Here is a 543,151-nt window from a genome sequence, read left to right on the forward strand (position 1 = left end):
AACTGCCATTCTTGCAAATCAAAACAGTTGTAAAACAACTTGGTTGCACTGTGACCAGAACCACATAAATAAAACACATTTTTCTATTTAACTAAAAGAAAGACGGCCTTGAAGTTAAAATGATCTTTTCCAAAACAAAACAGAAAAAATAGACAGGAAAAACTAGTCTATCTCCTACAATAGATCACATTCTTAGGAAACTTAAGACAGCTTCTTTTTCTAAAGATAAAACTATTTGAAGGGGGGGACCCAAATTTTGCCTGGAGGCCATGTGGACTTTGGATGGGGGAAGAATCAATTTTGGGTCAACTCTGACAAGACAAATTGGCTGTGGGTTTTGGATTCCCCCATAACTGCGTCACCAACTTTAATTCTGTTTTTAGTGGTGACATTCCTCTCCCAGTCAATAATGATGTGAAGTCTTAAGAGTTTTCCTACAGTCATGGCTTCTACTCAAAAGAAGAGCTATGACCAGGAGGGTCTTTGCACTTCTTGCACACCAGTGGTGGGATTCTTTTCATTACCGGTTCTGTGGGCGTGGCTTGGTGGGCATGGCAGGGGAAGGATACTGTAAAATCTCCAGTCAGAGGTAGTATTTGGCAGTTCCCTGAACTACTCAAAATTTCCGCTACCGGTTCTCCAGAACTGGTCAGAACCTGCTGAATACCACCTCTGTTGCACACCAGTTTCAGCCTTTCCTAGATCTGGTACTACTGCTAGTAGTCACTCAGGCCTCAGTCACCTTCCAGTTGGGTTGTTGCAACATGCTATATGTGGATGTGCCTATGAAGAGCTGCAGAAGCTGCAGCCGGATCATGCCGCCACAGGGACAATAGCAGATACACTCATGTAATACCACTGCAGTGTGAGCTGCACTGGCTCTTAGTTGGAGATATGGCCCCAGCATTACAAGTTCTTCAATCCTAGGTAGTGGAAGATGCTGCAAACTCCATGTGGTGTCAGGAAAGGCATATAGCCAATAAATACTCAGCTCCATTCAGTCTCCCTGACTCTACCCTGAATTAAGGGTTGTAAAAAGGGGATATGATAGATAGATTAGATTATAGATAGATGATAGATAGAGATAGATAGATAGATAGATAGATAGATAGATAGATAGATAGATAGATAGATAGATAGATAGATAGATAGATAGATGATAGATAAAGAGAGAGAGATAAGCAAGCAAGCAAACAAGCAAGCAAGCAATTTTCTCTTCCCTTTTATACAGTGTAACAGTCATTGCTTATTTTTCTAGGGATTTGTGACATAAAGGTGGACTTGTAAATATTATTTCATATACCTATGAGTAATTCTATAACATTGATATGGACATGTATTTAAAAACTACACAAAGCTTATCTGTGACAAGCATGTCCCAACATGAACAGCAATCCATCCATCGGGAACTTTCTTGTGGTTAACCAGCCTGATGACACTCAATGTTTACAACTTTACATGCTGATTTAAAATTCAAAGCAAAAGTTACATGGGGACTAATATGCTGAACAGGAAAGCACCACCATTCATAATGAATCATCATAATATCCAAGAATATTCCTGAATTCTAGATAGGTCACACACATGTTCCTCGGAGCTATGAGATACAGGGTGTCAAAAATCAAGATGTCTTAGATGGAAGCAAGGAACTATAGAAAATTCTGCCTGGATTTTTGTAATTAAGATGTGATAGACCAGATGTTTGGGGGGGAGTGACTGGGACACCAATTACAGACCACAGATGTAAGTAAACTGGGGACTGATCATAAGTAACTTAGGACCTAGAAAGTATAATGGGGAATAACTTGCAAATTAGTGTCTTGTGACATAGCCACTGGAACAACAAATAGTAGGCTGTTTCAGAATGCAGCTATTTTCTTTGACCAACCACAATAAATGGCTTTTAAAATGTAAGAGACACCTACATATTCAGAAAAGAAAGGGGTCTTTTTGCTGTATGGCTACAAATACCTATTTAATGCTACTTTTCAGCAATGAGGAGCCTGAGGAGGTATTTTACTTGCAAGGGAGCAACTCCATCCGTAATACCAAACCTATGACTTTTCTAGAGAAATGTTGCACATGCACTGTGGGAATTGTAGGTTTTGAAAAATGAAGAAGGATGGCATTTTGTAAATCACGGTGGAAATATTCTGAATATGAAACAGGCCTCTTCAAAGCCTGGGGTAAAAGCTTTATTTGTGTTTTCATTTTGAAATGCTGGAGCAATTAGCATAGAGGGAGTAATTCACATATAATTACCACTCCCACATTAAATAGCCTTAAATTTAAAACAAGAAACAGTCATTAGCAAGAAGATAGTGTGTTGCTAATGTTACTAAAAGCAGCTTTATTTCAGTGGGAATAAACCACCTTACACCAGGCTCTCTGTGCTTAACTACTTTAAGGAATCATCTGCAAAGGAATATTTTTTGAGGGGAACCAATTGTTTAGAACTGGAGTTTTGAAGTAGGGCTGTTTCTCTCTCCTCCCCCCCCCCCCCGCAAATGTGTGTGTGTGTTTGAGAAGGATAGCAGGAAAGGTAGTACCAAAAAAGAAAAAATATTTGTAGCTCAAGACTGAAATTAAGGGTCCTTGGTGCTCTCGAATTACATTCCAGTGGCTTGAGAGCAAACCCAATTCCCTACTAGCACCAATGATGTTACCTAGTTTGGATAATAAAATGCCCGCCAAAAAAGCAATGAAGCTCAGAGAGCACCAAGGAGCCCTCAGGAAAGGTAGTCTTCGAACGAAGGTGGGATCCGGAGACCGAAGAGCTGACTAACCTACAGAGCAACTAACAGAGCACGTGGTCGAACACGCACCATCAATGGCAACATGGCCAGCGGTGCCGTACCACCCGCTCCATTCAACCCAGAAACTGAAGACTGGGAGGCCTACATGGATCGGTTCCAGATGTTTCTGGAAACCAACAATTTGAAAGATGCGACAACCGGCAAAAAAAGAGCTATCTTTCTAACTCATTGTGGACCAACCGTGTTTAAAATGGCAAAGTCGCTTGCCAAGCCAGCAGAGGTAAAAGAAATGGACTGGGACGTCCTCGAGCCGTTACTACGGGCTCACTACGCGCCCACCGTACCAACCCTAGTAAGAAGACACGAATATTACCAGAGGGACCAACGGAAGGGCGAAAGCCTTGCCAATTACATCGCAGACCTCCGGAACCTAGGAGGCCTCTGCGGGTTCGCAGACTTGGAAGAAGCCCTCCGGGACCGCCTGGTTCTGGGCCTAGAAGACAGTGCTATCCAGAGCAAAATTATGGCTAAGGGGGACATCAGCCTCACCGATGCCCTTAAAGAAGCCTCGGCAGCGGAGGCGACAAAGAAGTCGGCAGCCCAAATGCGCCGCACCAACGCACCGCTACGTAAACTCGCCACTGATACCTCGCCTCGCTCAGAGAGACACCCGGTATCAACTCACCACGAAGACCTAGAGTCCCCGTCCGACAGCGATGAGGAAGAGGTCAACCGACTTCGAACGGAGAGAGACCAGTCCACACAACACTCATTTCGACCGTGTGCCGGCTGTGGAGCAAATCACCCACGATCTGGCTGCAAATTCCTCGATGCACTTTGCCGCCATTGCGGGAGACGCGGTCACATCGCAAAGGTTTGCAGAAGCAAACAGAACTCCAAACCCCGACAGGCCGAATTCCAGTCTTCCGGATTCTTCGGCACACACCGAGAAAAAGTGAACCACTCCTACAGAAACAAGCCGTCCACCACTTCCACCAGGCGTGAGGAAACCAGGCGGGAAGAGACCCACCAAACAATCACCATAGGCCACGCTACATCCCTTGATGCCGGGAAAATCCGAGTAAAAGTCGCCATCGAAAACAAACCTTGCGTGATGGAGGTAGACTCGGGATCTTCCCTCTCGATGGTGTCGTGGAAAACGCTCCAACAGCTTATTCCAACGATTCGCCACCAAGACCTTAACCCTCAAAGGGTTATACTCAAAGACTATCAGGGCAACCGAATTCCCGTTGTTGGGTCCCGCAGGTTCCAGGTCTCATTCAAAGACCGCACCGTCGCACTACCACTGACTGTCGTGGATCGAGACAGGCCTAGTCTTCTAGGCCTTCAATGGTTCAGGCCGCTCGGAATCACTGTAGCCGGAGTCCACAAGGCCGAAAGCGTCGATTGGGAGGAAGCACTCGTGCAAGAATTCCAAGACGTTTTCGCGAACGGACTAGGCAAGTATAAGGGGACCCCAATCTCGTTTAACTTGAACCCTGAAATAGCACCCATCCGCCTTAAGCCGCGTCGGGTGCCGTTCGCCTTAAAGCCTAAAATCGACGAACAACTCGATAAGCTGATAGCGCAGGGCGTACTGGAACCCACCGACCACGCCCGTTGGGAAACCCCGATAGTGACGCCTATCAAGCCTGATGGGTCCCTAAGAATTTGTGGAGACTACCGGGCCACATTAAACCACGCACTGCAGCAAAGTACCGGTAGTGCAACATTTACTCCATTCCCTGGGCGGCGGGAAAGTTTTCGCCAAACTAGATCTAGCCCAGGCGTATCAACAATTACCTGTAGACCCAACCACAGCCGAGGCGCAAACGATCGTAACACATAGGGGCGCATTTAAATGCAACCGGCTCCAATTCGGGGTAAGCGTCGCCCCTGGAATCTTCCAGAGTTTAATGGAAAGATTACTACAAGGGATAAAAGGTGTTGTCCCATATTTCAACGATGTACTCATCACCGCACCTAACAAAGACATCCTAGAAAAACGACTCAGAGAGGTTTTGCGAAGATTCCAAAATGCAGGCCTCAGAGTAAAAAAAGATAAATGCCAATTATGTACCGAAAAAGTAGAATTTTTGGGATACCTCCTGGACAGCCAAGGAATTCATCCCACCGAAGACAAATTACGAGCAATTAAAAAGGCACCCACTCCAAGGAACAAGGCAGACCTACAGGCGTTCCTTGGACTTATCAATTTCTATAATGTGTTTTTACCCCACAAAGCAACAGTAGCTGAACCATTGCATAGACTATTAGACAAAAAAGCAACGTGGGTTTGGGGACAACGGGAACAACATGCCTTCCAACAAGTAAAGAAATTGCTAACTTCTGATTCAGTACTCATGCAGTACAACGAGACTCTGCCGCTTACTATCACGTGTGATGCATCGCCTTTTGGGGTTGGGGCAATTCTGGCCCACGTGTTACCAAACGGAGCGGAGGCCCCCATCGCGTTTTTTTCGCGAACCTTAGCTAAAGCTGAACGAAATTATAGTCAGCTGGACAAAGAAGCTTTAGCTATTGTTGCTGCAGTTAAAAGATTTCACGAATATGTTTACGGCCATGCGTTTACAATAATCACTGATCATAAACCGCTACTGGGGATCATTGTGGGTAATAAACCAACCCCGTATATATTGTCCCCCAGAATGACCCGTTGGTCTGAATTCCTGGCGGCCTACAACTACACCTTGCAACACCGCCCGGGGAAATCGATTCTCCACACCGATGCATTGAGCAGAACACCGCTCCCAGACGCTGTTGTGGATCCAGCCCCAACCCTCTCAACACTACAGATTGAAGCTCTACAGGCACCACCCTTGACGGCTAGAGACATTGCTTTTGAAACGAAACGTGACCCAGTTCTGCAACACATACTATGCTGGGTTGAACGGGGATGGCCAACGGACCAAATTGCACCTGAATGGGCGCCCTTCAAAGCCCGCCAAACCGAGCTGTTTTCCCAAAAAGGCTGTATCTTGTGGGGCGATCGAGTCGTAATCCCTGGCAAATTGCAACAGACTGTGTTGGCGGTATTGCATGAGGGACATCCGGGCATTGTGCGGATGAAATCATTCGCACGCAGCTATGCTTGGTGGCCGGGAATCGACAAAAGAATCGAGGCCTGGGTCGCTACGTGCCAACGTTGCCAGGACGTCAGCAACGCCCCACCTAAAGCAAGCCCAACCGAATGGGAAACGCCGAGGGGACCGTGGTCCCGTATTCATATTGACTTTGCGGGGCCTACCAAAGGTCACACTTTCCTGATTACTGTCGACGCCTATTCTAACTGGCTCGAGATTCATCGAATGCACACAACTACAACTGACTCAGTTATTAATAAATTAAACAGACTATTTGCCACACACGGGTTTCCGGACGTGTTGGTCTCGGACAACGGCCCACAGTTCACTGCATTGCCCTTTGAACAATATCTTGCTGATCGGGGCATCCGCCATGCGCTAACCTCGCCCGCGCACCCTGCGGCGAATGGATGTGCAGAACGCATGGTACAATTTGTGAAAAGACCCTGCACAAAATGGAATTTGGCAACATCGACGAGAAAATCAATCGAATTCTCTTATTGCAGCACATCACGCCCACAGCGTGACCAACAAAACACCCGCTGAACTTCTTATGGGGCGGAAAATACGATCGCACCTTGACCGGCTCCACCCCGCTTTCGCACCGGAAAAACCTTTCGGCTCCAGCAGCAAATGCCGGGAATTTAAGGTAGGCGATTTAATCTTTGCCAAAAACTTTTCCGGCGACCCGTTATGGATACCCGCAACCGTTACCCACCTCACCAGGCCTAGATCTTACCGCCTGCTAACAGACGATGGGAGGGTGTGGAAACGCCACATAGACCAGCTCCGATCGAGATTACCACCCAGCAGCAATGACTTCCCCGGTTCACCAACTCAAGGGGGAGGGAGTATCGAGGGAATTGACTTTGATACAACTAATAGCAGGTCAGCGGGAGCCCTACAGCCCAGCGAAGCACCGGAACGTGAAGCGGGGAGGGAGTTGACGTCTTCAGGGAACTTTAATACGGGGGAAAACGAACTGCAAAACCCCGAAGAAACACGCAGTAGCAGAGACAACCACAGTGAATGCAGCATGGAATCGCCGTGCAGCGAAATAGAATTTAACAAAGGTCATCCAAACGCTCCACCGGAACCGGACATTAGACAAAACCCGGTGGAGCCTTGGAAATCATCCAGGCAGACCAAACGGCCTGCCTATCTTGAGGATTTTATTACAGCTCCCCTCAAACGGAACCCAAGGGGGAGGGGTGTTGTGAATCAATAAAAGTGAATAACCTAAATGCAAATTAGGGGTTGAAAACCTGCACACTTGATTGGTCCTTATACAACAACTTGGGATTGGGCCAGAACCAGTCCCTGATTGGCCACTTTTGGGACTGGTCTTATTGGTCAGTAGTTTGAACTTGTTGCACATTTTAATTGGTTAATAAGGCAGCAGCTAACCCTATAAAAGGGTTTCTGCTGCCCATAGCATTGCTCTGTTATGTTCTATCACTTTATTAAAGAGTTGAAGTCACTGGTCAGATGTCTGGTCTCCGTTATTCTCCATACTTAACACTTCTATCTGTGAGAAATGGCAGACATTTTTTCACTTTAAGCGCATGAACTCACCTTGAGCTGAAGATATCTCAGCCTAGAGACCTAATACAGCTTGATGCCTTCTAGGAAAATGCTGATATTGTACCTGCATATTTGTAAGAATACTCAAACTATGTAGTAACCACATCAGAAAAAAAGACAAACCTGTAATGTTTTCTCGATGACTCAGCACAGTTCTGGAACTGAGGACCATGCAATGCTATGTGGCCTCTCTTTCACTGTAGGTATTTCATACAGTATTCCACCAATAGGTATGTATCATCCATAATCCTGAATAAACTACAATACTTCGTACAGCATTTGGGTCACAGTAGTCACACAGCAGGGAAAGAAGCCCCTCCCCAAAACGTGGAAGCTTCAGCTTTCCTTACAACCAAGAGTCCTGCAATAAAATGTTGCTGCTCTGGGGTGGGTGGCAACACGCTGCTTGTTCAAACAAGCCAAGCCTGGATTCCTGTTGACTGATAAAAAGAGCAGAATGTGGCTTCATGGCTGAGATGCAATTTGTTCCATCACAAGCATTTGGTTTTTGTTACTACTCGTTTGTGGGAAGGGGGAATGATGCTACGGAATTATATTTTCCTCATCTCCTCCTTTGAATGCTTCAATTATATAAGAGAGAGAGAGAGAGAGAGATGGAGATGATAGATTAAATAGAGATAGATAGCAATAACACTTAGACTTATATACTGCTTTACAGTGTTTTACAGCCCTTTCTAAGCAGTTTTACAGAATCAGCATATTGCCCCCCAACAATTTGGGTCCTCATTTTACCCACCTCAGAAGGATGGAAGGTTGAGTCAACTTTCAGCCTGGTGGGATTTGAACTGCCAAATTGCAGGCAGCTGGTAGTCAGCAGAAGTGGCCTGCAGTACTGCACTCTAACCACTGCGCCACCTAGGCTCTTTAGATGATAGATTAGATAGATAGATAGATAGATGATAGATAGATAGATAGATAGATAGATAGATAGATAGATAGATGACAGAGCAATAGCACTTCAATTTATAAATCGCTTCACAGTGCTTTATAGATAGAAAGATATAGATAAATGGATGGATGGATAGATAGATGATAGAGATAGAGATAGGTGACAGAGAGTGTGTGAGAGAGATGATAAATAAAATAAACACAAGGAGCTAAAAATACAGTAGCTATTCAGAAAATTGTCTTTATTGAAGTTTTATAATGTTGTTTTGACACAGGTACCAAAATTGGGTTTTAAAAAGCACCATGGTGTTTCTGCTTGACTCACGCTAGCATCAGAATGATACAAATACAGGAGTGCTGAGTGTGGGTATACAGTATATGAGCTGCACCTGTAACATCCAATCCCCTGAAAAATGCCCAAGAAGTTTCACAACCTCTTCCAATAAAAAGCCAATCTGGTCTTTAAGTGGAACTGCCCTCAAAATATGGATGTGATGATCTAGTGTTGGGCACCACTTCATATTTGATTCTAAAAAGATGTTTCAGAGCGTGCAGTAAGAGAGCATGATTCCTCCCTGAAACTCTTTAAATCGGCCTAGTCTTTTTCAAGATAACATGGCAGCTAGAAATGGCTGCTTGTCCAACCTGGGAAAAGATGGTCTGCCAAGCTTCGGCTTGGGGTTGCAAGTTCTTAGGATGACACCAGGGGTGGGATTCTACCAGTTTGCAGCTATTCGCTAGAACCGGTTGTTAACATTCTAAACAGTTCGGAGAACCAGTTGTTAGAAGAAATTACTGGCCTAATCCTGTAAGGAAGGCAGGAAGGAAACATTCTGGTGTTGCTTACAGAAACTGCCTCTCCGTTAACCCTTATTACATTCATGGCAGGACTAGACTTCCTGTCTCAGGAACTTCTCTGGAGTTTTTTTCCCCTCCTTTGCTAGTACTTTGCTTGTGTGGAGTGACCATTCAAAGTTACAATGGCACTGAAAAAAGTGACTTATGACCATTTTTCATACTTACAACTGTTGCAGCATCCTCACAGTCATGAGAGGCCAGGCAAAGAGATGCGTGCCTCGATGTGATATTGAGTTGGCCACACCCAGCCAATAGCATGACCACCAAGCCATGTCCACCCAGTCACATGACCACCAAGCCATGACCACCACCTAAGCCACGCCCACAGAATCGGTTGTTAAAATGTTTGAATCCCACCCCTGGATGACACCATCAATTGGCATGCTTGGAGAACGTTTGGCAGGGTTTCACCAACTAGGAAATCTCCAAGTAGATCAGCTGGGGGAGGGCTGAGACTTTGATAGTGAGAGGAAGAAAAGTAGATTGGAAAGCCAATCCAGAAAATGCCATGGAAACGTACACAATTGCAGAATCCACTGTTGCAGTGAACATCATTGCCAAGGGAGGGGGAGGATACTTGTTTTATTTAAGTAAGAGGTGTATTTTTGAACCATATCATATCTTTAAGGAGAAAATAACATTCCTATGTTATTTGCATAGGAAGGAGTGAGTTAACACACTGCTGGCTTTGAGCAAACATCGCAGGACACAAGGAGATTCATCCTCTAATGTTATTCACCTTTATTCCTGGACCTGTATAATACTGCCTGTATAGTTTCAAAGTTATTGTTTTTCTAATGCAAGTCGTAAAGTTTTTGTTGGATCATAGTTAGAGACTGATACATTTCCCATTAAGTTGGATTAGTGGAAGAAAGGAGGAAATTAGCCCCTGAGAACCCCTCTCCCAAAACCTTGTGGCCACTGGCTTTAAATGTAGTGGATAGAAACTGGATCCTGTCTGTACAATGCTATGGGAAAGTAGCATTCTTAAAACAGGAGTTACTCATCTACTAAAGATTTTCCTACTCATTTACTAAATGATAATAAGGCAGCAGTTTTAGTAAGGCCTCTAAGAATCTTGCAAACAGCTTTGCTGGGATAGCTGGATGAATATTTCTGGAGCCTTGTCAAAAAGATGCCCTTTTCTACTAAATCAGATCAATATTTTGTCTAGCATTAATCAACCTCTTTTTCCCTCCCAAAAAGCACACAATCCTACTGCAATCCCCTTGACCAGGTACTGTACAGCCATAGGTATTTTCCAAAGGTTTTCATCTCTAACCATTGGCCGTACAGTCTTAGGTCTATGACAACTGTAATTCAAGTCATTTGTTGTGCTTTAGCCTCTCTACACTTGTGAGTAGCCATGCACACGACACAGCACATTGTGGGTGTAATTGCATACTGTAATGGAGTATAATATTGTGAAACTGGTATGATGGATGTAAATTATCTAATTCAAATTCTGCTGAAAATTGGACGTAATAAATTTGTTTTATATTACCATTACTTCATCAATTTGTTATTAAATGTATTCTCACATTTATTTCTGAAAAAAGTGGGCCGAGCCACCTTATTACCCACCCCAAGCGAAGGTCAATTGATGTTTATTGTTGACAAAATTTCACGCACTATTTTCTTGTCACACAAGAGCCCTCACAGGGGGTAAACACTCATTAGTAAAATGCTTGGTGGATGAGAATTATTTCTATGAACTTGAGTCTCTGCCAGCGTGAACTCATTAATCAAGTATAAAGTCTTTCTTTCCTGTGCCAACTTACAGTAGCTCTATAAAGTACTTACAAAATTAATTATCACGAAACTAGGAATAACCTTTTGTTCAACATTGTTGGTAGAAATATTTAGGTATTGTAAGTTTGCAATTACGGATTGACATGCTGGGAGAAAGCATGAAAGGTTTGTGCCAAAGCTAAACCAGGACCCATAACAGTTTAGCATAATTTGTGAACTCGTTCACTTCCTTTCACCACTGACTTGCCATCAAGGAGCAAGTTAGACAAGAAGGTACTTGAAAGCAATGCAGAAACAATGATTTCAAATCAATTTTCTGCTAAGCTGCATTTTGCAATGTTGGTTAATTTCTGTATAAATTGCGCCACCCTGCCTAGGACTCTGTATTGATAGCACTAGTATTTACTCAAAATTCAGCTTCTAAAGGTTTTTTTTTATTGATCTCTATAAAACATTAACAATAAGGTATAAATTCAGAGTTTTATCCTTCTGAGCCATGATGTAAATGATTTGTGGGCCATCATGCTTGCCTTGTCCAAAAGTGGCTTCTGATAAACCTCCTTTAGAAATATGTCAAATGAAGGTCTGAATTTGAAAAGGTCAGCATTTATTTTTCTCTCTCTTCATATTCTATGCATGCATACAGCACTGCGGATCTGAACCGTATAACCTGTATGTGCCACAGAGACGTACATAAAATACTATGAACGTAATTATTTTACTATACTAGTATTGTATTGTACTGTACTATAGTATTGTACTATACTACATAGTTGATATTACAATGATCAAATACTTTTAAGATTTAAACCATTAATTGAAGATTTTAGTAGAAGAAGGAGAATTCCATCCTTAGGGGCAGTGGTGGGATTCAAAAATTGTTACTACCGGTTCTGTGGACGTGGCTTCGTAGGCGTGGCAGGGGAAGGTTGCTGCAAAATCCCCATTCCTTCTCCACCCCACTAACCTGCTTTCCAGCTCCGTTCTCCTGTGCAGGGCAACAAAAGAAGACTCAGCCGATCAGCTGGGACTTGGGAGGCAGAGAATAGATGGGGGCAGGGCCAGTCAGAGATCGTATTTGCTGGTTCTCCAAACTACTCAAAATTTCTGCTACCGGTTCTCATGAACTGGTCAGAACCTGCTGAATACCACCTCTGCTTGTGGGGGGGAAACTTTTCATATATTGACCATTCTTCTTAGATAAGTTTTTGCCATTTGTGAACAGTACCAAAGTTAGGATCTAAGATTAGTCAACTTGAAAACATGAAGTTTTTTTTAAAATAATCCACACTATGCAGTATTTTTTTTCCCCATTCATCAATCATCCATTCACAAAAAAGGTTGTTTTCACAGGAGATCTGAAACAGTTTCCTTGGGTATTTTCATATATACCAAGGCTGCAAGTAGCTGTTTCTTTCAGGTGTTCATCCAAGCCCGGGGAGGGAGGGGGGATGAAATTAAAACAAATCTACCTCTCCGCTGCATCTTTTGCCTGGCTTATAAGAAGCCTGAAGAAAGGCAGGTTGTTTTACAAAGTAGTGAAGAAGGAATGTGCTCCTACTTCTCTCAGATCCAAAGGACTTCTTCCAAATCATCTTCCAATATATCTAAAATTCTATCACGCTGGGAAGTAGAAGCATTTTTAAATGCCTGATTTGCAGAAGAGGAAAAACAGATTTTCCTCTTCTCTACCGTGTTTCTCATATAATAAGGCCAGGTCTTATTTTTTTTTTGAGCCCCGAAAAAAATGGCTAGGCTGTCTTTTCGGGGGTGACTTAATTCCCCCCCTGCATCTTCGGGTAGGCGGGCGGCGACGGCTTGGATGTTGACCTCGGCGTTGGTGGGGCACTTCGTATCGGGGTCAACGCAGGCAGCACCATATCCAGGTGTGCAACAAAAGTACTTCCTAACGGCAAGCCCCCCCACCATTCCCCCCATTTCGCATGTTTTAATATAGGCCTTAATTTGGGGGGGAGGGTCTTAATTTCATTTCATGCCTATAAAACATGCTGGGACTTCCTATTGGGGGAGGCCGTATTGTTGGAGAAACAGGGTAGAATCAGTGATGGGACATGCATTCCAACACTACTGCAAATAAAGTCCATTTTAAAAAAAAATAGATTACATCCATAGACCAGGGCCATTTCTTGCATGGAAATTATTTATTAGGTTTCATCTCATCTAGAGAATATATTAATAAGGAACAGACATCATAAGCCATTGATGGTGCAGTGGTTAGAGTGCAGTACTGCAGGCTACTTCTGCTGACTGCTGCCTGCCTGCAGTTTGGCAGTTCAGGTCTCACCAGGCTCATGGTTGACTCAGCCTTCCATCCTTCCAAGGTGGGTAAAATGAGGAGCCAGATTGTTGGGGGCAATAGGCTGACTCTGTAAACTGCTTAGAGAGAGCTGTAAAAGCACCGTGAAGCGGTATTTAAGTCTAAGTGCTATTATACTGTCATATGTCAAATGGACTGTACAGGTAGTCCTTGATTTACCACCAGAATTGTAACCAGAATTTCCATTGCTAAGCAAGACACTTGTTAAGTGAGTCACGCCCAATTTTATGGATTTTTTTTTCTTTTGGTCAGGTTGTTAAGTGGATCACTGCAGCTGACTGAAAAATTGCTAGGTGAATCTGGCTTCCGCTGTTGACTTTGCTTGTTGGAAACTGGCTAGGAAAGTTGCAAATGGTGATCACAAGACTCCAGGATGCCACAACCATCGTAAATATAGGCCAGTTGCCAAGCATCCAAATTTTGATCATGTGACCATGAGGATGCTGCGATGGTTGGAAGTGCGAGGACCAGACCTTAGTCCCTTTTTTCAGTGCCATCATAAATTTGAACAGTCATTAAATGAATGCTTGTGAGTTAAGGACTACCTCTAACATTTTCTTCTGTAGCTTTTACTTTAGTTTACTTTAATTTAGTTCACTTTATTGTCATGGCACCTCGTACAACGAAAGCAAACACCATCTTCAGTACACATCACGACCATGAAAATAAACACAAAACACACATCCTTCACACTCCACACATTGAATTGAAAACCCCCAACACCACACCAACACTGCACTATACAGTAGAATTCCACAGAGCTACTGCCTTGGGATAGAAGCTGTTTTTCAGCCTATTTGTCCTTGTTTTTATTATTCTGTACCGTCTGCCAGATGGTAATAGTTCAAAAAAAGGCTTCCCAGGATGAGATGGATCTTTGAGAATGTTTTGAACTTTCTTAAGGCAGCGGGAGCTATAAAGCTCTTCCAAAGAGGGGAGAGGGCAACCAATGATCTTCTGGGCAATGACATTAACCCTCTGGAGTGCTTTCCTATCTGCTACTGTGCAATTGGCAAACCATACAGAGGTACAGTAAGTTAAGATACTCTCTATGATGCAGCGGTAGAAGGTCACCAGCAGTTTTTCATTCAGATGTTGTTTTCTGAGAAGTCTCGGGTAGTATAATCTCTGCTGGGCCCTTTTGACCAGTGCTGCAATGTGAGCACCCCAGCTCAGGTCCTCTTTTATGGTAGCACCCAGAAACTTAAAACTGGCCACTTGCTCCACTCGGTCTCCATTGATAAGCAAGGGTTGGATGTCTGATCTGTTCTTTCTATAGTCCACTATAAGCTCCTACTGTTGAGGACCAAGTTGTTGTCTCCACACCACGAAAGCAACCGGTCCACCTCATCTCAGTAGGCAGACTCATCCCACCCCCGCCCGGAGATGAGTCCCACCATATTTTTGGCACCACCTCATCCACAAGATTATCTGTAGCTTTACTACTGTACTGTTTCTGTCTTCAAGTGCCCTAGAACAGGGGTCTCCAACCTTGGCACCTTAAGACTTGTGGACTTCAACTCCCAGAGTTCCTCAGCCAGCTGCTGCCCTAGCTAGAATGTACACAGGTACACAGAGAATCACGTCCCAAGATCTAATTTCAGAAGAAAAAGGCACACAGGATGAGATTACATGAAAACAACCAGTTCAAGATTATTAATTTAATTCATAAATATATTCTTGAGAGCTGCTTTGGTGTTGTGGTTAAAACCCCAGGCTAGAAACTGGTAGGTTGTGAATTCTAGTTCCACCTTAAGCACAAAGCCAGCTGGTTGATTTTGGGTGATCTTGGGCCAGTCTCTTTCTCTCTCTCTCAGCCTTAGGAAGAAGACAAAGACAAAGCACTTCCCCCAAAATTGCAGGCACTAGTCTAAAATCAAGCCTGATTTGAAGTCATGTATAACACCCAAAACAACTCTCAGTGAACTCTCTTAATGAAAAAGACCAACGTGATAATCACATTGAAATCACAGTAACCTACAGCATTGCTTAATTAGCTGCCATGAAACCTTATGCATAATCCTTTTTGGAAATTTTATAGCAGGGAAATTACATCTCACCTACCAGCGTGGGCATAATTTCCATTGAGGCAAATAAGAATAAAACATACAGCTACCTGGAAGCAAGAAACAGGCTGCTAAAGAATTATTACACCCTGCCTGGATGCAAAGCAGCATCCGTTCAGTCCTTCCTTTCACATGCAAAAAAACCCCAACAAAACCCAATGATATTCATTCCAGTGACATCATTTGGGTGGAAGAAATGAAACATTCCAAATAGTTGCAATAAGTTCTGGTGAAGTAAGGAAGGGTATACATTGCAAATGAGATACTAGGAAGGGAGAAAAAAACCTGCAAAAATGAGAATGTACAAATTATGCCTGCTCGACAGCTCTAGGTATTAGAAAATCCTTGCATGATAATAGACTCTCTAGAAGTTAAAAAAGGGGGGGGGAGGTTTTCCCATTGCTGGAAAAGCAAATGACATTGTAGGGTGCTTATAACTTAGGAGGATTTCAGAGCATTCTGTTCTTGGCAATCACATCTCAATTAACTTCCTCTACATTTCACCTCTCATAATATATCAGTACTACAAATTTGGGATGTAGTGAAACTTTGTCTTTTATTTTTTAACTTCTATAAAAAGAATAGACTTAGTTCTACTCTATAGCTTTTGATTCAATGAGCCTTAGTACTCTCCTTCCTCCCTCCCTCTCTTCTGACCATCCTTTCCTTCCCTCCCTCCTTCCTTCCTTCCTTCCTTCCCTCCCTCCCTTGAAAACACCCTCTGCCTCATGTATATGCTTGTGTAAGTGAAGGAGCGCTTCTGTCACACTGAGGTTCTGCCCTGCCCATTTGCTATTAAATAAGCTTTTCACCAGAATCACTACTTTTATTAAGACAACAGAAGCTTTAATGCCTTCCAATTTTCACGTTTCTTGGAATATTTTCCATGGATGTATTTTTAAAGGTTAGAAAAGGATGAGGTGAAGATACGGTGGCAGGCTCTCACTGAGGCAAAGAAATGATCTAGGCAGGAAGAGGGAGATCCCCGTAAGAGATTTACTCTGAGAAAAAGCTTAGCAAACAGGAATTTTCAGGTCAGGAGGAAAGAGATAGTGAAAGCACAGGTCCAGAAGGAAAAGGAAAAGGAAAAGGAAAAGAAAGAAGCTAGTAAAACCATGCCAAAGGTGGTATTCATCAGGTTCTGACCAGTTCTGGAGAACCAGTAGCGGAAATTCTGAGTAGTTCGGAGAACCAGCAAATACCACCTCTGACTGACCCCGCCCCCATCTATTCTCTGCCTCCCGAGTCCCAGCTGATTGGCTGGGTCTTCTTTTGATGCCCTGCACAGGAGAACGGAGCTGGAAAGCAGGTTAGTGGGGTGGGGAGGGAATGGGGATTTTGCAGTATCCTTCCCCTGCCATGCCCACCAAACCACGCCTACAGAACTGGTAGTAAAAAAATTTGAATCCCACCACTGGAACCATGCCAAAGGTGAAGGGGGTGAAGGGCCATGCCATGGTATTTTAGTCCCTCTCCTTGTTTCTGCAGCCTTTCTGCAGAATGGTATACTAGAATGGTATACATGGTATACTAGAGCCAGGCAGCCAGGCAGGCAGGCAGGCAGAATGCCTTTCATACTACACTTATAGAAAGCAATGGCAAAAGTTTCCATGGTAAAATGGCTTCTTACAGACTCCCATCGCAGAGAAGAGAGTTTTTATGCTCGTCTTCTGGACTGAAAAATACAGGTGTGCAAATACAGGTTCAGCCCTGAAATTACTGTAAAACTCACACAAAAGGGTTACAGTATTTACGATAGGTTCCTTCCTGCAAGACACCTTATGTCAAAGAACAGGTAGGTTTCCATTAGTGAGGATAATGAATTCCACAAAATGGGTCACAATATTTGATTTCACATCTTCAAAGCGATATTTCTTTGGAAAACAGGGTAATTGATTCTAGCCTGATAGAAATAGACAATGATCATTTTTAAACATAATTTTTGGTGTTTATTAAAGAAACATAACAATAAAGGGTTAAAAGAATAACCTTATAACTTCAATCAATTTTTAACAAAGTCACAGAATAGTTAAATGTCTATGGATGTTCTCAGTCATCCAGGTCATGGTTTTGTCCCAAAGGTGCTTTTTCAAAAAGCAAATGGACTTTCTGGTTTTTCTTTGAAGATGTTTCATTTCTCATCCAAGAAGCTTCTTCAGCTCTGACTGGATGGTGGGGAATGGAAGGATTTATACTCCTTGAAGACAGCTGGTCATTTGCATTCTTTTAACAAGTGGTTAAGACCACCTGGAGGTTTATCTGTGTTTTCAGGGTGACCTGAGTGGTGCAAGTGGGTGTGGAGCCTTCTTGGAATTGTTGAAAGGACTGTGTTGGAGACGGGAGATAGATGATGTCTTTGCACCACTCAGGTGACCTTGATGACACAGGTGGCCTTAACAGGTGGCCTTAATAACTCTCTAAAAAGAATGCAAATGACCAGCTGTCTGCAAGGAGTATAGATCCTTCCATTCCCCACCATCCAGTCAGAGCTGAAGAAGCTTCCTGGATGAGAAGCTAAATGCCTTCAAAGGAAAGCCAGGCATTTCAGTTGCCTCTCGAAAAAGCACCTTTGGGTCACAGAGTAGTCCTAGAAAATAAGATAAAAACAAAATAAAAACAAGTATCATTCCTACAAGGGAGGTTTACACTGACAAAAACCTCCTACACAGGCCTGTCCTATGACCCAGAAGCTCTACTATGTAGTGCAGGAAGTGATAGCAAGATACTTATCTAAACTACCATCCAGATTTTTTTTTAGTGTTTTTATTGCTTTCTAATGGATCATAACCTACCACAATATCTTCTAGCACTCATAAATGTTTAAAATAAATCAAGTGAACAAAGCACAAGCTGGAAGATAAACCCATATCTAAAGAACAGAAAGAATAACAGAATGGAAAGGACTTTGGGTGTCTTCTAGTCCAACCCCTGTAGAAGCAGGAGACCCTATACCATTTCCAGACAAGTGACTGTTCAGTCTCTTCTTAAAAGCCTCCAGCGATGGAGCGCCCGCAACTTCTGAAAGGCAAACCGTTCCACTGATAAATTGTTCTCATTGTTAGGAAATTTCTCCTTATTTCTAGGTTGATTCTATCCTTAATTAGTTTCCATCCATTGTTTCATGTCCTGCCTTCAGGTGCTTTGGAAAATAGGTTGACCCCCTCTTCTTTGGAGTAGCCCCTCAAATACTTGCACACTGCTGTCATGTCTCCCTAGTCCTTCTTTACACTAGAGTAGACATACCCCATTCCAGCATCTTTCTTCATATGTTTTAGCCTCCAGCCCCCAATACTCTTTGTTGCTCTTTTCTGCGCTCTTTCCAGAGTGCGTAAAGTGTACCTGTCTTCATTTTTGAGCTCTCCTTGAACAAACTTTCCCTTTCTCAATCTTCATTTTGCACACATGAAGATTAGCAGTATCTAAAACCTTGACTTGCCACTGTGCACGCCTGAACCTCAACCAAGCATGTGTTAGCCTCGCATTAAGTGAATTTTGGCTTGCACTAAGTGTGGCCTCCATCAATTTATAATTCACACTAAATCAAGCATTGCACTATTCAAACTCATATTAATCATGACACATCTGTACCAAATTTTAGCTAAAACCAATCCATCCATCTGATACCAAGAAATCTGAAAATAGGCATGACAAAGTAGGAGTAGTGGGATGCAATAGTGTACAGGATTGAAGAATTTCTCTTCCCGTCCTTGAATATTGTTTAAATAAAAAAATAGAAAGAGTCAAAACTATAGATTACCCAGCAGCTGCTTTGGATATATTTGAATGGAAACTTCAAATCTTGAATACAGTGTCAAGGAGAAGATGGAATGCTTTGACAGGAAAAGAGAGCAGGTCTATTTGATAGAAATCATATAATTCCATTTATTTTTAAATAAGCAAAAGGTACAATTACTTGTGTAATCCTGGGGCTTTTAAGGCTGCAAAAATTAGAAAGTAGATATGCAGTCCGCATGCCCTTTGTTTTTAAGATCTCCAAACTGCTTTTAAACTCCTTTACAAAACTTTTCCACTTTCATATTCAAAGATTGAAAAGAGTGGGGATTGTGCTTTTCTTTCCATAAATCACATATTTAGCCTCAGCCATGCATTAGCACTTCATGCCACAGAACATAACTTTCCACCTGATGTCATCTGCAGTGACCTTTGAAGCAACTTTTTTGCTTATAGCAAAGCTGAAGATCTAACCAGATAGAAAACATTTGTAAAGTCCAAACCCTTTTAAAACCAAACCCCTGTTCACAATTCTTCGTTGTGGTGATATTGAATTTGCAGTCATACTATTGACAGTAACTGTAGTGCTGAAACTCAAACAACTAATCATCTCAAAACCAGGACAGGGTCTTTCAGCTGCCCAGATTTGTTTACAATGCACGCTCTTAACCTCCTGGCCATTTGGGATAATATCTTCCAGCTTTTGAAGATACTTCATGAACAACAGACATGGTCAAATTGAAATCAAATCCCGGGAAAAGACTGAATCTTAAAAGAATCTGCTTCAAGACAAATCTGTAGATCAAATGATAGTCTTTTTAAAATTCCAGCTCTGTTTAAACCATATTCTCTAATGCAGTTATTCTTAACCAGTGATCCCTGGGTGATACACCTCTCCTATCTATGCCTGGGGAAAGTTGTGTGTGTGTGTGAGAGAGAGAGAGAGAGAGGGAGGGAGGGAGGGAGGAGAGAGAGAGAAAGAGAAACAACCATTCTCTAGTTAAGGCCACTGATATTGTTTGGCTTATTAATCAAGCCTTAGAAGAGAAAGAAGTGCTATATACTTTACTTTGAAATAATAAATATATAAAAATTCCCCTCAATGGCTGCTGAGATTTATGTATCCCCTGTGCTGCCATTCTCTAGCACAACTGGGTAGAGGCACTTAGAGTAGGAATTGGGATTGACATGTGAGCATGTGTGTTGTGATAAATCTATGCTTGACTTTGTCCGATTGTGTCTTCTTTAATTAAGATAAACCTGTAAACAGCTTGCATACTGTCAACATAAGAAGATATTTTCTTTTATTTTGACCAAAAGGCTACTCAATGAAATGCAACCACAGATTTGTTTACTAATGAATTTGAGTTATTATTATCATCTCTGTCCTGGTTTTGAGATGATTAGTTGTTTGAGTTTCAGCACTACAGTTACTGTCAATAGTATGACTGCAAATTGTTATAAACTTTTTAAAAAATCCTTACTGTAACTTCTGAGTATAACTAGCAGGAATGTGCTGAAGTTTGGATACCCAAATGCTTGACAGCAGGCATGGATGCACATGCAGGATCAGGGCCTCTTTAAAGAAGCCAGTGATCAAACCTGAGATATTTTCATTTAGATTATTTCAGTCCCAAGATATAACCAGGGGTGGGATGCTACCGATTCTGCCCGGCTCTATAGAACCGGTAGCTCTGAAGAGCAGCAGACACAGAACCGGTTCTGTGTCTGCTGCTGTTTGGCCCGCCCGCCCGCCTGGGCTCTTACCTGTCCTTTATTTCCTGCTTTTTCAACCTCAGCTGCTTTGCGCGGCACAGCTGAGGTTGAAAAAGCAGGAAAGAAGTGCCTTTTCAAATGCTGCGCAGCCGTGCGCAGCACTTTCCAGCTGACCGGGCAGCACAGCTTAAGGTTTTTAGCACGTGCGTGCACCGAACCGGTAGTAACACCGTTTGAATCCCATTCCTGGATATAACCCAATATGAAGGCAAATTAAATAATACATTCAAGCAACGGTAATGGAATAAGTAATCATATATTGAAAAATGTAAGGAAAAGGAAAAGATGTCTTGATATTGATAACAATGCATATAGTTTTATTTTATGTTTTTAAACTTTGGAATATCAATAAAATATTTTTTTTTAAATTACATTCAAGCAAGGATCACCTGACTGAACATAGGGGTTTTAGTAGAAGCTAAAGCATGCCATAATTGACACCATCCAATAACAGGGGGAAGAATATAGGTAGTCCTTGACTTACAACAGTTCATTTAGTGACCATTCAAAAGTGACTTATGACCGTTTTTCACATGACCCTTACAGCATCCCCATAGTCACGTGATCAAAATTCAAGTGCTTGGCAATTGACTCATATTTATGACGGTTGCAGGGTCCAGTGTTCATGTGATCCCTTTTTGTGACCTTCTGACAAGCAAAGTCAATGGGGACTCCAGATTCACTTAACAACCATTACTAAATTACCAACTGCAGTGATTCACTTAATAATGGTGGCAAGCAAAGTCATAAAATGGGGAAAATTCACTTAACAAATGTTTCACTTACCAACAGAAGTGTTGGGCTCAGTTATGATCATAAATTAAGGACTACCTGTACTGCAGACTGAATGCCATTAGACAAAGATTATTCTGATGATAATCTGCAGATCACAACTCAGCCTAAAATCTCTGTTGATGATCTAGCTGCATATTAGGAAAATGGATCTCTTTCTATAATAACATTATTATAATAAACTTACAAATAGGTAGGTAAATATATAAATATATAAAATATAGAGCCTCGGTGGCACAGTGGTTAGAGTGCAGTACTGCAAGCTACTCCTATTGCAATTTGGCAGATCAAATCTCACCAGGCTCAAGGTTGACTCAACCTTCCATCCTTCTGAGGTGGGTAAAATGAGGAGCCAGATTGTTGGGGGCAAGAGGCTGACTCTGTAAATCGCTTTGAGAGCGCTATAAAGCGATATAAACATCTAAGTGCTATTGCTATTGCTAAATAGTACTTGCGAAGTATGCTGACTCTGTGAAATCACTGCACATATTAACCCAATGAATGGTAATCATGAAGGATCAGAAGAAAGTTCAGATTGAATTTTGTAAAGGTCACAGATTTAAATTTGTGAATTCTTTGAAAAAGAACAAGGTAGTTCTTGACTTACAACCACAGTTGAGCCCAAAATGCCCATTGCTAAGCAAGATGGTTGTTAAGCGAACTTTGCCCCATTTTATGACCTTTCTTGTCACAGTTTTTTTTTTTTAAACAAGTTTTATTAATTTTTAAAACACACAAATTATCATTATTCATTACATGTTTAAACCTTTTTTCATTGTAAATTTAACAAGTCAGATAAATTATGATTCTGTTTTAAACCATTTCAATATAGCATACAAAAACCTCTTATTCAATTTCTCTTTACTTCTCTTTACTCTTATTCAGTATCATTATTATTATTTCATCTATTTCTTTCTGACTTAGTTACCATTATTCTCATTCTATATTTCTGCAAGCTTTTACTAATTCTCCCCCCCAAAAAAACATATACACACAACACACAAAACATAAAAAAAAAATCTTTTGGAAAGTAACTTGGACCCAGGTATCTCTCTCTTCATGGACTTCAATTATCTTCATGCTCATCTTACATATCATTACTTATTTTATTTACCATTCTAAGTCTTCTATATTAACTTCTCCACATATTTCACTCTTCTTAATTCTATCTTAATTAATCATCTTAGTTTGAATCATTATATTTGTATCTTTTGTCCATTTTTATCATCCCTTTGTCTCATTCCTTATGAAAAAGAAGAAAATAAGTTTCTCCTGAAATCATTAATCAGAGTATGATGCCTTTCTATCTCCCCTAAATTAATCAAATTAACCTTTAAAATAACATCCAATACCCAATCCGATTTTGCTTGGTACATTCTATCTAACTAGTACATCCAAAATAATTAAATACATAATTAGACAATAAATCCAAATATTAAAAACAAATACTATAATAAAAATTTATAACAACATCAATACCATAATCTTATTAAACTCTTTAATTAAAAACAGTATTCTAAACCTCCCCTATTATTAAATTTTAAAGCCAATCATTATTAAACATTTTAACATTTTAATCTCTTATCAACTCTTAAACCATTACAATACTACCATCTCATCTTATGTACCTTGCAAAATCTTTTTGAAAAATTATACTTTATCCATTATCCATAAAAATTCCTTTTTTCATTTAATTTCAAAACATTGTAGCTTTTCTCCACCTTTTCCCTTTCTTTCTTCTCCCAACAAACCTTTCTACCCCCTTCTTCTAACCTCTGCCTTACTGGCTTCCCTTCTCTGTCGTGTTCCTTTTCCCTTTTGTTTACCATCATCATATTGATTTTGCACCTTATTTTTCCCTTTCTTAAATGTTTTTTTAGATCTTAAGTCCTTTAGTTCTCTTCTTTCTCTCTTCCTTCTTTCTTGATCAAATTCTGAGATTCATTAAAAATGGCTCCTTCCTTTCTTTCTTGTTCTTCTGCTGTCTTCATCTGTTGTAATGTTTGTTGATAGTTAGTAGCGCCATTTCTAAAAAAAAGGAAAGCTTCTTCCACACCATCTTTACCATTTTTTTTGCTTGTTCATATTTTTTTCTTAGTTCCTCAACAGAGAAAGCCATTATAAATCTTTTCTTTTCTTTTCCCTTCTTTCTTCTTACAACAACCAGAATATTCCAAAGAAAATAAAAAAAAAATAAAGCAGTCCCAAAGTTATCAGTCAGTCCAAACTAAGGCAGAGTTCTCACTTTCTCCTTCTGGGGTAATATCAATCAAAAAGAAAGAAAGTCCAAATCTGTTTAAAATCTTATTGCAATATATTCTAGTCTTCAAATCCTTAAGGCATCTCCTCCAACAAAGTCTTAGCATACAAATATTTTCTTTTTAATCCTCTCTCTTCCCACTCATCGCTTAAAACCAATTTTCACCTAAAAAAATAGGTTTCTTAATATCCAGTTATTTATTCCGTAGGAAAAGAGGGTAAGCTATCCTTTCAGCACCATCAAACTGCCGCTTTTTCCTCTTCTGGCAGGTATTATTCAGAAAGTCATACTTTTCAGGAATTTTATTAAATATGTCTTAGAGTCCTAAGAGCCAAGAAAAACTTTCTCCTTTCAAGCACTTTCTCCACTTCCTCCTGCGCATTCTTACCCGGCTGCCAGCTTCTTTGTGGCGGCCATTACGGACCGCCGCTGCACCGTCCTGGGAAAAGGGGTTCTACCGCCAGGGAGGGGTCTGCAACACCCCAAACCCCTCTCCGGATCCCCCTACCTTCAGCTGCCCCTGCAGGGCAGCCTAGCTCCGCACCCGCCTGGGTCGGAGCCCCAAAACGCACTAGCGCGGCAGGGGATCGCGCAGCTTCGCAAATCCCTGCCGCTCGCGAAGCCGACAAACCGGAAGTTCCTCTTGTCACAGTTGTTAAGTGAATCACGGCAGTTGGTAAGTTATTAACATAGTTGTGAAGTGAATCTGGCTTCCCCATTGGCTTTGCTGGTCAGAAGGTTGCAAAAGGGGATCACATGACCCCAGAACACTGCAACTGTTATAAGTACATGTCAGCTGCCAAGCACCTGAATTTTGATCACATGACCAGGTGGATGCTGCAATGGTAGAAAAGTCTGGAAAACGGTCATTAGTCACTTTTTTTCAATGCCATTGGAATTTTGAATGGTCACTAAATGAATGGTTGTAAGTCAAGGATTACCTGTAATAGTTCTTACCAAATTTTGTGGTGGTCCAATCCTAGATGACATTGAGTGGAGGAGAATGTGAGACAACTGAATGCTGTGTTTCCTCTTTACAGTACAGTGTCTCAAACTCAGGAAACTGCTTTCCGTAGTTTTAATACATACTCCAAGGGTATCAGTGGTGGGATTAAAAAAGTTTTACTACCAGTTCTGTGGGCATGGCTTGGTGGACGTGGCAGGGGAAGGATACTGCAAAACCCCCATTCCCTCCCACCCCACTAACCTGCTTTCCAGCTCCGTTCTCCTGTGCAGGGCAACAAAAGAAGACCCAGCCAATCAGCTGGGACTCAGGAGACAGAGAATAGATGGGGGCAGGGCCAGTCAGAGGTGGTATTTGCCAGTTCTCTGAACTACTCAAAATTTCCACTACCGGTTCTCCAGAACTGCTCAGAACCTGCTGAATACCACCTCTGAAGGGTATATATTAAATCTAAAAGGGACATGTTTCCAAGTCAATAAATTTCCATATATTTAACTTCGCTGGAAAGCTTTATGGTAGTATACATGGGTCTCTTCTCTCACAGCAGGGATAGTGATAATACGTGATCCAAAATCACCTACAAAATTTACAGCAGAATGGGAATCTGAGTCCAGATCTTGGTTCGAATTACTCCATGGGATTTCGCTCTATAGTAAACATATTACATATGGTGATACTCTGTCCTGCTATTGAACGCCAAATAAGGGGCACTAAAGGAAAATGATGTTGTGACTGTTTTACATATGAATTCCCTGTCCTGCTCAGAGTGGAACAAAAAATAAAAGGCAGTGTACTGAAATGCCCGTGATAAGCCCAGTAACAGCAACGCAGAGGGAAACAAAAGAATGCTGTGAGGTGACCTTTTAAACTGTATCCTGTAATAACAGAGATTATGTCCTCTGTGCAAATATATCACAACACTGAGAAGCTCCAGAAAGGTTTTTGCCTAATTGTTACAGGGGAGTGTGTGTGTGTTTTTTTAAATGGTTCCTGCTGACACTTAAAAGTTGGAAGCATCCCCATCTATTCATGTAAAAATTTGGAATATCACGCCCTAATCCACCAAGGTTCCTGCTAGACTACCACCATAGTTTTGCTCTGCTGGAAGCTGGGGAAAAAAAAAACGGGGTGCAATCGTAAAGGGACACAAACCTTCTCTGTAGCTTTCAAACGAACCGGTGAGAATTCTTCAGTAGTCAGAAGGATGGTTTGATCTAACAAGGTAGTTCATGGCTGTTTAAGGAACAGCAACAGAATCCTTATCTGTCTAGCACAGGGGTCCCCAAACTTGGCAACTTTAAAACCTGTGCTCTTCAACTCCCAGAATTCTAGGAGTTGAAGTCCCCAAGTATTAAAGTTGCCAAGTTTGGAGACCTCTGTTCTAGCACATGTTTTCCTGATTAAAGCCTCAGGATTGTAAGTAGGAGACCACCAAGAAAAGGCTTTGTGCTAATCAATCCCTGATAGGACGAAGAGTTGACTTCAAAACAAATTGAATATTTACGGCTGTTAGGTGAGGGCCATTCAACTGGTGAGGACACCCAGGGGGCAATGAACAGCTTAGAGAGAGAGAGAGAGAGAGAGATGAATGTTTTAAGAAGAAAAAAATACCTGACTGGGGGAAGCAGCAGCACCATCCAAATGTTAGGATATTGAAAGGGAACAGCAGACATCACAAACATTAAACGACCCATCGTACTTATGATAGATAAAACTGTCGATAAAAATGGTGCATTTATTTGTTGCCCAGGTCTAACACCAATATGCACCTCGGCTTTATTTGCTGAAGAGGAGAGTGTGATAACAAAAGTTCATTTCGCATTTCAGTGGGATGAGCCTCTACAGAATTTGACAACTAACCCTAACACAAACCCTAACACAAACACAAAACCTAACCGTAAACATAACCCTAACCCTAACCATAACCATAACCGTAACCATAACCCTAACCATAACCCTAACAATAACCATAACCTAACCCTAACTCTAACCCTAACAAAAACCCTAACCCTAAAAATAACCCCAACCCTAACACAAACCCTAACCCTAAAAATAACCCTAAAAATAACCCTAAAAATAACCCTAAAAATAACCCTAACCCTAAATAACCCTAATCCTAACCCTAACCCTAACCCTAACCATAGCTCACCCTAACCCTAAATAACCCTAACCCTAACCCTATCCTAACCCTAACCCTAACCCTAACCCTAACCTTAACCCTAACCCTAACCATAGCTCACCCTAACCCTAAATAACCCTAATGCTAACCCTAACACTAAAAAGCCTAACACAAACCAAAACTGAAACCCTAACGCTAACCTAATCCTAATCCTAACCCTAACCCTAACCCTAATCCCTAACCATAACCCTAACCCTAACCCTAGCTCACCCTAACCCTAAATAACCCTAACCCTAACCCTACACCTAACCCTAACCCTAACCCTAGACCTAACCCTAACCTTAACCTTAACCCTAACCCTAGCTCACGCTAACCCTAGCTCACCCTAACCCTAAATAACCCTAACCCTAACCCTAACCTAATCCTAAGATAACCCTAACCCTAACCCTAAGATAACCCTAACCCTAACCCTAGCTCACGCTAACCCTAGCTCACCCTAACCCTAAATAACCCTAACCCTAACCCTAACCCTAACCTAATCCTAAGATAACCCTAACCCTAACCCTAGCTCACCCTAACCCTAAATAACGCTAACCCTAACCCTATCCTAACCCTAACCCTAACCTTAAATAACCCTAACCCTAACCCTAACCGTAACCGTAACCCTAAGCATAAACCTAACCCTAACCCTAACCCTAACCTAACCTAACCCTAACCCTAACTCTAAACCTAACACAAACCCTAACCCTAAAAATAACCCTAACCCTAAAAATAACCCTAACCCTAAAAATAACCCTAACCCTAACCCTAACACAAACCAAAACCAAAACCAAAACCCTAAGCCTAACCCTAACCCTAGCTCACCCTAACCCTAAATAACCCTAACCCTAACCCTAACACAAACCAAAACCCAAACCCAAACCCTAACCCTAACCCTAGCTCACCCTAATCCTAAATAACCCTAATGCTAACCCTAACCCTAAAAAGCCTAACACAAACCAAAACCGAAACCCTAACACTAACCAAATCCTAACCCTAACCCTAACCCTAACCCTAACCCTAACCCTAACCCTAACCCTAACCCTAACAAGCCTAACACAAACCTACATAAACGACCTTTGTGATCATATCAAGAGCAATTGCGTTCTCTTCGCTGATGATGTAAAGCTGTTCAATACCACAGACAATACTACTACCCTTCAAAAAGATCTAGACTATGTATCTGAATGGTCTAACATATGGCAACTCCAAATCTCAACAAATAAATGCTCTGTCTTACATATTGGTAAAAAAATCAGAAAATAAAATACAAGCTGAATAGTCAAGATCTTGTTGATGACCCAAGCTCTGTAAAGGACCTGGGAATACTCACCTCTAATGATCTAAGTGCTAGAGCTCACTGCAACTACATAGCCAAAAAGGCATTAAGAGTTGTTAACCTAATCCTACGTTGCTTTTTCTCTGGTAATATCTCACTACTAACCAGAGCATACAAAACATTTGCTAGACCAATACTCGAATACAGTTCATCAGTCTGGAATCCTTATCACGTATGTGATATCTCACTACTAACCAGAGCATACAAAACATTTGCTAGACCAATACTCGAATACAGTTCATCAGTCTGGAATCCTTATCACGTATGTGATATTAACACAATTGAGAAAGTCCAGAAGTATTTCACAAGAAGAGTTCTCCACTCTTCTACCCGTTATAGAATACCTTACGCCACCAGACTCGAAATTCTAAAACTAGAAAACCTCGAATTACGCCGCCTTCGGTCCGACTTAAGCATGGTATATAAAATCATACATTGCAATGTCCTACCTGTCAATGAATACTTCAGCTTTAACCATAACAACACAAGAGCACACAACAGATACAAACTCAAAGTAAACCGCACCAAACTTGATTGCAGGAAATACGACTTCAGCAATAGAGTGGTCAATGTCTGGAATACTCTACCCGACTCTGTAGTCTCTTCCCCAAACCCCAAAAACTTTAACCTTAGACTGTCTACTATTGACCTCACCCCTTTCCTAAGAGGTCTGTAGGGGCGCGTGCATAAGCGCACCAACGTGCCTACCGTCCCTGTCCTATTGTTTCTCTTATTCTTTATTTTTCTTATATGTACCCATTTCATATATTCACAACTATGTATACACTTGTACTTATTATCTTGTAAACAATTGACAAATCAAATAAATAAATAAATAAATAAATAAAATAAATAAACCAAAACCGAAACCCTAACCCTAACCCTAACCCTAACCCTAAACCTAACCCTAACTCTAACCCACCACCTAGCCCAAACCCTAACCCTAACCCTAACCCTAACCCTAAATCACCCTAACCCTAAATCACCCTAACCCTAACCCTAACTCTAACCCTAAACCTAACCCAAACCCAAACCCTAACCCAAACCCCTAACACTAACCTTAACTAACCCTAACCCTAAATAACCCAAACCCTAACCCTAAATAACCCTAACCCTAACCCTAACCCTAGCTCACCGTAACCCTAAATAACCCTAACCCTAACTGTAACCTAACCCTAACCCTAACCCTAACCCTAACACAAACCAAAACCCAAACCCTAACCCTAGCTCACCCTAAGCCTAAATAACCCTAACCCTAAAACGAATCCTAACACTAACCCCAACCCTAACCCCAACCCTAACCCTAACCCTAACCCTAGCCTAACCCTAACCCTAAATAACTCTAACCCTAACCTAACCGTAACCTTAACCGTAACCCTAACCTAACCCTAACCTAACCCTAACCCTAACCCTAACCTAACCCTAACCTAACCCTAACCCTAGCTCACCCTAACCCTTACTAACCCTAACCCTAACCCGAACCCCAACCCCAACCCTAACCCCAACCCCAATCCCAACCCTCAACCCCTAAATAACCCTAACCCTACCCTAACCCTAACCTTAACTAACCCTAACCCTAAATAACCCTAACCCTAACCCTAACCCTATTTCACTAGATATTCTAAGCACTGAACCAAGGGGGCAATTACTAAATTTTAGGAGAGAGACTTTATAATATTCATTGCTATATGAAGAGGCATACTTAACTCACATGGAATTACATACTCTTTTGTGGATGGTTCATTAACTTAAAATAGTATTGTATAGTCTATATTTATCTTCTATATATATAAAAGGGAAATGCCGCTCACACATCATCACAATGTCTCCAGAATCGTAAAGCCTACAAACTTGAAATTTGGCATGTATGTTCCTCTTGGCTTCTACGTGCTCACTAAGAAAGGATTTTTCGATATGATCATCAGAGCATTAGAATTTCGTATATTATTATTAACACTCTCTGATGCTAAGGAGTTCTAATCTCCCTCCCCAGCTGAAAAGAAATCTGTTCCAAATGCAAAACATAAACAGAGGAGAGGAGTTTAAGTTTAAGTTTCAGAGCACCAAGCAGCTTCAGTACAGAACAGTTGTGCTAAGCCACACCCAGGCTCCTTGCTGTCTCCTTCTTGCTCACATGCAAATACTGTTTCAGTTTCCAAATAGAACGCTAGCCAGATGAATTCCGATGAATGCTGGTAGGCAGAAGCAGAATTTTTCCCCCCTTATTTCCTTCCCCAAAAACTAAGCCCAACCACATAGTTTCATAGCAAAGCACGGGTATCGAGCTAGTTTAATATATTTATTATACTATTTCTCTCCTTTTCACCAACAGTTCAAGGTGGTTTAAATGAGAGCCTCCTTCCATTTTATCCTCACAAGAACAAATTGGTTTAAGGGAGAGTAATCCAAAATCACCTTGGGTGTTTTCATGGTAGAATTTTCTGGCTCTGATCCTCCCCTGCACCCAGACCTAGTCAAGATATGTTTAGTGTGCCTATGCGATGCAGTTATGAGTAGGTATGGCAAAAAAAATCATTCTGCATTCTCATTTAACTTGAGGCAAAGATTGATGACCGTGTTCTGAGTTTTATAGCACCATTATCCCTGCCTAAAAAGGCACAGTGGTTTAGTGACTTAATGATGCTGGAGATGGTTTTTGCTCCAGCAGTTCAAGTCCTAGTGCTGTGCGGTGGGGTGAGCTCCCATTACTTGCCTCAGCTTCTACTCACCTAGCAATTTGAAAGCATGTTATATGCGAGTAAATGGGTACTGCTTTGGTGAGGAGTTGAGCTGGCTCTTCATGCAGATGGTTAGACGCCTGACAGTGCTGAAACTTCCCAGTTGTAATGCCTGTTTGTGAGGTGGCTTTGGTGGAAACAGAGGGCCTCGGATGACACTGCAGGAAAAACTGTCTTTCTTTCTGCTGTGGCCCACCTTGGGAAGCATGTGAGTGTGAACCAAACAGAGCTAGCAAACAGCCAGCCAAGCTATTACTCTGCATTAGCATTGTAGTTTCCTGGCTAATGCAACATCATCATACACTAAATAAATTAATAAATATCCCTGCCTTTACAGCTTCCATTTCCAGGAAACCTCAAGAGATTTTCAGACTGAGAAGCAGGAGCCTTCAAGGATACCAAAAGTGATAGAAGGGACAGCAGAAGGCAATCCTTCCCCAACCAAAGTGCACTAATCAGGAACTTTGGAAACAGGCAGGAAAATTTTGTCAGTGAGGAAAATTATATATTTTTTCCTATCCGTTTTTGTTTGATTTGGTAAACAAGAAATTGCTTTCAGAATTTCTTTCAAAGAAAAGAAAAAGCAGAATTATAAGCAGGGGTGGGGGTGTGGGGGTGGAAATAAGGTGTCAAAAAATTGTAGTGGTGATTGTAGCCAGGAGATGAAGTCTCATTTCCTTGTGCAGGTAGTCTTCGACGTACAGCTTTCAAGAGAAGAGGCAATAAAGAACTCTTGACACTTCTCAAATGGGCTGTTTTGCCTGAATTTACATTTAATTTTGTGAGACCTTTTTCTGTCTTGTCCCCCCATTGCTAGTTCATAGTTTTGCATTTCAGGAAAAAGGGAAGAAAGGTTAAAGACCATTTTTTTCCCCTAAAAAATGTTTTCAGATATTCGTGTTCTGTCTTCAATTCCAAGAGATATTTTCGGCAAGTTCCATTCTATTCCAACTCATTCCTATGTGTAATTAACATCTCCAAATCCTTCAGTATTGTCGAGTTCTCTTTTCACTTTTAAGTATTACACTGAGCAAGAACTGAGTGATGTCTCATGCAGTGGTTTTCCAGTAATCTGTTATATCAATCATAGCTATATCTTATCTACCTTCAGGATATTAAAGGAATAGCATCTTTTGTCTTTTTAATCTTCTTCAAGAAAGGCATGCTTCTCCCGCCACAGAGGGCTAGAAGAAACCGCCTGCACATCTTTGAAACAAGTAGATACAAAAAGAAGTAATTACCTCTGAGGGGGAAATGGCCCACCAGGAATAACAGATACTGTGAAGACTAAAAATACACGATGACATATGGAAAGCAGACTGCAGCGTATGAAACTGACTGTTTAGCTATCTTAAGCCTTGTTTTTGCTGCAGTAAACTTACCATCTCCCCAGTAGAAATTGTACGCCAGTGTGGTTCTCTAGACCAAAACTGGAAAAAAAACAAGGCTCCATATCAGCATTCCTTTGGTAGCTCTTTTTTTACATATAGGAAGGTCTAAGCACCATTTTTACCCCTTAGCAGTGGATAAACCCAGGCATTCTCTTCCCAAATGGGTACTGAATTTATGTAATCGCTTGAAGTTAGACCACACTAGGAAACCAGTGCCATACAGTACAAATCAGTACTATTTTTATTGTAAAGCTATACAGTGGTACCTTGGTACGTAACTGCTTTGAAACTCTTCAAGTTTGGTACTCCATATCCCAAAGGTGCTTTTTCAAGAGGTTACTCAATGCATTTTAATGGGAAAAAATTATTCCTGTACTCATCATTTGTTTGGTACTCAACACACAAACTAGAACTGGTTGGTGTCATCTGCCTTTTTTCCTAATGGGAAAAAAATGATACTCATCATTTTTGGTAGTGGTCACATCTCCCAGAGCCAATTAATGATGAATGTGAAGGTACCACTGTACAGTATTAACAGAATCTTGCAAGGTTGAATGTGCTCCCCACCCTTTATCTTTCTATGAATTAGGGAAGTACTTGTCTGATATGTTTACAGGTGTTACTTTATTGGTCCAGAATCTGGCCCCTTTTATCTGACTCTTGCCTGGGTAGCAGCTCTTTCTCCTGTCCTTTATGGCCCTTCCTTCTGCCCTCTACAACCTACCTACCTTTGTGACATAACCTCCGATTTCCCTCCCCAAACCTGGTGCAGCCCTGCAGAACCCAAAGGTGTTGCACCTGCCTAGTAGAGATGGTGTTGATGAGTTGTTCAAGTTCACTTACCCCCACCCCAAAATAGTTCTCCCATCAGTGGAAACAATTTCCCATTCAGAAATTTATCATGATGTTGAAAGTATGACCTTAATACTTATTTTATTTTTAATTAATTAATTTAAATTATTTACTCCAATAATTAAAATACCTCATTTTACATGAAATGCTCCTAAAACTTTCAGACAAGAGCATCTTATGCATAAGCATGTTTTCCAAGCAACTCTTTTTTACGATAGTACTTTTGCTTAAATCTAGAATCCTGGACTGAGCAGGATGTTGGAATTAATGGCCAGATTAGCTGTGTTCTCCTCTAGAATTCCAAAAATTACTAATAATCCCACTTTCCATGGTTACCCATCCTCAAAAGTATTTTTCCCCACCATGGATATGTAGGTTTGCAGCTTTAAAAGATGTAACTACTGTATGACTGTCTTGGATTACACCAGGATTTGAGTGTTCCACTCAATTGGTTTATTCAGCAGACAGCTAACAATTTAGATATTTTGCTCTTTGAAAATTTATCCACTAAAAGAGATATAATTGCAATAATCCATATAGCGATCCTGCCTGAATATAATTACTACACTAATAGACTTAATTTCTACTGAACTGGAACACTAATTGAAAAATAATTTATCATAGGGTCTTTGAGTTTCATTTCATCTTGATGAATCCATTGATATAAATGGATAAAATTGCTTATCAGCAATTATTGTACTCATATTTAGTGAACTTGTTCAGAAAGAACTGTTGAAAATATTTGTTCTAAAAGTATAGTACTAGGTAAAGCTCTCAACCATAATTTTTATCAATTATGCTAGGAATATTCTTTTTTTAAAAAAATATAAACTTTCATCTTTTGGCAACAGTCATGGTGGGGAACATCAATGAGTATTGCCTACTGCAAAGAACAGAGATATTATTTCAAAGTTTACTTCATATTGCAGCATTATTTACCTGGGAAAAATGTATGGTGTCAAGTTTAAACTTATCATAAATGCATTCACAAACACACACATGGACATTTTCACATAACAAAGACTATCCAGACGAATCTTTGCATATAGACGATTTATAGCATGTCAATGCAGTGCTAATGCCCAAATAGAGCCATTTTAATTTGCTCTTTGAAAATAGGACAAGGAAAATAAATAATTTGGCTATCTGATAAAGATGTAGGATTCAAGAGGTTCTATGTTGAATACTTCCTGCTGGTTAGGAGGCTTAGTTTTCATTTGGGTTTGATACAAAGCTAAACAATTTGCCCATTAAACTGTTCATAAAAATTGTACCCAGAAGAAATAGGCTGAGTCACTATATCAAGCTAAGTCATAACATGGTTTGATGTTGGTTTCATATATAATCACTATTTTTGATCAGTCATAATTTATGCTAAGTGCTGTGGCCTAGAGGTGGAGCTTTTGCCTCACAATCAGGAGGCTGTGAGTTCGATCCCAGGTAGAGGCTAATATTTGCTCCTGCTTGAGCAGGGGGTTGGACTAGATGGCCTCCAAGGTCTTCTATGTTCTATGATTTAGCACAGGGGTGGGCAAACTCCACGCCCGCGGGCCACATCCGGCCCGTTGGTCTTTTTAATACGGCCCGCCTCTGGAAAAAAAAAATTCCCTCTGAAAAAAAAATTGGGGCTGGCCAAAGAGACCCTGCGCCGCGCGCCAAAAATCGAGCTGGTGCGGTTCTTTACTTGGGCAGCCAGACGCCCGCAGCAGCGCCCGCAGCGGCAACAGGCAGTTTCGCCCAGGCTCTGCTCAGGTGTCCAGCTGGGGCTGTCAGGAGTTGCTAGCCGCCGGCGCAGCTCGCGTGGCTCCAGTCCTGTGTTGCCTTGGGAAGGGAAAGGCAAAACCAGGAGCCGCTGAGCCTGAGCCTCCGGTGCTACTGCTGCCATTGCAAAGCGCCGCCGCGGCTCTTCCTTTTGCCTTCCCTTCCCGAGGCAATGCGGACTGGAGCCGCGCTGAGCCGCGCCGGCGGTAGCAACTCCTGACTCAGGGGCCTCTGAGGGGAGGGGAAGGAGGAGAAGAAGGGTGGGGGAAAGGGGGTGATTCCCAAAAATAACCCGGCCCGTCTGTCAAATTTTAAAAGTCAATGAGGCCCCCGAGCCAAAAAGTTTGCCCACCCCTGATTTAGCATGTTTAATTAATTGAGACAACTTAGTTTTGTATGTCACTATGATGAAGACAATATATCTCTAAAATGACTTATTTTTAAGACTCAAATTAAATTCACAACACTTTCTAGAATCTAGTGAATTGTAACAGTTGCTTTTGTTAAAGAGACCCTTTGCAACACCCAACCTCTTCTGCACCATATAAAGTTCTCCCTTTTCAGCTTGTTAGGCTGAATAAATTAAGATCTAGGATTCAGATATTGGGCTGAGCAAAAATTCTGAAGTTTCAGAAATCAGTTTGCACTCGATTTAATTTAGATATGATTCTAAACTGTGGATCAAGAAATATTCAAATAAAGATTGCATAATAGGCAATTTGCTAGTAATGATAATTTGAAATCAATTTAACTAACTGATAGTGAGTTGGAATGAATGATATTGACCTTACAAATCAAAATTCTAGGAAGGGACATGGAATATTGCCTTGCAATAACTTGAAACCTCAAGTCCATCTAACTTGCCATTATTTAAATGGCTGGTGGTAACTCCACAAATTTCATGTAAGAGTCTATGACCTTAATCCTGCATGGAGCTGCTACCAACAAACCAGGTTTGTTTTCAACCCAAAGCTGAAGTTTTACCTCTAAATGAATTATTTCTTTATACTTTCATTTGACTTAAAACTATTGTAAAACTTCAAGGCTACTGGATCCAGTTGAGACAGCCAAGGAAGAGAAAACAAAGGCACCTTGCCTACTCTAAGCAACACTTAGCCTGCATGCTTGCTCCACATGATGCAAGAAATCTACTGAGATATCTTGGGAAGATATCTTGAGATGGTGGAAGGAAAACAATAACCCTTAGCTTGGGAACTGCTTAACAATTTGAGGAAATTGGTATAAGTTTAGAAAAAGGTAAAATTAAACTTTTTTCAGATGTTATGATTAAAGGAACATGGAACACTGATTTCCAATGAAAAGTTAATGGTTTAGTGTGGTACTTACTATGCATAAACACATTTGTAAACTTGAATTCCCGAAGACAGAGAAAAAATAAGAATATTTATAAACACATGGGCACATGGCTTATCTAAAAGGCTTACAGTAAACAGTTATTCCAGCCTTCTTTATTTGTATTATTTATACCAATTATTTATATTTGTCCATATTCTGTTTCCATGAATTCATGAAATTTCATGAACCTCAGTTTGTTATTTAAAATGGATTCAGCACTCTGCAGTAAAAATCTCCCTTGTTTTTTGTACAGTTTCAAGATTTAACAGAACAGAGTGTTAAATTCCATGACCTTTGAAATCTGTTTCACACATGTTGTTTCCCCCACAGACTGAACTACAACTCAAGGGTGATTCACATTAACTTATCTTGGATCACTTAGAAAACAAGTTTTTGAATGTTGTGAACTTCAAGCAGAGTTGGAAGCCCAATACTCTATGTTTACCTATCATAACTCTTTTCTGTTCATATTTCTCAGTGTGGAGCAAACCGATTAGTTGTTCTGAGCTCTCTACTTCCATAGATAGTTTTGATAATTCCCCAGTCCTCCAGCATAAGTGCAACTCATCACAAAGAGGTAATCCCACCACAGTGATAGTGTTTGGAAATCCTGGCCAGCAAGGGCAATGTAGAGAAAAGGCAGTCTTGTTATGGGTATTTGAGGTGTGGAGCTAACTGTTCTATCTGTCTGAAGAACTCCTAGTAATTATTTACTCATTGCGTCAATCCAAACTTGCATAGTCAGATACATGCTGATGTCTCCATACCCAAAATGGACTATTACCAAATCATACAATTTCCATCTCTTTCTCCCTCAATTCGACGATGCTGCTACAGTGGCTACTGTAGTATTCAGAATAAAGGACTCCACAGTAGGGACAGCAAAAAGTTGGAACAGCATCAGATATGAGTCAGGATTGCAGGTAGGTAGGGACCTCTCAAAACTAGGAACAATTTTGATATAAAATAAGAATATGGTATCACCACTTCCAAAAACATTTCAGGTGAGGAACAATTTTAATACTTCAAAATTGTACAGTAATAACTTGCTACAATAACATGCCAAGGCACAAATTGTTCTATGTTCCACATAAAGAATTCTGACATTTCTGGTAACTAGTCAAGTTGACATAATATTTGGCTATTGTGCTTGGTTTTCTTGGCACCAATATCTGAAAGTGTCTTTATTACCATGTTATGATCAGCAGTTTTCAAATACCCAGAAGTGCTTTTATCCATACAACAGACTTCTTAGAACTCCTTCTTCATCACAGATCGTCTTCATGTAACTCCAAACAACAAATTCCTTCTGCCTGAGGAGAGTCATGTCATAACCTGAAAACTATGATGAGTATGACCAGCAAGGAGATGCTAATGGTTTGTCTGCTACCTCCTGATGTCTTCCGGGCATGCAGTACCACAAAAACAGCATTTGTGTGATTTGTGGGTACATCTACATTGCAGATCATCCCTTCACAGCAGGAAACACATTCCTGTAAATTGTAATAGATAATGTTATTACATGGAAGCCATAGTGCTTCTTGATTAAAGGAATCAATCAATAAATCTGCATCAATTTGCACATGAAAATTATAACCCTCTTTGAAGAAAAGAGATGCTTTCTTTTTAGAGACAGCACATGCTCCATTTTAAAATACAATCTTCAACTAACAGAAAACATCACCGTATGAAATACAATATATCTACCATCCAGGTCTGCATAAATTATTAATAATATATTAAATAGCTGCTGCTAGATTCCTTGGGAGTCTTTTCAAAGAGTAATACAACTTTTAAAATCTACATAGCAATTTTGCCATCCAATTGGAATTAAAACACAGGTTATATGCAGCATATATTGTAATAAAACTTTTAAAATCTACATAACAATTTTGCTAATCAACTGGAATTAAAACAAAGGTTATGTGCAGCATAACACATTGCTGTATTATCTAATAATGTATTTAATTGCTAGAAAGAAAGAACATTCTCGCTAGCCTTCACAATTCAAAGAAATAAAGGAGACAGAAGCTATGAGGACACTTACAACTAAAATATATCAATACACTGTACAATCCTTCATATACTGACACTTCAATTTTATTGTGATCCTGGTTCTCAGGCCAAGAAAAAAAAATACAGTACCTAGAGAAGTACTGTAGTACAGAAGTACAGTGTTCCAATACAGAAAGTATTGGAACACTGACAATTTGACAAATTGCTGAATGTTTGTTATTGTTGCAGGAAAAATGAATAAGCAAGTTGTCTGTTCCCAAGAAAAGATGTGGAAACAAATGTCAATGCTGCAGTTTAACCAACGTGATGCTACATAATACAATACTATGAACATGGTGCATGCTTCCCAATCATAATACAGAAGTCTGCCTTCCTTTGTGCACAGAAAAAAGAATCTATACTTTTGAGCAGCAATGAGGAATGTTCTAGTCTAGTGCACACATTAGTTTTATTAGTTTTACATCAAGATGATCATGAAAGTAACCATAATTATCATCTTATGAGAGACAACTTAATTAAGAACGACATTCCAAAAGTGGGCAGTGAGGTTCCCAAACACAGCATCTTCCCAATTATATACTGCATTGATACATATTTGGCTCATGCCCTCGCTCAGGAAGAGTCCATTGATTGTACAGATCAAAACATATTTAGGCATATGTAAATAGTCTCTTAGCAAACTAATCATACAGCTGCCAAAAACAGCGCAAGAGAACCCGCATTATCAGAGCTGTACTTAAAAAAAATAAAATCTAAATTCTACATAGATGAAAATCTGAATCTTGAATTATTTATAATTCAGCAAAGCATATATTCAGCGTAATAAATCCTGCTTTTACTGATTATGAAGAACTCATGATAGCTATGTTGAACATTGAAGCCTCATTTTGTGCTATGAATCTTAATAACTGTTATTCGTCCCTGCTTTGCTTCTGAGGCTGTATTAAGCAAAGCCCATATTTCACTATGTGTACCACTGCAAGCTTCAGGGCTAGAAATGTGAAAGAAAAGGGGAAAAAGGAGAAAAAAAGTAAAGAGCTTCAGGGTATTAAAGGGTATGTTTTTATGTTTGCTTTGCACTTGTATGGAATCATAAACTACAGTCTGCCATTCTTCTGCAGGTCGAAGCATAATGAAATTGAGGGAAATCTCTCATTCCTTCCATCTAAAGTTGTAGTTTTGTGTGACATAAAGTAATTCTACATGACAGCCTAAGCTGTTTGCCTACCAGAATGTTCCCAGAGGTTTCTTAAGTCCTTCAACAATGTTAGCCTGAATTGCGGTGCCTTGGCCCTGGGTTGGGCAGATATTCAGTCAAGCAAGGCCCCCGAGTGCTCATTTTTCTGTTCCTTGTCCTTGTTGGTTGGCTTCCATGTGGACCATCCCATCTGTTGCCTCCTTTAAGGCAGCGGTCCCCAACCTATCCGGCTTGTGGACTGGACTGGTTCCAATCAGGCCAGGGCCCGGTAGCAGGCCTCAGCCTGAGGGTTGAGGACCCCTGTTTTAAGGGATTATTCCCTTCTCACTGGTCTCCATGCCTGTCTTTGACTTTTCCAGAGATCTGTCTGTGTCAATAGCTGCATTCATGTCTCCTTCCCAAATTATTTCCTTTGACACTGAATCAGACCTTTTGTCATGCCCTTGGTAGAATCGGACTCTGAGGGAGAGGAGGAACAGCTGATAGGGAGTGGAGGTGTGGCTCTGGAGGTTGTGGAGGAGGCTGGGGAAGGGCTGAAGTCAGAGGAAGAACCAGGCCCAACCCCTCTGCAGGACACGCAGGGAGGAAAGGAGAAGGCAACAACTTGGCTTGTGAGAGGAAGCGGCAATGATCCTCCTCATTGGTTGCAGCTGGGGGGAGAAGTATATAAGAGAGACAGTTAAAACACAGGTTGCCAGAAGCAAAGCGTGTTTTATTTTGGTCTGAAGTTATCTTGGTTGGCGTCCTTCCAACAGATTGTGCCTTGTTATCTCCTTGAATTTGGTAAATACTTCTCCTATTCAGTTGTGGACATTTCATCCTTGTAGTTTGTTTGGTTTTTATTTTCACCTCTGTCTGCTCATTCAATTCAGACTGTATTGCTTTCTTTTGAAGACTATTTTTGAGTATGTTTTATCTCCAACTGAGAATTATTGAACAGCGGGGCCAAGTTGGAGGCAATAAAGGACATTTATTTACATTTTGGATTTTATTATGTTTGTGTTACACTCTGGGTCATCACACCTTCCTCCCCTCCATCTTATGACTCCCATGCTACAATGGTTAAGGCAATAAAGAATAGGTGGTTCTTTCAATCCTATGTTCTTCTATAGGTCCATAGAAATGTAACATCAAGATAGTTCAGCCTTACAGAAATACAATACTTACAATAGTTCACTTAGTGACCATTCAAAGTTACAACAGCACTGGAAAAAATGACTTAAGACCAATTTTCATACTGATGCCTCTTGTGGCATCCCCAAGGCCACATGATCAAAATTCAGACATGTGGCAACAGATTCATATTTATGACGGTTGCAGTGTCCCGGGGTCATGTGTTCCCTTTTTGCAACCTTCTGACCAGCAAAGTCAATGGGGAAGCCAGATTCACTTAAGAACCATGTTACTAATTTAACAACTGCAGTGATTCACTTAACAAGTGTGGCAAGAAAAGTCATCAAATGGGGGGAGGGAAACCTACTTAACCAATGTCTCACTTAGCAACAGAAACTTTGGGCTCAATTATCATCGTAAGTCGAGGACTACCTGTCGACGTATTTCTTCAATGTATTTTAAAAGGCCAGGAAGGGAAGCTTTGCAGTACAATGTGCAGAGGGGAAAATCAAAGATAACATGCTTCCTCTAATCTAGATAGAAACTGCAGTTGAAAAGGGTGAATGCAACATGAACTCACGAATGAAGGCATACACAAACTTTTTAGTGGAGAGGTGAGTTCACGGACTTAACTTTCCATCATTGGATCGCTGCTAGATTATTTAAAAAAAATGCAGACACCAGAAGTCCAGGAAAGAACTTCATAAGGCAATGATCAGCCACTGGAGAAACAGGGTGTGTTAGGCACTTAAACCAATCAGCGTTGGTGCTGGAAGACTAGACTGGAACAAGTTACTAGACTGGAACAAGGCAATAGAGGCCATTCCATCTGAAGGGCCTAAGATGGTTGCAGTTGGAAAACAGCAGCTCTGAATCAATGTGGGAAAACACAGGTGTGGGAAGCATTTGCACTGGGTTATGAGTGGGAGAAGATTGATATTGTCCATTCCTGCTCTTAAAGAGTAGTAGGTGGCCTATACTGGGCCAGGAGAGCTGTTTTGGTATGCTGGTTAAGGAGTTGATCTAAAAACCAGGAGACTGTGAGTTCTAGTCTCACTTTAGGCATGAAAAGGCAGCTGTGTGACTCTGAGCCAGTCATTTTGGCTCAGCCCAACTTACCTCACAGGGATTGTGGTTGCATAGAAAATAGAGTAGGGAAGAGGATTAGGCATATTTATCATCTTGAGTTATATGTGGAAAAATGATGAGATACAAGTATTTTTTTAAAAAAAGTATGGACTGTCCTGAGTTGTTAAAATCATACTACTATGAAGCAAGTTGCCTTAGGTGACAACAATTGAAATATTTCTTTTAATGGCTTTTCAACAGAGCTCTGTGGAATGGTAATTTAAACAGATAGAAAATGATAGATTCCCCCCATATTAACAGGGGTTCGATTTCATGACTGTGATTGGTATGAGATAGTGCTAAATCATATGGCCTCCTTTGAGGTCATATTATTGCATATGCTTCTGATAAAGATAAACATTTCTGCTTCTCATCCATCTCCTAAAACAATATAGGACTCTGGTTTCTGCAAAATATAAATTCAACAAGATTTAAGCTTCCAAATTGGAAATTATATTATTTTGTACAAGGCAATGATAAAGGGAAAGAGGAGAGTAAGCTATTGATTTTTTTCTTAAAACAAATTAAGCAAATCTTTAATTTATGATATTTCTTGGAAAATGGTTGTACATTTTAGACATATTCATAAACCATTTCAAATTAGGTAAGTTCCAATTTCTTACCAGCATATGAGATAGACTACTTTTTACAAAATGTAAAATTATCACAGCTCACAGAATAACATTACTAATCTTACCTCACCTTTTTCTCTTCAAGAAATTGTGACTAAAATTATTCTATGGTGTTAGAGAAGGTTGATGACCCTGATGGGTTCCAGAAAACCTATTTACCAAAAATATTTACCATATTGTACAATATTGAGTTCTTATTTTCTATTCTATTGGTGGTTTATAGATTCTTATCCACTAGTTTAAATAAAACTTATTCTACAATAATTCCAAGCAGGACACTAGGCAACAAAATACACCAATAGGTCATTGAATAAATAAATCCAGTTCTCATTTGAAGAATAAATAAACCAGCTTCAAATTACTCTACTTTGGAATATTATGGGAAGACTTATCTTTCTGGAAAAGGATCTAATGGTGGAAAAGATGGAAGGAAAGAGAAGAGGATGATTAGAGGCAATATGGTTGGACTCAATTACAGTGGTGATGACTGTAACATTGGAAGACTTGTACGGCCAGGTTAGGGATAAGTTGTCGTGGAGATTTTCTCCACAACTTGATGGCATATTCCCTCTCCCTCTCCCTCCCTATCCTTACCCCCCTTTCTCTTTCCCTATGCCTCCCTCCCCCCATCTATCATCTTTCCTTCCTTCCTTCCTTCCTTCCTTCCTTCCTTCCTTCCTTCCTTCCTTCCTTCCTTCCTTCCTCCCTTCCTTCCTTCCTTCAGATCATATTTTTCTTCTTCTTGAATTCAGGGCCACTAAGGCAATAATATTAGATTTTAACAAATTGTTTTTGTTCAGAATAAAGAAAATGAAGCAGCATTTTTATTTAAATACAGATTTAAACATTAGTATAATTACTTGGAGATTTCTGAAGAGATTTTTTTAAACAAATTTGGTTGTTTCTCCCTATTGTTGTTGTTTCTCCCTATTTTAAATTTACAACACAAGTTGAGAATGCCCTAAGTCCATTTTTTTCCTTGTTGTCTTTGGTTTTAGAACACTTGCTTAATGCTTATGCCATTAGAACTGTGAAATCACTAACAAGATTGCAGCAGATAAGAGAATTTAGTGGCATTGTGGATGGTGAAGATAACAGGGAATTTTCTTAGCATCAGTACTGGCAAATATCCCAAATTTTAATCCCTAAGATATAAAAAGCAGGCATTGTGAGAGGAAAGTCATGTGTTAGTTACAGCAACCAACGTTGAGGAGGAGTCAGGGAGCACCCTTTCAGACTACCAAATTTATTAAAAGGCATAAGCTTTCATAACCTGCAGTTCATTTAGCAGATGCAATGGAGTAGCTAGACATCAATGGGGTTTAAAGTGGAATGGGGAAAAAGAGAAAGAAAGATGGATGCAGGCTATGTATAAGATACATTACATGTCACCTTATCAAATTTAACAATCTCTAATATGTTAAATAACCATCATGTTTGCTGACATCTTGAGTCATCCTGAATACTTTTGATGTTTATGAGTTCAGCTGTGACTTGCTCAGCTACCGTGTTTCTCAGAAAATAAGTCCGGGCCTTATTTTCTTTTGACCCCTGAAAAAACGGCAGCACACGGGCAGAAGGGAAAGCAACAGCGGCGGAGGAAGCAACAGCGGCAGGCGCCATGCAAAGTGCCCCACCGCCACTGAGGCCAACATCCACGCTGCTGCCACCTGCCCGCTGACCCGGCCTGCACCTAGCACCATACCCGGGTCTGCAGCAAAGGCGCTTGGTGGGGTTAGGGAGCTCTCCGTGCTCCGCCATGATCGACCATTAGGAGCGGCTGGTGGCTAGGAGTGGCTGCCCGTGGGGTACTCCTAACAGCAAGTTCACCCCCCACAATTTTGCATGTTTTAAACTAGGCCTAAATTTGGGGGAGGGGCTTAATTTCACCTTATGCCTAGAAAACATGCTGGGTCTTCCTATGGGGGGGGCGTATTGTTGGAGAAACTTGGTAGTATAGTTTGGGGTCCCCCCCCAAATTGGTTACTTTGTGATCTATAATAGAGGATCACAGGAGGTTGAAATGCTCTGGCACTACTAGTTTTGAGTTATCATATCTGTGTCCATTAATTTTTCTGTGCAAAAGCTTGTCTTAATTGTCTTACACTGAATCCTGAGGGACATTGCTGGCAGATCAAGGCATATGTCCCATTAGAAGAGCAATTCTAATCTTGTGTGTGAAGTTGTTGGGGCCTGAGGTGGTGCTATTGATGTAAATGTGGTAGCAAAATAGGCATCCACATTCACATCTCTGTTCTGTCATTTCTTATTCCTCATGAGAATCTGCTTCAGTTTGGATGAATATGCAAGTAGGGGCCTGCCTGCCACCCAGCGCTGGAAAAGTGCTGTTGTCATCAAGTATCAACTAAGGGAGGGTAGGCTTTGTGCCTTCAAGTTAGTCTTGACTCCTGGCAACTCCTTGGACAAGTTCTTGTCACTTTTTTGGTAACATTTTTTGGTGGAAATAATTTGCTGTTGCTTCCTGTCTAGGGTTGAGAAGTAGTTACTGACCCAAAAGACACCCAACTGGCTCTGTGCCTTAGCTGGAATTAGAACACACATCTCTCACTGAGGATGTTATCTAGTTGGGTAATGAAACGTCTGCAAGAAAACAACCAAGCTCAGAGAACACCAAGAACATCACATCTCCACGTCTCTAACTTGGTACCTTAACCAAACTAGCTCTCAATATTGTACCTCATTAATAGTGCATTAGAGTAGTTTTTATTGAGTAGTTTTAAGTTATAATGTGTTATTTCTGAGCTTTTCCTTTTCCCTCTTAAGACTTTTGATACCTCATTACATTATTATCACAGTTCTAGGTATACATATGTTTTGTTGGTCTATTTGAGATGTTATGTATCTATATGTATTGAAATGTTATTTATTTATTTTGTCATGCAATTATTAGATAACAGGTATGAGTATAAACATGGTTATGAATACATGAAATGGATACGTATAAGAAAAATAAAAAGAAACCATCGGACAGGGAGGGTAGGCACGTTGGTGTGCTTATGCATGTCCCCTACAGACCTCTTAGGAAAGGGGTGAGGTCAATAGTAGACAGCCTAAGGTTAAAGTTTTTGGGGTTTGGGAAAGAAACTTCAGAGTCAGGTACAGTATTCCAGACATTGACCACTCTGTTGCTGAAGTCGTATTTCCTGCAATCAAGTTTGGTGCGGTTTACTTAAAGGAAGTCACAGTGTTTATCCTGATGGTTAATATTTCACCCTAATAATTTACTCAATGAGTAAAATGCCTTTAGTTTAAAGAATCATGTTTGAATTACATGAGAACCAGTATTTTAAATGAGTCAAGAAACTACATAATGAAACAGCTTTAATTCCATATCTGGAAAGTGATCCATTCCTCCTAGCCCCTCTTACACTGAGAGTATTTTATGATAGATAAAAACTCCACAGAGAAAGGGGGGGAGGGAGGGAGGGAGGGAGGGGGAGAGAGAGAGAGGAGAGGAGAGAGAGAGAGAGGGAGAGGGAGAGAGAGAGGGAGGGAGGGAGAGAGAGAGAGAGAGAGATGGATGGATGCAGGAAGAAACCCCAGACTCATCTGGATCCATCATGAGTCTCAGGCAGAAACACAACCTGCCATCTGTCAATATTGCCAAGTATCCCATGGGGAAATTCCATCTACAGCACAGAGAGGGCTCCCTTTGTTCTAAGGGTTAGCTTTATATCAAAATGTAATGCTTACTGTATGACTAGTTTCTCTGTGGTGATGGCAGCCAACAAAATAGCATTCTTCCCTGGTAGCACATTGCTTGGTAACAGAGAGGCTCCTTCCATGACTAGTAAAGTGGTGGATTGTTAAACAGTACTGAGTGTCTAAACAATAAAAAGAGAGAGAGAAAGAGAGAAAAAGAAAACATCAGGATTCTTTTACAATTATATTTTATAAGCTCAGACATGCTGACTTAGTCTTTTCACTAAAAATCAAAATCCTGTTAACATCTGAATACTTGCCCTAAAATTACTGACACACAAACCAAGTTTTTTTTCTTGACTGGAACCATTGCATATAATATTTTCCTGAATTTTCTAACCTTAGGGTGTACATTTCCTGGTCCTTTTCCTTTTTGAAAATGATGACAGTCCACGCATCAACATATACCCTGGCTTTCCACTGGCTGCAGATTTTTCCAAATTGTGGAAATTATGTACAACCACCCACCATATTGTTGATGGGGATTCTACTTCATGAAGGCCATAAGTGATTATTTTTCCTAATGGTTGGAAAATATGTATAATCCACCCTTCCTATATTCTGTTGGCAAAAAAAAAAATCCACCCAGAAGGAAAAGCAGCTGTGTTGCAGCTCCATACAGTGGGCAGATGGTAGAGGAGAAACCAATAATTCTAATAGCTGGGAATTCTGGGATTGAACTTCTCAAGTCTGTTGGGCTTCAGGTTGGGAAGTTTATATTATATCAGTGTCAGAATGCATGTATTAAATTTGTATCCTGCCAACAAGATGGTCAGCACATCAATCAATCAATTTCTGCGTGGTTCTTGGTGCTCTCTGAGCTTGGTTGTTTTCTTTCAGACATTTCATTACCCAAACAGGTAATATCATCGCTACAAATAAGGAGTAGGGTTTGCTCTCAGTTTATATTCTAGTGGCCTGCCCTGTCAGTGCTGGTGGGAGTGGTTTTGGAGGTTCTTTGATTGGACTGTTTCCTGTTAGCTAATTTGGCAGTTCCTTGGTTGGGATATGATTTGATTACTGGTATGATGTTAATCTTGGAGTTAATCTATGCTCATTTCAGTGCTGATTGCTGGTGGGGAAGTGTTTTGGTCTGCCCCCCACCAACACTGACAGGACAAGCATTTAGAACATGGGTGTCAAACTCGCTGCATCATGTTGCTGTCACATGACATATCATGATGTTTTTTCCCTTTGTGGAGCTGGGGTGGGCATGGCCTGTATGTGACACATCCGGCCCACTGGCCACCAGTTTGACACTAGAATATAAACTGAGAATATAAACTGAGAGCAAATCCCACCCCTTACTAGCACTGATGATATTACCTAGTTTGGCTAATGAAACATCTGCAAGAAAACAACCAAGCAAGAAAACAAACAAGAGCACCAGGGACCTCTCATTTCATTCCTGAGCTACAAATATTTTTTATTGGTTAAATACATTTCTGTTTAATGTTGACTTGCTCTGGATCATATGAAAAAGGATTCTCATTTTGTTTTGTTCAGTTCCTGTGCAACTGAACAAAACAAGAAGAGAAAGGGAACAGCCGTAGGAGATAGATACTAGCTGTTAAACTTTATATTGACACCTCAAAAGGATACTATAGATAAGCATACAGTCAGCTATAAATCTCATTATTGTTAATCTCATGTAACACTGAAGTGAATCCAGGAAAACAGCTATAGATTCCAGAAGCCATTAGTTCTTTGGACTGTTAAGTCATGCTAACCACCTGATGCCCTTAATATGACTGAGTTAATTGGAAAAGTTAAAATAAATGCTTTTCATATACTTACTCCGAGGACACCACTTATCTTCAGCCCATCTGTTACAGTTGAAATTGTCAATAACATTGTCACAAGTAAAGCATTTGAAGCTGCTTGGAAATGGAGTAGCTTTAAAATTAAATGAAAGGAGGGAAATGTTAAATACTTTACTCTGATGACTCTAAAATTCTCCTATTCCCCTCAATTAGTCCCCAAACAGGAGAGAATTATTTTACAATATACTATCTTCAATTAACATTTTTTCCTAAGACAAGCATAAGCATATTAGAGCTAAGCCCCATTAAGTTCACTTGGATTTACTCCCCAAGTGATTAAGCAAAAAATAGTCTTTTAAAAGGTGCAAAATCTGCTTAGCTTGATTTTAACTTTACATCGTGTTAGAAGACTGGTTCAAGTGAACCTAGAACAGATCCACAACATCAACATTATCCAGATGTGTAGACTTCAATTCCCAGAATTCCTGACAGGAAAACCACAACTGAACGTTCTGGGATGTGAAGACTACACCTGTGGAGAGTATCCAAACTGGGGAAGGTCGACCTCAGAATGTCTATGGAGATTCTCAATCATCCAGGTGATGTTATCCCAAAGATGCTTTTCCAAAAGGCAACTGGACTTTTTTTCCCTTGGGAAAAGGGAAAAGAAACTAAGAAAATCCAGTTGTCTTTTAGAAAAGCATCTTTTAGAATGACCTAAAAGTAAATATATGCCATGCCCAAATGCTCTATTGATATGCAGCATTAATAATCTCCAAGCATCAGATGCAAGGGGAGAGCTAAATCCAATATTTGCTTAGTCCAAGGGCCGCTTTAAGGGAAACTTTAAGATGTGTGGACCTCAATTCCTAGAATTCCCCAGCCATCATGGTGTCTTAAAGTTGCCAAATTGCCAAGGCTTGCTCCATTATTGTGGGACATCTTTTCCTTTGCAATAAATTATATGAGACATGTTGCTCTTTGCAACTTCCTATATACCATTGGTTAAAGTGTTGGATTAGAGCAGAGGTCTCCAAACTTGGCAACTTTAAGACTTGTGGACTTCAACTCCCAGAATTCCTGAGCTAACATGACTGGAGGAGGATTTCTGGGAGGTGAAGTCCACAAGTCTTAAAGCTGTCCAATTTGAAGACCACTGGATTAGAGGAAGGGTCTATAGGCCATGGAAACTCACCCTGTAACTTCAATCCAATTGCTTTCTCTCTGCTCAACCTGCTATGGGGGGGATAGATCTGTCTCTGCACTTAAACATTGATGCATACTGAATAATAATACTAATATTGCCACCAATAAACATATCAGATGCCTGAACACTTCACTGAAGTAGCATGCACTGGGCTTTTTCTGATGCAAACATCAAAAACTGCAGTGCTCAAGAATTGCTGCAGAATCTTTGCAAACTGTACACAGCAAAAGTATTAGAAGCACAAAGGGAAGGCAATAAAAAGGTATTACAACTTAATCAGATGAATACCCAGGTGCACATTTTAGGCCATTAATCAGGCATTCCACCTAATAATTAACTATCACCGAAGACATTCAAATTAATGTTTTGCTTTTAGGCCCGAGCATAATTGTAATATAAAATAACCTTTTAAAAAAGATTTGAAGGGCTTAGCATAAAATGGCTGGAAATGTTTGGAAAGGAGTTATTTACCAATGCCAAAGAACTGGAACAGGCTACTTACGGTCTACTTCTACATTATAGAAGTTGATGTTCTTGGCTAAAATCCAGTTGCCTGAAACTAGGAGGATCTGAACAAAAGCTACGGCCAGCATGCGATGGAGTAATGGCATGCCGTCAATGTACCTCGGAGCTTAATGCTCTCATACCTGTAAGGAAAGGGAGAGGGGGAGTGAGAAAAGGAGAGAAATGCTGCTTGGTTATAAAAAGAGCAAGAGGACGGAGTATATTTAGCATAATCTCTACAATATTAGACTCATAACACTATTGATGGAATGAAGATAATTAAGGGGGGGAAATCAGCACTGCAAAGCTAAGCTGTTCCTGCCTCCTACTGGAGAGGTTTGGGCTATACAGGAGAGCAAAATACCTTGGCAGGAGGGGCAGTGGAGGAAATGTTTTTTTAAAAAAAAAACACCATCTGGGTTCTAAGGTTGAATGGATCAAATTAAGAGATTTAGAAAGTACAAGACAGAGTTCACAGGCAATTTATTCTTCATTAGGTAACGTCTCTAAATTAAGTAACAGTCTTGACATGTTTATGAACAGGTAATTGTCCCAAAATGAATACTTGGATCATCATTATGAATAGTAGATATTATCACCTTTCCCCTCCCCCCCCAGACGTTGCTCCTGGGCTCGGGATGAAATTGAAAGCTTAGAGCACATCTCACTGGGATGTAGATTTTACAAGGAGCTACACCCCACCAACTAATTCAACCTTTGAACTGGATGGCTACTCAGACCAATGGTATTTAGAATTTTTCCTTAAAAAGAAACATCCTGAAACCATCTATATCACGGGTGTCAAACTTGCCACATCACATTGCTGTCATGTGAACATTTCACAAAGATTTTCCCATTTATGGAGCTGGCCAGTGCATGACGTATCCGGCCCACGGGCCGCCAGTTTGACACACTGATATTTGATAACTAAACCCCATGTCTAAACCTTAAGGCTTCGCTACATTCAGAGATGACAGCAGAACTAGTGGAATACTTAATGAGTTTGCATTGTATTCTCAAAGTGTATTTAGTTGTTCTAAAGTGTATGTTCTGATCTTGGACCCTAGGAAGATGTTCATTCCTGCTCAAGTCATCTCCTTTTACTCTTCATTAATTCATCTAAAATAATAGAATAGAGTAGAGTAGAATTCTTTATTGGTCAAGTGTGATTGGACACACAAGGAATTTGTCTTTGGTACATATGCTCTCAGTGTACATAAAAGAAAAGATACATTCGAATCAAGAATCAAGTACAACATTTAATAATAGTCATAGGGTACAATAAGCAATCGAATCATACTAGGAAACAGTCAATATAAATTGTAAGGATACAAGCGACAAAGTTACAATCATACAGTCACAAGTGGGAGGGGATGGGTGATAAGGAGTGATGAGAAGATTAATAGTAATAGTAGTGCAGACTTTGTAAATAGTTGGACAGTGTTGAGGGAATTATTTTTTTAGCAGAGTGATGGCTTTTGGGAAAAAACTGTCCTTGTGTCTAGTTGTTCTGGTGTGCAGTGCTCTATAGCGTCGTTTTGAGGAAACGAGTTGAAATAGTTTATGTCCGGGATGTGAGGGGTCTGTAAATATTTTCACAAATAATAGGAGACTGTTGTGTTTAACTTCCACTAAGCAGAATAATAGAATTGTAAGAGACTCTGGAGGTCTTCTATCCCAACCCCTTGCTCAAACAGGAAACCCTATACCATTTCAGACAAAAGGTGTCCAATCTCTTCCCAAAATCCTCCAGTGTTGGAGCACCCACAACTTCTGAAGGCAAACTGTTCACTGATTAATTGTTCTCACTGACAGGAAATCACATGTCACGTAGAGACCTTTTGACAAGCAAAGTCAATGGGGAAGCCAGATTCTCTTAACAACCTTAACAACTGCAGTGATTCACTGAACAACTGTGGCAAGAAAGATTGTAAGATGGGGCTAAACTAACTTAACAACTGTTTTGCTTGACAATGGCAATTTTGACCTCAATTGTACTCGTAAGTCGAAGACTACCTGTACTATTGTGATTTCTTTGCAATAATTTCTACTACCAGTATCCCATATGTAAAGGAGGATCTTTTCCTAATACTAGTCAATCACAGACTTGGAAATGTCCATTAAAATTTGGACTCCTGCACTGAAGTCCTTAGTCAGTGCGGGAATCCAAATTAAAACATTTCCAGGAAACGTTAAACCAGCTTCTCCTTATCACATCCAGGGAACATGAGCATTCTTCTTAGGGAAAACTATCCTCCAGTTTTTGCTGCTACAAAGCAACCTTCTACATCTCCCGTGTCCACCCAAAGACTCTTGCTGCTAAAAGGAAACCCAATCCTTTTTCAGAAACTGTATTATTCTGCCACCAGAATTCAGAAGACATGGCTGAGAATTTCTATCAGGCACCACTTCTGGCACAGCTGCATCATTAAGGATCCTTGCATATAAATAGTAGCTTAATAGGTGGTATTCAGCAGGCTCTGACCAGTTCTGGAGAGCCAGTAGCAGTTTTTTTTTAAATTTTCCTTTATTAAACAAACACACAAACATAAACACAAACAAAAATTACAACAAAAATGTTGAACCTGGTACAGTCTTCCTAACATCAATCTTTGTCATTACTTTGCTAAATCAATAATAATATTGCATAATTTCATTCCATATACATTAATTATACATATAATCATTCGTTATTTACATGAATCTTCCTCATCTCTAGCCAACCATAAAATTTGTCCATGTTTTATAATAATCTGAATCTTCCTTATTTTTTAGTTCCTTTGTTAGTTTATCCATTTCTGCGCATCTCATGATTTTCCTCAATATATCAAGTTCATTTACTTTTCCAATTCTGTGCATACGCCAATCTTGCTGCAGTTATTACATGGATTATTAGAAATATATTTTCTTTTATCATATTTCATCGTATTGATCCCTAGTACAAAGAACTCTGGTCTATGTTCTATTTTCATTCCATATATTTCTTCTATCCAGATGTGTAAATTTTGCTAATATTTTTGGGCCTCTTTACAACTCCACCATAAGTACGTTCCTTTTTCTTTATTACATTTCCAACACCTGGGAGAAAAGTTTGAATTTATTGTTGCCAATCTTGATGGTGGTATGTGCCATCTATAAAATAATTTGTAGAGATTTTCCTGAAATGGTATAACTAAAGTCATTTTTTAATTTCTTTTCCAAAGTTTTTGCCAAGCATCTAAATGAATGCCATGGCTGAAATTTTTCATCCATACCACCATTGTTTCCTTTACTTTTTCTGTGGAAATTTTGAGTAGTTTGGAGAACTGGCATATACCACGTCTGACTAGAGAGTTTACAGCAGGGGTCCCCAACCACCGGGCCCCAGACTGGTACCGGTTCGTGGATCATTTTCTACCGGGCCGCCGGTTTGCTGGGCGCCGCCATCTTGTTTCGACCAGAAAGTGATTCCGGGTGAGCTTTTCCGGTTGGAAAGCGGCGTTTGGGTCCTGAAGGAATCCTCGCGCCTTAGTTTCATCGAAGGGGGGGGGCGGCTTCGAACGAAGAGCTGTCCCGATGGCGGAGGAGATTAAGAAAGCACAAAAAAGCACAAAAAAGGTACAAAGGAGGAGTTGAAGGTGGCGGGGAGAAGCGGGGGACGGCTGGCTGGCCAGTCGCTCGGCTCGCCTTGCCTTGTCATGCATGCTGATGCCGGTACCGGGCCGTGGATCATTTTGTGATGCCGATACCAGGCCGTGGCACAAAAAAGGTTGGGGGCCACTGGTTTACAGTATCCTTTCCCTCCTACGCCTACCAAGCCACGCCCACAAAACCGGTAGTAAAAAATTTGAATCCCACCACTGATGGTAGCTTCATAAAACAAGTACTGCTTCCAGAATACAGTACTGCCACCTTAAAGAGCTTTGTATCTGTTTGCCACCAAGCAGATAGGGATTGGCTGGGTTGTTTGTTTGTTTTTTCCTGTTTTGCTCTGCTGACATTATTTGCTTCCAAGTTAGCACCAGGCTGTTCAAAAGAGACACAAGGCAATTAAATACTTCACAGAGATTTTTGCCTGCAGAACACTGTGGATTATTTCATTTTATTAATATTTGGGTGACTAACCAATGAAGTCAGAGAGGAAGAGTAGGTTGTTTTTAAAAGAGTCTAAAAATACCATAAACATTGGCTGCTAAAAAAAAACACCCTGCATATCCCCCCAGTTTGGTTTTAAATTGCATCACACTGTACAGCAGGGGTCCCCAACCACCGGGCCGCGGACCGGTACTGGGCCGCGGAACAACTCCTACCGGGCCGCTGGCTTGCTGGGCGCCGCCATCTTTTTTTCATGAAAAAGTGCTTCCGGTGAGCTTTTCCGGTAGAAAGCTCACCGGAAGCATGTTTTCATCAAAAAGATGGTGGCGCAGCGCTTCGTGAGCTTTTCCGGTAGAAAGCCATTTCTACCCGGAAAAGCTCACCGAAGCGCTGGCGCCCCATCTTTTTGATGAAAACGCGCTTCCGTGAGATCACCGGAAGCACTTTTTCATCAAAAAGATGGCAGTGCCCAGCTGATGCCGGTACCGGGTCACGGCACCCAGCTGATGCCGGTACCGGGCCGCGGCATCAAAAAGGTTGGGGATCACTGCTGTACAGTATTCTTCAAGCATCCCATTTGCTAAAAGAGTTCACAATCTAGTGTAACTCATATGTGTCTCAACTTCTGCCTACTTTGGGAGCATTCAGTTTGTCCACCATAGGAATACAACATAAATGGGGGCCTCTAATAGCCCATTATACACAGCAAAAACACAAAACTGCACCTGTACCGCATACGTTTCTTTTTAAATGTTGATGCTGAGATATGAATTGCTTGAGGCAAAGCAAGTATGCAAGGTAAATGCATTTCACACATTACACTAGTAATATAATCTAGCATGTCAACCAGTCAAAATATGAATTCAGAACTTCTGCAGTCCTCCCTGTCATTTCCTGCTGATCTGATCTGTGATGCCAGAATAATTCAAAACCAAAATTAAACTCCAGACTCTAAACTGCAAGACTCACACATGGTGCTTTCTGAGTTAGTTTCAGGCTTCTTGGCCAGAGGTGGTATTCAGCAGGTTCTGACCAGTTCTGGAGAACCGGTAGCGGAAATTTTGAGTAGTTAGGAGAACCGGCAAATACCACCTCTGACTGGAGATTTTACAGTATCCTTCCCCTGCCACACCCACCAAGCCATGCCCACAGAACCGGTAGTAAAAAAAATTGAATCCCACTACTGTTCTTGGCCCATATTAGAACAATAGATCAGTTTGGATCTCTGGATGGTAAGAGATCTGTACTTTTTCTGCAACTTGAAGTCAGAAAAGGAAAAAAAAAAAGTAGATGGCCCTGGGCTATGCAAATCTGTGAATTTCCTTTCCTCGTTTTTTTTTTTTTTTACAAGAATGTCAAATTTGGTTCTTTGAATTTGTTTTCTTTTTCAAGTTTCCATTGGCATTTGTATGTATTCATAATTATCTTGATGCATAGTTCTCCAAATATTTTCCATTACTGTTTTCTTAAGGTACACAGCGTTTTTTGCAATATAATACAATGATTGGTATATGTGCATTACTTTTAAGAAATATGCACTACTGTACAAACTTCCATCAACACACACACCAACACACACAAACATCTATATATTTAAGCTGCATTGCAGAATCTGGAGGACTCTGTATAATATATTGTTTTGGAAATGAAGCAATCAGATCAATCCACACTCAAATAGAAACTAAAGTATTTGTCCCCCCCACATAGTTTAATTCTGACCACATAATGCCCCAGAAAGAATGTGACCTGTGAATTTAGGCTTAACAAATCAGATTAGATATCTATCATAAACCGGTTTTCTTAAGGAGAACTGTGATAATTGTTTAATCTCATCCTGACTGTGATCAGTCAAAGTCAGAGAGAGTCCCTCAAGGCACCAATTCCTTTTCTCTCATGGAACGGAAATGCTAACTTTAGGGATGCAAATATGAAGCTGATAGGCTACCTGCTTGTTGGCTAGCTAGCAGAAAAGTTATCCTGGGGACAATGAGATGGGTTTCTTTTCTTCCTCTTCAGAAGGGCATAATGCAGGAAGGAAAGTGTTAACTCTATAGTATGCATCTCTGCAAGGGCAGCCCCCCTCCAGGATACTTATTAAGGGCAATTAGAGACCTGAGTAGGCCATTTCCTCTTTGCTGCCCTTCCTCACATCTGAGTGACATCCCTCCTACTGATACCCAAACACATGGCATGTCCTAAACTCTCAAAAGGACTTACTACATCAATTGTAGGCTATTTGAAAAGGACCCTTATAGACTTCAGCTCATATTTAATATGTCCACAGGGACAGTCATCCCATGAGCACATGTCCAATCACTGTCATAATGGCCTATAGCTGTACTCACTACAGCTGTCTGAGAACATCCAGAGTCAACCAATTAGGAAGCACAGAAACTGGCCTCCAGCAAAAGTCCCCGCCCCATCTTGCTAGGCTAAATTGCATGAAGGAGGAAAAAAAAATAGAAAACCAGTCTGACTGGCTGGGGCGGGGGGGGGGGAGACGGGGACCTCAGAACAAGCAAGCAGGGAAGTATATTTTACAACTGGGAGTGAGACTAGCCAAGAAGCCAGTGGCAGTTTGGGTGGGACTCCTTACCCATGGGAAAGCTGTCAATCCCTAGTCCTTGCAAGTTAAGTATTTCAGATTGCAGGTGAAAAGAAAATTGTGGAACTCTTGGTGCTCTCTTGAGTTTGATTGTTTTCTTGCAAACATTTCACTATTTGTACAGTGGATTGTAACAGTCACTGTGTAGGTCAGACTGATAGAGGACAAGCAGAGGGCATCCATAAACTCCAACTAGCAGTCAGAAGATATGATGAAAAATCCTTTATTGCAAAACGGATTAATTTAATCAAAATTTTAACTGGGAAATTAAGCATGCTTGACATCCAAGTTAAATCCAAAAGTGTTAAGAGAATTATTGTAAACAACATTTGCACACCATTCAAAAGAGACAATCAAAAAAATAAAAAACAAAAAGACCAAAAAGGGTGCTGGTACTTACCTGACACGCCCGTTCTCTTTGAGTTCTGAAGAGCATCCAGTAGTGGGAGGTGCTTCAGTCTCTGCATGTCTAGGCTGGGCTTAATTTGTGGAACGCTCCTCCTCCTCCACGGGACTCCTCCCCAGCGTTCCCCAGTTTTGGCGAAGACGAGAAAAATAAACACCCTCATCCTCAATGCCCTAACAATTCGTTGGCCGAAACAGGACCCCACCAGATGGGAAAAAAAGGGGTGGGGCTGGATGCTCTTCACAGCTCAAAGAGAATGGGCGTGTCAGGTAAGTACCAATGCCCTTTCTCCCATGAGCTGTTCAGAGCATCCAGTAGTGGGACATACCAAAGCTTGGCCTGTCCTACGGGAGGGACTCCGTCTGGCTTGGAATTCCCTCCTGGTCCCCGTGGACCCGTTGCAGAACTCTTCTGCCAAAGGAGGCCTCAGTGGATGCAAACACATCTATTTTATAATGCCTAATGAATGGCGATGGAGAGGCCCAAGTTGTGGCTCGACAAATTTCAGTTATTGGTGCCTGTGTGGCCCACGCTGCCGATGTTGCGGCGCTCCTTGTTGAATGAGCTGTTATGCCCCGGGCACCTGTAGTGATTGAGTCTGATACGTTTTTGCTATCGCGGCCCATAGCCAACGGCCTATTGTAGAAGATGAGACTTTGCATCCCTGAGTGTTGGGCTGAAACAACACAAATAAGGCTTCCATTTTTCTGAAAGTCGCTGTGCAGTAAATATATATTCGCAATGCTCGCCTCACATCAAGCCAATGCCATTGTAGTTCCAACCCTTGGGATGGTCTGGGACAAAAATTAGGAAGTATTAGCTCTTGTGCCCTGTGAAAAGCCGAGTTAATTTTGGGTATGAACGTAGGATCAGGACGAAGGACCACCCAGTTAGAATGGAAGACACAAAGATCTTGTCTGATAGACAAAGCTGCAAGTTCCGAAATATGATGAGCAGAAGTGATCTCTACAAGGAAAACTACTTTATATGTCAGAAATTGGAGACTTTCGACAGTGGAGCACTTTGAAGTTCTCCGCTCCTTGCAAGGGGTACCTGGAAAAAAATCTCAGGAGCTGAGCGTTGAGGGGGGAAGCGAACAGGTCCATCACCGGCTGTCCAAATGTTCTGACCGCCTCTTGAAACAGGGTCAGATGGAAGCGCCACTCCAATTGATCGATCGTGGCCCTGCTTAGTCAGTCTGCCTGTGTATTCGACAGGCCTGAAATGTGCTTTGCTCTGATGGAAAGTAGGTTGCTCTCTGCCCAACAACACAAGCGCTCCGCTTCCCGCATTAGGTGTTTTGACTGTGTGCCCCCCTGTTTGTTTATGTGAGCTTTTGCTGTTACATTGTGGGTCAATATTAGTATCTGTTGATTGCGTACCTGTGGAAGGAAGCTGCGGAGAGCCAGGTGTACTGCTCGAAGCTCCAGCCAGTTTATGCTGCACAACTGTTCTGTGGAGGACCAATGGCCTTGGGCTGTGAGCGATTGAAAGTGAGCTCCCCATCCAAACAGGCTGGCATCAGTGGTGATGGTAAGTCTGTGGGGCTCTTTGAAGAGACAACCTCTGTTTATGACTGGTCTGGTCCACCAGTGGAGAGATATGAAGATCTTTGATGGAACCTTGACCTTGTATTTGGAGTTGCTTCAGCCAGATCGCTGATACAGGAGCAGAAACCACTGGAGGGATCTAGTGTGGAGGCGGGCCCAAGGAATAATAGATATGCATGAGATCATTTTGCCTAACAATTTTGATAGGTCAGCTAGGGTACCCTTTTTTGAACTCTGATCTCCTTAACTAATTGATGGATGCTGTTTTGTCAATCTGGTGACAGGAAAACTTTGCCTTCCACTGTATCTATGATTGCCCCCAGATGGATTAATCGAGTCAATGGTGTTAAATGACTCTTTTTCCAATTGATTGAGAACCCGTGTAGTTGTAGGGATTGTAATGTGGTCTGAGTATCTCTGAGTGCTTGATGAACGGAAGATGACAAAATTAATATATCATCAAGGTAACACTGGAGTCGTACAGGTACACCTTGGAGATGAGCAGCAGGAGCTGCAAGAACCTTTGTGAAGGTCCTGGGGGCAGATGCTAGTCCAAAAGGGTGAGCCACATATTCAAAATGATGGTTATCATAACAGAATCTCAAAAATTTATAGTGGGAAGGCCGAATAGAGATATGTAGGTACGCCTCCATCAGATCTATAGACATAAGGACCTCACCTTTTCTGATGCCGAGTAAGATAGATTGCAGGGTGTGCATTTTAAATTTGGGATATACTAAGAAACAGTTAAGATGCTTCAGATCTAATATTGCTTTCCACCCCCTGGAACTTTTGGGAACAACAAAAATATGTGAATAGAAACCTTGCCCTCGTTGATTGGTAGCTACTGGTTGGATGGTTCGTATGTCCAGTAGATGTTGGATAGCTGTTTCCATAAGATTACATTTAACCGGATCTTTGGAAACAGGGCATGGCATGAACAAGTCTGGGGGAGTGGATTGAAACTCCAGCACAAGGCCAAATCTGATCGTGTCTCTGACCCAGGAATCAGACATTGAGGAGTCCCATTGGTTCACGAATAATTTATGGCGTCTGCCAATGGGAGCCGGATCCGGGGAGTTATCTTGGACGCTGGAAAGATCTATTTCCTGCTCCTCGAAAGGATCTCTTGGATTGGCCACCCCTTCTGTTCCTATCCCCAAAGTCGGACCTCTCTGGCTGCTGCCCTGGTCTGAATGATGGGGGTCTCTGGTATCTGGGTGAGAAGGGTCCTGATAAAAGGGCCAAAAGGATCCCCTCCAAAAGGACTGAGGGTTTCTAGAATCTGACTTCCAAAAAAGGGAAGGTAGAATTTTCTTTTTGTTTCGGGTTTCGATTAGCAGCAGGTCGAGGGCAGGGTCAAACAGTCTGTCTCCCGCAATAGATGAAGCCAGCTTGCATTTGTGCTTAATGTCCGCTTGCCAATGTTTTAACCATAGTAAGCATCGCACTGTGACATGTGAAGTAATGGCCCTGGCTGAAAACTTGACCGCATGATAAGTTGCGTCAGCTGAGAATTCAGCAGCTGCTATAAGTTTTGCAATACCTTGGTGCGCTCTAATGTTGGAATTAGGGACATGCTCCCGCAAGAGACGGAGCCACCTGAGAGAAGCACAAGTAAAGAAGGAAGTGTCCATGGCCGCTCTGGTGGCCCACGCATCAGACTGATGGGCCCTGCGTAGGGCAAGCTCAGCCCATTTTTCCTCCGGCTTTAATGCCTCCAGCGCTTCACTGGGAATGGAGGACGAGGACGCTAATCCCACTATAGGTTCATCTACCTCGGGAGTATTCAACAATTTTGAGAAATCAGGGGCCAAATTAAAATATTTCCTGTCATATCCCGTGGGGGCAGGGTACACCGTTGCAGATGCCCACTGTTTCTGTACCAGGTCTGAAAACATGTGAGGAACTGGAATCACATCTGCCTCGACTACCGGTTGGTTGAAAATTAGATCTTCTGGTCCCTCTTCTGAAAAAGTTGGAGAGGTAGAAGGGGCCGACTTGTTCAGATGTGCAATGTTTTTTGCTTTAAACAAAAGTGATCTGAATAGTTGCGGGTGGAATAAGCCTGTAATTACAGGTTGATCAGGAACAAGGCCCTCATCCTCAGACATCCCCCTTTCTAGGGGGTCCACTTCAATCTGTTCCATTTGATCAATTTGATCCGCTTCTTCCACCTCCTCCTCCTCCTCCTCCTGCGGCCCCTGGAGGGGCATGTCCCCTTGAAACTGTACCTGGATATAGCGTTGCTCCGATCTGGTCAACGACCTTAGCGATTGAGAATCATAGTCAGTGGTTACAGGGTGTTCCCTGGTCAGAACGGTGTGTTGAAGACCTGCTGCAATTCCCTGGTGGATTGCCAGCTCCATCCATGCTTTCATCCTCTCTGGAACTTCCTCTGGAAGAATGTTGTCCAGTCAAAGACTGGCAGCTGTTGGAGTGAATGTAGCTTCAGGAGCCCTTCGTGTAGTCTGTGTTCCAGGTAACTGGGCCTGTTGACTCTGGAAAACCAAGCTGCGTCTGGATGAGAGGGAGAGATCTAGGGGAGGAGGAGGGTGGGAAGAGGTAGACGGCACTGGACTGGGGAGCAGATGGTCCTGTGAGGCCCTGTGTGCCTCCCTTGCACACCTATCTATTTGCTTTTCTAATGCTTTATGGCACCTGTTGGCATCCTTTTCTGAAGCTTTAGAATGACCTTTTGTCTGCTTAGATTTGTGCTGAGATTTAGCTTTGACCCTTGATGTTGAGGTCTGAGAACTACTACTGCCTGCCATTTTGGTTGAAAGAGATGCAGTATGCTCATTATTCAAAGTGACACTGTTGAGGCAGTTGGCACGCCCAGGGGCTTGATCCAAGAAGGGACCGGTTGCCCTGATAATATCTTACCCCCTTCTTTTTTTTTTAAAGATATATGTATATATAATATGAGTCGTATCACAGTAATAATATATTTTGTTATTAAGATATTAATACTGAATATTTTATATTATTATTATTATTATTATTATTATTATTATTATTATTATTATAGTGAATGATAATCATATATATATATAAATTAATAGAAAAACAGCTTGATATAGTGAATATCAAAACAGCTAAATTAAGAACACCTGAAAAGGCCAGATAATAAATAAGATAATAAAGAGAGGCCTTCAACAACTTCCCTGCACAGGTGGATACGGGCCTGGGTGCTCGCTGTTGTGCCGCTAGGTGGGTGAGGCTGTGAGGGTTAAGCCAACAATAATGCACGGATGGCCTCGAATCTAATAAGAAAATGAGGTGTAATAATTCCTTAGGTTACCTGAAGAAAAACTTCTGATCAGGAAGGAAAACTACCTCATACAGCTCGAGTTACAAATAGCGCGGCCATGCTGTTTTTAAAACAAAGGCAAAACAATGGCCATTACTTTTGGTGCGTGCACGCTTCCCAGCAACAAACTCCCGCCACGTGGGGAAATGCCTCCGACGGCTTCTCCTTGTGGCTAAAAAAAAAAAAAAAAACGGCTGGGAAAGGGGTGGAAAGAATTAAGCTTTTTGCTTTCCACACCAAGACAGCGTTCTGAGGGGAAAAATCAAACAATACGACTCGGATGAGAGCGAAAACACCCACGCCACTATTGCCGATGTAGAGAAAGGCAATGCGGAATCACAATGGCAGGGGATAAAACAAGCAGATGGGGGGTGCTCGGAGCAATGCTGAAGCCGCCCGCCGCTTCGGGGCACGAAACAGCACTGCCCGAAAATGCAAATGATCTCCAACGACTAGATGGAGAGAGCTAACATCGGAAGATCGTAAAGTGATTTGGAGGCCAAAAGCCTGAAAAAACAAACTGGACTATATCCAAACCTGCTGAGTAATACTCCTGTTCCGGCCAAGGAAGAACAAAAAGCACTGCCTATCCACAACGAGGCTGAGCCAAAACTGGGGAACGCTGGGGAGGAATCCTGTGGAGGAGGAGAACCGTTCCACAAATTAAGCTCAGCCTAGACATGCAGAGACTGAAGCACCTCCCACTACTGGATGCTCTGAACAGCTCATGGGAGAACATATCCTTACCAGTAATTAACTCCCAGATAAGCAGGGATTAATACCAGGATCAATACCAGACCAAAAATCAAGCAACAACAATACCCCAATAAAGGAATTACCTGTTCAGACAATCAAATAGTATACAATCTATTCAAGGAACTGTCAAGTGGAAAGCAAAAATTCCGCCCCCACAACACTGACAGGGCAAGCCACAGAAAAGCCTACTCCTTCTAGCACTGAAGCTGTTACCTAGATGGGTAATGAAACATATGCAAGAAAAGACCCAAGCTCAAACAGCAGCAAGGACTCCACAGTTCAACCCTAAACTACAAATATAATCTTCTATTGAAAATAAAATTTGCTTAGCTGCCCAAGGAAGAAGATGTTATGTGATTGTTGGGGCATGAGATTGATTTGGAAATGGTACCTAAGCCCTTTATAGAAAGCCCTTAATAAATCTTTGGAATATGTAAAAATGGTAGAGGTTTTTTTTTTTTTTTTTAGTAAACCAATTTAAACACTTGACCACCTGAGTTTGTGATGATAATGATCATGATGATGATGAAAACTCCATGAATATATGCAGAGTTTCAATTTCTTGATCTTCAAGTTTTAAAAATGGCATGGTTGCCTGCTTATGTACGTATACACACACTCAGAAAAATTTTCTAGGGACTTCTTTCAAAATTGTATGCTTTTGCTCGTTATAAAGTTTTTGTTCTTCAGCCTAAATACCACAATGTGAACAGCTATTTATCCTTGTCACATATACTTCTCCATTTAACATCTTCCAGCCCCGGGTTATATATTAAAAGAGAGATAGGTTAATAAATTCTATGGGCAAATAAAACCTCTGCATTTCAAATATTTACCTTGCAGATATTGAAAAGTGCACCAGTCTGGAAGTTTCTAAAGATTTTTACCCAACATTCTTAGCTTTATTAATTACTTTTTGTATGATGAATTGTGTCCAAGAATCTGTGAAATAATTCTACAAGAAAATCACTTAAATTAATGTACTGTTAGTTTTTAAAATTAGTTCTGAAATCTAACATTTATTTGAAACCAAAAAATGGAAACATTTCAATTAGTTTCATCTGCTAAATGAAATTTTAAAAAGAAAACTCAGTAGAGCGACTGACTGTGAAATATACCATCTTTTTTTTTCTTCATGCAGAGAATATACAGCAAAGAAACTAATTGAATGTGTTTTTAGTTATTGCTCGTGACATTTTATTACAATAATCCAAATTATATCCTGGTGGGGGAAAAAATCAATAACACTATATTAGCCCAGTGATTAATTTATTCCAGAATGACACTTTATGAGCAAAAGTAGTATCAAATATATGAAAAGAGAACTGAACTGGAACCAGCATTCATGTACAAAAAACCATTCAGTCTGCAACGCTTGTTATTCTATGTACTGCTTTGGTTTCAATGCTTTATAGGTTACCTTCAGAGTTTTGGGAATGCAGAAAGCAGGTTACATCAGCTAAATGTATTAATAATAATAATGATAATAATAATAATACCACCACCAAAGAGTTAATACTAATTCCATAGGATCTCTGTCACATCCGATAAAGTGAGCTGTAGCTCACGAAAACATATGCCTTTAACCGAATGTTTATTAGTCAGAACCAATCTTCATCTGTGGGCATTTCATTTTTTAAATGAATACAGATAACCATCAACTTACAACCAGTACTGAATTCAAAATTTCCTTTCCTGAGAAAGATAAGTGAGTTTTGCACCATTTTATAACTTTTCCTGCCACAGTTCAATGAATCACTGCAGTTGTTAAGTTAGTAACATAGTTAAGTGAACCTGGCTTCCCAATTGGCTTTGCTTGTCAGAAGGTTGCAACAGTCATCAATACAGGCCAGTTGCCAAGAGGCCAAATTTTAATCACGTGACCATGGGGATGCTGTAATGGTGGTAAGTATGAAAAATGGTCATAAATCACTTTTTTCAGTGCCATTCTAATTTCAAACGGTCACTAAGGGAATGATTATAAGTTGAGGACTATATGTACTAAAACTCTTGGCAGGGAGAAAGGTAAACACTATATACTATAGCAGCAGCAAAAGGTAAACCATATTAAGTCTAACACTCAAAGAAATTCCTCTGAGCACAACATTGCTCTTTCAGAGAATTAAAATACAGTTTATCATCATTTGGAGTTGATCAATAATTAGGATCAACTAATGCCCTCACTGTTATCAGTTTTACAAAGAAGGCTCATGTTCTGTAGAAAGCAGACTCCATCCAATAAGTCCTAATATCCTAGGGTGGGTCCAAACCACAGATAAGAATTGTTATTCTTGATAATCTCCTTCTTTTACAAAATCTGCAAAGTTAGTAATGGAAGTTGAAGGTTCTAATTGATCTGCAAGAAAGCTTTTGAACAAGGCGTCATTCAAATGCACTATTATTCTCCTCCTTCTCCTCTGATCTGAAAGGGAATGCTCCATCTTGGGGGGTGAATGCAAATCCAAAAAACTAATTCTCTCACAACTCTCGCAACATTGCACATTACACAATTACTATAAATATCTTAAATATTTCAAGTCTTCATAAAACTGAAGCTACCTGCAAACATGGTAATGTTTTTCTTGTGAAGTAATGTAAATTAAAGTGTAGAGAAATATTTCCATAAGCAATCAGTGATGCAAAACCTATGGTTCAGGTCCAGATATATCCTGCAATTATCCTTTTCTTGCCCCCAGACTCTTTCAGAGGGGCTGAAGCCATAAATGTTGACCTTTTGTGCATTTGGGGCCAGGTAAGCACCATAACATACCATATCATACCTTTACTTCAATCTTGCAACAGATAGATAGACAGACAATGATAGATGATAGATAAGTCTGATTTTACAGGTAGGCCTTCCTTAATGTTGTCCTGTTCAAAGCTGTGAGGACACTGAAAAAATAACTTTACAACTGTTCCTCATGCTTACAACCATCACAGCAACCTGTGGGCATGTGACTAGCATTTGTGTACTTCTCAGCCATCTTCTGACAAGCAGAGAATCCCCGAAAAAGCCACCAGTAAAATTGCAAGCCATGTTCACATGACATCTTTCTTTAACAACCACATTGTTTAGTAACAGAATTGTTGGTCCCAATTGTGGTCCTTTAAGTGAGGACTCCTTCTGACTATCCAGTCTCAAACTGCTGAATATTTACACCCATCCTATATAATATTAACATATGCTATCGTTTGTTCTATGGAAGGAATGCCCAACATATGAATAAAGCACAGAATACAGGGACGTTTTGGCCAACCCACAAGTTTTTCCAATCTACCCTGCGTACACTGTACTACTATTATGCCACTGATTAACAGAAGGTCGTAAGATCAACAGGTAAAATTGTCTCCCTGCATGGTAACACATAAAGAAAACAAATTTCTTTTCCCCCTATTTGTTATCCCATTGGAGGTGACTGGAAAAGCAAGCACCTGCTCTTCAGAATGCCTTCTTTGTTCTAGTTTCTTTGCAGCCTCCTCTCCTTTCTTTCTTCAAGGTAGATTTATTTTGCATGGTTTTCCCCAGTCCCAGCTTTTCATTCCTCCTCCCTTACTTATTTACTTATTATTCTCCTTCACGGTGGTGGAAAACTGCATTATGCTTTGACAGGTGTGGTCATAACACTATGGTATAAATAATACCAATATCCCCCTTTCTAACGTATCACCCATTTCTGAATGGAACTCATCCTTGACGTTTCATTAATAGCTTCTTTTGCAGTGATGGGGAAAGTCTTCTCTCATTGGTGATGTGCATCGTCTCTCAGGAAGGAGGGAAAGCCACAGGTAAAGTTTTCATGCTCTCTTTCAAATGACCCCTCCTACTAAAGAGGCTTCCCATCAGGAAACCAGGACAACTGGAAAGCATCTGTGGGTGCTTATATAAATGAGTGGGTTGCCTTCCAAAGTGGAATTTTATCCTTTTTCTGAGCTATCGATAATTCCTTTTACTGAGCTATAAATCAGGAAAAAGGAAGGAAGGAAGGAAGGAAGGAAGGAAGGAAGGAAGGAAGGAAGGAAGGAAGGAAGGAAGGAAGGAAGGAAGGAAGGAAGGAAAGAGAGAGAAAGCCGGGAGAATTCTACTTTGTCTGAGAACAATTAATTTTCATATTGTTCTGTTCACAGTATAATTAATTTCCCAATTGGAGTGACTATTACCTGCAGCAATCATTCAACCTTGGATTTAAAAGGAGTTGGCAAATTAATGTTTAAAGATATACTGGCAGAAAAGATACTATAATCAGGAGCAATCTTGATTGACCTTACTGAGTTTATTCATTGCAGGAATCTGTGCTTCTGTACCTTTGTTTTAGCCTTTGGCTAATATGGAAATAAGCTAGATAACATCATCCCAATATATCATGATGCTGGGTCACGACCTTTGGTATTTTTCTGCCTTCCAGTCAGTCTCGATTTTGGATGGCTGCAGGGGCAAGTCCATGCAGTTTGCTTGGCAACATTTTTGGAATCACTCTTCAAGTCTGGATGCCAAGAGTTTCTGCTGAGTTGTTTTCCTTGGTATTCTGCACTATTACAAAAATACAGGTGGTCCTCAGCTTACAACTTCAGCTGAGCCCAAAATTTCTGTTGCTAAGCAAGACAGCTGTTAAGTGAGTTCTGTCCCATTTTACAACCTTTCTCGGCACAGTTGTTAAATGAATCATTGCAGTTGTTGCTTTAATAACATGATGAATCAGTGAATCTGGCTTCCCAAATTGACTATGCTATTCGCAAAAGGGGAGCAAGTAACTCTGGAACATTGCAACCATCATATAAATACACGCCACTTGCCAAGTGCCTGAATTTTGACCACCTGACCATGGGGGATGCTGCAACGGACTTAAGTGTGAAAAACAGTTATAACTCATTTTTTTCAGTGTCATTGTAACTTTGAACAGCCACTGAAAGAATAGTTGTAAATCAAGCACTACCTTTAAATGCTGTGGAATATGCTTCACAGGAAGATTTTTGCTTTCATGCTCCTAGCCTTTGGATAGCTTTTCCCCTATATTCTTCTTCCATCAGTGTTTTCAAAGCAATAACAAACAAGTCCTATAATTCTTGCCATGCCATCTTTTGACTCCTCCATGGCTTTTGAAGAGAATTTCAGTGCCCCCTGGAACCAACGAATGAAACAATATTTGTAAGAATCCCTGGTTCTGAAAAGATCACTATTATTTGTAATAATCTTACATGCATGTCGACCAAAAGGTTTACATTGCCTCCAAACAAATTTAACTAATTTCCTTGATTTGATTTACATGCTGCCTCCCTTTCAGGAGCTCTGGGCATTTTCCATTTTCTTCTTCCAATTTTTCCCATAACAAACACGATGTTAGGTAGTTTGGGCTCCATAAGAGTAACTAGGACTAAGTCACTCACCCTATAAGCTTCCATGGCTGAAGGCGATTTTAACCCAGTTCTCCCTGATAACCATCCAATCTTTTAACTGCTGTACACATTAATCAAAATGCTTTTCACACATGTGACGTACCAGATATTTTCTGGCATCTACAATTGGCTTTTTGAGGTATAGGTGCAGCAGTAGAGCCATAAAATCGTAACACTAAAATTGGAACATACTTTGCTGATTACCATCTGCTTCTGAACACATTTAAGGGAAACTGATTATTCAGATAAAATTTTATTTGCCCTGTTATACACCAAGTGTTAAAAATTGAGGTCTTCCCTCTTCTAAGTTGCTTCCTATTATTCTGGAAGAAAAATACTATGATATATTATAACAACTCCCTATCTTCCTCTCTTTCTGTAACAGTCACCTTTTATCCATAAATAAATCCCAGAAATATTGATGTATTCGTTTATTTTATTTTTTGTAATGATTTTTGTCCCATGGGAACCAATGTAAAAAAGAAAAGAGCAGAAAGAATTCTAAAAACACCACCAATAAAAACTGGATAAAGCAATCAGTAATAAGTCTAGCATAAAACAAGGCAATATAAATGCAATAACTGAAAAATAAATTTATTTTTAAAGGTTTAATCAGTGGTTATTCTGGTTAAAGAAGCATTTCTTCAATCTATTTATTAGTAAAAAGAGAGGCAGTTTTGTCTCGTGGTTAAGGCACCAGGCTGGAAAGTGGGAGACTATGAATTCTAGTTCTGCCTTAGCCATGAAAGCCGACTGGGTGATTTTAGGAGAGCCAGTATTTCTCAAATTCTACAAACTCACCTCACGGGGTTGTTGTTGTGGGGAAAATAGGAGGAGGAAGTTACGTTAGATATGTTCACCGCCTTGAGTTATTTGTGAAAGTAATAAAGGCAGGATGCAAATAAATAAAATTAAAATTCTCATCTCTGTAATTTTTTAGCTGTGTGAACAGTGCATAGGGCAACAATTTTTGAATCAGGCTTCCCCAAATGGGCTTACAAAATACATCCAAAATGTAGGAGCCCTGACTCTCATGGGATTGAAATGTGGGAAATTTATGGTTGCTTCAATACTGTTGTGTCGCCACCCAGAGGTTCAGTAGATGGGTCCCACTCTAGCCCTCCAGAGACACACCCCTCTCTTTCCCTCTCTCCCCCACCTATTTTTTTTCCACTTTGTGATTCTGTCTTTCTGCTTATGTAAGGAGATATCTCTGAAACAATGACCCACCAGGTCACAGATTATCTAGTTGTCATTTAAAACTAAATACTAGGGAGGCCAATAGAGATGATTTGGTGTAGTGATTAAAACATTAAGTTAGAAACCAGGAGAATATGAGTTCTAGTTCTGCATTAAGCACAAAGCCAGCTGGGTGACCTTGGGCCTGTCACTCTCTCTCAGCCCTAGGAAGCAGGCAAGGACAAATCATTTCTGAAATTTTGCAAACTGAAACGACTAATCCAGACAGTTACCAGTGATCAATGTCAACAATGATCTGAAGATGTGCACAAACATACACATACACACCAACCAAATTTCACTCAGAATATTAAATAAGATAATCTTGCAGTTCCTTAATATGTTATTATTTGCAGAAAATCTTTGGCTTTTATTAATATGCATTTTGTACTTTTTGTAGTGTTTGACTCACAAGACACCCAAAACAGTAAAATATAATTTCCTCAAAGATCTAAGGTTTAATCTTTCAATTGTTTAAAACTTTGTTAATATTTCAATATTGCACAATTCTCTGATTGCTGCTTAGAGAAATTGGGATGATTTAGGGTTGTATAAGAGATGACATAACATGACTGCTATGTACCAATATCATCATACACAAGATTCTCCCTTGCTCATAAAATCTTTCATGCCAAGAGTTAGCCTGGAGCAAATTTTGATGGGTGAGTTATAGCATTCACTCTTCATAACAAGGAGGGGTATATAATGGATCTCCCTACTGACAAAGTATCTTAATTGCTACTGTATTTTTTTTAAAAACTTAGTCAGAAAGCTATAAAAGCTCCACATTCAACCTCTAAAAGATTAAAATCAGCAAGAATTCCTTAGGTATGAAACTATAGCACAAATATTCAAACAGAAGTCTCCACTGTGGCTGTAAATCAGATCCCTTTGATCCTTGCCTAACCATAATTATTCAGTGGCTCTGGTTCCTACATCATTGTAAAGTAGAATATTGCAGTAAAGGAAGGCTGTTGACTTGTGACAAACAAGGGCCTAGTATTTTTTCTAAGTATAAAACATTTTCCCCAATACTCAATGATATTCAAATTTAATCAAGAAAAAATAACCATATTTAAATAGCATTTTTCAGCAAACAGAATAATCAGGGTTTATGGGAAGATGTTCTCTGCCCACTGTGATCACAGCCAAATAATTTCTATTATATTTTTCTAAGAACTGAAGAGCTACTTAACAGAAAAAATATGTTTGTGAAGTAGCATATAACAAATGTCAAATGTTGGATGGATACACTTTTTTCAAGAACAAGCTAATAGTCCTTTCCTTTTCTCCTTTCTTTTCCTTTTCCTTATTTTCCTTTCCTAGACTACTACCATACTAAACCCTTGATGGCTTACACAAAAGAGTGAGCAAAGTGACTAGCACTTAAAGAGGCTGAGCCTTTAATTCTCGGTTATTAGGCGTGTATAATTTCCTGCAATTTAGACACTGCTGCTAGTTGCTGCTTTGATGTTGCATAGTTTTGAAGCTGAGAAAGGACCACCACTAGCAGTGGTATCTCAAAAAATATCAGAGGGTTTTTTTTGTTTTTTGTTTGTATTTCTACTTGTTTGCTCACTTCCCTGAAGTGTATGTGTGTGTGTGTGACATTTATTTCCTTCCATTTAAAAATTGCTCACAAGTATACCTTTAACCAATTTGTTCAACAAATCAGTGGCCATTCACATTATGCCACCCTTTGGCTCCCAGGATAGCATATCTAGTGCCACAAATGTCTCTGAACTTGTGCTGCAAAAGAATATTTAGTTGTAGTTGTTATGGTTATGTTGTTATGGCTTATGTATATTTAAAGATGGCTTTGGACATGCAGTGACTTCAAACTAATCAAAAGTAATGCCACTTGAGGCACAACTTGTTATATCTCAATCTACCTAAAGGCTTGTTGCATTCAACCATGTATTTACTTAAGAATTACTCACTTTGGGAGTGGCACCAATCAGGGCTGACTTTGATTAAATCGTATTTCTGATTACTAAAAATAAAGAAATGAAAACATTGCTCTGAAATCTCTTAAACTGCCACCCCTTTGTGCCAATTATTTGAAACTGGCATTCTCTGTTCACATCTGATGAAATTTCATTAAATAGGCAACAATTTTCTAGTTTTCTTTACATGTTGCATAAACAGTAATAAAGGCATAAGAAATCACAAAAACTTACATTTTTTCTAGATTTAACAGAAAATAATAATAATAGTAACAATTTGGAGACAGCAAAACAAAAGTGAAAGAACTGGAGAAAATCATAAGATATAGAGACTCGCAGATAGAAGTAGAATGACTATGGCAAAAAAAAGTATTACCAATAGTAATAGGTGCCTTGGGTGGCAATTCCAAAACATTTGGAGCACTACTTGAATACCACTGGAATTGACAAATATACTATCAGTCAATTGCAAAACGCTGGTTTACTTGAAACAGCTTACATTGTGCGATATTACTAAACAACAACATCTGCCTATCTCAGGTTCTTGGGAAGGTAGCAGTCGGTGGACAAAAATGACAAATCCTATCTAAACATCTGGCTAACTGTGCCACCAATTACAATAATCTATATCATGTAGTTTGGGTAAAGGCCTAGCCGCTTTTTCTTTATGGTGTTAAATAACTTGTCATTTTATTTGTTCAGATCCAAATATATTATCTTGTCTTTAAACAGGTCAATAGATTAATAGTAACATGAGACATGGGCAGACTTACAATAACAGTAAACTGCATAACAAAAGAAACTTAATAACCAATGACAGGAAAATTAATGTAATTAAGACTATACAAATGCACGATGACACATAATTTTACTTTGCATGGTTTCATTGTTTTCAAGAAATCCACTGCAAATTGGCAGGAAAATCAGATGATGACTAGATGGGCCACCCAGGTTTCAGTTTGGCAGCTTTATGCCAAATTCTCAGGTACATAAATTGGGGGGGAAAAACTCGGATTGCTCTTATGTTTAAATACATAAAAATGTATTTTAAATTTAAATTAATATACTAATTAATATGCATTAATTGCTCCAATCACATCTGATACCTGTACAATTAGCACAGGGACCCCCCAAAGCTGTGTGCTTTCTCCATTTCTCTTCTCCCTATATACCAATGACTGCACCTCTGTTAAAATACTGAAGTTTGCAGATGACACAACAGTGATTGGTTTCATTCGAGACAACGACGAATCCGCATACAGACAGGAGGTTGTACAACTTGCCTCGTAGTGTAACTGGAACAGTCTGGAACTGAACATATGCAAAACCGTAGAAATGGTGGTAGACTTTAGAAGAAACCCTCCCATACTACCTCCTCTTACAATACTAGACAACACAGTATCAACAGTAAAGACCTTCAAATTTCTAGGTTCTACTATATCACATGACCTAAAATGGACACCTCACATCAAAAACGTCATCAAACAAGCACAACAAAGAATGTTATTTCTGCGCCAACTCAGAAAGCTCAAATTGCCCAAGGAGCTGCTAATACAGTTCTACAGAGGAATTATTGAGTCTGTCATCTGCACCTCTATAACTATCTGGTTTGGTTCTGCAACTCAACAGGACAGACACAGACTTCAAAGGATAATTAGGACTGCAGAAAAAATAATTGCTACCAAGTTACCTTCCTTCAATTGAGGACCTGTATACTGCACAAGTCAAAAAGAGGACTGTGAAAATATTTAGACTCCTCACATCCCGGACATAAACTGTTTCAATTCCTTCCCTCAAAATGACACTATAGAGCACTTGCACACCAGAACAAATAGACACAAGAACAGTTTTTCCCCGAATGCCATCACTGTGCTAAACAAATAATTCCCTCACTGTCCAACTATTTACAAAGTCTGCACTACTGTTACTATTAATCTTCTCATCACTCCTTATCACCCATCCCCTCCCACTTGTGACTGTATGACTGTAACTTTGTCACTTGTATCCTTACAATTTATATTGACTGTTTTCTAGTATGATTTGATTATTGTACCCTATGACTATTATTAAGTGTTGTATACCTTATGATTCTTGACGAATGTATCTTTTCTTTTATGTATACTGAGAGCATTTGCACCAAGACAAATTCCTTGTGTGTCCAGTCACACTTAGCCAATAAAAAGAATTATAATTATAATTCTTTTCATCCCAATTCTGAAAAACTAGAAGAATTACTTTATTTAAATGCAAAATTTATAATGTATTGTTCCAATATAGTATAATTTCTTTAAAATTTTATTGTCACTATCATAGAAGTTTAAATGAGTCAACTAGTTACAGAAAAAAAAAGGAGTAAGAAAATTCTTATTAAAACAGTCTATCTTCTCGATTGCCATATATTTTGATTCTGTAATATTCAGAACCACTCTAATTGGGCTGTGCTCCCAATGTGATTGCAGGAGATAAGCAAGCTGAACCAGAGGGTGGGGTCAAATGAGTCATCAGCTTGGAGTCACTGGATTCCCACAAGAGACCTAAGTCCAACCCCTCCCCTGTGAATTCTGTTGACTCTTATCCAGCACCAGCTTGGCTTGACCATTAGTAGCTCAGATACTTATGTATGGATAGCATATAATAAACTTTTAGTGCTTTGAACTCAACTCTCGTTCCAAGTTACTGGTGCTGGACAATGAAGGTGGGAAGGAATATTCCTGGGAGAGATGAGTGAAGAACCTTGGGAGTGTATATAATCCTACCTGGGTCACCCAAGGCATGAAGGTTATCCTAGTTGCCCATTTAAAGCTAACAGGCCCTTATATCTGATTGTAAGCCGCTAAGACACAACGAGATGTGCAATGAACAAATTTAATAAATAGAATAAATATCAGGCAACAACAATATCATTATTATTATTTATTGGATTTATATTGCTGCCTATTCACCCGTGGCGACTCAAGGCAGCTTACAAGGTATAAAACCACATTTAAAACAGTAAAACTAGTAAAAAGAATCAAATAAATTAATATAATAAAATCACCCCCCACCTCCCACCCCAGCAACAGCAGATCACACAAGCCATTTAATTTGATATAGAAAAATGGAGGAGTTAGGTGATCACTTTAGTGACTTCAAGTTCAAATTGCATAGGAGAAACAATGTTAAACTAATCCTGCATGTTATCAAGGAAATCACATGGGCATAAAATATAAAGTAAATGATGATATGGTGACAGGTGATGGGGCACTCAGCTAGGACGGTGCTTAATATTCTACAGAAGAAAATCTGATAATCTTTCAGCATACTAACGAAGTTTATGACATGGTTTGATTAGCACTTTTGGGACATCTATCTGCTGATGTTGCCCTGCAGGAAAAGAAAACCCCAAAGCTACAAAAAGCAGAATTACAATGGGAACAGGGAACCTAAGAAGCACAAACAACAAAAAATGAAATGAATTGATGCTACAATAACATCCTAGACAACAATCAACTAAAATGAACTAGAACTGGATGCTTCATACTTTTTACTATTCAGGACATGAAAAACAAAATGTTTAAAAAACTGCTTTTATAACCAGGAAGGCAGGGGTGGGATGCTACAGGTTCGGCCCGCTTCTATAGAACCGGTAGCTCTCAAGAGCAGCAGACACTGAACCGGTTTGGTGTCTGCTACTCTGTTTGGCCCACCTGCCCGCCCGGGCTCTTGGCTGTCCTTTATTTCCTGCTTTTTCATTCTCAGCTGCTTTGCGCAGCACAGCTGAGGTTGAAAAAGCAGGAAAGAAGAGGAGTTTGAAACGCTGCGCACCAGCAGCACTTGTCAGCTGCCCGGGTGGCACAGCTGAGGTTTTTTGGAAATGGTTTACACACACGCGCAAAACGCATTCTCACCAGGGAGAATGGTGAGTAGAAGCTAAACAGTAGAAGCTGCAAACAAGAGAAGTCAAGGACAAAGTTCTTGGGAAAGCACTTAAAAGAATTTCAGAGAGCTGTTAGGAGAAACAAGAAGAAATATAACAACTTCTGAAATGACATCAAAGGTGGAAACATACACAGAAAAATAAGGACAAACTTCTAAAAGATTTCTAAACCAAGAAGGAAATTCCAATCTCAAATTGGTATGCTAAAAGACGCCAATGGATAGACAGTAACTGATTCAAAGAAGATCAAATCAAGTTGATCTTTGAAGAAGTATATTGAAGCATTGAACAGTAGAGTGGTCAACATCCAAGATATTGTGAAGGCTATACAAGAACACTAGTGCTGGAAGTTAGATCAGTACTCTTTGTCATTTGGAGTTGGAACGCTTCAGGAAGTGATGGAGTATCCCCAGAAATATGGCAAGCAACAGAAGGAGAATCAGTAACGATTCTAACCAAGGTATGCTACCAAATCTGGAGAACAACACGGTGGTCAACAGATCAGAAGAATAAATAGAATAACAGAGCTGGAAAGGAGCTTGGAGTGCTCCAGCAAGTCAGTTCACATCAGAGAAGAGAGTCTTAACAGAAGGAGCAAACTCAGTATCCTTAATTTTATATATTAGCAAAATAATACTTACAAATATCCAACATATATTACAGCCCTACTTTAAAAAGGTGAGACAAGATGTTCAAGTTGATTTTAGAATAGCCCAAAAACAAAAAAGAACCCTAGGACATCATGTTTTTAATCTATGTCTTTACGTATGCTGGTCAGTTTGCTTCAATTATATTATTTTAATTGATATTGCTTTTGTTTGTTCATTAATTGCCTTCAGTGCTGTTGTTAATACAAAGGCTAGACATGAATCTTATTAAGAAATTATGAAAATACTCTTGATATTATTATGTCATTTATGAGAGTTCAGTCCAAAAGTAATTTTTAAAAGAGAGACTGCAGATTTATCCTTAACTTTAATACTTTTTTGTCTGTTACAATCAGAATCTAAATAGGAAAAGTTAAAAATAACAGCCAACTAAAATGACAGTGTCACTATGGAATTGCTAGGCGTGACCAGATTTGGGGGCAGGATAGGGAAGAGGCAGTGCTATAAGACTAGCTTAATCTTGTTTATTGGCAACTATTCCCGTTGCTGGTTTGCTACTTAGACAGTTCCAAGACAACAAAAATGCCACAAACAAGATATTTCAAAAGACTGCAACTGAACGATACAGCAATGTAAAAGGAGTGGGAGATTAAACTACTTCCAGTATTTTTTAATTCCCCATTTATAATAATTGCTACACCGGATATGAAATGATGAAAGTGATCTGGCTATGACATTTGTCACCCTATTGATCTCCAGGGTTGACAAAATTGTATAAGGTAGTGCTATTTATGCCAACGTCCTGTTGATAAAGAATAAAAATCTAATCAATAAAAAATGAATCCCCCTAGGTAGCATTCTCCATCTTCTTTCTTCAGAACATTGTAGTTCCATTATCATGTATCCCTTTTGCATATTTATAAGCTCAACACTTCTTTCTTAGAGCATCTTTCCTTTGTACTACCAGAGGTGTGCTTTGCACCAGATTAGATTGTAGTGCAGTTTTTAATTGAGATGGCTTTTCTGATATGTTTTAGGTTTTGTTTGAATTGTGTTTTATCCATAGTGCATGATTCAGCTGCACTGAGTGCTATTAATGGACAAAAAGTAAGATGTAATTATAATACATAAAAAGTACATTTGTCAGTGATGAAACATCGATGGTAGTTTCCCAGGCACTAAGTATACACTTCATGACAAATCTGGAATTATTGCTCTGCAATGTATATACAAAAATCTAAATCAAATAAGAAGCTTTATTATTTGCTGGTACAATTCTGTTTTATCTTTGTCAGAATGGTGGTGGAAATGTGAAACTTGTGCTGGTTCTGTGATCTATAGTTTCCAGGTACTTCTCACTCAAAATGATAACTTTGAATTTGTGAGCTTTAAACACAGAAATTGATCATAACAAAATGACAATCAGATAAACAGTCAATACACATTGGAATCATGGGTTCCTGAATTCTCATCATCACACCACAGGTAATCCTCAACTTACATACCACAAACAGGGCCAGAATTTCCATTGCTAAGTAAGGTGGTTGTTAAGTAAGTTGCACCTGATTTTACAATGTATTTTTTGCCATGGTTATTAAACGAATCACTGCAACTGTTAAGAGAAACCATTGACTTTGCTTGTTAGAAGCTGGCTGGGAAGATTGCAAATGGTGATCACGTGACCCCAGAATGCTGAAAATATCATGAACATACATGCCAGTTGGCCCTGTGACAACTCACCATGGCCAACTGGCCATGCCAACATGCCATGGCCAACATACCATGGCCAATTCACTGTGGGACAACTCGCTGCGGGATAAGAGTTACACTAATGTCAAATAAATAGTGGAATAGAATCATTAACGATTCATTAAAATATTTATTTTTTAAATAATTAAACAGAATTGTTAAATCATTCCACAGCCAAGTTGTCCCATGGCGAGTTGGCCGTGGCGAATTGTCCTGCAGTGAGTTGACTGTGGGAAGTTGGCCGTGGTGACTTCGCCATAGCGAGTTGGCTGTGGTAAGTTGTCCCATTCTGATGCCAGTTCCCATGCACCCAAATTTTGATCATGTGGCTGTAGGGATGCAGCAATAGTTGTAAGTGCAAGAACTAGTCATAAGTCACCTTTTTTTTCAGTGCCACTGTAAATTCAGACAGTGGCTAAATAAATCTTCGTAAGTTGAGGACTACCTGTAAGTCAAAAACTAATATACTACTTAGTGACATAGTAGTACATGAAAACCTGTAATTTCACACTGAATTTTGGTTAAAAAGTTAACATTCTTATTCTAATATTTTTCTCCACTAAAACACAAATCACTGATTGTTGCGTGCAATGCTGTGTAATTTTCAGACAGCCTTTCTGGAGAGAATGTGGTTTCAGACGAGTGAAAAAGCTGCAGTCACATTTTTCTTGCTTAACTTTGCAGCTGTTTAAAAGCGACTGACCTCCTGCCATCTACATACGAAAACCAACATGGCAAAGGTAAATGTGTCAAATTCAGGCACTGTTTGAATTTCCATTTATTTCTCCTTTAGCCTGCAGCAAGAATTAGTTCAAACATCCCCATGTGATTACTGAAACTATACCGCTGGGGAGGGGGGGAGAGGAACCAGCCATAAACTAAATGAACTTTCACCAGCTCATTGTTCAAACTCTTGAAGACACTCGAAATCAGTTGTAAAAGAGAAGATGTATCTTATAGATTGGGCATAAAATACAGGATTTGATTGATCATGGTTAGAGAAGAAAAACAAGAGCTTTTAAAATTCCACAGTCAGAAAGAGAAACGGGTGCATTTAGGTCCAAATCCTATTGCCTTTAACTGACCCTTGCTCATTTTTATCTTATATATCTTTCTCCAAGTGCACATGTGTTGTGTAAGCATCCCAGTGGTGATGATTCAATTTTCTGAGTGGGCGTGGCTTGGTGGGCGTGGCATGGCTTGGTGGGCGTGGCTTGGTGGGCATGGCAGGGGAAGGATAGTGCAAAATCTCCATTCCCACCCCACTCCAGGGGGAAGGTTACCACCGGTTCTCCGAACTGGTCAGAACCCGCTGAATACCACCTCCGAAGCATCCCCAACATATTCTACGTGGTATCTAGCACTGTGGTGCAGCTAACATTTGAGACAAGTAATTTAGACTTGACACAAAAATCTCTGGAAACCTGTTCCCCCTCCCCCACAAGCTCTGAGATGAGTCAGGATGTGCTCCCCCTAGAGGCTATAGGGTGCGTTTCATTTAGAATATGTTCCCCCTTTATTTATTTATTTATTTATTTATTTTGCTTTTGCTTTAAAAACTGTATCTGTTTTTAATCTGTAAAGAGCTCAGAGTCAGTGTTGAGTAGAGCAAGCATATACATTAAGGAAAGAGGTAGATACAGATTGTGATGTTTCACTTAGCAATCCCTTTGCTTGATAATCAAGTTTCTGGTCCCAAATGTGGTCGTAACAAGGGTTACCTGTATTTTTTCTTTCTTTTTTATAATATAGATTCAGATTAACAGAGTTGGAAGGGACCTTATAGGTCATCAAGCCCAACCCCATGTCCAAGCAGACCCTACACCATTTTTGAGATAGAGGAGGGGGGGGTTTCTGGCCTGCTTGGATCATACTTATTTTCTCAATTAAAAAAAGAAACAAAGATATGACTCCAGAAGTCAAGTTGGCTTAAAGATAGTTGGCATATCTGGCTTGAGCAGCAGAAAAGTCAGAGGATGCTGTTAAAGGGTTTAACTCTACATCACAGAAGGGATCTTGGAGATCTTGTCCAACCTGTTGTCCATGAAGAACCCACTACCACAATATTCCTGACAGATCATCATTCAGCATGTTCTAAACATCCCAGGATGGAAAAAGCTACTATCTCCAAAGGCTACTAAAAAGCTACTATCTTCCTTTCTCGAACAGCTACTAGTATTAGCAGTTTTCTTCTTCAGTTCTCAGAATATCATTGAATCAGAACCCACATACAAATACACACATTCCTTCTATTCTTCCCCAAAAGTAGCCAGAGAAGACATAATTAAATAGAAGTTTGCTTTAATTTTTCAAATGTTCTCTCCATGTATCTAATTGACATCTAATTTCAATCCCTTTACTTTTCCGAAGAGCTCGAGAATCTACGCTTCTCCTGAAGTTGGTCTAAAGGTTTGCTTAACAAGGAGTATTAAAAAGTTCACAAGGCATTTCAGAGATAACAGAAAACTCAACAGACAGTATGTGTACTTTAGTCATATCTTTATTGACAAAAGCATAGCCTATTGGCAGCTAGTCCACTTTAAGCAAGGTACTTTGTTTAAAAAAATGCTGAACACAGGTTTTGAGAGCTTTGCTATCTTAACAAAATTCCTCAGCAGCTAGGAAACAGCTATGCAGCAATGGTCCTTTTATATAACCAGGAATCAATTCCTCATTATGCTGTCAACAGACCCACTTCTTCCTTTCTCCAAGTGATACCACTCCAGCACAATTATTCTTTCCATATCTCCTAGGAAGTTTTCCAAGTTGGCACTGGTGATTCATTCAGTGTTTGCAAATGGTACCTTTAATGCACTAATGCATTAAAGGCACCTAAGGAAAGTAGCCTATGTTTGTGTTTGTGTACACACACACACACATACACACACACACACTTCTTTGCTTTATTTCTAAAAAGATACACTGACGCAAATGGCTACATCTGTTACTTAGATGTCCTTCCCCAAATCCCGGAGTTATACAGGCTTTTTCTGTGGAGAGCAGTAGAATGTGATTAGAACAGGCATTGAGGATGCTGATGAAAGAATGAGTTATCACAAGCACAAAGCTAAGCATAAACCAAAACACTGCTCTGGAATTAGGCTCCAAGAGAGATTACAGGTTGTCCTTGAGTTACTACAACCGCTATTGAGTGCAAAATGTCTGTTGCTAAGCGAGGCAGTTGTTAAATGAATTTTGCCCCATTTTACCACCTTTCTTGCCACAGTTGTTAAGTGAATCACTGCAGTGGTTAAGTTAGTACCATTCCTGTTGAGTGAACCTGCTTCCAACTGCTTGTCAGAAGGTTGCAAAAGGTCCCCAGTACACTGCAACCATCATAAATATGAGTCAGTTGCCAAGTGTCTGAATTTTAATCATGTAACATACAGTACTACAATGGTCACAAGTGTGAAAAATGATCATACCAGTGACATTGTAACTTCAAATGGCCACTAAATGAACTATTGTAAGTCAAGGACCACCTGTACAAGCCATGCAGAATCCAGCAACTGCATTTTTACCAATATCCTGACTCTGCTTGGCACAGAGGTAGATCCACTTCAAAGATTGAACATCTGTTCACCTACATCAGAATTTCTCCTGATCTCAGGCTGCCTATTCAACCTTTCAGCAGGAGTCAGTGGTTAGTTATTCTCACCCTCTGGCAACACGAATCTCCTCTGCATGATAACTCACTTCTTTCTTACACACGCAGACATTCAATACTTTTATCCTACCTACTTGTCAGCTCTTGGTGGGGTCTTGCCTGGTTGTTTACCTGCGGTATGAAAGCAGCTGTGAAAGAGAGAAAAGTTTCCTCAAGCTAGTGAACAAGGGCTCTTGGCCCTGTGCCATGCCTACTATGGGAGAAATAATGGGCTGCAAATGCGACGTTCATTGGTTCATGCTGAAGGCTGATGTTGGGGAGAGCGGGGGACAAACCGCCAATGGGTACATGCTGTTACACCTAACTTGGCACTTTCGTGACAAGACCTGGAGAATGTGTTTGCATAGCATCTCTAAACATTCCTCTAACATGATTACCAATAGGGGTAAAAATCAGGTCAGCCTTAATGAGATGATACTTTGTTCCGGAGCCTCTGAAAACCAGGCCGGATTGCTGGCTTAAAATTCCAACTGAAGCTTTGTGTGCACTTGACAGAAAAACGAGACACCTGCCTTCTAGTTTTAGTAGGCCCCAATAGAAAATGATAAAGGATCAGTGCTTCTCTTTCTTTAGGAAATCTTGTCTTTGCCAATTCACAGTCATCCAAAGCCACTGTGGCGACTTTCCCTTTTCAAAATCTCGTCATTTTTAAGTCATTTCCAACCTTAGGGAAGGAGAAGGGGGAGCTTAGAACTTGCTAAACTGAGTGGAAAACAGTGCCTCATATAGAGTTAAGCAAGATGGGATTGGCTTCATTGTATCAAATTATAAGCACTTCACAGGGTTGCAGCTACACTAGTCTCCCAAAAGGACACATGACACACTGTTATTTGTTGACATGGTGGTTACTACAAACAGTAAGGTTGAATAAACATGCATTTACATTTAAATTATATCCAGTTTTCTAATAAGTATGTGGCATTCAAATCAGTCCTCTTTTATCTCAAATGTAGCATGAGGTTGCCCCACTTACACAGGCTGTGCCATCACCACTACCATCTCTCATTTTTCTACCCTCCTGGCCTTCTTTTTATAGAAAACAAAGGAATGAAAAGGAAAGGCAAAATCCGCAGCCCTATAAAACCTCAAGCTGAGGAAGTTGCAGACGCTAATCCCACATTTTTTTGTTTTGAGGTATCCTGGATGACCTCTGAGCTAATGCTGAGCACTGATGATGTTGCCTAGTTTGGGTAATGAAACGTCTGCAAGAAAACAACCAAGTTCAGAGAACACCAAGGATTCTTCACTTCAACCCTGAGCTACAAATATTCTCCTTTATTTTTTTGTTTCATCTGCCTCATTGCTGATCCTGTCATTGATTCCTAATCTAGAAGTATAAACTACCCTAAATGTGAACTCTTGGTAGAATCTTAGGGTTAGGGATACACCTACCCTATCAAACAATTGATGCTGACAGGGTAAATTCACCACTGAAAAAAATCAACTAGAATAGAACCATTGGACAGCCACAGACCTTGCAGATATATACCTTAATGGTTTGGTTTAAATGTTTATAAACTGCCTTTTCACACCTTACCCCAAGAAATGCATCAGGTATCCATAATATGTCAACACATATGATGTCCTCAAAAAAGTTTGCAAGCAAAGACAAAAAAGCCCTATTCACCAGAATAGCAGAAATCCAAATATCAAAAGCCACTTAATGAGGCTGAGCATGCTCTGTCAACCAGGAGGGCATTAAATTAAACTTGATGCACAAAAGCTAAACAAAAATATTCCTTTTGTAGCATTCTGTTGGAAATTCCACTTATTTAGGTTGATTTTTTAGCCGCAGAGGGAAAATACTGAAGGATCTATATACTATAATATGCATATTGAAAAGGGCTTTTATATTTTATCTGTTCATGTAGGAGATGACCAGATTGAGCCAGAGGGCAGGGTCAAATGTGTGATTAATGTCAGGTGCAAGAAATCAGGAGCCAGGATAGAGTTCAAAAGTTCTACAAGTTTATTACATGCTACGTATACACAAGAATTCTATTTACTAATGTTCAAGTCACCTTGGTGCTAGATAAGAGTCAATAGAATTCACAGGGGGCAGGACTGAGATCTCCTTTGGGAGCATAGTGATTCCAAACTGATGATGCATTTGACCCCATCCTCAGGCTCAGCCTGCTCATCTCCTATACTTCATTGAAATTGGATTAGCTTTTATGGTACACATTTGCTTTTAATTTAAATTTATACCATTTTTTATAATCCTATTGAAATGTGAGGCCCTGTTTTAATTTGTGTGTGCATATGTTGTTATTGTTTTTGGCTGATCAGTGGCATCAAGCCAAAAATCAGCAACAGAAATAAATCTGAAAATAATTGACATGTTAATTGATCTTTTTCTGGGAAACAACAAGCATAGTTTTGCCACTTTATATTAATATTATCCACTTGGAAAAAGAGCTCAGCATATGTTTATGTATGCATATGCAAATAAGCTATATATTATACTTACATTTGTGTTCCAATTATTTATAAATACTTCACGGCATTCTAGTCATGTATTCTACGATCTCCTATTACATGTCATAAAATGAGTAAGGAAGCATTACATCCATTTGAACAACAAGACTTATTTATAAATCATTATACAAATATCTGAATTACAACAGCAGGAATCCTAGGTACACTTATCTGCAAAGACTTCTCCTTTAACAAAAACCATTTTATTCTGAGCAGAAGCTTTCAGATAACAACAACTTTTTTACTGTTAATAGAATTCAGCAAGCATAAAAACTGACTTCATGCTGTGCGCTTCTTCTCCAAACAAAAGGAGAGAAAAAAGTGATAACTGAAATCAAACATAGGTAGTCCTTGACTAGCAACTAAAATTGAGCCCAAAATTTCTGTTGCTAAGCCAGACAAATTTCTGTTATTAAGCAACTGAATTTTGACCCATTTTATGACCTTTCTTACCACAGTTGTTAAGTGAATTGCTGCAGTTGTTAAGTTAGTAACATGGTTGTTAAGTGAATCTGGCTTCCCCATTGCCTTTGCTGTAAGAAGATCCCAAAAGATTATCATATGACTCTGGGACACTGCAACCCTTATAAATATGAGTCAATTGTCAAGCACCTGAATTTTAATCACTCAACGATGGGGAATCTGCAACAGTTATAAGTATGAAAAATGGTAATAAGTCACTTTTTTCAGTGCTGCTACAACTTTGAACAATCACTAAAGGACCTGTTATAAGTCAAGGACTGTCTATTTAATATCTTATCCAATTTTTAAAAAATCTGTGCATAAAAGGTGAAAGATATTCATTTGACTCAATTTGGCATCTTAAAAAACTTGTTGTGATTTGTTATTAGAAGGAATGAAATGCAGAATGTTAATTAAGCTTCTAGATGAATGCTTTAAAAATTCTAATGGTCCCACAGTTTTGTTTTCAGAATATTTGCTGAAGCTTTAGATGTTCCATTTCAATTATGATTAATTACTCCTTCAAAAGTGAACGCAGTTCCAAAAGGTGTGAGAAAGAATTTAGAAACACAAGTCAGGGCAAGTGGCTGGCAAGAAGGCCATTATTTTTTTTACAGAAAGCACATTGGTGGTAATATAATGATGGAGGCGTCGCATGTAGGAATGTTTCCTGAGGAAGTGCGGAAACAAACCTTTTAAGGAATGGAAAGCTTGAGGGGTGGTAAGTTAAAAGAATTCTATATTCTGTAAGCGACATTTTTGGTGGAAATGCCATGTGCTTTTCACTATTTGCTATCAACTGAGAAAGGGTGCAAGACTTCAGTGCTCTAATTAGTACTGTATACATTCAAACACCATTATTGTAGTAATATGTAGTAATATTAAAAGTGAGCCACTAAAAGGGATTTCTCCTTCAGTGTCAACACATACAAATGCCATATTTCCTTTAGAGAAGATGGTTTAAGTCCTACTTATATCTGGGAAATTCACACCCAATATTGAATGACATGTGAAGACAAAAAAAAAATATATTGATCTAAAGAACTAAATTGTAGGTAGTCCTCGACTTACAACAATTCATTTAATGACCATTCAAAGTTACGATGGCACTGAAAAAAGTGACTTATGACCATTTTTCACACTTATGACCTTTTTAGCATCCCCATGATTATGTGATCAAAATTCAGAAGCTTGGCCACTGGTTCATGCTTATGACCATTGCTGTCATGTGGTCACCTTCTGCATGCTTTTGACAAGCAAAATTAATGGGGAAGCCAGATTCACTTAACAACTCTGTTACTAACGTATCAACTGTAATGATTCACTTAATAACTGTGGCAAGAAAGGTCGTAAAATGTGGCAAAACTCACTTAATAAATGTCTCACTTAATGACAGAAATGTTGGGCTCAGTTGTGATCATAAGTCAAGGACTACCTGTAATATAAAATCTAAGAAAGGGAATAATTTTTAAGGTAATGAGAAAGGTGGTACCATGTTAAAAAAAAGTTAAAGATAATTTCTCACTTGAAAAAAATGGTATCATAAGATTATAAATTTAGGAAATAGAAAATTATTTCATAGGCATCAACACATATTAGGGTATTATATTTACAATAACAATGAATTTTCAATAGCACAATTTAAATGCTAGGACTAAATGTCTCTTTGGAGAATCTTTTTCAAACATTTTTTGATTTCTGGAGACCTAATATTAGTATCCGTTCCAGTAGAAGAGATACCTAATACAATTAAACTCTTAATAAAGTCTTTATCATGACTTTATTAATACAAAGATCACATAGACTCCAAAAAGTGAAATTACACTGCTCTCAAAAGTAGACCTTAACCCAAATAGCGGTCAAGCAGAAATAATACATTTAAGTAATTGAATGTTTTTGGGGAAATTGGATGGTTTTACCAATTATTGGACTACTTTTGTGTGTGTTTAAGGCTTAATGAATCTATTTTTACTTTTATTTTTCTATAAGTATGCTTGAAAAATAGCATATTCCAGCCTATTTCAAGCATTTCTAAATAGAATCATAAGATAGGAGGGTGTCATTATATCGCAAAACTGCCAAGTGACTGCCTCAGATGTGGCTTTTTAGCACTAACAAATACTAGTATATTCATTTAGTTCTGTATCAGATACATCAATGATTCATTATAACCTTGTGCACCTATAACTTATTCTCACATTAGTCCTAGTTGACTCCTGAGTTTGCAGTGTGACTCAGTCAGGGGTGGGATTCAAAATTTTTAACAACCGGTTCTGTGGGCATGGCTTAGGTGGTGGGTGTGGCTTGGTGGTCATGTGACTAGGTGGACATGGCTTGGTGGTCATGTTATTGGCTGGGTGTGGCCAACTCAATATCACTCACATCGAGGCATGCATCTCCTCGCCTGGCCTCTCATGACTGTGGGGATGCTACAACAGTCGTAAGTGTGAAAAAATGGTCATAAGTCACTTTTTTCAGTGCCATTGTAACTTTGAATGGTTACTCCACACAAGCAAAGTACCAGCAAAGGAGGGGAAAAAACCTCCAGAGAAGTTCCTGAGGCAGGAAGTCTAGTCCTGCCAAGAATGTAATAAGGGTTAATGGAGAGGCAGTTTCTGAGAGCAACACCAGAATGTTTCCTTCCTGCCTTCCTTACAGGATTAGGCCAGTCATTTCTTCTAACAACCGGTTCTCCGAACTGCTTAGAATGTTGGTTCTAGCGAATAGGTGCGAACTGGTAGAATCCCATCCCTGGACTCAGTCTGTTGCTACTTACTCATCCATCTTCTCTTCTTCTGGCTTCAGGTAATTTTCTGCTGCTTCCTCATTTACTGTACGGCCAATGTCCTCTGCTCTCCTGCTACCCATTAACATAAAGGATCTTGGGTAACTTTCATTGGGAGGTACAGAAATCTGTAGACATGAAGCTCACGGGGGAATTTGGTAACTAGAAGCCTCTCTCAACAAAGCAGCACTTTAGCTGGAGGCAAAATATACAGACTAGGATTCAGTTACAGAAATCAAGCTATAAAAGGTAGCAACAAAAACAGTATTCATGTTTCTTTGAAAAAAGCATGCTTTCACAGCTGGAAGAGAAAAACAGCGTAAGGATTTGCATTTGTCCCATGGAGGACAAATTCTAGATCCAAACTAAAATATGAAGCATTTGTCCTCCATGATAAAATATCTGCAAGGCAAGGGGGTGGGCTGGGGATATGCAGAATTTAAATAAAACAGAAAACTAACCTTTCTGAATCTGGACAGAGTGACAAATGTTGGACTCATAGGGACGTCATAAGATGCAGTATTTTTTGAGGGTGGGAGAATCTTGCTGTGCACACAATAATGTTGGAAATGAATTTTTGCAAATAGTGAGTTTTCTGTAAATGCTAAGAAATTATATCAGAATTTGGAAATACGCATGAGATTGCTTCTTGTTTTAAATACAAAGGGGACAAATAAAAACTGACATAAAAATGAAAACACTGTATCTCTTCTAATTCAGTTAGGGAAATTAATTTCAACATTAAGTATCTTGTGAATCTTGTAAATGGCTTTTTGTTTTATTAAAATAATCTTCATTATGGATTTTAAAAAAATGTGCCCTGCATGCACAGAATAATTATAGCTCTTGTTTCTCCCTGACTGTTCTCATTGCTCTTTTTCTTTTAGGGTTTATTAGGTTTTTTTTTTAGGGTTGTTGTCCAAGCATGCCATTCCACATAGACTCCTATGCCCTTTTCTCACTAGATATGGTCACCCTGTTCCTGCCCTACTGCGTTTCTCCAACAATACGACCTCCCCCAATAGGAAGACCCAGCATGTTTTCTAGGCATAAAATGAAATTAAGCCCCTCCCCCCAAATTTAGGCCTATTTTAAAACATGCAAAATGGGGGGAAGGGTGGGGGGACTTGCCGTTAGGAGCGCCCCACAGGCAGCAATTCCTCACCACCAGCTGCTCCTAATGGGCGATCATGGCAGAGCGCAGAGAGCTCCCTACTCCTGCCAAGCACCTTTGCGGCAGACCCAAGACCTTCAGCGTCCGCCGCTGTTGATTTCCCTTCTGCCCATGCCGCCGCCGCGTTTGGAGCTGCCACTTCCACGTTTGGAGCACCACTGCTGTTTGGAGCACTGCTGCTGTTTGGAGCTGCCGCTTCTGCATTTGGAGCTGCCGCCGCGTTTGGAGCTGCCACTTCTGCGTTTGGAACCCCACCACTGTTTGGAGCACTGCCGCTGTTTGGAGTTGCCATGTCCGCATTTGGAGCTGCCACCGCGTTTGGAGCTTCCGCTTCCGCATTTGGAGCACTGCCGCTGTTTTGGAGCACCAAACGCGGAAGTGGCAGCTCCAAACATGATGGTGGTGCTCCAAATGGCGGCGGCACTCCAAATGGCAGCGGCACTCCAAACACAGAAGCGGCAGCTCCAAACGTGGCAGCAGAATGGGCAGAAGGGAAAGCAACAGCGGCGAGTGCCAAAGGTCTTGAGTCTGCAGCAAAGGTGTTTGGTGGGAGTAGGGAGCTCTCTGCGCTTCGCCATGATCACCCGTTAGGAGCGGCTGGTGGCAAGGCTGCCCGCGGGGCGCTCTAGATGAGGATGCAAGGAGGGGAATTAAGTCACCCCCGAAAAGACGGCCTAGCCATTTTTGGGGGGCTCAAAAAAATATAAGACCCGGCCTTATTTTATGAGAAACACGGTAGTTGAATTACTGGTGGGTAGTGCAAATAGGAGAGCTATTTTGGTGCAGTGGTTAGAAGCACCATGGTACAAACGAGTTCTAGTCAAAAGAGTTCTAGCCCTATCTTAGGCATGATATCAGTAGGGTGGTTTTGGGCCAGTCACTCTCTTCCAGCCCTAGCAAGGAGCCAATGGCAAACCACTTCCAAAAAACCTTTCCAAGAAAACTTCAGACTTAATAACCAGGAATCAAAAAGTGACTTGAAGGTACAAAAAAAAGGGGAGGGAGTAGACTTCATTTTATTTATTTCTTCCTTTTAATTACAAAGGCTGGGAAATAAGTTGCTGGTTACCAGATATGTTTCCTGCTACATAATTAGTAACCATCACTTTGTTTTCAAATGTTCATGGGTATCCAAAAAGTATTTTAGAATTCTATGAGCCATGGTGGCACAGTGGTTAAGAATGCAGTACTGCAGACTACTTCTCCTAACTGCCAGCTGCCTGCAATTTGGCAGATCAAATCCCACCAGGCTCAAGGTTGACTCAGCCTTCCATTCTTCCGAGGTGGGTACAATGAGACCCAGATTGTTGGGGGAAATATGCTGACTCTTGTAAATCACTTAAAGAGGGCTGTAAAAGCACTGCAAAGCGGTATATAAGTCTAAATGCTATTGCTATGTAATTCAGTCACATAGTTCTCCTGCTGGACTAGGATTAAAAAACATTGATCAAATTTGCCATCAACTACACTCCTGACAAAGTAGGATTGCTCAATCCAATTTTCCTCACTAAGGAGGGAGTAAAATTGGAGAGGTATGTATCTAACTCCAATTTTAAAACAAAGGCAATAGATCAGGATTACGAAGAAATGCACATAAAAGCAACAGAAGTCACAAGTAGCAGCACATACTTCATGCATGCAGGTTGAAGTATCTAGAGGCATCAAGCTTATCTATTCACATGTGAAAAAGTGTTGCGATGTTTCTGCTGATGCACTAAGATGCATTCTCTTTTATTGCCAGTAAAACAAAAAAAGTATTTTCACAGCTATGAGCCCACAGAGTTTTAAGGCATTTCAATATTTCAGAATTTCAATATTTTAGATTTTATGAAAAAGAATATGAATTGTGTACTGACTCTGCTTAAAGGAACATGTCTGGAGAATAGGAATCAGGGCTATTGTATGATCTTCTTATTACCATGATGGACAAAGCCAGAAGCCATAACCCAAAAGATACAGGTAATTATCGACTTACAGTCATAATGGAGGCTGCTCATTATGATCATAAATCATGATAATCATAAAGTGGGGAGGTGTCACTCACATGACTGACCTGATTTTACAACCTCATTAGGCAAGGCCACTGTTGGCTATGTGGGGGCGTTTTTGCAGAAAACCAGAAGTAAACAGTGATTTTCAGTGAAAACTCATAAAGTCAGGTGACCATGGATGTTACAAATGCAGGCTGTTGCTGAGCATCTGGAATGTAGCCATATGGTCACTGGGGGGAGGGGGAACTCCAGAAAGGGATTGTAAGTACCTTGGAAGGTACCTTGGAGGTACCGACAGTAGGTATGTCATAAGTGAAGACTACCTGTCTACTTGCTGCCATTCTTCTTTCTAATAGCACCGAATGTCAATTCCTGCCACTATTTCTTTCTCCCTAGATTTACCTCCATTTTCTCCACATCATCTCAGTCTGCATCCTCAATTTTTTATTTATCATGCTTTTTAATGCTGATTGATACAAATATATATTCACCAACATTAGAAGAATCATTGTATTCTCACAATACAATTTTTTTCCCCAAGAGTATAAGTGTCATATTTTCGCCTTCCTAGCTACTCAACTGTTAGTTCCCATAAACTGTATTGGATGATAGCTTAAATATTTTTCACTATGATTACAAAAATGGCTGTCAATATACATGAAATTTGTAATATATCATATTACAAATTTCATGTATAATGGCAGCCATATACATATCAGAATAAAATATGAAAATGTTCCAATCATTTAATTTGGATGACTTTCAAATTACCATGAGTATTGCAAGTTTATATTGTTAGTTTATATTGTTATATTATTTCAGTAATTAAACATTGCAAAGACAACAAGCACCCTATTCAGTTCTGTTTAACTGAAGTCAAGTTATTGCTCCTAGACTTGTTTGATGGCATACAGCCCAAACCCTAAGGATAATGCTATGGATTAGCTTTCATTCTTAGGTTTTGTCATTGTTTTGTCAATGTATTAAGTGCACAAAAAGCTGGGTGAGGTTGGAAAAGGCACAGTAACCATTGATAAAGCTGAAAGATCTGCATGTATCCATGACAAATAGGCAGCCTCTTTAAATCCAAGAATGCCCTGGAATTCTCCTCCACATATTCTTCATTCCTTCTCATTCCTTCTCTTTTAGGATGCAGGTGTTCACTTGAGGTTTTTTTGTTTTTTTCATTTTCAATATTTAATTAGGCACCTAAATAACAGATTGCATATTGCCATTATTTTTTGGGTGGATAAGAATTCCCAGAAATTATTTTCTTATTTTGGTAATTTGATCCCCTCAAATGTACTGTGGATTAATTTATGTGCATTTTCTTTTTTTTTTGTTATGACAAATGCCATAACTGCCATGACTCATCCATATCATGAATCCATATTTTGACTTGTATTAATGGAAATATTACTCTTTCTAATATTCGCATCACTATTTCTATTAATCTTGAAATGAGGTTCCCACATAGTGACATAGTGAACTGACAATACTGGTACTCATCCACTAGGCATGTGACTTATGTTTTTACAAATTGCACTTTTATTTAATACATTTATATCTCATCTTTTTCCATTAGTGAAATCAAGACAGCGTGTAAATAATTTCCAGCAGACTCTCTTCTAAGCAGACCTGTTTGTCACCATCATGGTATTTACATTCATGAATGTTAATAGCTAAAGGGTTCCATAAGTACATGAGAAACCCAGATTCAATTCCGCATTCAAGGCTCATTGAGCAGCTTTGGGACAATAGCATCTTTCAACCCATAGGGTTGCAATAGGAATATACATTTAGAGGAAAGAATTCTATACACTCTGCCTCAAACTTTTGAAGGAAAGCTCCAAGCCATGACTCTTTATAACCAAATAACACACACACACACAGTGTTTGGTACAATATAATATGAATCTTCATAGTTTCCTAAGATTTTCCCACCAATCTCTGTCATATTATCTTGTGTTCACTGTTTAGTCTACTATCCCATTTCCATATTACCTGACTTATGTTTTACAAATACGAGTCACATTCCAATATAATTTAAATATCTACTTATGAGTGTGTTTTATTTCAATTAAGTCATCCATTTCCAAGTGTATCTCAACATTATTTATTTATTAAATTTACATGCCACCCATCTCACTGTTAAGTGAGACTGGGCCAAGAAAGACAAGCATCAAAAATTCACCCCAGTGTTAAATCCACAAAATTCAAACAATATTGTATCTGAAAGTTCATTAGCGTATGTGTACACCAGACTGCAAATAATCTTAACCTGCAGAGGTGGAAATTTTTTATTCAGAGAAGTAATGCTGATTAAATTGTTGTCATTTCTCTCCCAAGGACCTGCAGCAGTATATATTTGATAAGAAAGAAGGAAGGTATGCATGCAGCAGAATGTGGTCCATGTTTATAGAGCACATAGTTACCATTCTTACTCAGATGTAGTAAATTCTGTTTGTGGAGATAAATGCACTGGTTGTTATGGGTGGGTAGGCTGGAAGAAAGAAAAGAGAAAGCATGGAAATGAGTGTGAAATAGCGTGAAACATAATCAGATGATTTACTTTTGTCTGAAATATTCCATGCTGAGATCAAAATGCAGGAAAACCGCATTAGTAAACGGTGTGGCACACACATCTTGGGGCCAAGGGAAGATTTATTTGCTCTGTGCAAGTGTTTAAAATGCCATTATAACTACTGCCTCAAGGAACTGCCCTTGCATGTCAGATACATAGTTAGTCTTTGTGTTACATGAAATGAATACCCTGCAGGAAATGAATCCTGCCAGAGCCACTTCTATTAAACCCTCTCTTGGAAATCCAGGGGATTCTCTAAGCTAGTGATCATGGTGCCATGATAGGACAAGCTTGCCTGGAAGATTTACCATAAGGAAATGATGCTGAGTCATCACAAATGTGGGGCGCATAGGGAAAATTAAGTAGGCTTTAGTGGAGGACTGACATATGTTAATTAAATTCTTAACTTTTATTGAGTATACATAAACTTTCCCAGGAGCCATAACTTCTTCCCACCCCATTGTAACAAGTTAAATACCAGCTTGGACACATAATTTTAAAATGGAGCTCACAGAATAGTTATGATAGCAAAATGAGGGAGCTTGACATATAGAACAGGGATTGCATCATCTCTTTGGGCCTCATTCATTTCAATTGACTTCTCAATTGTCCATCCAACTTTTCCCCTCAGCCCCTGCTTCCTTCCACCCATTTTTATTCATGTAACAACTCCATCGGGCAGCTTCTAGAACAGGAGCGTGAAACAATGGCCCTTGTAGACTTCAACTCTCAGAATTCCTCAGCCAGCCATATTACTGGCTCAGGAATTCTGGGAGTTGAAGTCCACAAGTCATAAAGAGGCTATGATTCCCCACCTCTGTTCTAGATGAAAACTATCTGCCCACCCTGGACAATAGGGTAGGATGAAAAGAAAACCCTGCTGAAGGAAAAAAAGGATAGACTGGAAGAAAGGAGTAAGGGCAACGGAAGTTATGTGTCTCTGGATAAACATTATCAAAGAGGTTTTTTTCTCTAGCTGGGAAAAAAATCCCTATATAAGGAGGTTCATAGATAGCCTAAGTTCTATTGTTCCCAGGCTATAGAGACTCCTCGTCCCAAAGGTCAAATATCTAGAGCTATCAGTACTCCATTTTATTAAAAGTCTTTCCTCGTTTAAGCCTCTGTTACAATCTGTTCACAAGCAGGTTTCCCATGGCTAAGTTTACTAATCAAATTATTGTCTTTTATTAACCTACTTTTACGCAATATTTGGACCTCCCTAACTAACCATAATGTTGTCCTCATCTCACTTCCTGCTTCTCCCAGCCATTGCAGGCTATACTTCTACAATCTATCTATCTATCTATCTATCTATCTATCTATCTATCTATCTATCTATCTATCTATCATATTATAACCTAAATGTTCCTGAAAACCTCCTCCTTAACCCATCTCTAAAAAGAATGAAAAAACAGTAAGAATATAAATCAATTGCTCTTCTGCTGGCTCCCAGCTGGTAACTTTTGGAACAGCGGGGATTGAAGGAAACAACTAAGATTTTAGCGAATTCTAATCCAATCCATCGCATTACATTCAATGCAGTTACAAGAGGATATAGGAATCCCTTCTGGGACCATTTCTTCAAGGAACATATGATAAAATCAACAGTATGAATAGAGGAATCCAGTCACTAGGAATCGAACAATATCTGTGACTTTAAGAGTTTGATAGTAATAAGAGAGAGGGAGGGCGGGAGGGATTATGAGTAAATCTTGCAGCTGTTGAGATATCCTTTTAGAGATTACAGAATCATACTCCTGGTACGAAGGGGAAAAAATGAGAATTTAATAGCATGGTATTTGAACTATATTCTTTATTATCTGTTTTTATCATAGACTTTTCATACATTTGTGAAACAATTTTTTCTCAAAATTATATTTATATGAAAAACAGATGCATATTACACTGAAGATGTATGAAATGTCATTTCAAAAAAAAAATATTCCAAATTTAGCCTGGTAGTTTAAAACAGTGGTCCCAACCTTTTTGTACCAGGGACCGGTTTCAAGCAGAAACATTTTTTCAAGGACCGGGGGGGGAGAATCGAGTTTGGTAGTTTGCTTGCAGACGTTTCATTACCTGACTAGGTAACATCTGATGTTGTTACCTAGTTGGGTAATAAAACGCCTGCCAGCAAACCACCAAGTTCAGGGAGCGCCTCGGCCCTGCCTCCCTCAGCCCCATCCCTCAGGTGTCTCCCTCCCTCCCTCCCTCAGGTGTCTGCCTGTTCCTCTCTCTCAGTCACTCTATCGCTCCTACAGCAGCCCAGGAAGAAACTGCTTCAAAGAAGCCGGGGGTGGGGGGTGGGGTGGCTTTCCTGCTCGCCACAGCTTCCCCGAAGCGCCCGTTTCACCACACCGCCCGCCCGCCCGCTGCGGTTCAATCCACAGTGCTCCGTTCTACCTGCCTGCCTGCCTGCCTTCTTCGTTTCGGAGCAGCTTCGGCTGATAAAAAGAGGCGAATAGTTATTATTCTCAGCCGAAGCTGCTCCCAAACAACCAGACAGGCAGGCAGGCAGAACGGAGCACTGTGGATTGAACCGCTGAGCGAGCGGGCGGGCGGGGTGGGGTGAAACGGGCGCTTCGGGAAGCTGCGGCGACAGGAAAAGCCCCCGGCTTCTTTGAAGCAGTTTCTTCCTGGGCTGGTGGAGGAGCGAGAAAGCGACTGAGAGAGCTGAGCCAGAGAGCAGGACAGGCTTCGTTGCTTCCTCCTCCCCTTCTTTCATTTGTGTCCTTGATCCCGATCCCAGCAGCATTCACCGAAGGCGAAGAAAGCCGCCATTTTTTTTAATTTTTTTCTTTGCGGCCCGGTAAAGAGTGCTCCACGGCCCGGTGCCGGTCCGCGGCCCGGTGGTTGGGGACCCCTGGTTTAAAAAACATCTTATTACTGTATTTATAGGATGTTTCTTCATTCCTGATTTTTTAACCAATTTCTTCACTTTATTGCCTATGTTGTTACTGTCTGCCATATCTGTTTTTCTCCTGTCTCCTAAAATTTTGCCTTAAGAGATTTGGACAAAAACGTTGTTTAAGAATGTTCAAACTCCTCTAAGGGAAATTCATAATTTCCCAAATAATACCAAAGTTGTCTTCAGGCCCATAGCATATGAAATAAGATTAATTGCCATGGAATTCAGATAGCCATCTTCCAAGATAGCCAAGGAATTTCCTCAAGCAACATTTGCTAGTGGGGAGAACAAGTTATAAATCTCATAAATGTGTATTTAAATGAACAGAGAGATAAATAGATGACAGCTTCATGTGGAAAAGGCTAGGTATCTGCCTGAAACCAAGCACTGTATTGCCTGCATTTTAGATGAACTGAACTCTAGTTTGTGGATGGCTCAAAATGAATAAAAATATATAAAACATAAATTCAGAAAGTAATAAATAGATAAATAAAGAACTGGAACACCATGGCATCTGATACTGCACAATGTCATCATAAAAACAGATAGCAGTCCATGAAAACATTGGCCATAGTAAATATGTTAGTTTCTAAACTATCTCAAGATTTATTACAACTTAGCTCCAACAAAGTAACACAGCTATGATTTGGTTGGAAATGAAATTATTACAAGGCTGTCAGAAGTATCAGAATGTCATAGGTCTTAAAACCTTTAAAATTATACAAAAGAACCACACAAAAGCACTTAGAAAAAGATCAGAGTGTTAGTCATTAAGGAATTACAGGGTTTTGTGTTGTTTTTTTGCTGCAGGATATACAGTATATACTCCTCTCTGAAACTTGACTATAAGGGAAACTGTAGTACAATGTAAACCGCAACTTAGTACCTGATCTGTGGCAAAATACAAAACCCCAAAGTGTACAGTTCGACTATGGAATGAAAATAATCTCAGTATTATAGACACATATAGAAGGATGCTTAAAATAATTACTGTAAGTTTAATTTATAATTGCTAAAAGTTATGTAAAAAGAGAACACAATAGTTTTTAAAAAACAGATTTGCAAAGCACAATCAAGAAATAGTGAAGATCAAGAAATGATGAAGCTACAGTAAAATTATGTTCTAAACTATCAATAACAAGATACTGTTTGCGTGGTTCCAGGCAATACAATTTATTATGAATCATGCCCTGTCCACATTAACTGGAATAATGTTTAAATAGATGGATCATAGTTAGCTAGGGACACATTGAAAATTGAAAGACATCCTATTGGTGTAGGATAGAATTTATTTCTCAAGATGTCTTTCAATTTTTATTCACTATAAACCATGCATGAAAATTTTAAAAAAATCATTAAAGACATAAACAACAAAAATGAATAGTAAGAAATAAAACTGCCATTTATTCAAAACAAAGCACAGAAGCACCTACCAAGAAGAATAAAGTGGAGATAGTATTGGAAAGGCAGCTAACCACCCTGAATGGCCATGCCTGGGATTTAAAATAAATAAGGTCTCTGCTGATTCTGTCAATTCCCAAGATCTGGAAGAATATTGTACAGATGCAAGTGAAATAATGCTTTAAAAAATGGTAGAAGGATTATGTAAAATAATAGAAAACCGCCTAATATTTTGTCACTTTGTCAGAGGCTGTTTTTTCCAATCCAGTATTGTCAGCATTTGTGGTAAGTAGATCTTCAAAGGTGTCCTACCACTGAGCTGCAACCTTTCCTTTTTTACCAAACCGTAAGAATTATGACCGCTTTCACTGCCTCTTTGACTTTGCAGATAGACCTTGACTTACAACTACAACTGGCACTGGAATTTCCATCAATACTTCAAATTTAAACCCTTATTGTCAGTGTCTAACATGTGTACAATGAGATTGGCTGAGCCTCCCTTAGTTGTAAAGTGTGACATCACATGACCTCATTGTTTAGCTACAGCAAATACTGCTTGCCATTATAACTCCAAACGCACGGGTCATCAAGTGGAAGGCGAAGGGAGTCCTAGGTAAGGAGAGCAGGGCTACCACAAGGGGATTGGGGAAGACCCTGAGAGACTCACTGAAGACTGTGTGTAAGGGAACAGAGGTGCTGCACTACAGTGGGAGCACAGCAAGTGGCTCAAGCACCATCTTGGTATGCTGCAGCTATGGAGCTGCAAGAAGCCCCTAAGCTATGGCGAAGCTGAAGCAAAGTTGCAGCTACTTCGAACGCAACCCAGCAGCACGCTGCAAAAGGTTTCTTTGTGCATTGCAGCTGTGGGATAACAAGAAGCCCCTGAGCCACAAGGTAGTGCAGTGTGAAGCCTAATCCCTGCCCAGCAAGGTGGAGCAGAGGGAGCTTCTTAGTGCCCTGAAAAGCCACAGTTGGCCCAGTCCAGTCCCAGCCACAACTGCCCGAGGGCCCTGCTGACCTGCACTCCATTGCCCCAGCTGACCTTGACTGTCTTCTTGTTCCCATTGTTGATAAGGCATGCCTGGCCTGGCCCTTCATGAAGCAGCTGCTGGCTGTGTGAAGCCATTTTCCCCATGTCTCACAAGGAAACTGCTGTATATGTGACCCTGGGGGAAAAAGATTTGTGGGGCCAGCAGCTTCTTCACGAAGGGCCAGTCCAGGCATGCTTAGTCAACTGCAAGGGAAAGAAAACACAGAGGTCAGTTAGGACGGCAGGGGCCATGGAGTGCAGGAGGCCAAAAGGGCATCAATGGAAGGGGGGATAAGCAGGTGGGGGAGTCCTAAGTATGGGAAGGTAGCTAAGCACCCAAATTTTGATCACATGACTATGGGCGCTGCAATCACTATAACTTTGGGGACTGGCTCCAGTCCCTTTCTTCAGTGTTGCCATAACTTCAAACAATTACTGAACAAACTGTCATAAGTTGGGAACTACTGTACTTCAATTTTATATATATATATTAGGATTCTTGGAGACAAATCATTTGTCTCTTGGTACTTTCTCTAATTTTATCTTCAGTCAGTTGCTGTTTGCATTTGGTTTGAAGGCCTGCTGTCTTCAGCGGGGTTTTGTGTTTTGGAGTTGGTAACGACATTCACAATAGGCTTTGCTTAGAATTACTGACCAGAAAGTAAAAGCTTCTTTTTATTTCAGAAGAATTAATAATCAAACACAAAATTAGCAATTGCATGAGCTGACAGGGCATTGCAAGCTTCTGTTGTATAGCTAGATCAAATTCCTGTCCAAACATACACCTAATTTTGCCAAGCAGTCAGGTATCAATTCCACACACCAACTCTTTCCTTTTGTCAAACTGATGAAGTAGAAAACCTGGCTTTTTTGACATTTCCCCCTGATTATCTGGCAGTGTAGTAATTATCAGCCACCCAAACTGGCACCTTCATAAAAAAAAGGGAAGATACCCTCGCCTTCACCTCCACTGTCAGAATTTCTATATTGTGTCATTCTAAATTCCCAATGTTTCAATGAACTGAAAATTGCATTGTACTTCACTTTCATCTTTGAAAATGGAAAAGGGCATTTAGACTTAATAACTTCAATCTTCTCCTTTTAAAATATTTCTATAAATTTAAATATTGAGGTGCTCCTGATAAAACTCTCTCAACACAGATTCTGGTAAAATCTTATTGGTCCATATGAATAAAAGTACATCAGAAAATACATACGTAAACCAGTAAAAATTAAAACAACACATAATGGCATTAATTAAACAAATATGGCTTAAAATGAGAATAATCTCCACATTTTTAGGAAGCCAATAATATAAAGGGCAAAACTGAAGTCTTTGAGTCAATCACTACCTCTCACCATAGAGCACAGGTATCAAAATTGCGGTGTCACGTTGCCATCATGTGATGTATCACGACATTTTTCCCCTTCACGGAGCTGAGGTGGGCGTGGTCTGTGTGTGACGCATCCAGCCTGCGGGCCGCCATTTTAACACCCCTGCCCTAGTTATAGACAGACATCAACTTATGACTGGTTGCTTAGCAACTGGTTTGAAGTACAATGGACCTTCCAAACATACCTATAACCAGGTTCCAAAACTCCAGTAGTGATCCCCCCATTGGTCACATGATCCCATTTCAAGCACTTGATAACCAGCTCCCATTTACAATTGTTTGCAGCTCTCCATGGTCACATGATCATAATTTACAATGATTTGCTGAAAATCAGTGTTTACCTTCAGTTTTCAGCAAAATTGCTCATAACCAACAATGGGCTCACTTCCCATGCAGATTCAGTTAATGATTATGGTGATTCACTTCACCACTGCAAAAAAAGGCTGTAATGACCCCCTTTGCAATCATCACAACTTAAAACTGTAATAGACAGATTTCACTATGTCATATATTGAGTATTGCCTCTAAGTTTGCCAGAAACATAAATCTAAGAAGAGGAAAACACTGGCACCAAAAAGTTCTCTATTTTAAAAGCAAACAGGGAAAGATGTTAAGAGTGCTACCAAGCATTCAAGTTTTCACCCTGTACTAAATTAATAGTAAGGCAGTTTTACAGCACAAGGGAACAAGGGAAGATTACTATTTTATGCTGTAGTCCAGTTTAAATCAGAATAGTAATTCAGAATATTTAACAGTGTTTTCACTGTTAAAAACCACTCCCCATATTACCAAAATAATAATTTCCCTAAACACATAGAGAGCATAGCTAAATTTGCTTTAATCTAGTGGGTGGAGATGGAAAAAAAGACTCATCTGTGCCAATTCACAACTCCCTATAAGCCTTTTGGGTGTTGTTCCCCCTCCGTGATCCCCCTTTTTCACTCATGAAAATTATTACAAAATAGTAATAGAATTTTCCTTTAAGTTGAATGTACCCCTAATCGAAAATCTTAGGGAGATTTCTTAAATACAGAAAAGAGGTGGGAAAATACTTGAATCCTCAAGATAAAAGAGAGTGCATTTATTCTCTCCTTTAAAAATGCAGGACACTAATCTGTAAATTAAAATCACACTGGGCCTAGAAATACTGTGCAAGAATCTCAGCATGGATAACTCTATATTCTAGGCACATGCAATCAATATAAAAAGGTTCTGAAATATTGCAACTGTGATTACACTCCTACTCAATTTTCCTCTCATCTGCCAAAATCAGGAAGAAAAAGTAATCAACCGCAATCTGGCACCCTCCAGGCTGGTTGCATCACAACTCCCTTCACTGCAGCCAGGTTGGGTGACATGATGGCAAAGAATGCTGGACCAGTGTTACAACCTATTGCGTTTGGAGATGACCTGTTTGGGAAGCTGGTGCAGGAAAATTAAATTAAATGAAGAAAAGGGGGTAGACAATCTAAAAAGCATCTACCATTCCAATAAAAGCAGAACTGAGCATAAAAATAAGAGAAATGTTCTCATGGATTGGTAAGACAATATTTGCCACACAAAAACCTGGTTCTCAAATTGAAAATATGAGAAACAGCCTGTGCTAGAACACTAAGCATGCAATTCATTTAGGCCAGGGATGTCAAACTCATGGGCTGCGGGCTGGATGCATCACGCACTGGCCATGCCCAGCGGTTTTAACAAAGGGGGGAAAAGTTGTGATACATCATGTGACAACAAGACAATGCGAGTTTGCAAGTTAAATCACTCCCGATTTAGGCTCCAGTGCTATAAGGGCATTATTTCTCAACCATTATTTGGCAGCTTGAAAATGTGTGGACTTCAACTCCCAGAATTCCCCAGCCAGCCATGTTGAGAATCACTGCTGTAGAGCATGAGTGAGGGTTGTGAAGAATCTTTCCTATTCAAGAATCGGACACACCACAGTGTAGAAGATCTGAACACAATGCTTTATGGTGGTCTTCCTAAACACCAAGGCTATTGCTCTAGGTTAACTCCACCTTTCTAGGCTTTGCAAGTTGATGTTGCCACATAAATACATCTTTAATACTCAGTCCAAGCAAAAGTCTCAAAATTTAGTGAGACACAAACTTTGCCTCCTTCCAAAACTTCTTGCCCTAGTTGGAATGAGATGCTGCCTCAGTGTGGTTGCTCCTTTTTCTGGTTGCCACCGAGCTCCAGGCTCTGCCGTGCTCTTAGATAAGTGTTGCTTTTGAGCACTCAAGCCAAGTTTCAATCAGGAATCCCACTAGCATATGCTGCTTACTATAGGTTGGGACCCTGAGTGTTCTGATAGTTGTCTTGCATGCCTGTAATAGCTGTCAGTCGCCAGACATTGTCTCCTGCTTGCCTTTTCCCATTTCCTTTTTTCCCTACACATCCCAATCCATCTTGATATTTGCTTTTGTAAGCTAAGAGCTTGGGTGGGGTGAGGCTACTTCTGGACATCAGAACATGCTTAAAAACAGTGTGGAAGTTTGTGAGTAAATTTGTGGGTGAGCAAATGCATGAGCCCATTTCTTAGGTTTCCCTTTTGGGGAAAAAAAAAAAAAGCTTGAATTGTGCTGAGCCTTGGGAAGCATTTCTGCTTGGATGCAGATTTCTTTTACCATGTGCAGACAGCAACCCCAACTTTACTTCCTCACAGGAGTGAGTTGCCCTTCCATTTACAGTCAGAACACCACTACATGCTTTCTCAGTAACACAATCCAATAGTTCACTGTACACCAATGAAACAGAGATAGTTGGCAAAACAGATCTTGCCTCCACACAACCACACCCAAGTCTCCTCCAGAAAACTGGAATTCATTTTTAAACAATGATGTATATATTGGAGAAAAGGAAGGGGGCATTATTTTTTTATATGTGTGTGAGAGAGAGGGGTGGGGGAAGAGAGAAAGAGAGAGATTGAGAGGAAATAAGTGCTGGCGTAAGGTAGTAATCTGCCTTTTTTGGTTATAACAGACGATTTCTGAGATTTCTTTAGGGCAGTATTTCTTAGCCTCATGGCAACTTGAAGATATGTGGATTTCAACTCCAGCTTGCTAGCTGAGGGATTCTGGGAGTTGAAGTCCACACATCTCCAAGCTGCCAAGGTTCAGAAACATAGCTTTAGGCATTCAAAGGGATGAAAGCAAATGGTTGTAATGGTTAGAGGCAACAATGAGAATTTTCATGCTTAAAGATGAGAAAGCTATTATTGCAAACTCTGCTGAAACCCATGGTTTATTGAAACTCACATCTAGAATATTATTGAAACTCATATTTGCATAAAGATTTGAAGCTCATATAGAAGGTCTCAGCCAGGTTCAATGCCTTAGCTTCCTCAGCTGTAAAAAAAAAAAAATCCCCAGCTGAAACAATAGACTACTATCAATCACTGTCAGCATAGAAATACAGAGGCAGACAAACTCCTAAAGTTCATGTCAAAAAATATGTCTGGAATCCAGGTGACAACAATGAACTTCATAAGGCAAAACAAAAGCTCTACCTATTTTTAAATAATCCTTTCATTCTTCCCAGTGAAGTTCCATGGCTCATGCTTTATTGATTTCTCCTGGGGAAATTTTCACAACATTTTTCTTCCTGAGCACAGACCTTTCTACCTGTCACTAAGGGTAGAATTCAGGTGTCCTTCAGAAAGATTAAACTCAGCACATTCAGTTGGCAGATGAATTTAGATAACACTATTTTCCTAAAAGGTTTTTTTTTTCTACCAAGGTGTCAGATTCCTCTGCTCTTGTCACTCATCCTTTCACAATAAGCATTCAATTCTCAGCTCTCTACTTGATCTTCATTTGAAGGAAAGTCTTCCTAAAGCATCATTAGCATATGTGTATTTATTGTTCTTTTATTAGTAAGTGTTATGTGCACTTAACAGGGCTTGGGGGACAAATGTATCTTGGATAAAAGTACAGATCTTTGAGTAACTCCCACTGTGAATATATTCCAGTGGTGGGATTCAATTTTTTTTACTACCGGTTCTATGGACGTGGCTTGGTGGGCGTGGCAGGGGAAGGATACTGTAAAATCTCCAGTCAGAGGTGGTATTTGCTGGTTCTCTGAACTACTCAAAATTTCCACTACCGGTTCTCCAAAACTGGTCAGAACCTGCTGACTACCACCTCTGATATATTCCTAATATAAAGGATAAATGACAAAATACAAAACATATACAATGGTCAAATATATGTATACCATTAAACTTTTTAAGTTTATGTATTTTTTAAAACAAAAATTCACTGCACACTTAAATATATTTATGACTATGCACTTAACATCAATATGGTAATGTCCATATACAAGAATATTATGGGACAACAGTTGAAAGAAAAAAACTATAGCTATGCACACACATAAAAGGAACCAGCTGATTGTCTTTCTATGTTAAAATTTCCATCAGAATAATGACATAAAAGCTTCTGCAGCACTGTGCAGACTACATTAAGGCAGCAAAATGGAGCAGTTTGTCATGTGGCTGCCATTTTATCCTACTCCTAAGTGGTCAAGTTAAAGAAAAAAAATCAAGGAAGTTAGTAAGAGTACGACCTTCTTGCTGGTAAAGTTAAAAGATGAGCAGTGAACCTAAGACTAGTCCATAATAGCAATGAGGGTATGTAGCTCACTGGAGTAAGAATGGGACGTCCTCACTAAAGTAGAAGTTTGTATTATAGCTACTGTAGGTTATGATTAATGCAAGCCCAAAGAATGTGGTATTTGACATACTGCCAATTGTATAATGATATCAGGAGTCACTTAATGCAAATTAAGTGTATATGAGGCTAGCACATGTGCAATTGGGGTTATGGGGTTACTGTTCGGGTTTTAGACATTGATACTTTGATATGCATTTGTTTTCTTCACCTATGAAAGATGGATGGAAGGAAGATCCCTTATGAACACAAAAAGAAAGGGCTCATGATTATATTACAGCAAATATGTGATGTAATTGAACAACATGAACATGGTCATAGCAACTCTAAAATAGGAGAAAATGTGGGAAGCCTAAGCCTACTATATGAAATACAGATAGACCTGAACATATGATGATAATGGAATCTGAAATTTCCATCATAAATCATGACAGTAAATTGAGACACCCTCATGATCAACTCAATTTTATTACTTTTTTCCCCCAGAGGTTGTAAAGTGAACACTAGTTATGAAGCAAATGCTATAGTCGTAAAGCGAACACCAGTCAAAAAAGTGAGTCCATTCATTCTTATGAATATTTTTTTGCTGTAAACCAGCAAAACACACCATCAATCACAGATATATGACCACAGAATACAGCAGCTGCCCATCAAAGTAACCTGGTTGCCTAGCAACCAAAATGTGGCCACGTGACCATGGGGGGGGGATGCTGCAAAAGTTGTATCTGTGAAAAATGGTTATAAGTCATTTTTTTCAGTGCTATTGTAAGTTTGAACAGTCACTAAATGAACTATTATAAGTTGAGGTCATGCCTCAACTCTGCTTGCCTTTATTTATTTATTTATTTATTTTATTTATTTGATTTGCCAATTGTTTACAAGATAAGTATAAGTGTATACATAGTTGTGAATACATGAAATGGGTACATATAAGAAAAATAAAAGAAGAATAAGAGAAACAATAGGACAGGGATGGTAGGCACGTTGGTGCGCTTATGCACGCCTCCTATAGACCTCTTAGGAAAGGGGTGAGGTCAATAGTAGACAGTCTAAGGTTAAAGTTTTTGGGGTTTGGGGAAGAAACTACAGAGTCGGGTAGAGTATTCCAGACATTGACCACTCTATTGCTGAAGTCATATTTCCTGCAATCAAGTTTGGTGCAGTTAACATTGAGTTTGTATCTATTGTGTGCTCTTGTGTTGTTATGGTTGAAGCTGAAGTATTCATTGACAGGTAGGACATTGCAATGTATGATTTTATATACCATGCTTAAATCAGACCGAAGACGGCGTAGTTCAAGGTTTTCTAGTTCTAGAATTTCAAGTCTGGTGGCATAAGGTATTCTACAACGAGTAGAGAAGTGGAGAACTCTTCTTGTGAAATATTTCTGGACTTTCTCAATTGTGCTAATATCAGACACGTAATGTGGGTTCCAGACTGATGAACTGTATTCGAGTATTGGTCTAGCAAATGTTTTGTATGCTCTGGTTAGTAGTGTGATATTACCAGAGAAAAAGCTACGTAGAATTAGGTTAACAACTCTTAATGCCTTTTTGGCTATGTAGTTGCAGTGGGCTCTAGCACTTAGATCATTAGAGGTGAGTATTCCAAGGTCCTTTACAGAGCTTGGGTCATCAACAAGATCTTGACTATTCAGCTTGTATTTTATTTTCTGATTTTTTTGCCAATATGTAAGACAGAGCATTTATTTGTTGAGATTTGAAGTTGCCATTTGTTTGACCATTCTGATACATAGTCAAGATCTTTTTGTAGGGTAGCAGTATTGTCTGTGGTATTGAACAGCTTTACATCATCAGCAAAGAGAACGCAATTGCTCTTAATATGATCACAGAGGTCATTTATGTAGAGTATGAAGAGAGTTGGTCCTAGAACACTGCCTTGGGGACACCACTATTGACAGGTACTGAATTTGATAGGACGCTCCCAATTTTGACCATTTGTTGTCTGTTTGACAGGAATGCTTCTATCCAGTTATTCAGTTGTCCAGAGATACCATAGGATTTTATTTTTAGGAGTAGTTTGTCGTGTACCACTGAATCAAAGGCTTTACAGAAGTCTATGTAGATTAGTCTATTGCTTTGCCCTGGTCGAGTTGTGTCGTCCATATTATATTATGAAAGTAAATCCTGGCTTTTCTCCTAGGCCAGGAATGTCCAACCTTGGCAACCTTAAGAGTTGAGGACTTCAACTCCAAGAAATCCCCAGCCAACCTGTCTACTTGAGGAATTCTAGGAATTGAAATCTACAAGTCTTAAAGTTGCCAAAGTTGGAAATCCCTGCCTAGACATTAGGGGCTAGTTAGGAGTAGATTTCCCTTTTGGTTTTGTTATGGTGCTTGTTTACCGTTTATATTTTGTATTTTATATTTATATATAGTACACGTTCTAATGTACATGGGGTTTTATTTGCAGATTTATTATTTGTTTTCATGCTATACACTGCTCTGAGTCACATTGTTTGAGGTGGGCAGCCTTATAAAATGAATGAATGAATGATGTTTGGATTAGTTTAGATCCCAGTGATGAGGCCACCAGAGTGGAAGCCATTCCTTTAACAATCAGGGTAGATTGCTGAATTTTTGCATGTAGATTTGAAGTAATGATATCAATGGTCTGGTCAGTCTGGCCCCAATAAAGAAAAAGAAAAAAAAGTAGTTTCTCATTTTGCAAAGTCCTTGTACAATTGGAACAGAGAATACAAGAAGACTGACAAAAGGAAAATTTGAAATCAAAGAAGAAATGCAGAGCATGGAAATGAAATGTGCTAAATGTCCTGTTTCAGAAACAGATGAACTTCAGTGAATCAAAATAGTCCACTTTAATTCAGATAATTACTGTATGCAATATAGTACTCCAAGTGCAAGAGGCTATGAAATGTAATATTCAAAAGGAACCAAGCTAAGTAAGTTCTCATCTATGAACCAATGAACATAATAACTCTATTAGAATTAATGTTTAGAATGAGTGAAGATAAGTATACACCCTTATTGCAGAAACAAAGATGAATGACACCAAGGATTCTATAGCAAATTGTAAAGGATGCTAATTACAATATTTGAAATATGGTACTAACCAAACCTGCAAGAGACAGATTAATACTTTTCCTAAGAGTATTCTTTGTTCTTTGTACATTATCCACATCAGGTTTGTTTTAAGCAACATCGACTCAGACCTGAATGTCCCTAGATGAAGAACATCAGAATAAAATCAATTACATTATAGGAAATACAAGAGAAAGTAGTACAAACTAATCAGTCAAAACATTTCCAGGCTGAAGCAAATATATGAGTTAGTTAGAATGGAACTACCAGATATGGATTGTTGGTGTGATGATCACTAGATGAAAGCAAAGAGTTCTGCATCTTTTTCTATTTAGTGATAATTCAGTTGTTTGTAACCCAGATTTGGAAACTCTTAGAAAATAAAACAAGTAGTGTAAGCCCTAAGATTTCAACTGAAGAACATCCACTCAGAATACAGTAATAAAATCAATGGACCTTCAATATAGTACACCTCATTCAGGTAAAAACAATGTGAGACTAAGGTTGAACTTTTTGGCCATAATTCCGAAACATATGTTTGGCGCAAAACACTACTTCACATCACCAAAAGTATACCATATCCACAGTGAAGCATGGTGGTGACAGCATTATGCTTTGGGGCTCTTCAGCTGGAACTGAGGCTTTAGTAAAAGTGGGGAGAATGATGAACAGTTCCAAATATCAGTCAATTTTGCCAGAAAACCTTCAGGCCTCTGCTAAAATGCTGAAGATGAAGATGGATTTCACCTTTCAACACAACAACTCAAAGCATACTTCCAAATCAACAAGAGAAATTGCTTCACTAGAAGATCAAAGTTTTTCACTAGAAGATCAAAATGGCCCAGCGACAGTCCAGATCTGAATCCAACTGAAAATCTGTGGGCTGACTTGAAGAGGTCTGTGCACAGGAAATGCCCGGATTCGGAGTGCTTTTGCAAAGAAGAGTGGGCAAAGATTTCCAAGGGAAGATGTGCCAGGCTGATAGGCACCTACCCCAAAAGATTGAATATTGTCATAACATAAAAAGGTGCCTCAATAAAGTATTAGTTTAAGGATGTGTATCTTTATGTAATCACATTATTTCAGTTTTTTTATTGTTATTTTCCTCCCTAAAAGATTTCAGTTTGTTCTTCAACTGAATGGTACAGCTTATATGCTATATTAAAGATGGAGAAAATTCCGAAGTGATTTATTTCGGTCTGATTTTTTTTACATCTCAAAAATCTGGCATTTTAACAGGGGTGTGCAGACTTTCTACATCCGTTGTATATGCACTTTCCTTGCTTTCTGAAAATGAGTTAAAATATAGTTCAGCTGCCTCACTTTAGAATAGAATGGGAATGAGAACGAGAATGAGAACAGAACAGAACAGAACAGAATAATAGAATAAGATTAGAATACTTTATTGGCCAAGTGTGATTGGACCCAAAGGAGCACACAGCCATGAGGCTGCTTTGAGCACTGAAGCCCACCCTTCACCTTTTAAACTAATTTTTAATAGGATTTAATCAATCTTATCTCCTTCTAAATTTTTAATTTTTATAAGCTGTTCTTATATTTTACCATTTCACTGTAGAGTGCCCAGAGTCTCTCTCCGAGGGAGATGGGCAGATGCGAAAAGGAAACAAATGTTTTCTTTTAACATTTCTTTTAAAACTTTAACTGGGAGTTGCTGAGAATTGTTATGGAGTCAGATGACTCCAAACTGAATTAATGATACAATAAATACATTCCATGGAAGAAATTATCTAGGTGGTGTTCAGTGCAAGCTGCCATGATAATTAGGAAAAGATGGGAGAAGAAAGCCTTGAGCAACTAGAATGAATGACAGCTGAATGGTGACTTCACTATCAAGCAAAAAAGGACAAGAAGGTTATCTGAAGATGAAATTGAAGGATTTTTTTTAAGAGCACAGAAATCAAAGGAAAATTTACATCTAAAATAGGATTTGTCAACTCTTCTGAAAGAGTTCTGATAGAGGAAAATAAGATTAAGGGGAAAAGGAAAAACAACACTGAATTTAGTAAAAATGACATCCCGAAATGAAAGAAATATTTATATAGACAAAGCCATTCAGGAATAGGCTCTACTAAGACAATAAGCCAGTTGTCAACTATAAAAGTACCAAGCATCTATGAACATTGGAATCCAGAAGAGAGATAAAATGCTAATAATTCTTTGCCAATATATACAGTTGCAAGACTTTTTAACCAAGAGATTGGAAACAATTGGTATATAGGTAACCCTTGACTTATACAACCATAATTGAGTCCAACTTTTCTGTTGAAAAGCAAGACAGTTGTTAAGTGAGTTTTGCCCCATTTTATGACCTTTCACACACAGATGTTAAGTCAATCATTTAAGTTAGTAACACTGGTGTTAAATGAAGTTCACTTCCCCATTGACTTTGTTTGTCAAAAGGTAGCAAAAGTTGAACAACCACGCTCAGCGAACACCATGGACTCCACAGTTTAATCCTGAGCGACATAGTGTCTCTTTTCTTGAATACCTATACTGAAATGGCAAAAATATGCAAATTATTGAAGCACTATACCACTGCTCATAAAAGTAAAGAATTGTTTGTGTTCATATAAAGACTAACACCACATATAGAAAGGGAAATGCTACAGAAAAGGCAGAGGGAGACCAAATCAGATCAATAATGTAAAATAGAACAGGAGGACTTAATAAAAGGTTTTATTTTACTTTATGGACTACAGCAAGATCTTTAATTGCATAGATCATGCCAGAATGTAGAACATATTAATGTTAGTTAGGATTAGGATTAGCTCTGGCCTGCAAACCTCCAGACAAATGCTAGATAGAAGCTAGATAGATTGCTGCTATCTAATGATCACTTGAATTTTTCCGATCCAGATCTGATGCTCTTATTCTAAGTTAGTAAGAACTGTGAGAACTGACTTTCAAGAAATACAATGGAAATATATTAGAAAGAAAATGAGACAAGGATGGCATTTATTTAGCTAGTTAGCTAACTAGAAAATTTATATAGCCATCCATCTCACAAAACATGGATCTGGATGGCAAATAATGTATCAAAACAATACAAACCATGTAACACTCATACATTAAAAAAAACCAGAAAAACTCAAAATAGCAACATCACTTGACATCACACACCCATTTTGCCCGTTTCTCGTGGGACTAACAGAGTTGATGAGAAAACGCTTCAAGAGCTTTACTCCCTATCAGTGTAACTTATAGCAAATAAGAATGGCATTATTGGAAGAGATAACAGCATGCATTAGACCAGAATACTTCCTCCTATGTATATCAAAATAAATCTGAGAATTTATTTTTTATTTTGATTTAATGAAAAATTCTTCACTTTTAGACTAGCAATCAACTTTTGTTTTGCTCAAGTTCTGGGCTTTTGATTCCTAGACACTTCCACACTATCAATATTTTTACCCACACTGTACGCTGTGCACTGTCCTTTGTACGCATGCATTTCCACTATCCCATCTCAGTCTTTCTATTGAGTGAATTCCCTGAACAAGCCATTGCTTTCTGCAGCTGACCATTGTTCTGAATTCTTGATTTTCTCTTGCTGTCTTTCTAAACTAGGGATGATGGGATTGGTCGATAAATAAACTGTTGCCTCTACTAAACCATCCTTCCAACTGGATTGTTTCAAGTATGGCACTGTCTCTAATGATTCATGACTTCATGACTGCTAGGGAATGGAAGGATGTACAGAAAGAGTGAATTTTCCTCTTTGTCTATTACTTTGCTTGGTCATTGTCTTAAGTAATTACTAATCACAAATCAAGAAAGCTAATGTGGCATAGTGATAGCAGCCTAGAAACCAATAGATTGTAAATTCTAGTCTCTCCTTAGCCACAAAGATAGCTGGATTAGTCATCATCTTCAGAGGCAAACTACCTCCGAAATGTTGCCAAGAAAACTGCAGGGATTTGTTCTAGGAGTTGCGAGGAGTCAGTCCTAATTCAAAGACACCCACACACACACACACACACACTAACTTCTTTCTGTCTTCTTCCAGGCATACAAGCACCTAGTACAAGGGTCTTCAAACTTGGCAACTTTAAGACTTGTGGACTTCAACTCCCAGAATTCCTGAGCTAACATAACTGGAGGAGGAATTCTGGGAGTTGAAATCCACAAGTTTGAAGGCCTGGATCTATGGTAGTACATGATCTGATTCTGTTCTTCTACTAGACCAGGGGTCCCCAAACTTGGCAACTTTTAAGACTTGTGGACTTCAACTCCCAGAATTCCTGAGCTAACATAACTGGAGGAGGAATTCTGGGAGTTGAAGTCCACAAGTCTTAACAGTTGCCAAGTTTGGAGACCTTTGTACTAGACTATATTTTAATAGGTGTTGGCTTTGCCCATCCCAATAATGCCCATTTGGACAATAAATCTCCTTTTTGCTATAAAATCTGTTCCACATATCATTCTTCAGGTCAGATGCAGGAGCACTCATGTGCAGCACACAGAGAACACTTCGATCTCCAACTCAGGTAATTTTTTAAAAAAAATAGCGAGAATTGTGATAAAATTGTATGTTAGTTTTGGGGGAGAGGAGAGAACCCTGATTAAAGTAGCCATGAAACCAAATAAGGTGGGAGTTTTTCACCAATGGGAAATCTACTTGCCCCAAGTGTTTAGAGAAAACACTTGCAAAATTATCTTTGCAGCATTTCTTCTGGACTGGAGCCCCCAAAAATTTTGCCTTGCAAAGACTTCTGCAAGCTCCATGAAATGATGTGGATACTGAGGGGCTGTGTCAGTTTCAGCTGGTTCAGGCTTTGTGGGTAGAAGGCTCTGTTTCCCCAATGAAAGTTAGATGAGCAAAGACCACAGCATAGAGGGGCTACTTCTTCCATGCTGTAACTATGTTATATCTGGAGTCATGAGTATTAATTGGCTACAATCACATAAAGTAGAACTTTTAAAATAAAGTTTCCTAAATAAAGCTGTAAGTTGGCCACTCAGAAAAGTGTTGCAGCCACACTAACACCTGGAAACTTTCCCTTTTGCGGTATAGCAACCCGCTTCTTATGCAAATCTAAGAATTACCTAGGAGGTATGAGAGCAAACTAAACTGAGAAAATCTCTTTGTTATTCATCAGGTGATTAAATATTTGTTTCTGTCCATCCTGGAAGAGCTTAGAAAAGGTTTTACCAAAGAGTGTCAAATACATTCTAATCAAGTCTAACATCTAACTTAACAAAAAAAACAGCCGTTTCTATGATAAATAGTCTTGTACAGTGTACACACAGGCAAGATTTTGCAAGCCTGAACAGCAGGATGTGATGTGATGTCATGTGAACTAATTCTAGAAGTTGAATATAGATTTCAGGAATGGCATTTCTAAGAAAACACACAGATCCCACACAGAAGGTTGTGTCAGTGTGTTAAAACTCACAGGCAGCCCTCGCTTACTGACTCATTTAGTGACAGTTCAAAATTACAATACAAAAAAACAACAACCCTGTGACCAATCCTCACATTTACGATTGTGGCAGCTTCCTGCAAACATACGATCAACGCTGTGGTGGGATTCAAAAATATTTGCCACCGGTTCACTGGGTGTGGCTTGGTGGGTGCACGCACATCCCAAATGTGCACTTTGCACAGGCGCAGAGGCATTTGCGCAGGTGCAGAGGCGTTCTAATTCGCCTCCTGCAAGCCTGCACGATCCCGGTCGCTTCAGCAGCTGCCTATTCTGTGGCACGCAAAGCAGCTGCGCTTCAAATTCAGTGGATAAAGGAGAGTATGGGATCCCGGGCGGGTGGGCAGGCCCAACAGCAGAGTGGCAGAGAGAACCGGTTTGGTCTCCGCTGCTCATCGCTGTTACTGGCTCGCCAGAACCAGGCCAAACCGGTAGAATACCACCACTGGATCAACGTTTAGGCACTTTGCAACTGGCTTGCAACAAGCAAGAGTTTGTGGAGAATATAAAAGGACAATCACATGAATCACTTAACAGCCATGGTGACTCACTTAATAACCAAATGGGCAATGATGTCATAACCCCACCGGAGTCACATAATTTTTTACTTGGCAACCACAGTACCTGCTAACAAAGTTGCTGATCCCAATTACAGTTGCTAAGCAAGCACTACCTCTATTTATTTATATATATATATATATATATATATATATATATATATATATATATATATATATATATATATATATATATATATATATCTTAAGTTTTCAGGTACTTACATGTATGGCCTTCAGCTTTGTTCGGTATTTTCCCACGTCATAGTAGTGGTGCTTTTAAAGTTGTAGCAACTTTTCAGCAGATTCTCATCTGCCATCATCAGGCTTCTGTATTGTGTCCGTCTGTGAGTCAGACTTTTACAGTGGTTTCAGATTTAAATTTGGGACAGCCTATTGCTGTGCCAGAATGGTTTTTTCTTCATCCTGATTGGTTGGGAGTCTTGGTCTGTGTTTATTGGTCTCGGAGTTTGCTGTGTTCTGCTTGATTGGTGTCTCTAATATCTTCTGTCTGTTTTTGGCTCTTTTTGTATCTTGATTGGCTGGCAGCATTGTGTTACTTTATTGGAGGCCTTTAGTGCAGCTTGGCTTGGGTAAATGGACGGCTATCATTAGTTAGGAAGCTGGGTTTCATCTGGGTGCCTGGTTGGGATGTGTTTGAGCTGGAAGTATCAGGGGGATCTGTTTGTGCCCAGGTGTTTGCCTGGCTTGTGGTGTGGAGATTTTTTTGTTTGTGAGTGCAGGTTTCCAAATGATTGACAGCCTGGTGGAATCATCTCTTCTATTCATGCTTTCTGGTCTTTTTCAATCTCTATGGCTTCTCTGATGATTCTGTGGTTAGGGTTTTCTATAGTGGCTAGGGTTTTGGTGCCATTGAAGTTGATGTTATGACCTGTGGCTTCCATGTGTTGGACTAGTGAGGAAGTGTGTTCCAGCTTTTTGACTGCATTTTTGTGTTCATCCATGCGGGTGCTTATTCTTCTATTGGTCTGTCCAATGTATGTGGCCGGGCATGATGCACAGGGGACTTCGTATATGCCTTGGTTTTCCAGGTCAATTTTGTCTTTGGGGTTTCTGAGGATGGCTGCTATTTTTCTGTCTGTTTTGAAGGCAGTCTTGATGTGGTGTCTGTATAGTATCTTACTAATTTTGTCTGTAGTGCCTCTTATGTAGGGCAGGACAGCTGTTCCATGGGTCTGTTCATCTTCTGGGTCTCTATTATGTCTCAGTGTGTTTTTGTGGATCAAGTTGGTGATTTTGCTTTTGTGGAAGCCGTTGACTGTCAATATTTTAGTCAGGGTGCATAGTTCAGTCTTAATGTGTGTCTTGTCTGCCAGGCGTTTGGTTCTGGTAATTAGTGTTTTAGCCACGGAGTTTATCTGTGCTGGGTGGTGGTGGGATTGGGCATTGAGGTAGCGGTTGGTGTGTGTTCTCTTCTGGTATATGGTGTGTCCTAGTGTGCCATCTGTTTTTTTGTAGATTAGTACATCTAGGAATGGTAGTTGTTTGTTTGTTTCTGTTTCCATGGTGAACTTGATTTTGGGGTGTGCGCTGTTTAGGTGTGTTAGGAAATTGTTTAGGTTTTCTTGTCCATGGGGCCAAATCACGAATGTGTCATCGATGTATCTTAACCATAGTTTGGGTTTGAGGATGGCATTGGCCAGGGCTCTGGATTCGAATTCTTCCATGAACAGGTTTGCAATGACAGGTGAGAGTGGTGATCCCATGGGAGCTCCTTCTATTTGTTTGTATCTTTGTCCTTTGTATATGAAATATGTGTTGGTTAAGCAGTGTTCTGTTAGTTCCATTAGGTGTTTAGCTGGTTGGTATTTATTTTTGATGATTTCAAGGGTCTCTTTTATCGGGACTTGAGTGAATAGTGAAACCATGTCAAAACTTACAAGCAGATCTTCTTGCTCCACGTGTAGATCTTTGATCATTTCCAAGAAGTGGTATGAGTTTTTACTTGAGAAGCTGCTGTTTCAGCATGGGGCTGTAGCTCTTTTGCTAGGTGTTTAGCTAGGTTTTGTAGTGGTGCTCCTCTGGAGCTGACTATGGGTCTGAGAGGTATGCCTTCTTTGTGTATTTTTGGGAGGCCGTATAGTTTGGGGCATCTGGAAGATTTCTCTCTGGGTATGATCGTGTGTTGGATCTCTTTGCTTATGTGGCTGGTTATAATTTTCTTCTTGGTTAATTTTTCCAGATATGTGGTTGGGTCTGTGTTTATGGGTTTGTATGTGGAGTCTTGGAGTAGGTCTGTCAATTTTGTTTTTTTGGCCCCATGGACAAGAAAACCTAAACAATTTCCTAACACACCTAAACAGCGCACACCCCAAAATCAAGTTCACCATGGAAACAGAAACAAACAAACAACTACCATTCCTAGATGTACTAATCTACAAAAAAACAGATGGCACACTAGGACACACCATATACCAGAAGAAAACACACACCAACCGCTACCTCAACGCCCAATCCCACCACCACCCAGCACAGATAAACTCCGTGGCTAAAACACTAATTACCAGAACCAAACGCCTGGCAGACAAGACACATTAAGACTGAACTATGCACCCTGACTAAAATATTGACAGCCAACGGCTTCCACAAAAGCAAAATCACCAACTTGATCCACAAAAACACACTGAGACATAATAGAGACCCAGAAGATGAACAGACCCATGGAACAGCTGTCCTGCCCTACATAAGAGGCACTACAGACAAAATTAGTAAGATACTATACAGACACCACATCAAGACTGCCTTCAAAACAGACAGAAAAATAGCAGCCATCCTCAGAAACCCCAAAGACAAAATTGACCTGGAAAACCAAGGCATATACGAAGTCCCCTGTGCATCATGCCCGGCCACATACATTGGACAGACCAATAGAAGAATAAGCACCCGCCTGGATGAACACAAAAATGCAGTCAAAAAGCTGGAACACACTTCCTCACTAGTCCAACACATGGAAGCCACAGGTCATAGCATCAACTTCAATGGCACCAAAACCCTAGCCACTATAGAAAACCCTAACCACAGAATCATCAGAGAAGCCATAGAGATTGAAAAAGACCAGAAAGCATGAACAGAAGAGATGATTCCACCAGGCTGTCAATCATTTGGAAGCCTGCACTCACAAACAAAAAATCTCCACACCACAAGCCAGGCAAACACCTGGGCACAAACAGATCCCCCTGATACTTCCAGCTCAAACACATCCCAACCAGGCACCCAGATGAAACCCAGCTTCCTAACTAATGATAGCCATCCATTTACCCGAAGCCAAGCTGCACTAAAGGCCTCCAATAAAGCAACACAATGCTGCCAGCCAATCAAGATACAAAAATATAAGAATATATATATATATTAATATATATTAAGAATATATATATATTCTTAAGTTTTCGTGGGTACTTAAATGTATGGTATTCAGCTTTGTTCGGGTATTTTCCCACGTCATTGTAGTTGTGCTTTTAAAGTTGTAGCAACGTTTCGGCAGAATCTCATCTGCCATCATCAGGCTTCTGTATTGTGTTCGTCTATATATATCCAGGTCTTGGCGTGTTCAGGTCTTTTCCTGTGTAACATTGAGAGTATCTTGGTACTTGATACTCTCATTCTTACATGGGAAAAGACCTGAACACGCCAAGACCTGCATACCTGTACCCGTGAAAATCTGAATATATATATTCATAAATAAGTAGCTTTGCATTACAGGTACTCCTTGACTTTTAATGGCAATTGTGCCATTGTTAACTGAATCCCATGGTCGTTAGGTGATTGCTTGTAGCTTCCTACAATTGAAATCAAGGAACAAACTGGCAGGACATTGCAAGTGGCAAACTGCAGGCTCCCTGAATGGGAGTGGGAGGGAAGAAGTGTGTAGAGGAAGTTCAGGGAAGGTGTGCAAGAAGTCCAGCATGGGGATGTATGCAAGGGCTGAGAGAGGGTTGGGGAGATATGCAAGAGTGCAATGGGGTATATGAGAGACATTGGGCAGCTCAGGGAGGATGCACAAGAATCTGGGTTGGGGAGGTTGTGAAAGGGTGTTCGAGGATACAAGAAGTGCGTGAAAGGTACCGCACAGGATGGGTATATGTGCCATGCAGGTCCAAAAGGGTGTAAAATGTGCGCAAGAGGTGCTGGGCAGGCTGGGGAAGGTGCACCAGGGTGTGCAGAGATGTGAAGGAGGGTGTGATGAGAAGAGAATTGGGGAAAGTGTGCAAAAGGCGCTGCATAAGTAGGAGAGGGTATGAAGGGGAGGGTTTTCATTCTTTTTTTAACTAGTACAAAAAGATCAAAAAGCAAAGCCCAAAAATAATGATGATGGTGATACATTGTCAAAGAGAAGGAAAAAACACATTAAAAGATGGTTTAACAAAATAATAAAATATGGCAAAGAGGTTCCTGAGGTGCCCCCATGGACCAGGGACAATTAGGCAGGATATGCAAGGGCACGTGTGGGAGTTGCTGTGCAGGTCAGTGATGGTTCAAGAGGTACGGTATAAGTCAGGGAAGGTGCAAGGAGGCACAGAAGAGTGTGAAAGTCCAAGGAGGTGCACAAATGGCCCCCACATGGCAGGAGTGCAGGATAGGGTGCATGGGAGGGGGAGACTTGCTTCAGAAACTTGCAACCCTTCCTGTCAACTCCTCCACTGACTTAGTGGAGAACAGGCAGGGAAGACTGCTAATGGTCATCACATGACTGTGTGGTGTGTTGGGACAGCTAGAACTCTGACAACCAGTTGCCACCACCATTGGTTCAGTGCCATCATAACTTAGAATGATCACCAACTGAATAGTTGTAGGTCAGGGATTACCTGTAGATAGAAATGATAATGAAAGCAACTCCAGATTTTCCATGACTGTTTAATATGTTTTTCTAACCAGACTAGGATTAATGCTAAATACACTTATTTATTTATTTATTTATTTATTTATTTATTTATTTATTTATTTAGCGGTTATAAGGTAACAGGTATAAGTATATACATAGTTATGAATACATGAAATGGGTACATATAAGAAAAATAAAAGAAACAATAGGACAGGGACGGCAGGCACGTTGGTGCGCTTATGCACGCTACCTACAGACCTCTTAGGAAAGGGGTGAGGTCAATAGTAGACAGTTTAAGTTTTTGGAGTTTGGGGAAGAAACCACAGAGTCAGGTATATGTACACACACACATATACATACACATACGCATACACATATACATATACAGAACAGAGTCTTAAAATGCATATTTATTGCAATTATTAGGAGAAAAAAGGAAGATTCTCTAAGCAGAGGGATGTACTAGAAGAGAACTGGATATTTGTGTTCTACTGTAGGATTAATTAATTCATTATGTACCATACTACTACTGTATATGATGTACTTACATGCATAGATAATAAAAAGCACACAAAACACAAATGATGTAGTTGCCCATGAAAATTCAAATTACAGGTGCAACATAATTAGCTTTGATCTAAATATTTACTATAGTGGAAATTGAGTTGGAAAGCTTTGTTAAATAATTATTGATTTATTACCCTGTTATTTTGTCCAAAAATAATTTTTGTGAGTGGATTACAAAAGTATCTAAAGAGTTTTTTAAAAATATAAAGAGTACAATAATGAATACCACAAACTATACAAAAATGCTTGGAGAAAAGCATTATTTTATTTATCATCAGAAATGTAGCTCTGTGAGCATCAGGAATGTTTGCCTGAGAATATCAATCTATAAATGGTGCCTCACCATTGAGAAAGACCTCTCCCCCTTGAAGGCATCTGTTTAAGTCTGTTTTGTTGCCATGCCTCATAGAGAACCTTCAAAGAGATTGAAGAGTTCTGGGAAAACACACAGTAGAACTATGACCTCAACTGAGACAAGCAGACCAAAAGGGTATCATTATATTAAAAGTTACTAAAAGTCTAAAAGATTTTTTTTAAATTGCACTCTTTTTTTCTCTTTTAGCAAAGAGAAAGGAAGAGAGTGCAATTTTAAAAAAATCTTTTAGACTTTAATAACTTTTGATATAATTTTAACAAAAGGTTATCAAGGCAGTCCTGCTCCAAAAACAGATACAAAGCTCTCAAAAATGAATAGTTTCCAAAAAATGAAGGGGGTCCTTGGTACTCTCTGAGCTTAGTTGTTTTCTTGCAGATATTTCATTACTGAAACTAGGTAACATCATCAGTGCTAGTAAAATGATGAAATGAATGAAACCATCAGCAAGAAAACAACCAAATTCAGATACCAACCACCAAAGACTCCTAATTTCAACCCTAATCTCCTTTATTAGTATCCAAAAGTGCCTAAGTGGGTTAGCAACCATTCTTATTCAAGAACATGGTTATTAACAGCGATCCTCTGGTTTCTATTACTTTTGAGTCTAAGTGAAGTTTCTTTAGGATTGGCTTGATTATTCCCTTTTCTAAACAGGTTCTCTTTTGGCAAAAAGGAGAGAATAATCCTCATAATATTTTGAGATGCCTGATACAGTATACACTCCATGTAATTTACCAGGAAGACTCTATAATTGTATGCAGAATCCCTTGATGGCATTTTTTAAAAAATCCTTTGTTTCTCTCTCTGCTCCCTCTCTTGCAGATCTACAACCCTGGACTCTAGCGTTATGCCTGGCTGTTTCAGGAAACAGCAGGTGTGCCACTTGCATCTTTTCATGATTGAATGTACAGCTGGTCCTCAACTTATGCCATTTGTTTAGTGACAAAATTGCAATGGCACTGAAAAAAGGGACTCCCAAGTCCATGCCTGTATGACCATCATAGCACTCTCAGGATCACATAATCAAAATTCAGGCATTTGGCATCAGCATATATTTGCAACAGCTGCTTCCTCTGGGGTCATGTGATCATCGTTTGCAACCTTCCCAGCCGGCTTCCCATAAGCAAGGTCAATGGGAGGGGGAACTTGGATTCGCTTAACAAGTACATGATTCATGTAATAATGCAGTGATTTAATTAACAGCCATGGCCAAAAAAAAGTTGTAAAATCAGGAACAACTTACTAAACAACAATCCTTGCTAGGCAATATAAATTTTGGTTCTAATCCTTGTCATAAATCGAGGACTACCTGTATTAAGAGATATTTTATGGAAGAAGGAGGAAGAGCAGAAATTTGGAATTTCTGATGGCATGTTGAGATTATTTGGATGTTGCCCTTGCGATGGGTCAATCCCAAAATCTTTGTGACTACTCTCACAATCTGTACACATTTTCATTTGTGCTCTTTGCTTTTGAGGTGTTATCCCAGTTTGTTTACAATAATAAATGTATTTCAAGAAACTGATAGGGCAAATGTGTGTAAGTTATGTTGGCATGAAGGATACAGCAGAGGTTCTATGGCATGTCGAGAGCCACATTCTGTAAGTGGGCGGAGCTGTGACTGAATTTTGTGGGGCTCTAAAGGGCTTTACGGGAAAGAAGAGCACCTAGACTATTTGCAATGTTTAAGGAATTCATTTTGCTCCTTAAATAACAACAAAATCTTCCCAAAAGAGAGGCTGAACTATTTAATACTACCTATTCCGGAGGCTGCTGAAGGAATACTTGTGGGCTATATGCAATCCTGTAGGTGACATTTTTACACCTCTTTTGTATAAAGTTTCATTCCTGAATTTATGGTCAAAGAGCAAAGTAACATGCAGGTGTTAAACTCTTCTCAGACAGATGTGAATCTAGAAAGATCAATGAGAAAGGAGAAACAGGAATTAACAGAATTTTGTATTCCTTGTGTAGCAATAGGAGACAGTTTGCTTCATTAGCAGTGTCCCTGAAACTGAGAACAATGCAACTAAAGTGATTGTGGGACATTTCAATCCATGTGATGTTCAAAAGCGACCCAGATGAATTTATAGTGTTAACTATATTTGGATTATTCTGTGTTATTACTATTTATTACTATTACTATACTAAGTCTCCTTATCAAATCTCTTTATTCCCCCCTTTGCCATCAGATTATTAGATTCTCATTATTTATGAGTTTCAAATTATGCTTAGTATTATCTGAACAAAAAGACTAAGCCAACTTTAAACAACATATTTGTGTTTTGCCTTGTTTAAAAGCAATTATCCCTATTTACAATAATATATCTGATGGGAACCAGTCATTAAATGAAATGTCCTGATTTCCTGTAGAAAAACATAACAGTTGCATTAAAATCGCAGTGCTTCCTGAAATCTGAGATTACTCAACTAATGTATCTGTCAACATGTTATCACTGAGGTTTTGCACAAAGTATGATACATTTCAGTTTGTATACAATCAGATGAACAGTAACATATATCAGGGAAGCCAGACACAAACCAATTCTTTGAGCGGAATTGCAAACTGCCAAATAAGTAGCCAGACCAATCTTTTTAAAATTTAATATTGACAAGAACTAGATATTTATAGTTATAAATAACTTTAACATGAAAAGCTGCACCAGAATCACACACACACACACACACACACACAGAGAGAGTGCAGACAGTTCAGATAGGCCTCAGACTGTTCAACACAGAATGTTCAACACATAGTGGCAGGATGTACAATGCAAGCAGGAGCAGCATACATTGAATGGCACGACCAAGTGAATGGCATTGTGTGCACAAACATCTGCGGAGCATGGGCTAAACTTTCCCATGTCACAGAAGGTCATACAGAAAAAGAGGGCTAAAGTTCTTTGGGACTTCCATATCCAGAGGGAAAGGCACCACCAGACCTTATGGTAGTAGACAAGGATCAGAAAATAGCAGTGGTGATAGATGTAGTGGTGCCGACTGACAGCAACATCAGGAAGGAATATAGAAAACTGGAAACACACCAGGACCTGAAGGAGGAACTAGAGGTGATATGGAAAGTCATGGCCAAAGTGGTGATCCCACTTGAGGCTGTGACTCCCAATCTGGGAGAGTGGCTCCAACAGATCAACATTAGGCTTCTCTGTCCAGAAGAGTGCACTGCTGGGAAAACCTCAAGAAAAAATATTATTCTGATAATGTATGGAAACAAATACCTGCCAAAATGTAGACTAGACTTAAACATGGCTCAATAATATGATGAAATCTTATTGACTAAGTTTATTTGACCTCCATTCTCTCAAAATTTGTAAAACCCGTAGAAGCATATCTTTCATTATTTTTGTAGCTATATTATACTTTTTTTCCAAAAAATTATCCCATCTTTATTATTTTTATGTGTGTGCAGACATATCCAACACTCTTTCCTCGTCCTATTTTTCCCACAAGGTGACTTGGCCTGAAAAAAAGTGACTGGCCCAAAGTCCCCCAAAGGGATTTCATGACTAAAGAAGGACTAGAATTTGTTTGGTTTCTAGCTTGATATCTTAACCACTAGACCTAGAACTCGTTTTAAACTGTGTTTTTGTTTTTTGTCATTTATCTTGAAGAGAAAAAGCAGCCTATAAATCAATCTTAAAATATATCAGGCCAGACCCTATTAAATATATGCTAATTCCTTTGATAACCCTAACCCTCATGATAGTATTGCTAATAACTACATAATTACAATTAAAAGTAATGATGGTTGTGCAAAGATGTGATCGCTGTAAAGGTTTAATTTCACCTGCTAGTAAAATAATGCTCAGGATCATCCACACAGATTGAAGGCTCCATGTTCAAGCTGGTTTTAGAAAAGACAAAGGAAGAAAAGAAAATACAGTTGATGCTTGCTGGGTAATCAAAAAAGCCAAAGAATACTAAAAAGAAATGTGTTTCATTGTACGTGTTTCATTGACTACAGAAAGGCCAATACAGATTCGATTGACCATGGCAAGCTGTGGATATCCTTAGATAAATGGGAATCTTGGATCACCTCATTGTCCTCATACAACAACTACACAAAGGACAGAAAGCAAAGGACAAACTGCCTAGCAAAGGGGTGAGAGAAGGCTCCATATGCTGTCATTCGTTCAATTTATATACAGTACTGGCTATTTATTGAGGAAAACTGTTTTGGAAAAAATCTAGAATGGTTTTAAAATTGGAAGAAGAAATAGTCTAGAGAATATGGATGACAATAATTTGATGCCCCAAAATGCAAGTGATATGGAAGTTCTGCTAATGTAAATCAAGGAGCACAGACTAGGATTAAATATAAATAAAACCAAACAACAGTTTGATAAGTAGTTCAGCAACCAGACCCAGATTGACAATGCAGTTACTAAAGTAATAAATAGCTTCTGCCCTTTTAAAATGAGTCATCAACGGTAAAGGAACTAGTCACCAAGAAATATCCTAGAGACTAGCACTTGGTAGAATAGCCATGAAGACCTTGGAAAAGATATTCAGATGCCAAGATGTACCTATAATCCAGAATGATGCAGGCAGTTGTTTTCCTCTACTGAAATGAAAGCTGAACTTTGAGGAAGCAGGATAGAAAGACTATAGATGTTTTTGAACTTGTGATGAAGAAAATGAATGAGAATACAATGGATAGCTAAGAAAGCAAACGAATGAACAGAATAAATCTGTTCAGACTTCTCACTTGAGGTACAGATGACCAGGCTGAAATTATATTTGACTATGATGACTCAACTCCCTTGAGAAGTCCATAATGCTGAAAAAGGCAAAAGGAAAAATAAGATATGATGAACAGCAAGGTGGAAGGATTTGATTACAGCAGCAATGGGTGCCCTGTTGAAAGATTTGAAGTGAAGGAGAGTTCATTCCAGAGAAGGAGTATATTGGTGCTTGCTAGGAGTGAACATGATGTGATGGCACATAATCAAATCAAATATTTGATAGGGCACTACAATCTGATTTAAGCAAATAGGCACTTAGATTTATTCAAGATTCAGTCCAGCCAAGATTCAATAAAACCATTTCTGGGGCACTTACTACATGCCGGCACTTTAGTTGGCATTTCTCCCTTGGTTTGTTTATTTGGTTCTGTGTTTTTTGCTTAGTCAATGCTGCATTGAATTGTTCCTTTGATCTGACATGATGTGGTTCCAAAAAATGGTGCTGTTTCACAAAGACCGAATACTAATTACATACCCAGGTACAAGGGTTACACCCAGGAGATAAACTACAGATGCACTTCTAATGAAGGCTGGGATTCAAATCACTACTTTTGGCACAAAGCAAAGTTTTTCATGTGCCTTGGGTAAATTTTTAATATTCTTCTTTGCAATCACTTTGTCTTTTTTTCAGACACATACCATATATTCTCCCTGTCATAATTTCTAAAACTCCAGTTTCAATGGCAGATTTTCCAGGTGGCATAAGGGAAGGACTTACATAAAAATGCATAACATTGGGATCCTGGCCAAAGCATATTATCCGGTGAACCAAAACAAAGGCATGAGATTGTGTAATCATATTTCCTTCTGGGAATCAACAAGGAACCCATTTTCAGAAGGACTGATTTCAAGATAAGTATTTCTCCAGCACTGTGTAAAATACTTGCAATGTACCTTCCCACATCCAGATGTTACTTTGCTCATCTATCATATTTGATTTATAGTTTGCCTTCAGGATTTTTGTTTCAAAATATAAAGATCCTCTTAATAAGTGTACGAGAGTCACTTTCAAATGCAGAGGCAACCCACTCCTTCCTACAAGGCTAAATTCATGAATTGCATGTGTTCAATCCTAAACATCTGATAAAGCTGGTCCCTTCCAGGTTTTCATGCTCCCAGAAGGAATGTTAACATTTCCTTTTCATTAACTAAGAAGATTTACTTCTAATCTGTCACTTTGAAGTAACTCCTGTTTTGATTTATGGAGAGCAGATGTTACTGTAGAGTCTTTAAAAAAAATCATTGAGCTTGAAAGACTAATGGTAGGCATCTCTAAGGGATCTTATTCAAGCAACATACTGTATGTGTCTTAAAAGATGAAGAAAATAATCAACTTAAAGACAATAGGTTTCAGGAATCATAGTATAGTCCAGAAGTATCATAAACTGGTATGATTTTCTGTTTTCTTTTTCATTATAATGGGCAATTTCTTGGGTTTTAATGGAAACCATGGCTAGCATGATGCATAAATCATCCAATTCCAGAAACTGTGCTCCAGAGGTTTTCTTCTTTCTTGAGCCATCCTTTGGCTCTATTTGTTTCTGCTGCTTTTGTCCACTGAAGTTAAAAAAAAAAAAAAAAACTTCACTAACTGGAAGTGTGAGAGGATCATCATGATGAATATATCCAAATTTTAACTTCTGCCATTATATTTAACTGCATTTTTAAATGGCCCAATGGTTATTTCAAATACCAAATTATTATCCAATGGCACCTTTCTTCAAACATGGGATCTGGGGCAACTGCTTCATTTAAAACAACAACAACAACAACAATCTAATAGTTAAGACTGTGAGTTCCATCTTAGCCATGAAAGCCAGATGGCTGATTTGGGGACCAATCACTCTCACTTGGCCCAACCCACTTCACAGGGTTGTTGTGAGGAAAATAGGTGTGCTGGATATGTTGTCCGCCTTGAGTTACTTGTAAAAATAATAAAGGTGGTATACAAATTAAATAAATATGAAAAAGCCCTACTTGGAAAGAATAGGTGAGTCTTTTCAGTAGCAGATAAAATTGATAAGAGGAGGCAAAAACAATAACAGGTCTTTGAAGGGATCTGGTTAATCTTGCTGTCAATTTCCTCAGAAATTCACTGGAATATCTAGTGTGGTTCATTAAACACATCAAAAAGTCTCTTTTTTTAGTGATCGGCACACACACATACACACACACAAAATAACCAAGGACAGGTTTTGTGGAGGAACAGGGAAACCATCTTTTTGGGGTACATCCTTCAGCACTGAGTTAAGCAGAACTATATTTTACATTGTTTTTTACTTTATGCTTCAAGTAAGCAAATGAAATAGGGTTCTCTTTTTTTGGAGGGGGGTCTGTTCCCCTAAATAAAATATTAGTACTAAAATGATAGCTTTAAGTGTAAATTTACTATAATATGCCAGTTCAGTATTTGGCCAAGAGACTTAAATAAGATTTTTTACTTAACCTGGGAAATTTCAGAGTCCATTTATGGAAACCTTTTCAGGAAAGTTCTGGAGTTACAGCATACTCTGCCCCAGGCCCATAGTAGAATCATTTATTTAATCAGGGAGAACCCAGAATATAATCTTACTTTCAATTCTATAAGACCACCACTTGTATACAGGACATGAACCTCCTAAAAAGACTAGGGCATTTTATTATTTAGTTAACTAACTTTTTGAGAATCAGTATTATTCCCTCACACCAGAAAATGTATGCTAAACAATTTTTAAAAGTAGTTCCAAACCAAATCTATAGCCATGACAGAGCTTTTAGGATATGAAGTCCAACCCACATCTCAGTGCTGGAATCCATTCAAGCAGCATTAGTACCATTGAACCCTGGGTGCATAATCTGGGTGCAAAGCTTCTGACAACATAGCTCAATGTTGTCTTGATTTTTTTTTTTAGCTGCTGCATTATACTGCTTTGTACACATTCTGTTGTGATCCATTAATATTCCTAGAATTGGGTTACCCAGTATGACTCGCAAAGGAGCAAAATGCCTTAGCAACAACCGTTTATAACTCTATCACATTGTGCTTGGACTAAGGTAGCATGTTCTACTGGGAGCTGCTTTCAAAGAAATTTCAACTGGAATAGACATGTAAAAGTAATTTCTTTTTGAGAACTGGTTACTCTACAGCAGTGGTTCCCAAAGTGGGCGGTACTGCCCCCTGGGGGCGGTGGGATGACATAGGGGGGCGGTAAGAGGCAAGGGGGCTGGCAGGGGGGCGCTAAGAGGTGGCAGGGGGCCGTTCGAGTGCCACGGCCGCATTTGATACGCTGCCCCCTGCCGCCTCTTAGCACCCCTCTGCTGGCCCCCTTGGGGATGCTAAGAGGCGGCAGGGGGGCATTTGAGGCGCCGGCCCTGCAGGTTCACCCATTGACTGCAGCACTGCTCCAGAGCCGGTGCCTCCAATGCAGAAGCGGTGGCACGTTATGTGCCGCCGCGGCAGCGTTCAATGCACCGTCCCCTTGCCACCTCTTAGTGTCCCCAAGGGGGCCGGCAGAGGGGCGCTAAGAGGTGGCAGGGGGCCGTTCGAGGCGCCAGCCGGCCCTGCAGATTCACCCATTGAGGCGCCAGCTCCGGAGCGGTGCTACAGTCAATGGGTGAACCTGCAGGGCCGGCGCCTTGAACGCTCCCCTGCCACCTCTTAGCATCCCCAAGGGGGCCAGCAGAAGGGCGCTAAGAGGCGGCAGGGGGTGGTGCATTGAAAGTGGCCGCGGCGATGGCATGTAACGTGCCACCACTTCTGCATTGGAGGTGCCGGCTCCAGAGCAGTGCTAGTCAATGGGTGAACCTGCAGGGCCAGCACCTCGAATGCCCCCTTGCCACAGCCCCCCTCTGCCAGCCCCCTTGGGGACGCTAAGAGGCAGCAGGGGGGCGTTCAAGGCGCCGGCCCTGCAGGTTCACCCATTGACTGTAGTAATGCTCCAGAACTGGTGCCTCGAATGCGGCAGCACGTTGGGAAAAGCCAGTGCCACCGCTGTTGCATTCTGTCTGTCTGTCCGTCCGTCCGTCCAGCCATCCAAAAGGTCTGTCTGTTTGCCTGCCTGCCTTCCTGCCTACCTACCTCTCTCTCTCTCTCTCTCCATCCATCCATCCATCCATCCATGTTCGAAGCGCCAGCCCCGCAGGCACATCAGGAAAGTAGAGCAAAGCCAGTCTGAGAGGGAGGGAAGGAAGGAGGGAGGGAGGGAGGGAGGGAAGAAAGAGAGAGAGAGAGAGAAAGAGAGAGAGAGAGACCTGATGCATCAGATTGAATGAGGCCTAGTTTAGACTGAGGCCCTTTTCCACATTGAAACATCTTTGCCAGCACATTGAAACCTCTTTGGCTTCTATTAAAGGTTTTGTGGACGAAACATAGTCAAGACTATCAGGAAGCTCTCACATTTTGTTGAGGCTTTAAACAGGATCCATTGGACCAGATCTCCACCCTAAAAATTACTTTCCCCAATGTATTACAATGCCAATTCTGAAGAAGGCAAAACCAAAATGTACTGAGAACACACACACACACACACACACACACACACACACACTCCCTTCTTACCCTGCTGGAGCAGGTGATTGGACTAGAATAGATATGTCATTATCTTTCTCCCCCCTCCCTCCCTCCTTCTTTATTCCTTTTTCTTTCTGTCCCTTCCTTCCACCCCCCCTCTTTCTTTGTCCCTTTTTCTTTCTTTCCCTTTTCTCTTTATTTTCTTCCTCTCTTTCTCTCTTTCTTTTCTCTCTCTCTTTCCCTCTCTCAGGCTCATCCTTTTGGATCAGGGGTCACCAAACTTTTGGACCTCAGGGACCACCAAACTCATAATTTTAAATCCTGGAGACCACTAATATGAATTTTGACTGATGGTGGCTTTCTGGCGTTGGTGGGAGAGAGAGAGAGAGAGATCTGATACAACCTCTCTCTCTCCCTCTTTCACACACACACAGGCAGGGATCCCCACAGAAATTTGAATCCCACTCCTGGGTGGGGGGCACCGAGGATGAGTTTGTAGCACCAAGAGGGCAGTGGACCGAAAAAATTTGGGAACCACTGCTCTATAGGTCAGGGCAGGGGTTGCCAACCTTTTGGACCTCAGGGACCACCAAACTCATAATTTTAGATCCCAGGGACCACTAACTGGTTCTGTGGGTGTGGCCTAATTTGTGGGTGTGGTCATGTGACTGGCTGGGCATGGCTTGTATGTAAATATTATAAATATTTATATAAATATTGAATTATTTTATAAAAAAAGAGAAACTTTTACCCAAAATCAGGCAAAGCAGGCAGGCAGATTGAGTTGCTCACAGAATCACAGATTCATTCAGAGATCTATCTATCTGCCATTGGCTAGCTCAGTCTGTCACAAGCAAACTCACAAAATTAACTCACAACACACCATGCATGTAAATATTGAATTTTTTATTTTAAAAAAAGAGCAACTTTTCCCAAAATCAGGTAAAGCAGGCAGATTGAGTTGCTCACAGAATCATTCAGTGATCTATATCTATCTATCTATCTATCTATCTATCTATCTATCTATCTATCTATCTATCTGCCATTGGCTAGCTCAGTGTCTCAAATTTGCTTGCCGTGAATCTGCACTGAATTTGCTTGCAAACAAAACTTCAGTCCTAAGGGAGGTTCGGCTGTACTTAAAAGCAGAGCCAAAGATCTAAAGACTAGCTGGAAAGCAAGAAATCCAACCATTTTCTGCTTCCTAGCTAATCTAAATCTCCTGGCACAGAGAACAGATGATGGTCGGAAAGAGGAAAAATATAAATTTAGGACGACTTCCGGTTTGCAAGGTTTCAGCGGCGGCAGGGATTCGCGATACTGCGTGATCCCTGCTGCGTTCGCCGCCAAGGTTCCCCCGATCCGTTTGGATCTGGGGGATATAGCTGCCCCGTAGAGGCAGCTGAAGACAGGGGGGATCCGGACAGGGGCTTGGGGGTGTCGCAGACCCCCTCCCCAGCCGGCAAAACCTCCTTTTCTCAAGGCGGAGGAACGGCGGTCAGCAATGGCCGCCACAAAGAAATCTGCAGCCGGACAAGCAGGCGCAGGAGGGAGAAAGTTGGAAGAATTGTGAAAGCTGCTTTCAACCGGGACAAGGCAAGAGAAAGTGACCTGGAATCTTGAAGGCTGCTAAGTATACATTGTTTCTAATGAGAGTTACAAGCTGCGAATATCCTAAAAGGGAAAGTTTTGTTTTTTTTCACTCTCCTTCCTAACGTGACAGCGGATGGAAAAAATCTTTTTGGCTGTGAGTGGGAAGGGAGAGGGAAAAAAATTGGAGCAAAATTTGAAAATAAGAAGATTGCCTAGAACTTTAAAGAGTTACTAAACATCAATAAGGCTTCTAAAAGATATATTTTAAAGGGAACTTTGTGATTAAACTTTAACCCCAGAAAGAGAAAGTGAAGAAGGAGAAGGTATTTAAAAGAAACAGCTTGTTTGGATTGTTTGGTGATTTTGGAACTTCTGAGAATTATTTCTGATTAAAAGCACTTGGGTGGCTGTTTGGAAAAACTTTTTCGCTACACAATGGCATCACTTGTGGGTGGACTGAAACTTGTATACCAAAAATATGAAAAAGAAAAGCAAGAAGGGAAAGATGTCCTTGGCACTCTTTTTCAATTTTTAGAAATGGCGGTTTATACTTATGTAAAGCTGAATGAGCAACAGGATGATGGGGACAAAGAAGAAGCCATCTTTGATGAACAAATAACTTTGGTCGGAGAAGGAAAAAAGAAAGAGAAAAAGGAAAAGAAGACTTTAAGATCTGGAAAAACAACCCAAAAAGAGAAGAATAAGGTGAAAAGGGGACATTATGTTAGGAAACAACAGAAAGGGGGAAAACAGAATAAAAGGGAGGTGGAGAGACAAGGGGATAAAGAGGACAAGGAGAAGAAGAAGCAAGGGAGAAAGGAAGGGATGAGAAGCCTTAATGGTGGGGAGCAAGATTTGAAGAAGCAAAAGTTTTTTAGAGATAATGGATAAAATTTATTGAAAAGGGGATTCTAGAAAGGTACATAAGATTGCATTTCTATATTTGTATTTAGAAATAACCATAGAAAATTGGAAATAATATGTAATTTAAAATGTGATAAAATACTTAGTATAACCTAGTGAAATTTTTGTTAAGAAAAAGGGAGTACTGTAATGAAATATGATTTAAGATATGTGATGTGGGGGGGAAATAATTTTGGAAAGCATAAGTGTTCCCACAAAGGCATGATATTTAATTGAAATGAGTAAAATGTTTAAGATATAAATGATTGTTAATATTAATGATTAGACTATGTTATCCTAGTGAAACTTTTTGTGAAATGAGAGATTTGAAGTAGAAGAAGGAGGAACATCGTAATGAAATAATGAGCTATAATATGTGATGTGGTGGGGGGGGGAATAACTATGGAAAATAGGTGCTCCCATAAAAGTATGTGATTTAACTGAAAAGTAATGTGTTAAATGTTTAAGATATAAATGAATATCAATATTAATGAATAGATTTGTATTGGTTTTGATAATATAGTATAATTTTAGAATGTACCAGACAGAATCCCAATGTAAGTTATGTGTTTTATATTAAGTATTATAAATATAGGGGAAAGAGATAAAGGCATCATACTCCATTTAGTGTATAGAAGTTTTTTTTTTTTTCAAAGAAGAAAGATAAATGGATAGCTGGAAATAGAACAGACAAAGAATAATAAATATTATGATTCGAATTGAGAGGAGATAAATAAAATAAAATTGAGAAAATTTAAAAGAGAGAAGTTATATAGAAAATTGAAAATGTTAATAAGATATGAAATGGTATGTAAAATGAATATGAATTTGAATTTGTGTCTGTACCAAGAGTTTTAACCCGGGACCAAGCAACTTTCAGAAAAAAGATTTTTTATGTTTTTGTGTTTTGTGTTTTTGTGTATCTATGTTTTGTATGTCTTTAAAAATTAATAAAATTTGTTCAAAAAAAAAAAAAAAAGAAATTTAGAAGGCAACTTTACCGGGTAAGGAGTGAGTGGGCGGGGAGGGTTCCCGCGGGCCATGTGGGCAGCACAGCACTTGTGTTTCTGTGCAGCCTGGATTAATTGCTTTGGGGGGGTGCTCTTGGGGTGAGATTTCTCTGCGGCCCACCAAAATTTTCTCACGGCCCACCGGTTGGCGACCGCTGGGTCAGAGGACAATGCAAAATATTGGTTATCACCTATGAAATATTTTAAAGCTTTAGGTCTTACTTTTTGCATCATCTTCTCCAAGTGGAAATTCTCTGCTGTAATATGGTCAACTCACAAAACCCCTAAATTTCCACTGTCCATGGGATAAAAGCACAGGAACAAAGAAACTTCTCTTCTCTATGGCTACCACAATATGCCCCTTCCTTTTATTCAGGAGAGTTTCATTTGCCCAAGTAAATAAATAGGGAAATTTCCATTTTATCCTGTAGATAGCCATGCTGGTTAGGAATTCTGAGAGCTGAAGCCCACATATCTATACTATTTATAAAGATGATAGATAAATACCACTGAACACTGGCTCTATCTATCTATCTATCTATCTATCTATCTATCTATCTATCTATCTATCTATCTATCTAAGACATTCCAAAATCAAAAGCACTGGAGAATCCTCTGAGTAATAATTCTGGTCCAGAATTTTTAACTGTAGAAAAGAAAAGAAAAAAAAGCTCCAGAATATTATTTTTCAGTGGGTTTTTCTAAAACTAAAATAAATAAAATGTTTGACATTATGAATCTAATTTCCTATTTTTCTTTTCTTTTTTTCTTTATATTTCTACAATTCCACTGTTTGGTAAAATCTCATTAATTTTCAATGGTAGCCCTCAAAGCTAATTCCAGTAAAATCTCAGGTAATAACTGCAACTCCCAAACACATTCCATTTTGCCTCCACTGGAAGTTTTTTAATATTACACATTATTGTGGTCTTTTAATTGTCCTAACAGTATTTAGATATTATTTTAGAAATTATTTAGAAATTATTTTGAACTTGAATCCACCCTATTCATTTAAGATAGTTTGAAATATTGTTTCCCTATTAATTAATTGGCCAGCCTCCTATACCTTTTTTAGACCTATACACACAAGCATAATTCAATTTGTAGATCTTTTCTGGAATGAAGCTGCAGCCATGGAATTAACTTCACCTGTTGAATTCCAATCTATTGTGCAAGTGTTAAAGGTACTAAGATGCTAAGCTAAGTATTCCCTGCATTGAACAGTTGTAACCAACATCTGTTCAGTTGCATCTCTTCTTAACAAACCATGAGACAAAAAAAAGGCAGCTATCACTTTCACACCATTGACTAACACTATAATTCTGGTTGTGTTCACACTGAGTTATTGTTTGCTTAACCGTAGTACACCAAATAACTGGCTACATTCATACGACATGTTAAGTCAAGTATCACATTAAACTTAGTATTGTTTGAACTTATTCTGTGAATATATGATACTAAATTAGATATCCTCAACCTGATGTTTTCCAGATGGGCTGGACTAATTTTACAGTTGAGGGGAAAATGGAACATATCTAAGAGGGCGCAGATTGAAGAACCATCTAGGTTGAACTAGAGATGAACTTTGCTCAAAATCAACATGAAGACAAGTCTCATGTTATAGAAAAGTAAGCCTTTCCTGCCCCAATAGTCCAGGATGAAGCTACCTGGTATAGATGCCAGATGAAGAATTAGGAGGAACAAAGGAGGTGAGGATAGACACACAGTCTCGCTAGTCAAAATAATATTGACGCACCTTCTCCACCCTCAAGATGGAATGCAGTTCAATGGATGTGCCTTAAAACTTATTTCCAGCCCACTTTTCAAGTCCACACTCTTCTCACACACCCTTAGAATGAAGCCATTCCCTCACCACACCTAGCCTTTCTCCAATGACCTACGTTCTGCAGGTACCATGTTGGCTTGGGCCAGCCTTTCCCAAACTAGTTGCAAAGGGAGAGTTGGTGGGTGAGAATGAGGTCTTAGGCATATGGAGAGCACCAAGTTAAGAGCAGCAGAAGAATATCAACTCTACTGAAGGTCAAATACTTTGGCCACCTGATGAGAAGGAAGGACTCCTCAGGAAAGACACACACACACACACACACACACACACACCCATGTTGGGAAAAATGGAAGGCAAAAGGAGAAGGGGATGGTAGAGGTTGAGATGATTAGATAGTGTTCATCCACAGAGTGGGCATGAAGTTTGGGTAGACTCAGGGAGACAGTGTGGAAAGACTGTCCAGAAGTTTCATTTTATTTTAACGTATGTCGATTAGTGTATATGTAAAGCAACAATAAAGCGTAAGAAGTGATTGGACAACCTCTTGTCTGAAAGGGTGTATAGGTTTTGCTGCCTGAGCAGAGGGTTGGACTAGAAGACCTCCAAGATCCCTTCCAACTCCGTTATTCTCATACAGTGGAGGGAAGGGGACCTCGCTGAGAGTCGGACCCCACTTAGCTATTTCCTGCCCATGGAGACAAAATGCTGGGAGAAAGGCTGACCCAGGCATAGGTTCCCTCCCGGCTGATCCTCTTCAACTGGAGATGCCAGACGACTCAACGTGGCACGTGCCTCCTGCCAAGCAGCTTCCGATCCTTTAAAGCGGGTTCGGCCTTCGTTTTGCGCATCGGCTCCCGAGAGGGATCGTCGTGTAAGTTGGGATTCCCGCCCGTTTCAACAAGTTTGAAAGATTTCTGCTCCCACCCTCCCCACACACACACACTCCACACACACACACACACACACCCGCCACCCTGTCGAAGCCCAACGGGGCTGGGGAAAACGGGACCCCTTCGCGCTCGAGCTCGGGACGCCTGAGGGTTCCTTTATCCAGCCGCGGAGCCCCAAGAGATCCCAGCCGCAAACAAGTCGGGCAAGGCAGCTTCCCTCGCGAGTTCGCGCCCCCCCCCCACCCCCCACCAACTCACCAGCGCTGGTGACGCTCGCTTTCGACGCTTCTTCTCAGCCGAGAGCAGCGCCTGAGCGCGGGACCGCAAGCCCTCCGCCGACAGGGTAGGGCCGAGGCGGAGGGCCGTCGAAGGTGCTCGCTTCGCGCGCTGCTGGGGCGGGGTTTTACCTGCCCGGGAGGGAAACTTGCAAGGCGGGTGTCCTCCCTGGCGAAGAAATCCGCGCGCTGGAGGAACGATAGGGGGCACTCACCACCACCACCCCACGCCCCGTTGAGCTCGTCCCGGCTCCAAATTTGAACCGCCTCTTATGAGGTGTCTTGGGCTGGCAACGGCAACTTTGGGTCTCCGAAGAGCTCTTTGGGGAAGCACGAAATAGCGCGGCAGGGGCGGTCCGTGTCCCCTGAAAAACAAGTGGGGCGGAGGGGACAACCAGCAGCCGCGACCGCGTTTGGCGCGGTTGAGCGAGAGAGGTCAGAGGCTCCGGATCTCCACTTAGCCTGAGGCGTCTAGGATACATGAATCGGGTTAGGGCTCCTTACTTGGGTACCTTAGCTGTTCAGGAGGAGGCTCGAAAAGCCGAACCCAAAACGGCTTTAAACTCAGCAGCAGAAGCTATGAGAAAGAGGAAGAGGAAGGAAGTAGAAAGAGGGAGGGACAGAGAGAGAGAGAGAGAGAGAAAAGGGTAAGTATTGGTAGTCCTGGACTTACATTTCTCTTAGTGACCGTTCAAAGTTACGTCTGTTGTAGCATTCCCAGGGTCATGTGATTTATATTTAGATGCTTGATAACTGGTTCATATTTATGACAGGTTGCAATGTCCCGGGATTATGGGATCACCTTTTGCAACCTTCTGACAAAGCAAATTCAATGGGGAAGCCAGATTCCTTTTAACAGCTGTGTTACTAATTTAATAACTTCAGAGATTCACTTAACAAACGTGGCAAGGAAAGTCGTAAAATGGGGCAAAACTCATTTAACAAATTTCTGACTTAACATAATTTTGGGCTCAATTGTGGCAGGAAGTTGAAGACTACCTGTAAGTAAGTAGGGTAGGATAGAGTAAGGTAGGAAGGAAAGAAGGAAGGGTAGGAGGAAGGTTGCCATTGCAAGATAACAGAAGAGATAATAACAAGATTCAGACTTACTCAGAAGATGGTAATTCCTTCAATTCTGTGAAGCTTTCCCTCCAATAGCTTCTGCCAAAGCTTAAAACGATTTGGCAGAAATGGATCTAGTTATAAGTTGTATCCCATCCTTTGCCAGAGAAATGTACTAGATCACTTAATGGCTTAGATCACTTAATCTGATCCATTCTTAATTTATGTCTGCTCCCATTTAACATGTTTTTCTGGAGTTTTTTCCCTCATTTTCTAATTTGCCATTACCTGCAACTGAAGAATGTTGATAATAAGGTAGCAGTATCAGTATTTTGTAAGACGTGAAATAGAGGGAAGTCTTTTAATGCAGCTCTTCAGTGAGAATGCAGGCAATATATATTTTATGCATTTGTTTACATAATAGAAAAAAAATCAGCTTGGGAAAAACTGGCACATTCATTTTAAACGTGCAGTATGTGTACTGGTACACAGAAGTCATGTAGGAAAGAAAAGTTAAAAATTGTTGTTTTAGCTATCAAAAATAAAGCCATATTTTAGCAGAAGTATATAGTTATAATTGTTCATAAATTTAGTTATAGGATTTTCCCCTAACCAAAGGATGAATCCCAGAACACTTGGATTAAATTGTCAACAGCCTGCCACCTAGTGGAAATGAAACTGTCTGTACGGAGCAGTAGAAATTATAGGACACAAGCAGACTAATAAATGTTGAACAGGAGCTAGGAATGATGCTCTAAAGCTCCTGCTCTTTTTTTTTTTAAGTAAAATTCATATAGAAAGTGCCTCTGCTTGAATTTTGGAGAGTGGTATATTTCATGTGAAAGACTTGGGTAGGCTTCAATATAAAAGTTGATCTAGTGGCTAAAAAACCAGGGCAGAAAATGGGAGAGTTCTAGTCTCACTTTAGGCATGAAAGCTGGCTGGGTGACTTTGGGCCAATCACCTTCATCCCAATCTACTTCACAGGGTGGCTTCTGTTGTGGGAAAACAGGAGGATATATTATGTGCATTCACCACCTTGAGTTATTTATAAACATAGTAAAGGTCAGATATTTTTTTTTTAAAAAAATCTATTTAAAAATGGTCTCATACTTAACAGAAAGCGAATTGGAGAAGTTCTAGGCAAGCCAGTATTCAGAGTCGTTTGCCTCTAAACTTCACTCTAACATCCAAATCCCCAAACTTTATTCATATTCAGTTAACAAGATTTTTGCTCAGCTAATGTGAAAAAAAAAACTTACATAAAAACTGGCTTGTCAAGGTTATGGCACTTGAGATAACAGTGTGTATAGTCAAGAATAAGCAGTGTAAAAATATTTAATGCATCTGCTTAGCTGTTCTATTATTTTGTCAAACTAAAAGATTTCCACAGAAGACACCAAGAATACAGGCAAGGCAAAAAATACCAAAATCATCACTGCTGTTAAACACAGGCCACAAAAGAGTTTACTTCAATTTTATTTCTACTTAAACAGGTTTTGGATGATACATCATGCAGTTTGCCAGTGTATCCATACAGTTTGATAGATATATTTTAGAACCAAGATCCAAAGACTTAACTATAGAGAAGGAAGGTGAGATTTAGGTTTGCTGTTATAGAGCGTAATTCATTACAGCATCTTTTATGTAATAGTGGAAATTTCTCCAGAGATTGTAACCATCAGAAAAAGGACCCACATTTCATTTTTCCCTAAAACAAGCTATTGTACAGATATATAGGTCCCAGAGAATACACATCTGGAATACACACTACACAAGTTACAAACTAGACATGTATACTTCTACAGAATGCCTCAATCCCTATTCCTTCACATCGTCCACTGTTAAAAAGTTTTAAAAATGACAGACACAATTATTTAGGTGTAAAACACAATCTTAGAAATAGTTTTGTATGGGTGCCTAAAAAGACAATTATCTTTTGTGTTCTTGGTTCAAAAAGGCATTATAGGAAACCGTAACAGATTGCTTTCCATTAAGGCATCATCCCACAATTCTGCCATGAACAGATTCATTATTTTGAAAGCATGTTCATATGCTTGCCTCAGACTATGAAAGCTTAGGGGCCAATTTATCACCAGTAAGCTACAACTTATACTGCACAACCTGTTTTTCAACACAGCCTTTGATGAGGGTAGAGAGAACCAGAGAACCCTCAAAAATTGCAGTAATACTTTGTGGAATAAACCTAATAAACAAGATATATATTTGCTATATGAAAGATAAGCTTTGGGACTGTGTTGTTTTTTTAAAGAAAGGAAGTACTTTCATTTATAAATGAAGTAACAAAACGTGTGCTCTTTTTCATTCCTTGACTACGGGAACAGATTTTTAAAAGGCAGCTTTTAGATCTTAGTTCAGTTTACATTACTTCAGGCTAATTAATTCAGAATAATCCATTCTTAACTTAATTCAGCAGAATGTAATTTTAGCAAGCGTGATCAGAATCTTTCCATTGTCTCAGTGGCAAAAGGCTAAATTAAAAAGTTATCCCAAGGATATACATAAATAAAAATGATGACAATAAAGAATGATTGAAATTAGAAGCAAGCTTCATGTTCAGTCAGAAAATTCTGTAAGTATGCAACATTGTTTTTGAGTTTTCAAGAATTAAACTCAAAATCTTCCTATCATTTAAAGTCAAACTGTAACAATAGAAGAAGCAAAGGGAAAAAGGACTTTTTAAAAAGTAAATCAAATCTCTGACATTTTGGAAGCAATACAAACATACTGTAAAATTAGTATCAAAAACTTAAAAGAATGGCTTAGAAATATCACAGAAAACAATTCTAGCAGCAGTGAGTCAGTAACATAATAAAAGTGGCTCATTTTCAAAATAAATCCCTAAGCATTGCAATATACTGTGTCTTTGTGTCCCATTTCAAAAGACAATCTGCCATCTTTGATCCAAGGTAGAGAAATTAGTTCTGAGGCCTCAGTCAAGGAGAGACTGAAGTTAGAAGAACTGACTGGCTGATCAGTTACTAACAATTCTGGGGCATCAAAGCTAACTTTTCCTTACATCCTAATATAAGTATCCTACTGTATTAACCTCAAAGCTTTTAATTTCAAAAGTGCTTAATGTCACACCACAGTATCTAGTTCTCATTCCTATCAGTGGGGATTGATTAGATATACGGCTTGCGTTCACAGTATCAAAACATCTTAAACAATATTATTTCAATGCGGTAATTTAAGGGATAATTTAAAATTATATTTTAAAACAAAACCTCATTAACTGCATTCTAAGAGCTCATTTGCCTATGAAAATAGCTATAGTGAGATTGCTTGAAACATCCTCCATGATGCACATTCTAGTTGGAATAATTAGAATATATCCTATTAGAACGTCCTAGCTGAATTTTCCCCAAATATTGTTTGGTGTGTTTTTTTTTACTAACTGGGAGCTTTATGTATATATGCATGTAAACTTCGTATGTATAACTTGGTGTTCCAACAATTTACAACCAAAAAGATGGCCTCATTAAGCCCAGAAAGAGGATTGAATATGGCAAATTCACACTTCAAGTGGTGGACAGTGTATATATATGTGTAACAATATTTAAAAACACATTTACAAAAAAAATAACAAAATAAATGCAAAATAAGATCTTTCATTAAACACATCAACAAAAGTTTCTCCCTTCCCTCACAATTAGTGCAATCCTTAATAAATTAAGATCCAACAATCTGCTACAGTCGAGAGTGCCTAACCTACGTTGTGATAAAATATCTGATAACCATCTTTGTAAAGGCTTTATAGCAGAATAGCTTTTTACGTAAAAGTATTCCCTCCCCCCAAAAAAATTAGCAGCCCCCAATTTACTATTAATTTCGTGAAAGCTACAGCGACAGAATGGAATGAATGTAAATTGAAATCCAGTCGTTTTGAACCTTACAGTCTTTTGAGTTAACGTATGTTTTCAACGTATACATGAAACATATGCAAAACAAATATAACTGACACATTAAACTGCAGGTGTAACACTTGTTTATCTACCTGTTCTCTGGTTATCCATGTCTTCCACTTAAAATACAATTTAATACTTCATGTCTGTCATTAAGTAAGAATACCATGAGGGTATTCTACACCATTTTCTTGGGCAGACTGCCCTAAGGTTCAGTACTAGCATCTAATGTTATAAAAGCTCAGGATTTTGATAAGATTATTTCAATCATTCTTCCTTTTTGTTTTTGCTCTGCACTCTAAAACATGCATTACCTATTCCTAGTCAACCCTTTGGAAAAGGGTTTTTAATCTTATTAGAGCAGAATTTCCCCCACATTTCTGACTTCTACTATGATCTCTGAAAATCAAGGAGAAATTAGAGTTTCACCTGCTATTCTAAATTTAATATTGATATTCATCGAAACCATTGCTTCTGCATAATCACCTGAAGATCCATAAAGGACATTATAGATCAAATCCTAAACTTTGGGATTCTAATGTACCCACATGATCATTGGAATTTAAGACTAAAACTATGCTAACCATGTTCTTTTGCATCCTTCTATATCTCTATTGTTATCTTACCTCTACCAAGCAAATGTACTCGTAATTTAGCTTTTCCTCTCTACCCTTTTAAAACAAATTCAACATTTCACCAGGGTAATAAAAATGTACTATTTGAGGTACTTTATTATTTTTTTGAAAGCAGATGGGGGGGGAGGCTATTTTTAAACTATATCGCTGCACCCTGTCAATTTCTAAAAATATAAAATGATGCATATATTAAACAGAAAATAAAAAAAAGATCAGTGATGGAATCCAATCATCTGGTTTGTTCCTATGGTGGTTTGATGGCTAATTCTTTAATGTCACATTTTTGCTGATGCACCAAAGTACTTAAAACAGAACAAAACAGCATCAGTGCAAGCACAGAATCTTCCACAAGAGTGGCACAGAGGGGTAAAATGCAGTCAGTCAATGACAGGGATTGAGCAGCAGACTCAGGGTATTATTACCCTAGGATAACATGTTAGATACACTGTACAAGGTTTGGAAAGGAAAAGTGTATTGGACACACTTCTGTACATATGGAGATTGGAAAAAGCCGAAACATTTGAAACCGGTGCATTGCCAATGGCTATAGAACATGTACAACAAACAGAAATATAGTTCCAGTTCTCCGTAAAAAATGTAATAGTGAATTGATGACAACCTTCTACATGCCAAGTACCATCTGGTCAGTCTGAAAAAAATAATATGTAGACATAAAATGTGTTAGTACGCATCACATTTTCAGGAGTAGAATAGTGAAATATCAGATATAGCTTTTGGAGCATTAATTTATTTGCAGAAAACATACCATCATCAAATGGAGAGAACCAGTTTTGTATCCTGGTGAAGGCACCAGGTTAGAAACTAGGAGATCGTGAGTTCTAGTTACAAAATCTGACAATGAACTAAGGCTTAAAATACGATACGAGGATATATTGTACAATAACAAGTTCAATCAAATGTATGGCAGAAGTCAAGTTTTTGGGAATTAGGTGGAGAGGAGAATACTAGAAATTACCAAGCAGTGGGTTAGAAACTACGTTGTTAAAATGGCCGGTCATGGTCATTATCCTATTGGTAATGTAGTTGTCACAAAACAGAGGCACATTCTTGATTCATGGAAGATACATTTTGGTTTAACTTCCTGCATATACTCCAAAAAGTTGCTTTCCATTAGGAACAAAATACATATTTCTGAAATATTGTCTATAGGGATTGTTTTAGCCTCAGAACATAAATTTGTCAATGATTCAGATGAATATAGAGAGACATGGGTACAACAATTGTAGCATTGCCCATTAATGTAATTAAAACAACAAACTTGATATAATGATTTAGGTCAGGGTTGCGTAACAATGGCTCCTTTATGACTTATACCATGCTGGCTCAGGAATTCTGGGAGTTGAAGTCCATAAGTCATAAAGGGGCTATTGTTACCCGCCTCTGGTTTAGAGATAGGGATGTCTCCTTGGGCAGTGGCCCCCAACCTTTTTTGAACCAGGGACCGGTTTCACGATTATTTATTCTTCCACGGACTGGTACCTGAGTAACGCGAGACTCCACCGCCATCGGGACGGGCTCTTCGTTCAAAGCCACCCCCCCTTCAACGAAACTAAGACGCGAGCACTCAAATGCCGCTTTCCAACTGAAAACCCGGAAGCACTTTCCAACCGAAAACCCGGAAGCAACCGAAAACCCAGAAGCGCCATCGAAACAAGATGGCGGCGCCCAAGCTTTGCGGCCCGGTAAAAAATGATCCATGGACTGGTACCGGTCCGGGGACCGGTGGTTGGGGACCCCTGTCCTTGGGTATACAGTATACTAACAAACATTCCCAGATCAAGCTGAGTTATTTGCAAGGCTGGTCTTCAATCTGGCTATTCTTATCTTAGAAAGTCCCTCTTCAAGACCTTCAGGGTTGGTGAAGAACAGTTTCCTATTGTGATTGAACTACAAAATCTTTCTGAACCTATATCGGTGGACTATACGTATGTATAGTAACTTACAAACGGCTATGAGCTTACCTGTTATTTATTTCATGTTGTGGTAATATGCACCACCTCCACGAATGGCATGAATGGCTGTGGGAGAAGATGCTGGATAATGACCAGGGCGAATAGGCTTAGCTGCAAAGAGATAAAGCGAAGTCAAGGAAATTTTTTGTTTTAAGACAAGGAGTGGACTACAATCATAACCCCAGTTTTTTCCTCTGTGGAAATTAGCCTAAAGTGCTAATGCCCAAACAATGATATACAATTCATAAATTTCTTCCCATTGAAAAATACCATAGACTCCTTTTTGTTCTCAAATTGAATTTGTCTTTTTATCTGTCTTCAAAAATTTCATATTCCCCTCTCTTGGCTTCTGGTGTTGGAGGAATTAGAAATTAGTTTAAAATCAATTATTTCTCCCACAAGTATTTAAACATGGAAAGGAACAATCAGTTATATGAATCCCTCTCTACCACCAAGTCTATAGCAAAACTACAAGTGGAATAACCAATGGTGTAAATTAAGCTTTTGACAGAGCTATTAATATCATCAAGATGACAGAACACAGTAAATTAATAAATGATAGGAATAATCAATTTGAAGTATCCCACAGAAACTACTTTGTTAGATATATATGGACAAATTACTGTATATAAACTTTTGTAAAAACTGCATTTTGGGCTCAGGGTAAGTGCAGAGGTATTAAAGGTGTGTTTGGTGGATAATGCTGCAATAACAGTATGAAAAGATATTAGGTATGTTTGTCTATCAATAATTTTTTTAAAAAACCTAGTGAAATGAGATCTGCTGCTGCTCTTTTTTATGTATAAAGTGAAGACATGACAACTAGTTGAGGGGCATGAAAAGCATTTGAATATAATTCTTCCAAATATGTGGGACTGAGAACCAAACATCTCTCTACGAATCACTTAACACAGCCACATCTTTCTACAAGTCTCATTGAGCAGCTTTAAAAATTGTTGCATTTTTGTACAGTGGTAGCTCAGTACTCATCATTAATTGGTTCCTGGATGTACAATGAGTACCAGAAATGATGAGTACCAAACAATTTTTCCCCAAGTTCTAGCTTGTGTGTTGAGTAGCAAACAAGCAATGAGTGCCGGGACAAACTTTTTGCATCAAAATGCATTGAGTACTAAGCAATACACTGAGCACATAGTACTTTGCACCGTGAGAGTGAATGTCCTGTGCTACTTTGGTACTCAGCTGCTTTGAAACTCATCACATTTGGTTCAAGTTAATACATGCAAAGTAATAAAACTCCTGAACTCACAGTTCAGGAATGCTCTTCTAAAATCCATAGCCATTTATACCTTAATACAGAAGTACTTTCCGCAGGAAAAAAAAAAATTATGAACCCATGTTATTTGCTGAATTTATTGTGAGCTTAGAGTATTTTGTAAGTAGTCCTTGTCTTACAGCTCTTTGTTTAGTGATTGTTCAAAGTTACAGCGGCATTCAAAGATGTGACTTATAACCACTTACAATTGTTGTAGCATCCCCACAGTCACATGAACAAACTTTGGGCACTTGGCAACTGGCATATGTTTATAGTGATTGCAGCAGCATCCTATAGTCACTTGATCATCATTTGTGCCCTTTTCAGCCATCTTCTGACAAGCAAAGTCAATGGGAGGAAGTGGAGTTTACTTAACTACCATGTGATTTGCTTAACAACTATAGTGATTCACTTAACAACCATGGCAAAAATGGTTGTACAATCAGACACGAATCATTTAACAATTGCCCTGCTTATCAACCAAAATTCTGGTCGTAATTGTGGTTGTTAAGTGAAGGGCTCTCTGTATTAGGAAGCAGAATCCATACCAATTTGAGCAGAATGTGCCCGTCTTGCCATATTCTTGGCTCTGACAGCCTCTTTAATGCGGTCCACTTCTTGCTGGTACCGTTTCCGATCCCGCATGGCATTCTCCTTGGCCTCCTTCAGAGCACTTTCCAAGGCCTTGACTCTCTCCGCTGTAGCTCGAAGTCGTTTTTCCAGCTTTGGAAGTTCACAGCGAAGATCCGCGTTGTCACGTACCAACTACAAAAGATGGACAAACTTTTGTTTACAATATTACACGTGTAAGATTTTTACAATATCATACACATAAGAATCTAAAAAATTAAAATACTTATTATTTTCAAAAAGTAAATAATAGTTTAAAAGATACAGAACCTATTTAAATGGTATTTCTTGGGTGGAATGTTCCAAATTTAATGTACATTTTGCAATTTTCCTCAGTTTAAAGTGTGTTGGAAAACACAGCCTTGTTATACTGATAAATGATACAAAAAAAAAAACCTAATAAAGAAATTAATGTCATTTCCCCTTTTTTGCTATTTTTAGCACTGTGTGTCTTGATTTTGCTTGTGAACAATTTTATTCAGTCCTGTAATTTCAACAGGAAATGAAGAAGAAAAGAAAAGAAAAGAAATGAAAAAAAAGTAGCATGGAGGGAGGAAAAACACTAATTTAATTTGCAATCTATATATAGGGCTTCTATAAGACAAAAAAGAGTAGTGATATTTGGTGCAATAAATTGCTACATAATAAAGGACAGGTAAAACTTCTAGGTTTAAGTCTAGACTAGAGTTCCCAGAGTTCTTTACCACTCGCTGTGTTTCCAGGCTAATGGGAGACCATCTCTGGAACTTCAGGAAAGCTCAAAGTTGATAGCATATGCATTATCATGCCTATGGTAAACACATTCCTGCTTACCACTGAAACCTCCACCACACAGAACATCTTTGGCAAAGGATAGCACATTGACACTGTAAGTCAGTGAGACAAGCTAGCCAGCTTTTCACACTGACCATTGTTCATTAGTGCACGCCCCATCAAAATCACCCAAATTCTTAAAGGCTGAAATGGAGTAAGGAACTTGGGGCTCTTCAGATGTTGCTAACATTCAGTTCCCAAAAGCTTCAGTAACATGATTGACAGGGATGCTGAGAGCTGCAGTTCAACAACATCGGAAGTACAACACTCTAGTCAATTTTGATATTAAATGTTAGGTACATTGTGCTATTTCTCTGTGTTCTTGCTCTGCTAAACCCTGCTAAAAATCCAATTTGAATTAAAAGAAAGTTAAAGATCTCTGTTGTAAAAAACCTGAGGATTCAATATAATATGCAACCAGGTGTTTTTCTTTTAAAATCTTCTTAGCACGTTCCCAGTAGCTTCTTTCTGGCTGATCTGACAAGACTCCTATAAACTGAAAATCCGTTTTTATTTTAAACAAGTGAGCTCAAATGTCTCCTTGAAAGAGCTGTAATGCAACTGCTGTGAGACTATATTACACAATTATTTAAAGTTTTGTTTTTTCCCATCTCCTTATTCTACAGCTCTTAAATTTAGACAAATTAGGAAAACCACAAGGAAGCAATTACGGACATAATGATAATCCTACTTGTTTGTGAACTTTTGTAAGTTGTTCCAAGTTGTTTTCCAAGAAGGAGATTTTCTGCTTCTGGGCAGCACTTCCACCTCCATCATCACTGTCCAGTTCAACACTCTATGCCAAGCAAACAAATTACAATACATAAATTTAATGATAGTAGAGAAAGCAACAAAAACCTACCTTGCATAAAAATACATTACAGCCTATGAAATTAAACTTGGAATAATGCTAAGCATGAAACATTCAACGAGATGTAATTCTTAAATTTCTGAACATAATTTACATTGACGCTGTTGTAATGCACATGGTTCAAAGCAACGGGGAAATCTTTAAGAAAAGTTATACAGTCCAAAATTAATCCTTTAAAATGATTCAATATATCTACATACTACTAAGACTCTTGTTCCTTAACCTTTAACTGGCTGAAACAATACAACATTTTTTAAACCAAGGTACCTCAAATGGGCTAACTTACAGAAAGGTCCAAAATCCTGGACCCATGATTCCCCTAATATTGAAATTCACCTAGTTTTATCAAACGTTTTATGACATAAAATTATCATAAAACAGTTTATGATGTAATACAAAATATCATAAGACATTTCTTGAGCTGATGTTATGCAGTGCAACATGGGCCATTTTCAAGGCAGATACATCTCTGGATGCTTCCCAGTTTTTCCAGTGAAGGCAGTAAATCAGTAGATCTGTCACTGTAAAAGACACTGAGGAATCTGGTAAGGAAATATCTCTGAAATGGTAGTCATGGGTGGTCTAGTAATTTTTAAACTTTTCACACTCATCAGTACTCCTCTGCTTTCTATTCCAACAGAACTCTTGATTGAATAAGTGTACTTGCTTGAGACATGAGAAGATATTTGGGAAATTACTGTTAGGGTCAAATAAGTAGAGATTATGAAATGTTTCCAGACTAATGTTATAATTATACACCAGACTGGCAAATCAATAGCTACTTTTTAAAATATTTATTGAAATAATGCTTTTAACTCATTTCAAAATGTTTCTCAAGCAAAAGTTTTCACATTCTGAAATTGGTAGCTATTTCTCGGCCATAAAAGTTTATCCTTTTTTAAAGGGAAGTTTAAAAGATAGTGAAAAGCATTGCAAATACATTTGGAACAAAGTGGAAACATTCATGCAGAGATTACTTTACAATGAAAATTGTAAGATTTTTTTAAAAAATTAAGTTGGTTTCACCTCATGACCTTATGCATGAAATATTGTATCAGAGATTTTAATACTGTGTTTCAATATGAACCACCTTTTCCTTAATCCTTCTTGCTCTACTCTTTCATAACCATAAAACTAAAGTCCAAAATACAACTACAAAGTTATACTGATTGAAACAACAGTACAAAGTCAAAAATATTCTAAGGAGGTGGTGTTAGACTTTCTTCATTCTCTGAATTAATTTTACTTTCTTCAGTGGAGGCAAAAACATACAATTTTTATCCTGAAATGCACCTTTAACAGTTTTATTATTTTCATTTAAGTATCAAAGTATAAAAATACACTGTAGACTGCCCTTATTGAATAATTTCTCCCTCCCTCTCTCCCTCTCTCTCTCTCTTTTGGAATTACTTGATAATGATATTTAGTCTATCTCTGCATGCAATTATTCTCAGATATTCAAATGCAAGCAATATATATTAACAAGCAATTATATTTCAACAGAATGCCAGATAGCTTGATAAACATTTTCACCAAAGCAAAATGTATTTTTGAGCATAATTCAAATCTTTCAGCCAAAGGTTTTATCTTACTTTTTTTACTCTGGTGGTGAGGTCTTGAACAAAGAGTTTGCGTAAATTGTGAAGAGTTTGAAGTTCTCGAGCCTGTAAATAGACATATACATAAATTTGAAAAAAAAAACAGAACTCTCCACAGAATCTTAGCGTTTCTTCAAAATGATGTAATGATTGTGACAATTTCTGCCCTTTATATGCATCTGTGTAATGTCATAATATATGTTCAAGAGTAGTGGAGCTTGCATCACAATGCATGATGTTATTTATTTTTTTTCATTTGTCCCTCCTTGACTCCTACTCTGGACACCTCTGCTTAATAAAGACTATTTTAAACAGAAATGCATAGGCAAAGTTATCCAACCACACCAATAACATTACTTTAACTATAGGTAAATCATAGTGTACAACAAAAGTACTGCAGAACCAGTTTGGTCTAGTGGTTAAGGCACCAGGCTAGAAAGTGGGAGACTGTGAGTTCAATTCCTGCCTTAGCCATGAAAGCCAGCTGGGTGATGTTGGGCCTGTTACCCTGTCTCAGTCCAACTCACTTCACGGGCCTGTTGTAAGGAAAATTGGAGGAGCAAGGTGTGTTGGATATGTTATCCATCTTGAATTATTTGTAAAAATAATAAAGGTTGTGATATAAATAAATGAAATAAACTGTGGTATTACAGCAGCTAAAATGAAGCAAAAAAAGTGGTTATCCCTCAAACTGGTTAACAGTTATCTGTGAACAACTGACAAATTCATAGTTTTTTATAGATAATTGTTCACAGATAACTGTTAGCCAATAGAGGGATAACCATTTAATGGTTATTGAGGGATAACCATTTTTAATTTTTTAAAAATATATTAATTCACTTTTCTGCATACTGTATCCCATACATATATGCTTTAACTACTTTCTAGGAGATGACAAAGACAGGAACCATCTTGATTTTGGTGGGTACAGCTTGTTTCACTGAGTTTGAGCAACAATGGAGAACGGTTTCCTTGGCTCCCACCTCTTCTCTTCCAGAATCCCTAACACCCATAGGCAACTGAGGAAGATATCACACACTGTGGTATCAGAATCAGCTGAGAGCTCTAACAGAAAAGTCTGCCTTCCACCCTCAATTTCTCTTCACCAGCAGCTTCTCCTTCAAGGGCTTCACCTCACATGGGTTCTCCAAGGGGTTCAATAGGCAGTCCTGCAGGTACCTCAGTAAAAAGCCATATAGGGTGTTCTAAGTCAAACCTAGCATTTGAAGTAAATTTAGAAATGTATCATTAATCACTGCAGGGCCCACAGGATATGTATAATGTGATTTTAGTGACTAGTGCATGTCAATCAATGAGTTGTTGAATTTTGGACCATCTGTAGCAACCTGAATCAGTCCTTACGAGACACAAACAAAGTATAGGAAACATGTATAAAGTGAATGTCCCCACCATACCAGGATTGTCCATCAGGATGATTGGCAATGGGAATTTCCTAGGACATTTCCCTCCTCCTTCAAATTATAATCTCTTTTCTGGACAGTTATTTCAAAAATAAAACTATGATTTGGTTAATACATACCACAGTTTCTTCCAGTCCCTTAAGATCCTCCCTTGCTTGTTCCCTCTTATCATTAAGCAATCTAGATTTTAAAAAAAAAACAATGGCACAACTCAGAAAATATACATGCCAGTTGTCAAGTCCCTGAATTTTGATCACGTGACCATGGGATGCTGCAATGGTCATAAGTGTGAAAGTCGTAAGTCACTTTTCTTAGTGCCATTGTAACTTTGAACTGTTACTAAACAAATGATTGCAAATTGAGGACTGTCTGTACTATCAAGAGCAACATTTTGGGGTCTTAAAGGGGATTTGTAAGAGTTCTGAATTTAATTCGAATCTCCAAGGTTGTAAATCTACACATTGATGAGGATAGTTAAAATCCTGCTCTATTGAACTTTTGGACTTGACACTTGGGTACTAATAAAATGCTGACAATGACATCCTTTGCCATATTGGCTTAAGACCTGCTGAGATTCTTTTAGGCAGTTTAAAATATTAAGACTTGAGTTGATTACAGTTATCCAGCTGCAGATGTCATCTTTGGAAGGATTGTTAAGTGGATATACGCTTGCTATTTACACTTACTTTGGGCCACTCACTTAAGACCAGATGTTTTAACAACACTCGTGTCCTTGCAAGTATTAAGAACTATCCATAAAACTGGAATGAAGTGGGATAAAGTATAATCAAGACCATGGTCTTATAGGTCTATGAATTCTTTTCTGTTCTAGATTGTGAGTCTCTGGGATGAGAAATTAAACCTCTATGAAGTTTGTAGCTAATAAAATGCCTATTTTCCCCCAGTATTTGCTGTTGGGTTTCAATCCAAATATATTTTACCATCTTTAAATTCACAATCGAGCAAGTGCTCCTTCTTGGGAAGGGTGACTGGTGAAAATGATCACAGGACTTTTTGATAACATAAAAAAAGAACGGGGAATGTTCAGCTCATAAAATATTAATAATATGCAAATATAGAGAAACGCTAATTCTTGTAAGTTATAACACTATACATGCTAATAGAATCTGACAGAGATTACATTCTAATAACATCTGGATAACCAGATGTTTTTGTTCTTGGTCAGGGTAGCATCCTGCATACATTATTTTAGAAACCTTCATTCATAATAGGAAAGGCAATCCAGTTAACTTACATAAGTTTTTCCAACTTATTTTCACGTTCTTGATCTTCTGTTTTTAATTTGTCATAGTCTGAACTCAGTTTTTCTTTTTCCAGCTGCAACTTCTGATTCATACTGAAGAAAATAAAATAACTTAAATTAAAAGTGATACTGCAGGGAGACAAATGCATTTGTCTTAAGATCACAATTACCCAATATACTTTCATTTCAAACCTTTAGAGAATTTTCTCATAATCATCTTAAATCTCAAATCAGTGATGTTTCTGACATGGTAGTTACTCCATTCTATGTAATATTGGGATATTATCCCACTATTATCCAAGCACTGGATTCTACTTCTTCAAGAGAACTTTAAAATTGTTTCTAATAAGCAGTACTAATCTCTCAATATCATTCTACATTTTAACTGTAGAACTACTGGAACAGTTTGTCACAAACAGTGCTCTAAATGCATCCCAAGGTATTGATTATTAATTACTTTGTTTAATACCTTATTATATTTCTGATATCATAACAGGTTTTAAAATCCAGAGTTATATGTATGCCTTGGACATAAACATGGTACTTTGTCTGCTGTAATTATTATTATTATTATTATTATTATTATTATTATTATTATTATTATTATTATTATTCACTTTATGGATTGTTCTTTGTTCAAATCACCACAAGAAGATTCTAGAAAAACACATCCACAGCACTACTCATCTGGTTTTCTTGAGGGTTTTGCCAATAAATATAAGCTATACATACTCAAATATAGATCAAATGGGTCATCAGCAATAGTCTGTGTATGGATGTATATACACCTGCAAAATCATTCAAAAGCTGTACTGGGGAATGTAAAATGAACATACTCTCTGATATCATCGATAATTTTTTGTTTCTCCTCAATCTCATCTCGTAATCGAGAGAGCTGCTTCTGATGAGCTTCCCTATGACTCTCCATCTGTTGCTCCAGGGTCTTCTGTTCACAGAAAAGATAAATACATTACAATACTTTAATATTTTACTTATTATCAACATCTAGTTATAAAACAAAATAATTCTTAATACAGGAATTCCCTTATGCTGCAAATCTATTTCATTTGTTTTGCAAGCATGGGTAGTATGGATGGTTTAAGTTAACATCAAATATTCTAGAAATATATTTTTACAAATACATGTAATAACTAACACAACAAGCAACCCTGAATTTAGTTTATAATTATAGAATAATGTTAGATTTGACTTGGAAGACATAACTTGACCTTGATCATCCCTTTGGAAAACATTTGTAGTGAGAAATTGACATCATAAGTGCCAAGGTTAAATGTGTGGAATAAAAAAAATCTGAAAATTATCTTTGCGGTCATCTAAATTTACCTTCATTTCCTCTGCATCTTGTAGCAAAGTCAGATGTTCCTTCTCTTTATCTTTGAAACTGACTTCATGCATTTTTTCTGTTCAAGTAAAGAGGACAGTTGAGCAACCTTTCAATGGGGTATAATTTGACAAGTATTAATCAAGCTCTGAAAAAGTCTTCCTTTTGCAAAAGATGACTTTCTACTTTTATTACCTTTTAGGGACAAAGAAACGTTAACAGGTGGTTCAACAGAACAATTTGTGTCAAGTTACTTTTAGCCCATGGTTTTTAAGAAATACTTTCTTCCAACAAAAGCCAATTCCATTTGTGCTCCTAAAAACATCACATTCCATGCGCTGCACATTTTCCCATCTGTTGTCCTGCCAGCTGTAATCTTTAAAGCCCATCCCCATGACCAATTCAGAAGATCAGAAGCCTCGGTTAAGTGGATTTGTAGCACTCTGGTATATGAATAACAATTGCCCTTGTACAGCAAAATAAGCCAATCAGCATGAGTTGAGTTTTGATCCATGCCATATTGCAGATAGCGAAGTATGCCTGTACAGGTAGTCCTCAACTTACAGCAGTTCATTTAGTGACCATTCAAAGTTACAGCAGCACTGAAAAGTGACATAACTGTTTTTCACACTTATGACCATTGCTGCATCCCCATGGCCACGTGATCTGAATTCAGATATTTGGCAACTGACTCATGTTCATGATGGCTGCAGTATCCAGGGATCATGTGATCCCCTTTTGCAAACTTCTAACAAGCAAAGTCAATGGGGAAGCCAGATTCACTTAACAACTGGGTAACTAAATTAACAACTGCAGTGATTCACTTAACAACTGTAGCAAGAAGGGTTGTAAAATGGCGAAAAACTCACTTAACAAATGTAACAGAAATTTTGAGCTCAATTGTGGCCCTAAGTTGAGGACTACCTGTAAATCAGTTTATTTTCCTGTGCAAAAGTAATAGATTCCACTGACATAATAAATGTCACCAAAGCAGTTTTAGTTCTTCCAATTTAGACACCATTAACCAGTTTGAAAGAACTTGGTGAATCCTAATGTCATACCCTTGGTAGACTCAGACACTGAGGGAGAGGAGGAACAGCTGACAGGGAGTGGAGGTGTGGCTCCGGAGGTTGTGGAGGAGGCTGGGGAGGGGCAGAGGCCGGCTGGGCAGTCAGAGGAAGAACCAGGCCCATCCCCTCTTCATCCTAGGACACGCACGGAGGAACGGAGAAGGAAATAACTTGGCTTACGAGAGAAGAAGTGGCCATGACCCCCTCACTGGTTGTAGCTGGGGAGAATAGTATATAAGAGAGACGGTTAAAACACAGCGTTGCCAGAAGCAAAGCGTGTGTTATTTTGGGCTGAAGTTATCTTGGTTGGCATCCTTCCAACAGACTGTGCCTTGTTATCTCCTTGAAGTTGGTAATTACTTATCCTGGTCAGTTGTGGAAATTCCTTCATTGTAGTTTGTTTTAGTTTTTTATTTTACCTCTATCTGCTCATTAAGTTCGGACTGTATTGCTTTCTTTTGAAGACTATTTTTGAATATGTTTTATCTCCAACTGAGAATTATTGAACAGTGGGGCCAAGTTGGAGGCATTAAAGGCCATTTATTTATGTTTTGGATTTTGTTACGTTTGTGTTACACTCTGGGTGAACACACTTTTCCTTGGAAAGGAAGGTGACAATGGAAAGGAACTACCAGGCAAAAAAAATCAATATACTTTAGAAAAAATAAAATTCAAGGCAGCTATTGAGGATCTGGAACAGGAGATATGTAAAGTCCCTTACTCATGAAATTATACTACCTTGTGCCCGCAATTTGGCCAGCTCTTCATTAAGAGAGTCCTGCAATTCTTCCAACTGCCTTCGCTTCTGCTCCACATTCTGCATATAATCTGTAAGAGACTTGATCTTTGCTTCATGCTTTGGAAGTTGAAAAGAAGGCAAACAGAAAATTGCATGTTTAATGTACATGAAAAATCTATGAGAAACCGATTAAAAAAAAAAAGTAACAAAGAAACAGCTTATTATCACCTGAGAGATGAGGAGCTGACAGGCAGCAAGTTCCCTCTCATTGGCATTCATTTTTCTATTAGAATCCACCTGGGCACTCTCCAGCTGTTTGCTGCGGTTCACCAAAGATTTCACTTCAGACTTCATCTTACTGATGTACAGCCGTGCCATGGTAAACTCTTCTTCAATCACACCATTCACGTCAGCTAACTGAACACAAAAAAAAAATCCTGCATAATTCATATTTTTGGGAAAATTTCCTCTTTTTTTTTTTTACTATCTGAACAGAGGTGTAGATGTCTGTACTTATTACTGAAATCGGCATGATATATACTGTTCTTCCATAACATCTAACATTTATGGGTCCCCATCCTCCCCCTCCCCATTTACCTGTGGGTAGAAATAGGTACTGAATTGCTAGTACAGGTTTTTGAATCTGAATAAAGCTTTTTAGCGTTCCTTATAGCTTTACATTCCTTGCTGTCTACACTGCGATGCCATAATTCTACACCTTTATTACATCATGAGTTCTGGGGACCGGTGGCTCAGTCAGTGGCTTAATGATGCTGGAAATGGTTGCAGCTCCAGCAGTCTTGAGGCCTAGCATTGCAAAGGAGTGTGAGCTCCTGTCACTCGCCTCAGCTTCTGTCCACCCATAACAGTTCGAAAGCATGTTCTATGCAAGTAGATAGATAGGTACAACTTCAGTGGTGAGACGAGCTGGTGCTCTGGGTCAGATTCCTGACAGCTTTGTACTTTCTTGTTTATGGTGCCCATTTCCAAGGCAGCTCTGGGAAGGGAGGAAGCGTTGAGTAATAGTGCAGGAAGAGCCAGGTGTCTTTCTGTCTGGTGGGAAGCAGTTCACCCTCCTGTGGCGCACCTTGGGAAGCGCGCAAGTGTTTCCTATGATAGGACTGGTACCTTGGCAAACCAAACTATAACTCTGCAATAGCACTGTGGTCTCCTGGCTACTGTAACAATGCCATATGATGATTAATAAATAAATAAATAAACAAACGATCGTACATTTTAAGAAGATACTTGGTTGATACCTAAAATGTTGGCAGCAACCCGTATTAGCACCAGTCAATGATATTTGTGATATATTTTTAAATGTTCAGTTGACCAAGTTTCACATTTAATGAATAAAAGAGATAATAACATAATCATCATCATGAGTTCTCAACACCTGCTCATCAGATAGTGAAAATATTTTTATTTTTATTCACTACATAAAAATATGGAAGTTCTTTATACGGCCATGACTACATACGATTCTGTTATTTTTTTCTCTCCCTACAACTCTCTGGTTCTAGTCTCATAAAAGCCTACCCTGAAATAAACCTACCAGCCTTCGGTGCCAAAAGTGCCTATTTCCAATAAAGAGGGTTTATTTAGGAAGAGAATGCAATAATAAAAAAATAAAAAGTATCACACTGACTAAATATTGGCTGCATCAATCAAATGCACTCCATATAACCTGCTTATCCCTCACAGATCAAATCTGATAGCTTTATACTTAGATCTGATTTAGTTTTAAGGACTGAGTTCTGCGTCCTCTGTATACAGTCTTCTCTAGTCTTTGCATCTTTCTGATATGTGAACTTCTCAGAATTTTCAAGCAGCATAGCCACTGCTGAATATTTGAGAAACTGAGATATACACATCTGGGAGATGCTCAGCTAATGAGTAACAGCTATATAATATCAAATACACAACATCAATGCAACTATTTTTAAAAAGTGGGACTTAGAACACAATGCCACAGACACCATCTTGCTCATTTTTGTCCCTTTCCCTGCCCCTGAAGTTCACTACCTGGTTTACAATCCTCAGGGATTAATTTAATTTAGTCATTATTTTTGAAGTTGAAATATTTCTCTCTTTCTGTATTGTTTCCTGCAATACCGGCAACTTACTGTTTTCACATCATTAGTACCAATGATTCCGCCGATCTCTCCCAGGTCCTTAAGCAATAAATTCAATATTTCAGTAGCTCTCTTTTTCTGATGATTACTAAGTTCTTGCAACTGTCCCAGCTCTCTTTGCGTAGTTGATAGAGCAGACTGCAAAATAATAAGAATAACAACAGTTTACATCATCAACTATGATGAAAAGCAATTGCATGTCACACTTTAAAAAAATGTTTTCAAAGATTATGCTATGTTTTCTACATTGGATGTACTTGGATAGATACTATTTCCTAAAAGCTATGAGTCAAACACCCACAATCTACTTTATAAAGAAGCCTCAAACTGAACATTACTTTTCACTTGGGATATAAACAGTAATGAAGCTCTCTACTATTAGACAAAAAAGAAACATTCAACTTTTGGTACCTTCATTCATTTTGTTACATTCATTCGTATTTGCTCTCATTAAATTAAGAGTAACCCCAGAATTCTAGATCAGATCAGTTGTTTTATATTTAAGCTCAACTATTTATTTATATTTATTTCATGTCTTATAGAAGTTTGGCAGAGATGAAGTATTCAGAACTATGCTCTTACTCTATATGTTCCAATTTAAGGTAGGCATTAAAAAGAATTAGGCATTAAATGAAAAAGACCATTACCTAGCTATTACGTGGCAAAGAAATAATTCCCAGCAAACTTTCTGGAAACTAAAGGTAGAATCAATGGAAGGTAGAAATAGCTTCCATTTCACATAAAGAAATTGCTAGTCTGCTAGTAGCTAAAGCAGATCAAGCCACTAGAAGAAAACAGAATGCCATTTCTTACAACCAAATTCTTTTGCTATTAAATGTCCAGCATGAAATGGGAAACAAGGTAATAATAGCGATCTTCTCATATATTTTCCAGAAGAAAATTATTATACTGCACATACTGTACTTTAAAACATACACGTTTTAAAGATTTCAGCATTCACCATTTTAGCATTCACTGCAACAACAATATAGCAAACAACAAATAGCATGCTAACAATTTCCACAAAACTGGTTCTTTAGCAGTTTGCTAAAGAAAATTCTCTTTTTACTTTAATGAACGCTTCAAACAGCTGAATTTATCTGGGGTGTTTAATGAGGTCTTAGTTGGGATTCATGGAAGGCATGTACAAATTCATATAATGTATTTAGGAATGAAGATTAATAAGGATTGTTCCTACTGTTTTCAGTGCAAGTTCATCTGTCAGCTGTTCATTAGCTCTCATCTTGTCCTCCACTTCTTGTGATTTCTGGTCATAATTAACAGCTAGTTCCTCCAAAGCCTGGAGAACTTCTTTAACTTCTTCTTTTGCAGCTTCATTTTCAATTTGAAGACGAGTGAGTTCCTCTTGTATTTTCTCATAATCTCTCCTGGTGGAAGCCAAGAGCTGAAACAGAGCAAATGGGATTAAGCAGCAAAAATGATGGACAAAAATGAAATAATTCAAAAGTGTTATATTCAATTTTATTCCAAATCAGGAAGGATAAAAATACTAAATGACCTTTAGAGAACAAAAATTCCAGTAATCTGGCAGATAATGTAGTAACATACACCTGGAAAAGAATTGTGTTAGAAGCTAAAAACCAGTCCCCAATAAGTTGTTGAAGTTAACCAAATAAACTCAATAAATATACTCAATAAAATATACTCAAAATTTCACCTTCATAATATAGCAAATAATTTAGCAACTGAATTCATAATTTAGTAATTAAATGCTGAAGGAATTCAGACTTGGCATACCATATACACAATACTAAACTAAACTACACCCACAAGAAAATTCATCCATGATGAAGACTTAAGAATACTAGGAAATCTGTTTTCTTTCTGTAAAACTTATGTTGTCAACAACATTGGCTGATTTCATTGGCCAGAAATAAATATCAGGCCTACTTAAGAAAAACATAGCTATAAGACCGACTCTGGAAATCCACCCATTAGTGAACCGACCAAATAATTGTATAGACAGACATTAGATTATAAAGAACAGCCAGTCTTTATATAAAACATACTGAAACGTTGCCCATTGTATACCATCCCTGGTACCTGGCACTTATAAATCTGATTGTTAGAAATGTTATTTGTCTTTAGGATCAAGAAGCTAGTCTTCTTTCTCAAGGAGAGAAGCAACCTAGAACTAAGGAGAAATTTCCTGACAGAACAATTAATCAGTGGAACAACTTGCCTTCAAAAATCGTGGGTGCTCCACCACTGGAAGTTTTTAAGATGAGATTGGACAACAATTTGTCTGAAATGATATAGGGTTTCCTGCCTAAGCAAGAGGTTGGTCTATAAACCTCCAAAATCCGTTCCAACTCTGTTATTCTTTTTCTCTGTTATTCTGTTAAGCCTACTGTGATCAAGCACTATAAAAGTTGCCAAGTTTCTAGCAATAGTTGTGGCTTATTAAAGTCATCGATTCTTTATTCTTATTAATAATCTTTTCTGGTGTTTTTTGCTTTGTTTTGCTTTTAAATTTTGTATTTGTGTTGTATTAGTCTAGGGGATTACATAAATAAATAAATGAATAAAATACTTACTTCATCTTGATCCAACATCTGTTGTTTTAGTTTCTCAGCCAATTGACTCTGCTGGTTAATTTCATCATCCTGCAGTGGACAAAAAAGGGTTACTTTTTCTATTTCTACCATTTTTATGCCTTGAAATCAGCTAGCTTCCACACTAGGCATGGCAATAAATCTTGACTTTCCAGATACTTCACTCCATATTCAGGAATTTGCTTCTAGCAGAAGCTCACAGACCTAATTCCGGCTAATTTAATTGCTTTATTGCAGTAAACAGAAAAGCCATAAATATGCAGAACACAGAAGCCAAGCTATTTCTTTTCATCTCCTCCCCCTCCTCCCTTTCCTCCAGGGGACTAAATTCTAGGCCTTTTTTTCAAGTCAATGGAAATTTGGCCATTGCTTTCCTAACATTAAGACTGAGTCAAATATCTTCAATATTTACATAATAGTTATGTCCATCCTGAGAATTTCTAGTTCCTGTCTCACTCGCTCATATATCAATATAAAAGTAGATGCAGTATTTCCTCCCAACATAAAATACTATGGAAACCGAATGTACCATTATTGCATAGCGGGGGGAGGGGGACGGGACGGACCCATCAAACATAATTTGCAGACTATAGAACTTTGTTCCAACCTTTATCACTAAAACATATCATTCTAACAGATGCAAGCAAGTAGAACCATAAATTAATCTTATGTAGTCCCCAAGTGTAAGACTAAGTCTATAGGACAGAGAAATATCTTCCAGAGTTTGACATAACAATGGATTCATCTGGTTTTTATTCTATCATCTGCATCATTCTGCTAGTTAATAGTATTTTAAATCAGCATCTGGTTCTAAAGACACCTCTATTCTATTTTTTATCTTACAAGATCATACATTTCACATATAAATACACTATGTTTTATTATTACGAATTCCTTATTTTGTTTGTGAAACTTCATAGAATGAAACCTTTAGTGGTGTAAAACTGTACCATTCTTCAACATGAAGGTATAAATGTGTCATGTTTCTTCATTGTACTATTTGCTGCAAGATCAAAATGTTCCTAACCTTAAAAAATTATAGTCACTGCCTACAAAGACCACTGCAACACAACAGAATATTCCGGAATCCATCAGCCTGAATAACAATTTGGTTTGGCCATATAACACTGCTACTTTGAGTCGCTGGTTTGTTTATGAGTGTTGAATGAGCAGCTGAGGATCTGGATATTTATGAGACTAGTGATTTCCAATAGTTTCTGTCCATCCAATCAGGAAGAGAGGATCCTTCATTTATAACCTGTCACATATAACAGTGGTCCCCAGTCTTTTCGGCACCAGGGATCGGTTTCGTGGAAGACAATTTTTCCATGGACCCAGTGGGAAAGGGCATGCAACCTAGAAACCCATATACGCACAGTTTCGCTCACCTGCTGCTCACCTCCAGCTGTGAGGCCTGGTTTCTAACAGGCCATGGACCAGTAATGGTCCATGGCATGGGAGTTGAGGACCCCTGATGTATAAGGCTCTTGGAGACAGGCCTCCTCTCTAGCTTTTTCCCTTTCCTAGAGCACCTAGACTTTGACTTCTTTTGATCTTATTAAGATAAAGCAAGGAAATAAAAACCTGATTATTTTTGGAAAGCTTTTGATGGGAGATGAATTGAGAGGTTAGTCTTGTGTGAGAATAGAATTACATAAGTTATAATGCCTCTGCATAATAATATCTATTAAGCATGGTAGCATCATTTATTTATGCCCGTGCTTTAATCTTAATTATGGTAGGATTGTAATATGCTCAGTGTTGGTTGGCTATTACAGCCACATTGATTGATTATATGCCATCAAGTCATTTTCAACTCTTAACTTTCACCTAAGATAGATTTTCTGCATGTGGAACAGCCTCATAAAATAAATATTGTTGGTGAAAGCAAAATGCCCAGATGTCCCTACAATACCTGCACATAAATATGAAAGCAAATTTTATAGGCATAGACCATTTCATTTAATAAATATCATCCCCTGGCATATCTTAATAAAGCCACTGTGTATATTTCTGAATACATGTATGATTTCATTAACATTTCAGATCCAAAATGTAGGCATATATTGGACAAGAGTCTCCATGTAGAAGTTATTATTTTTGATCACAAGTTATTTGTTTTATTTACTTGTCTTCAAATAACTGTGACTGACTTTGAAAGGTCTGATGGTACCCAATTTGAAGTCCTCAAATATTTTGGTTGTGGTACCCAAAAATCTTGCAAACTTTGTGATTTTTAATGTTGTAGAATAGGAAAATTATTCTACATATAGATTAATCCATATTTAATTAAAGCCAACTGCATTTACATAGCCAATAGCAGCTAGCAGCATCCTTTGCTGGATCTCTAAAATGTAAGTAAGTTTGGGTGAATAAACATTAGGAGATTTCAAGATTTCAAGACATATGGTCCTACATTTGTATATTAAACAGTCCCATTCAAGTCAAAAATCGATTTCCCCCACAACTGAAAAACCAGTAGGCCAGGGATGGGGAACCTATTATGGCTTACTCAGGAATTCTGGGAGTTGAAGTCCATAAGTGATAGAAGAGCCAAGTTTCCCTACCCCTGGACTAGGTGACAAGCTGATAAAGTTCCCAAAGAAAGCAAAGACAAATCATATCCCCATTATTGTTAAGATATGGACAAGTACATGAAGTCAGCAGGGATTTAGCTTGATTTGAAGGAGACATAACTTTACATTGCTATCTAAATTAAATTATATGTAGCTTTTGTCCTTGCTCTTCTACTACTTTCACCTGACCCTGTCTAATCTTTGTTATACATCCACTCTTGCAAGCCTTACCCCAAAAAAGGCTGTGCATCGTTTTTAAAAAATCCACATGAAATCAAAGCAGTTATTTCAGCTTGTGTCACAGCCGATATTAAAATTAATTATTTTTATTAAGTGAAATTAAAGAACTGCCATACAATATTTTTAAATGTCTGCTATCAAGACTACTAGGAGGATTCAGAATGAGTTATTTCCTTATCTATTTCTCATATTTAACTTAATGTAACATTTTCTGATTTCTTGTTGTGGTTCGCCGGCAGCAGGTGCAGATGCTAGACTCTCTGACAGCGAGGACGAAAGGGAACCAGTCAGGGAGTCTGGCAAGGACTTGGATGAGGGTCCTGTATCTGATGCAGAAATGGGGCCAGGACTATTGGAGGGTGGGGTGATGCCTTCGGAGCTTTTGGAGTCTGGCAGCAGTGAAGCAGAGGACTCCAGGGAGCCTGTGCCCAGTGCGTGTGTGCGCAGGGCTGCTCAAAGGAGAGAGCAGCTGAAGCAGCAAGGGCGACTTGGGAGTAAAGCTGGAAGGTGATTGCCCCTCCCAAAAGGGATAAAAACCAGCCTTCGTGGATGCGCTCTTTGCAGGAAGCAAAGAAGTTCTTTAGACTGAGTCCTCGTTGAAGCCCTGCGAACTCCAGTTTGCTTTTGAAACTTCTGTCGGTTGACTTAGACTTCTGTTCTTGGCAGCCTTTTACAACCTTGAAAGGGCTTGCTTTTATCTCAGACAATTAGGTTTAAATGACTCTTGGCTGGGAATGCAAAGAATTCCCAGCACTGCATTAAAAAAGGTTTGCTTTTATACAATTTGTGCCTATTTAATTTGAACTAGGCTTGGGTCAGAACATTTCTTTACATCTTAATATTACACTGGAAGGCAAGAAAGAGATGGAATATTCATGTTATTATGAACCAAGTAATGCTCATGTTAATCCCTGCATTTTGCTATCACAAATGTCACTCTCAAAGTATTTGAATTGTTACCAGGTAAGAAATGTCTCTTCATTTTTAAATCTTATTTTTAAAAAAAGGATATTATCTCAACATGTAGACATTTATCATGAAAGTCAGTCACCTAAATATAATTGTGCTGCTTCAGTGTATATGCAGGGACTTCCATGATGAAATATTCTCACAAGGAAATAGGAAAGAGAAACATCTGTAAATAGAGGAAACTGGAAAGCTGAACTTGAACTCTTTGATAGGAAACTAATATTCTACATACTTCTGATACGAGATATGATTTAGTTACACATTCTAGATGTAGTTTTATTACATTAGGAAAAAAAAAACCTAAAACCTCTGATCTATAAACTACTAAAGTTGCTAGATTTCTGCATATATTACTACAATCTGTGCAAGTTGTGTAGCTTTTAGGGTTACCTATCACTTTCTTTGTCTTTCAGTAAGAAGTTATTTGATCATTTGACTGATTACTTGGAATTAAAAAGAAACAATTTTAATTCATCAGTTTCAGCAGAACTAAATAGAAAGCTAGCGAGAATGAAAATACTGTTAGTGTTTTATATATAATAATATAGTATATACTATGTTTTGTAGAGTTTGAAGTACACATTGATTTTAGTTATCAAGAAATAAACATTAATAATCTATGACAACAAACAATTGGAAGGAAATTAAGAATGGACCTTATCATCCAACTGTCTGTAGAGACTAGTAACCTCTTCTTCATATTTCCGCTTCTCCTCAGATGAGATACTGGCAACAACAGGAACGATGTTATCAATGATAGGTGTATTGTCACATGGCTCCAAGTTCTTCTGGTCTTTTGCACTTATCTGTTCTTCCTCTGGTACTGCCTCTCCTGAAGACACATCAGATCCCAAGAGGGTAAGCCTCAATATTTACCTTTACTTCACCACTCCTGTTGGTACTTATAATTTTTAAGGAATTTAATTCTGCCATCAGCACAGTCAGACAGCTGGAACTATAAATAAATACATCTGGACATCATTTGTTCCTCTACAGCAGGCTTCACAGTGGCATCATGTGATGTATCAGCACTTCCCCCCCCCTTTGCTAAACCAGGCGGGGGCGGGGCCAGCATGTGATGCATCCGGCCCGTGGGCTGCGAGTTTGACACTCCTGCTCTACAGCATGTTTCTAAACAGAAGACTCTTTTTTTTCTAGATCTGGTCATTATTAATTTGACTCTTTGGATTGGAACAAGAAATATGATGCAGCCTCTTGCCTGAGTTAGGGATGATTTTTGTAAACTGTCATTTCTCTAAAAATCCATGGTAAATTTGTAAGCATTTCTTACTAGGACTTCATATAGTATGTAATCCACTGATTTATCCGAGACATTTATAGTGAAATATCCAACTATTCAGAACTATTAGAATTCTGCAGATACAATATTGATAAGATAGAACTGAGAACTCACAACATACAAAATATTCTAATTATGGTTTCCTTTACATGATTGGCTAGAAGCAGGCCGAGGGGGGGGGGGGGGGAGTAAGAGGGGGGGGGGGGGGGGGGGGGGGGGGGGGGGGGGGGGGGGGGGGGGGGGGGGGCCTCCAATGGACAATAGATTTAGAGATAGTGATTGGGAGTCAGCTGCACCCAACTTAAGAGGAAAAATACTTAGAAAAGGAAAGGCAATATCAGTAGTTTCGCGGGTCTTCCTCCTGTCAGGTTTCCAAGTGATGATTCCTTTATTAAAGATAAAAATGACTTTTGGAAGATAATCTATTTAGAATTCCAAATTACTTGTGTACTATATTCAAGTTCATATGTAAAATATTTTTTTAATTTTTGATATTATTGAATATTAAACACACAAACAACTTCAGAAGCAAGACTACAAATAAAAAAACCAGTATGGGATAATCAGTATGAAAAGAAAGAATTTGGCAGCAATCCATGTTTTTATTTCTAAAAGCCAACTTCAAAGACTTGTGATAAATCACAGACATGCTATAACTAAGCTTGAAGAATCTGCTACAATAATGACTAAAATGGACTTAACTAGGCTACATATGAAGTACATGTTTATATATTTTCATTTGGCATTAAGCCCTACTCAATATAGAGTCCATATGGGGAAGATTGCACTATAAACACCATTAACTCCCTGAATAGCTCTAGAAACATACTGTAGGTGATCTTTAAGAGATGCATAAGAATGTATATATAGAAAATGTCAATTAATAGTTTAATATGAGCTCATCATTATTATTCAGCATTTTTAAAACCCTGGCACGTTTTTGCTTCTAAATGTAAGAAAAATCTAATGGTGGTTCCAGCACTTAATAAAGCCTGACATACTTGAGTTCTTACTGCGGAAAATTAAATTTTAGATCTCATGAGAAATTGAAACTTTGGAATTATTCTTATTTAAAAATAGCAGGAAAGGGGGAAGTAGAAATTCAGGGCTGAAAAGAAAATGATTACTCTAAACCAGAGAATATTAAAGATGCCCCCTTTATTATTCTTTTGTAAAAAACCGAAGGCAGTAAACATACCTAATTCTTTGAGTGATGACTCAAACTCACCTAGCAAGCTATCATGACTAAGGTGGGACCAAAACACCCTGCTTTCTAGCTTGGTGCCTTAACTGTAGTCATGTACCTGTATGTGTATACTTTAAAATAACAACATTCACCATGTTCCTTGTTCGATTCTGGTATTTTAAAAAAGGCATTCAAATTCCAGAAACTTAAACTACAAGGGTAACATTTTTACTAAGGGTGAACTATCCAATAATATCAAAAATTAGAAAAAAATATGCATAGGAACTTGAATAGTACGTAATTACATGTAAATTATATGTAAAACATGTAATTCAGAATACTAAATCAGAGTATCCTCCAAATATTATCTTTATCTTTAACAAAGGAAAAGGAGGAGGACCCAGGGAACTACAGACATGGCAGCTTTACATCAATCCTGAGCAAAGTCCTTGAAACAGATCATTAAACAGCATGCTTGTGAATACTCAGATAACCATGCTACAATTAACAGAAGACAACAATACTTTATCCCAAACCAACCATGCTAAACTGACTTTATCTCCTTCTTTTACAGAGTGAATACGTTAGCAGATCAGGCCGTATTTTCTCTCTGGATTTTGCATTCTACATCTCTGCAGTAACACAAATCAAGGATTTCTAGCAATATAGCTAAATTGTATGCTACCATCCACTCCACACCTAATATGTTATCAAGGGCAAAGCAATAGTCAATGAAGGATGATGGAGTCGCAAGTACTTAAGACTGTGGGCATGCTTTAGGGAAGGAAAAGCTCTACAGCATTTAGCTTATGAGCTACAGCTTTTTTAATCATGAAATTGTGTTTCCTGAACATGTACTTATAACTTGTATTCTTCTTACCTGTCATAATAAAATAAAGGATGTTACCTTCTTGGTTATACTATGGTTTAGAAATCCAGAAACAGCAATCAGGCTTTACTATCATGTAATGCTTTTAATATGGAGAATGCCTTCATCTAAATCTTGAGTCCTCAATTATTTCTACTTTTAAGTTCATGACATATTAAAATATAACTCCCGCCTTACTGTTCTAATTTATTAACAACGTCTTTTCTATGTCTAAAGGTTTTGTTTAATCCAAGCCTGTACTGCACTGAAATCGTCACGCAAGAAGGGGATTGTGCACTCCAATGGTGGGATTCTACCAGTTCGCACCTATTATGTAGAATCAGTTGTTAACATTCTAAGCAGTTCGGAGTACTGGTTGTTAGAAGAAATGACTGGCCTAATCCTGTAAGGAAGGCAGGAAGGAAACATTCTGGTGTTGCTTACAGAAATTGCCTCTCCGTTAACCCTTATTACATTCTTGGCAGGACTAGACTTCCTGTCTCAGGAACCTCTCTGGAGTTTTTTTTCCTCCTTTGCTGGTACTTTGTTTGTGTGGAGTGACCATTCAAAGTTACAATGGCACTGAAAAAAGTGACTTGTGACCATTTTCCACACTTACAAGTGTTGCAGCATCCCCACAGTCATGAGAGGCCAGGCGAGGAGATGCGTGCCTCGATGTGAGTAATATTGAGTTGGCCACGCTCAGCCAATAACATGACCACCAAGCCATGCCCACCCAATCACATGACCAAGCCACGCCCACCAACTAAGCCACGCCCACAGAACCAGTTGTTAAAAAATTTGAATTCCACCCCGGTGTAGTCCCAATGTTTGTTCTACCTTTTATAGTTAATGAAGAAAACAGCACCACAACAGTACTGGGTCTCTGCCTAGGAATGAGTTGTATTGATATATTTCTAGAGATACAAAGAGAAGAGTTTATCATTGCAAATATTTGGCTTACTTTTTAACACAGATTCTCAACAGTGAACTCACCATTCCGCCATCTATTCAGTTCCATCTCCAGATGTTGGATAGAATTTTTTAATGTCTTGTTTTTCTCCTTCTCTTTTTCATATTTCTTTTTCCATTCCTCAGCAGTCAACTCAAGATTCACAGAAACTGTATTCTTAATTGTTTTCGCTCTGTCCAAAAAACCAACCGAACACAAACTTAGCTAATGCACTCTGTTTAATGAGTGAATATTCAGATATAAACCATTGTTGCAACTACAGTACAAGCTTGCATAGAATGATTTCACATTTTGTCATTTGTTTTATATAGTTTCTCAATTTATCTCCCACCTAGTGCTTAATGCTCTGATCACCCTATGGGGCTACTACAGGTGTTGAAATAAAGCAACTGCATATCAGCCTATTTGGCCTTCATCTCTCCTTCCTCCAGTGAACAAGGCTCACAGAAAACATTGCACAGGTCACTTCCATTGGCTGAAATATTCAAGTTGCTGTAAGGGAGCCCTATATGTGCTTGCCTGACAGTGATGTGAGATCTAATTTGACAGGTTTCCAGACTGTCAGTACTTCTTCCCCCAAAGTGCTGCCAACAAGGAAGCTTAGCTTAGCCCTGAACAGGTAAGGCATAATAAAAGGAACGACAGGTAGGAAGAGATGGCTAGGTGACAATAAGAGGGAATTAGGAGAGGAAATGTGAAATGGATCAAGGCACATGCCTGTCCCTCATCACCAGAACTTCTATACAGTATATGAGGATTAGAGTCTTTTATGAACTACAGAATAGGGTCAAAAGTATGTATACTATTGTTCTGACCCATGCCCTTTTCCAATAAATCAAACACAATTCAAAAAGAACAGAAATCTTCTAATGCTTTTACAAAATAATTAGCTGCGATAAGCACAAGCCTTGCCAAACTGTGCCAAAAGATAACAGACAAGAAATAATTTGCAAAATAAGAATCTTCAAATACAAACTCAGGATACTGGAATGTCCACGGGGCTGGAGTTTCAAAACGTCTTTGCCTTCTGCAAAGAAGGTTAGTTTCACAGCTGGCTTGTATCTTCTTGAATGAGGGGCCATTACCTTGCAGCCTTACTCCTGAGTTGCCCATGCTGTTGTAACTGCTCTTTCCTACTATCAACCCTGTGCGCATACGCACTTGGCACAGGCTCCTCGGGAACCTCCTCAACACTGCTGCCAGGCCCCACAATCTCTGAAAGCAGAAGTCCACTCCCTAATGATCCTGGCCCTTCATCTGAGTCCTCGCTCTCCTCAGCCATATGCACCTGCTGCCGGTTAACCACAACAACTATCAATTCTATTCCTGCATGACAAATCTCTCCCTCTTTCTTTCTTTCTTTCTTTCTTTCTTTCTTTCTTTCTTTCTTTCTCTTTCTTCTTTCTTTCTTTTTCTTTTTTTTTCTTTCTTTCTCTCTCTCTCTCTCTCTCTCTCCTCTCCCTCCTTCCCTTCCCTCTCACATACACACATATGAAAGCTCAAGGTTTGGCAATAAAATAAAATTTAAAAGGAAAATATAGAGATAGTTCTTGACTTATGACTGGGTTGCTTCACAACTGTTTGAAGTTACAACAGACCAAAAGCTACTTATGACCCAGATTTTAAGTTCCTATGTTGTAGGGGTGGGGGGCAGAGTCTTGTGACTGCACTTTGGGTGTTTGGTAACATTGGACTACATTTATAGCCATTTTCAGTTCCTGTAGTCATGTGACTTAGTATGATTTTTGTTGTGGCTCCGATTCCCAAGCCTGTGCTGTTAGAGGAAGAGGACTCGGAAGATGAGGAGGAACAAGGAATGCCTTCCTCCCCAGGACCTTCCTCTCTGGCAATGCCTTCCTCCCTGATAATGCCTCAAGTTTCATCAGACAACCAAGAGGAACAGCCTGAGATTAATCAGGAGGAAGGCATATTGGAGCAGCCCCTGACAGGGAGTCAAGAGGAAGAATGTTGGCTTGATCCTAGGCAGCATCGTAGGGAGAAACGTGAGCAGCAACGTAGGAGGTGTGGGAGGGTCAGAGAGCGAGCTGAGTCATTGAGCCACACCCCACAGGGGATAAAAGTGGATGTGTTGTCGACTGGAACTCTGTACGGGACAAAGTTTGATCTTACTTCAGGTTTTCTTTGTGAATGATTTTTGTGGTCTGCCTTGTAATTTTCTGTGAGTATCTTTTTACTTGTTATCAGTTCGGACTTGGCAGGCAGAGCGTGTTGGAATGCCAAGGACGTTATCAGTTCCAAAGAATTAACTCTGTGAAGTTCGAGCCAGCCTGCCTGCCTGTGTTTGTGTGAGTTTGTACTCTTTCATCTTTTGGAAAGAAGAAAGGTGAGACAGAACAGGTTTTGCTGGAAAAATCTACATTTATGCCTGATTTCCAACAAAAAAAAAGGCTCATAGCAAACAGTGGGTTTGCTTAACAACTGTGGTGTTCGCTTAATAACTAATGCATTCACCTAACCACCACAAAAATGGTGATAAACTTAAGTCTGGTTACATAGTGACCCATCTTACAACCATCATGACTTATGACTGCAATTACCAGGCTCGTAAGTTGAGGACTATCTGTATGCATCCATACATTTAAAAAAGAGCCAGGATAATCATCTATTGGGGATGGTATAATGAATCCTGCAATGTGTAGGGAGTTGGACCTGATGACCTCTTAGGTATCTTCCATTTTATGAGTCTATGACAAACAAACAAAAATTGCAAAACAAAGGAATTAGAGAATGTGCAAGAGCAAAAGGCTGTTAGTCTCTCTGGTTCTCAAATGAAGCTTATATTAAAACATTCGAATTCCAAAGATACCCTGAAATAAAAACTAAATATATCTCTTCTTCACGGATCAAGCAAAAAGTTTTTAGAGTTGAAACGCAGAACTGAATAGCTGCTAAGATGCTAAAAACAGAAAGCAAATTTAATTCGTTTGAAAATCGGCAGTATCTATGAATGGGAAATTTGCTTATTTTCTTTTTGCTGATTTTTGGCTCATTCTTCTCAAAGTCCCCCACAGGTAAAAAGATCCTCTTCTTACATCAGTATCTTCTTTATTTCTTTATGTGAATAAACAAATCGGTCTCCTGCACCAAGGAATGAAAGGAGACGCATTTTCAAAAAGTGGCTCAAGAGGCCTGACAATTAGCAATAGAACATACTGCTTTACACTCCTTTACAGCCTCTCTAAGTGGTTTACAGACTTTGAAGGATGGAAGGCAAAGTCAACCTTGAGCCTGGTGAGATTCAAACTGTCAAATTGCAGGCAGCCGGCAGTCTCAGAAGTAGCCTCCAATACTGAACTCTAACCACTTCGCCACTGTGGCTCATTAGCTTATAGATTATATGTTATCTCTCCACTACCATAGCAATGGACTAAAATAGTTTAACCAGAGTTTGAAATGTCATTGGTTGCCCATTTTATTACATCTGCAGACATATTAACTTTATAACCGTGTGTGTGTGTGTGTGTGTGTGTGTGTGTGTGTGTGTGTGTCCGAGGAGTAAGGCCAAACAAATCTATTTTGTTTCTTCTATTTCTTATTTTTCCAGGTTTGAACAGTTCTAACAGTGGTTTGATGCTCGCTGGAAGATTAGAAGTCTGTATATTCTTACAGGTTTTAGGAAATGTTAGTGACACTCACCTACCTAATTTATGGCAGAAATAGCTATTCACATCAACATAATTGCTAGAAAATCAATACAGTTCCATCAGCCCCTGAACCAGCAAAGTGTTGATGCATAAAATTAAATCACAATGAAAATTATTTTGCTGCATGCGCAATTTTATTCTTGACCACTTTCTCAAAGCTATTAGAATATCATTGCTGCTTGTTAGTGGAAATTTTCAGGCCCATCAATATTTTCATATTCAGCTTTAATTGGTGAATGTAATTTCTGCTGTGAAATCTTTTGCAACCCTCTTTCATATTTCTTAACACATTTTACTTTATAATACAGCACATTAAACGGCAATTAGCTTTTAAATTATCATCTTTGTGTCAAAAGAAATAGTGTCTGTCTCTCTGTCTGTCTGTCTGTCTGTGTGCGTGCGTGCGTGTGTAGATACTAATTTGACTTTTTTTTCTTAAGGCCTAAAACACAATTCTTTTGTATTTGTATTCATACAACACATGGCACTACTCTACTGAAGTTTATATTTAAAATAATCTGTTTCAGTAACTTTGCTTCTTAACCTGTTTCAATAAAAGTAAAGGTGAGTAAAAACATTTATTCTTGCTCACCTTTGTCCAAACATTAGAGTAGACTTGGTTTCTGCTTCATTGAAAATGGATGGAGAACAACAGATGACAATGGTGGTTCTACAATTACCACCTAAGGAGTCTTGGAGAATTCGGGTCATTTTGCTATCTCGATATGGGACGTGTGTTTTCTAATTAAGAAAGATAAGAGGTTGAAATACATGCACTCTCACACAAGCATTCAAAGGCTGTTGCTGAGGTTTGTTGGCAATGCTATAATTTGGATTTCTTAAAAAAAAACTTTATTAGTTCATCACAATGTAAAGTACCAATAAAATGAAAATAATGGGAAACTAAGGGAAGAAAGGAGGGAAAAAAAGAAAGTAAAGGGTAGAAGTGGGGAAAGGAAAAAAGTCATTGAGTTCTGACTCTTTTTAACACAGTAGAAGATAACATTTCAGCCTCAACTTTTTACATTTATACAACATATACTAGCCATAGTATAATTTGGATTTCTGTACATAAATGCTTTTCAAAATATAAATTATGTATCTTGGTATACATGTGGGAGAAGGGTGCAATATATTTTCAGGGTATTTTTAATTGCTACAATAATAATTTAAACAACACATAACATTTAATAGCTCAATATTATTTTCATTCAATATTTTGTTTGAGAAAAAAAGGACCTGTTTTCTTTTTTTTCTCCCCGTGCTTTAATTTCTCTTCAGCTGCATCTTCTACTTGTTCAAAGTTTTATTTGTACAAGCTGATGGGTATCTACATACACCACAACCCATGCATAAATAATTCCACAGAAGCCATTTGCTTAGGATAGCTATCCTAGTAGCATCAACTATAACAATGATGCAAAATATCTGCATGTGATAAGTTAATATTTATTCATGAATGTTTTTATCAATGGGATCTAACATATTTTCATCTCAGACAATACTGGGCTTTTGGATACAATGCTGGTTATTTTTTCTATTTATTTTAAATTTAAGTTTCAAGAATGAGGGGGGGAGGGAGAGAGGAAGGAAGGAAGGAAGGAAGGAAGGAAGGAAGGAAGAAAGGAAAGAAAGAAGGAAGGGACTTACAGTTCCTTCTGCCAATGCTGAAATCACATTACCCAGTGCAGACAAAGACTTGTTAATATTTTTAGCTTCATCAAGAACAGATCCCTCAGCTCCAGTTTTGCTGACCTATTAGGCAAAAAAAAACCCATGTTATTGAAAATGAACTGAGTTCACACTCTCTAAAGTTGGGTAAAACCAATGATGAGGTTACATTAGAAGAAACACATAATACTTGTCTGTTACATCAGAAAAATCTACAATACTTTCAGTTCATTAAAAACTGCATTAAGTAAATGACATTTCACTCACATTTCATGAATTTCACTTACATTTCCAATATCCATCAAAGCAGTTCAGAAGGCCAAATCTATTTGACTGTAGCTAAACACTGGCATGCATTCTCAGATTATTCTCATATTTTTACAGATTCTTATACAATAAAACCTCAATTTTCCAGACTTCCATTCAGCAAATTTTGCTTCAGGCTTTATTCTCAATTGTGTCCATTGTTTCTGAAGTAGTTTGGACAATTAATGTAATGTATGTTATTTGCATCAGTTTACATCATTACTTTAAATATGTAATTGTTTTCATCTCATGTAAATCTGTTGCACATATTTACATTATTTGCAAATAATGTGAATACAGCAAATGAAATAAAATGTAAATTACATGAACTCAGTTAAATTGAAGTTTCATTGTGTACAATAGTACACAATAATAATTTTATTATCTGAAGATAAAATTGAAAATCTTGTCTGAAATATGTTGATCTCTTTTCAGGAGAATTTGGAGTTAGATAAATACTAGGACATGCACACAAATACTCTGATGAGTCAACAAAAAAAATCTACTAGACAAGTGAATCTGGAGAAAAAAAGTAAAAAAAGCAAGGAATAATGATCAGAGGAAAAAAAGGCCTTTATAATTTAAAGATCATCCAACACATTTGAAGGCTGTCTTGTTCAAAAATATTCAGAAACCGAAGTGATTTTAAAAAATAAATTTAAACCATAATTTAAAGATAAGTTTCATGTATCCTGACAGAAAAGATTTTACAAAACAAATAATTTTGCAGCAATAGCAGAAGTGTGGGGGCGTCACCTTTTTGTAGACATTACTTCATTTATTTGAGACAATACCCTGTTTCTCCAACAATACGGCCTCCCCCAATATAAGTCCCAGCATGTTTTATAGGCATGAAATGAAATTAAGCCCCTCCCCCCAAATTAAGGCCTATATTAAAACATGTGAAATGGTGGGAATGGTGGGGGGGGCTTGCCATTAGGAAGTACTTTTGTTGCACTGCCTGCGTTGACCCCAATACGAAGTGCCCCACCAACGCCGAGGTCAACATCCAAGCCGTTGCCACCTGCCCGAAGATGCGGGGGGGGGGTAATTAAGTCACCCCCAAAAAGACGGCCTAGCTATTTTTTCGGGGCTCAAAAAAAAATAAGACCCGGCCTTATTATATGAGAAACATGGTAGATATTTAGGAATGGCTTATCTCCTAACTCAACACACAATGAAACATTTTTGAATTAGCAATTATTATATTCAATGCTATTTATTTGCTTGTAAGACAATCATCTCGCCTAGGGCTGTCAAACTCCCTGTCCATGGGCTGAATGCACCATGCGCCCGCCACACCCGTGCACAGTTTAGCAAAGGGGGGAGGCCTGATGTGTTACGTGACACCGCCATGCTGACATGAGTTTGATCTGATCTAACCCCTCCTTGAGGGAGATGGGAGGTTTGGAAATAGGAAATATAAGGAAATAAGTAAAATCTAAAGCCCTTTATTCAAGTGTGATTTATTATAGTAAGTCATGAATTCCAAAAGGTCCAACCTTGTAATCAAGAATTTTATATGCACCAGTAACAGGATCATTACCTTTTCACTCCCAGCAAGATCTACCAGATAAAGCTTCCCACTGAGTTTTTTTTCAGTTTCCACATTCTCTTGTTTGATATTAATTAGGAAGATACTGTGACTTCTAGAACTGTGTTCATTCATGTCTAGGAAGATAAAATGCAATAAGCTAATCGTGCTCTTTCAGGGTGGGTTTTTTTAATCTTCTAAATTCCATTAAACCATCATTCTCATTTGATTTCCTTGTTTTTAATCAGTGAAGGCTAAAGTTGGTCCTTACCTGTGATTGCAGTTCCTCAGAATTCATTTCCGAATTCACACAGGTGCCAAACCTATATGTATCCTTCTGAGAATTTATTGAATTGTCTGACAGGGGCCCTATTCCCCACACATTCTGCCCAATCAAACCCACATTCATCCAGCAAAATTATTCCCACCTATGTTGATATGACCAACACAGAATGTAGTATCCAGCTGATGCACAGTAACATCCATAGTAAGATTGGTAGATGGCCACATTAGTGAAACTGAGAAGACGACCTTGAATAAAACCTACACAGCCCTGTGGATGGAACCCTGACCCCTTGAACTCTGAACAGGAGGAGGATACTGCAGTGGGCTTCTGGGAGATGTAGTCTCCAGGAGAGACAATGGAATCAAAGTGTAGGGGAGCAGAACTACACAGCCCAACAGCTGTGGAAAAAGCAGGTGCATGCACACATGCACATCTCCATTTGTGAGAGTGGTGCTTGCGCTCCCTACTCATGAAAACAGAGCTTCACACACACGAGCGGAGGGCACTTGCACTTGCACACAAAGCTCCATTCACACAAATGGAGCTTTGCTCGTGTGAATGGAGCTTCACATACCTGCACTTGCCCATTTCTTCTGCAGTCCAGTTTTGAACAGCCTGCAGCCCAGTAGCAGACCACAGCCTGGAGGTTGGGGACCCCTGCATTAGATCACCTATCCTTTTAATCAGGGACAGCTCTGCTTGCTTATTATATTAAGAGGCGTTGTGAAAAGCATTTTAAAAATTCAAGTGCAGGCGGTTCTTGACTTATAGCCATTTGTTTAGTGACTTTTTGAAGTTACAATGGCACTGAAAAAGGTGATTTACAACTGGCCCTCGTCGTCACAGTATCCCCACAGTCAGAGGATCCAAAGTTAGGCACATGGCAACTGGCATGCATTTATGATGGTTGCAGCTTCACAGGGCCATGTGATCACCATTTGCAACCTTCCCAACTGGCTTCCAACAAACAAAGTCAATCTGGATTCACTTAACGAGCACATGATTCACTTCTGTTGTTGCTGAACAACTGTGGCAAAGAAAGGTCATAAAATCAGGGACAACTCTCTTAATAACTAGCTTGCTTAGCAACGGATATTCTGGTCCCAACTGTCAAGGGCAACCTGTAAAGAGGGGGAATTGAAGTAACCTGTTGGGTTTAGGACAAGAAGAGGGCATGCTTTTTTTGGGGGGGGGGGTTATGAGGTGGATGGACTCCTGGATGAGGAGAATAACTCTGGCACAGTCAAAAATAAGTTTTTATTGCTTTCAAATTCAGACAGGCACTCGAATATAGGATTAAAGCATAGAATCCAGTTCCAGATCTAGATCACAGATGTCAAACTCCATCACGTCACATGATGTATCGTGATGTATTTTTGCCTTTGCGGAGCCATGGTGGGCGTGGCCTCAATGTGACGCATCCGTCCCATGGGCCGCCAGTTTGACAGGCCTGTTCTAGAGTATAAGGCTAGAACTGTATTAGGAAGATTTCTCTCTTTTTGTATTGAATGTATGCAATCCAATCTTCCTTTGTTACCTTTCATGATGTTGACTTATTTTGAATGAATCCTGGAGTAGACTGGTTGTCTTCTAACACCTGATTCTAGCATGGCTAAGCTATCAACTCCCTAAGTTTTGTTTTTCCCCTTTCTTTAATTAGCCAGAGCCAGGGAAGGATCCCCTTCAATCCTGTTCTGGTTCGTCCAGAGATCTGGCATGGAAATGAAAAACTGGTTTATAATGGAGGCCTGGTAGCAATAAGGGAATCTGATTTTCCACTTCCCCTCCACACATGGGTTATATCTGAATCAAAGTATTCAAAGGGAGACCTGATTCAACTTGTCAGTCATTCAGTCATGTACCACCTATGGATCAGCACTCTATGGATCAGCACTCTCCATGCCCCTTTGGACACTCTATGGATCAGCACTCTCCATGCCCCTTTGTCATGCACTGCCTCCTTTAGATCCACCATGGTCAACCCAGTGTCATCATTTATAGCTAGACAACAAGTACTAGCCTGGCATACCTTATTTATACCTTTGGAGTTTACATGCTTGTAGAATAGAATAGAATAGAATAGAATAGAATAGAATAGAATAGAATAGAATAGAATAGAATAAATAGAATAGAATAGAATAGAATAGAATAGAATAGAATAGAATAGAATAGAATAGAATAGAATAGAATAGAATAGAATAGAATATTAGAGTTGGAAGGAACCTTGGAGGTCTTCTAGTCTAACCCACTGCTTAAGCAGGAAACCCATTATACCATTTCAGACAACTGGTTATCCAGTCTCTTCTTTAAAACTTCCAGTGTTGGAGATTTACAACTTCTAGAAGCAAGTTGTTCCACTGATTAATTGTTCTGTCAGGATTTTTTTTCTTAGTTCTAGGTTGCTTCTCTCCTTGATTAGTTTCCACCCATTGATTCTTGCCCTGTCCTCAAGTGCTTTGGAGAAAACTTCAAAAAAAAATCTAGAATATTTTATCATCGTTCTAAATTATAAAACATTGTGATGATTTATAATCATGTGCAGTTATACAGTTACACCCACTAATCATCACATGAAATACTTTTGCTAATACAACTGTGGAATATTGCTTACTTAACTGTTCAGAAAATAATGGCCATACATTTTTAAATATTTGACCTTGAAAACATTTACTCAGGTTTAATGCTCCTGGTTGCTCAGCAATAAAGGCTACATCCCATGAAATGTTTATTTTAAAAGAAATTGCTGGTCTCCATTTAAAGCAAGGATCTGCAGAGCATTTGTTCAGTATGTATTTTAAAATCCAAAGATAAAAAATCTTAAGCCTCAAAATGTCAGTCATCATTTAAAAAAATTCAAGTCACATATCTAGGAATCTATTTAATTGCTATGTAACAGAGATAACTTGAAGATACTAATGACACTAATGAGAAAAATGTTTATTTTCTTGACTATTGTAAAATTATTATAATTTCAGCATGATAGTAATTGGAATTAGGTTTTTAGAATGTAATTGCAGACTTAAAAATGTATGAATGCTTACTGGTAACAGCTACATGACGGTTTGTTTTCCCTTCATCAATGACATCCATAACTTCTTCAGGACTAGACACAAATCTCTCTGTGCAGCCCTAGAAATGTGAAATTCAACATTTTTTTAGGCAAAACGTTGACAGGAAACAAACCTAAACCAGTAACTGTAGCTTAGCAAAAACCAGAGACAAAAATCAATTTATAAGCCTATATTAAAAGAACTGAAAAATTTCAGATAAAAACCAAGACATAGCTACAGAAGTACATAAGATGACCATGCATGGTGTATGGCCAATACCTTCATTGGTCATAATTAACCTACAACCAATCTAAAAAATCTACATGATTGCTCACAGAGATTTGTGCAGGCAGGGACCCTGATAAACAATTCCTAGAGGTGTGGATAACTGATTCTGCATTCAAGGATTCTTCTGCAGACCTATCTTACAGCATACTTTAGCCCTGTAATGGTGAACCTATTGCACACAATCCGTTGCCCCAGCTCAGTCCTGCTGTGCATGCGCACATGTGCTTCCCACTGGCCAGCTGGTCTTTGGGTCTCTGCCACGCATGCACAGGGGGCAGGATGCACATGTGGGGGTCGAGCATGCATGCGTGGGGGGTGAGGTGCACATGCAGGAGTCGCACACGCATGCATGAGGGGTGCAGGGGGGGTCCCGTGCACATGCTCAGGGCTCATGCGCACATTGCAATTTGAGGATGCACGCACATGCTTTGGGCACTTGGTGCCAAAAATGTTAGCCATCACTGCTTTAGGCTCTCACTATTCAAGAGAATGAATACCATTTTATCATGCGATTGGGAAAATGTACTTTATATCCCATTTATACATAGGCTGTGTATGTCTAGTTTGCTTTGGATATTTATGCATGGTTCTGACATATGCTGAAGCTTATACTAATAATAAACAGGGGAAAAAATCCTATAATTTGCATCATAATCATCATGCATTAATGGAACTGATAAATTTCAAAGGAATGATTAACAAAATGAACTTATCAAAAAATGAAGTTTTGGATAAAGGAAGTATTATCTACATAATTTTGATGAGAATATTATGGAAGAAAAATGAAGAAAGTCTCTCACACATTTAGTCAAAAGTAAATACAGGTATTCCCTCCATAAATGCATCCAGATTGGATTGGGGGGATTTTCAATACCATTCACAGTAGATTTTTTTTCCACAACTGTAATTCTAAGAAAGGAATTCATTTATCCAAAATGTGACTGGGTTCAGTCTCATGGGCTTGCAATCTAACTTCATAAAAATTGGGGAAAAGGGGGTGACTTGGAAAAACTGGATGAAAGCAGGAATGCTGAATTTGGACCCCTGGATAGATGATTGGGATGAATTTGTAGCATATGATGCATTAAGAGGCAAATATCTATCAGATGCAACATAGTGGAAATATTTACATTTGTTAACATCATTTGGACCAGCAGCATTCTCAGCACCCCAGACAGAACAACTGGCTAGTGTTTTTTTAAACTAAAAACCTACTATTAGTTTCTAGAAGTTATTTGTTATCTGTAAATCAATTTGATATACACATGTGAAGAAATGAGTGGCATAAGGAATTAGAGGTTTCTATATTGCTAACACAATGGAAGAGTGTCTTCACCTCTATAGCAAGAGTGCCAATGGATCTTAAGCTACAACTTATACAACAAAATATTTATAATTTAGTAAACTCCGTAATATCCATATAAAAAAAGGATTGACCATTACAGCATTTTCTTGAAAATGTAGGACAATGCTTTTTTTTTTAAACACATGTTTTTACAATGTCCTATACTTACTATGTTTTGGGGGGGAAATAGTGAGCTAATAGATGTGACTTTGCAATAAATGCTAAAATTTTCAGAAGACAATATTGTTTTGAATAACATACATTGGTACATGGAACTGGACAACAAAAAATTAATTCTCCAGGCCCTTACTATAGGGGAAAGACTGATATTACAACATACAAAAGATAAATGTATGACCCCATTTACTCAATTGATTGAAGATTGATTACATTTTTTACCTATGAAGACTGCCAAATAATAAGCATAATAAAAAGGAAGGATAAAAACATATGGAACATATTTATACAAAATGTGACAGGTTAAAAAAGCATGATAGTATGACAGACTGACAGACCAACAGATTGACAGACAGATAGAAGATAGATTTGCCAAATGTTTGCATTAGATAATTTTATATATATATATAGTTCACTTTTTAAGTAACTGTTATGTATATTTTTTATAACATGTGTATCTTTGTGTTTTGTTCCTCTTTTTTTACTTTTTCTATTACTTTAAAAGCAATAAAATTTATTTTAAATAATATAGGCAATCCTTGACTTCCACTGATAATTTGGATGGGTTGGAGATAGTGCAAAAGGGTGCTTGAGGGGAATGATGCAAATTGGGGAGGGTGCACAAGGATGCCAAGGAGGTGCGGCAAGGATTAGGAAAGGAGTGTGTGGGTGTAGGTGTGGGTATGGGTGTGTGGCTTGTGTAGTGCAAGTCTTCTACACATTAGATAGGCAAACTTCTCAAGAGTAATAAAAATGTTGTTAAATAAGACAACTAATTGTTTTGGAGTATGATTTTACCTATCAAATTCTGTTTCAGGAGGATAGATGGAGATGTTTTGATATTAAAATACTTTATGACGTGGGAGACAAGTTGTTATTTCAGGTTATCTGCTCCTAATTATCTGTCAAATACGAGATATGAGCAAACAAGTAAACATGAATTAGGTAAAGAATGAAAGGATCTATTGCAGGCTTCCAAAGCAGGCAATTCAGATTCTTCTTATTTATTGGCAACTCAAATAGTCCTGCTAAGCACTTTACTTTGCAAATCTCATTGTACAACAAATGAATTGTTCTTGAATGCTATGCCAGGTTAAACTAACTTAATAATCTTTTGATACAATTTTATCATTTTAACTTCTAATAGAATTGTTTTAATTAAAAATACTTTTTGTTTTGGAAAATGCACTAACATAAAACACAGGGCACGAAGGATCTTGAAAAATCAATCTCAAAGGACTTTTGAAAACATGCTGGGAAAAAAGAAAGATAGATGGAAGGAAGGAAGGAAGGACAGACTGACTCCTTAATTATATTCAGTAACTCTTAAATAATAATTTTGATGAAACAATTAAAGCAGCCTGATTTGCTTCAGTGAAGAAGTCAACAAGCTGAGCTCAGCTGAAAGCTTAGGGCTGGGTGGCTTTAGAATCAGAAGGTGACTGGCATGAAAGCAGCTTTTCCACACTGGTGGCTTTTCACAACCACTGACCTATTAGTGACTTATTGCGAAAGCCCAGCAATGTGAGAGGAGTTTTTCTGCACTGCTGGTCTCTTTTATCAAATGGTCAACAAAGGAGAGAATGCCAGAAGCACAAAAGGGGAAGTCATATCACATCACTGTCTTCTTTCAACTGCTTCCTAACACTTGGAGATAGTTCAACGTGGAGACACTCTGGGGTTTGGGATTGGCCACCTCCAGTACGTGCAGTAGGATAATCCCCACCAGAGGTGACTAACCTAGGAATCCTCTTGGTAGAAGGATGAAAAACACTTTCCTCAGCCTTTCTCCAAGCATGAGTTCTGCAAAAGAATGCTGAGAAGTCTACAAAGCAGACTCACGAAGAAATATGACAAAGGCTTTTATAGAAATTCAATAAAGAGGGTAAAAAAAAATATTCTGTAGAAATTCAATAAAGCATGCACTGAAGAAATATTGGAAAGGAACCATGTTGCTTCAGGAAGCAGTTTCAAGGATGTACTTCACTGGAAGATTTCATCAAAATGAAGACCCTTCGAAGCTACAATACAGAGTACTTGTTCATAGTCCATTAACGCCTCAGACAAACAACTGTTTAAACGAAAGGAATAATGGAATCTAGGAAGGAGGATTGTGGTTTGCAAAATATTACAGGGCTGTAATATCTGTCCTTTCCTCCCTTCCCAGGATAGAAAGCAACAATATTCATGCTGCTTTCAAAAATGGTCAGCAAGAAGATCAAAGAATCCTTGCACTATCAAACTTATGGATAAATGGGATGCTAAAATAAACTAAGTAATTCCAAGGATTCTATCACCTAACACCCTTTCCCCTTTACATAAATCCAGCTAATAAGAGCTTGAAAATCTAACACGCTTTTGTGAGCTGTGAGGGGATTAACAGAATTATAGTAGAACCTATGGACACGAACACTTCTGATCACGACCAAATCGGGTTCTAACCAAAAAATTCACTATTTTTTTCCCCGCGGCTGATTTCCCCTTCTGTGCCATTTTTTTTGTAAGCACCAAATTTCCAAAATTAGGTTCAGGTCACGACCCAATCGGGTTGTGGAATGAATTATGGTCGAGACCAGGGATTACTGTATTATTAAAGTACAGATTTTCCAGTTGATTAAAAACAAACTACTTCTTCCCTTCATCTGGAATCAGTATGACATATTGATGCATTGTTAGAGACATTCAGAGAAATTCACAGAAATAGTCTAATAGTAAACAATTATACTTAATCTTTAAGAGATAGACATCCCTAAACTTAATTAGTATGCTTTTTTATTTACACTATTTTGTATAATACTGTGACTTCTGCTTTGGCAATTTTATCATGGAATTATTCATTTTATGGCTTTGGCTTCTATTATTCGGGATCTCTTAATCTATTTGACCTTGAGCATATTTTTACAATTTGTTTTCAGTGACTACCTTGAGTTCTTAGTGTTAAGTGACCTTGGTTGTATTTGCAGAAGGGTGACATACATATTTTAAACAGAAAGTAAATGTGATCACAAACGAATTCAAAGAGCATTTGAATTAAATAATTAAAATGTTTTTTCTTTACCATTATAGGTACAAGTGCTTTTACCTTGACATATGGGACTCTGTTCTTGTCTTCATGCACTGCAAGATTCGTTTTTGAAACTGTAAGAAACATAAAGGACCATCAATTAATGATGTATATAGATTGAAAGACTGGGAATAAAGTCTGAATTAATTATAATTCAAACAGCTGTTTGAATTATAAGATGTTTTTTATGTTCCACATAAAAAAAATCTGTGATAGAGTTTTCATCTAGGATTTACATATTTCAAACCAAATGGGCTTTACCCTATTAGTTAAGTCAAGCTTTTCCAAATGGATGTCCTGGAAAACAATCTTTTTTTTTAAATCTATAAAATGAAATGCAAAACTGGAAATTGAAAGTAACAGAGAAACACAGCATTTTGCTATTCATATGTTGAACAAAGAACTGGGATTTAAAGATTTCTTCAACTATGCCATTTCATTCCTTTTAAATGGCTGCTACAACTCCTGGATGATAATTATATAAAGCTATAAAATGCTTCTTAAAGTAATCTATTTAAAGCAAAACAATTATGGAGATCACTCTCAATAATAAAGTAGAAATATATAGAAAAGAAAAGTTTAAAGATCCAAGTTTCCACTGGAAAAAACTGCAAAACTGGAATCTAGCTGAACCTTTCTGACATAGTAGCCCAAAATGGACTATTTGTTAAATAGGAATATTTATTGTTAAATAGGAATATGATACATAATAAGGATTTCATTAAGGTTGGTAACTTTGTCCACATATTCTCTATCTTACAAAAACCTGTTATGTGAAAATCTCAATTGACAAAAGTCAAACAAGGTGGAAGAGGTCAATATCTATTGAACTATTGGGGGACAAATAGCACATATGGAAGATTGCAATTTGGAGGGGCTCTTCTAATAAGGGACTTTATAGTCAAGCTTGATCATTGATCATCTCCCTCCATTGGAACAGATAATTCCCCTGATATTTGGACTATCTGGTGCATTGTAAACTACTCAATCTGCAAAAATGTATGGAAGAAAGAAAGTAAATATATGCACGAATGCTTGTTAAAAGGAGCCTCTAATAAAAATGTATTCAAGGAAATGAATCACAGATATAAATTTGTAGAATTAAGAGAAAGTGGGAGGACATAATAGCTTTGTATAAAGCTAATCTGATCTTGTGATATGGATTTGATAAAACACAGAAGCGAAGATGTAAGTTTAATTATGAATGAAAAGGCTAAAAGGCTCAAATATGTGATAGAACATAAGAATCGTTGACATCCACTGTGGATGCCAGTAGAAATCTATGGACTGAGATATTTTCCCATCGCCAAGGGGTTTATCCAGATGGGTCTCCCAATCATGTGTGGCTTTTACTTTTTTAGTTATTTGTTGTGTTTTTTATTTGTTCTCATGGATCCAAAATGGTTTTTAAATGGCACTTGGGGAATTTCACAAATTTCTGGCAGGCAACAGGGTGCTAAGCACTATTTTTCTGTGTTTAAGGTGTCTCCTGTCAAACCATAGATTTTTTTTTTTTTTGGCTTTATTATATTCTATGGAAGCTGCCAAGATTCATAAATTACAGCAAGATATAAATAAAAAAGTAAGTAAATAAATGCATGTAATACTTCAGGAAATTATAATGGAAGAACCAAATATGAATGCGTAGGAAAACACTACTACACTCTGAATAAAAATGATCAATAGGAAAAAGTTATTCTGCTAGATGACATGAATGGATCGGTGAGAATGAGATAAGACAGCACATTATTGGACCATTTGGAGATTGTGATTACTGGTAACTAAAAACGGCTTATCTCTTTCAAATACATGATTTAAACATAAATCTATTTATATATATATGAAGAATAAAAACATGTTAGATTAGATAGGTAGGTAGATGATAGATAGATAGATAGATAGATAGATAGATAGATAGATAGATAGATAGATAGATAGATAGATAGATAGATAGATAGATAAAAACAGCCATATTTTAGATACAGATATCATTTTTGTTGATTATGATGAACGACTGAAATAATTAGAGAAACTACAAGTTAATCACAAATTCTGAATTTGAGACAGACTATTTTTCTTAGCACTGTGAATGATCTTAGGGAAAGTCGACAGAAAAGGAAACAAAAGTAGAGTGACAGCAGGAACAGAAAGGGTTCAGAAAAAGAGGGGATATGGAAACTGCTTCAAGTAGAATAGAATTAATTACATTACAGAGTATTGCAAAAGTCTGTGGAAATACACTAAAGGGAAGCATGAAAAGGATGACTGGGAGAATGCCAGAATGACAAACACTATGGATGAGAAAAATATCCTTGAGAATGACTCCTGGAAAAGAACCAGAAAGACATGGAAGGGAACAACTGCATTTGACAATAGAAAGAATGTTATTTCTCCTTAACATTAAAGGGGGAAGATAGAATCTTTGGAGAATTAGATTCCATGCACCTAGCACAGAATTCCTAATGAGAGGTTCAAGAGGTATCAATGAGCAAAACTTGGGATATCTACAGATCTCTAACACAGATTGTTAGCCAAGTCAATGAGATATGTATGTATGGGGGGGGGAGTCATCGTACAATTATTGATTTGAAACAGTATGATAAAATGCTTATAGAAGAATTATGGAGAAGGATGAGGACTTGTTATCTGCCTTTTGTTTAAGGAATCAATGTACAAGGAAGCTCATGGGATGTTGGTTGGTTGAGGATATGGATATATCCTACATGTAATTTTGTATTAATTATAACATTAAGGATTGGATATTAATTCTTGATACAAATGTTATCCACCTCTAGTTCTTTCTTTATAAGAATTCTTTCTTTTTCAGTAATAGATTCTGATGGCCCCAATGAAGGGTACAACCATCCAAGCAACCCGTTTTCTGGACCATTTCTGACAGACCATTTTAAGGGAGGTCTCCGGACTTCAGTGATTAAAATAATCCATAAAATGTTCAGTATGGGAGAAATGGCAATTTTGGGGTGAATATACAAGGGTTAAGATTTAATACAGGGGTAAGTACTGATTTTAGAAAACAAAACAAAATAAACTATCACAGACAACTTAATGGATGCATTAAAAATAATAAAATCCTGCTTTACTTACCATCCAGTAAGTCCCTTATTTTGTCCAAGTAAATCTCAAAGTAGGAAACCTAATTATGAAAGCACACCAATATTACACATACATTTGAAAAAGAAAGAGAAAAACTATCAAATAGATTCTTAAAAGTTCTTTGAAAACATAGGGGACATGTTTACTCAGCAGTTTCACTCAAACTAAGAGAAAACACTGAGGAAATATTTGTACTTATTGCTTCTGGGCATTAGTGTCTATGGAGATTCTAAGTCATCCAGGTCATGCCTGTCCCAAAGGTGCTTTTTCAAGAGGCAACTGGATTTTCTGTTTTTTCTTTGAAGATGTTTTGCTTCTCATCCAAGAAGCTTTTTCAGCTTCCTTTGGGACATTTGGGCATTAGGATTTGACCTCTCCATAGACCAAAATGTTTCTTTAATGGGCCAGAATAAAAGAGGCATCACCTTATGTTCTACTTTCCATCTCTTTTCTTCTGCTATTATGGACATTAAAAGATTAAGGCTGTAACAACTAAAAGCCACTATCCATGCTGATTAATCACAGAACTGTTTCTAGTAGCTCTGGAAAGTTTGGTAGCCTTTGGACATAGCTACAGTAGGCTATAATTATAGTTAGTATAAAGTATCTGCTTTTGCCTGCCTATTTATCTACTTTTACCAGTTAGCTGTTTTGGGGTTTGCTGATGTATAACCATCAAACTAAAATGAATGGTGAATATGTTTATTGTGACCAGGCTATAAGGATTGAGTGGGAGCATGCTGGGGACAAGCTAATTTGGACATTACCCATCATAAGTTTCCAAATCCATAAAAAGCTAAAAGAATGGAATTATTCCTCCACCCCAAGAGCCAATATAATCAGTGGAACTTTGTCTGGGTGTCACCCAGAGCTAGTTAAAAGACTGGTGGCTATATAATTTTTTAAAATAAATAAAATAAAATGGGACTGTAAAGGCAAGAGAAGGATTGAATTTAACATATGACCACTATCAATACCCCTTCACTGATTCCTTTGTGAAAGATCTATTCACAAACAGCAGATTTATATCATAATATATTTTTTGCATATGTTCCAACTAAGATTGGATATACTCATTAGTTTTTGATCTGAATTTGATTAAGGGTAGAATTGAAATGTTTTTTTAAAAAACAAACGAACACATTATCTTAGTTGGCTACATAAAGAATTTAATAAATTATTTGTAGTTTTGCCAAAGCTTTGCTCTCCTGTTAAAATAATAGCTTCAACAGTGTGTAGGTAGCGGAAAAGAATTATGAGATAAAATTAAAGCTTCAGAAAGGAGTAGCTGATGAAATTATTGGTCTTAATGGAATTGACTTGGTAAGAGTTCAAACCATACATTTTATTTATTTATCTATGCAATTTTTATAACTGTCCATCTCACCAAAAGCAGCTCTGGGCAGCACCCAACAATATGCACCATTAAGTATATATTCCTTTTATAAAATTCAGTGTCTCACTACAAGGGAGAGGGGGAAAAGGCATAATAAGACCTCAGACTTTTCCCTGTCAATGAGCAAGCAAGGACATGTCTAGTCTATGGAGATAATTTGGAGCTATATTGCATATATAATAGGTGGCAATTATAGCAAAGGCTGACTGCACAAGTACTTTTTTTTAATGCGCTTGGGAAAAGATCACATCCCTATATTCCTTTACATTATGCATGTGTCAAAAGGTACAGGATGTTCCACCAGAAGAAAATGTTCACCGTCCTAAGACCGATCAATATCCATCTGGACTTTACCGTATTAAATAGTTCTTTCTGCTCTAGGGCTACAGCATAAAAAGACACAGCAATACAAAGGGTGTTTTTAAACATGTACAATATGTTTCACATCATTCAACAAGTTCCCCAATGTAAATGGAATTAGGAACAATCAAAATGGAAGACTTGAGTTACAGCACCTGTTAATTTTGAGCTGTAAGAACATTTGGGATCAAGAGAGAATTATTGTAGACTGCTTTGCTTATCAGATGAAAGGATTTTAAGAAGGTGCAGTTAAAGGCTAAGAGGGGCTCTAGGACAACTCACCACAGCCAACTTGCTATGGCCAACTCACCATGGCCAACCCACTATGGGACAATTCACCACAGCCGATTTGCTGCGAGACAAAAGTTACATAATATTGAAGAAATTGTGAAATAGAATCATTAAAGGAAGGATGCAAAAGGAAGGGCAAAATGAAATGTGAATGACAAATATTAAAATATTTTTAAAATTATTTTAAAAAATTAAATAAAACTGTTGAATTGTATTGCGGTGAGTTGTTCCATGGCAAATTGTCCAATGGCGAGTTGGCCATGGCAAGCTGGCCACAGTGAGTTGACCATGGCAAATTGGCAGCAGTGAGTTGCCATGGCAAGTTGTGCCGTTCTGGTAAGAGGAGGATCAACCATGAGAAAAAGCACAGTGTCCCACAACAATAACATTTAGAATACTACCAAATGAGATAAGTATAATTCAATACTTCAATATATAAAGATCTGCAAAAATGAAAGTGCAAAAAAAGAGGGGGAAACACACCCCAAAATTGGAAACAAAGCATTATTTTTATATTTCAAAGAAGGTCTACGTCCATAATAAATACTTTGGAAGAAATCTTTAAGAGATCTTCCAAACTCAATAAAACAACCCAACATACTAAAAATTAATCCCCCAGCAAATAAAAATAGTCAATCTTCCAAAAGCAATCCAAACAAAAATGGTGAGACTGCATTGAGAATGCCAGCTAAAGATTACAACTGTAATTTAAAATCTTCTTTCCAACTTAGAAAATATAATTTGCAACCAGTACAAAGCAAACAGAAAGATTTTGCAGAGTGAAGGAGGAATTATATAAGAATATCACTCATTACTCCATGGTTTATTCAAAATAAATTTATTGTGTTTAGTGAAGCTTACTCATAAGTAAACATGCACATAATTGTACTTTGAGTGTCTGGCTTAGTTGCTTTTATTTATAAAACAAAATGGAATGAGTCAAATGCTCATAAATTTTATCAGATCAAGAAAAAAAACCTGTTGGCATAAGACTGGAAAGCAATCTCATTGCATTCTTTAAAAACATTTTCTGTATAAATTATTAACAAGCATGAATTGATTCCTAGTCTAACGTGGAATTTCTCCCAAGTGCTTGCATTTTTAAGTTTGCTTATAAGTCTACTATCATCACTTTTACTTCACTTTAGGTTTTTGCCAGTGATGTATTGCCATCAAGAAATTCATAACTAGCAAGCTAATGTAATCATTTTGTCTAAAAACTCCATCCCTTTCTTCCAGCATGAAACTATGTGAATAGCATAAGATTTTCTACATATGTAATACTCCAATTTTTGACAAATATATGGATAAAACACTGATTTAGTATTCAAGTATTGATATCAATATGGCAACCCCATAGCTTTTCTAAGAGCATTCACACCATAGAATCATTTTTAAAAGTATGATTTATGGGTATTTTAAGAAATACATTAACAGAAGATTAACAGATTAACAGAGTTGGAAGGGACCTTGTAGGTCATCTAGTCCAACCCTCCATCCAAGCAGGAAACATTACACCATTTCTGAGAGATGGTAGTCCAGTCTCTTCTTGAAAGCTTCCAATGATGAAGTCCCCACAACTTCTGAAGGCAAGATGCTTGGGCAATAGAAATCAAACCACAAAAAACAGACTGGAAGGAATGTTTAATTTTTGACATAATAGTGTGTGTGGGGGTGTGTGAATGGGTGTCACAAACAACTTATTTGAAATTAGATTTTTGCCTTTCTCATTTTTTTTAATTATGTAAAGATATCTATGTGTCTGAACAAGGTCTTATTCATTTATTTTCATTTAAAGAGCAATGTTTCAACAGTGACATTTGATCCAGAAAAGCATACATTGCATAAACATTTGTTTCACAGCCAAAACATCTTAGTTTTCAATGACGCTTCTCTTGTATATTCAGATTGCCCAGTTACTGACTACTGTTCATTTATGTAAGCTGTCCCAGCAATATGAAGCTAAGTGAACTTTATTATATGACCTCAGGATAAATTCAGAAAGATTTCTGATTAGAAAACCTAATTGGAGAGCCTAATTAGAAATACATTTCTATTCTATTTTTGTATTTAAGAGATTATAGAAAACATAGTGCAGTGTTCTGTTTAACATCCAGAGAGTTTTTAAAAGGCTATTGTATACAAAACATTATTAGAGTCAATGACTAGCTTAAAAGTCACCAATCCATCAAGGACTATTTATATAACTAAATCTCTGTTATACTAGTGAAAATCATAAATAGGTTCAACTGTGAGGTGGCTTTTTATATGCTTGTTAAGAAGAATTTATACAGCACTGGAGAGCCAATGATGTAATGATTGCAGTTACATCTGAGGAAATTAATCCCTCAATACCCATTTTTGGTATCAACATGTTGTCAAGCCCGGTAGTGTGACACATGTGTAGCCATTTTAGTTAGGCTTAGTATATATTCTTTTTCTTATTTTCTCTTTGGCAGTCATGGAGGAAGGGTTTCAGGCTTGCCACATTCCTAAGGAGGGAGGAGTGGAGATAGAGAAGAGTTGTTTAGGCTAGGTGATCATTCTTCCAGTGGAACCCGAGCTGTCCGGGCCTAGGCACTGGAGGTGGAGATTTATGACATCAAGAAACATTGAATTACTTCTATTGCAGAATGTGACTTTTGGGGGATTGTTTCTAACTTTTAATATTGGGGTAATTCCGGGTTGTGTCAGATCCTGAATTACCATGGACTTTGCCAATTTGATGCTTTCCTAAATAAAAGAAATTATCTTGGAAGATGGACTTCTGCTTTTCTTTTTAAAGAAAACCTGACACATGCAGATACAAAAAAGTCATTGTCCCAAAAATGGATGGATGGGAAGGCAGAATCTTTTCTTAGTGAGTGTGATGACAAATCATAAATCCAAATATGTTCTCCAAGGAACAAAAATGTATACCTATGGAGGATAGTAAATGTCAAGGAAAGAAGATATCATATTCACAGTGGGTTTTCCCCACCCCCAGTTTGATCACTATTTGATGTTACCTTTATATGGAATTCTAGATTTTCATCCATGGAATAAATGTGATCAAAGATGTCATGCGCGATTCTTGGAATTATTCCCATCAGCTGTGGGTCATGCAATTTCCCCTAAAAGTGCAAAAAGAAAAAGAAATGAATCATATCATATTCTGGAAATTAAAGAACATGTAGTCATCGACTTACAACAGTTCATTTAGGGTCTATTTGCAGTTACAACATCCCTGAAAAAAGTGACTTAGGAGCATTTGTCAAATTTATGACCATTACAGCATCCCCATTGGTCATGTGATCAAAATTCAGCCACTTGGCAACTGACTCATATTTATGACAGTTGCAGTGTCCTGGGGTCATGGGATCCCCTTTTGCGACCTTCTGATGAGCAAAGTCAATGAGGAAACTAGATTCATTTAGCAAGCTGCAGTGATTCACTTAACAACTGTGGCAAGAAAGATCATAAAATGGGGCAAAACTCACTTAACAAATTTCTCACTTAGCAACAGAACGGGTGTTGGTAAATTTACCTGTGAACGCCCTTTCTATCTATGCTGTGAGAGAGCCCAGGATGGGTAGACTCCTTCTTATGATGTCATTAAGCTGAGTCTGTACTTGTATATAAAAAGTCAGCCCCCGGGAGAATCCCCAGCTTTGGTGAAGATACTTGACAGACTGAAGAAGTGTCTCTGAAAGCAAACAATCCAATACATTAACATGCCTTACCATCTCCTGACGAGCCAAGGGAGAGGCTGGGCTCTCTCGCAGGATAGATAGAAAGAGCGTTCACAGGTAAATTTTCCAACGCCCATTCTCCATGATGCAGCGAGAGCCCAGGATGGGACATACCAAAGCTTGCATGTCCACAGGTGGGTCGTTGTCCGACCAATCACTCCGATAGTGGAACCACTTGCTGAAGAACCCATCTGCCAAAGGCCGCTGTTGCCATGGCAAAGGAATCCAAATGGTAGTGTCTGATGAAGGGAGACGGGGATGTCCACCTGGCCACTCTGCAAATCTCTTCCAAGGATGCCTGGGTGGCCCAGGTGGTTGAAGTGGCCGCACTTCTGGTAGAGTGTGCCGCTAGACCACAGGGTACCGGAAGAGCCACCGCTTTGTAGGCTTGTGTGATGCACGTCCTGACCCACCTGCTAATAGTAGGGGAAGAGGCTTTGCTCCCCAAGTGAGAAGGTGAAAAGGAGACAAACATGGCTTCTGTCTTTCTAAAAGGGGAAGTGAGCTTGATGTAAATTCTAAGAGCCCTTCTGACATCTAGAGTATGCCACTTGCGCTCTAAGTCATGGTGTGGAAGGGGACAGAAGTCAGGTAACACAATGTCTTGGGACCGGTGGAACCAAGTGTTAACCTTTGGGATAAAGGAGGGGTCCAGACGGAGAACAACCCTATCACTGTGAAAGATGCAAAGATCCTGCCTGATAGAAAGGGCGGCCAGTTTTGACACCCTTCTGGCTGAAGTGATAGAAATGAGGAAAACTCCCTTTAGAGTTAGGAATTGGAGAGACACTGTTCTAAGGGGTTCAAAGGGGGGGCTTCGTAAGGGCATTAAGAACCAGGGGCATTAAGAATTAGCTTCCATGAAGGATGCCTGTGCACCACAGGAGGGTGTAGGTTGAAAGCCCCTTTCAAAAATCTCCTGACCAAGGGGTGATGGGACAAGGAAGGAAGCGAACCCCATGAAAGAACTGAGGAGAGAGCCGCTACCTGGCGATGTAAGGTACTGGAGGCTAAACATTTCTCCAAGCCATCCTGAAGGAATATAAGAACCTCTGCCAACTGGGCTGAGGAAGGAGAGACCCTCCTTGAGGCACCATTGGGAGAAAACCCTCCAGGTGGCATCATAAAGGCGCCTCGTAGGTTTGCGAGACGCCTGGATGGTGAGGATAATCCCCTCTGGGAGATTAGCCTCCCTTAGCTGCTGCCGCTCAAGCACCACATGGTCAGCTTGAGCCATAGGGGCTCCAGATGGATCAGGGCCCCTTGGTGCAGGGAGATGAGATTGGGCGTTGGTTCTTACCTGACACGCCATTTCTCTGGGAGCCGTGAGGATCATCCAGTGTGTGGGAGGTGCTTCAGTCTGCGTCGTTGTAGGCTGAGTTTAATTACTGAGGATTGCTCCTCCCTTCATCACGTGGCTGCCTTGCAATCCCCAGTTTACGCGAAGTCGAGAGTGAATAGAAATTCCTGCTCTCCTCTTACTATGCTAAGGGGTTCATTGGCCGAAACAAGACCCCACCAGACGGAAAACTAATAAGGGTGGGGCTGGATGATCCTCACGGCTCCCAGAGAAATGGCGTGTCAGGTAAGAACCAACGCCCATTCTCCTGGAAGCCGTTCGGATCATCCAGTGTGTGGGACATACCAAAGCTTGGCTGTCCTACGGGGGGGACTCCGTCTGGTTCTGTGATCCCTGTGGTTCCTCGAGGACTCGCTGGAGGACTCGTCTACCAAACGAAGCTTCTGCCGAGGCAAATATGTCGATCTTATAATGTCTAATGAAGGGAGATGGGAAGGCCCAAGTGGCCGTCCGACCAATATCAGCAGTTGGAGCCTGGGTGGCCCCAGCTGCAGAGGTAGCAGCACTTCTGGTGGAGTGTGCCGTTATTCTGCTGGGAACCGGCAGGGCCTGGGACAAGTATGCCTTGGAAATAGTAGCTCTAATCCAGCGGCCGATGGTTGACGGGGACACTTTGTGGCCTAATGATTTGGGCTGAAAGGAGAGGAATAGGGATTCGGATCTCCTGAAGGATTGGGTACGTTTAATGTAAATGCAGAGGGCCCGTCTTACGTCCAGGGTGTGCCAGAGCTTCTCCCTTTCCCGCGAGGGATTGGGGCAGAAGTTCGGAAGTGTAAGTTCCTGTGCCCTGTGGAAGGTTGATGTGATCGCCCCATCCGGACAGGCTGGCGTCTGTGGTGAGGGTGAGGCGTTGGGGCTCCTTGAAGCCATGTCCCTTGTTGATGGCGGGACTGGTTCACCAGAGGAGAGACGTGAGGACCCTTGAAGGCACCTTGACCGTGGCCTTTGAATTGCTTCTGCCGGACCGTTGGAACGGGAGCAGGAACCACTGTAGGGACCTGGTGTGTAACCGGGCCCAGGGAACAATGGAAATACATGAGACCATTTTACCTAGTATCTTAGACAATTCCAAAGGTGTTACCCTTCTTGAACGTCTGATTTGTTTGACGGTTTCCTGAATGTTAATGAATCTTTCCGAGGAAAGGGAAACCTTTCCTCAAACTGAGTCAATGACGGACCCCAAGGGGTGATCCGTGTAGGTGGTAACAGTCGGCTCTTTTGCCAGGAACCCATGGTCTTGGAGGGCAGAGAGGGTAGCTCTGACATCCTTCCCTGCTTGGAGTCTGGGGTGGGACAGGACAAGGATGTCATCCAGGTAACAATGGAGACGAACCGGGAGGTTCCTGAGGTGGGCCGCCAGAGACGCGAGGACCTTAGTGAAGATCCTCGGGGCAGGGGCAAACCCAAAGGGAAGAGCCACATATTGGAAGTGGCGGTGGTTGTAGCAGAATCTGAAGAATTTGGAATGGAAGGGCCGGATTGGGAGTGAAGAGACACCTCTGAAAGGTCTATAGAGGCTAGCCAGTCCCCCTGCCTGATGCCCAGTAGAATGGACTGTAGGGTGTGCATCTTGAACCTGCTTGAATCGGCCAAAGAGTGGGTGATACACAGCCTAACCTCACGAAGGCTGAGCGTAAACTGGGGATTGCAAGGCAGCCACGTGATGAAGGGCGGAGCAATCCTCAGTAATTAAGCTCAGCCTACAACGACGCAGACTGAAGCACCTCCCACACACTGGATGATCCGAACGGCTTCCAGGAGAAGGGCCGGGATCCTCCAAGGGGAAGCCACAGACAGGTTGACCAGGTCTGCAAACCAGGGCCTCCTTGGCCAATAGGGTGCCAGGAGAATTAGCTCCGCTCGTTCCGCCAACAGCTTCAGTATGACCGCCGGAATGATGGGAAGAGGGGGAAAGGCGTAGAGGAGACCCACGGGCCATTTGCAACGAAGAGCATTGGTCCCCTCTGCTCCCTGGCAAGGAAACCTGGTGAAGAATCTGTTGACTTGGGCATTTTGAGGAGTGGAGAAGAGATCCACCTCCAGAGTTCCGAATCTGAGAGAAAGATCCCTGAATAGGGATGGAGGAATGGACCATTCTGCCTGGTCGACTAAACTCCTGCTCAGTCAGTCGGCTTGGGAATTATCGACTCCGGAAATGTGATCTGCTGAGATCGACGGCAGGTGTTTCTCTGCCCATAACCCCAAACATTCTGCCTCCCTCATAAGTGCCTTGGATCTCGTTCCCCCATCTGTTGACATGTGCCTTTGCAACCATATTGTCCATCAACACGAGAACATGGGAGCCAGTCACCGAGGCTCTGAAATGGTTGAGAATCAGAGAGATAGCTCTGAGCTCTAACAAATTTATGGGGTGGGTGCTGTCTGATCTGGACCAAACCCCTTGAGCTATCTGACCCTCCCATATGGGAGCCCCAATTCAGAATGCTGGCATCTGTGGTGATTACTAGCTTGTCTGGTTCCTTGAATTGGAGCCCCTTCCAGAGGGACGGGGAGAGCCACCAATTGAGGGACTGTTGAGAGAGCACAACCTTGATTGACGAGTGGCTGGTTCCTGCTCATTGAAAGGGGAGCAGGAACCATTGGAGCGACCAGGAGTGAAGCTGTGCCCACAGGACAATGCCAATACAGGAGCCCATCTTCCCCAGTAGTTTGGACAGCAGCAACAGTGGAACAGTCTGTTGTTGTTGAATCTGGCTGATGATCTCTGCAAGGCTTTTTCCACAATCTGGAGACAGGAAAACCTGGCACAAAGTCATGTAGATGACTGCTCCCAAGTGTAGCAATTTGGTCGTGGGTGAGGAGGAAAGACAGGGTAATTTGTAAGCCCCGATGGGCCGAGTGGATGGAGGACAGTATCAACATCTCCAAGTAGCATTGGATCCTCACTGGAACAGAACAGAGTGAAGCCACCAATGCTGCTAGAAGACCCTTGGAGCCGATGAGGGAAGGGCTCGATACTGGAAGTGGGCATTCTGGTAACAGAAACAGAGAAACTGGCGATGATGAGGCCAGATGGGGATGTGGAGGTAAGCCTCCGTGAGATCAATGGAAGAGAGGAGGTTGCCCTCCCGAACGCTCTCTAAGATAGAAAGCAGTGTCTGCATTTTAAATCACCTGTATTTAACAAATTAATTTTAGGTCAAGGATGGATCGCCACCCCCCTCGCGAGGCTTTGGGAACAACAAAAAGAAGAGAGTAAAATCCACGCCCCCGTTGTAAGGTGGGAACTGGTTGAATAACCCTTATGTCGAGTAGGTGTTGAATGGCCGAATTCATAAGGGTTCTCCTTGAAGTGTCCTGTGAAACGGGATAAATCAAAAAAATGTCTGGGGGTAACGTTAGAAATTCCAATTGTAGCCCTGACCTAACAGTGTTGAGCACCCAGGCATCTGTCGTTGACTCCTCTCATTTGGAGGCAAAGAAGGCTAAGTGACCTCCGATGGGTGGGGAGAACAAGGTATTATTTAGAGCGACGGAAGGCACGACCCCCTCCCCCCTGAAAGGGCTGTTTACCAGCAGAAGGTTGCTGTCTGCCAGGTGGTTGATGTTGGTCTTGGCGTTGAGAATACGCCCTCTGTGGCCGAGGAAAGCGGGAGGTGGACTCCGCCTGAAAGGCAGGTGGGCGATAAGGAGGTGGGCGATAGTCAGCTTTTTTCCCCGAGGAAGAAAGAATTTTACGTTTATCTCTGGTCTCAATGAGATACGGCTCTAGAGCCTAGCCGAAAAGCTTGTCTCCTGCACAGGGGGCAGAGGCCAGATTCCATTTGCGGCATGACTCCGCCTGCCAATTTCAGAGACACAGAAGCCTTCTTGCCGCCACTGAAGATGCCATGGCCCTTGATGCAAATTTGGCAGAATTGAGGGTGTCACCCGCAGTGAATTCAGACGCTGCTATAATTTTGTTAAGGTCCTGATGAGACCTGAGGTCAGAGGCAGGCAATCGGTCCTGCAGTTGGTGCAGCCATCGTAGAGATGCCCTCGTGAAAAATGATGCAGCAGTCGAAGCCCGAACAGCCCACACAGCTGCTTGGTGGTTGCGCTTGAGGGTCTGTTCGGAATGCTTGTCCTCTGGTTTAAGGACATCCTTTGGCTCAGTGGGAGTGCCAGAAGAGGAGAATGATGCCACAACCGGAGTGTATACTGAGGGCACTGCATTGGCATTGGCTAGGGATGTGCTAACATTGTAGAGCTGCTTGTCCAAAGATGATGGATGAGGACTTGCCGAAGGGGAAGCACACTTTTCCTTGACCAGTCGAGAAACAAAAGGGGAGAAGGCAAAACCTCCGTGTGTGCTACTGGCTTGGAGAAGAGCGAGTCTCCTTGCCCGGAGGGTTCCCCTTGTGGTTCAGGTGCTGCTTCCTCAGGTGACAGCTTGGCAGTGACCATGGCCTTGCTAAATAGGGGTTTAAAGAGGGCTGGTTTAAAGACTAATGCAGAGGAGGGCTGATCTGGATGAGAGTCTTCTTCCTCTGAAAGATTGAGATCACAGATTTCGCCCTCTTCGCGCTCTGAACGAGAGGAGCAACTGTGTTCAGATGGGGAGGCACTCTCTTCCCCTTCATTCTCCTCCCATTCTGCCTGTGAAGAATGGTCCCTGAGGTCTTGGGGTCTGTGAAAATCTCATTGCGGAGGTAAGGAAGCCATAGACTGAGAAGGGAGAAGGGCCTGAACCCTTTCCAGAGGCTGAAGAATCTGTTGAAAACCTTCAGCCAATCCCTGTCTAATGGCTAAAGAAACAACATCTTGGATCTCCCTGGACCTGTTATCAAAGGTAGTGGAGAGCCGAAGGCCAGCTGCAGTGGGCATGAAAGTAGCTTCCGGCCTGATCTGGGAGGCCTGAACTCTGGAGGGAAGAGAGGGGGCATAAGGCCCAGAAGTTTGCTGGAAATATGGCCCAGACTGCTGAAATCCTGTGGTTGTTCCTCAAATGCATCAGGGGACCAGACAGGGGTGGTCCAAAGGCTCCATGAACAACTTGCTCCCCTGGGGGGCCTTCTCTGGAAACCCTGATGTTTGACTGGCTGGGAAACCTGTTGCAGTTTCCCTCTCATTTGTTGAATAGTCTTATTAAATTGTCTCTCTAGAGCCGCATGTCTGCGTTTCTCTGCCTTCAATTCAGCCTGAGTTGCCTTCTTAGGGGCTAGAGCCTTAGCTCTGATTTTTGCAGCTATTTCCCTCTGAGCAGTACATTGTCTGCATCTTTTCCTTTTAGTGGGTTGGAGGGCCTGTTCCACTGGGGGGGGGAGCTCTGCATGAGCACTGTCCTGATCCATTTTAAAATAAGCAAGACTCAAGCGTTGAGAGAATGGCTCTCAAAAGTGCTTAAGGATGGCAGAGGGTGGAATTGGGTCTTTGGAGCCCTGAAAATGGCTGCCAGGCTACTTAAAATGGCTACTCACCTTGTGTCTGAAGAGACTACACTCAAAGATGGCCGCTGCTCGTCGATGGCTCTCAGGGGCTGGCTTTTTATATACAAGTACAGACTCAGCTTAATGATGTCATAAGAAGGAGTCTACCCATCCTGGGCTCTCGCTGCAGCATGGAGGAGAATGTTTGGGCTCATTTGTGGCCATTAAGTTGAGGACTACCTGTACTCATCTGCTACTTAGTCAAGGAAAACCATAAATAAGATGGCTAATTTATATTAATGTTAATATACTGGTATTAAACAATACCACAGAATTTCTACAAAGGAGCCCGATATCAATCTACAATTCACCTCCAACTCTAGCAAAGCCGAAACCAAATCATTCTTTTTAACATAGAGTAATAATGTCAACCATGCTATTAAAAACAAATAAAAGGGAGACTTTCATCTTAAATACTAAAACTGAATTACCAACTAGTAAGAAATTAATGAGAAATGGAAGAAGGGAATATAGAAGTGTAATAAATCTGCTGATTGTTTGGTCAGGCCTAATGCCAGCAGCGTCTGCCTCACTAGCAATAAATCCTGCACAATCAGCTTCCTTTGCTTTTCTCAGATCTTTAAAGGAAAAAAGATAAAACATATTTTTCCTGACTGCATGCCCTTTTTCACTTTTCCCCAGAAGTAGAAATTAGCCAAGGGTAGGATAATAATGAAACTATGTTTGGCATCAATAATACAAGCATAACAAAAGCATGTAATATGCAAATAAGAAATGGAAAATGTGGGTTTTTCTTCTTACACCTCATGATTTTAAGATCATGGTCATTCTGGCTGAAATACTGGGCTCTTAATCTGAATATATCATCAAGGGATACAGGTACATAAAGAGAATGATTTCAAGAACAAAGGACATCATACAAATCCTTCCCACAAAATGAAAAATGCTGCAAACATCAGAACTTAATATTTTTCATTAGGCACATGGAATTTAAAATGGGAAAGATATCAAAATCCATTGATTATTATTCTGCAGGTCTACAAAATGATATTCACACATATTTGGGTAGCACAGAGACCCAAATACTTTGTACAAGTGTGCTTAGTAATAAAGAATATAAGAGAAATTGAATGGAGACAAATTGAGGGATATAATCATTTCAGAGTATAAAGTACTAAGACTGAGAGGATTAATGTCAGATTTCAAAAGAAGCGGAATGATGCAAACCAATTTTCAAAAATTTCTCTCTCAATTGCTCACATTATAGTCCAATGTGAGGAATTCAATATACATTTATTTGGTTTCAGAATTAAGAATATGAAGCATAAAATTGATTGAACTATTTTCTAACAGGAAGGTCAGGGGAGCTGGAAAAGAAAATCAAGATAAGAAACGAAATATCTGGGTTATCTGGATAACCTGCAATTTCATGAAATTCTAAGGCAGCACAAGTTTTCCACTGTAAAAAAGTAAACTTTTTTAGTATAACCTGTGAACAATAGGACCTATTGTTTTTAATGTGCACAGAAATTTCCAAAAATTTTGCCTAAGATTCAAAATTACATTCAAACTGAATTACCTTTTGTTAAACCTAATTATTCACTTGCATGTGTTAAAATAAAAATGGAAGACTAGCGGGGCAATTTCATATCATATGTCAAAATGCCTCCTTTCTTACTTTATAGTTCCAGAAAAATGAAGTTGATAACTCTATTAAAATATTATCTAAGATAGTGCAAAAACATGAAAAAATGTTATTAGTCACATCTTGAGTGTTTAAGATACATATTTAATCTTCTTTAAGAGCTTAACCATTGATTTGCTAATATGGGATAACCCTTTTTTATTCAAAAGTTATTGCAAATAATTGATATCCACCCTGACAATATAATGTATAATTGGATATTTAAAAAGTTGTAGATTTAGAATTATTCAGAACACAATTTAACACTGACTATAATCTAGGAGTTTTAGATGCTACTAATGTATCTGGATCAAATTGTAAATCAAAATACGTTTTAATTGAAAATTCTTTCTGCAGTTTTAGAGAATCCAGATTCCTTTTGTCATGGCTTAAACAATGTAAAAACTTCATTGACAGTGACTTGTTCTAAAACATTGATATTCTTAACAGTTATTCATGTTTACAGCATTTATACCACAGTCTTACTTTTTATAAGGTTCAAACCTCATGTCACTAGTAAGACTTACTGTAAATCAAAGGCTAGTTCAAAGAGGACAGAGCATTAAATCAGCTTGGGCCAATTGAAGGGGTGACAATTTATGAATATGTCCTTTTGCTTTCTTTGTATTTTCTTGTACATTTTTATCTGTTTTATAATTTTGATATGGTCATGTGCCTAAATCAGTAACATTTCCATTCTACTCACTTATAACATGCATATATTTCAATTTTTAACCATCTATTTATATCTTTATTAGAAAACATTTCTAAAATGGTTATTCTATAAAGAAGGTTTTAGATGGAATATGAATTCCAAAGTATTTAAAATTATTCAAATACCAAAGAAGCTACCAAATAGGTATCTGTAGGACTCCATGCTATAGCTATATTTGGAATACTGGAAAATATGCAGAGCTGGTAAAGATGAAAAAGACCCCTCAGTTTAGATAATCAAAGGGCAGAAATTATACCATCCAGAACATGTTAACCTCTGAACTGAAAATCAAGCAAGCCAGTCAAGCAGTATTGATATTTATAAATGTATTTGGGAACATAAAATTAAGAATGGAATTAGGTGGACTCCAATTTTCTTATTCTCTAGATTAACTCTAAAATGGTTGCTGCCACCAAAAATGCATCTAGTTATTATTTTGAACTGCTTTTGTGACTTCTTTGATCCAATTCATTGCTTTACATGGAGAAGCATGGCAATACCCGAGCAGTATGATATTCCTTACACCATTTAACAAAAAAATCTAGCACATCAATCCCTTTCATAGTTCCCCTCTGCAGCTCTTTTTTGCACTGACGGTCAAGGAATTTGAACCTAAACAATTAAGAAAAAGAAATAGGGAATAGCTGTCTGACTCTGTCATTGTCCTCTAAATTATCAGAACTCCATCAGCAAGTAACACGTGGGAAGCAAACATTTTTAAATAAAAGGATATTCCAGTAATAGATAGCATTCCTCTAATGAGATATAGGACTATGATGACACCATATATTAAACTGCAATACTTTGTTAAGAAGAAATGATTTAACTATTTTCCAAGCTTGTTAAGACTAAATGACTCATTGTTGACTAATTCCATTTGAGAATTTCTAAAAAGGGTCCAATTTAGAATCTGAGTGCATAATTTAAAACGAAGGTCATTTTATAATACTTCAACCTTCAGAGACAGGAAAAATGCAGATTGTCAGATTTACTTTTATATTGTTAATAGTCTTTTTGGAGGACATGTCAAACAAAATCCCCATATGCTATTTATTGCTCGAAACTCTTGAAGGATTAACATTTGAAATATGAAGTCTTTCATAATAAAGGTTTTAACTTGAGGAATTAATAATTCCCCCCTTACAGAGACTTTCCCCCTCTCCCAAAAAGGATGCTTTACATTACATAAGAAGGATTGAATTAAAAAGAGGATTTAAAAGCATCTACCATACGATAGGTTTAAATCCTTGTAATGAGACACATATAAAAAGAGGCTGCTAAGGCCTTTCTCCTTTTTTTTTTATTGCAATCCGAGGCTGTAACTGCCAAGGAGAATTTGGCAGATCTATGTGTCATTTCCCTATAGAGAACTTGAAGACAATCCCTTTGTCTGACTCGTACTTTCAAATCTGTTCTGTGAACAGTAACAAGGAAAAGTGTTAAATGTGAAATGTAGATATTCTATTGAAGAAATAAACTGCTTTATAAAAAGCAACTCCAAAGGATTGGTTTCCCTTTTATGGCAGGCAGAGGTTTATTTACTCAGATAATTAGAAGGAATGTTTCTTTCTTAATAATGATATAAAATATAAACAAATCACCAAAACATAGTTTAAAAACGGGCAGGTAAATTGCAGCCCCAGGAGCACAGGAAACTCACTTACATCCTAAGAGAGTGCAATTTGGTGGCAAAATGGCCCTTTTGGGCAGCCCAGAAGCAGAGGTAACATTTCCTGGAAATCCACCAAAAAAAACAAAACACCAACCCACAACCCACAATCAGACCGCTATAATCCAATTATTTTGATACTGAAAGACAGATGCCTAATTTCAGTTGTTCTGGTGGGGATAAAGGTAGGTATGGAAATTTTTTTTGGCTCCCATGACCTCCCACCTTTACTTTTCCCCTTTACACCATCCAAAAGTATGTTTGTTTAAGAGGCACCCCAAATTCTCCTCATCTTTCTGGTAACATTATCATGGCCTCCTGCAGCTATCCAGATCGTTAGGAGATAGGTATGCAGCCCGGCAACTTTGGAAAATTGGAAAATTCTTATCTCTACCCAAGTCTCAATTTGGAAAAGATTTGGAAAATATCTAGGATATTCCATTTTTACATAGGTCATAGAAAACCAAACCAGTGTATCTACTGCATCTCTTTAAATAACTGCATCTTTTCCCGAGAATAGCACAATGGCAATGAAAAGCCATGAAATTTTACCTCCATAGTATGTGTTTTTCCTGAAGACGTTTGACCATATGCAAAAATAGTTCCATTGTAGCCTTCAAGAACATCTGTTTAAAAAAACACACAATAAAATATCTTATTGTTATGAAGTACTACAAATCACTAAAGAAAAACAGTCATTATATGTATTAGTTATTATTTAATAAGAGGAGAGGAAAGAATTAAGAAAACAGTTACAGACATCTAATGGAAAGTGTATCCTGTTGTCAAGGAAGATAAACACAAATAAATATTTCTCTGCATCCAGATCTAATATAGTCAGTAACATCCTTTATGCTTTTCTAAATAACGATCCTTTCAATAATGTCCAGATTTTACCTTTGCTTACAGAACTTTTCTGTTTTTCTCTTCCTGTACATATTTTAACTTCTTTGTTTATTGGAAACAAGCAGGAATGTAAGCCCAAGAGATGGACCTACTGTAAATTGTTCCCAAGCTTAAACACAGCAAGTTGAGAATTTCAGTGTGTATATCTAAAAGCACAGAGGAAGCAACATCTAATCTAAATAAAGAAGGTTAAGCAATGGCCCCAGTTAGAACTTGGGCGAGAAACTATCAGGGCTGCAAGTTAAGATTGGAAAAGTGAAAAAAGTTCCCTATGAAAGAAAGCAATGACACACTACTTCATGGTGGTCTTCATAGTTCAATAACATTATAGATCAGAAGTCTCCAAACTTGGCAACTTTAGCTATGCTGGCTGGAGAATTCCGGGAGTTGAAGTCCACAAGTCTTAAAGATGCCAAGTTTGGGGACCCCTGTAACAGATAGAGGATTAAAAAAACAGTTACATAATTCAGATAAAATATCATAATCTGAATGTCCTGTAACATTTTGTTGTAAGTTATCATCTACAATTAAGAATAACACAAATGTCACTATTTTGGCCGCACACTATTTTGTGCAAGTCAATTTAATTTTTAAAAACATGCAGGCTTATGGGAAGGGATTTTATCAGCCAAGTAACTGGAGAGGAAAGCAATTTCACACTGTTCTCTGCAATGCACAGGGAACAAGAACTGACATAACTTTCTAAACAAATTAAAATAGCACTGAAGGGCAACTACATTCTAGATATTTGTGCTTTAAATAAGCCTGCCCATTTTAAATACTGATCTAAAATTCATAAGTTTATGCTGAGTTTTAACTTTCTGCTGCACATGTTTGATTATAAATAATAGAATAACATCCCAAATTATTCTTATATATTTTTGAATGGGCAATAAGTCTAATAGTAAGATAAACTGTGGTGAATTTAAATTTCTGAGAAATGCAATCCAGTATCATGTTCATTAGATCCAAACACCTTAGATTTTAAAATCAAAATATAAATAAACAAAAATGTGCTGTAGGCATATTAAACAGTTTTGCTAACCTGCTAGATAGTTTGATTTCACAAGCTGTTGATGTATTTACTGAAAAGAAATATGTTCACTATTCCAATTTCCACATAAATTGACAAACAGGCATGTTTTAGTAAACCAGTGATAGTTTGGAGATAGATATAGCACTAAATAATAATGATATAAAGCTCTTAAAGGCAGGATTTTTTTTTCTATTCATGGAGCTGTCCAAAGAAATGGTGCTGACTCTCCCAAGCTAAAAAGTATTGAGGAGACATATTTTTAGGATTATTTCAAAATTTTCACCAGGGTTTCTTCACTCATTCATAGGGATAATACGCACACATGCATATCCTTACTCTGTGTAAGTGTAATTGTTCTAAGCATTATTACATGATGAGACAACAAAAAGGATAATGTGCAAGAGGGAACAGGATGAAACAGAATCTATAGTATTACCTGGGCTGAGCTGTGCAAACTCTGGATTAGCAAGAATATTTTCTATTCATCCTAGGACCACGGATTTTCTCACAAACAGAATAGCAACAGTTTGTGCAAAGATGTTGAACTAACAACTTTTCACATTCTAGAGTATGATGTTGAAAACTCTTTACAACTGAAATGTTGAATGTAACAAAGAAATAAAATTACCAAATATTTGAAAATTAATCCCATTCATTTAAATAAAATAGCATTTTAATTTAATTAATTAGTCTGTGTTCTGGTTTCATCTATTGTTCCTAATCCTATCCCCCTAATGGATTACAGCTCTTCCATTCTTTTCAGCCATATACAGCCCTTAAACCCCAAAAGATTAGGTATTCAGAATAAGAGAAATATAGATAGTAATGTTGAAAAGAAACTGGTCACCTTCCAAAAGTTTTCTAATCAATTGCTCTCTTTTTTTTCAATAGCCATTACTATCTCCTAGTCAGGACCAGGCCAACTTTTACAAACCAGAGTATGTTGTTTCATCTATCTGTAGAGCAGTGCAGGTTTAGTTTAAGCAATTTGGAAACTCAATGAAGCAACAGATTTAAATCTCCCACTCCCCAAAAAACCACAGCCCTGGATTAACAGGGCTCAGAGTTACCTAAAATTGTGAGATGGGCAGCAAATAAATTTAATAATGAAAAATTGCAGCTACATAATTGGGGGGGGGGGGGGGGGGGGGGGGGGGGGGGGGGGGGGGGGGGGGGGGGGGGGGGGGGGGGGGGGGGGGGGGGGGGTGGGGGGGGGGGGGGGGGGGGTGGGGGGGGGGGGGGGGGGGGGGGGGGGGGGGGTTGTTAAATATTTAAAGCTATGAATTCAAAATTCATACCTTTTAACCTGAGTGAAATATTAAAGATGTGTTTGGAAAAATGGATAGACATTGTGGATAGAAACATGAGTGGTGCGGTGGCCTAGAGGTGGAGCTCTTGCCTCACAATCAGGAGGCTGTGAGTTCGATCCTAGGTAGAGGCAGATATTTCTCTCTCTGGGCACAATGAGAATATATCTGCTGAAAAAAAACTCTGCATTGGTGACAGGAAGGGCATCCAGCCAGTAAACACTCAGTTCCATTCAGTTGCCCAGACTCCACCCCACAAGGGATTATGGGGTCATTAAAAAAGGATGATGATCGTGGATTGAAAAATCACCAAGTACTAAAAACCTGCTAAGAAATCATCCTCTAAATATGTTATTATATTATTTTATTGTACTCCTAAATATAATCTTGTTGATTCCATCTACTCACTGATTAATATAGAGTTGCAACAGCCTCCTTTGAAGCAATTAATTATAATTTATTTATTTATTTGTTTTTAAGTTTTTTACAAAATTATATTCTAACATGGGGAGATATAGCTAGTGAGCAAACCTTTTTTTATCAAAGTAAGTCTAGACATTTTTGATGTTCAGTCAGCAGAATTGGCTACACTCCCAACATTTCAGAAAAATATGTTATACTACTGATACGATGAAATCTGTGTACCAGATGAAATAACCATGGTATTAAAAAATGGTGAACCATGGTGAACTATTTCCTATACTTTCAAAGATATTTCAGGTTTCTTATGAAAATGCCACCTTCATACTACAAAACTTACATTATCATAATGTTGAAGCCTGGTAATGATCTTATGAGTTTATCTGCTATCGATCGGTATCTCTTTTAATTATTGATGCTAAGATTTTAACAGCTACATTGAGGAAAAGTTTACATAAGATATATTGTTTTTAAAGTACATAGAATATTGACATATTGGATTTCAATCTATTAAGAACTCAAAATGGGATTGTTGGAAAAAAGATGATTACATCTTCCTGGAAGAACACCTGTATTCATAAGTTATTTTATATTACACCCATTTAAAGAACAGGAAAAAATAGTTCAAGCTATGAAAATTATGTTAACTTTCTTCAATTGAAAATTATAGTGTAAATCAAATTGTTATTGTAGCTACATGAAGAAACAGATGGGATCTATTTCAGAGGGACAAAATTAGGAAACATAGCTGTACATTGTAGAGGAGCTGAGCTAAAATAATTTAAAATTAAATTAAAATGACTTTGAATAATCTGAATGTTGCTGAGATGTATTTACCATCTCTTGTCCTTAAGAAATTGAGAATAGCACTGGAGCTTCTCTGCATAATATTCTATTAAATAAGCTTAACAAAATTCATCAATTACTGGCTTCTGAATTTGCTTTGTATCAAAGAGGAGGGGAGACTGGCCAATATGATTCTGTACTAATTTATTATTTCAATATTGCTTAATAATGTTGAAGAAAATTAAATAATTTTAATAACCTGATATTTATCTATTGATGGGTTTTTACATGGCTATATATAGTAATTAATATCTGTCAGGTATAAATAACCAGACCCACATGTGAAGTGTTCAATTAGATGTTTTATTATTCAACCCTATAAACAGGAATCTTCTGATGGTTTGCATGTGGGAGAGACTAGATAAGGTTCAATGATGTAGGAATTCCCAACTAATTCCCTGTTTGACTCCTCTCCCTAACTCAGTGAGTCTTCCTCCTACATATCTATGACAAAATAAAATAAATGTTGACTTTTAAGTCTAATTTCTCTCACAATACAACAGAGTTAGCTATGCAAATAAATTATTTGGGCTGTTAATATTTGAGACACTGATATTGAGAAGAATCTGGTAGACAATTACTCCTGTAAATTTGTTTAAAGGTCTTTTTTTAAAAAAAAAAAATCAAGATTGCAGCAAGTTCAATTTCCAGATTTACTTCAGATCCATGTTTATATGTGAAAGTGGGAATTGAACATATTTACATGATCTGTAAAGAGCTATAACAAAAAGAGAAAATGCCATTAGCCTATGTATATTGGCGACTTCTTATTTCTATGAATTCCAAACATAATGTTAATTCTTTTCCATAACTAGGATTCAGCAGATAGGACAGCCATTTTCCTGCATTGAAAATGTACTATTCTAGCTTCCGGTTTTGCGCGGCTTCGGTGGCAGCAGGAATTCGCGACTGTCCGCGATTCCTGCTGCGCTTGCCGCCAAGGTGCCCCCGATCCAAACGGGTCAGGGGGATATGGCTGCCCTGTAGAGGCAGCCGAAGAGAGAGGGGAGCCGGACAGGGGGTTGGGGGTGTCGCAGACCCCCTCCTCGTCCAGAAAAAAACCCTTTTTCCCGAGGTGGTGGAGCGGCGGTCAGTAATGGCCACCATGAAGAAGCCGGCAGCCGGGTAAGATTGTGCTGGAGGAAGCAGGAAAAGTGAAAGTGCTGTCTGAGCCGGGTCAATCAACAACTTTTAAACATCCTGGAAACTGAATCGTTTGAATTGCTAGAAGATACATTGTATCCCTAAGAAGATCGGAAAGCGGCGGAGAAAGCTGTCAAGGGGAAAAAAACCTTTTTTTCTCTTCACTCTCCCACCCCATAGAAACAGCAGATGAAGATTTGGAAAATTTATCTGGGCACTCAAGGTAAATTATTTTGAAAGTTAAAGCCAAGGGATAAAGGATTCCTGGACATTGGATTTAATAACTTAAGAAATCAGAAAACCCTTATTGGAGGTATGGATTTCTGAATACTTAAAAGAAAATTGTTGTTGTAAGTGGGAAGGGAGAGGAAAAAAAATTGGAGCAGAAGTTGAAAAAGGAGGAGATTGCCTAGAACCTTAAAGAAAGATATATTGTAATTGGATCTCTTTGATTAAACAGTAACCCCAGAAAGAGAAATAGAAGAAAGAACTTTGGTAACTTTGGAATTCTTTGCAATTATTTTTGATTAAAAATACTTGGGTGGTTGTTTTGGAAAAAGTTTTTTCTCTTCACGATGGCATCGCTTGTGGATGAACTAAAAATTGAATATCAAAAATATAAAAAAGAAAAAAAAAGAAAATGGACTATTCTCTAAACCAGGGGTCTCCAACCTTGGCAACTTTAACCCTGGAGGACTTCAACTCCCAGAATTCCCCAGCCAGAATTCCCCAGCAAAACTGGCTGGGGAATTCTGGAAGTTGAAGTCCTCCAGACTTAAAGTTGCCAAGTTTGGAGACCCCTGCTTTAAACAGCCTGAGAAAGAGAAGAAAATAGAAGGTGAGGACATTTCTACGAGATGAATCTTTGAAGTCTCACTAGCAAAGACGGAAGATAGAGGTGTTAAGCTTCCACACAGTTCTAAGGTTTTTAGTGTTCTGTCACCCAGATCTTTCCTCCTACAAATGTACTTTTCTGAATGAAGACAAATATTCCAAACTGCATGTCAATAAGATTGTACCACAAGTATCCTTTGACTTACATTCGTTTATTTAGTGAATGTTCAAGATTGCAACGGCACTGAAAAAAGTGACTTATGACCATTTTTCACACTTACGACCATTGCATCTCTGTGGTCTTGCAATCAGAATTTGGATGCTTGGCAACTGGCTCATATTTACGATGATTGCGATTAAATGATTCACTTAACAACTGTGGCAAGAATGGTCATAAAATGGGGCAAAACCATAACAACTTTCTCACTTAGCAAGAGAAATTTTTGCCTCAATCGTGCTCGTAAATCGAGGACTGCCTGTACTGGTATAGCTTTAAATAAACAGTACCATTACTGAACAAAATGACACCCTCTATAATGAGTATAACTTTTAAGTGTTACCAGGTTCACACCAATTACAAGAATGGACCCAAGTCTAGATTCCCTGAGAATATGAGAAAATTTTAAATTATTCATGAGGAGAAAAGGAAAAGCTATTAACCTAATTGTCTCATGTTTTCAAGCAGTTCTGAAAAATTGCAGATGTAAATCTTCTGTGTGAATAAACCAAATCTTGCAATGATACTAAATGCTCGCAGCATTTAATAATGATTAATAATGATTAATGTCTCATCTTACCAAAACTTTAAAAAGTCGCTCTTTGACAGATATCAGAATCAAAGTCATTACACAAATAATGCTTATTTAAAATCATGTAGTGAGAGAAATTATCCTGTAAAGAACCGTACTTTGTACCTTGAGGGAGAATGAATATTTTCTGCTCCGTGAACTGCCTTGATAGAGCTCACTAATGTGGTGCTAATTACTTGATGAAATGACAATTAGTATCAAATGGGTATTTTTAATCATTCAATTTAATAAACCATTCACATCAATAGCATGGATGGCTATCTAATAAAGGGTGGTCTAAATTATAGGCTATACATTCATAATTCCTTGTTTCCTAACTTTATATTACCCTCACTGAATTGAATTCCAATTCACAAAGGGAGAATAAGCTGCTGTATGTAAACAGCGAGCAACCCCAAACTCACTCACACTGATGATGTTATGTAGGTGGGTAATGAAAAGTCTACAAACAAACAACCAAATTTAAAGAGCACCAAGGATTCCATAGTTCAGCTCTGAGCTACACATATCCTCTTCTTTTGGAATTATGAAAAATGTTTCACATCTGCAGTATAAGTAGCTAAGGGATAAACTTTAATCATGTCAACCGCATAATGGAGAAGTTACAGTGAATCACTTTAAATGAAGAGCTCTAACTAATTGCCTCAATATTGGTTTATCTACAAGTTCATGCACAATATACTGCTTCAGTTACTTTCTGTTCACTATCATACAACATATTCTTATTATACTATATACATTAAGAAATATTACAAAAAAGGTAATATTTGTAATTAACAGAAGGCTCGTGGATTCCCTGTAACATTAAGATCATAATAATACATTTAAGATATTTAGCTATGAGGCTCCATGGTCATAAGCACTATAATTTCACAGGAGGATCAACACCAGAGAATCCTGGTTTATGTAAATTAATCAGCCTCCTCCAGAACATGGCCCTTACTTGAGATTTTATCCCAGAGTAGATAATAGCAAAGAAAACAAATGATAGTTTGTTGACTTAGATTTTTTTAAAGAAAACATATCAGTGCAACAGATGAAATCCTGACGAAAACCAGCATGCTCATCTGTTTATTCTGTGCAAATAGTTACATTGCCAGCTCCCGGATTTTCCCTGGACATGCTCAGGGACTGGACATGACATCAAAGAGTGTCATTCTAATTATATGCATGACTTTTAATGTCTTCTACCAAATAGAAAGAGGAGGTTCATCAACGCTTGTTAACATCCATGAACTTCCAGATGAATCTATATTTTATTTATACACTCACACATCAGGAGAATTAACCAGGGGTGGGATTCTACCGGTTCTGTCCACCTCTGTAGAACCGGTAGTTCTGAAGAGCAGCAGACAGAAAGCATACATAGAACTAGTTCTATGTCTGCTGCTGTTCCCACCCACCCACCCACCTGCCCAGGCTGTTTCCTCACCTTTATTTCCTGCTTTTTCAACCGCAGCTGCTTTGCGTGACACAACTACGGTTGAAAAAGCAGGAAAAAAGGGCTTTTCCAAACGCTGCACACTTGCATGCAGTGCCGCTCAGCTGTCCGGGCAGCTCAGCAGGTCATAAATTGCACTCGTGTGACTCACACGCGCACGCACAAAGCACGCATGACACAGAGCAACAGAACCGGTAGTTATTCTGGTTGGATCCCATCCCTGGAATTAACCCACCTACCCACCCCTAAAAACCAGCAGGCCATTTACACAATCTGCCCATCCCTTTTACATGAAATGTCTACACATTCCCTACTTCAGCTTAGCAACTACTACTCTAGCACAAAAGCAGTTGTTTAAAAAAAAAAAACCTCTTACCTTTAACAATTTGTTTGGCACAGGCATTATAAACTTGTTCCTGGGATGTATTGGGAGGCAATACTCTATCAAAAACATAGGGTTTTCCTTGCTGAAATGAAAAAAAAAAATAGACATTTTCAGAAAAAAAAGCCAAAAATATAATTAAAAACACAGCATACATTCATATGAAACAAACACATGCTCACGTGTGGATTACAAATTACTAAAAAATATGCTAAATGTGGTTAACAGTACACATTATTTTTATGAAACACCTTATATTTAGCAGCTGTTCTAGAGACTTATCAGACTCAAATCCGTATACAAGAAACAGCAGACAGCAGAAAGCAGAAAGCTTGATACTATTTTTCATATCACCTTGTTCCTCCTTTTAAAACCTAAATTTGGAGAATTTGAATGATTTGATTAAAGTATTAAAAATCTCTTTTGTAAAGTTCTAAACAGTAGTGGGATTCAGCCAGATCGCACCGCTTCAGTTGAACTGGTTAATTTTTTGCCTAGTTCGGTTAACCAGTTCATCCCACTACTGCTGGCCACTCCTCACCCTCTCCTGGGGTTGTCATTCAAGGTGAGGAGGCTGCAGGGGTATGACTGGGAGCCATGCTAATCAGCTGGGAGTCCTCACTTCCACCCAGAGCAATGATAATCCTCACTTTCATCCCATTCCAGAGCCATCACAATGCAACATCCTCTCTTCCATTCCATCCCAGAGCAACCCCCATTTCCTCACTAACCTGCTTTCCAGCTTAGTTCTCCTGTGTGCGGAGCAACAAAAGAAGACCATGTGACTACCATTTAAAAAAAAGTTTGGTCAGGTCTTCCAACTTCATGAGATCTTTTTTTCCCTGAGAAGTTGGAAGGTCTGACTGAACTTTTTTTAAACTGGTAGTCACATGGTCTTCTTTTGTTATTAGTGGGAATAAGCTAAAGTCCTTATTAGCCACTACTTTTAAAGTAAATGTCCTTGTTAATGAAGCTAGTCATGACTTCATGGATGAACTCTGTTGTAATTCTTAAGCTATAGTTTATGGCTTTTAGTTATATGTAAACCAAGCTACTAACAAACTTGGAATTTGCTTGATACAGGAACACAGTTCTTAGCCTAAACTCTTTCACCAGGCTGCTTTTGAGAATACTAAAATATGGAGAAACATCTACTGTGTTCCTTATGAGCAGCAGGAGAAAGATGAAATATAATATGCTAATTAAGAAACTAACTAAAACTCTAAACCAGATTAAGGATTGCTTCCTGAATTAAATAGGTCAGTTGCTCCGAGGAAAGACATCATGTTAACCTTTCATGCTATTCAAAATGATTGATACAGTAAAGATAAAACATAACTCCTCAAGCAGTTTTCACCAGGTTAATGGCATCAATAAGCCACACTCAAATCTCCTTCTGGGTTTTCACATGTTACAATGTCATTAAAACTGTGTCACCTCTTAGACACAACTCTTTCCCTAGAGGCTGTGATGAGCTGAAAAAAATCCATTTAATGGATGCTCACTCACACACTTCCTTGCAGATGCAAATTATAAGAATTTCATAATCATAAATTGTTATCTACCGCTCCCTATTTCTTTTCCTCAAGGCTAAGATAAAGGATAAAAACCAAACACATTAAACAAAGAACCTTATTGTAACCAGCTTTAGTTATAACATCTACCTTTTACTGTTATTCATCATTAGTGTATAGAATAACATCTCAAGAAACAAGTTTTTGACAAAGATGTATGAAAATGTATCTGTCAGATTTTATCTGTTACAATAAAGAAACATTTAAAAGGCTTGTCTTAAAAAAAATATTACTGAAATAAAAATTTCTTGTTCCACCTCCTGTACAGCAGCCCTTACTGTGTTGTTTCTATTATTAATTCTCTACCAGCAGTGAAGGATAAGAACTTTTGTTATCTACTGTATATGTCAAAACATCCTTGCCAGGTATCAAATGTAGAAATTCTAAATCCTGTGAAAAAGCCAACTACAATAAATGTATCTAATTTCTTTATCTTTTAATTTTCAGTGGCAGGGTAGGAAATCTTTTTTTTTTAAATAGCATTCAGTAGGGGGAACAAATTCTTTAATTTATAGGATGTCCAACTGCAAAATGATTCTACAGAAAAGACTTTTCACCAACATCACAAGCATTTAAACCAGCGGTCTTCAAATGTGACAGCTTTAAGACTTGTGGACTTCAACTCCCAGAATTCCTCCTCCAGTCATGTTAGCTGGGGAATTCTGGGAGTTGAAGTCCACAAGTCTTAAACCTGCCAAGTTTGAAGACCCTTGGTATATATGGAATTTGGGGTAGTGTACAGAAAAAAAAACATTTCAGGTAAGCCTGAATTACTGAATCACAACACACCTTAAGCTGCTTAAAACACAATCTATACCTATCTAAAATAATATTTTGTTGTTGCTGATTATTTAGATGTATTTCTAGTGTTGACACTGTTCTGCCGGAATGTGTCAGGGGAAGCACAACCAAAACTATGTTGTGTGTAGCATCACCACATCCATGTTCCTATTGATGATTTCAGGCATGTTATTAGGTAAGCTATGCAAAAATATTAGAATTCTCTGTATCAAGCAATCAAGTAGCAGAATTAAAGCAAGGGATTTAAAATTTCCTAAAGTATATTGGAATCTACCGATTGACCAATCCTGACCATAGTTACTTTAGGTCAAAATAACTATGACATAGGATGATAGCTTAGACAAAATGCACCATGTGCATTAAATATAGATACCACCGTTTCTTCATTTAATAGGGAAAGTTGTGTAGTTCTCAAAACATTTATCAGAGGCTGCTGGGAACAAGACAGCTTCTCAGCAGCCTCTGACAGGGTATTATTTCTGTTTTTTTCTCTCACAATGATAAGAAATAATTATTTCATTTCACAGTTCTGTGGAAGTTTCTCTTGCTGTTTTCTATCATACCCAAGCCTAAGTACAAATCTCCACTGTGAGAGGAGGAATTTTCTCAAATGTTCAGGTTTGGACTCATTACAAAGCTGCAAATCTTAGATTCCTTGCATTTCAGAACAAAAGAAAACTCCCAACACCTCCCTGAAATCCTCTGCCTATTCTAGAAGACTGGGTGAAAGAAACAAGATCTGGAATTGAAATAAATAGTGAAGACAAATGAAAAGTGCATTAAAAAGCCAAAATTTGTAGATGCTTCTTTTTCCTGGAGACAATGGTCAGATTAATACTGTGATGTATGGATGGAATCAGTGCATTTTTTAACCTAAATAGCAGAATTTAGTAAATAGTAGAAGATACAAACGCACATATGCACCCAGTTACCCTTGCTCTGGACTTGTCTGTCCCAAAACATGTATATGAATTATTTTTTATTTATGTATTTTATATTTATTTATTTCAGGAAATTTATATTGTCGTCTATTCGCACATGGTTACTCAAGGCAGCTTACAGGAATATAAAAACCTCATGTATAAAACAATACAGCTAATAAAAGAGAATAAATTAATAAAATAATAAAATAACCCCCCACCCCCCCCCACCCCGATCCTGGTGACAACACATCACAGGGAGCCATTTAATGGGCTCCATCCTGCTCTGCCTTCTCCAGGCCTGCTGGCAGAATAGTTGGGGGGTGCTTTTCAATACACCTAGCTTTCATGTATTGAACTCTTGTTTATGATTTTAGATCAAAAACATTTTACATTTTGATCTTGAACCAAATAAACTCAATCCTTTTAGTGAGTAGGACCCAGAATAGCAGAACTGCAGCCTTCAGCATTTTGCAACCAGCATAAATTAGGGGAGAAAGGCATTGCCAGGACAGAGAGCTCTTTCTATACCAATAACAGGAAGATCAGAATTGACTTCACATCCTCTATTCTTCAATAATCAATCACAGAAAGCTTAAGTTTAGGAGCATGACTGATTCTTTCATGAATAATGTAGATATCTTCTTTCTATAATCTATGGTTATGCAATTTCATTTATGTACGGCCTTTTCCCTCCCCTCACTGTAGCAAGCCCCGTCTATTACATGTTTTTTTTTTCCTCACAAGAATTATTTTTCTTCTGCTTCCCTCCTATTGTGCTTGGACGTGATGTTCTTTTTTTTTTTCAGGACCCCATCGACTATGGTTTCTAATCATTGATTTCTTTTGCTATTTCTTTCCGTTTTATTCTAAGCCCAACCTCTGGGATTCATTCTTCTTTCCTGCTATGTTATTTTCAGCCTTCAGTCAGTTCTCTCATGGGGGGTGGGGGAGGGAATCAATTTTGTAAATAGGGAGGAAGCAGCAGCAACCCAGCTGAATGTCATAAAGCACTGTGGACAACAGCTAAATACTGAAGCAGGTCACTGAAGCAAAAAAAAAACAACAACCCCAAAACAATTGGCTACTTGCTTTGAAAGAAAAAGCAATCATCATCCATTTATTAACCAGAACTAGAAAACCTCCAAATTCAAAATAAATAAATTTGGAACAAATCAAAGCTTTAATCTGCTGTATATTCATATCACATCACATCACTTTATGTTATGAAAATGCACTGCGTGAAGACCAGCAATATTCATTTTAAAAATGATTTAAAAACTCCTCTCCATTTCCCATGAGGTGTTTTCTATTACCAATTTTGACAAAAGCCGGTAGCCAAGTGAATTTTGTCATCTGTAATTTAAAATAGTTGCATCTTATACAAACAATTCATGAACAGATCTGCTTTTTCTTCTCAGCTTATTATAATGGATTCTACCCATATACTAAAAACATTTTCTGTAACTAAATAAGTAGAAGTTGATTTTTGTTTTATTAAGGATGAAAGACAATGCTTGCTGATTAATGGTTATTTACACTGCTTTCTTTACTACTTCTCAAACTAGTCATTTGTACAGTCAACTGGCTCATAGCAATTACACCGTGTGGCAGACAAGAACTAAAGCAAGCAATAATGAGAACAATCCAAAGTTAATTCTACAATCCTACATTGTCAAACTGCCTTTTTAATTGTTTAAGTTTAGGAAGATGTGTTAAGAGTTTAAAGTTGCCAAGACTGGAGACCCCCTAATGGTGTTTAATTCTAAAACTGCACTTCTATAATTTTTCAGAGAAGATGCTTTTTAAAAGCCTTCAAAAAGTCTTAGAATTCAGCTGCTAGAGTTAGTAGTCTCAGCATAACTTGTATAACTAGCCATAGATTCTCTCATGCTTGCTTTTTATACAGCAAGTAAGAATGACCTCTTTACCCATCAGTTACTATCAGCAATTATTACCAAATGACTCAAGTTGACTAATGTATCATGAAGAGGAAATGCTACTTACATTTAAGATGGGGCTGCACAATCTTTTCGGCATGATGACAACAGAGAGTGTCAGACTGTTGACCAAAAGGTACATGTGCAGTAAAGAAGAAGATGCACAAAGCAATGCATCTTTATGGACTTTCTTAATTAAGCCAGACACTTTGTCACTGAAACTATTCTGTTGCCAATACAAGTACACATAGGTTAATTTTAGAAGTTAATGGTTACAGCAACAAGTTACAAACCAGAAGACTATATGTTCTAGTCTTGCATTAGCACAAAGCCAGTCACTCTTTCTCAGCCCTAGGAAGAAGGAAATGGCACACCACTGTAGAATAGAATGACAGAGTTGGAAGGGGTTTCCAAAAACATTGCCAAAAAAACTATAAGAATTAGTCCAGGCAGTCTTGAGGAGTCAAAAACTAACCAGAAGGCTCACATGCACCCTTTTTAAAAAAAAAAGGAAAACAAAATGATAATTATTCCTAAGGAGCTATGTTATTCCATCTTTCTTTGTAACCATGGTGGTTTATGCTATATCTACTGCACAGAAGCAGCTTCAAAGTATAGAATGCTGACTGTGAAAGAAGAAATTTTTAAAACATGTTTCACCAATGAAATTAACATATACGGCCAGCTAATGATAGGCCCTGTAAGGTAAATCCAGATCTAAAATTACTTAGCTATACTGTATCATTGCTTATTGCCAGTAAGTGTTCTGCTTTGGCTTCTATTTTTTCATGCATACAAAAGACTTGCCACAATGCCACAGTGATACAAGACCCTGGGACTGCACTTGCTCTACTAACAGCAGCTGTAGGGCTGAAGAGAACTGAAAAGTGTGTATTATAGTTCTATAACCTACCAGAGTGGTATATTTTATATCTTGGTTGTGTACCTATCTCAGCACTCTGCAGGGGTATAATATACTAAGGGAATCTACTGTAAAGACTTTTCTTAAAAACACTGCCCAAATTTTCTACTTTCCTTTTGGTCTGAAGGGGATTATGCAATCAAGAAAAACTGCTGCTTCAGTTCTAAGACCAGCACACTGTGGCACAGCATTGGACAAAAGCAGACTTATAATTGTACAACTGTAACCTCCCTGTACATACATCGGGGGTGGGGAGGACAGAAATTATTGTCTGTTGTACTAACAAGGGAATTGTTAGGTAGATATTAAGTAATATAATTACAATATTATTATAGGTAAAGTATATACTATTACAAGTATGACAAGGCCATTTCATATAAACTTTGCATAAGAAAATGCTTAACTTGCCTATAAAAATAAAATGCTGAAGGAAGAAAAAATATGTAATGCAGTATCCATACATACAGTACATAACATTAAGGGAAAATTTAAACTAAACTCCAACCTATCTGGAGGGTACTAGATTGGGAAAGACCGTATAAATAGTCAGCATCAATTAGATACATCACAGAGGTCCAAAATACAGATGATCCTCATTTAAAGGCCACTTGTTCAGGGATGAAACTTATGATGGCATTAAACAAGGGGTACCTATGACCGGTCCTCTATGTTCTGGCCATTGTAGTGTCCCCGCAGTCATGTGATTGTAATCTGGGCACTTGGTGACTAACTCAGAAATTACATTACAGTATCCTGTGATCACCATTTCTGACTTTTATTGCTGGCTTCTGACAAATAAAGGCAATGGGGAAGATGGCAGGAGGTTATGAATGACAACCATATGATGTTATACTTAACAATAGGATGGAATTGCTTAAAAATGGCAACTAGACATGCCAGAACTGTCAATGCTAAGCAACCCAATCATGTGACGTTAAGATTTATGACCGCATCATTTAGCAAAGGAAACGGCAGTCCCAAATGTGTTGTTAATCAAAGACTATCTGTATATATATCTTAGTTTTCCAGTCTTCTTGTTGAAGATGTATTAGCTAAAGGCATTCTACAGACTCCTGTTAAATTCTGAAAATCTCACACATGTACTAAGAACCAATTCTGGCCTTCATTAAATGTGCTATGTTTTTGGTTAAATGAATTTTTAATAATTGCAAAACAAATCTAAAAGCTCATAATTTTCTATTACTTAAGAATCACAGAATGTAGCAAGGGAAGATCTAGGAAAACACTTAGGAAAATCATTTGCTCAGTGCAGGAATCCACTACTGCATAAATAATACTACCTCTTACTGAGTTATTAGAGATCATTGCCTCTTGGTTGGGTAAATTAATATTAAGTCATTGCTGATGCTTGGACAAATAGAGATCAATCTGATATGAGAACAGGAAAAGAGGTCACTTTCAATGCAAGGAAATGCAATCACTTTTCTGATCTTTACTTTACATACGCAATTATTTAAATGCAGAGTTTCCAAATGAGTAGCTGGTGCAGCAAAAACATCAAAGTCTTGTAGCATCTTAGCAATGAATAAATATTACATCAATTCATTGACATCTATACAACATGTTTTGTGACTATCTCCTATTTACAAGTAGCTCTGAGCAAGAGTCAGTTCTTACATAGTCAGGGGAAAACAGTCATTGCCCATTGCCAAAAAAGAAAGGAATGAAAACAACACCATCCATTCACATAACATCCACTCTACTGAATGGATCAAGTGGGAAAAAGAGATGCAGAAATATTAACTTTGATTTCACTATAAATGGAACTTGCTTCTGATACAGGAAAAAAATTCCAGAGATTGCTGTGAATGGCCTCTTTGCTTTTCTACCATAAATTATTTAACAGAAGTTCCTGGATTATTATGTACTTGCTTACTTGATTAGCCCAAATGTGCCAAGGAAGACTGAAGCCATAACTATCTCCAAGAGTTATATTGCATTTCCTCAAACCACTACTTTTTTATTCTCCTCCATCCAAAAAACCTGCACTTATTTATTTATATCATGCCTTTATTATTTTCACAAATAACTCATTTGTCCAAATTTACAATGTACCAGTGTATAAATCAACTTTTAACAAGATAGTGTACACACTCTAACATGCTTGTTATTTATTAATGTGTTTGCATTAATAGATGCATTTTTAAAGCTGGATTGGATATTATAAAATGTATTTCTTACCAATTCAAAAGATTTTCTCTCTCTCCAAAATTGCTTCCAAAGATGGAAAATCACTTTCTTTTTTAAAAATCAATGATGTAAAATATTTCAAGAAAGTTTTACATTTCCGTTTTGCAAGGCTATCCTTCCAAAGCTCACATTATAAAATTCACAACTGTAGTAAAAATATGGTAAAACTGCCAAAATTCCAAACCATGCCATCAGTAACACTAAATCAGACCAAGCATCCAGGTAAGTGTAATCATATATTCCAAACTATATACTGCTATCACTCATCCATATAAACCAATCCTATGTGTGTTTATTTGAATTACCATGAGATACTCCACTATAACACAGTTCTAAATATGTTTATTCAGAAGATTCACTAGATTCAGCAAGAGTTCCCCTTGTGTCACAATGGTTAGTCTGCAATATTGGCTGTTGCAATATAATGAGTGGATACAATGAAAACAGTATTATTGGGAATTCCTTTTTTGCATTCTCTGTAAAACAAAAGTTACAAAAAGAGAGAGGAATTTGAAAGTACAGATTGCATCTCATGTATTAACCTTTAGTTTTTTAGGTTCATAATAATGACTACTCTCAAAAGAGGTATCTTTGTGTATTTTCCTTTATCATGTTAAAACTTAATATGTTAATACAGCTATTCAGTTGGATGTTTAATGAGAAAATACAACTGCTCCTGTGATTAGTTTCTCCAGTGACAACAGCTGTTAAGAATCACAATGCATTTCTAAAATGATAATAGTACTAAAATAACTGTATTCCAAGGCAAAATCAAATAAATTAAAAAAAGGAAAGTCTTCCTCAAGTTGAGTTGAGTTCAGGGTGCTTCTTTCAAACATCCATTGGGGAGGGGGGGTTGAGGCAGTTCTTGGCAACAATATTAAAGTGCTTTTACTTTCTTCTAGAATACTTTTAAGATTTTCCAGTCTAGCTCACAAACAACCAAGTGTCATCCTGCTTACTTTTTTACTGTTGACTAATGTTGGCTAGATAATGCAGAGTAACATGGTGTCAGAGTAATTTCATAACTGGTGGACATACAACACTATGTACAATGTAAGCTGTTTCTAATAAGGCAGTTGATCCGTTACTCACAAACTTGAGTAAAAAAGAAAACGAGCAATCTTTGCAAGCTTATTTCATTCATGGCTTATTAGCATAGAATCTTAGAATCTAACAATCATTAATAGAAGGTAAATATTATAAGGATCTATCTCTGTGTTATTGCTGCTGCTAAGCATGGAATAATTTGACATATTTACTGTTTAGGTCAGTATTGAAGAAACTTTCTAGATCTTGTTTTTGTCCTAGACAGTTTATAGACTATTTCAGCAAGTATTCCAGTGAGTATTTATTAACAGAACATAAATAAAATAAAGCCTCAACCCAAGATGGTTCAAATAACCACAGGCAATTTACTTTCCCTTAACAATTGAAACAATCTTTTTTTTTTAAATAGACAATTTACTGGAACTGACCAGAAAATTTTAACCTGTACCTAATTCATCCCAACACACATATCCCCACAAAATGATAGTATGAAAAAGAACCATCTCTGATGTAACCAGAATTCAAACTAATTGTACAACTTTAATAGGAAAAAATATACGGTAATTACACATAAACAGGAAATAGATTAAGAGGCAAGAGGATAATTACATCTTAAATTGAAGAAGCTGCAAGTGAAAGTTAATGCCAAAGAAAGAAGAGACAGCAATGAATGTTAGATAAAGAAGCAGGGATGATAACTGGGTCAGAAAAAGGAACCAAATATAAGTGGCATGTTCCTAAATACAGCATGACAAGCTTGCTTGTAAAGCTAGAAGTGGGAAGGTGGCTAAAACAAACAATGCAAAGGAAAATCCAAACCTTATTATCTACTCCATGAAGAGGAATAAAAACATTCTTTTATCCCCCAGAGGTTGGACCTAACAGAAGTAAAATGAGGACTGAAATCAGCTCCGTGAAAAGCAGAGATGACAATAGTTCTTTTGAACCACTTTGGATAAGGAGAGGATGGGAGATCACCCACATGCACTCCAAACAGATGCTCTTTACAAGGAAACTGCAAGACAGCAATCCCGAGCAGGTTTCAAGCACTGGGAGATGGGGATAGCCATCTTTCTGTGGTTGGCACTTTCTAATGGACACTGTTCAGAAACTACGAATTACATTTGTAAAATGCTTGTTAACTACTTTTAAGCTATTACAGGGCTTTGGCCAAACATTCAGAGTCTAAAAATGGATGAATTTTACTTCAATCCTTAAAATGAAAGAAAATTGTAATGATGAAGAAAAAATTAACTAAAGAGCAAAAAGCTAAATAACATTTTGAACCTAGGAAGTTTACAAATGGACCAAGCATCCAGGTAAATTAAGAATAAAATTTTGGAATTAATCATAAAGAATCCTTCCCATGGGAAAAATATTTATTTGGACATTAGTCAGTAGAAGGAACTAAAGAGTTTAGTTAAAGGAGAAATAGATATAAAAGTTAATTAGCTGTTGTATATTTTTTCTCCTTTAACTAAACTCTTTAGTGTGTATATGTGTGTATGAATGATGCTTTTGAAAAATGAAATTAGAACTTAGTATCAACAATATGAATAGTGATGTTTTATTCTATGAATAGTACATAAGAGATTGGCCTAATTTTTTTAATATATTGAATTGACAAAAGAGGCTCTTTGTAGAATCTTGTGAGAAAGGACAAAAGAAATGAAATCAAATTCTGTGATGCTATTTGAACAGATTGAAGATTAAAACTGTTAAGAAGTAAAAAGGATTATAAAGTTGATTTATTTGATCAAGGTTAAAATATGGTTTTATTTCTGGTAACCCTTAATGGACTTTCTGCTGACAGTAGGACTGAAAAGATTGTGTGTTATGTATTTGTCTGTAGATAACAGATGGGATGAAAGTATCATTAGTTGTAAACTAAAAGGGGGTGAACGGTTACTAAAAATGTTTATACTGGTTGAGATGAATGAATGCTTGTAGACTAAGAATAGAAATCAACCTTTTTATTAGCTATCCAGAATATAAAATAACAAACTCCAGCTTGAGAGTAACACAAACCACACCTGAATTGGATACATGGTTTAAAAGAAGCCCCTCAATGGGATAGGAATTACAGTAGGTTTCCACATCATAAGGTTAAGGAAAAATGCTTTGAGGGGGTCTTTGGTGCTCTCTGAGCTTGGTTGTTTTCTTGCAGACATTTTATTATCCAAACTAGGTATCATCACCCATTCAACAAGACAACCAACTTCAACAAAACAACCAAGTTCACAGAGCACCAAGGACCCCTCATTTCAAGTCTGAGCTACAAATATTATCTTCTATTGGCAAAAAAAAAAACTTTATTGCACACATTATTCATGACTGATGGCACCTATGCCTCAGTAGGACTATCCAACAGACCATTTATATGTACCAACCTTGGGTTGTCTAGTGCTAGGCAGTGAGAGATTAAGAGTGCATGAAGTGAGAGATGGGTTGGGTCAAGACCCAACCTGAGAAGCAAGCTAGCTCAGTCTCAGGGGCTCATGAATGGATGAAAAAGTCATAAATCCTCCTTTACAGATGTTCTAGCAACTGTAATTTAAGGCATGTAAGCTATCAAAATTACCAGTGACAGGTAAATTTATCTTCCATTCATTTCTTTAGTTCCTTGTTAAAACAGTCTAAACTGGCAGCTGTGATGACATGTGAAGTCAGTTTAATTATATTTTGTATTAAAAAATGCTACAGTTAGTCTGAAGTCACCTCAAATTTATAGCTGTAGTGAATATCTCCAGATCCTACTTTGGGAGATAAGAACATTTTTTTTCCTTTCCTTTCAATCGGCCCTGGTTTTTTGAATAAGTGTTTGCACCAAGCATTACAAAACTCTGTGATAGGCACAGCACTTACTTTTCACACCTAATACTTTTGATGCCTCTGAATGCACATTTTAAAACCATTCCTCATAATTTTGACCAAAGTAGCCCCACTGTGAGGTGGATGGCAAATAAATTTAATAATAAACAAAAGTAAATAAGCACCACTGTGGTTTATTGTAAGTCTACAGAGTTCCTTTGCAATGAGAGGTTAAATATTGGCTTCAAATTTTAAATTACTAGCAACTCAAAAAAAGAAGCAATCTGCATCCAGGTTAAAATGAAGTTGTGAAACCAATACAAGGATTCCCTAGCATAAATTGCAATACAATAAGAGAGCAATCATTTTCTTATGCACATATCATTTATGCATTACCAAGAAAACAAACAAGTTTCCAAAAAGTAGTCTTTCCATTACTAAGCCATTTCCATTACATGAGGGGGAACTTATAGTTATTAATTTTATTTATTATTATTAATTAATAATAATAATTAATTTGCAGTAGCAGATTAAGCAAAGAACCCATTTATTGGGAGCCAATTCTAACAAATCAAAATTACGTTCCTCCAGCATATTTCAGACAAATGAACACTTTTAGCCAAGGCTGGTGTTAATTCAAATTATGTGAGCTGATAAAAGAAACTTTTCTTAAGAGAAGGCGATTCTCCACCAATTGCACTGCAAGATAAAGAAATGAACACAGCAGACAGCTAAAGACTGTCACTAAAGACTGTCCTGCTTTTATCTGCAGAGACTGCAGCTTGGCAGGCTTTTAACCGAAGTTAGTGCTGATCCAACACAAGCCACCAGATCAAGCTGAAATGGCAGAAGGGTGGATATGAAGGTGAGAAGGAGGGAATTATTCTACCCTCTTCTAATTTGCTTAGCAATTTCTCGCCACCTGCCAATCCATCAAATACGTCAGGGTGCAAGTAAATGAGCATGCCCAGTGATCCAGATGACATCAGCTTGATCAATGCTCAGGATTGGAAGACTGCAGTAGCAATGAGGGAAGGCAGATGAAAGAGTCAAACCAGGCTGACTCCATTCAGTTCCCCACCATTGCTTTTGCTGCAGTTATGGAAAGCAGGAAATTCAACTCTGGAGCACCTTTCAAGGAAGATTCCCCTCTGCAGAAGCCATCCAAATCAGGCCGGTATAGAATACACTTTTGCCCATACATTAGCCTTCACCCTGCTGTCTTACCAATGCAATCTAAGCTGTGTTATATGTATAAATATGCCTGGTAGACTTCAGTGGAGCTCATTCTGGCCTTTACTGAAATATCAAACAATTCAATAAAATACGCCAAGGAAATTAACATTAAAAACATGCATTTCATGCGACACATTCCCTCCCTCCCCCGCTGATATCCATCTCTGTCAACTGAGAACACTTTGTGAGTCTCCCACTATGGTTGCTAGACTACAATACTTGAGCCACAATAAAAGATGGTTCTTCCCACCACACGACTCTGTGTCTCTAGATCCATGCTCGCACCAAAACAAGGAAACTTTGCACCCCTCCGAAACACCTAAGTGATTTCCCATTGAAACTCCTACGTGGTTTCACACTACACTGACAAACTGATTTGTTTGGTTTGAGACCACCTGCCATATATATATACCTCTTCTTATCCAAAGCTTTTCGTTCCTGCTCTGGAAAAAGAGGAGTTGTTGTCCTTTCTGAGTTTAACCCAATTTCCAAGTTTTGGAAGGGTTGGGGGAAGAGAAGCAGGCAGTGCAGAGAATTTCCCTTTCCCCCCCCCTGCCCAAATCTCCATTTCCCAATCCTTCTCTTAGCCAAATTTGGCGCTCAAGGTGAAAGGAGCCTTGGAGAACTTCTAACCGACATATACACATACACACGCGCGCGCGCGCGCACACACACACACACTAGAGCAAGCTAATGTTGGGAACAATGGACGGAGGAAGGAGTACAATGCGGTGCAGCGGCTCGCCATTCAGAGGGGCCTGGAGTAAGACTAAAGGGATTGAGGCGGGGGACAGAAATTGGTCAGGTCCAAACCGCCCCCGCTGCGTTCCCGAAAGAAAAAAGAGTTCGGGGCCGAGCGAAGGGTAAAAAAAACTAAAAGCCAAGGCGCAACTCTCCTCGGCTGCCTAAAAAACACCCAACCCGGGGGGCGGGGGAGAAGACTTACCCCGACGACGATCGTGTCCTCGCCTTTAAATTTCGGGATGAATTTGTCCCCGCGCAGGATCTCCGCCTCGTTGAGCGGTCGGAACCGGCACATCACTTTGATGCTGCATTCGGCGGGGTCCGCCATCTCGACGGGCAAGCGGGGCGGATTCGGCGGTGCGCGGCTGGGTTTGAGGCGAGGGAGCGACGGCGGATACCCTCCTTCCCACCTCGGGAGGGTTTTAAAAAATGAAATAAAAATAAAAATGTAATATATATATATATATATATATATACACCTTTGGGAGGAGGAGGAGGAGTGGGGGCGGGCGGTTATTTTAGCAGTGGGGAGGCATGGGCCGAAAGAAGGGAGCCGAAGCCCGGTCAGAGGAGAAAGCGGCGGCGCGGCCGAGGCATCCCCGGCTCTTCAAGACCTCCAGGCTCCAGACCGGGGCGAAAAGAATGAGGAGAGGCCGCAGCCCCGGCGCTTCGGCTGCCTCGCCCAGAGACCTGCCGCTGCTTCGAAGCTTTGCGAGGGGGGCGGAGGGAAGGAGGTTGCTAAACGAAGCCGGGTTTTATTTATCTACACCCCCTCTCACGCCTCTCCCCAGCGCCGCGGTAGCGTGGCCGGCGCTCCTGCTCTCGCCGCCACCATCCTGCATCTCTCTCCCTCCCTCTCCCCCCTTCGCTCTCCCCTTTCCCCCATCCCCGAGGGCTTTGTGACTTCACCGCATTACATCAACTCTTCCCCCAGCTTACTGGCTTGGGGGGGAGGGAGAGAGAGAGAGAGAGAGAGAGAGAGAGAGAGAGAAAATCACCGGCGCATCCTGGGAACTGTAGTTCGGCAAGCAAGCAGGTAGATAGGGGCATGGAGGGGAGGGGGGAAAGAGGGCGGGGCGACGAGGCCAGGGAGTCTGGCCGTTGTGACGGCGCCGCATCTCGCCGGGACCCTGGAGGTGCTTTTCTTGACGGGATGCTCAGCTTTGAAAAAAGGGGTTTAAAAATAAGCAGTGGAAAGGCGGGCTGAGGCTTGAGTAGCTGACAGGGTTTGTTCTTAGGTCTAGGACAGGGATCTCCAAACTTGGCAACTTGAAGACTTTTTTTAAATTTTAAATTTTATTTTTACAAACAGTCCATCTTTCATTTAAACAGTGTGTCATCTGGGTACAAATATCTTGTGCAATAACATTTCTAATTGCTACAAATTCCTTACCCTAACAATAACTACATTATTATTTCAAACTACTATACATGTCTTATCAATATAACCATCTTCTTAACGCCTTCCACTCTATATTCATATATTTAATTTCTAACTTCCGTTTTTATTTTCCATTGATAAAATAATTCCTATATCATAGAATATTCAGTTCTTTTTCTTTAATTGCCAGTGTTAATCTGTTCATTTCTGCACAATCTAATATTTTCCTGATCACATTCTCTTCTATCAGATTTTTTTTCACTTTTCCAGTTTTGAGCAAATACTATTCTAGCTGCAGTTAATACGTGAATAATTAAATATGTCTTTTGGCAACTTTAAGGCTTGTGGACTTCAACTCCCAGAATTCCCCAGGTGGGTGGGTGGGGAATTCTGGGAGTTGAAGCCCACAAGTCTTAAAGTTGCCAAGTTTGAAGACTCCTGGTCTAGGGCAATGTGGCACCTTGGGGACAGGGTTTCCAGGTAACTTCTTGGGAGCTAGTGCTGTCTTTGTTTTTGTTTTTTAATATTTTGTATTTTTTAAAATAGTAATGAATCAAAAGTAGGTGTGCTGCACTGAAAAAGCACTAGCCTCTAACTTTTTTTTATTTATCAAAATGCCGGAGCATTTCAGGAATATTCGGGGGGGGGGTGGGGGGTGGAAGTAGTATGTGACCATGCTCCAATGTTTGGCTTGGAAATGGGCTCCCCACTACAGGTAACATTAAATAGGCTTAGTGGTGTGAGAAACAGACTCACCAATCAGAAATGTGAGAGTCATGAAGTGAAGCAGCAAGCAGTTTATTGCATGTAAAATACATTCTTGCAAGAACGGGTGGCTACAGTGGTGGGATTCAAAAAATTTTTTACTACCAGTTCTGGGGGAAAGTTACTGCAAAATCCCTATTCCCATCCCCCTAACCTGCTTTCCAGCTCCGTTCTCCAGTGCAGGGCAACAAAAGAAGATCCACCTGATCAGCTGCGACTCGGGAGGCAGAGGATAGATGAGGGCAGGGCCAGTCAGAGATGGTAATTGCTGGTTCTCCGAACTACTCAAAATTTCTGCTACTGGTTCTCCAGAACTGGTCAGAACCTGCTGAAGACCACCTCTGGGTGGCTAGCAAGTAGGCACACTGAAGAATACATTTCTTCAACTTTTTATTCCCTCCATCCAAACCACAAATCCCTCCCTGCAGCCTCCTTTGACAAAGATCACAGGGTTGTTTCCTTAAAGCATAATAAATTGAAGCAAGTGATTAATTAATTTCTCCACGATATTACTAGACTGTGTGGTTAAAACTGTTAACTAATTTGCTTGGCCAAGCTGACTCACTTATCGGAATAGCACTCTCTTCTGTTTCCCGGTCTTCAACTTTTTACCTTTAATGTCCCAATGCCCTACTGAACTTTTATACCAACATCTCTTTAATTGCTTTCTTTGCAAAAGCAATATTATCTCCATCAGTTTCTTACAATGGGGACAGTACTTTGTAGTAATAAATTATTTTATGACTTGTTACATTTATTACAACAGCCTTTTTTTAATGGTGCCTTCAAGTTAGGGTTGACTTTGGACATGGGTTTGTCACTTTTCTGCTATAATGTGGGTTGTGGGATAGATAGATAGATAGATAGATAGATAGATAGATAGATAGATAGATAGATAGATAGATAGATAGATAGATAGATGATAGATAGATAGATAGATAGATTAGTATTCTGGGTAAACTTAACAACTTGTGATGTATTCTGTTAACTATGATCAAACAACCAGGATTTGGAAGGTCAGGTAGCTCACAACCTACTAAGACAGTCATTGAAATTTTTGTGGATAAAACAAGGTGAAATGTTTTAATGACACACCTTGGCTTGTTTCCAAATTTGCCACTGGACTACTTAACCTTCCCTGGAAGATCTGTTTAATCTGAATCCAGAAGAGGATTACTTTGAGATTAATCTCCCTTGTAGCCTCTGGAATATCAAAATGAGAGAATGGATCAGATATGAAATAAAATTCTGCAGTATACCACATTTTGTTTCTTCCCTTTATAACAGGGCTGTCAACCTCCAGGCCAACGGCCCAGATGTGTCACGTGCTGGCCAATTCCATGTCCGGTTTAGCAAAGGGAGGGAAATACATCATGTGACACCACCATGTCGATGTGAGTTTGACACCCCTACTTTATAACATTCCATTACATGGGAAGAAAATAAGGAGAGCAAAGGTTTACTCTAGCCTCCCACTATATTGGGACCAGTTCCTGAAAAGACTTATGTCTGTATGTATGTATGCATGCATGTATATATGCTTTAACCACTAGACCAAACTGGCTCTACTTGCTCCTTCTTGCTTATTCCTTCTTGCTCTTCCAACTCCCTTAACTTAAAAATCCCGCCCCCCAAATAAAAACAGAGGAAAAAAGATTATTAAGTTGGCCTAAAGCAAGTGATATTGCTACAATCAATGTGTTTCTGGTATCCTTTTCCTTGAAAAATATTCCATTCATTGGCTTCCTGTAAGAGCAAAGGTCCAATATATGTAAATGCTTGGTTTTATTTCTAAGGATCTTATGACCCAATTGTGCATCATCTGTTTCTTATTTTTGGTGTAATATTTTCAGGTGGTGCAGGGAGGTTGAAAATTTTTTGGGGGGGACTTACTTCCCCTGAGACCTTATGTCTTGGGGCTTTCCAGAACCTGCTTCTAGACTATGGAATGAGCATCCTAAGGCTCTTTGGACAACAATCAATTATCACATCTTAAATAAGAGTTGAAAATGTATTTCAGGCAGAATACAGCAGAATGTGACCAAAGATAGGATGATATTGTAAAATCTGGCCCTAAACAAGTGAAATCTAAACTTTAACAATTTTATTGTTCATGGATTTTTCATTATTCAGATTGTGCAGCTATTTGCTAGAGTATTGAGATTCCATGTATTGTTAATTTAAATACTACATAGTTTTAATTGGTTATTGAAGATTTGTAGTTTATTATGTGATTATTTGCAATGATTGTTTGTCTTTCATATTTTAATCTTTTAATTATCTCTTGAATGTACCATGCTGAAATATGTACTTTTTACCGAGGCTGGATTCATACAGCATGATGAGTCATAAGATGGTTTCTTTGTGTCTCAGCATGTCATAAGAACAAAGTCATTAATGGCTTGTAAACTATGTTTTATGATTTAGTATGCTATATGAACTGCCAATTATTTTATAAATCATGGTTAAATAAACAGTGGTTTATTACAATGTATGAATATAGCATTTAAATAGGTAAGCAAGCTAAAGATTTGGAGGTCTACTAATTACTAGAAACAGTATTTATATCTTTTTGCAGTCTGAGAGATGTTCAGTCAAGTATACTGAATTGGAACAACAATTTAGGCTGGCTAATTTATGGTTTCTTAAGTTGTGGGAACCCAAGCAATTAGGTTAATCCAGCTAACTAAGAATTAATTGTTTTTTTTAATATAGTTCACTAATAGTGTATCTAGGAGTAAGTTTCATTTGAACACAGGAAGATTTGCCTTTAAGGAAGTTTATACATATTGGATTGTAATGAGATTGAAAAGAGATTCTTAATTTCAAAGCTGTCCATCTTCATCCAAACCAAATCAAATTTAAAAGGAGGAAATTTAATATGTTTTTAAAGTATCTGCAGTTAATAGCTGATCAAAACATCCAACCAGAAAAATGAAAATGCAAAAATGTTCAGTCCAATTTAAAAATAAACTCTATGGGGTTCAACAGAGCTAGCTCATAGGTAAATAAGCTTAGGACTGCATACCTGAAGGAAGAAATAGCATGAGAGATGCAGGATGAGATTTTCCTTTTACTATCTGTATGATCATAGTATCTTCTATGATACTTAAAACACCAGAAGGCAATGATATTGAAAGATAGGGCATTGAAAAAAGTGTGGTCACTTGATCAAAACTCAGGCACATGGTAACTGGTTTGTACTTATGATGGTTGCGGTGCCCTGGGGTTGTGTGAACACCTTTTGCAAACTTCTGACAAGCAAAGTCAATGGGGCAGGCCAGATTCGCTTAACAACTGCAGTGATTCATTTAACAACTGTGTCAACAAAGGTCATTAAATGGGGCAAAACTCAATTCAGTTTGCAATAGAAATTTTGGGCTCAGTTGTGGTCGTAAGTTGAGGACTACTTGTATGATCATATAACCTCTGCCTTGAAAGGGAAAAAACCTATTGAGAATTATTTAATAAGCAAAACCATGGTTTGTATGACTTCATACAATAAAGTCAAGATAAACCATAATGATTTCCTACATAAAATGGTCCATTAGTATTATACATAAGTTTCTGTATCAGTTTGCATTTATGAGATTATTTTAAGGGTGCAAGTAAGATTGTGTTTAAGAATTTGGTTTGTTTTGGGCCAAATCTAAAAGGCAAATAGCCAAGCTTTTATGTTTTGCATTGCCAACTTTCCCCGTGATCATTTATAACTGCTAAAGAGCAAGACACTTTGTTCTGATCACATTATAAAGGTTGTTTTAAAGTACCGTATTTTGGAATTTGGTGACATTTGTAGATTTCTTAATTAATTCTCAGAATATTACACTGCTTCACGGTTGGCTATTGCTGTATTCATTCCTCAATTATTTGCTAAGGGATGACCTTCAACACTATTCAAAATTGCCACCTACTTACTGCATTAAATTTCAGATGGAAATAACTGTTGCAAGTTTCACATTCACAGTATTTTCTATTGTAATCACTTGAGGCCAAATGCAAAATAAGGTTTTCCAAAAATAATGGTTTTTACTCAGAGATTTCCTAGGTTTTTAACTTATAGAATGTTTCAAAATTGCAATCCATGTCGAAGTATTTTTTAAAAAACAATATTTGGAGCTACATGGAATGTTGAAGACAAGGCAATATATATTTTAGATTAAGTAAAGGTGTTTATTGATTTATTACTAATAATTATTGAAACTACATTAATTTCTATTAATCAAGTAAAATTTTGGAAGCACAACTTCCAGGTTCATAAAATGGAATTTTTATTGCAATGATCCTTTATAGAGTTGTGATGCTGCTGTAAACTGTATAAAAGCAGCTATGTTAAAATGATTAATCCTAAAAATAACATTGTGTTTGGAAAGATTTAGAAAAGCAGAAGCCGAAAAATATGGTGGATGAATGGAATCAAATGTGGAAGAACTCTGTGCTATTAAGTCAGGACATGTTGATAAGCATATGTCCACATGATCACCAGGAATTAAATCTGACTTGTTGACTAAAAATATTTCTTGCAAGGTATGTGTACATTTTTGTGTGTGTCTCACATATCAGAAAGACATTAGCATTAGATACTCAGTAATCTGATATAAAAGCTGGAAGATATGTAGTAAATGCTTGATTCCATCCATTCAGTCATCTTACGTTGAGTTTTAAGATACAAAGAATACTTTTATTTGGATCCTTGCTAATGAACGTACAAGCTTTATTTGACCAGAAACTCTGCCTAATCTGGGATTCTAACCATAACCTGAATTCCACTTCAGATTTTCCTGCTTGAGATGGTTAAGCCATTTTCCTCCAAAGTATTGCACTACAACTTATTCAGTTCTCAGCTGAAGAATTATAGAACAAGCAAATCTGGATGGGTCAGCAGGAATCAGAAAAATCAGTACCAATAGTTCTATTTTATAAGTAAATTTTATAATATTACTAAATTACAGATTTTATGTCCAATTCACAAGAATTATTATTATTGATAGTAGCTTCACATTCTTTACATCCCTATCCTGAACTTAACATTGTCCTAGTCTAGTCCTCAGGCAATTTTGTCTCTTACAATGTCTATAGCACCTAAACTATATTTTTTTGGCTTTAGATAAATATTGAATGATACCAAAACAAGACCACTGCTTCACCTGAACCAATTCCTTCTCTAAACGACTATCTTTCAAAGAGATCAATAGTTAACTAAGATGTCAAGAATTGTGCTAGACCTAAATACGTCATAAAATACATATGACTTGAATAATATTTGCATTAGACAAGTATGTATAGAATTGTAACTGTTTATTATAATGGTATAAGATTCTTTTTGGTCATATTTTGTCTTTTTTTTTATACCACTAGTATCTTTTCTTTGAAAATATGTATGTATGTATGTAACTCTGTATGTATATGCAGGTCTTGGCTAAACATTATATATATATATATATATATATATATATATATATATATATATATATATATATATATATATATATGCTTGAGACTATTCACTGTTTTTGTTTTGTTCTTGTTATTAAATAAAATAATAATAAAAAATAATTGAACTAACATTTTAGTGTACATTAACTATGGTCCTTCATTAATACAACCATTAATATGTAAAGAAATGGAGGACTCACTGGTCTACCTAGAGATGGACAAGGCTGCTACATACTTGAGATTCCAAAATGTAGTGGAATCCAAAGAAGACCTGGTACAACTAATGGCGGGAATACTGGCTGGACTATTGGAAAAGGATAAAGATGACATCTTAAGGGAGTTGGATGAAGTTTACAGGATTAGCACTAATTATGCGAGACGCCATAAATACCCAAGAGAAGTCCATATACGATTTGCGAGGAGTGTCCGGGATATCATATATAGGATTTCAAGAGATGAAACAATCACGTATAAAGGTAAAGAGGTCTTGATTCTCAAACAAATACCAAGAAGAGTAAGAGAACAAAGACGAGACTACAAGTTCTTAGCAGCTTACCTAAATCAGAAAAGAATCGTATTTAAATGGCTAATCCCAGAGGGGATGTTAGTTTTTTGGAACGAAAGGAAAATTAAAATAGACTCCATGGAAAAGGCCCAGGAAATTTATGAGCGATTGGTAGGTCCGGAAGAGCAGAGCAGTAAGGAGGAACTGGAAACAAACTCCCAGGAAGATCAAGGCTATCATAAGAACAGAGATGGAACTTTAGGAAATCAAGGAAATACTCATCTACATCAGGAGAGAGAAGAAAGTGGGACACATCTTCAGGCACAAGGAGAGACTGGAGCCATTACAAGACAAAGAGCAAAACAGAATTCATTAAATGGAAGAAGAAAAGAAACTACTATCAATTAATATAAATGGTTTAAACCCGACGATAAAAAGGAAAAGGATAATAGCTAAACTAATCAAACAAAATGCTGATATAATATGCCTACAAGAAACTCATATAAAGAAAACAGATGAAAAATACCTAGAATGTCCAAAATTAGGGAAGCTATTTACCGCACCAGCAGACATGGGGAAAAAGAAAGGGATTGCAGTATATGTTAAAGAGGATTTGAAAGCAGATTTAATATGGTCGGATTCTGAGGGAAGAACTCTGGTTTTGCAGATCTGGATTAATGCCATCCCAATTCTCTTAGTGGTAATCTACGCCCCGAACGGAGATCAAAAAAAGTTTTTTAAGCATCTTTATGGAAAAATAGTAGGATTGGAAAAAAGAAATATTTGTATCATAGGAGACTTTAATTCTATTGCTGATTATCAAAAAGACCACAGTAATGGGGAGAAGAACAAAGGGGGGAAAAGAGAGCTTCCCAAAATATGTATGGAAATGATGGAGTTAAATTTAATTGATATATGGAGAAGATCACATCCCGAGAAAAAACAATTTACATTCTATTCAAATCCTCATCAAATATGGACACGAATTGATATGGCATGGATGAATGGGGAAATAGCAAATGAGATAAAAGGGATTGAAATTTTACCTAATGAATGGGCAGATCACAATCCAATTCAGATAATATGGAAGGGTAGAGAAAAACCCAAGAAAAGATTAACGTTAAATACTCAGTTAATAAGAGAAAAAGAATACACCAGCAAACTCAAGGTGGAATTAAATTATTTCTTAAAGAAAAATGATAATGGAGCAACTATGAAACAAAACATTTGGGATACAATGAAGGCAGTAATAAGAGGTATAACAATCTCTTATAACGCCAAGAGGAATAAGGAAAAATACGCCCAGCAAAACAAATTACAACAAAAAATTAAGGAATTAGAAACTCAATTACAGAGTACCCCAGAGGATTCAAAATAGCAAAATCAGATAATAACTAAACATAAACTGCATTTAATTGAACAAGAGAGAATGATTATAAATTTGAATACAACTAGACAAACTTATTTTGAGCATGCTAATAAGCCAGGGAGATGGCTATCATATAGACAAAAAAAGGAAAGGAAAGAGATTGATATACCAGCTAATAGATGGAAAGGGTGATATACAACAGGAGATAGAACAGAAAAAAGAAATTGCCCATAAGTATTTTGAAGAGTTATATAAAAAGGAAGAAGTTAACGAAGATAGAGCAAGAAACTATTTAGATGAAGTGAAGGATAAAGCAATTGGGGAAGAAATGGAAAAATTATTAAACAAATACAACCGTTACTATTAATAGTAAATTCAGAAGCTTGAAATTAGTTTAAAACTTGGCTGTCCTGATGAAAAGATTGCCTCTGAATTTTTAGTCAATGTGACTACCATTGTATATTGGCTGACCTGGAGAATACCAATTATAGCTGTACAAAAATGTTTTTGCACAGAAGCATATTTCTTTTCCTGCACTTATTACCTGTAGGAAGTCCCAACAGGCAGCCCTGTTCAGAATGACCTGGACCCATTTAGCAAGAGTGAGATAAGGCAGTGCTGCTGTGCCAAATTGTTTTTTAAAGTTTTTTGATGAATAATGTAGCTGATACCCACTCTGGGCTAGATGCCAGTGGACAGAATTGGTGTGCAAAGCAATATTTTGTATTGTTAGCTGGGATTTGTCTGAACTCGAGAAAAGGCTCGGATCCTGTGGTGCAAACTCTGCCACTTGTGCACCTTAAACTATGTCCTCAGTGCCTTCCTTGGACAGCCAGGCAGAGTGCGATTAGGAAAATTTCAAATGCTTGAGAGAACCATGGCATGGATCTTAAAAGAAGAGGTTGGATGTCTTCTCTGGAAGAAGCCCTATGTGGAACAGCGGTTTTTAACCATTTCTGCTTGGTGTCCAACTTTTCCTGATGGCTTAGCTAGATAATCCTAGAAGAAATGGGACAAAAATAGCATTGATTGCCCTGGTGGATAATCCTCATCCAGATCCTTGATGGGAAAGAGCACCTTATTACTTCTGTAAGATCCTTCTGTGGCATGTGATACTATTGGCTTCTGGTATCTTGCCAGGCTGCATACAAGGCTCAGGAGTCAGAAACACTGATTCAAGTTTCAGCTCCTGGGGTCATTCCTGTCAGTAATTATGGCAACACTTGATCCAGCTGTTGTTTCAATTCAAGGTACCAGGGAGTGCTCTTCCCCAACCTATTTATCATTGAAGACCCTGGGAGGACAGGCCAGAGCAAGGATGCCCTAGAAAGCTTGGCGCCTGGGTTCTGTCAGGGTTTGAACGGAGCAAAATTATGCTGGATTGAATCCAAAACCAAATTGTTTTTCAGCAATAAACATTCAGGAAGGTTGCCGGATAGGGCAGAATGGCAGTTACTAAAGGTGTTGGTTCATGATCTTGACTTGTAGGTACTGCTTGAGCAACAGGTAGAGGCTATGGGGCTTTTGCCAAGCTTTGTCTGGCATGCTAATTACAATTCTACCTGGCCATGTAACCCCTATTTCAATCAACACTGAATTGGAATGCTGTAAGTGCCTTCAGAGATTACCTAGAAGCTGCAGCTGGTCCAAAATGCAGTGGCTAAATTACCAACAGTACAATCCTGCCATAGTAAAATAACCCTACTGCTAAAGTTGCTTCAAGGTTACCAGCTGGACTTCTAAAACACTGATTCAGAACTCTGTGGTATGTAGAAGCAGGTGTCATTTGTCACAATTGAATGTGTTCATCCTGCAAAAAGATGAGAATATTAAAGAGTTCTTCCAACTAGGTACAATGAGATAGACCTGGACCAGGCAGCAGGCTTTTTTCTGTTCTGTCCCTGTACTTTGGAACTCATTGCCTCTGGAAATGTTACCAGCCTCTTCGTTTGGGTATTTCACCCAGCTATTAAAACAATACTATTGCACTGTACTTTTAACAAGGGTTAGATTTTCTGATGGCCATCTAGGGCATTTCTTTGTTTAGTCTCTGTTGTGTGCTGCCCAAAGTCTAGATTGCAGCAGGATATAAAAAATATGAAACAAATAGCTTATCCCAAGTTAATCTACTGCAGCATTGATTTACAACTGTTATGTTGTGTTGTTACTTCTCCATGCAACCCAATAGTACAAAGTCACTTCTGCAGACTCCTCAGTTTTTCAAGTGTCCAAATATTTTGTAACAAAACCTGTCTTATGAAAATATTACAAAGTTAGATATATCAAGGGCCAAAGACACTGTGTGTCGGCAGGCTTGTAGCATTTGCTATTAGTAAATTTTTATTGATTCAAATCAGATCATGGGTAAACCTGTAACTAAAGAATATCCAAGTGTCTTTGACTTTTTCCATCCAATGCATGCTGTGTCGCTTCACTTCACATATACTGTCCTCAGCCTTTTTAAAGGCTAATTTCTAGGAAGGTGGCTGAGAAATAAAGATCAGCCATAATTACCTAGAATGTATTTCCTGAGCAAAGTTGTAGTGTTAAAGCATACTAGACTGGTATGCAAATGCAATCATTAACTCTTTGACTTCATGGAGCAAAAACATGCACTAGCTAATATTTTCTGACTACTTTTTTAATCTTTGGAAAACTATGATAGCCAAGAAGCAAAAAGGGTCAATCCATTTCACTTTAAAAGAGGCAGAGATTTTTATATAATAACGACCAAATGGAAGTATTAATAACATGGTATACACACGATTTATCCTTTTAAAAGAAGCACAACATAAAAATCAGTAATAAAATTAAATTGAACCTAAAGAAGCCAAATTTGTTTCTCTTTACTTTAAATATGTTCAGACTCACTTCAAAAATATACCTGGAGGAAGATAAAAATTAGTGAAGTATTGTTATGATTTGCCACTTACATAATCAAATAGTAAATTTCCATTCAGATAATTATGCAAAAGCGTGTACAGCATAAATTACAGCTATGAGGTAGTGATTATATGTGCAATATGCACATACACCAAGTACAAATGAAGGAAAACTCTTTAAACAGTTTCAAGTCCCAGTTCAGAAACTACATGCGCTATGTGCTGCCCATAGAGTTCTGTACATGCCTAGCGCTCATCACATAGAAAGCAGTGTCACTTTGTTCCATGTTTACAGAGTACCGGTCTCAATGTGGGGATTATGTACACACAACCCAAGTGCTGGATATAAGTACCCAATTCCATCCACCAAGTTTTTGCACACACACTTCCTGATCCAGCAGGTTACATGCCTGCACTTCTAGAATCATCATTCTATTGAGGTGGTGCTGAACTTATTCGTGCCAAATTGCTGGTGTCTGTTTGATAACTACTGGCTTGCAAAAATTACAAATTGTTCTCCATGTTGTGAAATAAATACGTATGCAAGATGCCCATGTTTTGATATGTATTTTTATTTCCCTGCAGTTTTCACTTATCAAGAACAAGTAACAGGGAAAGTTGTCTGAACTAGTGCATAAACAAACATTCTGAAACACCACTACACGTATCTAATTTACAAGAACCGTATAAAAAAAGTCACTAAAACACTACACTACGAAGGTGTCCAACGCTTACAGTCAGACTTTTTCCAACCCGTTACTTGCCTTGTAGCCACAGGAAAACTTTCCAAAATTGAAAGACAATCTGCCATGACCCTCCCCCCTCCCCCATTACCTGGGATGGCTCGATATCTAGACATCCAATAATTATTGCAATGATATATAATGCAATACATACCTGGTAAAATATCATTTATGTGGTGTGTTACAGTTAAAAGCCGGTTAAATTATGCAGACTTCAGATAAAATATAATCAGTTGAAAATTTTCTTCATATCTGCACAGTTTAATATGTGCTAGATGCATAATTTGTACTAGTCAGGTTTTCTGTGTAATTATTTTTTATAAATTGGTATTATAAATAGAAATATACATTCAAAATATATGGAAAAGTGGGTTACTACATTAAATTTGCATGTATCGATCCATCCCTTTCCCCTGCACAGTAATAGAAAATACTATTTTGCCTTGAACTTCATATTTGACAGTGAAATGCCACTAAAGTATTTACCAAAAAGTCCATCTAAAATTGTGAAACAAAATGAACCAAGTGAAAACTTTACATTTCCTTTAGAAAAAAATTACAAGAATTTTTCCTAGCTATGAATCTTTAACTTTTTTTAGACACAAAGTTGGATTTATTTTTTACAAGATACAAAATGTAAACATGGCAAAATAAATAGTTAAAACAAGTGATGCAGGATCCCATTTCATGCTCATGATCCCATTTAAAGAATTATTTTTAAATCCATTCAGTTGCAAATTCAAGTGCAAAAGCATGATGATGAATATCTACTATTCAAGTAACAGAAATAATATTGATGATACAAATAAACTATTTTACAAGGTAGTGATTTTCCCAATTTTACAAAATGTACATTATATATCGACTTAATATACGATATGATAGTCCGTTTAGGTCCATTTTAATCCCCTGTGATCCACAGAGTTTTGTTTTGCATTCAGCTGGAATATAAATGACACCATCAGCACACATTGAGCTACTGTGTTAGGTTATGTCACCTCCATTGCTACTGTAGTCTCTGCTATTCCATTCAAACCCAATCTTTCGGGTTCGTGGTTCTCTCTGAAAGTGAAAAGAGAAGGGCAAATAAATATATAATTATAATAATGAGCTATGTAGTATAATTTCTTAATATCTGACATTTTGTTAACTTGGCATCTCTCATTTATTATATGAGAAATGTTAACACAACAAAACTAAAACTTTACTAGGAAGAAAATGACAATTTATGCAATATTTCTCAAATGGCAAATAATTTATCTCAGAACATATGAAATGGGAATAAAAATAAAAAAACCCAGAGAATCTTAATTTGCATTAGAAGGATAAAACAATGTATAAATATAGAAATATAGGATTTATACATTGTTATACATAATCTATAGGATTTTAGATTTTTCTTGAAATTTATAATATAAAATAATTGGCTGAATTAGCCTTCCACTTATGAGGGTAGATCATAAGCAGACTTTTTTTCAACAACATACACAAATCAAATATCATTACTTAATTCAGCCTTTCCTGGGTTAGGATTCGATGGTAAATCCACTTTTGTTTTTTTTTTAAAAAAAAAGGAGAAAAAGACATCACAAAAGCTTGAGCTTGCTTCATTCATATCCAAAAGACACACACCTTGCTATGCTGCTGATGGCACTGCTTGGAGTCACCTTTGGCACTCTATCCATACTGGCAGCAACTGTGGCAAGTTTTAAGGCGGTTGGCGATGGTGCTGAAGTCCTTGCATTGATATGTACATTGACTGGAGAAACAACACTGACATTGTTGAGGTGCACTGCATTGGTGAGACAAGAATTGTTCATCGGAAGTGTTTGAGAGCTGTTTGTGCACAATGCTGGGATTAAATGGTTTGTGGTGGTGTGACCAACTGTCCTTACAAGTTGTACAGCTGAGATCCCTGGGCTAGATGACAGAGCCATATTGGTGGAATACAGAGTTTTTGATGTTGCTGTTCAAAACAAAACAGATGTACTCAATAGGTTTCAAGTAAAATAAAATACATGAAATAAAACCAAGACCGCCATCCCATCTTAATGTCTTCTGGCTAAGGCATATTCCATCAGTTGGGTTAAGAGTGATGTAAGTTATAAGGCAACACATATGGGGAGGGCACCAGGATGGAGCAAGCTATGAGCCATGGTGGCACAGTGGTTAAAATGCAATACCACAGGCTAAGTCACTGCTCACTCCAAGAGTTCGATCCTGACCGGCTGAAGGTTGACTCAGCCTTCCATCCTTCCGAGGTCGGTAACATGAGGACTCAGATTGTTGGGGGCAATATGCTGACTCTGTAAACCGCTTAGAACGGGGCTGTAAAGCACTGTAAAGCGGTATATAAGTCTAAGTGTTATTGCTACTGCTATGAAGCAATAATGAAAGTTCTACATCCAAACATTAGGACTTGTCTCTTAAATTCAAAGGCACAATGTAATTCTTTAAAGTATGTAAGAATTTGCAGATACATGACAATAGTTTTATTATTTTTATTAAATAACAAAAAGATCAAAATCTTCCATACTATGACTTAATTAAAAAAAATTCAATCATTACTGTCCTATCAAGCATTTTCTCAGACTTTCTCTTGCATATAAAATAAGAATTAGCAACATCTTGCTACAAACTAACATGAAAATAACGCAACGAAGAAAAACATACCTGTTGGCTGAACAACACCGTTGATATTGTGGCTGGCACTCTGTTCCTTTGTCACCTCACCCCGATTGGGAGCGGGTGCGCTCACCACTGCAGATGCAGCAAAATGGGCACTGGCCGAATCAAGCGTTTTTGACATGCAATCAGAAGTGCTTGAGCCCTGGAAAATTCACACAACAGTTTTCATAATTACAGACTATTTGTAAGATACAATCAAATTAACTCTTTTACAGTAAAAGAGATGTTCTCCTAATGACAGAACTGCTTCTAACTCTTAGACTGCAAGTATCTGTGTGGCTGCAGGAGAGGAAGGGGCTGCTTTGAGTGAACACATAGGCTTTCACTGGCTTCAGATTAGGTTCTGTCTACTAAAGAAGCTAAAGGTTTTTGCTTTCTATCTTTTACCTTTACCATTTTAAAAGTTGTGGTCCAGTGCTGAAATGTTAAAAGCACCTTTCTTTAAATGGAAATATCTCCACATCCCTTCCAAAGAGGATTAAATTTCATTTGTGTACATGGAAGAAACCCAAATAAGTATGAGACACTGAACAACACGCTATATTGCAACCACTAACAAATACAAAAATATCAAAACACTCAAAATAATGTCCATTGTGATCATATATTAGTAGTGTCATAATGTTCAAGGAAAGGCAATAATTCATACTATTAGACTATTTAAATAATGTTGAATCAACATTACAAAGAGGCTGGGGGGAAACTGATTAAGAAATGAATATCAAATTCTAAATATTAATAAATGAGTCACTGGGATTCTGCATTACATTACAAACTAGCAGATTTACTTCACCACTTGGGTTGTAGCCCAAGGAAGCTCATGCCTTAAAGAATAACACAGTGAATCTGCTATTCTTTAATGTGTCCTCATGACTGGTATTCTTTGCTGCCATCAGCTCAATATAGTACTCTTTGGAAGAATTGTAAAGTTAGTTGTATGAATTAGAAGAAAACAGATTTTTCTAAGAACAGATAAGACAGACACACAAGCACTAACAGTATTGGTTTATAATCAACAATGAATATAGTATATGGGCTATAATTAATAGACAAACATGACTGTGGCAGTCCTTTTTTGTCCCAATCATAACTGCATTTATCTACTCTATTTTGGTCGCATATTAAGTATGTTAGAGACTGGTCTATTTGAGGTAGATATGAAGACAAAAAATGGAATTTTTTTTTTAAAAAAAGCAGTACTGGGTCTACATTGGTTTCTAGAATATAGGAGAAACAAGTAAAATAAAATACATGAAATAAAACCAAGACCACCATCCCATCTTAATGTCTTCTGGCTAAGGCATATTCCATCAGTTGGGTTAAGAGTGATGTAAGTTATAAGGCAACACATATGGGGAGGGCACCAGGATGGAGCAAGCTATGAGCCATGGTGGCACAGTGGTTAAAATGCAATACCACAGGCTAAGTCACTGCTCACAAACAATTTTCAAGAAAGGTATTTGTTACCTGTGCTTTTGGATATGTCTGTTGGGACTGATGCTGAGACTGCTGTTTCTGCTGGAGCTGAGCAAGTTGCTGCCTTTGCATTTGAACTAACTGCTGTTGATGTGTCTGAAATTGTTCTTCTGTAATACCCCCCGTTACTGTAGATAGAAAGGACAACATGCTTGAATTTAAGGTAAGTCACTGCATAAGTTCCATGGATTGGGAAATGAAGCAGTTTTTAAATAGCTGTATTACATAGCACAATGAATTTATGAAATGATCATTTTAAACTTTTAAACTAAGCTGTTCACTAATTTAATTAGTTAACTACTTCTTATAAATTGAATAGCTGATGGTGTCTGTAACAAAAATAATACATAGGTTAAGAAAAGCATTTGTAAAGTGTTATTTATTATTTAAAAAAACACCAAAAACAAAACCAGCAGTTTCAGCTGCATTTAATCATCATTCATTAACTGAGCTGTTATATCTGTAGTACTCCAGAACTCAATGATTTTTTTACTGTGATTTGAAAACTATGGATATATTTTAGATGTTCCTACTGCAGTATTTGCTAAAGTTACTAGGTTGGAGGCCACCAAAACTATAAGGGTAGTTTCAGCATGCAAATGTTTAATGAGACAAAAGATATGAAGTCCTTCACATTTCTTATCAATAGTCCTGTCTGTACATTTTATCTTCCTAAGCTTACAGTTAAGCACAGAGTTTATCTCTTGTACCGCCTGGCTTTTTCAGACCTTTTTCAGACCTCCCACCATTCAATATCATAGCCAGCGAATAGCAGTACTTTGTTAGTTCAAGGTTATCTGAATGTAGGCTCATGCTACTTCTAACTCCATTGAAATAGAGAATATGTTATAAGCAGGTCTATCACAAATAATGGGTATAAAAATCTAATGTGCTTTTTTTTTTTGTACCAATTATCTCAATGATTAAGCACCTGCCTAGTTAAGAAAATACCTACAACAAATGAATTTCTTAATACACATAGCAACTGCATCACAAGCAGAGATACAATTTAGCATATAAAGGAAATTGGGAAACTGTATCATTTGCTCTGTTTTTGTCTAACAGCTGATGGCTCATGAAAACTCCCACTGGTCTTGATTAGAATATTTCTGCATTCATTTCATTTTCACTCATACTATTCCAATTTAGTATTTTTTTTAAAAAAAACACCACAAGTATAATAAGAGTTTGGAAATATTTTTTTGGGATGGTCAATTAAATTAGCTTGTGCAATCCAACTGAACTTAGCTTATTTAGAAACTGAAAGGCTTTGTTGGTCAGTTATGTCAATATAATTTTTTTATGAGAAACATATTATATTCCAGAAGTTACCACAGCTTTCTAAATAATTACTCAAATCAATGAAAATAAACTAGAACTAAGCCAATGAGGCTAAAACTGGTTCAAAAGCATTTATGGTTGCAGTTAAATTACTGTATATTTATACCTGTAATGTAGAAGACACAAAAACATTTTCAACTGTTTCAGTTCCATTTTGAGTTTTCAATTCCATTTATAATACCATAAATGTTTCAGATATTTTGCAACTCCAGGCCCTGTTTTGTTTCTTATAATTTTATGTAAGCATCAGGGGCAAAGAAAAGAGTTTGTAAAATTGTAAAATAGTTCATATTGTAAAAAAGGTTAAAACTAAAATCAGAAAATTGATATAAATTGCTTTAACTTTCTCTATTGTAGGGTTAACAGTTGGCACTCTTTTAATAATTGGGATGCACATAATATTTTTAAGAAAGCAAGATGATCCAAACTGGTATACACATGGATAGGGTCAGGATTTTTTATATTTTTATTAGCTGGGAGAAGAATGTTCCAGGATTACTTAGCTGCAACTTGCACTGTATGACATTTTAGAATTTATACTGCAGTTTGTTAGTTACTTTAACTACAGGAGTTTCTAAAAAAGCTCCGGAGCTTCAGGCTGCTGATTCCTATAGTAAATATTTTATTTATATATTTATTTTACATGCTGCCCATCTCATAGTCACACAACTCTGGTCATCTCACCAATATTCGTTTCTCCAAAATCTATTAAATCTTTTGATTTGTAAAAAATGGGAATGGGAAAGTAATGTACACTCTTCACCCTGATAATGTTCCTTTGAAGGGAAGGATTTCAAGAAGAGCAGAGCAGGTGCAATTCAACTATATATCTTTGTTCAGATCTCTGCACAAGAATAAAAATGAAGAAAAAGGGCAAAGTGTCATTCCTCAACTTATGACTACAGCTGACTCCAAAATTTATGTTGTTGAATAATTTAAGTGAGTTTCCCCCCCACTTTACAACCTTTCTTGCCAGTCAAGTAAATCACTGCAGTTGATAAATCAGTAACCTGGCTGTTAAGTGAATCTGGCTTCCCCATTGACTTTGCTTTTGAGAAAGTCACAAAAGGTGATCCCATGACCCTGGGACACAGCAACGGTTATAAATATGAATCAGCTGCAAATCATCTGAATTTTGATTACATGATGATGGGGATGCTGCAAAGTTAGTTAACTGAAAAATGGTCATGAGTCACTTTTTTCAGTGCTGTTGTAACTTTGAACAGTCACTAAATGAACTGTTGTAAGTCAAGGACTATCTGTATATCCTTGCATTTCTATTACCGGTAGTCCTCGATTTACAACCACAATTTCTATTACAGGTAGCCCTTGACTTACAACCACAACTGAGCTCAAAAATTCTGTTGTTAAGACATTTATTAGGTTAATTTTGCCCCACTGTATGACCTTCCTTGCCAGAGTTGTTAAGTAAATCACTGTGGTTAAGATACTATCATGGTTGTTAAGTGAATCTGGCTTCCCCATTGACTGCTTGTCAGAAGACGCAAAAGTGATCACATGACCCTAACCCACTGCAACTGTCATAAATATGAGCCAGTTGCCAAGCCTGAAGAGAGATCTACAGTTCATCCTGAGGTTGAACATGATAATGTACGTAATACTTGAGACTACAAGTAGTCCTCGACCTACGATCATTTGTTTAACAACTGTTTGAAGTTATGACTGAGCTAAAAAAGAATGACTTATGACCAGACTTCTCATTTACTACTGCTGCAACATCCCCCGCAGTCCTATAATCAAAATTTAGTTGCTTAGTAATCAGCATGCAATTTATGACAGTTGCAGCATCCTGATGTCATGTGATTGCAAAGTCAAGGGGGAAGCCAGATTTGCTTTAATGATAGTGTGATTTGTTTAACGACCGTGGCAAAAGTTGTAAAAGCAGTCACAAATCATTTAACGCCTGCATCACTGCCCAATGAAAGTTCCAATCGTAGTCATGTCAAGATTTAATTATATGACCCAATTATAGTCGTATGCCAAGATTTAATTGTTTCATTCAGTTTATTGCTCTCTCCAATCATTTAAGCTTTCCTCTGCTTAAAAATCACCTCACATATGAAATCTAGAGAGCTACAGCTAGGTTTCCAAATGTAAAGATTTTTTTTTGACCTGTAGGGACAAAAGCAGGTAAAACTCTGCTTCCATTATTGATAAGGAGTCAAATGTATTTCAGCATGGACTGTTCCAACGATCTACAGAGGAGACCTGCTTCTCCTCAATAAAAACATATAAAACATCCAAGGGAAATCTAAAACATGATGCCATATTCAATATGCATACTGACAAACAAGACGTATTTTGTAGGTAACACAGAATTCAAGTCATATGTTGGGAATTACTTCCTAGATGTCTAGATGTCTCTTAATTCAAAATATTTGTCTTTTTCTCACTCATTAGGACAGCCATGTACCAATCTGGAAGACGATGATTTACCTCTACTTTTAGAACACTACTGAGCCTTAAATCGCCTACCCACCCCACTTTTCAACCTCTCTCTGCAGGAAGGCTGGACCTATTGGATTGGATTGCCCCAGGCCACTAATGGACCTGTGATTGGAGTTCCAGAGGGAACTTGAGGTTATTCCAGAAAGCTTAATATTTAGTTCGGCTAAAGCCTTGGAGGCTGAATGGAATAATAAAGTGGCAACAACTTTAGACTGGATTGCGCCTGGGCGGCCTTTCTATGCCTAGATTGCTGGTGAAAGACAGGAAGTAAAGATGACCAAACACGAGCTAGAGCTGCTATTAAGGCCTACCTCATGGCGTTTAGGATGGTGAAACGTAATTATTTCTCCTCCCTTATTGCATCTGATGATAGCCACCTAGTAGCACTGTTTCAGTGACTCAGTCCCGCCTTAAAGAGAATAAGTCTACCTAAAGAGGCATTTTGAAGAATATGCTGCACATCTGGCAGATAAAATCAGTCACATTTGCTTCATGTTGGACTCCAGCCTTAGAGCAGAATCTTGGAGACAATGGAGGCTACATCTTGCAAATCAATCTGGGAAGAGCTTGAGCCCATTGAACCCAGGGAAGAACCCAGGGCTCTCTCAGCTGCTAGTACGGCCACTTGTGTATTAGATGTTTGAATGTTGATTGACAGGGACTAGAAAACAAGCTTTTTTCTGCAGCAGTCCCTGCTTTATGGAACACCCTCCCTTCAGACATTAAAGTGGCCCCAATTCTGTTAGCCTTCCATAAAGCTTTGAAGACCTGGCTATGTTCTTGAGCATGGAGCACTACATACGCCAAGGGCCCCACCTCCTGGCTTTATTGTTAACAGGCCGAATATCTTGCTTGCTTGAATTAGATGTTTTAACGTTTTTTTATTGTTTTAATGGTTTTTGTTTTAAAATGCTTTAAAGATTTTAATTATGTCTCTTAATTGTGAGACACCCAGAGTTGTTTGCTCAGATAGACTATTATAGAGATTAGATAGATAGATAGATAGATAGATAGATAGATAGATAGATAGATAGAGATAGATAGATACCGTATATGCCGGCGTATAAGACGACCGGCGTATAAAGCGACCCCCCAACATTTCCACTCAAAATATAGTTTGTTATATACTCGCCCCTCTTCCGCACGCCTTCCACTTTTGCACTTTTTTTGTTTTTGAGGCACTTTTGTGCACCGTGGAATGAATCCCGTGAAGCGAAAGGAGCAGCAGCCTTCTCCCAGCTCCCAAGGAAACGAGGCTCGCACGCCCGGGCTCCGCTGAGGTATCCGGCTGGGGCTGTCAGAAGTTGTTACCGCTGGCACGGCTCCGCGGCTCCAGTCCCGCGTTGCCTCGGGAAGGAAAGGCAAAACCAGGAGCCGCTGCTGCCATTGCAAAGTGCCGCCGCGGCTCTTCCTTTTTGCCTTTCCTTCCCGAGGCAACGCGGACTGGAGCCGCGCGAGCCGTGCCAGCGGTAACAACTTCTGACAGCCCCAGCCGGATACCTCAGCGGAGCCCGGCGGTGCGAGCCTCTGCTTCTTGGGAGCTGGGAGAAGGCTGGCTGCTCCTTTCGGCTTCACGGGATTCGCTTCCATGGTGCGCAAAGTGCCTCAGCCGCGGGCAGCCGCAGTGCTTCCCAATTACTATTTGCCGGCGTATGATACCCGGCATATAAGACGACCCCCAATTGGAGGCATGTTTTTCAGGGCAAAAAAGTCGTCTTATACGCCGGCAAATACGGTAGATAGATAGATAGATAGATAGATAGATAGATAGATAATTCTCTCACACACAAATATACATCAGGATTAACAAAATCTATAGAGTGATCAACAATAGAATCCAAACAAGATGGCGTAACACTTATTTCTGAAAAAAGTGTCCATTGGTAGGGGACATCATAGACATTTCTGACTGTACAAAGCCATCCACAATTTGAAAGACAGATATATGTTAATGGCATTGCACTTAACTTCCAGTTGTAAATTCTGCTCTAAATTTTTTACGCTAACTTGTGGCACACTATCTCTCCACAACTATTTGGGGGTTTTTTTGTTTTGAAAGGATTAAGTTTTCATATTTACAAATGTTACTATTTTTGTTACCCCAAAATAATTAATGACATTTTGACTGTGGTGTAGAACAGGGTTGATGAGTTTTACAAGTAGTATCATTCAGTTCTATTAGTAATGATCACAACTCTATAGTTTGCAAAACCTATTTAATGTATTGTTTGGATACTAGATCACAGTTTAAAACACTACTGTTAACAGCCTCTCTTTTCAACAAGAAGCAAAAGATGTGTTTTTGGTATCAAATATAAAGTGCAAAAAGCATTAAATATCCGTAGACCATTACTATTACTATTATTGTTGTTGTTGTTATTGTCTGTAGATTGCTTTCACGTTTTCTTCATTTTCATTACCAGGCTTAATAACACTAATGCATAGGGGAATGAAGTTTACTTAGTATGTGGTAGCTTATTTTACTAGCCTTGATTGAGGAACTCTTCTTTGACTACATTTTGGCTGGTTTGTTTTTTTCTTTGATTGCTTTTGTTTGCATGATACTTACTTGGATGTTAGTTAATAGGTACATGATGAGGAAAATTGTGTTTAGGTTTGTTCACCCCTTTTCTTGACTTTTGGTTGCTTCCTTTCTTAAATGATTTGTAGGTGGAGCTTATCACAACAGGTCTATTAACAACTAGTTAATTGGCTATGAAAATGTATCTGTTAATGGCTCTCAACCATAGAGTAGATCTATTGAAATGAATGAGATTTAAGTTATAATTAATATGGATGACTTAAACTCAACTTAATTCTCCTTATTTATGTATATAACATAATTTCAATCTCTCATAAAATTTACTCTTGAAAATACAACACAAAATTATCTGTATATTTTTAGTAAGAACAATTGTGCTGTCAGAAGCAACAGATATCAACATAAGAATATCAATCCTTCAATTTGACAATTGGTATAAATTTCCGGACTGTTCCAAAAAGAGGTTTATATAAAGGTACCAAATCATTTCTGTTTACCATTTTCAGGCTACAATAGTAATAGCTCTTACTTTTATACTTCCCCATGATGTTTTACAGTGCAAACTAGATTTTCACCAACACCATTCATTATACTTCATACTCCTCTATGCAACCCATCTTTGCTTCTACCACCTCCATAGGCTGTTTCAGATATAGCTCTTCTTTTGAGGAGCTCATCAACTCCATTTAGTTGCAACATTACTGGTCTTGCAGTTCAATTTTCATTCTCTTTTATCTGACTAAATCACTTCTTTCATACTGAACACACTCAGATCTGTATTTTATTCAGCACCATTCATACTTGATTAATTCTCTTGTTTTATTGCATACATTTCTTAAATATATCAAAGCTACTGTATTTAACTTACTTTTCTGTTTACTTAACCTATAGTAGAAAGAAGATCAATATAACAAAGTGCAGTGGCTGAGTGGTTAGGACACCGGGCTTGTCAACCGTAAGGTTGACAGTTCAAGATCTAAGCACAATGTGACTGAGTTCCTGTTACTTGCCCCAGCTTCTGCCTACCTAGCAATTCGAAAACATGCAAATGCAAGTAGATACATAGATAGCACTTCAGTGGGAAGGTAACAATGTTCCGTGTGTTTCGGTGTATAATCACACTGTCCAGAAGAGTCTTTGGACAATGCTGGCTCTTTGGCTATGAATCAGAGATGGACACTATCCCCTGAAGTTGGACACATCTCTCAGGGAAAACCCTTACCTGTTTTTAAAACAAGTGATGTCTTAAGACTTAAGGTATGAATGATATAGTAATAGGGGCTATTAGATAACTGTGCACAATTATTTAAGATTTACCGTAAATATTTGTTTTTTTCAAGCTTTCCATTTTTTTTCTAAGGGAAACATCTTAATGATTGAATTTTCTCTAATAATCCAGTTCACCATCTGTAAATTAATTTATTATCTTCAGTTTTAGCTGTTAATTATAGAATGGTATTAGAATAGATGAGTACCACCAGAATTCCTGGGAGTTGAGTGGTGTAAAAAATTAATAAAAATATTTTTTAAAACTATGTTTTTAAACTAGACTAGACTGAAAATGATAGTATCGCTAATTCAGTTTCAAATAACAGAAAATTGAAAGAAGGGAATGCAGACTTCTTGTAATTGAGCAGTATATACCCTGTTTCTCCAACAATATGGCCTCCCCAATAGGAAGTCCCAGCATGTTTTATAGGCATGAAATGAAATTAAGCCCCTCCCCCAAATTAAGGCCTATATTAAAACATGCGAAATGAGAGGAATGGTGGGGGAGCTTGCCGTTAGGAAGTACCTTTGTTGCACACCCGGATATGGTGCTGCCTGCGTTGACCCCGATCTGAAGTGCCCCACCAACGTCGAGGTCAACATCAAGCTGTAGCCGCCCGCCCGAAGATGCAAGGGAGGGAATTAAGTCACCCCGAAAAAGACGATGGCCTAGCCATTTTTGGGGCTCAAAAAATAAGACCGGCCTTATTATATGAGAAACACGGTAAGCATAGCAGTAGGTAAAACTGATTCCCATGAAAACATTACTAGAATTATACCTATACTATATTTTAAAATTAAAGCTATTTTATATGACTAAGAGTACAACTCTGCATAGTAATAGTACTTTTTCTGAACCCCATTATTATAGCTATAACAGACAGCTAATGACCGACTTTTTAGCCAGGATTCATATAAAAAATTACAAAGAAATTTATTTAAAGGTTAATATTGTAAATACTTGCCTACCTGAAATCCCATTCTTGCTGGTGTTCAATAAAGCTACAGAAGGTGCAGAAACTCTTTTATTATTCACAGCCTGCCCTGGTTTCCTTGAGGTACATTCTTCACTATCACTGTCCTGTACGTTTTGTAGCCTTGGTTGGAAACACTGCAGTCGACATGACCTGATATTGCTTAGTATTTCAGAAAGGGAAAGTTTATTTCCACAATGTTTATTGGAAGCATTGGTCCGTGAAAAATTAGAAGAAATGTCTATATTTTGGGAAGAGCTTGAACAACTATTTAGCATATCTGGATCAATCTGCTTCAGGACAGGATCATTTTCTGTGGCTATCCGGTCCATTAATACCCTGATTTTAAAAGAAATAAAAAATAAATGTTACGAATAACTTAAAATACAAAATACTTGCAATAAATATTCAACTGGAGGAAATATCTTATTTTACCTTCCACCTCTCCCAACTCGTCTTCTTGCAAATCCTATACATCTTCTTGGAACTGTAAGTGTTGTGAGACAATGTCTGTATCTTAGCTTATCCAATTCTGCCAGTTCTGAATTTTCATGAGAATAATTAGTTTGGTCCAAATGAGCCTAGAGAAAAATGAAGTGAAAACTGATTGATGACTGATTCATTTAAAAGAATTATGTAGCTGCCCATCTTAAGAAAAACAGTTCTGTGGGACTCCTAACAATAAAACCCAAAAAATAATAAAAGCAGAAAAACAAAAACTTGGTACCTCAGCTGTTCTCCTCTGATGCATTCAACAAAACCATCCTCCAAGCTCACCCTGGGAGGGGGGGGTGTTCTATAAGGTAGGGTTCCTATGAAAAAGGCACACTTCTGATATCCCACTACAGGGCAATATTTAAGGGAAGGGACCTGGAGCTTGCCCACTCTGTCTGACCTGGTACAATGGACAGATATTCTCAGCGAGAGATGGTCCTGCAAATAATTTCACCCATGCCATTTAGGGCTGGAAAGGTGATAACCAGGATTTTGAATTGCACCTAGAAAGAGACTGACAACCAGTGCAGTCACAGAACAGTGATACAGATAGTCTTTGAATTACATCTGACTGTTTAATGACCAAAGTTATGACGGTCTCAGAAAGGATGTTTTACGGCCTATAAAACACTTCTGGCCATTGTAAGGCATCGCACTGCTCCCCCAAAATCACATGATACTGAACTGAGTGCTTGGCAACCTAGTCATACTTACAACTAGCTACCAAGTGCCCCACAATCATGCAATAGCCATTTGCAATCTTCTCTGCCGGCTTTCTCAGAAATTCAGAGGGGAAGCTGACAGGGAAAACTGCAAGCTGCTGCCGCCACCTACTGAGAAGACTCTCTCTTTTCTGGGAGCTGACAAAAAGAGCTGCCTGCCAGGAGTAATCTCAGTTCTGTGTGAATCTAAGATTTCCTCCCTACCCAGAATTGAGATTTCAAGCCTGAAGGATTTCCCCTCCCCCTTGTTCACTGCAGAGAAATCATTCATTGAAATAGAGTTAAAACCCTGACAATTTTTTCCCTTTTCCTGCAGTACAATGTAGATTATTCCCCCATCCTATAGAACCTCCCTGTCTCTCCCCAAGGCACCCCATGCTCCTTATCTGGGACACTGTCTACTTCATCCCAATCCAAGAATGGACACAGTATTTTTATAGGGAAAGAATGACTAGCTGCACTGATCCATTAACATTAGTATGGCTATTTATTTTATTTTATTAAATAAATTTATATAGCCGCCCAACTCACACACAGTGATTCTGAATGGCATACAGCATTAAACATTCAGTTTAAAATTCAACCTCTCCCTCCCCATGGTGGTGACAGCAGAATCAAATATGCCACTTGATTAGGTCCCAGTAGGGTCCTCAGGTCTGCTGACAAAACGGTGTCCTCAAGGCCTTGCAGAAAAGCAACAAGGTGGGAGGGCAATCTTATCTCTTGGGGAATTGGATTCCAAAGAAAGGGAGCCACCAAAGAGAAGGCCCTTTTCCTAGGTCCCATCCAATGTACCTTCTTGACAGTTGGAATCGGTTATGAAATGGAAATCTTTGCTAGATGGCAACAAATAAGTATGTGTATTACTAAGATTTAAGCCGTCGTTGGAATTTTAAGCACTTCAAATTTTATCTTTCACTTCCCTTCCATTTCTTAAAATGAACAGGAGTACTGGGGCTTCCTAGTCAGATACTTTGCTTGCTCATCAGACAAGCTTTCACTATTTTTATAAGAACATAGATAAGCAGATCATGGATTCAATTCAGAATGGAAGACTGCTTCCTCAATTCTAATTATGACAGCCAGAAGCACACTGTTGTTAATGGCAGGAGATATACTTCTAGAAATTAACTGGAAACTAGTTGAAACAACTGAAGTCATATCTGTGTCAGAATTCTAAATGCGTGACATTTAAGTCTAGAAGCAGACGAAACAAGTAAACACATATTGAAACTGAATTAAGACTTCAGAGCATCAATTATCAGATGTTGAGAGGAAAAAAAGCAGAAACAGCCACTGATACTGTACAAGCCAAGATATGATTCAATTACAGTCCTGTAATTCAATTAAGGCCATATCAATAATTAAAAGCAACTAGCAATTTTGTCCTCAAGTATACTGTATCTTGAAATACTTCAACAACATCTTCGGGTTCACAACTTGTCAAATTTAATAATACTACAGTTAACATGATCTGAAGCAATTTCATTCATAAATAGAAACCTTTCTAAAATACCTGCAGTAAAAAGGAAGTAGAGAAAGAAGGATAATTTTTTTAAAAAAAATCTAAAATATGCATTTTCTTCTGACCAAAAATTAATATTAAGGTTAAAAGTTAAAAAACTTTTAAAAAAACTTTTAAAAAGTAAAAATTCTTACAGCATAATATTGGCATCCTGCTCTTCTTCTGAATGCACAGGCTCCATCAGGATCATTTTCTTCTTCTGGCTCAGATATTGGTGAGGATACCTAGAAGCCAAATAAAACTAATTTAAAAACACAATTCATTTATCATTCCTGGCAAATATTTTCTTCCTCAGCTAAGCAACCCAAAATAGTTAAAACCAGGAAATGCACATTTAAAAGTGAAAATAAATTTCAACAGATGGCTTATGAAGAGGCTTCTTGATAATAGTTCTTATTACGTTCGGAGAGATCAAATGCCCAAAGATCCCAGTGAATTTTTAAAAACTCAGCTAGGTTTTAGTCATTTTCACAAACCTAATCTGTTCTTCGGATTCCAAATTACTGTTAACATACTGTATGGTATTTTATCACAATGTATCTTTAATCACAAATCTTTTTTTTTTATTTTAGAAAAAAAACAACCAAATTCATATTGCTTCCACCCCGCCCCCCTTTTCTGTCCAAATATAAATCAGGATTCTTCCACTTACATTTAAAAAAGATCTGCTTTATAATGTGGCTGACATGTATTACCTGGGGGAATTCATCTTCATCTGAACTGTGGAAGTCATATTGTTTGATATCACTTTTACTGATCACAGGCAAGGGCTCAGTAGTAGACTGCTGAGGACTTATTACACTCTCAAGTTTAGGCTTCTTTGGATACTTCTTCTTTTGACGGACAACATCAGACACTTCCTCTTTTAGAGATGAATGGTGAGCATGCTGTTTGTGTACAGTAAATTTTGGACAAAACCCCCCACATTGTTAATAATTACCTGATTTTCATGAGATAGTAAATAACTTTTTTCTCCAATCGCTGCCCCCAATTATATTTACAAAACTCTGGACAAGTAGCACGTAGAGCATATATTATTCAAAGATTTAGAAACATTTATTGCATTTATCTTGTATCATTTTAAACTAACTTGTACCATTTTAACTAACATTTTAAACACTTAGTATTTCTAAAGAATTTGTGTCTAGTATGCATTGTTTCTCCCCGGTGAAAAACATAAGGTTTTCAAAAGGATCTTTCTCCTGTCTTCAAATTCAATTTAAAAACAGCTTAAGCAACATTACATTTTTAAGATTTTTACATGAGCTTAGCATGGAAAACAAGAATAGTTCAAATAAAGAGTGATAAGTGCCTACAATGTAATAACCACTAGATGTCATCAAAGTTAAAAAATAAAGATAAACATTTAAACAAATCTAATCTTTTAAAAAATATTTGGACTTTTTTTTAAAAAAGCGTAATGTTATTTCCTACAAATAATGGAAGCCCAATCTCTAAAATCTCTGAAATAAATACATACAATTCCATTATTACGTGGATATGACTGTTTAATTTTGATAAAAAAAACAAATCATCAAATAATTAATATGTATTGAAAACTCTTTTGTGATCATAAAATTGTCACAAACCTAATATTTTAATGATTTTTAAAGAATCCTAATGATGCATTGCCTAAGAGATGTAGAAGTAATGCTAAATCAAAATACTGGTGTGAAAAATATAAGAGGCAATATTACTCTGTCAGAGTTGTGTTTAATATAGTGTGGACAATCTAAAGACTGCAAGCACCCAAAAGTATATTTTTGCAGCATCAAGATACTGGACTGCAAACAAAAACATGAAAACTTCATTGAAGCTTAATGCATATACCCTAACCCAGCACAAACATGCATCACTATCTGGAAATTATCTGTTCCATGACTTTACTGTTATTACCATCCCAGTATCTTTTAGAAAACTTTCCTACTCTTTCACTAACAACTCTACAAGTTTTGAGGAATAAGTAGATGCAATTAAGAAAAACTACTTAGCATAAAGTTGTGAAAATTCTGTATAATGGGTTATATATGCAAGCTGAAATATACTGCTATTTTTACAAGCATATCAGTGAGATTGGCATAAACAGTAGAAACTTTGCACTAGCATTAACAATACTGAATCTAATCCACATGTAATTGTTAATGCTCTAAATTAAAAAACGGACAGCTTCCCAGATCAACTAAAGTTGGTTTCACATAGCTACCAGTAGCATCATATAACTGATTGTATTTATCTACTGTCTAATATACAGTATGCTCAATTTAATTTTTATTTTGCTTTGATGCCACTGATGGAAATAAACATAACAGGATAGGACAGAAGAATCGTTACTGTATGTTTGAACAGCCTCTAATACTTCCCACATTATTTAGCTAAAACATCCCTCTAATTAAGCAATAAATGTAACAACTAAAGTTAGTTACCTACCTTAACTTTACAGTCTTGAACTTTGTGGTGATTTCCATTATGAAGTGCTGCAGGGGTGGTGTTCATCTCTTTCTCAGTTGAATTCAGCTTAACTTCATTAAGTATTTCTCCTCCATAATCACCCAAATGATATCTTTTAAAAGAGTGAAAGAGCTTATAGATCAAGAATATAGCATAATAAATGAATCTTTTTTAAAAAAAATATTTTACAGAAATCCTACAAGATGTTCTGATCATCTTTTAAAATGCAGAAGAGCAGATGAAAAATATTTTGTTTGAGGTCATTTTACAACTGATGAAAGATGGAATAATGTTCTACACAACCTGCTGTATTTGTTAATTAAGGCAACTGCATATCACAGGTTAAATATACTACAGGTAGTCCTCAATTTACAACCATAATTGAGCCCAGAATTATGGTTATAAGTTGAGGTATCACGTGACTGGATTTAAAGTTATGATTTTTTTATTATTTTGTTAAGCGAATGCAGCGAATTACATGAATCCATTTCCCCCCAATGAGTGGGGATTTTTTTTGCCAGAAACCAGAAGTAAAAACCAGAATCTGACAAAAAAACATCGCAGAATTCTGCAACTGTCCATAAAGTCAAGCCAGTGGCTAAGACCTCAAAAGGTGATTAGGTGACCACAGGGTATAATAGGTGGCCACCAAAACTTTTGAGAACAGATCATAAGTCGCTCTCGGGAGATCCTTCATATTTTAATGATTATTAAGCAACTGGTCTTCAGTTGAGGACTATCTGTTCTATTTGGAATGCAAGATGACCTTCCTTGATAAGAATGATTAACTCGAAAGTTTTACCTTTTCTCCACAACTTCTAATGTCAAATGTAGTAACTCTCGTTTTGTTTTCTCTCGTCTCTTAATCATCTCTAAAATTGTTATGGCTCTACTGAACTCTCGTCTTAGTTTCAGCATCTTCTCATAAGAGGCTTCATCATTTTTCCGATTCTGTTAGAAAGGAAGTATCTATATGAAAAACGTATCTTGAAGATGTAGTCAGTCTGAGTTTAAACTTTACTTTATACGGCTTTTAATAATATTGAATATTTGGAGGACTTAGAACATTAGAAGCAGAATTGTCATTCTTCACTGCAGCTTCTAGAACAACCAAAGTCTGCTCGAGAGCTAGAAAACCATGCGAAGGGAGGGAAGAATCACCAGAATTTAGGAGGATTATCCTGCCTAGGAGAGAAATATTCTCTTTGTGGAACACACTTTCGAATCCAATCTTTAATGAACAAATATGTTTTAAAAAAGTGCCTGTCTGGTGAATTGAAATACTAAAGAATTATGTCTGTTTGTATTAATGTGTCTTTTTTCACAATCTCTATGGATTTTTATGCCATGTATATAGTATACTTGCTATTTGAGAAAGGATATTAATCTTTAAAATTCTGCTTTAAAATTAAAGCACCCCATGCATTCATACAAGGAATCATGCGTATCCAAATATCTCAAAAATCATAAAAATACAATAAATACACAGAGATATTTCAGTACTATAATGCAGTATCTCATGAGTTTCCACAATCTTACATTTGGGCAATTAAAGAAGTTGGCCTAGGTATGCCAACACCCATGGCTGTCACAATAAAGCCTTCTTATGTCACCTTCTCACAAATTCTATTCAACAAGAGCATATGTTAAACAGCCTACTGACGTTCTCTATGCATGTTCTTAAAATTCATATGTCTGTGCTTGTCAAATGTATATGCATGCAGTAATTTAACACATGCCTTAATGAATTCATTTGCCTTTCAAAGAAAAGGCAAAATAGTATTGCACCTTAAACTGTGGTTTGGATATAAAGTTGCCTACTGTCCATAAAACAAATGTTTTATGTGCAGTCTGATCCACCAGGAAAATATGAAGATAAATGTCCCACAATTAGGTAAAGGGACACTGAATTCTCATAGCAGCTCCCTACAAAAACCCACCTATTGACAGCAGCAAATGATTTTCTGGGGAACATTGTGTTATTTATTTACTTTTATACAGATTGCACATCTTTTAATAAGAGATAAGCTCTCAAAAGTAATAGTAACTTAGTGTGTAAGCAGCATTTTAAAAGCATACACAAAGCAACTATAACAACATGCAACTTTTCTGGGGGGAAATTGGCCACTAAATTCAGTAACCAGTTGCACCACATTTAGCAGAAATAAATTGCAACCAAATGCTTGCTTCAGTTTGTAGACAGTTTTTCGCATTGCTATGTAGACATTTGGCTCCATTCTTCAATAGAGACACATTGGAAAACCACTGAATTGAGAAAATTACCTTTCTGGTCTGCATTTTCTCAGTTCTCCTCCGAAAAGCCACATAGGGATCATTGTTGGTAGAACCATCTCTTTTCTCTTGTTTGATTTGGGGGATGAGAGATGGCCCTCGGCAGTTCTTACGTTTCCTTACCCAGTAGTCATAGACAGCCTTAATAAGATAATCATCCTCATTTAGCAGCAGCTTAGCTTCCTGAAGTGTTACAAGCTGAAAGAGATACAAAAATACATTTCTAAAACAATCACATCAGAGATTTTAGTAACTGTTCTTCACAATAATTCAAGATGTGAATTTTGTATGAAGAAATGTAGAATCAATACTGTACGTATATAAACACAGTTAACGTAATAGAGTTCTCCAAAATTTCTTCATGTACTCACAACTATTTTTTTCCATTATACTCTCTGGACACATCCAGAGAAATGTACTATGTCAACTGTGTTTATGTATGTGTAGCATATCATACATCCCTTGGATACATCCTCCACAGCTCTTGCATGGCAAATTTAAAAAAAAACCACACACAGAGAGAAATTGGTCATATTTCTAGTAGCAAATACTACTGTAGTCAATGGAATGGCACAACTGAATTCAGTATAATTACCCTCATCAACAAGTGTATAAATTATCAAGAACTAAAACCTAACTTGTCTACAATTTTAAATGTGCTTCAAATAACTGTAATTTTATCCAACAGCTTCTCAAGTATTTAAATTAAGGTATTTAATTTTCTCTATGTCAACGAAAGTTTTCAAGAGTTATTGCATATTTTTTATTTTATTCTTTTAGGAGCCTAGCAAGTACATTTGGATATTATATCATAAAAATGGTGCGTGTATGAATGCCTTAGAATTTATAGCAAATATGCTTCCAGCCTTCTACTCAATATGAGATCTGTCCTGAATTCTACACATACAAACCCTTCAGTGAATATTATTTCACTGTAAACACAGAATAGTCTGTAGTGTTCAGAGTATTTTAAAATCTACTTTTTAGCTAAATCATTTTGTCTTTTTGTTGAAGAAAAAACAAACTGGAAATGTCAATGCTTCATTTTATATAGGTGTGTTGTTGCATTTTTACAGTATTTAAACTGTTAGAACCCTTTTATTCATATGTAAAATGATTATAAAGACAATTACGATGCTCACAAATAGATTGTGTTCAAACGGAAATAAAAAAAACACTGAAAGAATGAAGTATTACGCTGTTGTGGAAATAAAAATAAATCTGCGGAAGAAATGGTCTCTATGAAGCTTTTCTGCTGTGGCAAAAATGGAAGAAACCCCCAATGTACCTGATCAACCTAAAATTAGTCCTTTCTAATTCCCATTACAATATATGAGATTTCAGTTACTTACAACCTATTTATATCACTGATTTAAATGGGACTTCAATGTAATTAACTTTAGATTGGAATTTACTCAGAAAACCTTTCAAACCAATTACCTAGCAATTTTTAGTCTTTCTTTCTAATAAGACTATCTTATCTATTCCCAAAGTCAGATTTCTGAGCTGATATGAATTATTACTCACATTCATCCTCCCTCAATAGTGTCTAAAGATGACTTGGTAATAAGGAGAATATTTCTTAGATAAATTTAATCTGCTTACTTTTGTTACCTTTTTTTTAGTTAAGTACCCAGACATTCTGGGTGGTCATGAATTCTGAAAGGTGACATTCTTACATGCAAAAATACATTGTATGAATTGGTTCTTAATTTCCAAATGGCAGATTCATTTATTTTAGGTATTTTAAGCCACAAGTTCTATTAAACAGTTCAAGACCCACCCCTGAAAAATTATAGGTTTTTTTTTTAACTGACATGCATTTGAGATCTATTGACCATCATAACCAATTCTTTAAAATGGAAAATTTAATGACATTTAATGGAAAATTCACTTCACAGTTGAAAGACCAGGCTTTCCACTTCGTAACAGCAATGTAGATTTTACTGTATCCTGCATTAAAATATTACATAAAATCTAACTCAATTCCTTTCTCTTTCTGATATGTGCTTTCAAAAGCAAATATATATTCCAGATATTTTGATTTTTTTTATTATGAACCAATAAACGTGTCAGGACTCCTTTGGTCTTTTTAGCTGCCAAAATGTTCTACTGGATTAAAGTAAATAACTTCCAATCCAAAGAGCGGAGACCTGTATCTATATTATAAAAGGCAATGGCAATATTAGTACAAATAAGCCAATCAATTCAGCACACTCCTTTCCCTTTCTTGCTACCTAGTCTCATTTTATATACTTACTACAACATAAGGATCCAGCTTTTCTTGATTTTGAAATCTTACCACTTGGCAATATCACTAAGCTGAGGATTTATGTGTCTAAAAGTTTCATGTTTTAAAGTAAAATAACAGCTAATAAAATATTTAGCTTCATAAAAGGTATGTGGGTCTTTTTCTACATCAACTTATTTAAAATAATTAACAGACACTGAATTTTGGAGTAATTCAAATAATTCAAAACAATTTGAATATAGAAGTTTGAGATTAAGTGTATGGTTTGTACTGGAGAAATGTACATGTATTAATCAAAGAAGAAAATAACAGGTAAAATAATGTTTCTCCAATACTTCAAATATAACATTTATGGAAATCATCACTTTCTCATTGCATTCACCATAGCTGTAACAGGAGCACAGCCATAGTAGCCTAAATCACTACCTGCCTAAAATCATCTTTTCTCCTTGCCTGAAATAGCTATTATGTGGTATAAGAAATAGCTCTCAAAGTGAAACAATTTCCACATACAAGTCAAGGCCTCTAAATATTATAGTAGAGATATACACAAAGTGGAAAAAGGGAAGAGGAGCAAAGAAAGGAAAACTCAGGCAAATGGATGCATACAAGTACTCCTTGAATGATTTATATATCATATTTCTTCTTAATTTCTTTATATAATATGAAGGATGTATATTTAGCATTTCTGGTAATAAGAAATAAGTCACGCATTGTAAATAAAGGCATCCATATTTAGCAAAACTAATTAAAAATCAATTTTATCTGCAACTGCTATAATGAAGAGTTGAGAGGGGGTGTTGAATTCTTGATACCTGATTAGAACTAGCTTTTTCAAGCCTGTCTATCATAATTTCAAATTGCAGTGGTTTGATTTCCATCTTCCGATTAAGCCTATTTAATAATGTTTCATCTTCTGAGTCCATATCATAATCAGGTTGTTCATTGTCCAAATTAAAGGCTGAAACACAAAGAAAAAATAGTTTAATTTAAAATGGCATGCTTAAATGGATATAAATATGCTAATGAACTATATGTGGCCGGGAGAGGGGGTAGTGGAATGGCTATCTAGTGCAGATATTGGAGACAAAAGATAGATTTTTATTACTGGTCAAGCCATTTCCTCGATTGCTGACAAGGAGTTAAGAAAGATGCCATGTGTCAGAGTCACAGAGCACCTTAACTGCAGAAAAATAGGTATTAGGCAACTATGGCAAAATAGTACCTTGATTAAAGAATGAATCATTAGGATTAATACAATGAAAATCAGATAGTTTGCAAAACATTTACAACAAACCAAGTTGTGAGATATTGGATCTTAATACCCAAAGTCAGTAGACTGTTATAAACACATTTTCAAGACAATAAAATAAATTACAACAGAGAATAGAGAAAATCATATCATAATTTTAACCATGACCCTTATAATGATCACTTTATTTATCACTTCTTTACTGGTATTTAGGAAAGGCTGATTTTAAAATTTTGTATTTATTATTGAATTTATATCCTATCTATTAAATTAAATGCCACCCATGTCATGGTTAAATAAATAAAGTTTTATCTGACTTCTATTTTTATAAAACTTAATATCAAACAGCAATGAAATCAATGCAACTAAAATAAAAATCAGAAAACAAAAATTATAATACTTTTCATTAATGAACAAAGGGTTTGGGAAGCACATACATTTTGGACTCTTTTTCTAAAGTTTGCGATATCTGAAAGCGAATACTTCTTGTGAAGTATATGCCATAGGCTGGACAACACTAGAGAACGATGCATCTGTGATGTGGCGTAGCAAGCTTCTACAATAGAGAAACCTGGCAAGTTTATTGTGTGATAGGCTATGATTTAAACTTAGAGCAAAGAGATGATATGCTATGCCTAGATGTTACTCACCCTATGCAGTGTTGAGATCCTGGGTTTACTTTTTTTTTTTTTTTAAGTAAGCCTGTTTTAAGTATTAAAATATTACTGGACAGAGTGCCAAATCATTAATTGTTTATGAACACTTTCACAACGTTTTTTCTTATTTACAAATAAAATATTACAACTTATTTCATGTTCCTTTTCCAATAAGAATTTCATGACCCTACTTTTACAATGGAAGTGGGGGATGGAGTCAAACAAGGCATCAAGGGAAAAAAACCCAGAAATTCTTGTTTGTTTCCCAAATTTCTATTTTTTTGCCCATGCATCTTTATATTTCTTCTTAGAATTACAAAAATGGGCTTTTGGTGGTCACGTGACCTACCCTTGTAGTCAGTTATGTGAATGACACAACAAAGATGTTTCAATTTTACAAAAAACATGCTACATCTTATTTCATTTATGTTAATAAGCCACAGGTTTTCTCCAACAGGTTTATATCACAACTAGCCTTTCACATCATATATGAACCTTTCACTTGTTTATAAATTCAGTGTTTTGCAATAAACTACTACTCAAACTAATCTTGAAGTTAGAAAAACAAAAAGAAAATAACACAAATCTACCCATTAGAAAAGCATTGTTAAGAGACACATAAATATCCAGAAAAATGTGCATTTCAAGCACTAACTGGTGTTTACTGGAATAATTTTGTAGAAAAACAGACTTGCCTTCTATCCGCCTCCACTCTAAATTAAAATTGTAATGGATGATTTTGGAGTAAAAATGCTAAAAGAAGTTTTCATGTAAAAATAAACTCAAAGAAACACCACAATTAACTTTCATAATCAGCAAAATATCTAGCTATTCTGATATCAAAAAATGACTATTTATGATTTTTCTTGGAAACACATAGTAAAGTTTTGATGAAAACTAAGCCAGCCAAGGCGTTCACTCTCTGCGAACGGTTTTGCGAGTCCAGATATGCTGTGAGAATCCAAAAAATTAACTCTGCTTGTTTGCTCTGAAGAGCTGTCATCCAAACATCTCTCTTGAGCTAAGACTGAGTCAAAACTGGGACACAGTCAAGAGAGGCACGGCTACAACTTGACAGGACCCAGTCTCCGGGCAGAAAGGCAGAGTTAACCCATTCTTTAGATTCTCTTGTCAGCACACTGGACAACTATTCATATATCTATCAATGAGAGGAATCCTCTGAAGTTACATTTTAATCACCACACTTACATTATTATAAAATCTATTTTTATCAAATTTTCTAAACATGCGTGCAGGTCCAAATACTGAAGAATGCAAATTATGTTGTTGAAGTAGTCAGTTTAAATCTCAGTATTTGCTTCCCCCATTTAAGAATTAAAATTTAGCTTTGGGCTTCCCATCTCTCCTAAATAAATAGTTAATAATGGCAAAAGTTATATGAGATAAGCAAGTCAAGAAAGACACTGTTTTTACACATCATTAATATGTACACACAACACTCATATATTACCTGTTCATGGACCTTGATATTTTGAATTATTTTAAACAATAACACAAAACTAGGGCACAATTATGTAAAAGTGATAGCAGAACAGAAATGTCAACATTAAAACTAATTTTAAAGATAAAAGACCCGAAAGATATTCAGAAGTATTGAAAGGACAACAGACTAGAAGTCAGGTAAATTTTATTAAACAATTCCTACTTGCCTCATAACAAACCTGCAGAAAGACCTTAAGCACATCTTTTGGGATCAGGCCAGTATCACTAAGACAAACCAATTTTCTAAATATCAGAATTTAGAAATTTGATGTGTAAGTACTTTACTCCACAAAAATAAGAAAACAGATATGTTCCTTTACAACATGAATTTAATAATAACTTCCTTTTCTTCAAGACAAACACCCAAATTTCTCTCAAAATCCCTTCCTTCCCATTCTGTGATTTTGATAGGCAATTAAAACAAACAGTAGTTAATGCTGTGCTTACGTTGAATATGAATGAACTGCTTTGGCTGTTTAAATTCTCCTTTGTACAGACGACTGTAATAGTTGACATTACTTTCTGCTTCAGGAACTGGAATAACCATATTCTCTTTCTTTTCTCTGAAGACTTGCTGTGCTGAGATTGCTCTTTGCAAATGGTGTTCCTAAAAAAAAGCATATTATTTTTATAAAAGCAATATATCCTGTTTTATCAAATAGAAAAAAATCTAAAATTTGGGGAATGTTTTCTTTTAGGACAGCGAGATACATTGCTTGTCCTTAAATTTAAAAGCGTAGTCTTTGAGAAATAAAAATCTTCCTCAGTCATTTCGACATGAGAATGTAAGTTAAGTTTGTAGGAAGGGAGGGAGGGAGGGCGAATCAAGATAATATAAAGCATAAAGCAAAGGCTTGACCCCAGCTCTTGATTGTTCCACTAATTAAAAGTATCTTCAAGATTAAAGTCTGGGAAAGCTATTTTTCCACCTTTCTAAAACCACAAATAAATAACATAAATATGTGTGGGCAAGCATTGTAGAAAGCAGCTTTAAGAGCAACGGACTATTGCAAAGTTTTTCCCAAGATAAAGGTTGTGAAAAGAAGATACTTGACAAAAAAAAATAAAAGATGAAGAATGGGGAAAGCATTGAAAGAAGTGACTTATAACCATTTTTCACATTTTGTAGCATCCCCATATTCAGATGTTCAAAATTCAGATACTTGGAAACTGGTTACATTTATGAATATTATAGTGTCCTGGGTTCAAGAGATCATCTTTTGCAACCTTCTGAGAAGCAAAGTCAACGGGGAAGCCATGATTAACCATGCTACTAACTTAATATGTTACTAACTTAACAAACGTAGTGTCACTTTGGGTTTTACTAATTAGATTAATTTGTCGTTACAGAAATGGCTAGTTTATACTATTATGGAAAAGTAAAAAGTTGAGGCTCGATGTTAATGCCTTATTCTGCTGCAATTCTACTACTGTTCTACAGCTGGGGAACACTGCAGTCTTCACTGCCAAGCAACTGATTGGCGGTTGGATCGGCCTCCCGGAATACCACTGATCATTTGCTTCCGCCTGCTGCTACTGCCAATAGACGGCAGCAGCGATCCCCACCACCTAGAACAGCTAATTGCCAGTATTTCGGGACAACGATCCAACCACCAATCAGCTGCTCAGCAGCAAAAGTTTCAATGTTCCTCAGTGGAGGCAACAGACATGGAGAAGGCAGGCTGTTTGCTATTTACTGCAAGGATGCTAGCCAGATGAATACCAGATGGATGCTGGAAGGCAGAGGCAGATTTTTTTTCTTGTTTTTTTCCTCTAAAGCTAATGTGCGTCTTATAGTCTGGAGCGTCTTATAGTGCGAAAAATATGGTACATATTTTTTTTCTCTCTGATTGTAAACAAATAAGGCAGAAAGACAAAATGTTTGTAGAAGTTAAACTTAGTGATATCAACTTTATTTGAAATGTTAAATATAAGCTCCAATTAAAAGGGATAGCAGTGATTTTAAGTGATTGTCTAATTATGTTCTTACCCTTTTTACCTTTTTTAATATTTAAAAAAAGTTTAAAATATGTCATCATTTTCATCTTAAAATACAAGCCTACAATTCTATTCACAAACTACATTTAAGTCTTGAGGCTTGAAATCTAAGTACCCAGCTTGTTCAGTTATCAATCATAATCATACTTTTTTTTATTTTTCTTAAAAGAAAACCAGCTTTATTATCCATTATTACCCAACGATCAAGTTTGTATTGAACCATACTCTTTCTAATCTTCTCTACAACTTAAATACAAATGAGGCTCATTGGACCATATTCATGAATAATCTTCCGGACAATTTGACCTATCACAACAGTTTTTCAGTTCTTTTCTAATTCAGTTCAAAATGCTGGTTTTCAATGAAGTTCTGCATAGTAACTTTAGTTCCAATTGTTGTAGAACACCATATTTGTTTTAATTTTCTGTTTGGAAGGTCACAATAGCGTTTTTATATTATTTATAAATTAACATTTTATATTGTCTAATCATGTATCTAACAACTGTAAATAAATCATTATCATCAAGAAAAGTATGAACAGCTTTTACTACTTGTAGCAGTGGTGTTCAAACTCAATTTCATTGCGGGCCACCTTAGGATTGTGTTTGATCTCGGGGTCTGGGTAGGCGTCACCAGGATGGACATGGCCAGCTTGACTTGTGTCGGGGGCAACTGTGGCCAGAATGCTCTGCCAGAGAAAACGGGCTCCCTATGTCAGTTTTCAGCTGTGACAGCTTCCTGCAACCCTCTGCCAGCGAAAACAGAGTTTGAGGGACACGCACGGCCCTCTCAAGCTGTTTTCACTGGTAGAGGCACCGTGGGTCAGATCTTTGCTGTTTTCAGCACAGCCACATGGGTCAGATCTAAGCACCCTGCAGGCCTTGGGTTTGACACCTCTGACCTCTAGCAATCTCTGTGCATACTCCAAATACCGAAAATATAGTCTCAATTTTAAAATCACCCTTGAATTAGAAATACATTTCTGTACTTTCCTCTGAATATCTCAAGGAGCAAATTCAGGGGTGGGATTCTACCTGGTTGGACTGGTTCTATAGAACCAGTTGTTATGCTTCTGCCCAGTTTAGAGAACCGGCAAATTGCCCCACTGGCTGGCTCTGCCCCGCCCTCCCCCTCACTCCTTACCTGGTATGCGCCCCATCAAACTTGCCTACTAACTTTTTCCTTTTTTTCCCCCTGACTATCAGCTGTTCTGCTGTGCCAGGAGATTTAGATTAGCCAGAAAGCAGGAAATCCTTGGATTTCTTGCTTTTTAGCTAATCTAAAAGCAGAACTGAACCTTCCTTAGGACTGAAGCTTCTATTTTTCAGTGCAGACTCAGTTAGCAGATTGCAGATAGCTAGATCTCTAAGTGAATCTGTGATTCCGTGAGTAACTCAATTTGCTTGCCTGCTTTGCCTGATTTTGGATAAAAGTTGCTCTTTTTTTAATAAAAAATTAAATATTTATATAAATATTTACAATATTTACATACAAGCCACGCCCAGCCAGTCACGTGACCACCAAGCCACGCCCAGTCAGCAAGCCATGCCCACCAGTCACATGACCACCAAGCCACACCCACAAATTAGGCCACGCCCACAGAACCGGTTAAGAAATTTGAATTCCACCCCTGAACAAATTCCATAGTTTACTAATCTACCTGTAAATGAGAAAGAATCAAATAATAAAACAAGTCCATACAAAATGCAGAGCCACAACCCAGTTCATTATTGTGGACAACCATAATGTGTTATAGTTTAGCATATTTTATGAAAACAGTCCTATTCTTGCTAATGAGCCAATAGCTCACATTCATCTAAAGAAATTAGAACCTAGCTTTTTTCAGGCCTCATCCAATCATGTAAGTATTATATATACAAAGCTTTGACTGAAAATTTATTTCCAAAAATAGTTCTGAATCTAAATGGAGCTCAGCATTCCTAGAAAGTGAAAACAATTGGTGAAAGCAATTTCATATCAAAGCGTTCCTAGCTTCTCAAAAGAAAAAAGACAATTTAAATAGGAATTTTGTGGCAAGCTAAATGGAGAAATAGATTGCAGGCATTTTATTTTTGTTATAAGAATATCATGCTTCAAGTAGATGAGAACGTTAAGCAAGTTTCTTGTTTCGCTTTTTGCATGCGTCTTATATGGAGAATGGGAAAGCGCTACATGTTTCCCACAATATCCATGTTTTATTTGTGTCCTGTATGTCCACATTTATGTGAGTTTCTATAAACATAACCTGATTATTTTAGTAAAATAGTTTTTTGTTCTGTTGTGTGATATCTAATATGCAATTAGTCAATATAGTATCTTGGTTATGTTTCTCTATGCACTTTAAACACTTGCATATATAACAAATATATCTACCATAATGGTCATTTATAAAAGCCAATCATACCTTAAAATAATTGTAAAGATGTAGGTCTGGAACAACGTAAACCCAGGAAACTGACTGATGGCTTCTCTATGTAAGTCTACAACACGGGTCTGTCCCAACTATACTAATATGAAACTGCGAAGACTATATAACAGCAACCGGATCAAAGTTCACATATACTTAGATCAAAGTTCACATATACTTAGAGACAGATATATTCCTCCTTATTAATAGTAAAATATTAATAGTAAAAAAGCAAAGAACTATTCAAGGGAGATACATAGCTAATTTAAAAATAACAATTTTATGAATACTACAATAAAATGAAAGGCTACAATAAAGTTTAGATTCAGAATTAGTTTTTGTTCATGAAATGAGTTCAATGAGAAGTCTATGGTACAGCCAAAGTTTTTTGCTGATGGAATGAAAGATATGGTTGCAAATTTACATTCTCCCAAAGCGTTCCCAAGAGATAATCTATTAATGGTGGTGCAGTGATCCAGTTCCAAAGGGAAAAAGGTGATTTGGAATACTGTGGACATAGTTAATGTAATACAGACCAAACCTCACTATAATTATATTATAAAGTCGTGATGGTCAGTAGTGGGATCCTATTTTAGTCGCTACCAGTTCAGTGGGTGATTGCACGTGCGCACCTAACACATACGCACCTAACGCACGTGCATCTAACAAGCCAATCAGCTGAGAGGATGAAGAAACAAAAAGCTAGGAGCGATCCCCCCACTCTCCCATGCAGTCTTTTATCGTCTCAGCTGATTGTGGAGGCTTTTTTCCCCTCCTCTCAGCTGATCAGAGGCTCCGGTAGTGATTTTTACTACCGGTTTGGTCAAACTGGGTCAAACCGGTAGCATAGCACCACTGGTGATGGCAAACCTATGGCACACGTGCCAGAGGTGGCAAGCAGAACCCTCTCAGTGGACACGTACACCATCACCAGCTGCTCTTCTGGTTTCTGGCACGCATGTGCATGCTGGCCAGCTGGACTTAGCAAGTGCTGGAGCACCAGAAAATAGCCCAAAAATGGCCAAAAGGCCATTTTTAGACCTTTCTCAGCCTTTTCCCAGCCGTTTTTGGCCCCAAAATGGCCCGAAAATAGGCTAAACCAAAAACAGGCATGCGTGCACTGGCCAGCTAGTCTTTGGTTTTCCAGTGCTCTGATGTGCACATGCATGCATTCCGGTTTGGGCACTTGGTGCCAAAAAGCTTCAGCATCACTGTAAAAGTATTAATTAAGCAAATTATCATACAGGTAGAAATATATATTAACCACATTATAATATACTGTTTAATTTGTTCAATCTCAAAAAAAAATAAAGCTTTTTTTTTGGCAAACCAAATAATCTGTCAATATAAGGCATTATAAGTTCCAAGCACTAACATTTTACAAGGAACATTCCTGGTAGTGAATTCAGATTGAGAGGGTAATCATGTTCACAACTCTAAACAGTATGTTTATTCAGTGTTCAATGTATTAAACATGATATCATTGCTTTACCAAAATAAATGCATTTTAAGGCATGACAATTCTTCAAATACAGGAGACTAACTAGGTCAATTTTCTTGATGCTCCAATATCAATGCACATGCTATAACATTAAACTCTTAATAAAAATATTGGGCTAGGGTCATTTATTCAACTCACTGATCCAGCTAGGTTTCTGATATGGGACTTTGTTTGCTTTTATAATTCTGAATTTTACACTTCCTTTCTATTCTACTTTAACCTTTTTTCAAAAAATCTTAATTTTTGCCTTTCAAGCTGTCTTGATTTCCTTTTTCATCATTAAGGAAATATGTACCCCTATGCACCTAAATAACTAAAATCTTATCTATAAAGAGAAGGAATATGAGGTAGACGAATCATACCCCAGAGATTTCATGGTATGCAATTAACTATGCATGCATATGCACACCCACTTCTTTGCATGAGAAACATTATGGTAGTAGCTTCCTAAGATGTGCAACCCCTGCAAATAACACAACTATTTTAAAAATTCAAAAAAGAATGTTTAATATTGGAACCAACACACTGAATAACATTTGTTCTCAATGTTTTCCACAGCCCTATCAACCTTCTCTCTTACATACATAAGTCACCCTCAAACACATTAAATGCATGCACCTACCATTTCTTCAAGCAGAGGTAACAAAAAAAAGGAGAATTAAATGGAATTGAAGTAAAAGAAATGGACAGTAGGCTGCATGGAAAGAGAAAGCTGCCAACAAAACAGGATGGAGATGAAGTGAGAAAAAAAAGGAAAACATGTATGAATGCAGACAAGAGAAAGGCACTGTATAAAAATAATAAAAAGAGTTAAATTAAGTATGCAATTCTTTCCAAGCCATGACTACCATTTAAAAAACCCTTTGCTTTTTAGCAGCAGTTCCTGCATCTCATCTTTTCAAATGTTTATTCTGTTCTTCTCAGGAATGTAAGATGATCCCTTCCTTCCAATTAACAGACTATTAAAAAAACACCTTAAATGAAAGGTTACACCTGTATCAGTATTAGTAAATTCCACTGAGTTCTGTGTCTTATTCCCTGCTTCTACCCCGAGGCTTCAGGATGGCTGAGCACTGGTCTCCCTTCTCCCCTGGGCCTCTCTGCATGGCCGCTATGTCTCAGGATGACTGAGCACTAGCCCGCTTGCTCGCTGCTTCGGGATAGCCAAGCGCCCGCCCGCTTGCTCTTTTGGAGCCATGACAGCTTTCCTACTGCGCTGTCAAGTCACGGCTAACCCACTTGCTCATGGATTTGTCCTGGCTCGCTCTACTCACAGTTCCCTGATTTGTTATTTGCCTCCTTTGCGTTGTCTGTGTAATCCAAAGTGTAATTTTCTCTTTCTCTGGAGCACTATCTCTGTGCATCTTCTTTGATTGAAGACTGAGCAAAAATTGGGCATGCTCAGTAGGAGGAGGCGGGACTAAGCTTTGATTGATTCAGTCTTCAAGCAAGGAAGCAGAGACTACTCAGGCTTTGGACTCTCCGACTAGCACAACTGAGAATGGGTCTTGGTAAAACTTACCTGAGACGCCCCTTCTATAAACGCTGCAACAGAGTCCATGTCTAGGTTAAACGTCTCCTACATCATCAAGCTGAGTCTGCCAAGCTGATTAAAGCCAGCCCTTGTTGCTAGGAACCCAGGTTTTGGTGAAGTAACTTGACAGACGTGGCATGTTTCTGAAAAATAGAAAAATGAGAAGAACCCTCCCCAACCATGACAGATGGAACCAGGGTGGAGCTGGACTCTCTTGCAGTGTGTATAGAAGGGGCGTGCATCTCAGGTAAGTTTTACCAACACCCATTCTCCTCCACGCTGCTGTGAGAGTCCAGGTCCGGGACATACCAGAGCCAGCGTGTCCTTGGGAGGATCTAAGTCTCATCCACATCCTCCAATTCCGGAAATACTTTTTTGGAGCACTCTCTTGCCAAATGCTGCCTCTGGGGAGGCGAAGATGTCCAGTTTGTAGTGCTGGATAAATGGAGAGGGCGATGTCCAAATTGCCGCCCTACAGATTTCCTCTATGGAGGCCTGGGTAGCCCAGGCAGCTGATGTGGCCACACTCTTGGTTGAGTGAGCCGTCAGTCCTTTGAGCACTTGGAGAGATCGAGTCTCATAGGCTGTACTGACACAAGCCCTTATCCATCTCCCCATCATGGATGGGGAAGCCTTGGTCCCTAAAGCAGGATGAAAGGACACACATAGCTTCCATTTTACAAAAGGTTGCAGTCAATTTAATGTATATACGGAGAGCTCCATGTCCAGCGTATGCCATTTCTGTTCCAGCTCATAGTGATTAGGGCAGAAGTCCGGTAGGACTAGTTCTTGTGCCCTGTGGAACCATGAATTAATTTTTGGAATAAAGGCAGGATCTGGGCGCAGCACCACTCTATTTTGATGTAAGATGCATAAGTCTTGTCTAACAGAAAGGGCTGCCAAATCTAACACTCTCCTGGATGACGTGACAGCCACCAGGAAGGACACCTTGAGAGTCAAGAAACGGAGACCCACCAATCTCAAAGTCTCAAATGGGGGTCCCATAAGGGCCTGGAGCATCTTTGAGAGGTCTCAAGTGGGATACCTATGGACTACCTGGGGATGCAGGTTTGAGAAACCTTTCAAAAAATCTGCATACTGCCGGATGGCAAGACAGAGTCATAATTATCCCAAGTCAACACTGTAGAGGGGCATTTTTGCTCCCAGAAAGCTTCCCTGGAGCCCAGGAAGTCAAAAAAATGGAGCCGGGTGGGCACACAGCACCCACCCCCATGCTATTTTGGGGCCTTCTGGGCCTCAGGGAAGCCTCCTGAGAGAGGAATTTTTCCTCCCAGGAAGGCAAAAAACGGAGCGGGGGTGGGGTGGGGGGAGGTGCACCCCCTGGGCCTCAGGGAAGCCTCCTGGGCAAAGCAGTAAGACAGAGAGGGGAATCCCGGCACAGCTAATCATAGGAACAGCTGATCATCGGGAGGGAAAGAAAAAAGAAATACCTTAAGGAGTGACTGGGAGGGGGAGAACGCAGTCAGTTATGTCAGGCATGCATGCGATGTTGCGCATGCGCGCTAAGGACTGACTGGGTGGGGAAGGGAGAGGTGGGCAGAGGGGGTCAGGGCCAGCCAGTGGCACTATTTGCCAGTTCTCCGAACTGCACAGAATCATAATAACCGGTTCTATAGAACTGGTCCGAAATGGTAGAATCCCACCCCTGGTTTTACTAAGTCTTGTAGACTGTTGACAATCCGGAGAAAGACTTTTCAGGAGACCGTGTTGATGACCGTCCCTAGGTGAAGAAGACGGGAGAAGATGGCTCTTGCTGCAATTTATAGAAAAGCTGTGCTCCTGCAGAATCCGAATCGTGGTTTGAAGGTTATTGTTGGCAGTGAGGGCCGAAGATGATTGTATGAGTATATTGTCTAAGTAACATTAGACCTTCACAGGTAGAGTACATAGACACATCACTAATGCCACCAGAACCTTCATAAATACCCTGGGGGGCGATGAAAGGTCAAATGGCATAGTGCGGTATTGGCAATGCTTATAGCAAAATCAAAGGAACTGCCAATGATGGAGCCAGATCGGGACATGGAGATATGCCTCCATAAGATCTATGGACGAGAGGAGGTCGCCCTCCCAGACACTCTCCAGGATAGTCTGGAGGGACTGCATCTTGAAGCACCTGTAGGGAATGAATCAGTTTAGGGACTTGTGGTCGAGAATTGCTCTCCACCCACCTTTGGGATACAAAGAGCCGGGAGTAGAAGCCCAGCCCCCATTGGTCCTCTGGAATCGCCTGGATGGCTTTTATGTCCACCAGGTCTTGAATGGTGGATTCCATGAGAGCCCATCTGGAGCTGTCCTGAGACAGGGCAACAGACAAAAAACCTCAGAGGAGAGGGAGAGGAACTCGAGTCTGGAGAACCCAGGCGTCTGAAGTTTACTCCTCCCATCATGAAGCAAAAAAGGTCAGACAACCTCCAATGGGAGGAGAAGGAAGGCAGTCATTTGGAGTGCCAGAGAGAACGGCTGTTCTGACCCAGGCTTCATCAAACTTAATAAAACACCAACTGAATTTAAAAGTAAAACCTTTTTTAATGCAACACTGGGAATTACTTGCATTCCCAGCCAAAACTCACTAGACACAGTTTCTCCAGGTAAGAGCACTCTTTTCAGTGCTGCAGAATGCTGCCAAGAAACAGAAGTCCAATTACTTAGACTATAAACCGACAGGAGTTTCAGCAAAAACAAACCAAAGTTCACAGGGCTTCACTGAGGAATCAGAATCTAATGAACTTCTCTGCTTCCTGCAAAGAGCACGTCATTGAGGGCTGACTTTGATCCCTTATGGGCGGGGCAATCGCCTTTTAGCCTTACCCAAGTCACCCTCGCTGCTTTAGCTGCTCTCTCCTTCTAGCAGCCCTGCACACAGGGGAACAGGCTTCCCTGGGTCCTCTGCTTTGCTGCTGCCAGACTCCAAAGGCAGCATCCCACTCTCAGATGGTCCTGGCCCAATCCCTGCGAACCACAACAACAGCCTCCTCTACCTTGAAAGGGCCGCTTGTTAGAAAACTGTTGATGCCTGGCCGGATGGTCAGGTTGTTGCTCCTGCCGAGGAGGGAACACCCTCTGTCTACAAGGAAAGTGGGTGTTGGACTCCGTCCGAAAGGAAGACTGTCAGAAGTAAGGTGTCTGTCAAAATTCTGACCTCTTGAAAGACGATGGCAGAATCTTCCTTTTGTCCCTGGATTCCACAAGATATGATTCTAGGGCTTCACCAAACAGGCTGTTGCTCAAACACAGGGAAAAGCAAGCTTCCATTTCCGTCGCGAGTCAGTCTGCCAATTCTGCAGCCACTGAAGACATCCCACTGCCACCGAAGACGCCATCGCTTTTGAAGCAAATTTCACAGAGTTCAAGATTGCATCTCCTGTGAACTCCGCTGCAGCGATGCTCTTATTTATGTCCTGGTGGGATCTGGTATCGCCAGGCGGCAAACAGTCCTGTAACTGACGTAGCCACCGCAGTGACGTCCTTGAAAAGAATGATGCTGCAGTGGAGGCTCGGACCACCCAGGCCACAGTCTGTTCTGAACTCTTGTTGTCAGCTTTTAGGACATCTTCCAGTTGCGCTGGTGGTTTCAGATGTGGAGACAGAGACAACCACGGAGGCATCTACTGACGGAACCTGAAGGGCCTTGGCCAAGGAAGGGCCCACGTTATAAAACTGCCTATCATTAGAAGTGGGGTGGGGCCCTGAACCTGGAGAGGTGTACTGGAAGTTCTAGAAATAGCTTGGGTGATAGGAGCACCTCAGCTTGAACAGTTGGGTCTAGAGAACAAGGAATCGCCCTGGGCTATGGGCTCCCCAGAGGGTCTGCTGTAACTTCATCAGGACCCAGCTGAGCAGTATTTTGGGCTTTGTAAAGCAGAGACTTGAACAAGGAAGGGCTAAAAAGACCTGTAAATGTAGGCTGTTCAGGTCTCAAACCTTCATCATCTTAACAAATTGGAGTCTCTAACCTCCTCTTCCTCTTCCTCAGAGGAATGGCTCTGGTCAGATGGATCTATTGAACACTTATCTTCATAGTCCCCCCATTCAGAATTAATGGAAGGAAACTTTTGCTCAGGGAGTCTGGGCAACCCAGTCCTTTCAGGTGTGGCTCCCTGTTGAGGGAGAGGAGGGAAAAATTCCAGACCCAACCCAGTAGGGCAAAGGAGTTGCTGAAATCTTTCAGCAATCCCGTCTAATGACCACTGAAACCACCTCTCTAATATACTCAAGCCTGTTACTTATAGGAGGTTCCACAGGGCATAGGCCAGCAGCTGTAGAGGTAAAGGTTGGCTCCACCCTCTGTCTATGGCTGCCATGGGATGGATTATGAGGATTGGATGCTTCTGAAACCCAGGCAGTCTGCCTAAAATGGGCGTTGGTTCTTACCTGATACGCCTCTTCTCGTGGAACTGCGTAGAGCATCCAGAGAGTGGGAGGTGCTCCAGTCTTCACTTCTCACAGGCTGAGTTATAATTGAGGAACGCTCCTCCTTCCTCCACGTGACTCCTCCCTGCGTTCCCCCAGTTTTGCGAAGACGAGAGGACAACAACACCCTCTAATCTTAACTATAGTACAAACTCAACTATATACAATAATGTCATTGGCCGAAACAGGATTCCCCACCAGACGGACCAAACAGGGTGGGGCTGGATGCTCTACGCAATTCCACGAGAAGAGGCGTATCAGGTAAGAACCAATGCCCATTCTCCGTAGAACTGCTACGAGCATCCAGAGAGTGGGACATACCAAAGCATGTGTGTCCTACGGGCGGGACTCCATCTGGGTCGGAATCTCCTGGGTATCTCTCGCCACTTGCTGCAGGACTCGCCTGCCAAAGGATGCTTCAGCTGAAGCGTAGGTATCAATTTTATAGTGGCGTATGAAGGGTGACGGGGAAGCCCAGGTGGCAGCCCGGCAAATGTCAAGAATGGAAGCCTGAGAGGCCCAGGCTACTGATGTAGCAGCACTCCTGGTAGAGTGGGTGGTTATTCCACTGGGGACCGGAAGGGCCTGAACCAAATAGGCCTTGGATATGGTGGCTCTAATCCAACGGCCCACTGTGGATGGGGATACCTTGCAACCTAACGTCTTTGGCTGAAAGGACAGAAACAGAGACTCCGATTTCCTGATGGACCGTGTGCGATAGATGTAAATACGCAACGCCCTTCGAACATCGAGGGTGTGCCACTGTCTTTCTCTTTCATGCAAAGGCTTTGGACAGAAATTAGGGAGGACCAACTCCTGCGCCCTGTGGAATGCTGAGTTGATTTTTGGTAGAAAGGAAGGGTCTGGTCTCAAGACCACCCGATCAGAATGAAAAATACACAGATCCTTTCTCACGGATAGAGCTGCAATTTCAGATATCCTTCTAGCTGAGGTTATTGCCACCAGAAAAACTACTTTAAAGGTAAGAAATTGAAGTGTTGCCTCCCTGAGAGGCTCAAATGGAGGCTTAGTCAAGGCCAAGAGAACTTTGTTAAGGTCCCATGTCGGGTATCTGTGCACCACTGGAGGACGCAAGTTGGAAGCCCCTTTAAGAAAGGCCTTAATTCGAGGGTGGTGGGAAAGAGGGCCGAATGGGCCGCCAGCAACCACCGTTGAGAGGGCCGCAACCTGCCTCCTCAAGGTATTGGGTGATAAGCCCCCATCTAGGCCGTCTTGCAGAAAAGCCAGGATCTGGGCAATTGAAGGAGAACGTGGATCGATGAATGATTTGTGGCACCACTTACAAAAACTGTTCCAGGTTGCATCATAGATACGAGTAGTAGAAGGTCTCCTAGCAGTCAAAATGGTATTAATGACCTGGGCTGACAAGCCCTCCTCAATCAGCCTTTCCCGCTCAACCTCCAAACGGCTAACTGAAGCCACTGCGGTTCTGGGTGAAGTAGTGGGCCTTGTGACAGAGAGATCTGCTCTAGCGGAATCCTCCACAGCGGGGCTACCGACAGATTGCGAAGGTCCGCAAACCACGGTCTCCTGGGCCAATATGGTGCCACCAAGAGGACCTCTGCTCTCTCGAATATTAATTTCCGAATCACCCTGGGAATCAACGGAAGTGGAGGGAAGGCGTACAGAAGCCCGGGAGGCCACAGGCAACGCAGGGCGTCGTGATTCTCTGCACCATTGGAGGGATAACGAGAAAAGAACCTTGGCGTTTGCGCGTTGAGTGGAGATGCAAACAGGTCTACCAAAGGCTGGCCGAACCTGGCTGCTGCCTCTCTGAACAGGTGTGGGTGCAGACGCCACTCTGCTTGGTCCAGCGTGGCCCTGCTGAGCCAGTCTGCTTGGACGTTGGAGGTTCCGGAAATGTGTTCCGCTCTGATGGACAACAGGTGCGCTTCTGCCCACCGACACAGCCGCTCGGCCTCCCTCATGAGGAGAATGGAATGGGTGCCCCCTTGACGGTTGATGTGGGCCTTGGTTGTAGTGTTGTCCGTAAGGACCAGGACATGGCGCCCTCTCACCTGAGGAATGAAAGCTCACAGGGCCAAGTACACTGCGCGAAGCTCTAACCAGTTGATGTTTCGGCTTCGCTCCGCAGGAGACCAAACTCCCTGGGCCGATAGAGACTGCAGGTGAGCCCCCCATCCGGAAAGACTTGCATCCGTCGTGAGAGTGACCCTTTGAGGCTCCTTGAATAGATGTCCTGAGTTGACAGATAGACGTGTCCACCATAGGAGGGAGGCGAGGACCCTTGGAGGCACTTTCACCACAAGGCCTGATGTGCTCCTTCCTGAACGCTGGTATGGCAGGAGGAACCACTGCAAGGATCTGGAATGCAAGCGAGCCCAAGGGATAATAGAGATGCAAGAAACCAGCTTTCCAAGCAGCTTGGATAGATTGAGCAAAGATGCTTTCCCGGTTCGCTGGATAGCCCTGATAGCTGCGTGGATACTAATGAGCCTCTCCTGAGAGAGGAAAACTTTCCCTTCAACAGAATCAATCACAGCCCCTAGGTGGGCTATACGGGTGGAAGGGCTAAGCTGACTTTTCTCCCAATTGACTAAAAAGCCGTGGGCCTGGAGAACCGAGAGGGTAGTGTTAGTATCACTCTCGGCTTGATGTCGGGAAGGGGGTACGACAAGGATATCGTCAAGGTAGCAATGGATATGTATGGGAACCTGTCTAAGGTGAGCTGCTAGAGCCGCCAACACCTTAGTGAAGGATCTCGGGGCCGAGACGAGGCCAAAGGGAAGGGCTACATACTGGAAATGCTGATTATTATAGCAAAATCTCAGATATTTGGAATACGAGGGATGGATGGGGATATGGAGATAAGCCTCGGAGAGGTCAACAGACGTAAGCCAATCCCCTTCTCTGATGCTTTGCAAAATAGACTGTGGAGTCTGCATTTTGAACTTATGGTGTATGACAAAGCGATTGAGCCTCTTAAGGTCTAAAATGGGTCTCCAACCCCCGGAATGCTTAGGCACCAAGAATAGGAGGGAATAGAAACCCCTTCCTCGTTGTGAAGTTGGTACAGGTTGGATGGCCCTAATATCAGACAGATGTTTGATTGCAGAGACCATAAGGGCCCGCTTAGTAGGATCCCTGGAAATGGGAGAAATCCTGAAATGTTCAGGCGGGGAAGTACGAAACTGCAGGGTCAGGCCAAAACGCACGGAGTTTCTGACCCAGGCGTCTGAAGTGGATTCCTCCCATTGGTCGGCAAAATGCCTGAGGCGGCCGCCTATGAGATAAGAACCTGCAATCCTATCTGGGTCGGCGGGACGCCCTGTTCCCGGCACCCCTAAAGGGCCTTCTGTAGCTGCCCCCTCTTCTTCCTCTGTCTCCCGAATCACCCCGGTCCTGGTAGGATGACCGGAATGATGGGAAACCCTGAAATCTAGGGGTGAATGATGACTGGAAGGGGGGACGAAAGGAGCCCCTCCGAAAGGGCTGGGATCCCCTAGATTCTTGCCTACGAAAAAGCGAAGGCAGGAACTTTTTCTTGTTCCGAGTTTCCAGGAGTAAAGGCTCAAGCGCGGGCCCGAACAGCTTTCCCTTTGAGACGGGGGCTGAAGCCAACTTGGACTTATTTTTGATGTCAGCCTGCCAGTGCCGAAGCCAAAGCAATCTTCTGGCAGTCACGTGGGAAGAGATGGCCCGGGATGAAAACTTAACAGAATGAAAGGTGGCGTCGGCTGCAAATTCTGCCGCTGCCGTGATCTTTGCAATATCCTGATGGGCCCTGGTGTTATCTGGGGGGATATGCTGCTTCAGCTGCCTAAGCCATCTAATGGAAGACCGGGTGAAGGAGGCGGCAGTGGCCGATCGAATGGCCCAAGCATCAGATTGGTGCGCTCGCCGGAGCGCCATCTCTGCCCGCTTGTCCTCCGGCTTCAACGCCTCCAGCGCATCGGTAGGATTGGAGGAAGAGGCTAGCCTTACAATCGGATCATCTACCTCTGGGGTGTCCAACATAGCGGAGAAATCCGAGTCAAGGTTAAACAACCTCTTGTCCTGGCTAGAGGGGGCGGGGGAAGGACCCACCGAAGCCAACTGCCTGGGCAACCAAATCTGAAAAGATAGGGGGGGTCGGAATAGTGTCAGTTTCTACCACCGGCTGCTTGAACATTAGGTCATCTGGATCCTCTGGGTTCGATGGAGGAGGGTCAGAGGGAGACTGTGAAGTCAGACCTGAAACGTTCTTTGCCTTGAATAACAAGGACTTAAATAAATGAGGTTTAAAAAGACCCACAGTAGTAGATTGCTCAGGAAGAATGCCCTCATCTTCTGACATTTCCCCTTCCATAGGGTCTGCCTCAAGAAAAGGCTCGGAATACTGTAAGGACCCTCTATCAGAGCCTTCGTCCTCCTCGAAGGGCTCAAAACCCGCTGCCTCCTCTTCGCGGGTATCCTCCCCCTCTGGGAATGGGGCATCCATATGGGAAGGTACCTGACCATGCTGAGACGCTGGTCCGGAGAGAGACCTTCCGGATAAAGAGCCAACCTCGGGAGTCCTCTCTCGGTTGTCCGGTCTGGACAGCTGCTGTATTCCTTCGGCTATACCTTGACGGATGGCAGACTGCATCCACTCTTTAACACTATCCGGGATGATGACTGAAACAGGATCTTCAGGGCGTAGGCCTGCAGCGGTTGGCGTGAAGGTCGCCTCGGGCGTACGGGTGGGCTGGCGGCCCTGGGTGTTACCGCATCTGGAGGGAGAAGATTGACTTGGCAGAGGGGGGGGCGGAGGTAGAAGGTAAGGCAGGTGTTACAGAGTGTGATTCTCTAGCCCGTTTGCTAAACTCTTTTTCTAGGGCCTTATGGCGTCATAATGCATCTCTTTGAGAGGTACTGGAAGAGTCCTTGTCCCTCTTGCGAAGGTAGTGTGTCTTAGATTTGGCCTTCAAAGAAGAGCCAGTGGGATTGGCCTCTGCCATGGTATCAAATAAAGAATTGGCAATAAGAAAGGCGGTTGGCACGCCCAGGAGTTTGGCCTACTACGCAAGCCGGTTTTCCCAAGGTTGGGTCACGTCCCCCTTTTGGAATAAAATTTTTTTTATTCTCTTAATTCTAAATATGTATTTATTTATCTATTTATTAATTATTATGATTTTTTTTATTTTAATTTTTTATTATTATTATTATAATAAAAGCAGAAAAATCTATCTAAAGTTATTAATTATATACAAAAATTATTTATTATTTATTATTTTGTGGGCTAGGCCCAAAGGAAAGTAAGGCCAATTAAACTCTAGCAGTAAAAAAGGCCTTTAACCTCAAACCTAAATTCCAAATAAATCAAATGAACGCTGAGGCAATAATAAATATATATATATATATATATATATATATATATATATATATATATATATATATATATATATATATATATATATATATATATATATAAATGAACAAAGGGGCCTCCTTAGGCAGCCCCCCAACAACAATGGGGAGTACGTGCCTGCGCCTCTGAAAGAGCTGCGGGCAAGGAAAGAAGCCAACAATAATTAATCAAGAGAGGCAACAGGGCACGGAGCCACAGTGCTCTCTAGAAAGAAGAAAATTGGTCCACGCGGCCTGACGGTCCCGCTAAGGGCCTACTAAGGCCACGCAGCTCAACGAGGAAGTAAAATAAAAATCTTTTTATTCTTTTTAAAATGAAACAAAATGGTGCCGGCCACGAGGCGCATCCAAAATGGCCGCCCGGCACCGAGCGCACGTTTCAGAGGCGCACCAGCCCAAATCAGTACTTCACAAAAAAGGTAAAAACAGAAATAAAGGGCTGGGAGAGAAAGCGTTGCTTCCACTAAAGGCGTTCTGGGGGGAAGACGCAACTACGTGCTAAAAATAGCGCAGGGCCAAGCGGCTGAGCCCAGCACGCTTGGAACGGCAGAGGAAAGGGAGGAGGGGTGGGGGGGGCGAAAGGCTCCGTTCCCTTACCTCCCTCCTGAGAGCGAAAGAGCTCTTTAACTAAATTTAGGACCACTACCAAGGCACAGGAACAAGGAAAATAACGAATCAAATCAAACCTGACACAGCGAAATGTAAGAAACCTGAAACGGCCAAAGAACAGTAGGATAGCTGCCTGTATTTCTCGAAGGCTGAGCTAAAACTGGGGGAACGCAGGGAGGAGTCACGTGGAAGAAGGAGGAGCGTTCCTCAATTATAACTCAGCCTGTGAGAAGTGAAGACTGGAGCACCTCCCACTCTCTGGATGCTCGCAGCAGTTCTACGGAGAACTAGGGCCAGTTCTACTTAAGTCGTGAGGAAAAAAGGGCTCAGCAACTCCATCTGGAGAACAAGACTGTAGGTGATGACTGGAGCCTAGATCTCTCTCTCCAGCCCTGGATAGAGTTTGTGGGCAGGCCTGCAAATCATCAGATTGAGGAGACGGTTGGCTCCTCTCACGCATCTGCTCCAGGCTTCTAGCAAATTGTCTTTTCAAGGCCTCGTGTCTTCTCTTTTCAGCTTTAAATTGAATTTTTGAGGCCTTTTTCATAGCAAAGGCTTTGGCCTTAATCTTGGCCGCAGCATCTTGCTTTGCTGAATGAGCCAGTTGTCTCTTCTTCCTGGATAGCCTCAGGGAAGTACTGGAAACATGGGCCTCCTCATGGTCTGAAAATATAGACTGGTCCTGTGCTTCCTCCATTTTATCAGGGCCTGACACTGAAGGTGCTGAAAGCAGCCTCACTGTAGTGCCTCCCTAACTTCTATGCCAGGCGAGTGATTCATACTGTAAGGCCTAAAGAAGTCCACTTGTAAGGCTGAAATAGTAATTCCACTGATAGGTACTCTGAAATAAGCGCCACAGCACCCAGCTGTTGAGCACAGTGAAGGAGTCTGTAATTAGCTGCGCAACAGCCCCGGAGTGGTGTGTGAACTTCGGCACAAGCCGAGGCTCTTACACCGGTACTCAGAGGTGTCAGGGGCCGAGGGAACATCACCGGAGCCCTGTCACAGAAGGAGAGCAGCTCTCCACGACGTTTCAGGCTCCACTGGATCCCCGGGAATCTCTGCAATGACTCTTGAGTTCTTTTCTTTCCATTTGCTGCTGATCGCTATCTAGAGCTCTCAGAGTCACGTCTGCTCATGACAAGGAGCTGAATCGAAAGCTGGGTGCCTAGCAACAAGGGCTGGCTTTATCACCTTGGCAGACTCAGCTTGATAACCTAGGAGAAGGAGTCTTACCCGGACCTGGACTCTCGCAGCAGTGTGGAGGAAAATGACAAATTCTGTGATATGCAACACAGAAATAAAATGAAAAGTGTGTTAACTTGCAAATTCTAAGCATGTGAAAAGCAGTTAAAGGGGTAATTAGAAAGCAAACTATTGTGAATGAACAACTGTATTCATTTTTAAGTCAATTAAGAAAGTTTGAGTTTCCTCGGGTCAATTTCATCTGCATGAGTATACACACCTGCTTTACTTTGTCAGCAAATCTGGCAAAAGGGTTGTCTGTGCTTGCACATAAAGGCAGGTAAACCCAGGAACCCTGAAGCAACTGCACCGAACCTTCTGACAAAGGGATGCTGTGCTTGTCTCAACATTTTAAGGAAGAGTGCTTTAACTTGAACCAACATGCTTCTTTATATCTTTATAAGGCCTAGCAAATCCCACACAAAAAACAGGTATAGAATGATGCCAAAAATTCTGGATCTTTGACCTTAGTTTTGCAGTGTCTCTAAAATAAAAATTAAGCTTTATAACAAACCATTAAATATAGGGATATTAAAAGTGGTTATGGAGAATGGTTAGCAGTAAATTTCTGAGTCTTTCTTCCTCTCCAAAGAATCTGCTGTTGCGCAGGTGTTAAAAGGGAAAATCACCAAAACTGGAGACAATTACTATGATTTGTACCAATTCTTACTTCAGACACATTCAGAGGATCCTCTCAGGGAAGGCTTTCTGACTACACCATTGGACTTGCAGCCAACCAGAGCTTCAGATACTATTCAAGGAACACTTTTTAAATGTATACTGTGATTCTTGTCACTTAGATATAATTAACCTAACAGTAAATTATGGTAAGGAATATAAATGGAACAATTATGACTAAACAATAACAGTTTTTACTTTAAGTTGTTAAGTCACTAAGAAATTTCTGGTAGGTAAAGTAGCAAGTACTGTACAATTTTAAAACAACAATAACCACTAGGTATATTGTTGTTAGAGAGCAGAGATTTACTATGCCAAGTAACTAAGTTTTACCACACCAGATAAAGGAATACAAAAGAATATAGAAAGAATGGTTGGAATAGAGATACAAAAGGGAATCTGCATCGCAACAGACTTCATTATTTACTCTCTTTTGCCTCCCTTTGGTGGCTGTGCATGCCAACGACAAGACTTAAATTTGGGGCATTTTTAAAAAATATTAAAGGGCAAAATGGATAGATGACTTACACCCCGAACACTGAACATTCTACTTATGTCCATTCAGTAACATCATGACATTATTCTCCTTGCAATTCTTATAGAATGTTTTTTTTTTTTCAAAGTACAACTACTACTACAAAATTTTGCTCATTTCATTCTTATGGGAATGGCGTTTTCCATATGTTACAAATAGCTTACATGTATTACATTCTCTCTTCCCAAGCCTTCTCTCTTATTTTTCATAGGGACTAATATAAAATTTCTAATACCTATATATGGCATTAATATAGCTTATATGTATACAATCTAAATGATACATTTTTGTTAAAAGTTCCTTGTAAATAGCAATGCTGATTTAGGACTCAACATTCATATTTAAAAGAATATAGTTCATATTTTATTGTTCTATTTTATTTTCATTTCATTTAAACTTCCTTTTTATTTCTTCATTTTTTATGGGCATGAGCCATCAATCCCCTGACAAGACAGGTAGCAAATAAATATAATAATAATATTTCTCGAAATGCTATTAAAGTTTTGTCACAATTTTAAATCACATTTCAAAAGTGATTTAAAGGAGCTTGGGTTAAAGAAATCATAATAAAAACACAAAATATTTGCTTATACAAGTTACTATAGCAGATGTCTTTAAAGTATTAGAATAAACTTACCTAATGTAAGCAAGAAACGCCTATAAAATGTATTTGTGTGACTATTTCTTTTTTTTTCATTTTGAGGGGACAGTTTGTAGCTACAAATTACCAAAGAAAAAATGTATAATGTGCTGGGCAGAATATTTTCGTTTTTGTTTTTAAAAAGGTGGATCCTGATATACATCCTGATATATCTCCTCGGAAGAGGAAGGACAATGGGGGAAGCTACCACTGTATCTACATCACGAACATGTTTTGACCTAATGTGTATTAAACACACACAGGAATCATATAGCAATCTTAGAAATGTATCTAATTTTCATAACGAAAAATGAACAGGTAAGACTTAGAATCATAGGACTGGTAGGGCCTTTGAAGGTCTTAATAGTCCAACTTTCCTTTGTAACATAAATCACATTAGCTCTATTCAATGATATATTTCCTATGAAAGTATTTTAATCCAATGAACAGTTCTTTCACTAGAACAAGGGAGATAATTTTATATACTATATTTCTCCCATTTTAACAATGCCCAAATCTAATTTAAACCAATCAGAAGGTCACTATATGACTAATGATTTTTGTCAATTCTTGTTCCACTAATGGAAGATTCCCATCACTAAACGGCTTCCTAAGACACAGCCCCTACACACACGTTCTACCTCCAAGGTCTGATTCTCTATTTACCTCAAGGGTATTATCAATTTAGACGTTCCCAAATATTGCCACTGGCTTTGTAACAATTTCATATTTTGTGCTGTGCAAAGATTTTATTTTCTTAATTCTTTGGGAAATAGAAATTTGAGACCTAACCAAGTCAACACAAACAGAGTTTGTCATAGAAGAGTTAACATACCAATATTATAAACCATGTGTTTGGCTGCAAACAAAGGATATTAGTAATATGTAAAAACTGGGGACTGTGGCTACATCTACAGCACTGCACATTTACAATTTTAAAGAGAGCCTGGATGAGTACTGGATGCATTTTTGCAACACAGGAGCAAGAAATCTCTTTCCCAATTATTTAACTTTAGCACTTTACTCTTCAACATGTTTTGAGGGGGTGTACTTTCATTTGTTTGGTGTCCACTTTTATTACTCTTAGTTTGTCAGAACTATCTTCCTCTCAGAGTTTAAGACCAAAAAAAATCCTTCTGAAATTAAAATGACAGACTAGACTTTCCAAGTTGCTTCATTTCCACATACTGTTTTTGATGGTACTATATAATCAATGTATTTTAAAAGTATGATGACATTTAACAATTTGCAGCAGATTCTAATAATATTAAATTGCAATCTTGCAATTGTATATTACAATTTTCAGCTATTCTTATTTTTAATAGACAAATCTTTAACCATCTGCAAATTATTTGTAGGAATAGGTTCCACTATATTCAGTGGCACTTACTTCTGTAAAAATATGCACATATATTTGACTGTAATTACTTTAGATTTACCACTATTATTTTCTATAGAAATTGTATATGAAATGCTTCTATGTCAAGTACTGGCTTTTTCCTGTGTTTCAAAACTGAAAATGAAAATCTTTTAATCCAATCCACTGAAATAACTGAATTGAATCATTGGAACTACATTTCTATTACACTGGCATATTGACTTAGGCTACATTAAATGCACCAAAATCTTCCATAAGATACAATTCCTGTACAAGAAATAACCTCTGACTTCATATAGACAGATTGGCAGATGTCATATACCAGCAAAATTGTATATTGTAAATGTTGTAGATAGCCAGAGTGAGGGATTACTCACATAATGTTCTATTGGAAACAATGTGGAGTTGAAGGCCAAATTTAACTTTAAATTTTTTTTTGTCTATGTTCATATAAGACACAGTGCCTGCAATGTTCATCTTTCTTCCACCTTTTCAGTGAACCTAACTATGATTACTCAGTCCTATTTTCTGAATCAGCAACATATTGTATAGGCTACGTTGGTACAGCACATTGGCTCAAGTGTGATTGGCTGGAATAGAATTCAATTTATTGCACAGACATATTCATTTAATGAGATACTTTTAGTTTAAATTGTTTAGTTTAGCTGAAACAGAAACTAAAAATGAAGTTCAAAGTGTGTACACTCCTTTTTGCTGGCTTAGCTAATTCATCTGGTATCTACTGTACTGTATCAGTAAAATCAAGATAAAACAGAGGATCAGGTGATTTTTTTTTATTTTCTTCAATGCAAAAAAAGAGGAGAACAATGTATTGCAACAGCTTGAGAGGTTTCAGAAAATGATCAATGTAACATACTTTACAAATCTATGAAACACATTCTGTCTAAAATAAGTCAGCATATGCTTTTGACAGAAATGAATATGTACATTTATATATTATATTTAAACTCCAAGAATGTTAATAAAACTTTAATTTTTCATTTTAAACTAGTGTTTAACATGGAATTCCAATTCCAGTTAAGAGAACAGCCCTGATTAGCTGTGGTACACACATAACACATTCTGGTTAAACAAACAATGGAAGAAAGGGGACAACTGAATATTTTATGATGGCTCACTGAATGCTTTTAACAGATACTGAAATTAGAAAAGCTTTATTTCTATATGTGCCTGGGGCCCAGAAGCTAGCCTTCCTTTCCTTATCATCGTAATTCATTTTGGGCAGCTAGGAAGTAATTAAGGATGGAATAATGAGAGCCATGGATCTTCAGCTCTCCTATCAGGTCAGTTCTCAACTGAAAGGAATTCATGATTGGGATCTGGTTGGTTGATTGCAAAATCAGTATCTGGATTTGCATAAAAACTTTTCCTAATTGTCTAGCAAGGGGGGGTATACCGTAAGTTTTTTAAATGTTGTAAACTATAAAGCTTTTCGTAAGAAAAGGCTGCAGTTTTTAAGCTTTATTATACCTGTAGTTTTGTTATTTTGAGTAACACATCAAATTTGCCAAAATATAATTTCTATATTAGGAAAGTCCATGTTAAATTTCAGGCACATAATTAAGTGATACTTGTACAAAAGGAATTAATGATTTTTAAAAATTAATATGACCCTCCCAAAATGGAGTAGTAGAAATGTCAAACTATTGATTTTTGTTTTCCATCAAATCATTCCATTCAGTAAACAAGTTCATCTAACTAATGCAGTTCACAAAATACTGTTATGTTTATACAAGTTCTCACAGTGAGACCGAACAACAAAGTGGAATGAGTCATAAAACTAAGGATCTTCAATTTGCAAGATGCTGTGAACAATTAACTACTGTAACAGATCAAGGTCACTTTGAATTGAAAGCAGGTGTTGGTCAAAAAATCCAGTATCCCCTTCTTTCCCATTATATTTTTTTTAAAAAAAGGGAGTTCTCCTTCTGAAACACATCCAGGTTCTACAAATCAGATGGTTTTATGATTTTGTGAAGATTTAAAAGCGGAAAACAGGGAGAATCAAATGTATTCACCCTGTTCTGACTGAATAAAATATCCTAATTTGTGAACTAAACTTTGTTAAACTCAAGGCCACGTTCCCAGTTACTTCATAATAATCTCATTTCATATTCTCCCTATTGTTAGGCCTATGAATATACTGTACATTATATACACCATGTATTTTTCTCAAACAACAAAAGGAGCAAAACAAGCCAATGAGAATATAATCAAGCACAATACAACTAAGTTTTATAGAAAATTTTAAAAAATCCCTTCATTTATTGCTACCATGCTGTTACCTAGAATAACAATAGCATTAGACATATATACCGCTTTACAGTGTTTTATAGCCCTCTCTAAGTGGTTTACAGAGTCAGTTATTGCCCACAACAATCTGGGTCTTCATTTTACCCACCTTGGAAGGATGGAAGCCTGGTGAGATTTGAACTGCCAAATTGCAGGCAGACGACAATCAGCAGAAGTATCCTGCAATACTGCACTCTAACCACTGTGCCACTGTGGCTAAGAATAAGCTGCAATCCACAAAAGAAGCTCTGCTGGATGACACCAGATTGTCTTGGTTATGTTTTTCATTGATGGAGAGCTATTTACAGGGGATCAGTTGCATTTTAAGAATCTCCCTGTTGAAGAAGCTACACTCATGCAATCTTGCATTCAGTTCCCCACCACGATAACTTGGACATCCTTGGAAACTCCAAGTAATAGAATATGAAAGCTGTAATTCCTTGAGAAGTTATTTCTACAAACTGGTACTGAAATGCAGATTGCTCTGATAGCGGAAGGAATATATAAGTCATTATGACTAAAACATAAGTTTTGACACTCTCAGAATCTATTTAGACAACACCCCACTGAGATCTACAGCCCAGCAGAGTAGACTTTTTTTTCTTTGCCATCTGACCCTGTTTTTTTTTTATTGACAACTACTTGCAGTAGAAAGGCAGAACATTGGATAAGAATTCAGTCATGTCTGGAGAAAGCTTCCATGAGAATAAACATGACTGATTCAGTATTTACTTACTTTATATAATCTGTAAATTCATAGAGCTGTGAGGGCAAACCTATGGCAAGCGTGCCGGAAGTGGCACGCAGAGCCATCTCTGCTGGCACACGAGCCTTCGCCCTGGCTCAGTTCCACTACACATGCGCACGTGCTTCCCACCAGCTAGCTGATTGTCAGGTATCTGCCGCACATGTGCACAGAGCGGGGTGCAGGTGGGACACATGTGCATATGTGCAGGGGGCAGGAGTGCACGCATGTGCATTGCATTATGGGTGCAGGTACATGTGTGCACATGCACGTGCACTTTCGGCACACGACAACGAAAAGGTTAGCCATCACTGTCATAGAATATTTAAAACAAAAATATGCTAAAATACTTCAGAATAAATGCTACATACTTTGGGAATACTTCTTAGTAAATATAATTAGAACTGACTATAATTTCCCAAATTCTCTCCTTATGATTTGGAAGTACTTTCCTGCAAAATTAATGGATTATGATGGAAATGTCAATTTGCATGCAATTATTAGTTTGTATACATTTCAAAGTAGTAAAAACGTTAGCATAAATTTATGGGAATTTTATTTAAATTGTTTTAAAATTACATCCATAGATCACATTTTATATCTAGTTTAAGATGATACTGTTACCTTTAACACAACTTTAGACTGGCTGTTTAGACAATTCCACTTTTTGCATATTACTTTTACATTTGAGTGATGTTATTTTGTTTTCAACTAATCTGTACAGTGAAAAATAAAATCAACAAAATATGTGTAAATATTAGTTAACTTTACAAACATACATCTGACAAAAAACTAGCACTGAATTAGCAACATTTAAGCACCACTTTAAAATTCATAATAAAAAAGAAAACACAGTTAAGATGTAACTACAAGCTACCAATCAAGGACTAGAAAGCTGTCTATTTTAAAAGGCTAAATTTGAAAGCCAATCATAATGAAGTGCAGTCTTTGTTGATGTTGACAACTCCAACCTCTGAAAAACCAATCAAGTACAATGTGGGCTGGCAATGAGGCGGAGATATCTTTTCATTGAAGAAATTCCTAAGGACATTTACTATGAATTCTGTATGCACACGTTGCCCTTGTCATGAGCAATTTGTGTATAGCAAGCAAAAAATAAAATGATAGAATACATAAAGTCCAGTTTTTAGGGCAAAGAATGCACTCTTTACCCAAGCAAGAGTACAGACAACAGCTATTTTCTTCAAATTGCACAACAGAGCATGGAGAATTACACATGCAGCTTTAAAATTAAATTCACAATGGGATCAAATGTGACCTATAGATTAGTACCATGTGTTTGCAGCAAATTATACTCAGTCATTAGAAATATCTTCGGAAAAGAGTTTGTTTCCATTTGTCAGTGACTAGTCCCCTTAATTGATCTCAAGTTATAAGTCTATGGACACATAGTAGCCTTTAAAGTATTTGCCCCTGAAATGTGTGAGTCTGTGCAATCCTAACCTAAATTTACCCCCCCCCCCCTTTAAGCATACATAAAGATTTCCGAATTGCCTAAGGAAAGAATTGCAATTAGAAAGCTTGTCTCGTGAGTTAAAATACAAACATCCCAGACGTGTCAAGTTAACAGAGGTGAAGATTATACAGAAATTCAAGATGTTTTACTTTGCCTATACATTAGCCAAAGCAACTGACAGCTTAAGAGCATGGTTTGGAAAAGCGTAAGAATGTCAGAGAAGAAAAAAGGGGAAGGGGGGCTCAAAGTCCCAACAAAACAAAAGGGCACAACGTTATTTTATGAAAATGTAACGGGGACTCAAGACTTTGGCTCGCTTTCCCCAAACCTACGATTTGCCACTTTTATGCAGACGAAGAGCTACCCCCACTGGCTGCTAAAGGAGCCGCCAGCTTCAAAACGAACCGGGGGGGGGGGGGGGAAGGTGGGGGGAAGGCAAAGCCTGTCATATGAAGAATTGAATCCCTTGAAGCAAGGACTCTCCTTCCACTAGGAACACTAGCGGTCCTCCAGGCCAAGTCGCAAAGGCCCGACTCAAAAACCGAAAACCCGACCGATCCTGGTTTAACAGCTCACAAGTTCCGGCAATAGCGGCCGGCGCGCATACTCTTCCATTCAGGGACGCCTTTTGCGCTTCCTTCCAGTTACGCCAGCGTAAGGCCTCTCCCCCTCTTTCTCTCCCCCCCCCCTCCGCTAATCAAAACACTTCGCGAGTCCTGGGCAAGCAAGATGGCGGAGCAAGGCCCCGCTTACGGCGACGGAGGAGAGTTTACGCTGCGCTCTTTACGCAGGCCCCATCGGGAACGTGCGCCGCTGCGGCGGGAAGCGTGCGTAGCGGCGCTTAGTGAATGCCAATGGCCTATTTCCCGTGAGGGGAGGGGGACGTCTGATAAACAATGGTGGGCCCCCCCTGCGCGGCTCCCTTACCGATTCCTCCTCCTTTTCCATGCCCGTGGGCATCTGCGGCACGGCACGGTTGATGGAGACGCAGTCATTGAGGTCGGGCATGTCCTTGCCGCGGTAGATAGGCAGCGGTTTGGCGGCGTCTAGCGCCCGGGCTCGGAAGGAGAGTTTGCTCATTGTCTCCCCCTCACAATAACACCCCGGGGCCGGGCTGGGGGAGCTGGGGGGGCGAGGAGGACCCTCACTACGGCCTCACCGCCGCCTCCCAGCCGCTCCCGACCCCGGCCCGACACACCATGGAGAGCCCCGCCGCCCCGGAACAGCTCCCTCGAAGAGCCGCCCGCAGCCCTAGATCCGCGCCGGGGTCGCTCGATCCGCTCCCTGCGCCATGGCAAACATGGCGGACATTAACCAAAGCGGCCAGCGATCCCGGCAACCAACGCGAGAGCGGGGAACTGGTGTGGCGGGGGGAGAGAAGAGAAGAGAAGGGAGGGAGGGAGGGAGAGCGAGCAGGCAGGCAGGCAGGCGGATGGGAGGGGGGACAATGGAGCGAGCTGGGGGGAGGGAGGGAGAGAAGGAAGGAGCCGAGGCGGCTGCGTGCGCACTGCCAGCCGGCAACCAGCGGCGAGCGAGACGTCTCCTTCTCTCCCCCGCCCGCGGCTTGGCTGCTGAGGAGAGAATGTCTCCCGTCCGTCCTGCACCCGAGCCTCACTGCGCGCATTCTACAGGGCACCAACAGACGCCCTCTCAGAGGGGAAGAAGCCGTGTCAGTGTCTCCCCTCGCCAGCTAGCGTTGCCCCCCCCCCTCACTCCCGCCCCGAAGGTCTTGCACAGATCGCTGCTCAGCTGCACACCTTGTCCTGGGGGATGATGCTGGAGTGGGCTACGCCCACCTCACCTTCACCACCACCACCACCACACGCCCCCGTGTAAACTCTAGAGGTCGGCCGGAGTTTTTGGGCTCGGGCAAATCGCGAGTGGGCTAATGGCTGAGTAAAGCTGGAAAAATGGACCCGCGCCTCCGGTTTTGGAGGATGGAGTTCCTCCCGATTGACAGTAGCTCTGTAAAAAAGAGGCTTTGGGGAGAGTTTACTCTGTCCTAGGTACTAGTTATCCCCTCTGCGGTGCTTTTTCTTCTTCAGAGTATTGCTGAATTAGCCAAGTAAACAAATACTCCAATTAAAGAAACTGCCAGAGTCATCAGTAAACAGCCCAACCATAGATAGGCAAGACACTAGAATATTTATTTATTTTTTGATTTGATTTGTAAATATAAACTGACAGCAAACCCACACACCTTACTAGCACTGAGGAGGTTGCCTAGTTTGGGTAATGAAACATCTGCAAGAAAACAAGCAAGTTCAGAGAGCACCAAGGACCTCCCTCATTTCAACCTACAACTATTCTTTACTGAACTAGCTAAGTCCTCAATTTGAAATTTGCTGTCTATAATTCTTTTGGAGACCCAGAAATCGATATAAGTTTAGAAGGCACTGGCAACGGGGATATACACAGGTAGTCCTCGACTTACAACCACAATGGAGCCTGGTGTTTCTGTTGATAAATGAGACATTTGTTGACTGAATGTTGTCCCATTTTACGACCTTTCTTGCCACAGTTAAGTGAAACACTGCAATTGTTAAGTTACTGGTAAAGCTGTTAACTGAATCTGGCTTCCCATTGACTGCTTGTCAGAGGATCACAAAAGGTGGCCACATATCTTTGGGACACTGCAAATGCATAAATATGAACCAGTTGCCAAGCGTCTGCATTTTGGTCATGTGACCATGGGGATACTGCAATGGTCATAAGTGTGAAAAACATAAGACTTTTTTTCAGTGCCGTTGTAACTTTGAATGGTACACTGATGTACACATTGTATGTAGAGGACTGTTTGTAATGTGATTTTAGGAGCTATAGTGGGAACTTAGCCAATTATAAAGATTTGGATATATAAAGTATAGCCAAGCTCAGAGAGCACCAAGGACTCTGCTATAGGTTATTCTGTAAAATATAAGGTAGCAAAAAAAATATGGATGCCACAATGTATGTGCCCCAAGCGCATGTTGACAAAAATGTCTAGCAGGTGACAGTACCTGGTTGAACATGCCTGAAGCTAAACCAGAGAGACTTGATTGGGACTTGGATGACAGACCATCCAGTAACACCAAAGCCATAGGCTAGATTATGAACATGAAAAACCTCGTAAGGCAGGAGTGACCAATCACTTGGGTACTGTTGCTAAGAAAACAGCATGGTTGGATACATGTTGATAAAGGACTCATCAGAAATCACTCTGAACTCTCAAGTGTCTTTGAGAGAAGGAGCAGCAGTCAGTAAATAAACAAGGGGTTGAACAAGCCATCCCTTGGGAAAAAGATCTCAAGCTTTCAAAGTGTGGAGGATGTGAAGGAATAAAAGGGAGTAGAAACTTGGTATGAGGTGGAGATAGCAGACAAGGAGATACTTGAAATATTAGAGTCCAACAAATAAAAGAATTCTTTTTCACATAGTACATGGAATTGGCTGCAAAAGATATGAGCGTTGCCACCAGCATAGAAGGCTTTAGAAGATGATTAGATAAATTCCTGACGGATGAGGTTATTGATGGTAATACATTACACCAATGTCAGAAGCAGTATTCCACTAGATAAGAGTGACTAGGTTATTGTGCTTCTTGGAGCTTCCGCACTAGGCAGGCAAAATAGAAATAACTGGTTGCCTATTCAAGGTCTCCACAGTTCTCGATTCACAACCCATATTTGGTTGTGAAAAAGTAGATGACAACATGAATAAATGTATAATTATGATAAAATTAAAATTTCTAGTGTTTGTATTCATTTAGCTGATATTTAAATTTTACATTTTATATTGTGATCTTGTATCTTCATATGTGTGTGTGGCTGGCAAGAGCACAATCACAGTTGCTTAGTAGGTATGATGTGAATGGACACTGTTCTATTTTATAAAAATTCCAAATATATTCAGTAGATACTGGATCACTGATGTCTCCTTTGTATATATTTACTATCAGGAAAACTCTTGAAATACAATTTAAAAATAAAACCTATGTTAGACAGAATATGCACCAATTTTAACACTCCCTCCAGCATTCTGCTTGGTGGTGACCAGCATTATTAAATCAGCTCACTGGTAATTTAAACATCACATGTGAACATGTGTTTGGTTAGTTTTCTACGAATCCCTTGCATGGCATATTTCTACTCAAATGTTTACATCCGATTAGGCAAAACATAGACCAAGATATTGACAAACAACTAATCAAGTTGTGCTAGTTGTGCTTTGGTTTACAAATTCTACAGTTATCAGATCTCGACTGCAAAATGTAGATGGCCTGTCGATAGTGGCAAAGAATGAGTTTTCCCTATCTGTCTGCTGCCATCTAAAGGTATCCAGGTTTTGGTAACCTTTTTCACATGCAAAGACTATTGATCTTTCAGTTTTTATTACCATCTTGCAGATATATTTCAACGGGAAGACTGTCTTTTTGCTCCTCAGAACAGCAGCTAATAAGAAACATTGCATTCTAATGGGAGACCTTTTTTATGCCACCGATATCCTTGATTTCAAAATTTTTGTATCAGTTTTCCTTGCTACAGTTCTGAATTATTCAAATTATAGAAGGACACCGCATCATGTCTAATATGCTGATTTAAGTGTGAAAATGTGATTTAACTGTCTGGAAGCAAGATTGTACAATGTGATTGTATAATATAAATCTAATAGTTACATATTAGATTACTAACTGTAATGTTTATATTTTCAGATTGAATATAATTATATAGAACCATGTCAAACAATAGTAACTGTAACCTAGGATGAGAACTAAAAGATATTGTCCAGCAGCAAAAAAAATTCAACCAATTTCATTATACTAATTAATTTCTTTATTAGACAAAAATATGTGTAAATTTGTTTGATCTTTATTCTATTGCACAAGCCAATATGACAACCAATCCAGAACAAATTCCTAAATAACTAAATTAACACAATGTTGTAATGTAAGTCAGGGTCTTCAACCACCGGGCCGTGGACGGTGCACCGTCCGTGGAGCACTCTGTACCGGGCCGCAAAGAAAAAAAGATGGCGGCTTTCTTCGCCTTCGGTGAATGCTGCTGGGATCAGGGATCAAGGACACAAATGAAAGAAGGGGAGGGAGGAAGCAACCGAGCCTGTCCTGCTCTCTGGCTCAGCAGCTTCGGTTTCCTCCCGCCTTGTTCCTCTCTCAGTCGCTCTCTCGCTGCTCCACCAGCCCAGGAAGAAACTGCTTCAAGGAAGCCGGGGGTGGCTTTCCCTGTCTCCGCAGCGCCTCCGAGCCGTTTACCCCCACCCCGCCCGCCCGCCCGCGCTTCAATTCAGTGCCCGTTCTGCCTGCCTGCCTGTTTGGTTGTTTGGGAGCAGCTTCGGCTGATAATAATAACTATTCGCCTCTTTTTATCAGCCGAAGCTGCTCCGAAACGAAGAAGGCAGGCAGGCAGAACGGAGCACTGTGGATTGAACCGCGGGCGGGCGGGTGGGGGTAAACGGGCGCTCGGAGGAGCTGCGGCGACAGGAAAGCCACCCCCACCGGCTTCTTTGAAGCAGTTTCTTCCTGGGATGGTGGAGCAGCGAGAGAGCGACTGAGAGAGAACGAGGCAGATACCTGAGGGAGGGAGGGAGACACCTGAGGGATGGGGCTGAGGGAGGCAGGGCCGGGCGCTCCCTGAAGTTGGTGGTTTGCTGGCAGGCGTTTTATTACCCGACTAGGTAACAACATCAGATGTTACCTAGTCAGGTAATGAAACGTCTGCAAGCAAAACCACCAAACTCGGATTCTCCCCCCAGTCCTTGAAAAAGTGTTTGTGCTTGAAACTGGTCCCTGGTACAAAAAAGGTTGGGGACCACTGATGTAAGTGACATAACACTTATGTTCATACATAATTTGTGACTTTATTATAGTCCATCCTTTCCCTATTAGAATCACTATGTTTTGACACACATTCATGATTCCTTTACAATTTCCTAAATTATATTTAGTGGACATGTGGCACAACTGACATTTATATGAACATATGGGAATCAAAATAATGCATATTCTCAGACAATAGCTATGCAAAACTTATCAACATATTACTTGAACAGCAGTGGTGAATTATTAGTTTCTATTAAAGATTGCAAAAGTACATTCAGTTTTTAAAAGCTTACAATAATACCTGCATGAAGTACAATAAAGTACTTGGACAAGGTTTAGCAATATGGGCAATGTATCCTGCACATATTGTGTAATTATTGCTTAGGTTTTGCCAGGGACATTGCTCTGTTTAACATTCAATGGAAGATCACTTAAATTGCAGTCCTTGGAATAAAATGTACATAGAGTAGTTCATATAAACCGTATACTGTACTGTGGACCCATTCAATAGCTTGTGGCAAGTTACTGCCTCTAGGAAGAGATGAACTCTATGGGCAAGGAAGAATAAACTACTGTATAAAGCATCCTATACTGACCATTTGAAACTATTTTAGAGTAAGATTTATAGAGTCTGATTTAAATTATATATAAGAACAATAAGAAAATTAATCTTTTAACATTCAGGGCAGATGATACCTGCACAGTCTTTTGAGAAGCACATTATTCTTCTGCCACACATTTTTAAAAGGCACATTTCATAATTGGTTTCCTTTTTCCCCCTAATACTTTCTTTTTTAAAAAAAAAAGTTTATTTAAGTTTTCACAAAATATACAAATACAAATAAAATATCTATTTTAGAGAACAGCGTGGCCCCAGGTTATCACTTCTCCACACAGTCATAATACATATTATCTTATGCATTCTAATCCATATCTTATAACTATTTTCACATTTTTGTCAATAGCTTTTCCCTTTCTTTACTTCCTATAGCCTTATTTTAAATTATCTCATTCCTTTCTTAATTCAATTACATATCTTTTTCTAATTTTAAAATCTTTCTAATCAATGTTTTTATACTTTTGTCTGTCCTGTTTTCAATTTCATATTATCTTTTCTCATAAAACAAATTTTCCCCTGTAATTACTAGATACTAATTTGTATCTTTTTTCAAAATCTTGTTTAAAAATTTAAGTTACTCCTTTACAGTTATAACATTCATTTTCTAACCTCTATTTTATAACACATACCTATTTTCAATCGAATTCTGCTTGGTACATTCCCTTAAAAATACACACTAAATTCTTAAAAGAAAAAAGTGTGTACTATATATATATATGTGTGTGTGTGTGTGTGTGTGTGTGTGTAGTTCTTTAAAGTGTGTGTGTGCCTGATATATATATATATATATATATATATATATATATATATATATATATATATATATATATATATATATACATGTGTATATATATATATAACACACACACACACACCCTTGCACCCTTGCAGAATCCTCTCCTTGTATGTGTGTGTGTGTGTGTGTGTGTGTGTATAACAATAGTAAATGGAATAATTATTCTATTCAAGTACAGCTCTGCTCATTAATATTAATAACAATCTTTTACATTTCTATTTCTTTTAACAAACATTACCTAGTAATATCAGTTGTCTTTCACTTTAATCATCTATATTTCATATTTTACTTATTACTATCTTTAAATAAAAAACCAAACAATAGTTATTAACAGTAGTCAATAAAGTTATTATTCTTATTCAAGTTCATCTTGTCAACTGATAAAAATCTTCCATGTTTCTTTTCAGTTTTTTTTAAACTTTCTTTTTAAATCATTGAGAGCCTTATTCTCTTTACAAACAAATATTCCATTACACATCAATAGAATTTTTTTTCTATCACTTTAATCATCTAACATATTTTCTAACCCTGTTCTGTTTCTAATATAACAATGCTATCCCATGCACACTTGCAGAATCCTCTCCTTAAGTTAAATTTTAACCATTGTCTCTGTGTCTTTTAAATAGGTTTATACCTTTAATTCTTGTACGCTTTTCCTGTACCTCTATATCTTGTTTCTGTCCTTTGTAGCTTCTTTTCCTTTCCCTCTTCCCTCTCTTCTTTTCCCTCCTCTTTTTATTCGCTTTTCTATCTGATTCTCCCTTCTGTGATCCTCCCTTCTGCTTCTTCCTGATATCATGATTACTTTTCAAATTAGTCTTTTTTTTTTTGGTTGTTGCTTCAGTGCTTAAGTTTTTAACTCCCTTTCCCCCCTTTCCCTTTTTTTACCCCACTTAAAATTTCTTGGTCACTAAAGATGGCTTCTTTGTTGTCCCGCCCTTCTTGTTCTGCCAGCGTTTCTTGTTGTTTTTCATAGTTCAAGATCTCCATTTCTAAAAATTGAAATACAAAGCCAAAAGATCCTCTTCCCTCTTGTGCTTCTTCTTTTTGTTCTTTAGGTCTCATTTTAACTCTTCAAGGAGTGATGCCATTTTAAAAAATTTTAAACAACCCCCAATTGATTTTATTTTGTTTCATTAGGATCCTCCATCCAAAGTTCCAGGAATCATCCAATAATCCAAAACTGTTTCTTGTTTCTTTTCTCACTTTCTCTTTCCAGGGGCTTTGTTATCTTGTAACAAAGTTTCAGCTACAATGTATCTTTTGCAAGCTTTGTTAAAATTCCACTATCGAATTTTTTTAAGTTCCAGGTGGTCTCCTCCATTTTCCAGATTCCACCATCTTTTTTCCTTTTTCCCTCCACTGCTTGCTTTCTTTTTTTAAAGAAAGTTTTTAAATTATCCAAGAATCTTTATACCTTTGACACTTTATTTTCAGCTAGAAATAGCCTATTAATGTCAAAGTGGATTAGTATCAATTTCTTATTCGAATCTTTTCTTCTTAACATTCCAAGTCAATTAAAACTGTCAATGTGAGAGGAAAAAAAGCCAATTCCGTTTCCTTTTGTTATGAACTAATAAAAACTATTTAATAAAATCTTGTCAACCTTACGAGAAAAGCAGGCTCGTAATCCTGCACCTTTGATTGGCCCATGGATAGCGAGCTGGGATTGGTCCTTACGGAGCAGCCTGATTGGCTATTAGCTGAACATCTCTCATTGGGTACAATTTAAACGTTTGAACGCAAATCATTGGTCTATAAAAGAGCTGCTGCTGCCCAGGGTTTTTGCTCTGTTCTTAATCGTTAATAAAGAGTTGAAGTTCACAAGTTCTCTGCCTCGTCTCCGTCCTTGCGCCCATGCTCAGAACTTAACACTGGCGACAAGGATGGGATGCGGAGACAACAGAGCTGACTGAACACTACAGAGCACCAAACAGAGCACGTGGCTGAAGGCGCACCAACAACGGCAATATGGCCAGCGGTGCTATACCACCCGCTCCATTTGACCCGGCAAACGAAGACTGGGACTCGTATATGGATCGGTTCCAGATGTTTCTGGAGACCAATAACTTAAAGGACGCTACGACCGGCAAGAAGCAAGCAATATTCCTGACCCATTGCGGGCCTGCCGTCTTTAAGATGGCGAAATCACTTGCAAAAACGGCTGAGGTGAAAACGATGGATTGGGACACCCTCGTGCCCTTTCTACGGGCCCACTATGCACCCGCAGTGCCAACACTTGTCCGTAGGCACAAGTTTTGCCAGAGGGACCAACGGAAAGCGAAAGTCTTGCAGACTTCATCGCTGACCTCCGGAACTTGGGTGGCCTCTGTGGGTTTTCAAACCTCGAAGAAGCCTTGCGAGACCGCATAATTCTGGGATTAGATGACCACGGTGTAGAGCAAGATCATGGCCAAAGGGGACATTGATCTTGCCGATGCGCATCGCAGATGCTACCACAGCAGAAGCAACCAGGAAGTCGGCCGCTCGAATGCGCCGCACCAACGCACCACCGCTCCGTCAACTCGCGAATGATACCTCGCCTCGCCCGAGAGGCACTCAACAACGGCGCATGAGGACCTGGAATCCCCATCAGAAAGTGATGAGGAAGAGGTCAACCGACTCCGTCCGAATGAGACCAACAAAACCAACGATTCCCGCGACAATGCGCGGGTTGTGGGGCAAACCACACACGATCCGATTGCAAATTCCTCGACGCGCTCTGCCGTTCCTGTGGAAAAAGAGGCCACATCGCAAAGGTCTGTAGAAGCAAGCGAGGGTCCAGCCCAAAGCGTAGGGAGAATAACTGCAGCCAGTCTACAGGATATCCTCCTGCGAATCAAAATCGCCAGAACCACCAATGGAACAACCACTCCTACAGAAATAAAACGTTCACCACTTCAACTAGACGGAAGAGACACACCAAACTATTACCATCGGCCACGCATCATCCCTAGATGCAAGAAAGATCCGAGTAAGGGTCGCCATTGAAAACCAACCTTGTATAATGGAAGTCGACTCAGGGTCGTCTCTCTCAATGGTATCCTGGAAGACCCTCCAACAACTAATCCCGGCCATCCGTCGTCAGGACCTCAGCCCCCAAAGGATCCTGTCCTGGCACGAGTTCTCAGCTGGGTCGAACGAGGATGGCCGGCCGACTAACTCCACAATGATTTCGCGCCATTCAAGAATCGGCAGACAGAACTTTTCTCCCAGAAAGGCTGCGTTCTCTGGGGGATAGAGTCGTCGTCCCAGAGAGGCTACAACAGACTGCACTAAAAGTATTGCATGATGGACATCCGGGCATCGTGCGCATGAAGCGCTCGCACGAAGCTACGCGTGGTGGCCGGGCATCGATAAGCAGATTGCAGCCTGGGTAACCACGTGTCGGAAGTGCCAAGGCGTTAGCGACGCCCCACCTAAAGCGACGCCAACTGAGTGGGAAACCCCTCGGGGTCCGTGGTCCCACATCCACGTTGATTTTGCGGGACCCACCAAAGGACACACGCTTTTTATTAACAGTTGACACCTATTCAAACTGGCTAGAAATCCATAAGATGAAGACAACCACAACGGAGTCAGTCATTAACAAACTGAATAAATTATTCGAACGCATGGGTTACCAGACGTTCTAGTTTCTGATAACGGGCCCCAGTTCACTGCCCTGGCATTTGAACAGTACCTAGCGGACCGGGGCATCCGCCATGCGCTAACCTCGCCAGCGCACCCTGCGGCAAACGGAAGGGCGGAACAGATGGTACAATTTGTCAAAAAAACCCTACATAAAATGGACCATGGGGACATCGACGACAAAGCTCAACCGAGTACTCCTGCTTCAACACATCACCCCACACAGCATCATGAATTATACGCCTGCCGAACTGCTAATGGGGCGGAGACTTCGCTCCCACCTCGACCGTCTACATCCTTCTTATTCACCAGAAAAACCTTTCAGATCTAGCGGGAAGTGCCACGGAATTCAAGGTAGGCGACTTGGTGTTTGCTAAAACTTTTCTGGCGACCTATTATGGGTCCCTGCAACCATTACCCAACCCACCGGCCCCAGATCCTAGTGCCTACAGACTAATGACGGAGAGCATGGAAACACCATATAGATCAGCTTCATCCAGATTGCCACCCACCTCCCGCGACTCCCCTAATTCGCAAACTGAGGGGAGGGGATATCGAGGAGGCCGAAACGAAATAGATGACGACGTAATCAAGGGGACCCAGCAACCCAACCAAAGAAACATGCAATCTGAAGAAGAATCAGGAAGCGGGTGGCATCACCGCGGGAAATAGCACGAGGGAGGCAAGCCCACGGGACCCGAAGTAAGCCTAGGAGACTGGGATAACAACAACGATAGCCGCGCCGAGTCCTCCCGCACAGAAACGGAACTAGCCGTACCAGAAAACCTTGAAAGCACTCCACCGGAATCGGACTGCAGACAAAAACCGGTGGAGCAGCGAAAATCAAACAGGCAGGTAAAACGACCTGCATATCTACGCGAGTATGTTACCGCACCCTCAAACGGAACCTAGGGGAGGGGTGTTATGAACTAATAAAACTATTTAATAAAAACTTGTCAACCTTACGAGAAAAGCAGGCTCGTAATCCTGCACCTTGATTGGCCCATGGATAGCGAGCTGGGATTGGTCTCACGGAGCAGCCTGATTGGCTATTAGCTGAACATCTCTCATTGGGTACAATTTAAATGTTTGAATGCAAATCATTGGTTAACGGGTCAGCAGCCAGCTCTATAAAAGAGCTGCTGCTGCCCAGGGTTTTTGCTCTGTTCTTAATCGTTAATAAAGAGTTGAAGTTCACAAGTTCTCTGCCTCGTCTCCGTTCCTTGCGCCCATGCTCAGAACTTAACACCTTTCCCTTCCTCTTTTGCTGCTTAAAATCTTTTTTAGGAATAGTATTAGTCTTTAAAATTCAGGTTCCAGGTACCTTAAATAGATGATCTCCATTCAACCTGGCCAGTCAAACTTTCTCCTTTAAACTTCCTCCTGCACAATCTTGTCCGGTCGGGTTCTTCTTTGAGGTGGGCATTTCTGACCATCGCTGCAAATTGCCTTTGGAAAAGGGAGTAATGGCCAGCTGAGGAGGAGAGATGCGGCTCTCCTCAACCCCACTGATGGCTCCCTCTTCTTCACCACTTCTATGGGGTGGCTTCAGCCCTGAATCCAGGCGGCTCGGGGTGCTCCAGCGGAGAGCACAGATCAAAACCGCACATGATCGTGATTTTGGTCTGTCGCCGAAGAAGCCCAAACCAGAAGTCCTTCCCCTAATACTTTCTAATTTACAGTAAAATAAAATACATTTATGAAATAAAATCACAATGAAGTTTTTGGTGATTGTGAATAAACATGGAGTGGGGAATGGGGAGGAATGTAGAAAGTGAAAACAAATTATGTGAGTCCTTGGAACAATATTTTTCACATCAAGCTGGACAAGGGACTCTGTTGAAGTCTACTGCTGAAAGCTACTTTGGAATATGGAAGAACCATATAGAATGGGAATTTTAATAAAGACTCTTAATGTTGGAAAGGATAATTTAGACAATCAAACCTCTGGTCGTAATAAATCCAATCTAAAGCATCCTTGGTAGATGATTCTGCAATTTCTGCTTTAAGAAATCCAGGGATGCCAAAGTCACTAAATACTCAATACAGTTTATTGTACTGTCAAACTATTCATACCATTTTTTTTCCAATTGATTATCTGCCATCAAATCTATGTCAATTTTTAGCAACCAGATAGATAGATTTTCTTCATGATGGTCTAACTCAGGGGTGTCAAACTCGTGTCATCATGGCGTCATCACGTGATGTATCACAACTTTTTTCTCCTTCGCTAAACCAGCATGGGGGTAGCTAACATGTGTCGCATCCGGCCCACTGTTTGACAGCCCTGGTCTAAATGGTTCTTTCAAGTCTTCCAACAATGCACCTATTGCTACTGTAACTATGGCCATCCTCCTGCTGATGATTATCTTTCCTTCCACCTTTTTCAGTTTCTTTTTCAGAGACCCAGGGTTTGCATAATGTGTCCAAAGCATGATAATTTGAAACTGGTCATTTGTGCCTCCCATGACAACTCTGATTTGATTTGATCCATTTGTTCATTTGAAATTCATCCCATGGTATTTCCAGGAGTCTCCTATAGCACTAAAGTTTGAAAGCCTCAATTTACTTCCTAAACTATTTCTCCAAATTCCAACTTATTACAGGTTTCCTCCCCTGCTAGGTTGTACTGAGTTGTATAAAAATGGAGGAAAAGCAAACTGGGGCTATTTAATTATACATTCAAATGTGGTTGTCATTATGAAGCAAATGAGACTGAGTGAGAAAGCAATGTAGCTAATTACTACTAATGACAAATGTAAAAAATGGGGGGAAGTCTTGGGATTCTGTCTTGATTTATTTGAAGCTCAGTGGAACTTGGAAAGCACTTCAAAGGCAAAGTAAGAGTGCAGAGAAGAGCAACAAAAATAATTAGGGTACTGAAGGCTAAAACATATGAAGAATAGTTGCAGGAAAAAGGTATGTCTAGTTTAATGAAAAGAAGGACTAGAGGTGACATGATAGCGATGTTCCAATATTTGAAGGACTTCCACAAAGAAGAGGGGGTCAACCTATTTTCCAAAGCACCTGAAGGCAGGACATGAAACAATGGATGGAAACTAATTAAGGATAGAATCAACCTAGAAATAAGAAGAAATTTTCTGACAGAACAATTAATCATTGGAATGGAATTTGCCTCCAGAAGTTGACGGTGCTCCATCACTGGAGGCTTTTAAGAAGAGACTGGGCAGCCATTTGTCTAAAATGGTATAGGGTTTCCTGCTTGAGCATGGAGGGTTGAACTAGAAGACCTTATTCTGCTATTCTGTTATTCCTGGTCAGCATGCTTATTACTGAGTTTCAGGTACATTACAGTAGGTGGAAAGGAGGAAGCCAAAGAACAACGTGAATCAAGATCCACGAGAGCTGCCAAACCTAATTATAAAATATAACCATGGAAGAGAAAAAATTGATTACAATTAATATAAATGGACTTAATTCAGCCGTTAAAAGAAGGAAAACTTTCCATAAATTAGAGAAATTAAAATTTGATATAATCTGCCTACAAGAAGTACATATTAAAAGCAATATGAACAATTGTTGATACAGCCAAAACTAGGGAAAATATTTACCTCCTTGACACAATGCAAGAAAAGAGGAGTGGTTTTATATATTAAAGAGACCGTTCCAGCAAAATTGATTTATACTGATGACGACGGAAGAATACTAATGGTGGAAATAATGGATAATAATACGAAAACACTCCTGATTGCAATCTATGCCCCGAATGATAAACAAGAAGAATTTTATAAAAAGTTACATATCAAAATAATTGAACTGGACTATGCTAATATAGTTATGATGGGAGATTTTAATGGAATTGTAGATAACAAACTGGACCATACAGCACAGAAAACAATAAAGCAAAACAGAAAGACTCTCCCTAAATCTTTTTTTAATATGGTAGATGAAATAAACTTAAAAGATACATGGAGAGAAAGAAATGCTAAAACTAAACAATACACCTTCTACTCAAATAGACACTTATCATGGTCCAGAATAGATATGATATGTATGTCAACAGAATTGTTAACTAATATTCAAGAAATAAATATTGAAACAAGTACTTGGGCAGATCACAATCCAATGACAATTAAATGGAAAGGACAAAGAAGAAGATCTAGATGGATGCTAAATAATACTATTTTAAAGGAAAAAGACTTCACACAGTGGATGGAGAAAGAACTGGCTTTTTTCTTTCGAGAAAACAAAAAAGAAGATACATCAATCCAGAATGTATGGGATACAATGAGGGCATATGCCAGAGGCTTGATAATAGACTATACAAGGAAAAGAAATACCATGAAAGATTAGCCTCTAAGGCATTAGAGGATGAGTATGAAGGACTTGAAAAAGAGCTACAGAAAATGCCACAGAAAAAGGACATTAAGTTAAAAATGGATATAACCAAACATAAAATGGGTCTAATAGAAAAAGAAGAATTAGCACAGAAAATTAGAGGTGCTAAACAGAATTACTTTGAAGATGCAAATAAACCAGGTAGATGGTTAGCATATAAATTGAGAAAGGAGAAAGAATCAAGGAAAATATTGCAATTAATAGATGATCAAGGCCAAGTTTGCTATGGTAGTAAAGAGAAGAAGGAAATTATTCGAGACTTCTATGGGAAATTATATATGCAAGAGAATATTGATGAGGAAAGAGTCAAAGAGTACCTACAGAATGCTAAGTTACCCCAAATACCTAAAGAGATTGAAACAATGTTAGAAAGCAATATAACGATGATGGAGTTAACTGAAGCACTCAAGAAGCAAAATAATGGAAAGGCACCAGGCCCAGATGGACTTCCGGCAGAATTTTACAAAACATTACAAGAATCATTGAATCTTCCATTGCTAGAAGTTATGAATGAAGTTATGTTAAAGAAGAGGATACCTAAATCATGGTCAGAAGCTTATATTACACTTGTTCCAAAAGAGGATACCAAGAACTATAGACCTATTTCCCTACTAAACGCGATTATAAAATTTTTGCTTCAATATTGGCAGAAAGACTTAAAAAATATTTAAATAATTTTATCCATCCTGTTCAAAATGGATTTCTGCCAAAGAGACAAATTAAAGACAATATGAGAGTAATCTTGGACACTTTGGAATACTACGAGGCACATCCTGAAAAACAAATGGCTTTGATATTTCTAGATGCACAGAAGGCATTTGATAATGTGAATTGGCGATTCATGTTGTTACTGCTGGAACAGATGGGCTTTGCTAGAAAATTTATTCAAGCAATAGAAGCTATATATCATAAGCAAACGACAAAGGTAATGATAGAGGGAAAACTGACAGACTCTATTGATATAAGAAAAGGAACAAGACAAGGGTGCCCACTATCACCTCTGTTGTTTGTGTTAACTTTGGAAGTGTTAAACAGAAATATTAGAGATGAAAAGAATATAAAAGGAATGAAAATCAAAAAGGAAGAATTTAAGCTGCAAGCATTTGCGGATGATCTGGTTTTCATCTTAGAAGACCCTTTTGAAACAGCATCAAAATTGATAGAAAAGATAGAGACATATGGAAAGGTGGCTGGTTTGAAAATAAATAAAGATAAGACAAAGATCTTGACAAAGAATATGCTATCAAGACAAAAGGAAGAACTGGCAGACCTATTGAAAATTCAGGTCATGAATAAGATCAAGTACTTGGGGATATACTTGACAGCAAGATGCAGTACACTAAAAGAGAATAATTATATCAAACGTAAACAGCAGATAGCGCTAGATTTGGCAAAATGGGAAAATTTACAACTGTCATTAATAGGGAGAATATCAACAATCAAAATGAATATATTACCCAGAATTTTATATTTGTTTCAAACAATTCCAATTAGGCTTGGAAAAGACTATTTTGAAGATTTAAATAAAATTGTGTTGAAATATATATGGCAAGGTAAGAAACCGAGAATAAAGTTAAAACTTTTGCAAGATGCTAGAATAAGAGGAGGATTTGGTTTGCCTAATTGGGAGTTGTACTACCAAGCTACAAATTTGATGTGGGTTAAGGAATGGATAACACTAAGAAATACTAGATTGTTGACATTAGAAGGACATGATCTGTTGTTGGGGTGGCATGCTTTTTATGGTATAAAGAAACTAAAACACAGGGGTACTTTAGAACAGTGATCCCCAACCTTTTTATGCCGCGGCCGGTACCGGCATCAGCTGGGCGCCGCGACCCGGTACCGGCATCGGCTGGGCACCGCCATCTTTTGATGAAAAGTGCTTCGGTGACTTCACGGAAGCACTTTTCATCAAAAAGATGGCGGCGCCGTTCGATGAGCTTTCCGGGTAGAAATGGCTTTCTACCCGAAAAGCTCACGAGCGCTAGCGCCGCCATCTTTTTGATGAAAAGTGCTTCCGGTGAGCTTTCTACCCGGAAAAGCTCACCGGAAGCACTTTTTCATCAAAAAGATGGCGGCGCCTAACAACCAGCGGCCGGTAGGACTTGTTCCATGGACCGGTATCAGTCCGCGGACCGGTGGTTGGGGACCCCTGCTTTAGAAGACATTATATACGGGAGTCTCTGTGGTTAAACTGGGAGAAGATTAAAAGGCATCACTGGAGGCTTTTAAGAAGAGACTGGGCATCCATTTGTCTAAAATGGTATAGGGTTTCCTGCTTGAGCATGGAGGGTTGAACTAGAAGACCTTATTCTGCTATTCTGTTATTCCTGGTCAGCATGCTTATTACTGAGTTTCAGGTACATTATAGATAAGATGTTCTAGGAGGCAGCCAATAGCAAACCTATAAGGTGCCGATATAGTAAAGAAAAATTGGAATACTCATGTATGAACCACTCTGCCAAATGCACCATAGGAAAGTATAGCGAGGCTTCGGCTGCTTTTAGACAGTTTGACTGGCTATAATGAGACTTATTGTCCAATATAACAGTCATTGAATGGCATTTTGTTGAGTAAGGAGATAGAGCTTCTTGATGATCATTCTGGAAATAAATCACCTAAAAAATTATTTATTTATTTTATTTATTTATTTGATTTGCCAATTGTTTACAAGATAATAAGTATAAGTGTATACATAGTTGTGAATACATGAAATGGGTACATATAAGAAAAATAAAAGAAGAATAAGAGAGAAACAATAGGACAGGGATGGTAGGCACGTTGGTGCGCTTATGCGCGCCCCTACAGACCTCTTAGGAAAGGTAGTCAATAGTAGACAGTCTAAGGTTAAAGTTTTTGGGCTTTGGGGAAGAAACTACAGAGTCGGGTAGAGTATTCCAGACATTGACCACTCTATTGCTGAAGTCGTATTTCCTGCAATCAAGTTTGGTGCGTTAACTTTGAGTTTGTATCTATTGTGTGCTCTTGTGTTGTTATGGTTGAACCTGAAGTATTCATTGACAGGTAGGACATTGCAATGTATGATTTTATATACCATGCTTAAATCAGACCGAAGACGGCGTAATTCAAGGTTTTCTAGTTCTAGAATTTCAAGTCTGGTGGCATAAGGTATTCTACAACGAGTAGAGGGAGTGGAGAACTCTTCTTGTGAAATATTTCTGGACTTTCTCAATTGTGCTAATATCAGATACGTAATGTGGGTTCCAGACTGATGAACTGTATTCGAGTATTGGTCTAGCAAATGTTTTGTATGCTCTGGTTAGTAGTGTGATATTACCAGAGAAAAAGCTACGTAGGATTAGGTTAACAACTCTTAATGCCTTTTTGGCTATGTAGTTGCAGTGGGCTCTAGCACTTAGATCATTAGAGGTGAGTATTCCAAGGTCCTTTACAGAGCTTGGGTCATCAACAAGATCTTGACTATTCAGCTTGTATTTTATTTTCTGATTTTTTTTGCCAATATGTAAGACAGAGCATTTATTTGTTGAGATTTGAAGTTGCCATTTGTTTGACCATTCTGATACATAGTCAAGATCTTTTTGTAGGGTAGCAGTATTGTCTGTGGTATTGAACAGCTTTACATCATCAGCGAAAAGAACGCAATTGCTCTTAATATGATCACAGAGGTCATCTATGTAGAGTATGAAGAGAGTTGGTCCTAGAACACTGCCTTGGGGGACACCACTATTGACAGGTACAGAATTTGATAGGACGCTCCCAATTTTGACCATTTGTTGTCTGTTTGACAGGAATGCTTCTATCCAGTTATTCAGTTGTCCAGAGATACCATAGGATTTTATTTTTAGGAGATTTTATTTTTAGTTTTTTTCTGAAACCAAATTGTTTATTGGAGAGTAGGTTGTTTGTCTCTAAGTGGAGGATGATGGATTGGTTAATAATTGATTCCATGACTTTACAGGTGACGCAGCATAAGGAGATTGGTCTGTAATTTTCAACTAGGCTTGGGTCTCCCTTTTTGAAGATGGGGATGACTGTGGCTTGTGACCATAGGTTAGGCAAGAAGCTGGTCCTGAAAGATTTTTCAAAGATTATGCTTAGAGGTTTGGCTATGGCAGTGGATAGCTTTTTAAAGAAGTAGGCACATATTCCATCCGGTCCAATAGATAGAGATGGTTTTAGATTGCGTGGTGCTTTTTCAACATTGTCTTCTGTAAAATCGATATGTATTAGATCATTGTTGTTATCTGTGGTACGGCTAGGAAATACTGGGCATGATCCATTGTTGTTTACAAATACTGAGCCGAAGAATGTGTTAAAGATGTTGGCTTTAATGGTGTCGTCGTTGCAATCTTTACCATCAGGTCCTATCAGGGGTGGGATGGACCTTGAGTCTTTTAGTTTGTTGTTTACAAAATTGTAAAAAGCACGGGTGGAATTGGTGCTTAGAAGGTTTTCCTCTTGTTTAATGTGATAATTGGTGCATTCGGTCTTTATCTGGTGGCATAAATTTTTGTATCGGCTTTTGAAATTGGCAACGTGACCAGATTTGTTTTTCTGCCAGAGTGATCTCTTTTTGGATTGAAGTTTTCTTATTGTTATGGGTAATCTGCTTTTTGTTTTGTTTTGGGAGTTGTTGTTGGTACATATAGTTTGATGACTCTTTTGACTTCAAGTAAAAATATGTTGTAATGGTCTTCAACAGTATTGCATCCAGTGAATAGAGATTGCCAATCAAGCGATGAGAGAGATCGTTGTCTATAAGATCATAGTTGCCTTTTTGGAAGTTACAATTGGGGATTACATCATTGTGGTGATTTTTGTGTGGGCGTATGTTGAGACAAAAGTCAATCATATTGTGGTCACTGCTGGAAAAGGGTTCTTTAGTTTGTATTCCGTAAATTAAATTCAAACTATTGCAGAAGATGAGATCGAGGCAGTTGTTTAGTCTAGTGTTGTTGGTTACTAGTTGTTCCAGTCCCAGATTTGTAATAGCATTGTAGAAGGTTGTGTGTATGATTTCAGTTGTACAATCATTTAGGGTCCAGTCAATATGAGGTAGATTGAAATCACCAAGAAAGATAAAAGGGTATGGGCAGGATGCAGCCCATGTTAGTAATGTATTTAGCTTGTTTACATGTTCGATGTCATAATCAGGTGCTCTGTAACATAGTAAGAATTGAATTGTGATATTTAAGGATAGTTCACAGATGATGGTCTCAGGAAGAGCAAGCTCCTGGGTAACTTGGATGTTTTTTTAGATGTAAGGACTTTTTATAGAAGATAGCAACACCACCTCCTCTACGAATTTCACGATCTGATCGGTAAACATGATAGTCTCTTACTGTGGTAATGGAGTCAGGGAGAGATGCATTGAGCCATGTTTCACAGACAAATATAATGTCGAATTTAGCCATATTTAGTAGGAGGAAAAATTCAGGTATTTTATTCACGAGGCTTCTTGCATTGAGTAGTTTGCATTTAAGGCCAGCAGTAGTTGGAATTGAGGTAGTTAGGGCGTGCATGCCTAGTCTTGGGTGATGGTGGATCGGTTGAGGTAGGGTTGTGGTTGAGGGTTAAAGCTGAGTTGCGGGTTGTGTGGCTTACTTTTGATACAGTCAGCATGGTAGTCAATGTACAGGTCCTTCTCTCCATTGTCTAGGCGTTTTTTGAGTTCAGTGCGGAGTACACGGGAGCGGGCACGTTGCTGTATGGTTAGGTCAGGGCGACAACGGAGGTTCTTATGGTTGGTGTTGGTTTTGGCGAGTGAATTTATAGTGTAAATGAATTTATGTTTGCTTGATTCATTTTTGCAAATGATCCTGCATAAGCGTGGGGCCACAGAGCCCTCTCTGTTTTTGAGCTCTCGGCCAATGCGGGAAATGTCAAGTATTTCATCAGCGGAGATGGTTGATGCTTGATAATCACTGATGATGTTTCGGACAGTTGTGATGTCATCATTGTCATTGATGTCCTCTAGATCAAATAAGATGGCGTTTGGATGTTTCCGTTCACGCTCAACAGCTTCTCTGATGAGGATTGGGATATCAATATTTGTCTGGGTTGTGTTTTTGTGGATTGGGTTTTGGATTGGGTTGTGGTTGTTGGTTAGAGATGTGGTTTGTAGCTATTGGATGTTCAGGTTTTTGCGTTGTGTCTTTTTTTCAAGGTTGGATATTCTTTCTTTTACGGCATCCAGGGATGCTACTATGGTGTTAAGGGATGTTTCAATGGTTTCAATGGTATCAACTCTTTCCAACAGATCCAGTTTGGGTTTGCATGATTTGCAGAGATATGAAAACTCATTGGATGATTCCAGGTATTGAATAAATTGCTTGGTTAATCCCAAGCAGTCATGATGAGCGTATTTGTTACACAGAGAACATTTGATGGAGTTTTCATTATCCTTTAGATTTTTGTAGCATTTAAGGCATGTGCAGGAGTCTTGTGGTTCATTGATGGGGATTATCTTCTCTTTAGGTTGTGGTTTGGCATTGGATTTTTTAAATCCAATGCCAATGGATTTAAAAAATCCAATGGATAAAATGAAAAGAATGACTCAGTGGTGGGCAGACTGAATTTGTTACGAAGCCATAATAAACATGAGAAGTGTCCTTGGAGCCAGATAGATATCAAATCTACCCTTCCTATGGAATCCCTCATAACAGTGGCCAATTGAAGTTAATATATAATGCTTAGTCGTAAGCTAGATTTCTTGAAATAGTATAAGACATGGACAATGCCAGCAGTAATTTCAGTGTTAATGTAACAATTTAAGTTCCATAAAAAACCCCAAGATTTTACTTACACTATGAGAGAGGAGGGGAAGGAGGGAGAGAGAGACAGAATATTGTTTTTAGATGGAGAGAGAGAGAGAGAGAGATCTACACCTATTAATAAAACCAGGCACATCCTAGGTTAAAAAAACACATCAAAAGCATCCATTCATCCCTTAGCTTTGCCTGTGCAATTCATCTTAAAGATCTATCTTTATTGAAAAGTAAGTTGACTTACTCTTCACTGTGTTTCATAGTAATAACCTGGCAAAGCAGACAAGTGTCCACATAGGAGATATGCTTGATTGTTTTTATTTTATATTTATTTTATTTATATCCTGTTTTTATTATTTTTTAAAAATATGATGGCAAGCATATCCAACACACCTTCCTCCTATTTTTCCCACAACAACAATCCTGTGAGGTGAATTGGGCTGAGCGAGGGTCTGGCCAAAAGTCACCCAGCCAGTTTTCATGGCTAAGACACAACTAGAACTTGCTGTCTCCAGCTTACTACCCTGGTGCCTTAACCACTAGTGACTAGACCAAACTGACTCTCTAATCTAAGAAATGATTAACATTTCTTAGCATTATTGCCAATGTCCTACTAAAAACAGTTTTAGCAGTGACTCCCAGAATTAGTTTAATACTGAAAAAAATCACAACACTAATCTAATACATATCTCAGCTCCACTACCAAACCAGTCCTAAGAGCTAAATCCATGCAATGCCATTCACTCCACTGTTACTAAGATTGTAGATTGCCACAAGCAACCAGATTGAAAACAACCCAAATTAGCAACTAAAAACAGCACAAACCAATCCACCACCTTGAAGTAATGCTTAGAAAAAAATTAAATTCCAGCAAGAAAATACTGAACAGAATGTCATTCATCCCTTTGGGAGATCAATTTCTGAATCTTCTGTCCTCTTCAATAATGAACAGGGATTAAGTCAATACTCCCAAGATTTGATGGCGTAAGAAAGAAGACAATTGTATTCGAAAAGGCATCTGAAATCTTCAAGTACTTTTCAAAGATAGTTTTAGAGCATCACAATAGATTTAGCTCCCAGATTACTGAACCAGTACTAATTACTAATATATTCTCAAGATACCCTTTTTTCTATGTCTTTAGGACATGCTAAATCCTTACCTTGAATTCTGTATGTAATTGGAGCAAGGATGGAGAAGCTACAACTCTTCCATAATTGTTGAACCCAGCTAGAAGCAGCATACAGGTGATGGACTTTTAGCAACATCTGAAAGGACAGTTTCATCTTTGTCTTGGGGATCTTTTTGGGCAAGAAAAGTTTGATGATCAGCTATGAATTTGTCAGCATTCTTAGTAAATTGCAGAAGATTCTGACTAAGTTTGTGGATGCATATTCAGTTCATATGAAACTCTGTCTAGGTCTGTTGACTTTACTACTTGATCTGAAAAGGACAATGCAGAGATGACCAATTTGCATATTCCTGGAGAGATTCGATTCTGCAGCCCAAGGATTACCCATCTAGTGCTTTCCAGATATTTGACACTACATTTCTCACAGTCCAGTGACATTAGCCATTCTGACTGTGAGTGAAACTCCCAAACAGCTGGAAACTATCAAGTTGCCTAACTCTCCTTCAGACTGCTACTTCAAAGACTAAAGTGAATTTTTACACCATTGTTTTTTTTTTACTCAGATGGCTTGAATGATTTATCTAGAAAGATGCTTCTAATGCAGACTTTTTCAAATGAAGGAAATCTGTTGCAACAGCACTCTGAGGAGGTTGGTCAGCCAGATTCTGCTTAAAAACACTCATATCTACTATTTTCCTGGGAATTTCGTTCTATTTTCAACAGTTTGTCCCATCTGAAAGTTCTTCATATTATTTGAATAAATACAAGTAGATAATCTGGTTTGCAAAGTGCTTTAAAAAATTAAAGCCAAGGAGAAAACGTAAATAGGAAATAGACAGTGAAGGCAGGGATGAGGAAGAAGTTAAAGGAAAACTAAAAGAAGGTAAGTTGATGCAGAGAAGATAGAATACATAAATTTTCCTTCACCAAGAAGACATGAATTGTTTGTTGGGTGGGAATCTGAAGAACTAGAGCAACTCTTTGTGACAACAGATAAAGCTTCTGAAATCTTCGTCAAAAAATAATCAATTTCTCCCATCATAGAGTTTAATGCTAGATTCTGAGGTCATCCATTTAAGTTGAAAAATGTGAAATTCAGGACAGCCAAAAATAAGTACTTCTTATAGTACGGTATTAATCTGAATTTTTAAATGTGAATAGAAGACTGATAAAATATGGATGTACCTATACTATTGTTATTTTTTATTCTTTGTTGGAGTTATTCTTCCTCTGTTAGAATGGATGCATATCGTTTTTTAAAATTTATTTACTTGAAGGCATTAGTGAATCTCAAATATAGCTATGAGAGTTTCAAATTATTTCTCTAAAAATGAAACTGGTAGCAATATTTTAGCCACTTCCTGACTTTTCATAATGCTAATGGGAAGTTCATGCGTGATACATATCTAAAACCTTGATCGGGAGCTTGCAAATTGCAGAAAATATAAATTAAGGGAGCTTGTCATGAAACCAATGTGCTAATCTGGCTTAAAATTATATTGGTTTAAAACAGAGCCTGTGATGCTTTAATATAAATGCATCTTTCTTTGCAGAGAGAATTGGAAAATACTGAGATGTGCATAAAGTGTAGTCTCATTGTAATTGAGTCTGAGATTTTAAAACATTTTATTTTGACAAGGAGGCTAAGAATTCTGTTTAGCCATTTATTTTGAATCTGTGTTCATTAGTGTACTGTTATATATAGCTTGTTTTTTTTTTATTGTGCTGCTTGCATTCTTAACAGTATTATTCTAAATACTGTAGGTAGGTAGGCGGTTCTGATTGTAGGCATTTGGTTACATGCACACAAAGCTGCATTGTTCTGTGTTTGGGTGATAGAGCATAGTAGAGTGGCTAGAGATAGAGAGTGTTTATGAATGTCTCAGAAGCACTGGACATGAAGTTGAAAACAGGGAAGTGCTTATGATCAAATTCTGAGAGAGTGGCAAAAATTGTTAGGCTTTTCTCTTTCTTTTTTTGCACTTCACCTTTAGCTGTTCTGCATAAAGCATTTGGAAATGAAATTTGTTTATAAAATATCACTCCAGATTTCAATATTTCCCTCCAAATTTTCCTCATATTCTGTCTGGACCATGTTTGCTAGGGTGCCTGAATGGTGGATTCCTTTCCTGTTTATGGCATCTACCCATGCCAAGAAAGCAAGTGTTAAGTATTTTTCTTTCCGTTGACAATTATTTGAGGACATGTTATTTCCACTGATAAACCTTTTTGTTATTCATTCATGCAGTTGGGATGCTTCCTGATTTCACCCAACTTTGAGTGGCTCACAACAATACATACCATAAAAACAGAAGAATACAACTCCTCCCTTCAAAATAACCACAATCTAATCATAAGGTGGCAATACAATAATAACACAAACATAAAACATCACAAACAAGGAAGCCTCATCTACCCTATCCTAAGGCCTGGGTAAATAGACAAATCTTTAAGGTTTTCCAGACTGTCATTGTCTGAATGAATACCAGGATGGATGTCATTGTAGATGGCACGTGCAGCTAAAGAGAAGACATGCTTTCTGGGTCCTGAAAGGTGAGACTTCTTAATTGAAGGGATTCAAAGTGCACTGTGATAGGTAGATAGCAGATAGGTAGATCTGCAGATAAGCAGAGCCCTATGCGATATAAAGTTTTATGGTTGATAAATCATCTTGAATCACACACAAAAGCACACTAGCAATCAACATAGCTCACAAAGTAGATGTTTCACATGGGCATCCAGAGAACGTCCATCATTACTCATGCTGCTATATTCTGAACCAGTTTGAAGTCTTCAAGGGTGATATGTAGAGTGGGCTGCAGTACTCAAATTGTGAAGTGACAAGGGCATGAGTAACTGGAAGACCAATCAATTCAGGATGGGGCACAATTGGCACCCCAGATGGAGCTTGCGAAGACTCCCTTGGCAACAACTACCACCTGCTCTTCAAACAGGAACTGTGAGTCCAAGAGAACCCCCTAATGTCAGTGTTCCAACTAACAAACTCCAAACCAATAAACTGAGCCAAGCATTTTCTCAAAGTTACATTTTATTAAAGTTGTCATATTGGTACATCTGGGAAAACCTGAATCTGAGAGTTCTGGGTTTTCCCTTCCCCAAAGAACATCAAAAATCCATCCCCTACACCCACCAGCCCATCACATGGTCCAATCAAACATCATCCCAACTGGAGACATTCCTCCAGACACTCCTCTCCAGGTGCAGAGTTACATGTCCTTGACTTTCTGTGAAAGAATGTTGTTGAGTCTAATCTTCCACCTCTCCATGAAATCCCCCCTCCCAAATTCCCAGGCACTAAAAGTGGCAGTCTCGAAGCTTCTAAGTAAAATATGGCTTCCAAAACTGACATCTAAACTGAGTGCCACTCTTTACTGGGAAACTTCCATGAGTAAACATTGCACACACGCGGGGGTTCTGTTTGTGGGGGGGGGGGCGGGGGGGGGGTGGATGCGTAGGGGGCAGGGGGGGGGGGGGGGGGGGGGGGGGGGGGTGTGTTGTGTTTTGTCTCTGCACATTGCCTTCTGGTGCTAGGCACACACGTGCTGGCAGTGCGAGATGGGCGGCTGCGTTGGCGCACAGCTCTTTTTTGGCACAGGAGCCCAAAAAGGTTAGCCACCACTGACCTAGTGTTTCACCAGCCAAGTAGTCCAGGATGAAGTAGCTATAGAGGGCGCTGACCAGTGACCTGAGGATGGCATCTAGGCTGCAGCACACAGTAGCCAATTGGGAGGTTCTTGCATTTTACAAAATGAAACACAGCAGGCAAACTGGAGCAGGCACCACTTTAGCCATCCACTTCTTTTGATGTGTAACGAGACGATCAGGTAGAAGTTCCCTTCCCATGGGACACAGGGTGGATAATGGGTAACATTCTGTCTTTTGGCCCTGGAGAAACAATTGGTGACCTGTACTTGGGTTGGGGCAACTTGATCACGTAGAGCAGCCCTCTGAGTAGGTCCAAGAAGTAAGCAAGCTAATGGGAGAAGAACCCAGAGGCATGTGGTGGGGGGGAGATAAAAATTACTTGAAACTATGTGAAACTAATGCGAGATAAAAGATATGAAATGAACCCTTAGTCCTTAAAAAACAAACAAACCTGGAAGTCATGCATCATACCAAGCAACTATATACTTCACCATGTTTTACTGAGTATACCACATTTGGTTGGGTTCATACCCATAAAGCATGATTTACAAATAGCAGTGGCTGGATTCACACGCTTTAAAAAAAAAATAGCAAACCAAACACATCATAATTTAGCGTACTGTACAGGCCAGCAGATTGATGGCTGTATTCTATGAGCCGAGCAGGATTTGAAGAACACCGAGAGAACCTGAAATAAAGAAAAGGAACAATGATGAAATCAAGGTGGAGAATTTAAGAGGAATCTAAAATTGTCTCCTCTGTTGACCCCAAACTGAATTTAGAGGCAGTGCTCTTAAGAAAGGAAAAGGCTCTAATGATTGAAAAGAAGAACATAAAGAGAAAAGGTTGACTTGAACTGGCTTTGACAAGTAACAGAGTTGAAGCTTTAAGAGTTGTATAAAAGGGTCATTGTGATGGCTCTACCATCATCACACCAGCTTTTTTACAATCTGGAAAATTCGAAGCACTTTTAATTCAAAGGTACTGTGGCAGAAAGAGGAAGTGGGGTTGAATTTCATACATTGATTTCTATCATTCAAACAATATTTTGGTTGGATGTTTCCTAGTTCAGGGGTGGTATTCAGCAGGTTCTGACCAGTTCTGGAGAACCAGTAGTGGAAATTTTGAGTAGTTCGGAGAACCAGAAAATACCACCTCTGACTCGAGTTTTCACAGTATCCTTCCCCTGCCATGTCCAACAAGGCACGCCCACAGAACCAGTAGTAAAAAAAAATTGAATCCCACCACTGTCTTTGTTGTATCAAAGCACACCGATACCACAAAATGACTTAGTAAGTTTACGCCTGGAGAAGCAGAAGGAGGGAAATTAATAAAAGAATAAATGTTATGCCCACTCTAATTAGGTCTGAAATTAGAACTTGGCTGTCCAAATAATTGAACTATAAATCAGCAATAACCATTTCCCCACCCCGCCCCATTTGCTTCAATAAAATCTTTTGGATGGCATTGTTTTGGAGGCAGTGCAGTGAATTGTTGTTATAAATCCTGATTTTTAAACCACTGCTCCAGAGTAGCAAAGATATGAAGCTTCTCTAGGGAATAGAAAAAAGGCAGTGCAAATTGCTCCATGCTCTGAATATGCAGTTTTGCTGTGTCTAATCATCTAGCCAAACTTCAGTCATATGTACTTCAGAGACTTGATGGTGGCACTTCCTACAGCAATTGGACTCCCCCCCAAAAAGGACCTGCCTGTCATTTTAGCTTAAAGGTAAAGGTTCTCCTCGCACGTATGTGCTAGTTGTTTCTGACTCTAGGGGGCGGTGTTCATCTCCGTTACAAAGCCAAAGAGCCAGTGCTGTCCGAAGACGTCTCCATGGTCATGGGACCGGCATGACTAAATGCCGAAGGTGCACGGAACGCTGTTACCTTCCCACCAAAATGGTCCCTATTTTTCTGCTTGCATTATTTTTACATGCTTTCGAACTGCTAGGTTGGCAGAAGCTGGGACAAGTAACGGGAGCATATTCAGTTATGCGGTGCTAAGGATTTGAACCGCCAAACCGCCAACCTTTTTGATCAACAAGCTCAGCATCTTAGCCACTGAGCCACCCTGTCCCTCATTTTACCTTACTTTCCCCCAAACTGGCCCTCTTCAGAAGCGTTGGACTCCAACTTCCATGTTGACTGAAACTATGGTACCTTCATACCACTGCAGGGTATGGGCTTGGGGAAAATAATGTTTTTGCCTGGGATTTGCCCAGTCTGGAAAGCGTTTCACATTTTCTGGAAATGGACCTAGCCCTTATTACAGAACTCAAGATGTGAAAGTAGAATATCTTTTTTGAAGGCTGCATATCAGAGGCTGGGTGGGAGGCACCATTTCTTTGCAGCGGAAAACACTCAGCATTCAGCTCGATCACTGAATGGACTTCAGGAGTCCTGTTAATAGCAATGAAGCTTTCCTTTCTCTCTTTCATTAAAACCTCCCCAAGGAAATGAAAAGATCCTCTGTCCTATCAGTGTCAATGGGGTTTTGTCATTGATGAAAAGCTGAATGTAAATAACCAACTAAGCATGCTGAGAGGCTCCGGGTTGCAGAGTTAAATGTCTCAGCTGTTCCAAACTATTTTGATCTGAAGGCTCTATTAGAATTAAGAAGGACTAGCCACCTGAATGGACTTCTTCCTTTTAATGAACTTACTGTATTAAAAAAGATCTCTAAAATGCCAGAAAATGGTTGGGTTAGAACTGTCCCAAAAGATGTTCCCTTCCTCCAGCCCAATGTCTCAGCGTTTTGAAGCTTGGATCTAAATATACAATGCATTCTAGAAATAGTCAGTCCTAATTCCTTTTAGGGGGAAAGGAAGAATCTAAAGATAAATTTTATTCAGAACTTTAAAAAGCAAAAATGAAAAGAACTGGCAAAGAACGGAAAGGCAGACTTAAAAATAAAATTATTGTAACACCTAGCCAATTCTTTTTTTTTAAAAAAAAGAAAGAAATGAAAAATTCTACATTTTCTGCAAGCACGTTTATACACAACCAATATTGCTTAAGATAATGCTCACTCCCCCCCAAATAAATGCTTTCCAGATTTGTTGAGGCTACCACTCCTAGATTTCCAGCACACATGACCAACACATCTGGCAAGTGACCTTGTCCAGGAAGGCTGAGTGATAATAACTGTGGCATAATCACAGCAGCATCTTTGCCTCTTGATTACTAAGTCATAAAAGAGGGAAGAGATGCGCTAAAAGAGTGTTCTGCAGTGATTCCTTGGAGGCATTTTGGAATAAGTGGTGTGCATGCTTAGATTCATTGATAAAATCCAGGCCACAGCTGCCATTTCTGGAAGACCAACAGCTACCATTTGGTGCCCATTATTACATAACCATGCCTTCTTCCAGAGGTGCATGACTACCTCCTGTCCCTGAAAATTTTGGGGCAGCTGTTAAAGATTTCCCAAAGTTATGACCAAATTGTAATGGGCAATGTGATAGAAAGGAAAAATGATCAAATACATGAAATAATAAATGAATATTAATTCATTTATCATTAAAGTGTGGAAAGGGAATTTCACGAAGACAGTAGTGTCACTCAAACAGGAAAAGCCAAAGGGGAATATCAGGCCAGCCATAAAACAAACTTACATAGGAAAAGGAATCAAATAAAAGGCATTAAAGAATCCCTATAGACAAAAGCCTAAGTAATTAAGAAAACTAGACAAATAAGAAAAGGAAACCCTTACGAACACAGGACATACCAAATAAGCAAAACAAACAGACAAAAGACACAAAAAAATATAAATTACAAAAGAGACAGATTGCCACCAGACAAATATGAAAATCCATTATAAAGCTAAAAGAGATTAGGGGAAAAAACAATAATACAATCTAACCACCCCACGGAGTTTGCCTTCCGCACCCCACGGAGTTTGCCCTCCAGCAGGAATAAAGACAAAACTCAAACAGGATTTTACACATTAAGCACAAATACAAACATTCACACACAGAAGGAGAAAAGGGTATAAAAAACCAGGGACTTACCATACGAAGGTAGCTAGCCCAGGAACGCAGACTTCTTGCTGTCCCTCGCCTTCCTGAAAAATAAAAAGATCCAGCTTTCAAGCAGTTGTCCGTATCCTTCCGCCAGAGCTCTCCCAGCGGGAAAATCGAATCCTCGAAGGAAAGGCATTTTGACACCTTTCAACAAAAGTTATACAATAATTTAGTCACAACATTTTAAAAATTATGTTTGCATACCACCATAGTATCCAAGGGTTCCCAATGATCAGGGATTCACATTTTTTAACAACCGGTTCTGTGGGCGTGGCTTAGTTGGTGGGCATGGCTTGGTGGTCTTGTTATTGGCTGGGCGTGGCCAACTCAATATCACTCACATCGAGGCACGCATCTCCTCGCCTAGCCTCTCATGACTGTGGAGATGCTGCAACAGTTGTAAGTGTGAAAAATGGTCATAAGTCACTTTTTTCAGTGCCATTGTAACTTTGAATGGTCACTCCACACAAGCAAAGTACCAGCAAAGGGGGGGAAAATAACTCCAGAGAGGTTCCTGAGACAGGAAGTCTAGTCCTGCCAAGAATGTAATAAGGGTTAACGGAGAGGCAGGTTCTGTAAGCAACACCAGAATGTTTCCTTCCTGCCTTCCTTACAGGATTAGGCCAGTAATTTCTTCTAACAACTGGTTCTCCAAACTGCTTAGAATGTTAACAACCGGTTCGAGTGAATAGGTGCGAACTGGTAGAATTCCATCCCTGCCGATGATTTGCAATGCTGATAAATAACCACAGGAAATAATTCCAAAAATAAAATATTCACAGCAGGGGAAATCTTAGAAATCATAAAATCATAGAGCTGGAAGGGATCTTCAAGGTCATCTAGTCCAACTTTCTGTCCAAGACAGGATACCTTATCCCAATCAAATAGTTGCCCAGTCTATTTTTGAAAACCTGCAGTGATAGATCATCATAACATCAGGAGACAAGCTGTTCCATTGATTAATTCTTTTACTATCAGAAACTGTCTCCTTTTAGGTTGGATCTTTCCTTTCTTTAAGGCTTGAGGCCACGCCCAAAGAAACGGTAATAAAAAAAAAAATTGAATCCCACCACTGGCACCACTGTATATAGAGGATGAGGCATTAACTATTCAAAAGTCCCCCAGTCAGAAGGGCTATGTGGGAGGGCACTAATCTTGAAATTATCAAGAATTAGTATCTGGGCAAAAGACAAGACACATAGTTCCTCTAGTCCCAATTCCTCCCATCATGGTGAAATTAATTACATTATTTACTATGCCATGATTACATACACCCACACCCACACATCAAGTGCAATTATATTGCAATTTTTTAAACGCTGGTTTCTACCAGAATTCTGCAAGTTAACCAAGTAAATTACTGTTTCAAATATGATAAAATGAAATACCAATGTAAAATTGTAACTGCATCATTGAAGTAACCAAGGCAGGTTGAGCTTTACAGATAACATAACAAGATGTTGCCACATTCAAGGACACTGAATCATACAGGTCTGACAGGAGTGGCTGTACATAAAATAAATCACAACTGTCAGTACTTCACCAAATAGAAAGTTACAAATTGTCCTTGTTTCCTTATGCCAAGCACAATTGTAGGAATGTAAATTAATCCTGTGGTTTGGTTAAGATGCAAATTCTGTAATATGGAAAAGTATGAAAGCTCATGTGAGTTGTTCAACTTGACTTAAGCAGGAACTGAAGGCAAGGTTGAAAATCCAGAGTCATCTCATCTACTATAACAACTTTTGATTATGCTTGTATCTGTTTTCTCTTCCCCGATATTTATTGCAAAAGTGTGGGTTTTGTGAGGACTCCAAACTATGTCCTGAATTACTGAATCTGCATCTTGCAAAAACTGTGCAGAAATATCAATGTTTAGCAAGTTCTTCTGGTTTGTCACCATTGTGGTGGCGCAGTGATTAGAGTGCAGTACTGCAGGCTACTTCTGCTGACTGCTGGCTGCCAGCAGCTTGGCAGTTCAAGGCTGTTCACCAGGCTCAAGGTTGACTAAGCCTTCCATCCTTCTGAGGTCAATAAAATGATGACCCAGATTGTTGGGGGCAATTTGCTGAGTTTGTAAACCACTTGGAGAGGGCTGTAAAACCCTGTGCTACTGCTATTGCTATCTCTTCATTTCTGGCTCTGCCATTGCCACTGGCAGGAATTCAATCTTATTTCTCTCTGCTGCCATCTCTAGAAAAAAGAAATTCTTTTTCTAGAAAAAGCGAACTAGTTCTCTGAATCCAGAATCTCTATGTCAACCTGCAAAACAACTTCAGCTGAAGCCGTACTTGCTTCTGCTTCATTTCTTGGTTGCCATTCAAGGGGGAGGGGGGAAAAACTCAGGAATGGCTTAGCTGGCTAGCCATAACATCTACCAGCCAGCGTGAGAACCAAAGTCATATCAATGGACACCTGTTGAAGTTGAGCGGGAGCCTACATCTGGAATGATTAGCCCATGTGACCTGAGAGACTGTTGTGGTTCACTGGCAGTCTGTGCAGATGGCAGCAGAATCGGACAGTGGGGAAGAACAGGGACCAATCTGTGAGTCTGGGGAGGACCCGGATGAGGGTCCTGCGTCCGATACAAAGATGGGGCCAGGACCATCTGTGAGTTATGTGATGACTCTGGAGCCTCCAGAATCTGGCAGCAGCAAGGCAGAGGAACAAGGGGAGCCTGTTCCCAGTGCGTGTGTGTGCAGAACTGCCAGAAGTCAAGAGCAGCTAAAACAAAAGCAGTGACTCAGGAGTAAGGCTTTGAGGTGTTTGGCCCTTCCATAAGGTATAAAGGAAGTGAAAAGGTAGGAAAACCTTTGCAGGAAGCAACGTCATTCGCTCTGATCAGTTTGGACTCTGAAAGCTCCATGGTGAATTTGTCCTATTCAGTTTTTCAGTGCTAATTCAGCGCCAGAAAAATAAACACAGATGGCTGATGCGTCATTTAACATCTTTATAAACATAATAAGTAGATTTTACAAACCAGTTGTAGATTTCTCCAACATGGAGCAAACTCAAACAGAAGTAGACATGTTACAAGTGCAGAGCTTCAGCAGTAACTTCAGCTCAGAAACAGACATCAGTTTCACTTTAGTTCAGCAAGCAAGCAGAGGAGAGAAGCAGTTTCATTTCAGTAGACAGACTCAGAGCTCAACATCGCTTCAGAGCTGCAGAGCTTAATATAGAGCCATGCCTAGGCTACTTTTAGTTTTAGTTTCCAGCCTAGGCTACATCTAGTTTCAGTTTCCAAACTGTCCTCATTGGCTGATTTAGTTGCTATGCCTATTCATTGACTGACCTTGTTACCAAGCTCTATTCCAGTTCGTGAATATACTCTGACATGTTCTCCGTTTGGTTTTGGAAAGACTAATTGGGACTTTAGTAGTTGGCAGCACTTCAAATAAAATATGGTGTGCTCTTATCAGGCAACTCTCCGAGAACTTTGGCAGTTAAGACTCTTTCTGGGCTGTGAATGACAATAACTCACAGCCATTGGACTAAAATACAAGGGTTTTGGATTTTATGTGTGTTGGTTGGTGTCTCAGGAAGCCATGGTCAGAACAGAGACATGGGGGAGGGGGTTTCCCATTCTTTTAACTATCCCTAAGCAGGGGAATAATTTAGAGCTAGCTTCACCTTTCTAAGTGCCGATATGATGTAACTCAATAAAGGATCTCTTGAACCTGATAAAAGCGTCAGAATCCTGACCTCCCAGAGTTCATTACTTGGAGCGATGACGCTCTACACTGGAGGGAGTGGGGACTATCTTGATTTTACAAGCAGTTCCTAACCACAAATATTGGGCATCATATTTTAAGGGAAGGTGGTAATGCTGAACATGTGCTGGGTCAGAACAGGCATCCTTTCCCGGGGCACCATGTGATTTGCCATCACCTAAACTGATTTCATACTGAGGTAAATAGCAGCGTATGAAGAACGAAGGACACCATTAGCAGTAAGCGTGCTTGTACACATTGGTTTCCTTGTAGCAATTCTGAGACAGAAGAATGAAGTAACGTCATTATGTCGATGAATTACTGACATATGCTAGGAAAAGAAATAATGAAGGTGGGGGGGGGACAAAATTTAATGTAAAAGTATCAAATGCCTGTTTTCCATTTTGCTTTCGTTTCCTTACTTTTTAACAGGAATGAATAGATTTTTCCAGGCATTGTAAATCTTGTGGAAGCAATCACCAAATTTGAGAAAAATAGGTTAAGGTCTTCGGTGCTCAATAATTTAAGCTATTTATTTATACAAAGTACCTATAGCCTTACTGATTTTTGACAGAGTTTTAAACAGAATTAGGTGGGATTTTTTTTTATTTTATTCTGCCTTTATTATTTGTATGGGTAACTCGAGGTGGCAGGCGTAACCAATACTTCCTTTTTCTCCTGTTTGAAAGTTTAGGGGCCAAATTAGTTGGGAAAAGGATATCTCTGAAGAGAAGAATCATTCTGAGAGCCTCTATAGACGGGGAATAATAAAACAACTTTATTTACACCCTTCATTATTTGCTGCCATTTTCTATACGAGATATTTTAATGAAAGCATTAAACCCAGAGATACTATAGATCTCTCTATGGAAGGCGCTTGAGATTAGGTAGTTTAGATAGGAAAATATTTTGGATGTGGATCTATGGACTGTGAAAGAGAAAGCAAAGGAGAAAGGCCAGGCACTGGAATTTGAATAGAAACAATGTTATGAAAGAAGAATCTTACTGGCATCTTAAATTTAGACTCAGCTATGAAAATTTTAACTACCGAGTCTTTCTCTTACAACCATTTGTTTAGTAACAGTTTGAAGTTACATCATCACAAGAAAAAAAAAGTGACTTGTGGTTGTTTTTCACACTTACAACTGTTACAACATCCCAATGGCCACATGATCGAAATTTGGACACTTGGCAACTGATGTGTGTTTATGACGGTTGCAGTGCCCTGGGGTCATGTGATTATCTTTTGTGTCCTTCTGACAAGCAAAGTCAATGGGGAAGCCAGATTCACTCAACAACTTTGTTACTGACTTAACAACTGCAGTGATTCACTGAACAACTGTGGCAAGAAAGGTCATAAAATGTGGCAAAACTCACTTAAGTACTGTCCTGCTTAGCAATGGAAAGTTCTGACCTTAATTTTGGTTGTAAGTGGAGGACTACCTATATGGCCATGAAAAGATTTTAGATTTCTTGAAAAGAAATTAAGAGAAAAAAAAAGATGGAAGTGTTGATTATTGAGTGCGGCTGCATGAACATCAGTGTTGGGCTAAAAGCCTCAAATGTAGTTGAATCGGTTGTATAACATTTACTTTGGGATTACAAGTAAACATTAATTTGTAATGGTTGTTTTTGAATTGGTTCAGAAATGGAGGAAAGTCTGAGTTATCAAATGGAAAATACATAGAAATAATAGTCCATATGGAGAAACAGATCTTACGCATATATCGTGAATATTACTTTTACCTACCAATTTTACTCCTTCTTTATTTTTCATTATTTCTTCCAATTTTGTCGTAACAAATCAGCAAAGTAAATAATAAAAAAGAAATGACAGAACAATTTTCTGATTTTTTTAAAAATTATAAATGTAAGAAACCTTCCATCTCCGTTGGTCTTCCATTTCATTGAAAGGTTAAAGACGGTTTTGCACACTTATTTGTAATCTAATTTTTGTCATTAATTCCCTCCCTCCCGATCATGAGTTCAAAGATTTTAACAAATGGAATGAAATCATGGTATGTACATGCCATACTGGCTTAAAGGGAAGAATCTTTCTTTGCAAAAGAACTAGCAGATTTATTTTGAAAATAGTTCTTGTCTTGTCTTAGCACTGAGTTATGCTTTAACTGCAGCTTTTGGGTCTTCCAATATTACCAATGTCTCTTTGGTAGATGAACCAGTTGAAAGTGCTTTGCTGCTACTGCACTGCTCATCAATTGGGTTGCTACTTGCTTTGATATTAAGGTGCTTTCTTCTCATTTTCTTTACCTTAGAATGGTTAACTTTGGCAAGACAACAGTGGTATAGCTTTATCGATCTTGCTTAGAGTCCCATCACCAAGGAAATTTTTTTTTTTTTTTGCTTCAGTTGTTGCAAACATAAAGGGGACTAACCCCACCCGAAGGTCAGGAGAAAATGTTCATTTCACGTTCACATTCTAAGCTTTGAAATAGACTATAAAACTATGTTAAGGTTAATGCTTTAGATTCACAGCAAGGCACTAATTACACTGATTACCCTTAATATACTTCAGAACTTGTAGACCTCCAGGATTATTCATTTGTTTGAGAAAATTCACATGCCAATGCTAATGGCTGTGGTTGGCTTACAAAATGGTAATTAAGCAATTAAACCATAAAGGCCATAAAAGACATAAATTGGGGGGGTGAAAAGTTATACTTTGGGTTTTTCTCAACTCTAATGCTAGTTTGTTCTAAAGATAAGCCCTCCGTGAAAGAAGCAGAGATGTTGACTTAAATGGACTGTTGGTTAATACCCCAAAAAGATACACGAGTGGAATCCAAGAGTGGAATATGGTGGAGCAGGCAGTTCCACAGGAAAATCGTGCTAAGACTCTGCGTGCAGTATCGAGCATCTTGAGTTGGCACTACAGGTACTGTAGTTCTCGACTTACGACCACAACTGAGCCCAGTTAAAGTTTCTGGTGCTAAGTGAGACATTTGCTAAGTGAGTTTTCTTTGTCCCATTGTATGATGTTCCCTCTCTGCAGTTGTTAAGTGAATCACTGTAGTTGTTAAGTTAGTAACAGGGTTAAGTGAATCCAACTTCCCTCTTGATTTTGCTTGCCAGAAGGTCATAAAAGGTGATCCCACGACACCGGGAGACTGCAACCGTCATAAACACGAGTCAGTTGCCAACCATCCCAATTCTGATCAGGTGACCATGGGGATGCTGCAACGGTTGTAAATCTGAAAAATGGTCATGTCACTTTTTTCAGTGCCATTCTAACGTTCACCGGTTACTAAACAAATGGTTGTTAAGTCAAGGACTACCTGTATTGAGTATGCTGGAGAACACTGCTAGGGAATTGTAGTTCAACAACAGTTGCCTGTTCATAGGTTTTTCATCCTAGTTAGGTCAGAGGTGGGATTCAACCGGTGTTACTACCAGTTTTGTGTGCGTGTAAAACAACCTTAAGCTGTGCCACCCAAACAGCTGAAAAGCGCTGGGGGGGGGCGCAGCATTTGAAAAGCCTCTTTTTCCCTGCTTTTTCAACCTCAGCTGTGCCACACAAAGCAGCTGAGGTTGAAAAAGCAGGAAATAAAGGACAGGTAAGAGCCCAGGTGGGCGGGTGGGCCAAACAGCAGCAAACACAGAACCGGTCCAGTGTCTGCTGCTCTTCAGAGCTACCGGCTTTATAGAACCAGGCAGAACCGGTAGCATCCCACCCCTGAGCTAGATACATGTATAGATGGATATCATCAGGCCCAACCTTACACTTAATAGTACCTTTCACAGTGAACTTAAAGCAGAGAATGCAATCTTCTCACAGGCACTAAAATTTATCACAAGTTGCAGTTTGTGACTGGAGTTACACTACAGAAATCAGCCGTGTTAGAGTCTCACCTGGCACAAGCATTGGATGACCGTCTTTAAAATTATCTATGTATGCAGATGATGGATAGGAAGTTGTGGTTTAGTCACCTTGCATCTTTTTTTAAAACACACATACACACACATATCCTATTTCTATAGTATTTGCTCTTGCAGAATTTTATCCCTACCTTCTGATTTGATTTAGCACATCCAAGATGACTTTGCGAGTTTGTCACAGATATTTGACAAGCTCATGTGCCCTGTAACCCATGGATTTGACATCTTATTGCCTGAAAAATACCTGGTTTATTTTTCTATTTTACCCATCACAGATGCAAGTAGACGATGCAGAGAGAATGACTGGTTGAAAGTAGTACATTTGGAAGATCCATGGCTGATTGGAGCTTTGTGCTTCAGCCTCTTCAGTCCAAGGTCATCCTCTTATAGGCTAAGCACAGCAGCTTTCAGCTGCACAAAATGAACCTGTTAGGGAATTTATAGGTTTTCAAATGCAGGTTAATGTAGGATTTCAATCCTAGCTATACTTATCTGATGCAAAGACTCCTGTTGCACCCAGAAAATAGAAGATTACCATCCCAAGGTTTAATTGTACCTTGCCTCAGATTCTCAATTAAAATTATAACAGGATGTGGTGATAGCAGGAAATAACAATATCTGCAAAGCTTACAGCAAAAAACCCCATCATTTTCTTAGAAAACCTTTCCTTTCCACTAAGGGGGATCCTGAATGACTACAAAATGCAGCTTTGTAAGAAGAATCAAAATCTAAAATGTATCCATCTCCTTTTGTCTATACCTTATTTAACTATCTAAAGAAGTTATAGACAAAAGGAGATGGATACATTTTAGATTTTGATACTCAATGCTTTCTCTCTGCTTGTAGTACACATATAAACTTAGTGTTGTGAGATAAAACTATAGTCTTATTTCAATATGAGAAATATGATGCAGCTTCAAGGCTTGTTGGGTAGGATGGAGTAACATCAGGAGGTTATATAACGGGTGTCAAACTCACAGCCCGCGGGCCGGATGTGTCATGTGCTGGCTGTGCCCCCGACTGGTTTAGCAAAGGGGGGAAAAATCCCAATACGTCACGTGATGACACCGTGACGACACGGTTTGACACCCCATTATATAGTACAATAGTGGGTATTTAATATATGCACAAACATAAATTATAAAAATAAATGCTTATTGTCTAAATAATCTAAATAAACAATAATAAACTAGTCCATAGCCAAAGGGTTTGTGGTTCACAACCCTAGGTCCACACAACAGTGATGCTCCATGAATGGTTTAAAACAACAACAACAACCCCATAGAGGATTTCATTTATTTTCAAAGAATATTTTGTTCCCCTGCAAATGTAAAGTCAACAAAATTGTTGATTGCTTGAGAGTGAATCACGGCCTTTATACCCAGCCAATCTGAAATTTGCATCCATAGACATTATAAGAGTTTTAGATCTTGACCTTGCTGGATGTTATTCTTTCTCTGGTCTAGGAGCCCATCTAGACTGTGTGATGTTTGTTGCCTGAAGTAGAAGGACAAAGGTTTTCACAAGTGGAGGTGAAGTGACTCTGCTTTCCTCAATACGGTCACTGGCCTGCCTGACTGCTTCAAGGTTGCTGGCATTCTTACCTGGCATCTTGTCTTAGGGCTGAGTGCTCAGTTCAAGTCTGGATCTATCCCTCCTAGTGGCATGCACATAGACCTGAGAATTATCTCAGATGGTTCCCCAGTTATTGAGAAAACATCTGATTCTCCCATCCACTTGCAAATCTGCCTACTTTTGATCTGAATCCAAAGTTTAAGAGTGAAATAGAATGAGATTAAATTCAAAGCAATTCAAGGTTTGGATTTGAGAAATGATTGAGATGTGGCTTTAACGGGGCACTCAGGCAGAATCATTCAGATCCTTCCAGCATTGTTTGGTAGGGCAGCATGAAAATAGCTAGGATCCTCTAGAGGAGAGTTGGATTTTGGTCACAGATCAATGTACCTTTAAAGGATTGTAACTCTGCAATTCTGTCGAATAGCTTCAGGAGATTAACTGGAGAAATGAACTGAAATAGTTCCTTTTTATTTACTTAAGACAGAGGTAGCAGGAATAAGGAAAGGAAAACACTGATGCCTCCAAATTGTCCTGCAGAGAGCCTCTAGAGAGTTTGTGAGAAGTTCAACTCAAATTTAAAAATTAAAACTTCCCAAAAAATGTTCAGAAAGTATATATAATTTTTTTTACTAAGGATCAAAGACAATAGTTCTAGGGAGGATATGTTCTGTACTGCTTATTCAACTTAAAAAAAATATCTGAGGTGTGTGCTCAGCATATGTAATATACTACAACAAAAAGGCAATAATATAAAAGTCAACACACTAGCGTAGACTCATTCTGGACAAAAGAGGGAACTAAAGGCAGAGAAGAAATGGACAACTTGCAAACAGAAATCAGGATTTATTTATTTCCCTTTTAGGGACTAGGCTGAATGAAAGGCATATGAAAGAGTGAAGAAAGGAAAACAGACCCAGGGACAACCCAGGAGTATATAAATAGGGTCAGAAACTCTTGAGTTGAGTCACTGTCAGGACAAAAGACAATGCATTTGGAGACAGGTAGAGTTACAGACAATAAAGGCCTTGGGACTTGGAGTCATTGCTGATGGTAAGTTTCCTGGCCCCATCCCTTCAACTTAAAGAACATTAACAAAAAGCTACTTGCATTGGGAATCCCCACAGGGGTGGGATTCAAAATGTTTAACAACCGGTTCTGTGGGCGTGGCTTAGGTGGTGGACATGGCTTAGTGGTCATGTGACTGGGTGGACATGGCTTGGTGGTCATGTTATTGGCTGGGTGTGGCTAACTCAATATCACTCACATCGAGGCACGCATCTCCTTGCCTGGCCTCTCATGACAACAATCGTAAGTATGAAAAATGGTCATAAGTCACTTTTTTCAGTGCCATTGTAACTTTGAATGGTCGCTCCACACAAGCAAAGTACCAGCAAAGGAGGGGAAAAAAAACTCCAGAGGAGTTCCTGAGACAGGAAGTCTAGTCCCGCCAAGAATGTAATAAGGGTTAATGGAGAGGCAGTTTCTGTAAGCAACACCAGAATGTTTCTTCCTGCCTTCCTTACAGGATTAGGCCAGGAATTTCTTCTAACAACCAGTTCTAGCGAATAGGTGCGAACTGGTAGAATCCCATCCCTGGATCCCCACATAAGAGCCACAGCAGAGAAGGAGGAAGGAGCCACTGTTGCTGGCATAGCAGCTGCTCCTCTGCTGTGACTCCCAAATCAGCAATTGTTTCAATCACTGTTTGGTGGCTGAGGAGGTGAACAGGAAGCCCTGGGGAAATCAGGCCCAGGGTTACAGGCCATAGCCACCGCCTTCCCTCGATTGTTCCAATCTGGGAGTTTTCCTGCTATCAGGGGTGTCCAATTGAGAGACTTGCCTTGCAGCACAGAGAACTCTGTTTACATTATGGACGGGGGATCAGATACAAGAGCATAAATTGGCTAAAACAACAACAACAAAGGAAGAATTCATCCCTCTCTCTTTCTTCCCCCTCCTTCATTCTCTCTCCCCCCTCAGGCAAACCCCGATCAGTGAAATTCTAGAAGAAGAGTGAGACTCCGCTAATTTAATGTTTTCTTTGTGAAAAATTAAATGAGTAAAGTCAAATTGTTCTTTTTAAAAACAACCACCACCAACGAAGAAACTGTGGAAATGTTATGGAAAAGACATGGAATACAATGACCCCAGTGCAACTACAGAAAAGGGATGGTGGGAAAGACAGAGGGGATGAAAAACCAGATGGATTTATGTCACTGCTGATAACTCCATCTTTGAAAATCAGTATCCTACAGTAGTTCCAGTAAATCAGAGTTTGCTCTTTCTTGCTTTCAACCGCAAGGAAGACAATGGTGGGGGTCCTGACACAAAATGGCCAGGGCAGGAGGGAGTTTTAAAGGTTACTGTACATTTTTTGAAGATTTTTCCACCTCTGAATGATAAAAACTTGTTTCACTGATTTTCAGTTATCACCCCATTAGAATTTGTCTGTGCAATTCAAGGAGGAGGGGACGGGCATGGCCAAACAAAGATAGAAGCACCTCAACAATAAGTAACAAAAAAAGACTGCCACTTTTACTGGGGTAAATAATGGTGGGCTCCTTTTCCTCTGAAGACATTTGTTTATTTGTTTATTTGTTTATTTGTTTATTTGTTTATTTGTTTATTCGTTTATTTGTTATTTATTTATTCATTCATTCATTCATTCATTCATTCATTCATTGGAGAACCAGTTTGGTGTAGTGGCTAAGGAGCTGGCCTAGAAACCAGGTGACTGTGAGTTCTAGTCCAGCTTTAGCCATGAAAACTAGCAGGATGACTTCGGGCCAGTCACTCTCTCTCAACCAAACCCACCTCAGCCCCTTATTGTTGTGGGGAAAATAGGAGAAGGAAAGTGTGTTGGATATGTTCTCCACCTTGAGTTATTTCTAAAATATCATAATAATAAAGGCTGCACAGAAATAAATAAATAAGTAAACACACAAAATACACTATTTTCAATACTTATATTCTGACATGTTTATTTTCTATGCCACCCAGCATAACTTAAGCAAGATGGGCAATATAGAAATGGGATCAATCAATAATTTTATAAACCCTTCAGAAGTAGCAAAAACATGACGGGAAAGGGCTTCTAGTTAACATCCATGAAAAATACAGAATGTCCATTTGTTTCCTTATTGTAATATTTATAGTCTGGGGTTTAGCGTTGAGCATCATCAAGAATAGCCCAGCCCAGGCCTGGTTTTGCTGTGTTTCGGCCATAAAACAATTGTGGTTGCCTTAGTTGCAGTTGCTATGCAGGAGGAGAAGTCCAGTTGACTGTAGGCCTGAGCAAGAGCCCGGCTGAGAGAGGAGAGTGCAGCTGATGCAAGAGAAATAATCATTGGCAAGAGGTAAAGATTGCAGTGGTCAAGAGACGAACAAACTGTGTGATCAATCTCTGGTGGCAGCAAACTCCGCCACCAGAAAACAGAAGTCCAACAACAATCAGGAACTCAATGACTGTTTTACAGCATTGTCTCTGCCCATAATAATAATAAGAGGATATTCTGAAAGAGAAGCTACTGGAAGCTTTGCTAATAAAAACTGTTTCTCCTTAAGAAACTTTCAACGTGCAGAACTTTGAAGTCAGAGCTGAAATTAAAACCCTCTTTATCTCCTTCAGTGAAAGAGGCACAATTCCATGGAGATTTTTTTCCCCTTAGTAAATGACTTATTTTGATGATCTTGTAAGCGATTTCTTCAAGCTGAAGCACACAGTGTGGGAAGAAGGGAATCGGGCTTTTGTAAGATAAAAAGGATTTCTTTTGGTGACCGTGGTTAAAATGCTTACATTTAACTGCAGGATTGCTGGTGATATCTGAGAATTTTAATCATTTTGTGGGAAGCAGTTCCATAAACCTAAGGCATACAGTATGCCAAGAGCTACATTGTTTCATCGCTCACTAAAATAACCTATCTTCATAGTGCCTAAAACTGTATTAATTCATTTTAAAAAAAATTTACAGTGTCAACTTCTGAAGTGTTACAACCTCAAATTTCACACCATTAAACTTATCCATTAAATCATGCATTTTCCTTTAGGTCAATGTGTTTGAATTCTAGTGTGTAGCTATCAAATATGATATAGATGTCATATGCTGTTTGGGAATTATATTTTTAATATTTGAACATACTGGCATGATAAATTGTATTGAATTTCTGTGGGTTAAGGTATCATCTGAAGAATAATTGTTTGCACATTCCTAAGTTAAGGTTTACTTAATTCCTCTGTAAAATTTTTAGCAATAGCAATAGCACTTATATACTGCTTTACAGTGCTTTACAGCCCTCTCTCAGCAGTTTACAGAGTCACTATATTGCCCTCAACAATCTGGGTCCTCATTTTACCCACCTCGGAAGGATGGAAGGCTTGAGCCAGTGAGAATCAAACTGTTGACAGTCTCAGAATTAGCTTCAATACTGCATTCTAACCACTGCACCGCTATCGCTTTTTTACTTGCAATTAGTATCACTAATCCAAAACAAGTTTCTTATTTGTTTTTATATTAATATATCATGATGTACATGACAAAGAAAATTCTCCCATGGCTACATTTTAAAATCACACTTTGCTTCTACACAGTCAGTTCCCACATATAAAGTGTCTATGAACATTTTTACAGTTATTCTTTAAACTGTTTCTGTTGTGCTGGTGGCATCTTGAATCTAAACCAGTTTCAGAAAAATTCTGGCCAGAATGCGATACTTCGTCAACAGCTTACAAAGAATTTGGTCCAGCCCATCCCATTCTCCCATCGCCACACCTCTCTGTTCCAAAAAATGAATTGCTGAGTACTTTCCTTTATGTGGACAGATCTTTCTGGATATATCTCCATCTCTATCTATTTGTATGTCTGTAGATATGTACATCAAGTTAAATGTGTAAACAAAGTTAAAGCATTTATATCCACATATATGAAGTTACAATGAGTAGCTTTCAAATAAACATCCTATTGCATCTCCTCCAATTTTCCTGAATAAAGCTTATCTCAAATGACTGGAAAAAATGATAAAAACAGTATATCCATGGATGTGTTATAATTATCATTTTTTTAAAAAAGGCCCAGTAGAACTATAGATAGCTCAGAGAAAGGAAAATAGTAATTGGGGACAAAAAGCCAACATAATTTCAGACTCAGAACATTCTGCATGTCAGGAAGTGTTATAATCATTACTATATACTACAGGTAGCCCCTGACCTAAGACCACAATTGAACCCCAATTTTCTGTTGCTAAGTAAGGTATTTGTTAAGTGGGTTTTGGTCCATTTTACAGCCTTTCTTGCCACAGTTGCTAGGTGAATCACTGCAGTTGTTAAGTTATTAACACGGTTGGTAACTGAATCTGGCTCCTCCATTGTCTTGGCTTGTCAGAAGGTTGCAAAAGGTGATCACATGTTCCCAGGGGTGGAATGCCGGTTCGGTGATTGCCTGCTTTGCGCATGTGAACAGCAATGCAAAAATCCTTACCTGCTTTGTTACTTCGGGGGAGTAACGCAGATGAGGAGCAGTAATCCACTCTTCCATGCTGATCAGCTGGGACGATAAAGGTCAGCACAGCGCAGGGCGGGCGGGCCCACATTATCGTTGAAGCAAACCGGTTCTCAAACCGGTTCTCTCCCAGCTGATCTTCAGCCGGTCTGAACCAGCAGAATCCCACCCCGGCATGTTCCCCTGGATGCTGCAAGTGTCATAAATATGAGTCAGTTGCCAAGCCTCTGAATTTTGATCATGTGACCGTGGGGGATGCTGTAACGGTCATAACCGTGAAACACAGTCCTAAGTCACTTTTTCTGGTGCTGTTTTAACAGTCGCTAGATGAATTGTTGTAAATCAAGGACTACCTGTACAATAGTAAGAAGGCACTACAGGAACCTCTTGTGAGGAATTTGAAGCGGGGGTGGGTTCCTGTTTCTGCTAAGTAGCCCAAAAAAGTGCAGGTGATGGTCTAGAACAGGGGTGTCCAATTGGTGGCCTGTGGGCCGGATGTGTCACACACAGGCCACGCACATCCCAGCTGCGTGAAGGGAAAAACATTGTGATATGTCATGCGAGGCAATGTGACGCGGTGCGTTTGACACCCGTCTAGGAGAAAGTACAGTAAAATGTGGCAGCTAAATTGAACAGTAGCTCTTGAGGCAACAGGAAGTCACTGCTTTGAAAGCATTTGGGGGTGAAGGGAAGTGAATACAGGGGATACTGTCTGTTTCCCTCTTCTAAAAATGGTGGGTGGCCTTTACGAGCAAAGGGAAAGCTGACAGTGTAGATAAACCCTAAAACTCCTGAGTCACGAAATATCAACTCTGGAATTACTATGTAACTTCTACAAACCAAGCTGTTTTTTAGTGCTGAAAACTACCACTTTTTACCCAGAGTGAAATCTATTTTCTGTAATGGCCTAGTCTAGAGGTGAAATGTTTGGACTTAACTTAGCCCTTAATGTAGTCCTACATTTCAAAAGCTATAGTGACAATCATTTTCTGTTATAATGGCCTCATAAGGTCACCTTTTAAAAAGCTGCTATAAAGCTTCATAACAGTTCCATCTGATATTCTACATTAACTTTTTTCCCCCCCAAAATGACAATTTTGTTCAGTTAATTTGGATTCCCTGACAGGGGAAAAAAGAGTGAAAAACTAGCCCATCCTCCTGAAACAGCAGCCGAGAGAACTGTAAAATATATTTTAAAATGAAAGTAAGAGCTGTATTCGCTCAGAATACTTTATATAGGCCAAAAATTTGACCTCTACCAAGGCCGACCAAATACCAGTGGCAATTCCATGAATGTTAACACTTTTGTTGCATGATGTAGATTTGATATTGAGAACCGTAAGGCAATCAATAGCTTCCATTAATGTAAAAACAGGCAAGTATGAATGGCATTTACATTAATGGAAATTATTGATTGCCTTACGATTCTCAATAGCAAATCCACATCGTGCAAAACAGTGTTAGAGCCTTAGAGCCTACAAGCAAAAGATTTCTGGTCAGGCCTGTCTTTTTTTTAAAACCAGGCTTCACTGGGATCTGTTACTAGGATGTTTCAGTTTAGAAGAACTGAGTTATTTGCCTAGGAGCCTGATATTTTACTTAGAACAGAGGTGGGTAACTGTGGCCTTTTTATGACTAGTGGACTTCAACTCCCAGAATTCCTGAGCCAATTCTGGGAGTTGAAGTCCACAAGTCACAAAAGGGCCATCGTTATTCAGCCTTGTTCTAAGTTGAAGAAGCTTCTTGGATGAGAACTGAAACGTCTTCAAAGAAAAATAAGAAAGTCTAGTTGTGTCCTTAAAAAGCACCTTTGAGACTTCCATGACTGAGAGGATGATTGATAATCTCCATGGACATTTAGCTACGCCCTTTGGGATGGACACCCTTTGAATGGAGTAGGAATGGATTTTCAGGAAAAAAATTGCAGACTACAGGAACCATTTATGCTTCAGTTTGAGATGAAGACAACACAGACTCATCCACCCAACAGCCTGCACCTGTCTTCAACGTTGAAGGGACACAAGGCAGAAAGCATCCTGCAGCCAAGAAGACTCCACACGCATTTGCACTACTCAGGTGACCCCAAGGACACAGATAAACCTTCAAGTGGTCTTAACAACTCTCTAAAAGAATGCAAATGACCAACTGTCTGCAAGGAGTATAAATCCTTCCATTCCCCACCATGAAAACAAGAAAGTCCAGTTTCCTCCTGTAAAAGCATATTTGGGAGACTTCAGGAACTAATTAGGGTGACCCCCTAGGTGGCAGTAAATATGTATATATGTGTGTGTGTGTGTGTGTGTAAATACACATCCACACACACATCCACACAACATTGCATATATATATAATGGGGAAGCCACTTAACAACCAGGTTACTAATTGAAAGACTCTGCAAGAAATGGGGCAAAAGTCACTTAACCACTGTCTCACTTAGCAATCTAAATTTTGGGGTTACACAACCACTACACTAATGGTTGTAAGCCGAGGACTACCTGTATATCGGAGGCAATAATTTCTCTTTGTTTCAGAGACCCCTGTGGAATAGCATTCCTCAGAAATCCGCCTGGCCCTACCCTAGCCTTCAGGTAAGCCTTAAATGGTTTAGGGCAGGCTGATTTGTAGCTTGTTTTGTTTGAATGTTATAGTTTGGGTTGCTCTCTGACACAGAGCATTATATTTTGTGCTTTTAGTAGACATTTGCTTCAGTTGTCAAATAGTTGTTCTAAAGTTGCTCTGGCAACTGAGGTGGTAAATAAATAAACCAACAAATGAATACGTATGTAAGGTGGAATTTCAACTTACTTCATGGTTGGTAGATTTGGAGAAAAGCTGGGGACCACAGTTTATTCCAATGACTATTATTGTATCGATAGACATAGATGGATTATACCCTGGGTATGCCCTCTTTAAATCAATGCTCAGTAAAGGATCAGTGGCTGTTGTTTCTATGAATGCCACCCTCTCAACAGGAAAATCAGAGGTTGGGTTTACACAACAGCCACACTGCATTCAAATCCTGCACTCTCCTGAAAACTATGAATTGTATTTGGACTTAATGTCAGGGGTGTTATTCGGCAGGTTCTGACTAGTTCTGGAGAACCAGTAGCGGAAATTTTGAGTAGTTTGGAGAACCAGCAAATGCCACCTCTGACTGGACCCACCCCCATCTATTGTCTGCCTCCTGAGTCCCAGGTGATGAGAGTCCCAGCTCATCAGCTGGGTTTCCTTTTGTTGCCCTGCACAGGAGAATGGAGCTGGAAATCAGGTTAGTGGGGTGGGGAGGAAATGGAGATTTTGCAGTAACCTTCGCCTGCCACGTCCACCAAGCCACACCATGCCCACAGAATGGTAGTAAAAACATTTGAATCCCACCACTGCTTAATGTGATGGCATGGGTCAAATAAAACAATGTCTGTGTTCCCACAACATGTTACACCACAAACTACCCAACTGCATTTTAGCTTCCTCCAGAATAGTCTGGAGAAGCACAGTTTGCTTCTGAATGAAATGGCCTTCCTGCTTTCCTTGAGGTCAGGGAGGAGTGTTTGTAGTGGCAATAACAACTTTTTCCTTGCTCACTGGGAACACCACTTTTTCTCTCTGGTCTGAAAGGGATTTTAAAAACTAAGGGAAACCCTGACCAATACTAGAAAAACTGAACGGCTGCCTGCAGAAAGTGGGTAAGAAACATTTTTCTCCTATTCAAAATAGAGTCATCCAATAGAACAGAATAGTTGGAAGTTCAAGGTAGACTACAGTAAATTGTTATTTGCATATCTCAAAAGTAGGTTTTTTCTTTTCTTTTCCAAAAGGCAACTGGACTGTTTTTTCTTTGAGGAAGAAGACAACAGCAATGAAAAAGCACCTTTCCGACAACTATGATCTGAATGGCTGAGAATCTCCATGGATGCTTTTTTGCATAGTTCACCGTTAAAGTATGGAATTTTCTCTGGCAAGAAGAAATGCTAGCCACCGATTGAAGTGGCTTTAAAATAGGATTAGACAAATTTGTAAGGAAAAATGGTTGTGTATGTGTTACCTCCAGTAACAGAGGCACTGTGTCTGAGTATGAACTGGAGAAATAGAGCATGTGTGCTTCTCAGATTAGCGGGGCCTTTGATCTGATTTAAAATGCTTTGAAAGTGTATTGGAATATGCTTTGAATAAGCCAGAGACATAGAACAAAACATTGCATACTAACCAGCCATTGTTGTTTAAAAAAAACAAAACAAAAAAACAACAACTTGGGTTAAGTTCCTCTTAGACAACTGCTAAGAAACTAATCCTCCTGTCTTTCAAATTTCACCCACGCAGGAATCTCAGTGGAGACCTTAATTTTCCATTCTTCAAATACTTAAGAGTCATGTTCTGTGTTTGTGTTACAAGATTTATCATTGGTGGGATTCTAATGACCTTGTTAAATGCTTTTTTATGTTAAGGGTATTTTATTTTATCCTGCAGAGTTCTCCTACACAGAGTTCATAGTTCCTTCGTTGCTCCTTTTTCTGAAAGGCAATCAATGTCCCTTTTCTTTCACAAACCTCCAAAGTTGCACAAGTGTACTCTTTGTGAAAGTTGTAAGATTGAAAGGTCATCTTGCTATTAAATATAATTATTTGGCTACTGGGTTAGAGAGGGCTTAAATCCCCTGCATCAATTGGCTTTGGCTTCAGAGTTTAGACATTCAACCTTACAACATGTCATGCAAACCAATCCATGTCCCCAAATAATAAAGAAACAAGTTTTCATGTCTAAATGATGTGCTTATGCAATGCATTTGGAAGTCACAAACATCAACATCAAGAAATGTGGTGTTGCACATGGAGAATGCTCTTCTTCTTGTGTGGCTGCTATCAAATACTGCTCATCTTGTGAGACTACCGTAAGCACTATTCCATGGAGAAAAGCAAAGGAAACTGCAGTTGAAACTTAGGGGCTGCCCACATCAGTGATCCATACAGTAGGACACGGGCATCAAACTCAATCGTGTCACTTGATGTATCGTGACATATTGTGACTTTTTTGCCTTTGCAGAGCCAAGGTGGGCGTCAGAGGAGATAATCTTTCAGAACCAGCTCCTTGCCTAACCTATGGTCACAAGCCACAGTCATCCCCATCTTCAAAAAGGGAGACCCAAGCCTAGTTGAAAATTACAGGCCAATCTCCTTATGCTGCGTCACCTGTAAAGTCATGGAATCAATTATTAACCAATCCATCATCCTTCACTTAGAGACAAATAACCTACTCTCCAATAAACAATTTGGTTTCAGAAAAAAACTATCCTGTAATCTGCAACTCTTACACTGCAAAAACATATGGACGACACAACTCGACCAGGGCAAAACAATAGACGCAATCTACATAGACTTCTGTAAAGCCTTTGATTCAGTGGTACATGACAAACTACTCCTAAAAATAAAATCCTATGGTATCTCTGGACAACTGAATAACTGGATAGAAGCATTCCTGTCAAACAGACAACAAATGGTCAAAATCGGGAGCGTCCTATCAAATCCAGTACCTGTCAATAGTGGTGTTCCCCAAGGCAGTGTTCTAGGACCAACTCTCTTCATACTCTACATAAACGACCTCTGTGATCATATTAAGAGCAATTGCGTTCTCTTCGCTGATGATGTAAAGCTGTTCAATACCACAGACAATACTGCTACCCTACAAAAAGATCTTGACTATGTATCCGAATGGTCAAACAAATGGCAACTTCAAATCTCAACAAATAAATGCTCTGTCTTACATATTGGCAAAAAAAATCAGAAAATAAAATACAAGCTGAATAGTCAAGATCTTGTTGATGACCCAAGCTCTGTAAAGGACCTTGGAATACTCACCTCTAATGATCTAAGTGCTAGAGCACACTGCAACTACATAGCCAAAAAGGCATTAAGAGTTGTTAACCTAATCCTACGTAGCTTTTTCTCTGGTAATATCACACTACTAACCAGAGCATACAAAACATTTGCTAGACCAATACTCGAATACAGTTCATCAGTCTGGAACCCACACTACGTATCTGATATTAGCACAATTGAGAAAGTCCAGAAATATTTCACAAGAAGAGTTCTCCACTCCTCTACTAGCTGTAGAATACCTTATGCCACCAGACTTGAAATTCTAGAACTAGAAAACCTTGAATTACGCCGTCTTCGGTCTGACTTAAGCATGGTATACAAAATCATACATTGCAATGTCCTACCTGTCAATGAATACTTCAGCTTCAACCATAACAACACAAGAGCACACAATAGATACAAACTCAAAGTAAACCGCACCAAACTTGATTGCAGGAAATACGACTTCAGCAATAGAGTGGTCAATGTCTGGAATACTCTACCCGACTCTGTAGTTTCTTCCCCAAACCCCAAAAACTTTAACCTTAGACTGTCTACTATTGACCTCACCCCTTTCCTAAGAGGTCTGTAGGGGGCGTGCATAAGCGCACCAACGTGCCTTCCGTCCCTGTCCTATTGTTTCTCTTATTCTTTTATTTTTCTTATATGTACCCATTTCATGTATTCACAACTATGTATACATTTATACTTATTATCTTGTAAACAATTGGCAAATCAAATAAATAAAATAAAATAAATAAATAAATATTCAGCAGGTTCTGACCAGTTCTGGAGAACCGGTAGCGGAAATTTTGAGTAGTTTGGAGAATCAGCAAATACCACCTCTGACGAGTTTTCACAGTATCCTTCCCCTGCCACGCCCACCAAGCCACGCCCACAGAACCAGTAGTAAAAAAAATTGAATCCCACCACTGGTGGGTGTGGCCTGCACATGATGCATCCGGCCTGTGGATCGCTAGTTTGGCAGGCCTGCAACAGGATCATACACTGCCCATTTATGATATCCTGTTACAACAATATCTTGAAGATGCTATACATAACAAGTGTGACTAGCCTCTTAATTCACTAGTGGTGATGAGACACTATCTTCTACTTGGCTTGAAAGGCAGAAAACAATCACATAGTTTTACCAATAAAAACTTGTTATCATATTATGCTCCCAGCATCAACTATCTTAGGTGGCTCTCTCAGTTTTCTATTGATAGAGATGGTCCTTGGGAGTGGAATAAAAACTCCACCATTTTCCTATTTTAATTGATGACCTTACTACAAACTTGGAAGCAAAGTTGCTATCACATTTACATCACTTTACATTGTTGCTGTTCATTTACCCTTCTAGAAGTTGATTACAATATACAGATAGTCCTTGACTTACCACTGGTTGCTTAATGACCTTTCAAAGTTACGACAGACCCTGAAAAAGCAACATGATCTGGATTTGAACTCCCGACATCTACTCCTACATACCATGAGATCGTATTTGGGGCGCTTGGCAGTCAGCCTGCCTTCATGGCCATTTGCAGCATCCTGTGCCCACATGACTGCAATTTAAGGTTTGTTTGTTTTTTTGCCAGAAATTGACATTTACTTCCAGTTTCCAACAAAAAACACTCCGCAGCAAACCATGGGTTCATTTAATGACTGTTTCATTTGCTTAATGACTGCTATGACAGTTGTCTGCAGTCACATGTTGACCTGCCTTACCACCATCTCGGCTTACAACTGAAATTGCAGGCTCAATTATAGTCGCAAGTCAGAGACGCCCCAAACTGCTGTTGAACTGTGGCTTTCCAAAATGGTGGGTCATTAAAAAGCGAAATCTGGCTAGTGATAATCAATTTTGCTTTCTGAGCACCTCTCTGGCACGTTAGGATTTTGTACACATGCTTAAAGGTTGTAACAGATTGGGGGACCCCATGGCTCTAGAAATGGCTGAATTACAAGTTTAAGCAACCTCAATTACCGGGGCTAGTTGTGAGAAGCTTTGAGAGTTCAGGTTTACCTCTGCAGGCCCATAGAATCCCAATCCTACTTTCACTCAAGCCTCTTGTATTCATGGCACATCACCTTTCTATAATTTTGCTTTGCTGTAACACCATGTTCCTTTTTCTCACTCTCTCCACTCACATCTCTCTTGCGAGATAATTTGCCATGCCTGTGACCACATTCCCAAAGCTTAGGGCATCAAAATGGCATTTGGATTTAAGATGCCACAATGCCCCAGGTTATTTTAGCTGCAAGACAGGAACGTGTCTATCCCTTTTTAGCCTTTCTTTCTATCTATCCACAGAGCAATGGATAAAAAAACATGTAGTAAAATTAAAAGCAGCAGAGATTGGAATAATAATAAAAAACGCTGAAAACTGGTAAGTATTGCCCATGTCACATTATCAGAATTACATGCATAGTTGCCATGGCGACTGTGTTTCTGGAACATTGAGCAGCACTACTTTATTTGTATTTTGCAAAGCCAGGATTGCCATCACAAATCCACCAGCTCGTGCAGTCATACGACTCTCCTTTTGTGGTCTTGGATTTCAGCTACTACTCAGTATTTATTAAGAGCTAAAATCTAGGTTAGACTTTATTAGGAACTTAATTTTATATTCTGAGGAAGCCACCTTCTGTGAGAGGACATACAGAAATTTAGACAGAAATAAAACCAAGAGGACATAGGGACAATAAATCATTGGAAACCACAGTGTAAGACGCTGAAAAAATGTAACAGTCTTAAACTTTCTCATATTATAAATGGCAGATTGCTTGCATATTGCAAAAAAAAAAAAAAAAAAAAAAAAGGCTAACCCATATGTTATCATTTTATATGTGGAAGGCCAAACTCAATATAAATATATAGTTCTAGCATACATAACTTTTTTTTAAAAGAAAACTTTAATTTCCAAGGTAAATGAGGCATCGCTGAATCTAAAATGGAATTGTAGTTGACTCTTGCTGTAAGTAGCGTTGCAAAATCAAATTTAGATTGGCAAAATTAGCAGATTAGCATTTGCAAAAGCAAGTGTGGGAAGAAGGCAAACTACAGATCTGAGCAAGTTATCAATAAAAAAAATGGTAAAAATATACTGTAAAAAAAGGAAGCAAATATTCAAGATAATAATTAGTTCAGTTCTGGTAGCCCTGCAAATCTTAATTTGATTTATGCATCTTTTTGTCCCATTGATAGATTTCTAGATCTCAGGGAACTATTAAAAAGTAGATTCAGCAAATCTGAAATAGGTCTAATTGAAATAAGAATTTATCCAGGTTAATGAAGCTATGAAAAGTTTGGTAAAGAAAGCAGCAAAATGTTCTTTTGTCATTAAGATCACATCTTAGAATGATTTTTTTCTCATTTATCTTTTAAATGTGCCCTTTATAGTATTTATTTCTGGGTAGTTATGCCTCCAATAATCAATTTACTATTATGCAAGAGTGAGTATTATTTAATGATTGCATCAGTCTAGTTATTATTGAATGAAGCTATCTGCAGAAAAGGCACATCTAGAATTTGGAATTAATATCCAAACTTTAAAATATCTTTCATACTCTTGAAATGCAGAAATGCCTCTTGAATTTCCAACCCCCACTTTACCTGCATTCAGAGAATCAATGTTGTAGTTTCTATGGTTTCTCTCTTATATGAGTTTAACTACTGGATTTGTAAAGCATGGTTTTATTGTGAAGCCACTCTATTGTAGCTCAGACAAGGAACCACGGTTATGGTAAATAGCATCCTGATGAGCCCGGTACTTATGTGGAAGTGCAGTTTCAGTATGTTTCCATGCATTAGATTTCGTGAAAATCAGCTTCAAATCTGCATCCTTTTCTGTTGCATATTTATACTCCTAGGAGCAGATATTCCTGTATTCACAAAATTCCTCATCCATAGGGATTCCCTGCAGAGTTTTACTATCAAAAAAGCTATTAATTATCTGTCTCTCAAACATTTTAAGTGCAGCTTGGATGGAAGACTGGGTGCCCCATAGTCCTCCCTAGTCTCCAAAATAATCCTCCATTCCAGGGATGTCAAACTCAATTTCATTTGAGGGCCGCATCAGAGTTGTTTGACCTCAGAGGTCTGGGGTGGGTGTGGCTAGCGTGATGTCACTTGTGTTGGGGGGCGCATGTGGTGGCCCGAGTGCTCTGCCAGTGAAAACAGGCTTTCAAGCTCCATTTCGGCTGCAATGGCCTCCTGCAACCCTCTGCCAGTGAAAACGGAACTTGGGAATGCCACCTGCAGCCCTTGTGAACTCTGTTTTCGGCTGTGATGGCCTCCTGCAACCCTCTGCCAGCAAAAACAGAGGTTGGGAGGACCACACAGAACTCCCCCTAGCTCTGTTTTCACTGGCAGAGGCACTGTGGGTCGGTCCTTCGCTGTTTCCAGGGTGTATCAAACATGTTTTTTATATAGCCATTAAAAAAACACTAAGACAATGTATGTACCCTGTTTCTCCAACAATACGGCCTCCCCCAATAGGAAGTCCCAGCATGTTTTATAGGCATGAAATGAAATTAAGCCCCTCCCCACAAATTAAGACCTATATTAAAACATGCAAAATGGGGGAATGGTGGGGGGGCTTGCCATTAGGAAGTACTTTTGTTGCACACCCGGATATGGTGCTGCCTGTGTTGACCCTGATACGAAGTGCCCCACCAAAGCCGAGGTCAACATCCAAGCCGTCGCCACCCACCTGAAGATGCGGGGGAATTAAGTCACCCCCGAAAAGATGGCCGAGCCATTTTTTCAGGGCTCAAAAAAAAAATAAAAAAAAATAAGACCCGGCCTTATTATATGAGAAACATGGTAGCTGACATACGTATTTTAAAAGCTTCAGATTTTTCTTCTTCGATATCTATGAGAAGTTCTTCATTTTAGATATTTTCTTTCTATTGCCTTTCATTCTTATTAATAGGGTTATTAACAATCATAATAATCTATGTGCTTGTTATTTTTTTTTCTTAGTACCAGACCACCCTGCTGAGGTTTCCAAAATTGAAAGAGAAATTCCAAATTGGTGTATTATTTACTTCAAGGTGTTTTTTTTCACAAAGTGAAATTTTCACACAGCAATCATATACACTTTTTGAGAGCAAATGCCATTGAACTTAATGGAGCTTATTAGTAAGTCTTTACTACAGCTAGGATTGCATTATCTGATTACCGTTTACTACCATTGATTTTTCTTGGGTCATAACTTAAAAACTACCATCTTGTAGTTTCTTCCAATAAGTTTTTCCCCCACTCTCGGGATATCTGCTCTTCAGAATGCTTTATGTGGCTATTCAGCTCTCTATTATTATTTTACCAGCTCTTAGCCAGTCCGTCAGGGCATAAATTCTACGTATTTTTCCTCACACCCACACTGGGAGGATCTTGTACATATATGAATGTACCTGATTTTGGATGTTTTTAAATTAAATGTTAAATGCATTTTAATTGGAATGGTTTAATACCATGACCTATAGTCCTCTCTGTGGGCACGCGAGCAGTCACCCCAGCCCACCTCCCATCACATTTTTCCATCACATTTTAATCAATTCCAACTTCTCACAAAAAAAAAGATCTTGAGAAGTTGGAATTGATCGAGTGAACTTTTTCACTCGTGTGCTTCACAATGGGGGACAACCAGGTCCTGTTCTCCTCCTGAAGCCCATTACGACACAGAGCCACAAAGCGACCCTGCATCGGCTCGGACTGGCAAAAGGAAGTCTCTTTTCCCTGTAGAGCTGCCTGTGTTGGGATGTCCCGTCTCCGTGCTGGCCAGCTGAGCTTCGGCATGCTGCTCCTGGGCTCTTCGGTCTACAGACATCACATTCCCACCACCCAGCACTATGGGGTAGGGAGAAAAACAGAGGAAGGAGAGGGGGGAGGGAAAGAGAGAGAGAAAAAGTGACAGAGGGGAGGAAAAGACGGAGAAAGAGAGGGGGGGGGGAAGAGAAATGATATTATAAAAGTTTTTCTTTTTTATTGTTGCTAAACATGTTTCAAAAGCAAAAAGTTGCCCCAAAGGAGTCTTTGAGGGCTGAACACCAAGAGGCACGGATTTCCTCTGCCTTCTGCGTTTCCAGCCTGTGCTGCCTTCTGCATATCCACCCTGCCGAGCCCGCTTGCAAATTCCACCAAGTGTGGCTCCAAACATTTGGCTTGCACATCCTTCCCAGTCAGCGCCAGAGCTGCTCCACTCTAGCTGGCCAGAGGTGGGGCTCCATGCTGCCACCTTCCAGCCAGAACGCCACATTTGTTTGCTTGCTGGTCGCCTCTGAAGAGGAATCTGCACTCAGGCTGCCCAGGCCCCCACTGTGGGGGGAGGGGGAGAGGGGGGCAGCGGGACGGGGGGGGGGGTGTCTCCCCAACAGGATCCAGGTTGGAGCTGCCTTATTTTGCATAGCTATCTAATGCTTGGCTTTGCCTCCACTCCCCCTCCACAGCCCAAGTGGTTGGATTCACATGACACATGAAGCTGGACAGGAGAGAATGGATAGATAGATAGATAGATAGATAGATAGATAGATAGATAGATAGATAGATAGATAGATAGATAGATAGATAGATAGATAGATAGATAGATAGATATAGAAGGATGGATGGATGGATGGAGAGGGATGGATGGATAGAAAGATGGTGGATAGATAGATGCAGTGGTGGTATGCTATCGGTTCAGACTGGTTTGGCCGAACCGGTAGTTAAAAAAAAAAAAGCCTCCCAAGATCAGCTGAGAGGAGGAAAAAAAAATCCTAGACAATCCGCTGAGAGGAGAAAGAAAAGCGCAGGATCGGCCCTCCCACTCGCCCCTGCACTCTTCTCTTCTTTATCCTCTCAGCAGATTGGCGTTGCAGGCCTCAGCTGGTGTGGGGAAAGCTGCGTGCCCATGTTAGGTGCGTGTGCACATGCGTGTGATCACTGAACCTGTAGTAGAACAGGTAGGATCCCACTGCTGGATAAATGGATAAGAGAGAGAGAAAGAAAGAGAGGGAGGGAAGGAAAGAGAGAAACAGAGAGGCAGAGAGATAGAGGGAAAGAAAGAGGGAGGGAGGGAAGGAAAGAGAAAGACAGAGGGGGGAAGAAAGAGGTGGAGGGAAAGAGAGAAACGATATTACAAAAGGTTTTTTTTTTAATTGTTGCTAAACATATTTCAAAAGCAAAATAAAAATAAAAATGAAGGGGCATAAAAATGCATTTATCACAATTAGCTTAACTCTGTGTTGTTTATCATTATTTTAGGTAGTAAAACCTCATTATTCAGGGTAAATTGCCGTGTTGGCACTTTATGATAAATAAGTGGGTTTTGGCTGGTAGTTTGGGCACTTGGTCTCTAAAAGATTTGCCATCACTGGTTTAATAGAATATGGTATAGAAATAAATTAAATGTAGTGCTTATCAACACTTGTGGCTGATTTGTCCATTAATTGTCTAATTCACTTTATTTCCACCCAAAAAAAGCATCCAATTTTCCCCCAACTGATTAAAAATATTGCCAAAGTTGTCCTACTTAAATGGGAGAATTAAGTTCATATTAAATAATTTTCATTGAAGCTAGTGATATTTTCTAAAGGTAATCTTTTCCTAGCTTGAGAGCTGCTCAGTCAGTGTAAAGAGGATAATTTTCTAGAATCTCTAAAATTTTTATTGTTAATAAAAGCACCTAAGTTAGAATCCATCGGCAGAATGCCATATTTTTTTACTTAAACACTAGTATTAATTATTATTACAAGTTTTATTCTGAAGGAATTCCATTAGTTGTTTTCGTTTAAATTGTTGGGTTATATTAATTTTAACACGTAATAAACATTTAGTTAAAAATCACAGAAATCCTTATTAATATATATTAAAAAAGGCTCAACAGATTTGTTTAGCAATTAAAGCTCTAATAACATCCGCTATGTCTAGCAAAACCCTCAGATAAACAACCTAACCTGTAATCTCTTTGTGCTTAAGATTCTATTCAAGGCCACAATTTTGCTCTGAATTTTTACACTCATCAAAACTATTTTTTGTTTACGTTTGCTGCCTTGAAAGTGTGGTTATATAGAAGGCAGTTGTGATGGATGCCACAACATTCAAATCTAGGGATCCCCCAAGTGTCTTAGATTGGATTAGTAGTAGAGCTAAAACTTTGTCAATGGACAGTGTTTTGTTTTCTAGAGAAAATTGGACTCCAGTATATTTACCTTGATGCTTGGGATATTGATAGGTGAGAAGAATCAAAACAGATAGACCAATGAAGCTATTGAGATAACCTAAAGATAACTTACCTGTCATGTACTCCAAAAGATGACTTCAGTTTTTGGGCAGTAGGAAGAATTTATCCCTTGCAATTCTCATTCCCTTTAGTTGAAAAAAATTGGTTTTGTTTTAAGTTTATTTTTATGTAACCCAGACAACAGATGTTCTAGAAACTTTAGTACTACTTTGGCTATGAAACTGATTTAAAAAGAACCTTCAGTCTGATCCAAACTTCTTCAGAACATTGGTGAAGCGTTCTATGACTCCTAAACCGAACGAAGCAATTATACTCATCCTGAAATAAAAGTAATAAAATCAAAACCTCTTGATATCAGAAATGGAAGATATAGTTGATATCTCTCTCTCTCTCTCTCTCAAAGCTTTTCAGAGCCTTGGAACCCATTCTTCATAAGTGGTTCAAATTTGAACAGGAATCTTTGGAAAAATAATGTACGTCATTTTTCTTTAATCAATACTGTATACTGGCCCTTTTACTTTCTTACAATTTAACACTATTTTAAAAAAGCAATACTAGTACTGGATAAGACTCTTGGGGGAGTCACAATAAAAATCACCTAACAAAACATTTTTCTCTAGTTTCACAATGAATTTAATTCAGTCCAGCCGAAAGTCAATCCTTAGTCTTTCACTTGGAGAAAGGGAAAGTGTTTATCTCGGCAAACCATTTCTAGTATTTTTGTTTTAAAATGATGATTTTCGATTTTATCTTCAGAAGTCAAATACAGGTAATCCTTGCCTTACAACACTTCTTTTAGTGACTGTTCAAAGTTACAACGGCACTGAAAAAAAGTGACTATCATTTTTCACACTGACGACAACTGTAGTATCCCCATGGACATGTGATCAAAATTCAGATGCTTGGCAACGGATTCATATTGATGACTGTTGCAGTGTCCAAGGGTCATGGGATCCCCTTTTGACAAGCACAGTCAATGGGATAGATAAATTCACTTAAGCATCTTGTTACTAATTTAACAATTGAAGTGATTCACTTAGGAACTATGGTAAGAAAGGTCACAAAATGGGGCAAAACTCACTTAAGAAATGTCTCACTTCGCAACAGATTTTGGGCTCAATTGTGGTTGTAAGTCAAGGACCACTGTACCAGTAGCCGATGGTATCTCTTGAATCTATACCCCTAGCCATGCAGACTTAGGAAGTTCATTAGAATTACAGGGACTTTGATGATTAAGTGGGATATGGGTTAACAAATTGTTTCAAGATTGTGATGCTCTTCAATGAATAAGACCCTCTTCAATTCAATCTATATTCCATGTTGTAGACTATTAGGATCATCAAGCCGATGGCAAACGAAGCATATACGCCCTTAATTACTTCTTCATATAAGGGTTTCTTTTGTAAAAGAATACAGCAAAAGTTAAACCATAGCTAGCTTTCTGAAATGTAGGTGTTTGTAGAAGTGATGTATATATATATATATATACTGTATTTGATTACAATATTTGGAGAAAAATCGGGATATCCATGAAAAGTCTTTCATGATCATCTGGCCATTGGTCACTTCTGGAGATAATCAATAAAGTACTTGCATCTGCATTGAAAGAAATATGCCTTCTTTGTGAATAGCACCAATTTTTAAAGTATCAGATAAAATATGTAGGATGCAATTAATTGCATAGACTATATTCTGAAATTAAAGTATATTGGCTCATGTCCTCAAGACATTTGCAAACTTCATTTAGGTAAGCTTCACAAAATAAGTGAATTAAAGAATAATACTAAGCTTTCACTAGAAGTAATGTGCAGAGTATAGAAGAAAATGTATATTTTCAAGTTTTAATGGGCCCCTGGGTATGGTATTTAATTAATTGACACACCAATATTAGACTGTGGATACAACATGCAAAATATGGAGGGCCAAAGAATCTCAGATTTAAATATTTAACTCAGCATTAGTTTTTGGTTGTTTAATATTACAAAATACACCCCATTTTTAAATCAGGGATGTGCACCCCCTCCCAGCTCAGTGTTGCGCAAATCTGGCCCCCTTCCGGAAGAGAACATCACAGTGAGATTTTTTGTGTGATTTAATCATAATATTGACAATTTTATCAAATTTTACAAAACTGGTATTTTTTTTTTTTTAAAAAAAAATCTAATTCTTAATAAGACTAGAATGGGGTTCTTTTAAAATAGAAAAGCATTATTATGCTATTGCTCTTCTGGAATATTCATATTAAAAACCCTATGTAGCAAAATACAAACTGTAGCTAATAAAAGGTAATTCAGTCCACCATGATACTTTATACCATTAAATTCTGGGAATTCACAAATAATATTGCATTATTAGCATGTTGTCTGCACAATGGCATTGGTCAATTTAAATATGAAGACTAAAACAAAACTCCAAACTTAAGATTGTGGCCATAATTGCTATGGGACATATATTAATTTCCACCCTTTGGACATGATTTTCAGAACTAGTGCCAGCAACATTTGCCAGCCTAAATAATTGGCTAGAGGAACTAAAACTTCTTCATAAACAGAAATGGTGTTCATAAATCTCCATGATAGAAAGAATAATTTCTTTGATTTTATATAATTTTTATCACAATTGACCAAGAATAAATAAATAAATAGACACATGAGGATAGGTACCACTTTATATCCTCAAAACACCACACAAACATCCACTAATTGAGCTAATGAGAGGCTAGTCATCTTATGGGGCCCAATTTCACTGGTTTTGCTTCTCATTTCTGTCATCGTGCCAAGTTACAGAATCAGTTCTTCTACCTTTGCAAATGAAGGTATTTTTTTTTTCATTCTCTAAATATAGGAGCTTATTATTATAAATTAGAAAGGTGGCAAAACATTTTAAATGTTAAAATCTTCTGTTAGAAAAATATAGATTTGTTAAACAATAACAACAACAACAAAAACATAGGGTTGGGCCTTGAGTTTTTTTTTTTTTTTAAAGAAGTCATTTATGCATTAATGCAAAGAGAAAGAAATGGCTCTATGGGCAAATTCAAGTACGAGCGACCAGCTTTTTAATTGTAAAGTATGTGCAACATTTTTAAAAATGTTACAACACTGCATGACCTGTAATGCTCACAATATTTACATCAACTGCTTACATAAAACCATAAAAACTCTAAAAATGAGGGAAAAATCTGTATGGACTGAAACAAACTATTCCTAGCACCCACATCAATGCCAATATTAACCAATGAAATCGAGTGCACAAAAATACTTTACATAGTCTACTAATGTAAAGTATACATTGGTGAGAAAAAGAGTACAAACCTAATTAGTTAAAAATGTCAAAAGAAGGGTTGGTCAATACAAATTCAGTTTTAGGGACAAAAAAAATCTTTAAAAAAACTACTAAATATAAACACACATCCACCCATACACACACCCATGAGTATTCATGAATAGAAACATCTGTTTAGACACGAGCAGAAAGCCGGCTGGTACGAAAAATGGACAACATTAAGTCTTTAAACATAACAAACACATCAACTTGTAACAAAAATAAAAATAATAGGAGTGCTAACTGATCTACACAAAGTATCATTTCAAATGAGTTTTCATGTAGGATTGTGAGACTACCCTGCCATCAAAGACACAATGAACCTACCCAGCAGGTAGAAGGATTCCTGTCTCCAGGTCACTGTAGCTTTGTGTGGTTAATTGCATTCCCTCAGACTGGGGTGTGGACAAAGGAACAACAGCTGTCCAGATGAGACTAAGGTGATCCAACCCCATGCTAGAGTTATGTGCATTGGGAAGGAGAGCTGACTGGGGGCGTGAGGGGAATTGTTTCCCAAAAGCTGTTGTCCTCTGGGACTCATTTCACATGGAAAGTAGAGTGGGGCCCAGAGAACATGAACTTAGGCAGGCGATAAGTTCTCTTCATGTAAGCACTACATTTTGGTTACAGACTTATTGTCATCAGGCTTGGATACTGCTGATTACCAGTAATCTTTGCTAGGAGAGGTAACTAGGCCGTTTAAATGAATGACGTTCCAGGATGAGATACAACGGTGGCTCCTAGATGAAGAGGTAGCAGGTATTCCTCAGGAGACTCCATCTTGGGCCTAGTCATAGTGAACTGGGATACTTGGAAAAGGGGGGAAGGCCACTGCCATTATATGCAGCACCCATATTAAAAATGACACTGCATTATAATTTCTTTCAAAGGTACACAATGGGTATTTTGAGAAACCTCACAGCTTCAGGTTCATGTATCTGTAGTGTACTATCATATTCTAACATATATGCTTCACATTTCTTTCAAACTTAACATAACATAAATAATCTAGTTAGATTCAACCTGCACATTTCTGCCACATTAATATAAATATATATAAAGATATATTTATATATTTATATATACGAATCTGTTAATGGTATAAATAATTCTTATTAAATAAAATAAATCTGATCTGTTACATAATACTGATAAAATCACTGGCTGGGATCCAAAGAACCGCATTAGGTCCATCCAAAGACTTGGATATGTTTCAACCGGGCTTTAACTAATTGCTACCTTTCTCAAACAAGAACTCCAACGTATCGGAAAGAATTATTTTGAAAGTTGCCAATGGTTCAAGAACGCTGGTAATCTCCAAACTGGGAAAAGGAGATTTTGTTCAAAAGATACTTTGAACAATCTTATAGATGCACTGAACTAGCTGTGGAGTCCTTTGGATCCTGGCCACTGCTGCTAATAGTTTAGCAAGCCACCTTTCACTTTTACTATTAATAAGGAAAATGCTGTTAGTATTGGCAGGCAGGGGAATTCAGGAACTGCTTACGCTCATCCAGTCCACTGAATACAGTAAAAATATCCAAGGACAGCTGGTCACTGAATCCCTTTGTTAATTTAGGAACACGTTTTTGCTAAATTGTAAGCTTACTGCTAACAATTAGCAACAACAATGAATCCTTCAATTGGGCTATTGCTCTCATACTTTAATAGGAATTGTGTTCTTTGCTTAAATAAATTGGAAAAGCTACTTTAGGCTTTGTTAAAAAAAAAAGGAAGTAAAAATGAATGCTGATATGTTTCTGATTTCAAAGCGGGTAGCTAGGAAATTCTGTTAAAGCTGACTCAAATAGTCTATCTAAATATTTTAATTAAAAAAAAATCTAAAATATTATAATTTAAAACTCAATTTAAAAAAAAAACGCAACCAGTAGTTGCAGCTTTTGATATCTTAATTTGACCTATGATCCCACATCCCATTAGGAATCTGCAAGGTTTCACTCTCCTACAGGGACCCAAAATGGAGTACAGTACTTCCAGGCCAGGTTCATTCCAAACAGACACTATAAATGAACACTCAATGGCAAAAAGTGTTATGTCATAATTAGGGGATTACATAATCATGCCTTTTCACTGCTGTTAAATACAAAAACAGCATTTTTTACATTATTATATAAAAGCATTTAGGCTGTATTTTTATTTATCACTTTACATTGGTAGTCTCTTGTACGTGTACTCAATAGAAACCAAAGAATTTTGTACACTATTCTTTTGTACAATAAAAGATAAAGTGTGCATTAGGTATGCTTGTACATGACAATAGTACACTATTTACATTTCAGATATCGTCATGAAATTCTGTTTTATCTATGTACATAATGAAAATTTTGCAGAAACATTTGGACTATAATTTTATAATCACAATTTTAGTATTATAGAAAAAAAGGATTTATAGACACTCTTCAATCTTTAGAAGATCTGGATTAACTTCTCCCTCTTTATCAATAAGAATACTGTACCACTGTTTTGTTTAGCACCTTGTGGTGATTATATCTATATATATATCTATATATATATGAAAATTATGTGCATGTTATGTAAGAGCCAGATCAGTAACAAATTCATTCAATGTTATCTAGAGATCTTCCTCCTTTTGGGTTTTGGAGGCTTCAGCTGTCTGTCTCCCTGTGGAATCTGATGCACCTAGGGAAAACAAAAAGGAATACTTTAAAGATTAACAGTAATTGCATTGCACTCGTGTTGAAAGCGCCAAGTTGCTTCCAGATTGAAAGGATTATCTGTGAGTCACCATTACTATGGGATGCCTAGTTGGGAGCTCCTTTCATGACCCATTAATGTGCCTACCAAAGTGGTACCTATCTATCTTCTTATGAATGCACACTGCTAGGCCAGTAGAAGCTGGAGCAAATGATGAGAGCTCACCCCCTCCCATGGCAGCAACTGGGTCTCAAACGCAGGTTTGCTGCTTTTCAACCCAGCATCCTAACTACACGAGCCACCCTGCTCCTCATTCACAGTAATGAAAGGACAGTGATGAAATATTAGATGGTATTTAAAACATTTTATATACTAGATAACATATATTATGTCTACAGATATTTGACTCAGCTGGATCAGTTTTGTTATAGCCTAGAATAGGGGTCAAACTAGCAGTCCATGAGCTGGATGCGTCACACACTGGCCACGCCCACCCCCAGATCAGCGAAGGGGGAAGAAAATTGCGATATGTCACGTGACGATAATGTGATGCTGCAAGTTTGACACCCCTGGCCTAGAATGAAGATACAAACATATAGAAGAACTTCCTATTTCAGTATGTCAGAGTGAAACCTATACATACGATTCATGGTTTAAATTCTAAGCCTCTTTCCCTTGCCTTGAAAGTCAATGTATATTTGGTCAACTTTGGCTGACCTTGAGGCACCTGAGGTATGTTGGCATAAAATTTCTCCATCAATCTGGAAACTATTGGTTCCTGCCTCACCTGGTTTGTTCCTTACAACACATCTCTGATAGTCAGGAACAGCAAGCATCATGATGCGGCACACTGGAATAGGTTACCAACTATGAATAGAGGTGGAAGAAGTCACTTGTTGAAGCCACCGAAACAAGGATACTGAGACATACAGTAGAGAATAGAATTCTTTATTGCCCAAGTGTGGTTGGACACACAAGGAATTTGTCTTGGAGATGCATCAAGACACTTGGCCAATAAAGAATTGAATTCTCTTCTTCTCTTCTCTTCTCTTCTCTTCTCTTCTCTTCTCTTCTCTTCTCTTCTCTTCTCTTCTCTTCTCTTCTCTACTGTATGCCTCAGTATCCTTGTTTCAGTGAGGCAAGGGAACCAATTTGAGCCAACTTATTACTTCTATTTTAGATCTGAAAATATATTTAAATCTACCTAATGAACTTATTGGGAAAGTATATTTTGGAATATTATAGTCAACTCATTATCTTAAATCATGTGGAAATTTTATTTTCTGTAAACCTTTCCCTTCTTCTGTGCTTCTGCTCCAGGTATTTGCTTCTTCACAAATACTGGGCTTGGGGAATCCTCCCTATTTCTCCTCTCTCTGCTGTCACCTCCCCACCCCACACAAAATTAAATATTAGGTACTTACATTCCCAGACATTTTGTCAAGTTCACTCATGGCCTCATGGATAGCAGCTTCTAAATGGTTATTTAGCTTTCCACTTCTAAGATGAAAACAGAGGAATAGATTTACACTAATGCTGTAGCTTTTCAGTAGAAAGTACTGTTTAAATACACGCGCGCGCGCACACACACACACACATATTGTTCAAGTTAACATTCCATTCATCTTTTCAATAATAGTGATACATTTTACTTCACATATTTTCAGTTTAATGTACACACATGCGACATGCAGGTAGTTTTCAGATTATGGCTATTCATTCAACAACTGTTGACGGCACTGCACAGTTACTACTTACTATACCTGGTCCTTGGAGTTCTGACCATTGCAGTGTCCTAGCAATCATGTGATTGCAATTTGGTGTTTGTAACCTGGTTTGGGATTATGCTGCATTGAGTTGCAATCCTGTGATTGTGATTTCCAATGCTACCTGCTGGTTCCCACAAGTTAAGACAATGTCTGTCTTCTATCTATCTTCTCTAGCTCTCCTATCTATTGATACATACACACCCACATATATATGTTGTGATTCCGGCATCTGCTACAGGTTTTTTGAATGACAGCTCCAGCGAGGAGGACTTATATGAATCAGCAAGTTCTAACGATGAGGAGGAGATGAATGCATTTGATTTGCAAGATCGGCTTGAACCTTCAAACTCCTCCACCCTTCAATTAGGTGGTCAGCCGGGAACGGGTGATAATGAGGAACAAATGATATCTTCAGGTGAAGAAGATGATAATTTGGATGATTGCTGGGTAGATGTCAGGACAAGACGTCTCCTGACAAGGAGGAACCAACGAGGATACAGTAGGAGAGCAGACCAGCAATTAGACTAATTAGTTACTCTATAAAGGGAGAGATATGACTTTGCACTTTGTCCGGAACAAAGTGTCTATTTGCAAGGAGAACTGAAGAGCACAGTTTGGAGGATTTTGATCTGAAATATCTTGTTGGGATTTGGATTTAATTCGTTGGAACTTCTACTTATTGGAATTATTTTGTGAAGGATTTTGATCTGAAGAATCTTGTTGAGTCTTGGATTTAGTTCGTTGGAACTTTTACTTATTGGAGCTATCTGTGAAAATTCCTGTTTGCTGCCTTTCTTTACAAGGACTGCTGCTTTCAGCCTTAACTGTTTATTTTAGAAGGTGGGACATAACATTTTTGTTCCGGACCTAACAGACCATCTTTGCAACGATGGATTCAACTCAAATGCAACAATTGGTGGAGCAGCAACAGATGCAAATAAATCAATTACTCCAGAGCAACGTATCCCTTCAAAATCAGGTAACACAATTATTATCGCTCGTTGCCAATTCTCAAACTGTTTCAGCTGCAGCTGGAGTTCCCCCTGCACCCCCTGTGAGAAAAATTCGATAGCTATGCCAGATAAATTTTCTGGGCAAACGGACATGTTTTCAACATTTTTGGGTCAGTGCCAATTGTATTTTTCTGTGAGGCCGGAGGATTTTCCAACCGATCGAGTTAAAATTGGCTTTATTATTAGTTTGTTAACCGGGCAGGCTGCCAAATGGGCTACTCCCTTATTAGTACAAGATAGTCCATTACTGGACGATTTCCAGGGGTTTATTCAACAGATGAACGTTATGTTTGAGAATCCAATTAAATCTCAAACTGTGGACAGAAAATTGAGGGATATTATTCAAGGTAAACACTCATTGCAAGAATACGTTGCAGAATTTCGCTTGTTGTGTATGGACTCCACCTGGAATGAACCAGCTCACATGGCAGCATTCCAAGAGGGTTTGTCCGACATTATCAAGGATGAACTAATTCATGCAGAGCGTGCTTCAACTTTGGACACATTGATTACTCAATGCTTACGTATTGAAGCTCGCCTACAACATCGTGGTGTAAACGGACCGTTGCAGAGCCACCTGTGTTTCCTCGTTCACGCACCCCGTCTATGAGGGTTTTCCAATCCAGAATTCCAGCAGAGGAGCCGATGGAGATAGGCGCACTCCGCCCTCGTTTAACAGTTCAGGAACGATCGAGAAGATTTCAGGAAGGTTTGTGCCTTTATTGCGGGGGTTCGGGACATTTTGCAAATTCTTGCACTCGGAAGGGGACTCGTGGACCTGTATCAAAACCCATTGCTGGTCCGTCGGGAAACGGGGTAGGCCCGACCTCAGGGAAACCCTAGGTCAGGCACAGTATTCACTTTCATCTCAAATTGCTGAAGTTAATTCTGGCCCTCCTCGACATTTACTTTTGGACACTCGCATATTCTTGCAATCTCGGAAGGAGGGAATCCCTGCCGTGGCACTGGTGGATTCAGGGGCTACGACTAGCTTTATGGATTATGATTTTGTAAAACATTTCAAAGTTCCTTTAGTGCCTGTGAATCCCCCCATGCAGGTGGAAACCGTAGATGGGCGCGAACTCAAGTCGGGACCTATTCGCTTTCCACCCAACCACTGCGTATGCGTATTGGGGATCACGAGGAGGCGATAAGTTTTTATATCACTTGAACCTCCATCTTCCTTTGGTGCTCGGAGTATCCTGGCTGCGTCTACACGATCCGTTGGTGGCTTGGGCGCAGAACGCTGTTTCTTTTCCAAGCTTGCAATGTGTGGACCACCTGAGACATGTCTGCGCAGGCCAACATATTGTCGCTTCTGCTGCCTCGATTCCTTCAGAGCTGTCGGATTTCCCGATGTTTTCAGTGAACAGGAGGCAGATCAATTACCACCACATCGTGTTTATGACTGTCCCGTGGATTTGATACCGGACGCTCCATTACCAAAGGGGAGGTTGTATTCTTTGTCTGAGCCTGAACTAGTTGCACTTCGAGAATTTTTGAATAAAAATCTAGCTCGGGGATTTATTCGACCTTCGTCATCCCCTCTTTCAGCACCCGTTCTCTTTGTCAAGAAGAAGTCGGGAGAACTTCGTCTTTGTTGTGACTATAGACGCTTAAATGCTATCACTGTGAGAAATAGCTATCCTTTACCGCTCATCTCCGAATTGTTGGAGCGGTTACGGGAAGCTACAATTTTCACGAAACTTGACTTACGTGGAGCTTACAATTTGGTTCGGATGCGTAAGGGAGACGAGTGGAAGACGGCTTTTGGCACTCGTTATGGTCATTTCGAGTACACCGTTATGCCATTTGGTTTGACCAACGCTCCTGCTGTATTTCAACATTTAATGAACGATATCTTTCGAGACATGTTGGATAAGTTTGTTGTCATATATTTGGACGACATTTTGATTTATTCAAAATCTAAAGAGCAACATCTTCAGCAGGTGCGTCAAGTGCTTCAGCGTCTTCGGGAACATAAACTTTATGCTAAATTAGAAAAATGTTTCTTTTTTCAGTCGTCTATCGAATTCTTGGGACACATTATTTCTCCTGTGGGCATTGCTATGGACCCCAAAAAGGTTGAGGCGTTGTGTAGTTGGAAAGCTCCTCGTCGGGTTAAAGATGTGCAACGACTTTTAGGATTTGCCAACTATTATCAGACTTTCATTCCAGGTTTTGCGAAGATAATGGATCCCATAACCCAGCTTCTTTGTAAGAAGGTTCCATTTGTGTGGGGGCCTCCACAACAACAGGCTTTTGCCACTTTGAAAAAAGCATTTATAACTGAACCCATATTGAAGCATCCTGATCCGGATCGCCCATTTGTGGTCGAGACAGATGCTTCTAATGTCGCTATCGGAGCAGTGCTGTTACAAGCTTCGGAGGATGGCGCTCTTTTGTTTCCTTGCGCTTATTATTCTAGGAAGCTTACAGCTTCGGAACGCAACTATACCATTTGGGAAAAAGAGTTGTTAGCTATTAAGGTTGCTTTTGAGACTTGGAGACATCATTTGGAGGGAGCTCGACACAAGGTGGAGGTTCGGACAGATCATAGGAACCTGGAACATTTGACCACGGCTAGGAAATTGAATCAAAGGCAGATTCGTTGGTCGTTATTTTTGCCAGATTTAATTTCTCGGTTACTTACGCTCCAAGTGGTCAGAACCGGAGGGCGGATGCATTATCTCGGAAACCGGAGTATACTTATGCCGAAGATCCTCTTCCTTTACGGACAGTGTTACCACCGGAATCTCTAGCCGTACTGCAGGAACCGGTAGATTTACGGGCCCAACTACGAGAGGCGCAACGTTTGGATGTGTGGACGCAGCAGAGACGGGAGGACATTGGCCCAACTTCTCCATGGTCTTTTGAAGACGATCTGCTTCGATATCGGGGTTTATTATATGTACCTACCAGACCGTTGAGGGCTCTCATCATGACACAATGTCATGATAACCTAGCCGCTGGTCATTTTGGATTACACAAGACCTTGCATTTGGTCACTCGGACTTTTGGTGGCCTCGAGTTCGTCATGATGTGTCTTCTTACGTCGCTTCTGCGTTCAATGTAGGCAAGCGAAAGCAGCATCCGGTGCACCTCCTGGACTTTTGCAACCCTTGCCGACTCCAAGTAGACCATGGGGAGCGATCTCTATGGACTTTCTGACACATTTACCGTCTTCATCGGGGTTCACAACAGTGCTTGTGGTAGTGGATATGTTGACTAAAATGGCCCATTTCATTCCCTGTCGGAAATTACCATCGTCCCGCACTACGGCTCAGTTATTTTTGCAACATATCTTCCGTCTACATGGACTGCCTGATAGAGTGGTTTCTGATCGTGGGGTCCAGTTTACGGCAGAATTTTGGAAACAGTTAATGGCGGCTTTGCAAGTGAAAGTATGTTTAGCGTCAGCGCACCATCCGGAAACTGATGGCGGGACGGAGAAGGTGATTGGGATTCTTACTCAATATTTGAGATGTTTTGTTAATTTGCGACAAAACGATTGGGTGAAATACCTCCCGTTAGCAGAATTCGCGTTAACAACTCGCAGCATACCTCCACCCGTGTCACGCCATTTTTTGCAAATATGGGTTATCATCCGCGTTTCTTCCCATTAACTATGATGGATTCCCCGGTTCCTGAGACCCGAGAGTTTTGGAAGAACTACACGCAGTTCGACGTCTACTGATACAACAATTGAACAAGGCAAAAGAAGATTATAAGCGGTTTGCAGATCGGTCCCGCCGAGATACACCTCCGTTAGTTGTGGGTGATAAAGTGTGGCTATCTACAAAACATCTGAAGGTCGATCGCCCTATTAGAAAACTTGATCATCGGTTTATTGGTCCGTTCCCGATTGAGGCAGTTATTAATCCCGTGGCATACCGCCTCACTTTGCCACGATCCATGCGTATTCACCCCGTCTTTCATCGATCTCTTTGATTCCTGATTCTTCTGTTTGTCGATTACGTGATTCTGCTGAACCGGGTCCGTTATCATTGCCTTCTGAGGAGCCTGCTGTTGACGATACGGTGGTCGACGCCCTTGATTCCCGTTGGCTCAAAGGTCGCCCAGTATTTGGTCAGGAGGAGGGTAGATGACTCGGAGGTTTGTTCCTGGACGGATGCGTCTACACTTCATGCTTCGGATCTGCTTCGAGACTTTCATGCACGCTTCCCTTCGAAACCGCATCCGGATCGCCAGACCCGGGGAAGGGCCCTGCGGTGAGGGATAGTGTTGTGATTCCGGCATCTGCTACAGGTTTTTTGAATGACAGCTCCAGCGAGGAGGACTTATATGAATCAGCAAGTTCTAACGATGAGGAGGAGATGAATGCATTTGATTTGCAAGATCGGCTTGAACCTTCAAACTCCTCCACCCTTCAATTAGGTGGTCAGCCGGGAACGGGTGATAATGAGGAACAAATGATATCTTCAGGTGAAGAAGATGATAATTTGGATGATTGCTGGGTAGATGTCAGGACAAGACGTCTCCTGACAAGGAGGAACCAACGAGGATACAGTAGGAGAGCAGACCAGCAATTAGACTAATTAGTTACTCTATAAAGGGAGAGATATGACTTTGCACTTTGTCCGGAACAAAGTGTCTATTTGCAAGGAGAACTGAAGAGCACAGTTTGGAGGATTTTGATCTGAAATATCTTGTTGGGATTTGGATTTAATTCGTTGGAACTTCTACTTATTGGAATTATTTTGTGAAGGATTTTGATCTGAAGAATCTTGTTGAGTCTTGGATTTAGTTCGTTGGAACTTTTACTTATTGGAGCTATCTGTGAAAATTCCTGTTTGCTGCCTTTCTTTACAAGGACTGCTGCTTTCAGCCTTAACTGTTTATTTTAGAAGGTGGGACATAACATATATATATATATCTAACACATATTGATGTAGCAGTAGTTTAGTTTAGTTTACTTTATAGTCATTGCACCTCGTACCATGAAATTAAATACCATCTTCAGTGTACATTATGACTATGAAAATAAACACAAACACACATCCTTCACATTCTATATACATTGAATTGAATGAATCAGTAGAATGTTAATCACTGATCAAAACTAGCAAGATATATTTGAAGAAAGCTTTATAGGAATTGAAAGGAATTAAGAATATAATTAGAAAAAATAATTAAAGACTTAAAGATTTGAAAGAAAGAAAAGGAATAAATTGAAAGCAGTTGGTTAGGGCTTTTTAAATATTAGATTTAAAAAGAAGTTTTGTATATATATTGTCTAAAATTACAGACATAGAATTTTATAAAGAATAATAAAGCAGTTGGAGATGCACTGATTAATTGTGGGATCTGAGAATCTCAAAATGTAGGATTCAAGTGCAGTAAAATTGTAGGGGAAACAGAAGTATTTGTGTTTGAAGTCTTATTATCTATCAGCACTAGAACAAAAAGGAAGATGAATATTTTAACAAGACAAGTGAACACAACGATAATTTGCATAAATGGGTTTTTTTCTACTTAATAATTAACTATGTAGATGGAAAATCTGTGACAAAAATAGTGAACTAAATTGGTTATTCAAAACAAGTTACTCCTCTTCAAGATTATAGTGCTGAAAGACCTTCAAGAATATTATCGTTTTCTGAGATGAGTGCTGAATGAGATCATAATGAGATGTGCATGAACCAAATAACAATATAAATAGCAGCTCGTTCAATGTGCACAAATCCAGATGGGACAAGAGATGAGCAACCACTCCCTTCTCCTAGTTGTGCAACTCAGAGGACAAGACAGTCTTCCATGTTTTCTCTCTGCAGAGGGAGGCCTTTCTTGAACATGTGAATGCTTCTATTTGAACTGGATTTCTCCTTTAGAAGAGTTTCACTCGAGTGAAATCTGTCTAACAGTATAACTCAGTAAGAGGACAGAAAATGTGGTCATTTTGGTGAGGAATTTCAATTCTACATTTAGTCTAAAACCTAACACACATCAAAAAAGCATAACCACCATACCAAGGTTTTAAGTAAGTTTCGAAAATAGTTAACAATATTCTATTTTTAATAGCTATATCAACACTACAGTATTTAGGACAAAAAGATGTTTACTTTCTCAGCTGCAAATTACTTTTTATTTTTAAAACAGAGTACTACACATAACATCTGTTTGTGCAAAGATTTTCAAATACCTTCTTCCCTCTGAACAACTATCAAATCCATCTCAGAAAGTTAACAAGAGATCACAAAGAAGTGGTATGCATCTTATTAACACATGTAGCTATAGAACTATAAACTGTTAAGATTATGTCATTTAGCATCTGTAGATTAAGAATTATTCAGAGAGAAGCCATGATTTAAAACTCATATTTAAAAAAAATATCCTTAAATTTTATGGTGCAGAAGTAATAACTGAAATAATATGTTAATTCTAATGGATAACAGAAATCAAATATAATTTCAGTTCAATATTACAATAAAATCTTGATTTAATTGATGATTTGGGTTGGATTATTTGGGCACACATTAATCCTAGATCTTGTTCTATTCATAACAGAGGGGGGGCAGGGAGGGAGGGAGGGAGGGAGGGAGGGAGGGAGGGAGAGAGAGAGAGAGAGAGAGAGAGAGAGAGAGAGAGAGAGAGAGAGAGAAGGGGAGAGAGGGAGAGAAGGGGAGAGACCAAGCTGAGAGAGCACAATTGACCCAAAATCAAATATACAGTCATGTGAAAAAGCCATTTTCATACCTAAGATGGGACTAAAACTCAGTCTCCTGGTTTCTAGGCCAATACCTTAACCATCACATCCAACTGGATCCAAATATATTTGATAAGCTTTCTAGAGAATTTTTTAAAATGATAAAGTACCCAAAATCCTTAAATATCTATCTGCTCAGAAATAACAAATGTGTGACAAACACAGGTGCAAAAGGAAGAGATTTGTTCATATAACATGAAATCCAATTAGGAATAATGGATGAGAAGGGACTTGTATATCCTGTTTGTTTCTACTGCTGTATTTTAGAAATCCAGTGTTTACCTTTATTTAATCTATTGAATAATAATTACAGTTTTCATATATGTAGGAATTCACTTTAACTCATCGTCTCTTTTCACATAATGGAACATATTAAAGTATGTCTGACTATAATTCCAATCCCATTGCAAGTATTTTGGGGGATTTTTTGTGTGAAATTAAGTTGTTAATGTTTGTGTGCTTTTGCACCTCAATTACCATGCATTAATACTCTCTATGGTCCTTTTGCCTCAAATAACTGAATTCATTCTGAATTCATGGATGTAAGCTTTAGTACAGGGGTGTCAAAATCACGTCACGGTGTCGTCACATGACATATCACTACTTTTTTCCCCTTTGCTAAACCGGGGGTGGCCAGCACATGACGCATCCAGCCCGTGGGTCGCAAATTTGACAGCCCTGCTTTAGTACCTTGGGATTTGTCTTCAGGGGGCTATGTCTTCCTGGTTTGATTTTCCATTCTGAATTGGACTGCAACTGGTGTCATAAGACGACTGCAAGCATCAATTCAATAAAGCACATTGAGTGTGATTGAAATGATGTATCTACGACTTCTCCAGATAGCACCAGAAAAAATGTAAAAACCGTTTCTATTGTTAAGAATTTTTATCTGTTACATGAACGGATTTTTTTTGGACATTTATGACTTGACTCCCTCCCTGCAGTATTTGAATTGACAAATGGCTGAAGATATTGAACTGAATTGAAAATAAACAATACTGTAGCGCCACTTGAACAATAGGAGTTTATCAAAAATCATCTTGCAAAAACTGACAAATTAGGTAAAATTTTCAGCTTTTTTTACTACGGATTAGTAATTATTTTAATCTCAGGACCCATTCCCAAGATTTATGCAAAACCTGAAAAGTTCTTTTTTCCCCAATGAGTTTTGTATTTATTGATATTTCCTGAGTGAAAAATTAAAATTGACACATTCACTGTTGCTACTGCTTCTCACAATTGTTTATGAGATTTTAATATTATATTATTTTTCAGCCTAGGCTGACAATTTTGATTTTGCAGACTCCTTAGAGCAGGGGTTTCAAACTGGTGGCCCAGGGGCTGGATGCATCACAAGCAGGACACACCCACCCTGGCTCCGCAAAGGCAAAAAAGTCACAATACATCGACTTCCGGTTTGTCGGCTTCGCGAGCGGCAGGGATTTGCGAAGCTGCGCGATCCCTGCCGCGCTAGCCGCTTTTGGGGCTCCGACCCAGACGGGTACGGAGCTAGGCTGCCCTGCAGGGGCAGCTGAAGGTAGGGGGATCCGGAGAGGGGTTTGGGGTGTTGCAGACCCCTCCCCGGCCGGTAGAACCCCTTTTCCCAGGACGGTGCAGCGGCGGTCCGTAATGGCCGCCACAAAGAAGCTGGCAGCCGGGTAAGAATGCGCAGGAGGAAGTGGAGAAAGTGCTTGAAAGGAGAAAGTTTTTCTTGGCTCCTAGGACTCTAAGACATATTTAATAAAATTCCTGAAAAGTATGACTTTCTGAATAATACCTGCCAGAAGAGGAAAAAAGCGGCAGTTTGATGGTGCTGAAAGGATAGCTTACCCTCTTTTCCTACGGAATAAATAACTGGATATTAAGAAACCTATTTTTTTAGGTGAAAATTGGTTTTAAGCGATGAGTGGGAAGAGAGAGGATTAAAAAGAAAATATTTGTATGCTAAGACTTTGTTGGAGGAGATGCCTTAAGGATTTGAAGACTAGAATATATTGCAATAAGATTTTAAACAGATTTGGACTTTCTTTCTCTTTGATTGATATTACCCCAGAAGGAGAAAGTGAGAACTCTGCCTTGGTTTGGACTGACTGATAACTTTGGGACTGCTTTATTTTTTTTATTTTCTTTGGAATACTCTGGTTGTTGTAAGAAGAAAGAAGGGGAAAAGAAAAGAAAAGATTTATAATGGCTTTCTCTGTTGAGGAACTAAGAAAAAAATATGAACAAGCAAAAAAAAATGGTAAAGATGGTGTGGAAGAAGCTTTCCTTTTTTTTAGAAATGGCGCTTACTAACTATCAACAAACATTACAACAGATGAAGACAGCAGAGGAACAAGAAAGAAAGGAAGGAGCCATTTTTAATGAATCTCAGAATTTGATCAAGAAAGAAGGAAGAGAGAAAAGAAGAGAACTAAAGGACTTAAGATCTAAAAAAACATTTAAGAAAGGGAAAAATAAGGTGCAAAATCAATATGATGATAGTAAACAAAAGGGAAAAGGAACACGACAGAGAAGGGAAGCCAGTAAGGCAGAGGCTAGAAGAAGGGGGGGTAGAAAGGTTTGTTGGGAGAAGAAAGAAAGGGAAAAGGTGGAGAAAAGCTACAATGTTTTGAAATTAAATGAAAAAAAGGAATTTTTTATGGATAATGGATAAAGTATAATTTTTTCAAAAAGATTTTGCAAGGTACATAAGATGAGATGGTAGTATTGTAATGGTTTAAGAGTTGATAAGAGATTAAAATGTTAAAATGTTTAATAATGATTGGCTTTAAAATTTAATAATAGGGAGAATACTGTTTTTAATTAAAGAGTTTAATAAGATTATGGTATTGATGTTATTATAAAATTTTTATTATAGTATTTGTTTTTAATATTTGGATTTATTGTCTAATTATGTATTTAATTATTTTGGATGTACTAGTTAGATAGAATGTACCAAGCAAAATCGGATTGGGTATTGGATGTTATTTTAAAGGTTAATTTGATTAATTTAGGGGGGAGATAGAAAGGCATCATACTCTGATTAATGATTTCAGGAGAAACTTATTTTCTTCTTTTTCATAAGGAATGAGACAAAGGGATGATAAAAAATGGACAAAAGATACAAATATAATGATTCAAACTAAGATGATTAATTAAGATAGAATTAAGAAGAGTGAAATATGTGGAGAAGTTAATATAGAAGACTTAGAATGGTAAATAAAATAAGTAATGATATGTAAGATGAGCATGAAGATAATTGAAGTCCATGAAGAGAGAGATACCTGGGTCCAAGTTACTTTCCAAAAAGATTTTTTTTAATGTTTTGTGTGTTGTGTGTATATGTTTTTTTGGGGGGGAGAATTAGTAAAAGCTTGCAGAAATATAGAATGAGAATAATGGTAACTAAGTCAGAAAGAAATAGATGAAATAATAATAATGATATTGAATAAGAGTAAAGAGAAGTAAAGAGAAATTGAATAAGAGGTTTTTGTATGTTATATTGAAATGGTTTAAAACAGAATTATAATTTATCTGACTTGTTAAATTTACAATGAAAAAAGGTTTAAACATGTAATGAATAATGATAATTTGTGTGTTTTAAAAATTAATAAAACTTGTTTAAAAAAAAAAAGTCACAATACATCATGTGAGGCCATCAAATTTGACACCCGTGTCTTAGAGGGTTTTGAGGAACACCCCAGGGGTCTTAGGACCATTTTAAGAAATATTGCTATAATCGTTATACTGCATTCACTTTTTGATGTAGAAATAGATGAATACTCGTATTTTTTATTTATTCTATTTCAACTTTTATTTTTGTTATTATTAACACTGTATTTATTGTAGTGTTACACACTTATCTTGATTTGGATTTCCTTTTTTTTTTTTTTTTTTGCATGCTGCTGTTGAAGAACTTTAAATTGCATCAAAGCAAATTTCTCACTGGTTTTCAGCACTAATCAGCATTAAATGCCATGAATGAAGGCAAATACACATATCCCAGGATAATGTTGCAAGCGCGAAACTGGGTTGGTCACTGACACCAGAGGTTTACTCTTCTGAGCTTTTCAACTCATGCTGGAGTCCATCCTCAGAAAACTTTTCTCTACAAAAATATGGGCTATTCTAGTATTTCAATTGTATTTATGTGGTGCCTGTATTTACGTAGGACAGACTATTTGTAGTGGGATTCAACTTTGCAACAGGTTTCTATTCTAAATTGCCTACTAACAAGGAACTTTCAGATTACCTGATTATATTGGATTCTGATAAATATAACATCAAATACCTCAGTGCCGCAGTGGTTAAAATAAAGTACTACAAGCTACTTCTGCTGCAGCCAGCTGCCTGCAATTTGGCGGATCTAATCCCACCAGGCTCAAAGTTGACTCAAGTCTTCTATCCTTCCGAGGTGTGCAAAATGAGAACCCAGATTGTTGCGGGCAATATGCTGATTCTGTAAACCGCTTAGACAGGGCTGTAAAGTACTATAAAGCGGAATATAAATCTAAGTGCTATTGCTATTTATTGATCAGCCTTTACAGTAGGAGAAGAAAAATAGCTTGGTATAGCAGTTAAGTTATCGGGAGGGGGGGGGGGAGAGAAAACAATAAGATCATAAAACATCATATCTAATTAAAAGTTTGATGCAAACAGACAGGATTGCAAATTTTTTAATCTGTTATATACCATTAAATACTTTTAAAATAAAATTATTGGTATGACTGATGGTTACAGTTGGAAAATCTTTAAGCAGGTGCAAATTGAAAGTCTGGCTTACTTATATTCTCAACTATAATTAGAGCTTTTGTTGTTAATAAAATAGAGTGGCTATTTTCTTTGCCATCTATGGAGATACCTACATGGCACAACCATCCCTCAGGTCATAAACTTTATGTATTTTGCCTGGCCTGAGAGGTTAAATGTCTGCTTATGGGAATCTTAAGTGTTGTCTAACGTCTCCCTAATAAAAATCTAAAATAAAACCAAACAAGTAAGAGATGATTGATCACTTGACATAGCTAATCTATCAGAGATATTTCTTTTTTCTTGTGTTGTCATCCCATGTGGCAGTGGACCATGCGTAAATGAGTTATGTGTTTACAATATAACATAGAGAGACATTAGAACAGTAAGCAACCCAAATTCAAATGGAGTAGAAAATGTTAAACAAAACTAAAATAGGCTCGTTGTATTTACAAGTTACTATTAGCAAGAAAAGATGAATTGCATTAACAACTATGTGGTGTTTTGGCAAAGACAGAATTTCCTTTCTGTCCCTTTAAGTAGAGACCCAGTTTAGTGTAGTGGTTAAGGTGCTGACCTTGAAACTAGAAGACTGGGAGTTCTAGTCCCCTGGTGACTTTGAGCCAGTCACTCTGTTTCAGCCCAACCCACCTCACAGGACAATTATTGTAAGAAAGACAGGTGGCGGAGGAAAGTATTGGGAATGTTCACCGCCTTGAGTTAGTTATAAAGTAATACAGGTGGGATAAAAAAAATCTAATACAACCAGAAATATGCTGAGTAAAGCAAAAGAAAAACTATACTAATATTGTTTACTCCTTATTTGTTTGCAGGACTAAAAAATTTAGTACTATATGTGTTCAAAAATGTTTCAGCTTGTAATAGCAGTAATAGTAACAGTAGTAGTAATAATAGTAGTTCTTCATAGTTAGGAATGATAAATGTTTGCAAAGGGTAATTGTGCTGAGCTAAACTCCAGTGGGGATAATTGCTTCCTCTTTGTCTCCTGTGCCCTCTCCACCAGTCACTCATTTAATTGCTCACCTGCTCGTTGCTTTTCAATCTGTTAAGGTATATCACTTTTCCTCTCTACAAACTGCACAAGGCAGTCTTTATTCAATGATGTAATTACAGATGGGACAGACTAATCAGCTTGTAAGTTTGCCAGAGGCCACGTTCATTTTATAATCTTAGATAAATGGATTGCCTTGGCTCAAAATAAGGGCTTGGCCAATGGCCAATATTTGGGGTTAGGAATGATTAGCTAGTGACAATATGTGTGGTGGGGAACAAATTAAAGGAAGGGATTGGGGAGGGAGCAGCAGAGGCAATCATTTATATCAGAGGTCGCCAACTGGTGGGCCACAGTCTACTGGTGGGCCGCGAGAAAATTTTGGTGGGCCGCAGCATGCTGAGGCGGAGAGGTGGGGCAATCCTGCAGTCTCCTGTGTCGTGGCTGCTGCGCATCGAGAAGGCTGAGCAGCAGCGAGAAGAGCGTGAACCTCCTGAGCCGCAGAAAGCAGCTGCCCTCAGGTGAAGATGTTGCGAGGGGGAGGCTCGACCCCTTCTTCCTCCTCGCCAGAGGCACTCACACGCTCAGCGGGAAGGATGCGGCTTGTCAGGGATCAGAGGGGCAGTGAGTGCTTTGCCTGTGAGTGCTTCTGATGAGGAAGAAGAGTAACTCTGGGGGGCACAGGAGATCGCGCCTCCCCTTGCAGGTCAGGAAACACCTGGGAAGAGCTCCGATGCCACGATCTCCCATGCCCCTGCCTTCAGGAGCTTCTTTTCCTCCTTGCCAGAAGCACACACATGCTCAGCGGGAAGGAGGCGGCTTGTCGGGGGCCAGAGAGGTGGTGAGTGCTTTGCGCATGAGAGCTTCTGTCAAGGAGGAAGAGAAGCTTCTGGGGGGGTGGGGTCAAGCTTCTTCCCTTGAGGGCATCACTGGCAGCCGCTCAACCTCCTCGATGCACGGAGGAAAGAGGCAGGAGGTGACACCAATTCAGAGGTTCCTTCCCCCTCACTCCCACCCCCTCGCAGGCCAGGCCTATGCAGAGAAAGGTGTGTTGAAAATGCCAGCACGCTCTCCTCTGTCTCGAAGTAGGATTGAGTGGTGGGAAGGGAGCAGGGAGAAGGGTAGGAGGGAAGGAGAAGTCCGGCTGGCTTTCCTTTGGCATGGGGAGGGGAAGAGACCAAATGCGCAGACCAAAAGAGTGCTGAGGAAGATGGCTCCTAATAACCAGCCTGTTTGTGTAGGCGAGAGCTCAGGTTTTTCTGGCCTCGACACCCCCTGTTCAGCCTCCACATAGGGATGGTTCCTTCTCTGCTTGGAAGCAGCAGGAGAAACCTGAAGCTTAGCCTCGGGAAGTCCTCTTCTTATGTGGAGGCCGAAGGACGGGTGTTGCCTGGTTATTAGGAGCCCATCTTCGTCGGCACTTCCAGCCTGGCCCTCCTTCCCTCCCCCAACTCCAGGCAGCCACACCTGGCAAGGAGGGAGAGTTTCCTCTGACTTGGGGGAGATATGAGATGGTTCCGCTTTTCTTCCGTTTGAGGGGGAGCCGGTTCCTCCCCGTCCAGATCTTCTCAGCCTCCAGACACCATGTGGCTTCTTAAATCCTCCCTCTTCTCCCCCCCACCAAAAGGTTGAGAGAGGTCCCTCCTTTCCCTTCACCCTGTCTCACAATTATGATTAAGCATTTACGATTTTGTTATAATTAAATAAGCATTTATATATATATGTGTGTGTGTGTGTTTGTGTGTGTGTGTGTAAATTAATTTTTAATATTAAATTTATATTTAATATAACAATAACAATTTTACATTAAATATATTATCTTTTTTTTAAAAAATCATATTAGTGGCCCTCAGGATTTAAAAGTATGAGTTTGGTGGTACCTGAGGTCAAAAAGGTTGACGACCCCTGATTTATACTATCTCCTCCTCCTCCTCCTCCAATCCATTGGGTAGAAAGAAAGGAGAACGCAAAAGAAGCCTGTTGCATCTTGGGAGACTGAAACAGTTTTTAGGAGAAACATTTCCCCTTGATGTGTGTGTGTGTGTGTCTCAGTGGTAGCGAAGCCGGGGGACTTCGACACAATGTGATTTAGATTTCCTCAAATTCAGCATTTCAATTTTTTATGTGGATGTGATGGGATATAATTTATTCCCGTGAAAAGAGTTTGACTTCAAACATTCATATAGCATAGCAAATATTTCAAATGCTTCATTACCAGTAGGGCATCAAAACTGAGAGGCTAATTTTAATGTTCTCTTACAGGGATCTTTTGATATCTGAAATGGCCAATAAGCAGCTTCTTTGCCTCTGGTGATCTTGCACTGGAGACTATATATGATTTAAAAGGCACCATTTACCATATCTATTTATTTTATCCTTCTATTGCCTCCTATTGCCATGGTTTAAATGGGAGGGTTTTGAAACATTTTCAAAATCTGTAAAATCTATTTAACAGATTTAAATGAGTGAACATGTATATATATTCTTTTTGTTTACTAACAAATTTTCCACAAAGTGATTCTTGGTTATCAAGCTAGAGCACCTGATTTCGCTGAGGAGGTTGCTACTACACTACAAAGAGAATGATTGAAAAGATGGAAACTTCATAAGTGGATAGAATTGCTTGAGGGGTTGCCTGGAGTTTCGACAGAGGAGTGGATGGTCTGGAGATGTTTAAATAGACTAAGTGTTAGTACGGCTAGAACAAAATACCACACGGAAAAATGGGGGTTTCTCCCAGAGAACAATGATATTTACTATGAATGAGCCACTATTCAAACAACTATCCATCTTTTACAGTGCCCCTTGGGACCGACATGCACATAGAATGACTTGCTAATCGGAAATATCCCTGCCATCACCATAGGCTGGCATTGGGCTAGAACTATATACATTTATGTTTTTTTATTAAAGTTTTTAATTTTTCAAAATTTAAGTTGATATTTCCCCTTTTCTAGTTCCTGCATTTCTGACACGAGATGAGATGAGCACTTGAAATTACCAAGATTTACAGGGTACTTACTTTCTATTCCGTTTTCGGACATGGTTGTAGGCTTCCAGACCTTCTGTTAGTGTTTTCAACTTGTCAGGTTCCACCTGAGAGAAGGTACAAATAACAAATTACATTACCTATTACATTCAGTTATTCCAGAGTAAAGCTCAGCTTCAAGAGATCACAGTAAAACCCCAAACTTCACAGACATAATACAAAGAAATACATGAATTTACATTTCAAATTCGTGAAAAACTAAGGATGGAAACTTCAAGTTAAACATCTTCATAATTGGATAGAACCGCTTGAGGAGTTGCTTGGAGGTTTGGAGAAGTGGGTGGTCTGGAGATGTTTAAATAGATATGCAGTAGTTTTTGGATGTCTTTAAGATAAAAATTACACTACCTTTACTAAACTGATCCATAAAACATAATCTAGTTGTCACTGCATGAAAAAATAATAATAAAGTAATATCTCTTACCAAATTGTATGAGATCTTAAGTATTTCAAGATGAATATTGAAAACATACACAATGAATAGGAATACACATAGTCCTTACAATCACAATTGGGATTGGAACTTCTGTTGCTAAGGGACGCAATGTTTAAATAAATCACGTGACCGCACCTGATTTTATGAACTTTTTGATATGGTAATTGAGAGAACTAAGTAGTCATTAAACAAATCTGGCTTCCCCTACTCATTTCGTTTGATGGAAACCCCCTTCCAGGTCACAAATAATAACCATGTAACTTCAGGATGCAGCAACTGTTGTAAGTGCATGCCAGTTGCCAAGTGCCCGTATTACGATTACATGACTGCAGGGGCACGGCAATGGCTGTAAATGCAAAGACTGGTCTTAAGTCACTTTTTTCAATGCTGTTGTAGCTTTGTGTGCTAAACAAATGGTTGTTAAGTTGAGGACTACCTGTATTTGAAATTCACCCACTCATAAAGTCCAACATTCAATTTCTGCAGTGGGAATTTTTTTAGTTCAAACGTAAGGCAAACTTGTTGTTTATATGCCATTATAAGGTTAGCAGCACAGTAGCAACTGCCCCTCAAAAGCAACAGTGTTTAAGAAAAAAAATCATAGTTGTATTCATTGGGGCAGAAGATTGCAGTGGCCTAGAGGTGGAGCTCTTGCCTCATAATCAGGAGGCTGTGAGTTCGACCCTAGGTAGAGGCAGATATTTCTCTCTCTGGGCACAATGAGGCTATATCTGCTGAATAAAATTCTACATTGGTGACAGGAAGGGCATCCGGCCATTAAATATTTTGCTAGCTCCATTCAGTTGCCTAGACTCCACCCCACAAGGGATTATGGATGTGATGACCCAGGGTGGGATACAAAACAAACAGAGTCACAGAAAACAGGTGAAGCCCCTTTTATTCCTTCACTTTGCTTCCAAGCTCCGAATATCTTTGACGGAAGACAAAAAGACTCCCACACAGTTACATGAAGAAGGAAAAAAAGCAACACAAACCAGGCAAGATAAGGGCTGGAGGATGCCCACAGATAACACAACTGGGAAGGACGCCAAACTCAGAGAGGAACTATAAATTAGAGATATTTACACACTTTGTTTCCAGTGTTTGCCAGTACACAGGTCCAAACTCTTATTCATTTGTCACACCTGCAGCCCATGAAGAGGATCAAGGCCCTCTCCTCCCGAATAGACCACATCTCTGCCTTATCCTCTCCTCCCTGCGTGCCCTAGGATGGATAGGGGATGGGTCTGGGTCCTCCTCTGACTGCTCAGCCGGCCTCTGCCCTTCCCCAGCCTCCTCCACAACCTCCGGAGCCACACTTCCACTCCCTGTCTGCTGTTCCTCCTCTCCCTCAAAGTCAGTCTCCACCAGGGGCATGACAATGGGGTTGTTAAAAGATAATGATGATAAGATTATTGGAGTACAGCCCCAAGCGAGTTTACCTATAACACCTATTGTGGTATTTCCTAAAGCTTCATCCCTCAATAATAACAAATATTTGCTTTGAGAAACAACTCTCATAAGGAAAAGAATACATTTTTTTAGGACAATTGTAATGGACCAATGTTCCATTTGCCTTGGTAAGAGCTTTCTTTGGATTCTGGGGGGCCAACCAAAACCTAGCAGCAAGAATAGGCCCTCCATATGGTTTTTAAATAATAAGCAAAGGAAGTATCTTCTCAGACAATAATCCATTGTCTTAATATTGTTAATTATTAAAACAGTGAATATAAATTTTGTTTTGGCACCACTACTGCAGAATACAATTTGGTTCACTGTAATTAACAACAAAGCTACAAATTGGGCAACATAAAGAGATTTCAGCTGCATTGAAGTGATAAAAATTATATATTTCAGTAGCAGAGGGTTTTTAGTAAATCCTGTTTCTAACTGAACTTGGTAAATGCTTGAGTTGTTTTCTATAGCTATATGTACAAATGACATTACAATTATTATGTATAAATAACTTTGTTTTTCAAATAGCATTAAAAAAACTTCACAGTTCATTTCACTAACAAAAAACATCTAAATTAACATTTCACTTACAATAAACATCTAAATTAACATTTAAAGTATGAAACAATGCTATTATTACATCCTTTATTACTTTGGTTTGATGACATCCTATATTACTTTGGTGAAGGGTTTTGGTTTTTCTACATTTTCATTTCAACAATAGCTTTTTATTCCAATAATCGCTAATGTATACATTTTATGAATGCATGAACCATTACGACATCAATACTCCCAAGAACTTCATTAAAAGCAATTGCAGAAGTGAAGCACAGAATTTCCATTTTTAATATCTACACCACGTTAACTGCTTGCAATTCCGTGTTCAGCGTTTCTTCCTCTAACTTTAATACAGTAGAGTTTGCGAGGCTGCACTGATTAACTTTTACTTTGTATTCCAGGACCTTCTGAGGGATTGTGGACACTGCTTATTACAAAAAGTGCAAATGAAAACCTTTGCTGGGAAATTCAAAAGTTACTACAGGTGGTCCTTGACTTCGTGATGATGTGATCGCCATTTGCAATCTTCTCTGCCAGCTTCCCCAGAAAATTCATGTATGGGGGTGGGGTGTGTGTGTGTTAGTGCATGGGTTACAATCCATATCTGTCTTGGTTCAAGCTGGCAGGGAGGGAAGGAGAGGTAGGGTACAGAGAAGCAGTGAATGAGGAATAGAGCGATACTCCCAGTTCTGAAAAGTTAGTAATGTACCCACTCTTCAAAAGGCCATCCCATGACTCAACTATTTTCAAAAACTATTGCTATCATAATTTCTTCTTTTGGGGAAGGTTGTTGAGAAGACAGTGTGACAGCAATTATGAAGGCCCTGCATAAATTGGATTATCTCAATGTCTTTCAGTCTAGATCCAGGCCTTGTCATAGAACAGAAATTGTATTGTTGTTCTTGTGGATGACTTGCAGCAGGAACAAATCCATCGATTTGTATAGTATATAAGGATGATGAAGATACCCAGCTTTACACTTCTATACCAGCTGGTATAAATAAGGCTGTGGCTGTTGACTCAGTAGACTCTGAGGGAAAAAAGCCTCAAGATCAATCCCAACAAGATGTATTAATGCAGAAAGCTCATTGTTTTAGGAGTGCTCAATGTTTTGGATAGATGCAACTATCACTGAAGTAGCAAGTCTGCAATCTGGAGCAACTCCTAGCTTTATAACTTTTTCTAGATCAGCAACTGGAAACCATGAGGATGATAACTCTTTCCCAACTTCAGCTGGGATATGTATTGCAGCGATTCCTAGATTATCAGATTTTATAACAGAAACTCCCATAATTTTCAATTTTCTCTTAGATATACTGCAATTCACCATACCTGGTTATTTTTTTTTTTGAAAGATGCAATTGGTACAGGATGTGGCAGTCTACATATTAACCATAGAGTAGAATTTAGTAGAATAACCCAATGCAATAGGTTTCCCAATCCAATTTAAAGTGCTGACTATTACCTTTTATGGCTTTGGTCTTCATTACCTTGGAGATTGTCTGATGAAGATTGAATCTACCCATCCCAAACATTTGTGCTGAAAGGCCATGCTACAGATCCCTCCCTTTGGGAAGAGAATGGGTATTGCTAGTAAGCAGGACTTCTTGTTTACAGTGCCTCATTCTGAAATAGGCTATCCTCCCAAAGTCAAATTGTCCATACGCTCACTGACATTTGGAATAAAGCTAAAACATAGCCCTTCCAAAATACCTTCACTGTAGGGGATGACTGGAAGCCTCTGCTGCTGCATGGCACCTAATAGTTTATATATTTATTTCTTATTAAATTTGCATGCTGCCCATCTTATGGATCGAGGAGACTCTGAGTGGCTTGGGCTGAGATAATATTATGTTTTTAATCTGTATGTTATTTTGTTGACTGTGGAAAGCCTAAAATTTAGAATACATTGAGTGTCATATAAATTTATGTAATCAATAAATACATTTTGTTATTAAACTTATTAGGTATTCTCAATATTTACTGAAAACAATTGGTCTATCACTGATGATGTTTCTTAGTTAGGTAATGAAACATCTGCAAGCAAACAACCAAGCTCAAGAACACCAAGGACTCCATGCTCTATCATGGTGTGTTAAAGATTCTGTGGAAATTTTTAAAGAGACATAAGCATAACCTGTTGCCTTTTGTCAGCAAGGTAGAAGTCTTAAGACACTGAATCCATCCATGCCACCACTGGTGTCAGCTATATTAGTTAATTATTAGTGTCAGCTATATTAGTTTATTAATCTTTATAGGTACAAAAGCCGGAATTGTAAATGAACATTAATTCCTGAAACAAATATTACACAAATGCATACTGGCTCAATATATCTTAGTAAATGTATTTTGTGGTTATGCAGTTAATATGTAGAATTTGATTAAAAGTAACAAGAAAATTTTTGATGCATTTTTATACAAGATATCGTATAATAATGCTATATGTAGAGGAAAATTTGCACTTACTTGATTCATTATTTGTAATGTCATAATATAATTAATATAATGACTCTCAACTAAATGTCAGAATTGTTATCATTTAAATTATTTAAAATTACTATTTGGTACTGTTCATAAGTGATCAACGCATACAGGTAAAGTCTTGGTTTTTTTTTTAGTTCCTGGCCAACATGAAATTCAGCTTACCATTTTTTCCTTACAATATAAAAAACTTTATTTACTTAAATCTCCTTCAGCTTATATTTCTGTTGGAAAGTTATTGTGGGAAGCGTGGTAGACTTTAGGGGCAGAAATAAAAGATAGATCAGCCTAGAATCACTATGTAGCCATAAGCAAACAAAGTCCAACACCCTCTTGAATCCCAAACAGATGTTAATGGCTAGTTGAGAAAATTAATATCAGATACAAAAGTTCAGGTTCACATGTAGAGGTCCAATTAAACTGATTTATTGCTAATCATGCCTAAACACAGGAATCTTCTCAACTCACAGTTGCATCTACTTGGGGTTAGATAAGAGTCAATGGAATTTAAGGGAGATTAGACTTAATTTGCTTGTGGCTATGCCTGATCCCTCTTTTAACTCAGTTACCCTGTGATAAGATGGGCAGCCAATAAATTTTTTAAACAAACAAACAAAAAACTCTGCTTGCAAGTTCTGCCACTCCTTCTTCTACACTCATTTAGACTATCTGATTTTTTTCCAAGTTTTTGGAGAAATGATTGACCGCCTATGATGCTCTGAAAATGTTAACTTTTGATACCATCTCACACTAAAAAGGTTTTAGATTTGAATTTCTTTACATTAGGTGATGAAATAAGTAGCGAAACTGAGCGAAATGGTAAGAAATCAAGCATGTTGTATGTATCATGCAAAACCAGAAAACTGTTAGTAAAAGTTTTTATATATAAACATTTCCTTTAAAACAGTTTTTATGCAATCTATTCTAACATTCAATACCTGTTAACCCTGAACTGAAGACTTTCATTAAATTTGCTTAAACTAATGTTTAGGATACTTATATACTGAATAGAACGTTGTCTTTAATAAACATCTAAGAAGTTTATATCACCACCGAATAGATTGGTGGTATAGATGAATGGCCTCTAATACCTCTTGTACTTCATAAACATTGTTTTCCAAATGGCGAGCCAGTTTACTGTGGTTCATAATAGACTAGAAACTGGGAGATTTGTAGATTCTAGTCCTCCTTAGACATGAAAGCTAGCCGGATGGCTCTGGGTCAATTGAGCTGTCTCTCAAGCCACCATTCTCTCAGGGTTGTTGGGGAAAAATAGAAGGCAGGAGCATTAAGTATGCTACTTTGAGATGTATAAAATGAAGGATATGATGGTATTGATGATCATCATCATTACTGCAAATGAACCAGGTTGGAACATCTCCAAATGTTACCGGAACAGATGGAATTGAAATGGTAATGTGCTTGAAATTGGAATAGTGGTATTAATGTGTGTACACGCGCTGAGCAAGAACTGCTATTGCGAAATGGCAAATAATGAAAAATACACCAGAAGTAGAAGAGAACCTGTGAATTTAAGCTGGACACTGAATAATGAATGGGGGATAATTTGAACCCTGGGGTAACATGTAATAAAGCACCTTCTGAAGTCTGGTCTCATCCCTTATTACCAAGATAATTACACTTTCTAATCTGTTTCATTAGTCAGTCTTGAGGGTTCTCAACTTCTAAAAGTAAAGTTTGCCTCTTGGTAAGAAACACTAGGTCTTAGTAGGAATTCACAGGGTGCATGTGTACAAACGTTACAACCAGAATAGAAATGATTTGCCTTGCAAAGGCAGTTTTTGTCCTATTCTCTTTAGTGACCATAGAGCATGTTTTGATCCAGCTTTAAGTTGTTTAAGGGGTACAACAATGGGATGACTTTCCTGCTATTAATGTTTTGGGAGTCTGCATCAAGAATTTAAATTAGGGATTTTTTTTTATCCTGCTTAGGATAGTTTGACTTATTTTATCTCAGCTTTAAGAGTTCATGGCTCCAGAGGGAAAGAAAGTGCAGAGAAAAAGGATGTATTTCACAGTTTGGGAGCAATGCTGAAAAAGGGTGCTATCCACTTGTCAGAAAAGCAGGCTTCCAATAGCAGGAGTGTGTTTTGAAAATACCCTCCTGCTATCTGAACCAGACACAGGTTTCTAATAGGTAAGGCAATCCTTTCTGAAAACCCTGTCTCCCTATGAACCGTTGCAACGTTTTTGTTTACAATAATAAATGGAACGAAATCCTAAATATTTGATTTAGAAAAACAAATAAAAATGTCATCTAAGCATTACACTATATTCAAATGGCATCAGAATAGTGTAACCTAATGTGAGCGTACAGAATGGAGACTCATTTTTGTTCCAGTAGAATGTACGTTAGTCTCCTAATTTATGCGTTTTTTTTTAAAAAAAGACAGTCCTATGCCTAAGCTATTCTTAAGGCTGAAAAGTGCTAATACAAAGCAACAATGCCTTTTTAAAATTATAGACAAGAGATAGGGATGCAAATTGAAAAATGCAATCAATACCTTTTCTCACCCTTTCTAAAAAAAAAAAGTAACTACAAATCTTGATCATGTCATACTTTTGTCAATATATAAATATAGGTATACATATGTATAAATGTACCTTCCCATCCTCAGTGCTTTGTTGACATGAGTTGTGAACGTCATCTTCTCTCACTAATTTACCAGGCCAAGACGACAGTCCTTTAATTTGGCTCCAGACCAAGTCCCCAACATTAAACGTCCTTGGTCTGTAATGTATCAACTCGTTTGAAGATGGGGAATCAGGATTCCTTAGGTCATCTTCGCTACTGATGCTTTTAGCATCTGAAGGACTAGGCACACACCCATTAATGCTTTTGGCATTAAAGTCTCCATTGTAATGGATGTAGTCTTTAATCAGAGAACTTTCAAAACTATTGGAGGAACTGGGAGACTGTTCTTCCACGCCTAGGTCTTGCTTAGAAGGATTCAGCAGCTCTCCAAACCCTCTGCTCTGTTGAGGCCGGTTTCCATTTATGTGCGCGCATCGTTCCACAGTGTTCTCGAGTCTCTCTTTAAAACTCATCATAGTTCTTTTGTAATTGCTATACCTGAAGTTCTCCTCCACCATCTTATCGCCGTGACAATTTCGCTGGGGTAATAATACTGGATGTTGCTTGCCTTGGACTAATGGCAATGTGGAAATATTGTTGGACCTTTCATGGCAAGTACTGAGGATGTGGGATGAATGATCTAAAACCTCCTCGCATTTCCATCGATTCATCTCCCCTCCAGGGCTCTGCTCCCCTTCCCACTGTTTTTTTGGTGTGTTGCAACCTGTCGGTTTATAATATTCCAAACTATCCCCGTCGCTGGAATTTTTAAGGTGTTCCGAATTCTTCAATAATCGTGTCCCCCTAATGTTCCTTACTCTATCTTCATGATCAGAAATGCCAATATTCCGTCCATGTATTACTGCATTGACAGCACTGGAAAGGTTTAATGGATCACCAATTGAGGCTGTAAAGGCACTCATGGCACTCAGAGCTGGAATAGGGCTCATTTGTGTTGTACTGTTAACCGCGGTTGTGATTACTACTTGCATCCCCTTGCCTGCAGCATCTACCACTGCTTTGTAGATGGCATCAACTGAACCATCACTCTGGGCAGCTAAACCGATGTCCTTTGCCTGTTGTCCTACAGGTGGTTCTGTCCTTTGTTGTAAATTGCATACAGCATCTTGAAAAGGAGGAATTGCTGCACTGGAACTTTCAGGAACTGGTGGCATCCCTATTTGAGAGATAATTCTCTTGTTCAGAAAAGCGGCCTCTTCCTGCATCCTCACCTTTAAAAATCATAGAAAAATAAAATTAGAGGCTGCCTTAAGACAAGGAAAGTTGCTAACAGTTAAAAACAGAGGCTAAAGCAACCATGGGGGTACTCATCCCTTTCTCAAGTATGTATCTACAAAGGAAGAATACAATTAAAAGTAACATTAGCTTAGTGTGATCTACAATATTTACAAAAGTTTTTTCGCACTTGCACAACTTAGATTGCAGGATACATCTCCTAACTAAACAAGAGTGATCCATCCCTGGACTTTTAAATTTGAATCTCAATTAAATACCATTTTCTTGTTGCTTTCATTTGATATATGCCCTTCCCATATCCCTTGGTTGATTAGCTCAGAAAAATTCGAAACATTCTTTTTTTCCTCTGATAAAAATATACTTCTTGGATTGAATGATATACTTTGAAAAATGTATACTTCGATCAGGGGAAAACATACATTTCAGGAATACATTTTGTATACATCTAATTCTCAAGGCTGTGAGTACAGTACTTCAGAAACAAATCAAAGCAGGTCTGTTTAGGAATACAGGAGCAGAAGCGTAGCACTTCTCTGCAACTCTTTAAAGCAACTATGTCTTCCTAAAATTACAAAAAAAGATTCTTGTACTTCTGCAGCTATCATGTAATCCCAGGGACTGATGCTTTATATATGCGGGGATTTCCCTCCTATTCCTTAATAACTCATGTTCATAGCCTCCATATTTTATTACAATTTACAGTTGTGAACTCATCCTTTTTTACATTTATTTATGAAGATCCTATTATTACACTGCTTCCTGAATCCTTTTGAGTGTTCTTAAAATCTTATAGATTTTTGGCTGTTAATTACAAAAATAATCTGTAATTTAACGTATCACATACTGTTTATATAAATCTTTTGTTGTTACACAATGGCAAGATTCAGTACCTGTTGGTTATACTGTATTCATGAATTTCATGAAAAAAAACCAGAACAAAAACCATGGAATTGGTTGTTGACGTACATCCAGTACATTAAGTACAAGTGGAACACAAGTATTTGTATTTTTATAGTGTTTTATTTGCATTGTTTATAGGTGTTGTATAGTTTTATCTTTTTAATATTGTAATCTGCCTAGAATTACCCTGTGATGAGCGTGTAACAAATGTAATAAATAAATAATGTTGGTGATGTAAAAATAGTGGTTCTGATGTTTGGAATATACCTTGGATACATACCAAGTATTGTTGCTACACAGGAAAACAGCTGTGTAAGAAAGTCGCATTACATTAAAAAGAAATGGCTACTCTGAAGGAATCTGATTCCACGACAGAAAAACATGGCCCATGAGTCACTTGTTGACTTGATAAAGATATTGTTGTCTCTGCTTCACAAAACAAATTCGACCAATGAAAAATTTTGTGAAAGCAATGAACAAGGTGAAGGTTTCCAAGAATAACTGAATAACTGATTAGAAAAGGTATTTTAACTGGTCCACAAATCAGATACATTATCAATGACAAAAGGTTTGAAGGCCTGTTAGTGGGGCCAGAGAAAATCTATAGCAAATCACCTAGAAAGAATTGAAGGATGTCGTTGAGCATTTTTTGGGCAACTACAGGGTACCAAACTACATTCAGCTGGTTGATAAATTTCTTACAGCACACAAGACCATGAAGAGCAATGTGCCACTAAAGATTCAATTTTTGCATTCATACTTGGAGTTCTTTCCTGAAAATCTAGATGCAGTCAGTGATGAACATGGTGAAAAGTTTCACCAAGACATTGCCGTAATGGAAAACAATAGTATTAGGGAAATTAGAATTCATCAATGCTGGCTAACTATTGCTGGACACTACAATAAGATGCATCAGAGACTGCATACAAACGAAAATCATCAGCAAAACTTTTTTTGACCCTGTTGAACTCGGGCAGTGTGTCAGAAACATTATGCGATTAAATACATTATAGTTATTAAAAGTTAATGTAATATTTCTAAGTCATTCTGAAATTATACCTGTGTTCAGTTTGAAGGGATCTATCACAATCACCAGAATTTTTTCAGGAAGCGAAATTTTTTTGGGGGGAGGGCGGGGGCGGGGGGAAGGCTGTCCGGTGTTATTAATGCCAACTGCATTTTCCCAGCTGTGGTTTACATTTTTCTTTGGCGATATAAACATCTGTGGCCTCAAACAAAAGTTTCAGAATTGCTTTTTTTCAATCCAAAGCTTTCTTTTGAATATTTTATCATTTGTTTGTCAGCTGAACTTAAGTGTGTATATATACGGTATGTGTATGTGTTTGCATGTTTGTAGAGAGAGGAGAGCGATAAAGAAAGAAGAACAGAATAAGATGGAAGCTTTCTTTTGCTATCAAGCATCTATTTATGTATTCATTGACATTATTTATAATTTGTCTTTTACTGTTGTTATAAAAAAAGAGAGTTAAAAAAAGGAAACTGAACAAGCCAAATAAAAGTAGACTGCAGTGCCCAGTTTGAAAATATCTTATGCTATTTAATAATGTAAATTTTGGGACCGTGGTTTTTGAGACTAGTCACAAGTTTCCACTATCCTCAAAGAAATTTAGGAGTTCCTTCCAAAATACAAGTTCCAAATAGTTAAGATTTAAAGCTTAAGCCTGGTACACTGAATTTAGCTCAGAAATAAGTTGTTAATAAATAAACAATGACTAGTTTAGATATATGCATAATTCCTACAGAATGAAATAAATGTATTAAAAAGCAGCTGGGAATAAAAATAGATGGAAAGCAATGATTTTTTTGCAAACTAGTAAAATATATATTCTATTCATCATGCTGAACAAAGCTTTTCTTGTCATTGTCTAAATTAATTTTTCCTAGGTTTTCAATTCAGCAATACTTTAATAAAAGAAGAAATACAAACGATGTGTAAAACTGGCTTAATTTTTCAACTCAGAGGATGATAACGTTGTCTGAGTAAGCAAAATTTCTGTAAACATGCATTTACAACTCTCACGCTGAAATATAATGATTATACCACTAGGTTTCCACATTTATTCAATTTCATTTCTCCATGTAAAAAAAACAATATTGCTTTCAGTTTAACACCTGAAACAGACATGCTCACAGTCAAGCATTTTGAGAACCACGCCTAATTTTGATATGATAAAATGGATCCCATATATTTGCTTTATGATAAAATCCACATAAATATTAAAACGTAATAGCCGCTTGTATTATTTTTTACATGGATCCCTGAGAAACAAGCCAACTTCTACCTGAAAATTCTGGAACAGACAAGCCATAGGATTTGGGTTGTTAGGAGGTCCGGGAATGGGAAGCTGTCCTTGGAAGCCTTGGAGATTCTGATAACCTTGGAGAAGCTGCTGTTGCTGATTTGATGGAAACATCTGATTGTTGTTGAACAATGACTGTAGATGAGTGAGCTGATGGTTATTAAGAGTAGTGTTTATCGAGGGCACATCACCTGCAATTCCAAACACATGAATATTTAATTCAGTAATTCTCCCTAGAATAAGCACGTGTGTCATCCAAGTCATGTTTTTTTTTTCCGATTTAGCAGCAAAGACACAGAATGAAATATTTTTCCTTGCAGCTTTTTACTGGACTTTGGTGATTATAGAAAGTTCTTTTTCCTATTACAGCCACCTGACACCTGTCTACTATAAATTCTCTGATTTCTCCTTTCGATGAATTTATATATAGCAACATATAGGGTTGCTAAGCATAATGTGTGGTTTTTTTCTTTTTTCTTTTGTATTTTTGGCTTAGTGTGATGTTTGAAGCCACCCAGTGTAGTTTAAATGTTTTGTGCAAAGGAGGTACTACAGCTTGATTAAGCTAAACATTATCCTTACCCATTTTCTGTGAACTGTGAAGGTGTAATATATCTAATGCTATCTAATTTATGAAACTTGTTCACACATTTGTTAAGAAATCTGTTCCTTTAATTGCTAATAACTTTCATAATATTTAAAAAGCATATTCCACAATGTGAACTTATAGCTCTCTCTTTGTAATAAACTTTTATATATGTGTGTATCTATATTTGTATATCTGCATCTATTATATCTACTTTAATACTTTTTTGAGTTTGCTAAAATCATGAAAAATAGCCTACACAAGCCAGAAGTTTTATTTACATATATATTTAACACATACATATTTAAGCAGACTCTTAGGACCTGGATCGAAAGCTTTTATAAAACGGAACTGGCTTTGCAAGAGACATGAAGGGGGGAGTGGAAGGACTTGGAATTATAGCATAATAAGAAGATTGCAGAATGAAAGACTATATACAGATTATAGTTAATATAAATAGTCTGGTATTTATATTTGCTGGAACTAATTCATTTTTTATGATGAATTATTAGTAAGTTAGACCTATGTTTACTGAAATGCAGCTTTATCTAACTTCTTTCCTATGGTTTATTTATGAAATCCAACAGCTCAACATGCACAGACACAAAATATTCAGGAATATTCCTAAAGGAAATTCAACAATTTGGCAGATTCTTAGCCCACTTCATACAATTAAATTGTCCATTGTATAACTGTATTCTAATAAATGGTTCTCCCAACAAATGTGAAAATCCTCATATACAAATCATGTTCCTGAATTCAGTGGAAGAGTACAATACTCTCCCAGAGTTATAATATAATACTTAAATGTTTACTGAGACTTACATTCTACTGAATGTATTCAGGACTGAAACCTTAAATATGTGACTTGGAAATCAGATTATTTAGAAACTGGTAGTTTCTAAGCTATATAAAAAATGAACCCCCCCCCCCACCAAAGCATGACAGTATGAACTTAAGCTGAAAGGTAGCTTGTTACCTTGAATCTGGTCTGGTTTATATATATATATTGCTGCAATGGATTCTAGGGATTAGCTACATTGGCATATTTTAAATTCTATGGACATGGAATTTTTTTTTCATCCATTGCACAGCTACTCATACAACCCTGTGATGCCTTGGGTATTTTAAATAAAATGCTGCATCCCAAAGAAGCAACTGTGCAGTATGAATTTTGAAAAAAGAAATAAAACAAAATCCATTCCAATTGGCTGACTGAATGGAGACAAACATCTGACTTTCTAAACAAAAGGTTTTAAAATGCTATTTAACATTTGCTCTAAATTTTATTTGTGCTCTTTCACTGGATTGGTCAAACAGATTCACACAACATAAACCTTTTAGGGAAAAAAAGTGCAATGAAATGGAATATTTTCCTCCTTAAAAAAGTAGAAAATAGAAGCTCCCCCCACCACCGCTTTTTCCTTTCAAAATCTATGAAAATATTTAACTTACCAAGTAGACCTGTCCCCAGTAGAGGGTTAAGTAGCTGTGGCACCACAGAGTTATTGTTGAGTTTAGCTGGACCAGATGTATTCCCAGCATTATTAGATATGCTCAGCAATGTTTCTGCCATTGACACCACTGCTGTCCCACCAAGGGTTGAGACAGACAGTGCTGCCACTGCTGATGATGTAGTGGCTGTGCCAGTGGTAGCCTGGGAGGAGATTGCTATGGAAACCTCTGGATGGTTAGCAGTGCTGCCCGATGTAGAGTTCAAAACACCTCCCAACAGCTGGGGATTCAAGGTCATGAATCCTGAGGCCCCAGTGGCAGCTGGGAGGAGCAGGGGATTTGAAGCAGTGTCTGTGCTTGAAAAGCTTGGGAAAGAGTTTCCCAGGGGGTTGGTTAACAGGGTCTCAGCTCTGTTGGTATCTGACTGACTGCTAAGCAATTGGTCTGGCAGTGGGGCTGTCATCTGTGTTACTGAGGGCACGGTACCATTTTGTTGTTGCTGTAAGAGGTCTGAGATGGACAGATTGAAAGATGCTAAAGGGAACATGGCAGATGTTTGGGCTTGGTTTTGAAGAAGAGCTGCTAGCAGCTGAACATGGACAGGTTGTAGCACCTGCCCATCCACTTCACCGGAGAGCAAAGCTAAAGCGGCATTTACATTTGGGTTGAGAAAACCTAAAGGATTGAGGTTGACCTCAGACTTGCCTTCTCCTGTTGAAGGCTGAAGTATATTTAATAGATTCTGGTTAAGGAGGTGTTGCTGATTCACTGGCAAAGAGATAGGTAGCGAACTAAAGAGGTTAGGATTCAAAGAGTGCGGAAGACTGTTGCTTGAAGCGCTGTTCTGTGGAAAATGCAGAGGGTGCTCAGGACCAACAAAAGGAAAGTCATTCCCAAGAGGGAGTTGGCTATGTAGTGGCGTTCCAACTGCAGTTGTGACAATGACACCATCTTGAAGAACAGACGTTGTCTTGGTGATCCCAGGTTGACAGCTACCAGCTACAGCTGTAGATGATGGTGGACCTGTCCTTCCTGAAATTGGAAAATAAAGATTAAAATCATTTTAGTAGTTGAGTTATATTTAGGACTCTAACCATAACCTTAGGACAAAAATCTGCCAGTTACACGAAACAATGATGCAACTCCAAGCCAAAATTAATTGTATTAAAACATGCTGAAGTGCCATATCTTTTAAAAAGTCAACAGGATAGCATACCTGGTAGGAGAAAATACAGCATAGACACGCTGGATTACAATTTCCAAACAGCATAGCCAAGGACAGGTTTCATCAAACTCATCATCCAAAACATTTAAGAAATACTAGCATATCTACTTCTGCTCTATGGATTTAGCTGTAACTACTCAGATGACTAGAGGCTCACTCATACTAATTCAAGACCACACTAAACAGGGGTTCTTGATCAATGATAAAGGATAACAAGTACTTTTTTTTTTTTTTTTTACAAAAATCTCCCAATACTTAAAAGTATGTAACTAATTATTAATACAATTCTAAGAAACAATACATGAGAAATAATTTGCATTAATGCACTTAAAATTAAGTATCTATTCCATTTGTTTGCTTGGAGGCAAACACTAAGGTCTGTACTAGAAGATGTTATCACATTTAAACACTAATGATTTAAAAAAAAGTGAATGAAAAGATAAGAGGGGAAGGTTAGAGCCCAGAGCAAATGAATTCTTCTTTCAAGACTGCCACCATGTGGTTTTATCCATCTAGATTATAATGAGGACTCCGCATGACTTAGGTCAAACCTTTAAAGATATAAATGCTTCCAAGATTATGGGGGTGGGGAAGAGTAAGAAGAGCACAGGTCAATTTTCTCTGCTTACTAGCAGATCTCCCTGAAAATTCCATATAAGTTATTTCAGTATAGAATTTTTAAAATAATAATTGCATTAATATACCACTCTTCTTTTTGTAAGCTTAAAACATTGTAAATGGTCCTATCCCAGTTTTGAAATTTTCAGACTTCTGAAACATTGATGAGACTGAGATATAATCCACACTGAGTTTCTATATTTAAACATCACTTTAAACTACAACACATTACACAAATACTGCAAAAATATGCTAAATCTTATTAACAGACCATCGCCAATAGCCCATATAGCTATTCCATTTCCAATATTTTTATTTATTTAAATATACTGTATATTTAGTATGTTAAGTTTATTTTGAAAATATTGGAGTGTTAAATAATACTGATGATATCAATAAAAATTGTACGCCAAAAATCAGCATCAAGAAAAAACAGACAAGCACAAAGAGATAGAATCAATAGATTGATAGAAAGATATTTCCTGCTTTTATTTTGTACAACTCATTGTAAAATCATGAGTCTGATAGCATCTTTTCTGATTAATACATTTTATTCAAAGCCAAATTTTATGCATGTACATCTCTCAAAGTAAACTGCAATTTGTATTAGTCAGCAAGGATGCTACCAGGTTCTTGAATTCTGACCACTATAAGCTAATATGGTTTTCTTCCTACAATGAAAAATAACCATTGTTTGCTGTGAAAAGTGAATTGAGATGTAAAAAAAATGGTTTTGAAAGGTAATTATTTGTATTAACACAGAACACTAAGTTTGCTCTAAATGAAAATATAAAAATGGAGGTTAATTTTGTGTCAGCAGTGTATTGTTTTATTTGCTAATAAAAATTGGCAAACTGCTGAGTGAAGAAAGCACATCATAGTTTTATGTTCTTCTAGTCTTAGGAAAATAGCTATGGAAAATGAAGCCAAAGTCAGACAAAATTTAATTCTTTGCACAAATCAAATTCCAATTGGAGAGAATGACTATTACTGAAAAATTAAATCAAATTAATCCAAAAAAGAAGAAAAACTAGCAAGGTTGATACTTTCTGGGGAAAGGTTAAGGAAGCAAACAATCTGACACATCCCTGCACAGACTATATGGAACAGGAAAAGACAGTGTGAAAGTCTTATCAAATGCATTTCCACTCAATGCTAATATCCCGATCAAAATCTCAACAGGAAAGATATACCTGAACTTTACTATAATTTTCCAATTTCCTTGTTTTCAAAAAGGAACACTTTCTTAAGGCAGGGGTGGGATGCTACCGGTTCAGCCCAGTTCTATAGAACCGGTAGCTCTGAAGAGCAGCAGACACCAAACCGGTTCGGTGTCTGCTGCTCTGTTTGGCCTACCCACCCGCTCTTGGCTGTCCTTTATTTCCTGCTTTTTCAACCTCAGCTGCTTTGCACGGTACAGCTGAGGTTGAAAAAGCAGGAAATAAGAGGGTTTTCAAACGCTGCGCACCCTCGCGCAGCGCTTCTCAGCTGTCCAGGAGTCACAGCTGAGGTAAACGCACTCTCACCGGGATGGGATTTTACCTGCCGGACAACTGGAAAAATCGTGCCGCTGACTGGCCCCGTCCCACTCACTCACTCCTTACCTGGCATGCGCGCCATCAAACTTGCCTGCTAAGTTGCTATTTTTCCTTTTTTTTTGCCCCCAGACCATCAGCTGTTCTGCTGTGCTAGGAGATTTAGATAAGCTAGAAAGCAGGAAATAGTTGGATTTCTTGCTTTCTAGCTAATCTAAAAGCAGAGCTGAGTCTGAAGCTTATATTATTCAGTGCAGACTCAGATAGCAGATGACAGAAACACAGATCTCTAAGTGAATCTGTGATTCTGTGAGCAACTCAATCTGCCTGCTTTGCCTGATTTTGGGTAAAAGTTGCTCTTTTTAAATAGAAGTTCAAAATTTACATAAATATTTATAATATTTATATACAAGCCAAGCCCAGCCAGTCACATGACCACCAAGCCACACCCACAAATTAGGCCACACCCACAGAACTGGTTGTTAAGAAATTTGAATCCTACCTCTGGTTTAGACTGTTTTATGAAAGGGATTTACATAATTGGCGAAGCTGAATGGTAATAGTTTCCATACATTTCTAAATTTCTACTCAGATAAACTATGATTTTTAACACCTTTCAGATTAGACTTCTTAACATTGATCAGTATCTGAAATAAGTTAATGCTTTTGGTCGTACCTGCACCTGTTCATAAAAAAGGGTTGTAAAGAGTGAAACTATACTAGCAAATTAGGATAATAGAAAATTATTACCTTATTGATATCTATTTTATACTAAAACTATTTTATAAACCTTTAATATTGACCATTGCTCAAGATGCCTTTCAATAAATCATAGCTCCAGCAAATAAGTCATATTTTGATATAAAGTAGCTAAGAAAGTGTCTAGCAATGTGAATTTAATTCTTTAAACCCAATTCTCCTACCGGAATGCAATGACACCATGGGAATAGCCATCCTCAAGGAAACATCTTTGTCTTCTAAGCTTGAGTATAAGCAGTAAACTAGCAGGCTTTGCTTGTGGGAGATCTGGAAGCAACTCCTGATTGGTGTCTTAAGAAGAACCAATCTCTTCCTCAGCCCCCAGGTTTTCCTGTCGGTCTTGTGTATAGTATAAGAACGGCAGGAATATATTTTTATTTATTTATTTGTATCCTGCCTTTATTATTTTTACAAATGTCAAGGTGGAGGTCATATCTAATATACCTTCCTCTTATTTTCCCCACAATAACAACCCTATGAAGTGAGTTGGGCTTATAGAGTGAGTGAGTGAGTGACTGGCTCAAGGTCACCCAGCTGGTTTTCATGCTCAAGGCGGGACTAGAACTCACGGTTTCCCACTTTCTTGCCTGGTGACTTAAGCACTATACCAAACTAGCTTATATCTTGATTTTCAGCAAAGGTTCTTTTCTATAGATTATTAAAAGGTTGTTAAATAATTGCAGGTCTGATCACTTCAAAGCTGTTATTAAATCAATGCTATTTTAAGAAGATAAATGACTGAAGATAACTGACTGAGCTGTCTAGAAGAATGGTCATTGCCTCCTACAAGTCCCATCAAGCCTTCAAAAGTGTATCTGTAAAAATGCCACTAACTGAAGAAAGCTCTTTTTGTTATGGAACTAAATAATTTCTAATCCGTTCAAGTATTCTATTTCTAACGTGACCAAGTTCAGCTAATTATGCCAGTGCAAATTGGCTACCAAAAGCATACATTCTGAGTTTGAAAAACATAAAGTCAGGGGTGGGATGCAAATATTTTTACTACCAGTTCTGTGGACGTGGCTTCTTCTGCTGCTGCTTCTTTTTTTCTTTTTGCAGCAAACCCCCCCCCTCCATTTTTTTTGCCACCTGGGCCTCAGGGAAGCCTCCTCGGAGGCCATTTTTGCTCCCTGGAGGCTCCCCTGAAGCCCAGGAGGCAAAAAATGGACTGCGAGGAAGGCCACACAGCACCCCACCGCATGCCCCCTTTTGCTTCCTGGGCCTCAAGGAAGCCTCCTGAGTGAAGCAGTAAGACAGTAAAGGGGATACCGGCACAGCTGATCGTCAGAACAACTGATTGTCGTGAAGAAAAAAAAAATGGAATACTGTAAGGAGCGACTGGGCAGGGTGGGGGAGAATGCAGTCAGCGATGTCGCACGTGCACACGAGGTCATGCATGCGCCATAAGGACTGCCTGGGTGGAGAGGGGAGGGGCGAGTGGAGAGGGGCGGGGCCAGCCAGGGGTATGATTTTCCAGTTTTCCAAACTGCGCAGAATCGTAACAACCGGTTCTACTGAAATGGTCCAAACTGGTAGAATCCCATCCCTGCATAAAATTAGTATCAATATCCTATGAACATTATTTCTGCTTCTCAGTTCTGAACTGCTGTGTTGACATAGAAGATCCGTAGAAAGATAATAGATACTTCTCCAGTATTATATAAAAGCTAACTTACATACAGTTGACTGTATATTTAAAAATTTCAAAGTCCATAAAAATTTGCGTTATGCAGGCATTATAAAGTAGTATGCTGCCAGGATAAATATCTATCCAATCCAAAAAACAGCTTAGGCAAAGCTTTCTAAAACATAATGTTCATTGCAGGGAATATTTGTATTTTGAGTTTAAGACAACACCTCAAGAAATCCACAGGAAAAAAAATTACTGTTTAGGACCGTGATGGCAAACCTATGGCACACGTGCCATAGGTGGCATGCAGAGCCTTTTGTGCGGGCATGCAAGCCCCAGCCAAACTTAACTGCACTGCGCATGCGTACCTCCCAGCTGATTTTTGACCCATTTGAGGCTTGTTTCAGCCTCCCAGAGGCTCGAGGGAAGCCTCTGCAGCCTTTGGAGGCTGAAAAACAGGCCTGTTTTGTCACTTCCCGTATTTTTGGAAATACTGGAAGTGATGAAACGGGCCCATTTTTTGGCTTCCCTCGAGCCTCTGGGAGGCCGAAAATCAGCTGGGAGGCGCGCAGTACAGGTAAGGGAGTGGCAGGGGGGTGGGATTACATGCGCATGCACAGGGGGGCATGGGGGGGCTGAGCGCATTGCCTTCTGGGTGCTGGCATGGGAGCGTGCACACACACACACACACACACACACACACACACACAATTTTCAGCACAGGAGCCCAAAACGGTTAGCCACCACTGGTTTAGGTAGTTGCCAGTTCCTCTGATATATAAGTTGCTATTACCACGACTAATAATTAAACAGCTAATAAACACGCCTTATCTGGAAGCAAAAGATTAAAAATTAATATGACTATGCAGAACTACACAACTGAAATTTATGATCTATATATTTCAATTTCTTTATAAATTCGTTATAAATTCCAATTACACTGCCCATACAAAGTTGACTTGTACTTAGATTGTATCCTGGGTCCAAGTTATGTTAATGTTTTCTTTTTGTACAGACAAAGAAATGTTTGTGCTTTCTTCTTAAAATGCTTCTTTTCTACTTGAGCGACAGTCTCATCTCACTACGATTGGCCTGCCCCACCCGTGCCGGTAGAGAAGGCATGTTGTGGGCCCTATCAGTCAAGATATTCCATCTGGCAAGGTCCAATCTGCCATTGCCTTCTGGAACATCTTATCTCCTGAAGTGAGGTCAGTTCCAACCCTCCTGACCTTCCAGGAGAGCTTAAAAACCTGGCTCTTCCAGTTGGTTTGGACCTTCAATGGAGAGGCTTCATGCTGTGGGTGATTAATGACATATCCCACCTTCTTTCCCTCTCATCGCATTCCCTCCCCCCATCTTTTTAGCTTGGTTGGTTTTATAATATTATATTTATATTGTTATGAATTATAACGTTTTTTTATCTTTCAATATTATAAGTTGTCCAGATTTATTGTGTGGCAAGATGGGTGGCTAATACATTGTACAAACTAACAAACCCAATACAATACATTAAAAGACAAGGAACGCCATAATTTAAAAGGGCAACGTACCTGATTCAGGACTGGTTTGATTGCAGCTGTTCATAATGCTGTTTGGTATCACTTTAGTGGAAGGTGCTTGGATTCGTGGATGAGCTGGATTCAGATGTAATGAATTTCCTAAAGTCATTCCCGACTGATTGAGCACCCCACAGTTTCCAGTAGGCTGCATCTGATTTATTAATCCTGCAAGATGGTTATTTGGGCCAGGACTAGTGCAATGGCCAAAATTAGTGTTTGAATTCAGGCAGTGCATACTTTCCCCTCTCAAAGGTAAATCCTGTGCCAGTGAATTCGGAAGAGTGCTCGAGCTCATAGTAGTATCAGCAAAATGTAGTTGGTTAGCAGAGCAAGGCAAAACAGTATTTGAGCTCCCACAACTAGAAATACTATTGCTGCTCATATGAGAGCTTTGGCAGCTCATGGACTGAAGTAACTGAGACATTGATGTGATGGGAAATGAACCCTGGTTTTGCTTTCTTATCAAATCAGGGCCAGATTTTGGAACGCCCACTGAGCTGTCCAATTGAGACTGCCTAAGCAAACTCAACACTGTAGTGGTTGGGGGTTTCCTTTTCCTCAAAGGATCTTTTTGTTGAGACATAAGTTTATCTCGTAGTGCTGCTCGACCACTCTGCCCTTCATTCGTCGGTAGAAGCACATTGGTGGTCGGTGGAAACATGGGGTTTAAAGTGCTATGTCCGTCATTGCTGCTATTGCTGGCAACTATTCCAGAATTGCTACTGCTGTTATTGTTATTGTTACCAGCAAGTTTATTTTGATTTGCTAGCTGTGCTTTGGCTGCTGCTGAGAGTAAACTACTAGCTGGAAAAGAGGCAGCATTGTGCTGATTCAAGATCTGATTTAAAGGCATTCCCAGCAAGCCAGGTTGACTCTTCACGGACCCACTTCCGGTAGACGCAGGTGGAAAAGCTGCATTTCCCAAAGGGTTCAACACGTTACTCATTCCAGCAATCAATGAGTTAGGAATGTCCTTATATTGGTGGAATCCATCTATCTTCATGGAAGGGCTTGATGGCATGGATGGTCTAGGAGATCCTATTGTTGATCTTGGTGACCGAGGAGGGACTTTAATATTAGTACAAGATGACTGTGGTCCTACTGGCATCATGAAATTTCCATGATCTGATGATGTGGAAGAAGAGCGTGATCTTTGGGGTGAAGCCTCAATCCTTCCAATTCCAGATCCCATCATATGAACTGGTGACGTTACTGGTGAGGGCGAGAGAGAAGTTGAAGCAGAGTGCTGAACTCTTTGCATGTGGCTTCCGTGGTTTGTGTGACCAGGTTTTACAGTTGGCAAAGGGAGATTACTTGGTAAAGGAACAACAGCTGGAGGCATGCTTACATTCATCACAGGTACCTGAGAGTGGACATTTGAATGGTAAGTACTTGGATTCATTATAACAGGATTTTGATTCATGGGCTTGCTGGGAATGGGGTCAAGAATGCCAAGTGGATCCTTTTCTGATGTTAATGGCTTTTTCTGAAGTATACATGAAGAAGGTGGTGGTGGTGGCGGTGGTGGCGGCGGTAGCGGGCCTTGAGGTGGTTTGTGGTGAAACACTGCTCGCGACATTTCCATATTAGCTGAAAAATTACACATGGGTTTTTTCATTCCTGGACTTTTGGTGGTCAGAGTTGGAGAAAGAGGTATATTAGTTCTTCCAGCCATTGCACAAGATGACTGCACAGGAGAACCATGTAACATAACAGAGGGTGGGGATAGAGGGGTCCTGTTCATGTGAACAGGGCTAGAATTGGGTGCTCCATGAAAATTGGAATTATTCCTTGTGAAAACATCTGGACTTCCAAGTGGATCTGTCCTAGGTGAGATTGAACCATCTCCATATATTTGTGATCCCGATGACGCTGGACTCGGCATTCCTCCATGACTGCCACGATATGGCGACTTCTGCCCGTGTTCATTATTGCCCAATCTCTGTCTAGGGTAGACAGAATGAAGTTCTTGTTGGCTTGCAGTCATCTCTTGCACATATAACCTACCCATGGCATTTGAGGCTCCCATCATCAACTTGAAAGGAGTTTTACATTCTGGCATCACAGAATTAGTTATTCCTTCATGTGATTTATTCCTCACTGATCTTGGAGTTGCCGCTCGTGAAGGTACTATTGGACTTATGTCTGATTTGAAAAAAACATGAAAATTACTATTTCACAACTACATAATTCATATAATAAAATTTAAATCACTTAAACCAGGAATTCTGGTAGACATTCACATACTGTATACCATATATGCCCTATTACCGTTTTCCCTATCTTACACTTGTCTAAATGTATGGTTTCAATCTTCAAAGTTCTCAGAAATGCCTATCCTGAAGCCCATCATTTCTGATGTGCCCAATTCAGGGAAGACCTATGTCACTGCAGCAAACTGGGAACAGAAATTCAATCAATTGAAAATTGATCTCTGCAGCCCTTCTATAGTATCGACAGTAGACAATTGGAGCATTCAATGTTGTAGGAACTAGGTAATACAACCAATTATTTAGACTTTTAGATCTAACCAAAGTTAATTGTGCAATTCAGCTAGAAAAATCAAATAACTTCCTTTATCCCATATGAAATAAAAATATCACAATGATACCGGTATGGCACCTGTGGGCCTACATTTCTATATGAAACCATGCATATGACTTTTTGGTCTAAGCAAAATTCTGTTCAGGTACAAGTTGAACTACTCTGAATTGGCTCCCTATGGATTCCACTAGCACCTAAAATTGGATTCCTTCACATATACTACAAATATTTAAGACTGTACTTAATTGTCTACCTCTTGACATAGCATAACATTATGACTTGGGTCCTCCATATTCTTTATGCTCCCCCATGGGACACTTGTCATAGTTGGAAGTCTCAAAGCACAGGAAGGCCTACAATGATACTCTTTCTCTCCATGCAGCTGTGCTTGAGGAATGATGAGCCCCTTCTCAGAATGGCCATGACAATACCCCTGTGACCCTCTCTTTAAGTGGTTTACAGAGCCAGCATTTTGCCCTTAACAATCTGGTTCCTCATTTTATCGACCTCAGAAGCGTGGAAGGCTGAGTCAACCTTGAGCCAGTGGGAATCGAACTGCCAAACTGCTTGGCAGTCAGCAGTCAGCAGAATTAGTCTGTAGTACTGCATTCTAACCATTGTACCACCATGGCTCTAATAAAGATTGGTTTGATTTTTAGGCCTGTGCGTGCTTCAAATTATATTACAAGGATACTTTTGAGATGCCAGAGGTGCAAATGTAGCATCTGTCTGCAACTCTTTAAAACAAATCCATCTTTTATTACCTTTCTTGCCACCTTCTGGCCTCCCCCAATTGCTTGTTCAAAGTCCCCTGGGTATGATGCTCATGGGACTCTAGGATGCTTCAACCATTGATAAGTGCCCAATTTTTTATCACATGATAATGGGACTGCTGCTACCATGGTCATAAGTATAGCAATAGCACTTAGACTTAGATACTGCTTTATAGTGCTTTACAGCCCTCTCTAAGCGGTTTACAGAATCAGCATATTGCCCCCACAATTTGGGTCCTCATTTTACCCACCTCGGAAGGATGGAAGGCTGAGTGAACCTATGAGGAACAAATCTAGGTAACTTTTTTAAAGCTCTATTGTAACTTTGCATAATTGTTAAGGATTACCTGTATTCACAGAATGCTGATAGCATAGCTACTTCCCATGCATAGTAAATTCCCAGAATTGCAGCATTTTGCCAAGATATGGGACTGTCACACTGATTTACTTATCTAAATATTTTTACAGATGAAGCCTCTAATACCATAGCTCAGGATCATTCTAACCAAAACAACCATTTTTTGCACCTTACAAAAAAGTATTATCTAAATAGCTCTCTATAACTACCATACTAGGGAGTGAACCATAGACCTTTGCACATAAAGCTGGTATGCATAATATTTTAAATTCCACTCCAAGTGGAGGTAAATTTAAAACTGATGGATTAAGACAAGATAGTTCAAAGCCTGGATAAATGTCTCTCATAAACAGATGGACATGCCTATATAAAAAGTTATCAACCTTTGTGATTTTTTAAATAATCCTCTTTACTTATGCAAATGGCATGCATATCAGTACTGGATTTCCTCGTTCCCTGTAATGAGAAAGAGAACTCACTTGTTCCACCTCCAGGACTAGTTAGAACCAATGAGGGATGTGGTGCTTCCATGCTTTTATGAAGGGTAGCCACAGCAATAATTTTCCGTTTATGGATGCATAGCTTAGTGACATCTTCATCTGCTTTAACATCTTCAGCTGTTCTTTGTGTTACAGCAACTCCAGGGTCAAAATTAAATACCTTAAAATAATGTTGGAATCATAATGTTACATAGTGGTCCTAATTAAGATCACTGATCCAACGGCAACTGAAACATTATCTAATTTCTTCTAAAACTGGTCCATCAAATAAAATGTTATTTTTTAAAAAAAGAGCTGCCCTTCTAGAGTACCTGGAGAGCAACCTGTAACTGATTATATGACTCATGAACCCTTTATCATAGAACTTAAGAGATCCTTTTGACTTAGTGCTGGAAAATCTGTGGGATGATGTTCTGCTGTTTTAAGGATTCTTTTAATATTTTAAAGCCTCCAGATAGGGGGATATCAATTCTCAGAATTTCCATCTAAGTTTGTCTGTTGAGAATTTTGAAATTTGAACTTCTTATATCTGGAAATTGTCAAGATCGGAAACGATTGGTTTAAAGCATTACGATAATTCTTCTACCCTCCAAAAAACTCAACCATTCAACATATTAACAACAACAAAACACTGCCAGGGGAACAAGGAAAACCTGGAAGAGTTGCCCACTCTGGCTCATGGAAGGAGGTGGTGGTAGGGGATAAAGATGGGAATTGTTGCCCACTTCTGATCCAGAAGATTAAGGTAACCACAGTACCAATTGTTCTCCACAAAATTTTCTAATACATTGTTTAAATTGTAGCTTAAAAATATTTCTTACTACAGGGTTTTGTTCTCCTGTCTTGGACCATCAATACTTTTCTCCTTTATCTATTGTTTCTTTCAAACCCTATTTCTAAATGTGGAAAAGAGTACAGCTATTTATTTTTAAAGGAACTTTGGAACTGCTACACTGTAGAACTGCAACTAAGAAAACTGATCTGACAAAGGTGTGCTTTTGTACATTATTCTACTGGCCAATCATGTCACGTTATTTTTTTATGATATCCCATGCCCTACTTCTCCTTCCACCCATTCCTTCTCCTCCTAAATCAGTTTGTGTTCAATTTCAAAAACATTTAAATAGTATTTGACTTATATTCATCGTCAACATCTATCAACCTCAATTAGGAAGGATAATACCTTCTTATAATAGATAGGGAGTTGTTAGTACTTAAAACCCAATACATTTCAAGTTATGTTACTTTTTCATTTAGTATATTTAAACATCTAATTTTACCTTAGGAAGGATGAGAGGACATTCTAAACCACACTTGCATGTTCCATCAGTCAACAGGTATGTTTTAACCTGCTCCAAACAGGACAATAAAGACCCACTAGGACTGAAAGAATAAAACATGTAACAAATCTATGTCAATTAGTGTTAGAAGCACCTTATGTTAACAGTTCAAGTAGCAGATTAAAAAGCAATAACAGTCAATATAATTTATCAAGAAGTCAAGAAGAATATTTTTTTCCATTTAGAACAGTATTTTTAACGCATTTTTCTCTGGCCATTTTGCAACAAGCATTCAAAGCTTGAGATTTTAGTTCTTCTGAATACTGTGACTATCACTTGTTAACTTATAATGAATTCAGTATGCATATGTCAGTCATCACATATTTAATATATAATTTGAATATGAGATTATTGTTAAGACACTAAAGGTTATTTTGACAATTGAGAGTTTTTGTGAATGTTGTGTTTTTCTTCCAAATCTCATTTTCTATTTCATTGTTTCTTGTTCTTGAATGTTAAATGATTCAGAGTTGTTTGGGAATCAGGTGGCCTCCAAATCTCATAAAATAAATAAATTTAATGCATAGATGTATTGTGGAACTATTGTTCAATTATTTCAGACAGAGAATTAGGCCCATACTGGGAGAATTTCTCTTTCTCTCTCTCATCCCCCCTCTCCCTCTCACACTCACTCACACACGTTCAAGCTTCTATATCATATAATTGTTTTTAACCAACATCACTAACCTACTGCAAGATCCCTTCACTAGCGCACAATGCAATTTGGATAGTAATGTAGTCTATAAGAGAAATGGTTTCTGGAATGCTTTTGTTTAGATCAGGCATGTCCAATCTGTAGCCCACGGGCTGCACGCGGTCTTGAACATCTGGTAGTGTGGCCTTACAAGATAATAATAAAAAAATATAATAAAGGAAGTTTATTGTTTATATACATTAGTTATACTATATATTTTATATGCGGCCCAAGACAATTCCATTTCACTCTATGCAGCCCAGCCCAGCCAAATGTTTGGTCAACCATGGCTTAGACTATATGTAGTGAAAGGTTGTTTATAACTACTGGACAAGTCAGCATAAAGGATACAGTAAGTAGAAAGGTATCTGGAGCACAATCCATTTTACGTATTCGGCCTACTCAAACAGTGACAGTTTATTTTGGGATATATGCACAGTACTCCCAAGCAAGCTACTGCATAATTGGAAATGGAATAAAAGAGACTCTCATTTCCTGTTCTTCTGTTGTTCAGAAGTCTCAAAATTCTGCCTGCTATTTGTAACCAGCCGAATTCTGCGACTGATGATATCTTGCCCTTCAATCATCTTATGGGGTAGGAAGGATCTTGTCCTCTAGAGCAGGGTCTTCCAACCTTGGCAACTTTAAGACTTGTGGACTTCAACTTCCAGAATTCCTCAGCCAGCTTTGCTGAGATTCTGGGAGTTGAAGTCCACAAGTCTTAAAGTTGCCAAGGTTGGAGACCCCTGCTCTGGGGCATCCTGGAGCTGTGAGGGTACTGAGGTCTAAAAATATATTACGTAAAATCAGGATATTCTTTACCTTCCATTTCTAACCCTAGTTCAAAAAGCAGTTCACCTAATAATGTACAGATGTTCAAAGTATAGCATAAAGTGGCACCAAGGAATGTTATCTAATTGTTTTCTGAAGAAGATTGGATATTGAAATTTTGCACACATCAGAACTAAGCTTAAAACACAAACTTTTTCTCCCTTGCAAGAAAGTGAGTAACCAAACCTGGAGTGTAGTCTGTCAATGTTACACTTCAAAATCACTGCATTTCTCAGGAATTTCAATTTTATTTTAGTTAAATTGTTAAGGATATTCCTGAATTGGTGGTATCAAGGTGACGAGAAAGGTTGAAAATATTGCAAAATTTTGGGATCATGGCATCACTGTTTTATAGTGTTATTGTGTTTTGACAGATTTTTACCTTCATTAAAATACTTCAGATTTTCCATAGATGAGCTGATAAGTCCTGATTATTAATTACTTGATATTTCTCACTTTGAAGTGCTAAAAGTAGTTCTTGACTGATGACCACAATTGAGCCTGGAATTACGGTGATAAACAGTTGTGGTCGCTAAGTGAGATGCCCACACATGATCATCTCTCTTAATGACCACATTCCTGGCTTTTGCTATTGTGATCCATTAACCAACTGTGCAGGTCATTAAGCAGGGTGCCTCAGGGAGTGGGGGAGCCCTGGCACAGGCCCAGACCTGCATTGCAACACTTCCCCAACTCACACATGGCTTTTTCTGGGATGCCCTCACCCCCCACCCCTGAGGCATCCCTTGTGCAGCTTCCTGATCCTCTGAGACCCACATCCTTGGACCTCATCCTCCTGGTTACATCTTACACCAATTACCTCTTCCAAAGATCATTTTTCTGAAACAGTGTCCAACTGATGTGACATGTGATCTTCTGAAAGATTGTGAGAATGGTAGCCATTTCCAGAATGGCGTGAGGTGGCCGTGTGTTGCATTGGCTGGGTGCTCTTTTGGAAAGGCAACTCTCAGATTACAAGAACTGCAGCTGCTTACAAAATGGCACTCGCTTCCTGATGGCACAAGGCAGTTTCTGTATAAGAAGGCTGTGCAATGCATTATCTGATTAGAAAGGAAGAGATGAGTGGAGCAAGACATGATGGGACAAAGAGAAGGCCCAAGGGAGAGGGACCCAGCGGGATGGCCTGTGGGACCTAGCTGAGTGAGAAGCAGGCCCAGGGATCCAACCAGAGCAGAAGGCGGGGTGGGGGGTGGGGAGAAGATTGGCAGGTGAGTCAGTTGCAGTGTCCCTATAGTCAGTCTTAAGTGTGAGTGGATTGCCAAACATCCAAAGTGTGATCACTGGCTGCAAGGATGCTACAGTCGCCATAATGTCAGGTACAGGTTGTCTCTTTGTTCAGCACTGCCATAATTTTGAATGGACACTGAATGGATGGTTCTAAGCCAAGGACTACCTGTAACACAATGAATGACTGTTGGAACTGGATGTTGCCTAATTTAGGTAACACTTCATGTGGTACTCTAACAAAACACATAAATTAACATAAATTACATATATGCTGTTCAAATAAATATAGCTCCATTGAAAACTACAATATGAATGAAATCTCCCTTTAATTGTGTAAAATTTGGAACTTCCAGGAGTCATTTTCATTTGCTTTTAAGTATTATTTCATGTTTTTGCAAAATTCCAGTCTTTTCTCCATTCTATTGTTTGCACTATTCCTTCCAAATATGCTGTTGAAGAAAATTATGCCTTGCTTTATATCTGATACAGTAAACTAATCACAGATCAGTTATTGCTATATAAATCAAATGAATCTGAAAGATTACTAAAGCTGATAGTATAGCTGCTATTCTGACCATGCCATGCCATGGCATGTGCTCCAAGGAAGCAAAGCTTCAAATTGCTTAACATACCAATCAGCTGGCAATTACCCAAGTCCTTTGCCAAAAATATAATGGATTTTATACTTGTGCCAAGTTCTAGGAACACTTGACAGAGAAGTTATAATACAAATGTTCGGTCATAGCAAAAATAGAGTCAGATTTTCAATCTGTGGATACTAGATTTATTGCTTTGCCTCTACTGCAGATTATGTAGTTGTTGACACAAAGTTAGATACTATCTATTAAAACCAAGACATACAGTAACAGTATTTGTACACTGGTTAAATGGATTTCATTGGAATAAATTCAATAATATTATTTTACATAATGTAACATGCCATAATATAAATATCTATCTTCATGTGACTGAACATCTCACATGCTAGTAAAATAATTCTCAAGATTTTACAATCCAAACTTCATGCACACATGGAATGAAAGCCAACGTGTGTATAAGCTGGATTCAAAAGAGTCAGAGACACTAGAGATCACGTTGTTAATGAGTGAAGGATAATGGAAAAGACTGCAGAATGCCAAAAATGTGGTTATTTTTGCTTGACTCTGTAAAGTATCACAGATTGTAGACAGCCCTTAAACATCAATATACCAAGTCACCTCATCTGCCTACTGAAAAATGTATGATGACCAAGAAACAAATAAACAAAAAAGGATTATGCAGCAACAACTTAATGGTTCACAAAAGGAAAAAGACTGTGCCAAAGTTATATATTGTCATTTCATTTTTTAAAACTTGTACGTAGAACATATCATGAAAAGTGTTGGACTCTAAGAGAAGTTAGGATGACAATTGCTTTGACAAAAAATATCAACTACCTCAGATGCGCTGATGGTTCCACTTTGATGGTAGGATCAATGGAAGAATTAAGGCATCTCTTTTGTTGAAGGTGAAAGAATAAGAATGAAAAAGCTGGTCTGCTCTTTGATATGAAAAAAAAAACCCATTCAGATTATGCCAACGGGCACTGCCAATGCAAATAGGTAGAGAAAAAAGTTGAAAAGCTATCAGAGTTTATTTTCTTAGTGTCAAAAACTCACAGGGATGATGACTGTGACATGAAATACAAAGGGGCTTGGGAGATGACAGATCTAGACAAAATGCTGAAGTGCACAGAAAGGCACATATAGTTAAGGCTGTGTTTTACTTGTTGTAACACATGCCTGTGAAAACTGGACAATCAGAAAGGTGGAAGGAAGGAAAATGGCTATCTTTGAACTGTTGTGCAGGATAAAACTATTCAGATTACTTTGTGCTAGAAAAAGAAGTATATAATTCAATATTAGATGAAGTAAAGTCTAAATGCTCACTGGAAGCAGTTAATAATGAACTAAACCATAAATAATTTGGACACATAAGATAAAGACAAGAACCACCAGAAAAAGACTCTGATGCCTCAAAAAATCAAAGGCAGTTGAAAAAGAAGCTAACGAAAGACATTGATGACAAAAGCAGCAGCTTATAAGGACAAAGAAATAGTTTCAGACAGACAATCTTGGCAATATTATATGCATCAGGCCATATGAGCCAGAATATATATCTCTACAACTTGTCCTCATTTAGCCAATACCTAGTTTACAACAATTTATAGTTACGACAATGATGGAAAAGTAATTTTGTGACTAATCTTTGTATTTATGACCTTCAAATGTCTGTAAAGCAAAGGAAACTGAAGTAAGAACATAAGAACAATTGTGATTCCACATAGGGCCTTCTGTGGTTAATGATTGAGTCAGTGGCCCCAACTATGGTTGCTAAATGAGGATTACCTATATCTCTGTCTCCAGCTATGTCTGCTCAGTAATGTAATTAAAAATTGCCTTGTTAGATTTTTTTAAAGAGCAATAACATTGAACAATAGGAAACTATATATAGCGTCTAGGATATAAATTAGAAAGCTTAATTTGTAGGATAACACCATACAGTTAAGCTAATTTAATAGCCTTAACATGCAAAATGGAACAATAGCTGAAAATGACATGAGGTAGCATGCAATATGATTCAGAGTGTATGATTTGTTTTCATGTATTGTATTAATTTTTATTCTTTTTTTCCCAGATTTCCAGGTCTTGGTATACATCTACGACATATTCAATATGTAGACACTGACTTTATAACAAAGAGAAAAAGAATTTTTTTGTTTAGTCATGTTAATAACCTTAAACACATTCTTGCCTTCTAACTTTTTCTTTCTTTCCTTTTTAAAATGTTGATGGGACAGAATGTTATTATTAGGTCAAGATGAAATATCTCATTTTTCTTTTTCTTCCATTTCAAGAAATGAGTGGGAAAAATGGACCAAATACTTCAATCGCTATTTTGAAGGTTGCTGGATATTGCCCTTGTAATAAAAGAATAGGCAAACACAGAAGATTTGTTGAAATATTTGTCATGATGATGATGTGTCATAGGTAACTCTCAGAAAATTGTTCCAGTACAGGACTCACAGCTTAACCAAGTGAATACTGTCGTAATCAAGTGAAGTCAAACACGTCCACTGACCAGAAAGTAACCTTACTATGTTGCTCAGAGCTACCCAGCACATTTCCTTCCAGTCTTAAAAGTCTTTATTTTGAGGGGTTGACATATATTTAATGAAACATAAAATACTATCCCATTTTTACTTCTTAAGAATGATAATACAGGTAGTCCTTGACTTACGACCACAATTGGGCCCAATATTTCTGTTGCTAAGCGAGGCAATTGGTAAGCGAGTTTTGCTCCATTTTACAACCTTTCTTGCCACAGTTGTTAAGTGAATCACAGCAGTTGTTAAGTTACTCTCACGGTTGCTAAGTGAATCCGGCTGCTTGTGAGAAGGTTGCAAAAGGTGATCACATAATTCCAGGACACAACTGTCATAAATAGGAGTCAGTTGCTAAGCATCCGAATTTTGATCACATGTCCATGGGGATGCTGCAACAGTTGTAAATATGAAAAACAGTCATAAGTCACTTTTTTTCCAATGCCATTGTAATTTCGAACAGTCACTAAATTAACTGTTATAACTTGAGGACTACTTACATGGCTTATGTGCAACAATAGTATTTTCTTTGTTTTGTACCATATTAGATTCTTATTTTTTTATTTTTATAATATTAGATTGTAAGGCTATACCTACTGGCAAATTGCTTCTCACAATTATCCAATTATCTTCTCCTTTTAACAAGGACGTTGCCAGTGTATTCATTACTTCTATTTAAATTCTATTTTATAACAATCTCCTTTGTCACTTCAGCCAATGCCCATTTTCAGTGTCTTGTGTAATCTAAAATATCTTTTAATTTATAGATTCAAATGAGACATTAACTTTGTTTTGATAGCGATAACATCCACATTTATCACAACCAAATGTAGTATTAATCATTATTATAACAAGTTTACTTTCCCCCAATTTCTTATTTTCTCAACTATGTTAGGTTGTGGATTTATGTAGTTTAAAAAAAAACCAATTCAGATAGTTCATGGACATTTTATATTACTTTTTCCTGATATGTGCATTTTATTTATAATTTTCCTACTCTGCACTTTTACTAAGCAATTTTGCCTTCTATATTTTTCTGCATAACTTGCAATAAATATATATTTTGTGTAGAGGTTTCTAATTGCAAACCACATTATAGAATGGCATAGAAATACTTCAACTGAGATATATTTACAGAAAAATTTGGAGGAAAGACGTGTGCTGTTTATTTCTTAACTGCAATTCTGTCTCTAATTAATACTATTTAACCCAGTTCTTGAAAAGGTACAAGAGAAAAAAGAAAAAGTAGAAGCAGTATGAATGGCAAAAATGAAATTTTGTTATTAATTTTACTACTAAGAATATAATACATTTGTACCATAAGGAAGTCCAACAATCAGATCCTTCCATTTTTATTTCAAAATTTAGAACCAACAGAAGAGTACTTTGGCAAATCAGCACAACATTAATTGTACCACTAAATAATTATATTTAATAGGCAAAATAAAACACCACAAATTTTAAATAGAATGTACTTTTTAGGTATATGCAATTAATTTCAATATTCTGGTGTAGACACATAATTCTAGCTTAATAAATAATGTATTTATTTTAGTGTATGGCGTTGTTACATTAGATAGGAGACTATAATGCTAATGCATAGTAGTTTGCTACCTGTTTACTAGCTCTGTTAGGTACACACTTGTGAGCTTCCCACCATGTGCCACAAGAGGGCAAGGTAGCTTTGGACCAGGAAGACGAGTGGCTTTTCCTGCAGCGCCATCCAAGGCCCTTCTCTCTTTACCTAAGCTATCTTGTAAATGGGAGTCACAACTGGGAAGGTTCAGTGCTAGCAGGATTTTAACTGCCGCACAAAGCGCCAACTCTTCTTGTACTCACATAAAACATGATTTTGAACTGCTAGGTGGGCAGAAGCTGAGGCAAGTAATGAGAGTCCACCCCAACATGCAATGCTTGGACTTGAACTACTGGAAGAGAGACCATTAAGCCACTGAGCTACCACACCTCTTAGTAAAGAGTTTACTAAATAGCAAACAAGTGGTAGGCCCAGTGATGGTGAACCTTTTGGGCTCAGTGTGTCAAAAATGTGGAAAATCTCTTACAGATAGTCCTCAACTTAGGATTCCAATTGAGCCCCAAATTTATGTTGCTAAGTGTGAAATTTATTAAGTGAGTTTTGTCCCATTTTAGGAATATTCTTGTCAGATTTGTTAAGTGAATCATTGCAGTTGTTAGATCAGTGTCACACTTGTTAAGTAATCTGGTTTCCCCATTGACTTTGCCTGTCAGAAGGTTACAAAAGGTGATCACACGATCCCAGGACACTGCAACTGTCATAAATGTGAGTCAATTGTCAAGCATCTGAATGAAAATCGCATGATCATGGGGATGCTGCCATGGTTATAAGTGTGAAAAATTGTCATAAGTCACTTTTTTCACTGCCATTGTAACTTTGAATGATCACTAAGCAAACTGTTGTAAGTCAAGGACTACCTGTATTTGATTCTGTTGCTGTGTCATATTCCCCTGCAAGAAAAAGAGAAACCCTATCTCCCACAATGAACAACAGCACTAGGTGGCAATGCTGAGGCTGAGCCAGATGTCTAGGCCTCAACTTTAGCCCTCGAAGCACAATTGCCACTCAAAAAGGCTACTTCACCCTATCATCAAGGCATGCCAGCTTTCCATTGCATCACATAGTAAGAAAAAAAAACATGTAGTAACCATACATGTATTTGCTGTAAAGGAAATTGAAAATTTCTTTCTATTGTTTTTTCCTGCTCTTTCTTTCTTTCTTTCTTTCTTTCTTTCTTTCTTTCTTTCTTTCTTTCTTTCTTTCTTTCTTTCTTTCTTTCTTTCTTTCTTTCTTTCTTTCTTTCTTCCTTCCTTCCTTCCTTCCTTCCTTCCTTCCTTCCTTCCTTCCTTCCTTCCTGTATTAGTTGTGTTAGTTTATATTATATACATATAGTTATAAGTGTGAATGTGTGTATGTATAAAAAAGATGCACAATAAAGAAGACAGAATGCTAAATAAAAAAGTCTTGCAAAAAAATTATCAAATCAATGCTGATCAAATCAATGTTCATACTAAATGAATAAATCAAACATATAAAAAAGTCTACTTCAAAACAGCATATAGACTTGAAATCAGAGATATTTTTATTGGGTATCTTGCCTGAAGGATACAATAGAGAATTGACGTATTTGATTATAAATGTGTTAATAGCGGCTAGAATTGCAATTGCTAGGAATTGGAAAAGTAAAAAAATTCCAATAGAGGAAGAGGTGATTAAGAAAACGATGGAATGTGCAGAAATGAGTAAATTGACATTAGCAATTAGAGAGCAAGAAGATAAAGAATATTATAAAACTTGGGATTTATTTTATCAATGGTTAGATAAGAAAATAGAGAAGTAAACTATGTTATAAAAAGGAATAGTACAATATATAAGATAATGATGCAATGATATTATATAATTGAACATAATGAAATGAATTGTATGTTCCCAGATTTGTTAAAACTTAGATTCGCTCAATAAGAACTATGTAAATTTATAGCTGAGTCTAATAATGACACAACAATAATACAATATAATATAATATGTATAGTTGACTTTATGCAATATGAATGTATATTTGGAAGGGGAAGATTGTTGATATTGTGACATTGCCCAAAAGAAATGTACCAACCAACATGCTGTATCTTGGAAGATAGTTTTATGTTGATGTTTCGTGTTTGTTAGTGTTTGTCTTTAAAAAATAAAAAAACTTTAAAAAAAAGTCTACTTGAATATTTTGGTTTAGCTTAGCATCCAGTATTTTAATGGATTTTACAAGGTTATTAGCTAATTTTTCATGACCTAATAAAGACTTCTGATAAATGTGCTAGGTTTATTATACATTGTAATCAACTTCAAATTATGAATACCAATATACCTCTTTTTTTGCTTCTTAAAAGGTATCTTATAAACAGCTTGTCTGTTTTTCAACATGAGAAGAAAAATACATTTGGTCTCAATAATGGTTTAGACAACTACACGTTTGATTTTGGAAAAATAAACCCATTGTTTATAGGGTTTTATTGCCTTTTTTCTTCAGAAACTTTAAATAATTTCCCCTTCCTGAAACATTTAGCTCACTGTTCTGACAACATTTTCTAGATTTGCATACACATGATAGTAAGCTTCAGTTTTCCAGACATTTTAACATTTAGAAATTGACTTATTCAGCAGATGGTTCATAGATAGAACTAAGCAAGATTAATCTTTTCTACTGCAGGGAAGAATAAAGCCATGTAAACACAGAAGATTGCCCACGGCAGTATGTAAAATCAAAATATGAATTGAAGTCTACATTCCTGAGTTTAAATCCCAGGCTTTTTCTTTCTGCATTTCTAAGCCAATAGTTTGGAGAACTTGTGGGCCACTTGTTGCATCAAGCAGCCATGTGGAAGTGAGGAACTTTACACAGGCCTAAACTCAGGTATCAATCTCTTCTCCTTTTGCATATGTGCCAAGAAGAAACCTCCCTGCCACAAGTCCACACGGAAATAAGTCCCTTCCACCATGGATACAAGGAAAGAAACTCCTGATCGTTGTGCATGTAAAGAAAGTGGTTAAATCTGAACCAAAAGGAAACTTTAATTCTACAATACTGTCAGTGGATTTCTCAATGTATTTTCAGTATTATGAAGTTTGAATATAACATGTTTATATAATGTTCTTGAAAGACATACATGGTTCTAACTAAGAAACCCTTATTTTTTTTTCCTGCTGGATCAGGACAAGTAGCCATCTTATATTTATCACTCTTCAGATTTGATGCTATTACTTTGTACATACAATTAATGAAATTCCAAAATGTAAAATCCATCCATTTAGAGGCAATAGATCAGGGGTGTCAAACTTGATTTCATTGAGGACCGCATAAGGATTGTGTTTGATCTCGGGGGGCCGGGGTGGGGTGAGCATGGCCAGCTCAATGTTACTTGTTGAGGCTCCGTTTTTAGCCGCGATGGCCTCCTGCAGCCTTCTGCCAGTGAAAATGGAGCCTGGGGAGGCTCTGCACATTTTTGCTGGCAGAGGCACAATGGGCTGGTCCTTCGCTGTTTCTTCGCGGGCTAAATCTAAGCACTCTGCTGGATCCAGCTGGATCTGGCCCATACGCCTTGAGTTTGACACCCCTGCAATAGATTATCCAATTTGGGGAATGGAACTTTTTTTTTGCATATATCCAAAAAACCAAGCAGGATTATAGGATGCTTTAAATGTGGGTATTGAAATGTTTCTTAACTTAATGGATAAAAAAATGCACACATTGATGTACTGTATATGACTTGTCAGCCTCTTTATTATGTCAGTTTTCCACAGTGGGGTATTCAGTGATTCACAACCTATCACTTGGCTTTTACATGATTACGTGCCCTATCTGTTTCTTAAGCACATTTATGGCAGACAACAACAGATGTGAAGTTTCAGATATTTAAACCTATAAGAAAATATGAACATGACTTTTAAGTGATATATTAATAGCACATTTTTAATGGGGGCTTTTTTTTTGCTTTTCATGCCCTCGAATGAATCAAATTTATTTTCCACAAGTCAACTTAATTATTAAATAATGTTAATTATTAGCTGTGGAGCTTTCTGAGTGCCTTTTTTAATAATCTCTTTCTGCACTGAAAGGCTCATGGAATTTTAAATATTTTTATAAGATGATGTTAATGCTGTTTCTTTGAACTTTTATGTTCTATGAAATTATTAAATATGTTCTATCAGAAGCTTCTCTGTTTAATCTGTATTTAGAAATTGCAGAAACTATTTTCACCCAGGTTTATCCGCATTTAAAAAAACCAAAATACCACAAATTAGTTCTTAATATAGAGGCTACTTGAAAAAGTGAGCTAAGCAGGTTTGTGGACAGAGTTAATTTTAGACATTTTGTTTTATCATTGCTTTCTCAGGATAGCAGAGATTACTGTTTATGGGTGTAAGAGTCATCTATTATTTTCTTGAGAATTCAGCAACTCTTATTCCACAAAACTCTGATGACGAAGGCATTTTCAGCCAATGACATAGCTGCATACTTACCTAATATACAGGACTCCATTTTGATCCACCCTCCGTTGCCAACCAACTGGGACTTGTACTGCTGGCAGCCCTCCATCTTTGTCCCCACTGTCACATTCCTTGCTTCCATTCATTTTTCTGATTAAGCTTATGATTCTTCAAAGATATCAACAGGAAGATGATATCCTTATTCTAAAAATCATCATGGCCTTCAGGAGGTGGCCACACGGCACAGTAATTCCCAGGGTGTACAAAGTGCATTGGAAGGCCTCTGTCTCAGTCCACAAAGTCGACCATTTTTGTTGCTGTTCTTGACAAGTCAATTGCCCATTCTGAATCGAGGCAGTTATGAAATGTGTTACTCCTTATGTAGTCATAAGGATATCCTAGATAGGTAAAAACAAGTATTTCCAACTTGGGAAAACCATAATCCATCAATTTTCTGTCATTGGCAACAAAGGGACACAAATGTTTATTCCTAGTTCCATAGCACAACTCCAAACTTGCTGACTGTCTAAGCTAATTTGTATTTTGAGAAATTAACTCCCATTTTTACAGAAGTATGGCAACTAATACCTCCAGGTATTCAATCCTTTTCATATGCCACATTCTTTTTGTTTTCTCATGCTCTTCCATTCATTGTCCAAGGTACTCCTGGACACTTCTTCTGATTCTCTCATGATGGTACAACTTCAAGATGAAAGCCTGAGGAGACAACATAAAGAGCTGAATATAATTATCATTTTTTAAAAATGGAAGTTAGGTATGTGCATTTTAAATTTGTTCTGTTTGGGGTATTAAATAGCTCATTAAATATGAATTCTTTTCCTCTCAATCTATTTGCAGAATACAACATAGTCTGATGAACTGTCATTTTGGGTTTACACAAATGGGACTTGTATCCCCACCACAAGCTTTAGTTAGAGAGTTGGGTTATGCAAACCCTAACATTGGTTGTTTTAGGACATAATAGATCTAAAATAATAATCCAAATCCACAGGCTGCTTCGCTACAGTCTCTTTTTATCCTACAGCTGGCATGAGATCACACCTCCCTACATTTTGCTGTCCCGCACACTGTACCTCACAATGGACTGTTCTGAGCCTTCCAGAGGAAAGGGAAAATGCTAATGTGCCCTTTGTTGGAATTTTCACTAGATTTGAGATCCGTTTCTCCAGTGCATCGGAGGATTTCCACTTCCTGCAAAGAGGGGGAGAGGGGGGGAATCCCTTGGTATCCTGGTGTAATGGAGCTAACATCCAAGATTCCCTCTGCTTGCAACCTTTCCTGCTGGCTTCCCCATTGTCTTTCTGGGGCACTCACTTGGCAACTGGTTGTAGATGCAAACAGGTTGATAAATACCAAAAACACAGTAATGTGACTGGAGGGGGGCTGGCATGACATTTTACATTGGCCAACAATGCTTTACTGACCATACACCTGTTCTGAGGCTGTTGTGACTGCGAACAGTTGACCAAACATAAACCGATGACTGCTTGTATGACTTAAAGGAGGGATGGGTTTAACACACCCAAATATGGAGTATGTGACGCCATGCAGCAAGTTTCCTTTAATTTTTTGACTGCTTGTCAAGTTAACCATTTCAAGAGCAAACGACATACAGAGCAACCCAAAGAACAGAGTTTTTCAGTCCCATGTTCATAACAATGTAGTCAACGAACAATGTAATCAAAGTCGGGGACACCTGCTCTGCAGATGAATACATAACTGCTTAGTTAAACCATTTACAAAGGAAGGAAGGAAGGAAGGAAGGAAGGAAGGAAGGAAGGAAGGAAGGAAGGAAGGAAGGAAGGAAGGAAGGAAGGAAAGAAGGAAGGAAGGAAGGAAGCAAGGAGAAAAAAAGGAGTACAGGTGTCAGGGATTCAATCTCCATCACAGCCAGAACTGAATGAGGAATGGATTAAGTAGCCAGAGACCAGATTGAAGAGGCAGTCCTAAAGGAAACAAAATTGAGAGTATGGAATATATCTTCTCCCTGTGTATATATATGGACCCTACATTGTCAGCAAGCTCTTTCTAAAGATGGGATGGGAAAATACTAGTTCCAGAATTGGATATCAAGCTATCCTTGGACTGCCTTAGCTGTGGGGAGGACATTGAAATACAAGGCAACGGCACGTTGACATGCTTGAGAAATGGTTAGCTCTGTCTTTATGCATGGCAAGGAGACTTCAACCATAGTTAAAACATTAATTCAACCATAGTTAAAACACCTGGGCTGTGGCGCTTCCGTCAAAGACGAACCAGAGACAGCAATTGGGCACAGCTTTGATCCATGCTTGCCCTGTTGGACGGGTCCTTAAGGGACCGGAGTCATCTGACCCATCTTGTAGGGATGGGGGAAGAGGGGGAGACCACCAGCTGGGTCGAGGGGAGCCGCATCTCTCCTCCCTGGCTTGGTACACTCCCGTAGAAGACAGGGAGAAGTGGCAGTTTAATGGCTGTCCTGAAGACGGTAAGCTGCCGGGACCTAAGTGTGCGCTGGAGTGGTAAAGTGGTGAGCGACATGTAACCGGATAAAAGACTTGGAACATTTTTTGACAACCCCAAATAGCAGAAAGAAAGAGTCCTCATTTGGAAGTGTGATAGCAGCGAATGGGAAATAAGAGGAAAATACAAGGTGAATAAAAAACTGGAAATGAAAGAACTATCTGAAATCAGAGATTAAATGTGGAATAACTTACCGAATTGGGCACTAATCAGGCATTGGATAAAATGCTGGACTTGTTTGGAATGGATAAAATTTAATGTTAATACAATTGAAAAAAGAACAAAGGAAAGAACTTTGAAAAATGGAAGCAATACAGAGCTCCATCTAATGGTCAAAGAGATTTCCTCTTTTATGTTTCTAGAGAAAATTACTGGGCGTATAAAAGTGTGAAAGAGAAAAGAAGTGAAAGAGAAAATTACCAACATAACAAGAACCCCAGAAGCCTTTAAAAAAAAGGAGGGGGGATTGTAGTAAAGTATAAATGAATGTAACATCTTGGGATTGTTTGGTGTTGATTGTGATGAGAAAACAAAGGAAAGAGAAATTGAGATAAACGTAGACTTTTGGTAAGGACTATAATAGAAAAACTTGACTCTTAATAAAATAAAGAACAACTCAACAAATTAAAGAAATGGAAGAAATAAGCAAAGAACTTAAGTCGGAACTGCAAACTGTGAGAGGAATGTTAAAAGAAAGAAGGACACTATTGAATACATTTTTTGGCAAAGTAATGGCATCACAGTTTGAACAAAGAAAGCCTAGAGAGGAGGAGTTAAAGGAGAAGCAAAGCAGCCTAGAGGAATATGGAGAACAAGGGCCATTGCCAAAAGACCTAAAAGGACCTAAAGCAGAGATATTGATGACAGAGGCAATAAAGAAAAGAGAAAACACCCCCAAGACTAAGCAGAAGAAGAAGGAATTCTACAAGAAGAAACCTCAAAAAAGAGAACAGAAAAAACATGGGGGAAACACGGCTGATAGGCAGAGGGAAAGGAAAATAAGATTAGAAAAGGGAAAGCTGGCTCAAATTAAAATAAATATTAAGGCCGAGAGATTTAGAGATAATGGTTAGGGATAGTATAAGGGGGATATCACATGGGAATATATATTAGTATTTTTCCTTTCTTTTTATTGGAAATATAGATTAGGGAAATTTGAAGTTTAAAATTTGTTGGGAAACACTTTATCATATAACTATATATATATATATATATATATATATATATATATATATATATATATATATATATATATATATATATATATAATTTTATATGAATTTTACTATTAACTTTCTTTTTTTTCTTTGCACATATACATCCTAAAAATATATAGTTGATTATTTAATGGATAATAGAAATGTGCAATGAGAGTATTTTATTATTAAAATAGGGAATGAAAAACTATTGAATTACATAGATTGAGGGGATATACCATGTGGATCCTAAATATATTACTTTATCTTATTTTTTTTACTCTTTTCAAATTGTTTATTATATGCTGGTCTAGAGAAAGCTAAGGATGATAATGATGTATGTAAAATAAAATAGGTGGTAAGCTGAAAATGGAAATAATAGGGGATGAAGAATTGAAAATATATGTATGGATGGAATGATAATGATATTGAATCAATGAATTGAAATATGAAATGGAAATCTGTTTAAAGATAAGCGGAACAGATAATGACTTGAGGTGAAATTATACAAGATAGATGAAAATGTAAGCATGACTGTATAAATGTTGTAATCTGGAATCACGTTGCTCACGTGAAGAGAATGTGTTAAAAATAAAAATACGTTTGAAAAAATAACCATAGTTAAAACATAATGTAAATAGAAGTACATGTAGTCCTCGACTTACGACAATTGAGCCCAAAATTTCTGTTGCTAAGTGAGACATTTGTTAAGTGAATTTTGCCCCATTTTACAACTTTTCTTGCCATAGTCATTAAGTGGTTGCTAAATGAGGATTACCTATATCTCTGTCTCTAGCTATGTGTGCTCAATAATGTAATTAAAAATTGCATTGTCATTTTTTTTATGGTGAAATCCATATTCATATCCATGAATATGGATTCCCCATTGGTTTTGCTTGTCAGAAGATTGCAAAAGGAGATCACATGACCCCAGGACACTGCAACTGTCATAAATATGAGTCACTTGCCAAGTGTATGAATTTTGATCACATGACCATGGAGATGCAGCAATAGTGTGAAAATTGAAACTTTTAACGGTCACTAAACGAATTGCTGTAAGTAAAGGATCACCTGTAGCTAATTGCTATGGTCGGTGATCTCTCATCAACTGTGTTAGTTCCAAACGTAATTTTGAAGTGGCTAGAAATTATGAAATCTGAATATGTTGTGCTCATTTCACATGACACACAACTACAAACCTGTACATCTGGAGACGATATTTTTCACCATATTCACATTTTATATTGTTCTAGGACAACATATCACATATACCCATCTATGCTAATTTGACAAGTCATAGGAACCATTGGTTTTCAGTTCCAATCCAATTTAACTAAAATGGCAGCAATTGCAGGAAGTGAAATCCCCATTGATTTTGCTTGTCAAAAGGTTGCAAGCAGGACACAAAGCTCGGTTCATGTTACACACTTAATCAAGATCCAACAAGGCCACTTTCCCACATTATTTGCATATTGCTTTACTTAATTGCTCTGGGCTTTGTACATAACTAGGTTTTGACTGGTTTCAGGTATTTAAAATTTATGCCTCTATTATGGAAGGAAAAAAAAAGTCTACTAAGGTTTCCAGATACTAGCATTATGAGAATAAAAGTTGGTATCAGCTTCTATTCACTGGGGAACAACTTTGTGCTTAGGCCTGAACCTGCATCTTAAATGGTAGAACACATAAATGGCAGCCAATTATGTTGGATTCATACCATAGCTTGCTTTAATAATGGTTTGTTGATCCTAGGGCAGATAACATACAAAACAATAAACAATGGTTTGTTTATTTCCCAACTCTTTATACTGACCAGCTGCTAGGGACTCTGGACATTCATAAATAAAAACATACAGAATAATAAACAGATACAATGATTTAAAAAAAACAAGGAACAGAAGATGACAAAAACTAGGCAACCGCAAGAAGCAAACATACACTGCCAGAAAGGGAAAATACCAAACACGCTTGTTCTGTTCATACAATACAGTGCATAAATTCAATAAGCCCTGTTATGGGTTGGTGTGATATGTGAGCCCAGTAATGTCATGTCAGGAACTTCTAGGCCAGGAGTCCCCAACCCCTGGTCCATGGACCAGAACCTTTCTGTGGCATGCCAGAAGCCCCATCCATGGGATGCAGGCAGCACATGAAACCATGCCCTCTCTGGTCCTTGGAAAAACCTCTCTCCATGGAACCGATCCCTGGTGCCAAAAAGGTTGGGGACCACTGTTGTAGGTCACACTTGATATAATAATAAATCAATTCTCCTTTGACTCATATCCAGTTTTGGGTTGACAGGGACACAGCCATGGGACTATCCTGGCAGTATTATAGCACCACTTTCTTTAAAAGTGTGGTTTATTAAAGAAGTTCTCAGCCCATTTCATAGTTTTGGGATCTCTTGGTTTCTCCTCCAAATTCTAATCAGGGGTGATTCTGCTCAACTTTCAAGATCAATCAATGTCAACTAGATACTACCATCTGCAGATTATTATTATTTATTGTAAAATTGGAAATAATCTTCAATAGCATTTCTATCATCTGTGATTGAAATACAACGCATAGTAAATGTGCATTATTATCTACTAATATTTAAAAAGCTACCAACCTAAATAGATACAAAGCACTTTTTCCAGATCAAAATAACTGTCAAACCAAGTCAAATTTTCTGGGTAAAGTAACCTGGTTGTTGTTGTTCAGCCATTAAGTTGCGTCCGGCTCTTTTCACAATATCATTTAAACCTGAGAATTGTTCAAATTTGTAATGTGGACTGTGTCAGGCTTTTTACAGTGTAAAAATGACAACATGAATATAGCTTTCAACATAAGCTACTTATCACTGTAATTTTTGGTCCTTCTTTCATAATCAGAATTAGAATTAATAGTAATATTACTTTATTATTGTTGACAGCAATAATAGTAATAATACGATTGATAAGAAAGACAAAGAAGTCTGGATAGTGCAGTACCTGAAGATAGTAGAAAAGAAGAGAACGAAGTGGAGGAAATCACAAAATACAAGAACCTGCAAATAGAAATAGAACAACTGTAGGAAAAAAAACCCAAAGACAGTTAATAGTAATAAGCGCCTTGGATGCAATACAGAAGTGGTATTCAGCAGGTTCTGACCAGTTCTGGAGAACCTAGTGGAAATTTTATGTAGTTCGGAGAACCGGCGAATACCACCTCTGTCTGGAGATTTTACAGTATCCTTCCCCTGCCACGCCCACCAAGCCACGCCCACAGAACCGGTAGTAAAAAAAATTGAATCCCACCACTGATGCAATCCCAAAACAACTTGCATACCATAAGCACAGACAAAATCCATCATTAGTCAACTGCAAAAGGCAACTTTTCTTGGAACAGCTTATATCCTGCAATTACACCTTTAATATCATTAAACATTTGACTATCCCAGGTCCACGGGAAGAACTCGACAGGTGGACAAAAATGCCACATCCAAGCTGGCTGGCTGTGCAATCAACCACAGCTACTCAAGCTACAAGACTCTGAGTGGCATTTACTACCCAAACATACAATTTAAAAAATGGCAGCCTGGACTAAAAACACATCAATAAAAACACGACAGGGGACTCCACAGGAACAGAGTCAGGGCCTTGCAGAACTCCAAGTGTATGGATGCCAAATGTATTTATGGGAGGATGCTATTCCAGAAAGCGGGGGGCAGTGACACATTTCCCAGGTTCCACAAGATAACACTATTTAATGGAGTGGACCTGGAGTGCCACCACTTCTACCAGGAGGGTAGAAACAACTGGAGATACAGTCCCTCAGAGAACCAGGTTTGATGCCATAGAGGACTTTATAAATAAGAATCAGCACTTGTAATTGCTCGTAAGCTAAGCAACCAATGCAATGCATGGAGCAGCAAGGACGCATGGGCATAACAAGAAGGGCCAATTACTGCTTGTACTGCTATGTTTTGAGCCAGCTGTACCTTCCAGATAAGTTTCAAGGGCAGCCTCAGGTAGAGCACTTGCAATAGTCCAATTGTGAGGTAATTTGTGAGGGCCCTCCAGTCTAAGCAAGGTTGCAATTGGCACACTAGATGAATTTATGTAAAGGTTCTCCTGGCTCTAGCTGCCATCTGGTCTTTGAGCAATAGCAGCAAGTCCAGAAACCCCCTCAGGTTGTGCCCCAGTTTCAGGTGGGGAACCCATCCAACACCAATTGTAGAAATGTCCTTGGCCTAGGAGGACCAAAAAGCCACATCCACAGCCACTCATTCTTGTATGATTGATCTGAAGTCTGTACTACTACTCCCTCCTTCAAGTCCATGGGGGAATCACCTCCTCTCTCAAAAGAGGACGATCTCATCACATGGATTCATCCCTTGATCACTTCCGGGGCTACCTTGACAATCTAGGAAGGGCTAGGATTTAACAAACAGGAAGCCAATGCTGACAGATTGGAAGAATTTATCTACTTCCTCAGGAGTTACAGAATCAATGTTATTTTTTTATTTAAGAATAAAAAATTATGTATCCAATTATCTCTGCATGCATACTGGGAATAATCTTATGCTTTCTTACTATATTTAGTAACAATATGTTTACTTTAAAAAAAAAATAGGCGAGCAAATTTGAATTTTCTATCCATTGTTAATTCTATCCTTCTAACAGTAGTTACCATCTCTCAGCATTGTGCCATTGTGTTGCAAAAAAAAAAAAAAAATGACTTGCTGTTTCAGAAATATTTTGAAAGTATGAGCACAGTAACAAGCAAATATAATTTTGTGATGGAATGTGTGAATGACCTTGGGGAAAGAGTGGAAAGGATGCTGCCTAAAAAAGAGGGAGGAGTCCAAGTGGCTTAACCGTCAGAGGAAGAAACTCAGAAAGGACATTCCTGAATTGATTGGGCAGTTCAAAGTTGTGGTGGGAAGTTTGTACTTTCAGATTTGCAAGTTTAATGTAGGCTTAACATAAAGTAGAATTAGTTCATCTAACCTTGTATTCTATCTGGTTTACCAGAGAGCACTGATGAAAACGGATTGTCTATCCTTTACACTTTTCTTAAAGAATGATTTTCTTTGAAAGATTTCTTGCAGTTCTACTTGTTTTATCCTTTTTTGTCTCTGCAATTCCAAATACGTTGATTGTCAGAGGCAAAAAGAAGAAAAGTAGTAGAACACACACACACACACACACACACTCAAATAGCAATACAAAGATAAAGTTAAGGCAATAGCTGGCATTAGAAAAAAATTCAGTCTCCAAAGCAGCATTTGTCATATCAAACTGGAACACATTTAAGCTCAATTTCTACCAATGGCAACCGTGACAAAATAGAATGTGGCAATTTTCTTTTCTTTTTTCTTTTAAATAAAGTTTTATTTGGGTTTTGACACATACAAAATACAAGTAAAACATCTTTTTTGAAAATAGCATGGTCCTGGGTTGAACTTCTTTATACAGACACAAAACTCAATTTCATGCTCCTTTTTGTGTTCTATTCAATATCTTATACTATTCTACATTTTCTATATAGTTTTTCCCCTCTTTTAAATTTCTCAATTTTATTTTGATTATCTCATCTCAATTCAAATCATTTTATTTATACTTTTTTCTGTTCTGTTTGAATTTCATATTTATACTTTTATATTTATACTTTTGTCTGTTCTGTTTCAATTTCATATTATCTTTTCTCATTAAATAAATTTTCTCCTGTAGTTACTAATTGGAGTATGACACCTTTATATCTTTTAATTACATCCATTCAACTCTTATTTAAACTTCAATATATACCTTAAGGTTATGACCTTCAATATAATACATAATACATAAATTCCAATCGAATTCTGCTTGGTACATTCTTATAATACACAGTATATTCTTTAAAAAAAATTATAAATATATGTAATTATAAACCCTCATTCCATTCCAATTCAGTTCTATCATTAATAATCATTAAAGTCTTAACATCTTTAACACTTTTCAATTAAATATCATACTTCCTTAAAGACACATATAATCTTCATAATTAATTTTTCCCTTATTTCTCTTCACATGTTTGTAAATCATTGTTTGTAAATCATTAAATATTCATTTTGTTACATTTATTTATTGACAAGCATTCCACTGAATTACGATAGCTGTTTTATCAAACATTTTAATCATACATTGTTTCATATTTTCTAAAATTATTTCTGTTTCTGATATAACAATAGTATCTTATGTACCTTTGCAGAATCCTTTTTTCCATTAAGTTTTCACCCATTATCTCTAAATAGGCCCTGTTTCTCTATATTTTGTTTCTGTCCTTTATAACTTCTTTTCCTTTCTTTCTTCCCTCTCATCTTCTCCCTCCCCTTTTTACCCCCTTGTCTCTCTACTTCTAATTCTTCTGCATTTCCCTCTTCTGTTGCTTTCTGATTTTATACTTATTTTTCACTCGGTTTTTTTTGGAGTTGTTTTTCCCAATCTTAAACTTTCCATTCTCTTTCCCCACTTTCCTTTTTTTCTCCCACCTAAGATTACTTGTTCATTAAAGATGGCTTCTTCTTTGTCGCAATCTTCTTGTTCTGCAGGCATTTCTTGTTGTTTTTCATAATTCCAAATCTCCATTTCTAAAAACTGAAATACGAAGCCAAAAGAACCTCTCCCTTCTTGTGCATCTTCTTTGTACTTTTTAAGTTCCATTTTCAGTTCTTCTAAAAGTGGAGCCATTTTAAACAGTTTTAAACAACCACCCAATTGATTTTAGTCATTCAAATACAATAACCAAAAATCCAGAAATCATCAAGTAATCCAAATAGTCCCGAGTTATTTCTTCTTATTTCTTTTTCCACTTTCTCTTCCTGGGGTTTTTATTGCGATATTTCAGTTAAAATGTATCTTTTGGAAGTCTTGTTGAGATTTTGCTGTAAGTTCTTTTTAATTCTAGGCAGTCTCCTCCCTTCCAGATCCTGCCCTTTTATTCTTTTTCTCTCCTTTCCTGTTTTCAAAAACTTTTGATTATCCAGAAATCTTTATTATCCCTTTGACTTTTTATTTTCAGCATTAAATGCCTATTAATGTCAAAGTGGATTTTTTTCCAATTTCTTGCTTAAGTCTCTTAGCTGTCAGTATAGGAAAAAGAGAAAAAAAAAACCCAAATCTTTTCCCTTTTCTCTCTCCTTCGCAGTTTAAAAGTCTTCTTAGGGAACAATATTATTGGGTTTTTTTAATAGTTTCAATTCCAGGGTACCTTATTTGTTGCTTTTGCTGTTTGACCTGATCAACCAAAACTTTCTCTTCTTATCTTCCTCCTGCACATTCTTTTCCAGTCGAGTTCTTCTTTGTGGTGGCCATTTCTGACCACCGCTGCACCCGCCTTCGGGAAAGGGAGTAATGGCCAGCTGGGGAGGAGAGATGCGGCTCTCCTCAACCCTGCAGGCAGTCTCCCCCCTCTTCACCACCTCTATGGGGTGGCTTAGCCCCAAAACCAGCCGGCTCAGGGCGCTCCAGCGGTGAGCACGGATCGAAGCCTCGCGGAGACGAGGTTTCGGTCTGTCGCCGAAGAAGCTCAAACCGGAAGACCCGAATGTGGCAACTTTCTTAAAAGGTTTCAGTGGAGATGCTGTTAGAAAATGTATAGTTCTGCTTGCCTTGAAGGAGGCTGGGGTATGCCTCTTCTCAAGAAGCCATCAACATGGCAATATTATGCAACTATCATCCAGTCTCCAACCTTCCCATTTTAGTGAGGTTGGTCTGCAACTGTGAAAAGTGTCAGCATTCCAGAAAACCTTGACTCCAACAGATAACTCCGAACCAGACATATTCTCAAAGTTCCCTTTTATTAGAGTAATAAACGGGCACATCTGGGATATCCCGAATCTGAAGGTTCTGGGTTTCCCTTCAATAAGTAAAATATTACAAATCCACCCACTGCCCCCCATCATTCCATCACATGCCCTAATCACCATCCGTCCCAACTTGAGATGTCTCCTCTACTATTTCTCAGCAGGTGCAGGAACAACATGACTTTGACTCTAAAGAAGAATGCTATTATGTCTACTACATAAGCTCCATGCAATTCCCCCCTCCCATCTTCCCAGACTCAAGAATGTGGCAGCATGGAAGCTTCTGGTGCTAATATGGCTTCCAAAGTTGACTGGCATCCCCCCTTGAAAAAATGACGTCCTGAAAAATACAATAAATAAAACACAACGACAGGTTAATACATTGTCATCAATCCACTAACCCTCCCCCCACAAGAGGACCCCTGGCTTGTCAGGGAACTTGTCATGGAATTCTTTAACCAATCTATCTGCATGTACATCTCAGCTATACACCCAAACAGCTTCTGACAAAGGGTAGCCTTTCCACAACACTAAATATTGTAATTGTCTTCTGTGTAACCTAGAGTCAAGGATTTTCTTGATTTCATAATATGTTTCACCTTGTACTTCTAAAGGTTTGGGGGGAGCAGCATGGAAACTTCTGGTGCTAATATGGCTTCCAAAGCTGACAAAAAGATCTTGAGGAAAGAGACTATCTAGATCCCTTTCTATCAGATTTCAGGCTCAAAAATCACACCAAGTCTGTATTGGAAAATTTCTTGTGAATGGATGACCTTTGGTGAGACTAAGTCAGTAGAAATGTGGGTTTTGTGGTCTTGCTGAATCCCCCAGCAGCTTTTGATAGCATTGATTGTGGTATCTTTCTGGACTGCTTCCAAACACTGGGAGTGGAGAATATTGTTTTGCAAAGCCTCTCTTCTTTCTTGGAGGATACTTATAATCAATGATAATAATTGGGGCAAGGGGAGGAAGCATCCTAATAGTGGGAGGGGGGAAGCATCTATGGTGTGAGTTCCTTCAGGGATTGATGTTCCCAAGGGAGAAATGCCCTTGGACTTGAAGATCCTACTTGAAGAGCAGATGCAGGTACCTCTGGGGTATCAGATATATTCTCTTTTAGATGACCAGACTCTGCCTTGAGTGACTCATTTGATATAGCCTCCTAATAATCTTAATTTGGAATACTGAAAAGCACTCTGCATGGGTCCATCTTTGAAGATCACTCAGAAGCTTTCACTAGTCCAAAATGTAGCATCAGTTTCTCCATGTAACACTTCCATTTTGAAAACCCTATTCTTCTGGGTACATATGTACTGATTGTCACCTTTAAAATGCTTTATGGCTGAAGACAAGGATGCCCTTTGGACTTCCTTGTCCCAGTGGCTTTTGTCTGTCAAGTTCTTAAGTTCTGGGAGGGTAGGATCCCTCAAGGACCCCCTGCATTACAGAACATAATCTTCGGGGCCCATGATGCCTTTCCTGTAGTGGCCTCCTTTGCTTGGAATTGTATACCCGCTGGTCAAATTGACATCTCGAGTTTCCAGAAAGCCTTAACAATGAAGCTGCTCCAGAAGCCTTGGGAGAAGATCTGTTATGAATGGTGAGGTCCTCCTTTTATGGGCATATTTATTGTGCTGTTCATAGGGGTTGTCTATTGTAGGGGTCAGCAACCTTAAACACTCAAAGAGCCATTTGGACCTGTTTCCCACAGAAAAGAAAACACTGGGAGCCACAAAGGACCTAAGTGGAAGCCCCCCCGTTCAATTCTGGAACCGACCAGAAGTCTGCTTTTCCCACCATAGAGTCTCCTCCTAGCGCAGTGTCCTTTTTCCTCTACCTGTTCTAATTGAAAACCCTATCAATTGTGGAGCCGACTGGACAACCCGCCCCTTGCCATAGGGTCTGCTCCTGGCACGCCATGCTTCCCCTCCCGCTAACTGGAAGCTCCTCTCAAAATTGTTGCCAACTGGACAACCTGCCCCTTGCCATAGGGTCTGCTCCTGGCACGCCATGCTTCCCCTCCCCCTAACTAGAAGCTCCTCTCAAAATTGTGGTGCCGACTGGCGACAGGGATCTGCAGCAGAGGGATGAAAGACTCACATGTGGCTCCAGAGCCGTGGGTTGCTGACCCCTGTTCTACTGAAATGCAAATGTTATTCATTTATTTTAACCTTCATACTGTAAAGAGAGGTAGATAAGCTGCTTAGAGTTTCCCTGGATCTGAACTGAGCACCGAAAATAAGTATTTACCTGATGATTCAACTAACTGGAATCAAAGAAATTCATTTGCACCCAACTTTTGATGGCATTCTATTTAGCATGAAAACGAATATGCAAAGGCACACAGACTTTTTACCTTAAGGAAAAACTCACGTATTATCAAGAGACATGAGAGCCATTTTTCTAGACAGATTAGAGTGGAAATAAGGTATTTCCATACTGATGCAATAGTGTGTGATATACACATCCATATAAAATGTCTTGAATCCATAATGCTACTGTACAGTATGCATATCATTGTATTCCTCAGAAGGTAGAAAACAAAGTCCAATAAATTCTAATTAAATTGATTTTAATCATGATAGCTTTTCTCCATAATGCTTTCTTTAGAGGTCATTAACCAGGAATATGGATTCTGCTGTCCATACAATACTTTCCTAATATAAAAACAGAACACGAAAGGAATTCATTTTTATCTACCTGCTTATCAAAACAGTAGACAACTGAATATATATAGCCATGTTACCTGATCAGCTTTTTTAACACCATCTTTTACTACTCTCTCTGCATTTCTGTTTTGAAATATACCATATAAAAATCAATTTAAAAGAACTGCTTTCATGCAGGAAGAACGGAAAGAATTAAAGAGTATAAAATTGAATTGTCTTCCTTTGCACAAGGAGCAATAGTAACCCAGCTATAGAGGAAGTCATTTAGACTGAGCTTCTCTAGAAGAAAATATCAAAAATATAATGAGAAAGCAAATTAAACCTGTAGATTGTGCTTTCCTCGTAAAGTACCAAGTCATATGAACACATTATTTTTAGCATATAAAATGGTTTCTAAAGTGCTTCATTTAAATTTGTTTACTGGAACATTCAGGAAATAATCAACAATGAAAACTCTACCATGAAAGAATACGGTTACAATTGATAATGTATTAACAAAATAAACATTGAAATATTTGATGAAAACTGTAACTTAACAATGGTGCTTAAAAGTTTGTGAACCCTTTGAATTATCAATATCTCTGCATAAATGTGGTCTAAAATGTGAAAAACTGAAATATCACATTGGTATAAATATTCACACCCTTTACTCAGCACTTTGTTGAAGTATCTTTGGCAGCAATTACAGCCACAAGTCCTTTTGGGTATGGCGCGACAAGCTTTGCACATCTGGATTGGGGGATTTTCTACCATTCTTCCTTGCAAATCTTCTCAAGCTCAGTCATGTTGGATGGTGACCAACAGTGTACAGCCATTTTCAGGTCGCTCCAAAGATGTTCAATAGGATTCAAGGCAAGGCTCTGGCTGGGCACTCTAGGACAGTGATCCCCTAACTTCTGTCACTCCCGGTGTTGCTCTTAGCTGGGGCCGTGCTCAACTGGGGATTGTTTTTCACGAAAGATGGGGGGGCGGCTTCGGTGAAGTTTTTGGTAGAAATGGCTTCTAGCGACAATCACCGAGCTAATCCTTTATGTCATGCTTCCTTGAGCTTTCTAGCTGTAAGCTCACGCTTTCCAAAGGATTGGGGCTGTCATGTTGACTTGCAACTGGACCGTGGGGGACCCCTCTAGGACATTCACAGAGTTATCCCTAAGTCACTCCTATGTTGTCTTAGCTGTGTACTTAGGATTGTTGTCATGTTGGAAAGTGAACCTTCAGCCCAGTCTGAGGTCCTGAGCGCTGTGGAACAGGTTTTCATTGAGGACATCCCTGTACTTTGCTCCATTCAGCTTTCCCTGAACCCTGACCAGTTTCCCAGTCTTTGCTGCTGAAAAACACCCCCAGAGCACCACCATGCTTCACTATTGGGATGATATTGGGCAGGCGATGAGTAGTTCCTGGTTTCCTCCAGACATAACAGTTAGAATTGAGGCCAAGCAGTTCAATCTTGGTTTCATCAGATCAGAGAATCTTGTTTCTCACAGTGTGGGAGTCCTTCAGGTGCTTTGTTGCAAATTCCAAGCAGGCTTTTGCACTGAGGAGACGCTTCCGTCTAGCCACTTTGCCAGAAGGTCCAGTTCGATGGACAGCTACAGTGATGATTGTCCTTCTTGAACAGGATCTGTGGAGCTCAGTCAGAGTGACCATCATGTTCTTGGTCACCTCTCTTACTAAGGCCCTTCCCTCCGATTGCTCAGTTTGACCAGGTGCCCAACTCTTGGAAGAGTCCTGGTTGTCCCAAACTACTTCCATTTGAGAATTATGGAGGCCACTGTGCTCTTGGGAACCTTCAGTGCAGCAGAAATTTTATTTTAGCCTTCCCCAGAACTGTGCCTTGCAATAATCCTGTTTCTAAGTTCTTCAGGCAATTCCTTATGGCTTTTGCTCTGCTATAGTATGCATCGTCAACTGTGTGCCTTTCCAAATCATGTCCAATCAATTTAATTTACCACAGGTAGACTCCAATCAAGATGTGGAAACATGTCGGGAATCATCAAGGGAAATGGGGGGCACTGGAGCTAATTTTCAAGTGTTGTTGCAAAGGGGTCAGAATACTTATGCCAATGTTCAGTTTTTTCTTTTTAATAAATTTATAGACATTTCTAAAATTCTGGTACAAAGTGTAGATTAATGAGGAAAAAAAAAGAACTTCAACAACTGTAGAATCAGGTGAAAGCATAACAAAATTAACAAAAGTGAAGGGGGTCTGAATATTTTCTGAATTCACTGTATGCAGGGCTTTTAAGATAAAAATCAGCACCATGAATTGTACCCAGAAGCAAACTGGCAGCCAGTGGAGCTCCCGCAAAAGAGGTGACAGAAGTTTAGGCTTGCACAAAGCTGTTTGAGCTGCTGCATTCTGAACCAATTGAAGCTTCCGGTTACTCTTCAAGGGCAGCCCCATGTTGTAAAAGTAAATTAAAATCATACAGATTTTAATAAATCTAAATAATTTGGAATCAAGAAAATAGCGATATTTTCCCCCAAGTTTCTCTTTTACAGTATATTTTTTGTGGCTCATGGATTTCTATCTTTATCTTCTAACTTCTTATTCCTCTTGTTGAGGACATTCCACATAGTGGAGTCATAGGTGATTTTTTGCAACCCAAGCAACTACAACAACATCAAAAGTCAGATAAGCTATGATGGATTTCAGACCACTTCATCAGGCATGGGGTGTACTATCTGCAAGAAGAATACATACAGGTGCTCACACAGGGCAGGAAGGAACAGAAAAATAGAGGAATGTGGAAACTGGGGAACACTTTACACCTGTTTCATAAAGCAATAAAAGTTCGACCACTTACTTTCCCAGCCACAATTTCCATTTCCTTTTTCTTACCAAGCAACAGCATGTATAATTATCTTTCAGAACTATATTCTATGCATCTGAGGTAGTACACTGTGATTCATGGGAAGCTTTTGTAATTTACACAAGTGCTAGTTTTTAGAAAGCCACAAAGCTATTTTGCTTTTGAAGAAAGAAGATCATTATTCTTAATCTAACAAGTGTGGCCACAGTGAGGATCTGCCTATGCTTCAAAAGTCAACCCCTAGGGACTTTCCTGTAAATGTCTCTCATTCAGAAATTAAAAGAATCCCTTTAATTAAGGAAAGGGGACCTCTGTGGTAGCTTCTGGCTATGGAAGAATTTTCATTAGAAAATCTACTTAGCCCGGTCCACTTTCAATATTTTGTGTTTTATTGAGAAATTGATTTTTTTAAAAAAAAGAACTTTTAAAAGACCACCTGACTCTATTGTGATTCTAGCTGGTATACAATATGAAAACAATCCAAAATAAAAACAAAAGAACAACAGGATCCTGATATGCCCCCCCACCAGAAAGAACTTCTAAAACGATCTGTCCGTCCATCTGTCCATCCATCCATCTCATCAGAGACCTGTACCTTTAAGTCCAAGACCAGGGGGAAGAGCCAAATTTTAAGAGCTAACTGGATATATCACAGTGTGGTCCAAATTAACCTCCAACTGCTACAATATAGACAGCCTGATCCTAGGTCCCATCAGGCAACGCTGTTTAATGGATAGGGCTGGGAGCTTGTTGGTTTTGCCTGACTATACAGGATGAGCAAAAACTATAGAAGACAGATGTTCCTTCATATAACAGGCTCTATGTCACGGAGGATTTTATAAGAGGTAATCAACACCATGGATTGCACTCAGAAGCCTATCGGTAGCCAGCACTGCTCACAAAGCAGAGGTATTTACATGCTGTGGTATGCCAATAGCTCCCTGCACTGCTGCATTTTGGACCAATTGCAGTTCTGAGTGGATTTCAAAGGCAGCCCCATATAGAGGGCACTGCAATAATCCATAGAAGATGTGACCAAAGCGCGTCCAAAAGCCCTCCTGGAAAAATGTACAGGTACAATTGATGGATTTGATAAATTTATGTAAAGGCCTTCCTTGCCTTGCCACAGTAGTTATCTGCTTCTTAAAATAGGTGAATTCAAAAAGGCGCTCAGATTGTATGCCAGTGCTGAAGAATTCCATTCACTATTTAAAGCCAGAATATTCCTAGTCTCAGATGGTTCAAATATCCACAGCCACAGTTTTATCCCGAGTGTGATTCTGAAATCTCCATCCAGGCTTGCACACCTCCAGCAACTGGCCAGACAGTACTGTCAAGAACTGGCCAGTCTGAAGGCAAGACATAGAACTGAGTTGCATACATATATGGATGACAGATGGGCCCAAATTATCTCATCCTGCAGCCTCAAGTTGATGATAAACAGGAAGGGCAAGAGTGTTAAGCCCAGAAGTTGCCCACACATTAGGGGCCCTAGGCTCCATCTCTTCCCTGGTGTTAATATTGATTGGACCTGATGTAAGAGAAAGTAGGAGAACCAATACAATACTGTACCCCCACTCCTAATGCCTGCAGGTGATCCAGAAGAATACATGGTTGATTTATGGAAAGCCACTGAAAGATCAAGGAGAACTGAATAACTGCTCTTCCTCCATTCCAGTTCTGCAAGACATATGCAACCAAAGCTGTCTCAGTACCATCCCCCAGCCTGAAACTTGACTGGATAGGGGTCTAATGTTCTCCAGGGCCCTATGAAGTTGCAGCAATTAAGAAAATAGTTCCACATTTATGTTACTCTATAGCTCTACTTACAAGGAAGCTTCCTCTTGAACTTTTGGAGCAAATTCATAATAGCACAGACTTCAAAGGAAGAGAAGGATCAATTGCACATTACATATTATAGACTCACTGATTTAAATCTCAAAATATTCAAGTTTGGCCAATAGGTTAAATCCACTGGTTGCTAATTATATTAACTGAAACCAATATGTGCTTAACAAAAATAATCAGACTGAAAATCTAATTAGAAACCTCTCAGTGTTGAATGTTGATAATGGTGCCTATGATATGCTGGTACACTCACTTTTGCCTAAGAAATTGGAAAACTATAAATTAGGTAACAATTCTATAGATCTACTCAGGGAACAATATGCTAAATTATATGTGGACGTAAGGGTCAATGAATTAAATCTACAATCTATAACTACCTCAAGAGGAACAAAGAGGAGATATCTACTCTCACTTGGCTTACATATAAAATGTATACAGCTATAGAAACTTTTAAATCATCCTCCAGAAGCATTAAGAAAAGCTCACTGAAACCAACATATTAATATTTAAACTCCAACTTCATTCACGTTAAAAGTCAAAGTCTGTGTTTAAAGTCAACTGGAAAGGATATAGAAATATTGGAACAAACAGGCAAGTTTGGTGGGAGTGTCTAAAAATCCAAAGATTTTGGAAATTGGCCTTTGGTGACATCCTCTACACTAACTAGTCCTGAATTATTTATCATTGCTTGAGAGAGAAAATGACAATATTTAAAATGAAGAAATGATCACAATTTATGTTGGTAGAAGCTGGAATACCTATAACACCAAAATGGAAACAACTTTAGAACTTTGATACTTCAAATTTGTAGGATTTTAAAAGTATTTTTGGGTATGGTGCATTGCTTACAAAGTAACAACATTTACTGACTGAGAAAACAACTATAAGTTTTTTGGGAAAGCATTTCTAATTTCAATGGTTTATTATTTTAGCATTTTGCAGTTCAATACATTATCATTTATATTTTAGTTTTTCTATACTTAATTGATTAGCAATAAAGATGTTTTTTAAGACCTTTTAAGGGAGTATTTCAGTAATTTAATTTATATTTTACTCCAAGAAGAACTATTTTAACTTCTGTAACCTGTTTAGAGTTTTGGATCTTATATTTAAGTATCTTGCATATATATCAGATTAACAATTAAATAATTTTTTTTAAATACTTTAGATCTTCTTCAGCACTTATGCTATGTCCAAGCTAGATACATTTTAATAATATGTCTAGAATTCAGTATTCTGCATTTTAGCATTTTATATATTTTTCATATTAGCAATTCAGCATTTTAGTGTTCTGAGCTTTCTTCAGTATTTTAGTGTTTACATTTATACTGTCTAGTTTTATCTTAATTTATGTAATTTGTTTATAAAGATTTTTTATTGTTGAGCTTTGATATTTTAATAATAAAAAGTGATTATGCACATTTTAGGAAAGCGTTTAAAGCTATTTTATATTAACATATGCAGCATTTATTTTAGGTACAGAAAGAATATGAACTGAAATAAATCTATCACAATGCGACAAACTCCTACTCAGTTTTTTTTAAACTTAGGTCTTATAGACAAAAATTGAAGTATCAGAAAACATTACTGATGTTACTTACTAAAATATTATTACCTAATAAATATACACTGCTCAAAAAAATTAAGGGAACACAAAAATAAGACATCCTAGATCTGAATGAATGAAATATTCTTATTAAATACTTTGTTCATTACATAGTTGAATGTGCTGACAACAAAATCACACAAAAATTATCAATGGAAATTAAATTTAGCAACCCATGGAGGTCTGGATTTGGAGTTACACTCAAAATTAAAGTGGAAAAAAACACTACAGGCTGAGCCAACTCTGATGTAATGTCCTTAAAACAAGTCAAAATGAGGCTCAGTAGTGTGTGTGGCCTCCACGTGCCTGTATGACCTTCCTACAACGCCTGGGCATGCTCCTGATGAGGTGGTGGATGGTCTCCGGAGGGATCTCCTCCCACACCTGGACTAAAGCATCCCGCAACTCCTGGACAGTCTGTGGTGCAATGTAGCATTGGTGGATGGAACGAGACATGATGTCCCAGATGTGCTCAATTGGATTCAGGTCTGGGGAACGGGCGGGCCAGTCCATAGCATCAATGCCTTCGTCTTGCAGGAACTGCTGACACACTCCAGCCACATGAGGTCTAGCACTGTCGTGCATTAGGAGGAACCCAGGGCCAACTGCACCAGCACATAGTCTTACAAGGGGTCTGAGGATCTCATCTTGGTATCTAATGGCAGTCAGGCTACCTCTGGCGAGCACATGGAGGGCTGTGTGGCCCCCTAAAGAAATGCCACCTCACACCATTACTGACCCACTGCCAAACCGGTCATGCTGGAGGATGTTGCAGGCAGCAGAACGTTCTCCACGGCGTCTCCAGACCCTGTCATGTCTGTCACATGTGCTCAGTGCGAACCTGCTTTCATCTGTGAAGAGCACAGGGCGCCAGTGGTGAATTTGCCAATCTTGGTGTTCTCTGGCAAATGCCAAACGTCCTGCACGGTGTTGGGCTGTAAGCACAACCCCCACCTGTGGACGTCGGGCCCTCATACCACTCTCTTGGAGTCTGTTTCTGACTGCTTGAGCAGCCACGTGCACATTTGTGGCCCGCTGGAGATCATTTTGTAGGGCTCTGGCAGTGCTCCTTCTGTCCCTCCTTGCACAAAGGCGGAGGTAGCGGTCCTGATGCTGGGCTGTTGCCCTCCTACGGCCTCCTCCATGTCTCCTGATGTACTGGCCTGTTTCCTGGTAGCGCCTCCATGCTCTGGACACTACGCTGACAGACACAGCAAACCTTCTTGCCACAGCTCGCACTGATGTGCCATCCTGGATGAGCTGTACTACCTGAGCCACTTGTGTGGGTTGTAGACTCCGTCTCATGCTACCACTAGACTGAAAGCACCGCCAGCATTCAAAAGTGACCAAACCATCAGCCAGAAAGCATAGGAACTGAGAAGTGGTCTGCGGTCACCACCTGCAGAACCACTCCTTTATTGGGGATGTCTTGCTAACAGCCTATGCTTTCCACCTGTTGTCTATTCCATTTGCACAACAGCATGTGAAATTGATTGTCAATCAGTGTTGCTACCTCAGTGGACAGTTTGATTTCACAGAAGTGTGATTGACTTGGAGTTACATTGTGTTGTTGTGTTCCCTTTATTTTTTTGAGCAGTGTATTACTTCTTAATAAATGTATACCAAAATGCTTACTGACTCAACTAGAGAACATGGATTTTACAGTCAACACTATAAATTCAAATTGTATCTAATTTACTTCATGGACATAAAAATATAAACTGAAAGATATTCTTTGTGAAAGCCAGTTTTTAAAACATCACATTATATCTGTATTTATTTGTATGTATACAAGGAAATGCAACATAATATCATCTCACGGCATAAGTCAACACAGCATGTGCTGAGGGACTGGAAGTAAGTACTCTTCCATGTTTGACAATAGACCAATTCATACAGAAATTGACCTGGTGCTTACCAAGTCACTCATTCAGGTCTTCAGATAACCTGTAGTGTTTATGAAAGCTAGCAACATTTTTTCACTATAGTTATCAAATGAAAGCTTTGTTATAAGTTGATTTACTTGTCAGGTTAACTGACCTAACAAGTTCTTGTTAAATTAGAATGGTTCCACCAAAATCTCAAAATCACCTCTATATGGTTCTTATTTAAATTTTTCAGTGTGTAATAAATAATAGTTTACTAAGCTATATGCCGCCTGACCCCCAACAACTCTGGACAGCTCACAGCTATCAAAAAAATTATAATAACATCAATAAAATACATTTTAATTTAATGTACTTTTTATTCCTGCAGTGCAAATATATGGGGATCATTCACATTGGCTTATTTTCCTGTTGGATAAATTTACATGTAAACTATGGCAAACTACATGGGAGGTTTTTCTACTAGAAAATTAAAAGAGGGATCTTTGGATGGCTGCTATTTAAGCATGTTCTATGGCAACTGGCCAGACATAGGATCCTACCGATATAACAACTAGTTCTCTTCACGTGCATGTGAGCCAAATGTGCGCTTGCGCACTACTTGCACGTGCGCATTACTTACAAGGTACTGGGTCCAGCAACCATTCACCTGCTCCAGCTGACGAGCGGCATTCAGCTGTGCTGCGCAAAGCAGCTGAGGAGGAAAAAGCAGAGAATAAACAGCAGCCTAGAGCCCAGGCAGGAGGGTGGGCCAAACAGACGACCTGAAGACCGTTGCAGTGAAACAATTCGGTGTCAGCTGCTCTTTGGAGCTATAAGTTCTATAGAACCGGGCCGAACCAATAGTATCCGACCCCTTTAACTGGCCTATTTAATGGTCCAACATTCTCAAAGAAAGTTATTGTTATAAAGCTTAGATATTCAGAAAGGATTTACTTTCATGCTTTAAAAATATGCTATTGAAGTTTATACTTTAATATATCTTATATGAAAGAAAAATGTCATTTAATGGTAAATCTATCTACAATTGTAGTTATTTGTGGTGTAATTTTTTTCAATTCTTAAAATATTTTCCTAAATATTATTCTATTATAGTGATTTATATGGACCTATGAGTCAGGCTATTTTGAGTATAGGAACAAATGTGAAAAAACATTAAACTGATGATGATCCATAATTCCTTGAATAAGCTAAAATAAGCAGAAAATCATCATTGTCCAATTAGTTACTGTTTTTTTCATAGCAGACAGTATAGGAAATTTCATTTACAATGGAGATCTAAATAATCATACATATAGGAATAAATATACCTTAAGATTAAATAATTTTGGTATTTAATCAAAATCAAATGCAACCACCAGATCAAAATGACCACATAAACAATATGTCTTAGTTAAGACTCATATACACCTTTAATAAGCTAGATAAGCAACAATCAAACTTTAGGGCTCCTGTATATTTAATAGATATTACAAGAGGTCTTTGGTGAGAGCAAAGGGTCACATCAGAGTATCTACCAGTGGGTTGAAAAGCTGCGCCTGCTTTATTTCCTCTCTTTACATAGGAGTCCAATAAAAGGCTGCCCATTGACACAAGTATCAGCAATCTCCTCTTATAACATTCAATTAAGCAATCAAATTACTAACTTAAAGACCGACCTGTTAGAGACATATATCAAATACTAAAAATCTATTCAAATGAGAAATAACAAATTTGTTGCTTCAGAAAGTTCTTTCTCAAACACAAAACTTCACCAACTTTGTATTTTTAAAGAGCATACAGTATGCTTACAACTTAGATCATAGCAGAAATAAATTTCAATATCCCCAAGATAGGCACCTCTTATTGTACTGTTGATATTTTTCAAAACAATATCTCAAATGCTGAACTAGACCTACAAATACTCATACAAACATTAAATGGCCGCTGTGTGGATAATGGAATCCATTATCCTTTGGCCACTCATTCTTTCAAGTATATGCTTAATAAGACCAGTTACTATTAAACAATTTGTTCCCCCTTTACCTAAACATAATGCAACCGGAAGGGTACGTATTAGACTACTATGGTACTGTACTTGCCCACAGGAGGCCACTTATAGGATAGGCTAAGCTCATATGTTATTATTCATTCTGATAACAATGCATGTATTGTGTCATTTAAATGTCATACCAAATCGACATTACTTAACATACATGCCATTTTGAGCTTAAAAATTTGTATTGAGAACGCTTTATTTTTAAAAAGTATTGTATCAGAATTATAACTGAAGTGTACAAATATACCAGCATGCTGTTTTAAATATAGAAGAAAACTCTGAAAGCAACATTATTGTCTTTTGCTTCAATATACTGTAATTCAGAAGCAGGCAAAAAGGAAATTATTTTTTAAGAAGTCCATGTGTAAAAAAGCAGAAACCTCAATTTGGCCAATAAAATGAATGCCTTTAAGACATCTTATAAAGAAGTGACAAGCTTTAATAATATGTTTATGCCCAAAGTGACAGCCTTTAATAACACGTTTTATGAATGGTTTCTTAACAAATCCTTCTGCTGACAGGGAATATGTACTTTGGTTTTCTAGAAATAGCACACTTGCAGTTCTTCGTTTAAAAATTAAAGAATTAAAACAGCCAATTGACTGTCAATACAACAGCACAGAAAAGCAAAAAGGGGGAAAAAAATCAAATATGCCACCTAGGCCGATAAAAGAGAAACCACTTGTAAAGTCCCTATGACTTTTCCCTCACCCTGTGAACTGATAGTTGCCATGGTAAGCATTTGTCTGTATACTGCATTTTAAAAATGATTAATACCATCCCCATTTCTCTCCTGGAATTAGTAACTGATATTTGAACTCTCTATTTAAGAAAATGAAAGGGTTTCATATTGTAAGCCCTACAGAAAAATACTACAGCTAAAAGGGACTTCTTACCCTATTTATAACAGAAAGCATAATTGAAACATACAAATTATTTTAGAAGGTTTTTTTACATGCACCATTTTCATAATTCTACTTTTTAAGCCCCAACACAACCACAGCCTCAGTATTACATGGGCAGTACATTAAAAAAAGCAGGCAAAGCACATAATAACAAGACCTGGCAATGCCTAAAAACAGGAACATTGAAGAAAGAGAAAAGACTCATTCTGGCTGCACAAGACCAAGCCTTAAGAACAATTTCATACAAAGCCAGAATTGAGAAAATGGCAATAGACAGTAAGAAGTTAAAGAAAGCTAACGAAACAGAGGACCACCTGGTTAGCTGCTGCAATAATACGGCACAGACTGACTGACTACAGAAAATGTCATGACAAAGCAGCAACAATGGTGCTTTGGAAGATCGGCAAGAAATACCACCTGTCTGCAAGCAAGAACTGGTAGGGCCATAAAATAGAGAAAGTAATTGAAAATGAAGAAACTAAAATGCTCTCGGACTTTACAGGCACCTGCTACATAAAACACGCCAGACTTAGCACTTGTCAGTAAGAAAGACCAAAAAGCCTGGATAGTAGACTTGGCAGTACTGCAGACAGCAGAAGAGAAGAGAAAGAACTGGAGAAGATAACAAAATACAAAGACCTGAAAACAGAAATAGAATGACAGAGGGGAAAGACAGCAAAGGTAGTATCAATGGTAATATTTTATTTATTTCTTTATTTATTTGATTTGTCAATCTCTTACAAGGTAATAGATATAAGTATAAACATGAGTAAGAATACAGGAAATAGGTACGAATAAATGGGGACGATAGGACAGGGACGGGAGGCACGATGGTGCACTTATGCACGCCCCTTACAGACCTCTTAGGAATGGGGTGAGGTCAATAGTGGATAGTTTGAGGTTAAAGGAGTGGGGGTTAGAGGATGTAACTACAGAGTCAGGTAGTGCATTCCAGGCACTGACCACTCTGTTGCTGAATAATATAGGTGTTAAATGCTAAACAATATAGGTTGTCAGGCACAAAGAATCAGGAGCCCTTGTAAGGTTGCAGCATAGAAGATTTATTTAAACTCATACAGAAGGATCCAATCAACTGATGGTCAGCACTAAATTGGCACTAGATAAGGATCAATGGAATTTAAGGGGAGACTGGAATTAGATTTCTTGTGGCAATGCAAGGACCTTAAACTGATGTTGTGTTTAACTCTACCCCCCAGTTCTGCCTACTCCTCTCCTAGAACCATTTGTTAATTGTTGGGGTTGGGTAAATTATAGCAGAACTCTACCTAAAGTCTCTACACGAGGGTTATGTTTCTGTAACCAGCTCATGAACTGAACCTGAATATTTTATGTTTAAGATCAGAGAAGACCATGGGATGGCCTCATGCTTGCCTTGCCTTTCAACAACCCACAGGCAACCCTCTCCCCTGCCCCCAATTCAATAAACCCATAATCAGTGAAAATAATTTCGGTGATTCTGGTGAAAACAAATCTTTGATGTCAAACAGCAAAACCTGCTTATAACATCTCACAGTTGCTTCCTAAGGATGATCTGAAGCTTTATGGAAAATCAGAAATTGAATCCACTGATGTTGGGCACTTAGCAACTGGCCCACATTTACAGCCATTTTCAATGGCTCATGGTCATGTGACTGCATTGTTCAATGTTGTTGTTGAAAATTGGCATTTACTGCTAGCTTTTGGCAAACTCATCCCATAGTGGGCAATGGAGTTGATTTATAACTGCAGTGTTTGTTTAACAACCATGACAGTCATTTCCTGATGCCGCAAATAAAGGTTATAAAATTGGGCTGGTCACAGGGTGACCAGTTTTATGACCATAATGGGCAGGCTCTATTATGGTCATAAGTTGAAGATTACCAGTGGGTAAAATCACAAATAGAAATGAAATTGAAATGCACAGTGGGCAAACCATTCAGGAGCCATCAGAATGAAGCCTACAAGTATCACACTTCTTGGATCTGCACATATACTATGCCGATATATTGCAACCTCCTAGGTTCTTGGGAAGAACTCATTGGGTATGAAGGCCAACATCAGCTAAAGATCTGGCAATTGTAATTTCACAATGTTTTATATATAATAATAGATCTGGCTGACTATGCAACCATAATTAATAGCAATAACTAGCTTGATACCCGTGCTTCGCTACAAAACTATGTGGTCGGGCTTAGTTTTGGGGGAGGAAAATAAGGGGAGGGGGAAATTCTGCCTCTGCCTACCAGCATTCATTGGTATTCATCTGGTTAGCGTCCTGTCAGTGTGTGAGAGAGTTGAGGGCTGTTTGGAAAGTGAAACAGTATTTGCTGTGTGAGCAAGGAGACAGCAAGGAGCCTGGGCATGGCTTAGCTCAACTGTTCTGTACTAAAGGTGCTTGGTACTATGAAATTAAAACTGAAACTGAAACTCCTCTCCTCTACTTGTGTTTTGCATTTGGAACAGATTTCTTTTCAGGTGGGGAGGGGGATGCTAGAACTCCTTAGCATCAGAGCGTGTTAATAATAATATATGAAATACTAATGCTCTGATGGTCATTTCGAAAAATCCTTTCTTAATGAGTTTGTAGGCTTTACAGTTCTGGAGATTTTGTGATGATGCATGAGTGGTATTTCGCTTTTATATATAGAGAGAGATATATTAAAACACCTGACTCTCAACAAATTTTTGCAACTTACATTTGCAATAAAAACATTACAACATAAAAAAATAAAGATATCAGCAGCATTTTACTGTGGTAAATCACGACACCCTTCTTTTGGCATTATTTACCTCATTTCTTACATGATTTTCTTCTCTTTTTCATATTTACTAAAAAGAAAGTATTACTAATCAATGATAAGCACTACTATATCAAAGTATACTAATGATATTTTTATTATTATTAAATTTTTGTTTTGACTTTTTAAAATTTTTATGTACCTAGCAACATCAACTATATAGTTGTAAAATATTTCTGCATCAGTAGCACACTACTAGTCACATGCTGTTTCCTGATTATTACAGATTTGTCACTATCCCCAAACTACTTTCTGTTTATACTTACTTACGTATATTTCCTTTCAGATCAGACATCAAGATTGGAAAAACAGAGTGTAACACTGGGTTCAAGCATGCTTAGATGAATGAACAAAGAAGTTCCTTTCAGATCTTTCAATTTACTATAGAATTTTAGTACAAAGAGGTTAAGACCAGTAGAGATGAGGACATAGAGATGGAGTTAGCATGTACAACCAGACCCTATACAGACCTACTACTGAACCAAAATATACCAAAGCATTATAAATTTTATTTACTCACTGATTCCATATCCAAAGTCAAGACTGAATTTTTGCAACAGCGAGTAATTGTATAGTTAAAAAATAAATCTTAAACATTCATGTTGCTATTCACTGTAGCCTTCTTTAAAAGGGATGATTGTTTAGTACACCTGCTCTATTTTTGCTTTCTTGTTCATCCACTCATGAGAATCCATCTTTCTTGTTCATCCACTCATGAGAATTTATTTTACACTGATATAAACTATCTCGATCTTTGTAATAATTTGACTTTTTGCTTAGGAGTATTTTTCTGGACTCATTTTCACACACACACACAGATTTGCTATAGCAACAGTTCTCTGAATGTATACAATTCCCTTCATGAAAAGCTTTGTATTTTGTTACAGTGAATACATCTTCACGAACCATAATCTCTATTTCCCCTTTTTCCATCTTGTGTGTTGGAAAGATAGCAAGCATAATGTTTCTGACATTTAGTTTCATAAACAAAAATCTCAAATTTGGATGTAATGAGGAAGCACCATAAGTTTAAAAATAAAAATAAGTTCCAACCTATTTTATTGGCATAAAATGAACTGGGGGGGGGGGGAAGGGGGGGAACAAGCCAAATTACCACTGTAAGTGGTTTTAAAAACATTATCCATGAAATCTAAACGACAAAAGGTGTGACATACAAGTCCATATAAATGGAATTCTTACGTTCTTTACAACTCTAAAGTCTGCCCTAAAGCAAAAATATGACAGTTTGCTTCCGCAGGAAGAGAAGCACCCCTCGTGAATGTTACTGTTTTTCTTTGTGTATTTTGTAACATGATTTTCAAATACTACTTTAGAAGAAAAAAAAACCCACCTTGTGTCCAAATCAAAGTATATGATGCACAAGTGGTATTCTTATATATGTGAATACAAATAAATCTCATCATGCAAGCCTTCAAAGAACAGGAAAATCAGTCATTTTTTTTTAAAATGTACAGCTGAACTCTCAATGTATTTCTGAATATTTCACAAAGGCAAGGAGTTAGATGGGCTGGATTTACAAACTTGGTTTGTGGTCTTAGTTAGTCCTGCACCATTTCTCAACAAACAGCAGCACTGATCAATCTTGTTTAAAAATCGTTTTTGGTTCTTAAAGGCCTTGGTATACACACACACAGAATTTTATTAAGAAGTTGATTATAATAATAAAATGTAGTACAACCTAAATGTAAAAATGAAATAGAGTAACAAAGTGAAGGAAAGAGAAGAAAAAAAAAAGATTGTAACAAAGAAAGAGAAAATTTACAAAGAAATGACTCCCAAACTTCATCACAAGTATAAACAAATTTAGCAACTGTTCACCCCCTGTAATGTAACAGACATTTATCTCTTCATCCTATATCCCATCTCCCATCTATAAAGAAACCATAAAGCATAGTCTTTTCAGTCTTGGTATCAGCAGAAAGTCCATAAACAGTTGCCAGAAGTACCAACAATCTTGTTTTAACCTTGATTAAATAAACCAGCTTTATAGCAATAGCAATTACTGTTCCATAGTGCTTTTACAGCTTTCTCTATGTGGTATACAGAGTCAGCATATTGTCCCCAATGATCTGGGTCCTCATTTTACCGACCTCAGAAGGATGGAAGCCGGAGTCAACCTTGAGCCAGTCAGGATCGAACTGCTGGCAATGGACAGAGTTTGCCTGAAATATTGCATTCTAACCACTGCGCCATCATGACTCCTATCTTCTTTTTAATTTTAACCATTTAACTCTTTAGTTCATTGAAATATTGTCATACAACTTGATTTCTCTTGATTTCTTCTTTGTCCCCTCGCACAGAGACTTTTAACAATCCTCCTTTGTAAATTCCAATAGGAAAAAAAACTATCCAGATCACTTTCTTGGGTTGTCACTTGTATTTCTCTTTTTAATTTTAAAATCCCAGTTTCTTTTGTAGCTTCAGGGAAACATCTTTTTCTTATTCATACTCTTGCCCTGTCAGTTGTAAATACACTTTTGATACCATGTCTACCTTGTCAGATAAAATTTGTTCTACACCTATTATTTTTTCAATAATATTTTTTGGACATAATCTATCCACGGAAGCAGACATTATTGACACTGTGTCAGGCTCCAAGTTCGCTACGGAGCCCGTCAGCTCCGAACATACCTCGCAGCAAGTCAGCTGGCAGTGGAGAATATCACCTTAGCTCTGCTGACACCAGATCTGTATTGCTGCTTGTGTGTGCTAGCCGATGGTGTTGAAGGTTGCTTCAGAATGATTAGCAGAGCTGTGAGCTGCAGGATGGATTCTGAAACAACTGCAGGCTGAAGGATGGATTCTGAAACAACTGCAGGCTGAAGGATGGATTCTGAACAACTGCGGGGCTAGAAATGGCTTTTTTCATGTATTGATGTGGTGCATATTGTTAGAGGGGGTTGGGGTACATATAGGTGGTAATTAAGCATTGAGTTAAGACATGGTGAAGGTGGCACCAGGTGGGGATCAGTTAGTGAGAGTCGGAATTGGTTAGGGATGTAGACATGTTATAGGGTTAATAGCATTTAGAGATAATAGGTTAGGCGTGGCCAGAACTAGAACTGCTATAGGCCTGGGTGTGGTGAGGTGTGTCTCATGATAATGATAATAAAAGGAAAGAGAACAAACTCAAACCCATCGCTAACCTTGCCTGGCTTTTAGCCATACTTGCCTGATTAGAGTATTTGTTCTTTGCTGATATATTGAATAAACCATCATTGTCCTAAAGAGGAGCTGGAGTTTGGATTCATTTAAAGACAAATCTTCAATACTCAAGGACTGGCTGAGACACTGTTGATATTGTGTGTTAGGAATATAAGTCACCTAACAGGTATTTCGGTTAGAAATATATAAACCAGGATAGACATTTTAGTACTATGTCTTTAAGAGATTGCAAAAACTGCAGTTGGGTGTGGTTTTTCAAACGGCCATAAGATGGAGCCAGAAACCTGGGTTGATTTTAGTCTTAGTCTCAGAAGAGAGTGAATCTCTGTTTCCTTCTGTTGGAGAGTATTGCCATTTTTCCTAATTGACTGATATTTCTGGATTTGATGTCAGTCTGATACTGAACTGTTTTTGACACTGGAATTTGTTACTGGATTATCCCTGGATTGAAAAAATGACTGATTTACCTGTGAATTACTTTGGACTGCCTATTTTGAACTTTGCTTAAACCTTTCTGGAAGTAAAAACCTACATTTACTGTACAGTGTATCTGTGTGTTGTGTGTGTATTATTCAAACACTACTCTCAAATACGTCTCCCTGGACTTCCGGTTTGTCGGCTTCGCAGCGGCAGGGATTTGCGAAGCTGCGCGATCCCTGCCGCGCTAGCCGTTTTTGGGGCTCCGACCCAGATGGGTACGGAGCTAGGCTGCCCTGCAGGGGCAGCTGAAGGTAGGGGGATCCGGAGAAGGGTTTGGGGTGTTGCAGACTCCCTCCTGGCCGGCAGAACTCCCTTTTCCCAGGACGGTGCAGCGGCGGTCTGTAATGGCCGCCACAAAGAAGCTGGCAGCCGGGTAAGAATGCGCAGGAGGAAGTGGAGAAAGTGATTGAGAGGAGAAAGTTTTTCTTGGTTCCTAGGACTCTAAGACATATTTAATAAAATTCCTGAAAAGTATGACTTTCTGAATAATACCTGCCAGAAGAGGAAAAAAGCGGCTGTTTGAAGGTGCTGAAAGGATAGCTTTCCCTCTTTTCCTACGGAATAAATAACTGGATATTAAGAAACCTATTTCTTTTAGGTGAAAATTGGTTTTAAGCGATGAGTGGGAAGAGAGAGGATTAAAAGAAAACATTTGTATGCTAAGACTTTGTTGGAGCAGATGCCTTAAGGATTTGAAGACTAGAATATATTGCAATAAGATTTTAAACAGATTTGGACTTTCTTTCTCTTGGATTGATATTACCCCAGAAGGAGAAAGTGAGAACTCTGCCTTGGTTTGGACTGACTGATAACTTTGGGACTGTTTTATTTTTTTTATTTTCTTTTGAATATTCTGGTTGTTGTAAGAAGAAAGAAGGGGAAAAGAAAAGAAAAGATTTATAATGGCTCTTTCTGTTGAGGAACTAAGAAAAGAATATGAACAAGCAAAAAAAAAATGGTAAAGATGGTGTGGAAGAAGCTTTCCTTTTCTTAGAAATGGCGCTTATTAATTATCAACAAACATTACAACAGATGAAGACAGCAGAGGAACAAGAAAGAAAGAAAGGAGCCATTTTTAATGAATCTCAGAATTTGATCCAGAAAGAAGGAAGAGAGAAAGAAAAGAAAAGAAGAGAAAAGAAGAAAACTAAAGGACTTAAGGACTTAAGATCTAAAAAACATTTAAGAAAGGGAAAAATAAGGTGCAAAACCAATATGATGATAGTAAACAAAAGGGAAAAGGAATACGACAGAGAAGGGAAGCTGGTAAGGCAGAGGCTAGAAGAAGGGGGGTAGAAAGGTTTGTTGGGAGAAGAAAGAAAGGGAAAAGGTGGAGAAAAGCTACAATGTTTTGAAATTAAATGAAAAAAAGAAATTTTTTTTGGATAATGGATAAAGTATAATTTTTTTTTTTAAAAAAAAAAGATTTTGCAAGGTACATAAGATGAGATGGTAGTATTGTAATGATTTAAGAGTTGATAAGAGATTAAAATGTTAAAATGTTTAAAAATGATTGGCTTTAAAACTTAATAATAGGGGAGGTTTAGAATATTGTTTTAATTAAAGAGTTTAATAAGACTATGGTATTGATGTTATTATAAAATTTTTATTATAGTATCTTTTTTAATATTTGGATTTATTGTCTAATTATGTACTTAATTATGTTGGATGTATTAGTTAGATAGAATGTACCAAGCAAAATCGGATTGGGTATTAGATATTATTTTAAAGATTAATTTGATTAACTTAGGGGGGAGATAGAAAGGCATCATACTCTGATTAATGATTTCAGGAGAAACTTATTTTCTTTTTTTTTATAAGGAATGAGACAAAGGGATGATAAAAAATGGACAAAAGATATAAATATAATGATTCAAATTAAGATGATTAATTAAGATAGAAGTAAGAAGTGTGAAATATGTGGGGAAGTTAATATAGAAGGCTTAGAATGGTAAATAAAATAAGTAATGATATGTAAGATGAGCATGAATATAATTGAAGTCCATGAAGAGAGAGACACCTGGGTCCAAGTTACTTTCCAAAAAGATTTTTTTATGTTTTGTGTGTTGTGTGTATATGTCTTTTGGGGGAGAATTAGTTAAAAATTGTAGAAATATAGAATGAGAATAATGGTAACTAAGTCAGAAAGAAACAGATGAAATAATAATAATGATATTGAATAAGAGTAAAGAGAAGTAAAGAGAAATTGAATAAGAGGTTTTGGTATGTTGTATGGAAATGGTTCAAAATAGAATTATAATTTATCTGACTTGTTAAATTGACAATGAAAAAAGGTTTAAACATGTAATGAATAATGATAATTTGTGTGTTTTAAAAATTAATAAAACTTGTTTTAAAAAAAAAAAAAAAACATCTCCCTGTATGCGCTCATTCTCCTAACGGGGAATTACCTCAACATTGTGGCTACTATTTTCTGATTCCATTCTTTAAAAGTACATTCAGTATTTTTATGATTATAATGATTGTATAATTTAAAGGTCTGTATCTTTTCTCTACTTAACATCTTTAGTTTCCCTTACTCTCCAGTTTTTGAATCATGAAATTGCTTAGCTTTGTTAGGTCTTATAAAAAGTAAAACAGGATCTATTGCCCATAAAAAGCTATTAATTCTTTATAACTAATTCCATTTTTTTTGTAAAAGCTTAAATACATTAATTTTATCTGGATCCTTGATACTTTTATAACCTTCTAAGATCAAAACCTTATTTAGCTTTTTGCTATTTATTTCAGATTCCTTAAATTCTTATGTTTATGATTAAAAATTTCTTTCATACGAGATAGTAACCCGGCATTATCAAGCCTGCCATTCTGAAAGTCTCTACATAGTTAATATACTTGATGCACAATTTCCAAAAGTGGTTAGAGAGATTTGTAAACGCTGATGTAGTTGTGAGCAAGATGGCCAATCCCATAATCTCCCAGCCCTCAACTTGTGGAGAATTGCTGTGGATGTGATGTGGATAATTTCCCATCTTCTCTTTATCTGGAGAGGTTCCAAGGAACCTGTCAGCGTTCCAGCAAACCTCCATTCCAATCAGTAACTCCAAGACAAACATATCTCAAAAGTACCTTTATTAGAATAGAACCTGGCACATCTGTGGAATCCCAAATCTAAACATTTTCGGGCTTCCCACAATTTCCCAAACTACAAATCTATCCCCCCTTTGCCGTCATCACATCACATGGCCCAATCATGATCCGTCCAAAAGTAAGATCCTTACTTCATCCGGCACCATACTTAATGACCTTGAACTAACAAAAGAATTTTATTTTGTCTACTTAGAGCTACTCAATTGAAATCACTCCCCCTCCTACTTTCTTTCTTTTTTTTTTGTAAATTTTATTTAAGTTTTCACAAAGAGAAAAAAATACAAATAAAACATCTTTTTTGAAAGTAGCGTAATCCCGGGTTACATTTCTTCGTACAGACACAAATTCAGGTTCATGCTCATTTTTATATTCTATTCCATATCTTATTACTATTTTACATTTTCTGCATAGCTTCTCCCCTCTTTTAATTTTCTCAATTTTATTTTAATTATCTCATCTCAATTCAAATCATTGTATTTATATTTTTTGTCTGTCCTGTTTCAATTATCTATTATCTTTTCTCATTAAACAAAATTTCTCCTGTAGTTACTGATTGGAGTATGATGCCTTTATATCTTTTCCCTAAAGTTGTAACATTCAATATAATACATAACTTCCATTCGGATTCTGCTTGGTACATTCTTAAAATACACACTGTATTCTTAAAAAAAGAAAAAAATATAAATGTATATAATTAAAACAACATTCCATTCCAATTCAATTCTATCATTAATATTAATATTCATTAAAGTCTTAACATCTTTAAAATTACTTTTCAATTAAATATCATACTTCTATGGGAACAATTATAAGATTTCCATAGTTAATTCCCCCCCCCTTCACTTATATTTTATAAAACATTAACTAATTAAAATGTTCCCGTTCCTTCCTAATTCAATTTTCTCATTTATTTTATTTCACTTATTTTATTCACAAACATTTCATTAAATTACACTAACTATTTTATCCCTCATTTTAATCATACGTTGTTTCCAATTTTCTAAAGTTATTTCTATTACTAATATAACAATACAATCTTATGTACCCTTACAGAATCCCTTTTTCAGTTAGATTTTCACCCATTATCTCTAAATAGGTCCTGTTTCTCTATATCTTGCTCCGGTCCTTTGTAACTTCTTTTCCTTTCCTTCTTCTCTCTCTTCTTCTCTCTCCCCTTTTTACCCCCTTGTCTCTCTACCTCTATTTCCCTCTTCTGTATTCCCCTTTTCTGTTGCTTTCCAGTATTATACTTATTTTTTTGAATTATTTTTCTTTTCTTTGGTTGTTTTTTTAAATCTTAAATTCTCCATTCTCTTTCCCCCCTTTCCTTTTTCTTCCCCACATAAAATTGCTTGTTCATTAAAGATGGCTTCTTCTTTGTCCCAGTCTTCTTTTTTTTTTTTTAAAAAAAAAAACAAGTTTTATTAATTTTCAAAACACACAAATCATCATTATCCATTACATGTTTAAACCTTTTTCCATTATAAATTTAACAAGTCAGATAAACTATAATTCTGTTTTAAACCATTTCCATATAAACATACAAAAACCTCTTATCCAATTTCTCTTTACTTCTCTTTACTCTTATTCAATTTTATTATTATTATTTCATCTATTTCTTTCTGACTTAGTTACCATTATTCTCATTCTATATTTCTGCAAGGTTTTATTAATTCTCCCAAAAAAAAAAACATATACACACAACACACAAAACATAAAAAAAATCTTTTTGGAAAGTAACTTGGACCCAGGTATCTCTCTCTTCATGGACTTCAATTATATTCATGCTCATCTTACATATCATTACTTATTTTATTTACCATTCTAAGTCTTCTATATTAACTTCTCCACATATTTCACTCTTCTTAATTCTATCTTAATTAATCATCTTAATTTGAATCATTATATTTGTATCTTTTGTCCATTCTTTATTGTCCCTTTGTCTCGTTCCTTATAAAAAAAAAGAAGTTTCTCCTGAAATCACTAATCAGAGTATGATGCCTTTCTATCTCCCCCTAAATTAATCAAATTAAACTTTAAAATAACGCCCAATACCCAATCCGATTTTGCTTGGTACATTCTATCTAAATAGTACATCCAGAATAATTAAATACATAGTTAAACAATAGATCTAAATATTAAAAACAAATACTATAATAGAAATTTTATAATAACATCAATACCATAATCTTATTAAACTCTTTAATTAAAACTCAATATTCTAAACCTCCCTCATATTATTAAATTTTAAAACCAATCATTATTAAACATTTCAACATTTTAATCTCTTATCAACTCTTAAACCATTTAAGTTTTCTATTTCTAATACAATACTACAATATCATCTTATGTACCTTGCAAAATCTTTTTGAAGAAATTATACTTCATCCTTTATCCCTAAAAAGATTCCTTTTTCCCATTTAATTTCAAAACTTTGTAGCTTTTCTCCACCTTTTCCCTTTCTTTCTTCTCCCAACAAACCTTTCTACCCCCTTCTTCTAGCCTCTGCCTTACTGGCTTCCCTTCTCTGTCGTGTTCCTTTTCCCTTTTGTTTACTATCATTATATTGATTTTGCACCTTATTTTTCCCTTTCTTAAGTGTTTTTTTAAATCTTAAGTCCTTTATTTCTCTTCCTTTCTCTCTTCCTTCTTTCATGGTCGAGTTCTGAAATTTATTAAAAATGGCTTCCTCTCCTTCTTCTTCTTCTGCTGTCTTCATCTGTTGTAATGTTTGTTGATAGTTAATAAGCGCCATTTCTAAAAAAAGGAAGGCTTCTTTCAAACCAGCTTTACCATTTTTTTTTTGCTTGTTCATAATCTTTTCTCAGTTCCTCAATAGAAAGAGCCATTATAAATCTTTTCTTTTCTTTTCCCCTTCTTTCTTCTTACAACAACCAGAATATTCCAAAGAAAAAATAAAACAGTCCCAAAGTTATCAATCAGTCCAAACCAAGGCAGAGTTCTCACTTTCTCCTCCTGGGGTAGTACCGTGTTTCTCATATAATAAGGCCGGGTCTTTTTTTTTTTTGAGCCCCGAAAAAATGGCTAGGCCGTCTTTTCGGGGGTGACTTAATTCCCCCCGTTGCATCTTCGGGCAGGCAGCGACGGCTTGGATGTTGACCTTGCCATTGGTGGGGCATTTCGTATCGGGGTCAACACAGGCAGCACCATATCCGGGTGTGCAACAAAAGTACTTCCTAACGGCAAGCCCCCCCCATTCCCCCATTTAGCATGTTTTAATATAGGCCTTAATTTGGGAGGAGGGGCTTAATTTCATTTCATGCCTATAAAACATGCTGGGACTTCCTATTGGGGGAGGCCGTATTGTTGGAGAAACAGTGTATCAATCAGAGAAAAAGAAAGTCCAAATCTGTTTCTTAAAATCTTATTACAATATATTTTAGTCTTCAAATCCTTAAGGCATCTCCTCCAACAAAGTCTTAGCATACAAATATTTTTTTTTAGTCCTCTCTCTTCCCACTCATCGCTTAAAGCCAGTTTTCACCTAAAAAAAAAATAGGTTTCTTAATATCCACTTATTTATTCCGTAGGAAAAGAGGGTAAGCTTTCCTTTCAGCACCACCAAACTGCCGCTTTTTTCCTCTTCTAGAAGGTATCATTCAGAAAGTCATACTTTTCAGGAATTTTGTTAAATATATCTTAGAGTCCTAGGAACCAAGAAAAACTTTCTCCTTTCAAAAACTTTCTCCACTTCCTCCTGCGCATTCTTACCCGGCTGCCAGCTTCTTTGTGGCGGCCATTACGGTTCCGCCGCTGCACGCGTCTTGGGAAAAGGGGGTTCTGCCGGCGGGGAGGGGGTCTGCAACACCCCAAACCCCTCTCCGGATCCCCCTACCTTCAGCTCCCCTGCAGGGCAGCCTAGCTCCGTACCCATCCGGATCGGAGCCCCAAAAGCGGCTAGCGCAGCAGGGATCGCGCAGCTTCGCGAATCCCTGCCGCTCGCGAAGCCGACAAACCGGAAGTTCCTCTTTGTCCCAGTCTTCTTGTTTTGCAGTCGTTTCTTATTGTTTCTCATAGTTCCAAATCTCCATTTCTAAGAATTGAAAAATGAAGCCAAAAGAACCCTTCCCTTCTTGTGCATCTTCTTTGTACTTTTAAAGTTCCATTTTCAATTCATCCAGAAGTGGTGCCATTGTATAAATTTTTAAACAACCACCCAATTGATTTTAGTCATTCAAATATAATAACCAAGAATCCAAAGATCACCAAATAATCCAAATACACGCAAGCTGTTTCTTTTTTTGCTCTTTTTTCACTTTCTCTTTCTGGGGTTACTATTTAGTTGCAAAGTTTCAGTTAAAATGTATCTTTTAGAAGTCTTGTTGAAGTTTTACTGTAGATTCTTTATAATTCCAGGCAGTCTCCTCCCTCTTCCAGATCCTGCCCTTATTCTTTTTCTCTCCCTTCCTGCTCATAAAAAAGAAAATTTTTAATGTCCAGAAATCTTTATTATCCCTTTGGCATTTTGTTTTATTTTCAGCTTAATTGCCTATTGATGTCAAAGTGGATTTTTCCAATTTCTTATTTAAGTCTCTTAGTTGTCAGTATAGGGAAGGAGAGAGAAGAAAAAAAAAAGCCAAACCTTTCCCTTTTCACTTTCCTTCGCTGCTTCCGACTCTTCTTTGGGAGCAATGTTATTTTTTGTAAGTTTAAATTCCAGGGTACCTTAGTTGTTGCTTTTACAATTTAACCCGGTCAGCCAAAACTTTCACTTCTTATCTTCCTCCTGCACATTCTTTTCTGGTCGAGTTCTCCTTTGTGGTGGCCATTTCTGACCACCACTGCAACCACCTTCGGGAAAGGGAGTAATGGCCAGCTGAGGAGGAGAGATGCGGCTCTCCTCAACCCTGCTGGCGGTCTCCCCCCTCTTCACCACCTCTACGGGGTGGCTTAGCCCCAGAACCAGCCGGTTCGGGCCGCGCACGATCGCGGATTTCTGTCTGTCGCCGAAGCCCTTCAAACCGGAAGTCCACCCCTCTCCTACTTTCTCAGGCTATGTGGCAGTGTGGAATATGGCTTCCAAAGCTGACAGAACCGGTTTACTCACTAGTTCCTTGGTCTTTTGCCCTGGTCATCAGCTCTGCTTTCACAGAGTCATCTTTAGTTTGCCATACCTCCCGCGGACGTCAGGATTAGGCAGCTTCAAGTATTGATGATCCTAGCCTTCCCTAATTGGGTTACAATTCATATTACACTATTTAGAAATGACACGAGATATACTAAAAATCTGTCTCAAAGTTTCCAGGCTGGGAAAACTGGAATATTTTAACACACATCAGAAAGTGTTGCTTTTTGTTGACACCTACAATATTATAGCTATTAAGAATACTGCCCCTCATCTTCTGTATTTGTTTACTTCTGCATGTCTCAGAAATACAGTAAAGTTGTAGTAATTTTACTGTGGACAGAAGCCAATTTGGTGTAGTGTTTAAGGCACTGAGACAAAAATTGGGGACTGTGAGTTCTAGTCCTCCCTTAGACAAAATGCCAGCTAGGTAACCTTGGATGTATCACATCCTCTCAGCACTAGGAAGGAGGTATTGGCAAACCACTTCCAAAATCTTGCCAAGGAAACTGCAGGAACCAATCCAAGCAGTCACCAAGAGTTAACAATGAGGTGAAGCCACACACACAAAATTATTGTAAGATGTTTGTCTTCAGCTAGTCAGATCTCTCCCGAAATTTCTCCATTCCACAAAATAAAAAAGTCTCAAGTGACAAATAGAGCATTGTCTACCTCGCGTGGGAAAATTACTCCCTTCAAGGCTGTGAGGATACAGCAAATGACGAACCCCCCCAAAAAACCTCAGTAGTGCTTTAAAAGCGCTGTGAATCGAACCTGACAGCAGAAAACCTTCAAATTTGAATTTCCAGCATTTCTGATAGAAGAACTACAAGCCAATCATTGCCACAACCTTTTAGGGCAAGAATGTTGTGAACTGGGGAAAGTGACAGTTGACAAGGGGTGTGGCAAAGATTATGGACTCAGTCTCCGAGCAGAAAGGCATGTGTCAACCCATCCGTGGATTCTCCAATCTTCACGCTGGAGAAAGTATTGTTTCCATAGTTATTGTGAAATAAATTTTGATAACAAGGGGAGATAACCTCTTTGGCAACATTAATTAATTTTTAAAGCATGGGGTGGATGAAAAAAACGTAAACTGTTATTTCATTTACTTTTTATTTATTGTTCCTTTTGTGCTTTATAGCTTGAAACCTTGGACCTTAGAATGGTAATCATATTTTAAATTAAAGAGCATATCCAGCGTTTACAGAATAACCTTAATCACAATTACCAAATGCTAAATGTGTTCCCTTTTTCTTAGATTGAAAACAGTAAAGGAGCTTGTTAATTAGATGTGAACTTTGTATTTTTTTCAGTATTTTATAAGAATATTAACTCTTTTGAAATATGTCGTGTTTTAGTTTTCAGATCTGAGCTGAAAACTTTTATAGATCACCCATACTACCTGTAAGCATTTGCATTACAGGTAGACCTCGACTTATAACTGGTCATTTAACAACCCTTTGAAGATACAATGGACATTCCAAAAGGTCCTTGTGACCAAATTCCAAAGTTCTGCATCCAGCCCCCACTGCAGTCAAATAACCAAATTTTGGGCACTTGGTGATGGAATGGGACAAGTTGCCATGGCCAACTTACTGCAGACAACTCTCCATGGCCAACTTGCTGCTGGACAACTTGCCACGGCCAACTCACCATGGGACAACTCACTGCGGGATAATTTAATAATTCTATTTAATTATTTAAAATAAATTTAAAAATATTTTAATTTTTGCCATTCACATTTTGTTCTGTCCCTCCTTTTGCATCCTTTAATGATTCTATTCCGCCATTTCTTTGATATTAGTGTAACTCCTGTCCTGCAGAGAGTTGTCCTGTGGTGAGTTGGCTGTGGCAAGTTGTCCTGCAGTGAGTTGGCCGTGATGAGTTGGCCATGGTGGGTTGGCTGTGGGGGTTGACTGTGACGAATTGTCATAGACCCCTTGGCAACTGGCCTCCAGTGCTGTCTACAGTCATGTGATCATGATTTATGGAGTTTTTGCTAGAAACCACTACTTACTTCCAATTTCCAGCAAAAAATATTCCATAGTGAAAAATGGGTTTGCTTAACATCTGCTGCAAGGTCATAAAATTAGCTCCAGTCACTTGTTGACCTGTTTTATGACCATCATGACTTGTGACTGTAATTGCAGGGTTCAGTTATGGTTGTAACTCAAGAACTATCTGCATAGTATAATATATGTTACTTTCTGATAGTAAAGGACAGGTATTCATGGTAAGCTATGATGTTAAGTTGATGAAAGATGCTTCAAGATGTCATAATGTCCCTTCTCTGTCCTATAATACTTGAGTTACGACATTGCATGTAAGTACATGAGGAATGTACACTGGACATTTTCTCATGCCCCCTCCCAATGGATGGACTCACTATCAAAGGAATCTATAAAAATTAGATTTGTCTAATGACTACTAAGACTTCAGAATTTGGGTATTTTAAATAAATGTTGGTCTTCAGATCTTTCCTACAGACTAAAATCGAAGAGAAAGAAGTTTATGATACATTAGCCACAAATTGCAATGTCAATTGAACAACTGACATATACAGTATACAGATCTTAAATATACAGCATGTAGATTATGTCAGGTACAATAAAGATTACCATCAGTTCAATTTAACTGTACTCTTAATGTAAAAGCAACAGTGAGATATTTAGCTGTATGTATATCTGCTACCTTGAAAAAAACAGAAAGAAATTGTATGACATAATATTTCTAAATAATCTTATTTGGGAATAAGGCCAGTATAGGAAGTATGAATTCATTTTGATACCATCATAAGGTTGAGAATGCAAAATTGGTTACGAAGATCACTAAGATCACTAACTGTAACATTTTGACTGTTTAAAATGAGAGATGACAAGCATAGCTAGCTCCATGCCTTCATAAACATAAGCACTGACAAACCACAAGAAAGTTATGACATTAAAAAATCTACAGTTCCTGAGCAAGTCTGAAGAAATTGAAAAACCAGAATTTCACTGACAATGTTACTTTAATTTGATTCAGAGAAAAAATCCTAAACAGACAGTGGTGAAATGTTCTTTATATATCTGCAATGGATGCTTACATTTTAAACTTAATTAAAAATGAATGAAGGATCTCTACACAAGCATATGAATCTGTGTTTATGGGTTAAACATAGTATTCAATAGTGCTCTGTTCACTTTCCTCAAGTACATAAGGTGGCTGATAAATTACAGGGAATATATATCCTGTTTGCTTGGCACAAGTTTCTCAAATCCACATTCAACTAATTTGCATTGAGTCTTTCAATGAAGCTACACATAGACAGCTGCACTTATATAGGGATGAATCACAGTGGAGCATTTTAGAAACAGTGGAGCCCTCTCCAAATGTATTATGTCTTTACTTGTAGAGAAATAGAATGAGGATAAGATAAGCCATCAAATAATTTTCTTGACTATATCACTCTGACTAGGAAGAATTTACTGTGGAGAGGTGTTGTTTGTAAAGAACTATGGTGGTGATATTTGATCAAAACTCAATTATCGTTCAATAAACAGGATGCAACCTAATATCTATTGTGTTTAACACGTGAGCAAAGACATTTCTCCCACAGGTATGGGAGAAATAGGAGACGTTAGAAAAGTCACATGTTTTACAATTTATAGAACTGTAATTGCTGCTGCTTTTATTTTGTGTTTCTTTCTTTTTTTAATCTGCAAACTAACCTGTGAAGAAACCAAGTTCAGAAATTAAATGTGCAGTTACTCATTAGTCTTTATAATATGAGCATCTTGGAAATAACTTTATTTTTTTTAAAAAAGTTCTGATATCCTGCTTTCTAAATTCCTTTAACAAGAGGTCTGTGTAATTTTCTAGTAACTTATTTTTAGAAATTAGCTTTTTGCTAATCAACTGTTATAAACGAAGTTATTTCCTTTTGAGTTTTGTTCTTCACATCTTAGGAGCACATTACTCTTCTATACCACTTAAAGAAAGTGAGGTCACTCCAGTCTGATTTCCACACATACCAAGACTATCATTTCACCAAACACCTTTTAAACCACCTTCATCTTTAAAATTCTAATACAAGACTTAAACACAACTTACTCAGTAGAAATGCACTGAACCCACAATCATCTAAAACATGGGTGTCAAACTCAACCACGTCATGTGACGTCATGTGACACTGTGTGACTTTTTTGGCTTTTGCGGAGCCAGGTTCAGTATGGCCTGTGTGTAATGCATCCAGCCCACAGGCAACAAGTTTGACAGTTTGATTAAAAGAACTATCATAAAAACACTCAGTGAATAAACAAGGTATTGAAGGGAAATAGCATCAGAAGAATAGGCCACAGAACACATTGCATACTACATAAGAGTCAGATATCAGATAATCATCCATAACTAAAGTAGCCCAGGCATTTACTTTATATATCCTTGTTCTTCCCACCCTTGTTTTACCTCATGTTCTGTGTGACTGAAAGACGGTTATGATAGAAACACGTTCTGCTCTAGCAAATGATCTTACCGTGAATTTATTTTTCCATATCCTGCAAAACCTGCTATCTCCATTTTATGGTGTTACTACATTCATGTTGGAAGCACCTACTATGGTGCCTCCGGGTTGAAAGGATTAGCCAGTGACATCACCATTGCCCAGGGGATGTCTGAGGAGGCTCCGTTCAAGTCCTTGGTATTGTCCCACTTAAGTGATACAGTACCTATTTATCTACTTGTATTTGCATGTTTTCAAACTGCTAGGTGGCAGGAGCTCGGACAAATTGCTGGGAGCTCATCTGGTCACATGGCCTGCTCTCGGATTTCAAACTGCTAAGCCATCAATTTCTCAATGGTCTTCTGACTCAGCATTCTAACCACATATCTCTTTTGCTCCTGGGATAGTCTGAACATTATTTATTGTGGTTTACCAAAACAGTGATATGTTAGGTTTCTAAAACTGATAATTTTATGACATAAAAATAAATTCACTGTAAGAGTTTCCAGCAAATTATTTTGAGTACATTATTGTTCAATCTTTATTAAAATCAGCATTTTAAAATTAGCTTGGCCACACTGCATCAATATTTATTTGATCAATTTCCAATGGGAAGTATATTCCAGCTGATGCCAGAAACACATTCTGGGAAGCCACTATATATCAATATCTGATTTATTAGTTTTAAGACACGGTCTCCTAAGCACTACTGCCTTTTCCTACTGGCTTGGAAGAATATTACTTTAGAGTAATACATGAACCAGAATGGTGATTCTATGGTTCAGCACAATCTCTTTTCCCTACATTGCCTTTGTTTATTATCTAATGAAGAGTTTTAGCAGGCACAGAGATTTAATTTTTATGATTTCATATAATGAAAGTATTTATCCAACAAACATTTTGGAACTTTTTAAAGGGCAAGTCATTTTTTTTGTGGGGTTGATTTACTAGTTATTTTTGGTGGTTAAATGTAAGAGATTTTATATGAAGTAAAAAAATCTCAACTGTTAAATACCTTAACTAAATATTTCTCCCTTTATTTGTTATATCTCTACTTCATCAACATTTCCCATAGTTTGTGTCTTTCTAATCTGGATTCCTCTTAAACTTGAATGGAAACCACATTTTTCCTACTGCATTATAATTTCATGTTTGGAAATCTAACTAGTTTTTCCTTTGAATTTACAGATATAGATACAGTTAATCAGAATTGGAAGGGACCTTGTAGGTCATCTAGTCCGACACCCTGCCCAAGCGGGAGACCCTACACCATTTCTGACAAATGGCAGTCCAATCTCTTCTTGAAAATCTCAACTGATGGCGCTCCCACAACTTCCAAGGGCAAGCTGTTCCATTGGTTGATTGTTCTCACTGTCAGAAAGTTTCTCCTTATTTCCAGGTTAAATCTCTCCTTGTTCAGTTTCCATCCATTATTCCTTGTCTGGCCTACAGGAGTTTTAGAAAAAAGCTTAACCCCTTCTTCCCTGTGGCAGCCCCTCAAATATTGGAAGACCGCTATCATGTCTCCCCTGGTCCTCCTCTTCACTAGACTAGCCAAGCCCAGTTCCTGCAACTGTTCATTGTATGTTTTAGCCTCCAGTCCCCTAATCATCCTGGTTGCTCTTCTCTGTACTTTTTCTCGAGCCTCAACATATTTTTTATAATGTGGTGACCAAAACTGGATGCAGTACTCTAGGTGTGGTCTTACTAAGGTTTTATAGAGTGGTATTAGTATTTCCCTTGATCTTGACTGTATCCCTCTGTTAATATAACTTAGGATTGCATTAGCTTTTTTGGCGGCGGCTGCACACTGCTGGCTCATATTTAGCTGGTTGTCCACTAAGACTCCAAGATCCCTCTCACAGTTACTGCTAATTTAGTCATGCAGTTACTTCTTTTTCATCTCTGTTGTTTACTATTGTTTTTCCTGTATAAAAATCAGGATAGACATGGATGTTACATGATAAAAACTGTCTGAGATATGAAAGTCAATCATGAAGCAAAAACTGGATTGCAATTTAAGTCTCAAGTGGTTTTTTAATATTTAATTTAATGACATTATTTATTGTTTTAACTGTCTTAGTACCTTAAAGAAAGATGAGATTTTTAAAAAATACCAAGTCAATAAAGGCGTCAAATATATTCCGCTAACTGTAAGGATATTTGTGAATCATACATTTATTAATGACCTAAGTGAAAATGATGAGATCCTCATAAAATAAAATTCTGCAATTCTGTAGCAGACTTGCAAAATATGCACAGTAGTTATGTTAGCCTTGTGAAACTGCAGTGAGAATAAATAATAAGCATTAAAATTCCCTTAATGTCAGCTACTTATTTTAGAACTTACAATGCATTTTGTTTTTACAGATATATAAAGCATCTTTTACAAAGCAAATTATTTAAGAAATCTTATTGAGCATTGCCACTTAAACCAGTAAGAAAACACATTCTACATTTTATGTTGCTTTTTACAAAATTATTATGTATAACCCAAATCTTATATGTATTCCTGATCCTAATTCTGTTTTTAAGAATATTTATTTAATACAAATGATTCAATAAAAAACTAGAAATGTTAACTGGATTCCAATATTTAGGATGAAATAAATAAGCATATACAGCTTGTCTATTATACAAGCTTGTATATGCTACTCTAGGAAGGATTCAACCATATAATAATCCACTTTCACTCAGAATTTCATAATATTAATAATAACCATTCAACCTTTTAATTTTATAGTCTACAGAAACAGAACAGCTGGAACTTCACCTTCCTTACATTATAAGCCATACATGTAAGTGAGATTAGGGTAGAGAACATTGGTATAAATAACCATTATCAACCAAATTGTCAAATTGTCTAGTCATAGGTAGTTTATTAAAAAATATGATTACGTGGGCACGCTTCTTTATATCCATCGTTCTTCGATTTCATACTGATTCAAATATGATCATACAAGTGACAAGTATTTTTAATGCCTAATTTTAATGACTGGTTATTTGCATGAGAGTAATTTTCCTTACCTTCATTATATGAAATCCCAGATCTTAAAAGTCTTGTCTACAAAAGGGATCATCTTCAGCATTTATGAGTTTAATCCAATCATATGTGGTACTCATGATAACCTAAAAAAAGATACAAATTAATGTAAAAGCTATTATTTTCATATAGTTTTGATGACTTCTTCACTATAATAAATAATGAGTGTGATTTTTCCCTGAATACAAATGTTAAATTACAGTAATAGTATATTTTCCAAAATGTAATATATAGCATAAATTCTAAACTACGCTCAGATAAGATGACAAGTTACTTACCTAACTTTAAAATGTACAATTTTATAAAAATCATTGCTCTGTGCATAATATCCAGAAAATTTGAGCTTCTCCAGGATGCAACAAATCTTATTGGGACCATGCTATTCTTGGAAATTTAACTCAGCCGTTTCTAAATCTTTCTGACCTGGAATGGTACAACTTGAATTATTTCTGGTTCAGAGGATTTACTTTGGGAAAATGGCTCACCACGCTAAGAACAGGACAGTCCAGAGACAGTTTGACAAGCTTCAGAAGCAAATGAATCTGTGCCACATTAATGAATTTTGTACATCCCTACACAGTTGTAATCAACAGAGCCGTTGTACTAGACATTTTTCCACTTTTACTATATATTGTACTTGATTTCTTTCAAATTCTGCTTCCCCACCACTGCAGCTTTTCCACCTGATACCCCAAAGCCACTTAAGGAAAATAAGAGAGCATTTGCAATAACATGGAATACAGCATGAAAGGCTGTAGGATTTTATTTTATTTTTTTAATTTATTGTGTAGGATCTACAGCGGTCATACAATCATAACATATACAAATTCAGTTTAAATAAATTAGCATATAGAGGTAACCCTCAGCTTACAACAGTTCACTTTGAGACTGTTCAAAGTTACAACGGCACTGAAAGAAGTGACTTATGACTATTTTTCACACTTATGATCACTGTAGCATCCCCATGGTCACATGATCAAAACTAGACACTTGGGAACTGACTCATATTTATGACCATTGCAGTGTTCCAGGATTATGTGATCCCCTTTTATGACCTTCCAACAAGTAAAGTCAATGGGAAAACCAGATTCACTTAACAACCTAATTTCTAATTTAACAAATGCAGCAATTCACTTAGGAACTATGGTAAGAAAGGTCACAAAAAGGTCGCAAAGCTCACTTAGGAAATGTTTCACTTAGCAACAGATTTTGGGTTCAAATGTGGTTGTGTGTGTATGTATGTATGTATGGTATTCAGCTTTGTTCGGGTATTTTCCCACGTCTTTATAGTTGTGCTTTTAAAGTTGTAGTGACGTTTCGGCAGAATCTCATCTGCCATCATCAGGCTCATGTATTGGGTTCGTCTTCGTCATGTGTGTTCTAAGATTCTGCCAAAACATCGCTACAACTTTAAAAGCACAACTATAAAGACATGGGAAAATACCTGAAAAAAAGCTGAATACCATACATGTAAATACTCCAAAATAAGAAAACAAATGCATTAACGGCGAAATCCCAAGCTAGAAAACAAATGCATACACACACACACACACACATACACACACACATATATATATATATATATATATATATATATAGAGAGAGAGAGAGAGAAGAGAGAGGGAGGAGGAGAGGGGAGAGGGAGGGAGGGAGGGAGGGAGAGAGAGAGAGAGAGAGAGAGAGAGAGAGAGAGAGAGAGAGAGAGAGAGATATGTGGACAATATAGAAAATAAAATATTAAATTAATGAGATCAAACTATAATAAAATCACCATAATATGGAGTCATAGAATTGCAATAAGGTGGATGCTATAATTCAATATCTAAAGAAACTAACCATCTAACTCAAGGGTGGCAAACTCGATTTCATTGAGGGCCACATCAGGAATGTGTTTCAGGGGCTGGGGTGGGCATGACCGGGTGGGTGTGGCCAGCTCAAAGTCACTTGTGGAAACTGTTTTTGGCTATGACGGCCTCCTGCAGCCCTCTGCCAGTGAAAATAGAGACCCCAAGCTCCGTTTTCACTGGCAGAGGGCTGCAGGAGGCTGTTGCAGCCAGAAAAGGAGCCCGGGAGGTCCACATGTGGTCCTTCTCAGCTCTGTTTTTGCTGGCAGGGGCACCACGGGCCAGTCCTTCATCGTTACCAGGGTGGCACCATGGGCCAGATTTAAGCACTCCACAGGCCAGATCTGATCCACAGACCTTGAGTTTGACACCCTCCATCTAACTGCTTCTGGTGCGGCTGCGATTAGATCAGGTTAAAGATATTGGCAAAAAATCAGTGTTCCTCTGTATGTAACAGAAGCAACTTCTACTTGTGCAATGCTATTAGTATTCAGAGATAAGATTTATTTTTTATAAATTTTTAAAACTTAAAACATTTCCAGCCAATAATTATACCTCACTTTCAATTTATTTAAAGGTAAGATAGAAACTACACATTAGTCAACATTTTGAATCTAAAGGTACTCTATTGATTCAAATATAATTCAATAATCAACCAATAAATCTTTAGTAGCACTTTGAAAGTTAGAACTGGTGTGTCCAAAAATAATTTAATGCCATAAGAACTTACAAGAAATAATTTTGATAATCGATAAAAAGATCTATTACTAAAATAATGCTGAAGAAAAAGTTAAAACCAATCAGAAATACAATGATTTTGTACCCTGATTACATCTTATTTATCCTTTGACCAGGTTATTTCTTTTTTCCCCAATATCAAGGTAATTCCTTGAGCGAGTGGTCAGAACAAAGCCTAAGATGAAGGACATTATAGATTCCTGAGTTCAAAGTCCAACAGCCACAGGAGTAATGGGAAAGGTCATCGTCTCATCACTACTACATGACTTTTTCATTAATCTGCATTATATGTTATAAGAACAATATAGGAGAATATTTATAGTTCAGGATTGAAATGAGAGACCCTTGATGGGGTCTCTCAGTTTGGCTGTTTTCTTGCAGATGTTTCTTATAGGGCTAGCACTGATGATGTTACCTAGTTGGGTAATGAAACATCTGCAAGAAAACAACTAAGCACCAGAAAGCACCAAGGACCCTATAGATAATCTGAATTTCAGCCCAATGTTCTATCTTCTATGTTCTTAGTTGAATAAATAGCAATAAGGTTACATTGACACTCTACGAGTCTATATATGGTGAATATTTGTCTCTATATAAAATTTCACATTCCAGAAATTTAAAATAAGCTAGGGCTAGCACTGATGATGTTACCTAGTTTGGGTAATGAAACATCTGCAAGAAAACAACCAAGCTCAGAGAACACCAAGGACCTCCCTCATTTATAGGAATCAGAACATAGATCAAAGAAAGAGGTATAATAATCTTTAATTAAACGGCAAGAAAGAAAAGTGACAAATGAATTCAAGCCATGTTTTATATGTTCTATTCTCCACAAAAGCCATGAAAAATAATGCTATCACAGTTGCCTTCATGTCCTGCTTTGAGGCTTCCATATTAGGTTGGCCAATGTAGAAAATAGGATGCAGAATATTAGCTTAGATACATATATTCTAATGCACAGGTCTCCAACCCCCCAGTCCATAGACCAGCACCGGACCACGGAATGCCAGAAACTGGGCCACACAAACAAGCAAAGCCCGTTCATGGGATGCAGGCAGCAAACAAAACCACACCCTCTGTGGCCCGCAGAAAAACCAGCCTCCACAGAACTAGTCCCTGGTGCACAAAAGGTTAGGGGCCACTGTTGTAATGGACAATTATGTTCTCATCCTTAGTTTTCTGCAGTTAAATTGTAAATATTATCTGAGTGGAGACCACTTCTATTATATTTAAATATAAATATTATGACAATGAAGACAATTACAACACATTTCTCTAAACACTGTTTTGAAAGAAAAATGGAAATGTCTACTTTGCTCACTGAAAGAGAACAAAAGTGTGCATTCTGATTACAATTCTTGCATGTTAATTTTCACTGGACCCTGTGGTAATTGCAGGCAAAAACAAAACATTTCTTGGCAGCATCATTTTGTCCCAGAAATAGTATAATTATAATATTTTGGAAGAAAAAAAATAAAGTTGTCACTAATCAGTGGCCTGTCCCTCACATCCTGGTATTTCTTGAATTATAGGAAAACCATTAAAATTATTCTATTCCATCCCCATTTTCTCCAGATTGAACAAAAACCTCCAAAGTTACTGTATATTGTATCAATTTGTGAGTCTTGGAAACATTATTCTTTCCACAAACAATCTGAAACAGGAATACAAAATAGCAAATGAGATCCATGAGTATGAGAGTAGTTTAACGATTTATGCATTTTGCCACGATCTGTTTACAGAGTATGAAGAATCACTTATAGGCAGATATAACATATTTAATAATAAAAACATAAGTACAAATATTACAATTTGGTTAAATTAAAAGGCTGAGGCCAAACATTAATTCATTTAGGCTTACAGATTCCTTCATTTGGAGAGTTTATTTTATACTCCAGTATTATAACAAAACTTCAAACAGTCAGAAATTACATCTCTTCACATTCTTCATCATGCCAAGGAACAACATGCTCAGTAACCAGTGGTGGTATTCAAATTTTTCCCCTACTGGTTTGGTGGGTGTGGCTTAGTGGGAGGATCATGTGACTGAGTGGGCACCGCTCCACTTGTACTTGCCCAAGCAAATCCTTCTGGTGCAGCGGCAGCAAGCAATGGGGTGTGCCTCACATAGAACAGGGCGAGGGTGGCAGTGGCATGTTGGAGAAATGGAGCGGAGCCAGAGGTCAGTAATTTTCGCTGCAAAAAGCCTGTAGCCGCCGCCAGCCATACTGAAAAAAACATGTGGCAGCTGCAGGCATCTCACAAGTGGGATGAGATGCGGGCTGGCGGGGAGGCCAGAGGCGGACGGCTCTCAGCCCTGGTTTGTCTTCCCTGGCAGCCAGCTGCGAGAGAAAAGTAAAGTCGCGGCTTCGGGACGACGAAAGAGGTGATCGTGGGAGAGGAAGCGGGGAGATTAAGGGCCGGGGCTTCTGAAGGAGGGGAAATGGGGCGATGCATCGTGCTTAAGGGAGAGCAGGTAGTGAGTAGGCAGAGGCTCCAGGGCAAGGCTGTAGCTGGGGAATGGTGCATTCCTCAACCCGGTCAAGGCAGATGGTGAGCGGGCAGCAGCTCTGGGGCAAGGCAATCGTGTGTTCCCCAACTGGGCCGAGGTGGGTGGGCAAGGCTGGTAAATTGCATGTTTCCTGACCTGGCCGAGGTGGGAGGCAGCTCCGGGGCCTCGGGGAATGGCACGTCCCTGGAGTCCTGGCCCCCAACCCAAGGCAAAAGGCAAGCATGCGGCATGCATTGCTTACCTTTTCTGAGCTGACCAGGTGTCAGTGAGGTGACTGGTGAGGTGATTAGCTGGGCTGCATGGCAAAGGCAATAAATATAGGGTGGGGGTGTCGAGTGTTGAGCAGGCAGAAGGGGCAAGCAAGCATTGAGTGGGTGGAAGGGGCGAACAAGCGGCAACCAGGCAGGGTGTGTGGCCAGCCAGAAATCAATATTGATTCAGCAACCCAGGCCAAATTGCTGCTACCAGTTCGCCCGAACCAGCTGAATACCACCGTCAGTAACTACCTATTATCTATAAAGGGTATGAACCCACCTGTTCTTTAGCTCATTTGCCATTGCAGTTTATGCATGCTGCCCCAGAAGCCCAACACAAGTTGACTGGGATGATATAATAAAATATCATATTATATTTTATAGTTATGATGTGGACTTGTTTTGATAGTGGTAGCAATTGCATTATTTCCAAATAGGTACATTTAGATTCCCCCTGCAAAATCCACTAACATCAGCCCATTAATTGATCTTTAGGAGAAGATACTGTATGTTCTATTGGCAAATCAATCAAACCAAAATTTATAGTGAGTTTTGCCACTAATAACCCCAAATGGTAATTCCGGCAATATTTACACTCTATTTATTTGCTGTTTTAGAAAACTGTGGAGCTTATTTACGCTTTGATTTCCCAAATTTTAGAACCATCAATAAAGCTCAGTTTTTATACATTTATCCCACTCACTCCTAGATCAATGTCAGGTACAAATTTATTGTTCACATACCTCCTTGAATGAAAGTCTGTAACTGAGAATGGGGGCAACTAGCATGGCCCAGGCCAACCCCCACGGTAAAGGTTTGTTGCATTAAAAGACAAGAGGGCTTAAATTTGAAATTTTCAAGCTGAGACAGTGTATGTGTATGTGTGTGTGTATACACACACACAAACACACATTCATACATACATACAAATAATGAACCTGATTTCTATTTATGAATTCCTTCTTGTTTTCTTGTTATCAATGTATCTTGAATCTGTGAAGTTCCTGTGAAGTTCCTGTTGGTAACCATTTCCTGAGTTTGGGACTGAATTTCTAGAGAGATTTAGCTGGATTATGGAATCAAAAAGCACAATTAGTTATCAATATATTAAAGTTCATTCTAATTCTTTCCTCAAGGGCTCTCAGAATGGAGAAATTTCAATAAGGAGAAAGCAATTAATATAGATCTAATTGGTATCACTTTGATTTTATTAGTAGCACTGCTTTCATATTGTTATCATTTTAAATTGCTAGTGAGCTGCAGCACATAACTTTTTGGGCATAAAAAGGAAGGATGGAATGAATGCCTGTGAATGTTTCTTGTGTCCAGATTTTATTTAAAGAAGGCCTTGATGCATAGCCAAAATTTGTCCATACAGCTTATACATCTGCTTTAGATGTTTTTCCATTCACCTTTAAACTTCTATTAGCTCTTCCAAACTGAGCCCTAAGGAGTATCATTTTACAATATTTCTTAAGTTTTGAGTGATTTATAAACCTAAAAAGTAAACTTGGTTCATCATTAAAGATATTTATAGCTACCAGTAATAAGCAGGACTTTCCATTCTGCTAAATATCTCAGGAATGCTAGAAAACATAGTACTGTATGGCTCTTAATTCTTATTATTCTTCACCTCTCACAACTTCAGTTCAATATTTTATATTGCATTTGTATCTGTATAACTTAAGACCAATAGGCCTAAACTCTACTTTTCATTAGCTTCCTATTATTATTACAGGGAACTTTCACACAATCTTTGTTTTATGTCACTGCCTTAGTGACCCAATAGTTCTCCAACGCTTCCAGCCGACCTATAGGAAGGCACTAAAAAATGGGAGCCAGCTGTACCCGGCCCACTGTGACTGTATACCAATCCAAGTCATTATTTCATGTAGTAAAGTTATTTCCAGTTTTCTGCTTTTGAAATTTGGTCAGGTAAACTACACGATAATCTCAGTGATTATCATGAGTAGTTTACCTGACCAAATTTATCATGTGTAGTTTACCTGAGTAAATTTCAAGATCAGAAAACTAGAAATAACTTTACTACATGAAATAATGGATTGGATTAGTATGCAAACTAGTTTGTCTACTTTTTAACCAAAAGCTTGTGAATTTTGGAGAAAGCATTCCCAATGACATTTTCTAACTTAAGATGACAACATTTTGGTTGAATAGCTTGCGGCAGAATGGATCTGTAATGACAGCCTAAACTGTCATCATGTATTTTGTTTCAGGACCAGGATGACTTCCCAGAATAATGTAGATGTTATGTTTATAACTTGTTAAGAAGCTCTGGTCATTGAAGTGAGGTATTTCTTTGCTCAGATGTAGGCATTTCATCTTTTAAAAGCAAGACATGTTTTTCAAAGTATTTCCACATTCAAAAGTATACTTCTTTGATTTATACTTCAAAAGTATGATACATTCAATCCAACAAACCTTAGTATGTTAACTCTTTAATGACGATGCTACACCTTGGCTTCTAGAATTTCTCCCACCCTAATAATGATGGCTCTACTCATGTGTCCAGGAAGAGACCTCAGAATGGAGGAGACAGCAACATTCTGAGCTGATGCCCAACTACTTCTTCCATTGAAACTTTTTTCCCTCTAGATTGAGCCAATCCATTTTCCATCTTAGTTTTTTTTTTTTTTTTTGCTAGCTTACCCTTCCACGCCAAACTTGGTCCCCTTTTATTATTTTCAGATTGTATTGATGAAGATAGGCACACAGAGTATACAACCTCTTTAGATAACATCTTTCCAATATTCCATTATGGAATAATTAAAAAAAAATCCATCTCTAGAGTGCAAATAATTAGAAGTGTTCTTATACTGTCTGCTAAGGACAATAGTTGGTTATAAACACTTATTTATCTACCAATGTGAATAGAAAAATCAGAAATATGTAAATGAACTCACGTTACTTCAGAACGAGACTAAGAAAACATAGATACATGACCACTAAGAGTGGACTCCAACTTGATGGCAACAATATAAGGAAGGATTGTGTCATTAAAATTAAGAGTGACATCATCCACATCTTTGATATCAAAATATTTATCAATCCACCCCCCAAAGAACCAATGACATTAAAAAAATAAAGTAAATAGTTCAACAAGGTTAGGAGCTTTGGTGGTGCAGTGGAATGCAGTATTGGAGGCTAAGTTTGCCCACAGCCTGGATCCTGATGGGGCTCAAGGTTGACTCAGCATTCCATACTTCTGAGATTGGGAGCAATATGCTGAGATTGTAAACTACTCCAAGAGTGGTGTAAAGGACTAAGGGGCAGTATATAAGTTTAAGTGTTATTGTTATAACTATTATTACTAAGCATTTTCAGTAACCAAAAAATGCTTCAGCATATAAAAATATATCAGAAACCAAAAGGTGCATGAAGGTGGACAGAAATAACCTCTCAGAATTATTAAAGCTAAAATTCTGAACTGAAGCCCTCAACATGGCAAAATGTTGCTGTAGAGGTTTCAGTATAACTAACCAATGTATAAAATTATTACAAAGCAATCTTTTCTCTCAGAAAATTAACACATTGAGTTATAATCCCTAAAATATTTAGCAAAAAGAATGATATCTGCATTTCCAATATTTGTATCCTAACCCCAACCAAACAGATCCTGGGTAGGTAACAAGATAAAATAGACAATACAAAACTAAAGAAAACACATTAAGGCACTAAAAACAATTAAAGGAAAAAAACATACTCAAACAACCTGGTTTTAACTTTGATAAATGCATGTACTGGTCAACACTGAGACCTTGGCCAGGTCTCCACTTCATGGACTCAATGGAAGAGAGATGAGATGCTGTACAGGGCCTCTCTAAATATCACATTGGACAAGGATACCTCTCCTAGCAAGATCTTGGCTGATATATCCCAGTGCTTGTTGCACAGTTTGTTTTCTGCATCATTTCACCAAAATTATTCCAAAATTTGGATCACAGAATTTTGTGCTCTCATCCATAGTCTCATATTATATTCCCCATCACCTCCCCAATTCTTCTACCACTAATATCTGTCCTGCTTGCAAAAATAGTATAAGGGGGAAAAAACACCCTCTTGAATACAAGCGTTTATAATTTTATGTCATCAGGATAAATAAATGCATTGGTTCCTTGATTTCTGGCCATATTATGGACAGGAGAAAAGGGATGAGATCAATGATATTTGCATTCAATTCAAAGGATGAGGTCTTAACTCAGCATCTGATTTAATTTATTTAGCCTACACACTGAGGCACTCACATATCCTAGCATCTGTAGGCACAGGTTCTTTCTAAAGCTGCAACTGAAAGTCATAATGTGTGGTAACACAATGGACAACTGCATGTTCTTCTCTTTGAACACCACTTGTAAATGTAGCCTTTGGCAGGATGGTAAACCACAAGACAGGATATAGATTATCCTAGTATGTAATTAGTGGATTTGGAGGCCAACTGTCTCGGGGCAGCACCTCATAATAATCCGAGGGCCCCAGAGATGAATGATAAATAAAAGATTTCAATATATTATGCCACACCTCCAGCACATGCTTGAAAGCAGCCAGTGATCACCTCTCATGTCTCCGTTTGAGACAGGACCAGTCAGTAATAAATTATGGGTCCTCTGGGCATGGATAATAGGGAAGGACTGAAAGACATGCTGTATGCAAAAGGCTTAATCAGTTTAATCGTTGCTCAGCTGCACAGGGTATATCACTGATTACACCATTTGAGAGAAAGGGAAAACTTTCCCTCCAGGCAAATTAGTCAGCTCTTCTGTCTGCATGTTGGTGTCCTTTTCTTTGGTGAACCATGGTGGGTATCATTCAGTTGGATACACCAGATGGATCGCTGACAGGCCCTGAGGCCTAAGTGTCACAACTGATCTTTTTTTTGTATCATAGTATTTTTTGGCACTATTGCACTAAGAGTAGCAAACTTGTTTTCTTTTGCCTGAAAACTTCGCACACCTTCTATAGCATTTTGAGTACTTAAAAAAAAAAAAGATTGGAATAAGACATTCTTATCAACCCAAAATGTTAGCAGCATCTACTGATGTTTTAAATTCACAGTTAATTTCTGCTCAACCTGGATATGTTACAATTGCACTTTCCCTTTTATTTGGGTGTATGTTAAGAACCAGCTTCTTTAAAAACAAAATAGAAATTGGATGAATAATTTTACAAGTATATAGCCAGCTAATTATGACTAATATTCCATAATTAGCCAGCTAATTATGACTAAGACTTATTACTGTACATAATTTTAAGTTTATTACAGAATTTCTGAATATTTGACTAGCTAATGGACAATGATTAGAAATTATTAGATGAAGCTACTTCCCAATCTTGACTGAATATAAAACAGAAGCAAAAGTCTTCTTTTCAATCTTCCAACGAGGCTTTGCATTCTTTTAATATATATATTTATTATTTTTAAAAAAGAAAGATAAAAGAGATTAATATAGATTAAATAAAGAGCCAAAAAGTAAGAAAAATGAAGTAACTTCCATTTTTCTTTACAGCAGTTATAAATATAAATTTATCCTCTTACTCTATGGTTAAAACATAAGTCACTTTTTTCCATAATCTATTTTTTCTAATCATCAAATCCATAAATCATAAGTTCATTTTTTCTGTCTCATGCAAAAATGTCTTATAAGGGGTTTCTAGTCAGCAATAAAGATAGATACCGTGTTTATCGGCGTATAACACGCACTTTTCCCCCTGAAAATAGGGGGCAAATGATGTATGCGTGTTATACGCCGATATAATGTTAAGAAGCCAGCGGAGGCCAGGCGGTGCGAGCAGAGGGCAAGCGGAGGCCGGGCGGTGCGAGCGGAGGGCAAGCGGAGGCCGGGCGGTGCGAGCGGAGGCCGGGCGGTGCGAGCAGAGGGCAAGCGGAGGCCGGGCGGTGCGAGCGGAGTGCAAGCGGAGGCCGGGCGGTGCGAGCGGAGGCCGGGCGGTGCGAGCGGAGGGCAAGCGGAGGCCGGGCGGTGCGAGCGGAGGCCGGGCGGTGCGAGCGGAGGCCGGGCGGTGCGAGCGGAGGCCGGGCGGTGCGAGCGGAGGGCAAGCGGAGGCCGGGCGGTGCGGCGGAGGCCGGGCGGTGCGAGCGGAGGGCAAGCGGAGGCCGGGCGGTGTCAAAGTTTTTATTTAGAAATTTAAATTTTTTCCTGAAATTTCCCTCTTAAAATGAAGATGCATGTTATACGCCTGTGCGTGTTATACGCCGATAAATACGGTAATGTCTTTTTCTTGAATTAATACGACTTTTGCAGCATCCCCATGATCATGTGATCAAAATTCAGATGCTTGGCAATTGTTTCATATTTATGATAGTTTCTGTGTCCAAGGTCATGTGATCACCTTTTGCAGCCTTCTGACAAGCAAAGTCAATGGGAAAGCCAGATTCACTTAACAACCAGGTTACTAACTTATCTACTGCAGTGATTCACTTAACAACTGAGGCAAAAAAGATCGTAAAATGGGGCAAAACTCACTTAACAAATGTTTCACTTAACAACAGAAATTTTGGGCTCAATTTTGGTTGTAAGTCAAGGACTACCTATATACTGTAACCAAAAAATTTAGTCCACTTTATCAGACATTCTTCACTTTGTCTGTTTCAAATTTCAATAAAAGTTTATAGGTTTTAGCAATGATTTTATAGTTTGTAGATTTTAGCATCATTTATATAGAGTTTAATTCCAAACTCAGTTCTATACTGTTTAAAACCAAAATTATTTTGTCTACCTTAAATCTTAATCTTCCAACCATGCTTCGGATGGTCAGCAACATCAATGATCTATCCCATAGTTTGCATCCCTTGCGAGCCTCAGGTTAAATTCCTTTCAGATCAAGTAGCTACAGAACTTGATTTCAGAATTAAAAAATAAAAATGCTTTTCTACTTGAGGCAGAATTATAAAGGCCGTTAAATTCAAATGTCTATACTATCTTATCTTACTGCCTCTTTCTGAGGTTGGGGGATTTCCTATAAAAATGCGTGAGTTCAGTCTCCTAGTTCCATGGCATACTTAATTTTAACTTAAAAAATTTCTTGGAGAAAAACAAGAAAGAAAGAAAAAAAATATCACAACAGTTTTGCTGTTGAATATTGGTGGCACAATGCAAAGGATCCACACAGAGACAACAAATCTATGTGGCCTGGCAGTGGTTCATTCCTGAGTCAAATAGGCAAAAATTCTTACCTAGTATAAGATTTCATTGAATGCACCACATATTTAATAACACCATTGTTTTGCTGTACCATCTAAGAAGCAGTGACCTAATTTTGTAATACTAGCTGTATTAGTCTAAATAAAAAGATGAAGTGGGATATGCCATACATATATATGAAATAGATTTCCTTTAAAGAATTATATATAAGGGCGTCAACATTGCTTGCCATAGGTGTATCTCTAAACTCAGTTTCTACTGCCCTAGAATACTGGAAAAGAGTTTACTGTATGTTATATTTTCCTCACAGCATTTATGTAGATTTTTAAGAAACAGCAAGAATAAATACAATCAAAAATAAAAGCAAGAATAAGGCTAATTGCTTAATATAAAGTATTAGTATGATAGCCTATAAATCTATTAAATCCTATCATTTCATATCATGAGCCAAATGTCTGCATGCAATTTGCAGAATCTGTAAAACATGGCAATATTTATTGATGACAGAATACACTTATTCAGGTTATTCACTTATTCCTTGAGTTACGACCACAATTGAGTCCAACATTTCTGCTGCTAAATGAAACATTTGTTAGGTGAATTTTGTCCCAACCTTTTTTTTTTTGCCAGAGTTGTTAAGTGAATCACTGCAGTTGTTAAATCAGTATATGTTTGTTAAGTGAATCTGGCCTCCCCATTTTGCGACCTTGTTATAAGGTCGCAAAAGCTGACCGCATGACCCAGAGACATAGCAGCCGTCATAAATATGAATCAGTTGCCAAGTATTCGAATTTGGATCCTGTGACCATGGGGATGCTGCAATGGTTGTGTGAAAAAAAACAACAACACTTTTTCAGTGCTGTTGTAATTTTTTTTTGAAAATTTTATTGATTTTTAAAAACAAACATAAACAAACAAAACATAAAACATAAAGACACAAAACATCTTTTTTGAAAGCAGCATAGTCCCGGGTTACATCTCTTCGTACAGACACAAATTCAAGTTCATGCTCATTTTTATATTCCATTCCATATCTTATTACTATTCTACGTTTTCAATATAGCTTCTCCCCTCTTTTAACTTTCTTAATTTTATTTTATTTATTTCATCTCAATTCAAATCATTGTACTTATATTCTTTGTCTGTCCTGTTTCAACTGTCTACTATCTTTTCTCATTAAACAAAATTTCTCCTGTAATCATTGATTGGAGTATGACGCATTTATATCTTTTCCCTAAAATTATAACACTTAATATAATACATAACTTCCATTCAGATTCTGCTTGGCACTTTCTAAAATTACATATTGTATTTTAAAAAAAGAAAAAAATTATAAATGTATAATATAATTAGAACAATCCATCCCAATTCAGTTCTATCATTAATATTAATACTCATTTAAATCAACATTTTACACATTACTTTTCAGATAAATATCATACTTCTATGGGAACACTTATAAACTTTCCATAGTTAATTCCCCCCCACTTCACTTATATTTTATAAAACATTGAATAATTAAAATGTTCCCATTCCTTCCTAATTCAATTCTCTCATTTATTTTATTTCATTTATTTTATTCACAAGTTTCACTAAATTACACTGACTATTTTATCCCTCTTTTTAATCATATGTTATTTCCAATTTTCTAACATCATTTCTATTACAAATATAACAATACCATCTTATGTGCCTTCACAGAATCCCCTTTTCAGTTAGATTTTCACCCATTATCTCTAAATAGATCCTGTTTCTTTACATTTTGCTCCAAACCTTTGTAACTTCTCTTCCTTTCTTTCTTCCCTTTCTTCTTCTCTCTCCCCTTTTTACCCCACTGTCTCTCCACCTCCATTTCCCTCTTCTGTATTCCCCTTTTCTGTTGCTTTCCCACATTATATCCACTTTTCAAATTATTTTTCGCTTTTTTGGTTGTTTTTTTAAGTCTTAAATTCTCCATTCTCTTTCCCCACTTTCCCCTTTCTTCCCCAGATGGAGTTACTTGTTCATTAAAGATGGCTTCTTCTTTGTCCCAATCTTCTTGTTGTGCAGTCTTTTCTTCTTGTTTCTCGTAATTACGAATCGCCATTTCTAAGAATTGAAAAACGGAGCCAAAGGAGCCCTTCCCTTCTTGTGTCCCTTCTTTATATTTTTTAAATTCCATTTTCAGTTCATCCAGAGATAGTGCCATTGTAAAAAATTTTAAACAACCACCCAATTGTTTTTAGTCATTCAAATATATCTAAAAATCCCAAGGTCACCAAACAATCCAAATACACACAAGCTGTTTCTTTTTACACTTTCTTCTTTTTTCACTTTCTCTTCCTGGGGTTACTATTTAGTTGCAAAATTCCAGTTAAAATGTATCTTTTAGGAGTCTTATTGAGATTTTACATTAAATTCTTTTGAAGTCCAGGCAGTCTCCTCCTTCCAGATCCTGCCCTTATTCTTTTCCTCTCCCTTCCTACTTATAGACAAAAAGGATTTTTTAGTGTCCAGAAATCTTTATTGTCCCTTTGGCATTTAATTATATTTTCAACTTAATTATTGGTGCTAAAGCGGATTTTTCCAATTTCTTATTCAGCTTTCTTCGTTGTCAATGTGAGGAAGGAGAGAGAAGAAAAAAAAACCTTTCCCTTTCCCTTTCTTTGGCTGCTTCCGACTCTTCTTTGGGAGCGATGTTATCTTTCATAAAATTTAAATTCCAGGGTACCTTAGTTGTTGCTTTTTATCCAGGTCAGCCAAAAGTTTCACTTCTTATCTTCTTCCTGCACGTTCTTTTCCAGTTGAGTGCTTCTTTGAGGTGGCCATTTCTGACCACCACTCCTACCGCCTTCGGGAAAGGGAGTTTGACCAGCTGAGGAGGAGAAATGTGGCTCTCCTCGACCCTGCTGGTGATCTCCCCCCTCTTCACCACCTCTACGGGGTGGCTTAGCCCCGAAACCAGCTGGCTTGGGGCGCTCCAGCAGCGAGCTCAGGCAGAAACCGCGCATGATCGCAGATTCCTACCTGCTGCCGAAGCCCTGCAAACCGGAAGTTTCAGTGCTGTTGTAATTTTGAATGGTCACTAAATGAGCTGTTCTAAGTCGAGGACTATTTGTGTAGGTTGGAAAAGTATACTTTGGTGGATGCTTCTTGGTTCTCTTCTAATGTTAATAAATTAAGGACAATTCATAGATTATAAAAACAAAACAGCCCCAACTATCTTTAGTAGAATTTGGAAGAAAGAAGCAAACTCTCTTTCTGGTAGACAATATGAGTGAAAATAGCCAAACAGGTAATTGAAGAATCATTGACATTCTCTCCCTGTCTGATACTTCTAGATGCTCCAGCACAGGGGTCTCCAACTTTAGCAACTTTAAGACTTTGGGAGTTGAAGTCCACAAGTCTTAAAGTTGCCAAGGTTGGAGAACCCTGCTCTAGCATAGCCCTGGGTATTTTACAGGCCTAGGCCATATCTGACCCTTTGGCTGTCCCTGAACATGAGATTAATTGGAAATTAGAAATCAAATGTAAATAAGCATATTGCATGCACGCAATACAACTGGCATTGCTTTTATTTTGAAGGTGACCATTTTTTCAATTTATATATGTTGTGCATGCGTGCCTACGCACCTTCACAGTAATGTGTTGGTCCTATTGGTTTGGCCCTCCACAACAGTCCCAGTTTCTCACATGGTCCCTTGGGAAAATTAATTGCCCATCCCTGCTCTAACAAGTACAGGGGGCCCTCGAGTTACCACCACAATTGAGCCCAAATTTCTGTTGGTAACTGAGACATTTGTTAAGTGAATTTTGCTTCCATTTTATGACTTTCCTTGCCATAGTAACTTGTTAAGCAAATTACTGCAGTTGTTAAGCTAGTAACAGGGGTTGTTAAGTGATCCTGGATTCCCCCTTGATTTTGCTTGTCAGAAGGTCGCAAAAGGTGATCACATGACCCCAAGACAGTGGAACTATCATAAATATGAGTCAGTTGCCAAGCGTCTGAATTTTGATCATGTAACCATGCAGATGCTGCAGTAGTCGTTAAGTGTGAAAAATGGTCATAAGTCACTTTTTTCAGAGCCATCGTAACCTTGAGCATGAACTCCTGTAAGTCAAGGACTACTTGTAGCTATGGTCGGTGATCTCTCATCAACTGTGTTAGTTCCAAACGTAATTTTAAAGTGACTAGAAATCATGAAATCTGAATATGTTGTGCTCGTTTCACATGATACACAACAACAAACCTAGTTCCCAGATGTACATCTGGAAACAATATTTTTCACCATATTCACATTTTATATCATCTAGCTCAGGGTCCCCAACCGCCGGTCCGCGGACCGGTCCGAACGCTGAACAAGCCTTACCGGGCCGCTGGTTGCTGGGCGCCGCCATCTTTTTGGTAAAAAAGCAATTTTTCGTCAAAAGATGGCGGCGCCAGCGGGTGAGCTTTTCCGGTGAAAGCCATTTCTACCGAAAAAGCTCACCGAAGCGCTGGCGCCGCCATTTTTGCGCGAAAAATCACTTCGGTGACGTCACCGGAAGTGATTTTTCGTCAAAAAAGATGGCGGCGCCCAGCTGACGCCGAACCGGGCGGCGCCCAGCTGACGCCGGAACCGGGCCGCGGCGTCGAAAAGGTTGGGGATCCCTGATCTAGCTGAACATTTTCATTTTGTACAATGTCTTAAAATTCTGTCTGCTAGCATGCATGCTACCTCTTCCCCCCTCATCCAATGGGGATCCTGTAGGACAGTGGTTGCCAACTGGTGGGCCGGGAACCATTGGTGGTCCGCAAGAAAATTTTTGTGGTCTGCAGAGAAATGTCCCCCCCAAAAGCACTCCCCCCAAAGCAATTAATCCAGGGTGCGTGGGAAAACAAGGCTATGCCGCCCACATGGCCCGCCCACCCACTGGCTCCCACCCTTTGGCCGAACGCAAACCTTATCTTGAATAGAGCCACGCAAGCTGGAACTGGAAGATATGACCAACGGTGGGGGAGGGAAATCTGCCCCAAGGTGGATTGCTGATATTGGTAGGAAAGTTGGTCCCATATTCCAGAGCTGCAGTACTCACAGGACTGGCCCTTTGGTCATCCCAGAGCAGCTCCTCCAGTCCATGGCAGGCCGGTGCCCCCCGGGTGGAGGAGCAACTGATTCGGGATGACCAAAGGGCCAGTCCTGTGACTACTGCATGGGACCAACTTTCCCACCAATGTCAGCAAGCCACCGTCAGTCAAAATTCATGTTAGTGGTCAGTGGGATTTAAAGTTATGAGTTTGGTGGTCCCTGAGGTCCGAAAGGTTGGTGACCCCTGCTCTCGGACATGGGTGTCAAACTCGCGGCATCACATTGCTATCACGTGATGTTTCACAACTTTTTTTCCCTTTGCGGAGCTGGGGTGGGCGTGGCCTGCGTGTAACACATCCGGCCTGCGTGCTGCCGGTTTGACACCCCTCCTCTAGGACAACAAATGACACATACCCATCTATGCTTATTTAACAAGTTTAGAAACCATTAGTTTTCAGTTCCAATCAAATCTAACTAAAATGGCAATAATTACATGTCTACAGGTCATATGAAATTTAACCAGAGGGGTCTATGATTACAGAGGTCTGTGAGAAGAGTTAGGTAAGTAGCACATATATTCTCACTGACCAGAATGATTTTTATCTATTGTTCCATTCATTCTATGTGACTTTGGATTGGTATCTGTCTTTCAGGCTAACTTTTCCAGGATAGATAAACAGCAATCTTCTTCCTCCGATTTGTCTTTATATATTATAAGGATTTCTCAATCTGAACAAAAATGAAGTTATTTTTGGCCTCTGGTTCCACATTTTCCTGAGCTATTCATTGTTTAATAGCTATAGATTAATTGTTTATCTGGATTATTTATTAGAAAAAAATGCTCCCTCAAATGGCTAATTAACTGCCAATGTTTAAGATATTTTCTCTATGTAGTTCTGAATGATTTTGAGAATAATATACAGAACTCACTACATTGATTGTCTAACTATATAATGGTAAGTAGGAAGTTATATACTTGAATCAGCAATATGAAATTATTAAGGTACTAAGATGATCACTATATACAGTATAATCGAACTGAAAAGTTTTAAAATATGTTTTTCACTACATTCTAAAACACTGAAACCTTATTATGCTAGATGATGGCAGAGACAATGCTGAAATTAAGCTATTAAGTGTAATACAGATAAATGATGTCAAATATTTATATTTGTTGCATAAAAAGATTAATGACTTAGAAGCAGTGCTGTAGTATTTTATGGATTTCCTCCTCTCACAAGCTCCTCTTCTAAACATTCAGCTCTTAGACACACTCAACTGGTTTTGCTAACGCAATGTCTTTATGAAGCCAGAAATAAAAAGTGGGCTTCCTTCATCTGGTTTTTACACACACACACACACACACACACACACACACACACACACACACTTTTTAATGTTCTGCTTCTGTTTTTTTATGATATCCATTCATACTGATACATCCAAATAGATGGATTCTATTTCTCTATAATTTCTCTATTTCTAAATCTCTCTCATTCCCACAGAACAAAATCTGCCAAATAGTTCTATTTCTGAGGTAGAAGAAATCAGTAAATTTGCTTTGAGGCAAAGGAATGTCTGCAGTGGCTTTAGATGTTTTTCTCCCCTGAGAACGCAATCCACTGTTTAACGCTGCTGCTCAAGTATTTTTGTGAATCAGAGTTTCCAAAATTAGGAAGTACAAATGGACAGAGAAATTCAAAGTTCAGAGAAATCAGAATATTCCAACCACAGGTTAGTGCAATGCTGTGACAGCTATCAGTCTGAGAACAGCTGGTTGGCAAGGTATCTTTGAATTTTAAAGAAACTCCTCTGTTAGAATGCCATTCTCCCTTTGAAATTCTTGGATATTCTAATTGTTACTGGAATAAAGAACAATTGAAAGTCTTCTATATACTGTAACTGTTTCTTGAACTTTGGGCTATGTTATTGCATTAGATTAGAACATCCACTTTGTAATTAGGAAACATGGACCTCAAATTGTTTTTAGTGATTCTAACTGATACTGTGGTAATGGCTCAAAGATCTCAAGCTCAACTTGAGATATTGGCCATCAGTTAAAAAAAATCAACAGATTTGTTGACAAACATATACTATAAATTATGAAATCATACTGCAGAAGCTTCGAAACTACCAGGAAAAATAAACAATAAAATATTGCATAAAAGAAATTATTCAATCTAGCTTTCAACGAATATTTAAATTCTGACCACCCTAAATATTAAGCAGTTTGTTATGTTAAAAAAGAACATAATAAACTCATGAACAGCAAGCACATATCAAGTTTGCTTATAAGTGGCAACCACATATCAAGTCATAACATTATTACATATCTACGATCAACAATAACAAATATGCATTATCTTTCAAACACTAGATTGTAATCTTTTTGCTTACCCCAATGCTCAATAAATTTATACTACTTCATGTAATCAATTCCAATTATATTAACTAATTTAACATAATGTACGCAACTGGCCCAATAGCAGGACAAGCCGATTACTCATATTATATTTCAGTATAATGATGTTAATAGCCAGACTCTTCTAAATATTCTCTCTGCTGCCCAATAAATGGGGGGGATATCATTTTGTGGTACAAGTAGTCCTCAACTTACAACCACATTTGGGACAAAAATTTATGTTGCTAAGAAAGGCAGTTGTTAAATGAATCATATCCAATTTTATGTGTCTTTTTTTTGCCATGAATATTAAATGAATCACTGCAGTTGTTAAATGAACCTGGCTTTCCCCATTGACTTTGGGGATGCTACAACAAGTGAGGACTGGTTGTAAATCATTTTTTCGGTGCTGAAAACAACAGTGCTGGTTGTAAGTCAAGGATTACCTGCATTAATTTCATACTGAAGACCATAAGAAAATATTTAATATTCTTTATGACTCTCTTGATTTGTTAATACATGATATTCCAATTCTTTATTCCAGAGTTCTTACAAATTATTATTATACACCTTACCAATACTGTTTTACTCTTTATAAAAAAAAAAGGTAGACTTTGAGTTACCTAAGCCATGTTCCACCACTAATAGCAATTTGGGCATTTTAGCTATTGCTTGTACATCTATTCCCTTAACCATCAAACCTTCCTAAAATCTAAATATACAGTATTTGTAGGATATATTGAACTATCAGACTATAATTATAATTATATAATTAACAACTCTATTGTTTCCTATTGTAAGAAAGTGAAGTGGCAGCATTTTAGTAACGGACAATTTAGTAATTGAATTGAATTATTCAAATGTGAAGTAAGAATCAGAAATGGGACTCTTCTTTCCCATAAGAATTCTAGAATTAATTTTAATTTTAGTAAATGGTAAACACTGTGACACTACCAAAGTACATAGCGATAGTGATGAATCAGGTGCACCAGCAGATCACCCATAGCAAATGAGATGATCGTGGTCATTAGCTTAACTAAGAGAAATGCTGTGGCATGACCTGAAGTGTTTATATAAGGCAGCCTCAAAATATTAATAGGTTGAAAAAATTCTATAAAGAGGAATGGGACAAAATATCTTGGAGTCCCTATAAGGAATGGACCAACAGGCACAAAAGATATCTGAACTAACTGCTTCTACTGGAGTTACCACAAGTGGCTAAATCTAAAGCTTCACACAAATTATTGCTGAATTATTTCCAACTGGGAAAGGGCAAAGTCTGGCTGGACAGAGCAGGGGAGAGGTAGAGCAAGAGAGAGGGAATTCGGAGGAAGATCCAGGCCACCCCCTTTTCATCCTAGGGCATGCAGGTAGGAACAGAGAAGGGAGCAATGTGAGTTGCATGGCTTATGGGAGAGGAAAGGGCCCCGATTCCCTTCATTAGCTGCACTTGGGAACACAGTGTTTAAAAAGGGTAGCTGTGCACAGCAACTTGTTGCGAGCAAATCGTGAATTATCTGGTATCGTTGAGGCTTACCTGTGTTCCTGGCATCTTCCCAACTGTGTTTGCTTTCAAGTCTGCAATTCCTCCACCTGCCCTGTCAAGTTAATTACTGCAGCATGGTTTGTTTGGATTTTTAGTTACAGTTTGTATGTACTTTGTTTTCGGACTGAATTTCCTACACTTAAAGACTGTTCTTGGGCGAGTTTTTCTCCAGCTGAAGGTAACCTTGGGGGCAAAGGTAGAGGTATTAAAGGGACATTTGATATCGACCAGTTGCTAACGTAGCTAATAAGTTGTTAATTAACAGGAGGGGATATACGTTATCCACACAAATAGCGTTTAGACCTCTGAAGTCAATACATAGACGTAACTCCCCATCCTTCTTCTCCCGAAACAGAACAGGGGCAGCTTATTTGACTGTGTTGCCTTTGTGACACGCCCTGGGTCATCACAGATGGCAAACTTTTAAGAATTCAAATTTCAAGGATTGAGCACTGACAGACTGGGGATCAGAAACTGAAATGGACTGGAAGGCTCACTTCACATAAGAATAATATCAGATTTTCTACTGACAAGAAGAAAAGACAAGAAAATCATAGAATAATTGAACAGCCATCATTACAAATGGTATCAAAGTCAGGGTTTGGATAAAAATCCAAAATGATAGAAAGGTCTAGATTCAAGTCCAACAAGAGCCCATAAATATTACGTGATCTACATTTATTTTACAGCAGAATGTCAGAGAACTGAACAGTTGTATGCATTGTTCTTAAATCCCTCCCCTACCCCAACACCACCTGTGCTAATTATAGGGCCTGGAATATCTGGCACAATGGGAAACTCTGGCCTTCAGGGGAAAAAAATAAAAACAGAGACAGACTATATGCCAAGAAAATTAAACACTTACAGAAAATACTTTCTTCAGTTCTGTACATGGATCCCACTGAATGGGCAATCCTGAAATAACATTAAACTATATATTCTGCAAGCAAAGATAGAAAAGTTTTATTCAGTCAGCAAAAACAAGACCTGACGTGAACTGTGCCTCTGATGACAAACTTCTGCCTGCAAAATTACAATTTAAAGTAAAACTAAAAAAAAGCAAATAAAAATATCACACCACCAAAAAAAAATGACAAATATCTTTTCATACAAACATAGGCATGCTACAAGATTAAGAAGGCAAAGTTCTATTGTAAAAAGGAGTCAAAAAGAATGGGCGATATAATGCTATTCAAGAAATACACAAAATAATTTCTAAAATTGATTGTACATACAAAGTTAAATCACGGAACTATATAGCCAGATCCTGGAAGTGGCACAGAAAATATCGTAATAACAGAATTACCAGAATTGATGAAATTCCAGCTGAAACATTTGAAACCTTGGAAAACAATGTAATTAAGTTGGCATATATGGTTTCCAAGTAAGTATAGAAAACACAAATATGAAAAAGGGACTGGAAAAGTTCAATTTATATTCAATATCAAAAAGGGCAGGGATACAGAATGACCAAAGTCCTCAATAATTGCACTAATTTCATATGCTAATCAGAAAATCCTCCAGATTTTATAATAATATATACTGTAAAATAAAATCTGCCAGATGCATAAGCTGGATGGAAAAGAAGCAGAGGCACACAAGATCACACTGCTAATATCTGATGGATATTGGAAAAAGCAAAGGAGTTGTATTCTATTTTTATTTTTGATTGTGTACATTATAACAAAACATGGCTGTACTGGGTCACTTTACCTGTGAACTGAAAGATTTCTACAACAATTAGACAAGAATAGTTAAAATACAGAGTGGTTCAGAATAGGAAAGGGTATGTGCCAGCAAGACTGTATTCTGTCACATAATTTATATAACCTGCATTCTGAATACATTATGAGAAATGCCAGACTAGAACAAATAGTAACTGGAATTAAAATTGCGGAGGGAAACATGAACAGATATGCTGGTGTTACTACTTTGAGGATGGAAGTGAAGAATATTTATGGAAGGCGAAAGAACAGAGTACAAATGTTGCTATTCAATATTTTAAAAAGCTAAGATTAGGCAATGCCCACCCAATGCAATTGAAGTGTAACTATAATTTATTCCTAGAGTCAAAAATTCACAGGAATGCTGATTGCTGACATGAAATAAGAACCCATCTCCTACTTGGTATAAAGGCTATGAAATACTTAAAACAATTGTTAAAAGTGCACAGGCATCACACTGACAACGAAGTTACTATTATCTAAGTCATGGTTTTCCAGCTACAACTTAAAGGCTGAAGGGGAAAAAGGAGCCCTTTTAATTATGGTGTTGGAGAAAATAATTAAGAAAACACCGGACCACAGGAAATGCCTATAATTCCATACTAAATGAAAACTATTTGCTGAAAGCATTAATAATAAAATTAAAGCTTAAACATTTTGGACACCAAATGCAAAAGCAAGAGACACTGGAAAAGAATTCAATGCTTGCAAGAATCAAAGGCAAGAAACAAAAACAAACAAAAAAGACAAAGACAAAATACTACTGCTTAGGAGCCAATTCTGGAGAAATGATGTCCATCACATGATCAAGTGTTAAACAGCAGCAAATAAAAGTTAACTATCAAGTTGTTTCACATTTGATCAAAATGACTTAACCTCCCCCCCCCCCCCAATTCTGCATTTTAAATCTGTTTTTATGTCACTATGATCTTCACAACAATGAAACCTTGCTGGCTTTTTCTTAAACTGCTGACTCCTTTCCCCAGAAAAAAATACAGTAGTCCTGAGTAACTGGGGAGCAGAGTCAAGTACCTGGGATGTGAATTTCCAATGCTAAGCGATGTGGCTGCAAAGTACGACATCATGTGGCTACTTTATTCAGCAATGGCAACCCTGACATTCCTGGCTGGTAAGTTAAGCAAGGATTGTGAGCTTGTTAAGCAAGTCCCCAGTAGCCTGCAAACAGAGTGGCAGACAGGTAAGATGTAGTGTGAGGCATGGCACAAGTGCATCAGGATCAAGGGTGGATTTTTGCCTGCCTTGCCTGGCAGAGGAAAATGTGTGACTGGCCTCTGGGGGATGGCATGAGTGTGGCTGGCCAAGCGTTGGCTACTGCCAGGTGAGGGAGGGTGTGTGTGTGGCTGGTGAGGTGTGGCCTGAGTGCAGCTGGCTGTTGCCAGATCGGGGAGGGTGCATGAGGAACCAGTGAGATGTGGCATGAGCATGGAAGGGCTGGGGGTGGCTGATACAGGGTGGAGGGAGACTTACCAGAGCCACTTGCAACTTTCTCTGATGGCTTCCCCATTGATTTTGCTTGTGGGAAGCTGACAGAGGTCACATATGTGACAAGGGTAAATTGCAACTGTCAGTAGTGTGAGACGGTTGCCAAGTGCGTAGATCACTATCCCAAGGCCCCAAGGTTGCTAGGGTGGAACTTCCATGACCACTCATAAGTATCCGTTGCTCAGCACCCATATCACTTTAATCAGTCAGCAAGTGGTCATTAAATGAGGATCATTTGCAGCAGAAGGCAATAGCAAAGCCCTACTGCCACTTAACTGCAAAAGGAACACAATGCAGCAGAGAAAGAAGCATGTTTTTCCATAGCAAGAGGCAGATGAGTTTATCTCCCTTCCCGAATACCTTTTGCAGAAAAAAGCAGCAAACAACCAAGTTTATATATGCACCTTCTTCAAAAGCCCAGTAGGAGTGCAAAACTTCAATTTTTCTAAATTTGCGTGGAATTTCAAAAGTGGGAGAATAAATAAACCTTGGAAACATATTCTTCAGTGTTGGACAGGTTACCTGATTTGACAGAAAACATGATACTGTTAGACTAAGTTCTAAGCCAAGGAAATCTGTGGTGGAGTTCTGACTATTAACTTTCTGTTTGACTTGCCATGCCTAGCTCTTTCTTTTGCTGGAGGAACGCCTCTTTTCAATAAAGCTGCAGCTATTTGCTTCCTCAGATAAGAACAGTGATGCAGAGGCAAAACTAGCACACAACGTTTTACCTCACACCATTTTGGGGACATATCGTATTTCTTTCCTTGGATTTTAGGCTTAGTAGATTCAGAAACCAGTACAAGCAAAGAAGCACTGGCCACATATCCATCTATTTTGGATCAACACAAGCATGGTGATTTGAAATAGATAGCTACGTGGGCTGCTGTTTTCTGGTTAACAGTCCTGAATAATAGAGGGTTCAGAACAATCACTGGCATCTTTGGCTGTGTAAACAAATGTCAAGTTACCTTCATATAGCACACAGTGATCTGTTTCATGTCTCTTAAATGCTGACTCGGGGAACTGAATTTAACTATTGAGTTTCTCTTTGCAAATACTTATTTAAAAATCACCGCTTTGCAACTACCTTAAAAATAATACTGTAGTTAACTCTGGTATAAAAGCAATGACTTGCAAACTAACGAAAGTGAAAGTAACACCCTGAAAAGATCAACTGATCATTACCAATTTTTTTATTTCATATACAGTATCCAGAAAGGTTTTGATATTCTTTGCAAACATTTTGCAAGTTATCATTCTGCTTTGTCTGTTATCAAAGTTGCCCATCCTTATTACAAAACTGGAACACTAATGACTAAAGGGAGAAGCAATAAAGTTTTTAATATAGTAAAGGAATATTTAAATCAAAGCTTTTTGATATTTTATGTCGGTATAGAACTGGCATGTAAAATAACTTGAAGCTTAAGCAAAACAGGAATAAGGAACAAGCAAGGTAACTATTATAATGCACTTACTGTAGAGATTCCATGACTTTGTTATAATAAGGGGCTAGGATCACATAATCAAACCAAATACTTTATAAACAATTTGATTTTTAGAAAAATGTGCAAAGAGATGGGAGGGGACCAGGAATAAAGGCTAACTGAGAAAGCTCCAGGAAAAAAGGACTAATGAACAGCAAAGTTATTTAAGAGAGCATAACGTCCTAGGTTAATTGAACATCACAGAGCTATATGAATAGTGGTTTTGGTCAATTACTGGATCATGCGTACCAAAAAGCCACCGTAATAGATTTCACGTTCCTTTATATAACTACCTAGGTACAGGTAGCCCTAGACCACAATTGACCCCAAAATTTCTGTTGCTAAGCAAGACAGTTAAGTGAGTTGCACCTCATTTTATGATCTTGTTTTCACTAGTTGTTAAGTGAATCACTGCAATTAAGTGAATCATGTGGTCATTAAGCAAATCTGGCTTCCCCCAATGACTTTGCTTGTCAGTAGCTGGTTGGGAAATTACAAATGGTGATTACATGAACCTGGGACAATGCAACTGCAATAAATGCCAGTTCTCAAGTACCCAAATTTTGATCGTGTGACGATGGGAATGCTATAACAGGTGTAAGATGACAACCGATCAATGCCATTGTAACTTCAAATGGTCACTAAATGAATGGTTATAAGTCAAGAACTACCTTAGTATTTAAATTTGATGTTCATGAAGTTATTCAAGAACCATAAAACAATAGACACTACAATTTTATATATTCAGTATAAACGTAATTAGGAAATCCAGGAGGATCATGTTTTTTTTCCACCAACTCATATTTGGGTTGAAGTGTCATTGCTGATTAAAACCTAAGTGGAAGTTTTTAATTTCATTTTTACTGGCAAATGCTAACATACCTAAAAATGAAAACAGAAAATGCAGTACACTTCATCTCCAATTGGAACCAACATTATTCTGGATTTCAACAACTAGACAAGTCTATCCCAGCCACCAGAAGTGATTAATTACTTTGGCTCTATCTACTGATGAAGCTTAAACAAAAAGGGCATAGTCTTACCTGAATGCCTTTTTTTCAGCAGGCTGATAGAGAATCCACACATAGGTTGACACATCTGGGTAGACATAGGTCTACCCAGAGACTGAGGCCTCAATCTTTTACCATGCCCCTCTGTCAACTGTCACTTTCCCAGTTTTACGACGAAGGCGCAGTCATCTGATGGTATGGTATTGGCTCTTTATCTCCTGGACATGGGACCAGACGGTCTCTGTGGGGGGAGTGGATTCTCCATCGGCGAACCGTTCAGACGCTCTTTCTCCAGCATGTCAATTGGAGAATCCACACATAGGACATACCAAAGCCTGGCTGTCCCTATGAGCAGGAATTGGTCTGGTCCTGCGTCCACCTATCTCCAGCACTCGCTGGAGCACCCTCCTGCCAAAGGCAGCCTCAGCAAGGTATCCAGCTTGTAGTGGCGTACAAAGGGAGATGGGGAGAACCATGTCGCTGCCTTGCAGATCTCTTCAATTGAGGCCTGCATTGCCCATGAGGCTGTAGTCACAGCACTTCACGTAGAATGGGCAGTTACTTGTCTGGGTACCAGGAGAGCCTACATCTTGTAGGCCTTGGCTATACACACCCTTATCCAGCAGCCTATGGTCGATGAGGTGACCTTGGTACCCATTGAAGATGGTTGAAACGAGACAAACAGGGATTCTAAGTCCCTGTAAGTCAGGGATTCCGAGGAGATGTTCGTTTGATATATCTACGGAGCGCCCTCCTTACGTCCAGAGTGTGCCATTTCTGTTCCAGTGGGTGGGAAGGTCCTGGACAGAAAATTGGTAGCACTATCTCCTGGGTCCTTTGGAACCAGGAGTTAATCTTGGGGACAAAGAAGGGGTCCAGATGTAGAACAACCCTGTCTGTGTGGAAAGTGCAAAGATCCTCTCTGACTGAGAGGGATGCCAGTTCCGATATTCGCCTGGCCGAAGTAATGGCTACTAAAAAGGCGACTTTGAGTGACAGGTATCACAGACATGTAATCCTAAGTGGCTCGAAAGATACTAAGGTGAGGGCGTGAAGTACTTTGGACAGGTCCCAGGTTGGGTACCTGTGTACTACAGGTGGTTTTAAGTTAACCGCCCCCCTGATGAAAGTATGCACCACTAGATGGTGTGTGATGGATTCCAAGTCCCTGTAAGTCAGCCTTGTAAAAAGTCTAGGAACTATGGAATAGAGACCGCAATGGGGTCTAGACCCATCCTAGTACATCATTTGCAGAACTCCTTCCAAGTAGAGTTGCAAATTCTGTTGGTGGAAGGTCTCCTGGAAGCCTGGATTGTCTGAATCACTCTCCTTGAGATGTTGTCCCTTGTCAGGATACTCCTCTCAAGTGCCAGGGTGTCAATTGGAGCCACTGAAGCTCTGGGTGGATCAAGACCCCCTGGCTGAGAGAGACCCTGTCCTGAAGAATCCTCCAAGGACAGGATACAGATAGGCTGATGAGGTCTGCATACCATGGCCATCTGGGCCAATGGGGAGCGATGAGTAAGATCACTGCCTTTTCCAATAGAAGCTTCCTGGTCACCCCTGGTATGATGGGAAGAGGAAGGAATGCATATAATAGGCCCCTGACCCAAGGACAGAGAAGGGCGTTGACTCCCTCTGTTGCAAATTTCGTGAAATATCTGGGCAGTTGCGAGTTTGCCAGGTGGCAAACAAGTCCAGGACTGGGTGGCTGAATTTCTCGCACATTTCCTGAAAAAGATCCGGGTGCAGTTGCCATTCGGAGTCATCCACCGTGGTCCTGCTGAGGTAGTCTGCCTGTGCCTCTGTTGCCCCTGGGATATGCTCTGCCTTGATGGAAAGCAGGTGAGCTTCTGCCCAGAGACACAGTTGGTCCGCCTCATGCATGAGGAATCTGGAGTGGGTGCCCCCTTGGCAGTTGATGTGCGCCATTGTGGCTACATTGTCTGTCATGATCAGTATATGTTGCCCCACTACGGAGGCCTGGAAGTGTCAGAGGGCGAGGTGGATTGCTTGGAACTCCAGTCAGTTTATGTTGTTTTTCAGGTCTGCCTGAGACCATTGTCCTTGTGCCAGCTGGGACTGGAGATGGGATCCCATCTAAACAGTCTGGTATCTGATTTAATGTGAGTTGGCTGGGCTCCTTGAACAGTGTTCCGTTGACTATTGCTGGGGAAACCCACCATCTGAGGGACCAGAGTGTCTCTAATGGTACCCTTGGACCTTGGAGATCAAGTTGCTGCCTCCTGCCCTCTGAAATGGTAACAGGAACCATTGCAGGGTTGTTCAATGTGATTGGGCCCAAGGTATTATGGCTATGCAAGATACCATCTTCCCCAGGAACTGTGAGAGCAGGGCCAATGGAATGAAGCATTCAATCCTGATTTGGTTTACTAAGGACTTGATGCTGTCCTGTCGCTCCTGGGAAAGATAGACCTCGCACAACCTGATGTCTATAACTATGCCTAGATGGAGCAGGTGAGTAGTTGGTACTAGGTGACTCTTTTGAAAGTTGATGGAAAATCCGTATTCCTAAAGAAAACAGATTGTCGTCTCCAGGTCCTTCTGAGCTAGCTGGGGCGAGGAAGACTGAATGAGGATGTCATCTAGGTAGGTGCGCGGCCAGTGCTGCTAGAACTTTTGTGAAGGACCTGGGGGCTGAGGATAGGCAGAATGACAGAGCTCTGTACTGGAAATGGTGGCCCAAGTAACAGAACCTGAGGTACCTTCGGTGGAAGGAAAGAATGGGGATATGGAGGTATGCCTCCGTCAGGTCAATGGACATCAGGAGGTCACCCATCCTGATGTTCTCCAAGACTGACTGCAGAGATTGCATTTTGAACCTCTTGTACATCAAGTGGATGTTCAATGTTTTGAGGTCCAGAATTGCTCTCCACCCACCCACCCCCAAGGACTTTGGAACTATGAATAGGATTGAGTAGAATCTTTGCCCCCGTTGGTCTTCCGGGAGTGGTTCGATGGCCTGGATGTCCAAGAGGTGTTGAATCGCCATGACCATAAGATCCCTCTTGGTGGAATTCTTGGAGATGGGACAATAGATGAAGGGTCTCAGGGGCATGGAGAGAAATTTCAGAGTGAGGCCAAATCGTAATGTATTCAGGACCCACAAGTTGATGGTGATTTTCTTCCATTGGGTCGCAAATAGGATTAGGCGCCCGCCAATGGGAGGAGGGTCCTACTAGTCACTTGGAGCGGTGAAAGGGGCGACCCCCTGAGCCACGAAAGGGCCACTTGGCCTGAGGTTGTTGCCTATACCTGTCCCTGAATCCCGATCTGTCCGATTGTCAGTCAGATCTTGGAGGGTAAGGGCATTGGAATTGACTATGGTCGGTGCTGGCATCTGGTGGATGAAAGGAAAACTGATGGCTATAGGGTGAAGCCCACCTTTCCGCCCGCCTGGTGACAGAGGACAGAACTTTGTGTTTGTCTTTGTTTTCAGTAAGGAAGGGGTTCAAAGCCTCCCTGAAGAGGGAGGTACCTCTGTACAGAGCGGAAGCTAATCTCCACTTTGTTTTGGCATCTGCCAGCCATTGGCGAAACCATAGCAAGCAACGGGAGGTGATACTGGAAGCGAGAGCCCTGGAGGAGGAATCGGCTGAATACTCAGCAGCTGCCACCAGCTTGTTGATGTCCTGGTGTATTTGGGTCTCCTCTGGAGGGACTCTCACCTGCAACTGTCATAGCCAAAGTAAGGAAGTCCTGACAAAGAAAGAGGTGGCTGTAGCCGGTTTTACTGCCCAGGCATTGGCTAAAGGGGTTTGGTGAAAATTCCACCTTCCTATCCTTCGCCTTCAGGGCTTCTGCGATGTCACGAGAAAGAAGCTATGGAAGAGACCAGATAGGCTAAAGATTCATCCACTGAGGGCATCTCTAGGGCTTCCAATATCATGGGAGCCATATTGAAAAATCTGCTGTCATCCCCCCCCCCCGGGTTGGGAAAGGTGCCAGGCTGGCTCCACTGTCTTTGAACCACATTCAGAAAAAGCTTGGGGCAGGGAATGTCCTTCTGCATTATTGTAGGTTCGGAGAACACAGTATTATCTGCCCCCTGTGGATCCAATGGTTCCACAGGTGCACTGAGTACTGTTCCAATCTGAGCCATAGCTCTGGCCTTGTGGAGGCGGTATTTAAATAGTACTGGACAGAATAGTCCAGTGAAAGAAGGGGGGTCAGGAGAGAGGTCTTGATCATCATCTGAAAACCCCTATTCCCTCTGGTCCTCATCATCCATTATAGATGTCTACTTCTACTGGAATGGGTGGGAGATACGGACCCTTGCATCCACCCCATCTCCATTGGAAACTGATAATGATGGGACAGCTGTGGAGGAGGTTCTGAAGTTACAGAAGCCAAGCGCCCTCTGAGCTGTAGGGTAGTGGCCACACCATGAGAAATTGCCTGTGAGATGAGGGATTTAAGTTCCTCAGACAGGCCGGATCCCTGCCTGTCTACTCGGTGGAGCCACAGTGGGAGTAAAAGTTGCCTCTGGGACAAATCCCCTATCCCTAATCAGAGGTTCAGCAAACTCTGTAGCCATGCAGGCAAAGGGAAATTGTTCTACCTCATCTTGATTACCTGTTAGAGAAAAAGGCAACTGTTCTCTATCAACGTCTGGTGACGAATTCATAGGAACTGCAGGATTCGCTGAGGGCAAGAAATGGCAGTTGCTGTCTGAGGAGGGAAGGAGACACTTTCCTGCTCTGCTTTCTTCTCAGCTCTGGAGATCTGCTTCTTCAGAACCTTCTGTCTTCTGCTGGCATCTTTCTCTTCTGCCCTAGAAGGCTTCCTTGAGTAGATGGCCTAGGCCTTAATCTTGTCAGCTGCGTCTTGGCTAACTGACCTAGCTCTTCTGGAGCTGGTCTTTTAAAGGTGAGCTCCTTGCTCTTCCATGCTGTCTGTTGACAGGAGCTGTTCATCCATTTTGACACCTGTCAGCCCTAATAAGGAAGTGCCCTGCCTTCAGCAGAGCGCTGCGGCCGTGCTCTGCTCTATTAAGTGGCAGGTAGTCCCAGAAGGGCTGATATGGACTCTGAGCTGTGGCGGCAAGACCAGTTAAGTGGGGCAGCCTGCACACACGCTCACGCCCTCTGATAATGCTGCTGGCCTGAAGAGGATGGCTGGAGTGCGCTAATAAGCACGGGTGGAGTCCGGAATAGCTGCTGAGCTCGCTGATGCCTTTAAAATGAAGCCGCTAAAGCCACAAGTTTGGGAACAGCCAAAATCAGCTGTAAAATGGCAACGACACTTCAGGCAAGTGGCGGGGGGTGCCTCATGCAGGAGAAGAACTCCCTATAAGGAAACGAGGATCGGAGCTCTAATTGAGGCAAGGGTTGCTGCACCGGCTAAGCCGAGCAAACTGGAGCCTCAGTAGTGCTTTGACAGTGCTACGATTCAATTCTTCCAACTTTGCCGATCTAGAATCCACTTTTCTTTCCAAAGTTTGAGAGCCAATCTATTACCACGTCCATTGGGCTAGACTGAGTCATAAAACTAGGAAAGTGACAGTTGACGGAGGGGCGTGGTTAAAGATTGAAGACTCAGTTTCTGGGCAGAAAGGCATGAGTCAACCCATGTGTGGATTCTCCAATCAACGTGCTGGAGAATAGCTCACAAACAGTGAGCCTGCTTTGGTAAATTTGATGAGTTACCATACCTCAAACCCCCACCTCACATCTTGGTTCAATATGCTCTTTTTTTAAAAAAACAAAAACTTAATAATTCACATAATTTCAGCACCTTTCAGAGATGGGTAGAGTTTAGATCATGAACTGCCCCGTCCCTCACTAGTATACTTCTACTCCCGCCATTCATTCCAGCCTAGGTATGATTAGTAGCAGAAGCAATTTTATACCACCTAAAGCAGGGGTGGGATTCTACCGCTTCAGACCGGTTCTATAGTACTGGTTGTTACGATTCTGTGCAGTTTGGAGAATCAGCAAATCGTGCCCCTTGCTGGCCCTTCCCCTCTCCTCCCCACCCAGTCAGTCAGTCCTTATTGCGCATGCACATCACTGACTGCATTCTCCCCTGCCCAGTAACTCCTTAAGGTATTTCTCCCCCCTCCCAATTAGCTGTTCCAATGATCAGCTGTGCTGAGATCCCTCTCGCTGTCTTACTGCTTCGCCCAGGAGGCTTCCTTGAGGCAAAAAGGGATGCAGTGTGTGTGTGTGCTGTTTCTCCCCCCTCCGCTTTTTGCCTTCCTGGGCCTCAGGGAAGCCTCCAGGAAGTCCAAAAACTGAGCGCGGGGAGGGGGGTTGCTGCAAAAAAAAAAGATAAGAAAAAAGAAGCCACGCCCACCCAGTCACATGGCCACACCTACCTAGACACACCTACAGAACCGGTTGTTAAAATATTTGAATCTCATCCCTGGCTCAAAGGTATTAAGAAGGGAAAGATGAGGAACTAGCAATTCAAACTCACAATACCACTGTTGCTGTGATAAGGATTAGATGGGAAGGTAGAGGCTGTGGCTGTAGAGACAGAGGCTAGAGGTAGTAGCATCAACAGCTCATCCTATGATTCCAAGCTCAGGAGCAAGTATAATATTATATTTTCCTGAAGATCACATCCAAACAGCAATGTCAAGCAGACAGTCTCTTAACATTTATTTGAGTTTGGAACTAGAAAATGGAGATTCTCAACACTGTATTTTCATTCTAAGGCAACTTGTTTCAATGTGACATCAAATAACTGGCTCCATTCCTCCTAAATAGGATGACTGTAAACAGAGTTTTGCAAGCTGCTACTGATAATATGTCTCCTCCCAATAAGTGCCTTGCTTCCATGCAGGCAATGTTTTGATAAGAAACTGATGTTCTATTGATCATTTTATGCCTATTTCAGACAGATTGTATTAATCAAGGAAGGGTCTCATATACAAACAATTGAGAGAGGAGAACGGAATAAAACTCCACAATAAAGCTAGACACCAACTCTGACCCTAAAATTTATTAGCATGAATCAGCTAGAGAACAGAGAGAAATCTGTAATAGATTTTTTGGAATTTATTGTTTTAACTTTATGATGCTAAAATCTTAGGTGAGAAAACTTTATTTTAAAGGTTGGCATTCTAAATTTCCTCACTTAGAAAGTGGCAGAACAATAATACTATTTGGTTGAAACATTACCATTTTGGTTTATTCTGATGTTTCATATATCCTGTAGCAGAGTAGCAGAGTAGCAAAAAACAGAATCATTTGCTATTTTTCTGTTTGTTTATGGGATAATTCTCCTCAATGTATACAATAGGAGGCAATATATATAATCATTATGAGGATTTAAACATAGCTGCCATGTCCCTCTTCAAAATTTTCCAACAACAAAATCATTTTGAAAGTTAGGAGAGGAAACTGAAATTTTTCTTCTCCAAAATCTGATTTTCATCTGTAGTCTTGATAGCATAATTGACATATTACACGAGCAATAGGATGATGTTCAAAGAGCCATTGGATTTTACCTTCTGAGTAAGAATTATGTTGGATAAAATTTGTGAGGTAGGGCTCAGACTGATATTATATGACCTCAGCTGGCAAATTTCATTCTATTAGTCTACCATCATGTTATAAATCTGAAAATTGCCAGGGTGAAACTTTTTAGGGAAAACATAGCAAACAAAAAAGAATTTTAAATGATTTTTTTGCATTTGAAAAGAAAAAGGTCAATCTAGATGTAATTATATCCCTAAAATCAGAATTCGGGAATAATAAAATCACTAAAATATGACCACAACTCTTCCGAATATTTATGCTACATAGATTTTATTTTAATAAACAAATTTTAGCTTCTTTATATGCAGTTGTGTATCATAAAAGGAGGAAAAATCCCTTTGCAAAAAATAATTTTAACAATGCAAAGAATCCTGCTATGAACACAAATGAGGTTCTGTGAACATGTTCAGGTTCCATGAACATTTTTCGTAGAACAAACTATGGAATTTCATTGATTACTAATGTGGTAAAAGGGGTAGAAAACCACACCAACCAATTCTATATTATTACTCTTGGATGTTTGTGACCTTCAGAGAGGTAAGCTTCAACAAATGAGAATATTTAAGTTTGAAATGAGGGGTGGGGGGTGGGGGTTCTTGGTGTTCTCTGAGCTTGGTCAGAGACCACCAAAGACCCCCTCAGGTATAATGCAGACATGAGAGAACTCAGAGGATCTCCTTTGTTAGAGAGTGGGTTGGAATTCATCAACTTGAATGATTAATGCAGAACTTGGAGCAAGATGAGGAACAGGGAGGAGAGCCAAGTGTTAGTCCAAAGCAAACATGTAAACAGTAACTGTGTAATCCACAGTTCTTGAAAAAATAAATTAAAACTTGTTACATAAACAAGTTTTTGTTAAAAAAAAAAAAAGGAATTAAAAATGACTAAAGCTTTACTACAAACAATTAGCATTTCTTTTCTTCTATCGAAATACCATTTTTAATTTTCCTGAACTGAGAATGTGCAGCATTATTTAAAGATACATGTTATTGTTCTAGAAATAATAAACCCTGCCTGCTAAATATGTGCTAAGAGATTCAGAACGGGATCTTAAAATGAGGCACAATTAATATCACCAAAATTATATAAAAATTAATTATAGAATAATTATAATTATGATTATTTTTAATTATAGAATTAAATAAAATAACAAAAGTATATTATAGAACATAGATAAAGTCTGTATCTGTTCAGTAATCTGCACATCTTAACACATAACGGAAAAACAGGGCTTTACTTAATTCCACAGCACTGAAATGCACTTGTCATACTACTAAAATAACAATGATTCATATATATGTGAAAATATTATAACACTATAATGCAGACAACACTAAAATACAAATATTTAAAAAAAACCCTGAAGCTTCTCTTTTAGGTATTATGGATGAATCAATCAAAAAACAATTTGGGATACTATTTCTTTACATAGTGTCCGCTGCGTGGATTGTACTCAATAAGAATTGGAAAGGAAAGGAAAGCCGACTGTTGAAGAATGGATTTAAAAATTGACTGAATTAGCAGAGATGGCAAAATTAACTGCCTTGATTAGAGATAATGGACTAGACAGCTTTATGAGATTGGAAGCAGTTTGTGGACTTTCTATGTGTTAGATACAGTAATAGATGATTAACAGGATTTGAAGACTAGTGTAATATTTGAGTTAACTTGTCTGTTTAATTTTTTTTATATATATACATATTATACATTATATTATATTATTGTATATATAAAATGTCAACTCATAAAATATTTCTATGGTCTTTTTAGAGTTGCCCACAGAAAGAGAGGGGGAGAAGTGCGGCAGCTTGGAAATCGAAAGTGCATTCCATAAATAGTTTTCAAAGATAGTAACTAGGTGACTGAAGTTTTCTGCTGGGCAAAATTCTAACTGGAGAACATGATTGATGACTCTTGGCTATAGATGTGTCCCATTGGAGAATATAAATTATGATATACCCAGGGAGTGGGAGAAAACCAGGGTCAAGGGTGACAATGAATTATGTAGCTCAGAGTCGGCTACACCCAGGCAGTTCTGGACATGTTAACTCCCAATAAATCCTTTTGAAGTTTTGGAAGTTTGGCTTGAGATTTATGATTTAATTGGGGTAACTGTCGGAATCCTGACAGCCAGCATAAAAAGCGAAAGATCACTCACGCATCATCACAAAATCTCCAGAACCGCAAAGCCTACAAACTTGAAATTTAGCACGTATGTTCCTCTTGGCTTCTAGGTGCTCACTAAGAAAGGATTTTCTGAAATGACCATGTGAGCATTAGTATTTCGTATATTATTATTAACATGCTCTAATGCTAAGGAGTTCTCCCCACCTGAAAAGAAATCTGTTCCAAATGCAAAACACAATACTGTTTCAGTTTCCAAACAGCCCTCAACTCTCTCACACACTGACAGGACGCTAGCCAGATGAATACCGAGGGATGCCGGTAGGCAGAGGCAGATTTTTTTCTCCTTATTTTCCTCCCCAAAAACTAAGCCTGTCCACGTGTCTGTCTGTCTGTCTCTCTCTCTCTCTCTGTGTGTGTGTATGGGTCAATTTGATTATTATAGACCTCCACAACTGAAATATTTGTTTATATATTTTTCTTGTTAAATAAGGGTGAGAAAGTTTATAACTATTTGCAGACCCATTTTATAAAGGGAAGATAATTTATCAGGTTTATTTAATTTATTTTTCAGCATCCAGCCAGGGTGGATTATTTTTTATGTTTAATGTTGGATATTTTGCTCATTTTTTTACCCCCTCCCCCTTTTTTTGTACACAATTTTGTTGTTGTTGTTACTATTGGATGTTTTTTTCTGTATTGTATTTTATTCCCATTGATAAAACATAATAAACATATATTAAAAAACCAATGATTAATGTATAATTCCTTTGTCTTGGCTTGGCTAAGGAACACAGATGGATTATTATGAGATCAACAAATATAGCAATGTATCCATGTATTTACTAATGTGCATGCATAAAGTACATAAGGAAAATACAAATAGCCAATTTTTTCTTGGCTTCTTGGAGGACTGCAACAAAAATTGCAGATTCACAAAATGCTTCCTATTGCATTTACCAACTCTGGATACACAAAACTATGGTTAATGAACCAGAAATCCTGAGGGCCACCTGTATATCAAAACACTGCCTAATAATAAAAAATGAATATTTTATAAAATAAAATTATGATCTTATTCTATTTTAACATGCTTCATTTAAATGATTAAACCAATATTACTTTCGATAAATGGGCCCCCACAAATATATATATATATATAACAATTATTAAATCAAATGAAGACAAGAGATTTAGAGAGTACATCTAAAACAGGCTGAAGTTGGGAGGAGATAGTATCAGGTTGAGGCAAAATATGACGATATGGAAGCCTTAAGGCTTACTGTTCAGTATTATAAGATATTTTTCTCTATGGCCTTAATTTTATATTGAGATAGTTTAATCTGCAAATAAAAACAAAAACAAGGAAATATTTAAAACTCTGAGACATTAATTTTGTCTTAATCTGATATCAGAAATTTCATTTCCTTCATTTTCAGAATTATCCCATGCCTAATTAACTGATTGGTGATACCGTATCATTAATGAAAGCTCTATTCAAAAACTCATGGATATGCCTACTTTACTCAATGAAAGCTAATATATTTATTGTTGACATGATCTAGTTCTACTAAAGATTATGCCTCATAGTTTTAAGAATGGAAATTGTGAAGTAGACGTCATGTTCTCTAGGTCAAAAGTAGGTTTAACAGCTGAATCAGTAAAGTTTGCTAATTTTAAAAACCAGACTTTAATACTAATTTGTATTTTATATACATTTCATTATTAAGTTATAATTTCTAATATTCTTGAGCAATTTTTAAAAATCCAGGTTGAGAAAAAAAAATCACAGAAATACCAGTATTTGTAAATTTTGATAATATATTTATTTGCTTTAGCGTACATTTTTTGAGGGGTTCTTCATGTCTCTGACCAAGCTTAGAGAGCACCAAGGACTCCTCATTTCAATCCTGAGCTACAAATATTCCCCTCTAGCATTTATTGCCTCAAGTTTACAGTAATTGAGCCAACAAAGTATTAAATGAGTTATTAATTTTATTTGAAAGTAACTAACCAATATTTTTTGGTTAGAATAAATCCTTAGAAAAGTTTTCTATTATCCAAGTGTATAGAACAGAGGAAGACAGATGAAAAATAAAAGAATATTAAACCTGGGAAGGAATACCCTAAGACTACATGAGCACTTATTCTGCAATTTGTTAATTAGTTACTATTACTTTGGGCTTCTAATATAAAGTGCAGTCTTTTACCCATAAACCCTATATGGTTTGATTCCAAGACAGTATATGGACCATCTCCTCCAAGTGGAATCTTCCTAGGTTATGCTTCCCTGTGTGGGGGAAAGATGTGGGGTTCCATTCCTTCATCATACAAGGGAGAAACTAATCCAAACACAATCCTCCTCTGTCCATGATTTGGATCATCATGTGCCAGTTCCAGTCTTTGCATCCTCCCGTCTGATATTTTACCAGGAAGTAAAAGTTTATATTATTTAATTACATGGAAAATCTTTATAGTGTCATGGATGAAGACTTTTATAGCTCTGACTTAGTATGGAGGAACTCCCATATTGTTATATATTGCTGAAGATAGATAGGTAGATAGATAGATAGATCGATCGATAGATGATACAGACGGACAAATGATAGAAGAGAGACAGACATTGGATTTGGCATTTTTGTCTACCTATCGAGTCCTTTCTAAGGATCTGGGATAGGCAAATGTGGATACTAAATGGTGTTTAAAGATATTGTTGCAGGATGTAAACTATTCCATGGATAGCTAGCTGTCATTTGCAAATGACTGAGGGTGAATTTGTCAATGCCAAGGGTGTTCAAGTGGTGTTCCAGTTGTTTCTGGATTTCACTCAAGGTTCCTATTATGATTGGTACCACCTTTGCTTTCTTTGCAACAATTGATCTACTTCTATTTGCAGGTCTTTTTATTTTGTTATATTCTCCCATTTCTTTTCTTGTATTCTGCTGTTTCCAGGTAGTGCTACATATACTAACTAGACTTTTTGTCTTTATCAACAATTGTTAAGCCTGGTTTGTTATGTGGCACGTTCCTGTCTGCTCCTGTCCAGAGCACTTTTTTATTGTAAAGTATCTGGAGTCATATGAGCAGGCATTATAGGTATACAAGAATATTTTAAATGTAAATGTCAAATCCTTATGCTTAGCATATGTTCTTAATTTATTTATAGTTTGAAGAATTAATTTCTCAAAATGATCAAGGGTATAAGAAGCAATACAATTTTCAAAAATTATTATTGTTCAGGGTCTGTTTTAAAATACTTTGTAAGAAATAATCTAAATTTTCATCAGAAAGCCACTGAATTTTCAGTAGAAAATCGTACTAACAGTTTGGATTATAGACCTACAAAAGTAAATACAATGGTAAGAATAAATTCAGAAATGGTCATAATAAATGCAACCTTTTAAGTCTGTGATATTGTTTATTAATATATGAGTGTTATAATTTTTGGAGACCTCTTTACATTTTTGTATATACTTTCAGCAAGAGCATTTTAAGAGAGTGAACCATGGATCTTCTGTCTTCAAAAGAAAAAAAAACGGTGTAAAGAAAAATTCAGAATTCCTGCAGTTGTAACCTTAAGAAAACAATGAGCAAAAAAATATTATAGTGAATTTCAGTCTGGAGCCTATTTTAGTGGCATGGGATCAATCTGCGGCTCTACGGAGGGGAAATAGCCCTGCAGGATGCAATGTAACCCCTATCATCGCCCTGCCCACTCTCCGCAACAACTCACGAAGTTTTCCAAAGCCGCAGGGTGCCCTCAGCGCCGAGAGAGAAATCCCCAGCCCTGGAATCACCCCTGGGGGGGAAGCGCCTTCCCCGCCACTCGTGACATCGCTGGCTCCACTGGATCCCCGGGAGCGTCTTCCAATCTTTTCCTTCGTTAAATTCAAACCTCTTGCTAAATTAATGCTGAATTTCAGTATTCTCAGCAGAGATAAGCCAAAAACATGACCGAGTCGACGAGTGGATTGAGTCGAAAAGCTGGGATAACCATAGCAATGGAGGCAACATTAACAATTGTCAGACTCAGTCATGTGAGAAGGCGGAGCAAACCCTGAACTAGACTCTCGTAGCAGTCTAATGGAAAAGTAGCTATTTTCAGTATAATTGCATAAAGAAATTTTATATATGCATATACATATACATATATATCCATATCCAAAACAATTTTATTTATGTTTTCTGAAATCAAAGTGATTCATTGAATTTAATGATATATCTATAAACAATATAATAAAATGTCCACAGTTAATAAATTAAAATAAAACCACAATATATAACACATAATAAAACATCAATAAAAGATAAAACAAAATTAAGCAGTAAGCAATTAATATACAATTTCAGAATCAATAAATTTGAACAGTGATACTTCACATTCTAACTGATTTCTGGAACAAGTCTGTTTTTAATACCTTTCTGAATTTTTAGGGGGAGGGCTATTCAAGTGCAGATTCAGCCCCAGAAAAGCCATGCATTCATGCCTCTGCCTGGTTCATTTTGCAGAAATGGAGACTTCCAACAAGTTAATCTGGGATTATGAATCAGGCAGGCTAAAACTGTTGAAGATGGTCCTGCAAATATGCTGGTACTCCTCAATGTAAGTCTGCAAAAGTTAAAACAGCACTTTAAGTGGTTCTCAGAAACACCTGGGAGCCAACAGAGAGCCCAGAATACAGGTATCATGCAAATCACCACCAACTGAGCTGCTATATTATAGATCAAAATTTCGGGTGGTCTTCAAAGGCAATTCCACGGACAACACACTGTGGTATTGCAAACAAAAGTTACAGTTGAGGGATTCCAAATTTTCAATTATATGAGTTTGTATACCTATTAATTAGTACCAAAAGGGACATTGGTCTTACCTGATACGCTCCTTCTGTGTGTGCTGAAAGAGAATCCAAGGAATGGGTTAACTCTGCTCTTCTGCTTGGAGACTGAGTCAATCAATGTTTTGGTCATGCCTGCGCATGCCCAATTTTGATGAAGGCATAATGATTGACTTGACATATTTTCAGTGCTGATTCTGGCCACTCCTGGACTTTGGACCAGACGGTTGCCAAGGTGGGGTTGGATTCTCTCTCAGCGCATCGAGAAGGAGCATATCAGGTAAGACCAACGACCCTTCTCCAGTGTGCTGAGCAATGAAAGCTTGTAAGCTTTGGCGATGCATGCCTGTATCCACCAGCCTATGGTTGATGGTGTAACCTTGTTACCCAGGGTAGAGGGCTGGAAAGATACAGGGATTCTGTTCTTCTAAGAGAGGCTATCCTCTTGATGTAGGTATGAAGGGCCCTCCTAATGTTCAAGGTATGCCATTTCTTCTCCAGAGCGTGGGTTGGGCTTGGGCAGAAGTCTGGCAAGATTATTTCCTGTGCCCTCTGGAACGAGGAATTCACCTTGGGGAGGAAGGAGGGATCCAACCGCAGAACCACCTTGTTTGGATAGAATATGCAAAGGTCCTCTCTTACGGAGAGGGCCGCCAGTTCAGATATTTGTCTGGCTGAAGTGATGGCAATGAGGAAGGCCACCTTGAAAATGAGGAAATGCAGTCTGCCTGATCATAATGGCTCAAATAGCACTGAGATGAGAATTTGTAGTACTTTAAGGCAGGTGGCTCCCAGGTGGGGTACCTGTGTACCACAGGAGGCTTCAGGTTAGTTGCGCCTCTAATGAAGCTGCGCACCATCAGGTGTAGAGTGAGGGACTCAAGATCCCCGCAGGATAACACGGAGACTAGAGCTGCTACTTGTCTGCATATGGTATTAAGAGACAAACCTTTGTCCAGCCCCTCCTGAAGGAATTCCAGGATCTGCGCCATTGATACCGAGGTGGGATCAATGTGACCCTTGGAGCACCAGCCACAGAAGGCCCTCCAAGTTGAGCTATAGATCCTGTTGGTCGAAGGCCTTTGTTGGAGAAATTGAGCTGTCTCAGAGCTCTCCGTTCAAATGCCAGACTTTGCTCAAATGTCAGTTGGAGCCATTGTGGTTCCGGATGAACTAAGGCCCCCTGACTACGGGAGGTTCTGTCCTGAGGGATGCTCCAGGGCCTGGATACTGACAGGCTGGCCAGATCTGTATACCATGGACATCTGGGCCAGTGGGGAGCTAGGAGCAGGATTTCTGCCTTCTCTGTCAGCACCTTTTTGATTACCCCTGGGATGAGGGGGAGAGGAGGAAAGGCATATAGTAGCCCTCAGGGCCACAAACTACAGAGCCCCTTCTGCTCCCGGTGCTGTAAACCTGGTGTAAAACCTGGGTAGCTGGGTAGGCAAACAGATCCAGGATTGAGGCCCTGAAGTTTTCTGACAGTTTCCTGAATAGGTCTGGGTGCAGGCGCCACTCTGAGTGGTCGACCATGGTTCTGCTGAGCCAGTCCACCTGTACATTTGCTGTCCCTGAGATGTGCTCCGCTCTGATGGAGAGAAGATGTCTCTCAGCCCAGAGGCCCAATCGTTCGGCCTCTTGCATGAGGGGTCTGGAGTGGGTGCCCCTTTGATGGTTGATATAGGCCTTGGTGACCACTTTGTCCATCAGAATGAGTACATGGTGTCCAGATATCATGTCCTAGGACTGTGGAAATTTTCCCTCTTAGATCAATCTGGAATATTCATGTATGGCACCTTTAATTTACTGGACTCTTTTGGCATAATATGTAATAAATTTCAGAGTTCCTTTCACTATTTCATTGATTTGAAGACTATGGTGCATTATTTCCAAGAAATTGCCTTTTGATTATTTTTTATGGTAAATTGATACTCTGGAATAATCCAGATTTCAGAATTAATAAAAATATTTATTATATGGAAAATATAGGTAGATGTTGAGATTTATAGTTAGGATTTATAGTCTGGGTTAATTAGTAGATGAAATTATGAAGTTGTCTTATTTTGTTAAAGGACAAGTGTTACCTGCCTAGAATGGCTAAATAGTAGTATTTGATTTAATAGATATTAGATTATGCCTCATTCAATAAAACATGCTTTGATCTTATTGCATTACATTGTGTTTACATGGTCAAAGTTTAATAACATAAGCAGTGCCCTGCTGTGATGCACTCTGGTCCATCTAGTCCAGCAGTCTGTTCTCACAATGGCCACCCAATTGCACAAGAAAACCTACTAATCCCCCAACAGATGGTTTTCAGAGGCAGTCACACTCTCACCAAGGCTAATAGCCATTGATCCCCATAACTTTCATAAATTGGTTCAACAATTTTTTGAGCCAACCCAACTGAACCGACCCAACTATCATAGTAGTGAATTCGAAAGTTGAATTACATGTTACGTTAAAAAAAATCAAATCAATCCAAGAGTTATATGAAGAATATAACCAGAATAAAAATCAATATTTGAAATTATTATTTTCATTTACAGTGTATCTTTTTTCTTTTTACTTATTTACATTTCATACTCTAAGAATTACAGAATTAATTCGTATTAAGTAACCATCACTGTATTGAAATAACATAACATAAAAACACAAGCTAAAGTGGGGAAAACAAATAATTTATAGCCTGCCTAAATTTAAGCAAAATGAAGCCCTTCAGATCTGAATCTTCATCAATATAATGCCTACTGTAATGTAATGCCGACGAATTCTTTGAAGCACCTGCAATTTAAATGAAATGATAACTCAGTATTTTTGTTATGTCTTAAGCAAATTTGGAAAAATGAAATTGCTAGCAATTTTTAGCTCTGCTTTTAAAGTATACATTCTTTTGAAATAGATTTCTCCAAAACAAGAACAAAAGTTGGTGCACATTTTAAGCATTTTCCTATAAAATATTTCTTGATCTAATACAGAAAGAAATTAAAACTGTCAATTTAGGGCAACTGAGCAAAGCAACAACAAGCATAAGCACTTGTTTTTTCACAAACAACTGTTTAATTTAAAAGTGACTATAGTTTATTCTTTGCATGTTCTAATCTTTTAAGGAAGACAGGTATGAATATCTATTTGAAGATTTATCTCATTAAGTTAATGTATACATTATTTGGTAGTTGCACAGCATTTTAAAAATCTTTGTAGATAAGAAACCACAGAACCCCACTTTCAAAAATGACAAATCTTTGAATAAATCACATTTTAGCAGATAAATTTGATACAGTATTAAATAAACTGCTACCACTGTAAATGGGAAAACTGCATGGCGAATACATTGAAATAAAATAACTCCCTATTTTTCTAAATAAATAAAATTTGGCTTCTTTTTAACAAAACATTCCCATGTTTCAGATTATGGAAAGTGATCACAGGATTGTACTAAATACAGAATAGAAAATTGGCAATTCAGTCAAGGAAATTTTAGGGAAGAAGCAGACAATAAAATAGTAAAATGGTATCACCTGGCTAGTTATTGCAACATTGCACAAAATACTATTTGCTCCATTCTAGAAAGGATGCTGTTACAACTGGAAAAAAACTTCATGGAAAAAACTCTTAAAAGAACCAGGGAATTGGACAATTGACAAGAAAGAAGCAAAAATGCTTAAACTTTTTTAAAGTTTAAGCTGTTGTTCGAGAAGACTGATCACTGTGTGAATTTTGTCACAGATACTTTATTTATTTATGGGATTTACATTATGTACTGCCCATCTCGACCATTATGAAATGCTCAGAAATTTTAGGTAAAGATTTTTTTTCCCTTTCCTCTGACAAGACTTTGCATTCTCAGATAAAATGTATAAGCAGAACATTTAAAATTATAAAAGTAATCATTAAAAATAATTTAGGAAAAATCATTGTTTTAAAATGCAATAATTGCTACTGCTCATAAATAGTATGGAACATCTTTGAAAATCTATATACTTTCTACAAAATATTTTCAATAGTGAAAAAGAAAGTAGACATGTCTTGGTAGAGTATGTATCTTTTTTTTTATTATTCAAGAAAAGGTTTAAATACAAAACTCCCCAAAAAATCCAAAAAGAGACAAAAAAATAAAAAACACAAAATAATCAAAACATTAAAAAAGAAAACGGTGCATCAAAAAGCCCCAACACATATACACATATTGTCCCCTTTAATTGAATACTGATTAATATATTACTATGACATTTTGTTATTAATTTCTCCAAATGCTATCCTACATATTTCAGGTCTAGCATTTCAGGCCTTAATAATTCTGTACCATCCAGAATAATCTGCTGAATGCTAATAACATTCCCACTGCCAGTTATTCATATTCATAAGAATAAAGGTAATTGGGTAGAAGCAGGTCCAGATTTGGATGTTGCAGAGGAAAGAATCAGACAAATTCGGTGAGAATAGTTCCGCTAACCACTATTACTGAAGAATACACTGGCTATAAATTCAACTAAGCAAACACAGAGGACAAAAGATATGTGTACTGCCAATTGTTTTCACATCCTATATATACATTTTCAGTGCTATCTGGATGCCAATTTGGGGAAACAGAAAATTGGACTTCAAAATTTTATTTACTTAAATCTGAGATCTCAGCCAATTCGTTTGTATCTTCTTCCAGAAAACTCAATTCCATCAGGCCCATTTTCTGAGCAATTCTGTTGCATGTCTGTTGAGCACTTTCAATCCTTTCCCCATATTTCAGCAAAATTTTAGTTTTACTGTGTTTGCCAATATCTTCCTCTTGTAGAAAGATAGTATTACTCAGACGACTCGCAAAGTCTAATTTTAACCCAGAAACAGTAAGTGGATAGGTCAATGTGCAGAAGTAAGAGCACTTTTATATTGTTCCTTGGTTATCTCCTATTTTCTCTCAAAATAGGAATTTTTCTTTCTTCTATATCATGAATTGCCCTGATGATGCTATTTCTCTTTGCTTTGCTCTTAACCACTAGACCAAACTGTCTCTATATAACTTCTGCTACTGACTTTGAAATGTTCCCATTTATTATCAATTTTTTTAAAAAAGTTACATGTTTAATAAAATGGGACAAAGAAAAATTATGAGCTAAGCAAAAAAGAAAGAACAAAACAAAAGAGTAAAAATGTATGTATGTCAATGTACATGTCTATGAACATTTTATAGATAAAAATTTTACACAACTATTTTTTATCACAATGGCTCTATTTCATTGTAATCATCTTTCTATATGTTGCCAGTTTGGTCTAGTGGTTAAAGACCAGGCTAGAAAATGGGAGACTGGGTGACTTTGGACTAGTCACTCTCTCCGCCCAACCTCATAAGGTTGTTGTTGGGAAAAGAGGAGAAGGAAAGTGTGTTGGATACGTTTGCTGCTTTGAATTATTTATAATAAATACTAAAGGTGGGATATAAATAAATGACTAAATAATCTGTGCCCATAAGCAATTTATTCATAAGTCATTAGTAACAACTCTTTCTCTAATTCATCTTTTAGCAAGCCTAGAATCAGATACAATTATATTGATTCCCAATATAATTTTAATAAAAATATGCCACTGAGCTTCATTTTTTAATACCAGAATACCAAAAGATTAAAGCTATTTAGTAAGAAAATGCAAAAAACAAAATCCTTCAAAACAAAGATTCACCAGGTCTGGTTAGGCCTTTTTGCTCTTGTATCATAGGATGTTGGGCGAGTTTTAGAAAATATTCAGGACCAGAAACTTCAGCTTCTTTGCATTATTTTACAGGTATCTTGGACTTTACTAAGAAAGGGAAAAGATACATTTTTGTTATTATCAAATGATTTGATTACATTTAAGAGCAGAATAAGACAGTTTTTTCTATGTTAAGTCCCTGTCAGGAGCAAAAGACAAGGTCCAAATGTGAAGCTTCAATTAATGCATAGGAATCTCAACTAATAATCAGTACCTGGTTAAAGTCAGATAAGGGTCAATAGGACTCAAGTGAAGATAGGTTTATTTCACTTGTAACTACATAGGGATTCTAGGCTGATTCCTCTTTTCATTCCATACCCAGGATTTATTTATTTATTTATTTATTTATTTATTTATTTATTTATTTATTTGATTTGCCAATTGTTTACAAGATAATAAGTATAAGTGTATACATAGTTGTGAATACATGAAATGGGTACATATAAGAAAAATAAAAGAATAAGAGAAACAATAGGACAGGGACGGTAGGCACGATGGTGCGCTTATGCACGCCCCTACAAACCTCTTAGGAAAGGGGTGAGGTCAATAGTAGACAGTCTAAGGTTAAAGTTTTTGGGGTTTGGGGAAGAGACTATAGAGTCGGGTAGAGTATTCCAGACACTGACCACTCTATTGCTGAAGTCGTATTTCCTGCAATCAAGTTTGGTGCGGTTTACTTTGAGTTTGTATCTATTGTGTGCTCTTGTGTTGTTATGGTTGAAGCTGAAGTATTCATTGACAGGTAGGACATTGCAATGTATGATTTTATATACCATGCTTAAGTCAGACCGAAGACGGCGTAATTCAAGGTTTTCTAGTTTTAGAATTTCAAGTCTGGTGGCATAAGGTATTCTACAACGAGTAGAAGAGTGGAGAACTCTTCTTGTGAAATATTTCTGGACTTTCTCAATTGTGCTAATATCAGATACGTAATGAGGGTTCCAGACTGATGAACTGTATTCGAGTATTGGTCTAGCAAATGTTTTGATCTGCCATACCTTTTCCTATATTTCCTGTCATCAGGATTAGCTCACTTCAGATATTCTATAAAGCAAATATTACTGGATCCAAACACCATCAGTGAAGCTTTTTGAAGAATCGTTGTACCATCACTAAAATTTAAGAATAGATATGAGAATTCAAACACTTCTTGGATTCTACCCCAGACTGAGTTTAATAACAAAGAAGTAAAGATGAAGAAAATGCATGCGAAATTTGCCATACAAATAATGTAATATCAAAAAATGAAACATAACAACTCACTAGACCTGTCCTTTCATTACAAATCACAAAAAAGTCAGAATATGTTTTATTCCAAAAGAATAAAGTTTGCAAGTTTAGCATGAAATCTAAAATGCCAATGTCCAAGCCTGAATTGGTTGAAAGAAGCTCCCAGGAACCTGTATTAAAGGCACTTGATCACAAAGTCTTTTTTTTAATAGAAAGAGAACCTAACTAGGACCCATTGCTGAAGACAGTAGAGTAAATGCCCTTTATGTATCTGAGCTATTAATGTCACTAAGAATCTACAGAAAACATGAAAAAATTAAGGCAAGAAACAACTATTGCAAATATTGTTGGCTGTTATTGAAAAAGTATGGGTGGAATAAAAGACAATATTAATGTGTGATCAGTTAAGATGGGAACTTTCTTTTTCTTGTTTATATATACAATGGAATGTGATAATGCACAAAAGTCAAAATATATGTAAAATATGCAAAATATGTTTGCATTTGTTTCCAAGCTTAGGAAGGATAAGACAGACTATTTCAATGAAAGAGGAAGACCTCCGAATTGATTTCCAAAGAAACTTGAAATATACTGAATGTTTTGACATTCAATCAATTGAGGTCTTCTAATCCAACTATTTATTCAGAATACTTTAAAAACAAATTTTAAACAAGGAATGATATACAGAAAACAGGATTGAAAACACAAAATGAAGACACGAATTAATGCATTCACTGATTAACACATTAGAATTGTTTTTAAGAAAGTCTTTTTATGATCCAGAAATCCATAAATTGCATGCAGTAAAATAACAGGGCTTGCTGCTAAAATAGCCTAGCTCAGGTCTTCCTACCAATATCTTTTTTTTTTTGCAAGAAATCCCTTGCACAGGTTTTGTAATACAACATTACACTAGAGTACTGACAGATATATGACTTGGGGAGGTATACTATGGCCTTGGATAGAGCTCTCTTGTCAGGCTTCTATGGTGGGTGTAATGGAGCATTTCCCTTAGCTTTCCTTAAAAGAAGCAAGTCAGCTTCAACTGTCAGAGGCTCACCAAAATGACTGGAACATACCAAGTTCTCTTAATAATTTTATAACTCAATTATTTAGCATTGCCAGCATTACATTCATTTATCAATAACATAATTATTCCTAGTACCATCCTGAAAACAATAAGTGTCAGAAATGCTGATGTTATTGAAACAATAAAATCATTAGACACGATTCCATTTGTAATGGCCATGATTCATTTTCTATGACTTAGCTATATGGTAGGTTTCAGAAGGATACTGAAGTTCACGTAGCAATCTATGTGAATAATTAAACATTCCACCAAAATAATAACTTTTAAGACTGCCAACACACAAACACACACACACACACAGGAATTTACAATTAAGTGGAAGTTGAGAATCTGTTTGGATAGTTCCTTACTCAAGGTTTGTCCCCCAAATAGATGATTCACAGAAAAAGCCTATATTCAATAAACTAATATCCTGCTCTCTGTGTTGGCTGCAACTGTAGAGATGTCTAGATAACAATGACTGTACTAGCACAAGTAATACAACACGAAAAACACTGGCACTATAGCAAAATATACTGATAGTTTAGTGTGAAACCTGCTTGTAATTTGAAAAAAAAATTCTTTAAGCTGACACAGAAAACAGAAACTAAGATGCTTGTGTAATCTGAACCATCACACACACACATCATCCATATAAAGTCCCACTAGTTTGAATGACTCCTACTCCTAATTAAATATACAAAACATAGAACTTGCCCATCTTTCAGTGGCCAAACATTATCGATCAACCCAAGACATGTTTTGGTGTATAGATGCCAGCTTTCCATCTGCAGGAAACCTTGCAAGTAAGAAAACTTTCAATGAACAAGAGCTGTGGAATTTCAATCATGTTAAACTAACTTGGACTGCATAGTTCAGAAATTGTTACTCACATAAAAGATCTCTCTGAAACACTTTAAAGCTATATGTGTGATGATTACTTATTTAGTGGTTAGATTTATATTTAATCTTTCTTTCTGGAACTCAAGAAGGCATACAGAGCAATCGCTTTTTCTGTTTTTCTTCTAATGACAATCTTGTGAGGTAGATTGGCTTGAGAATGGCCCAAAGTCACCAAACTAAGCTTCCATGGCTGAGGGTAAACTAAAATCTGCATCTCCCTGTTCCTAGACCAACATCTTAATCACCACATCAAGCTGACTCTCGACTGTATTATTCTAAAACTATGTATTATCCTAAAACAATTCAAATACTTCTAAAAGTATTATTCTAAAATAATTCAAATCATACTGTGGAGAGATAAAGCTTGAAATTGTTTTTGAGTTCCATTTTGGTGTACTTTCAAAAGCTTCATACAAAGTAGATATTGTCCAAAAAAGAACTTTATTCAGGTCTAGATAGAAGTGCCAAGGACTGAATCTGGGAATATTTTTCTGAGAAAAATATGTTCTACAGCAGTTGCAATTTTCAAACTACATTGTACTTTTATGTACTATAATTATAAGATGTAGGTTCAAGTAATTCAAAATGGGGTGTTCTGACTTTTCCAGAAGTATTTTGACCCTTTTATTTCAAACTCAAAACACTTCCTGAATGGTCAAAACAGCACTGGAATATTTCCAATAAGATCATGAGAGTTATTTTCAACTCAAAATTATGCTTTGTGCTCATATCAGGCTTCCTAGATCATTTTTTTTTCAAATTTAGAACATTCTATAGATTAATAACAAAGAATCACCTTGCAAAATATTAATCCTTGTACATTTTGCACTACAAACTTTAGAATTTACAAACAATTTTCAAAGGTCTACTTTATTAAAAATAACAATGCTTTGAAATAAAGGCCTATCCATAATTAAATATATTGTTTTGAATGAAGAAATCTAGTTAACAGCTCACAATCAAAATTTAAACAGGAATTATTTATATATATATATATATATATATATACATTGCAGCCACATCCTATCCATAGTAATTTTAAACAAAATTCAGTTCGGTGAGGTTTATTTATTTATACGCCTTTATTATTTTAAAAAAAAATAACTCAAGGCAGGAAACATACCTAATATTTATTCTCAAATACTATATAGGATTGCAGTGCATTTAATATTGAATATAAATCCATTCATATTTAAGTATAGTTGTAATTAAAATATAGTTGTTAAAGACTAGTTGTTTGATAACAAAATATGGATATACTGAAAATTAATATGAATCTATATAATTTAATACTTAACTGAATAGTTAACATTAGTTTAATATTCATAAGTTATATTAAATGTTAACTATGCAGTTCAGAAATGAAAATAATTCCATGTATGTGAATGTATATAACCTATCTGAACACAATTAGAACTTGTCATAGTATTATTACCTGCAGTTGCTGTTATGATCTATACTGAGATTTGTATACGTTCTTCAAGAAAAATGGAATGCACATTTTTTTTAAAAAATGATATTCCAGAACTTTTACCCAAAGCATACAATTTAAGTGTACAATTTAAATTACTGTATTCAAACTATAAAGTGTTACACTTTTTTTCATAGAGCAAGTTACTTCGTTACTACATTCTAAAAGCTGAACCAAAGCTCAACATTTTTACAATATGTATGTACAACTGAATAAGTATGGTTTTTCACCAAGCATCTGACTTGTTCAAAAATATTTGTTTACATTGACAACTAAATTAGAAAAGACACTTTTATTAATGTATACATGTTATCAGAGAACATTGCTCTAGAAAGAATTGAGGTGTTTTTTAAAAAAAATTCAAAGGATAAGCAAGGAGTAGCATATACCAAGCTGCAGGTTACTTGGTTAGATTCCCTAGTCAAGGCCTACTGAGATATATGGGCCATCTGTGCACATATCACAGTTCAAACATACCTTGCAGGATTTAATAAATCAACAACACAATATTCTCTTATTTTAACAAGATCATTAAAAATATCCCAGCAACTTCACAACAGAACCAACCAAACCATAGGAGCATGATTTGGAATTGGATGTATTTAAAGTTTTCTACTTCTCCAACTTCAAATTAAATCTAAACTTTGCAATGGAATCAATTTAATATAAAACACTATCAAATATAGTCCTTCAAATTAATGAGATTTATATACACTATACATATAGAGTTTAGGATTGAGGTAGGATTCTTAACCCTTGCATAGGTAGCAGTTCCTTTAGATGAGTATCTTTGAGTTTTAACTACTCAAATCAAACAAATGAATCCTTAACAGAATACTTGATGTAATGTTGCACATATTAGAATAAATTCTACATTAAGTCCTTAGACAGATACATTAATTCACAAAATAAACAATGATAAATAGATGTAATGTTATTTTGCTTATATGTAACCCTAAAAAGGACCTGGGTTTTAGAAGTGTCATAACTTAATAAATGTAACTGTGGCAGAAAGAGGTTTAAGAATTAATGTACCCTGATTTCATACTGTTCCAAAATACATAGCAAAATATTTCAATACCACTTCAAAGCAAAATTATCCAGGTAACAGATTCAATCCATTTGCTATTACATAGCCAGAATCCAACTTCTCAAGACCACCAACAGTAAATGCTCATAAATCTTTCTATAAAAAACGATGGAATAGCTGTCTGAAGGATTTTCTATCTCCCTGCACCCAAACATCACCCACAAAGCATAAAAAGCCACCAATCTATAGCAAGTTTGGGTTTCATTGGAAGCCATAAATATGCAAGGACAAAAAAAATACCAGTCATGAAAGGCTTCACTGCACACAACTAGGAGCATAATAATAATAATGAACAGACACCTATCTACCTCCTATATCCATCCAAATGAAACAACTGCCCCTCTAACACCTTTCAATCTGTGCATGCTAAAAAAAAATAAAACAGAAATCAAGGGACTACTTTTTTTTTCCAGCAACACACTGTGCTCAAAAGTAGAAACAGAAAACGAGAGAAGGAAGGAGGGAGGAAGAGAGAATATCAAGAAAACAAACACCCTCCCACTATCCAGATCGCTTCGCCTCGGGAGTGAAATTGTGGGGTCGGAGAAGCTTGCCTTACCTCCCTTTTGCATATAGAGAGACCAGCTTACCTTGGCTGCACCCCACTTTTTATTTCCTCTCCTGGAGCAGTGGAGAAAGAGACACACACACAAAGGGTAATAAAGGGGGAGGAGGGGAGAGCAGGGGGATCGAGGGGGGGGGGGAGCTGGTGAATTGGTGGCTGCTGCTCCTCTCTCTCTCTCTCTCTCTGTGTGTGTGTGTGTGTGTTGAGGTGTCTTCAGCCAGGGCCAAACAGCAGCAGCAGCAGCAGCAACAGTAGTAAAGGAGACGGAGCTGTGTTGCTAAGAGGCTTTTAGGTCTCTTTTCTCCTCTCGTCTGACGGCCAAAGCGGGGGAAGAAACTCTCCCTCTTCACTAGGGTCTCTCTGGGATCCTCTAGCTAGGTTGGGGGTGGGGGAGAAACTCAATCTTCTCGGAGCTAAGCTCCCCCCCCCCGCAAACCAATTCAAGGTGGAATTAGTGCTCTGTCCCTTTAACAATATAAATAAAAGGTCCCCCCAGTCTCCCCCCCCTTCCCTCTCTTCTTCATCATCAGCTGCTGCTGCTGCTGCTGAGGCTCTGGCTCTGGCTGGGAGAAAGATGGGAGGCTGTCAGTGCGCATGCGCCCCGTGAGAGCTCGCTTGGGTTAAAGGAGGGGGAGGGAAAAGTTTCCTCCCATAAGGCCCCGCGCCTTAAAAAGCGAACCCGGAAAAAGATTCCGCAAAGATGGAAGAAAAAAAGGGGGGGCGGAAGTGGTAGGCGGGGAAAAACAAAATCGGCGCGTCTAGCGGAAGTGGGGGTGGGGGTGGAGTAGAGGCGAGAAGGAAGAGAGCCTTGAAAAGGCCCGCGACGGACAGACAGGCAGGCTTGTTATACAAGTCAGGCTGTAGAATGGCCGTGACGCGCCTGCGCATTCCGCGGGTGAAATCATTTCGCACGGGAAGCGCGTGCGTGGTGTTTGCTGCGAGGTTTGAGCGGTTCGCTGAGGTAAAGACAATGAAAGAGTCGCGCCGCGGAGAGTTTCTGCGGTTGGGTTCAGAAGAGGGGGAAACCCGGGGGGCAGGCGGGGGGCCGTAGGGTGGAGGGGAGCTGAACGGAGCGGGGCCCCGTAAGTCCGGAATCCCGTGTCGCCTGGTCTTCGTTTTATGAACGGGATTTCCGAGAATGGCAAAGTTGGGATCTTGGCAGCTCCAGGAGGCTTTTGAGGCTCCTGAGGAAAACGAGCAGACCGGGTTCCCCCCACCCCTTGGGGTTGCTTCTGAGGAAACGGCGCTGTAAATTGAATCCGAAGTGTCGCTTCCTCGGGCTAGGATCATCCCGAATGTAGGTTTTGAAAAATGGCCCAGGTTTGAGATGATTGGAAACCTCACGTCTTGAGGGAAGGATGCAGGTTTATTTTTTTTCCGAGGTCCGCCGAAGGACAGCCGGCGATTTGCTCTCGTTTCCTGCTCCTGAGGTTTTCATCTCCCTTTCGTAGACCTTTTGATAAGCGACTGACTTGATGCTGCTGCCTCTTAGATCATTTTGGGTGGAAGGAACCGGACGGTTTTAGGATGCCAAGTCCACTTGCGAACCGATTTCACTGACTTTTATGTTCACCAGGCTGGGGCTGGTGGTTTGTTGAACTCTTCCAAAACGGGGAGCTGCTAACTACCAACCACGGGGTCTCTGCTGTTATTTTTAGCGTAAAAAGAGATGTTGTGACTGTTCTTTGGGAGGTGAAAAAGTCATCTTCAATGAAATGGGGCTCAATAAATGTGCTTAATAAATAGATAACTATTAAACAGCTGCCCATTTCATTGAAAATGACTCTTTGGATCACTTGTAGTGTCAGCAATTCCCCAATCCTATTTTTGTATCATGCCAGGGGAGCATATTCATATATCAAATTGTGAAATGAAACCTCTGCAATTCTGGTGTGGGGTTTTTGTTATGCCTTTTGTTCACAAAGCTTATGGGGAAAAAATGGAGCAGAAATGTTTCCTAAAAATGTAAATTCTAAAAAGCTATTTCTTTCATACTGTTTCACTGATTGTTAAACTTACTGAGACTACTATAAGTTAACTCAAAGAGGTGTGTGGAAGTTCCTTTTCACAATTTGATATATGAATGTGCTCTGGTCCTATGATGCAGAAATAGGATTGGGGAATTGCTGACACTACAATGAACTCTATACTGCAAGTCTTAGACACCAATTATTTTTAGCAGGTCTGTAAAGATAATGCAACCATGGTAGTAAAAATTTGTACAGATATTTTGAAGAATTGTTAGTATAGAGTAGACATACCATGATAATGAAAACATATTGATGTTAAGAATTGTGACTACTTAAGCATTTTCTAGTAGTTACATGCATTTGATAGGAAACATCCAGATGCTCAGGCACCTCTGAGTAGGCTTTTATGTCATCCTGTGGGTAACTGTCATGTCACCTACCTACCACCAAGATTCAGATGTTAGCTTTTCATTGCACTTTGAAGACCTGATTCGACCTTCAGGCACTGGACCAGTATGCTAGTTGAGTCTAATATGTGAGGTTGGTTAGTCCAGGACCCAGGTTTATTTGGTGGCTTGGTCATACTGTATTCTCTACATGTGTGTTTATTTCAGTTTTTTTTTTCCTTAACAGCTATTTAAGTCATTGTTTTGACTTTTATGTTACAGGTAATCCTTGACTTATGACCACATTGTAAAAAGTGACATGCGGCCATCCTTGCATTTTCAACCATTAAGGTGTCTCTGAGGTTGTGTGATTGCACGTTGGGCGCTTAGCAACAGCATGTGTTTGTGATGGTTGCAGTGTTGTGGGATCACATGATCTTTATTTGCAACTTTCCAGCTGGCTCCCAACATGCAAAGTCAATGGCAAAAGTTGCATTCACTTAACCATTTTGTGGTGACAAACATTGTTGTAAAATAGGTGCTATCACATGGTGACTAACTTACTGCTCAGTGATAGACATTCTGGTCTAATTGTAGTTAGTCTTCTCTGAGCTTGGTTATTTTCTTGCATACATTTCATTATCCAAATGAGGTAACCATCAAAAGTTACTGGTCAATTGTAGTCATAATTCAAGGACTACCTGTGTTTTGTTTTCATGCTTTTATCTATCCCAGAGTCACTCTGTTGTACAGTTTACAGAGGGCATTCATGTATATAACAGCCAAGGACCTTACAGCCTTCAGGATTAGATTATGAGATTCATTTATGCAGAATACAGTAGGTTAAAAAAAGATGCATTAATCTATTAGAAATATATATGTACGGTACTTGAATAATTATATTAGGCAAATATATATAGAATTGTGATTGTCTTATAATGACATGCTTTTTATCATATTTTTGTTAATGCATTTTTGTGGTTTTTTGACTGACACTATCATTTTTATGTCTTGTTCTTTTTTTGTTATTAAAAAATAAAGCCTTCAGGATTAGGTTTTTAAAAGGCATGGTTTTAGAAGTAACGATAAGTCAGTTTTTGAAGAGAAATCAGATTATTGAAGGGAGATTTGGATCTGAACATTTTAGAACTGAATTTTTAAACTGAATAACGTGTAAACATTTAAGGACTCAATTGCTGTTTGCTCACTGAATGCTAAATAGCATTACATGTGACTAACAATATAATTTTGTAAATTTTAAATCTATTTTTGCTATTCTATGTTAAAAAGGGAATAATTGTTACTGATAAAATTAAGTTATGTAATATATTTTATCCTTTTAGAATGTGAATTAAAATGAGCAAACGGAAGTTGAAGGAAGATAGCTTTACAAGTGGGGAATGCATTTCAAAGGTTGGTAATATTCTTACTAACAATTGTAACATTCTTACAATTTCATTTTTAAACACAAGGGAAAATACAGTTTAGTGATTTCTCCTAATAGACAAGTAACTAACTGTGTAAATGGGATTTCCCTAGCAAAGGGGACATTTTGCACAAGGGTTTTTGTTAGGAATACGAAGCTGTGTGCAATGAGGGTCTTCTTCCCATGCCTGATATTAGTTTTGAAGTCAAGAAAACATTCATCAATTAAACCCAAATAAGGTAGAGTTGCTATCTGTTAGTTCCAGTGGTGTATCCCAAAGTAGACCATGATTGGGGGTCCTTCGTGATTCTTTACTACTACTGGAAAATCAAAAGACAATAATAATCAGAGTCTTGTGCCCAGCTCTGGTTGATAAGACATTTGCAACCCTACCTGCTGGAGTGATTTGTCCCCTCTGGGCTTTGTAAGGGACATTGCTGTGCATGGAGTCTGCTTTGAAGATCACTTGGAAATTGAACTTGATCCAGAATGTGGCAGCCTACATCTTAGACACTCAGTACTCTGATCAAATTACATTAATTCTCTGTGCTTTACACTGGCTACCAATAATTTTCCAGATGCAATTAAATTTTTTTTTCCTGCTATGTCTTTTCATTAGTTGCAAAACAATCTCCTTCAATTGTTTTGACATATCAAAAAGTTCTCACTTGGGAGAAACTTCATTGGATCCAGCAACCCATGTGAGGGGAACTTGAAGCCTGGAGATGCTTGTCATGATTGCATTTGCTTAATTAAGATGTATAATCCTCTGGCTCATCTTTTTGGGACAACCCAGAAAAAAAAATAGTCCTTTTGTCCAAATGTTAACAATTTACAGTTAAGAAAGCCTCTTTAAAGTCAGGAGAAGACAGATCTAATGTCTTCTAATGAGCTGTCATATCTGAATCAGTTGAGATGCTTCTCTATGGTAGCCCTGGCTCTATGGAATAGTTTGGCCCTGGGTTTATTGAATTCTTTAATGTGTAATGTCTTTTACTGTTTGGAGCATTCTGTAGGATATGGAGTGATTTCTGGTTTAGATTTTGCGTTAGTTTCTTCTATAAATACAGTTGATTAATTACATAATTACAAATACTCATGTCACCCAAATTTCAGGTCATGTCTTTCTAAATCCAAGAGCCACCTGTTTCTCAGGAACACCTACTCTTTCATCTAAATCAAACAGCAAGCTACAAAATAAAATCTTAAATCGGGTAGACCTAATCCTCCTTTTTCCTTTGCATCTTGTAACCGCTTCATTTAACTCATTTTTCCCCTGGCACATAAATGTAGATATATCCTGTTTAAATAATTCATCAGTTGTCATCAAAACACTATTGTCTGAAAGAAAAACATTCTTGGAAAGTCATTAATCTTAATCACAGACTTTCTTCCCAGCAATGACAATTCATTCCATGTCTTAACATAATTATTTTGAAATAACATATAATTCATATTTTCCAGAGTGACAGTATTTTTCTTCTCAATTTAAAAGCCCATTTTATTCATCAGTTCTGTTCGACCTTCTGTTTTCATGTCTTTGATAACATTTCTATCTTCTCTTTGTTGTTAAAATCCTGCTAATGTACCAAATTATTTCACATTATATCACATTATTTCAATTTCACTTTAAAGGATCTTACAAAATCAACACCAAACCATCTACAAAGGCCTTAATTTAGAAGTCTTTTTCTTAATCTTTACTCCACAATTCTCTCATCTTGTCTTATACCTTTATTCAGTATTTCAAGAACCCAAATAAATAAGAGAGAGGATGGTGAGCATCCCTGTCTTGTTCTTTTTTGTATCTTACAAAGCTTTGTTAATCTTTTTTTAATATAAATTTTATTTGGGTTTTCACAAAAACATAATACAAATAAAACATCTTTTTTTGAGAATAGCATGATCCCAGGTTATCACTTCTTCATACAGACACAAACTCAATTTCATATTCATCTTTGTGTTCTATTCCAAATTTTATTACTATTTTAACATTTTCTCCATAATTTTTCCCCTCCCTTGGTTTTCTCAACTTTATTTTTAATTATCTCATATCTAAATTCAGTTATATATCTTTCCCTAAGTTTTAATGTCTTTCCAATCATTATATTTATACTTTTCTCTGTCCTGTTTCAATTTCATATTATCTTTTCTCATTTTCCCCTGTAGTTACTAATTGGAGTATGACACCTTTATATCTTTTAATTTTATCCATTCAACTCTTATTTAAACTTTAATTTATGCCTTTAAAATTATAACATTCAATATAGTACATAACTTCCAATCGAATTCTGCTTGGTACATTCTTAAAATACACACTATGTTTATCTATCTATCTATCTATATATATACACACACACATTCACACACATACCGTGTTTCTCACAAAATAAGGCTGGGTCTTATTTTTTTTTTTGAGTCCCGAAAAAAACGGCTAGGACGTCTTTTCGGGGGTGAATTAATTTCTCTCCCCTCTGCGCACCAGCACCGTCTCCAACAACAGCATCTGAGTCACTCCCGCTTTCCCCCCGTCCCCGTAACAACAGGAAAAAAAAAAGATTTTGAGGTACCTGGGAGCGCCGCGTGCTGTGTTTTGGTTTAATCCCAAGTGGCTGGGTGGGCGTGAGAAGAGCCGAGTGAGCATCTCTGCTGCTGCTACCCTTGGTGCTCCAGCCTTGGGCTCTGCAAGTTTGCAAAAGTCCCGGTGCGCAGCCCGTTCCTGCATTCCAAGTGCCCAGGCCAAGCTGCAGCTGTCCCTCTCGCCAGCGCCATCTCCAGTAACAGCAGCAGCAGCGGTGGGAACCGTGGAAGTTACGGAGGCGGCTTCCCCACCTGAGAAGCGGCTGAAACGCTTCCATGGTTCCCGCCGCTGCTGCCGCTGTTGATGAACACAATATAGAAGCCTGATGATGGCAGATGAGATTCTGCTGAAACGTTGCTACAACTTTAAAAGCACAACTATAATGACGTGGGAAAATACCCGAACAAAGCTGAATACCATACATGTAAGTACCCGTGAAAACTTAAGAAAACACACACACACACACACACACACACACATATATAAATAACAATAGTAAATAAAACACTCATTCCATTCCAATTCAATGCTATTATTAATATTAGTTAGAATCTTAACATCTTTAACATTTCTTTTCAATTAAATATCATACTTCCTTGTGAACACTTATAAACTTTCCATAATTCTTTTTTTTCCATATTTCTCTTCACTTATATTTTTATAAATCATTAATAATAATTAAAATGTTCCCATTCTTTCCTAATTTCATTCTCTCATTCACTTTATTTCATTTATTTATTAACAAACATTCCACTGCATTACAATAAGTATTTTATCCATTTTAATCATACATTGTTTCATATTTTCTAAAATTATTTCTATTTCTAATATAACAATACTATCTTATGTACCTTTGCAGAATCCCTTTTTCAATTAAATTTTCACCCATTATCTGTAAATAGGCTTATACTTTCAATCGTTATACATTTTCCCTGTTTCTCTATATCTTGTTTCTGTCTTTTATAACTTCTTTTCCTTTCCTTCTTCCCCCTCTTCTTCTCCCTCCCCTTTTTGCCCCCTTGTCTCTCTACTTCTAATTCTCTCTTCTGTGATCCTCTCTTCTGTTGCTTCCTAATATTGTAATTATTTTTCAAACTATTTTTTTTTCAAATCTTAAACTTTTCACTCTCTTTCCCCCCTTTCCCCTTTTCCCCCCACATAAAATTACTTGATCATTAAAGATGGCTTCTTCTTTGTCCCAACCTTCTTGCTCTACAAGCATTTCTTGTTGTTTCTCATAGTTCCAGATCTCCATTTCTAAAAATTGAAATACGAAGCCAAAAGAACCTCTTCCTTCTTGTGCATCTTCTTTCTGTTTTTTAAGTTCCATTTTAAGTTCTTCTAAAAGTGATGCCATTTTAAACACTTTTAAACAACCACCCGATTGATTTTAGTCATTTAAATCCAATAGCCAAAAATCCAAAAATCACCAAGTAATCCAAATAATCCAAAGCTATTTCTTCTTGCTTCTTTTTTTCCCACTTTCTCTTCCCAGGGTTCTATTATTTTGTTACAAAGTTTCAGTTAGAATGTATCTTTTAAGAATCTTGTTAAGGTTTCACTGTAAGTTCCTTTTAGTTCCAGGCAGTCTCCTCCATTTTTCCAGATCCCACCCTTTTCTTTCCTTTTCTTTCCTTTCCTGCTTTTAAAGGTTTTTCAGTATCCAAAAGTCTTTATTATCCCTTTGACATTTTATTTTCAGCTTAAATGCCTTCGGGAAAGGGAGTAATGACCAGCTGAGGAGGAAAGATGCGGCTCTCCTCGACCCTGCTGGCGGTCTCCCTCTCTTCATATTGTGGGATGGCTTGTTCAACCAGATCACTGCTGCAGCCTAAATCCAGGTTTGTTGACCTCAGCCTGCAACGCAAGAACTATTCAGGGGCTAGGGCTCGGGGCCCAGGGTGAGCATGGATGCCATTGCGGTTGAGTTTGGTCCGTTGCCGAAGAACAAAGCTTTGTTAAATCTTCATTAACAATTATTTGAGCTTTTTGTGAAATGTAAATCAATGTTACTCATTTTATAATTTTCCCCAAAGTTCATATCTTCTAAAACATTAAACAAGAAAGCCCCTAATCTACCCCTCTAAGAATGCATCTAAGAAAATCAACATGACTTGTTTTTTTATTATGTAGCGCCAAATAGTGTAAAATGTTGAACACATTTCTAAGATTATCCTTTAATACTCTTTAAGTAAAAACCTACATTAATCCTTATGAATAAATTTTTGAAAATTTATATTTAGTTTTTTAATGAAAGCACTATGAAGCTTTAGAAAATAATGGCAAGGCCAATTATATTTCCACTTTTCTCAAATTGTCTAATACTCAGAATGATCAGCTTTTTTTTATCTTATATAGACCTGGAGATGTATACATATATTTCTTTACAAATATTGCTTTATAGGTACTAATAAAGTATATTATTTTCTGAACATGCTTTTAATAAGGCCTGAAGATCTTTGTGAGCCTCATAAAGTAAGGAGAAAATTGTCTATTAATTTTATATATTTTAATAACATGTCTAAATATTTATAGGTACAAAAAATATTACGTGAAAGATTCTGTCACCTGAATCCAAATGGAAAGTTATTTGGACTTGAGCATCAATATAAGTAAGCAAAAGTATATTTTCCTTTGTTTTTGAGAGTTTCATAATGAATCTCATGGGGTTTGAACCTTGTAGCCTTTAGAGATCTGTCCTTCCCCAAATTAGGTTGGATTTAGAGTTTCACAGAACAGAGAGCTGGAAATGTGATACCACTGTGTAGAGAAGAGGGATGTGATTTGCCAATTTTCTCTCTTCCTATAACTCTATGGCTATTTACAAAGGAGGATATGCTGCTAGGGGTGAAGGAGAATAAAATAAGCAAAAATGTTCTTCTGCTCACTAAAATATCAGTTACTAGAATGGAAAGACTTGTAGATTTAATTCATTTTTGCAACCAGAAGGATCTCCCCTCATTTCTAATAAGGTGTTCTGAATCTAATTATATTGCCTTGTACAATCTCATAGACTTACTAAAAAAATACAACATAAAAAGGAGCATTCAAGACACCAGATGAATATGTTGCTTTTCTTGAATTATCACAACAGTTACCATTGTGCTGTCTGGTTCTAATAGAACACTTCCCTTGTTAGAACAGGAAGGAAACCATTCCTGAAGGTTCAGGATCTAAATCTGAACCACCAATCAAACTAAATCTGTCAGTCTAGGTAAGACATAGTCAAAATCAGGGAAAATCAAACATTCTGCAACCAACAAGGAGCAAGAAGATTTCTCTCCTTGGTGGAATTTTTATAAAAGGTGAGGGCCAGCTCCATTTTCTTTTTCCCTTCTTGTATTTTGGTGATGTTGATGGGTGCAATATGATTGGGTTGGACTGTTTGAAGACCCCCATATGGAAAACAGAGGATCTCACTTTATTACATCCCATCCAAAGTGCTCTGATTATACCTTATAAATGAATACCCAATTTGTTTGATTAGTATTCAGCCTTTCTATTAGAGAGATACTTAAGAACTTGGTTTGTTGGCTTGAGTATTAGCAATAATAAGATGAAGTGACATCAAGGGCTGTCTAACGATAAGTTCTCAAAATGATTTGATGTTCCTGATCTAGAAGGACAGTAAGTCCCTTGGCTCCTGGTCTCCCAATCACCCACTGATTCTTAAAACCCCAGTGGCAGTGTTAGGTCTTTAACAATCTAGTCAAGGCCACAGCATTCATGACCAACTTCAGTCTAGACTTACTATCAGCACAGTTGTACCTTTCCTGCAAATGTTGCCATATACGGACATCTGTTGCTCAATAGCTGGGACCTACTTGCTACATCCAAATAATTTTGCTGTTAGCCAAGTAGTTGTCCTGTCTTGGAGGACAGCCCCTTGGCATTTTTTTCTCTGAATACTGCACTGAGTGACACATGCCCAGGAGCAACATGATCCTTAGTTTTTGAAGTGATGCTAGCTTGATTATAGATGAAGCTTTCTTTAGCAGACCTGGAACAAATATTGCATTATTTATAAGCTTACTCAGTGAATAGCTACCACTTTGTTATGAACCTTTTGTCAGATGCAGTTAAGGATATTCTCTATCTACAGTTCGAAAAAAAAGCTCCATTTTCTACTTTGGTATATAAATGGTATATAAATGGTATATAATTAAATGGATAAATGGTATATAGACATTCTCCTTCCCATTAAAGATGAGGGTTTTTCCCCCCATTATTTTCAATTATTCATACTCTTACCAATCATATAGTGAACATGAGTTATAATCTTGCTGTATGATTAGAAAACGTTGATGAATTTAGTAGTTTTATTGGGAATCTTCAGGTATTTGCTGAAATTTGATTCTTTGGGTATTTGTATGTTTAAAATGGTTGAATGATTAATTTTTCCTTGAGATGAAATTGGTATCTGAAAAATTTCCTAGATATGTCCTTGTCTGAAGCTGAAATGTGTGTCTTTTCCCATAGACAGTTACTTGAGCTGATAAAACATACAGCTGTTAATGGTGAAAGTAATTCTGTACTTATTATTGGACCTCGAGGGTCAGGAAAGTCTCTGGTAATACTTTTAAATGTGCTTATATTTTGTATATTAGATAATTGTCATTCAGAGCCTTTATACCTATTAAGCCTTAGCTTTCCCCTTTTAATTCCATATTTAGTGATGTAACTACTGATGGAATACAGGTAATCGTTAACTTATGACCATAATTGAGCCCAGAATTTCTGTTGCTAAGCAAAACAGTTTTTAAATGAGTCTTGCCCATTTTATGATCTTTCTTGCCACCATTGTTAAGTGATTTGCTGCAGTTATTAAGTTAGTAACGCAGTTGTTAAACTGACTTTCCCATTGACTTTGCTTGTCAGAAGGTTGCAAAAGATAATCAAATGACCCTGGGGCATTGCATCTGTTATAAATACATTCCAGTTGCCAAGCAGCCAATTTTTGATCATGTAACTGTGGATGCTGCAACTATCATGTGAAAAATGATCAAAAATAACTTTGTTCAGTATCTTAACTTTGAACAGCCACTAAATAAAGGTTGTAAGTTGAGGACTACCTGCAGTGTTCAATTGCAGAATGGATTGCTTCTTTAGATTTTACCTCCCCCTTTCGCCCCAAGACTCCTCCAAATGTACTGTATAATTCTCAAGAGATTTGTGAGATATGAAGCGAAGAAGAGTGAGCAGAAGGCAGTTTGTGAAATACTCAATAAAATTCTTTAAAACAAATAATATCAATTATTTTAGTTTATTGTTACATGTTCACATTTCATTTTTAAGTACATATGCAATTTCATGCAAGATAGTTTACAAAACCTTTAAAATAAGATAACAACCGATATGACCAAAACTGATTTTTCCTCATGGAGCAGATGAGTGGTAGTGAAAGAACCCTACAGAATTATCCAAAATCCTGTAATGTAATCTATACTGCAACAAGTTTCTAACTCCTGTAATAGATAAAGAAATAGCACACAAAACAGTGTGTTTTATCGTATCTTTTTAAACAGTGTTTCTTTCACTGTCAAAAAATGGCTCTCAAGCTGTCATAAGTGTACCTAAAGAGCATTGATACAAGTATGACATCCTCTCTCCCAGTGGCTATTACTATAACAAGTATTGTGATTTCTTCCGACTTCTTCAGGTGTCCATTTTCTATTGAACAATCAATATTTCGTGTGCTACATGGTAGATATACTTTTAAATATGCTTTTATTGAAAACCTGGGGTATGTTTCACTCCATATATGTGGAGGTATCAAAAATGGTATTTGGATTCCATGCAACTTTCTTCAAAGGGAAGGAAAAAGGATATTTTTCCAGATTCCCCACACCTATCTCTATCTGGCTTTCTGATTCTGTTTTCCAATCATCTGAAACAGACTTCAAGTTGCAGAGCTTCACTGGGAAGGAATAAAAGAAAATATCCTATTTCTGTTCTCCAGACCAATGTGCGTAATGATTGCATCCCTTTTTCTTGCAGTAAACACCTATGATGAAATTCAGACTTCCATGAAACTAAGGGAGCCTCCCATTAGTAAAAGAATCAGGGATCCAACCAAAGAGCAGTAATAATAATGATGATAATTTATGTTGCTAAATAGTGCCAAAAGCTTCTGTTTGATCATAAATAATTAATTATTTAACCTTTTTTCTAGTTAGTTTGTCATGTCTTAAAGAAACTTTTGGAAATAAAGGAGGTAAAAGAGAACATCTTGCAGGTACATTTAAATGGTAAGTAATATTTCTGAATTCAGTTGCCTCAGTCTTGCTTGCAAAGGATTTGTTACTTGGAACCCTGACACTTAGTTTTCTTGAAGATCTAACTGTGTCTAAATTTAGACAATGTATTAAGTAATAGGAAACAAGAACTGTTACTGCCATCGATGGTAGCAGGGATAGAATAATACATAACACTTTCCAACTGCCATTTCAGTGTAGGATAGCTTTATGAAAATTATGATTAGTTCACTGAACGAGTTGTTTTGGAGGCAACAATATCTAAATCAAGACATGGCAGCTTTCTAAATGTTGCTGAAATATAATTCCCAGTAGCTCTAACTAATATGGTCAATAATGAGAAATGCAAGAATAGATATTAGGGAATTGTTTTATGCTCAAGTGGAATTATTTAATGTGCTTTCCTTTAAGTTGGATTGAAAAACATGAAAGAAACACACAAACCTAATTTATGTCATACAGTTCTGAACTTTACTTTCCCTGTTGCATATATCTTGTTTTTTTTCTCTGAAGATAATGTGTATCAGCTGATAAGTGAAATCAAGAGAAAATAATATATTTCCTTTTATTTGTAGGTTTATTACAGACCAATGGTAGAATTGCTTTGAAAGAGATTACAAGACAGCTAAATTTGGAGAATGTGGTTGGAGATAAAGTTTTTGTAAGAAAAATAAGTTATGTTTAGAATTGCATTTGCTTTACATGGTAGTATGAATACTAGAATAATGTACTAAGTATTAGAATAATTATAATTTTAGGATTGCTTGTGTAATAAGTTAGCTATTGGTTCTCCTTTTGGGTAAGGGGAGAAAATAAATAGAAATAAGAGTCTTTCTTACCTGAAACAGCATGGAATTAAATAATGAGTATTGAGGTAAAAATGTGTATTAAGCAATACTTGTAGGATATGAAGGATAGATTTTTCTAGATGTTTTAAATAAGTTTATTTTTACCTTCTGAAAAAAAATCTAACATTTAATATCATACAACAAACACCAAAACATGAAAATATTGAGAACTGAAAAAATAAGATTTCCAGGAATCCAGAAAAATGTAATGGGTTATATATGTTAAAGGGAAAGGTAGAAACTTGGGTACAAACCAAACTCCACCAATGTTAGCAGGACAAACTACTGTAAATAAACAGGGAGTAAACCCTACTCTCACTAGCCTTAGTGGTATTACCTAGTTGGATAATGAAACATCTGCAAGCAAACAACCAAGCTCAGAGATTGCCAAGAACTTTACAATTCAACCCTAAAATTCTAATTGATTTTTTTCATTAGACTAAACAACACAATTTATTGGGAGAGGGATTAAATTGAATTTGTATTATTTAGACCAGATTCCTGAATTTGTGATAATAAAATAGTGAGAAAGGTCAGTTCTATCTGAATTTTTTGTAATTCATTGCACCACAAAATTTGAGAATCTCGATCTTATTGAAATAATGCCTCTTTTTTAAATAGGTGTCAAATTCTGATTCTGTACAATTTCAATAATTTTCATTTTAAAGTGCTAAAATTATGGGTTATTGTCAGAAATAGTTTATTGTTACCATAATCATTATTTACATTTATATGCCACTCAACTCTGTGATTTACATATTTAGATAACACTCTATTTCAGCTATTAAAGTCCTTGGCTTTTCCCCTGCTCTCTTCCTATGCCACTCCTGCTCAGGACAAAATATTTAAAAGTTGTGTCTATGAATAGAATGATTGGCGTGCAAAACAGTTGGCACACCCCTAACAACTCTCATATCTAAAAAGGAATTTCAGATGTTCTTGAAACGGAAACGAGGGGAAGTCATTCTTTTTATAGCAAAACAAAACTAAATGATGCATGAGTCAATAGTGCATTCTTTGCTTCAGGATGATGATTGAAATATAGGGGAGTTTAGGGATTCCAAAGAACATTAGTGTTAATAGTTTAGCTATTTTGTAGCACAAATGGCAGCTACTGTCATACTATAAATTTCTAAAAAAATGTAAATTGCTGTTCAGAGTTTTAGGTGAAGCAGATTTCTAGATAGCAGTTACAATATTGCAATTTTCCCTATTTCAGATTTTAATATACAAATCAATCTTTATAACTTGCTTGTCTTTTAGGGTAGTTTTGCAGAAAATCTTGCATTTCTTCTGGAAGCATTAAGGAAAGGTAAGCATATCTCTTTGATAGTTAATAGCATAGAATCTATGGTTTACTTTGCCACTGAAAATTAGAAAATTTACAGAGGTGAGCAGAAATTAGATTGCACCTAGAAAACTACACAAATGCTCAACATTTTCTGTGGGCTAGAAACTGAAGACCTGAGTCCTCAAATAAGCAAAATGTACATTTCAAAAGTATAAACATGCTCTTTGGTTTACTGAGGGGTAAAGTTTTGCACAACATTTTGCCAACTATGTTCCTGATATTCATGGAAATCTTGGCTTTTTAGGTGGTGACCAGGTTTACATCTTGTCATATTGTCTGGGATTCCTAGGCATTAGACTTCAATAAAATGGTTAGAGTGCTTGGTAATATGTCTTCTGCCATTTACGGGCGGCATCTGTGTCCCTGTGTACTCTTAAAGAAAGCTGGGAGAGTGAGATCAGCTGGTTCTGGAAGGTAGTCAATGTTCCTTTATGGAAGGGGTGTTTCCTGCTGCCTTGAATGAGGAAACACAGTCCTTGTTTAGTGACCATAGTTGGGATCAGTAACCCAGTCATTATGCAAAGTGGTCACTCACTAAGTGGAACTGTGACTTTGCTTGTGATCATTAGCTTTCTCTTGCTTTACAGAGCTACGAAAGTCATAAATGCGAAGATTTGGTTGTAAAATTACTTTTTCATCACCTTTGCGATTGTGGGTGGTCACTAAATGAGACAGTCACTAAAGAACTTCCCTGGTATGTTCTTTAGCGTACCCTTTCTAGAGGAAGTAGATTGTTTGGATCCTTTTTACGCAGAGTTTAGACCTGGTTATGCACTGATAAGTGATTACCTTGGAACTTGATAGGAAGAATATGCCCCCTTCTGGTCCTATTAGTCCTCTCATTAGCTTTTAACACCCATGAGCATGTTATTCTTTTGAACCACTTTCTGGAGTAGGGTGCTTCAGTAGTTTAGTTTCTTTCTCTGTGGTGCTTCCAATTACTTCCAATCACCCAGTAACAGTGATTAGTTATTTAGTAGAGGAGGAGAGGTCAGTCTAGTGGGGAAAATAGGAGAAGGGAAAAGTTTTAGGCATGTTTACTATCTTGAGTTATTTATAAGTAATAAAGACAAGATAGAAATGTAATAAATGTGCCTTGGTTTGAAAATTATTTTCAACAACAGTTATTATATTTATTGTCATTATATTAACGTATGATGGGTTTTTTTTTCTTGTAAGTGCTCAGAAGCGCATGATTATGGTGGTCTAAAAGTCCAGTAAAACAGAAAATAAATAAATATGTACTCATTTGCCACCTTTTAAATAGAAACAAAAGCAGCATGATCTGCCCTATTGCATATACAGTAAAATGGAACTTTATATTGGCTCAGCAATATTTCATGCATTTTATAATTTTAGATCAGTGATGAATTTATGAAACTATTGTTTCCTTTTTTACTTTTTTTTTGCAAAACTATTTAGAAAAAACAACTAAATAATAATGGCGAAATACAATAGTGGTCATTATGTTGAAAAGTGTGGAAAATATTTGGCCGATTAGTTGAGTTCAGACATATCTACCCCTTGAATTGTATGAGGAAACTTTATTAGTTCTTTTTTTTTCTCAGTGCTTGTTCTGCATGGTGCCTTGTTTTTACATTGCACTTGCCTCATGCTTACAGTGGAGTTATCAGTACATGATGCCACAAAAGGTTTTGTTTATCAACCAGCTTGTCACAGAGCCCAGTGCTTTATTCAACAATAAAGGAAGAAAATGTTGATTAATTATATAGAATGCACAAGTACTACTTGAAGTTATTTATATAGTAGTAATCGACATCTCAGTCACTTTATACAGAGGTTTCTTAACATCCAGATTGTAAAGTAAGCTAAAATGCAGATTAATGTAATAACCTTAAGGTGTTTTCTTGAAAGTTCTAATACGTACTAATTTGATTTTGTTTTAGGAGATCGGGACCATAGTTGCCCTGTTTTGTTCATTCTAGATGAGTTTGATTTGTTTGTCCATCATAAGAACCAAACGTTACTATATAACCTTTTTGATATATCACAATCTGCACAGACGCCTATAGCTGTTATTGGTCTGACTTGTAGGCTGGTAAGACAATACAGTTTTTTTTTCCTGTAAGTCATTGGGAGTCTGCAAGTTCAAATACTAACTACCAAAACTATTTCTGGTTTGATTACAGGTAGTCTTTATACAAAGGTTGACTTAACGACTGGTCACTTAGCAACTGTTCAAAGTTATGATGGATTCCCCTCCTTGAGTTCCCCCACTCTAATTTTGAGTTATGTGACTGATTTTGAATACTCGGCCCGCAATTATGGCTGTTTATAGGGCCCTCATGGTCACATAAGTGCAATTTATGATGGTTTTGCTGAAAAACTGATATTTACTTCTGGTTTTTGGCATGGCAGACAACAGGTTTGCTTAACAACTGCAACGTTAGCTTAATAACTGACACAAAAAAAAGTCATAATTGGGTTAGTCATATGATGTCCCACTTTATGACTAACACGACTTAACGATGATAATTGCCAGAGCTCAATTGCGGTTGTAAGTCGAGGGTTACCTGTAAATATAAGTAAAGATGCTTTCAGGGGTTGTGAATTGGTTTCAGTTATGAAGTGTAGGAAGCTGTTTCACCCATAACAGTGCATGAATAATATAATAGCCAAAAGTACTTTACTTGCTACTGGCTTAAGGTTTCTTCCTGTTGAATTTTGAAAATTCTACAAAAGAAACTTCATACAGGTAGTTCTTACGTTTTTTTATTTGCTAAACCATGGAGTCCTTAGTGTTTTCTGAGCCTGGTTGTTTTCTTGTAGATGTTTCATTGCCCAACTAGGTAACATCTTCAGTGCTAGAAGGCACATGGGTTTCTACTACCAATGATGTTTACCTAGTTGTATAATAAAATATCTGCAAGAAAAGAACCAAGCTCAGAGAACTCCAAGGATTTCACAGTTCAACCCTGAGCTACAAATATTATCTTCTATGGCTACTTGCTAACCCACTCAGTGGTTTGGAAGAGTAACAGACACACAAAGTGAAACCAATTATCAAAAGCAGAACCATTCAAAATATGGATTGAAAAAAACCATTATTCTGAGCATGGAACTACATTCCTTCTGTTCATGTTTTTGATGCTTCAAAACATCTGTTTCTCATCTCTGAGGCATGAAATGTTAGACTAGACGGACAGTTGTTGCTTGATTTAAATAGCTCTTCTAGTTTGCAGCGTATGAATGTTTACCATAATTTATTTTAAATTTGAGGATTTTAAATATCATTGCAAGCTCTTAATATTTTAAGATATCTCTAGATGAATTTATCTATGAATTAGAAGTTTGACTTGTAAACATCTGAGTTTTATTCAGAGCTACCTTTGAAATTTATGAGCTCTGCAGAATAATAGCATTAGATTTTTATCATTAAATATCCAATATCCTTGGACTAAATGCTAACTGCAAACTGTATTTGTAATCTTTTATTAGGATATTCTAGAACTCATGGAGAAAAGAGTGAAGTCAAGATTTTCCCACCGACAAATATACTTAATGAATTCCTTTGATTTTAAAACATATTTGAATATTTGTAAAGATCAATTATCTCTTCCTCCAGAATTTCCAGAAAAGACCTTTATCAAAAATTGGAATAAACACATACAGGTAATTTAAATAAAGGCATAATAAGAAACTGAATTGCCTGCTGAAGGTTTTCCAGAAATGACATTGACAGTTTACATTCTTGTTTCCAAGAGTGTGTGTGTGTGTGTTTTATGAGTACATTGGTTTTATATATGATTGAAAAATTGGCAAGGCAAACATGGATGCAAAATCAGTTCGCCTTTGGGCCATTTTCTCCATTTTTTGGAATCCTGTAGATTTCTGAGGACCAAAAGAAACAACAAGGAAGGAAGGTCAGTTTGCCCATTGTTGCTGTGGCCTGCAAGATCATTCTGTTTGCAGAGTTAGTATTAAAGGGTGGAGAACATCAATGTGCAGATCATGTGATTGACATTTTGCTCCTTTAGCTTTCTACATATAAACACTTTATTTACTTCACACCTTTATTACTTCACAAGTAACTCAAGGTGGCAAACGCACACAATACTCCCTCCTCTTTTCCGTACAACAGCAACCCTGTGAGGTGGGTTTGAGCCGAGAGAGTCTAGGCTAGGCTAAAGTCATCCAGGTGGCTTTCATGCCTAACCAGAATATACAGAGGTGCTTTGCACTTCATTTCTTTTTTGGTAAATCAGCCATGCATCCACATGCAATGTGTAGTCATCAGTGATACAAAGTATAAAGCAGTTCATGGGCCTGGAAAAAGACGCAGCTGCTTTATTAATTTGATGGGAAATGTCTTGTTCTTGTCAATTTAAAGTATCTCTTTCAAAAGATGTGCACAGTCCTGTAAGCTTAACTATAGCCACCATGAACCATAATCATCCATAATCATGAATGTTTCACTACTGACTACTTCTGCTAAACCTCTGAGAGCTTCTGCGCTATGGTGGAGTTGAAGCAATTGAATGAGTCATTCAGGCAATGAGTCATTGTAAGCTTACTCATTTTATTCAGCTCTCTTTCAATCTGGTTCATAACGTTCTCTAAACAAGATACATTTTAAGTGAGATGTCTTATCTACAGACCCAGATACTGCTTAAAAGTTTTGAGTTTTGAAAAAGGACACAAAATGCCAAGTGTTAAGTAGTTAGTATATAACCTAAGAGGCAACTTTTAAAACACAGCTAATAGGATATATTAAATTCTAAGTAATTTATTTAGCAATTGTTAAACGGTTAAACAATTGCCTTAAAATTTAATTTCCCGCTAGTAACTCCCTCATGTATTCTTAAAACTATTAAAACATGATTTATATGATTTCATTCTTACATGCCTTTGTTATACAATGAAATCTCAGTTTTGCAGACATTAATACAACAGACCTGTGTCAGGAAGCATATCTTTGTTTTAAATTCTATAAATTACAGCAATCCCATACCTTCATATTGTTCATGAGTTTCACTTTTTTTCTAAACTAGTGTGCCTCCCCCCCTCCCCAATATAGAATAAAACCTATTGTGTGCCTAATGGCCATTTATTTTGCTTAAATAAGTATGGATTTATAGGAGAATTGAGCAGTGTTGATATCTTTCCTCCTGCTTTGATTCAGCGACACCTTTCACCAAAAACAGCAACATATTTTACAAGTGCAAATAAGGAGTAGTACTGATAACTCTTAATTGGAGAAGCCTATCATCAAAGTAGCTTATTATTTATGAGATAAATGTTCATAATTAAGCCTTTAATTCAAGTTTTTGGACTGAAACAATTACTACAGAGAAAGCTACAACTTTACTACGCATATCTTTGAGGAATATTCCATGGGCCATAGGAATTTTCAAAATCTTCCCCTTTTGCTGGAGCAAAGGAACCATTTTGTAAGCATCATTGGTGAACTTTCAGAAGGAACTATAGCAAGTGTTTTTCTCAAAGCAGAATATATAAAGTAGGCATGCTGAAATGGATTCACAACCTTACTCTGTTTTTGAAACTTAAGTTTATTTGTGAAGCTTATGGAATGTGGACCAAGCAATGGACTGACTTGGTGGGGTGGGGTCAGTTTTGGATTACCCTGTTCCAGAGGTGAGAGTGGCTCCCACCTTTCATCAAACCCCCTGGAGCAAGGTAGTTTCCAGAAAATCAGTTTCATAAACAATTTCATTCGGGAGTTTAATGCAAGAATTAGGAACAGCGTTCATAATCTTGGAAACTAATCTGGGACATTTTATCTTTTTTGTTAGTGAGGTCATTAAGGGAGTCTCGTTTAAAAAGTTAAAGCAGCACTATTGCTATAGAGCAAGTTCTGCCTTAAATTTCTCCCTTTCCATTCTTTGAGGAATAGAAATGCCTCGGAGTTAGTTTTATGATAGTTGCATCTCTTGGAACCTGATATCCCGTCTGTGGAGAATAATTTGCTCATTCAGTTGCCTTAATCTGAAATGTAGCTGTGTTTTAATAATTTATAATTGAGAGATTTAAAAGGGGGTTTGAAATTGGTTTAAATTTTCTAAAATTGATTACAGAAAGTCCTCATATAACAATGGTAACTGAGACTGGAATTTTTATTGCTAAGTGATATAGCTGTGAATTATGTACACATATGAATCTGCCACTTATTTTTGCAGAAATTCCGATACTTCCGGTTGTTGCTGTTAAGTAAAGCACTACAGGTTGTTAAATGAGGACATTGCATGGTTACCAATCTTCTGATGGCTTCCCCATTGACTTTGTTTGTAGGAAGCCAACAGAAGTTGCAAATGGTGATCATGTGTCTGTGGGATGCTGCAACATCATAACTGCAAGTTCACAGACAGGGGGATATTGTAGCTTTTGTAAATACAAGAACCAGTTGTAACCATCTCTCATCCAGCACCATTGTAAATTCAAATGGTTGCGGAATGAATGATCATTAAGCAAAGACTACTATATGCCATTCTCTCTAATAATGCATATTTGTGTTATTGATAAATATGTAATCTTAAATGATTTGATACATAATCTTATGTTTTGATGTAAATTAAGCAATTCTTAGTCTTTACTTTTTATAAAGATGTTACAATAGAGTGATAAGTTATTTTAAAATTAATTTTAGTCTCTTCTAGAAGACATAAAAGTTCAAGATGTTCTACAAAATCAATTTTATTATAATAAAGACCTGCGGTGTCTGTTCATGTTGCTGGTAAGATGTTAGTATTTTAATTTCTTATTTCTAATCAAGAAATAAACTAGCAATTCTGATAAATGAAAAAAGTATTATTACTAAGGAAAAAATCTGATTTTTAAACTAAAGTTTATAAGCAATACATGATAAGTGGTTTAGATATTTTTCCTTAAAATTTTCATAATCTTTAGCAGGTAAAACAAAAACCTAGAAGTAATTTTCAGGGAAGGAAAAATAATTTAAATTAATGCAATGTAATGTTAAGAACATACTGTATTCCAATTAACACTGTGTGAGACTGAGCATAAAAGTTTTTGTAAAATTGTGGATTTTTAAAATGTCATTATTCTTGTATTTAGATAGGACCTGCAATTTGGATGCAGAATTGAAAAACGGATTTAACATGCTCTGAACAAAGAGACATCACTCAGAAGATTTTATTGGAACATTCTGAGTGGGGCTTCTTTAAACAAAACAGAAATCAATTGAAGTAGTAGTTTAATATAGAAAACCATGGGAATTTGCTCATTTATTAGCCTGTAGTGGTAGTCCCATGTTGGTTGCTATTTACCACTCTGCCTCTATAAAGAGATAGTGTGATGGAACCATGCTGCCACCCTCAATTCCAACCAAAAAGGACAAGTCCAAATAAGCCTGAGCAAAACATCTACATCTGCACCACAAGATTTTCACATGACTCAGCTTTATGCCAAGCAGATACTTACTATTGATCTCTGATCAGGTCATCTAGGTTAGCCAGTTTGAATTTTCCATCTTGGAGAGTGCTTTACTTCCAGATTTGTCCTATCTTGGGCAAGTCCAATATACAGTGTATTTATTCTGAGAACAAAGAATTACTGCATCTCTTTCCTTCAGTAATAATCTATCATTACTTTTTGTGAGAAATTGTAGATTTTATTTTGGAACGAAAAACATTTTCTATTTGCAGATGCTTGCTTCAAATAATATAACTGTGTCCCACCCTTACATTCGCGTCTCTGACTTCCTGGAAGCCAATAAACTCTGTAGGATGGACACAAAAGCAAATATTGTGCATGGTAAGATAATATTTGAGAAAAAGAAGAATGTATATATTTTTTTTAGTACAAGTAGTCCTCCACTTATAATAGTTCATTTAATGACTGTTCAAAGTACAACTGCACTGAAAAATGTGACTTATGATTGTTTTTCACAGTTACGTCCTTTGTAGCATCCTCATAATTTTGTGATAAAAATTCAGATGCTTGGCAACTGGTTCATATTTATGACCATTGTCTTTTTGGTATTTTTAGAGTTGCCAGCATCTGTCTCCCAAGGTCATGTGATCACCTTTTGTGACCTGACAAGCAAGTCATTGGGAAGCTAGGTTCACTTAACTGGGTTACTAACTTATCAACTGCAGTAATTTACTTAACTACTGTGGCAAGAAAGGTCTTAAAACGGGACAAAACTCACTTATGAGCCTTGGTGGCACAGTGCTTAGAGTGCAGTACTGTAGGCTACTTCTGCTAACTGCCGGCTGCCTGCAATTTGGCAGTTCAAATCCCACCAGGCTCAAGGTGGACTCACCTTCCATCCTTCCGAGGTGGGTAAAATATGGACCCAGATTGTTGGGGCCAATAGGCTGACTCTGTAAATCGCTCAGAGAGGGCTGTAAAGCACTATGAAGTAGTATATAAGTCTAAGTGCTATTGCTAAATACTATTAATAAATGTCTCATTTAACAACAAAAATGTTGGGCTCAGTTGTGGTCGTAAATCAAGGACTTCTTGTATAACATTATAGGAGGAAGTGATTATTACATATGGTGGATGTTGGGTAGAAACATCCACCATAGAAACATGTTTTCTCCATTGTTTTTGAAACTTGAGTAGACTTACTACTAAACTAGGGTTTTTCTCCACATAAGAACTGTTAAGATAGAGGGGGAGAGAGAGTATGTTACTCACTCTCTCTCCCCCTCTAAAGACACAGAGACACACATGCATAGATAGCTATGTACATGTATTTTTTATTAAAGAATTTTTAAGAGAATACAAACAATGCAAAATTTGAAAGAGAAAAAAAAGTAACAAATAAAAAATACAAAAAAAGAGAAGGGAAAGAAAAACATAAAGGTTATTATCCTTTCTATAATCAGACAAGTCAATTTTACTATCTTTACTAATTCTATAATCTTCACCTCCATTGGGTGTATTTCAGAGTCTTTCCGTTTTTGTGCATATACTGTAATAATTTCATAGCAGTTACCATATATATAAACATAATATTCTACTTTCTAATTGCATGTCGATTATTCCAAGCAAGAAAAGTTGTGGTTTTAACTGAATATTAATCTTTAAAAATCTTTGTATTGCTCTATTTGAACCTTCATATTTTCTTCATTTCTAATATAGATTTAATGTACCTTTATGAGATCTAGATAATTTATCTGCAGTCATGTGCGTTTCAAGTTATAACATAATATAAATATTTTCCATTGTTCCATTAATATATCGTGTCCAAAAATTTAAGCCCTTTTTATTATATATGCTTTCACTTGTTATTCTTCCATTTCAAATTTTGACAAAAGTTTATATGGCTTGGCAATTACGTGCTCATCATTTGTACATAATTCAAATTGTTTTGTGCTGTTCAATTCAGACGTCCTGTTCTCTACCTTGAATCCCTTAAACATAGGAAAGCTAAAACCTTCATTAGTCAATTTCTTGGATTTTTCATCTTCTGACAGCCCTCTCTATATCTATATTATCCATCTCCCTTTGCCTTTTCTTTTCTATAAAATGCTTCTTGTGCATTTTTGGGCACAATCTGAGTTTATATCCATATTCGATACTAACACTCAACTTTGAGTAGAATCCATATGGATCTTCATCAATAAAGATAATTTTCATCTTCTCCTAAAAACTGTTAGGATAACCTTGAAAGTCCAAATGCACATGACAAATGGCGTCTGTAAAAAACAACAACCTGATTGCAAGTCCAAATTTTGCATATTCTATTTGAACACCAAAATTATACTTTGGATATTTCAAAAGAGACAGTGCTAATTTTTATCATCTTTCTCTTGTAGGTCTGTCTGTGCTGGAATTGTGCCTCATAATAGCTATGAAGCATTTAAATGATACTTATGAAGGAGAACCATTTAATTTTCAGATGGTTTATCATGGTGAGGTGATAGTAGGTGTTCTTTTAAAAGGACATACTGTTCCCTAAAGCTGTAAAGTAATACATGTTTGTTTGTTAATGCAGAGTATCAGAAGTTTGTTCAGAGGAAAGCGCATACTGTGTACAATTTTGAGAAGCCTGTTGTCATGAAGGTATGTATAGTTTCTCTTCTAGAAAAAGGATTATCACAGAACATTGCTGTTCCAGATTCTTTAACATTTAAACATGGTTTTTCTAAAACTGGTGCTGAAACACACTGCTTATCTGAATTTGTGTATTTGACCATTATGTTTGGTGTTGTACTGCCCTCTGGTGGTCAGTTAATGCATTTGTGCAGCTTCCCTCTTTAAACTAATTTAGGGCTGATTTTGACACCCAATTAAGGTTTAGATGAATTGTGATTTTAATTTTCCTTGTACTTTTCTAGTGAATTAAACTATAGAATATAGTTTAGACTGAATCTACACATGATTCACTTGTGTTTTACTTCATTTTTAGGCCTTTGAACGCTTGCAGCATCTTGAATTGATAAAACCCGTAGAAGGTCCATCTAATTCTGTACAAAAAGAATATTTGCTAATGAAACTGCTCCTGGACAACAGCCAAGTTATGGAAGCTTTGCAGGTGTATCCAAACTGTCCAACGGATGTCAAACAATGGGCTACAACTTCAGTCCATTAATATATTTCATAAATTTGAGTTGCATTGAAGTTAACCAGTCTTCAAAACCAGTGATATCATTTGAAAAAAAAAAACATCCTGCAATTATAGGCATTGGTCTTCAGCTGTTATGGGACTGGCTTAAATAATTGGAGGGACGGGGTTCTCTTCATTTTAAGTAAAGGAAAATTTTCCAAGAAGTATATTATTTGGACCTAGATTAGAAATTACCATATTAAAATGTTCTCATGTATCAAATGAAAGTAATCTTCATTTTAGTTTGTTTTAATTTTTTCTGAACACTAGTATCTATTGCCAAGAATGTTTAAAAAGAAACTTCTTAGGCAAATAAAATTGTCGCGAAAGTATCTGAAAACTTGTGTGTTCTGTTATAGTTCGGTAGAGAAGTAAGATTTTTTTCCAGAGAGTTGAACTGACTCAACATCATTTTGTGAATGTATTAGTAGTTATTCAAGACACAGGAACTACTGTCTTAATCTTAAAATACCATTCCAATTAAAAAAAATGATTTTGATTTTTGAATATTGTAGTAACAACTTAATATTCCCTGACAAAGTGGCATTGTAAGCAGAACAACCTAGGTAGACATTTCTGTTCCCTGTAAAATGTGATAAGATTGCCCACTTGGGAGCTAGGACCATAAGAAGAAATCTTTTAATAATAGTGATATATTCCTACCTACTGTTTGTTGAATTAATGCGATATAAAGTTGGATATTAAAGGCAACCTATTTGTAAATTACCAGGTTAAATGGTTATCTACCTAACTGGAGACTGAAAAGTATAATTTGGTTTTATGGATTATTCATATTAAAAGAGACGTTCTGTTTTCAGATTTAAAAAGGCTGTTGGTGTGAAATTTTGGTAGGATGGCCAATTAATTTAATGTTGGAAGAAAACTACATTCAAAATATACTAAGACACTAATCTGGTTCATCTAATGAAGGAGTGTATTTGCATATATGAACTCTGTAATTCCTATCATTGGCATTGATTTGTACTGCCATTTGAAGCAAAGGCTTCTCAAAACTCCTTATTTTAAAACAAAATAATACAATTAAAACTGAAATGCAAAATGTACAAACTAAAGTTATAAGTAACTAGTTAGGCAGGCTTTCTCTGTTATGGACCCTTTTGTCACATCTTGTTATCTTTAAATTTTTACAGTCTCCTAGGGACCCGCTACAAGGAATTAGTAGAGCTGTTTCTCATTAGCTCTTGAATGAAACTAGCATAATATTTTGGAACCAACAGATATATTGGGAAGATATTGGTCACTCGCAACAGATGCCCTGAAAAGGAGGAAGGCCTTTCTAGTTACCAAATGGATGTGATGGACAGTCACAAATATACCATTTAACATTAGCCAAATGAAGTTTTTTTTTAATGAAACATGCTTTTTATCTGTCCCAAAGGTGCTTTTTCAAGAGGCAACTGGACTTTGTTTTTTTTCTTTGAAGATGTTTCACTTCTAAGAAGCTTCAACAAAGCTGAAGAAGTTTCTTGGATGAGAAGTGAAAGAAAACAAAGAAAACCTAGAAAAAGGAAAGAAAACCTAGAAAGTCCAGCTGCCTCTTGAAAAAGCACCTTTGGGACAACCATGACCTGGATGATTGAGAAGACATGCTCCCTAGACATGCTTTTTTACCTTTTTTTCTCAACACCTAACCACACCTCCAAATGATTACTTTGCCACTGCCTGGAACTTGGTGGCTTTTCTTTCAATGTTGCTTTAAGACCTTTTTTTGTTTTTAAAGAATTCCTAGATCAAGGAATATTGACAGGTATAAAGTGCTAAGGGAAATCAATCCAAGATATTTCATTGCTGCCACTCTGCTAGAATCTTGACAGAACTTCCAGAAGGATGGGAGAAAAATTCAAAGTTATTTTCCAAATGTTTTTCACACCAAAATTGTTATAGGATGCTTGTGTTTAAGCAGCTTTGCAGTTTCTACCAAGTGTAATATTGCAAGCAAAGCATTCCATTATAAAAGAAAATTTGTGGATTGAGAATTTTTTGCAACAGATCTCTGGTGAACTTCAAATATACTATGGTCAGCACCTGCAACCTGCAGTAGGAAGGTTGGGTATGTGTGTGCATGTGCGGACGTTTCTCCGTATATGTGTGTGTGTAAGACCGTGCACATGTTTCTTCATATGTACCAGAGATACCATGTTGTACTATTTTTATCCCTTGCTTATTGCCCCTTTTTGAATATCATTCAATGCTACCTAGTAAATTCATATCAGAAGCATGAATAAAAAGACTACTGTATATAATGGGTTTTTTTTGCTGTTGTATTGCATCAAGCCCTTAACCAAATTAATTAGTAACAAGTATCTCCTGGAAATATTTAAGGCCTAGTGAAATAAAGTAACAGTATGTCCATAATTCAAGGAAGTTAAAAAAAAACCCATCAGAATTCAATTATACATGAATAGTTTACCTGATGCTTGTTACGCCTATGTTTGCTTATGTTTTTCATTACAATGTACCCAATTAGTTTGTTGCTTGAACCACAGGCTTACTCAGCAATAGTTGTGAAGCCAATAAAGATCCTGTGGTGGTGCAGTGGTTTGAATGCAGTATTACAACTCTGTCCACAACCTGCAGTTCAACCCTGATGGGGCTCAAGGTTGACTCAGCCTTCCATGAGGACCCAGATTGTTGGGGGCAATATGCTGACATTTGTAAACCGCTTAAAGAGGGCTGCAAAGAACTCTGAAGTGGTATATAAATGATATTGCTATCCTGAATATGTTAATTATCAGGGAAAAAATTAAATTCATAGAATTGTACTTATAAACTCTTCAAGCAAGAATTGGGGAAACAAGTGTATAGGGCCTACACTTGCATTTTGTGATATAAAGTTGAATAGGCTACATCGCCCTCATATGCTTAATTGCTGCTACGTAAGTTACTGCTCTGCATGCTATTTCTTTGAAACTTTTTCTGTCACAGAAGTTTTCCAACAATCATAGGCTTTTTGTCAGACTAAGTGACTAAATTAATTGACCATAGAAACTTAATGAAGTGGGCACTGCCTCTTTGCCATCAGATTAATCAGTAAAAATTAAACCATTCACTACCATTTTTATTATGCTTGCTCTAAGAGAAAACAGAATGTAATATAGAATAGGGCTTATTTTGGAAAAGTGAGTGTAAGTCTGACCTCAGAATATTCATGATTGCTCTATTACTTACTGAAAAAGGCCCATGATTATACCTGACATCAAAATTGTTTCTTGAAATACAAATCCTTCCCAATCATATTAGATATAATTGTAAGTGAAAATGAGGTGGTTCCTTTAAAAAAATCTACTTTTCCTGTTACACAGAAAGGGAGTGAAACAGTACTGTCTAGAGCAGGGTGTCAAACTTGATCCCATTGTGGGCCATATCAGGATTTTGTTTGCCCTTGGGGGGGCCGGGATGGGCATGGCCTTGTCATCACAGCTGACTGGGTAGGCGTCGTCAGGGTGCCAGTCCCTCATCATCTCTTGCCCCACGGGACAAGTCTAGGCCTATCGCAGGCTGGATTTGGCCCATGGGCCGCTTGTGACGTCTGCTCTAGACCATGGCGGATGGGGGGAGGTGTGTTTCCAATCTTTTAGCTTACCTGGGCTGCATTGAGTGAAGAGGAATTGTTCAACAGTATCTAGAAGTCCTGGGCTTCCTTGAAGCCCCACATTTGGAAGATGTGATAATTTGGACCTCATTCTTAGAACAA

At 38.4% G+C, this 543,151-nt stretch overlaps 6 protein-coding genes across 16 annotated transcripts; 1 reads left to right on the top strand and 5 right to left on the bottom strand.

Annotated features, from left to right (window-relative positions):
* Positions 1-37,484: 37,484 nt before the first annotated feature.
* LYPD6B (LY6/PLAUR domain containing 6B) lies at positions 37,485-135,043 on the bottom strand. 2 transcript variants are annotated; one of them, XM_026673495.2, is made up of 5 exons: positions 134,408-135,043; positions 49,769-49,913; positions 48,094-48,192; positions 46,288-46,418; positions 37,485-37,979 (listed from the first exon to the last, which is right to left on the bottom strand). In XM_026673495.2, the coding sequence occupies exons 2-5, from the start codon at positions 49,875-49,877 to the stop codon at positions 37,815-37,817; spliced, it is 504 nt and encodes a 167-aa protein (XP_026529280.2). In that variant the 5' UTR covers positions 49,878-49,913; positions 134,408-135,043; the 3' UTR covers positions 37,485-37,814. The 2 variants fall into 2 exon arrangements, with proteins under 2 accessions (XP_026529280.2, XP_087806184.1); XM_087950058.1 differs by lacking the exon at positions 134,408-135,043 and adding an exon at positions 67,406-67,525.
* Positions 135,044-140,120: 5,077 nt separating this feature from the next.
* On the bottom strand, positions 140,121-225,249 carry KIF5C (kinesin family member 5C). The gene is made up of 26 exons (XM_026673496.2): positions 224,499-225,249; positions 210,082-210,172; positions 201,516-201,589; positions 189,423-189,527; positions 184,359-184,407; positions 181,272-181,327; positions 176,371-176,458; positions 173,056-173,180; positions 171,183-171,287; positions 170,125-170,273; positions 165,891-166,039; positions 162,197-162,372; positions 157,738-157,806; positions 156,378-156,584; positions 155,171-155,317; positions 153,273-153,461; positions 153,044-153,161; positions 151,238-151,314; positions 150,730-150,839; positions 149,885-149,986; positions 148,749-148,809; positions 147,203-147,274; positions 145,431-145,535; positions 143,845-144,061; positions 142,030-142,131; positions 140,121-140,696 (listed from the first exon to the last, which is right to left on the bottom strand). The coding sequence occupies exons 1-25, from the start codon at positions 224,622-224,624 to the stop codon at positions 142,037-142,039; spliced, it is 2,862 nt and encodes a 953-aa protein (XP_026529281.1). The 5' UTR covers positions 224,625-225,249; the 3' UTR covers positions 140,121-140,696; positions 142,030-142,036.
* Positions 225,250-237,188: 11,939 nt separating this feature from the next.
* On the bottom strand, positions 237,189-291,504 carry EPC2 (enhancer of polycomb 2). The gene is made up of 14 exons (XM_026673498.2): positions 291,072-291,504; positions 263,728-263,887; positions 260,685-260,830; positions 257,610-257,816; positions 256,129-256,277; positions 255,306-255,438; positions 253,574-253,765; positions 253,013-253,102; positions 250,572-250,717; positions 250,132-250,475; positions 241,533-241,669; positions 240,051-240,207; positions 239,010-239,343; positions 237,189-238,439 (listed from the first exon to the last, which is right to left on the bottom strand). Exons 1-14 carry the CDS (start codon positions 291,222-291,224, stop codon positions 238,367-238,369), a joined length of 2,421 nt encoding a protein of 806 aa, XP_026529283.1. The 5' UTR covers positions 291,225-291,504; the 3' UTR covers positions 237,189-238,366.
* Positions 277,411-279,694, bottom strand: LOC148133165 (uncharacterized). The gene is given in 2 exon segments (XM_087953569.1): positions 277,411-279,240; positions 279,242-279,694. Coding segments are annotated over 2 exon segments (1,173 nt in total). The 5' UTR covers positions 279,617-279,694; the 3' UTR covers positions 277,411-278,442.
* Positions 291,505-352,338: 60,834 nt separating the features above from the next.
* On the bottom strand, positions 352,339-514,197 carry MBD5 (methyl-CpG binding domain protein 5). 5 transcript variants are annotated; one of them, XM_087950061.1, is made up of 13 exons: positions 514,088-514,197; positions 460,265-460,366; positions 431,383-431,490; positions 412,836-413,519; positions 400,812-400,914; positions 399,511-399,691; positions 395,348-397,501; positions 388,031-389,062; positions 385,972-386,180; positions 381,541-382,743; positions 373,959-374,032; positions 357,109-357,184; positions 352,339-355,669 (listed from the first exon to the last, which is right to left on the bottom strand). In XM_087950061.1, the coding sequence occupies exons 4-13, from the start codon at positions 412,946-412,948 to the stop codon at positions 355,598-355,600; spliced, it is 5,217 nt and encodes a 1,738-aa protein (XP_087806187.1). In that variant the 5' UTR covers positions 412,949-413,519; positions 431,383-431,490; positions 460,265-460,366; positions 514,088-514,197; the 3' UTR covers positions 352,339-355,597. The 5 variants fall into 5 exon arrangements, with proteins under 5 accessions (XP_087806187.1, XP_087806186.1, XP_026529286.1 ...); XM_087950060.1 differs by lacking the exon at positions 431,383-431,490 and adding an exon at positions 455,767-455,825; XM_026673501.2 differs by lacking the exon at positions 431,383-431,490 and having other exon boundaries at positions 388,736-389,062.
* ORC4 (origin recognition complex subunit 4) lies at positions 514,022-539,776 on the top strand. Of its 6 annotated transcripts, none has more exons than XM_087950066.1 (14): positions 514,022-514,153; positions 517,762-517,831; positions 522,961-523,037; positions 524,905-524,995; positions 526,598-526,673; positions 527,255-527,340; positions 528,791-528,839; positions 530,786-530,937; positions 532,338-532,511; positions 535,504-535,590; positions 536,522-536,630; positions 538,646-538,741; positions 538,825-538,892; positions 539,239-539,776. In XM_087950066.1, exons 2-14 carry the CDS (start codon positions 517,775-517,777, stop codon positions 539,419-539,421), a joined length of 1,305 nt encoding a protein of 434 aa, XP_087806192.1. In that variant the 5' UTR covers positions 514,022-514,153; positions 517,762-517,774; the 3' UTR covers positions 539,422-539,776. The 6 variants fall into 6 exon arrangements, with proteins under 6 accessions (XP_087806192.1, XP_087806193.1, XP_087806190.1 ...); XM_087950067.1 differs by lacking the exon at positions 514,022-514,153 and adding an exon at positions 514,716-514,791; XM_087950064.1 differs by lacking the exon at positions 514,022-514,153 and adding an exon at positions 514,832-515,359.
* Positions 539,777-543,151: the final 3,375 nt, after the last annotated feature.

This window comes from Notechis scutatus, chromosome 1 (assembly GCF_049901735.1).
Source record: "Notechis scutatus isolate UNSWTSFEM ecotype Mainland chromosome 1, rNotScu1.2, whole genome shotgun sequence".
In the NCBI taxonomy this organism is placed as follows: domain Eukaryota; kingdom Metazoa; phylum Chordata; class Lepidosauria; order Squamata; family Elapidae; genus Notechis; species Notechis scutatus.

Bases quoted from the DNA above. Each gene is read 5' to 3' on its own strand.
- LYPD6B (XM_026673495.2), bottom strand. From the start codon at position 49,877: ATGCCATTACTCCATCGCATGCTGGCCGTAGCTTTTGTTCAGATCCTC. The intron at 46,419-48,093 runs GTAAGTATATGA...TTTATTGTTTAG, and splicing joins AGATAAGTGGTGTCCTCGGA to ACACTCAGTACTGTTTAACA. The intron at 37,980-46,287 runs GTAAGCATTACA...TACAATTTACAG, and splicing joins ACAGAGAAACTAGTCATACA to GAATGTGTTTCCTGCTGTGA.
- KIF5C (XM_026673496.2), bottom strand. From the start codon at position 224,624: ATGGCGGACCCCGCCGAATGCAGCATCAAAGTGATGTGCCGGTTCCGA. The intron at 189,528-201,515 runs GTAAAATTTCAT...TTGCACTTTTAG, and splicing joins GAAAAACACATACTATGGAG to GGGAAATTGCATGACCCACA. The intron at 150,840-151,237 runs GTAAATTTAGAT...TTCTGTGAACAG, and splicing joins AAGATGCAGAGGAAATGAAG to AAGACCCTGGAGCAACAGAT.
- EPC2 (XM_026673498.2), bottom strand. From the start codon at position 291,224: ATGAGCAAACTCTCCTTCCGAGCCCGGGCGCTAGACGCCGCCAAACCG. The intron at 257,817-260,684 runs GTATCAAGAATT...TATCTCTTTCAG, and splicing joins AAAAAGCTAGTTCTAATCAG to CTTGTAACACTTCAGGAAGC. The intron at 240,208-241,532 runs GTAACAAATACC...TGAATTTTCCAG, and splicing joins AGACATATCCAAAAGCACAG to GGCTCAAGCACTTCTGATTG.
- MBD5 (XM_087950063.1), bottom strand. From the start codon at position 412,948: ATGAATGGAAGCAAGGAATGTGACAGTGGGGACAAAGATGGAGGGCTG. The intron at 399,692-400,811 runs GTAAAATTAGAT...CATTATTTTAAG, and splicing joins GTCCTCTCATCCTTCCTAAG to GTATTTAATTTTGACCCTGG. The intron at 386,181-388,030 runs GTAAGTTAAATA...TTGGAATTGCAG, and splicing joins ACTGGGGACAGGTCTACTTG to GTGATGTGCCCTCGATAAAC.
- ORC4 (XM_087950066.1), top strand. From the start codon at position 517,775: ATGAGCAAACGGAAGTTGAAGGAAGATAGCTTTACAAGTGGGGAATGC. The intron at 523,038-524,904 runs GTAAGCAAAAGT...CTTTTCCCATAG, and splicing joins GGACTTGAGCATCAATATAA to ACAGTTACTTGAGCTGATAA. The intron at 538,742-538,824 runs GTGAGGTGATAG...TTGTTAATGCAG, and splicing joins TTTTCAGATGGTTTATCATG to AGTATCAGAAGTTTGTTCAG.